The sequence below is a fragment of the Pieris brassicae genome, chromosome 4, assembly GCF_905147105.1.
Source record: "Pieris brassicae chromosome 4, ilPieBrab1.1, whole genome shotgun sequence".
NCBI lineage: Eukaryota > Metazoa > Arthropoda > Insecta > Lepidoptera > Pieridae > Pieris > Pieris brassicae.
The window spans coordinates 1,811,723-2,294,338 of record NC_059668.1 but is presented as its reverse complement, the minus strand read 5'-3'; the positions used below and the strand labels follow the sequence as shown (position 1 = coordinate 2,294,338).

The window sequence follows — 482,616 nt, the reverse complement described above, 5'->3', positions numbered from 1 at the left end:
CAGCGTGTAGTTTAGGCCTTAGTTTTAAGATATTATTTGTATACATGGTTAGATAGATTTACGCAGTCGTGCCAGATTGACCTTACTCATTAGCTTGCTTCGCTTTATAATTTTGTTTGGCCATCACTAACGTTCGACCAACAAACGCAACATTTACGATTCCACTTTGAGTCTCATTTCGAGATTAGCGTCGGTGGTTTAGATCGAGCCATCGTACGCTTTCAGTAGTAGTTTTAATAATCATATAATATATCTAGTCTAGATTTTTTTAACAATAAAGATTTTTATATAATCTAGATGAATAAGATAACTGAGTCAGGCAAATTAAAGGTTTAAGAAAAATTATTAATATGATCTGATCGCTCCGTTACACCTATACACCGTTTCAAAACTTTTATTTCTTAATGTCTATATATACATTCACGAGGTTAAAAAATATAACATAATATGATTGTGAGTAATTCGTTATGATTATTGTTATTATTTTGTAGAAAATTATCCTTCTGCTAAAGTATTTTTTAACAAAGGATTTTCGGTTGGGAAGGTAGTTTGTACAAAATACTTACAGGGTAAGTAATTGTTAAGCGGTCAATCTGGAAATTGAATTTGTTTATATTTCAAATATGAATGACATTATGTTGCATAATTTAATAATAATTATTAGACTTTGAGTTTATAAAAAAACACTCCATACGTAACTTATACTTTATTATTATGATTAAATAAAGTGTTAAGTGAAGTTCAATCTGAAAAATAGTTCTCTGCTATTTTTACTGCGTCTTTGAAGGATATGTTAACTACTCTATTTGAAATAAATGTCTAATAATAATAATTCTTAAATGCTACTTATTTTAAGATAGTTTAAAAGTAACAGGAAAATACCCATTACTTTCGCTTAAAAATATTAAGTTACATTAAAAATATAAGGCAACCACGTAGATACTAGCTAAAAGTAAGACACTGTTTTCTAAAAATATTAATGGCACACGTTTGATATTTATAAGGTTTATATTAAGATATTTGCGTATACACTTTTTATAATTTATATTAATTAATAATCGAGATTAAGTTAGCAGATTGCGTTAGATTCGGAAGTATGCAAAAAGTAAAAATAAAATGAGAATATGAAGTAAATTTGCATTTGAATGATATTTTCTGTGACTATATAATGACAAAATTACCTGACAAGTAAAATAATTTATGAGCTGGCAATAATAGTTGGTAGCATTGTGTGACGTAGTTTATCAATACCGTCATTAATATTTGTTATAAAGACTATATTCAATTATCAAAAGACTAATAATTTTCATATTACCATAAATCAAGTTTAATTTTTTACTCCTATAAGCTTAAAATTAACTTTTAAAACATGCATTTACACGGAAACGCAAACACTTAAATTGACAGTAAACCATTGCCGCCAACATTAAAAACATGACCAATAATTTAAGTGATAATATTAATATCACTGACTGAGTGCGGATTATAGCTTAAAACCTTTGTAATATTCAAACATTCAGTTATGCTTGTTGATGCATGTTGGGAGTTATAGGTATAATTTTAAATATTTTATAATTTGAATAATAAAACTTCTAGACAGTGGTACTAAAATTGGCTACCATATATCTAAAAAATGTTTAATTGAGAATTCGGATTGTATGAAGTGACCTTGTAATTCGTTACAGAATGCGTTAGTACCAGTAAACTAAACTTCCTCTTTATCCTAGTTACAATTCGGCCAACTTAATAGTAAGGAGTATTGTAGGAATTGCGGAGCACCTGGCGGGAATCAGCTGATAGAGTGCGCAGTGCGCAAATTTACGGGGGAAGGGGCGAAACGTGTAAATAGGGTTGACATAAATCTCAAAGACTGCTACTCGAAAACTTTTTGTATTTATAAAACACATAACTCACTCTATCCTCATACTATTAAAATGCAAAGTTAATTTAATTTATATATTTAACAATTAAAAGATACATATATTAAAACAAAACACTATTAATAGCTGGGGTTAGTAATGATCATGCTTGCTGGGAAACATGCTGCCTCCAGGCAGTTAAATAATTTTGAATTAAAATAAATAATTTTAATCAGATCCGAAAAAAATATTGAAACTTCTATTTTGATAGCCCTATGTTAGTATGGAGTGCGACGGCGCCAATCTTGCGGGCCTAGCCACCCTTAGCTGAGCGGCCGTAGCAGCCTACACCGCGCGTGTTTCAGCCCGCGGCCACGCGCCACGCGGTAACACTCACAACCGCGAGCCTAACCCTCTGTGATATCCCACGACATGGGCCACAGATAACACGACAAATCTAATAAAAATGTACGAAATGTCAATTCAAGAATTGAATGGTAAGGCGCCGAAGAAGAGGAAAAAATCCCTGGATACCGTTGAACAGGAAGCGGCAAATGTTGGTGCGGAAGATGTCAAAGATAAGCCGGTGGGAGTGGAGTTGCTCCATTGGCGTGATATGCCAAAGCATTTGCAGTTTAACCCTTACGTGCTGACCGGTTACCGGCCGTTGCAGGACTGGGGTGGATGTCTTCGCAGTCTATTTTACTTCCACAATGAGACTATCAACATTCTAACACACGGTAATGTATAAATCTTTTAATAGCTTTAAATATTTCGAGAATGGTCATCTAATGATTATGATAATCAAGCTGCGGTCTGGCTTCAGCCACATAATCGTATTACATAAAGCGTGATGTAAGTTTTGTTGCAACGAGTTAATTAAAATCTCTCTAAGAGTTATCCAACTTTCCGTGGTTCATATGAAATCGGTACAAATTAAAAATGCCTTTATTTTACTGTTAGGTTTCGTAATTACATGACTCAGCCCTTAGGTAAGTACCAGAGATGCCGTTAATATTGGGGTACTAAAGAAAGGTTAAACAGAAAGGGTGGATAAAATATATCATTTTAATTTGCTTCTTATATGAAACTATATAATCAAAAACCAAAACTAGATATATAACTATATTTTTGATGTCAACTGATACCGCCGCTCGTGGACGCTCGTGACAGAATATTTCAGTGGGCAGCTGGTTCCACATAGTAGTGGTACACGCACATATAAGCGCCCAGTTAGTATGAATTTTTTATATTACTCGTAAGGAGAGAAAGAAACTACCTAGCCATAGACCTAAAATCAACGTCGTAGGTCAGTCACAGAGTACGTAGTCATCATATAAAAAAATATTCAAAAAATGCGTAATCTAAGGCGAAAATTTGTATAGGAATTATTAATATCCGTACAGTTATCACATATATGGCAACAATTACAGTAAGGGATATAAAACGTTGTATTTAATTTATGAGCTATTTATGAGTCATAAATTACCCGCAGTGTACTACATCGCGCTGCTACGGGACTGTGCTACGGAGCCTCGATTAATGTGATCGCCAATTTTTAGTTGTATGCGGCCAAAAATGTTTTGGCCTCTCGTTATAATAGAGACAATAATGTCAAAAGACCCTACCTGGTTTTGGTAGTGACTTTCATTCTAATTAATACGAAACAAAGAAATGTCAAAAAAAATTAAGTTGACATATCAGGAATTAGGTATAAATTTACGTAAAGCCGAAAGTGTTTGTATCACGGATAATAGGAATAAAAAAATGGTTGACCATAGGCGCTATCGTTTCGTCTTTCGCTTTATATTTTCACCCTCTGTTAATTGCCATATAGCATGTTATAGGTAATATAAAAAGAATTCTCTATAACCAGGGGATTTCTCTTCGATAAGCCTTAGAAGTATATTGTCAGGTACAGGAGGCCTTTTGCTTTAATAAGCTTATCGAAATTTTTACATATTTTGTCTACGTAACTACCGGTATTGATCTTTCTGTATTGCTAAATAGCTATAACAGATTCTTATCTATTTAAGAGCAGCACTGACTTAGTGGCTTAAGCTTGAGACTCTCTACCCTGAAGTCTAGCGTTCGAATCCAGGCTGTGCGCCAATTAAATGTTTTTTTATGAGAATATAGTGAGGAAACCAGGATAAAATATAACAAAAATGATCAAAAAAATGAATGTTCAGATAACATATTGTAGCGCAACTGGATTATTATTTTGATTTCTTTATTTATTAACACTTCGTTGCATGTACAGAAATATAAAACAATTGACATAATTAAATAAATAGAAGGGCAATTGGCGGCCTTATCGGCCTCTTCAAAGCAACCACTGTGAGAAAAAAAATTAAATTAGATAAGGTAAGCGCAAGAAGTGCAAAAACACATAAGACATATAGTGATTTAGACAAAACTAATGAAACTAAACGAAGCAATTAAAACTTATTATATGTAAACAGTGAACAGGCAATAATAAAAAATAGGAATCACGATAACTTCAGATCAGTTAGTACGAAAGTTAGGGATATGATGTGGACTGGTAATGCTTGTACAGTATAGATTTACTATTAATTTAAAAAATCTACCGAAAGTTCTTCATATGTAACGTCTGTGAAGTGCATTACTGAAGGCGTTGTAAAATTACATAGGCAAGCGTCAACTTTTAATAATTCGTTTTATTATAATAGGGTCTTTCTAAGAAGAAAACCTACAGCTATAACACAACTATTAAACGTTAATTGAATTGAATTGAGCTCTTAGCAAGAGGGACTAGCTTGTTCTCCTGACTTGGAGCGTAAGATTCTTCCAATAATTTCTGGCTCTGTAAGCGATAACGTTGTATTCAACATCGTCGAATTCATAAAATGCAACAGACTCCAAGTGCATGGGGCATGTGCACCGAACGGCCGAAGACAGAACCCTAATGTCCTTACTGAACACACAACCTGGGTTTAAGAGAGAACCCGGTAAACCTAGGCTGAGTTGGTCGGATGGAGTAGTTGATAACCTCGAAAGAATAGGTGTTTGAAGTTCCTCCTAAGACCCTTAAGGGGCTGTACAGGCATTGATGATGTTATAAATGCATTGAAATCACGAATTTGTAAATAGTTTATAAAGTTTGTCATTGTTGATATACTAGTGTAATTTTGACTAGTGTTTCATAACGACCATTTTATCACAGTGATAAAACTGACACATCAAATAATTTGTTATCGATAAATAAATGATACTATTATGATCCTACGATTGAGATTTTATCAATATTTATATCAAGGTTTATTAGGTTGGTTATTTACACGCATTTTTGATAGTTAATATCTATATATATATATATATATATATATATAAATGAATCCCTATTGGTCTTGGCATCAGGCGAACGGCTGGACCGATCTCGCCAATTATTTTTTGTTGTGTTTGTTATTGTCAGGAAAAAATGCTTCGATCGGAGTTATTATATTGATAAAATACTAACTTTAAATTTAACTAAAAATAATTATAATCGCTAATTGTTTGTGGTATTAATCCCGAAAATGCATGTTTTTCACATGGCCGCGTATTCCCATGTCGGAATACCAACAAAACTATTTATATACGCGTCAAAAAAAACAAACAAAGAATGTTGTATATCATAAAGCATTTTTAGTTAATTATACCAATTCGAAATCAATATTCATAGTTAAGACAGGACAATGTCTGTTAGGTCCGCTACTGAAGTAATAATTAGTCATATAAAATTATTATTGTGTTAATTTATATTGATTCGACAAACAAATAAATTATACGTTACATACAATTAAGTATGGTTATTACATTATTAACATAGTTAAGTTGCTTATATCTTATTTAAAAAACACACCAATGGCGATACTACATTTATTTGTCAGTCTAATAGATGATCAGCTTCCTGTGCATGTTTTCCTTCACAGTTCGAGCGAAAGTTAAATGACAGAAACTCCATTAGTGCGCAGGTTTCGAACCTACGACCTCAAGGATAAGAGTCGCACGCTGAAGCCACTAGGCTAACACTGCTCTTATATCTTATTATATACCTTAGCTATTTTTTTGGAATATCCTAATGACTATGCAGCTTTTGATAATTCCATTACTTCATTAAACTTTGTAAATGTCTTTTTGTCTCTGTTTAATACATTTTGTTTAAAGTGTGACTAAGCGAGATAGAGCACTATACATACAACTCGGAGAGTCATTTTTAAATCAAATCAAAAGTTAGCGTAGCAAAACCTTTTATATAGAAAAGTATTTAAATCGGACGCTCATATATTGAATACAAAATCTAAAGCCATTCTACCGGTATGATGTAACTCGTTCTCCGATTAATTGGTTACGGACTATAGAGCTTTGGCCAATTTTTATACAAAATTCTCTAAAACTTGAATGGAACTTACATGGTTTTTCTACGCGTATATAAATGGATTTTCGTCAATAAGTACCCTATTCCCGTATAAGCGTCAGCTTTTCCGGCATTTGCGATTACGTTGATTGATTTTGGTGGGTTGGAGTCCCTTGTCGGCTTTTAGGCATAAAGTTCGAAGATAAAAATACGTCAAGCTCTTTACTGACATTGATTGATTTAATGCAAACATTCCGTATTGTATTCCGCCTCGACTGAGCAATGGATTATCAGAGCTAATCTACACGTATCAAGTGGAAAAGGTCACTACTGTGCTGTATCGACAAAAGTCTAGATCTTCGAACCGGGATACCGTTGTATGGTCACCTACTAGTACATGTTTACCGTATAACAAATGTTTCTTGAAGATCTTAAACCAGTCTGTTACTATCAACGCAATGTATTATGATGCCTTTTACACCAAATTAACAAGTGAAAAAAATGCGATTAAATGTAAAAAGCATATATATAATTTTACCTAGTTTATCACGACATTAATATTTTTTTTTAGATTTGGGATACCTGAGTCAGGGTTCCCAGCTCTTCCATAACAAACTGAACAATAAAAATGTAACTTGCAATATTAATTTGTACATATCATCGAAGTATGATAAATTGAACAAATTGAACTTTTAACAAAATACTTTTTGCAATACCAAACCTTATTAAGATGCGTAGTGCAGGTAGTAAAGGTCTGTATGTTTGTGAATGAGTGAGTTACATAGTAAGAGTATATGTGTGTGAATGAGTGCGAAGCTGAAGCTATATGTTAGGTCTCTGTAACATCGACTCTCGGGTTCGTTTTTGAGGCGGAGATGTAAGATCCTATTAAATGTATTTTAAATTTATCAGTCTCTCTCTCTCTTTAAAAGCAGCTTGCAATCAAAAGTGCTATATACTTTTTAAATTATAAACCTAACACCGTAATCCGTATCACTAAAATAAGATAACATTATAAGGTTATAAAACAAAATACTTCGTTTTAATCAACGAACGCTGGCATCTTGCCAAGTATCCCCAGCTTAGGGATAACAGATGGCCTCACAGTGACCCTTAATCTTTGCTATATTGTCCACTTTCATCGAACCTAGATAGAACGTGAGTTTGTATATACAAAATACAATGTTGTACTAACCCACGGTTTACATTTGAATCTTGAATGACAGAAAAGAAGATATTCGTTGTACATTTTGTCACGCAATGCTACAAATAATCTCGTACATATTCGTGCTTTTTCTGTTAAAAAAATACACAACGTCTAACACAACCGTTTTTTTAATTTTTTTCGTGTATTAATGGAATAAAAGATTTTGAAAAACACAAAAACATGTTTTATTACTGATTTGTTTTTTATTCAATATATGTATATATATATATACGCTAGTCTCACAATACATATATCTCGGAAGGAATATCCGTATTTTTTATGTAAACAAATTCTTACTATTACAAACATAAGAAATATTATGAATACATTATTATTATGAATAGTATTTACTGAAGGGGTTTTATAGAAAATAATAACCGTTATTATTTCTAGTATTTGTCATCGTTAAATATATTTACAAAGTGCTCAATTATAATATTGTCCTCTAAATTTTGTATAACTTTATTACTGTTCATAATCAAAAGTTTTTAAAACTTCAAATTCTCAAAAAAACAATTAGGAGATTTTATTAATTAGGAAAAATTAATAATAAACTAGCTGTTTTGATACGCTATGCTAAGGATTTTTCACATTGAGCTTACTTTCTATAAGTGAAAGAAAAAACTGTATTATATAATTTAAAAAAAAAACACTAGGATTCCCTGTGTCGTGGCCAATGACGACGTCAAACGTGAACCAGTCTCTTCCATTTGACATGTTAACGATACTAAACAATAATTTCATTTTATAATAACACTTTTGTTGCACAATAAGAATGTTTTCCGTTTCAGCATAGGACAAGTTGAGAAAATATTGTTATTGAATGTATAAAGTTTAGTGAAAATCGTTAGTGAAAATTTTGTTTTTAAGAAATTGGGTAATAATAAGTGCGTTTTTTGGGTATTGTATATGTACCTAGGTTTGCGTTGTGTATAATGAAGTGTATAAATGACGTCATTTGTATGATTACCCAAATTATTTAACAATATACTACGCTTTAATTAAACTATATATATTACTCACAATACAAATGGTGGTCAGTAGAGAATTCCTGTATTTGGGTGATCAGACTCTTTCGAGCCACGGAAAAAAAACAAAAATTTTGAAGTAGCAATGGTATTGAAAAATTTAGAAGAAACTTATAATATTATAAAAAATATGTTTATTATGGATCATAAGATACAAGTATCACTGATTCCACGTCATTAAATTTAAATAAGAAGACATCCCTACTCATCGGCAAGAAGACAGAGGATGTAGGCCGAGAGAAAAAGCCGGCGTAAAAAACTCTCCGTACTCTTTTCTAATAGCAAATCATCAAACAACACTTATTTTAAAACAAATATAGCAAATTAATAAGAGTAGCCTGTCTAGCACTAGTCCCAGGCCCTTTTATCAACTAGTTAATCGTTAACTTTGTAGTAAGCCTTTTTACACAGCTTTTCTTTAATACGTTTCTCAAATATATTAAAAGGCAGAGGTAAAAGAGCCTCTGGGATTTTATTAATCATTAAGTTGAAGGTTATTCATACTAAACCAATGGACAATCGAAGAGAGAGCCTTGTTCACATCGTCAAAATTTGTTATTTGTCGTTTGATTTTGAAAATCAAGGATGTATCATCAGTTTTTTCTCTACTATGAAAGATAGATCATTTATGTAAACAAGAAAGAGGAAAGGGCCAAGAATTGAACCCTGTGGTACCCCCATATCTACTGCCGACCCAGAGGACCTCTTACCTTTCACTTCTGAGTTCCTCCGTGTAAATAGGAAGGTTCAGTGTAGTATTCTTGATAGTGGCGAAGTTTCCCGATTAACTATAAGAGACTGAAGTGTAACTGCGTGAGTATATATGTGGGTATGCAGTTGTGTGAGTAAATGTTCGTGTATCACTTCGCCGTGAATTTAAAGAAATTCTTAACCGAACCTATTAATCACAGTTTCTTTGTCAAATATTACCAAAATTGATTTTGGACAAATTAGTAGGCTAACAAATATGACGTAATAAATAAACCTTAAACAAAGACAACAGGTGACAGGCAACTTTCATGAACACTGTAACATTGGCACCTCGCCAAATGTATTATGTAAGCAAGTTTTAGGTTAAGGCTGTATCCATTATTTGTAGCCTACTGCTTACATATCAACGGAATATATATGTCGATATATATAATGTCGATAATAATAAATTTCACTTATTTTGACTTTTTATCGCTGTGTATCTCTTTAACATACCGCAGTATTCTTGCCCGTAAAAAAAATATTATATATATTAATTATTAATTAAAAGTATTATATATATTAATAAACATCAAATATATATATAATCAAATTAAAAAAAATATTATTTATTGACGAGCATCAGAATAATTTATAGTAAGATTTTGTTTTCATATTTACATAACGTAACTTCGTTCGCATGTTCTAGGTATAGTTCTATAGCGCCTCTGGCGTACTCCAGTTGAAACATTCGCATATAATACTTTCTATTAGTGCGTAGCTAGCGTAGTAGTAATATAGGAAATATTTATTCCACAGCTTGCTAAATGGTTTCGGAAGTTATTTATTTATTTAATTATTAGTTATCTTACAGCTAACATACATATAAACTAAAACATTTAGACAATATACGTAGCCATAACAGATTACATACATAAACAATATATATGAAACAGAAAACAAGTAATTACATTGATAGACAAAAATATATTTATGTTATTTAAACTAAAGAAAACTGAAATTTAACATTTGAAACGACAAATAATACATAATATTTTAAATAACTGCTCTTCAAATACTTCGTGAGGTGGAAAATAACAATATCCTGTGTCATAGATAAAACCCGAAACATTGGCGAATTATGCAAGTAATTTGAGTTTGTAAGAGGCACATGGAACAATTTTGTGTATCTTGTCGCATAAAGAGGGGGAATTTAAGAGAAATTAACAGAAATACACATAGGGACATAACATTAAATAGCAAATAGGGACTACCTATCCGCCCATTAAGGATAGCGCCCCTTAGTTAGCTTTGTCTAAGGTTGAACGAAAGCATATATTTACATAATTGTCTAACAACCCGTTTAACACGATTTCAAATAGACTCAGTCAAATACGTCTTCATTTATCTTTGACATTTTGTCAAATATTTTTTTTAGTACCTATTATTACATTTTTATAGATATAAATTGTTTGATTAAAACTTTTTTAAATATATATATTTTTTGACATTATCGTATCGGTCTTAGTATTAAGTATTTAGTTTTGTAAACAGTATTAAATAGTTGCGCTGAATGGGTCAGCTCTAGAACTTGCAGTGAATTTTGAACCAAAATATACTTTATGTCGGTATTGAAAATCCAGTTAAATTCGAAAATAATAATAGTTAACATTCGATTTTTTACTTCTATTGTGAAATAGCAACGCTCTGGCGCTGTTGTTGAGAATATGCAGTGAATTCACTTCTCACTGCCTCACTTGAATAACTATTACACGAGAGACTACATTCAAAGATGTGAAAAGAAATGACCGTATTATAAGAGTTCTGTTCCCGAGTCGGAAATGGATTCTTCGATATTCCTGCTATGTTCAGTATTTCTACTATAAAAGTATATTTCTTAACACCACAAGGATTGTCAACTGTTTAGAAAAAATGGAATAATATTTAGAATAAAGTTGTCATTTGTTTTTTTAAACATTCTTGCAAAAATACTGAAAACAATAGTCTACATTAAATTTTTCATGTTCTTCAAAAATTAAGTTTGATTTAAGTCAATTCAGAGCCATGCCATGTGAAAAACATGGATTCAGGTAGAACACAGGAAGTTATTCTAATTGGTGTGAAACACCTACATAGACCACGGAGTTTAAGTGTAAGTAGGTTATATATTTAAAAAAGTAATAAAACTTTAAAGTGTGCTTTGGGCTCTTTAATTTACATAAGCTACCACGTGTCGGTTCTTATTACTTAGCGAAGACAAGGGACAAAGTTTCGAGTTATTCCACTTCGCCCACTTTGCACTTTAGAGGGTCAAGTAGAAACCTTTGATCTCTCTTCAATAGACTGAAATGAATTGCAACATGACAAAGAATTTTACGTTATGGCTTTATCTCGTTCTCGTTAAACAAAAATACATAATATATAAAATAGTATGTTTGGGTTAAATGCAGTGTTGTCCTAAAGGCTTCAGCGACTCTCATCTCTCATTCGAACCGCCGGGCTGTGCACCAACATGGCTTAAACTCAAAAGAGTGGACGGCGTGTGTCGGGCACTGAAGTCTGATCAAATACCTGGCTATTCGAAAAAAACTAATGATAATGACTTATGCAGAAATGTGAGGTCCAGACCGAAAAGGTTTTAGCGTCACTCCTCTTTTATGTTAAAGCCTTCTGCTAACTTTTGTGTTGTATTTACTGTACTTTTCATGAAAAATATATACAATAGTTTGCTTTTATACTATTATTATCATCTAACATTATCGTCAAACTATACTCAGTATGTATCAGGCACGGAAAAGTGAGCACCTACTAGAAAAATAAAGCAACACTATAAATGATGCAGCATCGGAAATGTGTCAATTGGGGTTAACACATCCTTATTTAAGTTTGGGTCCAACTATAAATTGTATCGTTTCTGTATTCGCAACATTCGCTTCGATATTGATTGGTTACGCTGAAGCGTGACATAACTCCAAATGCAGAACTTGCTCATGTAACCACAGATTACATGAATATGCTATTTGCTTACTGAATAAACAATTGATTATTGAGAGAAATCCTCGGTTTATCATATCTACTATAATATCTATCGAAATGCTACAGTGGGCCCCTCTTCCAGAGGAAGAATTCCACCTTAGAATTCACGCCAATTTCGAGGGCATTCTACAATTACTGATAAATCTTTATCAGTAATTGACTGACGATCATTCAGTCAGATTAACACAAAGCCCACTAGAATCGGAAACAGATTAACTAGTACAACAGTCAAATATGTGAAAATTGAATTAAATTCCCAACATTCCTGTTATGTAATTTACCATTGCACAGTTTCAAAATTGGGCGAATGATTCCGTGTACGCCTAACGAGTAAATGGGTAGCGAGATAATACTTGGAGCGAAATTGGCGCTGTGGTTTCAATTGCTATATAGAATTAGCTTTATTTGGATCCTCTTTCAATTGTATTTTACATGTATTCACGTTCTCCATTTTTAAATTATGAAACCACTATATGTGTTCTGTGTATACACGCTCAGTAGATTCATAATAATAAGTGACTTTAATGATCTATGGAAAAGTTAAACTTTTTAGTCAATCTTTTCAACATGGTTCCAAATTGCAACTTTGGTAATATCATATCATAATCATAAACCCGAAATTGTTAGGTAAAAGTATGACGAAAGTAAAAAAAAAATTGAAATTTATATTTAAAATTGGATCATTGGCTACGAATTGTTTTTCGTTTCTTTAGCCATAAACATTGGGTAGACATTTTTTTGCGTGTTGCAAACCAATTTCAAACAACATTTCACTGGAAATTGAACTCAAGCCTATCGGACTCATGCGATACTTCGATATTTAATTTTTGACTGCTGGTGTGCAATCAGGTCCATTTCCTGAGTATAGGAGTATTGCTATGACTCCTAAGAATTTAGGCCAGAAGAATCATGGAGAATCCGTAGCTCGTAGTAGTTGGGATTTTGGTTTCGTACCCAAGAACGGCATATATTAACATTTACCTGTTACTGTTAACCTACTCTAAAATGTGTTTACCTATTTGGTGGGTTACTTATTATTAGATATTAATCCAGAGTCTTTCGAATTATAACTGCCAGTATTTCGACGAGATCCTTACGTACTAATTATCGACTCTGAATCTTACAATTGAAGCCGTGCTTGAACTCTTAAGGATTTAGGACTTATGATGAGAGCAAGTGGCAACACACAGCTTTAACAGTATGAAACTAGTGCATACGTTTAAATAAACACGTATTTTATGAACACTATATGGGTCACGATTTTCTACTTATAAACTTTAAACGCGAAGCAATTTACTGAGGCGTGTGTTGAGATTTTTAATAACTTTGCATTCGACAATTTTATAACTAGTTGACTTCGCATATGCGAATGAAATCATTGGATATTTAATTATATTCTTTATGTAGAATATTATAAATCGATTAACAAATCATAATTTTAATATGATTAATTTTAATTTTAAAAATCTGTAGAAACACTGCCGTGGTTGCTGTTTTCGACCTCTACTCCAAGTAGAGAGATCAAGCTTCGACGCCTATATAGCTCTATTTCTTTATTTATACCGGTACTCTATTTTTCTTAATATACCCGTCTAAAACTAGAACTGTAGGTATGTTTTAAAAAATCATATAAACCTACCCCCTATGTTCTTCAAACAGGAGGTTGCTAGGGCAAAGTTTTGGCGAGAGATTGGACCGCCTCCCCTCGGGAACTCAAGCCTTCTGGCCTCTCGCCAAAGCAGCTCAACAAAAGTGTAACAAAGTGCAAAAGGAAAGAAAATTAATTTATTTCTTTAATAAAATAATATTTTCAGCTTCATGAATTGAAATGAACCCTAATGATTTTCGAATGAACCTTGAATTAAATGAAGCGAGAATAATTTGAGTTTTATTGAGCGCTTTTTGTTTTTCCTCAATTAACCCGTCATAGATGAATAAAATATTTATTTGCATTATATAAGAGTTTAATATTTAAACGGTAAACTGTTAACGGCTTCTATCTATTTGTTGTGCAAATACATTGGTCTCATTTTTATTGTTAAAGGACATCATTGGAAACAAACAGCCCACAATAGACAAATATTATGTACACTGTGTCATGCCTAGAAATTATGTATTATAGTGTGCGTCGCTTGTATTAAGCGCCTGAATTTTTAATGTGTACGACCCTAATTGTCCCTGGTTAGGCAATGATTAAATATTTCAAGATAATCAGGGACGTTCGATTGCCTTAAGACCCCAATGTCTCGTTACTAGCTTGTCTTCGCTTCTTTCGTGTTGTTCAGTAATTGGCAATAAAGCTGCCATTTATATACTGAAACCTTCATTAGTGCTTTAAATCTTTGCAGCCCGGGTCTTACTCTGTAGCTTTCAAAAGCGGCAACCGAACTTTTTGTTTGCAACGCTAATGTTGAATATTACCTTGAAAAGGTGCGCACTAAAACCCATTATTGAAAACGGGATCGCTGTCGGTATTGGAAGTTTCAAAGTACTGGTTTTATTCATAATAGTGCTAGAGAAAGATCTCTTAAAAAGTTGTAGTGTAAAGAAAGAAATAAGAGTCTAGGAAATATTGAAGAAGAAAATGTTACAATACGAATCGTGTGAAATAAAGCAATATTATGATTGCCTTAATTTTTATTTAGCTGTTAGGAAACCGGTAGATATAGATTCAAAAATCGTCGACGTGTCTGCATCACGCAGCGAGTAGAGACCGCGTCTCCCCGCACGCTGCAGCCCCCATCAAGGGCTATATGACCTCCCCCGTACCGCCCTGTATCAGCAGGGCGCGAACCTATACACCACCCGAAGGGGGCATACGCCCCGAACGGGACAAAACATTTCCCTCGCGAAGGAGGATGTAGCAATAAAACGACGTGTCCGCACAGAAGGTTGATCTCGGCGCCTGAACAGATGTCTCAAAACAAAAACGGTTGACGAAGTAGATCCTTAAAGTGTTGCATATTACTGGATTATTACTAATAATAATCTTGTTGTGAAATGGCTTGATTCAAATTAAGAATTGTTAATCCATTTATAAGATACTACAATATAGAATGTAATATTAAAAATATTTATTTCCCACCACGGTATTTACATTATAACCTTCATAGTAAAGATGGATATATAGAAAATTAAAACAAATCTAAAAAGTTTGTTCCCTGCGGCAGTGGCCTTTAATGCTGGCAGCGTCTCCTCGCTGTATTGGGATACATATTCGTAGAGCTCGGAAAGCATTAGCTTTAGATATAGAATCTTTATTTTATCCAATAAAATAATTTTAAAATTATCATATGGATTATTATGTATTATGGGTGGATCATTATTATATTAGAAAATACTCAACCAGTCAATGTTTAAGAGGACATGCTTGCTAAGTTAATAATTCTGGTAAGAGAGGTACTCTTACTAGAATTTCTTACTATGTTTAAGTAAATTTTTTCCATTACAAGACTTGTGTATGAACTATAATATTCGAGGGTAAGGGGTGCGAATTGGCGAAATGACACGCAATCCTAATCTCTTTACATGTCTTCTCTTTGTCTTTTGTACTCAAATTCTCACAAAAACAAGGCTTATTGAAGAATAAACGAAAATATATTTTCTTTTGATGGGTGTGCTTGTCCTTTAATGACGTAAAATTGTAAAGTTCTGTAATCTAGTTACCTACAAGACTAGCGATATTTGAATTTCCTCACGACCTTGTTATGAATAAAGATTTCATCATTATTATCATAATGTAATACGAAATCGTTGAAGTACTCACTGTCGCCGTTGCTCTCTCTCTTTCTTTCTTTAATATCTATCACTTAAATTAGAAAAGAAAATCAGATTTAAAAGCTTCGTCAGAAACAGAAACTTGCCAATGAAAGTCAATAACCGTATGAGGTACACCAAGGTATTGAAAATTACTTCTGGTTTCTAGTAGGGACTGTGCGTCCATGCGTCCTGGATATGTGCTTGCTGTATTACAAAAATTCAATTGAAATTAATACAATATTGTTTTAAGATATGCACAGATACTGGATTAAAACTATCCAAATCGATAGTAACTAATACATAGTTTAGAACAACTTACCGGTTATATTGACCAAAATCAAAAGTCCCGGCTGAATTCTATTATATTAGGTACAACAACATCAGCTATTACGGCTATCGGTTTTTACGACCAAATATCAGTAGTCCCTTCGATTTCGTTCTAACAGACTTTGACTGTATATTATACACACAATTTTGTGTTCACGGTCATATTTATAAAGATTTAAATTATGAATGTGTGACTTCCCACTGACATTATTGATCCTCCTTTAGATGTATACGTCGTTTTATAACAGAAATCTAAACCCTGGATATAATGTTATCTATTGACAAAGCTGTAATATAATCAGTCTGTCGAACGTAGAAACTTTATTAATGTCACACCTTACAGTGTTCTTGTTTTCTCAATCTCTTCTCTAATCTCTTCAAATCTTTGTCCTTTCAGGTGTATCGTTGGTGTTCATGGTGACGGTGCTGCCGGGCTTACTTCCGTGGGGTAGAGGAGGTGGCTGGGCCTGGTTCCTCTCCTTATGTCACCTTCTTGGCGCCATGGCTCCATGGTGCGGGTCCTTTCTCTACCACCTATTCATGAACCACACTAGGGGTGCCAGTCTATACCATAAGTTGCTCCAGTTGGATATGCTTGGAATTTGGGTCAGCCAAAGTATAGGTGAGTATCCTTAATTTAATTAAAACGTCTTTAATATAAACGAGTTTGTTACATTGCTTACATAACTCGGCAACAGATGGCGCTGATATGGCAACATTTCAATAGATTTTACTGCATCAAACCCCAAACAGTAGTCTTAAGTAACATTTGTCCTCGAAAGCATAGTTGTAATACAATAAATCATCATTCTTTGTCAAAACTTACCTCTTCCCTTATATGTGTTGAACTAATTGTGTCACATACAATGTTGGATCAAGAATTCCCAACAACGTTAACAACAATCGTTAAGTTTGTAAATAAATCTACAGCCAAATAATTTGCTGCATATTGCAAAAAAAGGTTAAATCTTGATTTCGTACCACCATCAGCGTTACGGTGATTATCAGAACTACATAGTTAACGTTACGTAGTAATGTTTCTTGTTAATGAAACTGGATTATAGGTAAAAGTAAATATATTATAAATCTGACACCTTACATACAATCGGCGCTGGAGACATTTAAAATACATTTTACAACCTTATTTTCATTCTTTATTAAATCTTCTCTCTTCCTTCCGTTAACCCGTATTGTATGATCACGACGGTAGCGGTAATTTGTACAATAGTAGCATACAGTTATCACAATATGTTGAATATGAAATGGTGTGCAGAAACAAAATAATGAAATCTCGTATGTGACACAAAGTTGGAGGGCTTTTGACCTGTAATTAACTGATATCTTTTTTATTTCCATGTTCTGTACTAAGTACGTTATCTTAAAATTGGTTTGACGTTTAAAGATTGTATTATTATTCTTTTCACATCTGACTCTATATTTATTTATTTCGTAATTCTACAGCTAACATAAGTTATATATAATAACAAACATTTATAATAAAGATATATATCCAAAGATGGAATACAAAAAGGTTCAAAAATTTACAAACGGAAACAAACAATTAAAAATTATTCAATACATTAAACTATGTGGTACCTAATTTCGCTATGATGTGTGATGGTGTAAAAATGAGGGTAAGTACGTGATGGTGTATGTATGCTCATGAATAAGATGATTTTGCGCTATGGATATTCTTAATACTCCTTTTAACCATATTCCGCGATGGCTTTAACAAGTCAAGGCTTAAATAAACCAACTGGAGAATATATTATTTCTATACGATATACGAATTTTAATAACACATGATTAATTTACTAAGACAGTCCCTTTATATCTCGTACACTTCGGTACAAGATGCTGCATTTCATTAGAACCATCCCGGGAGTGATTAATTAAGCTCTTGAATTCACAAGTGCGCTATTTAAAGTCTTAATTACTTCCTTAAAGTTTTCGGTAAAAATTAAAGCTTTTACAAGTTGTAACCTAAATTACGAATGACATAAAAAGTTACTTAAAAAGAGCTTTCAAAAATTATATCATTCATTCATTTAGTTTACTTAATGTACATTTATGAACATCAGTCAAAATGTATTCAAATTTGCATTTACTGTCAGTTCTCAAATGTAGAACGGACGAGAAGAACTGGCAATAAACTCTTCACCACTTTTTCACTTTTTTTATAAAACATATATGCTCTTGCAACCATTACATCATACTCTTAATCATATGTTATAATCAGTGGAATAGTAACAACGCTAACAAGACAAGATATATATTGCCATATGATCATGATAATAATTTATTATGAATTCTACTGCTTACAATTTCTTTTTGATATAATCAATTACGTCCAAGCAAAATATTGTGAATACATATATTGATTACTCATATCATTTTATGATAACATAAATAAATGCTGTCAGAAGTTCTTTAACATTTTCCAACAAATTTCTTTGTTGCGTGTAATGAAAGACATGAAAAGAATGTGGTTTTGGTAAAATATACTTTATTGTTTCGTTATTATTGTTGCTGTGCGGTATTCATAGACTTTGATATATGTAAAATGTAATGTAAAACGATGCGGCGCTTTGTTTTACTTTTAAAATGCAATACTGATTGGGCTAGAGATATTGTTATCCAATCACAATTAAGCGAACGATCGCATAGTATCGTCCATCGTATAACATTCTCAAGTATTACAGTCAAGAATTTTCAAGCCTTCATTTCTTTTTCTATTAAAAGTACTAGGAATTTTGCTTCAATAGCTTGTAAATTGAAGTTGCACTCAATTAGAACTTAAGCGGCTTATTAATGGCTATGAATTCTTCAATTTAATAGACAGTCTTCAAAGATATTTATTAAAGAGTATTATAGTTAAGTCTCAAAAGCTATTATTTGTGTATATATATTATTATAATACTACTCTTAGAAAAACGGAAAAGATCACAACGGATTGTGTACGAAACTCTCGCGTGAGTATTAAATATTTAAAGCAAAAGGGTAGGACGGACTAATATTTCGGACGAAATATATCGGTATAGCCAGGGTTATACCTGGCTCTGCGATAACATTATATATGGATTTACAGAATGTAATTTGGCTCCGATGACACTGTTTTTAACACATTTGCATGATTCTCACACAGATTCTGGGCTTGATTGCTGGGCTTGTGTTTGTGAGGGTAATATTCAGAGGCGAATTTTGATGCTAAGATGACGTCAAAAACGTATTTGTGTATGATCCACTCTTTAGGAGGTTACTTAAGTTAAACTTAAAGATTAAAACCATTTTACTAAATATCCCATTGCAAGCTCGAAGAGGTAAATATTTTTTAGAAAATTTATTTGATTTTATAATTAAATAGAATTCTAACAAACAGTTAACATCAAAAGTTAAATTATGCCCGATAATTTGTAAAAACATATCGTCGAAAGTAAAAAATCCATCATACCGAACACAATTTCGAGAAGTTTAAAAAAAATGTTCCTCATCTCATTTCTATGCTGAATAACTACAATGTTTCTATTGATTGCTCCGGTCGACCTAACCTTATTTACATAAATCTTTCCTGATCTGAATATTGTTGAAACCCACAAAAGCCTTCGGCATTCAGCAGTAAAGCGCACGTGCCGTAAATGTCAGGTCAAGAGCGGCCGTTGCAGTTCGCATTATAAAACACTAAAATATTTCTTAGCTAAAATCGAAAAGCTTTAAATAAAGCTTTTCGATTTTAGACTACGACACAACTATATATGTAAGATGCGATAGAGAGAAGTAAGAAGAAAATATTAGTCGAATGATTAAGCGATTGTCTACCTTGAAGTTTTATTTTTCCAAATCCTTGTGTACTCTCGGATTTTAACACTTACTTGTTCGGTGAACGATAACATCGTGAGGAACACAAAGATTATTTGTATAAAATAAAAAAAAATGAATCTGTGGCGCTACAACCTTTTAGGTGGGGAATCTTTGTCAAGTGTCTGTGTGCCTGACTCACACCGTCGACTTTTCAGGACTAAGGTAAGCCGGTTTCCTCACGATGTTTTCCTTCACCGTACGAGCAAGTGTTAAATGTCAAAGACGTGTTAAGTGCACTCTAGTCACTAGGCCACCAACATTGCTCTCATAATTTATAAAAGTCTATTCAAATACATAATTAATGAGTTATTAAAACCATTTCACTGTATCAGATACGACATTCATCAACTCGTACTTTGTACCATGCCGATGGTGCTGATCTGATGATAAAGATAAACAAGAGAAAAATATTTACAAAAATAATTTCTCGAAATGATATTAATCATAATCGCATTCAAACATTGCAGCAGGTGACTAAGACGGTAAATAATTTTTATATCAAAGAACACTTTCTGCATTTTCCGCAGACGAACTTTAGTCCCAAAATAAAAGTGCGACACGAACTGTAGAATCCGGACAAATGTCAGCGAAAGTAGGTCAGTACACAGTAGCTACTGAGAAGACCCTACTTATTTAAACAAACGCTTTAGGCATCTTACACATTAAGCTTTTTTTATTTTCATTGATAAAAGCTTGCCTTAATATAGATACAATAACTAAATTAGACAAGCATTTATAGGAAACATGATATACTCGAAGAGATATTACAAATATTAAGAAAAACAATTAAAATTATAAAATCTAAACGAAAAGCGATTTTAAAGTGTGAGAGGAGCAAAGATATCTGGCTCGTTTATCAGAATGCTCAATCTGGACATGGGTGAGCTATGACCAAAGCGCGTTCTTCGGAAGGAGGGACATATGGCATGATGGGATGCCTGGGGTATCTAGAGGGTACACGATAATTTTGATATAAGGTTGGGGATTATAACTGTGGATTCTTGATTGACATCTGTTGTGTCTTAAAATATATTTTCACTTGCATATAAATTAATTGTGACGATCTCAGTTTTAAGGCAGACAAACGCACAAGATTTTTTAAATTGTCAGTTAAGATCAAGTATTATAATACTATATCTATATATATACATGTATATTTAGAAACGAGCTCGTTCTCGTGTATGACAGACCACGAATGGGATTTCAACATACGGGGGTTCACGCTGTCTTGTTTCTTAACTAAGATGAGCATGTATTGTAGTAGGTACTTCTCACTACATCCCATCGAGTTAGGAAACTAATGTTTACTTGTATGCACCATAATGTGTCATATGTAAATAAATGTGTGTGTGTACTTATGTACCCACATTTTTACGGGTTAGAAGTTATATTTTTTTGGCGTAACAAGATATAAAAACTTGTGAAATTTTTTATTCTACGTTTGTAGAAAAACGACACTTACAATAGCAAAAAGGTATTTAATACATGGAAAGTTTTATTTTAACGCATTATCTAATAAATAAAATTTATTTAAATATTACAAAAACCTAAAATTTTGACTATGCTAACTTTAGAGTGTCGGTTTTCTGTAACGGTGTGCGGATGTTGGTATTTTTGTGACTGTGTAAATTTTTCCCTAACGCACCAAAAGAAGTATAACTTCAAAAAACTACGATATGCGAACAATTCACAGTTTCAATTTACCAAATGATCAATCTATTCCTTGATTGCGTTCGTATCATATTGTCAAAACCTGAGATAATAGTACATTTTAATATTATACAAACAAGAAATCTTTTATATTTACCTTATTTGGACATTTCGTTTCAACGAATATTCGAGAAAAATGAAACATTTCTCGGCCACAATGAGATTATGAATATGAGCTCAAATGCAAAATACACACCCTCACCAAAACATCTTCACCGAGGCAGAATAATCTCATTAACCCTCGGAAGGTAACCTTAATTTATTTAAAAGCCGACAACAGAGTTTACGGTTACATTTCAGAAGTTCATAAATAAATATCTAATAGGACAGACTTTATGTGTAATAATTAACTTGTTCTTTATAGTTTAGTGGTGGAATTTATATACTAACTGCTGATAAAGTATTATATACCATTTATTAGTATATACCGTAGTATTCGATGCAAGCGTTTCAATTAAAGGAAAATGCAGTTTTGATTTAAAAAAATAAAGTTGAGTGTAATTAACTTACTTATGGTTCGACACGTAACTTGGAAAGGTTTTTTTAGATAAATTCTAATAAAAATAAAATGACACTAGTTAAGATCGGTGGAGTCTAGTTCTTTTTTACAGTACAGTACAAACGGACAGGAGGCTCGTCTGACCAGCAGAAAAACACTGCCAAAAGACTAGCATTTGCTTCTAGCCTTTAAATCATTGGTCTCGCTCTTTTCTTAAATGATTCTAAGTCGAATTGGTTTGGAAATACTTCAGTGGGTAGCTGGTTTCACATATTGGTGGCAAAACGCTGAGTTGTGGTACGACGGACGTCGAGGTGATATTACAAAAATATTTTAAAAGTACAAAAAATAAATTTAATTCAAGTAATAAAAATTATGATATTGTTCATAAAAGTAATGAGTCTTCTTAGAGAAGACAAAGACATTGTGTAAACTTTAATGTTTAACTGTTATTTGAGTTTATTACTCGCTTTATTTTAATGAAACTCGAATTGTTTTCTTGAACCTTATCCTTATGGGTACTGATTGTATTTTTTACATGGTTTTCATATACTAGAATGTACGTAGCTACTCAAATTATCAGAAGTAATTTACTTTACAAAGATTTTTAAGGTGTTATACTTATATATCAAAGCGTACTTGCCAACGCTTACTATAAACTCAATGGTTTGATTTCGGCAAAACAGAGGTTATACGTAAAAACACAGATTATATTTTTTCGCGCGTTTTAACGATGTCAACATTGAAGAAATTATTATAATATTTCCTTTACATAAAATTAAAATTGTCTAGTCGTTTTCTATATTCATTGTCACTGGGTGAAGTTTAATATTAGCACTGCCTTGACTCCCGTTTTGGATTAAAAAAACATGATCATAGACAAATATATCACATTACCCATAGAAGGGCTATAAGTCTGAGAGATACAAAATGATACTGTCTTTTGGTAACTTTAAACAATTGTACCGATTTTATTGTTACGGTCACGAAAATTTATGTTTTGGAACTTGTAATTTATAAGGGGATAAAGTAAATACACAAGGGTCAGAATGTTTACTATGCATCGTAAGTCGGTTCCCAATTTGAAGATTTAACGCGCCGTTTATGATCCTCTAAACGTAAACGTAGGAATTGAAATGGTTTGTCTTACTTTATTTGTGATTCATGATTTATTTTTAATAGTAAACGTAAATGGAACTAAAATGAGGCTGATGATGATGATCTCTTAATAGTTTACAGTTACGACTATTCTGGAGCGTGAAAAACTATATAATTAGTTTCCCGATAGATTGAAATTACTTCCATCTAGTTTTTGTAATAATAAAAATTTCGAATTATTTTTAAATTTCAATTTGATGCGGTATTGTATAAATATAAATATTAAAGACTGGGAAATAATAATTAAAAAAAATAGTCTATATCCTATACACAAAACACAGTAACCCCTAAGAATCTAGCTCAAGTCTGTCCTTTAAAAAGTCTAAGCTTTCTAAGCTTTTTTCGTAATTTTATTAACTTTATACTACCGTTTGCATTTGAGATAGAAGTAATACTGTGGCTAAGCTGCAGATTAAGTTATCAACTGTCTCGGAAAATCCGAACGGAAAACCACCAAGTTAAAATGCTATGTGGATTAGCTTAAAGTTACTTTTGTTGCCGGCTTTGTATCACGAAATTTTAAGAAATAATAAAAATTTAATTTAAAATTCTTAAGACGAGAGAGAGAGAGAGAGAATTAGCTATATGTATCTATAAAATGTATGAACTCGTCGGTAGGGTACATAACATTTTCACAGATATCACTATTGTTTCACTGATAAGTAAATCTCTGTACTTCGAGTATATCTCCAACCGAGCCATAGTATTTATAGATGAAACATTTCTATTCATTTGCCAGTTACTATATAAAATATAAATGATGCCCGAAGCGCACCTGTATCCAATCAAACCATTGAATTTGGCGAACTCGAGATTTTCACGATTTCCTTTAACAATAAAACTTTCAATTGAAATCTTAAAGTTTATCTGTTCAAGTTTTTGAAAGGGTCACGATTTAATGTCAGTGAATTGTAATTTAAGTTAATGTATATTTCTCTAAAGAAGTTGCTGGAGAAGATGCCCAAGAATACTCAAGATAGAAATAAGTTGAAGGAGGTTTATACTCTATAAGTATTTTTAGGAAAAAAAATCTATATTCTGTATAAAATTTGAAGTGTTACTGAAGTGTATATGAATGTTTCATGGGATTAATGTGGCCTAATTATTAAGTATTATTATTTATTTCTCAAAAAAAATTTTTTTTTATACTGACGATTCTCGGCTCTAAACTTTATATTAAACTAGCTGACCCGGCAAACGTCGTTTTGCCATGTGTGTTATTTCCAGGAAGCATTTTTTTAGTTCAAATAACCTATCTACTATAATCAAAATAGGGGTTGATCGTAAAAGGGTGACAATGAAGGGTTGTATGTATTTTTGTATGCTGTATTATAAAAACTTTAAAAAAAATTTTTTTTTGGGCTGGACATCCCTTATAACTTAGGGGTTTGAAATATAGATAGAAGCCGATTCTTAGACTTACTGAATATGCATAAATAATTCATAAGCATCGGTCTAGTCGTTTCGGAGGACTATGGGAACGAACATTGTGACACGAAAATTTTATATTTATATAGATTATTTCTACATTCGTGGAAACATTGAATATTGTATTTGCTTGAACAAATAAAACATAGCAACTCACCCGGATATTTAATCATATAAATTACAAAGAGAATTTTTCTATCTATTTTTCAAGAAGAGAATATTTCTTTTAAACAAAAAATACCTAACAGCGTTTCACGTTCTATGTACTTTGGCATGCTACATCATAAATCAAGTCAGTCACGATTCTCCACGCAATATCTATGTATACAGGTCTTAATATCTGCGCTGTGCTTGGGTCTAAGCTAACAATGGAGCTTTTTATAAAGCGAATGTAACGTGGCAAGGTCGCGCGAGCTTCATACCAATAACTTGTATTTGAATAGCGATAAGCAAGCTTTTTCGTAAATATCGCTGCTAATTTTGATACTTTGCTGTTTTTGTATTTTATATTTTATTTACTCGGATATGATACATTTATCTAGCCAGTGCTATAGGCTTTTTTAAATAATAAATAGCACATTTTATTAATCAATAATTATCTAAATCTGGATTTCCAACGTGGGGAACACGCCCTACAGTGCCCCCTGATTTGATTGCTTAGGGGGCATTCCAAATCAGCTGGATATAACTCAACGTAGAGACATTAGATTGAATCCAACCAAATTGGAACCTAATATACAACCTCTGTGCAGCATCAAGCGCAAGGATCTCACTGAACTTATATAGAAAACTCTATTTTAAAATTATTTGGAATTTGAATTTTAGATAAAGAATATATATAGAATATATACATAAAGAAACACTTTATGTGTTGAAAATTAACTTGTTGTTTCGTTAACAATTTCCTAGTGATTTCTTCATAAGGCCTATAATTTGAATTTTTAAGTGAACAAAAAAACTATTAATGTATAAGTTACGTATGTTACAAGGGGGGCATAAGTTTTTTAGGGAGGCTAATGTGGGGCTTGACACAAAAAAGGTTGGGAAACACTAATCTAAATTCTTATAAAAAAAATGGATGCTTTGGTACAGCACCCTGAATGGCAGCCTCACTATTTTCACTAGCTTTTCTTAGTTCGAAATCTTAAAATCTTTGAAGTCTATTAAAAAGTAAAAGTCGGGAGGTAAGTTTGTTTTAAATTAGATTATAGATATGTTTCCAGGGTTTCGCGTTAAACGTAAAATCTCTTTGAGCCTCGATATGGTAAAATCCATGTGTTATATGACAAAATTAAAGAGAGACATATATCAAAGTATATAACCTGTTTGACGTCATTCTATGCATTGGCATTGAATCTATATCGAGTAGGGTTGGGTCAAAACTGTGTTCATTCTTAGCAAGCTTTTAACGGTACACGCCCACAAATCTAAATCAATTTCCGTTAATCTTTATTCTCTTTGATCTTTTGGCTTTTTTTGTCTATAGTATAAGTTTTTCCATATCTGTAAAGTTAAACTTTTGACAAAATATTATAATTCGAATAAACAGCGCACTAACTTGTAAAATATTTCTAATACGGCCCTTTCCTATAAATAATTTTTTACAACTTTTCTTTGTTATGTTAAAAATTAAAGGAAATATGAACACAAGACTTCTGTTATGAATTATTAAAATGCCAGGAACTTGGCGCTAACTCTCGACTGTGACTATTCTTTTTGTCTTGGACTGTACTGGACTCGAAAAGATCCATTTGGATTAAAGCCTTCAGGAGCGAGCAACTTATTCCTTATTACTTTCTAACTCATTTGTAATGCCACAAATTCTGTTATAATTTGTAATTTTATTATTTTTCTACTTAACTTCTACGTTTATATACACTCTTTGTATATAAACTTAGAAGTTTGTGTTGTCTTAAATTTACTCTGTTTTAATAATAGAGAGTTCAAGACGAAATTCTTAATATAGGATATTCTTACAAACAAAACAAGCTTATTCTAGGTTTAAAATTTTATTCTAGGAATAATGTTATAGTCATGTCTTAGTGACTTAGCGTCAATATCCATTAACTATTTATAAGTAGAGCGTGAAGAATAAATCTGTATAAGAAATGTTATCCGCATTGCTGAACTGGGGCACAGCTTTTCGGGGATTGGTGGAACATTAATCATGATCTGCGGCGGAATGGTGCGTTCATTATGGTTGACCCTTAACTATATTCAAGCAAGGAAACTAATATAAGTATATGACTCGACATGTATTGATATACGAATATCAATAATTGTTTATTGAGATTAACGTATTATTTATTCATATTGTAACGACTGTTTCCGAAGGGGAAAGGTGGACCACAGACCTCCACTTGATACAATTCCGCGTGTGTAACATCTAAAAGTAATGAAAGTGATGTCCAGATTAATTGAAATGTTCAAATTTAATTTATATAAAGCAACTGCCTATGTATCATCAAAATCGATTCAGTATTTTTATGATGCACGCATTTCCGAAAATTACGATGACTGATATGTCAAGTGAGTTCAACTTTGGTAAATTACAGTGATTGTTAATAAGTGGTAAAGCAAACCAATCGTATACAAATTAATAAATAAGTATTTATTACTGATTAATTATTATATATTACAAATATACATAATTTACAATTTAAACCAAAATGTTTATTGTGTGATGTTTTTTTTATATTTTATCCTTGTCAATTCCTTAGTTATAAGTTCACGAGTAAAAACCTCCTCTAGACCTCGTTAAGTCTGTCCAAGATGCTACTGTTGTCTTTCAAATTCCAGTTACGTCTCTTTTTTGACCAGGCTAAATCGTAATTTTCTTTACGGGATTCCGTCTAACCGACATATACAAATACACATCATATAAAGCGAAAAAACCTTGTTCTAATGTGACACGAAACTACAAACAAAGGCGAACATAATACGATGCAAGCGGTAAACACTAAATAATGCATTTGCTAAAGCTATAATTTCAACAATGGTGCTTTATTTATTGTTCATTATATTTTCCTGCGTCATCGATCTGTCTCATAGGTCTAAGTAATCTTGTGAAGATTTCTTAGAAAATTGTAATATTATTTCTCCACCGTACCATCGGACAATCTGTTGAGAAAAATCAGACCTTTCGGTGTATTTTTCATTGATAAATTTTTAAGTAACATCTTGGTACATTCGCAATGACGACCTCCATATGATTTTAAAGTAGAGGGCGTCACCAGAATATTTTAAAACAATACTGGAACCTACCTACTAAAGGCTCTACCATCACGTGAATGTCGAGGCTATTCAACTTCTTGACACCACGGGCTTAGTCATTGTTGAGTTATTAAGATACTTATCTTAAATATCCTTATTAGAGAATTAGGTTAGATGTCAATTATTTTTTAGTATTTTGTTAGACTTCGTAATGTTCAATAATATCTCGGTGAAAAGATAAAGTATAGAAAAGATTTAAAAAAAAATGAAAGGCTTGACCACGTCTGTCTGACTCGTGTCCTTAGATAAACGGGCGGTAACAGTCAAAATAAATGTTGACAGGTTTCCTTTTCATTTAAATGTAAATTGATTTTGATATAAATTGAAATTTAATGATAAAAAGGCGCGATACTTTGTAAACAAATAACATACGTAATCAATGTTTTATGCTCGTATATAGTCCGAGCCCTCCGATATAATATTGGATTGTAATAATATGAACGCTTCATTAAACAAATAGTTAAATTTGTGTGTGAAAAACAATACATTGCCATTCCAATGTATTCCACAGATTATCGAACAGGCAGGCAACTGTTATTTATATATTCATAGGTTGTCAACAAAGTACGGCCACTGTATCATTATTAATATTATTATGCATTAGTCATAGGCAATTACACGGTCGATGCTTTATGCTTTAAAATAATATTTTATTTAGATATATGACCTTACTTCTCAGTTTCAGTTATTTTCCTACTAACTACCTAATTGAAATAATTATATTTTTATCTGAATATCTATCCTGAAATAATTATATCTCTTATATTGGTGGAAAACAAACCCAGGACAATGGGTTATACATATCATATCATTATACATACTATATATACTGCACATCAAGCCACGAAGCCCGTTCAAGTTTAAGTTCATAAAATGTAATAAATAAATAAAATGATCACCAACAAACATTACGTAATATTACTTAAAATCCAACCTAATTATCTTTTTACATTTTGGCAAGCATAAAGCGCTTACATATAGGATAAAGTTAGAATGAGTTCTAGCACAAATAGAGCAAAACGCTACACTTCACACCCATATAAATGCCCCACATTCCCACTTCCTAGCGTCTACGAGATTTTATGTCGATTGTAACTTATCGTCTCGCTTTTCCATTTTTAATGCATTACCAACTTTTCGTATTTTAAAATGTCGAAACTCGTGTTCAGTTAAACATTTGAAGTAATTTTAATACAACAAACAATTTATTTCTTCATTATGTAATCCTATAGTTAAAATAAATTATATGTAATAAAATAAATTATACATACAATATATGTATATATATACAAAAACTATACTGGACTGTATATACTATATATATAACTATACTGGATATTCTTGATACTCCTTTTAAACATATTTCGCAATAGCTTAAACAAGTCGAAGCTTAAATAGTACTATGAAAACATTAAACTGTGAAAAGTAACTATTACATTAAAATGGCTTGACAGTGTTTTATTTAAAAAAATGTTGCTTTGTTTATATAAAATAAAGTAAGTCGCATAATATCTTAACTAAGCGCAAAGCTCGAAGACGCCTAGACCGATTAGAGTATTTTATTTATCAATCCTTGAACTCTGAGGGAGGTTTTTATGGAGAGACAAATTGCACGGAAAAACCTAGAAACCAGTTTTTATTCCGGAAAAGCTAACAGGGTCACACATAGTGTATCATAGTAAAATGTTCGATATGTGCTTAAAGGTAGGCTAAGTAAAACATAAGATTTCTGTGTTGTAAATTACTCTTTAATCAACTATGTACAGGTCTCTGTGTCACACCGTCACGACATTGGGTTACATTTAGACTCGGTTTCCTCACGATGTAATTCTATACAGCACGAACGTAAATTAAAAAATATTGCTGTAAATCCAAAGTCTGGTCTAATTTTTATATATTATGTTACAATACAAAGGCTTTTTTATAGAACAAGAGGCTAACGGACTCATCTGATGTTAAGTGAAACAGCCGCCCATGTACACTCTTAATTCCAGAGGGCTCGCGAATGCGTTGCCGGCTTTCTAAGAATTGGTACGCTTGTTTCTTGAAAGACTCCAAGTCGTATTGGAACGGAAATACTTTATTCGGCAGCTGGTTCCACATAGTGGTGGTGCGCAGGAGAAACGGCCTAAAAACGTTCACTTGTGGAACAGCCTATCGAGGTGGCGATTTAGTATGAACGTCCTTTTTATAAAACAGAGCTTTGAAATAACTTGACGCGGTATCAAATTTCCGCCGCTTTGTGTTTTATAAAATGCAAGGAATGGAAGTTGTGAAACAAATTGTAAACGAATCGTTACCAATTGGGAATCAATCAGAATGCGATCACCGAGCATTCATAAATCTTCTATTCAGCTTTGTGATTCTGTTTTTTTGCTATTGACGACTTGCCCATACAAAAAGATTTGTTGAAAATGATATGTAGTTATTTTTTAATTTACATTATGATGACCTGGCGAACTTCGTACTGGCAGTTAATTAATTTTGTGATTAGCTGATCTTAATGTATGATTGTATGCAAGTAATACAATGAAAATAAAGTAAATATTAACATATATTAAGACGCAGAGATGATAAGTGTTATATATTTTAACGCACGCATAAATATTTAACAAACAACATATATACTTTTGCATTAGTGGTATTATTTTAAAAAATCATCCAAATATTCCGACAAATACGTTCTTTAAGTTCACGGGAGAGTTTACTGTATCGACGGGAATGAACATTAAATGTTTGACAATTACGTAATTCATGAACATTTTGTATTTGATTTTTCAATCAAAAACCATGAAAATCGGCCCTATCGTTCTCAAGTTATAAGTTTTCGGACAAACTCGACTTTTTAATTATTAAGATTTTTATGGAAGGAGTATTTTAAAATAGTTTACACGAATTACACTAATTTGAGTACTTAATATATAATTTCCTAGCACTCAAGAAATCAATTAAAAATTGATAATAAATCTAGAGGGTTCAGTTAAAAGCAATCTCGTCCAGGCAATTATAAATTATCGTAAATATGGGCAATAATTTGACTTTATTAGCCTGATTTATTAGATCACAATTATGACCGTAATATTTATTTTGTGTGAAATTGTTTTTCTTTTTCATTTATTACGTGAAAACACTACATTAAGGAAACAGGTTTTTAATTCACTCTGATATTTGGGTATGGAAAAACTTGTGCATTATAACGTCGTATAGTTACGTCATATTTACATAGATTTAGCAAATCATTAAAAATTAGTTAAGTTAATTGAGAAGTTTAACGTAGGATGGACTTCTGAACTTATTTGACAAGATTTGCATACATAACGGTTTTTAATTTTAAAACATCTATACAAATTTCTTGGCTGATTTTTGTATGTATTTAGTTACCTGACTTTGCTAGTATATATATATTTATTACACCTTATAAGTGCCAGGTTTTAGAAGCGTTTTGTAAAACAACAGCCATTAAATTCTTGATTTAGTTTTAATGGAAGAAAAGTTTGTGATTAACACGAAATCTTTTAAGTACATTAACATAGTTCCAGGATGATTAAATTATAAGTAACTCATGTTTTTCATAGAATTAAGAGTTAATTATATATTTGCCAACAGGTGCTATACCAATGGTAACAGCGACGGTGTACTGTGCGCCTGCGCCACTGCGCTACTTGGCTCTGGCAGTCTACTGCCTTGGAAGTCTTCTGGGCCTGTATAAAGTAAGTTTATACGAAATAGCTTGAATAAGGTATATTACATTTGCAAATTTATAATAGATTTAATAAATTATGTTTGTTTACAAAGTTTTTGTACAGCGCAGTCCTGAATTGTGACTTCAGCTCTATGAATATTAACATAACAACTTCGAAATTGCATACAAAAACGTAGTGCAAATCCTTCCTTACGCTATGTCCTATAAAAATATATATACTTACCATCGCAATTCCACGTCTAAACATAACGTTCATAAAAAATAAATCGGTGAAATTGCTCCGTTTGTAACTAACGTACTCATTTGGGTCTTTTCAAGGCCGTAAACACAATTTAAAAGAAAGGGACGAAACAGCACTTTAGTTAAAGTTCAAAAAAAAATAGTTTCTATAAAAAAAGTTATGAGTCCAAAGTGTTTAAATGAAATTTGCATTAGAGATAAATTATAATACTACGTAGACACTAACCTAGTGTTAATCTGCAAAATCAAAATCAACTAAATCATTTCATTTTTGTAAATCCTAATTTCCGTACCAATATCGTAAAGCTTGAAAACTACGTCTTAGAAACCAGTTTTTTATTCCGTCATTCTGATATTTGGGAAACGTGCATCTTTTAACGACACCGTCATAGTGACGCGTGCTTAGCATATATTTCATTAACATTTATCTAAGGTATTTGGAGGTTTCTGACGTATTATAACTGGTTGGACTAAAATGCCTTTCGTGAACGCAATACGCAACGCAACACGACGTTATTTATTATATAATAACGTTATTTAGTAATGCAAATAATTTTACGTAATGAGGAAAACAATAATATATCTACGTATCACTACCAATAGGGTTATTTTTATTATCATAAACTTTCCTTAGCCTAAGTTAAAATACTTTTTATTAAAATTAAGTCTGGTGAGGGCGACATGGAAATTTGAAATCGATTTGTTTCAGGCTATGAGGGCTTGGTCCCCATGGGAGAGACGTTTATGTTTCGCGGCTCCCTTCTGCATGAGACTACTCCTGGCAGGGGCTAGAGCAGCGCGCTTTGGAGGCGGAGACCCACATGCCATACTGCACGTCTTCCTACAGGTAAAAACACATAATAACACCCAGAAGCTTCTTAATATTTGAGTTGAGTGATTTTCCCTATATTTCCGCTATATTATATCGTTTTAACGTACTTGTAATTGTATAATTTCTTCGGGTTTGCTGATCTACCTCTCCTCGCAGGGACGTCAAATATCCCTTAATCGTTAAACCGTATAAAAATGTAACCTTAAAATAACATTATTATCGAATATAAACATATTGACTCGTTAAATTCTGCCGAGCCATATATATCGCCATTTCATAAAATAATTACTTACGTGACCTAAATATAATAATTCCACAAACGGAGCACGGTATATATACGATGTAATTATTAATGAATTCAATTTCTTTATACTTTTATTGTCACATCTCACTTAAAAAGCTTCCAAGCTTTCGTAAGCCGGAAGTGGTTTATAAATAATTCTCTTGGTAAGTTTGAAACTCCAAGTGTATACAGAGGAGCGCTCAAAATGCTTCCTGTTTTATAACAGTGTTCTAAAAGTACACGCATAATGATGCTATAAACTTGTTATAATATTATATAACTCTTGGATGGGGCGTCCATACAGCGTCTCCATCGCGTTCCTGGTAGCCTGGTATTTCACTTCACTCCAAGTCTTTCTGGCGACCTTTGTCTCAACTGCCGTATACGACGCCAGGTTTGCTTGGGACGACCACGCTTCCGCTTTCTTGCGGGTTCCAAGCAAGCGCCTGCTTGGGGATATAATTGAAATCTCTTTGGAGTGGTATATTTCATTTCCACATATCGTAACTATTGCCAAATCTAAATATCTAATAAGAAGCTTCTTCTTCAAACAGCTATCAAACACTCAGGGATTTGACGACTTGTATCAATTTAATGTACGATTGTTGACGGACCTTTTATTATTCTCCTAACTATTATAGTCTATATCGAGGTAACGTTTATGAGTTGACCTAAGTTTGGTTGTTTGTATTTTTTTGTAATTCTTATTAAACTAGCACCCTATAGGAGCAGTGTTGTTCTAGTAGCTCTAGCGTGAGACTCTCATCTGAGGTCGTAGGTTCGATCCCCGGAGGTGAACCAATAGACTTTCTGTCTATGCGCGAATCTAACACTCTTTGTACAGCGAAATAATTCGTGAGGAAACCTATAAATATTCAAGTATTATGATTATTTCTTTTTAGCTAAATATTTGTTACTAAGTTAATTCAACTATTTGAATCTGATTTAAAACGGAATCAAAGGTGTCATATGTATGATAGAATGAGGCTCATACAAAAATATTACATAATATTACCAACAAGTTCAGTGGCCTAAAAGAGCGCTTTTCTTCTGGCGCATGTCCAAATCATTTTAACCTTACCCTTTCCGTGTCCCGAGTTTTTAAATACAAGTTTCCACTTAGCGAACTTGCGATTAGATTGTTCAGGAAATGGCTATTATAATTTATTCTTAGACATTTCCTCGCTCATAAGTATCGCAATACAACTGGAAATGCTGCCAGCGTTAAAAGTACACTGCCACAGGGACCAAACTTTTAAAGTTTGTTTTAATTTCCTGTTTTTTAATATTATTATTATTACTATGTAGGTTAAGAAAATTGTTAATACGGATTTGTGTTTTAGAATTATAAATATAATTTATATAAATACTACAAATATTATTAATAACACTGCCAAGACATTTTGTCTACGATTTATTAATTGACTTGTTTTGTCCTTAATACAATTTATCTTATAAAATTAGTTTCAGTCTGAGTAGAGTAAAATAATTAATTAAAATATAATAAAAAATAATGTTTTCGGCACTTTGGGCTAGGCGGCTTTTATATGTTGACCGTAACTAAGGTTACGGTTGACCGTAACACACGCAATAGTTTCTACTGAAACTCAAAATCATTTTTTAATTTGACCTCATTCCAAAACTTTACAAAAAAGATTCGAAATAAATTTAAACCTAAAACAAGGCCAAAGTACTCAAATATCGGTTGCTAGAAAGTTGGTTTTTTACCCATTCGCAATACAACTTGTTAACAATATTTAAATGACGGTAAAATGCCTGTTTAGTCCTACCTTAACAAAGTATTTATTATAAGTAATTAATTTTTTTTTGTATTAAATCTTGATAAAAATTACGTGTAAAATTACTTAAAAGTATATTGGAGTAATATTATCTACATATTTTAACTGTAGTTTATGAAAGAGAAGGCCATGTTACTCACATTTGTATAATATCTGGAACATAGTCTGAGGAAAACAAAAGAATGTGTGAAACACTATAAAGAAAATCTATAGAAAACTGTCGGTTACTTGATATTTTTCAGAAGGCATTTGCTTAAGTAGATACATTTTTAAGAAGATTGTACCAAAACTATTGTTTTGAACCGGAAGGACTATTTCGGAAGTTTAAGCAAATAAAATCCCTGTTTAGGAAAGGGGAGATTTGACACTCCTATGCAGCCTAGTTTCTGGTAGACACGTATGCGTATCCTTTGTATTGAAAAAAAAAACATTGTTTTATGTACACTGTGCATCATGGGATAACAACGTCTATGATGAGAGAACGTTGATATAGACTTGGTCGATTATTAAACAATTTAACGTTAACCATATGAATTTGTCGCGCTTCTGACAATACATTACTACAAACAAAATTCGGTTATTTTGTAAAATAAATGTTTGAAAAAAAAAAGTATTTTTAATGTGAACATTAATTGTTTAGATTATTTACGACTGGCATGTCTGAAAGCTTTCAGCAGTAAACCCGCCCATAACATTCTTTGTATTCTATTATTTTTACCTATTTTACGATGTCAAAAAGTGTTTATTATTATTTCTATTTACACAATGTACGGATAACTTTTAAACTTAATTACAACGTTAAACTTCGCGCTAGATAAAACTTAATTAAGTTATCGAAGTGAATTTATTTGGTACGTAGTTGGTAATTGCCAGTATTGTTTCAGCCAATAAACTACGTTTTCTGCTTGACGATTAAAATTACAGCCGTATTTGCAGTGGTATTATTTCTGAATTTCAGAGGAAATTGGTATATTATTGCGGTGAATCTTCTCATACTGTCTCCAACAATAACTGAATAGTATAACAGTAAAATGTATGTAACGCCCCCTAACTGGCCTTAAATCTTCTACATAATTCATTATTCATTAACATGAAAACGTCTTATTAATACCGACTTCCTTACAATGTATAGAATGAAATGAAATATATATCCAATAGTGTTAGTGGGGATTTGGCCGCACGACGCCCAATCGTATGCTAATAAAATAATGTTATATGTTTATTAATACGCATTCAGATATGAGTGGGCTCAGCTCACACGATAATGTCAAAGATGAAGTGGAGTAGGGTCCCATGCCCACTTCTGGGGCAGTCGAGCGTGTAATTTGATCAGGGAAATAATATGCTCCTACGAACTGAACTGAAAAATAAAACAACTTAATTCATGACAAAAATAAAGAAAAGATCTCGGTTATATAAAATTTTGTCAATTTATTTCTAGCAATGTAGCAGGGTGTTTTTACAAACACGATACATATGTGATGTTAAGCATCCCTTAACTTTGTGTCTGGCGCCTAGCGCGTTTAACCAAACAATTAAACAAACATCTTCCGTTTTATAAAATTAGTATAGCAAATGGAACAAATTACATAGCTATCATATTTTACCTGCAACTGAGTTTCATCATCGTACATCGCGGCAGAATATGAAATTCTATTAGTTTTTGACTCACACGACTTCTTTGTGGAACCAGCTGCCCACATATATATTAAACAAAATACAAGACTAAAAATTTAAGTTCTAGATGTATATAAATGAATGATGTCGTAAGATGTTAACGAAGCGTCGCCATATCAAGTGATGTCAATATTATTGAAATATAATTAAAGACAAAATATGTTTTTGTTAAAAATATTACACTCGTGATATTGTAGTCATATTATACTTATTTGTTAATTAGTTTTACTTTATTGTACGACTTGTTGAAATAAATTTTGAAGACAACATGTCCATTAGGGTGGGTCAAAAATTTTCTTTTAAGTAATCGATTTTTAATAGGGAAAACATGAAGTTAGGTATCGTTATAAACCCCTAAAAATATTATTGAATTATTTTAAGTAGAACTTACACCTTAAGTTACACTGGCATATTGGCAATGTTTCGATGGTATTTTAAGTCATTTCTAATAAAGAACTATGCCGTTTTTCTGAAGGGCTGAAGATACATATATACTCCAATCGTACATCTGCAATCTAATTCCAAACTTCAGTACCGTTACCTAAACTACAGTGTGATATCATACATAAATGTCGCCTGAATATTCTAAGAACCCAATAACAATTTAATTACTTCATAAGATAAAACAATCATTGAGGGTTTTCTTATCAATATATTATTTTCCTTATATAAGGAAAACAAATTTCTGTTAAATCGGGAAAAATAGATCATAACAAGATATTAATTATGTTGGATATCCGGTATATGAAACCAATTAGGGCAAGATTCAAAGTATCACATACGTCATCATTAGTGGTTTCTCCACTCATAAATCAAAAAACAAAGCCATATAAAAATGAAATCAAGCTGTGATTTTGACAAGATCAGGTCACGATCGTCATTAGGTTTTTGTAACTTCTTTTTTAACTTTAATTTAAAAAAGTAAAAACTCTTCTTGTCTATATTGCCAGCCACTTATTATTTGGCTGTTAAAGAATTTATTATAAATTAATACATCCCAGAATTCACTTCACGCGTATTCATTTACACAATTATAAGTATATAGACTACGTTAGACAGTTAAATATCACTTAATTAACTAAAATCAACCATAGAACGTCATTTATAGGTGCCTCTTTTCTGCAAAAGAGTCTCTTTGTATTGTATAGTATTTATTAATTTTGTTAAAAATACTGCATACACATAATGAAACAAGCGCAATTTGCTCTCTCTAAATGAATTACCTACAGCTGTACGGTTTCAGCTTAGACGAATGAACGCTCCACTCCATTAAGGAATTAGGACTTAGCCCGATACTAGACTGATAGAGAGAGTTAGAGCTTGGACAATTTTAATGCTTTTAAAAGGGTTAAAAGATTTTAAATCAAGCCTATATGAATAAAATTATTTAAAACAAGTCACGTTTTTACTTCCTAAATAAATGAAATCGTTTTAAATGTTTAGCGTGTTTTATCTTGGAGGATAAAATAACTATTGATAACAATTCAACTTAATATCTCCAAGAAGATATAATAGTGAATAATAACCAACCATAATAAATTTACACATAACTAATTCATTCGTGTATAGGATTATTTCATAACAAAACGTGCAAGACGCCGTAAGACATCGTACTACTATGTATTAAGGGTTATATGTCATATGTGGCAGCTATCATATAATATGACAAAAGATTTTCTAGAATAAAATCCCGTATTTAGTTAGGGGCGGGCAAACCCCACAATAGAGACTGTAATAATAATAGAAAATATATTTGGTTTAACAATAAATTATTTATTGGAAAAAACTCAACTGAGAATAATTCGGGGCCTGGGGGTTTCCTTTGTCGAGGCATCTAAACCTGGCTTTCAAGGTATCGGTTAGAGTTGGCGACAAACATTAAGCATTCTTATGTTCCAATGTCCATGATAAATATTTTAATGATTAAGCCATATGCCTCGCGAACTTTGTCACTCATTCGCGAACACTGTTGCATATTAATATATTAAGTCTGCCTTGTTGACGAAATTTTATGATACACATTTCCATAATGGGTTCTTATGTTGGATAGTCGTCTTATCGCCTAGTTCCTATCAAATATTCTACGTGGTCAAGTGCTTCAATTTCTGAACTTCTGTCTGTATTATAAAAGCTAAAAGTTTTTCTGTGCATGTATATAGGTAAAAACAATCAGGGGCGTTTGTTACTTGAGCAGGTAACATGTAGTAAAGATGAATAAAATAGTATCTGTCTGTTAACGTTGTAGTTATAGTACACTCGAATATATACGTACACAAACAAAAATATCGGTTTCGTTTCAAATACGACACGAAAATTATACCTTTGATTTTCATGAACAGTCCTTGCTGTGAACGTTTTCGTGGAATCTTTCATATTTTCTATCATTTTATATGTTTTCTATATGTCACTGGTAGATAGTTTCAGTGAAGCCAGACCTGATTTTTTCGTTTAACGAATAAGAATCGCAATACAGCGTGGACTAGAAACAGAAAACAGTTTTAGTCTTAAATTTTTAATTATCACTATTATTACTATTAAGGTTAAATTATACTCTATATTTGTGATTTATTAAATATAAACTATATATATTTACTTAAATATAAATCGGTGCAAATTTTTCCCAAGAATATCATATTTTAATACGTCTTGCTGACTTTTGTTGTGTCTTTAAATACAACTATCACTAAGCAAAGCTTACGTTTATGGCATAATAGTGTAACTAAAAATCACGAATATAATGGCGCACTTTATTACATTATATTAAATAAATAATAATAAATTAATATATTTTACGATGCAAATTTTACACTTTAACAAAAAAAAATATTTTGACACTCCCGGGGTAACCCCATACTGTGGTGTTCACAATTAAAATCATATTCACGACGGACGAGTGTGCCCCAGGTATTACAAACCTAGTCGATTTTTTTATAAAAACAGCAGTTACTTATTGCATTTTCTAGGACATCAATATGGCTGGGTTTTTTGTATACTTTATTTAAGTAATAAACTTTATAAAAGTACTTTATTTAAGGCGTTTGAAAGGTCTTATATTTAATTTAACTTTCACTGAAGAGTACTAAATGTTTCAGGATGCGGTATCCCTGGGTGGGGGTGTAATCGGTGCTCTGCACATCCCGGAAAAGTGGTTCCCGGGGACAGTGGATCGCTGCCTCAACTCACACAATATTATGCACGTGCTAGTCGTGTTAGCTGTCTACTCCATGCATCAGGTATGGAAATCAATTGTCCGTCAAGAAATATGTATATGAAATAATTGTTATGTAAGGTGATTTTGGCGGATATTAATTTTAATAAAATATCTCTTCCGCGGGAAACTTAGTGTTTGGTTTGTTTATTTATCAATATTAACTACTACAAAAATGTATGTGTCAGCGGAACAAAAATTGTTTTTCTGTCCACTGTAGACTTACAATAATAATAATAATAATCTATATAAAATTGCCATGTCACGGGTTTGTAATTAAACTCCTCCAAAATGGCTCAATTCAAATGAAATTTTGTGTGCATACCGGTTAGGTCAGCGACTTGGACAAAATCAAACTTTCATGCCACTAATTTTTTTGATTTTTTTTGCATTGCATATTTTATGGTGCAGCATACAAAAATACATACACCCTTAATTTTCACCCCTCTACGATCAACACCTATTTTTTATTATAGTAGATAGTTATTTTTATCGTTTGCCGGGTCAGCTAGTAATATTATAAAAAAGTATTTTACCAATTGACTTGATTTTAAACGAAGACAGTAAGTAAATCGCTAAATTTATTCACCTCACTGCAAACAAGATAATGCTATATTTAAAACTGTTATCAATAATTTACTTTTGTTACGTTACACACGTACATCCCTCGTTTGTTTAACCGATGTTTTGACTAATTGAAGAAAATAGTGATAAGTGGAATTTCCGATATTAGGTTTTATATGGGTTGATGACATTAATTACCCAAAAATAACTAAAAATCCTTTAAAATATCTTTTTAAATTTCGCGCCTTTTAAATGTCACTGTCACTCGTAATTCAGTTTGTTTTGTCTGTGGTTTGTTCGTATTGTTAATTATTGTCTTCTAAGTTGTCTAAAATGTATATTTATCAAGATGTCTTTCATAGTCCAGAATTTTTAATAGCATTTAGAAAATATTTTAATAAGGATAAGTGTATAATAAAGTCTTTCATTGCTCTATACGTCTTCTAGAAGTCATAGCTGAATTAGCGTTACATCAAAGTTGTAAGTTTAAAATTACTAAACTTATACTTACATTTCAATAGATACATGTCGTAAATATCATTCACTTTAGTATGAAATTAAAAAAAAAAACGTGTGTGTTCCTACTTATGTACACTCGTTAGAAGTTATACTTAATTGGCGTAATAAGGTAAAGAATGTTTTTAAACATTTTATATTCCGTTTGTAGAATAAACGACACTAACAGTAGAAAAAAGGTATTTAAAACATTGAAAAATATTATTATAACGTATTATCTAGTTAAATAAAGATGTTTTGAAAGAAATGGACATTTTTTGTTTTAAAATGTTGACTATGCTAACTTCAGGGTGTCGGTTTTTTGTGACGGTGTGCGCGCGTATTCTAAAAATTTACTCTCATAATTTTTCCCTAACGCGCTAAAAGACTTTAAAAACGTATAAGTATTTTTTTATTGTATAAATGTTCTTAATATAAAGGAAGTTGGTGTGGTGGAAACACAAACTGTACACAGTTTTTCTATCCACCAGGACGTCGAATATATTTACTGGTTGATTCAAATGAAACAATATTATTAATAGCGAAGTCACCAGACATCCGTTTCATATATAAATAAGTAAAGTCCCTCATCCCATGAGAGGCTCTCAGGCTTTAGTTTCAGCTTAACTACGTCAGTGATCGTCACTCAAACCTGTTTTGTTACGTTCGTTACTTTCAAAATATCTTAAACGTTCTTAAAACATTTTAACTTACCTGAACAAGCAAGACCAATAACGCGCTCTAAGCGATCGCTAACAAGAAGCATTATTACTTTGAATTGAAACTTAGACGTCTTTAATTGGAATGCAAGGCGGATGTTAAAATTAAGATAGTTAATTAACACTCAGTTATATGTCGATGTTAATTAAAGTATATGTGTTTGGCATAAGCAATATTTTTTCTTATATTGCCGGTTAAAGACTTAAACAAACAACTTCCCAAATATATTATATGTATAATGAATATTTAATTTCAGATACTTTATTTAAACACACTTATATATTTATATTATCTAATTATTGCTAAAGTAGCTGTATGCTCTTTTTTGGCAAAACTCTCTTCCAAATCTCACCATGTCTCACCATATCACCTTAATCTGGTATATCGTCTACATTGTCTTCGTTTATTGTACCTTTAGCACCAGTTTAATACTTTACTACTCACGACATTAAATTTATACCAATGTTTCAGGTAACAACAAAAGACTTGGCATGGATGTCCCGCGTGGACTGCCGGACTCCACTGCGCCATCTCTGACACCAGCCACCACACCTTCCATCTGACTTCCTCTCACCCTAAACCCTGAAAGACAATTCCCAAGTGTGAATAAAATGTGATGTCCGTGCATTTATTTAGGTTTAGGGATTCAGTCAATTCCGCAAGAGAAATTGCAATTATGCTTCTCTTATACGAGACAAACGAACATTCGTACACAAGGAGATTGCCCATGTGCAGCTGAAAATAGCTACAAAATCGTATGATAATTTTATTTAAAATATTCAATCAAAAGTAGGAATTGCAAAGCCCAAAATATTATACATTTCATAAATTTAATTATTATCCTGCTATAGCTTATAAACAAAGGTCAACTATTTTATTTATTTTAAATAATTCCATGCAAATGGGCATTCTCCTTCTTTAAGCGATAAATTAATTGTAATGGTGAATTGCCGATTAGAACCAGTTATAAAGTTTAAAGGCGGGTTCGAGGCTGTCAAACATTTGCACACGTACGAAAGTTATGCTAGCATATCTTTCTCCACCTCTCATTATAGAAGCCGAAAGCTAGTTATTTATGCTTATAGATTAAGAAATAAAAGCAATATCGTTCAATTGGGTTATTTAAAATTTAAGAATAGTTCAATTTTAAAAATAATAATAAGTTTTAGATGACAATATAACGGCCTAGAGATAGTATCGTTTTAAAGCCTTTCTGATGATTTTGGTGATTATGAAAGTAAAAATAGCATTATCGGGGCATAATATCTCTTGTGATTAGTAAAACAATTTAAGAGATTCGAGACCTGCCTTTTCTCAATACAAAGTTACACCATTGTAAATTAGTACTTTAATATATTTTTCGTCCCGAAGTCTTCTCCAATACATAGCTATGATATGATCTCCTATCTCCAAGATCCCTTTAAGGGGATGCCGCCTGAAGGTGTCTTCTAAAATGCTCAAAATTTGTCGGAAACTACATATACTAATAGAACTAATCGAATCACTGTATTGTTTATTGTTGTTTAATAATATCACAACCTATTAACACAGCAATACATTAATACAATATTAGTAAAATGGGCAGTTATGTAGGTACTAGTAGATAACTATCTTAATATAAAATTTGTCTTTCTTAAAATTTAGCCAATTAACTAGAAATGAAACGACCAATTGGTGTGTTTTGTATTTAAGAAATCGCTTGGAAATTGTTTGGCCACTTGTATAGGTAAGGTCGGGTTAATATAATACACAATATTTCGTATCAAATTCAAATATTTATTGAACAATATTCAAACAATTGCTTTAGACAATTTGTAAAACTAAATTGAGGAAGTAAGTATGTCTTATGACCGATACGAATGTATATATAACTCATACTTCTACTGTAAAAACGTAGCCTTATTCAAAGGAAATTGTTTAATTATATTTTAACTAAGTATTCATTAATCTCTTTCTGTTAGATAGTATTTCGATGCTAAGAGACAGAACAGCACCTTAGTTAAAACCGCGCGATTAAACTGCTCCAGTGTTTATTAATAATTGTAAAACTAACAATTCTGAGTTAGTTAAATGTAATTTGTAACTAACACAACGTGTCAAGATAATTTTAAAATTAATATTTTTTTAATTTTTGAGAACGGCAAAGTATTGATGCCTTTAAGACATGTGGTGGTGCTGGAGGCGAACGTTAAGAATACCGTGAACTCCGTAGCGCACCAATCTTGAACTAAATACTAGACTCGCCCAAGTGCCATATGCAAACAACGAATCATACCATATTTCCATACATTGCGCAGAGGCGATGGGAACACGGAGAAACTGATCGTGGTTGGTAACGCAGATGGCAAAATATCACATGGTTGTTGACTTGCCATATAGACCGATCAAGTGAAAGACTGATCGTCCTCAAACATGTACCCTGTTATAAGAGACAGAAAGTCCAGATGCTTCTACTTAAACATGAGGTTCCGGAAACTTGGACATAAAAGAGATATTTATAGATTTGCCACAGTTAAATTACCAGCTTATTAGAATATTGTGCAATTTTTCTCGTACAAGAGAGTTATTTACATGCAATTATAAATAGGTTAACCATTAAATACATCCTGTCCGGAATTTTCCAATAATTAAAAGAAACATGAGAATTATGGAAAAACGTTTATTATCACGAAATAGTGATAAAGGTGTTTTTCCCATATGTACCTACATCATGGTTGTACTCTGTGTAAATTATATTATTTAACATATACATATATTAATAATATCTGTACAAAAATTTAACTAAAATATAAAGGCGTTAGGTAGATAATATTAAATGTTAATAGTAACTGAAGTTTAACATAATTTATTACGAGTAATTCTTAGTATTAAACAAAATCGTTTCCCTATTTGTCTCGCTAACCTATCGTGTGTAATATTATTTCTTGATATATAAAATTATCAATCAACCATTACACATTTAAAACACGATTTTGAGTGCGGTTCTGTCAATTCGTTTAAATTCGCATTTACAGAGCAGTGCTGGTAATGAAAATACACTATAATATACGGTATTTGTTATAAACTAAAAACATTAAACCTTCGTTGACATTTCTACATCAATATAATTAAACTTGGTGACAGTTGTCGGCTTAACTGACTTATAAAAACAAAAGATGTTATCAATTCAACGTGTTTTTATAGTAAATATTTAGTATATGCGTAAACTAAAGGCAAAACATAATACCTATCAAACACAAATGCTTAACGGTCGTTATATTAATCCGACTTTACCATTTCTTAGTAACGTAGATTAAACTAAGCATAGATAGATAGCCAAAAGCAATAATAGAAATAAATGAAAATCGTAGTAAATTAGTTATAAAACACTGTTAAAATTCGCAACCGAAATGGTTTATGAGAACCAACTGTTTTACAGTTAAGCGCTTTACATTGTAAAAACAATCTGTAGCGTTGCGTACTTTAACTCGAAATTAGTTCCCCCAAAGTTTTTTTTGCATATGATTGTAAAACCCCACCATTTCGTAGAAATAATATAATATATTTAGTATATCGACACGTAATTTGGCATGGTTTGGCACGAGGGAAACTTTGCACATCTGATTATACTAACATAATACCTAAAAATATTCCATGCATCAAACGATACCAACTTACCAAACAGTTTTTTTGTTGGACATGCTTTATAGATACCATCATATGGTGAGTGGCAGCCCTACCAACAGGAATTTTCGTCTTACATTAAAAGGGCCTTCGTTGATATTTACGTGTAAACCGTATAATAATATCGGGAAAATTGTTTTTGTATTAGAATCTCAAAAGTTTGTTAATCTTAAAAATTCCGTAAGGTAATGTTACATACATCATTTAGTGATTATATAAAATCTGTAAAAGGGTAATTTAAAATTGCACATAAAATTCCTTCCACCATTAAATTTATTTCAGATCTAATATTTTTGATTATATATTCAAAGTATCATTTAATTTATTTACATTGTACATAAAGCTCGTCGCTTTCGACATTGATGTTCTATAACAGATGAATTGTATTTTTTTTCTTCAGAACAATTACAATATTCTAATAGTATGAGCCACAGCTTTAGGTTATAAAAGTTGTTTTATTATGGCAGAAAGCTTTGGTACAGCTTTCGGTCATATCAATCTCCGACTACTTCATTATTTTTTCGTCCGTTGTCGTCCGTAAAACGTTATGTAGCTCTTCGGAGTCAACTGAAATGGTTCAATGTATCAATCTTGAGAATGAAGTTACACTAATATTAATTTTCAATTTAAACCTTTATAAAGTAAAAATTAAAATGTCACAGGAAACAATTTATATGTGGCTATAACCTAAATGCAGGTTTTTGGAACTAGCAGAAACGTCTAATCACGTCACGTACACCATGGCCTGATCAAGTAGGAATGTCCATGACGTCCTATGTGTGTACTTCCGCCTGATGAAATATGTCAAAGTATTATAGCATGAAAATCCATTTTCCCTCGCAATGATTTTCAATTTGTCGTCGAGGAAAAAATAGCATTTGATCAAATGAAATCCGTGTCTAAAATGCCGCCTGAAACGTGAAACGGATATGATTCCAGATGAAACAATTATTGATTCGAATTGATACGATAGGAATGTAGCCTTACGGACATTTGCAGTACTCCTTAAGATAATATTTTTTAATGTGATGCATATTCTCTAACACGGTTGTTTTTATGTGTGTGTTGAGATCACATCTCACATAATCTCAATAATTACATGTCTGTTAAGTCGAGTACTCTTAACACTTTATATTATGATTATTAGTGTATTTTTGAGTTAGTGAGTTTAATCCTCCCTCAAAGGCTGGCAACGCACCTACTAAAACTAGGTGTCCATGGGCTGTGATGACGTTTTTTGGGCGTCCCGTATACTCCTTTGCTCTTCTCTTCTAATAAAAGGACAATTAACTTAATTTTCAATCCTCGAAAAATGCAGCAATAACATCTTATTTATTTATTCATTTAGGAAACAAAACAGATACATCTCTAAAAGTATTAAAAAAACATAGAATTAACACATTGCATATATAGTTTTTTGCACATAAAGTTTCACTGATAAAATCTTTTAATCAATGTACGGAATATTATATGTTACTAATATATATCGTCTTTGGAAGCCAATGAAAAAGATGTCACGCGACACCATTCATTCCGCTGATGAAACTTAAAATATGTGAGGTGAGTCAATGGTGAGACGTGCAAAAATGTATGCGGAAAATGATACAAATCTAACTTCCTCAAAATTGTGCGTCCATACATTTTTGAATAAGAAGACCATTAAAGCAGCGTGACTTGATGCTTTTAAGGAGGTAAAAGTCCAAAGGTACATTTGATTTATCTGTGAGTTGTGAAATGTGCGATAAAATGAACGTTATTTCGAATGTTGTAGGGCATATATTAGATTGTCACAGTATTAATTCGTTTGCTTAATTCGTTTCGAACTTTTGGCTAAAGCACAAAACCCAATAAACAACAAGCGTAAAACCAAAAATGTTTTTTGAGTTAAAAGGTGAAACCTATATATCCAGCATTATAACCCGTGGTTATACATTTTATTAACTTTTTGCAAACTAAATAAAAATTCTAAAATGAAATACTACCCTCGATTATGCGTAGATGATGAAGACGGTATTAAAATATATTTGAATTAAATTTTTATTTTATTTATAACTTCAAATAGTTTATTAACTAACAAAATAGTGTTATCTATTTCTTAATACAAGCTAATCTTATTATTTCCGTTACCTAATAATTTCTTTGGAATTCTAGTTAAAAATAATAAAAACTTTTTATGATCAGAAACTGTAAATGTTGCCATCCTAACGTTTTTATACTAATTTGAAATTATAATTTCAGAAAGTTTAATAATATAGTTTTTAAGCATTATTAAGCAACTTTGTATTGATACAAATATCTGAATTATCACAAGGGTAAATACCCAAACACAATTAAAAGCGGAAAACGTTATCATTATGACATAAACGAGAAAAATACTATCACTCTTCATTCATACATTCACTCTCATACATTCTTTAATCTTTTAAAATTGTGTTAATTTTCAGTTTTTACAGGAATTTTAGGTAGTAGGTGACAAGGTGTATCTGTTACATGTTTAATTGTTAGATGAATTAAAAAATATCTAAATCGTAAGCAATCAGTTCCTATCTTACTTAATGAAGGTTATTAGTTAATCACCTGCCCAATACGAATTAATAACCATTTCTTCTGACGATCATATTATCAGCGAGTTAGCCGCGTGTGACCTGCGAGCATACGTCAAGTTGTAGCATATAAGTCAGCGACTGGTTCGAGGCTCAACAAACACAAAATGTTTTTCAAGGCAGTAGTTGTGTTCTGCGCGTGCGCCTGCGGAGCGGCGGTGGCGGGACCGCGCTTGAATCAAGTCGAACCATTAGATAAGACTAGTGAGTAATTTGTGTTTTTTTTTCATGTGTTTTTACTTGTGTTTGTGGTGTGAATTGTGATGTCGATTATAAGGATACAATTATCGTTTTAAAAGTAATTACGGACCGGTAACGTTTTCTTTCATTAAAACGATAACGCTTTCCGTTATTATTCGGTGTTTGTGGGTTCGAACGAAACATCATTTTGCTGATACATTCTTTTGCTATTTACTGTGGTCGGTGATGTTCACATTTTCAATAATTATTTCGTTATTTTTAACTTATATACGAGAACGTTTACGCCTTAAAACTAGCAAGGATCGAATATACCTAATATAAGTATATTATTTTTCTAAAGTAATATTAATTATATAAATATAAATGTATGTAAATAAAAATAGTTGTATAAGATAATAAAAATACAGGACCTCCGATTATTCGTCAAAAATAGGGTACGTTAATATACTATTTCATTTAGTCACAAAGATTTATAACCTGTCACCAACCGTGTCACTTCATAACAATAAGATCTACCTAAGCAGTGAACAAATATGACTTCACTCTTTGCATACTGAGTTCTTTGTTTATCGATATGACTCAGTTTAAGAATAAATTAGACAAATAAATAGGAAGCAAATGATATAATGAATCATGACATCTAGGTTCATACTAAATATTAAGTTTGATATCACATACAGATAACTAAAGAACAAAAAATTTACTGTTTACTTGCAAAAAAGGTATATTATTTAGGTAAAAAGGATTTACGTCATTGATATGTTCATGGCTTGTTTATTAAATATATATTATGATTGGTTACCCAAATAAATATATATGTTTAATGATTATTGAATATTAAAATAAATAAAATATTATGTTTATATCAACAATGCAGCAGATGGGACTTATACATTGGAACTTAAACTTCTATAAAACAAAAAATCGGTTGATCTTACTTAATACAAATTTAATAATGCAATGAGATAATTGTTAAGATAATAATTGTTTTGTGGTAACCGTAAAGTCTGCACTCAGCGTCGAGGTGAAGTAATAATAACACTGAAAACACTTACTCGTAAAACATGATACATATAGGTAAACATTTTCAGTATTTTTTAACTTTAAAATACAGGAGCGTATACATTGACAAGTATTTTATGTATGCGAATAACTTTTCCCTCTACGACTGCTAAGGATCGTTTAACAAATTATTTCTCAAAATTATATTAATATCTCAGTATTATATAAATACAAATTTACCAAAGACATTTTTATTTATAGCTTGTCAAAATTATCGTTATTATCTTAGTTCGTCTTTGAAATGTTACTCAATATCTATCAGAAAAATATAAATACCAATATACTCGTACAACCCTAAGAATCGGGGATGTACCGGCTGTGTGTCGTGTTGGTTCGCTGGGATTCCTGTTACTTGAGGAGTATTCTTCATAGGTTATTGGCTTTATTAAAAACCAAGTATGTCCAAATAAATATCACTGATTTGAATAATTTAATTCGTTTCTTCGTATATAAGCAATGATGACAAACATTGTGTTGTTGAAGCAATTATCATTTCAATAGTGAGCAATTATACTTGAGATAATTCAAGCGATTTTCCACTGAATACGTAGCGTTGCGGTTGTAAAAACTATTTATGTTCGTCGTATTTGTCATTATATATCAATAGGCAGTAAGCACATGCGCGTGACCATTGTTTACCACAAGGTTGGATATAACAAAGTGTTTTAAAACACCCACTATTCATAAATTGGACAAAAATTAATGAAGGAAAATTATTTAGCAAAATTTCAGATAGAAATGAAAAAAGATCATGCACTTATATGAAAATCACAATATATATATATAGTAATAATATGTAAGATATTTAACGATTCCTATTATTATTCGTTAGTTTTGGTACTAAAAAAAATCACTGAAACTTTAGTTAACTAACCAGGATGCATGGATCATTTTATGTTTGCATGTTGTTTCACATCTCGTAATTTTTTTTACATTAAATTCACGAAAAAGATACAGGAATATGAGGCCCAGACCAAAAAGCTTGTAGTGCCACTGATCCACTTTTATAAATATTTTCATGTGTAAAATCTGTGTTTGTTATGTTCAATTTAACCAAAAGAGTGTTCAAGTCTTTTATATATTCCGCATATACATAGTAACAACGGTAATAGTTGAGTTTCAAATTATTTGACTTAATTCCAGGTATTTAGGCTTATGCGGGCTTGGAATTAAAATTAACACTTATGAAAATAGCTCTGTAAATCTATAATTTATATAGTCATGCTTTAATGTTTATTATTAGTTTGTAATTATATTATTTTATTTATTTCTAGTTTCGTTGGACTCTGTATTGATGTTAATTGGTAAGTTGGCTATATAATTATTCTTCTTGTTAAGCCAAATGTAAAGTCAAAGTCAAAATCATTATCGTCAGAAAAGTAATTCATAATAAATGCATCTAATTTCACATTTGCTGCATGTTCTTAAATCAACTGCGTAGAACGGAAGAGAAGAACTGGCAGTAAACTCTTCGTCATTGTTTTTAATCGAAAAGTTTTTTGCTTTACACAAAGTTTGTAAGAAGCTGCAACCATTACACCATGTTCCACATGACTTCGTAATTAATAACAATCAAATAAATTAAAAACTCCTGGGACAAATCTTTATTTGTCCTCTATCATCAGGAGGCATGGTAAAATAGGAGTACGCACTTACATTCTCGTGGGAACAATCGTGGATGTTGACGATCACCTCCAAATCTGGAAATGCAGCCGAAAGATTCAGTCGCGGTACCTCTTTATACTGGAGCAAATCAAGTCCTAGCACTAAGATCGTTTAAATATTCTTTTGTATTATAATAAGCCTTAGCAAGTAGCTTTAGTTAAGCTTTACGTATGATTTGAATTTATAATTTGAAAACCCTACTCAATACTCACTGGGGATTTTAACTGAAATTGCAACAGTGTTATGTACGTATCCAAACGTACTGTAATCTTTTTAACTTTAGACAGTTTTTTTAATAACACATGGGTAGAGAAAAGTAATGTAACATGTGTTTTCTACGATCATCAGTTATTGCGTAAATGTAACACCAATAAATACAAAATATTATTAATATGAATTATTCCACTATCTCAAGTCAAGAACACATAGTGTCAAGAGTCTACACGATAACTTAGGTCACTATGATAAAATATATAAATATAATCATATTGAAATATGCATTTCGCGGTATATACATATTTGCTATAGACATATCCCGATTTTGTGTGGTAGGAAAAGCTTGTATATACTTTTTGTAGAAACTTTAATATACATTTGTATTTTAATGCTTTAGACCAACGGATTTACCAGGCTTATAACCATTATAAACTTTGTAAGATACATATAAATGATCAAACGAATTGTCGCAAGAACTATGAACAACGCCTTATTGTGTAATTCAACCTAAGTAGTGCTTTATATAAGCTACGTAAAAAAAAGTATGTACGCTAACTTCAGAATTATTAGTGCATTGGATAATACATGTTTTGGGGTCGTTCGTCAGGGCAAGATTTACAAGAGAATTATAAAATTAATAGTTTTTTTAATTTTAATTTGAAAAGTTATTTGACTTAAAAGTGACGTAACAGAAGATTGTAGTAAAAATGATGGTCAGTAGACTGTAATGGCTTGCAAATATGCAATATATAATAATTCAACGCATTATAGTAATAATACATATATTAAGAGTGGCTTTATTATGACCGCAGAGTATGAAACCGCACGGTTAGTTAATAATTAAATAAAGATATCCTGGCAACACTAGTAAGTTTTATACTATAGTATAACGCCTTGAATGATTATAAAACCAAATATGCACACCATTACGGCCTTACGTACGTACGTATGATGGTCACATGTGGTCGTCTTCAATGTTACTTATGTGTACACACCAGTTCAAGCACGTAACTGTATTTGTATTGCGTTAACGGTTAAAATAAGCTTTTTTACCCACCGAGGCTAACACGTACGGATGCAATATTTAATATAAAAAATTGTTTTTGTTACGATTTGTAGTTTTCATAATGATGGACGAGAGCGCCAGTTCTTATATTCTCGTAAGTAGTTAGTAGTATACTTTCATTAAGAAAATAACATTTTATCAAATAATTATACTTAAATTAGTGTTATAGTGACAATATTGTCTTAAAATTATAGTAGTAAAGTAACGTTCAGTCATTTCAATAGGCAGCTAAATAAGAGCCATTCAAAAGTTTACTAAAAGTTACCTAGGTATATCTAATTAATCGTATGTCAAATTAAAAGGCCGGCAATGCACTCGAGCCCTCTGGCATTGAGTGTCCATGGGCGGTATCACTTAACATCAGGTGAGCCTCCTGCCCGTTTGCCCCGTTTGTTCTATAATAAATATATCAAATTGAATCGTATATGAAATTAATGGTAAATCAAATAATTGGTATATCAATTTTATTGTATATCAAATAATTGGTATATCAATTGAATCGTATATCAAATTAATCGTATATCAAATTAATGGTAAATCAAATGTTATGTTAAATTAATGTTAATGTTTTCGTATTATGGTGTGGGTAGTCGTTTGACGGCATTTAATCTTTATAATCTTATATTTAAATCGATATTTTAATCATAACTCTCTATGTACCAGACGCAAATTTATTTAATTATTCAGTTATAGCATCTATTTGCCAAATATTATATAAAAAAGTATTGTAAAAAAGAAAAACTTCTTGGAACAGTAATTTTCCCTATGTACGTTTTTAAAACAAATTATACAATACCACACGAGCCTTTGCCCAGAGCCAAAGAGTTTTAGCGCAGTAGGTATACCAATTGTTAATTTAACATTGACCTTTAGCGAGAAGCCAATACTTTCCGATACTCACCAGACCGGTACAACATGATATGGATCAATCAAGATTGTGAGTCGTATCAAGATTCAAATTGCATATTTTAAGACGAAAAATAATATTTTTTTAAACAAACCACTGCTTTGATGGTGAACTTAGAACCGCAAAAAAATCAAATGTCTAAATTAAAAACCCGTGGTCGTACGCCAGATATTATCATTTTCGCCTAATCCGTTATAGCGAATAGTTCTCGTAAATTGCAGCAAATTCCACTACTAAAAGTGTTAATGAAAATTCCGTTTTAGTTTAGGAACTGACGTAGTATCCCATTTGTATAACACACAACTGCTTTTGCCCCCAAAGCGATGATGCAATACTTATTACAATTTACGTATTGTTCGAGCACAGATTACAATATAAATGTTTTATAAACTATTCAATAATGTAACCAATTGATTGATTAGTCTTAATACTCTATTAGATTGTACCTATAAAATCGCACTTCAAAAGCTTCTAAAAATGGAAATAAATGACGCCTAAATTATAGTTGTAATAATGAAACGCACTCACGAAACTCAAGAAACGACTATTTTCCATTTGTAAGTGCAAATTGAAGGTTACCTTGAAATTGGTCCAGACGACCTCAGAATAAAAATGTTGAGTTTTTAAACAATTATATAAAATGGGAAATGGAATGAAATAAATTATATACTTAACTATTCATATATTAATTAAGGATAGGTGGGTATCAAAAGTAAACAAGCAGAGTGTGTTGATTTCAACACACGAATAAAAAATTACCTCTAATCAAACGTCTAAAAATGTAACAGCTAAGTCAAAAAACAGTGTTGATGTAACCCAACCCATGGTCCTTGTCACGGACGTCCCCCGGTCCACCGGACCAGACTCCAGTCTGTTTAATCTGTATGAACAAGATTAAAAATAAATCGAAAGGATTTTTATACGGAGATAGTGTGATTAGAGAGTTAGGTGTATAATTAATTATGATTTTGTGCAAATAGACTGGTATTTCCAGTTACCTATTGTCGCAAAAATCTTGCCAGAACACACAAAATCCACTCGGGTAAAACTTAGGAATGATGCTTATTAATATATATTTAGTCTCATGGACCCAAAGACAGAAAATAAATAAAGTCGCACGGCTTTATCAAAAAGATATATTTTTCGATAAAAATTAATCACATCAATTCTGATAATGTAAAAACTTTGTATGTCAGTCACAAAATGACTTTGTATTCGCAACATGCTATACATTATTCAATATTATTCATATGTAAGAAACAAGAAAATACTGAGCGACTTATATCTATTATTTCTTTAAATAATTTTATTCTAATAAATAATTACTTCAGGTTTAACAAGAATCCCAGAACTGAACGTCAGAGTATTGAGGGATCCGACGCCATCGTCAAGAGATGACTTGTCAAAACCCGTGCATGAGAGATACCCATCAGCTGTCCTCTTCGGCAGAACATGTGGGGGTACAATTATTGGGGACCGATGGATCCTGTCCGCTGCTCATTGGTGAGTAGAACTCGTATATGCTACCGTATAGGTCATATCCATATCACAAGTAATCAAAATACAGTTAACATTTTACAAAGTCAATGTAAGGAGATGTAATGTAACGAATAATTTAATATCCTAAACATGCCGAAATAGTTACCGTATTTACAGAACAAGAATCAGTCAAAAGTTAGTTGACTTTTAACTTAAGCGCATATTCGTCTCTTTCTGCCAAATGGGGTGTACACGGTAATGGACAGAGATAAAAATAAGTATTATAGTCAAAACGGTGTAAATAAATTTAGTTTTTATAATAGTTTTTGAAACCTCTAGATATATTCTGTGCAATGAAATGTCGCCCTCTTAAAACCGATAATTTAATAGATATTTTAATATTGGTATTTTATGTTAATATTACTAATTCTAAATTAATTAACGGCTCATGTAACTAATGATAATAAGATTACAGGATTGTAATAGGAAAACAGATTAAGTACATTTGAGACGCATTTAAAATCGATAATAGTCTGTTGCGTCATTGGATTTTCCAAAGTGTATACAAATTAATGTGGCTGGCACGAGTACATATCTAATGAAACCACATATTAATTTTAATTAGACAAAACACTAATCTACTAACTTTCAATGCAAATTATAAATACCATTTGTTACATGGTGGACACGGTAAACATTTTATCCAATTCGTTTAATTTGCCGATGTTTATTATGGAAAATATAATGTTTTGTGATTTGCCAAAGTTTTTTTAAACTCAGCAGAAATTCGCCCGTTTTCTGGGAAATGTTCAACGTAAAAAAACCATGTGAGGGATCTCTATTTAAAAAATAGTATAGACTGTTATATGATCGTAAAGTCTTGTAATAGTTCAAAAAGGTATTTTTAGTTTTTCGATTACAAAAATAAATTTAACAAATATGTCTATTAAGGAAAAACCGTAAATACGCTCAAACAACTATTCATTATTATTTTTACCGTCCCACTTAACAATTCTAAATTCCAATAACTGTGCGCATTTCAATGCCAATAATACGTTTATACTTAGAAATAAATTACTTCCTGTTGTACAAAATTCACAAATTCAATTAGTTTGGTAAACGACACAATACCTCACTCGGATAACCCGAATGTGAATAAATTGCCTTACATAAAACTGATGAAGCGAACTTAATTCGTTTTAAAATCGATTGATACACTTAATATACATTGAGGTTTGTTTAAAAATGAAATAAACATACCGTAATAACGATTTTATCGTTGAATAGCTCATCTACTACTATACAATCTTAGCATTTGTATAAAATGTAACTATCAGCAAATAACAGAAAGCTATTTAATATTCAAGTTAAAAGTTAAATACTTATGGTAAGAGTCAGTAGAAACAAAAATCAAAGATTCGAGACTTAGCGCGAACTATGACTCATGTATGTCAAAATCCATTAAGTTTTGACAACACTTAATTATAAATAAAAGTGGATTATTATAACAGTTATACAGACACCATGTATACGAATAGCTGCTGTTGTTGATAACAGGTTTTTGCGCTACTTGTCTAGTATCAATGTTATGTTGCGTCAACACATATTAATTATCATTCATATAAACTATGTACATAGAAAGATAATTAAAAAAAATAATTTATTGCTAAGTTCTCTAAATCTTATTCTTATACGCATAAGATATAACAATCATGTGATAGTAAATTATGATGACCTACAGTAACCCTCACCCCCCCCCCCCATCCCTAAAATAGACGTAAAATACTTTTCTGTCTTTTCAGTTCATTATTCACAAGTGGCAGGGAGGTATTGGCTGGAACCAATAACACAGAGGATGACACTGGCACTCGGAGACGAGTTAAAAAGTTGTACGTACATCCTCGCTTCTCTGTTGGTCCCTATTGGCTCAATGCTCGGAGCTACGGAATAAAACAGGTACAATCTAAATTATTATTTTCGTAAAATACGTTCCAAATGTTCCAAAGGTTCAGGCTTCTACCCCTGAAAAAAACCTGGACCATGTTCATAGACACTGGTGGTTTCATCTACAGAATATATGTTAATAAAAGAACATATAATCATAATAAATGAAACAGGAGTAGAACTGTATCTGCGAATCTTAATCCAAACAGATATAATATGAAGATGTAAATGCCAGAGGCCAGAATAAATAGTCCGGTTTATAGGTTGCGGCTCGATGGGACTTCCTGTTAGCAGAATTAGAAGAACCACTTCCATTGGACGGCAAGACCATGATGGCTGCCCCATTGGATGACATTGCGGAGCACGAGGCCGGAGAGACCGTCGGATTTGCGGGGTTCGGAGCTGAAAACCATGGGGTGAGCCTTATATACCATGACTTAATAAATATAGGATCTTTGTTCATCTTATTTTCCATTCCTGGATGCTTTCTATATTGCCATATTTGACAGTTATGTAAGAGTATAATCGCTTTAAAGGTCCTTAGATGTAAGTTTTATTACTATCTTTAAAAATAAATTTCATATAACTTTAAATGGATCTAATAAATATTGACATTCTAACAAAATTTAACTCGATTTCAGGATGTAATGAGGCCGCAAGAGCATGCCATGGACTTAGAAGTGCTGGCCGACTCAAGCTGTGCTAAATTAATCGAATACGATAGCCAAGATATGCTTTGCGCGACTGGCCGACCTCCAAGATACGATACAGCTTGTAATGTATGTATATTTCTTATGTTATTGAAAGAATGTCCCGAAACGGTGATCTAAGTCTGACAAAGGTGATCGATATAACATAGTATCATATAATACTGCCACTAATGGACTTCTGTTCTCACCTTTGGGTTGGTGGTAGTACTAGATCCTTCACCTTGACTGTATTCAACAAAGACAGGTTCGAATCGTCGACGACCAATCCCTTTTGATGTGGGGTCTCTCTGCATCTTATACCGCATGTACCACTAAGTGTGTTTAGAGGAGTTGTTCGGATTAAAACCTGCAGCCGAATTTCACCATCAGACCTCGAGGCACAATACGAAATTCCACCCATATCACCTCGACGTCCGTCGTTCCACAACTAAGTGTTTTTAAGGCTGTTTTTGCCAACCACTATGTTGAACAAGCTTCTCACTGAAGTATTTTCAAAATAATTCGACTTAGGGACCTTCAAGAAAAGAGCGTACCAATACTTAAAAGGCCGGTAACTCACTCGCGAGTCGTCTGGCATTGAGTATCTATGGGCGGCGGTATCACTTAACATCAGGTGAGCCTACTGCTCGTTTGCCCCTTGTTCTATTAAATCATATATATATTAGAGTAATAAACAAACATAAAAGCGTAATAATCAAAGTTGTGAACAAACTCTCGACTTAAAGATTAGAATATTTAATAATAAAGATATATAAAATCACAGTCGTTTACGTCAGTCGTCGTCATTGTTTATAAATTTACAAAAATCTAAATGAAACACTAAAAATATACTTATTCCTTACAGGGAGACAGTGGTAGTGGTCTGATAAGCGATTCTGGCAGCGTTATAGGTGTAGCTTCTTGGGTGGAAAACGATGCCTTCGAATGCAGAAACGGTGCTACCATATACTTTTCACGAGTATCCGCAGCAAGAGATTGGATCAAAAATGTGACTGGCATATAGACACGTAATTAAAGATAAGACAAACCAAAGAATATTTAAATGACAATCGACAATCCGCCTTACTTATAAACCACAACTTGCTGACTAAACGCCTTATGTTAAAATCTTTTTGTCAAGAGATGCTACAACTGAGACTGAGCATTTTTATAAGTAAGGAAAATTAAGACTTAATTAATCATCATTATTGTCAATGGTGACTGGCTAATTCTTATCTGACTTAAAGATTTAGTAATGTTAATAAAATGTCGCCAACATGATTCCATATAAATTAATACGTAAATTATACTTAATATAAAGTGAAACTTGTACATAATTCTAACAATAAATGGCAGTTTAAATGATAAGATAGCGGGTAAAGTCTTCAATACCGACGTATGTGAATGGTTTAATAGAAAAGTATAACCGAGGATATGATATAGACTATAGTTGACTAATAAGCACTATAGTTAACGCTAATAAGTCGTTTTCATAAGGAATTTAGTACTCGCGATAGCCGATAGGTTTCATCCAAAACATTTTAACAGAGGTCTAAGATATAAAGTTTTAAAAGTACAAAATATCGCTTGAAACTAGTCATGTGCTTGTACTTGTTTTCAGGCTGTACTATACTTATATTTAAGACAATAATTCTGTACGTAAGATAAGATTTTGATAAATAAATGTTGAAAATACATTTCTTGATTTTCATTTTTCCAGACAATGTCTTCAGATTTTTAACTCGTATTATTGCTAAATTATATATGAGACGATTATTTACATTACGTTAAAAGAATAAAATTATATTCTGCAGATAAAAAAGCAATTAATTTTGACACTCAAATTAGTGGCCGCAAGCGTGTTTCAAGTATAAATTCACGTGATTGAACAATCATAGATCATAGATTTTTTAAACGAACTGGTAGTTGTGAAAGTGACGGTTCTGTTTCTAGAACAAACTTTGATCAATGATATTCATTTATTTCATGATACCAATAATGGTTAATTAACGTACCTACTCGAACGAGATATGTTCGCCAAAAAATTGTCTTACTTTTATTTATATCTACATAATATATGGAGAAAATCTGTTTTATATATTTTGCATAAGAAACCTTAGGTTGTAGAATAAAAACAAATCCTTGTTTCATTATCATAATATGAACTGCCGCATAGTCATCGCTGCCTTCTTTAGGTTCGCTCAACGCAGAATCACGGCCTTTCCATAATCAATTTATATTTATAAAAGGCATAAGTTTAAATCACATTAATCTGCTTAAGATTTCATTGAATTAATAAATAGAAATAAAAAAAAAGTTAAAACCCTAAAAATTAATTTATACGGTTTTAATACTAGATTGGCAATCTTTCACCTAAGTTTCTTCCTATTGCGTAAATATAACTTTTGTGGTTGATTAACAAACTGTGTTTTCAATAAATATTTATTTTTATTATAATTAATATCTTTGCTGGCTGTCGCCGTATTTGGTACTGCAGGTCAGCAGATTGTGACGGTATTTCTTTGCGTCCTATTCCGTCCAGTCCGTATTCCGTCGCTGACTCTGTCGCCGAAGTAGTTCTGCAGGGCATGGAACTCTTTATTACATTTTCTGCGGTGGCAAGTCAAAGCCCTGGTTTAAACGTTCTTGCAAGGCGGCCTCGCCTCAAAAGCGAGAATGCTTTAAAGCCGGGGTTGAGGCGGCGATATCTCGTGACGCCAATACCAGCGAACATAAAAACGCATATAACTCTGCATCCAGGTCCTTCAAACGGGAAATCGCACTCGACTCTGCTAAAAGTCAAAGCACATTGCCAGATTTAACGTGGGATTTGTCCAACTCCATTCGGGTCTCGAGCCTCTGGCTAAAGCTGTCCAAAGGAATTTTTGTCAGCCCTCCATTCCACCTCTGCACAGGGAGGATGACTCGCTGGCCCACACCGCGAAGGAGAAGGCCGACCTTTTGGGCTGTCTCTTCGCGTCCAACTCGACTTAATAACCGGATAACCAAAGAGTACCACCACGTATTCAGGCAACGTGGTGTCTACAAAGCACTTTTTTCCTTGGACATTCACAAATCGAGCGGGCCGGATGGCATACTCCCAATTGTGTTGCGTACTTGCCCTGATTTGGCTCCGGTCCTATCGCGCCTTTTCCGGTACCTATACTCGATTGCCACTGACCCTACGTGCTGGCCGCTTTAATACATCCGAACCCTAAAAAAGATCCTCTAATCCGCTCGAAGATAAACCCCTTCTGGCTTTATACATAGTAGCTTCCTCTTGTACTCTTAAATCCAGAGACAGTGTGCCCGAGAGTAGTATGGAGGCGTTCAATGAAACCGGTAGGACCTACATATTTTTTGGGCGAAGCCTCGTTGTAGCTTGCCCAGTGTTTTCCGTACAAAAGCTTTTTAACAGCTGGTGCCCAGGCCGCAGCAGCATAAATAATAATAGGCTCTATTACAGTGTGGTATATACTGGCGATGATATCCGCATTTAGTCCCCAGTTAATTCTGGCTGCTTTAGTTAGTTGTTTGTAAATTTTGATTGCCTTATTACAAACGTTATTTATATGGCCGTTAAATTTAAATTTTTGATTTATTTCAACTCCCAATACTTTGATTTGTTTATCAAGGCTGATTGGTACTGAGTTCATGGTTAGGCGTGATGTATAAAACTTATGTTTGCGCGTTACCATGGCTTTGGTCTTATAAGGCGCAAACTTAAGTATGTTTCGGGCACCCCACTCGTGTACAAAGGCAAGAACACGGTTGGCTTTCAATTGAATCTCCTGCCCACTGTTCCCTTCGAATATTATCAGTACGTCATCCGCAAATGCCTGCATATATTCCGTTCTATGTGCCAACTCCTTAAGAAGAGGGTCGATTAACAGGTATATGGAACCTGTCTTGCCTTGTACGCACCCTTTTATTGTTCCCTTGCTTATTTCTTCTCCAGCATATCTTAGTGTTACCTTCCTATTTTCTAAATGTCCATAACTCTTCTGAGGTTTACCGGACAGCTTTCTTCTGCCAATCGAATTTTTATTTTGGGCCACCACGTGCTGTCAAAGGCGCCCTCTATAACGAGTGAGACAAGAGTAAGTATTTTGTTTTGCTCCAGTTTTTTCCGTATATATTTCACTATAGTATCCTTCATCATTTAAGGATTACCACACCCTGCAAAACAAACAGGCCTACATTGGCTGATAACCACGAACGGCCGGAAATCGAAGAAATCTTAAAAATTTATACCGACTAGCCTTGAAGTGGCGCGGCTTGGTTAAAAATGGGAAAACGGAATTGCAACAGACGAATCGAAAAATCAAGCTATCACGACATTGTACTATATACCAAGCTGAATTAATAGCCATCCGCAGTGCAGTCGATGATGTCATCAAAAATAAAAAAAACATGCCGCAATTTATCACTATGAGTCACTACTCACGCGCGTCCATGGAAGCAGTCACGGGCGAACGCTCTCTAAATCCTCGGGTAGTTGAAATTTGGCCCACATTGGTGTACCAGGAAATGAGAGAGCGGACGCCTTAGCAAAGGAGGCGGCGGAAACATTGGGGACGAAAGTGGAATACGTAAAGATACCACTTTCTTATAACAGGAAAGAGGTGAGACAGAGCTCGATATCACAGTGGGACAAACAAGCTCATACCGCTAAAGCAACAAAATTCTTTATAAATAATGAAGCTTTTGCTTGAAGTCAGATCCGTCATGTACGTGCGACTCACAAACAAGTCACACAGTAATACATCTCATTACAGAATGTCCTATATTTGGAGCCTCCAGGTGCGATCAACAAATAGATATAAAGGTAACAACCAAGCATTTACCCGAAATATTAAGAAACTTCAGATCGCAACTGGAAGATTTCTGCAGTAGGTGGTGAGATGTGTGCACCACTGCAACAAGAGCGTAGCAGAGGTGAGACGGACCCCCACTAGCCCATGGATATAAAGTAGAAATATGTAGTAATATATATTAGGCAATTTCTTAGTGTATGTATCTTATTATGATGCTTAAAGCTTTATTAATTAATCCATACAAAAAGTTAGTTTACATTCCTTAATATTAGTATTAGTTGTGTTAGTATAAGTTTTAATTTTTATTTACGTTACAATTCCTTTTTATTAGTCTAGTTTTTGTATGGCCCATGTGTGTACAAGTGTATGTTTATGTTTGTACATAATTATTATGTATAAGGTCCCGCAACACAAGAGTCGGGGATATTGAGAAATTTATGCAAAAAAACCCTAAAAACGCGATCGCTCTGATCCGCCCAATAATAGCCAGCTCCTAAGGCATTTAAGTATTACGTCCCACAAATTTTGGAGATTCTTGAACCCCCCCCCCCCCCTCCCCATGAAACGCAACGTACCGTTTTCCGTATCCAATAGTAAAACGTTCTCGTGGCCACCCCAAGTGACCCTTCATACCTAAAACTTACCATTATGTGGTGTCAAGAACTGGAAAGTCGAAAATAAGTCGTAATTCAATCCCCGCCCCGCATCGTAACGTTTTCAAGAGGAGCCCCCCAAAAAATTCGTTACGTAATACTTGAACGCTCCCTAGAGTGATTAGCGATTATCAGTACGTCGTAGTCGTTCAACTGCTGACCTTCTTGTATACCTTACACACAGGTAGGTATAGGGAATCATGAGCTATTTATATGAGGCTATGCCCGACCCTGTTATATCTGCATATCAATGATATTGTTACGAAGACAAGTCGACTGCAATGTTTCTAGATTTTTCCACTAGTTAGAGAACTTTTCAGCAGGCTGTAATATGATTTCTGACCGTTTCAGGAGAGGGTCAATCACATATTAGAAAATTGTAATTTTCATAATGTTACCCTAGTTTTCAGGAAGCTGAAACCTTTTTTCAGTCGGTTACAGAACATGTGTAGTCGAGTGGTGCAGTTTTCAGGAAACCCGTTTTCAGGCGTTTTCAGGCCTAGGTATACCCCTTTGATGAAGGAATATTCTAGACCAAACTTTCTAGGTGTGAGACAAGGACGAAATAATACGAGAGAGAGAGAGAGAGAGAAGATCAGAACTTTCTCGAAACTAGACTGAGCACTCTAGAACGCCGTACGACAAGGACGGAGTAACGTGCGACAGAGACAAAGAGTGCGGACGTTCTAGAATTGTGCAATCGCTACTCAGTAGCAAGCACGCCTAGAGAGTTCTCGAATATTGTTTAGAATTATTCCCAGGGATATATAAGCGAGCCGAAACGCGACTAGTGATCCTTTAGTTCTGAATGCGATAACACGAGAGGAACACCGAAGCGATAAAGTGCGAATAAAGTGATTATAAGTGATAAAGTACTGTTAAGTAATAAGTGATTGTTTTTGTGTGTTATTAGTGCATCTTTGCAATTAATTTGTGCTCATAAATTCCTCGTTGATTTTTCAAGAAATAAACCCTTGAATAAATCTACGGCATTTTATATCCGATCCCCTAGCTCGTAACAATATGTTGCAACATTTATTGCTATGCGGAGTCGACACCACAGGGGACACTTTTTACACTGGCCGGGCTGGTAATTCTCGGGCAGTTGACGATGAGTATCGGAACAAACTCTTGTCTGAAGTCGAAATTCTGCTACGTGGAGTCTCGGACTGGGGTAGATTAAATCTAAATCAATCGAACCCCAAGAAGACACAAGTTTGCGCGTTTTCGAAGACACTCTTCTTAAAGCCTCTTCCAGAATCGAATTAGCGTTGACTTATGGAACGACGTACATTTGGAGGGAAAGGCTAAATTAGCTTCCAAGTTTGGTGGGCTCAGTAAGGCAAGACAGTACTTCACTCCGGGCCACCGCTTGCAACTGTATAAAGCGCAAAGTCGGCCCCACATGGAGTACTGTTCTCACCTATGGGCGGGAACTCCCAAGTACCACCTCCTTCCACTTAACCGTATTCAAAGGAAGAGCGATTCAAATCCCTCTCCATCTTGGGGTCACTCCGCATCTTCTGCCGCATTTACCATGGAGTGTTCAGGGTTGTTCGAACCTGCAGCTGAGTTTCATCATCTCGAGGCAGAATATGAATAACCATCAGTATCACTTATGGACGTCCATCGTTCCACAACTTAGCGTTCAGGCAGCGGACCACCACAATGTGGAACCAGCTGCTCACTGAAGTATTTTCGAACCAATTAGACTTAGGGTCGTGCAAGAAGAGTGTACAATTTCTTAAAAGGCTTAAAACGCACTCGCGAGCCCTCTGGCATTGAGTGTCCATGGGCGGCGGTATCACTTAACATCAGGTATATCTCCTGGCTGTTTGCCCCTGTTTTATAAAAAAAGGTTTAATTACTATCTTTCACCTATGGAGTACAACAGATAGTACATATTGAACATCGTGAGGAAACCAGCACGAATAAGATGGCTCTGATCGGCGTACGTCAGACGAACACTGCCTCTTCGCCTATAAGGAACAAATATAAAAAAAAACATACACTCAAATTAGTAGTAACAGCACCAGTTTTGTGATTTGGGATTTCCAAACTTAATCAAAGTGAATCTAAGATCGATTGTCGCAGTAGTTATTAAAACTTTTAATATGTAAATAAATAATCAATATCTTTCTGCAATGTTTGACAAAATAACTTCTTTATACTTGTATAATATGTTATGAAGGCAATAATAAAACAATGTATGTTCTTGGAAATTTAATGACTTTAATAGAAGAATAACTAAATTAAAACAGCAAGATAGAAGAAAAATCCGTTATTAACATCTTTATCCTGATTATAAGCAAAAGACCAAAATTAATCAATGACCTAACAAAATATACAACAAAAGTCATCAAATAATTAAGTCTAACGATCGTGTTAGTCGTGGAGCGATCGAAGCAGCTAACGAGTTACATACAACTTACAATTTTGAATATGTGATTAAAAAGAAAAAAAAGCTAAATAATTCTTTCCTACTTATATAATGTGTAATAATATAAAGTGTCCGCTACTTATAAATGTATAACTATAGGCTTACTTGTAATTTTCACACGTGGAGCGGACGGACCCAACGAATCCGCCGCTCTTAGCCGATACACACAATCTCAACTATGCCAACAAAGCATCTTCCCAAACCGTAACAAACAATTTCAAACCATTTTAGCCGAGTTCACTTTAACGACCCGTTCCTAACTCTAAACGGCCGTTTAAAGAAAACGAGCCGTTAAATGGAACGGCGTTATTAGGGCACCGCGACCGGCGCGAGCGCTCAGTGCCGTCAAAGACGTCGAGACGTCCGTCAAGTGTGAGACCGAGCCGCTCGAGTCGGTCTTGGTGCGGTCATTTCGAGTCAAATGAGCGTAAATTCTGTACAATTTTACAACGATTCAAACGTCGTCCGGCAATCAGCTTACAATTGTCACTCAAGCACGCCCGTCGACGGAGTTTTAACAATGTAGCTTTTTTTGGAGTTTTACTTTTTTACAATATATAGTATTTGTATCTATAATTAATTAAATCTAATATTTACAATGGAGGTGAATGGACAATCAAACTACATCTCAAATTAATCATTAATATCCTACCCGAAATGAACATATCTACACGTTTTTATAGAAACGAGATTGAGCAAGTCGCCGGGCACGGTGAACGAAGAACATATCATACGGAAGTTTTATCTACAACTAGAATTCGATAAAGCTTCATCTGTAAAGCAATAGAAGCGAAAACACCAAAGTTTGAAGGATTTTGCTGAAACCATTTGTGCATATGAAAAACCCGCGCTCGTCCACTATTGCCCAATCTCCTTTTAAAAGCAAACTCGCGAATAAACCTAAATAGAATTTAGATCGAGGCCGTCGGGCCTTGCCTTTAGCGATGTGGGGCTCATATTTTGTGAATCTTCTGGGAGACGACCACGGGATTGTTGCGCCGGATCTCCTGCGCTCCGAGCTCCCGATAGTCGAAGGAACAATCGTGCTTGTCGCTGTATCGGTGCACCGCACAGAATAGGCCACCACATCGGCATTCGAAACCTGAAACACATAACAGAAATCTCAATTATATAAATTCAAGAGTCCGTATCAGCCATTTTTATAAGACCAATAAAAACCTTTGCGGTTATTGTGTTTAAGAATCATATATCTAGGAGTGATTGGGACATTTCAGGGTCTCTTCTTGGCATACACAGCACCATTTTATTTAATTTTTTTTTTGTCGTCATTATTTATACAGCAATACCAAAATATATATATATATAAATGTTGTTATCGTTTAGTTTAATTTATTACTACGCGGGAACTAAATAAACAATTTTAATTTCTTCTTTCATCATTCAAAAAAATAAAAAAGGGGTAGCTCTACAACCTTTTTAGGTCTGGGCCTCAGATTTCTGTATCTGTATCATGATCATTTGTCAATCAAATAGGGAAACCGTGAATTGCACTTCCACGACTAAGCTTTATGTGCCTGACACATGCCGTCGACTTTTTGTAAGACTTTGTCTAAGACAAGCCAAGGCAAGATTCCTCACGATGTTTTCCTTCACCGTTCGAGCGAATGTTAAACGCGCACATGAAAGAAAGTCGTCCATTGGTGCATTACGGGATATCGGACCTACGACCTCAGGGATGACAGACGCTTTAGCCTCTAGGTCAACACAGGTCTGCTCGTGGTCTTCTATTAAGGTATATTACATAGTCAAAAAAGATTCGGCCTACATTAAATATATAAGTAGAGAGTTGCTATTTCAGTTTGCTCGTAAATACCTTTAATTCCAAAATGAATATTTATAGAGGCCACCTGCATACATTTTATTTATTATATTAACCCACTTGAACGAGTTTGCCCAAGAGGACCTTTTATTGTGAGCTAATGAGCTCCGAGACTTGAGTAAGTCACGTTTTTAAACTGCATATTTTGGCATTAATGAGTCAAAATATCTAGTGCGAAACACGTTTTTACTTAGTAATACTGTCAGCATTATTAGTTTTGCCTTGAAGAATTTATATTTATTAGCAGGGCAACGACGTCATTGGGGCTTAACAAGCAATCTCTTCTATTCGAGCAACATTGTAATTGTCCTTAACACTTAGCAGTCGTAGCAGACAGAATTCAATATAGTACAGTCAATATGACATGATGTGTTTCATAAACATAATTTGAATTTAAATAGTATAATAATATGCATATTATTAAATAAAGTATATTTATAGCCTTGTCTGAGATTCGGAATAAATTACGAAACACGAAACCCTACATCAGTAATGATTCTAAAGGTGAACTAGATAGCCTATTAAATTCGACAAATATAATGCAAAGTGATCGAATTCGAGTGAAACTCAGCGTACCATAAACCACACGAGTTATTTGAATTGGACAAAACCGAAACGTGTCGATAACGTTATATCGCGCATCGTTATCATTGTGGTGTATAAACACAATCGTGATAAGAACTACTTGTGGTAATAGCACCACGTCATTGCCACATTGAGAGACAGATAATTTTATTGTTTACTTATGTTTAAATTCCTGTATTTATTATTCCCGAAATCCATACTAATAGATTGCATTACGTTTGATATGAACGGTTGAATTCTCTTATTAAAAATACAAAAACACTTTCAAAATTGAAAAGATAAACAAAACAAACATCTAGAATGTTTCAGAATGTCATTTAATTATCTAATATTAATTATATGAATCATGAAGTTTATTTTGAATTTTGATAGATTTATTTTTGTTTGAACAAAACAGCAGGTTGTTATAATCTAGCGTTTTCTATAACGGCATTTATAATTAGCTAATAAAACCCAACGTACAGATAACAGGATTACTTCAATAAATATCGCGTGACTAACTTACGTACAATAATTACCGCTAAAACATTCCAACACATCGCTAAGCGCTCATAATATTATAAATTCAACGAATTCGTATATTGTTTTTACTGTAAACAAATATAATAACATTACTCTACAAGGTATTCAGGCGTAGCTAGATTGGTCTACCAGTTTTTTTTTTTAAATTTTAGCCTACTTCATATAAAATAAGTTGGGTATATAGTAATAATACAAAAACATAAGTGCGACCCTCATCGCTGAGGTCGTGCGTTCGACTCATGGTTGAAATGGAAATTTCTTTTTATTTGCGCAATCAGAACTTCCTCCTACGGTGAGGCCAAGACCCGTTTAAGGTTGTAGCGTCAATGGATTATTAATATAAAATGTGAGCTCTAGACAACCATTTTCATTGAGTATTGTCTTTTGTTAACATAGCTTTTACACATTAAGAAAACACTTTTTAAACGGATTGAAGCTATTTATTATTATTATAAACTTTTACATAATTTTAATTCTTTGACCCCGCACGCTGTAAAGCACGCGAAACGTCGGAAAAAATAAAAAATAAATGTAAATAATTATAAGTTTATAATAATAATACATAGCTTCAATCCGTTTAAAAAGTGTTTTCTTAACATTTTCATTTAATTTCTGTAATGTCAATAAAAACAGAATATTATCTAATCAAATCGATTAAAAAACCTTGCGCGTGCGTTCATGGTATATAAAGTAGATGCGTTTTCATGTTATCGAGTTTAAGTTTATATTAAGTTTAACCCAAAGTCTCTACTTCAAATAATCTGCTATTTGTCATAATCGAGAGAAATAATTAAATAAAGCTATTAAAAAATATATTTAGTATTGGTTTCACCGTGACCACGCACGCTGAAAAGCACGCGAAACGTCGGAAAAAAATTCAAAATTAGAATTGTATAAAGCTATAAAAAAAATATTTAGTATTGGTTTCACCGTGACCACGCACGCTGAAAAGCACGCGAAACGTCGGAAAAAAATTCAAAATTAGAATTGTATAAAGCTATAAAAAAAATATTTAGTATTGGTTTCACCGTGACCACGCACGCTGAAAAGCACGCGAAACGTCGGAAAAAAATTCAAAATTAGAATTGTATAAATAGTTATAAACTTTTAATAATAATACATAGCTTAAATCCGTTCAAAAGGTGTTTTTCTTAAAATAATATTTAATTACCTGTAAGTCCAACCTTCTTGCGGCAGACAGCGCACCGATTCTTCTTCTTTTTGTCCTTGCTGGGGTCCTTGTCGTCCGCGTCAGTGTCCGAAGCGCCCGCACTCGTGCCCGCTCCGCTCTCGTCTTCCAATTTCTGAAATTCATTATTATCGAGTTAATAAACAAATCACAATGTACACTGCATTGAAGCAGCGACTGTTCATTATTGAACTCATAAAACACATTATTTTAAATGTGCGATAACAAAGACGTATTCACTCAACATTTATTAAATTTTGTATGGCTCTTTGTCATCTATAACAGTGGACCTTTTAATTATTACCATTATTTTTTACATTACATCCCATAAAGTAAGTTTCTTAATCCCATATTTCATAAATAATATACATTGTTAATCACATCACGTAAGAATTGTCGCCTACTCGTCCGATTACAGACCACATCTACTTAGGATACAGACACAGCACCAACCCTTTTAAGGTTCTTTTTATCACCACCTAATTCCAACGGGCCATCTTTCAGCCGCGGGGATGTCCTCAACTTTGCATCGTTCGAAGTGCCAGTTGCATCCGGCGGATATGAAATGTTCCGCTCCTCTTGTATTTCGACCACTTTCTCCAATTTCGTCTCTCGAATTGGAGTGTTGCGGCTTAGGGAAAGCCTGGTCGACGGTCTCGTTCTGTTTTCTGGTTTAAACTTTGAACTCGTGGTATTTTCAGCTGATTGTTTAGTGCCGTCCGGCGTGGGCAGCGGTGCGCTGTCATTGATTTCGACTGATAGACGTTTATTTTCGCTCTTCGATCTCGTCACGGAGATGCTGTCAGCGGTGGAGCTTTGACTGTTGTTGCTGGTTTTGCTTGATCGCCTCAAAGCTTTCTTCAGAAGCCTCTTACCTTTCGATTCCTTTTTGTTAGGGTCATTTTCCATTATTATTTTTAAATGATTTCCAGTTTTAACATTTTGGCTGAAAACGTGGTATTGTTACATTATTGCGTTATAAATTTTATAGTTGAATACACGAGGTACCAGTTACAAATGGCCGTTCATGATTATTGTAAAATAAATGTCTCGAAAAATGCCATTGGGCTCATTTTAAAATGTCTTCTCACAAAATCCTTCGATAAAATATTATATTACAATTTTGTGTATGTGTTTCAAATTTTCTAGATTTTTGACAATGTGTTGTCAATGAGATTGAGCTTTTTTCTTTTTAAGGCAGTCATGCCAGCAATACGTAACTTGTAGAATTTATTATACATCCCAGATAACTGCAAATGTGAAAGAGAATATTTCTACCACATAAACAAATAGATCAATAACCTATAAATTTCCAAGGAGATATCTAAATATGCGTGTTATTGTTGAATATTTAGCGAGTGTTATGTGCCGAGGTCGGCAATAGGTACAACCTTGCCACTTTTGCGTTTACCTTTATAAATCTCATCTCATACTTGTTTCTCGATTAAACAAATTTTTGCTTGTAAATTAACTTAAATGTTTATGATATAATATTTAGTTTGCTTATACATTTTTAATAAAAAATAATTCCCTCATCATGTTATTAGCATATTTTTTTCTTTCTCTCATACGTTTTGTACGCATAAACATAACAGTAAATTGCATCTGTGGGAACCGAGTCCTTTATTGAAAACATTCATTGTATCATGAGAATTTGAATTTCTTGTAAAGTAAATTTAAATAAAAATTTAAATTCAAATAATAAGTGTATGTAAGCGAATAAAGATTACTACACATTGCCATTGCAGACACACATTAATTGCATAGAGTAAGACCAGACAATACCAGCGTATTTATCTCATTTCCGTGTAGTTTCGAATCCATATTTTTTGCTGACTGAACAAGATTCACGAGATGTTTAAAAATAATATTCAAAGTTAAGCCTCCGACAACCTTCGAGCTCCAACATCAGTGTAGCTCATTGATACCAGAATATGGATGGGTCAATCGTTATATAAAATATGAAAATAAACTAAATGTTTCTACCACAGCGAACAAAAATGCTGACAACAACGTAGCACCTGACCTGATTTTCATTAATATATATACATACATCTCTTACCTGTCAATTTTTTTTAAATACCGCATCATAATCGGGCCATTCATGACACGAGCAACAGATACACTAACACAAAGCAACAATAAATTAATAACATTTTGCTAGACTGATCTAATGTCCTAATTTGTCTAAATAAATATCATTTTACGTCGTTATTACGCATTTATAACAACGTCGCAAAACGATTCGATGTTCGGATCAAAATAACGAAACAACAATTACTAATAAAAAATATATATGTCCGAAGGTAAAACATATCTAGTATGTATTAAAAAAGGTGCTTGTAAAGCATATTATTAGACAGAATTTAATAACACTAACTACGAGTATATCCAACATTGATTTAACTTTTTATGTGTAAGCCAAATATTTTTTTTAATTGTTCTTTTACAATTCTTATAATTAAATATCAAGTTTCAATTTAAACTTGTAATATATATTGTTAGAAGGCATGCCCATCCCAACCAATGTAGTATGTAGTGACTACGGAAATCTAGTAACGCGGCCTTGTTGGAACTACCCTAGGCGGGTTTAGTGAATTTCCACCGATTTCTCAAAACTGAAAACTAGGTGTGCATCACGCTCTACTCAACAGCAAGCCACACTGTCAAATAGCCAGAGCGAACGCATCTTCGATATCGACGCAATACAGTATATAACATGATTGCCTTTAAACTACCAAAATCCGTCACATTCTATGTATTATTTATACACTATATTTATGTATCATCTTTATAGTTTAGTTTTTTTTTGTTGTTCCTGTTTAGTATTTGTCTTAATAACTGTGTACAACACGTATTTTTGCACTACTTGCCTATCTTATTTAACTTAATACATTTTTTTTTCTTTACTCACAGTGGTTGCCTGGAAGAGATCGCTCGAAAGCGATAAGGCCGCCAGTTGCCCCCTTTTTATTTATGTAAAAAAAAATATTTTCTGTAGTGTAACGAAGTGTTAATAAATAAATACTATAGTTAATATCTATACACTGTAAGTCTAGTCTAAAACAAAAATAGACGTAGGTGTAGTTCAGTTGTCTACGCCAACACTTTTCAATGTCAACGTCCTTGTAATGTATTGCTCTAAAATTTATCTTCCTCCGTTTTAACGTTTGTACTAAATGACCGCGGACGTAGAATATTTAAGATTATTTTTCTTTACATACAAACTAGAGCGATAAGATAAAGTACATTTATGGAACTAATTTTAACATAATGGAAATCTTTAGCAATAACCGGTTTTAGGCATGTTTCGATGTGTTCGGTTTTTGTCACCTAATTAGCCGTAATATAAAACGCTATGTGCGTAATAATATCAACTATAAATTAAGCCAGTAGTTCTCACTTAGTATCAGAACAATTTTTTGGAGTGTTTAACACAAAATGTTATTATGTCCCTTTGAGTTCACTCGTCTAAAAACAATTTTAATTTAAGTAGTTTACATAGAAGAAAATCTTTTAATATTATTATAAGATAAAAGCGTTATATCTGATTACGTTGTTCTAGAATGAATGGAAATAAACATTTAATAATATTTTCTCTCTATCGCAATATTTAGTATGATCACGTTATCATAATAAGCGATTTTAATAACGCTGTTTATATACAAGTGATTAATATAAATTTAAATTGTGTAAAATACCAGGTATTTAAGACCACTTTTCATAACTTGAGCATTATGTATCCCCTTTAAACACTGTTAATTACTCGTACACCGGCTCATATTCATAATACATTACGTTTTTTTTTGTAATTGTAATTTATATATTGATTCATTTAGTTTATTAGGTTTTAATGTATGTAAAAAAACAATGCCTATTCTGAATAATATTCCTAAGCTTCACACAATGGTTCGTTACGATAGACCTCAGTTAAGCTTGGCTATAATCAATGCGTCTTAAGGACCTAACAATAGACGAGTTAAATAAGAAGAGTTCAGTTTATTATGATTCATATTATTTCCGGTACAGAGCCAATATAATTTAAACAAGACCTGTGAAGCGAAAGTTGTCGTACCGGATTACCGGTTCATTCAGTCTCACAATATTCAATACATTAGCTGTTAAAAAAACAAACTTACAGCATAAGGCATAGAAAAGATACCTTATTTGAAAACCATTCTTTAAAGACGAAGTAAGTATTTTTTAAGCATTCCAATCAAACAAGTGTGTCCCTACATTTTACAAATATGAATAAGATTAAACTTTATTCTACCATCGATATAATCATATCGCCATTATCATTAGTATTAGAAAAATGCTACCCAGTGTTATATTTATATGAAAAAAGCAGTCACTATATCAACAAGTCGCAGATTGAGAATTTCATTTATATAACTACAAGATTATGTCCAAATTTTATATGTATCAAGGCCTCACATCTGTCTGCGTGTGCGTTTGCGCTGGTAGGGCAGGCACTGTGGGTGCAGCAGCCGCGAGCGGCGTAGCGGGCACGGGGGTGGGCACAGGAGCTGGTACGAACGAGGATGACACCGGGGACGGCGTCGTCGTAGGTGGTTGCTGCTTCTTTTTTAGCGCCTCCTGAAATTTTTACCATTAAATATTAATCACTTATTACAAGAGTACATGGAAATTAACAAAATGCGTCAAATACTAATTTTAATACTTTTCACCAATTTTCCGGTTTGCACGATATGGTATATTTTAACTAAAGAATTATACGTGATCCGGAGAGTACCAATAACACACATAAAGGAAAGAAACTACTCATTTTATAAGTTATAAATAGGGAACTGTAATGTTTCTCTAAAAAATCATATAAATTTTCCTAAGGTTGACTTTATAATTGACTGTAATTGTCCCATGAAAGTAGAGATTCCAATAATTATGACGTGATCGAAAAACGAAACCCAGTGTAGCATGTCAACTTATGTGTCAAGAAATATCAACATTGAAATCTGCATCACTATTCAAGTTAACACAGTAATTTGCTGTATCATACTCTTTAAGCATCCGAGCCATCTAATGTAAATTATAAGAATATCAACAAAATTACAACTGAAATAACACCACCTTTGAAAGCAAATACTGCATTATTATTGCTTACAACATATAAAACTAATCGAAATGTATTAAAACATAGCTCAAAACGTGTAGTGTGTAGGCGTGTATTTATTTTTGATACGGGAGCGACTAACGAACTTTCAGATTGCCTATGTAGGGCACCGTTATTTTGAGAACAACATTAAAATTGCGGCAAACACATTAAAAATTATAAACAACGATTGAAAAAACTATTGCATTTCAAATATAAATAAAATAAATATAATTACGTTTTGGTTTCTCAATAATCATGTTCTCAATAACTGACAAAAATATGTGGAACCCGTTTCTAAACAAGAACATAATGATGTAAGCTAAATGGAGCATGGAAACAAAGCAATGAAGGAAGTTGCAATAAACAATATAAGAAATGTGTCTTTGTTTACACTTTATATGATATAAATAATTTTCTAGAATTGAATTGTTGTAAAAGAAAATAATACAAAAAACTTTTGTTAATTTAGTGCAATGTTAGATGTTAAGAAAGTTTTTTACTAAGTCACCTTTCAATTAAACATAACAAAACTAACAATGTCAGTATCAAATAGTTACACACAATATGTAAGTGTACAATGTTAAACTAACCTTGTACATATAACAATCAACTAAGAATTTGCAATGTATCTGCTTTATTACCCGTATAAATATAGCAGTAAAATCATAGGTGTAACATTTCCTAGTCTAAAGTTTCTAACAACTGTGTACACTTAAATTAAATCACATTTATAAAAGAAAAAGTTTTTATTTATAAATAGCATTCTTATAACTTTTTATTTTATTTGGTGGTATTTAAAACTGTAAATGGTAAAAAAGTTGTCTTTCAAAATCTTTAAAGTGCATCTTCAGTTAATAATCTCTAAAGTAGTGATTTAGTTTTATATTTCGAAAATAAAACCACTTTTACCCACTTTCAGAACAGTTATAAAATTATTAATACCAACTGACTCAACAAGGATTGATTGCTTTGCTTCCTACTTGTATATGGCAAAATATGTATTTGGAAGCATGTCCACCTTGTTTAGCAATCAGTGCCAAGTCAATAACACGTATAAAGCTGACCTTACAAACAGAAACATCTAGATATAAGCAATATATAAACCAATTGTTTTTAAACAATTTTAGGACTTATTTGATGGAACAAAATAATGAAGAAAATTTTATTGATACATTTATGTGTCCTTTTCAGTTATTTCTTTTACTCTACAGGCTTACATAACATCAAAATTGTTAAACAAGCTGTTCTTTTTAGCCATGGCGTTGGCCATCAAAGAAACATTGCTAATTATTAAAAATTTTGCGCATTGTAAAATAACCCTTAACACAAAGCTATGAAATGCCTTTATAAAAACAACAATCACGTTAATAGAAGCCATGGCGTAAGGATGTCTCATTTCCATATATTTCAATAAATTGTATAATTATAAAAACTCTAGAAACATCTAAGTCTTCATTATTCTATAGAAAAAAACTTTTGCCACTGAAATCAGGTACATAGATATCAAAAATATTCCTTTCAGTATAATAGGCTGGTTCGATTAATTATTAGTTGTTAAACGGAAATAGCCGTTTACGAATACGACTTCAGTAAGTTCAATTACATTCACTTTAATGCTTTGTCATGAATGAGTCATGTTTAATTCTGATAACTTTCATACGTTTCATTAAAGCTCCCCTTTAGGGTAATATTTATTAGGTTAATGTGACTCAAATATTGATATTTATAATTATCTCTTTTAAATAAAATTTAACAGTTAAGGATGTAACTAATAAAATATTGGATCGACGAGTTTCTATAATTCTAGTATTCAAAAAAAGTGTAATTTTTACAAATACAAATCGGTAAACTCGTATACTACGTGACACATGAAGGTGGAAGGTAACACAAGGTCTTCTTGACTGCATTAGCATAATAAATCTAATTTGGTACATTGGCAGAATCATGAACAGAAGAACTTATAAATAAACGATGTGCAAAGATAGGAAGTAATAAAGTAATAAACGTTACCTTGAAGCAAACTGAGCAAAGGCCATCCGTCGATGGGTTTCCGTAGAAACCACAACCTGAACGGCATAGCGCCTCCATAGGATTTGATTCACGCTCCATAGTTCAAATTTCACTTTTAATATAAAACAAATATGTCCTCGTCAGTACGATTGCACTATCAGTATATTGCACTTGTATGTAACGCACAGTTTCACAACGGACACAGTGAATGCACTAAAATGTTACGATTTAAACGCGTTTATCTCCTTGCTGTATCAATGCTAACGGCTTGCGCCGATGTCCTGCTACTCCTTCTTTCTATGTCAGGAACGTATAGGGCCCTGCAACAATAACAAACACTTCATTAGTAACTAAATACATTAACATAGCCATATCTTCAGCGTACACTTCGTTCGGAATAACCGTTATCGTAAGTAGCAAATACTACATATCTACAAACACAAAGGACGGGCCTAGAACAATGTTACAATATAAATATAATAAAAAAATACACTGTAAAAATTGAGTATCATAAAATAATTCTAATAGAAAGTGATACCTAGGTGCAGAACACGATTTCGAGGCAAAACATAATATGCATAACGACAGGTTTGCATAACAAGAGAGAGCTATTCAAAAAGTAGAACGTGCTCGTGAAACATAGTAGTAGGCCTACACCCAAAGTCCCATTTGGTGACACACCGCGAACTGTGTTGAAATCGTCGCTTCTTCTCTTCAAAGCTTTTAACGAAACGAGTTCTGTTATATTACAACATCACTAATTTACCCGACCTTCAACTAGTTATGTAATTTATAAATTGTTTTTTGTTTTTTTTTACGTCTACACGCTTCCAAGAACTCTGAAGGTACCTCAGAATTATGGTATTCACCATTACAATTTTAAGCCGCTATTATGTATTTTCAACAGCGGAAACCGTCGTCGCCCTAGATATTTAAAAATACAAGTTAAAAGTTTTGTTAACCCACAATTATATGTATGTAGTATGAGTTATTATTAGAGTTATAATTTTATGGTATGGTGAAACTTAAATCGATGAGGTATGAAGTGTGCACCAATTATCGCTACAATAATAAGTGGAGAGTGCAGACGAGGTCGTTACACTGGAGTTGGGAAAGTCATCGACCGGCGTTTACGGGGGTGCGCGTGCACACGTATCTCCTAGCTCCACACGTATCCAGTCAATAGGTTCCCTCTGGTCAAAGTCAGTAATATGACGCCACACTGCGAATAAACCCCTATCGCATGTTTCTAAATACAAAAAATAACACCTTAACATCGCGTGAAAAACTTTCACAATAAACAACTGGATTTATTGTTGTTTGCCGATACTTCTGCAAGTAATTCAGCGAATATAACATATTGTTCTGTCTAGTAAAAAATATATATACGCATTACGCAAGATCTTCATTACGTCCATATACGAAAGTGAAAACATGTTCGTTTAATATTATTCTAATTATTATTAGAAGAGTTATTTTATAATGAACCATCTGTTTTATTTAATAATTATACTACGAGCACCGAAAGAGTGTACATTATGCAACGAGATATTTAATTTAAGATCTATACATTTAAAAAAAATCTATGAGAATTTTTGAATTATTATTTTCAACAAAATTAATGAAATTTTACGTAAAGCTACATAAAAAAAGATAATTCGGTACCGAAATAAGTGTGCCAAGGTAAAAACGCAATTGCTTGAAAACGTGATCAAGTAATATTTTAACAGAATATGTTTTAATTCTATTCGCCTACAAATACATTGAAATAGACATTACATATAAAAATATTTGAGTACTTATTAAATTTTCACACGTAACGGTGAAGCTACCTGATTTATATATTTGTAGTTTGTAAGGAGCATTCTTAATAGTTCCCTAGACGCTATGGGCTATCTATAAATTCATATGTTAATGTGTGCAAGCCCTGTCAGAACAGACGTCAGCGTGTGCACGGTGGCCTGCTGACCTAGTTGCGAAGTTCGCTACGCAATTCGAGCACGGCTCGCCTCACCATTGCACTATGGCACACATAGCTAAGCACATATTTTAAAAACGCCAATGTTGAGTGTCACATGTGTTCAACATACGATCTAAAGATACCCCCCAGGTTCTACCCCACGATTGTTCACATTGTACCTGTTTTCATTATACTGAACAGGCGTCCCCCGTAAGGACTTTTAATCCAGAAAAGCCACGATATTTGTGTCATTCCACATGTTATTATGATTTGAAAGTCCTAATATCACGTGTAAGTTCAACCTATCAGCTCGTCAGCTCGTTGTCTCAAGGTGATCGTTCCGCGAAATGAGCACCATACCTATTATTACTCGAAGTCACGTCAGCGACTGCAAATCGCAACACATTTACAAGTGAATAAAAATAGGGAAATTCTAATCTTATTGACATTACTTTCTCGAATGTGTTTTTTGATAACGCAATAACCATTTAAAAAAAAACATTATAACACGATATTTTTTTTAAACAAAACTATTAGAAACGAAAACAACCTAAAATGCAGCTAAGAGGCGCGATTCATAAATTGATAAACGGTCCAAATATAGGTCGAGACAGGCTAGAAGTGGAGCGCTCGTGAATGTTATCATTTGCGATTTGCTCAATTGATCAAATTTAAAGCGGTCGAAACAAAATACAGGTCTGACCACTAGAACAACGGTATCCGTAACGGTAACAATAAAAAATCGTGCAGAGCCGAGGTTCCTAAAGAAATGAACGGGAAAACTTGGATAAGAAAGAAATACGAGAAAACCGTAACTCATTTTTCTTACTATAACTTGAATTATATATGAGGAATCTGTGATATAAATAGTAGTATACAAATTTGCCCTTATTGAGGATATTCCCAGATATTAATATAAAAATTTAAGGGAAATAAATTCATAAACAAGTGCCACAAATTAGAATTACCGGAAACTATCTACGTTATTCAAGACGTCATAGCAAAGGTGAAACTGTTATTCAAATACATATTTTCTAATATATTTTTACGTTTTTGACGAGTTCAAGAAACCCAAAGAAACTCAACAATTTAACGAAATTAATCTGCTTCCTTAAGCGTACCCCTTCCGTGTAGTATTAGCAAGTAACTATGGGAAAATAAGGTCACAGCTGAGTACGCGGATTCACTAACAAAGTGCCGAACCAGAACAGGAAGGACAATGGCATTATCATTTGGACTTGGAGAATGCGTCACAAATGTTCACAATGACGCTTTACACAATGAGCCGCTCACGGCAAGATGGCCGCCGATGTGTCAGCTGATTATGCGCTCACGCAACAAGCAGCTGCGGCCGCTAGGCTTTGCGCTACATATATTAGTAATATACTTAGTATTAAAATATATGCAATTAACTGATAACGATCGAATAATTAATCAATGTCATCTAATGTATTATTAATAGTTGAACTTAATAGATTGAATAAGTTACTTCCATCCTTTCTATATAAATATAATTTCGCAACTAATTTCAGAAAATAAATTTAATAGTGAAATAATATTTTATACGTACATTTTATGAATCCTATTTAATTCCATTGTAATAAAGCAGACTGTAATTAAAATATAATTTATGAAAATTAATAGTTAAAAGAGCTGGATAGTAAATAATAGTACCTACATATGTACTATTATAATTTAATGTGTAAAATAAATTATATTTTGTCATAAACAAATATAACCTTGAATTTAAATGTGGGCACTGGGTGAAAATCCAAAATCAATAAGACAATCTCCATTAAAGTATCCGTGTCTAACGTTGTTTAAAGTAGACCGAAAGATAAACCGCGTATATCAATGGCTTCAATTATAAAATAATCTAGTCATACAATAAAGCAGGAGACACAAAAATAGACATTTGGATAACAAATATCAAATTAATCGTTGAGATAACTTGTAAAATACATGCCTACAATTATTATAATCATTGACCATACATAGGAATGAAGACCAAAGTGCGCAGTACGCACGTGTAAGTGAAATAGATCTCGAACTAGAACTAGTAATTTATTTTCAATTAGGATACAACATTCAAACCTTACAAAGTGTTTCAAAGACGTAACGACTAAGCGACTTCCAGCTACGGAGAATACCGTCAAATATTATTTATGTAGTATAATTTATAGAAGATATAGAAGTGCACAAAATTCTTAGCATCAAAGGACGGTGACCCTCATCTACCAAGGTCGGGGCGGCGGCCTTCAAACAACCTCGTATACACGTAAAGCCCGCACTCTCCACGGTACAAGTGTATGTCGGTTTCACACAGGCATTAACAAAAAACCAGCATTACCTTCGAACGAATTGATAATCCCATGGTCGCGTAAGATCAACGTTTGAAAGTACAGCACAAACACTAATCACATATCACTCTGACGCACGTAATACACGAAACTAATTGGCACTATTATCTGGTGATAACATTGCTTTAGTAATTGCACTTTGATATCGGCCTCGCTACAAGCGCGACGAGCTCCGACGCGCACGGCGTAAGGGCATGAACTGAAAGGAGTTCGAGCAACAGTCTGCCGTCTGCCCGCTCGCAGCCCACCCGCACAATCGTACCGCAGCTCATTATTCGCATCACATATTCACACGCGCACGCACTCATCGATACAAACAGTCGAACGAATACTACGTAGATGATAAACACATGCCACTAGCCACACTCGTTCATATCTCGACACTCGAGTACCACACGGCCACGCACATAGAAACCACACTAATGTTGATGCGGTGCTGCGCAAATATCAGGGAACAATGCCTTTATGCGTTACAACAATAAAGATACAAAATTTAAACAATACCAATTAATTTATTCTGCCAAGTACAATTTTAATTTTAAAAGATCAATTTAAGGACTTTAAAATATTTAAGTTCTACAATTCGAGCAGAAGTGTTAATGTTAGAAATTAATTATAAATAAATAAAACAATAGATAAATATTAGTATGGGTGCGACGAACGCAGACAAAGCCGCGACGAGACGCGGACGTCGAGAGTCGTCGATCTCCCCCAAATTAGTCCTGGGTAAGGGCGCTGACCTTTTCGGCTGCCACGCGTGGCGCTAGTACTGACGTTTATAATCTACTAACTACTACAATAGCCACCCTTGGGTACATACAGACTTTATAACCCAGCCCTCAATGTAAACAAAAACAATTATGACTGGCAAATCTTCATAAAACAAAGATACAACAATTTCAAGCAACAAGGTCAAAGAAATGGGAGCACGCAATTTTAAAATTTTAGTCAGTTTAAAACAAAGCAGCTACGAGGAGCAGATACGTCATTTATATCGCGTGTCGCAAACAATTGGCCTGCCAAAATATTTGGCACCAAAGGCTGACAAATTCAATAGACATAGTGAACAAGCCAAAACAGCTTTAAGATACAATTTTGTATAAAATATCAAATAGAATTACTAATTGTAAAAGACAATGAATATAATAGCCAAATGAAATTAAAACTATTATTTTCAACATTTTATGAAAATACATTTTGTTTTCAAACAGTGGCAAATTTTGTTACTTTGTTTGTAACACTGAAAATTGTATAGAACCAGTCCGATCTCTTTGACATTAAAGAGGGTTCTAAAAATCTATTTCTGCCAATATTTACTTGAACTTAGCTTAAAAAACATTGGTTTAAATACAATAGTATCTAAACATACCTGATGTTGAAAAAGTGAATTTCTAACTAGGCAAATGTCTTTCCAAGTACGAAGACCCTTCAGCTCACAACTAGGTGTCACCACGACTGTGCAGTTGAAGTCAGCATCCACCGGCATCACAATGAATAGTTACTCCACCTGAAACAATTCTACTATCATTACTTTTATACTATTATAAATTTAGCAAACTTAACCTAACCTAACTTATAGGAGATGTTGGCCCATAAAGACCAAAGCTTTGCAGCAAGTGCTACAGACAATTTTAAGAAAATGCTTCTTTAAATTATGGCACTTCAAAATTTTAACATTTCATCATTAATATAGCAGTCTTGTGTAAAGCTTAAAATTATATAGAATAGCAATACCTTTGAAGCATGTAGAATTCCTATTAATAAAGACATATTTTAGAAATAATTAAATTGGAGCAAAGTAACAATATTGACATTAACAATGTAGAATGCTCCCTAAATGCTGTGAATTTAGTTATGGATAGGGAAATAATAGATCTTATTATAATTAGACATTTCTTATAGTACTATTGTTTATTTAAATTTACAGTTATTAATTTCTTATCATTATTACTGCCAATAACAGTATGTAAAACAAATGTAAAATGTTAGTCAAAGTGTGGTTAAAAGCTACTAAACTTTATTGTGTTTATCAAATTTTATAAAATTATATATATATAATCTTTAGTAAGGTTTATAAAACTTCCAATAACTAAACAAAGAGGGTTATTATTATTTGGCACAAGACCATGATTCAGCAAGAAATAATTATATTGGTTCAGTTCTAGAAACTTTAAAACATTTTAAATAATAAGCAATACTAAACTTACCCCTTGATACCAGGAAGAGCGATAAAGTGCTCTAATGACTAATCTAATACAAAAAACTCCAGTCAACATGCAATAACGTGAGATTTATTAATTAAAATGTTATCTATTGATAAAGGCATTCTGATTAATAATCACAACATTAGAAAAGGCTCCAACTAAGAATTAATAAAATAAGAATCTACGCCTTTCCAAAGGTGTCATGATCATTATGCGTGCAAATCTACCAAACAAAAAGCAGTATTCAGCATGTGTAATTTAGTCTTAAAATGAAGTTACCAGGCGTATAAGATGTACGTCAACATTATGAAGTTCCTATACAATCCTACAGCTTCCCATTACACCAAAATGTATCGAAAATACCGAAGAATATCGTTAATTGGCATTCACGAAGAAAATGGCGTCACATCACAGTAGTCACGGAACAAGGTACAATTTCGTCATATGACAAACACATTTCACAATCACAAGTTTTCACCACATTTAACATTATCATGCGAGGTTAGTGAAATTTCTTTATAAATTTACTCACTTTGAATATGAATTCCAAAGAAAATCATCCAAAAACTTTTAAGACTGATGACAAGGCACTCCACTCACCGTTTGCGAATCCCAGACTAAAAATCACGTGATCAAAAAGAAAAAGTGTGACCAACTTAAACGCGAAAATCACTATTAACAAGGATGACAATGAATTAAATTACTTTTGCACATTGCATTGAAGAAAAATGAGATTAATTGGAAATCTTACTTTTCCATAATATTGAGTACAGTTGACCAAACGTCCAAGACAGTATTATAGTGCACATATTTCTTTTATACATTTTATAACTGAATATCAATAAAGTGTGTTTCTAATCACAGCAGATTTCACATCTATATACTAAGCAGTTACTACTAGTTTGAATAGTTTAAATTAAATTAATTTATAAATTTATCTCACATAAAATAAATCAGAAAGATAAAAACATTTCATCACTTTGAAACTAAATAACAACACTAAACATAAACACAGTTTCGACTATGATTTGATTTTACTTGAATCAGTAAAGAAATAAAACAACTCATAGTGGAAGTCCACTTTATCGATAGTTTTGTCTGCCAACTTAATAAAAAGTGTTGTTAATAAAATCAGAACACCTTATTTGGCTTAAGTTTCCCGCACTAAATCTACTATTTTATTTTAAGACCCTGGAAGTTAAAGTTGAGACCGTACGTTAAGAATTACTTACACTTTTAGGATTAGATTAAGGAAGATTCAGAAAGTTTTGAATCTTGCATACGAAAGTTATGAATATAACTTAACACCGACATGCCTTTTCAATATTATTTTATTTATAAAATCAAAAACCAACATCAACATGTCTCTTTATTTCCACTTTAACCGCTGTTTCTATTTAAAAGGATCTTGTTCACGTTTTAAGCTAACCACTTTAAAAATAGTCTGTATCGTTGGTTTGCATGATTAGTGCTTGTCAAATAGGTGTTATGACTAATGACATCTCAAATTATGAAGTAACCACTAACCTCCAATCTGCCCAAAATTCAAAACTACGTAGCCAGAACCAACTGGTCTTCGACAATAACAATATTGTTATTATAAATTAATATTAATAAATTTTAGTTCATTAAATTTTACACTTAGCAATTTTCAAAATGCCTACGATATCGGTAAATCGAGATTCCCTTTTTGCCGCACTCGGCAAAACCTACTGTAAGCCACCCCCTTTTTTTATTAATTAGTTTTTTTATATTGTTTTTATTTCTGTATGTTTTATTCTTTCGTTTTTGTATTGATTGTATTTTTACTAAACCTTTCTCATAACTTTTAATTTTGTAAGGTTTTTGTATTGTGTATAGCCCTTCAGGCACCAAGGTTAACCCCTTAGTGGACTTTTTGGGTTTCTGTAGTGTTAGTTTATTTAAAACGTTTAAGCAATAATAATAATAAAGGAATGATTGGTACTACTGAGAGGTCAAACTAAAATAGCCTTATTCATGTTGTAACATTAGGGTTAATATAAACATTAATTTATTTCAGCTGATGATGAGTTTCAAGACTTATGCTTTGAATTTGGTTTAGAGTTAGATGAAGTTGTAAGTAATTTTAGTACATATTTACTTTTGTATATTATAAAATTTCTTAACAATTACCATTTTAACAAAATTATTTTTCAGACAACAGAGAAGCAAATGTTAATCAAGGAACAAGGTGACCAGGCATGTTCTGCTTCTGGTGTTTCAGAGGATGTCTTGTATCGTATTGATATTCCTGCAAACAGATATGACCTTTTGTGTCTTGAAGGGCTGGTCAATGGATTACTAGTTTTCTTAGGAAAGTAAGTTCTTATGTATGCAAGAGTTTATCTATAGTTTTAATATAAACATTTTCTTCCATATCCTCTTTTAAACAATAAAAAGTTATAGCAAAGTGTTTTTTTTTAATTACAGAAAATCTCCACCAAAATATAAGCTAGATAAATATGAAGACTGTTATTCATTACACCTCACCCCTGCTACAGCCCAAATAAGACCTTATGCAGTAGCAGCTGTATTAAAGAATGTCTCTTTCACTAAAGAGAGCTATGACAGTTTCATTGATTTACAAGTGAGTTTAAATCTATTTACTAAGTCTAATTTCCCGAAGTCACTTATGGCAACAGTTTAGGCCTTTTTGATTGAGTAATCTCTTCGGCCACAAGTGTTTTTAATAATACAAATATTAATATTTCACTTATCCATAAAGTCTCTTTATTCAGTAATGTCACAATGTGTGGGCTATCTCCAGCAATATTTTTAAATAATTTTGTCATATTTATATTATACACATAGTTTTTATGCTAAATATTTAATAGTTACAATTTATTTATTTCAGGATAAATTGCATCAAAATATATGCAGAAAGCGTACATTGGTAGCTATAGGCACTCATGATTTAGATACTATCAAAGGCCCATTTGTATATGATGCATTACCACCAAGTGATATCAAATTTAAAGCTCTTAATCAGCAGAAAGAAATGACGGCCACTGAGCTTATGGAACTCTATTCTGTAAGCTTATTTATCTCGCATATAATTGAGGAGGAAGGATGTTATGCATTTATTCAAAACTCAAGACAATCTGCAGCTAGTGTAACCGCTGACTGTGAGTCTGGTTTAGGTATAAGTACTAATAATTGAAATTTTTAAAATATTTCAGAGTCACCCTCAATTGAAACAATACTTGGGAATAATAAGGGACAGCCCTGTTTACCCTGTTATTAAGGATAAGAATGGTGTAATACTATCAATGCCGCCCATTATAAATGGAGACCATTCAAAAATAACTTTGAATACCAAAAACGTGTTCATTGAGTGTACAGCTACTGACTTAAATAAGGTAAGAATGAAAGTTTAAGCATGAAAGATATCTATGTGCATTAAGACTCATCGTCTGAACTTATCTTCTTTACCCATGAACACAATAATTATATCGTGATTGTGATTGGTCCAATGGACTTATTATGGCTTGTCAAATGTGTCAACACATATTGGTCTAGAGATTCTGTTGAACGAACTAACAATCGTTTCCGACTCCTCCAACTCTTTGGATGATCATGCTCCCATTGGATGGCTTGTCTGCTCTTGGTTGGTGAAAGGATGCTTCCATTTATCTTCGTCATATGCCATACACCGATATCGTTAATTTAAAAGCGATATTTATTTGTTTGTCAAATGCTTAAAAAATCTTACGACTACTCTTCAGTAATTTTAAGACATGTGCTGGAGTTATTTCAATATAATCTGTGATTTTAGAGAATGTCATAGTACAGTTTATAGGATACAACGCGTTTATTTTTCACTTATAAACAATTAATTAAATTATCTCATCAAACAACCATGCTTGCAAATCGCATTTTATTATTGAATTTTTTAATAAATAATTAATTTAAATCCTTTCAAACATCACTATGACAGGCAACAGTAGTTCTAGATACGCTGGTGTGTATGTTCTCTGTATACTGCGGTAAGACGTACACCGCGCAGCAATGTAAGGTGTTCGCGCCCGACGGAACGTATCAACTATATCCGGAGTTAAAGCATCGCCGTGAAACCATAAACGTTGATAAAGCTAACAGCTATATTGGTATACAGTGAGTTCAGTTTTATTTTATCATACTTACATTTTTTTAAATTTACTAGTTACTATCAAAGATTCTAAAAAGGCTGTTTAACATCTACCCGCTTACCGTCTACAATCTAACGACTAAAGGACTGGCTCATGAACATACCCTACGCAGAGTTAGAGCTTCTTCTGAGGCCTAGTATGTAGTACAGTTTATAACTAAGTTTGTTATGAAAGAGCTGGAAACCCTGACACAGGTATAAGAGCGTACCAATTATTGAAAGGCCGGCAACTCACTTGCGAGCCTTCTGGCAATGTGAGTGTCCATGGGCGGCGGTATCGCTTCACATCAGGTGAGCCTCTTGCCCGTTTGCCTGCTATTACATAAAAAAAATGCCTATTTTTTCTGATTTTGATGCAGATATAATATGTAGACAAAATTACCGTTTAGTTACTTTAAAAAATAATAACAATTTAATTTATTTGAGCAGACAATCATAGGTCAATGTTTTAGTTACACTATTGCCCTAAATTTTATATTAGTAGGATAGCTTTAAAGTATATTAAATCATACAATTAAATAGGACACTGGCAGTCCATTGCAATGGATTGCAATGCTGTTAGGACTCCCATGCGCCTTACGAGAGATACTCGCTGGCGCATCGTGAAGTCAAAACGTTGTGTTTAACAAAAAAATTCTTAATCGAAATTCACGGTTATAAGAATGTGTATGTCATACACTGTTTTTCGATTATAGGGAAAATGGCGACAAATTAGCAGAGCTCCTTAACCGCATGTGCCTTCCAACGGTACACCAGGATTCTGTACTATCCGTAGAAGTGCCACCAACGAGGCGTGACGTCATTCATGCTTGTGACCTGTACGAAGACATCGCCATTGCTTTTGGGTAAGACATTTTTTTATTCAGTCACACTTGACAGTTTCATTTGTTATTTTTATTTCGGTGTGATCGTGAAGAACCGAAAGCTTGGAAATTCCGTGTTTTGCTTTATTGTAAATGGCTAGGTTAGGTTAGTGTTGTTGCCTAGGAACGTTTAGGAAACTCATTTAACGTTTCGTTCACTCACTTGTCTGACGGAACTTTAGCGACTTGATTGAATATCGATCTTTAATTAACTGTCTGGAGATTCAATTAACTCTCTGATTTAACTACTTTACTGCGACATATATAATATATATGTATGTGTAAAATTAACAAAGCGACAGGTGGCAAATGCGCCGATAACATTAAGTTAAATAATCCCAATAGACTGAAAGAGTTGAATCGCGAGTAAAGCATTTTGTTTTATTATTTTTACCAATTTTCTCTTGTGTCCCTTTACACCATATTAGTCTCTCTACCTATAATTACAGATACAATAACATACCACGTCGTCCATCGACTGTGGTGACGTGCGGGGCACAAACCCGGGCGAATAAACTAACTGAACAATTGCGACAGGAATGCGCACACGCAGGATATACGGAAGCGCTAACATTCACTTTGGTAATATATTTTAATTTATCGATCAATATTTACATTTGTAAGTCTACAGATGCCGAAAAGTCGCGACCAACGGCTTTCAGGTTTACTTTTCTGCATCTTCAAAAACGATCAAAGGAAGACCAATAGAGCGATGGGCCGACGGGATCGAGAGGGTAGCTGGTAGAAATTGGATGACGATGGCAGAAAATAAATAAGGGTGGGAAAAGTTGGAGGAGGCCTTCTCCCGGACAGGGGCCGCATCTTAGCTAAAACTATAAATTTATCTTTTTTATCAAATGTATGTCAAAGATGCGGAATAAAGGCTTATTATTATAATCTTCTACCATATTAACCACAGAGAGTGGTCGAATTAGGCAGCTGAGATACATAATCGGTTGTCGCATCACCTCGACGTCCGTCTTTCCAAAACTGAGCGTTTTACAGCCGCTTTCTATACTCGATCTATATCTTCTTATATATAAAATTCTCGTGTCACAATGTTCGTTCCCATACTCCTCCTAAACGGCTCGACCGATTATGAAACTTTTATGCATATTCAATAACTCTGAGAATCGGCTACTATCTATATTTCAAACCTCTAAGTGAGATTTTTTTTGGTTTTTATTTTTTTATGATACAACATACAAAAATACATACAACCCTTAATGTCACCCCTCTACGATCAACCCCTATTTTGTTATAGTAGATAGTTATTTTTATATAAACTAAAAAAATGTTTCCTATAAATAATATATATGGCAAAATGACATTTGCTGGGTCCGGCTAGTATAATCTAAATTTATTTCCAATCCAGATTGCCCCTAATATGGTATCGTATTACGCGTTGCCCTTATTTGTTAGGAGTACTACCATATTACTACTTGAATACGTGATTATTTATAAAAATTAGATATTATAATAAAATAAAAATAGATTTATTGTTAAATCATAATAATTTGTATAAAACATATGACAAGTGTTTCGTGTCCTACATACAATGTAAAGGATGGACTTTTGTGAACCCGTGTCTTCAGGAACATCCTTAACTCTATTATTTGTTTTAAGCGATAATTTATTTCTTCCATTCATTCCAGTGTTCCCGAGAAGACGTAGCAACAAAACTGGGTCGCCATATAGAAGATGTGGCGGCTGTGCACATCTCGAATCCGAAGACTCTGGAATTCCAAGTTGTGAGGACCCTTCTTTTACCCGGACTGCTGAAGACCCTCGCAGCTAATAAGAAAATGCCGTTGCCCTTGAAAATTTTCGAAATCAGCGATGTCGTGTTGAAGGATGACGGAGCAGGTTAGATTTTCATTGTTCTTAGCAACTGGTCTCACCAGCTCGATCGTTTTTATTTCAGACTGACGATAATTTACATTATATGAAAATCGCTTAGCAAGTGCTTTTTAGGGATTTCCTACATATTTTCCTTGCATCATAACAAAATACATTGAGAGTAGTTAATGTAACTAGAAGAATTTATTCACATAGATATATGCAATGCAAGGCAGTTTTCACGTGTATTTTACACTAACATTGAGATACAAAATCGTAAGAAAACTAAAAATAGTTTATATCTCGAAAATCGACTGGCATTTGTGGCATGGATCCACAAATGCTTGAAACTTAAAGCTTATAATAAGCTAATTGATTGTGTTAAAGTAGTATTGGTCTATAAAAGTGGCTTGTGCCTCAATCTTCGAGGACGAGCACTCAAATCACAATGCACCAATGCACTGTTTTCTCTGTGCATTTGACACTTGCTTTTATTTGACCCAAAAAGGCGATGGCGTGTCAGACACATGCCTATAAGAAAAAGCTAGAAACCCTAACAAATGTCTCTAGAGCCCAGACCTAAAACGTTAGGGATGGTATTTTGTACTGTATTTTATGTACCTATATTACCCAATGTTAATTTATAGAGACGGGCGCTACGAACGAGCGTCGCCTATGCGCGTTGTACTGTGGACGTGCAGCTGGCTTTCAGTTTGTGCACGGTTTGCTGGACCGAGTTATGGCACTGCTCACGACACCTTGCTCCAGGGTTGGATATTGGCTGAGGCAAGCTGAAGGTTGGTTGTTCAAATATATTTGTCCATTTTTACTGACATAAATGAATGCGTATATGCAAGCCAAGTAACATTAATGGTAGTTTCAATTTTTTTTATTGCTAGGTGAGTATTACCTAGAACTACAAAAAACGAAAACAATTATTCAGCTCATGACGATAAATACATATAAAAATCCTTAACGTATAATTTAATTAAAGCAAACCAAAAATCATCTAACAAAGGAAACCAATTCCTATGTAGTTCTTTATCCATAGAGCTTATACTGCTGGTTGCTACAAATTATATAGTAAAAAAGTTATTTGTGATGTGGTAACCTTGCATATGTCAATTTCTTGGTAAACGTAATGTGTGTATTTTACCAAGACCATTGTTGAAATTAAACGTTGGATTTTCTAATATAATTTATTGCTTAAAGTTGTGATGAGGAGCATGATATAATTGCAGCAAGATAAATATTGTACAACAGCCAATTTAAAAGAGTGCTGGAGAGTTTATTGCTAGTTCTTTGTATCCATTCTATGCTCTGGATTTGAGAACTGGCAGTAAATTAAGGTTTGGAAGAATTTTAATTTTATTTTTTAAAATTGATGTTCCTATGTGAACATTGTGCTACTAATATAAATAAGTTAATTAAATTTGTCTGACATGGCTTGTCTTTACAGATCCAGCATATTTTCCTGGCAGATGTGCTGAAGTTCTCCTTCGGGATACAGTGATTGGAAAAATTGGTGTCATACATCCTAATGTATTGACAGCATTTGAACTAACAAACCCTTGCTCAGCTCTTGAAATTACCATTGAACCATTCCTATAATTGCAATTATAATCTATACCTGTTAATTATTTATATTTTATATGAAATAAAAGTAATTGTAATATTATTTATATTTTAAAACATTTTTGTCCTACAAGGAAAATCATTCTGACTTGTATGATGTGACCATTGTAAAGATTTTTTGAGTGATTTCGATTGACTTACATTTTTTTTTCATCCCAATAACTGTCAATTCAGTATGGAGAAAATATTTCTGAAGGGAGGGAAACATGTGTTGCGTTAAGTCTAAGCCGTAAAGGCAGAACAAGCAAGTGAGATTAAGCACTATTAAAACAGTCAATTTATTCTTAAAATATTTAATAAAGATAAAATACCATTTAAATAAACAGCACAAACATTTAATATATATATATATATATATATATATATATATAAGTAGGCACTACATAATACAATTTAATTTTCTTCCAATAATATAATTTTGAACAAATGTAACAAATATTTTTTTGATATTTGTAAGGCACTTGATAATTGACTAATTTAATTGTTAATACATATTACAATCATTTAAACAACAAATTTACTAATACATTCAATATATGTATTTATAATATTCAAACATCAAAATGTTAGTAAATTCCAAACACTTAAATTATCACTTGTATAAAATACTCTTGTTCAAGTATGTTTACTCTCAATCGATGTCATGTCAAGTTCTATTAACCCTATTTATAATAGGTATTTTAAACACAAATAAAGCAGATGATTTAGGTATGAGGTGGACGGATAGCTAAGCTGCTTTGTTCACTTATTGACAACCTATTTAAAAAGAGGTCACTAATTATTTTAATCAAGCAACAACTCAATGTTAAACATTTTTTGTAGTTCATTTTTTTTGAAGTCTGGGGCAATAATGAATGGACAAAGATAAAATGACAATTCCTTTAGATTTGGAGCACTTGTTTTGATAGCTTTAGCCACATGCATTGTTACATGCATACATCGTGACAGACTTAAATATGTTAAATATTGAAACTTATTGTTTGTAAAATATGACAATAATGCATTAGTCGAAAAGTACCCATGTCGTAATTTCAATGACCTCAAATTTTTTAACCTGTTCAAATGACGTAAACTTGAATCAAATAATGTTTTGCATGTCATTATATGAAGAACCTGTAAAACCTTGCAGTTTGATATAGAACACACTATATCATCATTGAGAGTATCACCATAAATGTGCAGGGCATGTAAACTGGACTGTTTGGTTTTCAGAAGCGACTCTAAAAAGTCTGCAGGAATATTTTTCATTTTTTCCATGTTAATACTGACTAAATTGACACACTGAAGCATACTATATAAACTACTCTGTGTCAATGCAAAATTCGATAATATTAACGTCTCTAAATACTTTAGTTTTTCAAATGGCAAATGATAAACAAAGTTTCCATTAGAGCCGTCGGGGTTTTGTACTATTAAAGAATTACGGAAGCTCAAAAACTTCAAGTTAGGCCAATGACCAAGATCATCAAAAATACAGCTATCGACTTGAGATATACTTATTTCTAAATGAGTTAAATTAGGACAGTAGCTGATGAGGGAAGCTCTGACTTGTGAATACAATTTGAAATACTGAAGTTTTACATTTTTTAAATACTTTGCTACAAATGGTACAATGTTATCACTTATTCTGACATAATTTTTCATGCATACAATTAGTCTGGTATTATCCCAAATACATGGTGTCAAGCATAGTTGTTGCCATCGCACACACACCTTTGCTACAGCTAATAATGATTCGAAATCTATCATAGAAAAAATATAGATTAGTAATTCGTTCGGCAGATCATTTATCGTCAGGTTGTGATAAATTTGCATGTCAGTCATTTCAAGATGCACCATCCTTTATCCCAACTCCCACCTTGCCTCTGTAATAGTCATTTATGTTAGCCATAATGTATACTTCCTCTTAAGTAAACAAAATGTACATTTAAAATTTTATAGTAAATTTATTACAGAAAACATACAGACCTTGCTTCCTATTCGAGAAAATTTTAGCTTATTCCTGGATAAAATCATATTATTTTCCAACTGGATATAATTTTTCCTGTATCAATATCGCCTTCACATTGTAAGATTATTTAATGGAAAAACAAACTGCTTCATTGTTTAAACATGAAACACACACATTTATTGTAAATTATTTCCGAAATATTAAATTTTGAGATTAAAAATAACTTTCATCTTTGACTTTGAAAATATAAATGCATTTACAATTATATTTTCAATTTTGTGTATACAGTCAATTATCACTGTGTGTCACGACGTTTAATAATGGCAGTGACAACAATTAAATATTATGCATAGATGAAACTACCATCTGTAATCTGTATTAATAGATTTAAATTGTTTTCCATCAAATAAATCCACTCTCTGTTATTTACAATTAATTATCATGTAGGCAGCAACTAAACCATTAATGTCGGAAACAACATTGAAATAAAAATATTAATAAATAAGAATGTTTAAAATTTTGCCGCCAATACAAATTAGAGTGATCATTGTAGTTTAATTGCATGTATATATTTTTATATTACCTACCTAAAATTCAGAAATTAAACAGGCGGCAAATATGTAGATGCTGGAGGAGACACTGTTGGAGAGTATAAATTACTTGGCGGTAAATATTGATGACCATTTAAGGATCCTAAGCGTTGGTTTGGTTGTTCAACATTTAGCAAATTTGTAGATTTTCTAGAATCCTGGTTTACCTCAATATTTGGTGTTATATATGTTCGGTTTGGTATAGGTAGCTTAACAGATGGTAATTTTTGAGGTATATATTCGACAGGCGTTTGAACAATCGGTTGTAATCCTGTAACTCCCAAAGTAGGATTTACCAAAGCAGGAGTTAGGTAGTTTGAACTAAAAGAGGGTTTTGGAAGAAATTGTGAATTTGTGTTCACTGTGGGTGTTTTGCTGGTAACAGTTTGAATCGCGCTGATCTCTTTTGTCTGAGGTAATAAATAAGATTCTGTTGGTCTATCATCTGATTGAATTGGCGGAAGGTACGTTGGAGCGCTAGTTGACACGCTAATTTCTTCTTGCTTGGTTACTGGCTGGGACACTGCAATATTTTGTCTTTCATAGTTGTATCCAGAATCTCCAACGTCAGTATTAAGATCCGCTTGATTTATGTTACTTTGATAGTTACTGTTTCCACCTGTACCGCTATTTCCAAAACTTGAGCCAATGTTTACATTACTACTGTAGGCTTGACTAATTCCAGTACTTTGAATATTGTTATTATATCCATCCGATGATTTTGGTACATTATGTCCTTTATCAGAAATGGCAACAGTAACAGTATTTCCATCCATATAGTTACCACCAATAGTTTGTTTTTCATAATAATAGCCACCCGCGTTGTTGGTGGCAATTATCTCAGGACCATTAACTGGATTTCCTACCGCTTGTATAATTCCAGCATTTTGAACATTGTAATTATATCCACCTGATATATCTAAGGCGCCTGTTTCGGCAGCACCAACCTTAGCAGTGTTTTCACTTCCTTGAATAATAACTCTGGAATTTTGTTTTTCAGAATAATATTCTGCCATGCCATTACTAGCACCTCCATTAGAAGAATATCCAATAGTTTCTGTGATACCACCACCCGGTTGTTTTGAGTCAATTCCTGGAACATTGTAATCATAACCTACATTAGTTGTAGAAATTAAATTTTTGGCAGTATATCCTCCCTGCATTATACTATTTTGATTTTGGTTACTGTTACCAGTCTGAGCAATATTTTCATTACCTCCGCTACCTGAACTCGTATAACCAACACTTATTTGATTTCCATTGGTATCATTTATACCAGGTTTGCCATAATTATATCCGGACTCTGATACCATTTGAGGTCCCGAGTTAGAATAATCAATATTTCCATTACTTTTGCCAGATTCGGTTCGCGGCTGATTTTGGTAGTGGTATCCAGATGTTCCTGTGCTCGTTTTGGTTACCTTATCTAAAATTCCAGTACTCCTTGACGGTCCAACATCGTTTTTTGCCACAGAAGGAACGGGATACGCGTAGTACATTTGCATTTGGTTTACAATTTGTGTTTGGGTTGTCGCTGGAATCGAAGTAGTTCTTGAAGGCAAATCGAAGGAAATCGTTGGCTTTTCATACATATATCCAGTCTGCCTTTTCTTCCGAAATATGTTTCTGGTATAAGCATTGCTATCACGGTCATTCCTTATAAGAACACTTGTACTTAATGATATCAATAAAAATATGAAGGGTATTCTTGTATCCATTTGATGAAAGCAAACTTGTAAAAGATGCAATCGTTTTGAAATCTCTACTTATAAAGTTTCAAATAGGTATTTGGTAGAAACTGTAATTATGTTATTGCGAAACGTTAGCATTTCCATGAATAAACCTAACATTTGCGGTTTGTTCATAACGCTTGAGGTAAATAATTTTCTATCACGATCCACGGTTTTTATATTTATTATTATATCTAACCTTTTTTCTTTATAAACAGTTTGTCCCAAAATTACTCCAGCTGTTCTATTTATAAATTTTCTTGGTACTCAAAAAGATAGAATCCAACTTTTGTTGTGCATTATAATGGGAAAGGAGTTTTTATTTTGATTTAACCCATGTCAAGCCTTTTTTTATTGGTAGGAAATCACCTTACAGACCCCGTGCCGGGGCAACTTTTAAAAGTAATCCAACAGCCTGATCTGCTCGCTATGGACGGTAGGCATGGTAACAGTTTACCTTGATACGTGTCACCGTGAAGACAGTGCTGCGCTACTGCGAGCTGAATTTCCGAGTTACCCAATCCGGTGCGTAGATCACAGTGGAGTACATGCGTAATTGCATCGTCGTCTCCCAGACTTTTTTGCGTTGAGGGTCGGCGTTTGGGTTCTGAACAGTTCTGAACTCTGTCAGCGTTCTCTTTACTTGTTACGATGGCCTTCACAGAATGCTCTAAAAGTGTTCCACGGGCCGTCGCTGTCAGCCCCCACACATAGCTTTCACCATGACGGTAGGCGACAATCCAATATAAAGGGCCGGTTCGAGCGTACGTTCAGAGCTCCACTCCTGACAAACCTCTAAAATGTGTTGCCTAGCGGCTCTGTGAAGGTATCCCCCGAAGCATGGCCTGTAAGGACCTAAACAAGTGGGTAAGAGAGTGCCCCCATCTTCTATTTAACGATAAGTCGAGCAATGGACGTATAGATGTAATTGTCCAGGCTCCTGCCCTGTGTTCAGAAAGGGGATCAAAACCCCTACCTCTACTGTCTGCCCTATGGCAATAGATCCTGCGTAAGGCAACCACTCCAAGTTGCCGGGGGCAGTTTCTGCTGTAACACACGCCGCCTTGCAAGATACACTGCGGTACACCTTGTCATCCTTATGGGTATCACTCGTTGCGACTGCCTTTCGCACTCGGCCCATGTCAAGCATGCGCTAACCTGCACTTGAATTATAGAAAATGATTAAAAAAGTAAATCAGAGCTGGTTTTATTAGAAACCATTTAAAATGATTGGTAATCCATTTGAAAAGGGCGAACACGAAGACCTACAAACACATCGTCCAGCGTTAAAAAACATATTTGCTATAAAATATTTGCTAGGCGGTAAGTATTAATAAAATTAGTTTCTATTTTCATTTGTTAGATCTCATTTCAACATTGTATATATATTTTGGAGTAGGTATTTTTTTATATATATGATATTAATAGGTATTCGACGAAACAATCTTATGATTTAATTATGAAATTTGGTATTTGGTCAATGAAATTCAAATTTGGGAATGCATGAGCATTTATGTTGATTATTGTTTTTTTTTGTAATACAAGAGAGAAGAAAAGACGAATTGTTGGTGATTATAAAGCTTTAATAAAACCTAGTTTTAGAACAAAAATAGTTGGTTACGATATTCTTGATATTCTAAGCGGCATAAAAATGTACACAATGAAATCATATGGTATGTTAACGATTTCTTCTATCCTGAACCAGAAACACATCGCTTCATGTACCCCAAACAAGCGTTACTGCAACAGTCTGTGTGATAGTTGCACTGAAAAATGACAATTACAAAACTTATAAATATAAAAAAAAAACATCGATACACCGTTTGATAAGACAGAAAATATAATTATTCAACACAAAGTGTACAGACTTGATTACATTAACAATACAAATCATGACTTAGAGAAATAGCAACTTTCAAACAAAGCAAACATTCCAACAAAGTGAAGAGACATGGAGTGCTTTATATAGTAATCAAATTTTTGTCCAAGTATTTTGTATATATATAACAGGGGCAAACGGGCAGGTCTCTCCTGATGTTAAATGATACACGCCGCCCATGCACACATTAGCCAGAAGACTCGCAAGATCAGCAAGCTCTTTTTTTTCTTGAAGGAGTTTAATTTTTAGTTTATACGTCCCATAATACTTTCTTTCATTACAAAAGTAATATAATAAATTCATCCCCACCAGTATACAGTATTTACAATAACAAACTCTGCATGATGAAGGATAGTATTGAATAATACTTACAAACTCGCCAATTTCACTGCATTGAATATCATATATTCCCGGAATAGCCATATCAGGAGGGTAGCTTAAATCATTTTCGTTCGCCTCATCTTCAAGATTTTTCATATTAGAAACTGGTTTCTCATCAATCACCCCCTTTAATAATTTTGCGTGAACACACGCAGTAACAAGAACGGTAACTAATAATAGCTTGAACATGTTTAGAGACGAACCGATGAGAAAAAATACAAAGACTAGTCTTTTATGCGTAGTACAATGTTGCAATTAATTGTACAAATAACCCGCATATGTGTGATAAGGGAACAGATATAAGCACAGGGTGATTCATACATTTATACTTTTATTATCCTTATACAAACTATGATTTTTTTACATATTCATGTTACCTACGCTAATATACTCTTTTACCAGTAGAAAGCCACTTTATTCTAAAGCAAGGAGTATTTTGCAAATAAGTAGTTTTGTCCGTCACGTGATAGACAATATTGGATTCAAATTGGACAATCTCCCATTGAAATTGTTATCTGCTAAAAATTCACGCCCCATATTCGTAACTACTAATTAATTATTTTAAGTATTTCTGTCACTTTCTCTCAAATTGTGTGGACGCTGTAAGGAAAAGAAACTCTCGAATTTTATTATAAAATTTAAATACATTTATTTTTAGCATGTATATGAATAACAATATTTTAAAAGTAGTTTACGTGATTCATATGCGTCATGCATTTTGTTCTGTTACTAATTAGTGATTAGTATCTCTTACTTACATGGTTATATAGTTATGGACGTATCCACATAAGGCTTGAGACAAAATAAATTTTCGACAGGCGTGACCTAGTAACGGCAAACCAAACGGCATTAGCTAATGTTAAATACAAATGATTAGTTAATAGTTAAATTATATTAATCTTTTGTTTATTTATTAAACCCCTTATACATACCTACTAAGTCCTTGTAGAAATAATCTACTTGGCCCTATTTTTGTACATAGAATTTATTATCCTCGCAAATGTCAATAGCAAAGACAATATTTGCGGCATGTTTGTTTATTTTGTCAATATTAAATCTCTTTTGGCCAACCTCCAGTTATGGAGAGGCAGCAAAATAAAATTTCTATTCTTAATATTAGTATAACCTGTAACCAGCAACTTTTTATTCGTAAGATTTTTATACATTACGCAAGCCTTCTTACCAAAGTTTATAAAGTAGTTAATAAAGTTTATTTATCGTAAGTGTTTCGTTTATTCAAGACACTTTACCTGGAGGTACGCATTCGAATCCCGAGTAAATTTTGTGTTGAAATTATTGTCTAGTAACAAGGTCTGCCTAGGTAACCTTGTCTGTTCTATCAAAATGGAATAGTTTCTGTAACTAATTTTTAATTTTATTAACTAGTCCCGGAGACACGGCTAGAGGCCTATCTTTAAGTTTGTGATTTGGTGAGAGAAGTTTTGAATACGATCCAGTAGTTTTTGAGTTTATGTTTGTAACATACAAAAATGTTTTTATAATAGTAGTTATAGATAATATTCAAACTCTCTTGTAAAATAAGGTGAATGATAAACACTACGAAAGCAATTAAAATATCAGACATTTATTAAACTTATACATCATTTAACACCAAAAAGATTAATACTATTAAAAGCATTTCTTGGCCGCTGAGTGTTTGATTTCATTCCTATAAGACCTAAACCATTCACCACAGGAATGTTACCGGTCTTATCGACTTGCATAGCGATAGGCGATATAAGTTTTGGTAATTTGAGGATTTGCTCCAACTGATTTTTACAGATGGCGTCCGTTAATCGATCTGACATTTCGCCCCACAAACCAATTTGACAGAATCTGTAAACAGTGATTGACTTTTATAGTAGGTATTTTATTAGATATTAAAAAGTTAATATTAGTTTAATAAACGGAAATAAAAACTATTATTGTAAATATAAAATACATATTTTTTTTAATTAACGTTATCCGTTGTTTAAAAATGAATTAAGCAGTATTGTAGTGGTAAACATAATTAATAATATAATAAATTCATTAATAATGTCTTTCTTATGGCAAGAAAAAATGAATATCAATACTATGTCAGTTTATGTTAATATAATTATAATCTTATACTCTTTGGCGGGAAACAACTGGCATACATTTCTGACAAATAATGGTCATCATAATTTTAAAAGAAATACAAACCTAAAGTTCTTATCCAAAGTAATCTTTTCACCAATCTTCAAATAATTCTCTCCATCCATTGAATATGGAATAAAACCAAAGAGATTCGCGTCACTCGTTTTATTTTCACTCAAATTACGAGCGAACTTCGCGAAAAGCCCTACAAATGATTTTCGTACTTCTGCATCTGTGTCTGATACTTTTTCATTTAAAGAATTTCCGTCTTTATCCAACGGTTCAAAGAGATAGGCTAGTTCATCGCCGTGTGCTGGGCCTCTGGAATTTTGTTGTACGTTATCTGAAGGCTTGTCAGCATCTTCTACGAAAATAAGTACAAAGTACATGAAAATCATAAACTTATTACGTACAATCAAATATTCTAAATAGGAAAAGGGCGATTATAGTACAGGATACCGTGTCTTTTATATATATCAACATAAAGTTAAAATTCTGCTAATAGGTAATAATATTTCAGACTTGATGGTATTATTAGATTGTATGTATTTATAATTTGTGTGTGCCATTACGTTCAATTAATCTGTAACATCTTTTATGACAGGCTTGAAGGACGTCACACAAACGTCACTGTCAAATATAATTATACAATTTTCCCCCTAATGCCTACTTTTCTTCACGGCGTTGACACAGTTGGTAAGGAAGAGAATCATTACTTAGGTTGAAACAGTTTATGGATTAATGCTGAATTTATGAATTTTTTTTTAAGAAAAATATATACTTACGAGTCAAAGCTATTCCAGGTACAAAGTGGTATCCCTTACTAAGGTTGCCCACATGTTCGAAGCTGTACATCAAGGCCGGAGCGCCGGCACTCCATTCTTTTACGCTCTGATACGCCGGGAAGTTAAATAATGCGTCTCCTATACAGTAATAAATTTAAACGATTATGATATGTGTTAGGTGACAATATGTTTAATATAGAACTATAAATAATTATATGTAGCATAGTAAATGTTCTTTTTATTATACATTGGGATACCTGGCACGAGGCTTATATCATGTCAAGTGATATTGCCACTTACTTACACTGCCAGAATGCTAGCAAGTTGCCGACATTTTAAGAATTGGTACGCTCTTTTCTTGGAGGACCCTAAGTCGAATTGATTCGGAACTACTTTAGGGGGCAGCTCGTTCCACATAGTGATGTGCAAGGCAAAGGTTATTACAGCAAAATTATGTTTATTTAAAATTACCATGGAATATGTAAATCGTAATGTTACGGTCGAAAACCGGGTAGCTAGACCCGGAATAGATAGGAATATTATTAAATTGTATTAAATTGCCATCTCATAAATATATTCATAACAAAAAATGGTTATGACAGAATTGAACTAATGCTATAGCTTGTTAAAATCTATAGATCTAGATCTCATCTTTTGATTTAGTTATCGAATTTTTACCTGCGTGCAGGTAGTCGAGTAACCCCAATTGTAGTCATCCTTCCTTATTCCATTTATATATGAGGGGATTCAGGGATAAAAGGGACAGAAGAGCTTACTTTAGGATTTTTTAAGTCTAAAAAACTAGGTAAGGTAACATTAAATATTATTAATCTTGTATTTTAACATGTTAAACTTCAGGTTTCATAATCGGTCGGTTTTTGACTGGACAGGTGATGTGCCAATCGCAATCTAGACACTAGTAAGCGATTAGGACATCTGCACCGAATGGCGGACGACAGAACCCCAAGGTTAAACCCCCCCTTACGAAACTCACAATCTGGTGGCCAGAGAAAACCCGATAGACCGAGGCTGTCCAACTACACATCACCAATGAGATGTAGTTGTGAAGGACCTCGAAAGAATAGGGTTTCGAAGTTGGAGGCAAGAACCACTAAATAGATTGCGATGGCGAAATATACTTGAGAGGGCTAAGGCCCACAAGAGGATAGCCATTGATGATTATGATGGTGAAACATTAAAATGAATGTCAAACAAACTTGAGCCAATGTTTGCTTCGTCATCGACCATCGGGCGTGCGGCCTAACAGTAAATCACTAACCCATGACTGATGGAATGGTTAGTTCCCTTTGCTAGTTAAGTTGAAAGTTTTTTTAATTACCGACCATATTAATACAACTCGTTATTACTACGAGCCGTAAAACCACGATATCACTGTAAAAAGTATCTCACCCGTGGCTTCAGCAATCTGCGCTAAACCATCCACTGCTTTCATCGAATTATCAAATATGGCCTGATAATAATCCAAAAGAGGAATTGCCTTTTGTACGCCTGGAATTTTTATCGGAGCCAAACCCTGGACAGTCAGAACTGACTTCTTGAGACCACCGATTACGTCTTTCTTAATAAAATCTTGAACAGCCTCCAACTGGTCGCTGAGGAATTTACCATACTTTCCTGAAATGTAATTATCATGATTTGTTAATTATGCCAAGAGAGCAGGGATATTTTGTAATACCAATTATTTGAATTTACTTGTGATTATTTTATTCTGATTTAAACTAACAGAGTGGTTGTATTCAATATGAAAATCAATAATTTAATCTAAAACAACAAAATCCAAAATTACTTTCAAGAGAAATTATATTAATTGAAATCTATCGTTGCATAAAAGTTTTCCATTTCCTATTGTTATTTCAATGGGTACCTTATCTATCTATTAACACTTACATAATACAATTGACATAATTAAAGAAAAAGGAGGAAAACTGGCGGCCTTATCGCTTTCGAGCAATCTCATGCAGGCAATCACTAAGAGAAAAGAAAAAAATACATAAGGCAAGAAGTGCGAAAATATATAAGGCATATAGTTATTTAGACAAAATTAATGGAAAACAAAGCATGTAAACGTTGATCAGGACAATTTTTAAAAAAAGGAAACACGAAAAATATAATGTGCATATGAATCACGATAATTTTAGATCAGTTTCACATCAGTTAGTACGAATGTTAGTCGTTAGTAGTATTTCATATTTACAATGATTTAGTAGATGTAAATACACACGACAATTTACGGTACGGTAACAGTGATTCTTAATTGTCCGTTGTGTCTGTTATCTGTGAACAATGTTGTATTGCAAGTGTGCAATGCGCAGAGGCGATGAGAGAGAAACTGATCATGGTTGGTAACAAGGAAGGCGTGATCACGGAGGATCACGTGGCCGTTCACCAACCATTTGGACCGATCAAGTGAACTACTCAAAACTGTTATAAGAGAGGCACTGGATAGAAACCTGTGGAAACGCATAGTCAGCTCTAGATGCTTCCTTGCTGACCACGACCCTCAGACATGAGCTGCCGATGAAAGAGATAGATATAAATGTAAATAGATTGGAGCTATAATTGTAGCTTATTTCGTTGAATTAATAAATAAATAAATGCATCGTGTATATGGTCGTTATTCATTACCTACATAGGTAATATAATAAACAAAATGGAAATGCTCACCAAAAACTGCTCGCGATGTTTCCGCTGAGGTGACACCAGTAAGCATAGGTCCCAGCTGATGCTTCTTCTTGATTGAGTCACTGGGTTCCTCTGCTATAAGTGGAGGTAGACCTCGAAGATCATCAGCGCCTTCTACGCGTACACCAACACCTGGATGAGACCAAGATCCTGAACTTTTAAAATCCACCTCTCAAGTTCAAGTTGTCACAGATTTTTATATAGAAATATATATTAGTCAGTATAATGGATTTGTTAAATACTCTTTGAATCAAACCTCCTTTGAATATTGTTTAAGTAGCAATTCTTTCAGTGACAGTCTGAAATTTTAATTATTTGGCTTTTAAATTTCGAACAAATCTTATTTAAATGCTAAAGGTTTCTTGTATCTATTAGTCTTAATACTTGTATTATTCTTATTAAGAGGAAGTTTCTTTAGAATAATATAAATAAAGAAATCAAATAAAATAAGCTTTATTGCTGTACTTGTCTAGGGTATTTTTTACAGTATTTTATATTTTTTTACTAATATTAGCGCTAATCCACTTGACTGAACAAAGAGCTTCTCCTAAGGTGTAAATACATACGATATTAAGTCTTACCTGAATGGCCTCCAATTTCATTTAAAAATGCTTTAGTGTCAACCATTTCCCCTGTAATGGCTCGATCGGCCTGAAAATGGCAGTTGCATTAAACAGAGACTCATATTTTTAATAATATAATATATATAACCGGCTAATTTGTTTTTGTTATACTTTTTTTTTGTAAGATTGATAAATATTTTAATGTAATAATTGTTTTTAAAAATATGTCTATGAAAATTATTACCTGTATAATTTTTTCAGCTGGCAACTTCCTGAGGCAGCGTAAAAGTCTTTCCGCTGGCTCTTTGGGACATCCAGTATGGCCTGCCAGTTCTTCCGCGTGTTTCTTTGGATTCGACTCCACTGCTCCTATTATACAAACTTGTTATACAACAAGCCATAATTTTATGCGAATATTAGGGGCTTAGGAGATATTCCTACATTTAGTCATTTATAGGTTCAACCCATGGCAATCCCAAATCCATGGAAATGGTAAAATAACCTTGATTTGTCATTTATTTGTTATACTTTCCAATTTGTTATAATTTTAATATAATATTGACCACAACATTAAAAAGTTTAATAAAACTGCACCGAAATTCTATAACTCCGAAAAGCGTTAGCGATTGCGATCACGACTTCAATATTGAATTCAATATGGATCAGTATCGCTATCCCTATTGGAAGTTACAGAGGACGAGCCCTGGTATAAATAAACTTACGACAAATTAAAAAAAACTTGGTTACTGCTTACTATAAACCTACCTGGTGACAAAGGAGCACCGGAAAGGGCAGCAACGCCAGTGGCAGTGCGACCTTCACGTGGTGTTTCACCAGATAAACCCATCAGGGATGCTGTTCTACCACCAGAACCTTGTCCCATTACCACGACACGAGACTTGTCACCCCCAAAGAATTCGATGTAGTCATTTATCTTAAATTAATTAAATCATTATTGTTAAAGCTTAAAAATGAGTTATCTATAATTTTTATAACATAGCTTGAGATTTTATTGCTACTACTTTGGTACTAAGATATGTGCGGAAAGACCGTCTTATTCTAATTTTTTTTTAATATTTCGTATAACAATTGACAACATTGAAAAGGGATCTAGTTACTTATAGCTGAGTTAGGTGTAGACAAAGAATACAATTTCCATATAAGTAGTGGTTTATCTTCCGGAGCCCGGTTGGTCGTAAACTTAGATTAGTTCTGTCTGTCCATTTGTTTTAAAGTCACTTTTTTGCACATACAACAAGTCTTCAAGAATATATAGACAAGTCAAAATATTATTGAAGCTAGAACAGAGAAAAAACTTAGAAAATGATAATAGTAACTCTTCCTGTAATCAGATGGGCGATCTGAAAAAATATCAAGATTGCACAGTCTAGACATTATATTTAGTGCAGCGTAGAACTCCATATTAGAATAAGATTAATATTTCTCCCCACACGCTTAACTATATCGCATTCGAATAACCCAAGTTAATAAACTTTTACTATGTTTAATCTTATAAATAACTAATAACTTAGCTTAATATTAGCAACTTAGCGCAAACTATGACTCCCTTACGTCAAATTCACTTATGACATACGGGAACTCGTTTACTACGTTCGCACGAATTCAAGTGTTTTTTTTATATACATGTCGGAGAAAGAATATTTTAAAATTCCCGCCACTCTGAAGTTAGTCGTAGAATGCGGTGTGGTAAGGTAAGGTAGACTGTCAAAGTTGACAATTGACAATGCCTAGTTTTTGTGATCTACCAAATGTCAGTGGCGCGACTGTTTCGTGGCAGTAAGTGAATTCTTTAGTCACTTGAGTTTCGAATGTCGCCTGCACCGGACGTGCGCACTGACTGTGTTATAATGTCGGACGACGGTAGTCACACCAATTTTGCAATTATTAATCGCGTTGAATCTGCGACATACATGAGGCCATTCAAGTATCACTATAGGGAAATAGGATTGATTTTCTTAATTGGTGATTACGTCAACAGTAATTTTTTTACTTTTTTAACCATATTACCACATGTAAACGCAATTTCGACGATTCCTACAAAATTTAATACGTTTATGTACTATAATTTTTGAGAGCTTTGCTTAATTTTGGAGCAGTGTTGGCCTAGTGGCTTCAGCGTGCGACTCTCATCCCTGAGGTCGTAGGTTGATCCCCGGCTGTGCACCAATGGATTTTCTTTCTATATGTGCATTTAACATTAGCTCGAACGGTGAAGGAAAACATCGTGAGGAAACCGGCTTGCGTTAGATCCAAAAAGTTGACGGCGTGCGTCAGGCACAGAAGGCTGATCACCTACTTGCCTATTAGCTTAACAAATGATCATGAAACAGATACAAAAATCTGAGGCCAAGACCTAAAAAGGTTGTAGCGCCATTGACTTTTGCTTAATTAGGCTGACTAGAGGACGAGGCGAAGATAAATTGCAGTAAAACCGCTTACGTAATACTTAACAGATGACTAAACCCATGACTAAACAGGCGAATGGCCACAATTCCTCCTGATGTTAAGTGAGATGTGGCCTATTAGAGGGCCCGATTAGGTAATTCCTGGTTAATCGGCGCTTGAGTCGTAGCAAAAAAATCCTATCAATTTCTCACCCAAGTCATTGCGGCCCGAAGGTCAAAGAGGCCAGTGTTCCCCGATGCGTCTTTTTGACCGGTACTTAGATATCCGAGTGATCCTAAACGATATTGCGCGGTCACTAAAATTGTGTCTTGTTGAGCGAAATGTTGACCCTGCGAAAAAGATGCAAAGTTTAAGGATTAATATTTTACAAAAAAACTTATCAATAAATAATATAAAATATTTAAATTCGCTAAATAATGAAAACGAATTGAAATTCCTAGGATTTTAAGGGTGTTAATTTTAATCGGTTAAAAACAACCAGAAAAATAACAATTCAACATGTTTTACGGGATTCAAATCTATGCCTAATAAATCGAAAATTGAAATTCCAAAAACACTTACACCATATGCTGCAATCGATCCAGATCTGTAATTACCTCCATGGATGAAAAATATAACAGGAGAACCTGCAAAGTAATCAAACTTTTTACTCAAGCCGACACGAAAATCAAAATATACTTTATTCATGTAGGTACACTTATGAACGTCAGTAAAAAATTATGGTCCAAACAATACATTTACTGCCAGTTCACAAATCAAGGGCGTAGAACGTAAGAGAAGAACTGGCTCACTGAAGGCTGAAGTCGGCACTGTAGCCTACTCGTTTTTTGTTTTGTTCGATAAAAAAACCTTCAATCAAAACAGACAAACAATGACTCCGGTAGACCCTGGTACTCCGATGAGCGGTTAAGATCAGATGTATGGATATTGATTTCAAATATTGTATACGGTACTGTAACCTCGGAACATAGGACATAAACACTGTCCGTGTTTGTTGATAGTGCTTGAGGGAAACCTAAATGTATTTTCGTCACCTCTTTCCTCTCCTGGCATTTTAGGAGAAAATACGTTAAGGCAGAGGCAGTCTTCGTCCCCAATGATGCCCGATCCCATTGGGTTAGGCTGGACGCATGGGGGACAATGTCTGGTTGCATTGATTTCACCCGCTAAGTATCGCCGAACTGGCCGCTGGAACCGTCTAGGACCAATTGGTGGTTCGACGTACCTATAAATTTCATGCTCGTAGTAGTATTAGGCCAAACATGTCACGAGGCACAAAATGGCTATCACGATGGATAAATGAAAGTTTACACCACCAAGACGACCCAAAGACTGAAACCATTACTTATAGACTTCATTCTTCAATATTTTTCAATCCAAAATTAAACTAAATAAGAACGCTAAACGAAATCAAAACATTTATTGTGTGTATTCTTACGGAAGTTATTATCAGTGAGTACATCCGTTTATAAAGCTATTATTAAGTTTAATCAGGAATTTATTAAATTAAATTAATGTTCATTCTGTATAGTCTTCATAGAGATATGATTATGCGCCTTCCAAATTGCTGACAACGTTTGGGTGTGCTAGTTAACATATACGGACGCATGTACTGATTTAGTAAATAAAATTTATAATAGTAGAGGTATATCAAGTCAGCTATATAATAAACTTAATCCTTTATATAAACCCTAAGTTATTAAACGTAATTAAATAATTACCAAATGGCTTTGTGCACGAAACTATGAAGAAACTGAATTACTAGTCCGTCATCAGTTACCAAACATTATCCCAGTCATTTAATTCTGGTGTGGACCAACGTTTCAACTATGTCAAACCTGTATCATTATTTTAGTAAATCTCAGTTTTCTATTTTTATTTTTACAAAATATTTCGAGTTTATTTAAAAATTTATTTATTTATTTACACTTCGTTACACTACAATATAAAAAAATTGAACATAATTAAATCATAAGGAGGGTAACTGGCGGCCTTATCGCTTTCGAGCGATCTCTTCCAGGCAACCAATGTATGTAAAGAAAAAATAAAAATGTATTAAATTACATAAGAAAGGCAAGTAGTGCAAAATACATGTTATACAGATTTATTAAGACAAAACTAAACAGGAACAAAAAAAAACAAACTAAACTAAAAAGATGATACATTAAAAATAGAAATTTATTCGGAAATACGATCAGTTATTCTGTGAGTTCATATAATTAGCATAACACTATTGTTATTTTTTATTTGAGTTAAAAAAGTTTAACTAATTTGCCCTCCCAAAAGTTCAACAGTTCAAACAGAACTTGTTTTTCTTGAATTAACATTTTGTAAAGACAGACATTTTATTATGGTTTTCGCACCTGCAAGAGGGGTGTAAGTTCGAAGAGTCTGTTAATCCTGCCCGACTCGGTTTGTTATAATAAATGTTTTGCTTGAATGAAATAGCGGTAGGAAGTATATAACTGTCAAATCATTAACTTTAAAAAACATTTTGTTCATTAAATTATGATGTTTTTATTTGTTTAAATATCAGAATTATATAAAATATTTACGATATTATATAATTATTGCCTATATAAATTCACATAACTATATAAATGTATGATTAATTTTTAAAACCAGGTATTACCTGATACCAGCGAACGTGTAGTATCCTCTCTCTTCATCCCTCAAACCTTCAAGCCGGCAACTATATCCGTGCTTCTGTGTGAAAACCACTGCAGCATCAGGTTCTGGTGGGGCAGCAGGCGCACCGCCCACCACTGCCTGCGCCGGAGCAATTAACCCAATACACGCCAACACGATCCAAAACCACGCCATCACTAACCACTCGTCTAGTCATAACTCTTATCCTGACATCCCACGCTAATCAGGTTCTCAAATTATTACATATGTATATCAAAAAATTAAATGACCGCATTTCAATTTTTCGAGTTTTATAACCGCTCCAATTCTCGGGCGTATTTAGCAATGAATGATACACCCTTGGTGATGTTTGTGATTCCCTTAACATTCGATTAAGGGATTTCTATAAAGCTAAGACAATGACTTTATTTCCACCTCATCATAATATTAACACTAATTATTAATATTAAGTTTTATGGTTATATATATATAATAGTTTTGTATCGTGCAGTCTAGCCATTATATATGCCTTGAAATGTTTAAGCTATGGAGTTTAATTCTCATTGTATTAAGAAAATCCATATCACAAAATCAACTGTCGTCAAAAAATAAATTTAAATCACGTACATTAAAGTAATACTGCTTGCTGAGGCCTATTAATATATAAACAATCGTAGTGGGGCCTAGTAACTCTCGGGAGTTTGTCAACATCCACGACTGTTTTAAAGTAAAGTGGAAACAAACCGTGCTCCATGGGGTATCAAATTATTTCAGTATAATTAGTATTATTATTATTTTCTTAAGTATCCATTATGACTCATTTGTTATGATAGGTTATAATAATAACAAATTTTGAACAATGCACAAAATTCTTTGATGTCGCCGTGCGGCCCTTTTTCACTAAGTCTATGTGTACATTACATTACTATACGTTTTATATACGTATGTTTAGATGTATAACTAACTCTATGTAAGACTTTTGCAAATCTAAATTATACATTTTCATTGACACTATGTCTTGTTGTAGTTGAATACATACGATCAATTCGGGGTAAACCATTAATTAAATATGAAGGTTATACATATCATCTTACTTCGAAGGTCGGTTCGAAAGCAATCTGGCATTGTTCAACACACAACAATAGAGGCTGCAATACAACAATTGTTATGGTCAATGGACTGATTATATCAATGACTGGACCCCACACTCAATTACCGCCAAATCAGAGCAAACAACTTTAGACTAATTAGATCGATCTACCTCTCTTATTCATAAGCTGATGCCCAATGTTTGCCCTTATCACTCTTGTATGTGACAAAACATTGAAGCTACACATATATTTATGGATAAGACCTTAATAATACGTTATTTTATCTATATATATAAAAATTAATCCCTATTTCTCTTGGTCACGGCATCACGTGTGAACAGCTGGACCTATTTCCCTAATTATTTTTTGTTGTGTTTGTTATTGTCAGGAGAAGGATCTTATGAAAGAAAAAATTACGCGGCAAATTAGAAAGGTTATGAATACTTTTGTTACGATAGCAAATTTGTTTTAACAATTCCGACAGTTTTCAAGTTACCTTGTGGCGTTTGACATAACGTAAGAAAAATGACTTTCGTTAGTTTAGTTCTTCTTCAACTTCATCAACTACTTCTTCTAACACTAATAATTGAACAGTTTTAAAACAATTTCTAAACTTCTTTCTTGAAAGCATTGTCACTGTAGTGTTACCGATCTAACAGCTTTGAATGACTGGAATAATGTGGACGTTCCAGTCCAGTGCTGAACTGGAATGACTCACTGGATTACTGGACTGGAATAATGTGAACCGAGCATTATCCCTAAGGTCGTAGGTTTGAACCCCGGTGTTGCACCAATGGACTTTATGTATATGTGCGCATTTAATTAAACTGTTGACATTTCATTTAATCTGAATTACTTATTAATTTTCATATATTAATTATATAGTGTAATACTTATATAAATTTGTTAACTGTAGAATTACGAAATAAATAAATAACTTTCAAGTGCTAATGTCATTTTAAAATGTCTTCGATGTGTTAACTATGTACTGTTTTTGCGAATATTTAAAAAAAAAAATAGCTTAATTTTTTACTCAATTAGGCAGACATGTCATCCATATTTGGCTTCACCGTAGGTGCACGTGCAAATCGCGCACATAGAAAGATAATTCCAATGGTGCACAGGCGTGATTCGCATGACCACAAGAATGAGAGTCGCACGCGTATTCGCCTCTCGCCACGGCCTATCGAAATTAGCGGTTGTATTTTTTTTTTCAAAAATATTTTTTTTCTCATTACTCCGCTCAGTGGATGGCGGTAGCATAGGCGTTGGCATTTTTGCAAGAGTGCTAAATGTTAACACGCACTCGAGCCTGCACTACTCGTCTTCTGATGCCGAGCAATACTGTATGAACAATGCAACACAACGCAATTAAACAATGGCATGAACAATGGCAGTTCGGGAACCCTTTCTACATACAACCGATTCACTGAGTACTTCCATGCTCACTTCCCTGTCCTACAGGACAGCCCGTCTTATCCTTTAATTATGTAAAATATTTTGGTAAGGAACCGCTAAAAACTACACTATATACGGAAAGTAAAACAACGATGGTAACACTGCTACACAAAATCATTCATAGAATTTTGAACCTTATCTGATTATGTTAAAGATTAAATTTAAACAAGCGTAGTGATATTTTCCCCGCATATATCTTTCTCTTTCTTTTATCGGAGCATTCAAAGTAATGTTCATATTTAACATTAAATATTTGTTAGTCGTTGGATAATCTTATTCATATTAAAACATTTATACTATACAATATTATACTTACTACCCCGACACCAAAGAAGAAGAAAAAACTGTTTACTTTGGTATAAATCTTTAACTTTGAGTACAATGTGTCTTTATACTAATTAGCTACTAACGTATTAACTATTAAACAACATTTGGTCTTGGTCAATCAACAAACGCTGCATTTTCTAAAGTGACACCTAGCGGTGATCCAGTAGCGATTTAGCACATAGAAAATATATCTTTTTATGTATATATGTAATTATAATAGAATATATTAAGTATATAATATTAAAAATCTTACTGTACTTAAAAGTAGATAATATGTTGAGGTTAATTACATAGTCATGTCTTCTGTCACGATACTTGCTCAAACGTTAATATTAGCTGAATACTTAATTTTAACTTTCTTCAAAAAAGGATGGAAAAAGTTACATTTAGCAATAATACGGTCTAAAAGTCGTTGAGACACGATTTTGATCCATTGAAAATCAATTCTCGTTAACATATTTATAAAACTAGTCTTGTAAATACTTAAATACAAAACAACTAACAACTAATCTAAAGGATATAACAAAAACACACTAATATTGCTAAAAATATTAATTTAAACAAGCATTAGGATATCTGCGTGCTCGCTACATCACCTTACGTCAAAGTGACAACCACCGTGGATAGTAGTTTCCTAAATATCAATTATTATATATGAAAACGTAGTCAGGAAAATGCATTTTTTTGTATATAGTACAAATATAAATGTTTTTCTTATATTAACAAACGTTATGTATGATTAATATTTTTTTTTAATATCTAGGCAGTTTTTGGTTTGAATGACCACCCTGTGACGACACACAGCTTGTACTTTTGCGTCATCATATCAAGCTGGGCGTTCAAACCGGACGGACGTGTAAACTGGGATGTCAAGATTGTAGAAACATTATTATATTTTTCAAATGTTTCTAATGTCAAGGATATAAAGAGTACAAAGTAAATTAGGTATGTTTATTATGATTTACTACATTTTCTATATAATATGTACATTTACATTGTTTGATCAATTTGTCCCATTATTATTTTCCATAATTTCATATTGATTTTATTTCAGGGTCCCTCATCTGTCGCCGCCAACATGGCGTCGGATGAACAATTTTCACTATGTTGGAACAATTTCCACGCCAACATGTCAGCAGGCTTTCACGGCCTGCTGTCGCGTGGAGATTTAGTTGACGTAACGCTAGCTGCCGAGGGCAGGTTACTTCAAGCACATAAATTAGTTTTATCGGTATGTTCGCCGTATTTCCAAGAAATGTTCAAAATGAATCCTACTCAACATCCCATAGGTAAGAACACTTCTAACTATGCAAGTTCATAAAATGTTTGGAATGTAATAATAACCCAAAATATTTTGTTTCAGTATTTTTAAAAGATGTTAGTCATTCGGCTTTAAGAGACTTATTACAGTTTATGTATCAAGGTGAAGTTAATGTTAAACAAGAAGAATTAGCTACATTTATTAGTACCGCGGAACAACTTCAAGTGAAAGGTTTAACCGGTAATCAAAATGAAGAAAGTTCCACGCCATCCAAACCAAAGCCGACCTCAAGGCCAGGCCCTAGGTCGTCACATCAAAGGCAATCTGTTAAGTTAGAGACTGAATTAGAATCTAAGCCCTCAACTCCAGTAGCTATTAAGAGAACAAATAGGCCGTCAATAGCATCTAATAATTCTTCATCATCTCAAAGTGGACCAGCGAAACGGAAATGTATCGATCCCTTGGAAGCAGGGCCTTCTGGCTCTGTCAAAGAGGACTTTGTAACGATACCTGACGAGGATGAAAATAACGCTGTGGCACCGAAAATGGAACCTGAATTTGTAAACGAAAGTATGTGGGATGAAGATGACGATGGCGCTAATAATGACGAGACTAATTTTGGCGAAGATGATTCTAATATGGACATGTCTGGTGAGTTTGAAAACTGATTCAAAGTTTTGGGGGGGGGGGGGGTCTAAAACCCTGTATATTTTGCTTCATACTCCTTTTTGTTTAGGTTTTGATGGCTCTACGACTGGCGATGGCACAATCTCTGCGGGTGGGGAGGGTGGTGCTGTAGGCGATGCACAAGGTAGGTTCTCCGACCGTTTATTAAAGTTATAATCATTGTAAACAATGATCATAGCTTCCTCTACTGGAGCTAATGAATCTTTTTGTAATTTTTTAACCAATAGTAAAATATGAAGATTCATTTGCTCGCCTAGTTGTAATGTGAAATTTGTAAGATAGTTTAAGGTTAGCTTAGTTAAAATTACTGATAATTCGTGTTACAGGTATGTTTGTTTTTTGTCATGGTGGCAATGTTTTTATGGTAACTGGTAATCTGGTTGGTAATAGGTATTAAAAGGTAACGGTATTTTTATAATCTAAATGGTTTCTATTCACAAGGTGGTAATTACACTGGTATTTATAAATTCTACGACCACATAGTATGAGTGGTCTAGAGTTTAGGTAAGTTGTGTATATAACTGTTAAATGATGTTATGTTGGGAAATTCTCTTCCTTTCATCTGGGAAGTCTTAATGAGTACCAAAATCGCTTTAGTAATTACAGATGCTTTATTTAATAGATTAAAAAATTTTAGTACATTAATTAAAGTACTATAATGAAGTGAACGAATGTTGTTTAAACTGGTAACCAACTAAGTTTTATTGGCATGATTGTGGTCCAAAAGTTTGACCTGATAGGGTTGGTGCTTGGTATGCTAGTTTATCGGCAGCACCGTTTCGTGTGTAAGTATAACGAAGAGGTAGGCTGTGGTCAAACCAAAGTATGAGGATATATGGAACAGTCCTTGTAAAACGAAAAGTTGTATAAATGTAAACGAATATTTAGTAATTAGAATGAATTTAAATAGCATATCGAATTATGTTCATCTGTATTCGCATATTATTTGCGAGTCTTATATTACCTAGAACACTGAATGCTTTTGGTTTAGGCAAAATATTAGTTTAGCCAGTAGTCCAGTTTCATACAGTCGTACAATTTTGTTAGATTTTTTTTTAGATACAATTATTTTTGAGGGCTCGTTAGTGACCGAGTAAGACTGGCGTATTTTTGCGCGTAAAGCATACGCACTCGCACGCGCGCTACAATACGCGCTTCCAAAATCCGGACGCGTAAACTGTCAGCGTTTTTGCTCGAACCGGTAGTGGCGTAGTTTCTGTATCAAATATGGATTCTGACGAAGAAACATTGCTATTTGCTTACACGAGCTTAGAAGCGCGTCAACGCTCCTATGAGTGTGCCAAAAATACGCGTCCTTACGTGGCTACATCCGCTTCCAAAGACGAGCTTATATGCACGTAAAAAAAAGCGCAAGTCTAACCGCCCTAAGAACCCATATTCAAAGCTTATAATGTATTTATTCATGATTTCACACGTATATTATTAGATTTTTGTATGTAAAAGATGGCAAACGGTCTGTAAGCTCACGTGGTAAGTCATACCGCCGCCCGGAATTGGTACGCTCTTTTCTTGAACCCTAACGCTGGCCATAGACGGACCGCATGTTGCATTCGAGACCGACTGCTGTAGAGTGTTCGCATTGAAGTCTTACATGACTGCAACACGACCGCATAATGTAGATTACTACTGCTTGGAGTAGTTGTGTTTGATCGCAAAATAATATTAATGCGAGTTCATTTACAAGATTCAATGATGAAACACTGCTTCTGGTACACCGACCGCTCAGGAACTGCTCAAGCGGTCCGTGCGTATATAAATTTATATATTTTAATTTGCGACCGCTCTAGAGCAGTCGTTCTCGACTGCAACATGCGGTCCATTTATGGCCAGCCAGTTTCACATAGTGGTGGTGCACTGGACAAACTGCTCCAGCAGGTTCAATGTCCAAGCATTAAAGTGGAAATAACGTCCCCTCCACGTTTTTATAAAAAGTAGTTTCAGTTGATGTTCAAGTGAAAGTTAACATGCTTAAATAGTTCGATGGTGGTTTTATATTGCAAACCATATAAGGTCTGAGGACGTATTGGGGAAAAAAAGAAAATGGCTGTATAATATAGATAATAACATCCGAAAAAAAGGCATCGATCTGTCGTGTAACGTGGCCATATATTATTCTCCAATCCGGGAGTCTTTGTGCTGGTACAAGACGATTGCAGTGGGTATCTTCTTTGGAGTAGCTACTACAAACGTTTTATATACAGTGTGGTTCAAATGGATTAACCTAGGCCTAGGCCAACTAGGGGTTAGAGGGGGTCATGAGCTGCAAAAAAAAAATCTACGAGAGGTTCTTCAGCTCAACCCCTTCAAAGTTATCAGTTATTTTACTTTTTATAAGAAAATTTACCTGTATCTTCTTCATAATATCCACTAGATTGGTACTGATGAGTCCTTGCGTTAGACATGCTATTTGTGGTTGTTTATTGGGTGTATTGAAGATAACATAGGCATACGATATAAAATATTTAATAGGGATTCTGATAATGTATACACATGGACATACTCATGTCCATGTGTATTCCTAGAAATAATTTAAAGCCACTCGGCTTTAAATTATTTCTAGGAAGAAAAAACAAAATTTTTGGCCACCTGTGTAATACAAAAATATTAACCCTCAAAACAAATGTACTCTTTTGCAAGCACAGACAGACAGTGGAAATACTTTGCAAATAACAGCTGCACCTTTATCAGGTACCCAATTACCGTCGACTTCCTCACAGCAACGCTCAACTGGAAGGTCAACACGGCAGCAAATTGTCCAGCCATCAGCACCACATCATTCCTCCAACAATTAGACGGAAAAGATGGTACAATTACCAGTTGAAGGTGCACAGATTGTCACGATCAACTCAGATATGAGAGATGACGCAAAAGACGCCACAAATAAAGCAAAACGTGTTTCGCAAGTATGTAGTAGTTTTTCCGAACAGCTCACAAATAATATTTTACTAAAGTTTTTGCTTAATAAATACTTACATTTTTATTCGCGTTCATTTCATCATATACCAATTAAAAGTACAGACCAATTTTGACACATTGTTCCATCTCACCTCGCTAGAAAAAAAAAAGTATTGTCCCAGCACTTATTAGGTTCTCAGTGATATGACTGGGAACGTGTAGAGCTTTCCGTCTGGTATGATCTGTGGACAGTAAACCTGTTAACGCTCAGTTCAGGAACGACGTACGTCAAGGGGATACCGATGGTGTTTTGTATTCTGCCCTGCCCAAGATAAAACTCGGCTGCAGAGATTAGTCCGAACTACTCCTCTGAACACTCTCCATGTTAATTGCGGTAGAAGATGCAGAGAGACCTAACATCTCTACGCAACCCCACGTTCGGAAAGTGATTGGTCATTGACGATTTGAATCTCTCTTCGTTGAATATGGTCAAGCGGAAGGAGCTGGTACTGGGGAGCTCCCGTCCAGAAGAGGTAGTAGAGAACAGTACTCCATGTGGGGCCCAATTTACCCAATATTTAGCAAGCGGTGGCCCGGAGTAAAGTACCGTCTGAGCACTTCGTCGTCTTGAGCACACCAAGCTTCTTAGAGGCAAACTTAGTCTTTCCTTGCAAATGACTGCGAAATTGATCGTCATTCGATTTGTCAACGCCCAATAAAGAAAGCCTCTTATATTTGATAAGATGTAAAATAAGCTTTAAATGAAGATGTAAAATAAATTTACCGACCTTTTTTTAAATTTCCAATAAAGTCAAAGTTAAATATGATACGATAATATCAATTCGTTCTAAAATAAATGGCGGACTTAAACGATTTTACCTAGCACTTGTACTAAATAATATAAAAATCATACACATTGTTTTTTATTTCATGAGCATTAACAGTAAATTCAAGACATCATTTTCCTAAGATAATAAGTGTTAATGCTACTGCTCAATAGATGGCGCAGGAAGTTCTTAAGCGTCAAGTTATAAACGAATTTAAAAGCTGTCCATTATGTTGCCTGTGAATATTCTAATAATTTAAGAAGCAACATTTAACTTGATTTCAATATATGTAACTTTTATCTCAATAGATTAGCTAAGCAAATTAAAATATATAAGAATTTGTTACGGAATACTAAATTTTTTTCGTTATTGTCTTATTTTTAATAAAATATTAGAAATCGTATAATATGAATTTGTCAAATTCATTATTAAATACGTAGATGAAGATCGTCCCTTGGAAGAAGGGGTGGGCTTTGGTATGTGTGATACTTATGTGGACACGTTTGGCCCGTCTCACTTCCCTCGGACAAGGAAAAAACTTGGGGCGGCCGTAGACCAGGCGGGAAATAATACCGGCTAAAATATAAGATTCTTTCCTCCAACTTCGATTATGTTTCCGTTGGATAAAATATTCTTGAGATTCAAGTGCATAGGCTCTAATTAAAGATTTAAGTTGGCGCTTGGGAGATAGTACCCTAGAGCTGGTGCTGCTGGTGCTTTCCTCGCTCAACGAATAAGTATCGCAATACAGCGAAGAAATGCTGCCAACATTAAAGGTACACCACGGCCGTACGTCCACTTTTTAAATTTCTTTTAATTTTCTTTAAGAAAATTGTAAGTATAGATATTTGACTGTTATGTTTAGGTTTTATTTAAATAGTTAATAGGTAGATATAGTAGATAAATGTCCCGTAATAGACCAACTTTATTACATATTCAAATTAAGCTCAACTACGAAACAAAATAAGTGGAAAAAGTACCATGAATATCCTGGTTTGGTTTTAAAAAACAAATATATGAATTTAAACAGTATGAATAAATATAAAGATTACAGTGTAATGTTGAAATATGTATTCCTCTGGGTCCTTAAGTAATATTAATTACTAATCGAAATAATGTGTTCGGTAAAATAACATTATTGCGTGTTATGGAATAAGATATTCTTGTTTATGAAACAACGTATTGCGTCTATACTACGCTGCGAATCTATGGTACTATAAGCTAGCTAGTCACTAGTGTCAATTTAGATTGTTTATGTTCATTAATGTGAATTTACTGTAATAATATAGTTTAGCGTTGTTTTTAACTAGTTGTTTACCTATTTATGGAAAATTAACTAATATTTATAAGTGTACATATTAATGTATTTGTGATAAACATGGATATCTTGAAGTGTGTGATCTATACGCGTGAACGTGTTTACGTCTCAACTTTCTGTTGTTTTGCCAGTGATAGTGGTGTTTGTTAGGTGTATTTGTGATTATTACTAGCTGAATTTATATGGTGTCAAAACAGGTAAGTAGTAATAAGCCATCATATCACTAAAAGTAGGGGGAAAGTTGTGGCAAGTAGCACGACATGGTAGACTAGAGGTTGTCAACCCTACCACCAAGTTACATTAGTAGACTGAAATACTAAAAAATCTATTGGATTTTATCTAGATAAGGTAACTGTTTGTAGGATTCTACAAGTTTTGGCTTGTTTTCGTATACAAATTTGTTGAACCGCAATTTTCAGTTTACATTGTATTTGGCAGCTTGTAAACATAACCTCCAAATAATAAAATTATTGTCTGTTTATATTGAAAAGCAAATTTATACTACTAATAATTTCGTAGTACTCCTAGGTATATATTGCTTTTTACTTCCATTTTATATGTATAGACATGACAATTCAAATTTGTTTAAAATTAATTACCACTCATCTTATATTGTTCAAAACTAAAATACTTTTTACAATGTTATATTATGGATAAAAAAATATATTTTGGATTAGTTCACATACCAAATTATCATACAGTAACAAATTTACAAAAATGATGTAAATTTTAGAAAAAAAATTATAATTTAATATTATCCAATTATGTGTATAATATCAGTAAACATAGATGATTATCATATATAAATGTAAATCATATGTCAGTTCATTTATTTGCAAGTTTCTATCACATCAAGATTTTATGATGAAAATTGTAAGCATTTAATATTATAATTACATAATAAATTTATAACCCTTTTCTATACTCCTTATATTTCAAACATAGTTTTAAATACTTAGTTTGACGCAATAGAAAGCTTTAGGGAAACTATAAAAAGCTGAATGTTTCAATGCCGCCCAGTTGCCATTTGCATTTTGAATATTAGCGAGTAAATACACTAACTATTTATAAATAACTCCAGATAAGTATATCCCAATAATATAACAGCCACTAAAATTGTTGCTTTTACTTTTGTTTGCTCACCATCAAACAATTGTAAAGCTCTGAATGATATCAATTATTTGAAAAGTAAACTCAAGCTAAGTTTTTTTTAATGTAAAGATTATAGTTATAGTGAGTAAAATTTATTTGCTCTCTTTCCGTTACTGTACTAAAATTTAGCAAATAGGATAATGTTACCTTCTAAAGAATAAAATAATCTGCTACTTACAAAATGGTACAGAAACTGGTCCTACATACCTAATATTCTACTTGTTAAAAGTAATATAAATAATTGTGTAGAACTATTTTAGGGTTCTAGGGATCCCAAGCATTATTCTTAACAATAATTATTTATCAATTTTGATATATTAGCACTATCCTTTCCAATGCCTTTATTACTGTAGATGTGAACACTTGGAGATAAAAAATGTTTTAGTATGACTGTATATTGATAGTGTGTATGACACTCACACTTATAACCTTGTGACCTAATAATTTTTATTGCAGGTGGTTAGGTTCAATGTGGCATTGTTTTCAGATTGTTGACTGTCAGATCTCAGATTTTTTGATTCAGTGGTTTTCTATATATGTTTCTTTGATTATTTATCTTTGTAAACAAGTAAATGATAAATCTTTTATGCCTGGTCACTGCTCATTGATCTTTTGGTTTCAACTTACCCTTTTTGCTGGTCTTATTATATTCACAACCAGGTAATTTATCTCACTCAACAAAGGGTTGAGAGTCTCAAATCTAATCACAAGCTAGTATGATCAAAACATGACAAAATAGGAATTTGTCAGTTTACCAAAACCCTGTTGCTTTGCATTATTTATATAAAAATACTAACACTTTAATTATAACATCACAATAACACTTATCAGGAGGAACAAATATAAACAAACAAACAAATATAAAAGAAGACAAAGGAAGTAAATCAGCAGTATCAATGCTAAAACCAGTTGCTTACAGAAAATCCAGACATACATAATCAAAATTAGTTTGATTATGTATGTAAAACTTGACACTTAATTACTTAGTATTGTCCTTTGTTGAATTTTATAATTTAATTGCATCTTATTGTTATTATTTAGTATTTTATGAATCTGCTAAAATTATACATAGCTCTTAAATTATTAATATATGTCTAAAAAATATATACAAAAATAATTTATTTAACATATATATTTAAATCATTTTTGCTTACACATCAAGATGCCTCTTTATCATTTACTTAATTAGAAAGTTTCTTTAAGATACATTAAATATTGCTGTAGGATGTACTGATTATAGTAATGAGTAGTTCATTTAATAAAATTAAAAATATGTGTTAATGATGTTTCTCAATAAAGATTGTTAGATATTCCAGTGGTTTCATTTAAAGCCCTTAAATGTAATTGTGTGACTAAAATAGTTTTTTTTATAATCTAACTAATTTTAAATAGTTTTAGGTAACATAAACAGTAATGTGAAGGGTGATTTGCATTTCATACAAACCAAAAGTGGCCACTTGCAACTGATATACGAACCTTACATATTTGTGACTGACAGTGTGCGAAGCGGTCGTACGTTTTGGAGATGCATGGAGTACGGAAAACGGTGCCGAGCAAGAATCACCTCTAAGAATAACATCCTTAAAGTCACCAATCCAGTACATAACCATTCCGATAATCATATGCGCAAAATTGCGCGTAAATATGATTTGGGTGAAGTTGTTTCATGCCCATCTGTGTGATAGTCCTTTGTGTGGACAGTTTGTCAGTGTGTATTTAATGTTAGATGTAAGAAATGTAAATAATTTTTAATTATTTAACATCATCTTTTCTTTCTTGACCATACTTAGAATACATTCTTGTTTTCAAAGACTCAAATACAATGATATACATAATATGATTTAATTCATTTCAACAAAGAGTAGTCAAACCATAGCTTTAGGATATTCTGATAAGTTATCATACCTATGAATTATGAAACATTGTGATCAAGTAGTAAAATAAATAGATTAAGGTATATTTTGTTATTTTGATTTTTCCGTGTTGATATGGAAATGACAGGGAGCGAAGATGGCGCCGTGAGCTACACCGTGACGCAGCGTGGGGCCCCCTGCCTCATGATCAACGGCTTTGGCTTCGTGGCTCGCAAGCGTCGTGGGCCACGTGTATACTGGACATGCAGGAATCGTAGACAGTTTAACTGTCATGCTCGAGCTCTCACTAATGCCGGCCAGCTTACGATGAGCTTCACTGTTCACAATCACCCGTTACTTCCCTCGGCTGAATTTTTTCGCATTGAAAGTCTTATTGAGGTTATTGCCGTAGATAGTAAGCAGTGATATTATCCATAGAATTATAAAATGAGAATTTTTATTGAGTTTTTATTTTTATTTTTTATTGTAACGTTGATTCCATTAAAGTTCAAGTTGTGTTTTGAACTATTTGCATGCCTTACTAACATACTAAAATGGTGCATGGGACGTGTATAAGTGACAGGGTTGGTGTTTTACAGTGGAATTCGTGATATCGAACCGTGGGAGACGTCATATGCGTCTGAATGGGTTTTCTTTTTATCCGGAGAAAGTTTTTCCGGAGAAGAATAAGGTGCGGTGGCGGTGTACGCGGAGAACTTGCCGCGCATATGCACATACATTGCACGACCGTATATTTGCATTGAGTAATGTGCACACTCATGATCCTCCTACTGTGGCGCCTCAATGTGTTGTAACTAACCAGTCTCGTTCCTTCACGCATGCCGCCTTGGCTACACAGGCTAAGGCTATCCTAAATGACTAACTTTCTTTTTTATATGACCATAATTTGCCCAATTTCTGGCGTAGAATTAACATTATTAGATCTGGTAGTCGTTTCATTATATTGTCAATATATTGTTTGTATTTATTACTTTCAGTATTCTCATAAATTTGGCGGTCTAATTACCTAAAGCACAAATCGCGTGGTCTAGTCCAATATCTAGTCAATATGTTGATTTTATTATAATTTGAAAGCTTACTACTAATTATGTAATATAGTTAATAAGCAATAATTAGGTAACCAATTTGCGCTATGGAATGTAATCTTAATGTGATTTAGATCAAGCTTAAATCAATCATTCGAAGCTGGATATAGTTAATATTTTATTATATTAACAAATATATATAAACTTGTAGATGTAATAATTATATACATAATGTAGTCTAATAATAATTGTGTTCTATAGATGCGTAAAATTTACAAATATATATTGTAGAAGCACACCTAATATGATGATAATAACTAATAAACAATGTTTTGTTGTATTATTATAGAAGTATTTATTGGATCGTGTCTCGATATTGAGTATTAGTGTTTGAGTATTTGTCTAAGATTATATTATGTTTACAGAGAACTTTGTACGACTCTGCGTGGGTCCCGGCGGCCGACCTCGTCTGTGGGTCCGAGGTAAAAGTTTTTACGCTGCGCATACGATGAGGTCGGGTATCGTACGTTGGCGATGCACTATGGGAGGCTGCGGTTGCAAAGCCTACACCCAAAAGGGAAAACTGCATAAACTTATGGGTGAACATAATCACGAGAATCGATGGAAAAGAAAGCCGGTCGGAAATAAATCAGCGCAATATTCTTCTAGATTTTCTAACTCATTCGCCCTGCCACGAGTGCCGCAACTCGATTTTGACAACTTTGACCCATCAGCTTGGGTTACGCCATATTAGCAATTTTATCTAATTCTCTCGCGACAATATTCATATCGTCGATGTAGTTTTAGCTCTATCAAATATTTTCTCAAATTTGTATTTTCTATTATGTATTTTTATAGCCTAGTCATAGGTTTAAGGAGTCGAAAGGGCGTGCAATGTTTTTATGTTTCCTTTAACTTTTTTCGTTATTTGACTTATTCTGTTTATGTATTACAGTGTACATTAGTCAGGTTATTTTAGTATCTATTGTTGAATTATGATAAGTGAATGTTGAGAGAAATGTTTTGATCTCATACTGCAAATATAATAGGTGCCAAAATATTGAATTTACAATTTTAATTACATTTTAACGATTGTGTTTCTGTTACGTAATCCTAGTCTTAGTAGTATATAATGTAGCACTAATATTTTGTGTATATTTACGAGTTTTGTAAATAAGTTTTTTAGCGTGTTTCTTGAATTCGCAATTAATTTGATATAAAAGTAGAATCTTTTAGCGTTAGGTGAGTTTGTAATGGTCGTGCTTCCTCTCCCGATTAATTGTGTATAAATCTTATTCTAATAAAAGTATTGTTAGTCATAACGAAATTAATAATCCTTTATACGTAGTGCCAAACATTTTGCTCATTAAAACGCGAGTTTATGGTATTTTTAGATTATAAGTACTAGGCTAGTAGTACAAATTTAACAAGCTAAATAAAGAAAATATGACAGTGTTGTTTTGTTTTATTTTTGATTATAATAATAAAAGTGTTGTACGTATAAATGTATGTTTTTCTCTTTCCTACTGCGAAAACCGACTTTCGAATTATTTTTTATTATCGTGTCTTTAACATGTGCATGCACACGTATTTCTTGCATTATATATTTTATAAAAGTGCTTTTTATTTTTAAATATCTATATTTAATATAAAAGCAGTTTTATAATCATACTTTATCTACCGAGCAGGTATTAACATTACTGTAATTTTCAGCACGTTTTATTCGAGCGGGAAAAGGACGACTTTTGCTACACAAAGGTTACACCTTTCGTCTGAAAAACAACTTGGCACATGGCAGGAAGCAATGGTACTGCTCATCCCGGCTCACATCACGATGTTTAGCTGATGTCAACACGGAAGGCCCAGAAGGTTTCGAACGCATAGTGCGTTCACGGTACTCTCATAACCACGCTCCGCCCAATGTACGGCGATTTGCTGACGGGCGTTACGTTGTACGTACACCACACCAGAGCGGCCATCGTGCACCGGCTCCCTACGATCCTCATTCACAACTTTTACAACTGCAGCAGGCGTTGGCTCTTTATGCGTCAACTGCGTATGCCTCGGCATCCGCAAACGCTACAGCAGCTGTCACTGCGGCTACAGGCGGTAACGGCCAACAGGCCTCGCCAAATGCATTGACAGCTTCCACTCAACATCAGCCAACGGCTAAACCTTTACTTGTTGACACTCCTCTAAAGGAGGAAAATTAATGACTCGAAATGATAATGACGACTAGTTGTTAACTTTGAGCTCTCTTTGATTGCGCAACTAAAGCACTAGATCACGAAACGTTATTTACGGTTATTTATCACGTTATCAAATCGAAAAATATTTTAGTAGCGTTTTAAAAATTACATGAAGCGTATATGTAATCAAATTTTAGAATAATTATAATATTGAATAGGTTATAAGGGGGATAAGGATGGAGATTATTTAAAGAATGGCTTCGTTGGATAAAATTAGTCGGTAAAGTGGACGTAAGTGTTGAAATCTTGCATGTATGGCATAGGTGTTGTGATTTCATGGATTTTGCGACTACGGTAACAACTCTGTGTGGTAATTCTCGGAACGTTTTCTAGGTTAGACGGTCTTTTCGAGGTCCATGATAATGTTATCCGTATAGCTGGTGTGGGTTATTTATGGAATGAATAGAGAATCGAAAGCGTTGAGTAAAAATAAATAAATGAAAATATCTATGTAATCGGGAGTGCTTTCTGTGTCATGATACGAATCACATTTTTGTGCACGAAGGTACAGATTCGATAATCAATGGAAGCACCTCTGATGAATCCTGAACAAGCTGTTTGCTGAAGTTTTAATTAGTGGGAGCTTAGATATTTACATTCATAAATTTCGTAATGTAATGTTAAGATAGATGGTTAATATCTGGAAATTGGCTCAGTTTAGTGTTTGGTTTAAATATTGCTCATCCATCTGAGCAGCATCATCAGAATGGATTAGGACGATATAGGCAAGTTGGTCCAACACGTGAGGTAGGTTTCAGAACTCGAGAAGGACCAAAAGTTATTTGCGATCGAAACGGGTGCGTAGGAACTGTCTGGCAGTATATGTACTGTCAGAAACGTGGAGGAGACTGAATACGCGAACTCGGTTCGGATTTTAGCAATGGGGATCCCTCGACTGTACTTAGAAATATTTATTTATTTTGAGAGATATTTTAACTTTACACATTTCAAGTTGCTATTTAGACATTAGACGTCCGCCTCTTTATCTATAAGAATTTGCTGGGTTTTAACTAATGCAATTGCCTACCTACGAGCGTGTGCAGGCGCGACATTCGTTGTGAGCGCGCAAACTCCTACCGATGTTGTGCTCCTTAGAATGGATTTAAGTACTTAAGAACACTCATCTACCTCTTCACTTTTTATACGGGTTTACAGATTAGTTTAATTATACAATTTTATACACGAATAAATACTCAGAAGCTTTACTCGAGTAAGGTGTTAGGTTAGTTTAGGTTAGTCGTAGAGTATCAGGCGCGTCGGGGCAGTTCTCTGCGCAGGGTCCGGCGTTGCCGCTATTACCTTAATATTATTGTAACTCATCTACCTCTTTGAATAGTTTTAACTGTACTGGAATGTTTGCTGTTGATGTCTTTAATGTGGATAGGTTCTGAGACTGTTGTCTAATATATTTTATTAATTGTTTTCGGATGATAATTTGTTACTTGTCGAATTTTTCAATAATGTGAATTATCATACGTATCTTAAGACTCTGATTTAAGTACAAATTTTTACTAATTTTTTTATTGTTATTAAATACTTTAGGTATACACGGTTTTGGTTTAAACAGTTTTAGCAATTTCTAGACTAATGAAGCTATATAGTTCGTGTCAAATGGTAGAGAACTAATATTTTATGTTTATTAATTATTAAGGTATTTAAAACTGATTAGATTGAACTTGTTTCAGTAAGTGGAGAAATAATATTGAGACTGAGACCAAAACATTTAGATTTAATAAATAGTAATAATTTGCGCACGTCACAGTATACTTTAGTTAAAATAGTAATATTAACACCCGTTTGACACGACCTATTGTACCTGATGCACTAGATATGTATGCCAAACAACGAGTATGTACTTGTAAGGCCGTGGCGATGAAAATGAAATAATTCGTATTTGACCAAAACAATTTCATATTCTCAGCAAGTAATGTGTCAAGATTTTTCGCGATGAATGATTCAGAAAGTAGTAACGAAGTCTTACGACTTGCGCATCATACTAATTTACTTACAGATATTGTCAATTAAAGCGGTCATTTAAAGTGCAATTCCCCGATTTGCAGATAGGTTAAACTAATAAATGAAACGAATTTATCGTATTTCTTTGCGTGTTAAATGTTGTAGCTGTAATGCCGTTTGAATGTAATGTTAGAGAATCTCACGGAAGGTACTTCAATTACTATCGCCACAGCCACTTTAGAGCCCAGTATATTGTTAGTTTTAATATCTTTATCTACCTCATTTATGATAACTGTACCTTCGAGTCTTATAGTGTAATTTTGTATTTACCATTTTAATATTAAGATTTTTGGGTTTATGTATGGGGTATGTTTTGTGAAATATTAAATCGTACTTATAAATAACCGCGGGTTTTATTTGAAACGATGCACGTTTTTCTAAGGTGGTGGTATTTGAAATTTTCGAGTAGTGTTTTTAATTAAAGTTTCTATGTAGCAGGAATTAAGTACTTGAAATCACGGCGGGGCAAGATGATTATGATGGTAAATACGTTTCCCTTTTGTGAGGAGTCGAAGTTGAGGGATAAAGTCATATGGCGCTGCACCTCGAAGAAGACGAACTGCAAGGCTCGAATACACATGCTGGGACCCAACGTGGTAGCCGTGAAAGGATTGCATAACCATCCTCCACGCGCCACATCATCTTGATAAGCCAGTTTTTGACATGGCCTTGACCAGAAATGTATTTGATTTGAACGTCGTATTTTTAAGACCAAAGTCAATTACATCGAGTTACATAATGCTAATTTCTGAAATAATACTATATGTTCGAAACCACTCAAGTAAAGTTATATGGTATGCAAATAGTGTCCATAAATTTAAAAATATATGTAAATTCGAATTTGAATAAATCAAATGTATGTTTTGATTGGTGATATTAAATTTTGTTAATGAGGTTATGAAATTGCTCAGGACGGACTCCTTAACTGTTAAAAGAAAATTGCACAGGTATTACATTGTTATCGTTAACACGTACATTGTTTAAGTATATCTTAGTTTATAGTATTATAATTGACAATAATGTTAGGTAATTAATAACTGAAGCTTTTAAAGTAATTGACTGGAAAAATGTAAAGGTGCTTTGTGAATTAAGCAAAACTTTGGTACGGACTAAGTTCGTTTCCATTTCTTACTAATTATTCTTTATTGTGATCATAGTGAAGCAATAACACGACAGAATATTTCTTTAAGTACTTATGTAATTTCGATTCTACAAGTGCCTTATAAATTGTGGGACCATTAGTTATAATTAGCGTAATTTTACGAAACATTCCTTAAATTTAAATTCAGCTTTACATTATGCATTAGCATTACTCATATCAATTAAGTTTTGATATTTTATTATATTAGAGTATAAGTGTATTAAGGTTGGAATATTAAACATTAATGTTTATACCTATATATTGTTTATTATTTTTAGTTTCCGAAAATTGCTTATAACCCACCTGATCTCCTTTGTTTATACTATTACATGATAACTACTCTTAAGAGATTTAATATACAAAACCTATCATATGAGGTACAAAGCTGTTCGTTATTTATCATTAGTTCAAATGAAATAATATCCTGAAAAAAACTGAAACAATAATCAAAAATAAAACTAAATTGTAAGATATATAGATAAATTCGGTCGAAGCTTATAATTTTATTTACATAGCTAACATGGGAGTCGATAACCTTACCAGACACTAATGTGACCTAAGCAATGCCGTTGTAACGTGGTGTTTTCTTTTCAGAAGCCTTCTTCTTGCCGTCTAGAGCCGGCAAGTCGGTATTGATATTTCAAAATAATAAGTTCTGGGTGAATAATCAGTACCGTGATAAGTTGAATTGGGCATGCCGTGATAAGGATGCCAAAGGCTGTCTCTGCAGAGTGCAAACAACATTATACGGAAGGTTTATTCGCATTAAAGGTGGTCACAATCACGAACCTAACTTCACACCGTATAACTTCGACGGCCCGTCGTCAGCGGAAAAATATTTCCAACGCGTGCAAAATGGTGTAAAGTCTGAGGTCCAGTAATAATTTTGTATCATGAATTCTTGTGTTATTGTGTGTTAAAGTTTTTTTTTTATTTTAAATTTGATCAACATTGGAATCAGCTAGAGGGTAAACCATTTTCACTAAGTTTAGACTCCAGTGGCTTGCAAGGCTGTGAATGAGAAATGAAATAGAAGAAATCCAAAAGAAGCATTCCTATTAATCATAAGACCATTCTGAAATCGAACGAATTAATTGAATTGATATTTCTTAAACAAGTGCGTAATTTTTTGTGTTAAAATAATATAAGTATATGGAGTTCACTTTTTAGTTGTATATTTTATGTGGAATCCACTAGGTTTAAGTTTAAATTGGAATCTAAAATAAATATTTTTAATACTATTATTTTTTGATTATTAAGAAATAGTTTTTAGGAACAGTTAGCCATGTGATTTACTCAACTATTTTCTCTAAAATATTATATGATAATCAATATTCATAAAAATAATTACCCCAATGTCACTCACCAATTCGACTTGGAAGAAGGTACAGACAAGAGCGCCCGTTTTGATTATGTTTCCTTTTTTGTAACTTATTGTGTATCTAATTCTTTTCTTGCGGATAAATCTATATATTTAGAAGGTAACAAGTAATGTGGATAAGGATAGTATCAATATATTTTCAGTTTATTGGGCAAAGTCGAGGCTGGGCAATCCATTGCTTGTGTTCAATGGTGAGAGGTTTCGGCGTCGTGGTCCGGTCGTCAATGGACGATGCAACTGGTTGTGCATCAAATCTGACAAGGGGTGCAAAGCAAATATCACGACTGAATATAATCACGTTCTTGCCGTTCGACACTCCCATCAGTATCATAATATCAAAATATATAGATACAGGCGAAAGCAAACGCCGCGAGTCAAACGATTTGTTAGTAAAAATTGGAGGAATAAAAATATCAATTGTGATTTTGTTTTTGGACTGTGAAACAATTAAAATCTTTGAACCTCGTTATATTTAAGGATAGTTTTGTCTCTTCTCGAATAAAATATAAGTGTAAAGAATTTTCTTGAAGAATAAAGTTATCAGTACAATCCCAGTCTATTATTTTGTTAATGTTCCTGTAGGTGTTATTATATTCCATACAGTGTAAATATGCATTTGTGTTTTAAACTCGGCTGTTTGTAATCGTATAATATATTAGTTACAGGTAACTCGACGCCAGCTGAGCCAACTCCAACATTAGGCCTTCCGTTTCCATTTCCTTGCTTTCCGGGGCAGTTTCGATATTGTCTCAGTAAACGAGGAAAGCCTGCCATAGAAGTTGGGGCGCATAGATTCTGTTTTAATGGCCGTGCGGCGAGTGGCAAGGTGTGGTGGCGTTGCTCTAGAAACCCCCGATGTCGGGCTGCGGTACATACGTTTGGTTTGAGGGTTGTGCAGATGAACAGTGCGCATACTTGCGGAGTACGCGCCACTCCACTTAGACCTATGTTTTAAATCAAAACGCTCTCTATAAAATTCTATCAAGTCAATTTCCTTCGACCGCCGGTAATACATTGATGTTGGCACATATTGTGATCTCAAAAATCTTAGTCTAGATCTTGGTATGGAGTTTATAATTGAAGGCAGCTATTAAGCTTGTAACTTTGTGAGTCGAAATTAAGTTTTAGGAATGTTATTTTGCTTTTGTGCCTTTTTGCCGGCGGTTGGTATTAATCTTTAGGACGTATTTTTCAAATAATTCTGTTTAAATGTTGTAATCTATATTCTCCAAAGAGATCGATGATATAAAATAAGTAGCTTTATGTTCTAAAAGTATACGAATCTTATTAGTTTATAGCGAGGCCGTCTGCTCATGACCTGATCTCAGGCAAGATCTAGATGCATTCATGCGTCGATCTCCCCGCAAAGTTAAGTAATGACTGGACTGTCTTCTCCAAGCTGAGTATTTTTGTAGAAATTTTAAGAGTCATTTTACAATTTATACACAGATGATATTTTCAAAGCAAATAGTATATTTTTCAAGCAGCTGAAACCACTTGCCTCATTCAGTTACGATCTTCCACGCAGCGGTCCTAGTTTTAGTGCGTTGTACAAAGTGATAGTTTCTTATGATATTCTAAGTATTTTTATACATTACTTTTACAAATATTTTTACAATTTTTCGCAATGTGTACATAGTATATACAAAATGGATTGTTGTATTTGAGGTTTCTACTCCAGTTGGTTGGTTTCGGTTAAATAATTAAGAACATGTTGGAAGGATTGGGTTAGGTATAATGGGTAAGGGAAATGCTACTTTATTGAATGTTATTGTACTAAAGTGCAATAACGAAATTCATTTGCATTTAAACCATTTAATTTGAGATATTGTAGTATCTTAATTCTAAAGTAATATAATATAGATAATTAAGAGGCTAACAATTTACAAGATTTTTCAATTGTGAGCCTCAAAGTTCTGTGAATCTCTCCCTCTTTATACGAAGCCCGCAATAAACTTGTATATGAATTTATAATATTTACTAGTCGTTACGGCTTTTCCCTTACCCCAAATTCGATTTTGCTCGCGCAGCAAAAATTACGGATCAAGTCATGTCATGTATACGATGTTAGGAATAATGGAACAATTTGTTATTGTAGATTGCATTTACCTATTTAATTAATAATAATACTCAATGTATACGTTTTAGGTCTAAGTTTTTTGTTGTAGTGAGAGTTTTTTTTTATATTTTTACTTTATAATTTACAAGTTATAGTTTTTACAGTACTTATGGGTCTATTACGGCTGTACTTACACAAAGATATATAATTGTTTACCTTTATGTGTTTACCATTTAAATACCAATAACGAATGTATACGAGAAAACTGTAAAGTATTATTTGAAGTATTATTTTATATATTGTGATAAGATATTTTATATTAAGTTGGAATGTAAATGATAATGGATATGGTAGTGGCGACTGTCGCCGAAGGAGAATGTATACGCTACGTAGTATGTTAGTGAATAATTCACTGTATAGGTACAAAGAAATGATTATATCGTGCTGATGTAATAAGACTTTTCTTAAAATAACCTGTAGTTAATGTATCTTTTTAATTTGTTAGTTAAGTTAGTCATATTAACACGCTCACTGCGTAACAGGCCGATATCGGCCTGCCGCGGTACTTCAGCTGGTGCGGACAAAGAAAAATATGTCCCTCTCGTGGTGTTTGTAACAATTCGACAGACAAATATATATTTCAGCTTGCGGTCAAAATTGTAGGTGTTCTCCATCAAAACATAACGGCAGGCTTTTATCGAGCTACCACTCACTGAAGCTTCTGTGCATCCGCTGAATTTGGAAAATAGAGTAACTCGCCCTGCAGTTATTGACAGTGATAGTGACAGCAGTGAAGAAATATTTTCCACTAAGAAAAATAAAAAGAATTTGTAAACAAATGTGAACGGAAAACGAAGCACAAACGGTAAGTTTTGTTTACTATCAACATATCAGCCTTAGACTCATAATGACGTGGGAATTTTTTATGTAATAATAATTTTATGTAATACTTTATGAAAATGATTATTCTTCAAAACTAGCCTTCTGCAGTAAATAGTTTTTGCAATATAATTTTTGACGTGATATAAAAAACTGCTGGACCTCCCATATTAATAGTAAATAAATCATCATTGGTGGTTTTGTAAGGGAAGGCCAATTTTTTTTTCGTATTTTAACTTATGTTCTCTGGGGAAAGTTGTTCAGTTTCGCGAGTTCTGTGGTAAAACTCAATTAAGAAAAAAAATGTCGTTTCAGAAAATCAAGTTATACCTAAGGACAATGACCATGTCCTAGAGATGAGCGCTAAACGAAGAAATTGTGCAGGGTGCTACAACATACTGCGGAAAACCTTTAATAGTATCCAAGCGAAAAAAAAAGTTAAGAAAATAAAAAAATATTGCAGGAAATGCAACCAAAACCTTTGCGTAACATGTTTCCAAGACAGGCATAAGTAAATAAAAACATTTTTTAAGTTCTTTTACGATAATTCTGTTTTATTTTCGATATCCCCTTATTTTTCTCTATCCCATCACTACTAAAAATACTTTCTAGTGCGGTTCAGGTCGATATCGGCCTGCCGCTTTTCCTGCTTTATTTCTCATTTCCTGTTTGGCAGATCCCGGGGCGAATCAAACCTAAGGATGTTGGCTTCAAGGTCATTACAACAATATAAAAAAGAAATGTATGCATTATGTTTCCACAAAGTCTCGAAAGACCTGCCACGCACTCGCGGTAATATCATTGGGGGCGCATTTAGGCCTGCCGCCGCACCAGATGAAGAATTATGATTTTACTGGCCGCAGTAAACGTGTTGTAGAGTAATGATTGTTTTCGTTTTTATTATATTTGATACTATTTGAATATTCTAAATTTAATTTTTGTTTCTTCTTAACCAGCTAGAATTCTTGGCCATCTAGAATATGAGACGTAATCTAAGAAGCGACCCTCTAGATTTTCAATTTGAAGTAGTACCTAGCTTTATACGTCTAATTAGCTGCTCTATTTAAGTAAGGTAACCTGATGTTAATTATACAATTTAATATGAGATAACCTACAAACAGTCATGATGTGTTTGTTCTAGGATGGTTTTATATACGCTCGGCTCGTGGAGGGCTGCATTTGGTAGCTGATGGTCATATATTCTACGAAGATGGTGGCTCTCACCCCCGACGCGTAACCTGGCGATGTGCGCGATCCTATCAAAAGGCTGAGAGATGTCAGGTGGCACTGTGTTTGAGGGATGGCAGGCTGGTGTATTTTCGAGGTTCCCACAACCACCCCGCTACCTATAACCCCTTGAAGCACGAGTCCAGGAGGTTCGAAGTGGATCCTATGGGCAAGTACAAAATTGTTGAGAGTTGTGCGCCCAGAACTATGGTTGGGACGCCGCCCGTAGCGATTCCTAGCGCACCTCAGGCGGCTCTCTTCCTATAGGCCTGGCGCGACCTTCTAGTTCGCGGTCTCCTCGATGGTAGACATTGATCCTGAACTAGAAGCGTCGCCGTAAGCCTTCGACTGAGGCACCCTGGACTTAGAAGTGTTCCTCCTATCGTAACAGTCTCCCACTATCTTTGCGGATCATTTCCTTTAATCATATACTATTAAGCTTTAAGAAATGGTATTAATAATACCCCATAATCGCCTTGTAATGCCTTAGGGCTTAGATTGTTTAAACTATAAAGGATGTAATTTATATGGTAGGTACGTTGGCAATATTCTCTTACCAAAACTTTTAGATATGTATACAAAGTGTATAGCTTTAATGTTAGTGTAGCCGTCTTGTTGAAGCTTTTTTATAAAATTCTATTTATTAGCCGCGGTGTATATGCGGCACGACTGACAATGTTATAAAATACTCCATTATTTATTATCTGTATTTAGCGGTAGATAAAGGGTTCCGCCTACATGTTGTTTTGCTATTGATCTCCCATTTAATATCCGTTTGGTGGTATAATTAATGTACTTTGTAGAAAGCAGCGTGTCTTCGGAATCCTTAATACTTTGTAGATGTAATGTATACCAGCTTATGAAAAATATATGAGCGATAGTTTTTATATTAGAGTCTTATACGCTAAAACATATATTTATAATCGTGTAGATATTACTACTAGAGTAACAACGTTACTGAAAATCGACTACTTAGAGACATGTATTGTTTCCTAACTTGTATTTAAAACTATTTTGTTGTATTTAGTTAAACTACATATTGTAGTATTTTATTTATTTATAACATTATATATGTATATTGAATCCTATTTTGTTCATAAAGGAAGTCATATTCATTGTATTTCTTTTATTTCATGCCCTCGTACATAATAATTAATTAATAAATTTAAATTAATATTGATTTTATACGTCTTATCCTTATCAAAAATTATAGTTTTATTTTCGAGCTCATCACTACAAGAAAGAAATTCTTTGTTGAAAATTGGAGGTTATTGGTACAAATTGGATGACTGCTATAGGAATAAGAGGAGATGGATATGCGCACGCGGCTGTAAGGCGAGATTACATACTATGGGGAAGAAAATTGTGTTTTCGGAGCTTCGACACCGATGCCATAATAATCGTAATAGTATTTAGTTGTTTGGCGGCGATTGGGCTTTCACGTAAAGGATCCGACTTCAAAAAGAAGGTTGTATTGGATTTATTATACAAGCGCCTCGCTTACGCACCTTACACTTTCGAAACTTATTAATCTATTCCTTTTTAATGAAAAATTTACTTCTTTTAAATTTAAATCGAGATTCGTAAATTAACTTAAGTTTTTCGGCGATTTAAGGTTACATTGATTATATTCTGTGAAATAAATCAATACAACAATTTTAATATAAACAATTTAGGTTAGACATTAAGCTTATTATTACTGCCATATAGTTTTAATTTTAATTCAAATCTTTTGTTTTTTAAAATGCTAAAATCACTTGGGCTGTATTGTGTTGTATATTATAAACTTTTGCAATTTTTTTCCATATTTGTTGTGAATGCGTAATATTACGACCAAAATAACAATGGATTGTTCCTCATACGTTATGTGGGAAATAATTTCCAAATGGAAGCGATGAAGTTGTATTTAATATCAAATGTTTTAGTTAAGAAAAAGATAATATTAAAGACAACTATATACCAAATTAGTTTTTTATTTACAACATTGACGCTGTGTTCAAGGTATTTATTTTGTTTTATCAAATGATTTGAGCTATTTTTATTTTAATTAAAGCAAATTTTTGTTCCAGTGAATATGATTATTGGTAAAAATGGTTATCCAAAGATAGAGTGGAGAGGTTATATGTACCGTCCTCACAATGCCTATCGTAATCACCCAAAAGTGTTGTGGTATTGCTCTGGTCGTTATAAGTTTCAGTGTACAGCCACTATTAAAACTTTGTTCAAACAGCTAATTGAGGTTCGTGGAGACCATAATCATTGTATAGGAACATAGGAATCCGTATAAATCTAATGATATACAGCTAAATTGACTTGGCCATTCCTCTGACGGGACAAAGCAGGTTGAGTCTAGAGAATGTTTTTGGAGTAAGAATTTTGCGAGTGTAATGAATGTTATACAAATTTTAAAACATGTTTTTATTTAAAAAATACTTTGAATTATGTACTGTTGTAGAAATTATTTTTAAATATCTCTTGTATTTGATTATATATCAATGTTTTTTGCTAGATACATATATAAACTTTCTAAAATGTTACAGTTGATATATAAGTTTTTTTTACAGTTGTGTACATTATATACAGTAAAACTTGTACCAAGATGTAATTTTGCGTTTTAATGTTTTTAGTCTTTTGGTGGGTATCCACATAGCCTGCTACTTAACACTTAAAGTTACGTGGTAAGATTGCAGGTGTATAAACTAGTGCTAATAAATTCTGCATGTGATGTTGTTGGGTTTAGAGGATCCACCGGCGGTGTACGTGCCTTCGAGAACCGGCAAAGCCTTACTGCTTCATGAAGGGTACACCTTCTACTTGAAGAACCTGCAGTCTTTTGGTCGCAAGCAGTGGTATTGCTCGTCGAGGGACATGGCTGGTTGCCGCGCTGATGTCATCACAGCTCCCTCGAAGACGGGAGATGGTGATATACTGTTTTTGGTCCGTGGAAGACATATTCATAGGCCGCCAAATTACTATTTTACACCCGATGGCAAGTATGTTAGGCGTAAGGACATTTATCATAGGTATAGGTAGATTTTTAATTTTTTCTGGTTTTCTGTGATTTTTTTTTTGTTTTATTTTTTTAGATAATAGTATTTTTTTATTATGTAAAATCTTTTTTTTTATTTTTCGTGTTTTTTTACTACTTTATTTTTATTTATTTAATTTATAACTTACAAAATTACTTCGCTTATTTTGCAAACTATAAATGAGAATATTATTTTTACAGAGACTAAAAAAAGTGCCTATTAACGTGTTTCAAATAAACAAGTTGTGAAAACAACTTCAAATTGTTAGAAAAACTTATAAGTTGTCATGTCAATTATATTATTTGAAATATAATTTATCTTTTCTTTAAACTTGCATAAATTAAAAGGCCGATTATCGCCTTCATTAGTTGACATTTAATGCCGAGCAAAGGTCCAAAACAACGCCGTCGTACGAGATAAATAAATGTAATATTATATAAAACATCTGTTTTTATTCTTTGAGCCCGTTAAAATTGAAGTAGTTTCGATACCGTTGCAATATCTGTACGGGGGATATGAATTGCGCAGTTGATGGATCAATACGAGCTACAAAGTTATGAAAGAAGAAAGTTCGGTAGGGCATGGGGATCGCAAGGGCGTAGTCTCCCGCTACAGCCTAGTTACGCCCTGTATGCCCTAATTTTGACTTACGTCCCTTTCTTAAGATGCGGCTGTGTGCGTAGGCCATGAGGAAAACGTTCCTTTACACGCAACCTCCGGGGTACAAACATTAGTAACGTAATAAACTGCTCTGAATAGGATGTGGGTCGAATTGTTCATGTAAATATTACGACTTGAGTTTTGCGTTCTATGTGTTAACCTTTATGGTTAATAATTTCCGGTTTTTAAGGTCTTACTGCCACTCATGGTACAGCCTATCGTTTGTCTAGTACATTAGCTAAGACTAAATTACAAGTATACTCAATGTCTTGTTAAATATAGAATCAAAGTTGTATTTCTTAACATTTTCAATTATATTATCTCAACCATTGATCGATCAAAGTTTGAGGATTCTCAGTATTGCTTATATAATTACTTATTACTTAGGGTTGTCAGCGGCAACAAAAGTATTATGACTAAGTTTCCTTACTTTGTGAATTTCGTATCGCGTTTTACATCTAATATCTGTTTATCAGAATGTTTGTCAAACGTGTAGATTAGTTACAAATTAAAAACTAAATAATTTTTATATTATCATAGAATCAATGTTTTGAATATTTTACAATGCTCCAATAGCTAGTTGAAAATATGAATTTGTCCGCATTGCAATGTAGCTTTCATATGGCGTTTGTCTAGATGCGTAGGTAGGGGCCCCGGGGGTGGTGGGGAGCACGAGCCCAGAGCGGGCACGCGGGCAAGCATGCGCGACGCGCTGGTGGGATCCAATCGATAACCAGCATCCCACCGGCCCTACCACCCCATATAACAAACCCTCCCGTTTCTCCATTTAACGGATACCATAAAAATATTTTTATACAATTTCCGGAGGCTTTTTATAACGTTGTTTTGATAGGTGATTGAATTTTGATTTAAGAATTCGTTTACTACATAATAGTAACTATTTTTAGGTGTCTTCGTAAGTATAATTATTGCATTTTTTTTGTCGATGGTTTAGTGACCTATAAGATTTTCATAGTATAATTTGAGTATTAAGAGGGTTGTGGGTGTAAACTAAACATGTTAATTGTAGCGGACAAGTGCGAATGGCAACTACGGTCCAGGTGGATAGAGTGGCGTTGTTGGTCCGCCGTAGAAGTCCATTCACCCACCTGTAGCATCGGCATCGTTATGATGACACAATGTGATTGCTTGCTCACTAACACACAGCGTTAATCGACATAGTGGACACATCGCTTTACACTTGATTGACCTAGAATTAAAAAAGTTTTGTCGAAATGTAATTTGTATAATAAATTAGATGTAATATGTATAACTTAGTGCAAATAGCAAATATAAATAAGTTATTTTGAGATGCTGAGAAGATTCTGCTACTCTATTGTTCCTATAACGTGTTAATAGTTTACTGGCTGCTAATATTATATTAGTAAATCAGTAGGACTATATATAGTTAAAAGTCCGCATTGTAGTATTAACACTAATTAAAACGTATTTAATATCTATTAATTCTAAAATCTAATTATTGTCGACGTAAAACAAAGTTGGCAAAACGAACAGTTAATATCATTTGCATAATTAATATTTAAATTCTGTAGTAAATTCGAAAAAATACATTTATATCAGAGTTGAATGATAACAAATTGTCTATTATAAAACAGTAATTAAAGAAAGAGATTCTGTAAAAATAATGTCTGATTAGTTAACGACTGAAGGTAACAGTGAAAACCCCTTTTATTAGCATCTATAATTAGTGCTTTTAATAAGATACATATCTGGTCGTACGATTGACGGATTTAGGGGTTCATTACAATGTTGTTTGAGGAACTTGAGGAATTAACGAGGTATAAAGGGAATGGTGATATGTGATAATTCTTTTACTTTTACATAATTTGTGAATACTTTAGCAAGAGAAGCACAGATTTAGATTAATTATAGATATAGTGCTGAACTATTTGTATCAGTGTACAATAAATGTTATTTATGCTTAATTATTACATTGAAAAAAGCAATTTCTTTAACATTTTACTTGTAATTATATATTATATTCTTTAGTAATAAAAAATAGTTTTCCATAAAAAGTTCCTAGTTGCCTTATCTTCAAGCCGTCACTTTTTTATAGAACTCGGTGGGGCCCGATACTTATTCACTCCACGAGGAGGAAAACTTCTACTCTACGGTGGTAATACGTACTTTGTGAACTGTAGGAAGAAACAGGAGAGGGCCAGAGTGTTGTGGTACTGCTCCTCACGGAAATCGAGGAACTGCCCCGCATCCATACTAACAATTTACGACAGGGTACTCGGACAACCTCCAGTGCATACTCACCCACCTAAAATGTCTAATATGTATCTCAGTGAGAAGAGAGATGTTCACATGCAATCATAAACATCGAGAAATTTAAGTTATTTTACAAGAATTCTGCCATCTGGCTTATCGTTCTTAAAGTGCTTTGATAGCTCAGTTGGTCGAGGGCTCATTAAATACCCAATTTGATTTGTCGGCAGCCATGTTTCAGGTGAAGATGTATGTGGCCAGTATAGGTGATAAAGTATATCATTAATACTATATTCGGCAGGCGTTGAGAATTAATAACTACGACGCATACGCCGCTATTGTAATATTTTTTTATACGCATGCGATCAGTCTGTTGTCTGTAAGTTACTGGCATAGTTTTCTCACGAAGATGTGAAGTTTTAATATGCAAAAATGCTGCAAATCGCACGCTTAAATTGGCTTATACTGATTTACATGAAAAAGGGATTTATAGAAAAAAATACAGGTCTACACCAATAATTTACCAAGTATTGCATAGGTATGAGAGGAACTAATCGTTATTTTTTCCAGACAGTATTGTTTAATGTAATAGCTAGTCAAAGTTATAGCCAAGTAAAACGTATTTATTGTTGATTAATTTGTTACGGATAATTTATTCCGGATTATTCCGTTGGTAGATGATATATGTTAAAATTCCAGTGCCATGTACCGTTAGATAGATGTAAGGGCTTGCCAGTTTAACTCTTTTAATATATAATTACGACCGACTTGAAAGTCACGAGTTTGATTCACGGCGAAATAACAATTGTTTGGTCTTGTAGGCCACAAAACAGAAAATTTGTCTCCCATATTACGTGACTTCAAGAACCGCTGTTGATTTTTTTACATATATTTTATACTATAATTATTTGGAAAATAACAATTTATATGTTTATAATGGCTATTGCCATGTTTTTGTTAATAAATGTGATATTATTTTTAACTCATTCAAACGTGCCAAAGATTAAACCATTTCAAGTAAAATATCTTTCACTCAAAATCTACCTGCGACTTCTGGGAATAAAAAAAAGATGTCTAGACATCCTGGCTTTTGATACGTTTCTATTTAATTTTTTTTTGTTTAATAGTGATTGCTTTCTAGGCAGGTGCAGGTAGGGCAACGCTAAGCCTTTTTAAATACTACTTTATTCGCTGGGTTTAAGGGCATCTTTTCTTTCACTGGAATCTTACTCCAAAACTTTTTGCCTAGCCTATTCAAATGTAAAGTGCCGTTTGAGGTTCATTTTTGTTGGTTCCTATTGAATTGAGTTTAAAGAAAATATGTTAGTGTATATTTAGCATAATATTAAAGAGGTTTAAAAACCTTTTATGTACATGAATAGAGGTAGTTAATGCTTTTATAAATGACTTACAAATATCTATTGGCTTGTTTGGTAGTCCAGAACTAAGAATATTATTAATTTGCAGGTGCGTTTAATTATTTAAATGGTGACTATATATGCTGCAAGGATATGAACTAAAACTGAATCGAGAAATGTCTTGTGTAACTGTTTGAGGTCATTAGTAAAATTTTCGTTTTAGTAATGACTAAGAAAAGTTCGTAGCAATAACAAGTGTTATTTTAAATTTGGAATTTGATTTAAAAATTTCTATGATATTCACAGTATTGAAAATAGCATAAGAACCTTGATACATCTATATAATGATACAAATTTAACATTGTGACAGTAGTACATATTCAAATAACATGTGTATCGTTCCATGAGAATGCCGCCGAGTTATTAGTACTAAAGCGCATTCACATCAAGAAATCCGTTATTTTTTGTTCTACATACATTCTAGATGACTTGGAACTCTCAGTACGGATTAACGGATTGAGACACGCCGAGTACAGTATAGTGTAAATTATATGGTAAAGGTATGACTGTGAAAGAATAAAATTATAAAAACTATATAATCATTAACAATTTGTTAGTAATGTTATCTTATGTTATGAAACCTTTTTTGAAATGATGGCTTTTGACAAAAGTCATTAGAAAAGCCTTCTATCGTAAGTGCCTTCATATCTATATTGTATAATGTAGAACCACTAGTTAACACAGTAAAATAACAAATAAAAGACACTGGTTACAGCGCCATCGTACTCGTGACGCAAAATCGACGTACTGCGATGTGTTTGCAGCACATCTGTGTTGGGAATGGCATCTATACGGTACTAGGTGGCGGTGTTTCATGCTTCAATTTTACTGTTATATTCGCTGGGTCTGGGTACAAATATGGTGTGAATTTCAGGCAGCTTTTCTCGGTTGTTTTGTTTAATATATGTGAGTGACACTTTGGGGTTGGCAAATATACTAGGAGTCTTACGTACGTTATAAATGTATTGGATTTGAAATACGGGACTCAGTTCTGATTCTTAAATAAGATAATTAAATCATTATGTATTAATTATATAGAAATTGAAAGCTATTTTTATGTAGACCTTGTATGATATGTTCAAAAGACAGTCTGTAGTCTTGTCGGCTCCATGCGCGCATCTTTTAGTATTTGATGATTTAAAACACAAAAACAATTACGAAATAAGACTAGATTATTTATCTGTTATCAAAGTTTTTTTTATAATTTTTAGTAAATTGATTTGGATAATTTCGCACTAAATGAGTTACCCATATGTTGAATGACAAGTTTTTCTTTAAAACTAATGCCGGACATTACTATTGTATATGCCTCCTGTCTAGTGAGTGAACGTGTGTCTCCAGTTACTGTTACGAACCCCTGGGTAAATTATAATAATATAATTTTAATTATACAAAAAACACGTCAATAGCAGTTTAACTTACAGAAATGTGTTATATAATTAATTATTGATTTTGTTTTTTTTAGACGTTCCGGAGTTTAAAGGGAAGATTTTGTTGTCTAAAGAAGAAATAGCTTTCAGTGTCTGCAAAGACTCGGTTTTTTAAGATTAAATGTGGTTCTATCAGGTCAATTCAAGGAGAAAGAAACACAGAACTATCTGAAAAAGAAAGAAAATGGACAGTGTAAACGTATTAAAGATATGACTCCAAGAGAGCAAAGAAAGATTTAAAAAAGTAAAGAATGTACTCTTCTGTCTAAGGCAATAAGTAATAAAACACGGGCATGATCAATCTCATGTTATGACGAAATAGTATAATAGCCTTCTATGAGAAAATAAGCCTCCAGAACCTATAAACAACTACATTTAACTCCGTAATTTGCAAGAGTGGAATAGAAGCCAAGAAAGCCGAAAGAAGCCTTCGTTTCTTCGCACGCGTTCTACAAATACATAGACACAAATCGAGTTGTTATAGCAACTTAACGCCCAACAGGAAATATTTCTGATTTAAAAAAAAAACATAAAAGGTAGGTAGGCACTTATTCCAAAAATATTAAGTATAGAAACCGAAGTATAAAAAATTACTGGCTGGGACTGACTACTGACAAATATAAACTGTGACGACTTGATATCAACTTCATAACACAAAAATAACAAGGACGACGCAGTGATTTTGAAGATGATTGTATATATAATGTTTATACTTATACTTTCAACAAATACTTATAAAAATTCAGGAGTTTTATAAAGACGACATTCTCAGCTGAAACACAGCAGGCCAATAAAATGAATTACACGTAAATAATATAAATTAACAAAAAACGATACTTAATGAATTATCTAATAAATATTTGTACGACTAATACAATCATTATTGTTTATTCCGTTTATTTGGCGTTGTACCTGCTTAACTTACAGACCATGAAAAGTATACCTGTTTTGTATAAATAATAAACTTTATGCGTATTATTGTTTCCTTACAGTTGGCATTCCCATCCGTCTCTAGTTATACTTTTCAGTCCCTAAATTTCTTTTTATTGTATATTAATATATAAAGTGACTGGGCCTTTGGTATAATAAACTCAATTAAATTAAATATTCTTTAATTTAGGAAACGAGCCAGATACATCTCTTATACAAGTAAAAAAATTAATCTTTAATCCACAAAAAGTCTCACTGGTAACAAATAAGATACGAAGCGAAACAATACACAGCATGTATTGTTTTGCTTTGTATATGTGTGTAAAAATCTACCATACATAAAGTTGACGATCTAATTGGGATATAATAATATAATAAATTCTGAATTTTAGTTGCACAGATGGCGTTGTCCGCTCGCTTAAAGCCGATAATAATTCACGATGGCTGTCGATTTCTTCGCCAGAAAGTGTATAAGTATACAATTAGATGGGTCTGCGGGGAGAAGCGGAAGAATCACTGCAAAGCCTCTCTGGTTACGACAATGGATAATATTATTGTTAAATCCGTGGGATTTCATAACCATTTCTAACGGAGGACACATTCTATGTATTTAATTTGATCAATTCATTTTTATAACTCTAAAAGCAAACAAGGCAGTGTTGGCCTTTTTAATACTCGCTCTTACGATGTACCGGCATGCTTTAGACACAAGAAGACTGCGTGAGAGTTATAACCTAAGTGTCTATTAAGTAATGATGAACGAATACGAAACAGATGAAGAAATCACAGACGAAGACCAGCTCTGTAGTAGTATTATATCTATGGCAAACCGGAGTCCTGACTCCAACTGTTATGGAGTTGAAACCTGTAGGGATTCACGCTAAAAACGATATTATAGCGTTTTTAATAGTCTGAATTTGACTTTTAAAACTAAATACGTTCAAATTTCGCGGTTTAGTAGTTTTCCTAAAATGCAGAATTCTGAGCAGCGGCTACAAACTTCACCTTATTGGAAGTTATGTATATTTTATCTTTGTTTAATGAATAAGTTATGGTTGTTAAACGAACTTCTCGGGTCGTTTTCGGGCAATAATTAAAATTAATATTTTAATTTTATTAATATAATTTATTGCATTGAATGCAATGCAAATGTGTTCTAATTTTTTTACCAGTAATAAATATGTTTTAATTATGACCAGTAATAAACTGTGGTTGAAATGGAGTGGATCTTATATATTTTACACGAATTTTAAAAGCTTAATTATGACGTACAGTAAACCTAGATTAGCTAAATAATCGTTTAGTTACATTTATTTTTTCTTAGTAACGTAAGTAATAGGGACTAAACATTCAGTAGCTATTTTAAGTTTATAGTACGTTTATTAGTAATTTAAGGATTCTAATATTAAAACTAATAAAGTTACCTTTATAAATTATTTGGTTTAATTAATATTGACAACCGCACAGTGATCGTTATTAGAAATTTAACTTAATGTTATTTAACTCCGAAATACACTAAAACGCAAGAAATAAATAAGTTTATTTATATACATAATATGTATGGGGATACTATTTTACCCACGACTAAGGGTTTCGTTCAAATCGTTTGACATCAATCATATCGTAATCGGTTCACGGAGGGCGGAACTATGCCCGTACTTATACACAATTTTGCTGGCTGGCAACCCACTGGAGATCCTTCTGTTCATGGAAGGCGGTGACACTTACTCTCAGGTGAGCCTGCCTGTTTGCCCGTTTTATAAAAACATTTTTTTATATAACTTAGAGATAACTAAGGCTGTTGAAAATAGAAATTATACCTACTCAAGAAATTATACTTTTTAGAATTGCAAGTTACAATATCACGTCGTGGTAATCCCATGCTTATATACAATGGGTACAACTTTATCAGAGAGAGGATGAACAATAAGAGGGTCAGGTGGGTTTGCGGGAAGAAAAGGAGACGAGGATGTGTTGCAACTATAACGACGATGGAGAATAGTATAGTTAGAACATTCGGATACCATAATCATAGCTAGCATTTAGCCATATTGTGCCATTATATATTATATATTGAGCGACTTTGTATTAGGAAGAGTACTAGAGATATCTATCTTCCGTCCTCATCAATATATGTCATTAATACGTAACGTAGTTGGATTTAAACGTACAGGGAAGGAAATTGTTTATAAGATCTAAGAATACCGGAGGCCACTCTTATACTATGTAGTAGACAGTGGCCTTCAGTACCAGGATAGTACATAAATTGTAACTAATTAAAATACTTATAGATGTGATATAGGTCAATTTCATGTGAACAGAACTTGGATGCTTAATTTCTAAAGCAAAATATATTGAATGATAATTTTGTTATTTTTTTAATTCTTTAGTACGAATATATAATAAACGTAGTATTAACATTTTGTTACTGTTGCATTCCTTATTACATAAAATATAATTAATATTTATTAATAAAAAAATATTTATATTTGTGTGAAGTCAGCTAAAGCGGAAATTTTATATTTTCCTAATGTTACAATTACTTATGTAAATATAGGTTGTATGTATATAAAGATTTTGTAATATATATAAATATAACTCAATGATTATACATAAGTAGTGGTTGTATCAAATTTCTACAGTTTTTAATTATTTTATTGTATCTAAATAGTAATAATATTAAACGTATGTAGCACTGTTGATTGGGCAATTAAATGTTTGTAAGTTGTGTTTGAATTTTATATTTCCATTGTAGAAAACCGCCATCTATGGGTGGCAATACGTAGTGAAACGACTAAATGGTATCTGCTGTATAACTCGCGAGGGGGGTGCTTAGGCCAGTTTGATGAATATCAGATATACTCCCTTAGGGTCGTGTACAGAGGGATAAATTATATGTTTAACTGTGCTGTCCAGCGTTGATACAGTAATGTGTAATAAAGAGTTAATATGTATTTTTCAGATATTTCAATAGCATTGAATGGTTCACCGTCCAGAAAATTTTCTTTTCATGATTTGGTTATGGCCCTACACAACTGTTCAAATGATTAAGGTTTTATACGTATTTATATACATAACTAACTGTATGCCTTTTTTGATCAAACACTTTGCGAGTAGAAGAATTTTTCAAATTTGGAATAAGATGTTTACAGGCCATCTCAGGTGTATGGTGTCTTGTAAAAAATGCCACAAAGCATATCTTACAGGTAGTAAGATATGCTTTGTGGCTTGCTATGGCATGGTACTATGTTTTGACACAATGAGACATTAAGTTTTCAGTATTATAAAAATTCTAAACATAGGTAAATTAAATCTAATTTGCATTGGTATTATGTTGCATACTATAAGTGGGTGAAAGGCAAATGACAATAAATAGTGCCTTTGATGAAACTATACTTAACTAGGCTTAATTTTAAGGATACATTTAAATATATTATATACATGTATATAGCTGTTATTAGCTAGTCACGGAGTTCCTATATTTTTATTGACGAGCTCGCAAGCAGTGTGTAAGAAATTGTATTTTTATAGACTATGTTTAGTTTATATTTTAAAGCAACAAATAGGCGTTGAGAAAAGTATAATAGTTTAAAGTATTTAGTTTAAAAACATTGGGTTTAGGTTTGATAAAGAACATTCAAACCCCGTAATCCTAATTGGATTTGGATGAAAAAATACTTATATTTTTACTTACGTTTTGTTTTGCTTTAATTATGTTATTTTTATGATTAAATTAATAAAGCTTTCCTATTTATGTTTGTATTATTATTCAAAAATACATTTTAATCATAAAGTGTATCCATAAATATTTGTAAATATTTTCTTTACCAGAACTAAATTATATTTTTCTGCAGGGTACGAAATGTTAACTTGTGAGCCGCAACTTTCTGATTATATGACTCGACCGAAGGTAGAGTATGTTCAGAGCAAGCGAGGTGGACGGCAGCTGGTACGAGACGGCTACCGATACCATATGAAGAGGAGGAACAAATATGGTTACGTTACGTGGAGATGCATCCATAGAGGCGTTTGCAATGCCTATTGTGTTGTAGACAGTGACTCGAGACTCATGAAAGATATCTTTTTACACACTTGTCCCGCTAAAGGGGAATCGTAAGTTGTCAGTTATTCTAGATAATCAATGTGGGATTTTGACATAGCATTTTGGTTTATACAAGAATTTAAATTTATTCACAAATATGACTTGATGTGTCTAATAGACGTCCATACTATTTTTATAATTCAGCCGGCTGTACCAATTTATTAAGAACTGGTGTCTACAGCATGCTTTAATACAAAATAATGTATTATTTTTATAGCGATTTCACTTAAATCGATTTATAAAAATCTAGTTTGGTTACAGTTGAAAATAGTAAATATCGTGGGTTTGCAGTATAAAATGGTTGGTTGGCTATGGTTTGGTTTATATGTATGATTTCGCAGCTGTACTAGGATTATCCACGGGTATCGGTATCGTTTAACATCAGCTGAGCCTCCTGCTCGTTTCACCCCTGTTCAATATAAAAACCGAATATTGCGGTTCAAAGGGAATTGAGATGGTATTGATAAATCACAGTCAAACGGTAAGCGCCGTCTTTCTCGTCCTCAATTTTTCTTTCTTATCCTCTGTTTTGAAAAATATTTTATGACATAGTTGATTTAATTCTAATATGAAGGTCTGGTTTAGTATTTATTGGTTTGACATTTATTTGTGATATTCAATGAACAGTGCGATACGACTATTGAAATGAAGGTGAACATTAAATTAAAATTGTTTTTTGCTTTTGTTTAGAAAAACATCTCTTTAATTTAGGCATTAAGTTATCTATTGATTAGTTGAAACTTCTGTTAAGTATATTTTATAGTTCATTATATTTAACACGCATCTGCTAGAATGTTAATATGTTTGCCATCTTCGAATATTTTATCTTAGTTAACATGCTTTATATGTCTCTTGGCGTTTTTATAGTAATGATAACATAAAAGTTCTTAAAGATGTTGGAAGTTTAAGTTTTATAATACATCAGAAAGGTAATGTAAAATATTTTTTAATAAAACTTTAATATTACGTTCTGTTTTTGTCTACACATGTAATAACAATTGATTCTTATCTAAAGCTTATCACATCTTGACTCGGTGAATGCAGCTGGAATCACACAAATCCGTTAATAGCGACATGACCCCGTTTCTCCTGGATTCTTTTTAATATAAATAAAGTCTTAATCAAGGAAATTGAATTCTAATGATCGGTCCAATCCAGAGGTTATTTAAAGAATCAAAATCTTATCGCCATTTTCTACTATACTACTCTGTTTTTATCAAGTAAAAGTTAATGTATGAATTATTCTAAGGTTAACAACCTTTTATACTAACCCAATAGTAGCTTTGACTCACTTTGCTTCAATTCTCAATTGGTATCAATTTCTTACAAACAAGATATAACTGTGTCTTGTGGAAATTTTGTTTCAGAGTACATAACTGGTGATGATGAAGTTTTAATGATACCAACCCGTAAAAAGTACCTGATGATGGTGAATGGTTACACTTATTATCAAATAAATTACTCCGGGCATTGGGTTTGCTCCACAAAGGCTCGGACGAAATGTAAAGCCCGATTTCATCAGAGTCCTAAGGGACAGATAATTCACGCGGTATCTCGTCACACTCATCCCCCTGAGCCGAAGTCCATTCCTAATTATATCTCCAACAAAAAATTAACAATGATGTCGCTGTATCTCCCCAGTCATGAGAAAAGGGTTCGCCAAAATTGTAAAAAAAATATATTTAAAATACCGAAGTAATAAAAAATAATTGTTTCCAAATGTACGATTTTCGGTTAAAAAAATCATGGACTTGATAGAAATCGGGTATTGTTAAACTGTAATTATGTAAAAATGACAAAGGCTGTTGGTTGTAACATCTTCCTGTAAGTGATAATTAAATTCGGAGTAAGTAATTTAAAAATTATCTAAATTTTAATTACGTCAATGACTTAATAAAATCATTGTGGAATCATTAATATTTTTTTATTTTCAATAAATTTCCTGACGAAGATCGAGCCAGCAGAAATCAGACCACACCTGGGGCTCTGCGACCCAAAATGTAATGCAAATAAAATCCCTTTTAAATTTTTTATATCTTTTATTTTTCATAATGTTTCTGACAAATAAAAATCACAAACACACTGATAATACCCAAAAAAGCTTGGCTACTTTTCCTTCCCTTCCTCAAGAAGAAGCTTTCGTTGTGTATTAAATTGATAACATAGTAGATAATATTAAATAACTCACGGCATTAACTTTTTTACGGCTCTGACACTAACACGCACACTACAAAGTCAAAGGTTTGTCAACGCCTCTGCTCTGCTAGCCTCGTAATGTCTACAAGATACTTCTACCACTCCCTGTCCTGATACCAACCAAATGAAATAAGTAAAATAAATGTAACATTGAATATTTTAGATGGCGACAAAATTGTAACAATACCTACTCGTGGTGGCAAGTTCCTACTGATGATTAACGGATACACATACTCCCATATGACTAGTGTTTACTGGTACTGTTCGTCCAAGTCTCAAGGTTGTAAGGCACGAGTGAAGCGCGTTTCAGAAAATAACGTGGTTAAAATAATGACTGAGCATACTCATCCGCCGCCACAGTACTTTTATAAAAATGGAGTTTATATAAAGATATAGGAAAAAATTAAAAATAAACTTGGATAAGACAAAACGAAAGATTGGGCGTAGAACGGACGAGGAGAACTGGCAATACACTCTTTGCCACTCCGTTTGTTATGAGCTGAAACAAATACACCATGTTCCACATGACATCTTTAAGTAAATGATAGTTAATTTAAAAAAAAATGATTTGTCCTCTATCAGCAGTAGGCATGGTGAAATAGGGGCACGCACTTACATTCTCGTGGGAACAACATGCAAATATGTAGTCGAAAAACTAACTCACGAGTATGACGCATGGCCAGTCATCGGCCGCCTCGCCGTAATTTTGGGAGACAGACAACCCGACGCATGGACGACGCAGAGCACTTAGCTCGTTTTACAGATGATTAAAAATGACAACCGAATTGACTGGCCCAAAGCCGACGATATTGAGGGGGCAAAGCTGGCAAAAATTGTATGACGACAAATAATAAAATAGGATGGAAAAAGTTGGAGGACAACCGTACAGGGGCCGTATCTTAAAGTAATAAAATTGTAAACATATTTCTTTTTGTATAATGTATGTATATTAATTATTATTGATATAGTATAATTGAAGACATGTTAATTGATTTTCTTTCAATATTTTGGATACAGGTACAGGTTTAAAATATTGATGAAATTCGTTCTAAGTTAAGTGAACTCACCATGAGTTGCCCGATCATTATGCTACCTATTCCTTGGTTAAACGAAGAACGCACAGTTGCTTGCTATAGATAAAACATACTGTAGTTATTCATACATTTTGCGGTTCTAAAATACGTTTTGTAAATTCTGAAGAGTTGTTTGGTTGTTTTGAAATTTTGAATTAGCACAAGCCGTGTTAATTCATAACTTCATCAGTATCACCTTGATAGCTGGAAATCTTTTTGACTTTGTACCTTCTTTTGCGAACTTGCAACTTTAGAAACGACTCCTAATGCAGGTCTTCCATGGAAGATATGATCTCCAATTGATTAAAGAAAGAGTATACTCCTCCCTCAAAGGCAAATGTGTGCCCTCTTCTAAAAAGTGTATGTTTATATATATATTCCTCAACAATATAGGATGAATAATAAAGTGATTTACTATGAGTTCCGCTCAATACGTGTATTAACTGACATAAATTGTTTTAGCTAATGTTGAGATTATTAAGATACCGACGCCTAGTGGTAAATTTCTATTGATGGTTGATAGATACATACAACCAAAATAATGGGATTCACTGGCTTTGTTCGTCATTCAAGACTCAAAAGTGTAAAGCTCGGATTCGTTATTCTGAAGACACTGTATTTAAAGTTAAAACGGACCATACACATCCACCGCCGAAGTACTTACACCGACGTGGAATGTATTTTAAAGTGTAAGATATTGAAAATTAAAGTTTTGTCAATATTTATCATTATATATTGTGTGTTTCAACCGAGATACCTGGAGTTCTTTGGAGGAGGCCTTCACCTGTGGAAGGGTTGTTGCAAAATAATTGGGAAATAGATATATAAAAAATAATTAGTATAATTTTCTTTTACTTAAAACTTTCGTTACATATATATTGTAATTAATAGTATTAAGTATTCGAGTTAAGAAATAAATAGGCCTTGTTATTTTTTATTTAATACTTTTTTTTATTTATTATTGTGTGTTTAAATGCATTATGAAATAAATAAAGCTTATTATCGCATATTAATGCATTAAAGTCATTTATATTAAGTGTTTGAAAAGCATATAATTTCCTACTAAAATTATAACAATTATCTATTGTGATTCATTCAAAAAAATTACAAAAACTTTTACCTTTTTTTTTACATTTTAGAAGAAACCCATCCATAATTCGTATTTCTTAGAATGCAATTTTTTTATCCCTTACACCTGGAGTCGGTATGGGCCAGCAGTTCTGTAAAGGTCATTCAGTTCTTCCCATTGCCGTTTCACTTGTCCCGTCGGCTTTTATTTATATGTATTTTGTCATCGATATCAAAATAAGCACTGATTCACTGGAAGATTATTTGTTTGGCAGTGTTTCGGTGTACACTAATATATTAATATAATATAATAATTTGCCCCGTTTCTCCATTCGTAATAAACAAAGTTTTTGAGAGTTTTCTTTCATGAGCCAATTTCTTTGCTGCCATCATTTAAAGCTTTAACCATTGTTTGTAGTTAGTGGCATGTTTCTGACAAAAGGATTAGGAAGAAGTCATCCTCATAACGGTAGTGGCTTAGGTTATGCGTAGGTCAGCGTTTTTCCTGTTCAGATTATTGTTTACAGAATTGTGTTTTGGGAAAAATTAATAAATTATATATGAGATTACTTTCATTGACTTACCGCAGATAGTGTCGTTTTTATGTCTATGCGCATCCAATAAGTAAGAGCGCACATACGGTTACAGGGGAAAAACACTGAAATTACTAGAGATCAAAATCGAAAAACATAATATGTTCTTGAATAAAATTCGTCTTGAATAAGAATATATTGACTAGATTATAACGAAGTCTATCTAACGAACCTAATGAAATGGACTATGACGGTCTTAATAAATAAATTGTTATAATAACAACGTAGAAATTACGTTTTAAAACATAGTTATTTTATTTTAGGTACGGATGAGATTATCAAAATACCGACGCCCGGTGGTAAATTTCTGTTAATGCTTGATGGATACACATACTCCCAAATAAAAGGGAAACATTGGTATTGTTCTTCCAAGCAACTGGGCTGTCGGGCACGAGTGCGTTACTTTGAGAACACCCTCATTAAAGTTAATACATCGCATACGCACGCAAGACCAAAATACATTTACTTCAATGGGACATATACAAAAGTGTAATTGTAAAACAATTGGTTTACTTCATCTTTTAATTTAAAATAAACTAATTCACGAGTTTCACCTAACCACGTAGGTTGTTAAAAACGTAGGTTGAAATCTAGTATTTGTAACCATGGTTACCATATTATTCATATATTAACCCAATTGACGAATAGCTAACCACTTTTATAACGTCAAAAATATAGGTTAAAATGCAGTAACTGTTACTATGGTTACGCTATTATTCCTAAAATAACCTAATTGATGAACGTTAGCAAACTACTCCCTCAGAAACTTAGGTTAAAAAGAAGTATTTGTAACCATGGCTACCATATTATTCATATATTAACCCAATTGACGAATAGCTAACCACTTTTATAACGTCAAAAATATAGGTTAAAATGCGGTATTTGTTACCATGGTTACGATCTTATTCCTAAAATAACCTAATTGACGAATCTTATCTAACCATTTTTATGACGTTTAAATTATAGGTTAAAATTCAGTATTTGTTACCATGGTCACGATCTTATTCCTAAAATAACGTAATTGATGAATCTTACCTAACCATTTTTATAACGTTTAAAATATAGATTAAAATGTAGTATTTGTTACAATGGTTACGATATTATTCCTAAAATAACCTAATTGATGAATCTTACCTAACCATTTTTATGACGTTTAAATTATAGGTTAAAATTCAGTATTTGTTACCATGGTTACGATATTATTTCTAAAATAACCTAATTGACGAATCTTATCTAACCATTTTTATGACGTTTAAATTATAGGTTAAAATTCAGTATTTGTTACCATGGTTACGATATTATTCCTAAAATAACCTAATTGATGAATCTTATCTAACCATTTTTATGACGTTTAAATTATAGGTTAAAATTCAGTATTTGTTACCATGGTTACGATATTATTTCTAAAATAACCTAATTGATGAATCTTACCTAACCATTTTTATAACGTTTAAAATGTAGGTTAAAATGCAGTATTTGTAACCGTGGTTACGATTTTATTTCTAAAATAACCTAATTGATGAATCTTATCCAACCATTTTTATAACGTTTAAAATGTAGGTTAAAATGCAGTATTTGTTACCGTGGTTACGATTTTATTTCTAAAATAACCTAATTGATGAATCTTATCCAACCATTTTTATAACGTTTAAAATGTAGGTTAAAATGCAGTATTTGTTACAATGGTTACGATATTATTCCTAAAATAACCTAATTGACGAATCTTACCTAACCATTGTTATAACGTTTAAAATGTAGGTTAAAATGCAGTATTTGTTACCGTGGTTACGATTTTATTTCTAAAATAACCTAATTGATAAATCTTATCCAACCATTTTTATAACGTTTAAAATCTAGGTTAAAATGCAGTATTTGTTACCATGGTTACGATATTATTTCTGTATAAATGAATAGTAACACATGCGCGTTTTATAATAAGCACAAATGAAAATTATATAACCTTAATTTTCCTCGGTTAGACAAAGCCAATTGAGTTGCCAATATGTTGATATAAGATTTTATAAACTAAAAATAATCAAAGTGTAATTAAATAACTGGACAGAGCTGATGCGTTTCTCGCTCAACGAATAAGTCTCGTAATACAGATACTGCCACAGGGTCCACACTTTTTAAATTGTGTTAATTTTCTTTTTATTATTACTATATAGGTTAAGACAATTGTAAATACAGTATATTTGATTCTTATGAGTACAAACAAAGATATGGTTTTAATTTAAACTGATAAATATTTCATTTAATAACTAATGTGTAATGGTTTTAATTTTCATTTATATGTAGTATGTTGGATGTAGATTTTTAGGTACGTGAAGACGGAGGTTTACTGCAAAGAATTATTGTATCTGTTCAAGAAATATACTCCATCTATGAACCGATCTAATTAAGGTATCAATCTATATTTAAGCTTAGTTTCTCCTTTTAAATATAGAGGGTTATAAGTATCATTCTTGTAGGAATTTTCGAGGTCAGCAATAGAACTCTGGGAAAAAGCAGAGATCGGAACAGATTATATAATTTTATTATAATGCATTCCGGGATTATTTATGACGTTTAAATAATATTATATTACAGATGATGAGATTATAAAAATACCTACGAAAGGTGGTAAATTCCTGTTGATGCTTAATGGCTACACATACTCTCATAACAACGGTCTTCATTGGTATTGTTCATCTAAGTTACAAGGCTGTAGGGCAAGGCTGCGGTATTACGGGGACACAGTGATCAAAACGTCAACAGACCATACACATTCACCTCCCAAGTACTATAACAAAAATGGAGTGTATATTAAGTTATAAATCTTCTTTTATGTATAAAAGCGAAGGGTTTTAGGACCTAAACCATTTCATTAATGTATTTTATATTTTGTATACACAGTGCAACGTATTTATTCCACCATTAAATACAATTAAAAAAAAAACCATAAATTGTTACACAGATAAGAAAACTTAAAAAAATAATATGCCTGATGTCTCACTGAAATAAATTTAGTGAACAAATAATAATGAAAAGGGATTTATTTGTTTTAGAGTTGCGATAAAGAAAAAATCTGTATTATTTTTAACAGTGTCCGTACTATCTGATCAAAACTGATTCATATATGCAAACGAATCTAAAAGATCTAACTAAATTTGAATAAATAAAAATAGCAAACATAAAAGCTCCATTCTTGGATTTTAAATGAATAACAAAAAAAATTCGAACTAAGTTCGAATTCGAGGTACTTATGTTCCGATAAGTTTTTTTAATGATTCATGTAAAAATTTGCAGACACCAAGATAAAGAGGCAAGACGAGAACGAGTTTATAAAAATACCGACTCCTGGTGGTAAATTTCTATTGATGGTTGAACGATACACATACTCTGCGATTAAAGGTAATTGGTATTGCTCGTCCAGGTTGCAGGGCTGTAAAGCAAAGGTCAAGCTCACCTCGGACAATAGGCTTCTCAAAATTATGACGATACATAGTCATCCTCCGCCAAACTATTATTGTAGAAATGGAACATATATCAGAATAAAATAAGTTTAATTTTTTTAATTTTTTTGTTTTACACATTTATTTAAGAAATGACATAAGAGCATGACGTATAGACTATAGACCCGAGCTGTAACGCAAGTTCCGCTCTGTACATCCAGAGAAAACAATGTCTATGATGAGAGAACGTTGATAAAAAATAAGTTGAAGAACTTTTTGATATGCATTTGTTACAATATAAATCACAGTGGTTTTGTAACAACACCCCATGATTTAGATTAGATTAGCTTATATAATAAATAATTTAAAAAAATACATTCAAAGTTATGGCAATGTAATGTTAATTTAGAATAAAACGTGTTTTTCTCCAGGTTATATTTTTCATTTGTGTTTTCGTATTGTAATTGTGAATGTTGTTAAGTTTTCAAGTACTTAGGTCGTGTGTATGTTTTTAGTATTGAATATAGTAAACGCGTACTGAGGCTTCGGGTCATAAATCATATTTATCTCTGTCTCGCTCGCACTTACCGGTCTTATGGAGGTGTGTAGTGATATGCGTAGAAGTGCATATAGATATATAGAGATAGGTACGATCAATATGCTAATGTTAAGTATTAATAGTATTAATTATTTATTTTTTTAATTGAGGCAAGCTTTTTTCTTTCAATTCTTTTAAAAACAGGAACACTGTGAATTACAGCCGGAGCCTAAGCGTTGATGGCACCATTTAATTTCTTCCAAATACGTTAGAAAATAAATTCTTCATTAATATTGTGTAACGAAGCGTAAGTACTTTAATGAGTATGATAACAAAAAAATCTTTAATTTATAAAAAGACACCAACCGACTCTAAGTACAAAAAACAAATGCCTATCCCTTTTTAGAAATAATTATAAATAGTGCAATTCTTGTCAATTCAGCCAGTTTGAAGTAAATATACCCGTCTCGCATGCAATAACATTCACGGTGCGCAAGACACGCGTAATTGTCGCTTCTTTGAGTAAATTTGTACGCGCTCGAGGCACTGCAGTAATTGAGACCGCTTACCACTCCGAGTGTTTGGCGTACGCAGCCCCAGTCTTTAAAACATTTCCGCATCAAATAAACTACATAGAAGGACCTTAAAAAAATATAAAACCTATATATAATACCTCCTTAAAGAGGTAAAGCCTCTGAATTGTCATTGCTAATGAATACTTACTAACAAATACGGTCCCGTAATTATGTAAAGATGCCAATTTCGGTCGAGTTTCTATTGACGTTCATCTAAACTAAAAATTCTTTTACTCAAGTATCTGGTAAGTGAATATTTTCAGTGCCGTACACAAATGAACCGTTTAACCTGTTACTAAACATTTCGCACCAATTATTTGAGTAATATTTAGCCTTGTTCTTAAGCTTATTATTTCCTAACTAATCCGTCCTTCATGAAAAAGCATACCAATTTTAAAAAGTTCCATGGGCGGCGTTTGTACCATATAATAATAAAAAAATCAGTAAGCAAACAAGAAGCCATTGTTATGCAATGTTACTCATATTTTACGTTTTCAGGCAGTGTAATTGTAAAGATACCGACACCAAATGGTAATTTTCTGTTGATGATTGATGGTTACACATACTCCCAACATAGAAACATTTACTGGATTTGTTCGTCCGCTAAGAGGAAAGGCTGTAAGGCTCGTGTTCATTATTTTGGTGATCGAGTGGTGAAGTGTAAATCAAACCATACCCATCCTCCGCCAAGGTACTGTTGCCGAAATGGGGTATATATAAAATATTAAAGATTCATCTAGAAGACAGAGTTTATCTTAGATATTTAGGTCTTAATAATATGATTAATAATATGACATGCATATGATTATTTTAGGCCGTTTAAGTTTTATAATTATTATATATTTACATTAAGGGTTTATTAAAATTTGTTTTATCTAATAGATTTACGTTACATACAAGTCTGTAATAAATTTAATTGGTTTTGTGATAACCATAATTCAAACCCCATATTTATTAAATCTTCTATCAATAAGAGAGAAAAGAACCTCATAGCAGTTCTATACGTTATAAACATAAATTAAAGTAAGTAAAACGCAAATATATAATTATATTGTTAATATAATGGTTGGTTCTTTTTGATTTACTACGACTACGACTTTAATGAATACAAACTTCAAGATAGAAACAGTTTCGTCGAAGACTTGTTTAATAACAAAGTTTTATATTTCTTTAAATGGTTTCAGATGAGATTATAAAGATACCCACACCTGGTGGCAAATTCCTAATGATGCTCGATGGATACACATACTCCCAATATAGAGATGTTTACTGGTACTGCTCGTCCAAATTTCAGGGGTGTAAAGCACGGGTTCGTTATACTGGGGATGAAGTGGTCAAAGTTATGACGGACCACACTCATCCACCGCCGAAGTATTACTGCAAGAATGGCGTTTATATAAAGCTATAAAAACCTTTGTTTCTATTGAATTACACTCTATACATAATGATATTACACAAAAAGCTTATAGTACTAGTAGTAGTCGCCTCTACGGCGTAGACCTTTCCTCGTCACCCTATCTGTTAGTAACCTCATCCATTCTAGGCCATGGTCTCTATGGTATATGGTAAATGTAACTCTTCACCTACTCTTTGGTCTATTTTGTTCGTGTGCGAGATTAAGGAAGTGCGTTTCCTTAATTGTATTGTAAAGCTAACTTATTTGTTATATCATTTAATTTTATATACAAAGCATATTGTTTTGATATCCTTTGAATTTCGGATAAAAACATGTATCTTTGCGTAAAAGAAAAAATCGAAAATATCGACCATTACGTTGAGAAGTTTCCAGATGACCCCAAATTTCTGTATCTGGTTAAAGTGCTTGTATTTTTTTAATGTTTCAAATAAATATATATATATATATATATATATTACTTTCTTATGGGCAAAGTCTTATGAGACATACCCGACAAACATATGTTTCAGGTCTAAGACATGCCGAGTTCTTCCCATAGTTTACAATTTTATTTTACATTGTGGATGTAGAAGGTTTTTTAATATTCAGTGAATATATAAATATATATGTATTTGCTTACTAATTATACATCGAGGACTTATGCAACTATATCTACAGTACCCGACGGTAAATATTGACGGAAACTAATTTACACATGCCTCAATTATTACATTTATGGTTTATCACAATTTCAATTAAGACATACTTTATTCATAGACATAGACATAACATTTATTACTAACAAAACTCACACACAGAAACACATATAATAACAATAATCAAAATAAATAAAAAAAAATAATAATAGAGATATAACAATTTGTTTTTAAAGAAAAAGGTTTAATTGTGTAATGCGGGTGTGCTGTGGTTGTAATTGGCCCTGGTAGCAGAGTTGTTCCACAGCGCTGGTCATTCTGCCATAGACCACAGCAGCTAGTTTGCGCCTCATTCGCAAAAAAAACAAATAAGGGTTTGTTTCCTTCTTATAATAACTGTTCTGTGCATACTAATGTTTTTGTAAAAAGCATAAACGTTTTGATTGAATGAATAGAAATGATCTAAAATAAATTTTGCCTTTCCCAGAAAACGATGAGGTTGTCATGATTCCATCTTCAAGGAGTAATAAAAATCTATTAATGCTTCACGGCTATACGTATTCGCAAAGAAATTATGGTCCCCATTGGTATTGCTCATCTATCCAGAGCCAAAAGTGTTCAGCACGTTTGCGCTATTTCAATAATAAATTGGACAAAATTATCACAGATCATAACCACCCACCACCGAAATACTTATGTAAAAATGGTAAATATATTAAGCTGTAAGTTTTCAATGACGTATACCTTTTCACTTACTTTCTTAGGTACGCTTAGGTCCTTATTTAAATCAATTAAATCAGTTTAATTTCACTATTTTAACAAAAATATTTCGTCTCATTCCGTCTAATTATGTTATCGCTGTAATGAAAAGAGATTAATTAGGACTTTAAAACGGTGCATTTAGTTTTAAATGAATGTTTGTATTCTCTAGTATGCTTTATAGATAAAGTTAGCTTTGATACTAAAGTGATATGTTTTGTTTCATTATCCTTTATATTGCGTATTGTTTAAGTGAAGTGTATCATTAATATGTGTTGTTGATAGCTGTTAAGTTCTATTCAGCTTTGATTTAAGTGGAAATATCGTTTTGATTAAATTTGTATGTATAATCGTCGATTTTTCCTAAAATTGTAACTAACCTAACCTAAACCAGTTCAGGTTACAAAGATAATGGGATGGTCGAAATATAAATATTAATTACATAACATACAAATGTAATTGCAGTCAAAAAGTAAACAGCTTCGTTTATGCGTTAAAACTATTTTTAGTTTACAAAGAACAAAATTTTATCTCTTCCCTGTATGTATATTTTAGAAATGTCCTTATTCGTTCAAAAAAACAAGAAATAAATATTTTTAAGTCAACTAAAATGGACCACTGTCGAAGTAGACTTTGAGAGAAATTGTCTGTGCCAAAATTTAATCTGGAATTGTATAGGAGAAACACCTTTTGTATGTCAATCAAGGTTTATAATAATTTACCAAAAACGTTCAAAGATCTTCCTACTACAGTTTTAAATAATCGACTTAAAGTACTACTTTTGAAAAATTATTCGCGTGAAACATTGTAATTAATATTAATTTTATAACGTACTGATATATTTTAATAATGTGATAGAGAATTAACTATAATGACATAATTACTTACATACATACTTTCACGGTAACTTCTATTCTACCTTTTAAGACAAATTTGCACGCCATTATGTGTGGCAGAATAAACGTACTTTAGATTCTACCACCATAACATTTTTGTGCCATATTCTTGCAAATAAATTATTATTATTATAAAAAATAATGAAGTGTATATTTTTGGCACTTGACTTCGTATTAAATCTTACTTGTAATTGGATAAACTATACAAGTCAAAGAGTTGGTATTATTTAAGCCATCCTAATTTTAACCAATACGATTTTTCATTTAATTCTTTATTTTTTCATATTATGTTCCGGATATTATGAAATATTTAAAACGGACCCGAAAGTGCAGATTAGATTCGCTACTTTTCAATGTTTCATACATATACATATTATGTACTTTATCGGTTTTTCAAATGGTTTCGCGTATAAAATAATTTATCGAAACTAGTGGATTCGATGCAGATATCGGTTGATAGGTTTTATACCCTTATGTACAGGATAGTTGAATGATTATTGCATTAATTATGGTTTAATAGATTCTATGTATGTGAAACATGATTTAAAATAAACTGATGCTATACAATTGTGGAATGTTATGCTAAATTGCTTATGTGTTGCAGATATACAATTCATACCGACGGAAAAAGGGAAATATATCCTTGTTTTAAAAGGTTTTACGTATTCACAAGTTGGGGGGCGCTTCTTCTATTGCTCATCAAAGCACATGGGATGCAGAGCAAGAGTGAGGCTAATTTCGGGAAAACTAGTCGCTTCATCAGATGCTCATAACCATGCTCCTCCGTCGCACGCAAGGTGTGGAAATGGTGCATTCGTACCGCTGCGTCCACGGTCGCAGGTTCTACCCGTCTCCTCAATTGCAGCCTCAATACTTCCGTCGCCGCTTTTATCACCCCGAGCCGCTTCGCTGGCTCTTCATGCGCTCAACTTTCCTAGAATTGCTCCTAAATTTGATCTCTGGAATCGCACACCTCCTGAGGAGAGAAAAGATTAACTAATTGGATAGTTTGTTATTATGAGACATTTTACCATTAAATGGAACGTGTGTTAAAGTTTTGAAGGATGACATCAGAGTGTTAAAGTTTTTTATGATCTCGAAATTTTTAGTGCTACAAAAGCTCCGCTGTAAACCTAGGCTAAGCTTTAAGTGATAATATCAACGATACGTAAATTTGGTGATACTTTATAATGAGCCTTATATTCATTGTATACAACAATTTTTATACTTACATGTGTTATTTTTCTTATAGTTTGTATATATTTATTGTATTGTTTTAAAAATATAGACTGCTTTTTATTAAATACGCTTTAATCTTTGATATTTGTAATCTTTGGAACCACTTTCCTGAATTTGCTACTCCCTTTATTGACTCAGGTCTGGATCAAAATTTATTTAGGTAAATATTTGGACGCCTTAATATATAACATAACTACCACATTCTAGTAAACAAATTCCTCAGCTTATGGGATTGGTATAAATTTATTAGCTCTTTTTTCAGATTCTTCTCAAGGCGAAGAATTTGTATTAGGCATATATAGATATAAAAAGCAACACACAAATGAAAGCAGAATATCTTGGGGATGCGTGGAAACTGATTGTTTGGCAACAATAATAACCTGTTATGGGAAGATTATCTGGTCATCTATGAAACATAATCACTAAAATATTTAGTACAATATTTAATTTCGTAAGATGCCTTTGAGTAGATTAACACACTGGCTGACTCGAAGTCTCAGCAGTTATTATCATTATTTTTATATTAATAATTTAAATTATTGTTCGGCGAATAGGTAGATGAATTATAGTATTGTCTTTTATTAACATAACTTTTACACATTTAAAGAAAACACTTTTTTAACGGATTTATTACGGATTATAAAGTTTATAATAATACATAGCTACAATCCGTTAAAAAAAGTGTTTTTAGAAGAATTATATCAATGTTTTTGTAAAATGTATTTATATATATCTCGTTAGTTATCGATTTAAATTTATCATTTGTTTTTGACTTTAGAAAATAAATAGTAATGTATATTTTCAGTTTTGAAATAACAATATTGTGAAAAACTAGATTCGGTAATCCTATTATATATGGCAATTATAAATTAACAAGAAACAAAAATATTTTCCAGCGGTGAATAAGATTATTGAAGTTTCAAATGAAAAATATTTACAATTATAAAAGTAGTAGAATAACAAAAAAAACTTGTTATGGAATTACATCGATCGTACACAATATTTATTAACATTGGTACTTCTGAACAAGCTCAATCATAAAACATAAAAACTTGCAAAGCTTGCTTCTTGTCAATTATGAATTGTTAGATGTGTGATATATGGAGAGTAAGTGATATTGTTGTCACGTCGTAGCAGCTTAGCACTATTCTACCAGGAAGCAACGCGTTTCGGTTTCTGTAACAATAATATTATACTATCAAAGAAATTAACGTTTGGCCCCATCAGACTAACTAACTAACGGTATAAGGACACAATTTGCAAAGCAAATTTATTTAAGAATCGCTTAATTTTTTCTACTTTATACTTAACAATAAACTTAATTATTTCTTAAGTATTTACAAAAAAAGGGAATAAATGTATCTAAAACGCCTTGATTAGGATCCAACAGAAAATTTGTTATAGATATTTGAGATAGACCTTAAGTTAAATTCTTTCACACACACACATGCTTAAGTTTTATTTTGTTGATTGTATTTTGTTTGTCAATTTAGTTTAGTCATCTCTTGTGTATTTTATATCCGAAGATGGAGACCTGTTTTTACTATCTTTAGTCGTATTATAGACCTATCGCAAAGGTGGTCATTGCCTGCAGCATGCTTTAACTTTCTACATGTTTATGATGAAAGCAATAATGTGTAGAGACGAACAAACTATATATATATTCGTCTTTGTATTGAATTATTTAGGCATATATGTGAATTAATAGTTGTTTCCAAATATTTATTTTTCATTTAATTAAATTTTATAAATAAATCTTTTTTTATTAATTATCCTTATAGTTTAAGTAGATTTGGTTTTATAAAGTTTTAATGATTCTATAATTTTTTCAGAGCCTGTGTTTAGTCTTTCTCAGAGGGGAAATTTAGTGGTTCAGATAGGTGACTGGCGTTTTAATAAACATGCTTCTTGGGGGTCCAAAGTACGCTGGTCTTGTGTTAAGAAGAAATCTGGTTGCACTGCGTCTCTCACTACAGTGGACAATGTTATCGTTAAGACTATTGGAATACATAATCATTAGCATTTACGTATATGCAACCATGTTTATGTGTATAGCCCGACGTAAAAATAATCAAATGCTGTTTTTATTAATTATAAGGTTATTTAACGAGAGTTATATATAATCATTTTATGTAGTATAAATAAAATCGCTATCTATACGATTAGTTCTTTTCAACTACGCTGTTCTGTTTCGACGAGCAATACTTAATTTAAAGCAATTTTAAAGCAATTATAGATGTTAGTGTAGCATTACAGCTGTATCTAGAATATGAATTATTATCATTGACAATTTATCTATGAGCATGTTTGTAATCTGTGTTTAATGTTTAACACATTCTTTGTTATGATAGTTATTAAGTTTTCACTTTGTAGTGCTTAATTAACTAAATAAAGTCTCCAAAAGTTAAAAAGAATCTTATTGAACATGTAAATGTGTGTGTTGTGTTTAATGGTAATTAAACTTAAGATGGAGAACTGGGACATCAAGTGAAGCATCTAATGTAATGACTACTACACCTATTAACTACACATCATGTTACAGATTTGAATCCAGTGTTTGCAAGGTCCCAAAGAGGAAACCCTGTGATCATGATAGGCAGGTATCGTTTTAATAGAGTCAACAAGTATGGAGACAGAACGAGATGGGTCTGTGTTAAGGCGAAGTCGGGCTGCAGAGCGTCGCTACATACAATGGATAATGCGATAGTACGAGTTTGGGGATTCCATGATCCAGCAGCACATACCACAGCGAACAGATTCTGAAAGTCGTTACTATTTTCTATTAAAATAATTTAATATCGACGTGGTCATGTAACAGGATGATATTCCTGTCTCTTACCTATTGATAACGATAGACGGTGACGACATGCTGTTGTTAATGTATACGTAATACCTTTCACACGTGTGTGACTATTGAATCTCGGCTGACCTATGGCTTTATTTCATAACAAATTAAATTAGTATAATTACATTGTTTGACTAAAGAACTATATCTCATACTTAAAAGGTTTTAGAAGCCTAACTTTAAGAGTGTAATTTTACTTATTTAACTTTTAAGTACAACGCATTGTTCCTATAAATACTATCAGCTGTACAGTACTCCCAAATGAATGCGCATACAGTACAACAGTAAACATTCGTCGTCGGCGATCGCCCGAATTGTTTTCGATTCTGTACACATGATATTGACTCCTATATCTTGAGAACAAAGTCCAAAATGCAAGTGCATTGTTTAGGGCTCTTACGATGCAAAGATTCGTTTGTTTCCGGGATTACGAACACTGGCAAAAATCTGAATGCGTGTTATTAATTTGGGAGTACTGTATTTATACATTTTATAAGTGATCGAACCACATACACAATGGTAATAAATAGTAGTAGGTTGAGATATCAATAGTTTTTTCTATGATACATCCATAAAATGCCATCAGGACCAATATGTTATGACATTAATATAAAAATATATATTAAGTTTAATTTGCTTAATTGATGTATTAGTAGTCTGTAATTGCTATTTAGTTTTCGACATTTGTAATGATATTATTGCACCGGGTTAAGGCAAATTAACTTTAAAAGACATTATCGAAAACCAATATACTTAATGCCTACCCACAAATTTCTTGAAATTTAATTTTTTGTAATAACTGTTAAATTAATATACGAACTTATGATAGTTTTCCAAAAAAATAAAAGCAATAATGTAATGACGTTTGGATTAGAAATTTCTTATGAATTGTATTTAAAATAAGTCGGAGAAGAGTCCTATGAAAGTTAGATATGCTAGACCTCTGACTTTCTACTTTGTACCAATAGTTCAATGACGAAGAATGACTAAGAATACTAGATACTGATTCGTTACTATGGTTACGATGTTACTTCCGTATTAAATGGTAACCATGGTAACAGATATGTTTATCTTTCGTCTAACTTTATAAAAACGCTTATACAGCTTTGATATTTTATGTCCACTAGCGCGAGGTACAATGTACCATAATGTCTATGTAGTCATATACATACATAAATAAACATTACATCATATAAAAAATAACCTAGCCTTTGGCGACCACGAAAGTTTTGTTTCATAGATGGAATGTAAAACATATGTTAATATAATTTGAACTTAATTATTGATGTATCAATTCGCAAATGGATAGATTTCCTAAAGCAGTTTTTACCGCGCCACTATGTGGAACCAGTTGCCCTCTAAACTATTTCCTAAATTCGACTTAGGGTCTTTCTAGAAAAGAGCATACCAATTATTAAAAGGCCGGCGACGCACTTGCAAGCTGGCAATGTGAGTGTCCATGGGCGGCGGTATCACTTAACATCAGGCGAGCTTCCTGCCCGTTTGCCTCCTATTACATAAAACAAAGAAAGCACATTCCTTGACTAACATATATGTTTATAAATAAGATTGTATGCAGTTCTGTTATCATGCAAACTAATGGCGGACGCGTACGTATTGCGTTAAAATACGATAAGTTGACTTGTAGGTTTTTATCTTAAAATACAATTTATAGTTATAATATAATTGGATAAAAAGTTTGAGCAGTATCGCAGTTTGTGATTACACTTGATAAATGAAATGTGTTGCTCAAATGGACATCTGTACAAATGTTTGTAACGTAATGTAAAACTCGTTTAATGCGGTTAAAGTGTGTTAGTAGTATTTATGAAAAATAAGTTATTTCAATTGAAATTGGTGCTTTACGTTTAAGCAATCATGACATGAGGCAATTTTAATGTTAGCTTGGGAGGTTAGTTTTAAGTGTTATAATGTTGTGTTGAATTACTTCTTTAACTAGCTTAGTTTCTATAGTTTTTTTTTGTATTTATAACAGGCCGTAAATGAACTTCACGCTGCTAATTTGTTTGTCCGTTAACACACGTCGTGGTTAAAAATGAAGTCAACTATTAAAAATTGAGTTTAAGACGGTGGATTAACGTTAAAAAAACAATTTGTCCACTTGCTGGTGATATGTCAATATTGAAACGCATTTTTATTGTCATTAATATCGTTCAAAATTATATTATTAGTTGTAAGGCTTTTACTTTTATAGTATTTGGTGGTGGATAATAATTGCGATCAATTAATGATAACAAATCTATAAATTAGATTTATAATGAATTAATATGTTTCTAAATGTCGTTTTATTTTCTATGTTTTGTTTAGTCTTACTATAATTAATCAAAAAGCTTAGTTATTATTATTATTTTAATGATGATGTTCACTCAGATTCTGTGTGTTTGAGAGATTTGAATGTTTAGTATATTGCCTGCGTGATGGTGCTATGACACATTTTGCCCGCCTTCCACTGCGAGCAGAACCAAACCATTAGGGACTCCGGTATACTCGTAACGATGATTTTCATACATGTGCTTCCACCAAAGCGGAGACGAGCGTAGCGGAGTGAGCGAGTTGAAAGAGTCACATACGAGATAAGCATGTTAAGCGAGTTTCCCACGGACTCTGTACGAAACTCGCTGAACTAGTTTTATTATATTTCATACAATTACGTGAAATTCACAAAAACGTCTTGATGATACGAAGGGCTGCTCAATACTGGTGCTCAGCTTTCCACTCGCAAAAGGACGACTACCTGGATGGAGCCAGACCTAGGCAGAAAATGAAAGGTGCAGTCATTCATGTCCCGCTTCCCGCTCCGCCTAGTTGTCCTCGTTGTCAGTGGAAGGCAAAAACTTATTATCATTTCAAACTCCGTCCCGCCACTTAACTATTTCTCGCTCAACATTTATGTCCGCCTTCCACTGTGAGGGGACGGACCCATTACGGACTCCGCTATATAATTTTCATACATTTGCTTCCACCGAAGCGGAGGCAGCGGAATCATTTAATGGGTCCTTTCCGCTCGCATTGGAAGGCGGGCAGTATAGTATTGTGTACGGTCGGTGGTCCTGTCTTATTTTCCCTTACGAAATAATGTGTGGCCCATTAGATACTGGTCTTAAAATACCCTCTTTACATTTTTTTAATATATTTATATAGGTGGCGTACTGTATAGCGACCATGAAAGCGAGACTGCACCGAATTGCGATCGTAAACTACAGTTTAACACATATTATAAAGGCAAGAATATCAATAAATTTTACGGTGGTACAGGGTTTGTTTTCATAATAACAGCATTAACAATTCTAAAATATGTATTTCACTGTTTTTAGGTCCCTGTTTCCTACCTTCAAGAAACGGAAAAAGAGTACTTTGCTTTGCGGGTTATCGTTATGGTATGATGAACCGGCTCAGAGGACCAACGAAAACTTGGATTTGTACTAAGAAGACAAGGGGTTGTCGAGCCAAAGTGGTTACTATAGGTGATGATTTAATCAATATTGTAGGTGTCCATATTCATTAAGTATATTGCATATATGTTCTCACAAAATAGTTTGATTTTTAAAATATTATGGTTTTTTAACCGCCAAAGCGGCATCGTTATGTTCTCGGGAAATTGCCGGACAACATTTGTGATATTTTGTCAATAAGGTTAGTTTGATCGAGTAGGTACTGCACATTTAATTAAAACCTCTTTAATGTGTCGCCTGAATTTATAAAATTTTTGACGTTTTGGTAGTATTAAGGTATTTATTTAAATGTAAATTTTGTAATTTTTAAACTGACTTCAAAATGCCGATAATTACTTGATTTGTTTATTATAAGTATATGCTAGATACCATTTTACGATCTTCAAGTGATTGGTAGTCATGCAATGCCTATACAATCCTAAACTAATATATAATATAAATAATAATTTAATAATAAAAGCATTATACTATACCAGTGCATTTTGAAGTTGGTATTTAAAAAGTAATGTATGAAGTTTGAATTTATTATTTTAAGAAATGAATATAAAAAATTGGTCCATTTGTGGTAAAAATAAAAAAGTAGTGTAAATATTACTGTTAGAAAAGATAATATATGTTTTTTTTATACATAAATTCAATTTGGTTTTATTTTGTTTAAATTTAGCTAAGAATCGGTGATTGTCTTTTAAATTTATTTTTATAATTTAAATTAAAAGGAAGTGGTTGTTAATAATAGTAACGAACCTTCATCACATGTGTTTGTAATTTAACTCTAAACGGCTTTGATGATTTTTTTTACTGATACTGTGTCGAAATACGCATACATTATTTTGTCGTTTACTACAGAGTTGTAAAAAGGAACAAATGGCTATTATTAAAGTTGAATAAACAAGACCTTTTAATAATTAAATACCATTATTTTCAAGCGATATTGCCAAATTATGAGTTTAACACATGGACTGTTTAACCATTCGCCTCAACTGTCAATTTTTTCTTCTTCTTTTTATAGAACAGGGCGTCGACGGGCAGGAGGCTCACCTGATGCTACGTTATACCAACTCCCGTGGGCTCAATTTCACGCCTACATTAAAAATAAGTCACCTTTTTAAATATGTATATTATCTTATATAATGTTTTCGATTTCAGCAACTTTTCAAGAGTCCCAAAAAAAATTTTTTTATTAATTTATAATGAATGAATGAATTTTATTTTATAAAGGGAATAAATTCTATAAACGAAGTTTCGGTAAAGGCCCAGTACAGAGGTGGTATTGCAGTGCAAGTAAGGTAACTGGTTGGCCGATGGCCTGAAATAAACCACTATGAGCATTGATAAGTTATTGATAAGAACTGTATAAGGAAAATTTTACAGTGGTACAATGGACGCATTATTTTTTTGATTATGTTGACTTTGTTAGCTCTCATTCTGGAGGTCACCTCATTACTCTCATCCTTGAGGTCGTAGGTTCGATCCCCGGCCATGCACCAATGGAATATCTGTCTTTGTGCGCATTTAATATTCGCTCGAGTGGTGAAGGAAAACATCTTGATCATACTGGATTGCCTTAGACCCAGAAAGTCGACGGCGTGTGTCAAGCAAAGGAGGCTGACCACCTACTTGCCTTGTTTCACAAATGATCATGAAAGTGCTCTTCTTTTGATTTTGTTGTGTCTATTTGTTGCAATTTTAATTTTTTTTCGGTCGACAATTATGGTTTGTACAGGAATTTATAAAAACGTGATAACTTAAAGCAGGAATTTCCTACCGAACTATGTTTAGTTAAAAACTTTGGGTAAAACCAGTAAAAAATAATATTTAGGAGGGGCCTTATTTGATTTCAAATCAACCGTTGTAGGATTTTGTAGAAAAAAATCATATAATAATCTTACTAATTAGTTAAAATTGTAATTTATATAGTAAATATTTGTCGTAATTGCAGATATGGGTGATTTCATAAATTTTGGGTTCTTTGTCTTCAGAACTAATAATTACTACGAACTAATTACATAAACAGTACCAATAATAATGTTAATAGACCTAAATAAAGGTGTTTCTATATATAGTCTTTATATAAATTTCAAAAAAGTATTTTATTTTATATCCTTCCTTAAATGTTACAAACGTCAGTCCCTAGCCGTGTCCACGCATTAAACTCTAGTATTGGATGATGCAAAATTTCGAAAACCATTTAGTTAATAATAGTTAAACACAAAATAATTAATTTATTTGATGATAAATTAATTATTTTGTGTTGTTTGTATGTTTGTATTTTTAGTAAAATTATTTTTAATTTCCGAGATATATTTTGTCCACAACTTTAAGCATCATGCCCTAGCCGCTAACGAAATTTTAAATTTCGTATTAATGAGTGACCCATGTCAATTGTAATGTATTAACAACAACAATGAACGATGAATGAATGAACAACAATGAAGTTAGCAGCAAAAGCGAAAAACGGATGTTTTGTTTTACATAGTTTACGCGGCGAATCTAATGTGTGCACAATTCAAGCTCTGATTTAATGACAATTTATTTTTCAGTCGGTTTTGATAGAAATAGGATTATTTAGAATTAAGTGGGTGAATTCTTTTTTGATCGAAAACGTCGAGACGAGTTTTGTTTTGTTAAGACATGCTGCCGTCTAAAAAGAAGCCAAGATTATCTAAAGAAGAAATAGCTTTGAAGAAGTCAATTGCCGCAAAGGTTCCATTAATAGTAATTCTGTTGTATTATAACACAAAGAGAAAAAAAACACTGAAGTATCTGAAAAAGAAAGAAAAGGGTCAGCGAATGTGTATTGAAGATATGACTCAACTGCCAAAATCTGCTTTCAACGACATTTTCTGCCGGGAGTAGGACGCCTACTATGTTTATTATAATACAAAAATTATATTTCTATCAAAGTTTTTTTAAAGTTGCTCCCATCTGCTTTTCTTGAGTATCTTAAAATCAATGTTCAGCTGTTACGATTGTTTTATTTAATCAAACGACGAAGGTTTTTGTCAACAATATATACAGTTTGCGTTTAATGTAGTTTATATTTACAAATACGTTGATAAATTTCTCTATTGATTAAATATATCATTTATTGAAGGTATTTTTTAGGAATTTTTCAGTTTCAAGAGAATCAACTTTTTTTTTTATTTCAGTGAGATTTGAAACAACAAGATTTGGTAATCCAGTCATGGTGGTCGGACGATATCGTTACAATAAGTGGAGTTACAGTAAGGGACCGCATGTCAGATGGACGTGTGTGAAGAACCAGGCCGGATGCAGAGCCACTGTCACCACTATTGATAATATCATTGTTAAACTTAAAAACTCTCATACACACTAACTCTGTAAAATATAAATTTACTAGTGTTGTACGACGAAGTATCTATAAGTATATATGTATTGACTAGAACACATGTAGTCTAATCCTCGAATAATCTTTAATTGATATAGGAAATATTAGGAATTATATGACTTATATAAATCCTGTTAAATAGAATCCTATAAAAGCAAGCTATAAATCTGTTGCAATATTTTTTGTGTGTGTTTTATCTGTTTGCATAATATCAATTTGCATTATTACTAAGTCGATTTATAAGGGAAATATTTAAATTTGTTTATTTCCTATTGTGTTGACAAAAGCTTATGTCAAATTTAATAGAAGGAAGAAAAAGTAAAAAAAACTAATCATGAATAGTTATGGAGACTGTAGATATGTGAAGTAAAACACGCATTTAGCATTAATCTGCATGACAAAAACTATTTTAATAGCTATCGGATTGAGGGGTGCATAGCTATATCTTTTTAAACATTAATTTCAAATGAAAACGCCTGCATATGTAATATTTTGTAAAAGTTAGAAGTCGTAGATAAAAATATTTCTTATTGTGTGCTAAACTTAGAAAGAGTGTATTATGAGATAAGGTTAAAATATAATTATATTAATTTAAAGTAAAAGGTAGTTATTTAAGAATATCAATATTAGCCTTTTAAATTGTCTAAACCAGAATCTACTGAAATTTGTATTTTTATAAACAGCTAGTCATTGATTTTATAAATAAATTGCATTTATTTAATATTTAACACATTTTCCTATCATTGTAATAATTTGGTGTCATCGCAATTAAGTATTTTTTTAGCAGTATTACATATAAGACTAGTATCATTAAAAAGTAAAAGCTATAATGTTGTTTACCTATAAACCTGCCAATCTCATATACCCCTATATGTTATAGTGATAAGGGCTTGGTTAGAGATAAGAACGGGAATGAAAGTAAAAAGTGATGAATTTGTGATTTAATGAATGAAATTCTTTTTCAGGGAAATTTTATACGAAACCTAATGGATGCACTATTCTATTGTATGGAGGCTTTACCTACGGAAGACACCTTTCCCTTAGCAAGAACGTTCAACGATATACATGTAGCAAAAAGAAGGCTTTAAACTGTAAGGCGTACGTACACACAACGAACGAAGGAATAATTTTAAAGCAATCTTATAATCATTGTCACGATCTTCCCAATTATGTCATACGCGGTAATGTAATTTTTTTGAACTAATACTTAATTAATACGTAATAATTATATTTTTAATTTCGGAAATGTTTATATCATTTCTTATAGGAGGTTCTACAGAAAATTATCTATGTATGAATTCTGAATTGTTAGTTGTTTGTATCGCCAAAACGCAAGTATGGCTTGACCGATTTGGATAATTATGATCTTGGAGTATTTGTGAAAGTTCAGTGAAGGTTTTAATAGTGGGAAACATGAGTAATAAGTAAAGGAAACAACTAAAAAGACGATTGAATTTTTCAATAAAAACTACTCTTAACTTACTATTTGATGTTTTCTGTCTTTTTAGAACTAAAATATTTTACAGCTGTAGTATGAGGTCTGTTTTAAAAACTGTCTTTGATACAACTATGTGCACGAAGTTCACCGGGTCTACTAGTAAACTCGTGTAACCTTCTAGGCCAAATAGCTAATGTTATTCTATTGAGACGTGATTGACACAGGCAGACGATCTAATTTTTAATTAATCCAGTGGTGCTATATAGCTGTGGGCAGCAGATTTCATCCGTTTCTTTGATATTTTTATCAAATAGACCAGTAGCCTGTGCCTGACAGATTGTAGATTTTTGGGTATCAAAATTCAAATGTTAATTGCCGAAGTAGAAATAAAAATCACAGCCGTAATTCGAACGCATCTCAGGGGTTTAGAGTCGCAAGCTTAGGCCACTAGGACACTGTACAGCTTACTAGCTAGTGGACTGTACAATGTGTGTTTAATATTTATATGTATTGAATGTCAGGAGTATCTGTATAGTATTGTTGTGTATGTATGAGCAAGCTGCTCCAGATAACTAAATATACTACTAACAACCCTACAAATACATATGCCCTACAGACATACCCTAACACATAGATAGTGAATATATAAATAAAAATGGGTAGGATCAAAGGTTCGAGGTGGTGGGATTTTCTCAAACTTCTCGGGCAGGCTCACCATGATAATTAAGGGTTTGAAGTAGTTTTCGCCACTTTGAGAGGAAGCGAGAAATGAATACGACAAAGCAATACCACCGCTTTTATGGCTGGGCTGATTTTCTGGATAGAAATAATTACTGTGTTCCAGCTAAAAGCTCCTCACCTTTTTATGACAAATTATGAGTCCAAGTGCGGAAACTGAGTCCACCAACCATAAAATACCAAGTTCGTCACTTCTCAACTACTATTAACAACGTCATTTCGATTAATATTATTAATATATATTTTTCGTAATTACAGATTTTATTTTCACTAAATCAACTAGAGGAAATCCACTTATTCAAATAGGTGATTATAGATTTGGTAGCGCGTGCGACCTTACCAACTCTATTGTTAAGAGGTGGATTTGTATCAAAAGATGCAACGGCTGTACAGCAAAAATTAAAACTATCGGAGATGATATAGTTGAATACAATAGTAATCACAACCATTAAGGCTTTTGAAAGTTCTAAAACTCATCTGATTACTATATCTATGCGCTCATGCTTCGAAGTGAGATATATGATAGGAATAAAACAAGGATTATTGTGATATATATATATATATATATATATATATATATCCCTATTTCCCTTGGTCACGGCATAACGCGTGAATGGCTTGACCGATTTCGCTAATTCTTTTTACTTGTGATTGTTATAGTCAGGGTCTTATGAAACAATAAGATTAATATATGAAATGTAAATACCAATATACTAAGAAATCATTAAAAGTAATACTTCGATCGGAGTGATTATATTGATAAAATACATATAAAATAATTACAGTCGCTAATTGTTTGTGGCATTAATCTTAAAATATATGTCGCCTGGTCCCATGTTGGAATACCAACAAAACTATATACGCGCCAGAAAAACAAACAATATATATTGTATATCATAAAGCATTTTCGGTTAATTATACCTATTCGAAAACAAAATTCATAGTTAAGACAGTTCAACGTCTGCAGGGTCCGCTAGTATGACAATAAAATCTTGTGTAATAGAACTGTCTATATTTTCATTTTAAGTTCAACGCATCTGTCGTGGTATGAAACGAAAATTATTTTTGATTCTATTATCATTAGTAGTTTTATAAACGTTAAAGTCAAATTATATACTGTTAATATCGATATTTAAAGGTTTACGGCGTGGCGTTAAAACCATCATATTGTTCTGAACATTTTTACATGAAGAATCTAGAAGAAAAAAAATTCTTAAAATAAGTACTTACGGATACCGATGTAACATGTGGAGTGGTAGTAAGGGGTCACAACCAAATATATGTCATAAATTAACTTTTATTATTATTATTTAGTTTCCGATGTAAAATTTTGATGTGTCCAGATGTGGTAGACCCATTATTCAAATGGGTCAGTTTAGAGGTGGTATTGCAGTGCAAGCAACGTAACTGGTTGTAACTAATGATGATTGCATATAGGCTGTAGTAAACCACCATGACAATTGATAAGAACTGTATAAGGAAAATTTTACAGTGGTAGAACATTGGACGCATTATTTTTTTGATTATGTCGACTTTTTAAAAGTGTTGGCCTAGTGGCTTCAGCATGCGACTCCAATCCTTGAGGTCGTAAGTTCGACCCCCGGTCGTGCACAAATGGACTATCTGTCTATGTGCGCATGGTGAAGGAAAACATCTTGAGAGGACTGGATTGCTTTAGACCCAGAAAAGCGACGGCGTGTGTCAAGCACAGGAGGCTGATCACCTACTTGCCTTGTTTCACACATGATCATGAAACACAGATACAGAAATCTGAGGCCCAGCCTAAAGGTAGTAGTGGCGCATTGTTTGATTTTGTTATGTCTAATTTGTGGCAATATTACATTTTATTCTGTTGACAATTCTGGTTCGGAAAGTACAGGAGTAACAGTATAGTAACTTAAAGCGGGAATTGCTACCGAACTTGGTTATTTAGTTAACATTTTTGCATTAAACCAGTAAAAAATAGTTATTAGGCCTTATTGCTTTCATGGTACAAAGAAGTTAGCAGCAAAAGCGAAAGATGGATGTCAGACATTTTGTTTTACATAGTTTACGCGGTGAGTCTTATGTGTGCACGTTCAAGCTCTGATTTAATAACAATTTATTTTTAAGTCGGTTGCGATAGAAAATTATAGAAATAGGATTATTTAGAATTAAGTGGGTCTATCAAAAACGTCAAAACGAGTTTTGTTTTTTAGACATGCTGCTGTAGTAGCTTACTATTGTTATTATAAAGCATAATTATTAAATGCGAAAATTAAAAGTTTTTTGAAGTTATCCTTCTTTTGGCGCATTAAGGGAAAATGATGAGAGTATATTTTTTCTCTTGTTAGTGTCGTTTTTTCTACAAACGTAAAATAAGTCGAAAGATAAAAGTTTAGAAAATATTTTTACCTTGTTACGCCAAAGAAGTATAACTATCGGATCGACTTCGACGCTAATTTTTTTTTGGAAAAATCCAATTTTAAATAAAAGCACCTGCAATTGTAATATTTGCTAAAAATGTTTCTTATTGTGTGCTAAAGTTATTTAGAAGGAGTGTTTTATAAACAGCTAGACATTGATTGTATAAATAAATTGGATTTATATTTATATATATTTTCCTATCATTGGAATAATTTGGTGACATTATCGCAATTAAGTATTTTCTTAGTAGAATATTATCATTAAAAAGTAAAATCTATAATATTGTTTACATATAAACCTCCCATATTTACCTATAATCTTAAATACCTAGTCTAGGCATAAATACTGAAACATAAATATAAAGCAATTTAAAATATAAAAAGCTTATTCGAAGTGGTCTCCATTCGCTGCAGTAGAGTCCTTCCTAACGTTGTGGCCAGATATCCATGGAAGCACGCACTTTTTCCATGGGAAAATTCTTCACTGCCAATCGTATGGATGGTGACTTCGAATTATCATGGGGTGTAGAGCAAGCCGTACTCTCTAAAACTGACCATAAATCATACTTCAGCAGATTAAGATCGGGACAAGGCGACGGCAAATCTTCAGATCTGATGACATCCGAAACGTTCGTTTCCAACCAAGACTGCGTAGACCGAGCTTTATGACCCGGCGCCGAGTCTTGCTGGAAGGACCATTCTTGAACATGGTGTTGTTAAGGAGCTTCACTACCTTCTCGAAAATGGTACACTTGTACCGATGTTTTGATACCTTTTACATAAAAGTATGGCTCAGTCACTCCTTCATAGCTAATACCCCACCAAACCATTACTGAAGTCGGATAGTGTCCACGTTGCCCTCTGTCTATTAATTGGAAAGCTCCCTTAGAGCTTTGAGCGTAAATACGGTCATATTGTTTGTTAAAATGTTGCTAAATTGTAAAAAAAATCTCATCCGTAAAAATAAATTTTCTGTGACCTCCATTTGCCTGCCGCTTCAGTAGTTGTGTCGGTTTTACCACAAGTCCTAAGTGATATTTTAAAATACGCGACATGGTTCTTATCTTCGGTTTTGTCTTCATCTCCCGAGATAAAATCTTTTGCTTTCGGACAGGATTTCTTCGAATTACTGCTGACCACCTTTTTCGTACGTACTACATATACGAGGAGATCTCGGTGTACTCATTAGTCCGGTACACAAACATTTTACTAATACCAAGTGTATCGAAAGTTTTAATTGACTTTGGCCTATACCTTCTTTGTGTAATGCAATCACAGTGATTCGGTTCTCTTCATCTCCACACTCCATTTTAATATCGCAAAAAATTGTAAAATGTTTAAGAAAAAAAGTGATTAAATTTTGATATAATCTATGAAACTCTTTTTCAGGGAAATTTTATACGAAACCTAATGGATGCACTATTCTATTGTATGGAGGCTTTACCTACGGGAGAAACCTTTCCCTTAGCAAGAACGTTCAACGATACACATGTAGCAAAAAGAAGGCTTTAAACTGTAAGGCGTACGTACACACAACGAATGAAGGAATAATTTCAAAACAATTTTATCGCCATTGTCACGATACGATTGTACGCGGTACTGATTTTTTTTTGAACTAACACTAATTACTAACACATTAAGAATTATATTTTTAAATTCTTTTTTTTTTTAATTATTTATATATTGAAAAAAAAATTGTTAAATTCAAGATAGCTATGACCTATTTGGATAAAAATTAATTATAAAGAAATTATTATTTACAGACATAGTTTACGAAACGAGCCGTACAGGTCGACCAGTAATAAGAACTAATGGATACCGATATAATATGTGGAGTGGTAGTAAGGGGAAACAACGAGTTCGTTGGATTTGTGTCAAGGTCCATTCGGGATGTCGGGCTACAATCATCACCTTCCAGAACGAAATAATTAAGTCCACGCCACACAATCATTAAAACACAGTGCGTATATACAGATCAATTCATGAAGATCCAATTAATTCCAAATATATTTTTAAATTGATTTCACTTAAAAGGTTTTACTTTCAAACATAAGACAATATTTTTTCGTTTAGTAGCTAAATGTTACATAATCCCCCCATACAATCCCTCCTTTGTCTTTAAACATGCACTATGTACCACAGAATAATTGTAATCTAGTTACCGACAGGAGTTGTCACAACCACATATGTGTCATCAATTAAGTTTTGTTATTATTATTATTTACTTTCAGATGTAATGTTTGATGTGTCTAGACGTGGTAGACCTATTATTCAAATAGGACAGTACAGATTCCATAAATCCAGTCGCAGTCGAATACCACTTTTGAAATGGAGTTGCAATTATGATAATAAAGGTTGCAGGGCTAAATTGACAACCCTCGATCGTCAAATTGTTGGAATTATAGATAATCATAATCATTAAGTAATACCATCTTACTTTTAGGGCCGACTATGTGTACCTTTTAAATAGATTAACGGGAAGAAAATCGGGTTAAAGTTTTTATAAATAGCTTAACAAAAAGAAAATCGAGTTTCACTATTTGTAAATAGGTTATACTTATAAATGGCTTAACGAAAACACACTCGTCTTAAACTTATAAATAGTTTAACGGAAAGATAATGGGTGTTTAACTATTTATAAATAGCTTAACGAAAAAAAAAACAAGTTAAACTATTCATAAATAACTAATGAAAAGAAAATCGTGTTAAACTTATTAGTAGCTTATACATAAAAATAGCTTAACGGGAAAAAAATCGCGTTAAATATTTATAAGTAGCGCAGAAGCGCTACTTATAAATCATAATCATCAGAAGATGATGGCAGTTCGTCGCTCCTCTTTCCGTCTTTTTCTAAAAGGGCTCCGAAATCATTGATCATCCGTAATCCATGTTTCACTTGCACTATATAGCAAGATTGCCGATATGTGGCTCTAAGTACCAAGTAGAACGAGCAGTCTCTCTATGATAATCCGAAAAATCCGAATAAATACATATGTGGCACCTTACAGTTTATACTTACATCATGTCAATTGTCATTCTATTAATGCAGTAGACCTAATTTTTTCGACCCGTCCCGTGGAACTGTTTATTTTAATACCATAAATTTATTTATAAATGTTCTATAGGATGCTCTTTGTCGAGACATGGCGACGTTTAGTGTTTTGAGGGTTACAGTACTTCTCTATTTGGGGGTACATTTATCCAAATAAACAATATAATTTTTGACAATACTCGAACATATTACTTGATTGGTGCTTTTAGAATTTTCCAACAAAAAAAGTCCCAAATTGTTTATTTAAATTATTTTAAAGAAGTTATAAAACAAAATTCTTATTAATAAATAGTGTCTTATGAGTTGAAATATACAATGAATATATATCAGTATACTTATTTATTCAAATCATTACACAAGTTTTCCTTCAACAAAACTACCAATTCTTAACAAGCCGGCAACGCACTACGGAGAGTGTCTTTGGACACCGGTAATACTAAACATAAGATGACAGAATACAGCAATTGTTTCCTGTTACACAAAAATATATATAGAAGAGCTCTCACGGTCCATATGACTATCATCCCTATTTCAGGTTTTATTTTTCTCAAGTCTAAATGGGGCAATGAAGTAGTACAAATTGGTGCCTATAAGTACTATAGAGCGGGTGGTAAGGCAGAAAAACATAGAGCTAAAAAACGATGGGTTTGCAGTAGACGGAAGAAAGGGTGTGTAGCACGAGCTAGTACCGTACTAAATCAACTAGTCCGTCATGTCGATTCACACAACCATTAAAATCATACATTCGTATACGTTTTTGGCAATTTTATTTACAAAATGACACGAGTTACACTCTGTAAATGATATTCTATAGCTGTTCTATAGCTATAGAGTAACGAACGAAATGATTATTGGAATTAGCAAAGTTATAAAGAATTTTTTTTGGTCTTCTTAGTTCTGCTTAGTGCAAAGAGGCTGAATACAAACGTACAACTAATGTAGATAGGACCTTTGTTTATTTGGGCCTTTCATTTTTGTGTTTATAATATATGTTATTTTTTTAAATAATTTTCTTTTTTTATTTTATTTGTTAATACAGTCATAATCTGTTATAATGACATATAAGGGATTTCTCATCTCTGGTTGTAACAACCGATGTCGTCGTAAACGGTTTTGACTCTATTTTTAAATTTATTTGTCAGTCCAAGTTGTTTGGGTCCACTGAAAATCAGTGTTGCCAGTGACAGCTGAAAGCTAAGTTGGGCCCAATTTTAATTAAAGTGATTTTGTGTATATTTTTTTAAAAATATATTTATGTCTTAATAAATATTTTTTCTTCATTTAAATAGTATACTCGTGATATGAAACAATTCTCATTAAACATTCTGTAAGTTTTTTTTTTACTTTTAATTATTTTATTTTTATTTGAAGAATTATTAGAATTCCACAAAACGGTTTGCAACTTTAGTAAGTGATCTCGTAGTCACAAACCATGGGTTTATTGGGTGCTACTCTCTTCTATATAATGTTAAAAATAAAGTTGCCATTTCGAAATATCCATCTTATAATCCAAAGAAATGATTAATTACAGAAATAGTATATGGAACGAGTCGTAGTGGGCGACCAGTCATAACAGCATATGGATACCGATACAACATGTGGAGTGGTAGTCAAGGCAAGCTTCGAGTCCGTTGGATATGCGTTAAGGACCATTCGGGATGTCGAGCGACAATAATCACTTTCCAGGATGAAATTATAAAGTTTACACCACATAATCATTGAAATAAAACCTTCAAATAAATATGTAATTATCTCACTAACGTGTGTACCAATGTTTAGATAGGTAGCAAAGACGTCTTAGAAAATTGTGTATCTAACAAGCGGTCGGTCACTGATAAATTACACACCTTTTTAATCCGACTGTACCTCACGTAACTTATCATTTCGAGTTCTGATCCTTTGTAATTAATTGGCGTTCCTACCGGACAATAATATATTTAATAATAGTAATAGTACTCCTGTTAACTAAAGATATCATATTATATACTCCTACATATATATCGTGATGGGCAAACTGCCAGTATGTTTTGTGCATTGTTTTTAATTTATACATACATTTTTATTATTATTTTTATTTATAACTATACAACGATATATCAGCTAATTGGCATTGCGATAGTTGTGTTACTTAATTTGATACAATACACTTTAAAAAAAAACACAAATTCAAAAAGGTTTTTAAAATAATAAATATTTAATACAATACAATTACAATTTACTTATACATAATTTATATACCGTAACATAGGATATTTGAGGAATTTTCTCTGCGAAAATCTAAAAATAACGATTGTTTCGGAGGCTCTATTAATATATATTTGATGTTCTAGTGGCTGCCTTTACCGTTTCTCGATTTGGGAAGCCGGTAATTGAGTTCAGAGGAGAGCGATTTTACAAGAATTCCGGCAGTCGAGGCACGAAGCTACTGTGGCGTTGCGTAAAAGCTCGAAGTAGAGCTTGCCGAGCGACACTACATACTATTTTCGACAAAATTTACAGTGTCAATAATAATCACTCCCACTGATTTTAGTAGTAGACACGATCTAGTCATTAATTATAAGTTGTGTGAGATTATGTGATATTTTTTTTTTATTTAATAAGGAAATATTTATATTTCGTTTAGCAATTGTCAATAGCAGCGATGACTTGTTGATAGCATGTTATTAAGGCAACGCGTCGAGCCGAGGTCCATTGATCTATGAAGTAGTAGAACGCTGTACGAAAGATCTCAAAAGTATATGACATATAAAAGATCATTATTACTTGTAACATTGAAGGTTAGGAAGTGTTTTTTTCTTATAGTTTCGTGTTGTGTATGTAATTAAATATTGTGACTATTTAATTGTTTCGTTTATTTCCTATTTATATTTGCAGGCATACTCAGACCCGTCTATTAAATCATTTATATCCATACGTATATATTAATATTAATTCCGTCTTTAGTTAGTCGATTACACATAGTTGCACTATATGTTTTTACTAGTACTAGACCTCCGACGGAGTGAAGGCATCCTCCAAATTCTTCCACTTGTCCCTATTCCTTGCGACAATTTTCCAATTTCTTCCCGCTAACCTTTTTTTTCGTCTTCCCAAGTTTTTGGTGGGCATCCTCACTTTTTTCTTTCCACTGGGCCATTCCAATTGAGGGGTCAAAAAGACCTGCCATCACAAATGCCGCCACTGTTACCGGCCCATTTCCATTTAAACTTTTATGTATCTATTTATTTTTATACAGCTTCGTATCACATCGTTTTTTAGCTTGTCTTTTAGTTTTAGTTTAAGAATCGAGCGCTCCATAGCGGTTTGGCATTCATATGTTATTTTTATAATTAAGCTAAGGTCGGATTTCGGAACTAATTTTAATGCCCAAAAAAGTTTTCGATATATGGGTTTGTAATCACAACTGACTTCACTAACCATTAACTTTTACCGATTTTAAGTATTGCATTAGTTGATAAATGATAGGCGGATCGTGGATTATCAATTAGTTACTCACTTTTTCAGTTGACGTAGACATGCTACGCCGCCGTAGAAGCCGTCTTACAGCTTACGATTGCGCTTTACAGTAATGTAAAATATTGCAAACAAACTCTTATAATGACTGCAAAGTCAGTAAAATGAGATTTCTTTCCGGGAAAGTTTAAAGTCTAATTACAACTCTTTAAATTCTCTGAAACCTCTCCTTTATATCTGCTAATAATTGGAATTGTGCAGTAAATTCCTCAATCGTACATTTATGAAAATAAAATTCATGTTGGAACTTTGATTCTAGATGTAGAGTTCAAAACGTCCTTACGTGGTCGGCCGGTGATTATTTACAAGAAATACAGATTTAACTGGGTTCGACATAATTACAACGGTGACATTTGGAGATGTGTTAAGAAAGGAAAATGTTCTTGCTCATTGTTGACTGTAGATAATGTTGTGGTTTATATGAATGGCGAACATAACCATTAGTGAGAAATGAAGGAGTCGACTATATGCTTATATTGCAATTTTGCGTCCGGGATAGGCTCTGGTCTTGGTTGCGTCTTTAGTATTCAGTTAGACAAGTAACACTATCATGTGTAAAGGAGCAAAAAAATCAAAGTGACAGCAATTGGTAGTGGACCACCCCAGTGGTGGTGGGCAGGCACTATGTCAACATAAACCCTACAAATATAACCTGCTGTAATCAATGATAATAAATTTCACAAGTTACACTGAATTTGATATTTGATGGTAATAATTAATTATAATAATAATTGTACACATTACGTATATTCCGTGTGTATAATTATGGTGGATAAAATGCCGAGAATTATTATAAGCTGTTAATGATATATCGATGCATGTATTATATTGAATTATATTACATATATATATATATAAATGTTGTAGGTGCAGTATTAGTGTAAGAGTATATGTATTATAGTATGCTGCAGTTTTTATTAATAATGACTTTCCGTGTTTCGTATAAGATTATGCATGAAATCTATCGATATTTGTTGAACAATTATGATAATTTTTTTTATAGAATATGTCATATATAGGCGGATCAGTCTTTGCTATTTCAAGCACTGAAAGTGTTTGTCCTCTTCAATTGCCTGGGTTTCCAAGACAAAAATACCTAAATACCTTAGATGCAATTGGATTTTTTTTATGTGGACTATTTGGATATATTAAAAATATATAATCTACCGATAATCAATCTATGTTGTTGTCCATTGGACTGGGAATTAGATGGCATACCCCACTCGAAAAGGCGCTTATAACATACAGGTTTGATACCAAGTAATTTCAGTCATAGTTTATGTCGATTGTAACGCGGTATCGAAAGTACTACATCAATACTTACTTGTAGGTTTACTTCTCTAAATTTTATGATCGTATCTTGAGACAGAATGAGGAATTCTACCCTTTTCACCTAGACGCCCATTTGATCACCGCTTTATCGAATCAGTTGCCAGATATTTTCAAATTTTTACGACATAGAAGCATACCAATGAATAAATTATAAGCCAGTAACGCACGTGCAAGCCTGGTGTTGCGGGTGCCCATGGGCGGTGGTAAGCACCAACTTCTAAATAAACCTACTCGTTTGCCTTCAATCCCATAATAATAGTTGTTGACCTGACACATGATCTTTGGAATTGTCTAGTTAGTTCGGTAATTTTGTGTTAATAAAGTGATTGTATAATCTTCTGCAGATGAAGCAGTCTTCATCATATCGCGATCTGGGAAGCCGATGATACTGGTCGGTGATAATCGTTATTACAGGCATAGCAGTTATAAAGAGGGTAGTTTCAGATGCCTGTATGTATGCGTAAAGTGGAGTTCCGGTTGTCGAAGTTCTATTACAACTTTCAATGATGAGATTGTAAAATATGGTAAGGAGCACAAGCATTGAATTAGAAGAGAGCAATTGTAGTGAATTAAAAGAGTATTTAAATAAAGAGCTTTTATTTCTATATTAAATTTTTCACCTACTAAGTTTGCGCATGTCATAAATTCCATGCCCAAGTGCTGGGCTATATTCCCGGTAATATATTATTCATATATTTGAGATTAACAATGACAGAGAGAGCGCGGCGTGGTAGGAGGTATTGCATATTTATATATAATTCTACTATATAGTGTATATCACTGAACTCTTAAACAGATGGATCGATTTGAATGTTTTTTTTGTATGCGTTTTGGTGGCGCCCTGGATGGTTTATATTCACAAATCAGCCCGGAAATGGTGCTGAAGTCCGTACTTTCATACTTTGTTTAACATCCTAATCGCTGAAATATGCAGGACAACGCTAATTTATATAGAAATGATTATTATGAGAGTACGGCAACTGAGACCGTACAGGCTGTTACATAATAACATATACATAATAACAACACGAAGTTATTAAAGTTAGTTATATATAAATGAAGCATTTAGAATTGATGATGTTTATTGCAACTATACTATAAATTTAAAAAACGGGGTTAGATTGAAATCGTTTATTTCACACTCGAAATTAGGACCTTACTACAAAAATATTATTAACATCATGTAAATTTAATTTTCAGTTTCGTACGTCATGTCCCGAAGAGGCAGGAAATGCTTGCAGGTTGGTGGATACAGGTTCAACCGTCATTACACAGTAAGGAGAAGAAATAATATACTTTGGGTGTGTATAAAGAAGAATGTTGGTTGTCGCGCTTCCTTAACTACTATAGACGATACTGTTATTAAAATAAATAATAAACACAATCATTAATGTATTACGTTTGTTTATTATCCTATTAGTACATATGTATCACCCTTAGTCCACAACTGTAGTTAGCAACAACTTTTACTACGTTTCGCCACTATGTAGTGATTCGTTATTTTCGAACTAATTAGACTTAGGCACATAAACAACTTACCAGCCATCTGTCTATGGGTGGCATCGACGACATCGGGACACTTGATCTATATAAAAAAAATATTTATGAGTGTAGTTTAGATTTTTGTTTACTTTCTGTTTATTAGTTGAGTGCCAGCAGTGAATCAGAAAAAAAAACAAAATATATTTAAGTCACTTTAATTAATGACTACTGTAATAATTATTACTATGACATAATTAAATATGACAAATTGAATCGGCCCGATATGAGGTCCAATAATCTATATTATACTTATGACTAATTTAGGTTTTGACCGGTCCGATGTGAGGTATCCGATCAAAAAGCTTTTGGTGTCTGTTATCTGCTTCCTTTTATAATGGTGTTGCGTCGGGTACAGGAATTGCTTATTTATGAAAATATATTAGTGTTTGTATGAAATTTGCGGAAATAAATTTGTATTTAATGTGTTACGTTTATTCAACTGTTATTATATTAAAATCAACTTTTATTTTAAATTTTCTCAAACTTTATTTCAGTAGCAGTGTTCATGGAGTCGCTCAGAGGCACTGTGGTTCTGCAAGTAGGAAAATATAGATACTATAAACATTCAGCATACAAGAAAAATGAAGTAAAATGTTTATGGGTTTGTAAAAAGAACAGTGTGTGTCGAGCCTCTGTTATGACCATTGGAAGAGAGATAGTCACGTCTAAGGGAGCTCATAACCATGATTAAGAAGAGAAACATATTTATAAAATGACTTTGTGTATTGTTACGAGCTAGAAGATCGGAAAGAAAATGGCGCAAATCACTACAAGGTTGTTTTAAATTTTAGACAGGACATTTACAATTTTAACAATTGTAATAAAACTACACAAATAACGCGGATAAATTCACTAATAAACGCATAACACTACAGTACATGATCACACATTCGCCCTTTGAACTGTGTATTTCTCGAAATTGCACTCAACTGAATTATCAGTGCTATATATACCACTAGGAATAGTCGTGAATCTTTTCAGTATTCGTAACAATTTATGTAGTATAAAACACACATTTTAAGTAAGCCCTGATAATCTTAATTATTAATTTATTATTCAGAGTAGTTCAATGGTAGCAGAACACATGGTTACAAATGTTACTTCAAACATATGTTCGAAATAAAGTAAATGTATGTTTTACATGTAAGATATCTGGCATAGTTAAAACAGAACTGAAGTGAAGAGATTTTTTTAAATTGTACCTAAGAACCTTCTCGCTCAATCGCTCGTTTATAGTTAATCAGTAATAAATGCGTGTAATATAGATTTATTTCTATAACTGTTTCATTTAAGTCCTCTGTAAGTATTGGCTTCAGCGTGCGACACTAATCCCTGAGAACGTAGGTTCGGTCCCTGACTGAACCAATGGACTTTATGTTTTTGTGCGCATCTAACACTCACTCCTACGATGAAACAAAAACATCATGAGGAAACCAGCAAATCCCAAAATAGACGACATGTGACAGCAGGCTCGTCACCTACTTGACTATGAAATAAATAGATCTGAAAACCGATGCAATCTGAGGCCATAACCCCTTTAAGGTTGTACTGCCATTGGATTATTATTATTAAGTATCCTATATGCTTACGGTCTAAATTCTAACGATTTAATTGGCTTTTAATTGTCAAAATGTAATTATTATCTTATGACTCAGTAACGTTCATTGAATTGTCTCTATTGGCAGACTAGGCTAGAGAAGATTGTGTTAAATTTAATACGATCATGGCAGACAGACATATTTAGCCGCAGATTGCATAGAACTTATTGATAATTGAACTTATTATGAAAGTCTTTATGAAGGAACCTGAGTAAACATAATATAAAATTATTGTTGCAGAAGTAATATTTTCCGAGTCTATTCGTGGAAGGCCTCTTATAATACATGGAAAGTATCGCTACAATTACCAAAACAGATCGAACGATAAAACAATTGTAAAGCAATGGCGGTGTTGCAAATGGTGGTCGAAGTGTAGAAGTATAATATATACAATAGATAATAAAGTAATTCGTTTAAAAGATATACACAACCATCCATAGCATTCCGAGACCGTATTATTTTGTTAACTTTTTTATACAGACTGTATGTACGTCTTAATAATATATAAATTTTCTCGCACATGTCTCTTTTATATATCAACAATAATTATGGTTTCTTGTTAGTTGGTTAAAATATATTAAATTAGCTAAAACATGTAAAGCTGCTCTCAGAGCTTATTTATGAGATTAATAAATATGTGTATAGATTAATTTAAGCTTTTACTCGGTATGTGTATTAAATATAATGTTTTCAGTTCCAGAGTATACTGTTTCAAGATATGGTCAACCCGTTATAGTACTGAATGGATACCGCTATAATCTAAAAATAACTAAGAACCATTCCAGTGGCCCACGTAATTTTTGGTGGTGTAGCAGACGCTCTGGTGGGTGTAGAGCCTCCTTGGTAACCTTTGAAGGGAAGATCGTACTCGTACGAGGTGAACATATTCATACATAACGAGTTGAACTTGGCACCATACATTTTATATACAGTTGAAATCTGTTATAAGGACATCGAAGGAAAAACTCATATTTGGTCGTAAAATCCGATAGTCGTAACAGCCGATGACGTTGTGTTAAGTACGTAATGCAATAGAATTCAGCTGGGATCTTTGATTTTTTTCAATTTAGCCGGTATGTTCTAAACGATGTCGTCGTAAATGGTTTTGACTGTGTTAATATTTTTCATAGTGCAAAGGTATAAGACCAGAAGGCTTATAGCTCATAGCTTATAGACACGAGTGCGTTTCCGGCCAGTACGTTTCTTGAAAAACTCCTAAGTAAAAGTATGTTTTAAGCGGGAACTAGCACTCTTAAATATCAAAAATTATTATAAGACAAATGAAAGTTCGCACTTGTCATATATAGTAGTTAAAACAACATGTAATTGTATTATCTTTAATTTGAAACCCGAGGCTAAAAGCTTCTGTATTTTGTAAATAAAAGTTTTTTTTATTAAAAGTTGTTCTTACTTTACAATTAAGTATAAATCATAAGTTTTCAAATTGCATAAGTTGATATATATTTGTTTATATTGGTGGCATTGATCACGGTGACTGAAGACAAAAGGTGTTAAATGTCAAAAGTATCACAGCTGCTGAGAAAGTTGTTTTATCTGTCTTCGGGTCAATAAATACATAGCTTTAATCCTTTCAAAAAGTGTTTTTCTTAAAACAAATATATCCAGACTATGATGACTCTCATAACAGGTAAACGTTTATGTTTTTGATATTCGGTGTACCTCATTTATTTAAGTATAACGTGTCTTCGGGTAAATGGGACAACAAGTGCTGTACTGCCAACCGCGCAGTAGTTATCCGTATAGAGTTATACCAGCAGCAAAGTTATCCATTGAGGATGGTCTTAATTGTAGAAAATATTCTATTTCAGATACATTGTTTACAAGAAAGGCAAGTGGGTCACAAGTACTTTCTATAGGGGGTTACAAATACTACAAAAACAACAGGAGTAAAAGCACCACCGCGACTTGGTTTTGCAGCATGAGGCAAAAGTTCAGGTGCCGGGCTGCAGTGGTGGTCGCTGACGACTCTTTTGTGTTAGTGCATAAAAATAAACATACACATTAAAACTGAATCGTAAATTCGATGTATGAAATTGTTTTTCGGTAAATTAGCTTGTTGACACCGCATTCTCGTAGCAATTGTGCAAACGTAACACTACTTACAACTTATATAACAATACTGTTTTCAACTGTTGACTTTAATTAATAAAATTGGACAAACATTGACTTTGAGGTCATGTTTTGAGACGAATCTTAATTGTGATATAGTTCTTTCAATTTGTAAAAAAATACTAATAGAACCCTGTCGACTTAGTATTGGTCACGTGGATAGTAAGTAAATGGTATGAACTCAACATCGAAATCGGAATTGCGGAATCATTGGAACTGATGCCATTACAAAAGATCTGGATCTGGAAAAACCTCAATCGACGTATACTATAATGGTTTCTATTTGTGAATTTCTTAACCGTTATACTTCTATACTTTAAAAAATATTTTTATCAGAATTTATGTAGGAAATATTTATAATAGTTATTGGGTGAACCATATTAAATGGTAAAATGAAATGCACGTTTTGATATTATTTTTTATAATACAGTCAAAATCTGTAATTCGACTTCGAAGGTACTACTATATTTGGTCTTAAAAACCGATAGTCGTAACAGCCCATTGTAATTAAGTATTAACACGTTGTAATTAAGTACCTAATACTATAGAATACAGCCGGGATCTATGATTTTGGTCATTATAACCGGTATGTTCTTCATTGATTGTTTAGACTGTATATGTATATGTATGTAATATCAGGACTGGTTAGCGTTTTAAGAACCTAAAAATAATTATTCTGTTTTAGCAAAGTTTACGACAACTCGCTATGGAAACCCGGCGATACAAGTTGGACCGTATAGATTTAATAAGAATAATCGAAGTGTCGGGTCTCGTTGCCTTTGGACATGCTCTCGTGTTTGTAGCGGCTGCAAAGCAACCATTACGACATTTAACAATGTAATAATAAAACATAGGACTGAACATAATCATTAAGAAATACAAAATGGTGGCTGTTTGGCTTTACTATTAATAGTTATTTTTGTAACGACTTTTTACGACAGTTTTCTGTCGTAATAACCTGTATCACACCTATAGTAGGGCCAATTTATTAGATCACATTTGACATGTCAGTTTTAGTTTTATAAGATGTTCCTTGACACGTTTTCTTGAATATTTATAAGGAGATCACTATTAAGAACAGAAATTGTTTATTGTGTTTAGAAGAGTTTATTAGTGAAGTAATTTTTCTAAATATACTCGCAGATTTCTTGTTAACTAATGTTTTATGTTATCACTTTATCGCGTTATATTATAATCGCGCATAGACTACGGAGGTTAGAGCCCCTAGTGACAAAATAAAAGATAACTGATTTGTACATTTAGAGAGACGGCACCAAATTGTTTACTGATACACCTATGAACTATGTTATAAGTTTAATAATTTCCTTCTATAAATATTTAATCTGAATTGAAAAACGTTTGGTAATTGTGCAGTTCTAACTTCCAAAAACGTGGTACGCCCCTGTTACGTTATGATGATGTGTCAAATGTGAACCTATAATTGAAGTTAAAGTGTGTGTTTGACAATGAAACGCTTATTGTGTGTTTAATATTTGAATTATATAATAATAATTAGATCTTTTATACAGTTCTTTATTGTAACTTGGGTACCGCTCTGGGGCGTATTTTCAGTTAGAAATATGTTTCAAATTTAAAATATGTTATAGTTCGAATATCATTAATGTACACTAATTACAGGGAAAATGCATTTGTTTGCACTGTAATTTTATCGCGTGGACTACCAGCATTAAACTTGACTTTACTGTTATTAGCCCAGACTTTATGAATATTAAAATCTATGTCAATTAAAAAGCTATTATTAAATAATGTGTCTGTACCTGCTTTTATTTCATTTTGATGTGTCTAATTACGTAATTATTTTCTTCAATTATAAATAAAATACAGTTAGAATGTTTTGTCGTAGCTTAGTACCGGTGTCAGGTATGATTGCTGATGATATATATTTTTTTTCAATTTGTGTTGTGGTAGAAGAAGTCACCAGTCGTGAAGCTTCAATTCGAAGGCAGTAAAGTCTTAATGAACTACTCAAGACTGCTATCACATTTTTATTGAAGTGAAACTTCTTAATCGGCGTTGGAAAAAAAATTACGATCACATTTTCTCGTCCCTACCACGGTTATGTCAAGTTAACCTTAGTTTTTGATTGTATTTTTCCATACAAGTGATTATGGTGTTTATTTTTTTCAGGTCATTTAAGAATGACCTCAGTTTTTGATTGTAACTATCGGTCATTATAAATAATTCCATTAAAAGTAGTTATTAACTAATACGACTGTTAATTTAATAAACATCAAATTATTATCATGAAATATAAATTCTGAAATATATTAAATATTTTTTTTGTAAATTAATTAACTAATTTGTTTAGATTCAACGATGGAAATATCCACAAGTCCTGAGGGATCTTCAAATGCAATTACTGTACAAGTTGATAATTTCCATCATCGGCATTGTTCACAACTCAGTGCATCAATCACTACAACAAGCCATCTCTGTGGGATTGAAACTGAAGCAATGAGTTATCTTTATTCAATCCACCGTGGTTATCCAAGAACAGCTGCAGAGCGAATGCAAGAGTATAGAGCTCGGAAAAAGAAGGAAACTCTAATAGTGACTTATCAAAAACATAAGAAATCTGACGCAGAGCGTGCAAAAGCGTATAGAACCCGAAAAAATGCGAAAATCCAATCAGCAGGTAGGAGTTTATCAGTTAGCTACGGTCAAAATTACAATAATTTATTTAGTAAATTAATTAATTTTTCTTTTTAGATTCAACAAAAAAGAAATAAGGTCATAAAGAAGATTCACTTCTTACGTGTGTATACTAGTACATAATATAATATAATGTAATTATATAAAAATTAATATAAAAAAATGATATTATATTATGTATACAATCAGATAGAAAAAAAAAATTTACAATAGACTGCTTGAAACACAAACTGGACATAGTTTTTGGTTCACCAGGACGTCGAACAGATTTAAAACTTATATACTAAGACCAATGACATACATAACTTAACATTATAACCATTAAATTTCGCGTAAAACGTCACAAAACATCGACACGGTGGTAACGATGTAGGAAACCTATTGTCGATTTATTGTTATGTATAAGTTATAATTGTATGATGTATGTAGTAATTTTTTTAAATTATATTTAATATTTTTTTGTTAAATCATTAGGAAGTGAAGTTGGTAGCGAGTAAATTAAATTTGGAATAATATAGTCTAATGTTCTTTACCCATAAATATTATTGTTTTTGGGTAATAATTATTATTCTTTTATTTTTTTACCATTTAACGCGGTTGGCGAGTTTTAAATTGTTTAACGTTATTTCTGTTTAATAGTTTTCTTTTAGCAAAGTATACTTTCTCTTGTATACGTTGTCCTCTTTATCTACTGTGATTGTTTAATTTCAATATTATAATGGATTTTGTGTAATAGTAGGTGGGTAGGTAGGTGCAGAGCTTTTAAGAGGTATTTCATTTTTTATTATAGTGAATTTGGCAAGTATCGCTCTTAGTTTCTCACAGACAGAGTTAATGTGCGTTTTCCAGGAAATTCGGTCATCTATATTAGGCTCGAGGTACTTTGTCTACTAATTCTAAGGCGTTGCAGTTCAAGTTGTTGGGGTACGAGTTATTATAGAATGTGCACCGTAGCGTAACTAACTTATTCTTGAAAGCGCAATTTTAATGCACCATAAATTTTTTGTAACTAGAGTTATTAATGATTCTTTCGATTTTTTTCATATAATTTTGTCCATTGTGTTTAAATTTTTAAAGAAATTTCACGCAACGAAAGTGTTAACACCATTGTTACTAGGCTCTTATTTTATAATTGTTAGAGAAGTAAGTGTAAATTAAATATCTCTAATGAGTGATTCTTTTTAATCGTAAAGTTTTTTTATTATAATAATATATATAAATGTAAAATATCTAAACTTAATAGCAGTAAATAATAACGACGTATAAACATCGTTCTCATTTTTAATATCAGTATATTTGTACTAATTAAGTTTTGATTAAATATTTTATGTTATGTATATTAAAAAAATGTTTTATTGTATAGATTTGACAATTATTCAACATTATTGCGATATATTTTCTATTAACATAATACCTTCTCAATAATAAAAATATCTGAACTACGAAAACAAATGGATTTTTAAATGTTCTACTATATGTTTAAGCAGATCTATGTCATGTAAGTTAAAACTAATCTATTTGAACAAACTGTAAAGTTATTATTTATTTCTAGTAAGATACGGAGTTTCGCAGAGAGGTAATCCTATTCTCATGGTTGGAGGGAACAGGTTTAAGAAGACATCTGGGTACGGGAAGAAGAGCTGGTGGCATTGCATTAAGCGATCCAGCACGAGTTGCCCTGCTAGTATGAGCCTGGATGGAAACTGTGTCGTCAGGGTGAATTTTAATCACAACCACCAGCAACCGACAGCTATACGACCTATAGATGTTCCGATTATACGATAAGTACCTAATCAATAAAACAAATATTTTACTGATACATTATTGTTAAGTCTCGGAACTTTTTGGTGCCCCCATTTAGTTAATGTCTTAAGCTAAGAAATTTGAATGAAACGTCTTAACTAAGAAGCCATGTTAAAAATATAAATTCCTCAACACTTTGTTGCATTAAACATTTCTTAATACGACGATAACGTTAAGGAGGCTACTCTTTCAGGCAACCCTAGTAGGAAAAAGAAAAAATATTTCCTAAAGTGCATACATAAATTTAAAAAAAATATACAGAGTACGTACGACTTACACAAAAGCAAAAAAAAAACCTTATAATCTAATATTAGAAACCAGCCATTATGCGTGGCAAATAAGACAAATATTTTGCGGAAATCGATAGCTCACTATGTTTTAGTGTTATCTTTGGACGTTATAATTCGTGAAATACGCTCTTGTAAAATATAGTAATTATTGAAATACTCAAAGTTATTATTATAAGAATCTCGTTACTATGGTTTATATAACTTTTTGTGCCTTTATTCACTCATTGTATTATTGTAATATTCGTTTTAAGATATCGTGTAAATAAATCTGAACAAAATATAAATTTTAAATCATTGAGGTTTTTAAATTACTTATGAATATTTTTTTGTTTATACTTAAGAAATAAAGTTGAATCTCCTTACTCATAAGTTTATAAGCCATTACCTAGCCACTTTGAAAGTCAGAAATAAACATGTTTAACGGTTTGTGAGCGGGAAATAAGAATTATTAGATTTTTATGTCATTTTCCGTTACAATGTATACTTTTCCGAACACCAAGTTTCATGATAAGATCTCATAATAAAAGCTCATAATAAAATAAGCTTTTTCCATCTTACAATCAATTAAGCTCGGTAAGTTCAAAGTGATATATGATATCTCATACAAGTTTTCTTGATATACATAACTGATATTTTGCAGCATTTTTCGGTTTTACACCAGGAGGTAAGCGATGCCTAGATATTGTGGGCCACCGCTTCACCATACACCAGAACGAAGGGGCCAAAATTCGATGGAGATGTGTCAGAAAAACCTTTGGGTGTTCAGCCTTCGTCACAACTATAGACAATATCATTATTAAATCGAGACAGATACACAATCACAGTTAAAGTAATTTAAAAATTATTTGCTTTATTATAATTTATTTGTAAAGGTTAGGGAAAGATGTGTTATTATTGTATAAGTAATATATGAACCTCATAAACTAATTTTTTTATTTATTATAAGAAGAATATAATTTATATAAACAGTCTCCACAGAAAGTTATATTTCCAATATATAGATTCGTTATGTTTTTTTTATATTTGTTTTCTAAAAACTGCTTCAGTATTCTTTTCTTAAAACTCATTTAGAAAAAGTGGGAAATAAATACTTTAGTTAAATAATTTTTGTTTCATCAATGTTATACGCTATGTATTATTTGAATGGTTTGCTTTAAATAAAATACGTCGTAAGAAAGCACTTTTTAACCGGATTGAAGCTATGTATTATTATAAACTTATAATTATTTTACATAATTTTGAATTAAACAATTTTCCGACGTTTCGCGTCACCGTCACCACAAACACGTGTAAAAGCTTTGTTAACAAAAGACAATACTAATATACGTCGTTGAATAATTGAACATGGAAGGTGTTCGATTTCCCCGTGTCCTTTGGTGAGACGCCTGTATGCCTTACACACCGAAATAATTATTGAAATCGAAGTTAGGACGTCTGTGCTACGCGTTAGCGTTATTAACGACTGAGGCGACATGGTCTTGTCCAATTTAAATTTATGTATTAACCATTGTTAATAATTTGAATATCTTTGTAATTGTTGTAAGGATTATGTTTTACGATTACTTTTAAATTGTGTGTATGTCTTGTAGTGTTTTTTTATTATTATTTTAGTAGTAACCGTGATCTCTGTTATATTACCATGATCACTCCAGTTTTAATATAAATGTTAATAAGGTATATTTATGAAGTTTTCATTTGAGACGCAAGCGATACATTGTACAACAGTACATATTAGTTTAATTTAAAAAACATAAGCAAATGTACGTAAAAATATTATTATTATATTTATAAATTACTTAGTTTAAGCTAATGAAATAGAGAAAAATAAGTATTATGATATATTTTTATTTGAGATGACGGTGAACTTCGTATCACCTACATATATTTCTGTAAAATGTTTTCAGACCAAGTACAAGTTTATATATACGTTATTAAATGTTTCCTAACCAAGGGATACCTTTTTTATTTCTAAAAAGACAAATGTTTTCAAGCTAGAAACAAATTGTATCGGAACATTAAATTATTTATGCTTGTATTTGTTTTTATATTAAATTAGCCAATCAGTCCTTATGTAGATTGATAATTAGAATATTTAGGGTGGCAAACCTATCCATCCTTGATATCCTAGTATTTCACAATAGGTAGGTACTCTCTATCTTTTATCGCCTTGCAATTACCTATAGCATTATGCTATCCTAGTAGACTATACATATAATCTTTACTCAAAGATAAGTGTTTCCAGATCTCATGCGCGCGATTCTAAGAGCCCGTTTCTGCAGGGATTCTACTAACATCTATATTGGAGGACACAAATTTTTCAGACATTCCCGATCGCTTATGGGCAATAGAATCAGATGGACCTGCGCTAAGAAACATAAGCTGAAGTGTAAGGCCTCTGCCGTGACCATAGATGGAGTTGTGGTGTCCACAACTGGTCTTCACTCTCACAATTAAATGCTTTGCCCATTACGTACAAGTTATTTATGCGGTCCAAAAAATGTATTAGATGGTAAGAGAGTGTTATATGAAATAAATTATTTATTTACTTTTGTAAAAGTATACATATATCTTAATTTTCAGTAATCTTTTTTATACATAATATATATTTAACGTTATTAATGTTATATACGGCCTACTTTTCTATGCGTTTAGGACTATAATCACCAAAAATGATACTAAGTATTAAAAATGTATGTTAAATTTACTAAAGAATATTATGTCCGATTGTTTAAGATGTTTAGATATTTTTAAATATCATAAAAGTTAAGTTATAAGATTAGATGTTATACGTATTACGTCCGTTGGACCCATTGTGGGACTTACTCATGCGATATTTTATCTCTCATTTATTTATGCAACTAAACCCAGGACCCGCTTTAATAGAGAATGGCATATAACGGATAATGTGTGTTGTTTCGTTTTAATATAAAAATAGGAAAAACATATTTTTGTAGCATTCCACTTAAAGTTAGGAACATATTTTTGTAATGGATTAAATCAATTAAGAATATAATGTTACCAGAATGGAGCCTTTCGTATTTTATACGGTTGAGATTTTTGGAAATTTATCTAAATTTCATTATTTTTATTAATGTTTGTGAGCACTGTATATGTAAGATTATTATTAAATTTGCAATCATTTCTATTTACACTATTAATGTTGTATCGATGTATTTGTTTGAATAAACACTTTTATTGAAAAAAAATACAATCTATTTTGAGTTAATTAAATAGGAGATTCACTGAGACTCAAATTCTGATACAAGGAGATGTTGAGATGTCATACTACATGTCCATGAACATTGGTTTTATAGCTATTATTTACTTTCAGGGCTAATAAATGAAATTGTATTTGCTGAAGTGTCAACAGCGCCAGTCAGAAAGCACAGTACACCAAGCTTAGATGTGAAAGTTGAAATATTGAAGAGGCTGGATAAAGGTGAGAAACAATCTGCTTTGGCAAAGGAATATAAATTGGGACGGACCACAATCTACGATATAAAAAGGAAGAGAGCGCTGATTCATGACTTCGCCACTCAAGTGAAACACAAGTCAAAAACACGGAAGAATTTGACGAGTGGTCGCAATACATCCCTTGAGAATGCTCTTTTCAATTGGTATCAACAGAAAAAAGAGCATGGAGTCGTTTTAAAAAATAATGCGATTCGTTCAAAAGCTCTTTATTTAAATAGAGCTTTTAATAATAATAAAACGTTTCGAGCTAGTTCTACTTGGCTTGCGAAATTCAAAGATAGATTTGGAATTTCGGAAGTTTGAGGCTATCTCTGAATTGCTTCCAGTAAACTATACGTTAAATTAATTACTTTAATTTTCTATTTGTGAATTTATTTAGAAATAGATGACATGGTGAACTTAGTATCACCGAATTGTGTCAAAACTAAAAACAAAGTTTTTAAGCAGACCAAAGAGATCGGACCTCATACTATAGCTATGAATCACAAATTTCTATATAAATATGGGACAACCAAGTGACAGATTTTTAATTCTAAAAAGACAAATGACATACGATATTTCCCAACTAGGAATAGGTTTTATTGGAACATGAAACTGTCGTATTTAGTATTTTTCTTTACATAATATTTGTGTTTCCACCGTATTTCAAGATAACTAGTCAAATCGGCCATTCTCGAGTTTTAGCTAGATAAATGAACACCAATGCAGTTATATATATATATATATATATATATATATATATATATATGACAAAAATAAATGGTACAGTATGGTAATCATACAGACCATGTCATGATGGTTTGTAAGAATATAATCTGTTATGGACCTTATTTATAAATGCCAGTATATGTTGTTTTTTGTGTTTAGATCTGATTTTCGAATGCAATAATATTTTCAATGATAAGTGAATCAGTTCTATTCCTATTTTCGGATACTTCCCTCGCTTATTTAACTTAAATTTGTATTGGTTTTGTTGTATTCCAAAAGTACCTATTAATAGCTAATCATGTTATTTATTTTAGTTTTTTGTCAATGTATGTTAGAAATGATTAAAAATCAATTTTATAAATTAATATATAAAAAATGTTCTTATTATTCTATACAACTTCTAGTCGAATTCTGGTAAAACTTCGATAAAACGAGTGAGAAAGATCTATTCTAACTATTTGATTACATAATAATAATTTTTATTGAACAAACAGCAAATGGGCCTCCTCATCTGATGTTAAATGATAGCGCCGTCCATGGACACTCTCAATGCCAGAGGGCTCGCGAGTGCGTTGCCGGCCTTTTAATATACAAGATTTTAAGACACTCGCCCCTAGTCTGTGATTGTATTTGTAACTGCACACAAACAGATTTAAATTTGGAAACAAAACATTCCTTTTAATAAGATAATTAACATTAACATTTTTTAGGAAAGATAATTAACACTAGTCGAGGTGTGATGCTTCTCTTCAACAAGTTCACTTATAACAGGCAGCAAGGTGCAAGGAACAGAATGCTCCGGTGGTATTGTGCAAAATACCATACGGGCTGTAAAGTCACGATTCTTACCACATCTGAAAATATAGTAACCAAAGTTGTTGGTGAACATAATCACGCGATACCGATCCTTCATAAACTTTCTGATGGTAGATATTATGTTCTTATGAAGTAATCTCCATTTTCTAAAACATGTTTGTATTTTTGTTTTGTTATGTCTCTGTATATATGTGCATACTTATAAGATGTATATGTGTTCGTTGTGTTTTACGTGTATTCCTCAGTAAGTATGTATCATCGGGCATCAAGGAAAAATACGAAATTTCATCCAGTCTATCACATTGACGTGCCACGTTTCATTAATCGTTTTTAGAGCAGATTTTGCCGCGCACTACCACTATGTGAAACCAGCTGCCCACTAAAGTATTGCCGAACCAATTCAAGTTAGAGTCCTTTAAGAAAAGAGCGTACCAATTCTTAAAAGGCTGGCGACGGAATTGCCTTTTATAAATATGGGCGGCGGTATTACTTAAATCAGGTGAGCCTCTTGTCCTGATATATATTTAAAAAAAGATGACTATTTGATGAACACGGAAATGGTAGAATAAAGCTTATAATAATTGATATTTTTTGTGTCATAAAAACTATTTTCTTATCTAGTGAGCGATGATTCTATAGAAAAATATATTACTGGGTTTTTTTATAAAACAGGGCAGGTGGCTCACCTGATGTTAAGTCATGCCGCCGCCCATGGACACTCTCAATGCCAGAAGGCTCGCGAGTGCGTTGCCGGCCTTTTAAACCCAATGGTAGTTTTAAGGTATTTATTTTTAAATGATTGTCTCAGGGAATATCTGCGTTCAGTAGATAAAATTATTTCCAGGTGTTAGGAATGGATTTCGTATAGTTGACCTTCAAGCAGACATAGAACTAAAATTGTCTCATTTATAATAACGTTTTTATTTTAAGGCAATTTAATTGAATTTTATGATGATATTAATAATTTCGTATTAATTAACTAATAAATAATACATTAACCTAATGTATTTTTATATCGACCCCGTGGGTTTACTCCGTTGCCCTTATAGGGATACAGATATCATTACCGAGTAGGACATGTTGATATTTGAATCTGCAAGTGCTAGCAAAAGACTGCCAAAACCAGGAAATTATTGGGTTATTTGAATTTTAACGTAACTGTGCTTTTTTAAAACAAACAAAATATATTACAACTTTACTATACCATTTCAGTTGCATATACAATCAGAATTAAGGAGAATGGACATAAATGTATGCAAATTGGAAAGTTCCTCTTTGGTCTCCACTACACCAGAAGATTGAAAACTAGATGGCGCTGCGTGAGACACAACAGTCAGTGTAATGCTGTTGTTTACACATTTGAGGACGAGATCTTATGGCTCAAAAATGAACACAATCATTCATGAGTTACCATTATGAGGGAATTTGATACTTATCTGGGACAGTTACAACAGCTGACTCGACAGAAAAACTACCCGCTCGTTCCGGCGTGAAGTCAGTACAATAGAGAGACAATGTAGTTGAAAGTTGTAGATTATTCTTTTTAATCTTATATAAACTTATAATACAGGATCGAGACTTCGAAGGAGTTATGTTTTGTCGTAAAACTGATCGAACAATATAATTTGGTAATTACGTTCACATCTTGCTTGACGTCAATATTTCTATGTTAAAATATATTTTTATTTATAAATTATATAGTATTTTTCTACACATCAAGGGTTTTATTTACGGAAATAATAATCTTAGTTCTGTACACGTGTAATTTATCAAACCCTATATGTCATTTGTTATAGATGTATTCTTAAATATTATTTTTCATTTAACAGTGATCTTCGTTAACAATATGTCTGGGAAGCGTTTGGCGATATATAATGGCTATTCTTTTTATTGTGGAGTGCAAAGTTCTAGAACACATACATGGAGGTGCACCCGATGGGGACACTGCAAGTCCAGATTCATACTTAGCGCGAACAGTAATGTTATGATAACCGGAAACTTCAATCACTCACACGAAGCGCCGTCGCATGTTATAAGAAATGGGATTTATATAAAACTTTAGCTTTTGACTTAATTAAATTAGTTGTGTTTGTATCTTAATATATATAAATCTGTCACGATGTTTGTCCGCGATGGACTCCTAAACTACTTAACCGATTTTAAATTAAATTGGCACTCCGTGAGCAGTCTTGTCCAACTTAAGAGATAGGATAGCTTAGATTTTTAGTTATAGTCGCAATTTTATTTTATTGCAAATTATTTGTCTATAATTAATTGACAGTAACAATTATCTGTTAACTCCAAAAGATTCTAACAGATGTCGATACTTTTCAACTGGATTGAGTAAGTAATCAATAGATGGCACTGCTATGGTAAACCGACAAACGAGTCATATAAGCTACAATTCAACATTATATTTATTTATTATTATATACATTAAATTTATTTTCTAGTAAACGAAATACCGTGAAATTCAATTATTTCTACTTTTTTAATTCTTGGTGTTAGCATAGCCAACCACGTGCTTCTTAGACCGAAGTGTAAATCAAATTCAAATTATAGTGACGATAATACAGTGAAATTTTTCTTTCGTGTCACGGTATTAAGGCTAACTAAAACCACATTAAGGAGAAACGAAGTGCGCGGGGGCAGCTAGTGTAATATAAATGTATGCATTCTATAGATTCAGTGTGTAGATTCGTATCGTAAATAATCTTGCATTGTTTAAAACGCAAATATTTGACTTAATGTTATGTGTTTTCCTACTCTGTGTCTTTAAATTGTATATACTCTCTTCAGTCGGTAGCTCATGTCTTGGTCAGCAACATGGAGCGTGCTATCTGTTCCGGCCCGTGTCAGTCGAGAGCCTCTCTCATTAGTGTATACGAACAGTTTTGAGGACAATGAGTCTTTCATCTGATCGGTCCATCTGGTTGGTGAAGGCCACGTACCTTCTGTGATACGAACCACGATCAGTTACTCTGAGTTTTCATCGCTGTTCGTATATAATACATTGTATATAATCAACTCTATAAGAATCTAAAGTGTTTTATTAATAATAATGTCTTTGTGTTGTTGTTTGAAATTTGTGATTCGGTGTAATAAAATATTTTGTTTTTATCTTGAGGTATTTCTAAATGTCTTTTAAATAATTTTGCAACCCGTAACAGTAGGGATACTATAAGATCGCATTCTTGATTATTATGTGTTTACACACAAGACACATAATCATCTTGTAACGGCTAGCATTTATTATAATTTTTTTTGAAGTTAACACTTCACAATTGGTTAAATTTTGTCAATTCCGGTTACATATTTACTGGCAATATATATATACATATATATACACATATATATATATATATGTATGAAGGTGATTTTACGATTAACTTTTCTAAACATAGTATGCAGCTGTTGTGAACGTATACATGTTTTATACGAACGACAATCAAAAGTCCCAGAGGTGTACAAAACGTAATTGGCGTTTTCGTTTCACTTTGAATGAAGATGGTAAGAGGATTATTAAAAAAGTGGTAAAAACCGTCTTAACAGCTTGTGGAACAACGGATGGAATTTAGTATTCTGACTCGACGTCCTATTATCAAACTCAGCTGCCGGTATTAATACGAACGCCTCTGATTATTTCTGGATATAAATTATAATAAATTTGTGAGGATAAATAAATTCATAATACGCCTGCCTATTTTATAATGTGATTTAAAACGTATGGTGTTTTTTTGTTTCAGTGACATATGTTGTAAATCAAAACCAAAAGAATATAGCAGTAGTGGATGGCTATTGTTTTTATCCAGACGAACGCCACAATAGCTCCATACCATGGTACTGCTCACGAAGTAAAAAGTGCAAAGCCCGCTTCACAACTACAAAGGACAAGACAATAATTCGAAAAAGCAACTTTACACACACACATCCACCATCACAATTTATAATTAATAACGGAGTGTATTATCGACTTTAGGCTTATTTAATAACATTTAACTGTCATATAAAATTAATACTATTTATATAAACTCCATACTTTAATTACGAATATAACAACCTAACGTGATTTATTTATAACAATGGCTTCATTGTACAATGAGTATTGTTGTTTGAAATTTGTTATTATAATTGCGTGAAATAAAATATTTTGTTCTTATTTTTAGGTATTCCTAAATCTCTTTAAATAATTATGCAACCCGTAGCAGTAGGGCTAATATTAGATCAAATTTGATGCATCATCATCTTGTAACGTTGGTCATATGTTTTTTTGCACAATTTTTTAAACTTTTGTCCATTCGGATTACATATTTACTGGCAACATATTTAGTATAAATATATAATATAATGGTAAATGAAAGTTATATTACGATTTACTGTTACCAATTTACCTTCCTACACAGTGTACAACTGACTGGTGATAGAAAGATACTTTAGTCGACCATTTTTCACACAATGCATATTATTATTTTAATAATATCTTTGAGTGCTGACAGCTGTGTTGAATGTGACAATACTCGTAATCGTCCTTATAGTTCAACAGGTATGTTTTTGTTAAATTAAAAAAAAATGTATATATAAGTTCTTTTTGAGAATAACTACGAGCAAGTGTTTGAAGTTCATTTACTTTATTGAATGTTTTAATCTGTGGGGTGCTCTGAAGTTTTAACTGACAGATGTCAAATGTCATTTATATTTGACCGACTATACGATGAACCTCTGTGTTCAGTTGTTGTAGCTTCTAAAGTACTCTTCTGTCTCTCTTAGGATGTTAACGACGAGTGTTTTTGTTAAAACGGTAAGACCAATAATAAAGTGTATATTTTTTTCAGTTTGCTATTACAAAAGATGTACGGGTAAGGTTGCAGCTGTTGTGAATGGATACACGTTTTATACGAACGACAATCAAAAGTCCTGGAGATGTACTAAACGTAATTGTCGGTCTCGATTCACTTTGGGTGAGGCTGGTGAGATGGAGAAATATTCCTTTAAACACGAGCATATACCTAGCAAGTATATCATTAAAGGCGGTTGTTATTTTAATATTCGAAAATAATAACACTTTATTCCCAGTGTAATTAAGCTGTTTTGTCTTTAGCAGTTACGTGTTTGAAATAAATTATGTGTTAAGTTTTAAAATATCGATTTTTCAAATTATCACGACTCTACAAAAAAAAAATTTCGTTCTTTGTCCTAAAGTTTATACTATTATTTTCCAGATAGTTATGCACAAAAACGAAAAGAAAATATCTTTTTTCGGTATAAAGTTTGCTTTTGTGATAGTTATAATAAACAATGAACAACGCTATCAAGGCCAATACAATGATAACATGATGATTATATTTGGGGTTTATTGAGGGAAAGTAGCTATGAACATAAAAGAAAAAGTAAAAGTGTGCACTTTTAAGTTATTTTCCACTTTTCTGTAAGCTAATTCGATAGTAAAACTTAATAAAAATAATAAACATTTTTATTTCAATAGTTTTATTTTCAATCAAAAATTAAAATCCGAGATTTTTAAAAATTTCGTTCAATCAGTCTTCTAAGCACAAAAGCAAAGTTTTTCATGCCATATATTTTTTTTCCGTCTTATTACGACCTAAACTACCGAAATTTAATGCTTTGCAACCAAAGTCAAATTTCATGTTGATCCGTGTTATTGAAGTACTGTTATCATGTTGCAAAAGAAAACACAGTTTGTTTTTGGTTCCAACGTTTTTGTTCTGGAAATTTCGACCTGCAGAACAAGCTCCGTGGACGGCCTGAGACCCAAGTTGATAATGAAGTATTGAAGGCTATTGTGGAAGCGGATCCATTGCAAACCACGTCCGAGTTAGCTGCCGGCTGCGGTGCTAGTGATAAAACTGTTTTAATTCACTTGAAGCAAATTGGGAAGATTAAAAAGCTTGAAAGGTGGGTATCTCACGAATTGACTGAAGCAAACCCGCAAACGCGCGTCTGCGTTACATTACTGAACCTGCACAATAATGAAGGTATTTTAAACCGAATCATTACCTGTGATGAAAAATGCAGCGCAATGGTTGGAGCCATGGCCAGCCAGCCAAATCCTGCCCCAAGCGAAAATTAACCCCAAAAAAGTTACTTGTAAGCGTTTGGTGGACTAGTGCCGGTATTGTTCATTGCAGTTTTCTCAAATCTGGCCAGACTATTACGGCTGATGTCTATTGTCAGCAATTGCAAACCATGATGGAAAAGCTAGCGGCTAAACAACCTAGGCTGGTCAATCGCTCCACGCCACTGCTACTTCACGAAAACGCTAGACCACACACTGCACAACAGACGGCTACCAAATTAGAAGAGCTTCAATTGGAATGTCTAAGACATCCTCCGTACTCCCCGGAGCTTGCTCCAATAGATTACCACTTTTTTCGAAATTTTGACAACTTCTTGCAAGGGAAAAAATTTAACTCTGATGGGGCAGTCCAAATCGCCTTCACAGATTTTATTGATTTCCGTCCAACTGGATTTTTAGTAAAGGGATCAATGAACTACCTATGAGATGGCAAAAGTGCATAGAAAACAATGGTTCATACTTTGTTTAATTAAATATATTATATTTAAAAATATTCGACTTTTTGTTCCTCCTATACAAAGCGCCAATTTCACGTCGAATCTCTTTCCGAACAGACTATGGACTACAAGTAATAATATCGTTTCTATGTTTTAGTTATGTTTGCTGTGAATAATAACAACAGGCCCATAGCGATATTAAATGGATATGTCTTCTACCAGAATGCACGTAACATGAGCACGACAAATTGGTCCTGCACAAGAGGGAGTAAGTGTAAAGCCAGGTTTACAACGTCAAAGGATAATAGTGTAATCATCAAAGTTTCGTTGGAGCATTATCATCCACCTACCAAATATGTTATCAAAAATGGTGTATACCATAGACTTTAATTTCTTTATAATGACATACAAATGCTTTGTAATACGCATATTGCAATGATCTTATAAGTTGCAGAGTCCTTAGGCCTTAGGGATTACAATAATTGATTAAATATTAAGATTATTAGATTATTAGACTTATTAGATATGTCTAGTTATCTTATGTTGAACGCTATTTTCACAAACATACTGAACTGAAAATAATTTGTATAATTTCTTAATGTGTGTATTTAACTTGATATGACCTTTGTTAAAGGTCCTTAACGAAAACGTCATAACTTTATTTTGCTTATTATTTTTATTAAGTACAGTACAGTGCTGTAGCGAGAAAGGTTGTGTGTGAATGTGTTAAAGCGTGGATCATATGTGGCCACACCTGCCTTCCCACTTCTTTGCACTAAACAGTACAATCGTAGATACATAGAGGCTATGCTATTGTTATTAAGTTGTACAATTAATTTAAATGGTAATAAAGTTGATTACAACCCATTTTTTTTTAACAATTTCCAATTACCTATATGTTTTTATCGGTTTGCTTGATTTATTCCACATACCATAATGAATATTTGTAATCTAAAATAAATTAATAGTAATAATTATTTTTATTTAACTTACGTTTGGATAGCTTGGTGGAATAGCTTTCTTGTAAATGAAAAACGTAAATCTATAATATGGAAATAAATTGGTGTTCGTTTGTCTGAAACTCGAAAATGGATGGAACGATTTGGCTAATTATGATCCTGAAATATTTTTAGAAGTTCAGGGAAGGTTTATTCAGTGGGATATAATAAATATTAAGGAAATTAAAATACAGAGGCGAAAATTGAATTTTCCAATAAAAATTTGCTGTGAATCAATCACTGCAATCAATAATATCTTTTTAGAAATAAAAAATTGGCACTTGGTTTTCATATGCCTTAAGAAATTTGTGTTTCATAGCTGTAGTTTGAAGTGCAAACTATTTGGTTTGTTTAAAAAAATAGGCTTAACACAATATGTAGGTGATTGGAAGTTCATCGGGTCATCTACTTAAAAATTTGACGTTTAATAAATGTCAAATCGTAAAGGTAATCTAATTTGTTTCAGTCGCATTTGTTGTAAATAAAAACCAAAGGCATGTAGCCATTGTGGACGCCTTTTGCTTTTACGCAAACGAACGTTAGAAAACCTCCATACAATGGTATTGTACACGAGCAAATAGGTGCAGAGCTCGTTTCATAACAACAAAAGACAGGAAAATATTTCGAATGAGCTACTTTAATCACACACACCCGCCTCCTAAATATATTATTAATAAGGGAGTGTACTATCGAATTTAGTCTTTTAATATTTGATAACTATATTAAATAAATATTGTTTATATAAACTTTAACCTAAATTTAAGTATCTTTCTTTACCCATGAATATATATATATATATATATATATATATATATATATAGATAATATTTTACATAACCTAATCTTCTAATGCTAATTCTAAAGGTTTATTGAAATAAAATCTATACATACATAATGGTAATTTGATACGAAGAGTGGGCGAGATGAACTGTCAAAAAGCTCTTCGGCAAGTTTTAGTTTACAAGGAAATAACAATTATTAAAACAATAACTTACAAAAGAAAACATTACAAGAAATTAAAATAGATGTATATAATAAAAGTCGGTGAGTCTTTATAGTTATGCTATATTTATTATTGTCCTTTGTGTCCTAATGAATACCCATTGACAAATTATAACGGGTGTGACTAAGTTACTTTTCGGTTTAGAGCGCAAGTTAGGGGACAAATGGGTAGAAGGTACACCTGATACTAAGTGATATAGCCACCCATAGATACTCATATTACTAGATGGCTCGAAACTGCGTTGCCGACAGTATGGAAATGCTGGTTCCACACAGTGTTGAAAGATGGCCGTCGAGCAATACGGGTGGAATTTTGTATTCTGCCTTAACGTCCGATGATAAAACTCAGCTGTATGTATTAATCACAACTTTTCCTCTGATTATTTCTGGATAAATAAGACAAATAAATTCATAAATCGCCTACCTATTTCATGTGATTTTGAATGTTCTGCAGTTGTAACTTCGTTTTATGTTTCAGTGACATTTGTTGTAAATCAAAACCGAAAGAATATAGCAGTAGTGAATGGTTATGGTTTTTATCCAGACGATCGTTACATAACCTCCATACCATGGTACTGTTCACGAAGTAAAAAGTGCAAAGCACGCTTTACAACTACAAAGGACAAGACAATAATTCGAAAAAGCAACTTTATTCATACACATCCACCTTCAAAATATGTAATTAATAACGGAGTGTACTATCGACTTTAGGCTTATGTAATATCATTAAATGCACAAAATAAATATTATTAATATATACTCTGTACCTTAAATTTAGTATCTTTCTTTACCAAAGCTGTATACATAAAGTATATATATAATAAGCCTCTGTACAATTACTTTATACAATGGTAGTAACGGTGGAAGGATCTACATCTTCTGAATTACGGAACCTCGTAGCTTTGCGTTATCCGGAATTTCTATATTGGAATGGATGGACACATGGCCTGGAGGAGGAGGCTGGCAAGTTATGCAGGCCTTTTAAGAAATGGTACGCTCTTTTCTAGAAGTAAGGAAGTTGAATTGGTTCGAAAATACTTCAGTGGGCAGCTGGTTCTACTGATAATGAAACTCAGCTGCAGATCTGAACAACTACTCTGAATACTCTCCGTGGTAAATGCGGTAGAAGATACAGTGAGACCCCACATTTCTACACAACGCCAAGGGATTAAGCCGCTGGGAGAGCTATTCGAATAGCTCTTCGTTGTATACGTTCAAGCGGTAGGAGCTGGTACTGGTGAGCTTTTCCAGTATAGAGAGGAAATGTGGATGATGTTGGCTCGAGAAAGGCAAATGATTGATGCCTTTGTGATATGGTGCTGGAAGCTAATGTTAAGAATACAGTGGACTGCGAAGAGCGCTAATACATCGACCTTAGACCAACTCTGCAAATGCCTGTCTAATAATAACATGGAGAATTGTTGTTTGTAATGCAGAAGTCAAAAGTTCTCGTGGCTGTTCATCAACGAGATAGATCGATCAAGTGAAAGAGTCGCCGTCCTCAAAACTATACCCTGTAATAGGATAGGCGTTGAACAAAATCGGTGGTAACAGTTAGCCCGCTCCAACTGTTTCCTTCCTGACCACAACGCTCAGCCATAAGCGAGAGACTTGCGAGAGAGAATCGAAAATAGATCTTCTAAGGCAATCTATAGCAAAATATTTAGTGTCATGTCAAAATAAATTCATTATTCGTCTTACCACACCTATTGTATTATGTGATTATGTAAACGTTTGCAAATGTACGGCAAGTTTAATTTCGTTTTATGTTTCAGTGACATATGCTGTAAATCAAAACCAAAAGAATATAGCAGTAGTGGATGGTTATTGTTTTTATCCAGACGAACGTCACAGTAACTCCATACCATGGCATTGCACACGAAGTAAAACATGCAAAGCCCGCTTCACAACTACAAAAGACAAGACAATTATTCGAAAAAGCAACTTTACACACACACATCCTCCATCACAATTTATAATCAATAACGGAGTGTATTATCGACTTGCCTGACTAGTCCTTTATTTAATATATGTATAAAACAAATATTTATTTATCATTTACATACATTGTACCTTAATTATAATAACTATGACATTGCAGTTTTATGTTAAGTTTATTTAAAGAGAAATTTCAAGACAATCAATAAAACAGTTATAATATTAAATCTATGTCATTTATAGGCTGGGGTATGGGAAAAGTTACAGGAGTTATCTCTCAAAATGTGTGTTGATAAAAAAAATTCTATTTATTTGTATTATATTCTCTTTATCTAGGACTTCTAATAGCATATTAGGCACGCGATCAGGTGGCTGAAAAGTTAGGCATCAAGCGAGTGTTAAGTCTGCATTTTCCAAAAAGGAACTTTATATGCTTAACTAGGTCTGGTGAGCTTGGCGTCTCCCGAAAGTCCCGGGTGACAACTACTCCGAAAATATCATCATGATGTTTTCGGAGTAGTGGGTCGAGGCCCGCTGGCCGGAAACCGCGGTACCCCTTATGTTATTAATCTTACTGTCACATTTGACAACAGGCCAGACGAGACAGGAAAATACTTCTAAAAAGCTGGTTCACCCATTTGCATTTGCTTCTGAAATATGTGATTAGTTAGAGGGTGTAATATTGCATTTAGTCGTGATTATTTTGGACATTGATAAAACAATATTTTTTCTTATTTATACAAACGCTTTGAGCAGCTGTGGGTCGATATTTTGTAATTTTTGCAATCTCGACCAAACCTTCTTCGGATTCATTAATTTATATATATATGCCTTTTTTATTTATGTAATAAATTATTCGATCTAATCTAAACTTAAATACATAAAACATAATTAAATTATTTTACACGAAGTGTTTTTTTATTTCAACCTTATATTTGTTTCATAAGCGTAATGATTAGACAAATAAAAGTTAAAGTGTGAAAAATTATTTAACATTAATATTCATACTAAAGTTTTTTATTTGTTCCTGTTAATGGGCTCGTACTTCTAAAATTAATGACAGTATTGGTTTATTTTCTAACGGTGTTCTTATTTAACATAAAACAAAAATCTGTGGCTCTGCAACCTTTTTAGGTCTGGGTCTCAGATTTCTGTTTCATGATAATTTGTCTTATAGACAAGTAGGTCAGATCGAACTTCTGTGCCTGACACACGCCGTCGTGTTGGGTGTAAGGCAAACCACTTTGTTTGTTGTTTGATGTTTTCCTTCACCGTTCGAGCGAATGTTAAATGCGCACATAGAAAAGTCCATTGGTGCACAGCCGAATCCCTCAGAGATGAGAGTCGCACGCTGAAGCCACTTTTTTTTTTGTATGAGGTGAAAATGCGCTTGCGCAGGCCCGTGCCAAGGATGTCGAGCTTGACGCGGGGACTGGGGGGCTGGGTCTACACTCAAATCCCTCTGGTATTCAGAGGGGTAGCGAGACCCGTTCCGACCCGAGAGGTTCGTCAGGCATTCTACCCAAGGACGCTGAAGCCACTAGGCCAACACTGCTCCTATTTGGTTCAGTTTTAAATTTGCGTTTTTTGTTGATTTGCAGTATATAATGTAGTTTACTAATAGAATATTAAAATTTGTAAGGTCTTTTTACGTATTTTTAATCATGCATTAGAGTTTAGGACATGAATAAAGTTATTGAAGGAACTACATCGAATTGCGTCGTTAGATAAAGGTTCTTTATTAGATGACAAATTAATTTTATATTATTATGTATAATATATTGATTATATTATATTTATTGAGTCAATAATTATTTTGGATTGAGTGTTTATTTATAGCCATTGTTTTAGTCGTCTATACTGTGAATTCTCGCAAGCAACCTTAAATGGTTATACATTTTTGTCTAACGAGCGAAATAAGTCGAATACGATATAGTGTGTGTGTATTGTGCAATACCAGCACAAGGGGAAAGAATTGTAAAGCGCGTTTTAATACCACGAAAGACAAAAGTCATTTTCTGAGGGGCAAGCTGGAGCATACTCACCCACCACCCGAATATATAATAAGGAATGGAATATTCCATAGACTCAGGTGAGATGTAAACTCCTAATTAATTTTTATAACTGTTTGTATATGTATTTATGTAAATTCAGAATTGTGAATAAATAAATAATTTTCGTAAATTGTCTATGGATAGAATAGAAAACAATTAATTTAATACAATCCGCTAAATGTTCATACAACATTTCTTTACTCTTAAAACATTTTTGTTCTAATTTTCCGTTCACTGTACTCTCAAGTGTTGCATTGAGAGTAATCTCACAGTTCAAACCTAGGACTTCATCTATGAACAAGGTTTAACTTCATATAAATAAATACTGAACAAAAATTGTTCTTACACTGTTCATTCCTTTAATATAAATGTATGATTGAACAATGTAACATCCACTATCAAGTCTATGGTTTATTTGAGATTTAAACAAACTATGGACAGACAACAAAAAAAATTAAATAATACTGTAGATGTTGCCTCTTATCGATTATTAATAATATTCAGTTAAACTGGCCGATACCTTTAAGTATAATATTAGGTTGGGGAAAAAGTATTTTCGCATTTTAGTATGTATGTACTTGTAATAAAATCTCTTTGGCTATTTGTATCTGGCTGGTTTTGGTATCATTAAAAGTTTAAAGAAGATAATTCCAAATTCAAATTAGGAAAATGTGTGAATTTTGTTTATTTTTCGTACTGTCAAGATGAGTTTTAATTTTTGTTGCAACTTAAAATATTTATTTCCAACACACAATATTCTTATTTATTATATAAAATTATAACAAATTTAGTCCTGTGGCCTGTGTCCGTTAATACTGGCAGCATTTCGTCGTTGCAATACTTATTCGTTGAGCGAGGAAACCACCGGCTCTCGGGTCACCTACCAGGCGCCAACTTAAATCTTTAATTAGCGCATGTGCACTTGTACCCCATGGCCCAAGAGTGTCTCCTCCAAATCAAAGTTTGACGAATGACTTATATTTGAGCCGTTTATTGATTTTTTAATTTACTTCTAGGACGCAAATTTTTATGAGTACATTGGTCATGTGAATTGGCATCAAATGTTCGTATTTCATATCATTCTGCAGACAAGCCTTTTCTAGATCACATGTGAAATAGAGAAGCCCCTGAGTACAGGCGGTGTCACACACACACACACACACTAAAGTAATGTATTTTTTTGTTACAGTTCAATATTACTTGAATTACAATAAAAAGCCAATTGCAATTTTGAATGGCTATAGCTTCGTCGCAGATGACCGCACGAAGAGCACAACAGCGTGGATTTGCAGTCGACCGCGGATATGTAAAAGCAAATTTACCACAAACAAGGCCAGAACATATACTTTCAAATCTTTCATAGAACACAGCCATTCACCTACACCTTATGTAATCCAAAATGGAATATATCATCGGTTATAGGCACTGACGTTGAACTCTAAAAGGCCGGCAACGCACTCGCAAGCCCTCTGGCGTTTACTATTCTATGAATAAAAACTCAGTTCAGGAGTAAGCAGTTAATGCTTTTGGTAGTGGTTAACCCCAGAAAATTATTATTATTATTATTGTATTATTGATAAAAAAATATCGTCAAAGCATGTAGTCACAATTATTAGATCCAACTATACGACAATTTACAATGGTTGGCTCTCGATTCGATATTGCAATGCTGTACGCTGTAAATAAAGGTGTGAAAAATATTTTCATATATAGTGTAAACTCCATGTAACATGCCTCGATTTAACAACGAACTCCCTTAAGAAATCAATTGGCTTTGGTTGGTTTTTCTTCGATACAATGATACACTCTACATAGCATTACACCCAGTCTCAATAACGACAACAATTGAGTAATAAAGTACTTTTTAAGTTGCTAAAATTAATAAAAACTGCGCAGCTGTGTACGCTTTTTTGTAGCTTTATAATCCTAGCCCGTAATAAACTCGACTATCGGCATCATGCACACGAACTTCTGTATACAATTTGCTTGCACGTGTAGACTGTTGTTGACTTACGTTATCTTTACGTTATCATATTCTTAGTTGCTCAACGACTAATCTAGAATGTCAACTAAACGTAAATCTAGTAACAGAAGCTGTAAAATTCTTTTTAAAGTTTGACATATTTGTCAAGGCGTATGTAAGCCTTTTTAGTAGTGTGTCCGAACATGAGGCTCCTGACTAGTTTCCTCCGAAAAGAAAATAAGCCTAAAATATCTTGGTACTGCACTAGAGGTCTGAAGTGCAAAGCGCATTTTGCTACATCGAGGCATACACAAAAAAAATTTGAAAGCTGCCTTCGCCATAATCATACACCTTAAAAATACTTTATCAAAACTGGAATATATTATCGCTTAGGTCAAAATTAATATAATTCAGAAATTTTATTGCATCCTTACAAAAATCTCGCTAAAAATGTTTGTATATGTGTATTTGAAAATTTGTTTGAACTTTCGAAAAAATCGAATTTGAACAACAATGAATGTAATAACGTCTATTTAACTGTTTAGTTTTAATATAAATCGTAAATTCTATAGACCCGTTCTGTTTCGTTCTTTAAATCGAAAATGTTGCTTATTCGTAAAAGATTGATGTAAAATGTGTTGAAACGTGAAATTTTATGTTTGTGTATTACAAAACCTTGTCGTACACAGACATCCAACGTTTATAGGTTACTTATTAAACATTTTTGAGTTTTTATTGGTACAAAAAGACATCCTATGCAATGTCGTGATGTAAATATACTTCATTATATTATTGATTTCAGTAATGTTGGTGAAAAATAGACAAGGAAAGGACTTGGCAATTGTTGATGGCTTCACATTTTATCCAAACAAACGGAATATATCAATACAATGGCGTTGTACCAGAGGTCTTCCCTGCAAAGCGCATTTTACAACAGATTATTCTTTAAATGTTAAAAAAGGTGGACTTTTCCTTCATAACCACTATCCACCACAATATTTTGTTAAGGACGGATTGTGTCACAAAGTGTAAATTGACAACAAACTAGTGAACTATTTAACTTTACAATTGTACGTATATGTGGCAGGGTTTTTTGTATTTGTTTCTTATAAGGCAAGGGTGAAATGTGATAAAAAAATGACACAGTTTTACCTACAAAATTTATTGGTACTTTATAGTTACGTGTATAGTTTAGTAAGTTATTTTGATTGCTGTATAGCAGCAGTCACAGAGCAATTCCTATGTCTCCATAAACCGACCGTATGAGGCCGTGGTATATATTAATCTTAGTTCTGGTGAAATTATTTCGTAATAGACGTGACATGACATTGGCGCATTCACGTTATATTATAACAAATATACACAAATGTGTATATTCGAGTCGTTGTTATGACTGTTGCAAAATAGTTTTATATGAAAAATATATACGTCGCAGTAAAGTAGTTAAATCAGAGAGTTAATTGAATCTCTAGATAGTTAGTTAAACATCGATATTCAATCAAGTCGCTAGCATTTTGATTTAAATAAAGCAGCGTCGAAAACGTTTAACTAACTGTCTGATCGAAAGCCAGCGTGTTGATTAACAAGAAAGTAAAACAAGACTCCGCCATGATTATTTCATTTGTTATTGTTATTTCGGTGCCATCATGAAGAACTGAGAGCTTGGGAATTACGTATTTTGCGTTATTGTAAACATTATCAACACAAAATTTAACTACTTTACCGCGACATATATATACGTATATGTATACGGTGTACGTACGGTATACGTATATCTTGGCGGCCGTTTATGGCGATCTTTGAACGGCGTATCTATAGAATTGTGGCACAAGGGATGTGCAATGAATGTTATTTTTCTATTTGTGAACGCGTGATATTTAGTTTATTTACAAAAGGCCTTTACAAAGATTAATAGTAAAAAGATTTTAATATTTTGTTTGGAAATTAGGTATGTTTTAGTTTTTGATCGAGTGTTTGAATAAGTTTATAAAACTTTTTATAAATATAAAAAAATGTGCATTCATAGTCTCTTATTTAACCCGGATTTAATGAGAATTATTTTATATTTTGGAAAGGACACAGCTTCGTACGTATAGCGTTTTTTTTATAGAACAGGAAGCAACCAGGCAGGAGGCTCACCTGTTGTTGAGTGATGCCGTCGCCCATTAACTCTCAATGCTATAGGACTCGCAAGTGCGTTGCTGGCCGTTTAAGATACGCTCTTTTCTTTACTGGACAGCTGGTTTCACAAAGCGTTTACAAAAAGTGTCTTAGGGACACTTATTTTTTTTATATTTATTAACACTTCGTTACACTACAATATAAAAAAATTGAACATAATTAAATCAAAAGGAGGGCAACTGGCGGCCTTATCGCTTACGAGCGATCTCTTCCAGGCAACCACTAAGTTATGAAACGACGAAAGTCGAGGTGATAAAACTTGGGTTTAGCAAGACACCATGACAATCACAATCTTTGTGAATCATTTTCATTTTAATGATAATTTAATAACTATAATGATTGTTTCAGTTGTCGTATGCCTATCGGAAAACGGTAACGAGATAGCTTTATACCGTGGGTACACTTACCGGCGAAACAGAAAATACCCCAATAAATGGCGCTGCAGAACAAATGCCTACTGCCGTGGTCGTCTCACTACAGATGAGCACGACCGCTTAAAACGAGTCACAGCTGTCCACAAACATCCCAGAGGGACCTATGTCTTAGTAAATGGGATACTTTATAAAACTTAACCACCCTTTAGGATACTTATTGAATTTGGAGTGTTGACAATCAAACAACTAAAAAATTTATTTGACAAATGAAGGCTTGCGACGGTTGAATGACCGTCTAAAGCGCCGAATACATCTTAGGGAGTAAATTGTGTATGAATACCTTCGGGGCAAATAAACGACAAGTTTCCTTTTAGACTTCGACTCATTAAGATCATAGACTATAGAACTGTAAAAGTTACCTTCGTAAAAGAAAATCTCGAAGCTCTTGACAGAGGACTAATCCTAAAAAACCCTTCTGTGTCCTCTTGTTATGAAGGGCTCTATGCTAGAAAATTTTAACGACTCTGCGACGCAAGAGAATCTTCTTCAAAATGGTTAATTCACAGACTGTATGGAATCTTATTGCTACTGTGGATATCTCCCTTAACCTGTGGTCATTTTTAAATAATAGGATGTGGAACCTGATCAATAGTTGCCATTACTAGTAAGACGAGTATGAAAACAAAATAATAAACCCGAAAACCTCTTAAATAATATCGAGAAAAGTAATTAATGTTACATATGTTTACAAATTATTTTAAATGGTAACATATTAAAGGCTTGTGTTTTTATACGAGTTTTTTTGCTGTGAATAATTCCTAACAAGTCGTTTATTGATGTTTTAATAATTACGTCATCATTTTTTGGTCTAATATTTTGGGCTTAACATTTACAACAGTCTAGTTTTTTTGCGTTAAATTTTTATTGCAATAAATCACTAAGTTATTTCATTAATATAAGTATTGCTTATTAAGCTACAAATCACAGCTAACAAAGCTGGACTCCTAGTAGTAGTTTCATATTTTTTTTATAATGTCTCCCGTACAAAAGGTATAATAAAATTTAAAAATTTTTCTATAGAACCTTTTTGTATTTCGAAACATTATTTATTATTAATTAATGAAGAATCGTCTTACAGTTGTCGTATTTCGTAATTCTCGTGGTGGGATGGTTGGCATATGCAATGGCTACTCGTACCGCGAAGAAAGACCCAACATTTGGCGATGTACAACAAGTACCTACTGCAAAGGTCGAATTACAACTAATGAGAAAAATTTGGTTGTTAAAAATGACGTACATCATGTTCATGATAGGACTGAGTACGTTGTACGTAATGGACAGTTAATACGAGCAAATAGATCAGTGCATAGAAATAGTAATATAGGTTATCGCCGTTGGATGGAATCATAATTGTGTATTTATTATCTACTCAATATGTCAATACAATTCAAAGATTAAAGGCAATTATACATAATAATATAATTGTTTCTAAGTGAGATGCTTAGGCTGTAGAACGTTTATATAATACTTTATAATATGGACAGACTCCAATACTTTAAACAAAGATCTGTTCGAACTTAAATAATGTGTAAGCACTTAGCTATTATTTGTAATAATATAGATTGTGACCAACTGAGTCTCAGCTATTTAGTTCAGTATTCTGAACTGTATAATAAAAAGACTGATATGTGTATTAAAAATATAAATTTTCTATATTTTCACTTCACATAAACTTGTTATTCGAATAAAACTACGACTGAGTTTAATTTTTTCAGTTTTTTTTTCTTATTTTATAACCAGAATAATACGCAATAAATTTTAAGCAATTTTCATTATTAAATTTTGTATTATTATTTATACTTTTTCAGTACAATGGGTACAAAAATTGTCTGGTTATAAGTTGGCGATCATCGATAGCTACACGTTTTATTGCGCAGTTAAATCAAAGACAACGACAAATTGGAGATGCACGAAACATTGTAAAGCTAATTTTATATTGGACAATGAAAGCTCTATAGTGAAACGAGCAAATTTATATCACAACCATCAACCACCTAGATTTTCTGTTGTTAATGGAATTTTTTCAAAAATATAATATTGTCGATGATATAAATCATTTGAACTAGGTTTAAAAAATGTTAATGTTTAATTTAACTTTATAACCAATAAATTGTTATCGAAAGCAAATATTGTTTAGTCATATTTTTAATCGATAATTTTTTCGTTATTTATGTAATGTGACGTTTCGAGTCTTTACAGTAGTCCTGGTCATCGAGAGACATCGTGTTTACTTCTTTAAAATCAAGACGGTAGTATCTTCAATTACATACACGGTGTGGTGTAACAAACGGATTACGTATTGTTACCTAAGCGTCAGTAACTTTATGAATTATCGAAAATTTCGATTATCGCGATTTTCGCAAGGGAATTATATTACATATAACACATATTTTTTTTTAACCACAACCTCCTCTACTCACAGTTACCACATAATCCATACAATAAGCCACGCCGTATATTTGGTCTTGCTAATGTACTTGAAAAGTTACACGAGGACAAAATGTCAATAGATGACTGATATTTATAGCAGAGCGTATTTCAAATGTCGATTTTAACTTACATATGTTTCAGCGATATTAATATTAGGATCCAAAGGGAAAGAGCAGTTATTCATTGGTGGTTACAAGTTTTACAAACGAGATGAAAGCAAGAGCAAAGTAAGATGGTGCTGTACAAGGAGATCATGTCGTGCTACCGTGTACAGTATTGAAGGACAAATAGTAAAGGTGTCTAACGCACATTCACATTAACCTACATGCAACTAGTCTAGTTGACCACCGTTTGGTAGGAAAATTCTGGAAAAAATAACTGTCTTAACGTACGTGGATGATGTATTAAATGTTAATGGCCTGGTCTGTCATCGTTCACTTAGAAGGATATACAAGTATTGAGTAATGTTATATAGTACGGTTGCATATTTGCCCCATATTCATTTGGATCAAATTTCTGTGATTTCGAATGCGTGCTATGATACCGTAACGAGGGCAACTTTTTGAAGAGTCTGGTTTTCATTTATATTCAAGTCACGGCAGTCAACGATAATTTAAAATGTTGAGTAGTTTCAATCAATCTTCATTTGCATATGCAAGAATAGATACTTTAAATACTTTCTTTATTAAATTTGTAATGTTACCTTTAAGTATTACGTACCATGACTTTGTTAGCTAGTTCTAAATGTTATTATTTTTGTGTAAATTTTTCTAGTTCTTCTTTTTATTATAAACGCAACTTGCATTTATCATTTGTCTTTGTTTTTTGGGAATTCCATTAATCACGTGATGTTTTTTAATTTTTAAAAACCCCTCCCTCACTCCCTCCCTCACAGTGATCACCACGTATCACTTTTAAGACTACCCCCCAAACCCCACAAAAAACACCTATTTATTAAGACATACTTTTAGTACCTACAAAGAATCTTACATGTTTTATAATATTATTGTTAAGTACCAGTATAAAGTATAATCTAATCCTATTCTAGAAAATTAAGGACCATGATAAAAATGTCTAGACAGAAAGGATGCAGGTTGTTTTAGACTGGCATAAAAATAATATTAAAAGAATGGTGTAATCATGCGAAAAACATATATTGTACTTCGTTCGTTGCCTGGCAACGGCGAATCTAGGTTACACTACAAGCCGCTTTTCGGTTTAGAAATCACGCGTTTGACCAAAAAATAAGTACACGTGATAATTTACTATACCCTTGTGATATTTCGTGATTTTTGCCCTCCCCTTTCGAACCTCACGTGATTAATGGACAACCCCTTGGCATGTCAAATATTATTATTAAGGTATTATTTACCATAAGACAAAACGCTAATATACGTTCTATGATATGTTTATTTTATTATTTTATAGTGCCCAGTATATACCACTACAAATACAAATTATCAGATGATTAGCGTTTAATACTTTGTCAAAGTATCAAATTTAGTACTAAGAATTCTTTAGCTAAATTCTTATTACAAATTAGATATTTTGTCATGTATTTGTATTACGTATATATACTAGTTATAAAAGCTTGTCTAAAACGACAAGCATGGTATATTCACGCTTTACGATTAATGTATATTCACGCTTATGTCTAGGTTACCACGGTGACAGGACACACATTTATTTGATAGGATGCTATTATGTTAGATTTGATTCTATGTATTTTTCTAGCAATAAACGATATAAAATAATCCTGTTTTTTTCAGTTTACAGAGCCTGCGTATTTTTCGGAAGAAAGATAAGCGGTCATTATCTTGAGGAGATCGGGGGAAGGGTGAGAGATAACAGGAGGAGCTGTCACAATTGCTACAGACACTACGCGAAAATCATGGGAAGATATGAAGCCCGGAAGAAAATACGAAAAATCGTAACGTTTTGCCCTGCGTGTCCCAATCAACCGTTTCTCTGTACAAACTGTTTTATATTAACACACAGGCATAATATACATTAATTACTAGCAGATAATCTAAGCAGTGCTGGGTTTAGCATGTGACTCTTATCGTCGTGCGTTTGAATCCCGGCTGTGTATTAATAAATTCTGAAATGTGCGCATTTGTCACATGTATATTATGTAATCGGTATATTTTAAGACCCAGGAATAGCCGTATGTTAGACACAGAAAGTTGATCACCTACTTATCTATTGAAGAAAATATAATGCCATCTAAAGTCTACACCCACTTGGTGGTGTATTGCCACTGCCTTAATATTATTACAACGCTTATATGTCAAAATTATACCGGGCAGATAAAATGTATGGCGAGAGACCTAATAACAACTACTGCTCATTTGGCGCCTTTTGCTAATACTAACATAAATTATATATAACATATTATTAGGTTAGTATTATAAATACACAATTAACTTGAGTTTAACAACACAATGTTAAGAAAACATATTTTTGAAAATGTCGTGGACTATTCAACATATAGGGAATGAACAATACTAACAATTCGTTCCTAAGATAAGGGCGGTCATTAACACTAAATATAGCTTAATAATAATAGCATATATGTTATTAGAAAATTAATATAGTAATAAAATATTCATTGTATAAAAATGGTTTTCGATTGAACCCAGCTTGGCCAGCCCAGCCTGCCTTTACCCGATCTGATTATAAGTTTCACTATTGTTGGATTTTCATGGTTTTATTATATTTGTATCCATCCTGAATAGCAGAATAACTATAAAAAACATTGTAAGGTTCAGAATCGATCCACAATATTCGGGTACCGGCATATTTTATAAATTTAGAATAATGTCAGTAATAAAAAGGATAAGTATACTTATAGGGTTTTATATTCGTTGTCATATATTATATATAAACTAAGTAAATGTATAAAATCTTAAATATAAAACACAATTAAATTTATTAAGGATTTTACTAATTCGAGACAAAACAAAAGTTCTGCGTCACTGATGAAAGTCAGTCCGCCATTACACGTTAATGCAAATTATAAATTTTATTAAATTCTATTAAGTAATTAGAAATGTTGTGTATAAAGATGCAGTGATTCTAATTAGTACTAGTTGCTGCAAAATTTTGAATATGTTTAATAACTGTTTAATTGTTTTCAGTATTCTTTGGCGTTTCACAACAAGGGAGACGTCTACTTTGCATAGGTGACTACAGATTTCGTGAGAAAAGTAATTGTAATTTAAAAACACGATGGGTTTGTTCCACTCATGCTAATAAGAAATGTCGAGCCAGCATTTACACTTTGGATGATGTAATAATTAAATTTAATAATGAGCACTCGCATTGAAACTTAATTAAGCGTCAAGTCTAAACTAAGAGGATGGTCAAATAGTTATATTAACAAAGAGTTACAAATATAAATATATATTTTATTGTCTAGCGTAAGCTTGGAAAGATATAATTTTTTACTACGACGTCATGGAACATTACGATCTAGCCTAACTTAAGACCAATAAGTAATTTAAGTCTAACCTAATTTACTAAAAAGGATTGTTATCATAAGTAAGTGTCCAATATCACTACTTATAGTCTCTATTAAAGGAAAGACACTCTGTTCTTGTGTTCAATATATTTTTTTTTCATTCACTGTTTAGCACTTAATAATAAAGTACACTAAAAAGAAAGATATAAATAAAGTTATTTTTAATTAGATTATTTATTTCGTATTCCGAGATCTAACCAACATTATATAAAACAAAACATATAGCTAAAGATGGAATACATACAAAAAGCTTCAAATGTTTACGAAAGGAAAAATCTATAAAAATTATTAAGGTCGCTGTACCTAATTCGGCTGTGCTATGTGATGGTGCGAAAGTAAGGGTGTGTATGTGGGGTATTCTCATGATGGTGTGATTTAGCGCTGTGGATATTCTTAATACAGCTTTTAAGCATATTTCGCGATGACTTAAACAAGTCAAGGATAAATACTAATTAAATTATTATTATTTTATTATCACTGATTTTAGACAATATTGTGTATGTCTATTATAGAGGGCTTCGTGAGGTCTTAGATTCAGATCCCGGAGGCAATATGAAGTCCACTGCAGCTTTTTTAATTGCATTGCAATTCCTAGTCCTAAGCAGCAGAAAAATATTCCAGTCCTGTTGGACAGCTGCGCTTTTTCGTAAGTTAATACTGAATGTTAAAAAAATTATAGTCTTGATGTTGCGAAATGTAATCTAAATATAATCAGTGGCACTACAAACTTTTTAGGTCTGGGCCTCAGATTCTGTATCTGTTTCACGATCGTTTGTTAATCGAATAGGCAAGTAGGTGATCAGCCTTCTGTGCCTGACTCACGCCGTCGACTTTTTTTTGGGTCTGGGACAAGACGGTATCCTCACGATATTTTCCTTCGTTCGAGCTAATGCTAAATGCGCACATAGAAAGAAAATCCATTGGTACAGCCGGGGATCGATCCTACGACCTCAGGGATGAGAGTCGCATGCTGAAGCCACTAGGCCAACACTGCTCAATCTTGCGAAATGTTTATTAGACCATTAAACAGCGGAAATGTGCGTACCTGGGCCACGTTTGGCACCATTACAATGTGTATAATATAGTGTAAACGACTTTAAGGAGTGGACGGGTTTTGCTTCTGCGGAAGTTTCTTCAATGACGGGAAATCTCCAGTAATGGCCTCACCAAAAGAAGAAGATTCAATTTGACAAATTTATTATATTTTTTTATTTTACTCGATGCTTTGAGATAAATCAATATGAGATTGCCCTATGAATATTCCGTTGGTTCGAGTCGTTTAAATAATCTTATTAAATAAAAATTTGTTTTATTTAAATAAGGTTCTATACGTATAGAGCTTTAGAATAAATCTTAGAAGAATAATAAGTATTTACTATTATTATTTCAGTTAGCTTCGACGTATCACAGCGCGGGAAACGACTCCTGCGCGTTGGAGGTTATACTTTTTGTGTGCAAAATAAAAATGATATGAAAACTAGGTGGATCTGCTCTACTCATGGCTCAAAAAAATGTCGGGCCTCTGTTCACACATTTGGGGATGAAATAGTTAAAATAAATAACAATCACTCACATTAATATTGAAATCCAAATAAATGCATTAAGTTTAATGTAAAGGATATTATGAAACCAAGATAACCATTCAATCTTATAGTGATTAATTTATTATTAGATTTCCTAACACTCAGGCACATCCCTATTAAACGAAATCGCGATTATGACTAAACTGATATTGTTACATTACTACATACCACAGTGGTTTTTAGATGTAATAATTATGATTCAGTATTATTGTGTAAAATAAACAAAACTAAACTACTCACCAGTCTCTTTTCATCACATTGTAATCACTATTTGATAGAAAGTGACGAAAGATTACTTTTAAAAGACGCCAATTTGACTGATTTAGTTTTTATTAATAAGGGCCTTGATAATTTGTGTTCAATACATTCACCCTTTTTTGCACCTATGGATTTTTATTTCTGTATATGTTCGAAATTAATTGCTTGTATAAAGGAAAATTATCGCGAGCGAATGTTTTGTTTGTTACAAACGTAAATGGTTGACGTGAAAGAGAAGGACTGGACAATATTTTTTTTTGATAAACATAAAATAAAAAGGCTTAATCTTTGACGTCACTAGATTACTATTTTTAATTATATGCACTCCACATAAAACGGTCAAAGATGTTTAAGCAAAGGTAATTTTTCTCCGTTGTCCGGTGAAAATATATTTAGGTAACTTACTAAAATATTTACTGGCAGTTTTGAAGGACGAAGAAGCAAAAACCTCTTCGTCACTTCAACTTTTTATTTTACAAGATTAACTTTAACCTCTACTTCAACAAGCAACTTCACTTTGCTCTACAGGAAATGAAACATGTTAAAAATAAGGCATTTTTTCCAAAAATAAGAGGCAAACAACAGTGCATAATCAGATTTTTCATATATTTTCAGTTACCTTCGATGTGTCACAGCGTGGTAAGCGTCTCCTACGCATCGGCGAATATACGTTTTGTATGCAACGCGTGAATCAATTGAGAATACGATGGATTTGTTCTACACATGGTGCTAAAAAGTGTCGCGCTATCATCCATACATTTGAGGATCATATCATTAGAATGAATAATAAACACACACACTAGCATACATCTTTGTTGCATTTGAATCAATTTCAGATTTATTTTGTGCTATCTACAAAATAGTATAGGATGTACAAGGTACCGTACGTCTCTGGACCAAATTCAGCAGATACTAAATAAGGGAGTAGTTACAAGTATTCATTACCGACGCGTCGGCGAATGTCATGAAATGAATGAAGCGAGAAACGTATGTCAGGACTGTAGCAAGTGATGGTCTGTGATTTCTGCCATACAACTGAACATATGCAATAATGAAATCCGACACAATTTAATATATAAAACAGGATCATTGGCGCAGAAAACTACTAAATTTTTATTATTATTTACAGCTGTTCTGTTAATCTGATATTGATAATTTGAATGATTGGCTAGAATAGCAATGACAAATTGTTTCAAAAATTACGTCGTCAATATAAACCCAATTGTTATATTTAATTGTCGATGGATAAATTTGAATTGTGTACCCCAGATAAAAAATGAAATGCGAATATCAAAAATGGATACTACAAAAGGCTATAGCAGTGTTGGCCACTAGGTTCAGTGTGTGACTCTCATCCCTGAGGTCGTAGGTTCTATCCACAGCCGTATAGCAATGGACGGAAGTCTATGTTCGGATCATACGGGAAAAGAAAACATCATAAGTATATAAACAGGTATGTTTCAAGTCGACGACAAGTGTCAGAAGGGTTTCTACTTGTTTATGTACTAAAAGCGCCACTCGCCCTTTAATCTGATATTGATAAGTTGAAATCTTTATTGCTTCTGGGACTATATGGGTCAACCAATTTTTCAGGTACCTTTATACGGTCACGCCGAGGAAGACGTCTTCTATGTATTGGTGGATATAGGTTTTGCGTACATATTACAAATAATATGAAAACTAGATGGAAATGTTCCACGCATAATGGAAGGTCTTGTCCCGCCCACGTACATACATTTCAGAATGAAATAATCAAAATATATAATCAACATAATCATTAATAAAAAAATGTATAAATTGTCTCTGTATAGAGATATTATTTAAAATTAACTAAATCAAGACTAATTTACTAAAAATGATATTTAACATAAGAAAATGTCCAATACTTAGTCTCTATTACAAGAAAAACACTGTTTTTGTGTACTATTTTTTTTCTCACTTACGACTGTTTAGCACTTAAGACTAAAATTGTAATAAATGAAATGACGTGACCCCACTGGAGGTCAGCTAATATGGGACATTTTGAATTGTCACATACAATTGACTTGGAAACAAAAATGTTTGACTTTGATATCTTGACTTTGATATATATGTGATGTAAATTATTTTTTGAAATGATTGAAACTGTAACAGACTTTGTTTTTTTTAAACATACATCACTAAAACCACTGAATTAAATCCGATCGAACACCGATTGATGTGAAATCTGTACCTTTTAAAATATACCTCTACATAATATTATAAATTTGAAGCATCCCTCGACAATCTTCGAGCTCCATCATCAGGATAGCTCAGTAATACATGGGTATTCCAAATGTTAGATAAATTTAATTTAATTAAAGCATTACCTACAACTTACTGTAGCCTGTAGCTGTGAGCCTGTACTCGGTTCGATACCCGACTGTGTACCAATAAACTTTCTATGTGCTCATTAACACTTGTCGTATGGTGAGGAAATCGTCATACCCTTTGGGGGTATGATCGACGGCATCTATCAGGCACAGAAGGCCAACTATAAATTATACCATATACTAATATAAGGCCTACTATACTAGTTTTCAAACCTACTTACCTATTAGAACATACACAAAACAGATACAGAATTCTGGGGCTTAGACCTACAATAACGTAAACCACATAATTAATACATATAATTAATTTCAGTTTCGTTCATGTGGTCGCGGCGGGGAAATCGTCTTCTATGCGTCAATGGGTATAAGTTTTGCGTACGCCAGCGTTGTATGAACACTCTCAAAACCAGATGGAAATGTTCCACACATAATGGAAAATCTTGTCCAGCCAATGTCCACACTTTTATGGATCAAATAATTAAATTACATAATGTACATAATCATTAGTTACGACTTAAGGTTTTAGTATTTTTATATTATTTTATAATTTACGATTGGCTTATATAAACTAGATCTATGTTATTGCAATTAAGGGTTTTATTGATTAGTTAATACAGATAATACATCTCGCATTCCTTACTTATGTTAATTATAGGAATTATAATAAATTGTTTACGGATTGAATTGTGTTTAATTAAAATATCATGCCTTCTTTAAAACAACTAGTATATGGCGGTGTACAGTCAAAACCGTTTACGACGACATCGTTTAGAACAAAATACCGGTTATGTTGACCAAAATCAAAGGTCCCGGCTGAATTCTATCGTATTAGGTACTTAATAACAACGTCATCGGCTGTTGCGACTATCGGTTTTACGCCAAATATGATTAGTCCCTTCGATGTCGTTATAAGACATTTTGACTGTATTTTATTGCTAATCTATGCGCCGCTTGTGATGCCAAAACTTATTATAATAAATTAAAAAAAAAACTTTAGTTTCCTACTAAATGGAAATCCATATTGATTCATGCCATTCAGTTAAAAACGAAAAGCAAATATTCCGTTCCTTATTACTCATATTATGACTTATAAAATCTTTTATTTTATTCATTACCGACTTAGTAGCAACTCTGTTTGATTAGTCATATTATGTGTAATATATAAATACATATATGTATAATGTGTAAAATATTACAGAGCTCGCGAGAGGACTGGCGTAGCCACTTCTCCTGTAACATTTAGATTATTTAGACGAGTGAGGTCTTGTAACTATGATGGTATTTATGTGTGGTTAAATTTCAGTGTCATTCATACAGTCACGGCGCGGAAGTAGACTTCTGGCTCTTGGCGGGTATACATTTTGCGTGCATGTGCGTTATGCAAATTCACAAAAAATTCGATGGAGATGTTCCACGAATAGGATCTGCAGAGCATTTGTTCACACAGTCGACGATCAACTTATTAGAATAAACAATTATCATGTACATTAGAATGTATTTAATTTATCAGGTACTTGATAAGCAGTGCCAGAACTGATGAAACTGTAAAACGATCGGTAAGAGAGTCAGAAGAACGAAAAGTCTGCCGTTTTTCTATCTGAATGATGTCCCTTGATGATCTACCGATAACCAATTTTGATGTAGTTCTTTCAATATACGGTATGATGTCTCAAACGAAGCATTGGAGAAAATTATCATTTAATATTGAAATTCGGGACGGTTAGCTTTTTAAGCTAGAGATTGATGATCTTGCGTCAAAGTTTGATACGTTGGAATAAATATAGTATCGAAAAATTTTGTTTAATTGCAAAATAATAGTCATATTAATTCGTTGCTATGGTAACCGTGGAAGAATAGCAACACACATCTTTATTCCAATTATAATAAGGTCTATGCAAATTCTTCTAACATTTCAATTTATAATTGCTATATTGTATAAATTTCAGCATACTTTAAACAATCCAAACGTGGCAATCGTCAACTTTGCGTTGAAGAGTATACCTTTTACTTGAAAAGTTATAGTGGCTTAAAAGCCTTGTGGAGATGTTCCACCCATAGGAAATGTCGGGCCTCCGTTCACACTGTTGAGGATGAAATTATCAAAATAAATAATTCTCATTCACATTAATATGCTGGTTTAACTTACCTATAATAACATCATAAAGAAGATTTGTAAGGAATTAATTTAAAATACACTCAATTAGTCATATGTTTTATATGTGTGTAACAATATATATACTATGTTGTTAAGTGAATCGTTATTATATTTTCGTAATACCGTTTAGTTCGAAAATTATGAATAGGTTTCTAGACAAATAGTTAAATGTATTTTAGTATTGTGTTTGGTTAACATAGCTTTTACACATTGGAAGAAAACAATTTTTTAACCGAGTTAAAGCTATGTATCTGTATTATTATAAACTTATAATTATTTTAAATTTAAATTTTCCCGACGTTTCGCGTGCTTTACAGCGTGCGTGGTCACGGTGACGGTGACGCTATACAAATAGCTTTAATACGGTTAAAAAAATTGTTTTCTTTAAGTATATTTTGTTATTTAGTATCTATTGTCGATAACGTCTCCGTCTTCGCAGTACGCCTGTGTGAGTATGGACGGTAAAAGTACGGGTGAGATACAGTAACGAGAATTTGCCCGATAGTCTTGAGTCCCGTTCGTTAAAACATTGATTGGTTTTTAACATACTAAGGGTCCGTTTCACAATGTGTGGATAAGGTACCAAATAGCTATGCAGCACATACATTATTTAGAAGATAAAAGTTTCGAATAAGAAACATCGCGTTTCATCGGACTCGTAACTTATGATGAACTTTATGTGACGAATAGCGCTGACAGTCGTGAAACGCAACAATAGTGTTTATACTACCAATAAGTAATAAATAGCCTATTTGGAATGTATGTAGAACTTATCCTTACATTGTGAAACAGACCCTAAATCTTCCTCTTTGAATTTTCATATAAATCGACAACCGGGATAATCTTTCTTTTTCTAACCTAATTTAATATGTGTTTAATATGTCATATATTAATTTCACGTTTACTTTCAGTTATTCTCGTCCAAACGAAACAGGGATGGGCGCTCATGGCAGCTGGATATCGTTTTATTAAACGCAGTTACGTATCGAAAAACACGAACAAATTCAGATGGCGCTGCTCGATGTCGAACTCGTTTAAATGTAAGGCGAATATACACACAATAGGTGATAGAATTGTTCTATTCAAAAATTTGCATAATCATAACCCACGCGTTGTGCGTAGTGTGCAAGGCATCTTACTTAGATTCGACTGTGAACCATTGGAAGTATAACATTTCAAGAGTTTTTTTCAGCCTTTAAAATATTTAAACTATTTTAGTTAATGCCTCTGATGATAGAGTTGCAGTAATCAGAGCTGTATAGATTTATGATAATATTACATATAGTTTTGTTTTTAAAAGATCTGTTTAGTATTCGGGGATAAATAACTTAAATCTTTACTGAGTGGCTTAGTTATTAATTGATTAACTACTCTGAGTACGACTTTAAACGTATGCCTAACTTAAATCTAACCTTAATGACCTACGAATTTTATTTATGAAGTAAGGTGTTGTTGAGATTAGATTTAATACAGGTCTCTGAAATCAAATTATATTTGTATATTTTGATAGAATTGAATATATTCAACACTGTATACAGACCACCTTTTAGGTCCAAGTTATAAGTGGATTTTTTGTTTATGTTGTGTCTTAATTAAAATTTTAAGAGCGTGTTAAATGTACTTTGTTTCTGTGTCTTAAGGAAATAGTCACATTTTTACTCGTCATAGAGGTTTCTATAGGGAAAGGAAAAGTGTTTTAGTCTTCACTATCTGAGGGCCGTCAGCTGTCACATTAGTGACACACTAAGTCGAAAAAATTATATGGAAACTGAGCGTTATATTTTTCTGTTTGTACTTAAGATTTCAAAAGAAAAATCTTGCCAAATATTATAGTTTAAGTGGTTTGTAAATCAATTATTGTAATTTATTATATTGTTGGTTTTTTATAGTTTTTAAGATTGTTAGTGTTATTTGTGAGGTCTTTTGATGAAGTATTTCCAACAATCTCTTGTCTATGTAGTCCATAATGAAGCTAGGTTACAGACGAAGAAGGCTGTTGGTGATATAATTCTCCTAAATGGAAGTCAAACTGGGAGTATTTTTCTATAACCTGCTGCACTCTGGAAGGTGAAGAAACAATGCTTAGCCCTGCAAGTTTCAAATTAAAACTTTCCGAGTTGCTTATCTACCTGGGATAATTTCAACTGTTGAAAATAATATATGAATAATTGTTTTTCTTTCTTTATATAACTGTACGGTTTTTACCGTACTTTATTAATTATCGTGGCATAACGTTGTTTTTATGAATATGTTTTCTGAAATAAACTTTTAACGAATTGGATAGTGTTTTATTTTAACTGTTCCGTCCTACTGTTTACTGCATGGTCTCAGAGTAACTGCTTTCTTGGGTTAAGAGTGTAAAAGAGATTAATATAAGATATGCTTTCAGATGAAATGCCGATATTCGGGACGTCTCAAGACGGCACCAAAGTGATTTTGTTTTCGGGTTTCCGTTACTATCAACACTTATTTGGGCAGGCGAGGGATTCGAAGAAGAGAAAATGGAGATGTATTGTCCACGGATGTAAGGGATCTTTGATAACATTTGATGACACCATTGTTAAAATTAACTCTAATCATAGCCATTCGCCGGATAATCATTAGGATTAGTTTAATTTTAAAACCTAAAAAAAAATTTTTTTTTATATATATTTAAGATATTGAGTATGATTTAGGTGAGGCTGAAAGTGACGCCCATTATTGTCAGACTTTTTGTATTTTATTGATGTTTTTTAAATGTTTTGGTTGATTTTGTCACCCATTAAATCATGTCTTAAGTTCGATAATTTATATTTCTAAATAACTGTGTAACTACGAAAGGCCGGCAACGCACTTGCGGGCCTTCAACATCAGGTGAGCCTCCTGCCCGTTTGCCTCCTATTACATAAAAAAAATTAATTCCCAATTAGTAACTATTAAAATAGTGAAATTTTAATAATTAATATTGATTTTGTTTACATGGGATACTTTTGTAATGAATGTATTACATTGTATGTATGTATTACACATTCATATAGGTAACACAATGTACACAAATGAACGTCAAAAAAATAAATATACATTAAATGCTTCTAGTTTTACATTTACTGCCAGTTCTCAAATCAAGGGGGTAGAACGGAAGAGAAGAACTGGCAATAAACTCTCCGCCACTCTTTTTAATCGCCAAGTTTTTTTTACAATGTTTTACACTATTTACATAAGTCGAATTATAATTGATCACGATTGCTGAAACGCACTCGTAACTCGTAACACTCGAATTATATATTGTGGGCTTACATGCCTAAAATAAATTTGATTTAAGATTTAGTAATTTTATTTTTTAAATATTTTTATAGTTAATATTGTACAGATACCGGCAAACATCTTGAACAAATGTCCTTGCCTGCGCAGAAGCGACTTTTAGGTATCACTCTCGGCGTGTCGATCGCGTGATTGGTAAATCAGTTGATGTTGGTGTGTGTACGATGCGCAAACTTTCCCCCACTCCCTTGTTTAATGCTCAAGAAGTTTGCCGGTAACTAACTTTAAATTTGTCTATGTTTTACAAACATAATAATCTTTCCCCTTTATAAAATTATTATAGAAAAAGCACTGTCTTTTGCACACCCAACTAACACCTTTAACAAGTTTTGAACTACATGTCAAGCTTTCACAATGGTGTCAATGCGGGAAACTAATTGGTTTAGGTGTAAGTGTTTAATACTTTGTCAAGCATAAGGTATTGCTAGTAATGTATTATTTCAACGCAATATGACAGAGACGATAAGTTATTTTTAATAGTATAATAGGCATGTGCTGGTACACTGTAACTCCCAATCGTGACGCCGATTTTGGGCCGCGCTTTGTTAAAGTTTGAATTGCATCAGAATCGGTATTTCTTTCTTATCGCTATTGGTAGTTATAGAGACCGGCGTCGATTAGTTTTTAAAAAGTAGTTAAGAAACTAAGTATATTATTGATAAACATATATAGAAAGTTTTTACATATCTAGATTATATTATGATGGCTGGGTTTGGTTAAATGTGAATCGTAATTGATACGAAACGTAATTTTTTATACAAATTAGAACAATTGTTTCAGATTCGATTCGAGCGTCAGTAAACGTAGTAGAACTTTATAGCCTAGAATTTTTTAGATAAATGTAATGTGTGCGTGTGTATTTGTGTTTAATGAAAACTTATCCGTAATTTTAATATAGATTTTAATAATTAATACTTTTACTGTACAAGGTCTTTTTTAACTTATTTCGTATGCTTTGTACTTCGTGCATTCCGAATTTTTTTAATTTGAATGTTTACTTAACTTGCTTATAATGTATGAGAAATAATAGTAAAATATCCAATATAAGTAGGGTGTGTTTTTTTTCTTTTCTTCTCTTTAAACTAAAAAATGTCAAAATCCCATTCAAACCTTAGTAAAAAATCACATACGTCGATATTATTGCTGCCCCTATTGACAACTTGGTAAGGACGACCTTTCAGCGATGTTTGGCCTGGTGGACTTGTCTGCTGTATTCGGTATTCTGAGATACTTCTGGCGCTGGGGTCAGTCCATGGGTTAATAAACTTTTTTTTCTTGAAAGAATAATAAATGACCCAAACTGAGACGGTTTTATAAAAATACTAATTCATCTATTTGTTTTAGATGGACCATTTATAGTACACTCAAAGCGTGGGAACCCAATACTAGTTCTTAAAGGCTACAGGTACTCTCTCAAAGTAACGAAGCCCTTCGAAAAGACGGTTATCAGGAGATGGCAATGCTCCACTCACACCAACCGGGGATGCCTGGCCACTATCATAACTCATGACCAGCATATTGTTAAGATGAAAAATGAGCACAACCACGTGCAAAGTAATATAAGGAATGTTAAACTTAACATGGCTGAAATGCTTCTAGGGTTTTATTGATAAATGGAGGAGTTGCACAAGGTATAGATGGAGTTGAAAAGGCATTGTGAGATTAAACAATCATACTTGCATATCATAGAAATGTGAGCCAAAATTACGCCAATAACAGAAAAAGAAAAGTTCGAAAAACCCTTGCAATCTTCTTTCTATTATGTGGTTTAAACCTACTTAGAAGTATTATCGCCTTTTTGATGTTTCAAATATATGCTACGAGTTAAGTTGTAGCGATGTTTCTACTGTGGTTGCAGTAAGAAAATGTATGAATAATTTCCCAATATTATTGGAAATTTCTTCATTCTAACAAATAGTTTTAAATTAATAAAAAATCTGTTAAATAAGGAGAGATAATTTGGCGTGGAATGCTTGCCAAAAAGTGTATTAGGAAGTAAGAAAAGTGAATAATATTTTTTAAGGTTGGCGCGTAAATCTTTTACCCTTTTACCGATAACACGCTTAAAGAGATCTACAATATATTGTTTTTTCAATGAAACGGCATGAAAGTGTCATTTGAAAAAAATGTGTTACATATACAATACTTATAAATAACTAGTTAGTTTCGGGGTGTCTAGGTGTTACTGTATAAGCTTGTAGTTTTTAAGTGGAGTTAGTAATTGTGGCATCTTGGTATGTTGATATGCGGTTTTTGACTTGAAACTTGAATGTTGATCTCAAAGTAAACTTTTTCTTAATCAGTGATATCTTTTCTAGTAGATAAATATGTTTCTACAGTCGCGATGTACATTACAACACATATAAAATATTGTGTTTGATTTTCGGGAGTAATTTATATACATATATGAAGCATTTAATGGTCAAGTCTTATATTATTAGTAATATACATAGTTGTCTTATATGTTTAAGGCAAATATGTAAACACTACTAACACTACACTAGGTGACTAAGTGTCTCGTTTATATCCATAAATGAACGTAAGTAACAATTTTAAATGTAAATCTTAATTTGAATACAGAAACTGTTGCTTTTTATATATGAATTATTTATTTTGTCACGAAACAAAATCTAAGTTATTTTATTAAAATAGTTTATCGCCTTTACGATACTCATGTACATTTTTATTATTTTATTATTTATAACATTTTTTGTATTTATCATAAATGTTATTGTATGCAATTAGGTCTAACCTAAATATTCTAGTAGATTTGATTAAAAGGAAGTCGTAAAACTAGCCTGGTTTTATTTCACGTATCTTGTTAAGAGTAACACATCATCATTTACATCTTACATATTATTTAAAACAGAACAAATCCGACCTCACGCTACAGCTATGAAAGACAAATTTCTGTAGGCATATACAATGTGTTTCGTAGGTAATAACATTAAAATGATAACGCACTAGAGCTCAACGATATTAAACGATTTTCAAAATTTGAATTAAATCAATTAAGCCGTTTGATCATAGTTGTATTTTGTTTTTTACAAAGCGTCATATTTTATATTTCCCATTGATATTTTTTATAAGAGATGTTGACCTTTTGTGTTACACTATAGTGCGAAAAGTATGGCTATACTATCTATCCCCTGCCCGCTCATTTGTCGCTGTGACCAAAACTGCTTATGTAATTTGTCCACGCGCAGGTCATTTTATGCGCGCGTAATAATCTTAAGTCGTACGAATAAAGAGGTTGTGTTTTGTAAAAACCCAATATCAATTAAAAAGTTGTAGTTAACTTAAGAATAGAAACACCAATTAACTATAGGTACAAATAAGTGCTAACAACAAATATATTTTTCTTAGGCATCACTAAAAGTTAACCGTTAAAGTGAAATGCCGAAACAAAAGTACAAACCTACTTGGAAACAGCAATAATTATTAAACGTAAAATTGAATGTATTACAAAGATACATTTATCATAGGCTACATACATTGAATATAGTTGAGAATTATTGCAATATTCATACGACACTTCATCGACACTCATTTGTTATGATTTCGACACAAGTGAACTTAACTATAACATTTAAGTCATAATTGTAGGTATTTTTTAGCTCCTACTGAACGAGCACGCAAATGAAGTTTATTGACTGATTTTGACTCAATTTGTTTGTCTCGACAAATGGGTTACTTAATGTTTAACATTTTCCTTGTATTTTTACGTTTATATGCATTTTGCGTTATATTACACTGATATCCTTTAAATAGAAAAATAAATATGATTACGTTTAAAACACGTTTCAGATTTATATTTCTAAAAAGACAATTTTTTTAGTAGTATTTTTCTTAACATATTATTTATGTTTCCTCCCCGTTATTTCCACAAAAAAATACAAAAACAAATCCAACAATTATGGGAAACTAATATCAGCAAGTTTGCCGAAGGTAATACGGCAAAGTTGCTAATATTTTCCATCTCTATACCGCTGTTTATGAAAGTTTGTGAAAAAAGGTTTTGGATTGATAGCATTATGTATAGTCCGCTAACTTTTACCATGGGATGGTGAAATCATGATTGAATAATGACAAAACTATATTAAATTACCGGACACGTTTGAATTCTGAAAGTAGCTCATAAGCTTCATCATCAGCCAATGGAATTTTGGGTCCTGGACGTAGGCCTTCTCCATTCTCATCCAACTCAACCTGTATTACGCCTTTCGCATCCACTAGCAGTCTACATATGGTGGCCAGGCGGTTTTTTGTCTCCATTTTACGTGTCTTAGTGTCTACATCGTTAGCAAATATATCGTATAAAACTTACGCCACTGTTTCATTATCTTCATCAATACGAAACATTTCTCTAATTACAAATAAGTTTTCAGGACACATTATTTTCGAGACGACTACTCCAAGAGGCACGGCGGCCTTATCCATAGATGGCTACGAATATGTACGACAATACCAGACGACAAACATCGCAGGTCTTATAAAGATACGTTGGCACTGCCCTAAACGCAGGTTCGGATGTAAAGCTAATGTACATACTGTAGATGGTAAAATAACTTCTAATAATTTTATTCATAATCATTAAAGTATTTGAATTGTTTCTTATTTCTTCGTAAGGTATTTATATCATAAAGAAAAGTTATCATTTTGTGCTTTTTTGATTTGGATAATAAATGGGCTACAAGCTGAATTGCGTAAGTGACTTATTAAAAGCAGTATTGGCCTAGTGGTATTAGCGTGCGAATCTTGTCCTAAGTTTGAATCCCGAGAAAATATGCGCAAGAAACACTCGCAAATAGCTTGTAGGAAAACATGAGGAAACCACATACCTTAGAAAAATACTCGAAGTGTGAAAGGCATATAAGGCTGATCACCATTAGAAAAAACGATCACTTAACATATACAGGAATTTGAGGCCAAAACTAAAAAGGTTGTAGCGTATGTTAATCCACGAATTCCTCGGTCTATAAGTCTCATCGAGATGTTTTCATTCAGTTATGTTTCATCTTAGGAAATAGTCTCACAGAGACAATAGTAGCACAGCACTACGCACTTGTTGGTACAACTTTTTTTATATATAAAACAATGGGGGCAATTGGGCAGGAGCTTCACCTGATGTTAAGTGATACCGCCGCCCAACGACACTCTCAATGCCAGAGGGTTGCGAGCCTTTTAGGAATTGGTACGCTCTTTTCTTGAAGGACCCTAAGTCGAATTGGTTCGGAAATACTTGCGTGGGCAGCTGGTTCCATATAGCGGTGGTGCGCGGCAAAAATTGCCTTGAAAAACGCTCAGTCGTGGAACGGCGGACGTGTAGGTGATACGGGTGGAATTTTGTATTCTGCCTCGAAGTTCGATAATGAAACTCAGTTGCAGGTATCAATCCGAACAACTCCTCTGAACATTCTCCATGGTAAGATCATAATTAGCTGTAGCATTTGGGTATGTTGCTTTATAGCTATATGCGGCCTGGGTCGAGGTGGTGCTAGAACGGTACAAGGGTTATTAAAATTACATAAAGTTTTCATCAAGGAATAGATGGAATAAGATACAGTCATAAGATACTATCGTTATGTTGTTGAAAGAAAAATCGCTTACAACTAAGCTTCCTCTTTTTCTTGATATCCAAGGTCAGGTGCATCCCCTACCCCCAAAAGTTGCAGGGGTATGTGGGACTCGACCGACACCAGAAACTCTGCTATTCAGAGACTAGGTGAGTTACGTTATGCCACGCTACGGAGGCTCCGGAATCACTCTTGCACACTACCGGGATCTCAACGGCGTGTTATACGAAAAACCTAGGCTGGCATATCTATTTACTCCCTTCTAATCCTAGGTCGAAACCTAAAGCGTTCCCGCTATCGCTATAATTATAGAGAAGGAGACAGCAGAACTCCTTCTCTATAATTACTTGCTAACAGAAGGATACCACTGCATTGCATACCTTGTCACTACATGGCATTTTCTGAACATTATGACGTAGCTGAGACCACTTCCGACAATCCTCCAACGTATGACAACTAAGTTCGCTAGGAAATCCACGCTTCAGTTTTTCTAATTGGTATACGCTATCACGAGTGTGATTGAAAAACAAATCTCATTATTTCTTGGCTTGACGCCTTGTTTTCAGCTTATGGTAGGAAAAAGCTTTAGGTATCTAGTAACTGCAAAAATAAGGATATATCGTTAAACTCGTGGTATACTCAACTATTAGGTATCACGCACTTTGTATATTAAATTACATATATGAACATCTTTCATTAAATATTGCTAAACGCTATTTGTTCGTGTGTCGTTAAGGTGGATTGTTGGAATTTGAATAAAAGTTTTGTGAAGGATTAAAATACGTATATTGTTTCAGAGACGGCTTATTATTTCGCATCAAAACGTGGAAATGTTCAATTACGTTATAAAGGCTATACATATTCCATCAGGAAAACGGAACAGGATAAAAATGAAAGCCTACCCAAGCGGTGGTATTGTTCAAGTCATCACTCGAAAGGATGCAAAGGTGCAATATACACTTTAAACAATGATATTCTACAAGAGAGATATGCTCATATACACGATAAGACAAATTAAAATTAATGTATGTATTATTAAATGGAAAATTGTTATTATGAAGTTTTTACTTATACCTACCAAATATACCTTGAACTTTAATTAAAAGCGAGAAGCGAACTGTGATTTTAAATGTCAACATTATCTAAGTTGAAACTAGTTAACTATTAATTAAATGGAAAATTTCATGAAGTTTTATTTTTCACAACCTATGCACCATTTAACACGAGTTCTAGTACGAACTATGACTCCCAGATGTGAAAGCTCTGTACGTTTTTAAGACGCGAGAGCCATATGTCTAGTCAAATCTTTTTAGCCGACGGTATAAATGCGTTAATAAGGCATTAATCTACACACACACGCCACGATTTGACAAGTTTAGTGAAACAATATAGGCTTTGGTTTGGACGAGTTCTATACGTTTATATACATTTATTTGTATATATAATATGAACACTACATAACTCAACAATACATTTGTTAAATGTAGTGTAACTTATTATTGCAGTTATTAAATTTTTAAACTTATTAAAGAAGCACCCTAGAAAATTCTATGTAAGACTTTTGCAAATCTAAATTATAAATTTCTATTAACAATACGGCTTGTTACAGTTGAATACATACGATCAATTCGGGGTAAACCGTTAATCAAACATGACGGTTATACATATCATCTTACTTCGGAGATTGGTTTGAAAGCGAGATGGCGTTGTTCTACACACAACAATAGAGGCTGCAATGCAACCATTGTTATGGTCAATGGACTGATTATATCAAGGACCGGTCCTCACACTCATTTACCGCCAAATCAGAGCAAACAACTTTAGACTAATTAGACCTGCCTCTCTTGTTCATTAACTGATGCCCAACGTTTTGCTCTTATCACTCTTGTGTGTGACAAATGTGACAAAACATTATTTGACTAATTGAGGTTTTAAATATATTTATGGATAAGACTTTAATTATACGTTTATTTATGTATAAAACGATTTATTTAGCTAGTAATTAGTGTAATTAGTAATATAATAGAAAATATTGGTTACTTTTAAGGCGTCTTTGATTCGTATTTTTATTATATTCTCTTGAAAGCAAATTATTTATATATATTCATATAGGTAACCCAATGTACACTTATGAACGTCAGAGAAATAAATATACATTAAATGCTTCTAGTTTTACATTTACTGCCAGTTCTCAAATCAAAGGCGTAGAACGGAAGAGAAGAACTGGCAATAAACTCTCCGCCACTCTTTTTAATCGCCAAGTTTTTTTTTTGTTTTACACAACGTTTGTAAGGAGCTGCAACCTTTACACCATGTTCCACATGGCATCTTAAGTAATAAATAATAATAAAAAATTAAAGATTTGTCTCAAATTGTCAAAGATCCTCTATCAGCAGGAGGCATGGTGAAATAGGAGCACGCACTTAACCCTTGAAACTTGTTCTGTATAATGTTAGTCTGTATTATATACTTAATATTTTATACTGAGACTCCACGTTATATTGGACGTCAAATATCTGTTAGATTTATATCACTGTATAATTTACAACATCAAGAAAAAGCTTGCATTGTATATATTCTAAAATTAAGAACTTTCGTCTATGTGACAAACCACAAAGATGCAAGGAACGGAGAAGGTATCAAATAGCCACTTCTTCCTTGTATCTTCCCTTTTGTGTTTTCTTTAGCTTACAAGCCTCACTATTCATTAAAAACCATTGAGAATAAAGAAAAAAAATCTTCATAGATACAGATGGAACCTAGCCTTGTTTAGAGTATGCTTTTAAGTTATTGGAGTTTATATAAATCTGTATATGAGATACACTAGTACACTGCTAGTAGTGTTATCCCTAAGGTCGTAGGTCCGATCCCCGCATTTAATACTTGCTCGTACGATGAAGGAAAGCATCATGAGGAAACCGGCATGTCTTAGAGTTAAAGAAATGCGGCGTGTGTCAGGTACGTTGTGACCACTCCAAAGGACCACGAAACAGAAATCTAAGGCCCACTTAAACTGGCGCTACACGCCACTGGTTTAGTTTTGACGATAAGATACTATCATGTTCAATCATGAGAAGTCATCTTTCTTTAAAATAAACCTGATTAGGACAGTTATTTTAGTTTAATAATAAGAAGTCATAAGTTCTTAATCGAAAAAAATCCTCTCCACAATAGGTGTGGCTAATTGCTGACTCTTTAAGTCAGGAAGTAAGTTAACATTTATGTATATATGTCAGGATGTATATGGTGTTTTAGATTTATTTATAAAACAATTAAAGCATTTATAAGTTTTCTGTTTATATCATTATAATAACCATAAATAATAACCTTTTCTTGTACAGTCCAGCACTAGCATGCTCCTATTTCCATTTTGGTCTCGAAGCTCAATTATAAGGAAGGCTCATCGCCGTCGAGGGCGACGTTTGTGTTATGGGGGTTACTGTGTTTAAAAGAGTGTTTAAGGAAGATGTATTACAATAAGTATTTTCCTTTTTTGCTAGTTAAATCATTCTTTCTTTTATTATATTTTTGGAAAAAAGTTGCATAAATATAATAGAGAAAATAGATCGTAAGCGTAACTGAAAAGTGGAGCAACAAAGTGGAGTGGAGTTATTGTATAAAATTTTAAAAGGTGTACAATAAGCGGAAGAAAAATTGAAAGAAAGAAAGAAAAACTTTATTGTACACAATATACAGGATATTTAGGTAAAGTAAAGTGCACTGGGCCCCACACTAGGTGTTCCCTGAGTTGTTGGTAGCCAGTCTTTTCTTTTTAACATATAAACTGTATTTACCTTTATCTATATAACAATATACAACAAATTTATATAAAAAGTATTTCTGCAAAATAAGAATATTGTCTGTATTAGCATAGGATTGGTTGACAAGACATTCTTTGAGATTTTTAGTAAGAGAGTGAGTAATGTGAGTTTTGAAGTGTTGGTGATAATTTTGTTTTTAAGGAAGTGGTTATAGATGAAAGGGCCTCGGAAGGAGAGAAAGCCTTGGGCGGAGAAAGTTCGTTTTTTGGGTTGCTTATATATAGGTTTGCATTGTGTTTCTTTCAGTTTCAGACAAAAAAGTCTGCATATTGCCTCTAAGTATTAATGTCTAGCAGTTAAATGCTTTGTTTCTTTGAACTTAATATCTTAAAAATGCCGCTCCACCCCATACCGATATGCAGTAAGATAATATTGACTGGCATAACGCAGTATACACTATCTTGATTGATTAGAAGATGGATAGACCAGATTAAGTTAAGATAATATAATATAATAAAATATATAAGATAATAAAATATATATTATTACACTACAAAGCGCTTACAACCCTAAAGTCGTGTGGCGAACTGTTGTGAAATGTATTTCTAATCTGTTAGTAAGCCGGCGATATAGTAGGAACTACTTGCATGTAAGGCAAATAGAAGCCGATATAGATATGAAGAGTTCAATTAATATTTTTATTTATTTCAGATCACATTGACTACTGTTTTATACGGAGTCGAATCGGAAAGCGGGATCTCATTATGGCGAATGGATTTACGTTCTCCTATCACGCCGTGAATAATTACCGTTGTTCGTCGAATTCGTCCGGATGTAAAGCACGTATTAGACTAAAAGCCAATAATAAAATAATAGTCGCTAAGTCAAATTTAAGTCATACACATGAACCACCGAAATATGTACTCACGCGTAATGGGGAGTATATGAAAATATAATATGGAACATAAAAAACTGAGTATTGCCTTATGTTAACATAGCTTTTACACATTGAAAGAAAACGCTTTTTTAACCGGATTAAAGCTATTTGTATTGTAATAAACTTATAATTATTTACATAATTTCCGTTATTTCATAAGACACCTTGACCATGCACGACGACGACCTTTTTTTCTTCGACGTTTCGCGCTTTATAGACGCGAAACGTCGAAAAAAAAAGTAAATGTAAAATTATAAGTTTATAATAATACAAATAGCTTTAATCCGGTTAAAAAAGTGTTTTCTTTCAATAAGAAACTGATTTCGATACTCAAATTTAATTAAAAGGTTGTATGTCTCAATTTAATGTCGTTTAAATTGCTTTAATTTGTGAAAGTCCTTATAATTGGTTGAATGTAAAAATGAGTACATAGTTTATACAATTAGTATATTGTTAAATTGAGATGTGCGAGTAGTGTTGGCCTAGTGGCTTCAGCGTGCGACTCTCATCCCTGAGGTCGTAGGTTCGATCCCCGGCTGTGCACCAATGGACTTTCTGTCAATGTGCGCATTTAACATTCGCTCGAACGTTGAAGGAAAACTTCGTGAGGAGACCGACTTGCCTTAGACCCAAAAAGTCAGGCACAGATATTGTATAGACGGGAAAAGATCTTTACGTTTTAAATGTTTTAAATTTTGCCTAAGAACTGATTATGACCTTTTTGAATCTAGTGGAAGAGCTAAATTTTGAGAGCCCGTTGTGGATTATGTGTTTATTATAATGTCTGTATATATAATAAATACCTTATTTTTAATACTTCTTTAAAATCATACAATATACACATATATATGCAATTTTATTTATTATAAATTTGGATGCTTCAGGATCATATTTATTGGAAAATATGATGAATATGTTTGTCTTTAGCGCATTGTCTTAATGTAAATAACATAATCTGTAAAATCTTCAAAGGAGCTGTGAATTATGTGATTAAAGGCCGGCAACGCACTTGTGTCAATGGGCGGCGGGCGGTTACCACCTAACATCAGGTGAGGCTTTAGCCTGTTTGCCTCCTATTAAATAAAAAAATAGTCTCGATTATAAATTACATTGTTTTATGCTATCAAATGTAAATAAAATCGTAAACCTTTATAAAATCATTATTCTATGTTAAATATGGTTTATAAAAAACTACTTTATAAGTCAAGATGTTGACGGCGAAACAATTGTTCTGGTTGAAACATATAAAATAAATTAGATATAAAATTCTAGTGATGATAAATTATCTTTTTTTTTTAGTTTCCTCAAAATACTTAATGGAGAAAATAAAAATTGGTTATGAAAATTATCTGAAGACCACTGACGCCTATGGAACGACGAAAAAAGGATTCGCAAAGTATCTCTCGACGGTCCCCAAAAAAATGGTTGAAAAGTATGTCCGATGTGGTGACTGTACTGTGAAAAAAGATAGGAAAACCAAGCACTGTTGCTTGAAATGTGATAAGCCGATTTGTATGGAACACGCCATATTTACGTGTGGCAATTGTACGGATATAAAAGTTTAATTTTGGTATGAAATACGTTGTTATTCTGACTAGTAGTTGTTGAAAGGACTTACGCTGAAGCGAAATTATGTATGAGAATGGAATTAGAAAGGTCTAGAACGGAGTCTTTAAAGTTATTGTGTTGGTTCGATAGAATGGTTTTTGTTAATATTGATTAACCAAATATGTAAATTATATGAAAGAAGTTTAAAGTTAATACGCATAAAAATAAAAATAAATCAAAGGCGCTACAAACTTTTTAGGTCTCGGCCTAAGATTCTGTATCTGCTTCATGATCATTTGTTAATCGACGTTGGTGATCAGGCTGCCTATTCGACAGCGTGCCTGACACACGTCATCGACTTTTTGGGTCTAAGCAAGCCGATTTCCTCGCGATGTTCCTTCACCGGTCGAGCTAAAGAAAATCCATTGGTGCACAGCCGGGGATCGAACCTACAACCTCGGGAATGAGAGTAGCACGCTAGGCCAACACTGCTCTTAAAATTAAAATAATTACAAATATATTTGAATCATTACATTTTAAACTGGTTTCATTTAACGAAATTTAAAAAAAAGTAAATATCGGAAGAAAATATTTTATCTTATCTACACTTGGAGAGCTCACTTAGTTGAATTAATAATTTGTTAACAATTATTGTTATTTATTATCGATTATATATTTATCGAATTAGCGAACTGTCGAATCGACTCCCGGTGGGGTCTTCCCTGAGGGATACGACCTCAAACTATTCAATATTAGAGTGTACCTTGAAAGAAACACTTTTTTACCGGATTGAAGCTATGTTATATATGTATTAGTATCGCGTGCTTTAAAGCGTGCGTGGTCACGGTGATTGAAGTCAAAAGGTGTTGAATGTCAAAAAGTATCACAGCTGTAAAGAAAGTTGTTTTATCTGTATTTATTGCCCCGGAGTTGATATCGACTAAAAGATGATGGGTTTTTGCTTAAATGACTCACGGTGTCCTCTATTTTCGCGGTTTGTTTGTGTGCGTGACCAAGCACGCTGTAAAGCACGCGAAACGTCGGAAAAAATTATGTAAAATAATTATAAGTTTCTAATAATACATAGCTTCAATCCGGTAAAAAGGTGTTTTCTTAAAAGTTATGTTAACAAAATACAATACTAGTGTACTAGTCCATCAAAGCCGGCAACGCACCTACTAAAAATGGATGTATATGGGCTGTAATTACTGACTTTTTTCCCATAGACTCGTTTATATAAAAAAAAATGCACAACACACGAAGATTTTCACTGCATTTAATAGTTTTAATTTTAAAACATTCTGAGACCTGTATATTTTGTAACTTTTACGACAACGCAGGCTAAGCTTGCTCACACAGTCTCACAAAGGCGGCGGCGGGCGCAAATGAATTTCTACCTCCTAACAAAAGGGTGACTTACTCAGCAACAGTTTTATATACTATAAACCCGGATAAATGTTTCAAAATCTAGATAAGAATCACAATTATGAATATGTGTCATTTCAGAAAGCATTGGATATGTGAAAATACCGACTCGAGGCGGGAAATTCCTTTTAATGGTGAATGGCTTCACTTATTGGAGAAGTAATATGAGGACGTACTATTGCTCCAGAAATTTCTCTGGATGCAAGGCCAGTGTCAAGCTGACAGAGGATGACAGGATATCCATATTTGAGTCGCGAATAGATTGCCACACGCATCCTCCACCCAACTATCTTGTTACAGAATGTGGACAGTACATAAAAAGACGTTTTTAGAATACAATCAATAAATGTACTATATCCATTGAATGTCTTTAGAACTAGTGTTGTATTATTACGTAGAAGATCCAGTGTATATCTATGAAAACACGAACTGAATATAAAATGTAGGCATTTTTTTAATTTAAAAAAATCGGTTGTCTGTAAAGTCGGTTGACTGAGTCGAACGTGACAACGTCATAAGAAAATACTGATGAAAATGCAAAAAAAATTCAAACGAAATTTTTAATTTTATTTGTTTGATAGATATTGTGTATGGATATAGAGAAGTAGGTACATGGAAATCACAATTGAATTGATTAAGTTACATTTATTTGTACGCATAAATACAATTATGTCAATGTCATGTAATATATCTGGCAAATGCAAGATACATATACACTACAAAATGTCAAACGCTGCCGAACGCGGAGGCCGGTTGTGCCTCTTCGTCGCTCGTTCCGCGCTCTAGCTTGCACTTTAAGCCTTTAATGGAATGCCTCTGAGCGAGGTAATGCTGCATGAGTCATGTTCTTTCGAGCGTTCAGCCGGCTCCATCGAATTATAAGACGTTGTCACGTCAAAAAGTAATGGAAGTATTATGGGAATGTGGTTATTTCATGTTAAAAATAAATATATAATTTACTTGACATAGAAGTAGCTAATTTCTATATGATATAGGTTATTACCGACTTCGTCGATAGATGATATAAATGGCAGTGAATTCATAAGATCAACTATCGAATTATTTATTTAAAATAATTAATTGAAGATCATTATTTGTCGCACATAAAATATATCCCCAACTATAGTGTATACAGGTGCCCAAAAAGTCGTGGATGAAACGCAACAAGGGCTTAGATGGGGTCATCAGCTCTATTAGATAAGATAAGATTTTTTCGATTCTTAATAAGAATTAGTAAGAATCTTTATGAAAACGCAAAATAAATTATAACTCTGCAGGGGTCGAATTTAAGGACATCCTGTAGAACAACTTTTTGCAGCTGATGACCCCATCTAACCCCTAGTTGCGTTTGATCCACAACTTTTTGGCCACCCTGTAAACATAAATATTTCATTTTCATTTTGTAGAAAGATTGTTTATTATATACATATATATAAACATATATCCGATACTAGGAAAGTTTTCTACACACTGTTATGTAAATATATAAATTATGAATACATTACATTTGTTTCAGAGACCTCAGTCCACTATCAAACGATTCCGACAAAGTCTGGAAAGTACCTGATAATGCTGAATGGTTTTACATATTCGCAAAGTGTTGCTGCTCCTAACTTATACTATTGCTCCAAGAAAAATAATGGCTGCAAAGGCCGTTTAAAACTTACCAGGGACAAAAAGATAATTGTTAACCAGTCTTATTTATATTGTCACCAACACCCCCCGCCTCAATATATTCTATCGAGCAATGGATATTACATAAAGATAACATAAATTTGTTTCGTAATCCTTCATCGTTGATATTTATACAACGTCGCTGAATATTATATTAGTATATACTATTAACAATTCTTTTAATATGTTTATATTCAAATGGCACAATAACGAAACACATACAGACATAGAGAACACACGACATACCAAAATCAATATATGCATGCGCATCAATGATAGGTGTGGTCAATATTGAGGCATATAAATGAGAAAAGAAATACAATAAAAATAATTAAGAATAAATTAGATTAAGATATACAAATATTAAATCAAATATACAATTAAAAAATTTAATATTCTTTTCTTTACTATTGTTTTTGGTGACGGAACAATGGCTGTAGCATTTTACAGGTACCGGCAAACTTCTTGAGCATTAACTGATTTACCAATCACGTGATCGAACGTCACTCTCCCGCCGCCGCGCACCACCGGCCGCCACCCCCCTCTCACTGATACCTAAAATTCGCTTCTGCGCAGGCAAGGATATTTGTTTAAGATGTTTGCCGGTATCTGTACGCCTGAATTTAATTCTTAAGTAGAGTACGAATAAATCGTTTGAACCGTTTTTTTTTTGAGAGCACATGTAATATTTAAACCTGAGTGGAGCATGTGTGCCTTCTCTCTGCTACGTCATTCATCTCCTAGGTCTACTACTTCTACTTTTACTACTACTTCCTACCTTCCTACTTCTACTAGGTCATTTACCTAGCTAGTTATTATAACGTTACCTGAAGCTTTAAGGTTTTAATGCCTTAATTAGACAATAAATTATTTTCTTGTCAAATATCAATTGAAATGTGATTCTAAAGTGTTATTAACTAAATGGTGTAATTTTTTTCAGAAATGTTTATAAACTACAAGAAGATACCAACTCGTTCGGGACAATATATTTTAATGGTTAATGGTTTTACCTTTTCAAAAACTAGTAGCCCAAATTTATATTACTGTTCCCAAAAAGTACGAGGTTGTAAAGCTCGGATAAAGCTCACTATGGACAAACGTGTTTCTGTAAATGAGTCTCATATGGACTGCCATACTCACCCGCCGCCTAAATATATGGTCACGCCTAAGGGAGATTATATAAAAATATCGTAATATAATTAATATTGTGTATTAGTTCAACATTTACGTCGAATAAAATAATTGATTAAAATTTTACTATAATTTTAAGCTGGTCAGTGAACCACTTTACCAAATATTATGCGTCAATCTAGAAGGAGATATGGACTCGCTTGGGATTATTTTTGATGGTTGCCGGCTTCACGTTTTTCTAAGATTAAAGTCTATAACAGAGCAGTGTTGGCCTAGTGGCTTCAACATGCGACCCCCATCGCGCTGTGCACCAATGGACTTTCTATGTGCGCATTTAAAATTCGCTCGATCGATGAAGGAAAACATCGTAACGAAACAGGCTTATGACAGGCACAGAAGGCTTATCATCTACTTGCCTATTAGATTAACAAATGATGATGATACATGATCATGAAACAGATACATGAATCGGAGGTTGGACCTGAAGAAGTTGTAGCGCAATTGATTTTTTTTTCTTTTAAAGTCCATTACAACCACCGTTATGTTATTAGTTTAGTTGTGCGTTGTTTTTAATTAAAATCCCGTTGTTCGACGTTGACAAGTATAAGGTTGTGCAATAATATTTTGTAAATCAATGTGAACTGATGAAAATATTAAATTAATGTAAAAGAAAAATTAAAAATATAAAAGAATTGTAATAAATTTTATAGATATTGTATGACGTGCTATAACCGTTGTATCGCTCATGAAGGTAACTATTGTATTGAATAATCAAATGAAATTCTATATAAAAAAAAATGTTTCTTTGTTATCCTACGAACTTTTTAGCCCACCTTGCGAATTTTTCAATGTTGCGATAAGCCGAAATCTTTAATGCATTGCTATAATACTCAAAATTTTCTATTTTCAGACACCTTAGAGTACATTAAGATACCGACTCGTACTGGAAGATATCTCTTAATGGTGAATGGTTTTACTTATTCTAATCAAAGTGGAACGTATCGATATGCCTGTTCCAGAAAAGATCGAGGGTGTAAAGCTCGGCTAAAGCTTTTTGAGGACGAACGGATTTCCGTCAAAGAGTCTAACATCGATTGTCACACACACCCTCCGCCTAAATATATGGTTACAGCTAAGGGAGACTATATAAGATTATCGTAGGATAGATAATAGTTTTGATACTTTAGCACTTTATTCGAATTAGAATTGCATTTGAATTTGTCATAAAAACACTTCGTAAACATGTCGCAGTTTTAAACTAAATGTATAAACTAGGAAATGATGTTATATTTTAATTTAAATATATATATATATCTATATACAACTAATTATTACTAGTTAAACGCTGGAAGAAGCATCTCGTTACGGTTGTAGATTTTCCAGAGAAAAAATTATGTACTCGACAGACCTTATGTATGCGTATTGTTAAACTAAGAGCAGAATATATTAAAGTGTCGTAAATTTATCCAAAAATTTAGAGCATTATAAAGCGACATTGTGAAATAACTATAGTATTTGTAAATAGTACCTGAGATGACTTCTGGAGGCTATTGGTTGAACTAATAAAATATTATTACTACTAAAATTTATAATATATAATTAAAAATGTAATTAAAAGTGTCTACCTCAAGTCGGAGTGTGGAAATCGACTGTATATTTTTTTTCTATACTAAATGACCTGGCGAACTGTATGATTAATTCGATGCTTTGCATGCTTCACGCGTTACATAAAAGCTTTAGTCGTTTAAGCTTTCGCTGAATATGCTTAATATACATAGCGCTATATAACCTACATCATGAGCACACACCCTTATTTTCACATCACAGCTGAATTAGATATTACTTAGGTAAATGTATTTAATACTTTTTTATTTATTTAAAAACCTTTTTGTCAGTATTATGTATTCCATCTTTGGCTTTTAGTTTAATTGTTTTTTTTGTTATATATAATTTAAGTTAGCGAAATAAATATAAATTTTAACAATATAGAACAAAATGTTTACGAATCTTATATTTTCAGAAAGCTTCGTAAATTACACAAAAATACCGACTCGCTCTGGCAAACATCTCATAATGGTCAATGGTTTTACATTCTCCAAAAATAGTTGTTCGCATCTATACTACTGTTCCAAAAAAGATAGAGGTTGCAAAGCCCGATTAAAACTAACCAAAGAGAATACGATTTCTGTCGAAGAGTCTAAATTCGATTGTCATACCCATCCCGCACCTAAGTATATGGTAACATCAAACGGGCAGTATGTAAAAATAGGTTAAATTTTATCTTCTACGTTTATCATACACGTTTACAAGATCTTGAATAAAAACAATTAAACATCAAGTTACTTTTATTATTATAGTAATCTTAGTCGGTGTTACTGGTGTATTTATATTATACAATTAATAACGATTTCGGCAATGTTTTTTTGGAAAATAATTTAATTTAATTTTGTAATATAAGCTACTTTAAACTTTACTTTTCATTTAACAATTTATATTTTAGAAGCACCTCGATATAATTTAGTCTTGTTTTCGCATGTCCTATACTTTTATCTGAAATAAATCTCTTACCAAAATGTTATTTCCTTGACGCCTTTTACCCGAACGGGGAGCCAGAGACCGCGTATCTCCAGCCACTACGGTCCTTGCTTCATCCACTTTCATGACATCCAACATCCATGCTCGTCGGTTATGGGTACTTTTAACGTGTCCATTCTAGTACGTACTGGATTTGTATACATGACAAGGCCTACCTGATGCGACCTTACCAGCCACGTCTTGTTTATCCTACTCGTATGCCACTTCACATTCATCCATTATATAACTGTATTACTTTGTTCTGTATTACTTGTCACTACGTCGTTTTTTATACCACACTGATAACGTTTCTCGCTATTGATGCTCTCATTTAAACGGTATTTATTCTATTTTAATATTTTCTCTGTCACGCCCAGTATTCACTACTGTACCTTAATTTCGGGACGAGCCCTCGACGCCACATCTGAGACATAGTCTTCAACATGCACCCCTCTTTTTATATCATCGTCATACGTTACATTCTAAGCCATACGGCGTAATTACAACACCTTATCAACTTGTTCCACTTTTTCTCCTTCTATCAGAACATCACATACACGTTACCAGCTCCTGCAATTCGCTCCTACAAGAATACGCAAGTATACTATCGTCAGCGTATAGAAACGCTGAGGATTATATATATATTAGAGTTAATTTAATCTGTGTTCAAATCTTTCAGAGAGTTTTAGACTGCATGAATTAGTTGAACAACCACGAGGACACAACACAATTTTCTAAATGTTTTAAAACGAATATTTTAAGATTATTTTAGATGTTTTGTCAACACTTTTATACCGATTTATTAAAATTAATAACAAAACGTGTACACAATTTTCATATCTGATTATATTAATTAAAATATTCTCTTTTCAGAAAATTTCATAGATTACACAAAAATACCAACTCGTTCTGGGAAATATCTGTTGATGGCTAATGGTTTTACTTTCTCTAAAGGCCGCGGTCCACATTTATACTACTGTTCCAAAAAAATAACAGGATGCAGAGCTCGGATAAAGCTTACAGAAGAAAAACGGATTTCAGTCAGAGAGTCATCCATTGACTGTCATACCCACCCTCCGCCTAGATATATGGTGACATCCAATGGAGAGTACATAAAAATAACATAGAATAAATACAATTATAATATAATATGTATAAGGAGAATAAATCTATGTAGGTATATATATAAAAATATTGTTAAAACGTCTTCGTTTCACATGCGATTGCTAAATCATTATTGTATTGCGATTAACGATAACTTTTATTTCAGAAACCTTCATTGACTATGAAAGGATACCAACTCGTGCTGGGAAATATCTGTTGATGGTAAACGGTTATACGTTTTCCGCAAATAATGGTCCCAACAATTACTATTGCTCCAAGAAAAACTCGGGTTGCAAAGCTCGTATTAAACTTACCGATGATAATATTATTTCAGTCACTGAGTCTCAAATCCTTTGCCATACACACCCGCCACCTAAATATATTATAACTAATCAAGGACATTATTTGAGAATTGGTTAATCCTAACAAAGCAACTTTTTATTAATAGCTAATTGTACAATATTACTTATGTTGCTAATTTATTAATGAAATTATTTATTTTTATTGTAACATGATATTATGTTAATTTTAATTTTCTACTAGTGAATAGTTAAAACTAAGGTAATGTTTATAACAGTCTTAGTGTGTTGCTTGTGTCCGAATTACCGCATTTTCACTTATACTAGTTTTAGGAAAGTTTTAGTTATCTTTATAAAATAAATTGTTAGTTAAAATGAAATTTCATTTAGCTGTAAACTAGACATAGTAATAATAATCAAAGATGCGGGTCTTATTTCAGCCTAATGGTTACACAGGCCACAAGGACGTAACCGTAATTTTCTTCATTATTTTTTTTTATTGTAAGACCTAAATAGGTCAGACTGGAGAGAGGCCAGTTGCTTTCTCAGTATTTGCTAAAAGGTGACCCACAAGCTATGGTCGAAAAGATATGTTTGTTAAAGTAAGGTTTGCTCTGAACTCCTTGTTTGGTTTTTGTTCATAATTACTACAAAGTTGTTCAATCTAAATTAAAATAATCCAAACGCTCGTTAAACCCGCAGTCACTTACAATGCCGACGGAAAGAATGCTTTTCCGACATATATTTGACCACTAAGTTTTGTTCTAAGAACGTGAGTTCAGAAACCAATTATAATTAAACGCATTACTCGATCAAATTAAAAGATAATTGTTTTCGTCCTACGTACTTTATTTGAGGTCTGAGAGTATATCTAAGGAGCTGTTTTTAATGACTTAAACATGTGAAGTATGTAAACAATACGAAAAGGTTATGAATAATTATATTTTGACACATTAATTTGTTTGGAAATATAAATATTTTTTTCAGATCACCTCGACATCAAAAAGATTCCTATGCGTTCGGGGAAATATCTACTCATGATTGACGGTTATACATATTCGAAGTATGGTCGAGATATTTATTATTGCTCCAAGAAATCGGTGGGATGCAGGGCGCGTGTTAGAATTGGGAAATACGAAGTGATTTCAAAAGAAGACTCTCACTTACACTGTCATACACACCTTCCTCCTCGGTATATAGTGACTGATAACGGAGATTATATAAAAATTAGCTCATAGTATTTCTTAGAAAATAAACGTATGCTGTAATATTTAATTATTGTATGTGTTACTGTCTTCGTCTAGGTTTTTTATGGTTCGGTAATTCGGTAAGTCTTTCAAATCAATATGGGCATAAAGATGTATGAAATGTATGTAGCAATAGACTCTCACTTACACTGTCATACACACCTTCCTCCTCGGTATATAGTGACTGATAACGGAGATTATATAAAAATTAGCTCATTGTATTTCTTAGAAAATAAACGTATGCTGTAATATTTAATTATTGTATGTGTTACTGTCTTCGTCTAGGTTTTTTATGGTTCGGTAATTCGGTAAGTCTTTCAAATCAATATGGGCATAAAGATGTATGAAATGTATGTAGCAATAGACTCTCACTTACACTGTCATACACACCTTCCTCCTCGGTATATAGTGACTGATAACGGAGATTATATAAAAATTAGCTCATTGTATTTCTTAGAAAATAAACGTATGCTGTAATATTTAATTATTGTATGTGTTACTGTCTTCGTCTAGGTTTTTTATGGTTCGGTAATTCGGTAAGTCTTTCAAATCAATATGGGCATAAAGATGTATGAAATGTATGTAGCAATAGACTCTCACTTACACTGTCATACACACCTTCCTCCTCGGTATATAGTGACTGATAACGGAGATTATATAAAAATTAGCTCATTGTATTTCTTAGAAAATAAACGTATGCTGTAATATTTAATTATTGTATGTGTTACTGTCGTCGTCTAGGTTTTTTATGGTTCGGTAATTCGGTAAGTCTTTCAAATCAATATGGGCATAAAGATGTATGAAATGTATGTAGCAATCACTTAAATAATAAATAAATATCTTACCCAGGATTTCAGTTGTAAAATTTTGATTGAGATTGATCTCAACTCAGAAATCAGCAATTCTCAACACTCAGCTGAGCTGCACAATGTCGTGCAGTCGAGGAAAACGTGATAACTATTGATACATATTCTTATTTTAACTCATATTCACCTCGAAACTGCGAAGCCGGCCTTATTCTTCCTTACTGAGACTCAGATATCCTTCCCGGCTGATACTTCCTACCTCTCCTACCCGGGGTACAAATTGGAACATTCATTTGTGCCGCGGGCGGGAGTTTGCGTGTACGTCAGAGAGGATATCTGTTCTCGTCGCCTCGGGTCGCTTGAAGGAAGGGACCTATCTAGCCTCTGGCTGCGCGTAGACTGCGATGACCATCCGCGATTCTACGCATGCCTGTATAGGTCCCATAGCGGAAATACCGAAACTGAGCGACTCATTGAGCACATCCAAATGGCTACAGATTCCCTGCTCGAAGGGGTTCCTACCGCTGAAATCGTGATACTTGGCGATTTTAACGCTCACCATGCCGATTGGCTCGGTTCGGAAACCACCGATCACGCGGGAAGATCCTTTCACGACTTTGCTTTAGCTTACGACCTGTCACAAATGGTCCCTGCGATTACGCGAATACCAGATGTGGATGGTCATAAACCCTCTTTGTTGGACCTTCTGCTGACCTCACATCCGGAGACCTATCAAGTCTCTGTTGACCCGCCATTGGGTTCATCGGATCATTGTGTGGTCCGGAGTACTGTGCCTACTACGCGCCCTCCTCGGTCCCGTTTTTCGGGTTGTCGTCGTATTTGGCACTATCGGTCAGCAGATTGGGATGGGATGCGGTCTTTCTTTGCGTCCTACCCTTGGGGGCCTATGTGCTTTTCGTCGGAAGCTCCAGATTCCGTCGCTGCCTCTGTCGCCGAAGTGGTTCTGCAGGGCATGGAACTTTTTATTCCATTCTCTGCGGTGCCGATCGGTGGCAGGTCACAGCCCTGGTTTAAGCGTTCTTGCAAGGCAGCATCGCGTCGAAAGCGAGAATACTTTAATGCATGGGCGGAAGCGGCGATATCTCGTGATGCCAATACCAGCGAACATAAAAAAGCATATAACTCAGCCTCCAGGTCCTTCAAACGGGAAATCGCTAAGGCAAAGTCAGAGCACATCGCCAGATTTGGCGAGAGATTGGCCCAACTCCCTTCTGGGACCCGAGCCTTCTGGTCTCTCGCCAAAGCTGTACAAGGGAATTTTTGTCAGCCATCGATACCACCGCTGCACAGAGAGGATGACTCGCTCGCCCACACTGCGAAGGAGAAGGCCGACCTCTTGGGCTGTCTCTTTGCGTCCAACTCGACTTTGGATGACCGGGGGAGATCACCACCGGCGATTTCGCGGTGTGATAACTCAATGCCGGAAATCACATTCCAGCAACGTGCTGTTCGCAGAGCACTATCTTCCTTGGACATTCATAAGTCGAGCGGGCCGGATGGTATCCCTCCAATTGTGCTGCGTACATGTGCTCCTGAGTTGGCTCCGGTCCTGACGCGCCTTTTCCGGTACCTGTACTCGCTCGGCACTGTCCCGAAGTGCTGGAAGACCGCTTCGATACATCCGATCCCTAAAAAAGGCGATCGCACTGATCCATCCAACTATCGCCCAATCGCAATAACCTCCTTGTTCTCCAAAATAATGGAATCCATTATTAATGGCCAGCTCTTGAGTTATCTAGAGGGCCACCAGCTGATTAGCGATTATCAGTACGGCTTTCGTCGTGGTCGTTCAGCTGGTGACCTTCTAGTATACCTTACTCATAGATGGGCAGAGGCAATTGAGTCCAAGGGGGAGGCACTAGCGGTTAGTTTGGACATAGCGAAAGCCTTCGATCGGGTGTGGCACAAAGCACTGCTCTCGAAGCTACCAGCCTACGGGCTTCCTGAGAAATTATGCGACTGGATCTCCAGCTTTCTAGCCGATCGGAGCATCAAGGTCGTCGTCGACGGAGCATGTTCCGACCTTAAACCTGTGAATGCTGGGGTCCCACAAGGCTGTGTTCTGTCCCCGACCCTGTTTCTTCTGCATATCAATGACATGTTGCAACTTAGCAACATTCATTGCTATGCGGACGACAGCACTGGGGATACTCTTTACACTGGCCGGGCAGGTATTTCTCGGGCAGTTGTCGATGAGTACCGGAACAAACTTGTGTCTGAAGTCGAAACTCTTTTACGTGGAGTCTCGGACTGGGGTAGACTAAACCTAGTCCAATTTAACCCCAAGAAGACACAAGTTTGCGCGTTTTCCGCGAAAAAAAATACCCTTTGTCGCTACTCCTCTTTTCGAAAACACTCTTCTTGAAGCCACAGCCAGCATCGGAATACTTGGCGTTGACATATCGAACGACGTTCAGTTTCGCGGTCATTTGGAGGGAAAGGCTAAATTAGCCTCCAAAAAGCTTGGTGTGCTCAGCAAGGCGAGACGGTACTTCACTCCGGGCCACCGCTTGCAACTCTATAAAGCGCAAATACGGCCCCACATGGAATACTGTTCTCACCTCTGGGCGGGGGCTCCCCAGTACCAGCTCCTTCCACTTGACCGTATCCAACGAAGAGCGGTTCGAATCGTTGATGACCAATCCCTCTCCGAGCGGCTCGATCCTTTGGCGTTGCGTAGAGATGTGGGGTCACTCTGTATCTTCTACCGCATTTACCATGGAGAGTGTTCAGAGGAGTTGTTCGGATTAATACCTGCAGCTGAGTTTCAGCATCGGACGTCGAGGCAAAATACAAAATTCCACCCGTATCACCTCGACGTCCGACGTTCCACGACTGAGCGTTTCTCAAGGCAATTTTTGCCGCGCACCACCGCTATGTGGAACCAGCTGCCCACTGAAGTATTTCCGAACCAATTCGACTTAGGGTCCTTCAAGAAAAGAGCGTACAAATTCTTAAAAGGCCGGCAACGCACTCGCGAGCCCTCTGGCATTGAGAGTGTCCATGGGCGGCGGTATCACTTAACATCAGGTGAGCCTCCTGCCCGTTTGCCCCCTATTTTATAAAAAAAAAAAAAAAAAAAATATTATACAAAGTAAATCAGCCGTCTTTTTTAGATATTAAATTTATACCTAGACAATTGCTACACTTATTTAAAGCGATGTCATGCTCCTATTTACAATTGCACCAAGAGACCAATGGCAATCAAAGCACATTTTAAACTGACTAGGGATCAAAATATCTTGACCGAAGAGTCTTCCTTGGTTCACCATACATTCACCTACCAAGTATGCCGTATCACCGAGTGGATATTATAGAAAGATTAAAAAAGATAATGCGAAAATATCGACTATGTAATATAATTATTCCTGTGTAACTGTACAATATAAAATGTTACTTTTTAAAACTAAATGGTAACAGAAACAAATCGTAAGTCCATGTTTTATGATACGACCTCATCGGTTTGAAATCATGAAACAGTAAGTTTAAGGTTAATGTAAGTATCGATAATGTAACACTGCGAATGAGGTCCAGGACGAGAACGAGATATGAGTACCAAAACAAGATGGCTCTGTTTTATTCGTACGGAAATAGCAGCTCTAGAAAGTAACACATAAACAATTGTCAAGGTCAGAAGTTAAGGAAATGCATGTTAACAATTGTTTCATACCTTTCCTAGTGGGAGTGCCATGCTGTTGCTTTCGGGCTTCAGCCAATCGGGCAGGCACGACCGGGGCAGTACCACTTTCTCACAGAAAACCGGCGTGAAGTGATGCAATAGGTTCATCTTATTGTACTCGCGTTTCGTGCGGTGAGTGAGACTCCCGGAGCCCATCAATTCCCCCCTCCCCCAGAATATGAAGATGCAGTTTAAACAGAGATTACCCCAGGGGGGTACCACACGTTTCCGCTGTGGAGAATCCCCCTCTGAGCGTCCATCATCGGAACAATCAGTATTCGGTGGTGGATGCACAGGCTGCCCTTCGTATTCTGGGGTGGGCAAAAACTGCTCAAAAAACTATAAGTTTCGATCTCGGGGCAAACGGAAGAATTTACCGAAGGCATCCCCTTCCACGCTCTCAGTGGACTTTACCAATGTTAGGGGGCTCAACTCTAATCTTAACGCGGTTCACTTTCACCTCGAAACTGCGAAGCCGGCCTTATTCTTCCTTACTGAGACTCAGATATCCTTCCCGGCTGATACTTCCTACCTCTCCTACCCGGGGTACAAATTGGAACATTCATTTGTGCCGCGGGCGGGAGTTTGCGTGTACGTCAGAGAGGATATCTGTTCTCGTCGCCTCGGGTCGCTTGAAGGAAGGGACCTATCTAGCCTCTGGCTGCGCGTAGACTGCGATGACCATCCGCGATTCTACGCATGCCTGTATAGGTCCCATAGCGGAAATACCGAAACTGAGCGACTCATTGAGCACATCCAAATGGCTACAGATTCCCTGCTCGAAGGGGTTCCTACCGCTGAAATCGTGATACTTGGCGATTTTAACGCTCACCATGCCGATTGGCTCGGTTCGGAAACCACCGATCACGCGGGAAGATCCTTTCACGACTTTGCTTTAGCTTACGACCTGTCACAAATGGTCCCTGCGATTACGCGAATACCAGATGTGGATGGTCATAAACCCTCTTTGTTGGACCTTCTGCTGACCTCACATCCGGAGACCTATCAAGTCTCTGTTGACCCGCCATTGGGTTCATCGGATCATTGTGTGGTCCGGAGTACTGTGCCTACTACGCGCCCTCCTCGGTCCCGTTTTTCGGGTTGTCGTCGTATTTGGCACTATCGGTCAGCAGATTGGGATGGGATGCGGTCTTTCTTTGCGTCCTACCCTTGGGGGCCTATGTGCTTTTCGTCGGAAGCTCCAGATTCCGTCGCTGCCTCTGTCGCCGAAGTGGTTCTGCAGGGCATGGAACTTTTTATTCCATTCTCTGCGGTGCCGATCGGTGGCAGGTCACAGCCCTGGTTTAAGCGTTCTTGCAAGGCAGCATCGCGTCGAAAGCGAGAATACTTTAATGCATGGGCGGAAGCGGCGATATCTCGTGATGCCAATACCAGCGAACATAAAAAAGCATATAACTCAGCCTCCAGGTCCTTCAAACGGGAAATCGCTAAGGCAAAGTCAGAGCACATCGCCAGATTTGGCGAGAGATTGGCCCAACTCCCTTCTGGGACCCGAGCCTTCTGGTCTCTCGCCAAAGCTGTACAAGGGAATTTTTGTCAGCCATCGATACCACCGCTGCACAGAGAGGATGACTCGCTCGCCCACACTGCGAAGGAGAAGGCCGACCTCTTGGGCTGTCTCTTTGCGTCCAACTCGACTTTGGATGACCGGGGGAGATCACCACCGGCGATTTCGCGGTGTGATAACTCAATGCCGGAAATCACATTCCAGCAACGTGCTGTTCGCAGAGCACTATCTTCCTTGGACATTCATAAGTCGAGCGGGCCGGATGGTATCCCTCCAATTGTGCTGCGTACATGTGCTCCTGAGTTGGCTCCGGTCCTGACGCGCCTTTTCCGGTACCTGTACTCGCTCGGCACTGTCCCGAAGTGCTGGAAGACCGCTTCGATACATCCGATCCCTAAAAAAGGCGATCGCACTGATCCATCCAACTATCGCCCAATCGCAATAACCTCCTTGTTCTCCAAAATAATGGAATCCATTATTAATGGCCAGCTCTTGAGTTATCTAGAGGGCCACCAGCTGATTAGCGATTATCAGTACGGCTTTCGTCGTGGTCGTTCAGCTGGTGACCTTCTAGTATACCTTACTCATAGATGGGCAGAGGCAATTGAGTCCAAGGGGGAGGCACTAGCGGTTAGTTTGGACATAGCGAAAGCCTTCGATCGGGTGTGGCACAAAGCACTGCTCTCGAAGCTACCAGCCTACGGGCTTCCTGAGAAATTATGCGACTGGATCTCCAGCTTTCTAGCCGATCGGAGCATCAAGGTCGTCGTCGACGGAGCATGTTCCGACCTTAAACCCGTGAATGCTGGGGTCCCACAAGGCTGTGTTCTGTCCCCGACCCTGTTTCTTCTGCATATCAATGACATGTTGCAACTTAGCAACATTCATTGCTATGCGGACGACAGCACTGGGGATACTCTTTACACTGGCCGGGCAGGTATTTCTCGGGCAGTTGTCGATGAGTACCGGAACAAACTTGTGTCTGAAGTCGAAACTCTTTTACGTGGAGTCTCGGACTGGGGTAGACTAAACCTAGTCCAATTTAACCCCAAGAAGACACAAGTTTGCGCGTTTTCCGCGAAAAAAAATACCCTTTGTCGCTACTCCTCTTTTCGAAAACACTCTTCTTGAAGCCACAGCCAGCATCGGAATACTTGGCGTTGACATATCGAACGACGTTCAGTTTCGCGGTCATTTGGAGGGAAAGGCTAAATTAGCCTCCAAAAAGCTTGGTGTGCTCAGCAAGGCGAGACGGTACTTCACTCCGGGCCACCGCTTGCAACTCTATAAAGCGCAAATACGGCCCCACATGGAATACTGTTCTCACCTCTGGGCGGGGGCTCCCCAGTACCAGCTCCTTCCACTTGACCGTATCCAACGAAGAGCGGTTCGAATCGTTGATGACCAATCCCTCTCCGAGCGGCTCGATCCTTTGGCGTTGCGTAGAGATGTGGGGTCACTCTGTATCTTCTACCGCATTTACCATGGAGAGTGTTCAGAGGAGTTGTTCGGATTAATACCTGCAGCTGAGTTTCAGCATCGGACGTCGAGGCAAAATACAAAATTCCACCCGTATCACCTCGACGTCCGACGTTCCACGACTGAGCGTTTCTCAAGGCAATTTTTGCCGCGCACCACCGCTATGTGGAACCAGCTGCCCACTGAAGTATTTCCGAACCAATTCGACTTAGGGTCCTTCAAGAAAAGAGCGTACAAATTCTTAAAAGGCCGGCAACGCACTCGCGAGCCCTCTGGCATTGAGAGTGTCCATGGGCGGCGGTATCACTTAACATCAGGTGAGCCTCCTGCCCGTTTGCCCCCTATTTTATAAAAAAAAAAAAAAAAAAAAAACCATCAATTGAATTCTATTATAAGTGTAATATTTTTTTTCGTATCGGTTTTTAGTTGAAAATCTTTAGGCTTAAATCTGTCACTTAACACCAGCATGTTACATTTTGTATTTTTTTAAACTTGTTAAATTTGAAATTGTGAGGGGCAAATAAACTTATTAATATTAATTTTAGATGCAATCGACTATAAGATGATACCAACTCGTACTGGAAAAAATTTGTTAATGGTAAATGGATTCACATATGCCGAAATGTATAAATACGCATATTATTGTTCGAAGAAGCACGCTGGATGCAAAGCGCGAGTGAAGCTTACGAAAAGTATGAAAATCATGTTGGAAAACTCAGATATATACTGCCATAACCATCCGCCTCCTCGGTACATGGTCACTGCGAATGGGAATTATATTAAGGTAGAATAAAATTTGTACTGGATACATACAAACGCGTGTTTAAGTTACTTTGGTATGGTGAGTTGTAGTTTATGCTTATGGCTTAGTTAATTTCATTGAATTAATCCACCGTACTTAAAAAAAAAATTTTTTTGTTCTAGCTTTAATTGCTTTGAGTTCTTAAACACAACTACTTACTGATACTAGCATCAATGGAACATACATGGAAGACATTATCATAAGAAATAATAATTTTTGTATATCATCATCAATATAGATGCATTCTATTCCACTAGATATACTTTATATAATATATTAGATACAATGAAGCAAATGTATAGTAGCTTGATTACAAAAATATAGGTTAATATATAACATTATTACAATTACAATAAAAACAGTATTTTATTTACGAACTTTTGATAAAACTTTCTCCAACTTCGTTTATATTTTTAGTTTGTACCTTTAACGTAGACTATTGAATATTAAAGAAATACTAAAATCTAATATATGCGTTCCAAATGCTAAGTAGATTATTTTCTATTGAATTAGATATTTCATGTATTTTTATCTTGTAGGTGACTATTTGGACTTCAAGCTGATACCAACCCCGACTGGAAAACATATGATTATGGTTAATGAATACACCTTCAATAGGTTTAGTAGATACGTGTATTACTGCTCTAAAAGACACTCTAATTGCAAGGTGAGGTTGAGGCTTACGAAAGATATGAAAGTTTCGGCGACTAAGTCTATAATAGGTACTCATACCCACCCACCCCCTCAGTATATGTTGACTTCGTCGGGGCAATTGGTAAAGGTACATTCAAAGTAGATTTTCAACTATATTATATTTCAATTATATTATTATACTACTTGGGTAACACTGAAAATATTTAGAACTGGCCAGTTAGAAACATTGCTAACGAAAACTTTTTTGAATATCAATTTTAGAACTCTTTGGTAACCTAAAGTAGTATATTGCATTCATTTGTTATTTGTTTTTGTGAATTGGCGGCAAATCTAAAACTCTTGTTACACGTGAAAATGAACCTAACGTGAGTAAATGTTCAGTCAATGATTTATTAGGACTTTCGTTGTGGAACTAACAACAAAGTTATGATAGGCTGCGATTTCCATTTCTTAATGAAGCCCCATCACGTGCTACTATTCACAATTGATTTAACGAATTAAAGCGTGGACGTACAATCTCAATGATGATCCACGTGAGGGACGTCCTTTAACAGCGACTACTGAAGATAACATCAGTACTGTGCGACGCATGATAGAGGATGATAAGAGAGTGACCCATCAGCAGATAAGGGCAAGTCTAGGCATTGGTATGAGGCAAGTTCAAAAATTATTACACGACTATTTAGGTGTCAGGAAGCCCTCGAAGCAGGATCCTCCTTCACCGCGACAATGCTTCAGCGTACTCCGCAAAACGGACTGTTGAGTATTTGACTATGGCAGGTATCGAGATAATGAGTCATCCGCCATACAGTCCTGACCTGGCGCCCTGCAAGTTTCACTTATTCCCAAGAACACATGATAAAATTCGAGGTATTCGCTTTACGAGCCCCGAAGATGCGGTGAAAGCGTACGAAAATGCCATAGACGAGACCCCACAGAAAGAATAGGCCCACTGCTTTTCGTGCGTCCCAATGCTACGATGTGTAGAGAAGAACGGAGATTACTTAGAAAAACAATAAAAGTATTGGCAACTTTCTACATTAAGCCGTTTAGACGTTGTCAGTGTTACCTAGGTATTAATATACTATATATTAATCTTGTATACTAACTTCCTATATATGGAAAGTCACATTTAGTCAAAACTCTTTATGTAAATATAACGTATAGTTCTAAGGCTAACTTGGCAATTTGGATCACTCTTGTTTACGAAGGCTTCGCGTGGCTTCAAATTGTTAATGATAACAATAGTATTTAGAATAATATGTAGCGGCGTCAAAATATGTTTTCTTGAAAGCTTTTTATGCTTTCGAAATAAATACGTAGAAATCATTTTGTCAATCCTCAAGTCATGGCTCCATCGAAATAATATTACTATTAAATTCGGTGATTCGGAGAACTGCAGTTCTGCGTCAGCAGGGCTGGTTCGTTAACGTCATTCGAATGAAATAGTCTTGACTTCTTTTCCTGATAATGTAGTAAATATATAAAATAATTGGTGTCAATAAAGTTCTGTAAAATTATGAGTGAATCTTTTTCCCTACCATTTTTCCTGTGTAGTCATCATTACGACATCGCTAACTTTACGTAATTCTATTAAAAATAAAACGAATTTTTTGTATGTTATTAAAATAACACACAAAGCACAGGTTTCTTCGTATAACTAATTTACGTTTATATATAAGGGGTATACCCTTTAAATATGTTGCTGCTGCAAATAGCAGGATTGTTCTGCTATCGGAAAATACTTAAAGGGTGCTGAGGCTTGGTGGTGGTTTCGCCATATATCCTATCCTTGCAATCTTGTTAGGAAAAATTAGATTTACTAACGTTACTATCGAATACAATATATAAAAGTTTTGTTTTATTTTTAGAGGGATTTTTGGATTTCAAGAAGATACCGACCCGTAAAGGCAATTATATATTAATGGTAAATGAATACACCTATCGCCAATTTAGTAAATATACATTTTATTGCTCTAAGAGAAATTTTGACTGCAAAGCGTCGCTGAAGCTCACGAAAGATTTGAAGATTTCGGCAACTGAATCTCTAAAAGGAAGTCATACTCATCCACCTCCAAAGTATATTGTGACTAAAAGGGGGGATTATATTCGGCTGCTAAAATAATAACAATTGTATATGTTAGCAATGCAATATTGGTGTGGCTTAAGCGACTGCCCTGAGGTTGTCAGTTCAATTACGGCTGTGCACCAATGCAATCTTGCTCCTACCGTGAAGGCATCGCAAAGTAACAAACACGTCATAAATCCAATAATTGACGACATGTGTCACACACAGAAGACGTAACGTTTCCATTATGAACTTACCAATAAATAAGTTTAGTGAAAAGTGGTTATTTACCTAATTAAAAAATTGTTTACCTGTAAGAGAAATAATAAATACTATGCTTAAGTTTAAAAAATTATTGTCAAGAACAAAATCTTTACTACAGTCAAAACCTGTTATAACGACATCGAAGGGACTAATCATATTGGTCTTAAAAACCGATAGTCATAACGTTGTTATTAAGTACCAAATGCAATAACATTCAGCCAGGTCCTTTGATTTTGGTCAACATAACCGGTATGTTGTTCTAAACGATAATGTCGTAATCGGTTTTGACTGTATTTATTCCCGTTCCCAATATTAACGTTATCCTTTTAACAGTTTTTTTCGCTCATGGGCGAGCCGGGCGGTTGCTTGCGAGACCAGTTCTTTCGTTTTCTTTGCTTCCTTCAGATATTTAATAATTTTGTCGCAGAACCGTTCGGTCGTTACGGTCTACTGTTATTTGTGTTTGTTACACATATTTTTAATAGCATATTATATGAAATTTAACTTAGTAGATATTCTTTTTTTTCAGATGACTGTTTGGATTTCCAGAGGATACCGACACGAAAAGGCAATTATTTATTAATGGTTAATGAATACACCTATCGAAAGTTTAGCAAATATACATTTTATTGCTCTAAAAGAGATTATAACTGCAAAGCGTCGTTAAAGCTTACGAAAGATATGAAGATTTCTGCCACTAAGTCTCTAAAAGGTATTCATACACACCCACCGCCGAAGTATATCATGGCGAAGAGTGGGCAATATATTCGGGTGCCAGATTAAAATCTAGTGTATCTCTATAAGAAACCTATGACAAAGGTATTTATGTAGGCAACAATGAAGTGTGCTTACTAAATTATAATTTACTGATTTTAGATATTTTTTTTTTATTTTGACATTATAACATTGTTATTTTAGACTGACATCTTACATTGGAATTGTGATAATAAATAATAATAAATTAAACATTGTATTTTTTATCATTATGTTAAGATTGCCTGAACCAGTGTCATGTTTATAAATCAGAATATCCTCGTGAAGTTAATAACTAGCATTATACTCCATGGTAGTATAGTGCCTGAGATTGCAGTTTAATCAGTTCAACACTGTATTAATAAAAAAGTAATAAAGATACAAATTTCCATAATTTTTCGTTATTTTGTTAACCGGATTTTGTTTGATCATCTTGGTTAAAAAGACTTTCTATTGTGACTCAGAAAGCGATCTAGATAGTAGTTGGATTTTGGCTCTTAGGAAACTTAAATATTTCATTAATTTTTTGAATAATAAGAAAAAAAGAAAAATCAGAACTTGTCAAATAGCTTAGAATGGAGCACGCTTTACAGTAGAAAATGAATAAAATGAGACACTCAAAGATAAGAAGCGTTACTAAAGCTATTGATGCCCCAAAGCTTAAATGGAGATGGGCAGGGCGTGTAGTCTGTCTGACGATCGATGGACCATAAGAGTGACCGGATGGGGCGGCTCTTTTGGAAAACGAAACAGAGGAAGACCGCTCACTAGATGTGCTTAGGAAGTTATGGCTGGGCTATGTCGACTTGGCGAACCCCGAGCCGACTGTGGTGCTTTTAGCAAAATCTTGCTACTCCTCTGAATAGCTCCAGAGTAGGCCTGCGTAATCGCTTTTTACCTCCGTTTAAAAAATGAATGTTAAGGTGGACCAAATGAAATGAGAATTTTTAAATGTATTCAATACAATTTAAAATATAGATTTTAACAATCATGTTCACAGGGGCTGTATTTTCTATAACAAACTGTGGACCTAAAATAATCTCTTGTCGAGCTTATTAATCTCTAAGGCAACGTAAGGAGAGATTAAAAACTGAATGGCTTTATGGGACACACAACAATAAAGACTGCAGAGCAAATATCTTCACAACCACTCCCCTTTGAATACCAGAAGAAACTACAGAAGCAGGATCAGATTTAAATCAATCATCATCTAACATAGTGGAACATCTATTATAGTGATATATTGAACCTGTGATTAAATTGTTTTGAAACCCTTGAATTTTTTTATTGTCAAAAAGTTTTAGTAGTTATTACTAGTAATGTCTCATACATTGTACATACACCAATTTGTTTAAAACATTTACTTCAAAATGCAATGGTGCTTCAATCGGTAACTACGCTGCAACAGATTGTAATAAATTAAAGATAGAGATATTTTTTTTTATAATTTAGCTAAAAGGTATATAAGGTCAGTTTTAGCAACGCTGTTAAGATATTATTACAGCGTTTCCAGCTCAGCACTTATATAAAAAGTTCAATACTTCAAATCTATGTTGTTGGTGTTCTATGTGTACGAGCCAAGGCTGTACATGGCTGAGGCTGAGTTTCTTAGTTTTATAAGAGTGACGATTTGCTAAATCGTTGGAGTTAAGCCCCGAGAGTAAAGCCAGACGTAAGCATTCTCTTCAACTGTTCGATTCGTTACATACCAATTAACATTTCATTATTTCGGTTATATTCTATTGCTGTACGTAGAGGTTAATAAAGAGTAAACCTTGAATTTCTATATTATTTAAAGTACCCCATGACTCAGGAACCGTACACTATTTATAGTGGTAGAATTCTTAAATATATGGTATTCATGTGAAAAGTAAAATACATTGTGTAATTGTTTCACTCTGCATCATGGAAGATCTTTAAAAAGTATAGCAGTATTATAGTTATCTAAAATTACAGGTCCAGTGTTCACCACATCGGAACGGGGAGCGCGTATGATATCTTTTCAAGGGTACAAGTTCCTTAGACAATGCGAATCGGGACAAAAGACCAGGTGGTGGTGCGGAACACACAACAGCAGAGGGTGCCGAGCAAACATTCATACAATTGGCGCGTCAATAGTGAAATATAAAAATGTTCATAATCATCCACCTAACTTCGGTAATTCGCATATGCAAAATACTTATGATAATTTTAACTACACAAAAAATTAATTTAACTTGATAAAATCAGTCGTTAATAGCATGAGTACATGTCATTTTCACGTCACATTCTTCATAAATAAATATATGAATGTTAAATAATATATTACATAATTTAACGATTCGAGCTATCGTGGTCAGCAGTAAATATATCATAATGCAGGGGATTTTGGGTGAAATGATGAAAGGACCACTATCATTATATGATATTATATCCGGACGTCCTTATAGGCAAAGGTACTCATAATATCACATGTTAACTGAATCATAAACTTAACTACCATAGACAATGGATAATGGCTCCACATTTGTTTGACCATATGAGATTATATAGAAAATATTAGAAAAGTCTGTCGCGGTCATACTATTGGATTTATAGAAATTGGTTACAAATGATTCGCTTAAAACAGCTAAAACGGCGTTACATCCAAAGTCGCTATAATAATATGCATTTAGTACTAAAAATATGGTTTACATTCAAGAAACGAGAATGGTCGTTACGAAAGTTCGTAATAAATGAAATCCAATTTATATTATCCGTCAACTTCATGTTGCTTACTGACCACAATTACTGGAACATTCTCGAGTTATGCAATAACATTTTTTTTAAATCTCTAATTACTGTATATAATATAAATATAAATTTATAACAATATTTAGTAATGACTGAAGTAATGATGCCTAAAGCATTTCTAGCTGCGACTTAAACACACACTATACCTCACCAACGTAACGGTTAGGTACTTAATATATTTTAGTACCCATACATCACAATCTCGACATAGTTTACGTGTATGAAAAACAATAATGAGTTTGTTTGCACATACATGCAATAAAACCTTGCTTTAGGGCTTCCCAATGGGCTAAGCGTAATTTAATAGGAAATTAATAATATGAAACATAGTGTAATTACCGCGCATTTTAATTTTGTATTTATTGCTTTAAATTAAGATCTAATTTACAATTAACAGAAACCTACCTTTAAGCTTAAATTATAGTAATGCTTTGACGTTGTTGAAAACTATTCGTCTACATTGCGAGAAATATTTTGACGCCTGTACAGACTAGAGTGTAGTTATAAAAGGTAAAATGCTTTATATTTTTGCTATAGCAATTGGATAAAGAACTAGTGAGGGGTAGAGGGGGGGGAGAGGACCCTTCGCTTACTTAGTTTGCGCGCTTGATCATATTATAAGACGTCATTAAACTGTTTAAGCGTGATAACTTTTTAATTATAAGAAAATATATACTTCACTCTTCAAACTAGCTTCCTGTCTATTGAACCAATTGTGCCTGTAAATTTTTGTAGTAATCTTAGTGCGTGTGTGTACGTGTGATAGTGTTCTATGGATTCGAGTTCCCGCATAAGCAGCTAGGGTGAGTTTTTTGTTATTCCCACCCTTTAAATAGGAGTGTACTGACGTATTATGATAAATTTAAATTTGTTGAGGATTTGGTCAATGTTATATTTGAAAGTCTTTATTTTTTGTGAAATTTTACAATGTTATTTTATTCGCATGTACAAGTTTAATATCATGAACAAAAAGAGACAGACTTTATTATCTGTGCAGTTGATTACAAGTAGATTGCACAGATAATGTTGTAATTAGTTATAAGTTTATAATGATAGTATTATTCACAATGTTCCTTATAATATTTACATTGAATTATACATATTAGTATTAGAACAATGTGGTTTTATTAACTTTTGTAGATGAAAATGAGCAGTGTTGGCCTAGTGGTTTCAGTGTGCGACTCTCATCCCTGAAGTCGTCAATGGATTTTTTTTCTATGTGCGCATTTGACATTAGCTCGAACTGTGAAGGAAAACATAATGAGGAAATCGGCTTGCCTTAGACCCAAAAATATCAGGAAGCAGATACAGAAATCTGATGCCACGACCTAAAAAGGTTTTAGCACTACTGATTTATTTTCGAGATAAAGGAACTGACTGAACGGAAGAGAAGAACTGGCAATATCAACTCCGCTACTCGTTTTGATCGCCAAGTTTTTGTTTTATACAACGTTTGTAAGGAGCTGCAACCATTACACCATGTTCCACGTGACTTCTTGAGTAATTAACAGTTAATCAATAATAATAAAACAAATTGAAAACAAAGATTTGTCCGCTATCAGCAGGAGGCCTGGTGAAATAGGAGCACGCACTTACATTCTCGTGGGAGCAACACGCAAGTATGAATAGATTTAAGGCAATTATAATTATTGTCCGTCGTATTAAATATTGTCATGTATATTACGGGTTACAAAATAAATAAATAAAATTCCTTGCATCCTATATGGTATGAAAATTCATATATTTAGAAAAAAATCCCTGTATAGTATAAATATTGCAACGAGAAGACCAAATCATATTGTTGCATCAGAACTGCTAATGGAACAAGAGACAATGTGCAGGTATTTGATAATAATACACCAATAATGAAGATCGTTAATAGCTGCAATAATATTTCATGTCGATTATATATTTAAAAAAATGATTATTGTATAGTTAAGACATTTGCTGTTGTTGTTTTCTGTTTGTTTAAATTTACTTTAGTGCGTCTATTTTAAAAAAATACTAATTTACTATATTATAAAACTAGTTATTTTATACATATTCTGAAATAAACGTGAAACTTCTTTGTAAATTAATTATTACTAAGGTAAAAGCCCCAATAGTGAAGTGTGATCATGTACCAGTATATGATCACTCTATGTACTTGTATATCTATGTTTACACACTGTATACGTGCTAATGATAATATAAATAAATAAAAATCTGCGTTTACTGCACTTGTGCAGTATTGCCATCTAAAGTACTAATATGTAACTACTAAACGAATACATCCACTTGCGTGTTTTTCTGCTTTTGCAGGATTAACAAAGATAAAACATATGACATATAATATATTTCTTTTAAAATTAAATTGCTAAAATCAAATCACGTTATTATTTTCACTACACTCTTCCATTGTAATTGTTGATTTCATTAAACTTAGGAAAACACCATCAAAGTTGTGGTTAGCCGAGGCCATATTGACAATTTGAAGAGTTTAGTTCTAGTTTGAGAGTGGCAGAAAGTGACATTAAATTTAAATTAACAGTCAACAGCCTAGGCAAGTAATGAAACGTCATCGATCCAAGACATTTGCCTAGCAGTTCGATTAACTGGCTGATAATCTTTCAGGCAGTTAAACAGCTAGGCTGTTAATTGAACGGCTAACTAACCTAGTTGGCTACGTCATATATGCGAGGCTAATAACATACACATCATAACAATATAGTCATTAAACTGAGCCATTAAATCGTCACAAACCAATTGAAACAGCGGAAATTGGAGCGCCGACTCCATAGATAGCCGATGCAAGGAATTTGTTTCAACGAGAATTCTCATAGACAGGTTATATTCCTGTATTCGTATAAGAATTTAATGAAGATTATGTTTGATTAGTAAAATTTTTTGTTATGCATAATTTGTAAATGTTTGATTTATATAATAAATACATTTAAATGTATGTTTTTATTTCTGTGGCTATTTAATTGATTTAAAAAGTAAATCGTTACTCAGATGATATATTGAGATTTTTATTTGCAGGACTTTATGCTACATCCAAACGGGGAGCCACTATGCTATGCTTAAATGGTTATGAGTATTGGAAACACAGAATAATTGGACACAAAGTACGGTGGTGGTGCTGTCGAGTTCATCAGGGGTGTAGGGCATCCGTGCATACATTCGAAAATGCAATTATTAAAGTAAATAACAATCATAACCATCCACCTAATAACACAACATCTAAATTAATAGTTTGAAAAGTATAAACAAATATTTCTCAAAGGGCATACTAGTTTTCTTGCGTGATATTTTACAGAATTGACAAGTTGTGTTAAGGAATTGAGCTTATAAACATTACGAGACATTTCGATCTTGGTAAGCTTATATGAAATGCGATATTAAAAATTTAATAACACTGGTAAAGTTTTAACCAAAGTACCTACTCATTTGTCTCTATACATTGTTAATGCCATTTGGTTAGTTGTTATGAGTAAGGTTAGTTAAACTATTATACGTCAATAATGTTATTTTACATAATAAATGAAAAAGTTTATTTATTATCTGGAATTATTCATTGAGACCAATACATTTGTCATTTGTAATTTGTTGTATACTTAACATATTTTCATTAGTTTACGCAAAGTAGATTTCTGGAGGATCGCATAAATATTTGACGACCAATATATATATATGTCAATCTCTTTCATTTCTGATATTATTCTTTATTTTATAATATAAAATACACCATTAAACGAATTGTCGATTCGAATGATTCGACAAGATAAGTACAATACAATATTTAAAGTCGTTCTTTAATTTGAAAATATTATAGTTTTATATAAATAAACATTTGACAGTTCCGAAGCCCACTAACATTTTTTATTGAAATTCTTTTTAATAGTTATAATGTACTATTCGAGACTGAGATACAAAAATTAAACAACATGAAAATCTATCCAGCTGTCGTCTCAATTATTGTTGTGTAGTTTCATGATTTAGGCATATTTAATCGCTTTAATTAATAAAATATGAAAATTATTTATTGGTTTTAATGTGTTTTTATGACTTTGATTACCATGTGATATTATGACTTAGATGAGAACGGACGTGTTGCCTTTCCGTAAAAAATAAAATAAGAATAACGACTGGAACAGCATTACAATTTTTGCTCACTACTTGTTTCCTTTGGTTGTAAAAGTAATTGCTTCATGGTTAAGAAAAGCTTATATATATAGTATGGTATAATTTCATAGAAAAATAATTTCCTTTTGGTTTTAGAAGGTTAATTAAGGAAGGAATAATTTCCTTTTAGGTTTTGGTTCTAGGATATCAGAAATGAGGATAAGTATGAATCCAGTATAAAGAGGTAACACGACTGAATCTGGTTGCAGATGCTTACAAACGTTGTGTAATACAGAAAATAACTTGGCGATTAAAAAGAGTGGCGGAGAGTTTATTGTCAGTTCTTCTCTTCCGTTTTACGCCCTTGATATGAGAACTAGCAGCAACTGTTTTCTATTGACGTTCAGAAGTGTACATTGTGTTACCTATATGAATAAATGATTTTTGACTTTCCGTAAGTCAAAAAATGGGGTATGTCATGGAAACAGCCGTGTGTTGTATGTGAACTTTCTGTATAATCGATAGGTTTTGACAGCTGATGTTGAAACGAACTGGGTAAATTCTCCGAGTATAAACTTATATTAATTGCATATCTCGACGTAGAAAAATAACCTCAAAATGGCGGTGCGATGCTCCACTGTTCTAGGGTAACAAATTCATTGATCCTTTAGCTATCCGAAGGTCATCTGGTCATCATAATTTAATTTAATAAAGATTTATTGGATGTAGGTAATATATTAAAAAATACAAAGCTTAGCTGTATACCCCGATATTGTTATCATTGGGGTTTTTTGTATCTCCCCCATAAGGTAAATTTTAAAATCCTCAATAATACTCCCCACATCATAACAATTATAAGTCCTGGTTCTGAATGTTACCTTTAGATCAACCTTGGAACCTGTGACAAAGCTAACGGAAGGGGTTAATTAAAATAAATGATTTTAATAACTAAACTGAAGTTTTATTAAAGTATATTTATAGTTAAAAATTTTGTTGTAACGATATGTTTTATTACAGAACCGATTCGCTACAAAACGAAACGTGGAACTGTAATTATATTTTTGAATGGACACGAATATCGTACACATAGACAAAATGGCCCAAAGACAAGATGGCGGTGTTGCCAGGTGCATAATGGATGCAACGCCTATTTATACACGTTCTATGATGATATTATTAAAATAGAAAATAATCATTGTCACCCCCCAAAGAAATCGGCTGATTTGCATTAATTGTTTAATATACAACAAAATACGACTAAATGCATGGTCTTTTTAGGTCACTCTCATTTTTCAACATGGTCGGATAGTTGGATGTAAGAATCATTTTTAAGTCGATAAATGTTTTGTTTATTAACTCTCTGCGGTTAATTACTACCTCGATTTAAGCTGACCTTTATTCATGGGCTGATTATTTCTTTAATTTAAAATGATCGAATGTAAGTTTCTTTTAAATAATATTTGACATTTACTGGGGTCTGGGACCCCTCGACATATAAGATGCAGTTATCCCCCTTACACCACGGTACTCTAATAACGTATTCTCCCATAAAAGGCTGGGATTTCACAGGTTATATTTCTGTACTGTGACATTTATAATGATTGGTACGCACATATTACGTTCATAACATAGTTTTTTACTTAATATTCGATTTAAATCCCCTATAACGAGAAAAGTAAAACGTGAATCACTTGTACATAACGCGTTATATGGGGACATACATGATACTCCTACAACGCGTTTACTTTAACGTGAAACCAATCTACCGTGTTATAGGAGGGATTACTGTATAATTCAACACAGTAAATTTGACTTGAAATAAAGGAACATTCATTCGTTCTCTCATACATGCGGTCAGCGCATACGAAGGCAAAGATTGAAGCTTTAAAACGGATAATATAACCTTGCTACGCTATATATTAATAAAATAAACGTGGACGTGGATATAGTATAGTATATCTAGTACTGTAGTCCTATGACTCACGACATAATATATTTAATTAACAACGCTATCTGCGTATAGAATAATTAATAAAATATTGGATACATCCTCCTCCGATCGATTGATCACTATTGATATCTGTGTTGTGATAAATAAATGATTTTGTTTCCATATTTTCTTCTTATAAGTTCCGAAACCGAGTGTTATTTGACTTTGTATAAAATTGACCATTACAAATGTCTAATTTAATTGGCATTTTTGGGTCTAATTTGACAATCTATTTTATAGAAAGTTTCAGTATTTGCAGTATTGTATATATATTACGTTTACGACGTAGCTAAGATATGAATATCATTATTAACAGTTTTTTTTTTATTTATTATAAATTACCTTAATTTAGTTTAATAAGATTCTAATAAAAATATTTTTCAGAGCGCCCAACCTTCTTCACGTCGAAGATCGGAGCTCGTATAATGAGGCTTCGTGGGTACTGGTACACGAGACACTCGGTGTGTTCCTCCAGAGTCAAGTGGCTATGTGCTGAGAGCCGTCATCGCCAGTGCCATGCGATTGTAGTGACTATTGGATGTATGACCGTTGGAAAACATAATAAACACACTCATCCACCAGATGCAAACCCACATACAGACCTTCAACAGCTGGATTGTAACCGTTCCTAAACGTATATAGCATTTAAAAACTAAAAACATTAGTTCTTGAAACAAAGTGTGTCAAATGGTCATGACATATCTAGGCGTTATTACATTAAATTGGCGACGTTATACGCCCTGTCATTGTCATGATATTAATTCCTTCATGTACGCTTCTTGAGATTCAAGTGTGAAGCGAATTTCATTTTAAATTCATTGGATTTAAGCTTAGTATGAAATGATTCTAAATGATAAACGGTATACAATCTACTTTCAAAAAAGACCTTTATTTAATATGTGATAAGGTTCAAATATTCTTGTTCCTTAAAAAATTAAGACAACGTTTCTTTAAGAAAATTGCATTTAATGAAGAGGTGATGTAATGTAATAAACGTATACTTTATGTACATATAAATTTTTCCTCGACATATACTATGCGTACTAAGGCGAAGTTCATACAAATATAATACGAAAATGTTAGCATTTATAACTTAATCAAGCTTATGGTAAAGCTCTGTTGTTAAATATACTTAAACAATGAATTGTTGTATTACGAATTTCTTCTCTGTATTCGTAATTGTAAATGTAATATTACAATGTGATAATAAATATTGTTAAGGTATTTTATATTATTCATCATATAATTAACCCTTTTACGTTTTGTTTTTATTTATTTATTTATTTCCTATTTTTACAGTAACTTAATACTAATATAATAGAAAACTAAACTAATAACATAATATAAACATAACAAGTAAAAACTTAAAATCTAAACCATTTTATTTTTGCAATTCTTGTGAATTCAGCCAATGTGCAAATAAAAACATCTGTCTCACAAGCAATAATATTTAGGACGCGCCCGAGGCACGCCGAGAGTTATTATTTGGCAGACGCAGCCCCAGTCTCTCCAACATTTCCGCATTATATATTTTACCTCTAAGGACCTTAAAATATAATGTGAGAGTAAGGTTACTTACCTTACCTCTTACTTGTTGTATCTCGCCATACCCAAGACAAACAAAGTTGGATACATTAAGGGGTAAAGTGGGTACACTCCATACAACCTCATGTAAATGTATCTCGTAAATGTATTTTGAGTACGGAGCGTACTATTAGAGAATATTTCTTTTCTTGTGGTGTCCAAATCATAGAGTTACATTCCAAGTGGCTCCTAACAAGTACATTATACAAAGCCATTACCGCTTTTATATTAGAAAAACCTTTGGCCAAATAAACCCTAAATTCCTATAAGATGATTTTTATATTATCCCGAAAATTTAATTCTTCGTTTAAATGAACCCCTAGGTCTTTTATTTCTGCTACTCTTGGAATCGGCTGCTTCTCAATGTAATAATTATATAGAATCAAATGCTCATAAATAAATGACAGGACATTTTGCAGAATTAAGCTGCAGTCGATTTTCCCCGCCCGAATTTACTACCCGATCAATATCCTGCTGTAATCGTGGACAATATTCCGCGCTTTTAATCGGCCGTGATAATTTAAGATCATCCGCGAACAGCAAACATTTTGCCTCTTTTATCGATCTTCTCCTGGTAGATGATTTAGCATTAACAAAAGTTCTAATGGTTCTAATTGTTCTAAATTAATTGTTATTATCATTAAATTAATATTTTGATAAATTGATTGTACTACGTTTCACTTACGTCACAAGTCATTGATAAGATAGAAATGCGTCTTACTGTAGTAATTAAAGGCAAAAAAATCTTAAAAATTGCGAAAGTGTAAAAACACTTTGCGCTTACCGTTCCAGACCCTGATTTTCAGAGAGGGCTTTGCCCAATAAAACCATTTTGGGCACTTCCAACAAGACCATCTCTGAGGCACTTGATTTCGCATTCTACCAGAACAATGTTCTATAATAATTACAACTTATTCTTGAAAATAAAATTATTTTATTTACATTAGATATATTTGCGCGTAATTGTTTATTGCTTGCACGTTAGTGCTTTTCAAATCAGGTGTTAATTATATAATTGTTTCAGCCCCAACGGTGATAGAAACGGAGCGTGGATCAAAAATGTTGCTTTACAAAGGATTCAGATTTGGTTTGCGTAAAGTGAGCGGGTTCAAAGTGTACTGGCGTTGTGTGAAACATAGTAGTGGATGTAAGGGCACAGTGGTAACCGTCGACAATGAAGTAGTCAGTGACAAGGAACATAACCATTTGGACTACCAGAAGGGCTATTATAAGTGTTTCAATAAATAATTATAAACAGTTGTTAAACCGAGCAGTTTTGTATTAGGACGAGTTGTTTCAAGCCGTAAACGAGATGTTTGTAGCGATTACATGAGATTAACTTAAAACAAATAATTCGTTAAATTTTGTCGTTGCATGAATATTAAAAGACTTTTATGCGTAATAATTGTTGATAATTACTGACATCGGCCTAATTATTAAGCGCGGATTTTTGTTAATAACGTGTTATTCACAATACCACATTGACAGATATCATATTTATAAATAATATAAAATTTAAAAAAATATTATAGTCAAATATAAAGTTTGTTCAGAAACAATTTTTAAGAACGTATAAAAAGTCTCTGGTAAAGTTATTTGTTTTACAAGATGCTTGAAAAGTGCTGCAACATTATACATGGTTATGTTACTACCATAAATGGTAGCCATAGAAACAATTACCGATTACTTCTTGATGTTTTAGAAGAAGTTAAATAGGCTTGGAAGAACCCATCGTCAATGTACTAACATTCGATTTTTGAATTTAGAAAAGTAGGATTACACTTCCGGTGGAGTTTAGTAATTATCGCACTAATATATAGATAATGAGATCCATAATAATAATAACCTTCTTTATTTGATATATGACATCCATATTTTACTTTTATTGTCACAATTTTTTTAATGTACTAATTTTTAGTATTCATTTACTAACGTAACCTATGTTATCTAATTGATTTTTAATAAAACATTTTAATAAAATTTGTGTTTTCATTATTGAAATTTAAATAGTAATACATAAAAAATAAAATTAGCTAGACATGAAAACTGTCTCGTCTTATTAATTATTTTGATAAAAAAAATCTTCCAAATGTATGACAGTTTGACTGTTTTTGTGTATATGATTTTAAATCACGATTTTTCTAATATTTGATAGTAGATAATATAAATTATCTCTCGTAAGTCTCTCGTTGGTATATCTCTCGTAAAAACTGAGTGTGAACCCATCCATACGAACAGGTATTACATGTTATGTTTTTTCAGGTGCCATTCAATACGTCAAAGTGAGGCGGGGTCTAATCGAAAGTAAGGCTTTATTACACAAAGGCCACAGGTACCATCTTCTAAAGAAATACAAAAACGGAACCTTGGTCTGGCGTTGTACGAATTACAACAATTCAAATTGTAACGGAAAGATCAATGTTTTGGTAAGTTCTCTAATAACTCATGTCGCTGCGAGTCAGTATATTAACAACATATTTGACATATGTAGTGATTAGTTTTGACTCTGTATCCTTTGAACTTCCGATATCTGTATTCGTTCCTTAATCGGAAAGTAACTGACTAACTAACTTTTTTCTGACTACTTTTTATTTTAACCTGCTTTGCATTAATATTAAAGTTTTCTGTAATTGTTATTAATACTTTAACTAAATTTACTAAAATATCTTTATAACGTAATTGAAGGTCCATTTGGCACAGATAATGAAGTTTTGAAAGACAATATTCTTCGAATTATGACAAACCACGAACTTCTTTTTTTACTTTGTAGTCCGTGCGGAAATAAATCCGGCGATTCATATTTGCTAGACGTGTGTACACAAAAAACACAATATGTTTTGTGAATTTGTTTTTATTATGTATCAAAATTATTACTGAAATGAAATTAAAAGGTTCTCAAATCCCACGAAGCACGGTTCTATTTCCGTACTGACTCTACCTAGCTTTTCGCCATTCTATAATTAATAGACAAATATTAATTTTGATCGTTTTCTATAAAGATATGATTTGTCACCGTACTTGTATTAATTTTAGGGAGAGAAAGTACTATCCCAAAAATTACATTCATGTTGTGCCGATGAAGAGGCTAATAAAATATTACTTGAGAGTACTTCAGAACCGAAAAGAGTTCCAAAAGGTAACATAGACTTAACAATTATATATAATTGATGACTAACGCCCCCTACATATTAGGTCTATTATATTTCTATATAACTTTTTTTTTCTATATAACTAAAAGATGAAGCGAATTATTTTCCCCGGGATTTAAATTCAACGGCACCAAAATTATATGAAAATATTTAAAATAAGATTTTTTTTAAAACAGCAATGTTATCAATCAAATTATATTTAGAGAATTATTTACTGATACAATTTATTTATTCGTAAGCATCTCAAATGACACTCGACTCTTACTTACGTAAGAGGTGAGACTGTCCCAAAGGGTGTGTCAGAGGAAAATGTAAGTAGTATAAATTGAGAGCGTTAAAAAGTATCTTTGGTATAAAAGCACATACATCCGTATAAAAGAGATACATGAGTTGTGTGGAATACTAGAGAATGTTTTTTTTATGTAATAGGAGGAAAACGGGTAGGAGGCTCACCTGTTGTTAAATGATACCGCCGCCCATGAACCACAATTGTCCCTACATTGCTAGGCTAGTAAGTGCATTGTCTGCATTTCAAGAATTGGTACGCTCTGTTCTGGAATGAACCTAAGTCGAATTGATTCGGAAATACTTCAGTGGGCAGCTGGTTCCATAGTGGTGGAGCACAGCAAATACTGACTTAGAAAACGCTCAGTTGAAATGTATGGACAAGGACACGAAAGGGAATGCTTACGTGGTTTGGCATGTAGAAAGGATGAATGAGAAGAGGTATACGTGTACAATATATGCAACCGTGAATGGTCGAGTCGGGTAGGGATTGTCGTACATATCTGGACTAATTCCAATATTAGAGAAGATACAGGTCAAATGTACTCATAACCGACAAGCATGCATTGTGAATGTCATTAAAGTGGATGAAAACGAAAGAGGTATGCCAGGACCGTAGCTCCTGGAAATTCGTGGCCTCTGCTACGCCTTTAACGTAAAAGGCGTGAATGTGAAATTGTTTTTAATATTTTTTGCATTATCAGAGAATGAGTGGGTCTTTCGTTTTTTCAGAAGCGCTTCGTTACGTGCCACTAATGACAAAAATGTCCCTTGTGTATGGAAGACGTAGATATTACCAACAGACCAAATACAAAAATGGAGCAGTGTCTTGGCGATGTTCAAATTATAAATATTTTAAATGTCCGGGAACAATGATCGTCAGTGTAAGTTGGTCTATTGAATGTTCTGAACATATTCGTTTGTGGAAATTGCCTAATAATACGGTTTGTTTTCAGGGCAATGATGAGGTCATTGACGGGAAGGCACATACATGTACATCTATGTATCCAAAGAAAGAATAAATTCAGCGGCTAATATATTCTACTAATTATAAGTTTTTACAAATGTAATTACCATTAAATGGGCCAAATATATTTTTTTAGTAAATTTAGGTGTAGCCTGGATGGTCAAGGGTACCTGTATATTTATATAATATTATTTATTTTGTGAAACAAAGGAAAGAAGTGGTCGAAACTAGTAAATAATACAATTTTATATTAATTTTCTTCTGGAGCGTGTTTGGCCTGGAAATAAAATTGTTATAATTTACCGCGTTGTAATCTAATATTTTTTTATTATTTATACGAACTAGTCAATATTCTTTTATACGAAGATCATTATTGTAATGTTTTAAACATGGTATACATACATAATTAATGTTGATAGTCTTTAAGAAACCAAATTATTATGCAACTATTTGTGATAATTTATCTAAATTAATAATACATATATGTATTATATCTATCTATTTCTCAAGCTTAAGATCATGATTGATAGGAAATGTAATAATAATGATGTGAAAGATATAGTCATACTCAGAGTCGTTAGTTAGTAATAGACTTTATTCATAGAAACTTAAACAGTAAAATTGCATTTAACTAAAGCTTTTTCATCTTTAACTTGTTTTAAAGTTATGATTAAAAACAGCTATAAGGTTTTTGGTTACAATTAAAAGCAAAGTCAGCTTCCTTCTTCCTCCAAATCTTTAACTAATTCGTGTTTAAATTTCATTTGTTTGGTATCGTTAATTGGACGCCTCAGAGTATTACTAAATTTATAATATCGTAAATATGTGTCTATTTATCAAAGAATTTAAAACTTCATATGATCTCTTAAATGTTCCATTATCTAGTCAAATAAGACGTACAACTAAGAAGTAAATGTCTATTTAATCAAATAATTTTAAGTATTTATTGTTAAACGATATTAAACAGTATTAATAAGTTAAGGAAGAGTAGAGATAATTTCAAAATAATTGATTAAGATAAACATAAAAATCAAATGAGGATATTATAAGGTAAAATATTAAAGCTATACAACAGTTTCAAACTTTTATTTTGGCCTTGAAGTCAATTCGATGAATAATTTTAAAATTTAAATAACAAAAGTTCTTTAACTGTATTTTCCTTAGTTAATTGTGCCATGCACACGTAACTTATTTTGTAGTAATAACAACATATGCTGTTTTATTCAATGTTATACATTATTTTTTAAATAGATATTTGAGGTAAGTATATTTAAGAACGAGCAGTGTTGGCCTAGGGGCTTCAGCGTGCAACGCTTATGTCGAGTCGAGGTTCGATCCTCGGCTGTATATCAGTGGACTTCTTGTCTTAGACCCAAAAAGCTGTCGGAGTGCGTCAGGTACAGAAAGAAAGCTGATCACCTACTTGCCTATTACATTGACAAATGATCATAAAACAATTAGACAAATCTGCGGCCCAGACCTACAAATGTTGTAGCGCTGCCTCTGATTTATTTTTATATTTAAAAACAAAATAAAGATACTTTGGTCATTCAATTTACAGATTTTTAGTTAATTAAAACGGTGTTAGCTAGCATTACGATGGGATTCCACGAACATCCAAGAAATAAAATTTGAGGCGATATTCTAAGCATAGATATAAATACTGTAGAGTTAGAGCCAAAACATTAAATGGTATGTTGTTTAGAAGAAAAACGAACATTTGCACCAGATTTGGAGTTGAATTGCATTTTTGATTACATTTTCTTCTGGTAAATAAGATAAGAAATAAATCACTTTTGAGTTTGATATTGTCCTAAACTATGCTCTATAGTCTATAAAAAAATATGTAAGTACTTTTGCTGACAATTTTTTGAAGCGAAAGATTGTTAAGCAAATACGTAGATTTTATTAAAATTTAAGATTGATATTAAAATTAAAATAATTGAAAGAATAGCCGAATATTACATTTAGATAGTTAAAAAACATAATTTACATAATATTAATTATAAAAATCTTTTTTAATCATTGTTTTTATCAAAATTAACAAATGATATTAAAATTACATTCATCTCATTATCTTGAAACCAAACTTGCACACATGTTTTTTTTATATCTACCCATATAGAACGGTTATCTTATTTTAAAATTATGCACCGGCCAGTCGTAAATAATTTGAAAGGTAGGTTTGAAAATCAAATAAAAAATCAGTAATTTTTTGATGTCAGTAAATTAATAAAAATATGTACAATTGTCCCTTTAAATCAATTCAATATTCTCAAAGTTTGGTAACATTGTGTGTTTTCAGGTAACCGCGTAGACTTCTATTTTGGGCCTGGGGAAGATGGGAGTACTATATTGATACACCAAGGTTTTCGGTTTCATAAAAACTACAAAAATGGCGACAAAATATCGTGGAAATGTAATAAATGGCGGTGCAACGCTCGGATGACGACACTAAAAAATGATGTTGTAGGTGTAAGAAATCAGCACATTCATCGTGATTAAGTAGAGCTCACTCGACATTTAGCTGATGTTAATAACCGTTAACAATACATGGTTACTTACCTTCCAAGCTTTTTAAAGCCAACTTTTATACTATTTGGCCTCTATATCAGGTCCGAAACCCTCCACGAACCTGAATAACGGATATTTTTTATCTCTTTAAAAACAGACTGTGTCATCACTTATGATGGGGGGTTAAAGTGTTTGACGAAGGTCGAAACTAATGTACATTCTCTTCGATTGTGATTTGTTAGTAGCGTCTCTAGTCGTTACGTCGTTACTCTACGCGTCATGTTATTAACGTTCCTTTGTATAAAAACAATTGAATGCACTGCTTGACGTCTTTTGTTTCTTTTTCTGCTTCATTGTAAATGGTCCTATCCCATACTTATGTATTAGGGTGAATGGTTAATACATCATCGTGATTGTTAATAGATTTAGAAAAAAATAACTAAAAGTGTATAATGTATTTTTGTCGTGTGAATATTTGTTTAAAATTATATTTAAACAAACAATTGTGTTGTTTTTATAATCATTCACATCGCGTTATAGATTGTGCGTACCGTTAACACTACTAATTTAAAATGGTTTTCAGATCTGAAACCAGTGTTTGCGCTGTCTCAAAGGGGTAACACAGTTATAATAATTGGAAAATACCGCTTCAACCGAGTGACTAAACAAGGGAATAGATCCAGATGGGTGTGTGTGAAAGCAAAGTCGGGATGCAGAGCTTCTCTACATACAATGGACAATGCTATTGTTCGGGTCTGGGGCCTTCACGACCCCGTGGCACATACTACTGCTAATAGATTCTAAGATTAACCGGATCTACTCTCGCCTTAATAGATTATAAATATAAATAAACTTTAGTTTTAAATTTGAAAAGCATAATGCATTAAAATTTATTTGTAGCCATTATATAACAAATTCGTAGCAAGTTGCTACATCCGTAGCTACAGAAGACAATGCTACACCTCGCTACGCCAACGTCTCTAGACACATGAAAAAACATACATTATATAATTATATATATACATTACTTCTCTGAGAATTTGATTTATATAATAAATTTATTCAACATAGTTTATTATATTCTAAAAACATTGTTTTTTCCGTTTGTCTAGAGTCACAGAGCAGAACGAATATAGTGCTACTGTTTATGTAAGAAATAATTGTGTTTTGTCATTAGTTATCCCTAATAGTGCCTTTTTCTGTGTTTTAATAGTAACTTATAGTTGTAATAATATTTTCATTTTGGTGAACAGTTCTGATTTTATACTAACATTCTAAATTTGTAGGTTTTTTACTGAAATTAACCTAATCGTGCAATTATGAATTCATATTACATTAATTAATATACCTAAATTCTAGGTAACAATAATATGACATAATTAAAAACAAAATAAAAGCAATATAGGTAATATTTGTTAGTTTTTAGGTTACGTATAATTTGATTTTATATTCTACAATGGCTTTTGCTTAATTTGAAATTATACCTTATGTTTTATATTTTAAATAATTGGTCGCTTGAAAATACATTTAGTAATAAATTGTGAAAATTGATTATGGTTTTTTTGTACGTTAACATATTTGTTTATTTTTTTCCGTCTATACTTACAAAAGCATTTGTTATGAAAATATTTAACGAAAAATGCGCGGACCCTAATGTGAAATTCTGTGCCACCTAAAACGTCATGCCTTAGATCTAAAACGCCGACGTCATATGTCAGGCGAAAAACTTCAGGCTACTTGCTGTTACATTTTTTTTTCACACAACAAATAAAGAAATCTGAGACCAAGAATTGGAACTTTAGTGCTACCGTTTTGGTACAGCTAGTAGATTACCAGTAGATCTGTAAGAGTCTCTGTAAGTATTTGTTTCTAAAAGTAATTTCTATGTGTTTTATTTTAGCATTCATTGGGAAAAACCTTAAAGGAAATCCGGCATTCTTCATCAAAGGATTCAAGTTCATTCGACATAGTTCAAGCAAAGGGTGCAAGGCTCGATGGATTTGTAGCAGAGTGAAACATGGATGTCGAGCAACAGTTGTTAGCATTGATGGTGAAATCGTGAGAGTATTACATCAGCACAATCATACTTTTTAATACTAGCCGTGCTAAATGGAACCCGCTTATATCTGTTAGATGAAGGATTGTGATTAACGAGCTACTCGCAAATATGTTTTTAAGTCTGTAAATGTATGTTGAAGAAACCAACGTAAAGCCTTAGATCTACCAAAGTATAGAAAACATATTGTTTATTTATTGAAATAAATCTGCTTCACAATATTCTTTAGCCTTACGACTTCAATATATCATGCTACGTTTAGCATATACATATGCGTTAAATAAAATATATTAACTGAATGCGTACAAAAATACAAGATTATCACCATTTATTTTTCTTTTGTATGAAAATGTAACTTTTTCGATAGTTTTTTGAAGAAATTGCAGCCAACTAGCTTAAATTGCCGTTTAATTAGCAGCCTAGCCTTTTAACTAAATAGGGCAGTTTAACCAGCGGCCTTAAGTTAAGTTTATAAGCCGTAGCGTTTGTAATAACATTTAATGAACTGGCTGGCTAATGCTAAATGCTAATGGCTAATGTCACAAGGACACATTGTGACAGAAATATAAAAAAGACGAAACATCTGACATAAAAAAAATTTCGTCCACTCTACCATTGTACTTGTTGTATTTCATTAAACTTTTGAAAATACCATCAAAGTTATGATTTGCCGACGCTATATTAACAGTTTGAATTGTTTCGACGCTTGTCTACCCCAGGTGGCAGAAAGCGGAACTAAATTTAAATTAAAAATCTATGTTAGTAATGAAACGTCATCCATCCAAGTCATTTGCCTCGCTGTTTGAATTACTGGCTCAATATCTTTCAGGCCTATCTTTCTAGTTAAACGGGGTTGTTTAGTTAAGAGCCTATAAAGCTATTGATTGAACAGCTAATTAAACTAGAGGTAAGTATACATTGTAAGTTTTATGATGTTACGAAGGTATAGATTTCTCGTACGTTTTATAACGCCCATGAATCATTTGTAAAGGTAACTACACCATTTAGTGTTATTACGCTGTGAGTTATTCGTTATTTATGTATAAATAAATAACGAATAACTCAAAGCGTAATAACCCTAAACTAAACAAATCATATTGTTGAATTACAAAATTCTGTGATTTGTATGCATTTGTTTTTCAGATAGCAAACGGCCATATCGAACGATACTGCGTTTAAATAAATCAAAACACAAAGTTTGGAGTTATTATACTAGATTCGATGATAAAGCTAAATGTTTTAAGTGCAAGAAATTTTTGAAAATTAGTCAAAGGTCTATAACGAGTTTAAAATATCATTTAAAGAGTAAACATTCTATAGATCTATATGGAGATACATTCTAACTAATATGTATTCTTCAAACATAACATAATTTAGTAAAAAGTATCAAAAAAATTGTTTTATTTTATATTAATTTTGATTCTGAAGCAAACACTTCATCGATACAATAGTTCATCGTTCGTTCATCATTCATTAATATTTTATCAAATAATTATCATTGGTAATTAAAATAGATGAAAAATATAAAGTATATCTTTATGCATTTTTTCTCAAGCTATTAATTTCCTTCAGGTTGTGATCGACTTTATTCTTCAATCATAAACTTCCCGTGTTCGAAATATTATATTGCATGTTAAATATTAGTAAATGTCGGGTTTTATCCTTTTTTTTAACTATATCTAAGTAAAGAAATTATCGATTTTAAACAATGATTTGCCATTGTTATTAAACTAGACCGAAAACAACTAGTAATCTATCTTGGTATCTTCCGAATGAAATTAACAAATATAATATCTTACAGGGCCTACATTTACGATGTCACGCTATGGTAAACCGGTGCTGTTGATGGGATTGTATAGGTACAATAAAAAGAGAGGAAGAAGTACTGATAAAAAGACCTTTTGGGTATGCAGCAGAAAGAGTCAAGGCTGTAACGCCTCTTTGACAACTAGAGACGATACTGTTATTAGATGTAATTTAGAGCATAGGTGTAATACAGGCCAATAACAAACAGCGATTTATTTTGTGACGCACTAATAAAGCGCTGCGTATCTAGTTTATAGCGCTTTAAGCGCATAAGTGAATTGGTAGTTTTTATGCTTAAAGAGTGACACGCGTTAGAGGCGTAAATTATAGAGAATTTAAATATATTCTACGGGACCTATAGCTAAGAATTTTTTCACAAAACAGCGCTGCCATACCATACGTGAATAACTATGTATTTTTTTACAATAAACATTGTAAATGTACAAGTTTAACGAGATTATTCGCCCACCTTTTGATTATACAAATATATTTATTTTTTTAAGAATAATCCAATATACAAATGTTTTATTCACGTGAAAGTGTGATTTTTTTATTCAAATATTATATACATTCACAAATCAAGGAAGTTTTACTCGAAAAAATCTGACAAGAACTGAAACTGGACCTATGGGGTACATAAATACGTAAGCACAAATATCTGTCAAAGCGAATACAGACAAATGAGATAATATTATATAACAGTGCAATTAGAGTGGGGGTTACAACTATTGTAACGTTTTATTATTGATAGAAGAACGCAAAGGTGTATACATATATTGAGTATATATAAAGTATTTTCATTCATTCATGTACAAAGTTTGATAACTAATTTTATATTAAATTGTTTTAAATCAGCTCGTCTTTCATTTAAAAAACTTAAAATGTTTAATGTATGTAAATTTATTTAAAATTATCGATTTCAGTCACACGTGAATTAACACTGAACGGAAAGCAGTACCTATACATGCACGGTCAAAAATTTAGGATTCACCAGAACGAGGGTGATAAGGTTCGATGGCGTTGTATAAGGAAAACTATAGGATGCAAAGCTTTCATCATCACTATGAATGGAATTGTTTTACGAACACGTCATAATCACAACCATTGAACGACTTGTTTGTGAATTAATATTATATTTCATTATGAAATTGGAAATAAAACAAATAACATATGGTATAATATGCTAGTCTGAATACATGTGGCTAATTAAAAACGAAACACGCCATTGTTTGAAACGAACCTTGCGAATGTGGCATGGGATGTAAATTGTCAATAGCCCTGACGTTGACATTTGGTATATACATTGATTTGAAAGTCAGCTCAGTAATGGAACGAATGAATGTTATTAAGTTTTTTTAGGTTCCTTTGTATGTGTGTCATTTGGAATCTAGTTTAATATAACCGTCTTATCTCTTCCATAAATATATATATATAATTCTGTCATATAATTGATGATGACCATATATGGCAAAACGTTACATTTTTAAAATCGTTTTTATATGGCAAATTAATATTAAGTGATACCGCCCATAACACTCACTTTGTGTGGTTCGCAAGTGCGTTGCCGATCTTTAAAAGAAGCCGTTGGAATTCATTGGGTAATTCAAGTAATTTTGTATAGTATAAGTGATGTCAAGAAATAATCATGTGATTAAACAATGAAATAAATATTTGTCTTTTTTGCGTACCTAAATAGTACATTTACACAGCGTATATTTGTCTCAAGTATTTTTTGACCTTTGTAAAAATTAAAGAGCTTTTATAACAATAATATAATAAATCAGTACTTCAGGAACTGTTCTATATACTTTAATCAATTAATCGATGTGTCCGTTTCATTTTCTTATATGATAAATAATGATTTTAATTATAATTTAATTTTCAGTAAAATTCGAATATAATGACCAAGGAAAATTGTATTTATTATGTAACGGAAATAAATTTACGGTTCACCAAAATGAGCGAAATAAACTTAGATGGCGCTGCATTCAAAAGAAAATTGGTTGTATGGCTTTCATCACAACTGGCCTTGATTATGTTGTGTATAAAATGAAGCATAATCATAACCACTAATACAATGGTTAGTCCGTAATCAATTGGTTCAATATAGAAACGGATAAACGGGAATGTATTTCAAGTATTAATAATATATAAAGAAAGACGGGTTGAATATTATGAATTCGTGGTTAAAGAATAAATAATTTTTCTCCTCGTTCGTTTACCGAGAAAATAATTCAAGACGATTTCAATACATCATAGATGGACAGCAACCGTTTGTAGCGGTCCGTGTATGGTGGGCCCGACAGCTCTAAGCAGTTGACTGAACGGCGAAACTCGACCGCAGAACGACTGTTTCGACCGCTCAGGAACTGCTTAAGCGGTCTGCGGAATTTAGTATGGAAACTGCATATCGCCGTGTGGTGACCGTTCTAGAGCAATCGGTCTCGGCTGCAACATGTGGCCAGCGTTACTTGACTGCAAAAAAGCTTAGTCATATGAAGACTTATATTATTATAATCTATTAACAACTTAAATTGAACTGAAATTTAATCAAATTTACAAAATACAGCATAATAGCTACCAAATTTTAATTCACGCCAACAATATACGTGTTTTTTAAAATGTATCTAGTCTTGTTACGGAAACTTGTAAACGACTGGAAGCTTCGTATTAAAAAATTGTGATTTTAGCGTTATATTGGTGTCCGTCATATAATAGTTTGTAATATAGTAACTTTAATAATAATGAATTAATTTATTACCAATTATTATTTTGATAAACATACTTAGCAAATTGTCGAAAATATACGATTTTTTTATATACTAGTAAAAGTTAGACTGTTTTAAGTCGTAAGACCTACAAGTTAAATTTTAAATGTTCCTGTAGTAGAATTTAATTAATTTTAATTAAGACGACTATATGTTTATTTTTAAATGTAAGGTCTATTTCCTAAGTTCTAAAATTAAAAATTTCCTCCGACTGAGTTTCATGTTGTCTACAATTATTACTCACTATTTTTTTAACAATAATTAGAACTGTTAACGAATTGTTAATAACTACATACTGATCTACGATCTGAACAAAAATTATATTTATATATATCAAAACATATACAATAAAAACGAATTATATATTAACCTATAAAACAATAACAATGTAACGACTTGCATATCAACGTAATCCTTAAATTATAGGAATTTTTATTATACATTTATTGGAATATTAATCCTACTAACTAGAGTTTTGTTTTTAGATATTCTTCGGACGCTATTTCGTAAGCGATACTGGGGTGATTCTACAAATATTTACGTTGGAGGCCATAAATTTTGTCGGCATTCACGATCGCTAGCCGGTAACAGGATCAGGTGGACATGCTCTAAGAAACATAAGCTTAAGTGTAAGGCTTCCGCGGTGACGATAGATGGCGTGGTGGTCTCCACCACTGGTCTGCATTCACATAATTAGGTGTAAGTCGCAACCATGTTCGACCAGGTTTCTAGACATCTTATTGTTTAAAACTAAATTAGTCTTTTGTCAAGTTATGCGCATAAGTTGCTTTAGTTAATTTAATGGCAATTTTAACAATTTTTACAAATTCTTAAAAGGCCGGCAACGCACTCGCGAGCCCTCTGGCATTGAGAGTGTCCATGGGCGGCGGTATCACTTAACATCAGGTGAGCCTCCTGCCCGTTTGCCCCCTATTTTATAAAAAAAAAAATAAAAAAAAAAATGGCGAACAATGGATTTATTTATTTGTAAAATTTAAAGTTAGTGGTTATACTACATACATAGCGTATATATTTATAAATGTGATGCATTACTTTGCGATGACATCATTTTAGAGTATTTCTTTAAATATTCATATATCAACAGATTTTTTCATAAATACACTGTTGAAAGTGTCTTATACTTCATTATAAACCATATATATAATATAAATAATTCAATGCCTGATTGGATTAAGCTGTAGCTTATATTAATCATTTTGAATTGAAATAAATAGAATTTTAATTGATATCCACGCCACCTATTGGGGCCAATTCAATGTTGGAAAAGGTGAAGAATCCATAGTTCATTGACCTTAAATTATTAATAATAGTTTGTAGAGCAAACTAATTTTAATTATATTATACATTTTTATGGAACCCTTGTTAACTTCAATAATTTATTACAATTATTTAAGGTGAATGAACTCGAGTTTAGATTCAGTTTAATAATGACGATATGAATTTATTAATTGTACTAATGATTAGATTAAGTATAAAATATTTTTATAATAAAATTATTTATCGAGTGTAATATTAAACATTCCACTTAGTGTTGTTACGATAAAGTAGAATACTTTTAATGTTTTAAAACTACGATTTAAGCAAAAAAATATTTTATTCACGACGTTGAGTGTATAATATTCAAAATTGTTATATTTGCATTAATTAGTGATAATTCTAAAATAGTTTTTACTGTTTGATTATAATCAGTTTTTAATGGGTTTTTTTATTTTAAAATATAAGGATTTTATCTCTATAAAATTATGTGTTCCGGCTGATTCTCCTTCGGCTATAGTTAAAGGTAGATTTAAAATTCTGACATTTAAGGTATCGCAGTCTTTTTGGTATCACAATTGTATGGTCGTATTTCGAAGGTACATTGATTTCGGCGCTAGACCTTGTCACCGCATATCGGGTAAAAAGATAAAATACAAATATGGGGCCTTAAGTTATATTATACCTATATAGCCAGAAAATTAATAAATGACAAAAAGATATCTATAATGAATAATAATATAGTATTTAAAAGGCTGGGGCCTAAACAAGCGCCTCACACTGACATAACCTACACATTTTCATATCCGAATTGCTAAGTGAATGGTCAACCCATCAAATACATAGATATATATTTCGTAAGCATAAACTCTTAAGCAGACAGTCTTGATTTAGTGCTTTCAGAGTGCGTCTTTCACTGTAGGTGCATAACAATTGACTTTCTGTCAATGTCTGCATTCAACATTCGCTCGTACGTCGACGAAAAACATCATGAAGAAACTGAGGTCATTTGAGCGAAATAAAAAATAAATCAATGCGTATTGTAATATATTGGTAACCTTTTTGTTAATAATACAGTCAAATCCGTTTATTATATTATCCGGTTATATTGATCAAAGGTCCCGGCGGGTAAAGGTAGGTACTTAATAACAATGTCGTCGGTTTTTACGACCAAATATGATTGATTGATTGATGAGTATTGTACCACTGTATTTTATTCATTTATACTAATATTACAAAGTACTTTTTTAGTTTTGTAATGGATAATGCAAAAAGCTTCTGGACTGAATGCATAATATCTTTAACAGTCCGAATACCTCATTAGTGTAACATAAAAAAGCTGTGTAGAGCGGAAAAAGATAAATCTACGTGCGAAGACATATGATTATTGTTCGTAAAATAATAAATTGTGGTATTTCAGGTTACGAGTTTATACCTCGGGGTGAAAATAGTTTTTTACTAAGAATCGGTGGCTATACATTCTCGACGAACTACTCGAGTTCCACAGGCAGAAGTGTATGGTATTGCTCCAAGCGAAAGCGTCGGAATTGCAAAGTGAGGGTTAAAATGATGAACTCCCAGATACTGAATGTCACTGGGCACCACAACCATTAATTATGGACGCATCAGCTGGAAGTACCAAAGAATTAGTCTCAATTGTCTCGGTCATAAATGAAAGGAATATTAATTGGATTTTTTCTGAATTTGAGTACTTATAAATTTTATAATAAGCCGTGTTTTTATATAATAGATATTTATTTATTAAGCTTATACAATAATGGCACTATTAAGAAAACACTTTTTAAACGGATTGAAGCTATGTATTATTATAAACTTATAATTATTTACATCATTTTAAATTTTTCCGACGTATCGCGTGCTTTACAGCGTGCGTGGTCATGGTGACTGGCTGACAGTGACGTTTAAAAAGTGTATTCTTAATGTGTAAAAGCTATGTAAACAAAAGACAATACTAATGGCACTATTGTTAGCATTCGATTTTTATTTATCGCGTTTTTATTTAGGTATTAAGGTAAATAACTGGTATTTTTCTCTTTCAGGTAAACTGCTGTATTGACTCACGTAAGTTTAGTACTTAAGATGTTAATATTTTTTTTTACTTGAGTCCTTATGTTTTTCACGTTGACTAACATTTGTGGTTAATTACGTAAGTGTCGAGTGGTATAGTGGATATTGATTTTAGTTGATAATAAATTATAAGACAAATTTTCCATTGTCTCTCGCAGATAGTGCAAAAGTTTTGTTTGATCACATGTGGTCACCATAGAATGGGTGTGGTTGTTTAATTACGTATATAACAGTGAATTTACAGGGGTTTTTGATGTCCAGAACTGGCTTGACAGCAACGAACCTACACACAAAGCCGTACATATTAATATACTGACTCGCCCACGACGACAACACCTCTTGCCAATAGAAGACCATCTTCTAAAGGAAATTGAAAGGAAAAGTGGGAAGCTAATTCGGCGGAGATGCGTTGGTTGCTATGATGCAAGAAGAAACTTGGGCGAACCGCCCAAAACAGCTACTAATAACGCGAAAAAAGTCTCACAAGTGTGCAGTGTGTGCCTTTAGCCTTATTGTTTTAACTGTTTTCATCAATTTCACACTAACTCGCGATTGAATGTATGATCGCATTTGTTTTACTAGCTCTTTGAGATGTCTGTGCGCCTGGTATGCGTGTTACACAATAGTGATTTTTTTAATAATGTAAATTTACATTAATATGAATTACACGATATATATAAATAATTGATGTATTGTTAATTAAAACAAATCCCTTTAATCATTAAGTCTATACAAAAAGGACCAAATGCATACAGATAAACTAATTAATATTTTATTTAATATGTCCTAAGAATAAATAATCATTAACCCCCATCTAAAAATTCAATATTTTCAGTGGAATATGTTACGTCCCAGAAAGGAAAGATTCTGATGAAACTCCATGGGTATACCTACTCTTTAAAGAGTGACACAAAGTGCCGGAAGAAGAATCGGTGGGTATGCTCCACCCACCAAGTGAAAAGGTGCCCGGGGGTCATACTCATCACTGATGGAAAGATCGTTAGCATGAATGAAAACCACAACCATCCACCGAAGTTGAAGGAACTTCTTCCGTTCATGTATGGCCCGCCTGCCTGGTATACCTATGATCAAAATCGCCAAGTGAAAGATGAAAGTTCATAGATATTTCGTTGATATGTACTAGTTTTTAAGGCTTGTGTGGTAAGGGTAAATATATTCTCGAAACCAATTAAAACAATTAAGTTATATCGCTGTTATAGTCGACTTCATTTCATGGAATTTATCGTTTCATGTGTTACAATTTCATAGTACAAAGACGTAAGCAGCCCGTCAAGTACAAAATATCAAATAGTTATGAAATTGAATTTTGAAGTATGTACAATCGTAGATTTTCAATTATTTTCTGACAATGAAATATTGTCAATTCTGTTATTTGGGAAAATGAATTTACTGTTAGTATTAAGTTAGTATTATTGCTACTGAATTTAAATTATTGGACATCTTTTCAGCGTATATGTGTTGTATATACATATTCATATATAATAAAATATTAAATTATTACACAGTTTTAAGACATAAAAGTATATACATAGTTGAAACTGTGTAATAATTATTTATAAAAATAAGGAATTAATTTTATTAGAGTATTTTGAAGTTGTCATTGTTGATGGCGTCATTATGAGAACAAAGTACTAGGTTCATTCTCTGGAAAAAAAAAATGTTTTAGTCTGGTCACAAGAACAATGCATGAAAAATATGAGACCGGAAGACTTTCATTTTTAAATTTACTATTGACTTAGAAACGAATGGCTTTTTACCAAAAAGAAACATATTAACCTTGATTAATATTTAATATGAAAATAAAAGATGTGTGCGTTTCAAATATTTCGTGTTTAATGCTAAAATGTTTGCCTGGCTAAGTTTAAAGTTGATGTGTTTAGGGATAATGTAGTGCTTTGTAGGCAATTTTAATAAATTATTTTAAATATTCCATCTATTTGTAATTTCTGTGAATAAACATTGAAAATATTGTCTTTCTTTACAATACCAATGATTTATCGTTGAATAGAATATATTTTATATGTAACAGAAGACAAACGGGCAGAAGATCACCTGATGTTATGTAGGCCTCGATGGACACACATTGCCAGAAGGCTCGCGAGTGCGTTGCCGGTTTGTGTTATTGAATTAGAAGTATATTTCCTGTTTAAAGCGATGTAGATATAATTACAAATGTACCCTGCTGGTAAGTAGAGGCCTTATAATTGGTTTAAATTTCATATTTTGAAAATTAAAAAACTTACTGCCCTGGATCTGGAGACGTTTGGCCACAATCCCATCTGATATTCGATTATTATTATATCGAGGCCTATTGTCCAGGAGATTATGTAACGGCCGCTTATTAACCGTCTATTAAAACTGTTTGTTGAAAATCGTGCTGCATGTACATGGTATAAGGTATAGATTCAAGTTGATCTTAAAGAAATACTATATTTTAATTTTACATATACATGTTTACAGGTTTAACATTCGGACTGTCTAGACGAGGAAAGCCTATGATATGTTTTGAAAACCATTATTTTTGGAAGCATATCGCAATAGGGGGCAAAGTAAGGTGGTTTTGCAGTCAACAACGGAGTGGATGCAAAGCTAATTTGTATACATTTGAAAATAAATTAATTAAATATAACGGAATTCATAATCACTAAATTTTAAAATTCGTATAAGACGAAAACGATTAGCGCCAATGTGTATTTAAAACTTTGACATCCCTTTAACGGATATAACGCGAACTTATAACGTAATGTTAAAACAGTTTCCCATTTTTCCATTAATAACAGATTCTTACGTAGGTTTCAAATTATTATTTCATATTTTTAAAGTGTACTGTGTCACGCTTAATAATAGTTGAATTAAAAATAAAATAACTAAATCCACTGGCGCAGCGATACATTTTTTGATTGAGTCTTTGCTTTCGAGCTGTTTTTTCAAACCACTTTTGTACCTTGCACCATCGTAGGTTGTTGGTTTTAAGAAGAAATAACTTGTAAATTTTAACAAAACAGTACATTTTTAAAACATAATGAAAATTAAAAAAAAAATCAACCAAATTTCCCCTACGTTTACTTTCAAACTCCACCATTTGTTTAATGGCCCCTTAAAGCTTGTTGTTGAAACGTTGTTGCGTTCAGCTTCAAGTCAATCGATATATAATATGTTCTTTTAAAAGAATAAATATACAAATGATAATTAAAAAATCGATTACATTGAAATTAAGTAATGTTAAACAAATAAAATATAAGTTATATTCTATTATAGTCTTTCAATTTCACTTGTTTTAATAAAAATGAATTTTTTTTAATTATTTATTTTAACGCTGTAGATCAAATGTAACCAATCCAAGGAAGGTAATGAATGTATCTTCTTATAATTTTAAATTAAAAGTACTTCTTTATAAGTTTAGCAAATTATTTCTATCATTTAAAATTTTATTGTGGTACATAGTTAGTTTTAGTAGTAAATACATTGTATTTTTTCAGAAAACTAACATTGATTTGCCTTACAGATTTAAAGCCGATGTTCGTGAAATCGCAACGGGGAAACCAAGTGATTTTAATTGGAGAAAACCGATTTAACAGAGTAACGAGAAATGGGAACAGATCTAGATGGGTGTGTGTGAAGGCCAAGACTGGTTGTCGAGCCTCCTTGCACACAGTCGACAATGCAATTGTACGCGTATCTGGGGACCACAATCCCAAAGCTCATAGTACACCTAACAGATTTAAGATTATCTATTAACAAGGTTTAGTAAACTAATATACCTGACTGCATATTTGAGCGTCGCCAGTCGTTAGTGCTTATCTTCTCCTAAGAGGACATGTACAAATACAAATTACGTGCTGATTATACGTAATAAATGAGCATTTTGTGGCTTTCTCTCGACTTCTTCGTGAAAAGCCAGTTATGTTTAAAAATGAATTATTCAAATAGTGTAAAGCGCATGTGAACCGCCATTTTGTAAACATTGAGACACGACATATTTCATAACAGATTGTACGACTACGACGCAGTCGGGTAAAGGTGGAGGGGGTTTAGTTGTATTTATAGGGATCTAGGTTTCATTTATATATACTTATTTATTTCACAATTTGTTCCATTTTATATGGGCTTTATTGGTAACAATTGCACAGGAAATTCTAGTAAAATACGATCTATGTGAAAAGAACGTGATGAAAAAATAAATGTTTGAATTGGAGAATGTATTTATAAATTGTTTATTATGAAATTGTTCGTAATTTCTATACTAAATTAAAACAAGTTCGGTTAGATTTGATAAGTAAACGTTATGTAGTTTTTGCATTGCATGAACACACCATTTTTATATAATTTATTAAGGATTTAATGAAAAATTAATCAGATTCCTACATATTCGTTTCTTTCAAATGATTTTGATTGTCAAAAGCGACTAGGTAGTTTACTTTAAGCAGGCAGATTTATTTTTATGAACTGCTGACATTGGACACGTGAAATTGCATTTTAAAATTATTTAACGTAGTCGTTTCATAATAATGTATGACATGACAATTTTTTTTACACTTTTTACAACTTTCTAGTAATACAATGCTTCTTATTATTATTAAATAAATTATTTTTAATGCCGCTTTTTATTTATATGCCAACTCTGAGAAGAGGAGGCTCATCTTACTTTAAGTGATACCGAAGGCCTTCACACTGACAGAGGCTGTCAAGTACGTTGCTGACCGTTTAAGAATCGGTACCCCCTCGTATTGAAATACACTAAATACATAGTGGTTCGCGGAAAAAATGCCTTGTCAGTTGTAGAACAAGCCTTGACAGCTTGTTGACATTTATTTTAAATGATTAATAATATGGTAAAGTTTATTCATACTTTATATATTATTACATGTATAATTTATTGTGTTTATATTAGCTATGTTAAGCATAGGGAAGTATTTCCGAACCAATTCAACTGAGGGTCCTTGAAGAAAAGAGCGTACCATTTCTTAAAAAGCCGGCAACGCACTCGCGAGCCCTCAGGCATTTAGAGTGTCCATGGGCGGTGGTATTACTTCAGGTGAGCCTCCTACCCGTTTTCCCCCGGTTCTATAAAAAAAGGGAGTTATCTCTATGATGTATTGGTGAGCCTTTCATCCGTATCAATGCTAAACTGTTACATGTTACTCTCCAAGTATTAATATTGTGAAGGCTTTCAGCAAAGATTCAAACGACACGATATGGTAGACCAGTATTACTTAACGGTAAATTTAGGTTTAATATATGGTTTATGGTTTAGTTAAAACCCACAATCATTAAAATATAAATGTGTATATATTTTTGATTTATGCAACACAATCTTATCCTAAGAGGTGACGCTAAACCAATTACAAAACAAACATTAAAATGTATTAGATAAAACAAACTAAAGGATTACTGTGTATGTAAATTAACTGCATCGTTGAATATACGAGTAGAACAGAACAGAAGCTGGAAACTGTCGTGGGCGGATCTAAAAGATAGATTTTACAAAATAGATTTTATTATAGTCTGCGCAAATTTTATCGTTATCAGTTATAACTACACTGGAGAGCAAAAAAATCGACTCAATTCAAACTTTCGCACTCAAAGTGCTCTAGGTTTAAAATTAAGACCTAAATCTCAATTTAGGTCATTAATTCTTAAAGTTTTAGGTCTAGCCTTAAAAATAAAAACAATGATGGCAGAGTTAACTTTTAGACAACGTCACAATAGTCGAGGAATGGTCACTGTAGGATTTCGTACTCGTTTACTCAGTTAGCATTGCGCGACCTTAGGGCGTACAATGGGTATAAAAGGTGACCTACCCCTGTCATCCTTATCAGTTGACCGTGAAACGTCAACAGATGCACATCTTCTCAATCTCCAAGGAAGAAAATTTCCCGGAAATGGATACAACAGCAGAAGTAGCGGCTCAAGCAGTTACGCTTTTGCAACAGGGCTGGAGTCAACGACAAGTGGTTCGTACTTTGCAGAGAAGCCAGTCAGCTGTATCAAGAATATACCGACGGAACCAGGAGACTGGTGGCTTTCACCGACGAAGGGGTTCCGGTAGAAGTCGGTCCACTTCGGAGCGAGACGATCGCTTTATCGTCAGTACTTCGCTGAGAAATCGTAGTACATTATAAAAACAAATAAACTTAAAATCAAGACTTAGGACTTTATTTACTCTTCGATGTAAATTCTGGATCATTCATCAGAGGGACATAAGATTACATAAGACAGTAGAAGGAGATCTCAAAGCAAATTCATACGACGGTTTCAGTGCTTTTCAGTTATTGTATTTAGCGAGGGACTTCCATATAAAGTAGATATTGTGATTGGAGTCTAATAACGACGCGAAGTTGGTGTTAATAATTTTTTTTATAAGTTGTTTATTTTCTGTTTCTATTAATAGATTCTATGGTACTTATTTTTGGTAAATATATATTTTTACTGTATTGCAGTTTTCTCTAAATAAATACCTTTGCGATGATTTCAGGTTAGTAATTTAAAATATATTGTTTGTGTCTTTCCGTGACCCTGCATGTAAATGGTAAATGCCTATATGGTTAAAGAATTTATGAAATCCGTCCAGTTTTTAGGTTATTCATTACAAACAAATTTGATTTTATTATATTTGTATAAATTTAGTTGTCGTTAAAGCAAAGCTATATTATGTTTTTAAATGTATCCCGAGTTCATTCATAGATGAACCATAGATAATAGTCAATCTCAATGGGTTCGCTAGAAAAAGCGTACACTTTTTGGACATTCTTGGCGCGTGGCTTCTATTCCCATACATATATTAAATTTAGACTAAATTATATAATTTGAGGTGTATTTATTATAATCTATTTGTTTTTCAGATATTATTTTCACGACTTCTAGATATGGCAAACCTGTGATTACTATCGGAAAGTATAGGTTTAATAAAGTGGCCACACATCGTGGTCCAAGGTTCCGATGGGCGTGCACATCGAAAAACAATGGCTGTAAGGCTGCTATCATTAGTTTCAATGACGATATAATTTATATTAATAATTCTCATAACCACTAAGCAAAGGAAAGATTTCTTGTTTGGCTGTGAATATTTTGTACTAAAATTGCACTGCGTGGCCTGGTGCAGTTTTACAGTTCTCCCTAGAGCTGAGCTTTCATTTGAAGTACGTTGAAAGTTTTTGATGTTGGTAATAAATTTAATGTGTTGTATTATTTTTAAATGTATTATTATTTTACAAAACATATTTAGAACAAAATAAATTATATTTTGTATATATATTGTAGTTGTATTATTTTATTTATAAAATTTATCTAGTCGTATTTCTTTCAACAGTGCTTGCATGCTTTTCATAGCTCTTGCTCGACGTGGTTCGCGGATCTTAAATTGATTTTTAATATTTTAACTTTCTGATTAATTTAGTTATAAAATGTCGGACGGAAAGAAAAATTTACAATTCTTAAGCATTTATTTAATAGAAAGCTTTAATAGCCTTTTACTTTCAGGCCAATTTTTTTTCACAGTCTCGTGTAGAGGTCACAAAATGGTACGATGGAATGCGTATAACTATTGCTTGAAAAACAAAACAACTACGAAACAAAAGTGGGTTTGTACTAAAATCAGCAGCCGAGGATGTAAAGCGTATGTCCTTATGGTTAATAACGAGGTATTGTTCCACGATAGTCTCCACAATCACAAATAAATGATTTGTGGCGAGGTTTTATTGTTAAGGAAAAATTTTATGATTGCAACTAATTTGACTGTGTCAAACGGAACGACAAACATTAAATGATTTTATCCGTACTAAGTTATATAAAAGTATTAAAATAAAATAATTTTATTTAAAATCTTTTTTTAGCAGTATTTACCCCGAAACGCATTCATGATATATATCTATATATTAAATATACGCACTTATTTCTTCATTTATTTATTTTTTCATAGAGGGTAAATAGGAAAAAAATATATTATATGCGTTACGAGGAATCTTAAAAATCCTAATTGTCCTGGTAAGTACTTATATATTGATAGAAATATTGGCTTAGTGGCTTAAATGTGCAACTCTCAATCCTCAGTTGTGCGTTCAAATCACGGCTAATACCAATTAAAGTTGTAACTAAGACATCAATGTACACAACATGAGGTAAATGTCCTAAACCCATAAAATGTATGAGTTGTGTAGAAAGCTGATGTTTAAGAAAATTATAAAGAAAAGTAACAGAAACAGATAGGGTTGTTACTACTTGTTAATAATTATTGTTAAGAAAAACACTTTTTGAACGGATTAAAGTATATATTATTATTAAAAACTTGTAATTATTTACATCGTCATGCGTCACCGTGACCACGCACGCTGAAAAGCACGCGAAATGTCGGAAAAATTTTAAATTTAAAATTATGTAAATAATTTTAAGTTTTTAATAATAATATATAGCATTAATTCGTTTAAAAAGTGTTTTTCTTAATGTGTAAAAGCTATTTTAACAAAAGACAATAATTATTGTTGATTTTAATAAAAAATATTTTATGTATAAAGAGATTTCACTTATTGTACTCGTCTAGTATATATAAAATTAATTCCATTCAATCAATACAGTTATTAAATGTCGATTAATATTTACAGGGAAATTGAAGTTCAAACTCTCACGCTACGGCAATACGATGCTAGAATATGAAGGATTCAATTTTTATCTCCAGAAATCGAGGAGCAGTTACAAAAGAAAATGTTGGGTGTGTTCGAGTTCCCGCAGTCGAAGTTGCAAGGCTAATTTGATTACTGTAGACAGTGAAGTTATATACTTTCTCAATACACATAATCATCGACCCTATTTAGGCATATAACATGGAATATAGTTTTATGTAATAGTGTATTTTTATGGTGATGTAAGTGAACTCGGTTTAATAAACGTTTGAACAAACGTTGTCTTCTATAAGATCTTAAATCACAAAGCCATGAAACCAAATAAAAGCCAAAAATTTAATTTATTTTCTAATACGAGATTTCGTTATAGAAATGAAAATGTTTCTTCAAATATGTGATTATTCGTTTTTGATTAACAAAGTATATATAAGTTAGCTGACCAAGAAAGTGAAATGAACATTTAAGCCCGATTCACACATATCAGTGAAGTCACAGTTCCGACTCAGTACCGGCACAGTGCGGAGTATTCTTTCATACATTCTCAATGAACGCTTCCGCACTTATCAGTGTCAGTGACGATGTCGCAGTAAAGTAGTTAAATCAGAGAGCTAATTGAATCTCTAGACAGATAATTAAAAATCGATATTCAATCAAGTCGTTAAAAATCATCAGACAAGTGAGTGAACGAAACGTTTAATGAGTTTCCTAAACGTTCCTAGGCAACAAGGCTAACCTAACCATTTACAATAAAGCAAAACACGGAATATTCAAACCATCAGTTCTTCACGATCTCACCGAAATAAGAATTACAAGTGAAATAATCATGGGGGAGTCTTGTTTTTCCTTCATGTTTTACATTATTAATCAACACGCTGGCTTTCCGTCAGACACATAGTTAAACGTTTTCGACTTGGTTGAATATCGACATCTAATTAACTGTCTAGAGATTCAATTAACTCCCTGATTTTAACATTAGATTAACACCGACAATGACGGACGGATTCGTTGACAACGATATTTTTTGTCTAATCACTGACGCCGCCTTATTGAAAAGAAAATGGAGGACGAGCCATTGATAGAATTGGTTCGTGAAAATAGAGTTTTCACTGAAGCTCCGTAAACTGAGTACTGACATGTGTGAATTGAATGACTGACCCAATACTGTATCACTGATACTGAACTAAACGGACACTGACGGAACTGGCTTCACTGATATATGTGAATCGGGCTTTAGAGTATTTATTAAGCATCAAGTGTGATTCTCATAGCTGTGGCTGTGCTAAACGTTAGTTTGTCGGACCCTCACAATTGTACTATATAAGAGATAATAATAATATATAATACGTATATATTTCTGTGCTGATAACTGTGTTATTAAATATGAACTTTGTAATGTAATATTGTCTATATCATTCACCCTTACCTAATTGAATTGAAATATAAACGGAATAGTTTTCGAAAATCGAAATCTGAGAATACTTCATTAGTATTTCCCTACGTGGGGCCCACGCCCCATAGGGGAGCAATTTTTAGGGGGGCTATTCAAAAATGTATTAAAATAAATTATTTGGAAGTTGAATTTCACTTTGTCATTACATGTTTTGGAAAATTTACTTATTATGTTTCGTTAACAATTTCCTAGTAATTTTCCTAATGAACAATTCAAAATCAAATTATTTCGATAAAAGTCAGTAACGCACTTGCAAGCCTTTATTTTCAGCAGACTCGCTATTTTTTTAAACTTGAACCCCCTCAGTGCTACCAACACTCACTCTAGATTACCAACTAGTCATGTAGTAACGTATTTTCCGCATCTACGCGGCACTTGTAAGCATAGTGTTTCAGGCTACTGCTTTGAAAAGGCTGCAGCGTAAACAATTGCTAGTGTGACGGCTAGAATACAATAAGTGACCCCGATTTCCAGGTAAAGTACAATCGTAACAGTGGACTAGGATGCTTCACTGCCAACGATACAAATTTAGTATTCATTATAAATATTTTGCGACAGCAAAGCTATGTTGGAATTGAACGTCCTGCAAAAATCGCAAGTGTAAAGTGTTAGAGTGGCATATAAATAAAATGTGTAAGATTGAATGGCTGTGAAGTGATACCGCACTTGCGAGCCTTCCGGCAGTTTAAGCAGTGAGTACGGGGGGTACTATTAGGAATTTGTGCGGTTTGAAGGACCATAAGTCGAATGGGTTCGGAAATACTTCAGTGGGCAGCTGGTTTCATAGCCAAGACTTAAACGGACTACCGACCATCAACTTTAACCCGCTTAATACTGTTCTAACACTATGTTTATACACTATATTTAATATATATATTATTTTCAGGTCATATCAAATTTATTACTTCGCGTCGTGGTAATACAATGATAGAGCATGAAGGATTCCATTATATTTTAAGGGCTTGTTTTAGTAATCGCGTGATGAAGCGCTGGATATGTTCAAGTGCAAAAAGTCGAAAATGTAAAGCGTATATCATTACTCTAGATGATGAAGTAGCACGCTTCAATTACACACATACACACGGCCCATTGTATTGAATTATATTATTCTAAGTAATACTAAAATAGCAACTAAGGCGAACTAAAACTAGATATAATCGGAATAAATAAGCTTTTAAAAAAATGTATATTTAATTTAAATATTGAAAATTTCGTGGCGGCTTTTGTCTCTACCACATAATTTTGATGTCTACCACGGCTGCGGTATTATGGGACATTTCAATAACCTTGGGATTGCGAGGTGCAAAAAATGAATATTGAAGTCGGAATAGCTATTTGAAATTACAAAGTGCCTGGAAAGGTGACTTTTTATCTGTATCAGGTAATAATTAGCATTATTCATCGTAACATATCAGATGAAATATAAAAAAAAATGTTGAAAACTGCGGTCAAGAAGGTGAGACACAAAAATCTATGACCTCCGTGTATAGGCACAGGTAAACGCACACACATGCAATCAAATTACGTGATAGTATTTACCAAAACCTCACTTTATTGTTGAAACATGAACTTTTTAATTTCAAATAGAACCTGTTTATTAGTTCCCAACAGTGAAGCCTGTCGAAAAACTCACCTGGTTAATGTCACATGGAATTAGGACAAATCCTACCCAAGTGTTTGATTGACTGAAATGATTATATCTTATATCTATATATATCTTTGATGAGAATGATTGGAAGAATAAACAAATATTGCAAGCACAATCAAAACCTTTGCGTGACATTAAAGGTAAAGAAATAAAAAACATTTCTATTTTTTTAAGGTCTAAGTGCCAACAGTGAGAAAATATATAGATACTGAAACCTTTTTGTAGTATGGAATGTTTAATCAATACTATAGTTAAAGGTATACTTGTTTTAAACATTTTAGTTTTACCGTACTCAGAGTACTATAAAAATAATACTTAAAACAGGCCGAAAAAGAACTCTTCCATCGTACATTATACAATTACAACTAATTTGATAGAAATGAATCGCCTTTTTGCTTTTTATTTTAATTCATGTATGATTTTATTTCAGAAAAATTCAAATTCGTAACTTCATGCCGTGGCAATACGATGATAGATTGTGATGGTTTTCACTTTTATTTTAACCGAGTTAGTAAGAAAACTATGATTACACGCTGGAGATGTTCCAGCGCTAAAAGTCGGAAGTGTAAAGCTTTTGTTGTTACTAAAAATGACGAAGTAATTAGCTACAATAATGTACATACTCACTATCAGTTTTAAGTGTTTAACCATTAATCTTGTGGTTATCTTATGAAATTTTATATGTAAATAAAGATGAATTTTAACTAAAATGTTTTTATTCCCTAAACATTATCTCATTACGTCCCGTATCGTCGTTCCACAATTAAGCGTTTTTAAGATACTTTTTACCGCGCACCACAACTATGTGGAACCAGCTGCCCACTAAACTGTGTATTTCCGAACCAATACGACTTCGGTTCCTTCAACATAAAAGCGTACCAAGCTTTTGAAGTAACTACTATTGCGTGTATGTGTGTGGACTCTGTATCCGCACTTAGACGCACACTTGGTCCGTTGAGCGCTAAGTACTGGCTAATTATGCTAGCCTGACCTTGTAGAAGCTCAGAAATTTCCTGGGCACTTCGCACCCAGTCTGTTCTTTAGGGCAGGCTTCACGGAGTGACCTTACTGCTGCGAGGATTTCTGTTTGTTGGGAGGCCACAGCCACGCATTCCTGAACTACGTGGGTGACTCATTTCTCTGCGCTAAAACAACCTATCCTAGAGATATTTAAGAACGTGTAGTATTTTATAATAGAAACTGTGATTCTAAAAGGATTTTAATCATTTATTTGCCTACCAACAAATATCTTCTATTGTTTGCCTTCATCTTTGAGTATTCTATGTGCATAACTAACTTAAGGAAAATCAGTATCCCTTCCCATCCCTCCAGTAGAGGCGGAACAACTGATATGTTTAGGATGTTGTTACTGGACCCCAAATAATATCTGTTGTGTCCACAGGTAGAGTAAAGTACAAGCTTTCATCAAGAGGCAACAGGATGATAGAATATAATGGATACAATTTCAGTATTAATAAAGCCCGAAGTGGTAGTCTCAAAATGTATTGGATCTGTACAAGCACTCGGAGCCGACGATGCAAAGCACATCTTATCACTGTCAATAATGAGATTGTCCGGTTCTTCAATGCTCACAACCATAGGCCATATTATGCTTAAACATGTATTACTCACCTCGACGTGCGTCGTTCCATAATATGTCGTTGTTTAAGGCAGATTTTACCGCACACCACCACTATGTGGAACCAGCTACCCACTGAAGGATTTGCAAACCAGTTCGACTTAAATTCTTCGAACTACCTCTGGCATTGAGTGTCCACGGGTGGCGATATTAAGTAACATAAGGCGAGCCTCACGTTTGCTGCTGTTCTATAAAAATAATACCAATCCTTGGGTATTGGTATGTGTAAAAATACAAGTTAGATAATTCTTAATAGAAATATCAAATAATTATCCCTCTCCTGCATTCTGCATCCAGAGTCTCCATCGCGTTCGGTCTTGAGGCTCGTATTTCACCTCGCTCCAAGTCTTTCCGGCTCTCCTTGCCTAATCTGTACGGCCTGGCGCCGTACAGATTAGGCCGCTTGCGTTTGCCGCTTTCCATGAGGGTTCCAATCAAGCGTCTGCTTGGAAATATGGTTAGGATCCCTTCGGAGTGTATCGGAGTGTATCCCTTCGGCTTGTCCCATCAGGGATTTTCCAATCCGTATATTTTTACCTTGATTCGACGCGGCAACATGCGCGGCGACTGCCATACAGGCCGAAGTTGTGCGAAGATTGCTCGGGCATTAGTAATCAATTTTTTTAATTAATTATTTTTATACTCATAAAATAACGCATGTTAGGCAAACAAACAATAAAGTATATTAAAAAGACGCACAATTTCTTTAAATGCTTGACTAGTTAGTGGAATAATTTCGCAGGTATTATTTGAAATTCGTAAATATTCTTAAAAATATCTCCGATTATTGCAACTGTAACAAAACTAGACCAAATTTTAAATGATTGAAGACTATAATAAAAATATTTATTGAATATAATGAGTTTTAATAATCGGCCCTCTCATATACATACAGCGATATACATTGTGGAAATACACGATCAAAATATGTCTTAGACTACGAGGATGAAGCGATATATAAAAATAATATTTGTTCCGGGCCGGTTCCTACACACAGGCATTGCCACTTACAAGGTTAACTATATTTAACTATATTAAGTAAGAATTAAGTATCTTGAATTTAAATGTATTAGAAATGTTTGTAATGTTTCAGCTGAAATAAAGTACGTATTATCTCGAAAAGGGAACATAATGCTTCAATACAAAGGTTATAAGTTCAGCCTCCATCGTCATACAAGTAACGGGCCGAAGAATCGATGGGTCTGCTCAAGCTCGGGAAACAGACGGTGCAAAGCTGTTATAATGACTTTTGGACATCAAGTGATTAATATCGTGAATTATCATAACCATGATAAAAATATTAATATTTAAATTAGTAGTAGGATTGGACTGGCTGAACGGAAAAAAATGTTTCGTAATATACCTACCAGAAGCTTATGAGACTCCAGTAGATGTAATGATGTCGTAATACGCCTCTACCAAAAGTTACTCCGGTAGATACAGTATACGCAGTCCCAGCTTCATCAGTCCCCTTCACATCCAACGGGCTACTGCTACTATTGCGTGACGATTCAAGTCTTTCGTAAACCAAAGATGAATCCAGATAAGCCTTCATGAAAATCTAATAAAGTAAAATCATTGTAGTTGTTAAAGTACCTACAATGTTCTTATATATTCTTACTTATTATTTTATATTGATCAATTATGGTTTATTAATTTAAGCTAAAATTGTGTTTCCAATAAACCTGTCATATAAAATCTATGTTGCTAATAAATGTTACATTGTAATTTATTTGTTTATAATATTTTAAACTAATTTCTTATAATAAATGTGTGTATGTCATGTTAACGTGTCAGTTGCGTAATTGTTACAATCATTGCAATGCTTTTTGTTTTTTAGGAAAGCTGACTTTCGTTTTATCTCGGCAGGGTCATAAAATGATAAAATATCAGGGGTTTAATTTCGGCCTTGACAGGAGGAATAGTAATGAAATAAAGGCAAGATGGTGTTGCACACATACCAGCCGTGGTTGCAGAGCTTTCATTGTAACAATAGATGAAACAATAGTCAAAATAAGAAATTATCATTTACATTAATAAGATAGACGTAACTAATTGTAAACTCATCCAGCGCCAACCAGCTGAGTGCGGCTCGAAGGACCAATTTGATTAAAATAATAGAGAAGATTTTCATTATTCGCCTCAGCGCTTGACTTAGCTCACTCATATTAATGATACAGAGCTGCTTTGATTCTATGTATATCATAAATAAATAATTAGAATTAAAAATAAATAACATATTTTCGACGAACGTTTTTCATAGTTATTATTATTATAATATTTGTTGATGTGTTATTTGTTTTTGGCTTTTATGTATTGCGTAATTGTGTAGTTATCATCTAATACTGCAAATCTAATAAACAAATTAAAAACATATGGCATATCTTTTGTCTAGGCAGGGGTCTCCCATAACTTTATGTAATATAGAATTTAGTTCACATAGCCAAAATGGGTCCGTCAATAATTATTAAAACCATAGGAAACGTTGCTTCAATATGTTTTTACTCGGGTTTCTTGTCAAAGATACAAATAATGTATTTTTTTTCTTCTCGATCTACTCGCCTGATATTGTGTCCAGGCACTTTTTCCATCTGTTATATTTTTACTAAAAAGATGCATAAATTAAAATCATGCTCCTAAATTATAATGGTTAATTACGGTCAAAATTTTGTCAAAACTTCTCATGTTCAATATTATTTTTTTCTAATAAGCGCGCCATTTCTTTAGTCAACGAGAATCAAAAATTAATCAGTGCCTGTGTTATCTTTGGCGCGATACTTTTTTGGAATCCCACTGCATTAATATTTTTTCTTAAATTTCAGGTGAATATAGTTTTACAGTATCAAGACGCGGTAATAAAATGCTCTCGTATAAAGCATATAACTTCAGTCTTGAGAAGTCTCGATATATTTCTTCTAAAAAGAGATGGCGATGCACCCACTGGCAGCATGGATGTAGAGCTTTCGTGGTTACCATAGGCGATGAAATTATTAAAATTGGGAATTCCCATTTAAACCATTAACAGCAAGGCTACTCTTCAAAACTGATACTTTCTGATACTCTCTTCGTTAAACTAAATTCGTTATGTAACAAAAAAAACATCTAGTTAAGCTCTGATATCACAAACTTAAACATAGTAAAAAAAAAACTATTGGAATCGCTTGACGTTATGGAGTGACATGCACTATCCGTATAATCCACAACTTTGATGAAGATTGAATTCATTTTTTTATGTATAAGTGGTATCGATTTTGTATATTGTCCATGCTACGATAAATAAAAAACGGGAAATTTATTTCCAACACAAAATATACAGTATTTACAACATTCTTAACCTTCACAATAATAATAAAGGAAAATTAAAACAAACTTCAAAAGCTATGCCGCTGTGGCAGTCATTAACGCTGGCCGCATTTCCTTGCTGTACTGTCAACCAGACGCCAACTTAAAACTTTGACTAGCTCCTGTGCACTGTGCACCACGGCGCAATAAATTACACATTTTATCGACTAACTTCAAATGACGTAGATATGATATAATGTTTGACCTTAAAATTGTTTTAGGAAAATTGACATTTGGGCTTACCCAACGAGGAAACAAAATGGTCCGATGCCAAGGATACACTTACAGCCTTCATAAAGCTCAAAGTTCGGAAATTAAAAAAAAATGGATTTGCACTAGTAGTTACTGTAGAGCTTTTCTCGTGACAATAGATGATGCGATAGTTAAAGTTGGAAATACCCACTCATATCATAAATAATTATAATATATCTTGTATTGGATAACTTTTGTTAATAAAATTCAAAAAAATATAGTATTATTTTAAATCAAGGAGTAGTATTAAAGAGGTATATAGATACACTTAATATTAAGATTAGGATTCGGTAAGCCGAATTAGGAAGAAATTAGGTCATGCTTAAACGTTAACCTATTATGATTTACCCCAATTTTATTAATATTTAATAATTCTATAATATTAAATGGTCTTGTGTATTTTTTTATACAGTTATTCATACAGTCTGATATTATCTCCCTGGATAAATGAAAACAATAAGCTTAATAAATGAAAAGTCAATCGCAAATAGAATGTTTTAATTGTGATGTGATTCACGTGATCTACGAAAGAAATTCTTCAGCCTTATACTATTAAGTATAGATACTTACTTTTTATTTTATTTTAGATTACATACAAGTATTTTATTCTAAACGGGGAAACGAAACTATACTCTATAGAGGATATAAGTTCGGCCTTCACAAAACCCATAGTATGGATTGGAAAAAAAGATGGCGCTGTTGCAATGCCAAATGTAAAGCTTTCATTGTAACCGTAGATAATAAACTTTTCAAAGTAGAAAATTTGCACACCCATTAATTTGTTAATTAATAATTTATTTTGAATAATTGATAAATAGAAAACTCATACAAATTTAAAAAGTTTGGTCCATGTGGAAGCATTCCCGTTGTATTGATGTTTGGGCCATGTGGCAGCATTTCCGTTGTATTGCGATACTTATTTGTTAAGTGTGAAGAGCACCAGCTGTGGGATCACCCGCTTGTCATCATTGTGACTGTATAGTTGATACGGTGAGGCATACAGTGGAGGAGTGTCCGGCTTGGGACTACGTTCTCTCGGTGCTTGCTGATAGCATTGATGGCAATCTGTCGCTTCCACTAATTATTCAAAGAATGGTGGAAGCTGACAATGACGGTCCTTGGAATGCCCTTAAGGCTTTTTGTGAGGCCGTCATGAGTCAGAAAGAGAATGCGGAGCGTCAGCGTAAAAATGATTCAGATGCTCCGCCAGTAAGGAAACGACGACCGGGGCAGCGACGCCGTGTTTTCGCAAGTCTGCCCTATGTTAAGATTTGGAAGATTTGTGTGTGAGAGGAGTCATGTGGCATTGTGGCATTCGCGTTTGGCGGGGGTAAGGATAGGCTCAGCTGTTACCTGCCGTCGCCCTTTGGCGAGCTGAAGTCATCCGTCAGGTTTTAGTGGGTAGGGTTTATTAAGTCTGAGTCCCACATAATCTCTGCTGGTGTAAAATACCGTATGGATATGCGTAAAAGCATTTCCTGACGGAAAAAAATCACTCGTATCTGCAAGGCGCCAACTTTAATCTTTACCTATGAATGAGTGGAAACGGTCACAACGCCTAAAGATGATTTGTCGCATCCAGGGTGGCTCAAATCGTCGACGTCCTTCGGCTTAGTCCTTTACGTAGAGATGTTGGTTCTCTCGGCATCTTCTGCCGCATTTATTATGGGGAGATCTCTACTCTAAAGATTGGTTTGGACGAATACTTGCGACTGTAATCCATCATTGGACGTCGAGGAAGAATGGGAAACTCCACTTGTTCCAGCTTGACGCTTGGCGTTCCACAACACCACTCTTTTTAAGGCACTCTCTGCTGTGTTGAGGTATTTCCAAACTTTCTCTTTTTCCGTGGACGGCCATATTAGCAGAGAATTAAGAAAAAATATATTTCCTTCAAAGGATAGATATCCGCAATTAGAATTCCTTTTCCTAGTTGAAATAATTGTTAAACTCTAAGGCAAAGGTAACTTTATTTACTTAAACTAATGGTAGTCTTGGCGTCAAGATCGTAAATAAAGTTCTTTTTTAGGAAAGGAGAGATAGCGTCCTATGTAAAAAAAACTCACAGATAATTCCTTTTCCGTTCGGCAAATTTCTTAGGCCGAGGATGAAAGTGCGCTGAGCTACACATAGCCCGTGAGTATAGGGGCTTTAGGCATTGGAGGTATATTTCCTATCTAAGACCAAAAATTCCATAATTGCAGTGCCTTTCACAAGGATTGAATGCTTCAAATACTGAGTGAAATTCTTTTCACCCCCAATCAATCCTCATGTCGAAGTTGCGCTTTGTCAGTTCTCCATTAAATGTTGCAAAATAGATCGCGTTGGGTGACACCCCTTAGGCAGACTATTGAAGATTTTGCAATCATCAGACCTTAGACTTACCAAATTATTCTCCATTCGATTTTAAACGTTTCGAAATAAAAGATGATGTATAAATGAACCGTGGTAATCCAGATTTATATACCTTACTATAATTTGTCAAAGCAGCATCTATATGCCGCCAGTTGGATACTGAAGCGAATGTCGATGGATAGTCAAAGTTGTCGCCAGTGAGGTGAATGTGAATGAAGGGATTTAAATTCTTATTGTTTTTATTCGAAAGTATGTTATAATTGCGCTGTAAAATGCAAGGAACTCGCCTACTAACACCATGTACCATCAAAGGTTATTAAGCGATCCAATCAAATGTGAATAACACGTGGGCGATTTGTAGCCTAACCTAACAATTTTAAAACTCGTACATGTAGCTGTAATATATAATTCTAATAAATAAGATTGGAGTCCTCCGTACTATCTGGTAGATAATTCTGGTGATCCCAGCTGGTGCTGGTTTCCTAGCTCCACGAATAAGTATCGCAATACAGCGACGAAATGCTGCTAGCGTTAAAGGTACACTGCCATGGGGACCAAAATTTCTGAGTTTGTTTTGATTTTCTTTTCAATAGTTTTAATGATTACTTTGTAGTAAATTGTAAATATTGTTTAATTGTATTATCTATTAAATAATTTTGTTATGTACATTTTAATTCTAATAAAATTAAACTATGTACTTGAATATATTGTATTAATGTGATTAGAATACTAATCTATGTATTGAAAGTATTACTCTTTTTAAAAATTAAACAACATATTATGAGCAAGTTGTCCCATGATACTGTAATACGGCATGGGACAGCCACAAATTCCCACCTTAAATGATAGTTTTGGTGAAATTATTAGTTTAGCTCAAGACAAAAATAATAATTTCCCTTCGTGTGTACGTATATATGTGCGGCATTTTTTGCCTTTTATAAATATTAGTTGTAGTAGGTATACATTGTTATTCAATTTCAGGTGGACTAAATATTTTTCTTTCCAAACGGGGCAATGAAACTATACAGTATCAAGGATATAAATTTGGTCTTCATAAAAGTCATAAAGGAAAAAGAAGATGGCGCTGTTGCAAAGCCAAATGCAAAGCATTTATTGTGACCGTAGATGACAGTATTATAAAAGTAGAAAATCAACACATCCACGCTTAACGTTTCACAAGAGAACAAGTGATAATTGGACCAATTAAATAAATATTATTTTCTTTTATTATTTTTTAATAAATCTGTTTATAGTTGTACCTGTATTTACTTTATTTGTTATCGTTTGAACTGAGACAACTTAGGGAGATGATAGACCGTTTCACTCGCACATATGAATGAGCACACATGATCATAAACACCTTCACATTACACATATTTAAATTTTTCATTCCATCCATCGATTTTCTTCTTTTTTGTTAAGGTGTCTGGTCACACACCGGAAGGTTCTAATGTGGAGAATCGTAAATGCAACAATTTAATTGGTTTAATTAATAAATCTTATTATTTTTTAGTATTTACTTGCCCATCCGGAAAACAAACCTGGTGGGTGAGAAAATAAAACGATAAGCGACGAAACCGTGTGAACACGATGTTGTCACAATATGTTTTATTGCCACTTGTCTTAGGACAACCTTGCAAAAAAAACCATCGTATAGCGACATCACTAAAACTTAAAACCTAAACCAAATTCACTGTCATAGGGATCTCTTGGCTGCTTGGTTTTTGTATAAACTGTGCAAGAATATGCTGGACTCAGCTCTTGTTTAAAGTAAACATTTCGGTAATACATTTTTTTTTCACTAAGCGCACCTAGTTTTACATTACATCAAAACGAATGCCTAGAATCTGCTGCAGAGCCCAAAAAATCTGGATATTCTATAAATTTAACTTCTCTCTCTCTAATTGACTACTCTCTCTCTTCCTCCTCATTATATGAATCAATTTTCTTTCACTTGATTCCATGTTTGCGACTTCAGCGCTGTTGTTATTTCGATTACTTCATTAGATTCCGTTTTAATTATTTAATCGATACTCTGTCAATGTAAAAAAAATCAAATATGCATTACATTTAATGTTCAATCAAGATAGTTATTACTCATCAAAGATATCGTTCATGTTTTATTCAGGTACCCATTTGTGAGCGAAATTTGCCTACTGTTATATATGTGTTAGTCACTGTTTCTGTCAATTTCAGGCGGACTAAAGGTCTTGATTTCCAAACGAGGGAATGAAATGGCAGAATATCGAGGATATAAATACAGTCTAAATAAACGTCAGAGCACAGATATTAAGAAACGATGGTTTTGTACACGCGTTGCCGGGGGATGTCGAGCGTTCCTTGTGTCTATAGGTGACGAAATTGTAAAAATTGGAAATGTACATACGTGCAATTTTTAAGGTTTCATACCAAGCTTTGAAGGAATACACCTTCCATAAGGAATTAATTAATTAATAAATTGAATGAATATAATGTCGAAATCGAATAATAAAAAATAAGAAGGTAATTTTGTCTTATTAATTTTAGACATTTAAGATGTTCACATTTATCACTTTTAAACTCTAGTTGAGAAGAGCTTTATTGACAACAGAAAAAAATAAAAGAAGACAAAGTATGAAAATTGGCGGTCTTACTGCTGAAAGCACATTCTTGCAGATAACCCAGTGAAATGTAGTTTGAGGGAATAAGAGGTTTTATTTATTCACATTTTCGTAGTATGGGATAATTCCGGTCTTATAAAAATATGGTTCGAGTGTTTCAACGTAAAGTTGTTAATTGTTTATACGGGTAATAAACAATCTGTGTTATGCAAATTTGTTTTTAAAAAATTAATTATGTTTCGTATTAATTTTCATTCACACACTTTCAGAATTGAATTTTTTTACTTCCGTCCGCGGAAATGAAATGGTGCAGTATCGCGGATATAAATTCAGTCTCAGCAAACGACATAGCACATCTTTTAAGAAGAGATGGATTTGCACACGCGTTGCAGTTGGATGTCGAGCGTTCCTTGTCACGATAGAGGATATAATAACGAAAGTTGGAAACTTTCATACCCTTCATTCTTAGGTATACCATAGCAAGTAGGGCACGCAGAATGACTAAATAGGAACACTTCCATAAATCCATACAATATTTACATGAATGTACATAAATGAAAAAATACTTGTTAAATTGATACATTAATTAAAGTAGTTTTGTATTATTAAATATGTAATGTAACGAGTTTAAAAAGAACACACTTGCTGTTGTTTTAGAATACTAGCCATTTATCTTAAGCTGAAATTGTGCCTTTGGTTATAAAATCCTATAAGTGTTAGATAATAACTTTCATACACTTCATTCGTAGGTATACCGTATCAGAAACAAGTAGGGCACGCAGAATGGCTAAATAGGAGCACTTCCATAAATCCATACAAGCTTTACATGAATGTACAGAAATGAATAAATACTTTACAAATTGATACATTCATTAAAGTAGTTTTGTATTATTAAAGATGTAATGTAACGTGTTTAAAAAGAACACACTCGCTGTTGTTTTAGAATACTAGCCGTTTATCAAAAGCTGAAATTGTGCCTTTGGTTATAAAATCCTATAAGTGTTAGATAATACCTTTCATACACTTCATTCGTAGGTATACCGTATCAGAAACAAGTAGGGCACGCAGAATGGCTAAATAGGAGCACTTCCATAAATCCATACAAGCTTTACATGAATGTACAGAAATGAATAAATACTTGACAAATTGATACATTCATTAAAGTACTTCTATATTATTAAAGATGTAATGTAACGAGTTTAAAAAGAACACACTTGCTGTTGTTCTAGAATACTAGCCATTTATCTTAAGCTAAGACTGTGCCTTTGCCTATAAAATCCTATAAGTGTTAGATAATACCTTTCATACACTTCATTCGTAAATACTTGTCAAAATTGGTACATTAAATAATTTAAACTATTTTTGTATTATTCAATATATAATGTGAACTAGTTTAAAAAGAACACGCTTTCAGTCTACTCAGTTGCCTTAATATTAAGCTGTTATTTTGGTTATCCTATAAATGTTACAAAAACCCCATCGGGCCAGATTTGAGGCAACGGATTACCCCAGAAACTGACATAATAAGGAGCACTTTAAATCAACAACCCAGGCTTAATATTTTGAGCCAATTATTTTTGTTTTAGGTTCATTTAAATTTATCCGTTCGAGACAAGGCAACAAAATGGTGCAGTTTCAAGAATATAAATTTAGCCTCAAAAAGCAGAGTAGTACAGACATCAAGAAAAAATGGATTTGTACTCGTAGCTATCGTGGATGTAAAGCGTTTGTTGTTACAGTTGGCCGTTTAGTCGTTAAATGTCAGGTGGCTCATAATCATATTGCGTGATTCCAAAATTATCCAAAGTTTGCATTTTATACGACTTTGAAAATTGGAAAGTTCTTTTGAATTTGGTTTGTTTGAAGCCATGATCAGCTAGTCAGATGTTAGTAGACCGAAGATTTTTTATTTTTTTTACATAAGATCTGGATTATAGAATGTAATTCCAAAATATCATTTAGTTTTTTTATATTATACATAATTTTATATTATTGAGAAAAAAACATTAAAAGATTAAAAAAAAATTGCATATTTTAAACCTAGGTACATTATTTTATGTCTGCTGTTTAATTTAGTATTTGACTGTTATTTAACGTGCATATTCACGTGCTTGTTTTCATAGTTACCGTAACCAAGGTAATTGTACTTTTTAAATATATGGTAGCAGGTTGTGTTTTTAATTTTCGAACGATTTTAAATTCAATATATAATTTACAGAACATCATATTGTCCAGTCAAAACACGGCAACTTAATATTGCAATATCAAGGGTATAACTTCGGCCTCCACAAAGGCTATAGCACAAAGTGTAAGAAGAGATGGCAGTGCACACGCCGTGGTCTAGGATGCAGAGCGTTCGTCGTAACACTAGAAAATATGATAGTCAAAGTGAGATCAGACCATGCACATTAATCTAAGTTGTTTTTTTTCTGTAATCGTATTAATAAAACTATAATTTAAACCAGCCTTCTGTCACAGGAAATATTTTTAACATTAAGAAATAAGCTAAATAAGCCATCAGGGCTTAATTATCTAGGGTGAAGCTGCCCTGTTAAGATATTTTTAAATTATAACACCAATCACGGAGGAATTTTCCATTATATTGTTTTGATTTGACGTGTTTGTATTATTTATCTCGTTATAATGTCTATAAAAGAGGATTCTTAAAATGAGGTATATAAAAAGCTCGCGAACATACGTAACTTATTATGTAACTAGTCTAGCCGTAAATACTGTTACATTAAAACTTTTATTTTTTTCAATTTTATAATTATTTCGAATTTGGAACACATATAATTTTTTTAACTTCTTTTGATTTTGTGCCATTTAACATATTTTTTCGTGTTAATTATCAACAACAATATAGAATGGGGTGTTTAAGAAAATAGGATTGCAGTGATCCCCTTGCACAAGGTGGGTATGGAGCCGCCGGTCATATTCCAGACACATCAAAAACTTGGTATCAGCCATATGTTCGTATATCGTACTATCAACTGATACAACAACACTTTGTCGGTCAAAAACCAGAAAAAGGCGTAGCGCGTGCTTTTAGAACTACAAAGGCTGGTAATGCTGTTTAAGCCAGAGTTCGTCGGAACCCCATTAGAAAAAATCTTATCGCGAGAAATAAAGATTTCCGCTAGGACTTTGCCCGCATATCGTTGATATACAGGACATGCCTTAAATCAATCTTTCTTTACAGTTAAAAAGAGTGTTACAGTTCGATCGAAACGCCTTCTTTTGCGATACGCAGGTGAAAAAACACAGAAATCCTCTTTACTGATGAATAAAAAATCACGATTAAAGAACACTACAGTAAACAACATGATCAAGTGTACGCTCACAGTTCTAAAGAAGCTGCTCAAGTGGTCGGAAAGTTACAACGTGGTCATCGTCCTGCGTCAGTGATGGTTTGGTGGGGCGTGTCTTATCAAGGTGTTATAAAACTAAATTTTACTGAAATAGGAGTGAAAACTTCAAGATAAGAGCTTACCAATTAAAGGCCGACAACGCACGAGCCTTCTGGCAATGTGAGAGGTCATGAGTGGTGGGCGGTATCACTTAACATGAAATGAGACCTCTATCCCTATTTTTCTGTGTTATATTAAAAAAAACATATTCGGTCAGATCATTCCATTTCAATCTGAGCTCCAAATTTAATTATATAACAATTTATGAGTTTAAAAATAATTAACTGGTGATGAGTATAACAGTTTGTGTTTTTACAATTTATATGGTGGATAAAAAATTGGATAAAATATAAGACAATGTTGTTTATGTATGTCATTGTAAAGCTTAAGGTAATCCATATGATAAACCAGTGAAGAATAGAAACTACTCCTCGTGCTTTAGTGCACCTGAGACCAGATACTGCCACGAACATTAATTGTCTATATCTGATTATTAATCACGTTGAACAAAAAAAAACAATGCCGCTACAACCTTTTTTAGGTGTGGGTCTCAGATTCTGTATCTGTTTCACGATCGTTTGTTAATCGAATAGGCAAGTAGGTGATCAGCCATCTGTGCCTGACTCACGCCGTCGACTTTTTTTTTGGGTCTGGGACAAGCCGGTTTCTTCACGATGTTTTCCTTCACCGTTCGAGCTAATATTAAATGCGCACATAGTAAGAAAATCCATCGATGCACAGCCGGTGATCGAACCTACGACCTCAGGGATGAGGGTCGTATGCTGAAGCCACTAGGCCTTTGATTGTCAACTGTTCCTAGACTCTTTTTAATAATTGTGAATATTAATTGATATTTCATTTGAGTTTTCAAAATATAACTTTAATTTTATTCAAAGGAGGTTAAATAATTCTTACACGAACTGTACTCGCTAGATCTGACGTTCTTTAAACGTCAATAAATTTACAAAATACTGCTATATTTGATGATATTTCACATGATTAGTTCAGGAATAATGTTCTTTGTTAATTTTTAGATGAACCGATTTTTACACATTCACAACGAGGAAACGAAATCTTAAACTATCAAGGATATAATTATAATAGAATTAACTCTCAAAGTGATCAATTTAAGGAGAGATGGCGTTGCTCTCGTTATTACCGCGAGAGATGCAGAGCATTCCTAATAACGGAAGATCGAAAAATAATTAGAACTCAAAATCCACACACAAATCATACACGCAAGAATCCAATTTCCAAAATTCTTTTTTTCGATAAATCTACCAGAGATCAGGTCACCCCCGTATCTAAGAAAAACAATGTTGGTTGACATTGAGTAATGAACAGTGACCGAGAATTGAATCATACCAATGTTGTTTTGTCGATGAAAGCTCTCTATCAGCGCAAGCCTCGCTGGCCATATAACGTCAAGTTATATAAAAAAAATCGCGTGTGTAATTACAGAAGTTAACCAAACTGTTGTTTTATTACTATGGAATATACACACATGACATAACATTTTCTACGAAAAAATCAATCTAATTTTGATTTAATAAATATACTAAACTCATCAACAAAATTTCATTAATTAAAAAAAATTTAACCTCTTTGCTAATATGATTTTTTACTTAGCCTTTTTAGTAATTAAACACCATTGTCATATATCAAATGTCAACACCATCAAAGTACCACTCCTTTACTCTTCTTCTTCCTTACTTCCATTCTCTAAGACCACTTAATCTCTGTCGACTCAAGTGAAGGACAAGACGATCATTCTTCATGCTCCCGCGGCAGAGAGTAGACTTGGATCCGCAAGGTCACGCTTCCTGATGCTTTTTTCTGGTCTTCTTCCACGGAGACAAGTGAAGAGACAGAAGACTAACAATGTGACGAACTATCAAATAAATATATTCCGAGTATCTGTGGTGTTTGTCCAAAAACCTTGGGTTAATAAATTGCTGTTTTAAATAAAATTGATCACAGAAGTGAGTTTATTACAATTTATGAAAATCCGTTCAGATGTTTCTCATCAGCTCTTTTGATCTCATAAAGGATACTTACTTTTGTAGCCCTACATGGTCTGATACCACTGAGTTCTGATGATGGAACTCGAAGTTTGTCGGGGTAATTTTCTCATAGATTATTCAATCATGATAGTAAAACTTTCTATTACAAAAAAATATATACATTTTTAGGGGCTTTCGACGTTGTTATTTCGAGACATGGATATGAAACATTGCTGTTTGAGGGATATAAATTCGGTCTGGTAAAACTATGCAGCAATGAATATAAGAAAAGATGGCGCTGTACACATTCAGGACGTGGATGCAGAGCCTTTATTGTCACAATGGAAAAAACAATTGTAAAAATTGGCAATTACCATACACATTAGTTAATATTATGTGTCGATCGATCGCGGTAGATAATATTGTAAAAACGTGTCGCTATGCTTTCTTATTTCTGTAAACATACAAAAAAGGTAAATATAATAAAACCCCAAAAAAATGGTACACTATGTACCCTTGACAGGCACTAGGTCTCTCCACATTTATTTCTGTTCAACTCCTACACGAAAAGAGCGATTAAGACCGAATGAAAAACCATATTCTTGAACTAGAAGACCGACAGTATCTCTAGGTAGAAGATGAGTAGATGTTGCTACAAATTTACATACATTGAAACAACAAATTTGTATCGGTTAAAACTATAGGTTAGATAAGAAAATTAAAAGGCATCTATAATATATTATTGTTGACATTTACTTATTAGAAATTACATTTTTTAAAGAACTATTGGGTCTTAAGTGTAAGATTTTCGAGACTAACCGCTAAGTATGACTCCTGTGTGTTCAAAATGCATTTATCTTATACATTTCATACACTTATCTTTTAATATTTAATAATTATCTAGCCACTGTACCCAAAATGTTAATTTTTATTTTTGTATTTAAGGGCTCAACTATTTTGTTTCGAAAAGAGGCAACGAAATGGTGGAATATCAAGGACACAACTTCTGTCTGCATAAGAATAATAATAATCGATATACGAAAAGATGGCGCTGTTCTCGATCTAGCTTTGGATGTAAAGCCTTCTTCATCACATGTGAGGGTACGATTGTAAGAATCGGAAACGATCATTCACATACTTGATTTTGTATCTGAAGACTATGGACCACAATTTATAAAAAGTTTGTCTTGCTTTTATTGCCCATGTGTGCTGGTACCACTGAGTTATTCTGATAATGGAAGTTTACTACTTTAATTATTTCGTACTAATATATGGCTATTTGACGTGACAACATCTGATAAATCCATGAACGCCGGCTGCACGCACGAAAAAAAAATGAGTTTTCTGTCCCGTTACGCTCATTATACACATGCGCCGCACTCGATTGGCCTATGCGTCCGAGGATGAACTTCATTGTATCCATACAAAATGCTGATCATTCAATAAAAAATATACTATTTTATTTATAAAAGTATTCAATCATTTCATCAATGTTTTATCATGACGTTATCACGTTAAACTATCGTCTGTAAACTGGCTAAACAGAAAATTATTTTTATATTAGTAGTGTGATAACCTTTGACCTTGTAACTCAATTATTTTAAATAAAATATAAATAACAACGCTACTTTATAATCCTTAAACGTATATATATATATATATATACATGACAGGTGAGTGATCCTATTTCACCATGCCTCCTGCTGATAGAGGACCAATCTTTATTTTTAATTTATTTTATTATTATTAATTACTTAAGATGTCATGTGGAACATGGTGTAATGGTTGCAGCTCCTTACAAACGTTGTGTGAAACATGAAACTTAGCGATTTAAAATATTAGCGGAGAGTTTATTGCCAGTTCTTCTCTTCCGTTCTGCGCCCTTGATTTGAGAACTGGCAGTAAATGTAAAATTAGAAGCATTTAATGTATATTTACTTTTGGAGGTTCATAAGTGTTCATTGTTATAGTGATTGTTACCTATATGAATAAATGAATTTGAATTTTTTGAATTAAAATATATTGATTGACAAGAAAAAAAAATGTTGCTCCATTTTTAACTGTGACGGTTATTTAATAATAATAATTTTACATGAATTTGTATGGAAAAAATAAGGTTTTATGTTATTTACATATATGTAGCTTTTAACTTTACGATAACGTACATATAACATAGTTACCCATTAAACATAGCATAATAATATAAGCAAGATAATAATAATAAGAGCACTGTTGCCCTAGTGGCTTCAACGAGCGAATCTCATACCTGAAATTGTAGGTTCGATCCCCGGCTGTGCATCCATGGACTTTCTGGGAAAACTTCATGGAAAAACCATGAGGAAACCGACTTAGTCGACGATGTGTGTCAGTCACCGTAGGCTGATCACCCACTTGCCTATTTCATTGATAAATTATCGTGAAACAGATACAGAGATCTGAGGCCCAGACTTTAGTAATATTACATTTTTTACTGTTTTTTTTTGTTCTAGGTACACTCAAAGAATTTTATTCTAAGCGAGGTTATCAAATGGTGCAGTATCAAGGCCGCAATTTCGGTTTGCACACGCAAAGAAGTTCGCTATACAAAAAAAGATGGCGCTGTACCCACAACGCTTATGGTTGCAACGCATACATGATAACAATAGATAATCAGATTGTGAAGATAAAAAATCATCATTCTCATTAAACTGTTAATTGTAATACGGTGTCTTATATTTTATAGACCTTCAACTTGTAAAACGATAGCGTATAACTAAGTAATCTTTGATTTGGGCATAGAAAAAAAGTGCAAATACTATGTTTTTTGTTGTCCGTGATACCGGATGCTGTGGTTCGATGAAGACTGAACATACATTTTGAATTAAGAATTTATAATATTTATTACTTTTAGGTATACTTAAAGAATTTTATTCTAAGCGAGGTTATCAAATGGTGCACTATCAAGGACACAATTTTGGCTTGCACACGCAAAAAAGTTCGCAATACAAAAAAAGATGGCGCTGTACACATAACAGTTATGGATGTAATGCTTATATTGTTTCAATACATAATCAAATTGTGAAAATAGGGAACTTACATACTCATTAAACTGTATTGTGTATTACGATTGTATTATCTGTTTTTTTATGAAGCTCTAGTTGATGATGCTACCTGCATCATAAATTAAATTTCGTGTAAAATTTTACAGTTTTATATGCTATTTATTACTGTAAATACCATAGTATATATAAGACGTATTTTACATCAGTGTTATTTGCTCATACTTGACATATCCCAGTACTTTTAAGACATAGCTTCTTATAATAAATAATTTAAGAACCTTTTCTATACCATCTCCTTGAAAAATGCGTCTTAGTAGTTGTCGTCGATGGTATGAAAATTAATTACTCGTGTCTTCACGGTTTTATGTTAAATTAATTATTATTATTAGTATTTTTTGTTTTTCGCTTGATAACAAAAAAGATTTTATCTGAAATTAAGCAGTTATACTGGCCATTTACCTTGAAAAAAAAACAAAAAAATGTCGTAGCGCGTATATACCTATTGGAATTGACCATCTAGTTAGTTTACAGTGTTTGTTCTTCTATGTATGGTATATGTATTAGAACAATACTTATAAAATATATAAGAATCAAGAAGTCATTAGCATTAGCCTAGTTGGTACTGATAACCCTGAACATGCGTTCAACCTTATTGTATCGATATATCATAAATATTATGATGTGTTAATTAAAATACAATATTGTCATGGGCATAATTCGTAGCGGACAAAAAAGCTGTAGGCAAATATAAAAGTCTTCTAGATTAAATCAAGTATTACATAGAAAATACAGTTTGGAAAGAACTTCAGAATACGTATGAAAGTTAATTAATCAAATCAGATCAATAAAGTTTTATTGTAGCCCACGCAAGTGTAGACGATCCCATAGTTTTCTGAGATAACTTAACAAACTTAGTGATAAGTGAAAGAATTCAAATTCAAAGAATTACTGTAGTATTAACATTTGTAATAGACTTGAAGGATTTTAAAATAAAACCGTTGTGTGCGTTATATTTAATTCAATTTTTGATCAAGAATTACTCTTCAAGTCTCTTATACTCTATCTTTATGAACGAATGGTGATTAATCTGGTCTTGATATGGTAAATAATGGGAATTAAATATCAATTTCATTTTATGGTTAATATAGTAGTATTACTTGGCGTTTATTAATATTTAAGATTAACAGATTATGTAGAAGAGGCGTGTTTTAGATCATCAAGATTAAGAGATATTTGTTTTTTTTTTAAATAACATGGAATATCGTTAATTAATCAGGCAAATAGTAGAACCTAGAATAGACTGCACCAACATAGCTTCAGATTCATATTCATACATTTCATTACAATTTAATCTGTTATATGAGTCTTTGTTTTAAAAAAATGTCCATATAAACCACTGATATAATTTTAGGGTTTACATTAATGTATTAATTTTGTTGGTGTATAACTTCAGTATGCATAAGGTAGAAGTTCGGGATATTAGATATGTCCCCATAACAATTATGGCGGCAATGCTTACGCGATCTTAGTAGATAATCCAACTGTGAAAATTGTAAAAAAATTAAATCCTTTATTAATTTAGGTAACTTAATGTACAATTATGAACGTCAATAAAGAAATTCATATGCTTCTCATTTTACATTTACTGCCAGTTCTCAAATCAAGGGCATATAACTGACTAGAAGAACGAGCAATAAACTCTCCGCCACTCTTTTCAATCGCCAATCGCGAAAGTCTCTTTCACATAAGTAATATACATTATTTTCTTATAATAGCTCAAATCTATAAGTTAGTATATTAATTTAAGTTTCGTCTCTTTCAGATGAACTAAAAATTATTGTTTCATCACGCGGCAACGAAATGGTCAAATACAAGGGATATAAATTTGGTTTACTTAGGAGTCAAAGTACAGATATTAAAAAAAGATGGTCCTGTACGAAGCATAGCCGAGGTTGTAAAGCTTTTGTTGTCACAATTGATTATACACTTGTCAAAGTTGGTAATTACCACAATCATGATTAAAAAGCAGGTGGTAAACAAGATAGTTTTGCGTCCCCTACTAACCTGAAACAATTGTTTGTATGTCGAAATGTATCAACGTTCAAACTCTTAATACGGAGTGGCAAACGCTCTATAATTAATCTATTTCATTGATATCAAATTGGTAGCCAAACGCAACTATAGTTGTTAAACGCCCAGTTTGATTGAATCTTACGAGAGTAGAACTTGGTTTCTAGTCTTGTTAGTATACGTCAGACTTCATTTGAAATTTAATATTTTGACAAATGACACGCGGTAAGTTATTTTTGTGATAATTTTGTTGGAAGACTTATATTATGAACACTTACTTAATGAACACTCACTTATTTTTGAATTAAAAGAAATATTCTCTAAATGTTTATGAATTTTTAACGTCACTCTGTTTTATACTATTCTAAATTTCAAATATTACAGTCATCCAAATATGTGTCCATCTATATCTATACTACAGTACATTTTTTTTTTAGAAAAACCAAACTTCGTAGTATCGCGACAAGGCAACGAAATGATGCAATTTCAAGGATTCAACTTTAGTCTCCAAAAACGAGATAGCAATGAATTTAAAAAGAGATGGACTTGTACAAAGACTGGATGCAGAGCTTTCATTGTAACACTTGAAAATGAAATATTAAAATGCGGAAATTACCACGCTCATTAAAAAATAAAATCTAACTTGGAATAAGAATTTATTTTCATCCAAAATTTCTTATAACATAATATCGTCGATATAAATTACGAGGGGTGTTCATTAAATATTGACATGCTCTTTGGAAAGTAAAAAAATATGTCAGAAAAAGCCCAGGCAAATATGATGCAAGCTTTATTAGCTCTTAGTGTATCAACTAAGATGATTTATGTTTCTGCATTAAACATTCAGCAATTTGAAAACTAATCAATAAATTGTCCATAGTAACATTTCTCGAGAAGTCGAAGTCTTGTTGTTGAATGCAAACGGACTATTGTCTGGTTGTTTACCATATTAGATCTCTAAATTTATGATGTTTTAGCATGCACTAAGGCACTATTTTTATTACGTATTTCGCGGGTTTCGAATAAATTGGCGAAATCCGCATCTATCTCGGAATGCAACCATTTCTTCATCAAGTGTTAGGTATTCGGATGGGGTGCATTTTGACTGATCTGGACAAAAATCTCAAATTTGTCTCGGATTGGTGCCAAAGAAGAAAATTTACAATTTCTTTTTCTCTGACATCATGGTATTATATTATCGAGTAAGAATGAAAATTAATTTTTAGACATCGTGCACCGAATTATTTCAATTCATATAGCCTTAGAGATCGTTGAGATACAATCCTGCTTAAATTAAATGTTCAAAAGTGCTTTTATCTGAGATTAAGTCGTTTTATTTTAGATTAAAAAAACGATGTGTTATCTGGCTGTGGTTTAAAGAGACATATCATTGCATTCGTATGTTTTACAACCGATACTAACATCTCATTTTAAATAAATAATTCGAAAGATTCTTAATTATTTGTCTTAAAATTTACGCAAACAACGGCGTGGCAAACCCGCTTAAGTTTTGTTTTACCAGGAACACCCACAAGTGTAGAGTTTCTAAGCCTGGAAGGCTTTAAGGCGCTGTCTTCGAATTGATGGAAATCATCAATATTCATTCATCCCATTTCAGCATTCAAATTAACAACTCGGGAGCCATAAATATTAAGATCATGACACAGTAACCGGAGTGGTATACAATTTTCAAAGAATCGAGACAAACAATTAAAGTTTTAGCTTCAGGAAAATGATCCACAATGTATGTATACAAAAGATACATTAATAAAGGATTATAGCGTCAAATGCATTATCAATTTTTATTGAACACCCTTTGTTAGATACTAAGGGTTTAACAGTTTGTTTTAGAAAATAAAGGCCATAAAATATTTAAAAAAATACAGGTTATATACATTTGTCAAATTTTTGTTCTAAATATCGTCTTAGTACATATTTGCATCACCACTGATGATATTTGTTATGTCATAATTAATAAATACTGGAATTTTGGGTTATTTTAATATTAAGAAACATTAGGGATATACATATCCCCACACTAGGGATATCGTTGTGTTGGGAGTGACTAGATATGGTACACATTTACCGATACTAAACGCTAAATAGTTTTTCTGCTCAATAAGATGTTAAATACTATGATAATCATGATAAATGTCATGTTATTGTAGTTTTGTTTCAAATACATTTTGACTCATTCCCAGACTACGCATGCATTGAGTAACTTATATGTATATATAATAATAATAGAATAGTTAATACATTTGCTCCAATAAATACAATATTCCAATACTTTTTAAAATTTCAAGGAGAACTTACGTTTGCGGAATCACGACAGGGCAACCAAATGGTCCAATATCAAGGCTACAACTTTAGCCTCAATAAACGTCTTAGCAATGAATTTAAAATGAGATGGATTTGTACAAGCACTTACCGTGGGTGCAGGGCCTTCCTGGTAACAATTGACAACACAATTATAAAATTCGGGAATCATCACAATCATTAATGTCATTTGTAAGTCATATGTTTTACCTTTATTGCCAGAAGCATTCCCTGTATCCTGATAGTAGTTAGAAGCTTTTAATCATAATTTTATGATCAGCAAATACGTACTTGCAGTGTAATTTTATTGATTAACGTCGTTTTATTGGGAAAACCAATCGGTACTCATACCATTCTACGCTTCCTCGTCGTCATACTCCTCTTCTCTCCTGCATGCCTCTGGTAATTATTAACTTTATTGTTTGTTTTATGTACTTTGTTATTTTGTTTCCATTTTTCTTTTGTAACAATCATGTCGAACTATCTTTAAAGAAATTGCTGTCAGCCGCCAAATTTACTGTTATAAATATGTATATTGTCAGTTACATCTAATTATTATTTCTGCATTAAAATGGATTTTAAATTTTAAAAATGAATAAGGAAGATGATTATGCAGGCAGTAGGTAGCCAACTCCTTCTGTAAATTTATAGTTGCTGCATATCATTGATCTGAATGAAATTGCTCTCAGCACTGCGACCGCCTTTTGAAATATAAATGTAGCAATTTGTTCTTTGAGTTTGTGTATTATTTATTCCACATTAATCCATTATTACCCCAATTACCTTACGCAGAGTTGAAAATAACTTTGTAATGTAATTTACTATTAACTTTGTCATGGAAGTGCTGGGAAGCCTTGGCACAGGTATTTTAGAACTTAAAAGCCTCCCAAATCTTACAAATTGTTATACATAAAATGAATAAATACATTTCAGAAAAACCAATATACGTGATATCGGGACGAGGTAACCAAATGATGCAATATCAAGGATACAACTTCAGTCTCCATAAACGGGATAGCAATGAATTTAAAAAGCGATGGACTTGTACAAAGACAAACCGTGGATGCAGAGCTTTCATTGTCACAATTGAAAATGAAATTTACAGATGCGGAAATCAACACACTCATTAAAAAATAGTTATTGCAGGCGTAGAATAAGAACTTGCTTTGCTTATATATATTATCTATCTAACAGGTGTTTTTAAAACTATCTAAAACTATCACAATAAAATAATGTATTTGTTAAGTCATTATAAGTAATGACTTAGTGCTTAGTGCGGACAAGCAAAAAAGCTGGAGCAGCCGCAGAGCAGGAAAATAATAAACGGCTCAAAGGGTTCTGGTGTAGAAACGTACACTTCCTTCTGGTGTAGAGATGCTAGGGCTGTAGGGTTCATGTGCACAGGCACTAATTAAAGATTTAAGTTGGCGCCTGGTAAATACTACTCGTGAACCTAGAGCTGGTGTTTTCTTAGAGGGAATACTTCCAGGCTTAAAGATACACTGCCACAGGGACCAAACTTAAAATTTGTTTTAATTTTCCTTTTATTAATTTTAATTATTTTTATTTTTGCTATGTAGGTTTAAATTGTAAATACTGTATATTGTTATGTTTAGATTTTAATAAACGAGGTTTACTTAAATTCCTTTTTTTTAATCGTTAATATATTATATATAAACGCTAGATTGCAGTTACATACATTAAATAATAACAAAAAAACTTAATAAGATTAGAGACCATAAAACCTTTTTTATAGTCAGTTATACTGAACTACAAGTTATATAGACCAAATTAAATAATGTAACAATATATATTTATATTATCTTTTATTTCATGGGGGGGGGCAAACAGACACACTACACTGACTGGTGGTCCTTCCATGGGCATTCTCAATTCCAGTGGGCTCACGTGTGCTTTGCCGGTCTTTTAAAAGTTGGTTAACGCCTAGTTTATTTTTAAGGAAATCCCATATTCGTGCAATCACAACATGGAAATAAGATGATCCAGTACCAGGGATACAACTATAGTCTCCAGAAACGTCATAGCAATGAATTTAAAAAGAGATGGACTTGTACGAGCAGCTACCGTGGATGCAGGGCATTCATAGTCACATTTGACGACACAGTTCTGAAATTCGGAAATAATCACACACATAAATAGTAAATGGCTATAATGAATATGTATGTCAGTATTAATAATAACATATTAATAATCACAAACAGCTGTTATCTGTAATTATTCACAGACATAGAGCGCCAGAGCTGCAATAAAAAGGTTTTCCTAATAGAGGACTTATACCGACTGGACCGGGGACATAGGGTATTAAAAGACGGAAATGTGTTTATTTTTCAATAAATGGCTACTAAAAAAGATATAATTTGTTACCAACAAAACCTGATTTATGATTTATGGACATTGGCCGATCCTATCACTACTCGCTGGACCGATCAATGAAAGACCCTTACAAGTCGCTCAGAGGCTTGCCGAAGCCTGGCAGAGTAAGCGTCACCACTAACACTCACTTTAGAAATAAAGATCGCTACTGAAGATGAAAATATACAGAACGGAACTTCAATGAAAATTTAAGACACCTAATACAAAACGTTATGAGAAGTAATTAAACAGCTCAATTATTTACTAATCAGTCAGATTCTTATGCATATAACCTCGCCCAATTAATCTTTTGATTTCAAAGTACAAATGTAAAATCAAAACTACCGGTAGTGGTTTGTAAATATTTATGATGTAAGCAATGAAGACGCACAGTCTATAAGTTGTATGTTTATAAAATTATAATGCAAAATACAGATTGGAAAAGGCGCAATATAAACAAGAATTTATATTTTATAAAAATGTTGTTAGTTTATTTAAAAGTTTTATAACCCCTTCATGTGTCGCTCAAGTTGATATATTAAAGGAAATTCTTAGTACTTTATTTAATTACCTAACAATAATCAACTCCGCCTATAATTATTTGACAATATTTATACATAAACTTATAACATTGCGATATTTTTAGATCAACTAACATTTGTTATCTCACGGAAAGGCAACAAGATGATTCGTTACGGAGGACATCATTACAGTTTTAGAAAGACGGATAGTAACGAATACAGGAAGAGATGGGTTTGTACCAATACCCGTGGAGGGTGTAAAGCCTCCCTTGTCACAATAGATGATGTAATCGTTAAAATCGGTAATTACCATTCACATGAATAATGCTATGAAATTATTGCAGCAAATGGAATCCGATTAGCTTTATTAATAAACATGAAGTAAAACTTATCTGAAGTTTAAAATACTACCTATTAACTTATATTACTTAGGTAAGGAAAAAGATAATTATATTTTTAACTGTGTCGCTATAGTCTGTGTTTAATATGACTCCAAGTGTATGTAGTTTGTTGCGCTCGTTCATGCTGCATACATTATTTACAGATTATTGAATACATTAAAAAAATCATTGAAGGTACATACGAAAATTTATTAGCATAGTAGGTATTAGATACACATTAAAAGTGTCTAATAGTCGAAATATATTACAGCGAGGAAATGCTGCCAGCGTTACAGGTACCGACACTACACTGCCACTGGGACCAAATTTTAAATTTGTTTTAATACTTTATATTTGATTGTTAGGTTTAGTTTTTGGAGAGCAGTGTTGGCCTAGTGGCTTCAGCATGCGACTCTCATCCCTGAAGTCGTAGGTTCGATCTCCGGCTGTGCACCAATAGACTTACGTTCTATGTGTGTATTTTACATTCGCTCGAACGGTAAACGAAAACATCGTGACTAAACCAGCTTGCCTTAGACCCAAAGTGTGTCAGGCACAGGAAGCTACTTGGCTATTAGAATTAACAAATGATCATGAAAAATATACCTGAGGCTATATTTAATGAAATTTATTTTAACAAGATCTCTGGAAACATCTAGCTAGGTACTGGATAATTTTCACTGCAACTGATATTTTTATTTTCAATTATACTTTAATATTTATATATCTTTCTATATTTACAGGAACAGTAAGTTTTGTGTTATCTCGTCAAGGCAACGTAATGGCTCGGTGTCTAGAATATGATTTCAGCCTGGATAAGTATCATAGCGTGGGAATAAAGAAAAGATGGATTTGTACTAAGACTCAGTATGGCTGCAAAGCGTACCTTATCACAATAGACGAAGATGTTGTTAAAATGGGAAACGTTCACTCACATTAATATATAACACCAAAGTTATATTTGTATGTATTATTTTAAAGGAGATACATATAAAACCTGATTGCAACCGTAGCTTGTTGGATAACGAGGCATGCGTCGCTGAGGGTTACAAAGTTAGATGAACATTCATACATTTCAATTACTGCATTTGCATTTTGATGAAAAAGATTTTTCCGCCTTTGAATAAAAAAATATATTGCTTTCTATTTTTATAATTCATTGTTTTTAAGAGCAATTTCGATGAGTGACTTGGTAGAAAGTGTGATTCCCCTTTCCTAAAAAGGTTTCGGTTATTTTATATTTTTTTTTATAATCACTCAAATTTGTTTTATCAAGTCAAGGCGACATAACATGGGCTCAGTACGAAGGATATAATTTCAGCCTTGTATACAGGCAAAGTACGGAAATGAAGATCTTTTCTTCATTTCCGTATGCATTGTCTCTGGGTGTAAAGCTTATCTCGTAACGATAGTTAAGTAGATTAATTGGTCAGACTTCTCCAAATATATAATAAAATCAAGCTTAGTAATATAATTTAACTAGATAACACCATAAATATCTTGTAGAGTCTGTGCGGAAACGGATCCGGCGTTATGTGATGTAAAATAATTCTTATTACTATTTTTTTCAAATTAAGTATCAAGATACTGTCAAACTATAATGATGTAATTATTTTCAGAACAAAAACACTACTAGAGCGACCTCAAATTCAAACAAACACTTCTCGAAGAGGATCGATTCTCTTTCCGTACAGACTAAGGAATTTATTATAATCTGTGTTCCACAGAATACTTATTTGTACCAAAAGTCACTTGTTACGTAAGGTTGTTGACCAACATAATATATAATAATCATTGTGAATAAATTAATAACACTCTGTGTGAACGATATGTTTCGCAGTTTAATTATTTCAATTAGGATTAATTTTAATAACTTAAGAATATAACTTTGTTTCTATGTGGTCATTTAACATTCGCCCGAAAGGCAAAGGAAAACTTCGTCAGGGAACTGGCTTGCTTTATACCAAGAAAGTCGACGGCGTACGTCAGGCACAGGATCCCGATCACCTACTTTTTACCTATTTGATAAATAATCATAAAATAAATATAGAAATCGGAGGTCCAGACCTAAAAAGGTTGTCGCGCCACTGTTTTATTTTAATTTTAATAAACATACCAATTTTAACCAAATTATAACCCCCTTGTTTATAACAACTGCATCTAATTGAAGCGTTTTAACTAAAGTATTCATCTGCAAGCTCTCGAAACGTCGAATTTTTAGCTAATTAAAAAAAAAGATACTAAAATTTGATTTCACGTCTAAACTAAAGATAATTTTGTGATTTTTGCTTGAATCGTTTAAAACCACATCATACAAATAACATATAATTTAATGTTATTCAATCGATTATTGTCTGAAATAAATAGAACTATTAAAATATGTTAAGTGTTTAGAATGAGCTCCAAACCATAACACATCCTCACAACATATTGACGTAATAAATTATAATAATAAAGTATATATGAATACTAGTTGTTCGATATTTGAATTTTTGTGTAATTTGATTTATTTTTAGGTCCAACATTTGTGGTGTCACGATATGGCAACGAAATGATCCTATTTGAAGGGTTTAATTTCGGTCTTGACAAATGTAACAGCAGACAATTCAAGAAGAAATGGAAATGCACAAAAAAAAGCCAAGGATGCAACGCGTATCTGGTGACAATTGACAATGAAATTATTAAAGTTGGCAACACTCACACGCACAATTATTTGGCTAGACGGAAAAATTAAATGAAGGCGGAAGCTTATAATTTAATGTTTCTATTTATGATAAACAAAACTTTTATATAAGTGTCTCGATGGCCAACAGGTCAACCATAAATTATGATAGGATACTATTAAAGGTTTTCAGACGAAATTAGCGCTAAAATGCGATAATGAATTTCAATTAAAAAATTTAAGAAGAATATAATTTTATATGTAAAGTCTTTTAATATGTCGGTAAGAAAATACTATCGTATTATACGCTTCATTCGATTATATATGGCTATATGTCAAGTGAGTTAAGTTGAGTCTATAAGTATGAAAAAATATCCAATAATTTTTTAACGGAAATCACACGTCCTAAGCCCCTTTTTCTGAAATCTGTTTAAGACTATTTTGTTACAATAAATTTATATTCCAATAATATTTTTTTTAATGTCTAATTATTAATCCAATTAAAAGTAATACGGATTTTCCACATTTACATTGTTTATAATATGTCTTTAGAACAATTTTTTAATATCACGATGTAGCAATCAAATGATTGAACACAATTTCAGCCAGAATAAAAAATACCTTGGGTGACAGGAAAAATAGGCATTGTATGCCTATGTTTAAGAAAATACTATCGTATATACGCTTCATTCGATTATATATGGCTATATGTCAAGTGAGTTAAGTTGAGTCTATAACTATGAAAAAATATACAATAATTTTTTAACGGAAATCACACGTCCTAAGCCCCTTTTTCTGAAATCTGTTTAAGACTATTTTGTTACAATAAATTTATATTCCAATAATATTTTTTTTAGTGTCTAATTATTAATCCAGTTAAAAGTAATACGGATTTTCCACATTTATATTGTTTATAATATGTCTTTAGAACAATTTTTTAATATCACGATATAGCAATCAAATGATTGAACACAATTTCAGCCAGAATAAAAAATACCTTGGGTGACAGGAAAAATAGGCATTGTATGCCTATGTTTTTTCAATTAATAGCATTTTAGAAGTTCCTTTTATGCGGTAGACATTACAGCTTTTATTTCAGTAATAATTCTTACGTTGATACTAGATTAAACGGCCTAGTCTAGCTTTCAATACAAAGTACAAGTGCAGAATCAGGAGGCCACATCAATCATATTTAAAAGAGCCTTCATATGTATTTGAGTTATGAGGAAGACACTTATCCGAGCCATTTCGTCGATTTGTTGGCCTATAGTAGACAAGTTTCCCGTGATCTTCTCTTCTGCAGTCAAAGTCCACTGTTTCGTGACTACCTCAACAAATCTAGGAAGTATCAAATATTTAATTTATTATTATTTGTTTATTATATGACTCAACTACTTTTTAATTTTAGTAACGCGAATGGTGACGTCACGATATGGCAACCAAATGCTTCAGTATGGAGGATTTAATTACAGCTTTGACAAGTGTAATAGCAAGGGCGGTAAGAAAAAATGGTGTTGCACGAGAAAATTTCAAGGATGCAAAGCGTTTGTTACTACTATAGATGATCAAATTGTCAGACTTAGAGAGACCCATAAACACTAAGTTGTATCGTTATTTTTAACGAAATTAGTTTATTACGTTACGTGGCCAATAGATGGCGTTAATTTGGATTATTGAATATAGATTAAATATGACGTAAATACTTTATACAACGAATAAGTATCGCAATATAGCGAGGAAATGCTGCCAGCGTTAAACACAGTCACAGGGACCAAACTTTTTATTCTTTTTTTGATTTTTTTTTTAATAATTTTCATTATTACTTTGTAGTTTAAGAAAATTGTAACTATTGTTTAATTAACGTATAATAGTTTTATAAACAAAAGTATCATTAAACAGGAAAGAAAAAGGGCGAAATAATATAAAACTAATGGAAAACGTTATATTAAATAAACTTAAGTATAAATTTTAAAGACAAAATTAAATTACTTACTTATAAAATTATAGTGTCCACGTCCTAGTTGGTATAGCTTTATTGAAAGGGAATTGATACTCATGAAAAGTATTTTAGTATAATGATTGAATGTGTACAGAAGAAGTTCCTTAGAATCTTATATGAAGAAGGTACAACTTCTTTTCTAACCTTCTCAAAGTTCTTAAAGGTATGCGTGACTAGAACTTCATAGGAATTTAGCATTATTCAAAATTGGTTTAAGAATAATTAATAATGAAACGGAAAGCGCGGGAGAAATTATGAAACCCCTGCTGGAAACAACCTTTCTGCTGTGTTAACTCGCACTGTCCAGCGTCATATAAGTGTCTTGTTTGTATAATGGTTTTGTAATATTTTTGATTGAAATTTTCCGTGTATAATGGGATGTACATAAATATTCTCTAGTCGCAGACTCTATTAGATTTTGTTTTTCTATATCATAACAATTCTATAATGTATTTCGTACACAAAATATCGAAATAAAAAATTATAACACAGGTTATATGTCAATTCCGTGACATTTGACTTTGACTTTTATTTTTGCACCATTTGATTTGAAAGTTACATTTCCAATTCTTGCTTTTATGTGAGTGTTATTAAAATTGTTTGTTTTGTTTTAGGACTAAGATTTGTGACATCAAAACATGGCAACACTATGATCCAGTATGAAGGCTATAATTTCAGCAATGACAAGCGTAATAGTACGGAGTTTATAAAAAAATGGGTTTGCACAAGAAAAAATTCAGGCTGCAAAGCCTTCATACGCACAATCGATAATAAAATTTATAAAATTGGGAATACGCACACACATTACAAATGGGTATAATTTATTATATAGTATTGAGGCATACTCTTGATTATTTACTAACAATTGTTTTCACAACACGATTCACATTTGTGACAGACATTTATTTATTTATTAACACTTCGTTGCTTGAACATAAATATAATGCAATTGGCGTAATTAAATGAAATGGACGGCTGGCGGCCTTATCGCTTTCGAGCGATCACTTCCGGGCTACCACAGTGAAAAACAAAACTAACGTGAGCGCAAGGAGTGCAAAGGTACATAAGACATAAAGTTATTTAAACAAAACTAATGGAACTAAACAAAGCAATAAATACTTATGTAAATAGTGATCATGACAATATTTAAGAAAAGGACACAAGAAAAAGAAAAATTGTACATGAATCACGATAATTTGAGATCAGTTAGTACGAAAGTTAGTGATACAATGTGGAGGACGGATAATGTTTGTACAGTAGAAACTTAAGGAAGATACGAGAAGGAGCTTTAAACGACAAATCGGTAAAGCGTATTTAAAATTTAAGAGACCTTTATTAGTAAGGGGTTAAATGTTTATGAATATGTATTCTGATTTTAAAGTTTTTGACAGTAGTCAAAGTACTAAGGTACGTGTACATTAAGGACGGCTTAAATCTTGCTTTGCTATATTTTACAATATATACAGTAATCTATTATAATATATAGTTAATAAATTTTAAAACTATTACTTTAGTTTTGAGTTTACCTTAAGCTTACGGTTACAATTTTTTTATACAAAAAAATATAAACGATTATGTATAATAAATCACCAGTATAATACTCGAAACAGAACAAATCTAAACGTACGACCAACCAGGCTCCAGAAGATAAACCACTCCTGATATGAAATTAAATGAATTGTACTCGTTTTTCCAAAAAACTAAGAGAAATAAGAGAATTATGACTAAAGCTGAATAAAGCTTTTTATGAAATGATCTTAATCCTAAGGATTATATAAATAATCGTAGAATGGAAAGAAGTATTATAAAGAAATAAAGAATTGACAAAATAAGTAACATTCATTTAAGAGATAAAACATGGTTTGCTGTTGTCACATATAAAACAAAACAACTAAAATGGAATTGGGCTGGACATACCATAAGAAGTGCAGATAAATGGAGCAAAATTGTATCACTATTGCAACCAAGAGGCCATAAATGAAACGGAGATAATTTAAAAGATGGGCGATGAGATCATGGAAATTGATGGAAAGACTAAGACCTGGATGAGATTAGTATACAATAAGGAAAAATGGAGGACACATAATCAGTCCTTATAAATTAAGAAAAAGTAACTATATTGTATTTTTGCTATAATGCTATAAAACAATAAATAAAATCCTCGATATTGATTTGATACTGCTCAAATCTTTATGCCTGCTTTGCCTAACAAAATGTTTGTATGTCTCAAATCTTGGGCGATTTAAAAGAGTGGCGTAGAGTTTCCAGTTCTTCTTGCCCGCTCTACGCCCTTGACTTGCGAACTGGTAGTAAATGTAAATTTAGAATCATTTTTTGTTAACGTTCTTGTATATAAGTTTACTTGGTTACCTATATCAATAAAGTTATTTTTAGTTTAAGTTTGAGTTTAAATTCTCAACCCTGAAATCCAATAAAAACTAAATCAAAAACCTAATACACAAGGTAACTATCATATGCTTGGGAATGCTTTAGTATTCCTTATTATTTCCTGTAAATATATAATAAATTAGTACAAGCATTTCATAACTTTCTCTCATATAGCTATAGTTGTTACCATGGTAATACTTAACCCCACGAACAACGTTATATATCATATTAAATATAATGTTTTAGGCAAACCAAAAGAGGTGATATCACGATATGGCAACAAAATGCTGGTTTATGAGGGGCATAATTTCACACTTTCGAACCGAAATCCAGGGCTTCGGAAACGGTGGATTTGCACTTACAGACGTTTGAATTGTAGAGCTCATATACTTATTATAGATAGTGAAATTGTTAAAATTGATAACCATCACAATCATTAGCGATCTAGGATACGAATAATATTATGTGAATATTTCGTTCAAGTAGATGGACAACTAGAAGTCCTTTAGACTTTAAACTTATTGTGAAATTATTGTCAAAATTTTAATGTATCTTGAAATAATAAATCAATGTAAATTTTTAGAGGTTGGCAAATATAGAAACAATTATTACAAGAACATCTAGCCAGGACACAACGCAAAAGAAAATTTGAAATCAAACTTTCCATCAACAAAATAAATCAAAAATATATTTATTACGAACAACCGTAGCTTAAGACACATTTTTGTCAAGAACATGAGACAAACATGCAGGAAGCACACCTGAGGTTAGATGATGCCGCCGCGAAGAGTTACACTTCTAAAAAGTCAAGTTTACGGGATTGGTACGAAATACCTCAATGGGTAGCTGGCAGATGCTGGTGCGGCAGAAAGTCCTTTAAAAAGACTCAGTTGTGGACGGACCTGGAACTTACTTCGTGAGCCTCTGTCCTGCCCCTCAGGTGATTGACTACCTCACGATGGCCCAAGCGGAGGTCAGAGACTCCGCGGGAAATCATTCCGGCCGAGTTACGCTCGCTAAAACAGCCCGAGCTGAACTGTAAAGGCCCTTAAGGCCAACAGCGAGATTCCATTCAAAAAAACTGATTTGGAACACATGGTGTGTTGCCGATCCTTTTTTTTACTTAGCTGGATACGTTCCTAGAAAGATAAGATCTAAAAGATAATTTAATGGTCAGCAAAAAATAAAATCTTTGAAACTTAGTAACTTCCAATAAGCTTGGAAGTAGCAACAGATAATGCGCATAGTATGAGTTGTATAAAGTAAGTGAAAAATTCATTTGCTGTACTATGTATAAACCATGTAAGCATAGTAATTATATAATATAGTATGTAATGAAAATAAATGTTGACAATCTAAATATTTTTTAATATCTAGAGAACGACAGGCAAGACCCTAGTTTGAACTCAACATTGAACTAGGGGATAGCGAACTTTATTGGAAGGTTCGAAAAACTGTGTAGGGCTGTAACACTACTGAAATTTACTAACATTTTTCATATAAATGTTAACTCCTATTAATATTATTATTGACTTTTTAGATGTACTTTATTTTTTATCGCCAAGAGGATATGATGTTGCTGTGTACGATGGTTATAAATTCGGTTTGGTCAAAAGAGGGACGTCTGGAACCAAGAAGAGATGGGTTTGCACAAGTCACAGTCGTAAGGGATGTAAGGCCTTTTTTATCACTGTTTGCGATAAATTTGCAAAATTTGGAAATTCCCACAATCATTAGCATTTCAAAAGACAACAAAGGTAAACATATTACTTTAAATTAGACTGATAATATAAATATTGTGTGTGAATAATGTGAGCCTTCCCAACTATTTTCTATTCGCTTTCAATGCGTTCGCACCTACTAAATAGGGGGGCCAAAGCGGGGATTTCGGGATTTACCACAGCGTGGCAGATTAATATACAGGGGGACACCATGGAACATACGCTGTAACATGTACTATGTACGCTGGTTAAGTACGTGCACCAAATATGAGCATTTCTTGTTTTGGGATTTTTTTCTCATTTTCAACCCTTACGTACGACCACCCCCATCATGCAAACAATTAGATTAACATAAGTACATTATTAAAAATACGTATGTAATACGTATACGTGTAATATATAGACGTATTATTAACCGGTTCATAATATTTTAGGTCTAAGATCTAAGATTGTTCTGTAAAAACATGTATTCACCTATTCGTTAAAGCGATTCTGCGTATAGCAGCTTATTGACTTGTTATGACCACTTTGTCAATGACCAATTTACTATTTTCAGTAAGCACCAAGTTCTAATTAATTGTTTATTTGATGATTAATGATGGTAGGTGGGTCCTAGTTTTAATTATTGGCTAAGTAATATTAGGTAAGTGATATTTAGGTAGAATGAAAATCTAAGATTTTTTCTGTAAAAAAATGTATTCATGTATTCTAATATACTCGTATAATCTTAAAATGGACCCTGCTTACAGCAGGATATTTACTTTTTATTACCAATGTTTCCTCTTTAATTAGCTGTCCTAGGTTTAGTTCTTGGCGAAATAATAACACGTAATCTGATAGTAGCTGCTGAAAAATGACCAAAGGAAATGTGTTATAAGCTCTTGGCTTACTTTCGTGTGTACAAGCCAAAATAATTATTATTTCGTCACGAATCGAAACATGTCTGGTTTGTTATGTAGACATACCCTTTTATTTGTTGTGTAAATTAAGATTATATAAAAAAAATAAAGAAGCCGTTTTATTTCTTTCAAAATTAAACTAATTACACTATTTTTTTCGTATTGTTATATTTTTTTCCTAACTATTTGATTTAGAAAACCTTTCTTTGAGTTTTGACCTGCATTCTGGACTCTTGTGTCTATATTTATTACACTGAAAACATCTAGGACCTTGTTGAACTTCGTTTTCACATTCTTGGTTTGAGAACCATGAGCAAATATAAAAGCAGAGTTACTGTTTTCAGATTTTACTAATTATTAATTAATAAGACCACTTTCGCAGTTGAAGACCTCCTCCAAGAATCACTGTTTTGGGAAAGTTGCAGCCAGCTGCCTTTAGTAAAAATAAAAAATTAAATATGTTTATTTTGGATTATAAGATACAGGTATCACTTATTCCACGTCATTAAAGCAAAGAAGACAGAGAGACACACCCTTCGTTTAAAACTCAAACGAAATAACATTGGAAAACAAATATCGTAAATTTATTAGAAGTAGCCTGTCTAGCACTAGTCCTAAGCAGTTTTATCTAGATAAGATAAACGTTAACTTTATAGTAAGTCTTTTAGACAACTTTTCTTTAATACATTTCTTACATTTATTAAAAGGATTTTATTAAATAAATTACTAACTTTAGATACTCTAGTACGCGGAAATTGCTGCCGCGTTTGTTCCGAGTATTAACATTATGCCGCCCATCTCAGGATCTTTCTTCCTCTGTTTAGTTTTCCAATAGGGCCTCACCAGGTCACCCTTACGATCCATCGATAACCAATTCAATAATTTTGTTTTTTAAAGGTCCACAATTCGTAGTATCCAATAGGGGTAATAAGATGTTAAGATTAAATGGATTCAACTACACATTTCGAAAAAAAGAAAGTACAATTATGAAGAAAAGATGGCATTGCTGTCATTGGTCGTCTGGCTGCAGGGCGTTTATAGTGACCATTGATTATGAAGTAGTTAAGATAGGCAACATTCATAATCATACGTCGAAGATGTAATTTAGGCTTATATATACGTTTATGTACCATCTAAAGTAGTCGGCGTGAGTATGTATGAAAATTGTATGGTGCAATTCACAGTAAAGACTTACAGCTTAAATATAGCACCTGTATGTCAGAAACATATTGGATTTTAACATATGGTAATCAAAGTTTCCGTTTCTGAACCCCATGTTAATAATTTGACATACGAGATTCATTGTTTGCGCTAATATTATTGAGAGATTATCGCAATAGTCATAATTATTGAAAAAGTCACTGTGTAGTAATTATTAATAATAGTTATACGAGTGTATTAAACGTAATTCAGTTCTTTAATGTTTAAACTTCGTTAGAATGTGATAAGATAATTCTAGTTAAGTATTAAAAATATTAAGTTCCTTTATAAAAATATAATAATAAACGTTAATTTATATATATAATCTTAGTTTATTAGGTACAAGAGGAAATTGAATATTTTTTCGATAAAATCGTCGTTACGAATATTTTCTTATATAGTTCTACTTCCAAATACTTAACACTGCCATTTTAGAAGGTGTTTTCTTATTAATTGCTTGTGTTTGTTTATTTCCTGTGTATTTTTTTTATTTTGCATTCTTGATGATTTAGGATCTCCAAAGACAAGATTTTTAAATAAGTTAATTAAAAAACACAAAATAATTATTTATAATATATACTTGTCAATTCTAGCTTATTACAAATATTGAATCGATTAAAATTTTCAGTGACATTTTACGAAACGAAGTTCGGCACCCGCGGCCTTCTATACAAAGGTATAAGATACAAAACGAGCAGTTCGACTGGACAAAAAGAAATTTGGCGATGTTCTCGTAATAATCGAGGTTGCAAACACAGGATATGGGTAATAGAGGCTCGAGTAATCAAAGAAATAAATTATCATAATCATTAAATATATAAGATTTTTATTCGATTTACCCAGGTATAGTTTTACGCTTGGAGTCTGAACGAAACTAACCTTATGACGCACCACACTCTAGTTAAATTACTTTATTATTAATAATGGAGAGGGATCTCTTATATTACAATTAACAATACTTTGAAAACTCCAGATTTAAAAAAAAATTATCTCTCTGTTCGCTTAAAGGCCTTGACAGCTCATCTCGGGCTGTTTTAGCGTGAGCTCGACGGGTCTTTTCTCCCGCGACTAGCGCAAGGTTGTCGCTCGGACTTCGGACTCGGACCTCGGCTTGGGCCGTCACGTGGTGGTTCAAGAAAATATCAAAATCCAAACACTATATGTCTTTGACGTCCTCTTGTTATCCCGTTTACACATGCACAGCGCCATTTGTTGAGTAATATGAAAGGAATATATGAAAATTACTTAGAATTCTCAGAAGTTCGATAACGGTCTTAATCTTAATATGAAAAATTTCTTTCAGCAATATTTGTCAAAAATAAAAAAGGCAATACTGTTTTATTTTACGACGGTGCAAGATACAATAAAGAGGTTAGTAGAGGGAACAAATTTTTTTGGAGATGTACAAAAAGAAATTTTGGATGCAAATGTCGATTATGGACAGTTGATAATAAGGTTGTTAGAATAATTAATGAGCATACACATCCGAAGAATGCTTTGGTAAACGTTAGCTATTTACTTTAATAAATGGGTATTGAATATTTAAATAAAATTATAGTGTAAATTGTAAATTATTAAGTTGAATGTATAAACTATTCCAGTAGTCGTCTATCTTCTTAATCTATAAGGAAACATATGTATTTTAATATTTAATAAAAAATTACCACACATAATGTTTTATTTATTATTATTTTAACAAACTTAGATATATTCATTGAAAACAAAATACATTATTTATTTGTAATCATTACAATCAAATATATTGTATTTAACCTACATAGGTATAATAAAAAAAATTATGTAAATAATTATAAGTTTTTACTAATAATACATAGCTTCAATCCGTTTAAAAAGTGTTTTCTTAATAAAAAGAAAATTAAAACAAATTTAAAAAGTTTGGGCCCTGTGACTGTGTACCTTTAACGCTGGCAGCATTTCCTAGCTGTATTGCGATGCTTATACGTTGAGCGAGAACAGCACCAGCTCTGAGGTCACTGGGACTATCAACCAGGCGCCAACTTAAACCTTTCATTGTCGCCTGTTCACTTCAACCCCCCGGCGCAAGAGTCTCTACTCCAAACGGAACAGAATCGAAGTTGGAGGACGAGCATATATTTGAGCCTATAGAGTTTATTTTTAATAATATATGCGAGAAAATTTAGCATATATATGAAACGTAAGAAATCTGGTGATACTTTTAATGTTCGCTCCTGAACTCGACTTATACACATATAACAATTGTCCTACGTTTATAATTTTTTTATTTATTTTAGTTATGAGGTTCACGACTTCTCGCTTCGGACAACCCGTTCTAGAGATGGGTAAATATAGATATAACAAAAACAATTCCAGCAGAGGATCGAAAGTTCTATGGAGCTGTAGTAGGAAAAATTATTGTAGAGCGAACATAACAACATATGATAATGTTATTATTAAGAAGAATTTGGCTCACAATCATTGAGTAAAAATATGTTTTGTCACGTTTTTTTTTATTTTCATAAGAAAAGGACATATAGATTTTGCGTTTATTTAAACGGGTTTTATTTTATAAAATCATATGAATTAAAATATATATGTTACAATATTTAAAGTTTTTTATTTCATCTTTATTGAGAGCTCGTAAAATTTCCAAGTACCAAGCAACTCCATCGCAACGCAGCCTCCGTTTTCCTAACATTCTCTTGTTTATCAAAAGGGATATTTGTGGGAAATATTTGTTGATACTTGCTATGAATGTACGACTCGTTTTTATAACGTTTCGTATGAGTTGTCAACTGACTCGTGTACCTGAATGCTCTTTTCTTTATTGCCGTAGACTCAAATACTAATACTAAAAAGTTTACCGAAGACGTTTACGATATAATAATAAGCTTGATTTTGTATTTATTGAGTCTGTTGCACTTTGCTATATTTTATATACGATGGATGCTGTTTTAATTAAAAGACATAACAACCATTTAAAAAATAAAATAAATAAGTTTCAATACATGTTTATTTTTCTTCACCCTACTCATTTTAACATTCGCTCCAACGCTGAAAGAAAACATCGTGAAGAAACTGACTTGCCAACTCAAAAAGTCGACGGCATGTGTCACGCACAGGAGGCTGATCACCTACTTGCCTATAAGATAAATGATCATGAAACAAATGTAGAAATCGGAGGCAACTTGCCAATAAGATAAATGATCATGAAACACATGTAGATATCGGAGGCAACTTGCCTATAAGATAAATGATCATGAAACACATGTAGAAATCGGAGGCAACTTGCCAATAAGATAAATGATCATGAAACACATGTAGAAATCGGAGGCAACTTGCCTATAAGATAAATGATCATGAAACAAATGTAGAAATCGGAGGCAACTTGCCTATAAGATAAATGATCATGAAACACATGTAGATATCGGAGGCAACTTGCCTATAAGATAAATGATCATGAAACACATGTAGAAATCGGAGGCAACTTGCCTATAAGATAAATGATCATGAAACACATGTAGAAATCGGAGGCAACTTGCCTATAAGATAAATGATCATGAAACACATGTAGAAATCGGAGGCAACTTGCCTATAAGATAAATGATCATGAAACACATGTAGAAATCGGAGGCAACTTGCCAATAAGATAAATGATCATGAAACACATGTAGATATCGGAGGCAACTTGCCTATAAGATAAATGATCATGAAACAAATGTAGAAATCGGAGGCAACTTGCCTATAAGATAAATGATCATGAAACACATGTAGAAATCGGAGGCAACTTGCCTATAAGATAAATGATCATGAAACACATGTAGAAATCGGAGGCAACTTGCCTATAAGATAAATGATCATGAAACACATGTAGATATCGGAGGCAACTTGCCTATAAGATAAATGATCATGAAACACATGTAGATATCGGAGGCAACTTGCCTATAAGATAAATGATCATGAAACACATGTAGAAATCGGAGGCAACTTCCCTATAAGATAAATGATCATGAAACACATGTAGAAATCGGAGGCAACTTCCCTATAAGATAAATGATCATGAAACACATGTAGAAATCGGAGGCAACTTGCCAATAAGATAAATGATCATGAAACACATGTAGAAATCGGAGGCAACTTCCCTATAAGATAAATGATCATGAAACACATGTAGAAATCGGAGGCAACTTGCCAATAAGATAAATGATCATGAAACACATGTAGATATCGGAGGCAACTTGCCTATAAGATAAATGATCATGAAACACATGTAGAAATCGGAGGCAACTTGCCTATAAGATAAATGATCATGAAACACATGTAGATATCGGAGGCAACTTGCCTATAAGATAAATGATCATGAAACACATGTAGAAATCGGAGGCAACTTGCCTATAAGATAAATGATCATGAAACACATGTAGATATCGGAGGCAACTTGCCTATAAGATAAATGATCATGAAACACATGTAGATATCGGAGGCAACTTGCCTATAAGATAAATGATCATGAAACACATGTAGATATCGGAGGCAACTTGCCTATAAGATAAATGATCATGAAACACATGTAGATATCGGAGGCAACTTGCCTATAAGATAAATGATCATGAAACACATGTAGATATCGGAGGCAACTTGCCTATAAGATAAATGATCATGAAACAAATGTAGAAATCGGAGGCAACTTGCCTATAAGATAAATGATCATGAAACACATGTAGAAATCGGAGGCAACTTGCCAATAAGATAAATGATCATGAAACACATGTAGAAATCGGAGGCAACTTCCCTATAAGATAAATGATCATGAAACACATGTAGAAATCGGAGGCAACTTGCCAATAAGATAAATGATCATGAAACACATGTAGATATCGGAGGCAACTTGCCTATAAGATAAATGATCATGAAACACATGTAGAAATCGGAGGCAACTTGCCTATAAGATAAATGATCATGAAACACATGTAGATATCGGAGGCAACTTGCCTATAAGATAAATGATCATGAAACACATGTAGAAATCGGAGGCAACTTGCCTATAAGATAAATGATCATGAAACACATGTAGATATCGGAGGCAACTTGCCTATAAGATAAATGATCATGAAACACATGTAGATATCGGAGGCAACTTGCCTATAAGATAAATGATCATGAAACACATGTAGATATCGGAGGCAACTTGCCTATAAGATAAATGATCATGAAACACATGTAGATATCGGAGGCAACTTGCCTATAAGATAAATGATCATGAAACACATGTAGATATCGGAGGCAACTTGCCTATAAGATAAATGATCATGAAACAAATGTAGAAATCGGAGGCAACTTGCCTATAAGATAAATGATCATGAAACACATGTAGAAATCGGAGGCAACTTGCCTATAAGATAAATGATCATGAAACACATGTAGAAATCGGAGGCAACTTGCCAATAAGATAAATGATCATGAAACACATGTAGAAATCGGAGGCAACTTCCCTATAAGATAAATGATCATGAAACACATGTAGAAATCGGAGGCAACTTGCCAATAAGATAAATGATCATGAAACACATGTAGATATCGGAGGCAACTTGCCTATAAGATAAATGATCATGAAACACATGTAGAAATCGGAGGCAACTTGCCTATAAGATAAATGATCATGAAACACATGTAGATATCGGAGGCAACTTGCCTATAAGATAAATGATCATGAAACACATGTAGAAATCGGAGGCAACTTGCCTATAAGATAAATGATCATGAAACACATGTAGATATCGGAGGCAACTTGCCTATAAGATAAATGATCATGAAACACATGTAGATATCGGAGGCAACTTGCCTATAAGATAAATGATCATGAAACACATGTAGATATCGGAGGCAACTTGCCTATAAGATAAATGATCATGAAACACATGTAGATATCGGAGGCAACTTGCCTATAAGATAAATGATCATGAAACACATGTAGATATCGGAGGCAACTTGCCTATAAGATAAATGATCATGAAACAAATGTAGAAATCGGAGGCAACTTGCCTATAAGATAAATGATCATGAAACACATGTAGAAATCGGAGGCAACTTGCCTATAAGATAAATGATCATGAAACACATGTAGAAATCGGAGGCAACTTGCCTATAAGATAAATGATCATGAAACACATGTAGATATCGGAGGCAACTTGCCTATAAGATAAATGATCATGAAACACATGTAGATATCGGAGGCAACTTGCCTATAAGATAAATGATCATGAAACACATGTAGAAATCGGAGGCAACTTCCCTATAAGATAAATGATCATGAAACACATGTAGAAATCGGAGGCAACTTCCCTATAAGATAAATGATCATGAAACACATGTAGAAATCGGAGGCAACTTGCCAATAAGATAAATGATCATGAAACACATGTAGAAATCGGAGGCAACTTCCCTATAAGATAAATGATCATGAAACACATGTAGAAATCGGAGGCAACTTGCCAATAAGATAAATGATCATGAAACACATGTAGATATCGGAGGCAACTTGCCTATAAGATAAATGATCATGAAACACATGTAGAAATCGGAGGCAACTTGCCTATAAGATAAATGATCATGAAACACATGTAGATATCGGAGGCAACTTGCCTATAAGATAAATGATCATGAAACACATGTAGAAATCGGAGGCAACTTGCCTATAAGATAAATGATCATGAAACACATGTAGAAATCGGAGGCAACTTGCCTATAAGATAAATGATCATGAAACACATGTAGAAATCGGAGGCAACTTGCCTATAAGATAAATGATCATGAAACACATGTAGATATCGGAGGCAACTTGCCTATAAGATAAATGATCATGAAACACATGTAGAAATCGGAGGCAACTTGCCTATAAGATAAATGATCATGAAACACATGTAGATATCGGAGGCAACTTGCCTATAAGATAAATGATCATGAAACACATGTAGAAATCGGAGGCAACTTGCCTATAAGATAAATGATCATGAAACACATGTAGAAATCGGAGGCAACTTGCCTATAAGATAAATGATCATGAAACACATGTAGAAATCGGAGGCAACTTGCCTATAAGATAAATGATCATGAAACACATGTAGATATCGGAGGCAACTTGCCTATAAGATAAATGATCATGAAACACATGTAGAAATCGGAGGCAACTTGCCTATAAGATAAATGATCATGAAACACATGTAGAAATCGGAGGCAACTTGCCTATAAGATAAATGATCATGAAACACATGTAGAAATCGGAGGCAACTTGCCTATAAGATAAATGATCATGAAACACATGTAGAAATCGGAGGCAACTTGCCTATAAGATAAATGATCATGAAACAAATGTAGAAATCGGAGGCAACTTGCCTATAAGATAAATGATCATGAAACACATGTAGAAATCGGAGGCAACTTGCCTATAAGATAAATGATCATGAAACACATGTAGAAATCGGAGGCAACTTGCCTATAAGATAAATGATCATGAAACACATGTAGAAATCGGAGGCAACTTGCCTATAAGATAAATGATCATGAAACACATGTAGAAATCGGAGGCAACTTGCCTATAAGATAAATGATCATGAAACACATGTAGAAATCGGAGGCAACTTGCCTATAAGATAAATGATCATGAAACACATGTAGAAATCGGAGGCAACTTGCCTATAAGATAAATGATCATGAAACACATGTAGATATCGGAGGCAACTTGCCTATAAGATAAATGATCATGAAACACATGTAGAAATCGGAGGCAACTTGCCTATAAGATAAATGATCATGAAACACATGTAGATATCGGAGGCAACTTGCCTATAAGATAAATGATCATGAAACACATGTAGAAATCGGAGGCAACTTGCCTATAAGATAAATGATCATGAAACACATGTAGAAATCGGAGGCAACTTGCCAATAAGATAAATGATCATGAAACACATGTAGAAATCGGAGGCAACTTGCCTATAAGATAAATGATCATGAAACACATGTAGAAATCGGAGGCAACTTGCCTATAAGATAAATGATCATGAAACACATGTAGATATCGGAGGCAACTTGCCTATAAGATAAATGATCATGAAACACATGTAGAAATCGGAGGCAACTTGCCAATAAGATAAATGATCATGAAACACATGTAGAAATCGGAGGCAACTTGCCTATAAGATAAATGATCATGAAACACATGTAGAAATCGGAGGCAACTTGCCTATAAGATAAATGATCATGAAACACATGTAGAAATCGGAGGCAACTTGCCTATAAGATAAATGATCATGAAACACATGTAGAAATCGGAGGCAACTTGCCTATAAGATAAATGATCATGAAACACATGTAGAAATCGGAGGCAACTTGCCTATAAGATAAATGATCATGAAACACATGTAGATATCGGAGGCAACTTGCCTATAAGATAAATGATCATGAAACACATGTAGAAATCGGAGGCAACTTGCCTATAAGATAAATGATCATGAAACACATGTAGAAATCGGAGGCAACTTGCCTATAAGATAAATGATCATGAAACACATGTAGAAATCGGAGGCAACTTGCCTATAAGATAAATGATCATGAAACACATGTAGAAATCGGAGGCAACTTGCCTATAAGATAAATGATCATGAAACACATGTAGAAATCGGAGGCAACTTGCCTATAAGATAAATGATCATGAAACACATGTAGAAATCGGAGGCAACTTGCCTATAAGATAAATGATCATGAAACACATGTAGAAATCGGAGACAACTTGCCTATAAGATAAATGATCATGAAACACATGTAGAAATCGGAGGCAACTTGCCTATAAGATAAATGATCATGAAACACATGTAGAAATCGGAGGCAACTTGCCTATAAGATAAATGATCATGAAACACATGTAGAAATCGGAGGCAACTTGCCTATAAGATAAATGATCATGAAACACATGTAGAAATCGGAGGCAACTTGCCTATAAGATAAATGATCATGAAACACATGTAGAAATCGGAGGCAAACCTAAAAAGGTTGTAGCGCCATTGATTTATTTTATATTACACTCTACTTTTATCTTTAGGATCATGTAAGTATGTTATAGGATGTGTACTAATTATGTATTGTTTCAGGTTATCTACCATCAGAATACGAATTGGTACCAAGAGGAGCGAGCTATGTACTACGACTTGGAAAACATACCTTTTCGACCAATTACGCAAACGCAGCTGGAATGAGTATTTGGTATTGCTCCAAGCGAAGGCGTCAGAAGTGCAAGGTTCGAATTCGGATGATTAATTCAGACATACTCGATATACAGGGACTGCACACACATAACTAGTCAGCGATCTCGTTTTAGATTTATTGCTAAATTAATATTTTTTAGAACATTAGTTTAGGCTAAGATAGTGTTTATTATCTTGGATATGGTGTATAAACCTGTCATAGGTTCGATTCCTGGCGAAAGAATACAATTTAAGTTCGGTCCAGACTGCTGAACGAGCTGTTCTTATTTTATCTTGAAATATATAAAACGTACACATGACTCCATTGGTACATGATTTAAATCAAACTTAGATAGTAGCGCTTTATTAGTAGATTTAAATTAGTGTGTATTTAAAGAATAACTTGGCGTTTTATCTGCAGTTGTTTTTTAAATCATTGATAGGTGAGATCTTTTATTAGTTGTATTTCTAGAAGTATTAATTGTTTGGTATGGCTGAATGTTTTTAGTTTTCTTAAAATTATTTAAAAATCATTCAAGCATCGAAAGTGCTGTTATTTATTTAATTTTGTGATATAAAACTGTATTAAAATTAGAAATGTTGTATTCTAGGCTAAGCTTTTAATAGTATGAATAAATAATCCCAAATATGTAGTAAAAATCTGCGTTTTAATTCCTCTTAGAATATTAAGACGTATAATGTACTTAATGTTATTTGTAAGTGAATATAAAAATCACGTGTTAAAACTCTGTCAAGTGAATATAGAAACTTAATTAGCGATACGTTTTTTATTTAATATTACTATTATTATTAGTAGTTTTCTGTCTCTTTCCAACAATGATCAGTTTACGAAGACAGGACATGTAGGGTTCTATGGTGGCTTGGGCACGGTGTGACCAACCAAGAATTTCGCATAACCCAACAACCTAGGTCTGGCAGTAGATCTTTAAAATAGAACATTCAAGTCGATGTTAGGTACTTGTTAAACATTAAATACTTGACTGCGATATCCAAAGAGTTAGTAGCTACCCGTGTCCTCCAATAACAATAGTTAGCTCTAACAAATATTCAGGCATTCAAATAGACGAGCGACTATCATGGTATCCCCATACAGAGTCCGTGACTGGTAGATTAAGGAAATTAACAAACATTTTTTTTTTAATTTGGGACACATTACATCGTATGTAATACTTACAAGAATTTACATTAACTCGTTCAGTCCGTATTGACATATTGCAAAAACATATGGGAAACGGCCAATAAAACAAAAGTTTTGGATTAGAACGGGGACATAGGGCTCTTTTAAGAATGATGCTGTTGAGGCCATACAGATTCACTCCCGTTTGATAGTAGGCTGTTCTTAAACAGAAATAGGAATGTCGTGCGAGGTCAGACCGTAAGGACTGACTTCGCCAGACGCACTATGCAAGCACACTGTATGCACACTATTTCTGAGACGTAGTATTTAGTTACATACTTTATTCATTCACTCACTGACTCACTCACTCACTCACACATTTGTACCCACACACTCCTGAGTGTGTGGGCGTGTTGAAAAATCATAAACAAAAATAAAAGATGTAATTAATATTGTCTTTTGTTAACATGGCTTTTACACATTAAGAAAACACTTTTTAAACGGATTGAAACTATGTATTATTATTATAAGTTCTATTTGTTATGGATGGTATTTTTTCTTAAAAGGGTTCCCGAATCGTACACATTGTAATGCATATTAAATGGTCATTGGTTTTATTATTTTCTACTCTAAGGTTGAAGGTATAACGGCCACTAGCATTTTTTTAATTTAATTTATATTTTTTATTGATTAACGGCGTGCGCATTATTAGCGGCACTAAGTTACATGTGTCTACTAATTTCTCTTCAATTATACGTGTCTTTTTTCTGACAGCTCTAATACTAATAATAAGCGCCTAATGCGCTTAGGATAAGTAGTGTTGTCAGCCTGCGCCTAAAGGACATTACTTTTAATATTAGAATAGATACTTATTTAATTATTATTTTTAGTTGAGTACGTAGCGTCGAGAACTGGAACGCGCTTGCTCAAACTGAACGGTTACACGTACTACGCGACGCAGCGAGCCGGGAAAACAAGATGGCGATGCTCAACCCACCAATGGAAGGGCTGCAATGCCGCCGTAGTTACGTTTGGAAATCAAGTGCTGTACGCAACTGGAATGCATACTCATCTACCCAAAGAGAAGCAGAACTTGTACTATAACTGTCAAATTAAGATCAAAGACGATAGAACTTAAGTCATTAAATTCACATTAGTATTAATCGAAAGTAAGTTACTTATATGTAGACTTTATCATATTGCAAAAAATATATATATATATATATATTCAGACCAGCGTGCTCTTTCCTTAAATTGTTCGATTCCCGGCTGTGCACCAATAGACTTTCTTTCTGTGTGCATTTAACATTCCCTCGAACGGTGAAGTAAAACATCGTGAGGAAACCGCCTTGCCTTAGACCTAAAAAGTCGACGTCTTGTGTCAGGCACAGGAGGCTGACTTACTTGCCTATTAGATTGAAAAATGATCATAAAACAAATCAAAGGCTCAGACCTAAAAAGATTGTAGCGCCACTGGTTTGTTTTTGTTTTTTTTTATTATGCGATGATAAATAAATAAAATAATATTTATATTTTAAACTTGTTATTTTTAAGATGACTAAATTTGTAAATACATTCTGTGTATATAGGTTATATACTTTAAATTGAGATGTAAATTTTCGTATTAGTGTTTATGAAATGCTTTATCCTCCTATAGCTATAGTTTAACATATGTTATATTAATCAATTGTCAGAACTAAACAAAAGATTCCGATTCCCAAACGAACGAAATGAAATATTCTTAGGAAACCTTATACAGTACTTTATCAACACAGCATAAATAGATCGAAAAAAAATTCGATCAAACTTTGTATGTGATTGCGCAAAATAGACACGTCATTTACGTTAAGCAATAACGTTCTCTTAATCAGAAAAAATTGAACTAAACAAAGTAAAATTGCTTAAAGAGCCACATTTCTTGGCCGGGGGTGAAATTGGTACTCCCGTCGCCATTCTGGTGTGTATAATTAATAATTCTACTAACTACCAACATCTAATGAAGATCCAACTAAAATTTATTTATTTTGTTTTTTGTGGTTGCGCCACATAGTCTTCGTATCTACATTAGGTACTTCGCCGTGTGTCAACGGCCTGCTACACTTACTATTCCCATCCCTTACCTTCACAGACAACTATTCGCACAGAAGGGTGATGGAATGATTGTTGTCGGGAAAAATTTCACCTCAAAAAAGAGGTAACCCTATACGGGCAAGCCATGCCTTGGCAAAAGTCCGTCAAATATCTATCCGGCTTCAGTCCAGCTCGTCGTCGGAGAAACGTCGATCTCCACCACGACCTAGGGCTGCCTACCATAGCCCAATGGATGAAGTTGAAGATGAAGGCTAAACATCATACCAACCCGTTGGTGCATAAAAGCATCAATTACTAACTTTTCCCGCCAATAAAGGCCCCAACACATATTAACAGATCCGGATGATCCAATCACGATAGCCAATGATAAATTGAATGGCGTGGCCAAAAATAATAAAAACCGCCTTCACCAGGGCAACCTAAACGACGCTTATTGTGTACAGTCTACGCATATTCGCCGAGAAACAATCGCGACGCAACCGTCGTATTACACGCTTTATTTTCAATAATATCAACACGCATGTTACGTAGCCCTATACCATGGAATCTGCATTTCGCAATATATCAAGAATAACACGTCCCTAATGTTACATGGTGTCAGCGGAATTCCTATGTCGCAACTTACACGAGTTACACGAGCCTCACGTTGCATAGTGTCAGCATTTGGTGCCTCTTCGAGCCTTATTATTTCCATATTTTATGCCCATTCAATTTCCTCACTTCGGGTTGTTTAGCCGTATTTTAATTATAGTTTAAATTGTAATTTTATTTTTAAATTAAATTAGTTTAAAACATTTGTTTTTTTTTTGAAACCTTCGGTTGTGGCCTTCGTAATTGGCGCAGTCGGTAGGATTTGTTCGTAGAGTCAGTGAATCGATCATAGACCGGGCAAATCCAGAAACCTACAAGAGCCTGCAGCCAGAGGGAAATCAAGACATAGTTTTATCAAAGAGACCAGATGTGGTGAGTACCTAGTTTTTATCTAGACTTGCCAAATTATCCTATAATTTTTTTTATAATCCCATACCAAGATTTTCCGTCCTAGAGAATCACGGAACCCTAGGTTAGGTATTATACGTAGGAATTTAGATTTTGATTTAGGTAGAGATTTAACAGGAAATATGTCGGAGCTTCTAGTTGACAACATATTTAAAGCCTTACGTTTAGTTCCCGAGTTTGATGGTAACCCGAATGTCCTCACTAGGTTCATTAATTTATGTGATCAATTGGTGGCAAAATTTATAACAGCGGAACCGGGTTATGAATTAAGTAATCTATCACTTATTAATGGCATTCTCAATAAGGTTACTGGGCCCGCCGCGCGGACTCTAAGCTCTAATGGAATTTCTGAGAATTGGATCAGTATACGTAGTTCTTTAATAAATAATTTTGCAGACCACCGTGATGAGACCTCTCTCTATAATGATTTATCTCTCATAAGTCAAGATTCAGGAACACCTCAAGAGTTTTATGAGCGTTGCCAAAATCTTTTTAGTATAATTATGACGTATGTTAATTTGCACGATTCGGTACAGAGTACAGTCGAGGCCAAAAGAGCGCTAAATAAAAAGTTAACTTTACAAGCATACTTGTGTGGCCTTCGTAATTCGCGCGATCAGAAATGTATTTTGTGTAAATTAATCTACTTAAAAATATAAAGTAGTGAACTTAATATTTATTTTTTTTATTCATTGTATAACTTTCATAAAATCATAATTGAATTTTCTTGTTAACATAACTTTTACACATTGAAAGAAAACGATGCAACATTAGAGTCTGAAATCAATACCCGAATAAGTTTAAATAAAGAGTGTATTACGCAAAGTTCCAAAGTTATAGAAGTGAATCAAGAATCAATTGATAAATATGTAAAATTAATTTTAGATAAATATAATCAGTTAGAAGCTGATTTAATTGAGTATGCTCATCTAGCTCAGCATCTCTTTATTCTATCGGATAATATAGAAGATTTATCCGAGGAATTATTTAGCTTAGGAAATACATTATCATTTATACGTGCATCAAGCACTCCTTATTCGTTAATCGATTTAGAAGAGGTTAAGCATATATTAGATAAGTTAAGGGTTTTATATTCAAATCCAGATGAAATCCTTGATATAGATTTTAGGAATTTTTATGAAATAATTAAGTTAGGATATTTTTATTTAGACAGGCAAATAGTAATAGTAATAAAAGTCCCAATTATCGTGTCCTACACCTATGACCTTTATAAATTAGCCGTTGTCCCGAATAAGAACCATAAAGTCCTTATTCCCACCTCTCCATATTTGGCAATTTCTGGAAAAGACTCTAGGTATATAGAGACAGAATGTCCGAAGTTAAATTCATGGTTTCTCTGCAACTCAAAACCAGATTATAAGAAGGATAAATTCGATTGTATCCAGCAGCTGATCACCCAACAGGAGCTCAACAATTCCTGTCCCTTAACTTCAGTCGTCTTACAAAATGAAGCATTAGAACAACTTGATGATAAGCATTATACAATGAGCTTTCCAACTTTAACGAAAGTTAAATTATTCTGTGGACAAGAACAATATAGGACACTACAAGGCAGCTATGTAGCAGTCATTCCACTTAACTGTTACCTTAAGGCACCAGGATTTACCATTACTAATAAGAATAATAAGTATAAAAGGTCACATTGTCAAGATATTGGAAATACCGCAATATATTGAATCCAAGAATATTGAACAGCCAACATTAAACCTGGCCTCTACAGACCTCAACAGTTTTCATACTCTTAACACGAAGATGTCTATGCAGCCTCCAGTACATCTAAATCAAGACAAGGATATAAATCTATATCATACTACTATACCTCTATATGTAGCATTGATAGTATTGATTATTTTAATTGGCATCGTGACATATAGACAAATGGTAATTAAACCTGAAAGAAAAGGACATCCTGGAAAAGAACAAGTTCCTGAAAACCCCAGTCAAGTAAAAGTGAATCCCAGACATATTTCATCAGCAACTCTCTCACACAAAGTTCTCGAATAGTTGCTGATTTTAGGAGGGAGGTGTTACGTAGCCCTATACCATGGAATCTGCATTTCGCAATATATCAAGAATAACACGTCCCTAATGTTACATGGTGTCAGCGGAATTCCTATGTCGCAACTTACACGAGTTACACGAGCCTCACGTTGCATAGTGTCAGCATTTGGTGCCTCTTCGAGCCTTATTATTTCCATATTTTATGCGCATTCAATTTCCTCACTTCGGATTGTTTAGCCGTATTTTAATTATAGTTTAAATTGTAATTTTATTTTTAAATTAAATTAGTTTAAAACATTTGGTTTTTTTTGAAACCTTCGGTTGTGGCCTTCGTAATTCGCATAGCATTGGATCTATCCTCGAAGACAGAAACACCTTCAGCAGCGCAACATGAGGGATGTGAAATCCTCTGTAACTGCTATTCTTTCAATAATAATTCATAGCAGTGAGAACCGTGTGTCAACCAACACTTAACTGCTCGTAAACAGTCCACTCTCTCACTTCATTTATACATGGGTAACACTGAAAATGTTTAGAACTGGCCAGTTTTTGAAAACTTTTTGAATTTCAACTTTAGAACTATTTGGTAACCTAATGTAGTATATTGCATTCATTTGTAATTTGTTTTTGTGAATTGGCGGCAAATCTAAAACTCTTTTTACTCCTAAAAATGAACCTATCGCGAGAAAATTTTCGGTTAATGCTCTATTATGACTTTCGTTCTTAATGAAGCCCCATCTCGTGCCACTATTTACAATTGGTATAACGACTTTAAGCGTGGACGTAGCAATCTTAATGATGATCCGCGATGTCAAGGATGTCCTTTAACAGCGACTAATGAAGATAACATCAGTGCTGTGTGGCGTATGATAGAGGAAGATACGAGAGTGACCTATCAGCAGATACGGGAAAGCATGTATCATTTGTATGAGACAAGTTCAAAAAATATTACACGAACATTTAGGCGTCAGGAATGATCAAATAATCAGTACACCTTCGCATAGACTGGTGTCACATGTTAGATAAGTTCAACTGCGGTGACTCAAATTCTATATTTGACATCATCACAGATGATGAAAGCTGAAAGATGAGAAAACCAAAACCTAAAGACCAGATCAGCTCATTGGGTGTCTCCTTTCGAGGATCGGCCAACCAAGGTAAAGAAAAGAAAAAAGATGATCTCCCCATTTCGCGACAGTTGTGCTAGAAGATGGAAGGACAGTTACTGCAGACTGGTATGTTAATCGCTGTTTGCCTGTTGTCTTGAGAAAAATTGAAAAATTGATGAAAAATTGAAAAGTTGATCCTCCTTCACCACGACAATGTTTAAGCGCACTCCGCAAAACAGACTGAATATTTAACTATGGCAGGTGTGAAGATTAATGAGTCATCCGCCATGTAGTCCTGACCTGGCGCCCTGCGGCTTTCATTTATTCCCAAGAACTAAAGATAAAATTCGAGGTATTCGCTCTTGGTGACCTGAAGATGCGGTGAAAGCGTACGAAAATGTCATAAAAGAGAAGGAAGGAAGAATGGGACCACTACTTTTCTCATTGGTTCCATCAAATACGAAGATGCGTAGAGAGGAACGGAGATTACTATAATATATTATATATATAAGAATTCCTCTCACATAACGCGATAGCTCCACATATTTAGATGGTGGGTTGTGTCCCTATCAGTAACCGTAACCATCATGCCTACGCTTTTATTTATAATTCTTTCGAACTAAGGATGTGGTTGCTTCGCTACACCGCCTTGTGTTATTAATTACAATGGCAAAGTTTTAAATATCGAACAGTTCTGATTGCTAGGTATCCTAAAAGATATAAATAGTACAGGTAACAAAACGTATCATATCAGTTGTTCCTTTGTGTCAAATTCACAGTCACACAAGCCTAGAACTGTATTTTCTAGATACTAGTACACATTGTTTTATAAATTCAACAGATTATTAAGTTAGCCTGCATGACTTCAAATTATTTACTGGCAATACCATCTCTAACCGGCCAAGAAAAGTATGTGTTACTGTTATTAAATGCAAAGAATGTTTGCAAACTGACATTGTTATTTGCATCACAAAAAGCCATTTTTTCATCTCTTTCTGTCGAATTGTGTTAATGCTGTGATGAAACGAGACAGGTGAGTACTTAAGTTAAAACAGCGCAATAAATGACTTAGTTTTAATTGTGAAGCTTGCGTGCATAAATGTTTATTCTTTCATGAAGTCATAATTTTAAGTTATCTGTGTACATTACCAATACAGATATAATCATTGTTAAAAAGGTTTCGTCTTTCTTCTGTATGTAGTGTATACAAAGCGTTAGATGTTTCTTGATTATAGTTACTCTGATGTACATTCCAATTCCCACATATTATGTAAATAGCAATAACGTTATTTTAAACTGTTAAGCGCTTAATAAAATGAAGTTAAATACTTGAACTCAACTTATTTAAACCAACTACATGTCTACATAAACTTTTCACTAATATGAATCATTACTATGTCAATCAACATTTCTGTTAAATATTTGGACGGAAAAAGAACGGAAGAGGAAAAGAATGTAAGAACTTTACATGGTTAGTATTTTCAATCTTTAAGTATGTTTTCTATGTAATAGGGCGGGAAATAAAACAGTTGGTAGCCCATCCCAACCAAAGTCGAAGCAGAAAGCGAAATTCTACCCGTATCGCCTCGTGCGCCGTTCCACACCTGAGCGATTTTAAAGGCAGATCGCCCACCACCGCTATGTGGCCATTTAAGAATTTTCCGAACCTATTCCGAAAGAAATGAACTCTCGAGCCCTTTGACATTGAGAGTTTCCATGGACACTTAACATCAGGTGAGCTTCCTGCCCGTTTGCTACTGCTTTCTGTTCTATATAAAAACATTTATCTGTGACCAAATTGTTCTGTGAAGTGTAGTTGTATTTAATGCATTATAACTTATTTAAGGTCCAACACTCGTTCAAACGAGACGCGGTGTGAAGCTTTTATACAAGGGATACTTATATCATAAGAAAAACCAAGGAAAAGTAGGCTGGCATAAAAAAGTCACATGGCGCTGCTCGTGGTTTTGGAAAGGTTGTAAAGCTAGTGTTATTCAATTTCCTGATGAAATCATAACTCGCTACACACACAATCATTAGACCCGCTTAGTTATGGTTTTGAAATTGAGCTAGTAGCTTTAAAAAAGCTGGCTAGAAGCTAACAACAAAGGTACGCAACAAACGTTTACCTTTTTATAAAAAGCTCCAAATTTTATCTCTTCCCTGTATGTATGTGTTTAGAAATTTCCTGATTCGTTCACAAAAACTTACATATGTTTAAGTCAGCGGGAATAGACATCTGGCGAATTATACTTTGGGAGAAATTGGCTGTATCAAAAATTAATCTGGAACTGTATAGGAAAAACACTTTGTATGGCAATCAAGGTTTACAAAATCATTAAAAGATCTTCCGACTAGAGTTTTTAAAAATCGACTTAAGATACAGATACCGGCAAACTTCTTGAGCATTAAACAAGGGGGTGGGGGAAAGTTTGCGCATCGTACGCAGCGCGGCACACAAACGTCAACTGATTTACCAATCACGCGATCGATGCGTCACTCTCCTCTCCAAAAAATATTACTCAGTAAATGATTATTTACGTGAATCATTGTAATTAATATTTATTTGATAACGTATAATAATAATTGTGTATGATACAAATAATTTAAGAAATGACTGATTGATATGACTCATAATGTAAAATATAAAATTCCTATTAAGACAAATTTGCACATCATTATGAGTGGCATGCGAATTTCGACTGTATCAACGTATAATTTTCGTACAATATTCTTGCAATAAATAAATAAAAAAATATTTGTTGTCCATGCATACAGGATAAAATTAATAATGATATAGGTGTAAGTGAAATTTTATCTGTATTGTTATGCACCATTGTGCTTCATTACACATGTATAAATGTATAAATATATAATAAATCTAGGAGCGTGAACGCATTCGCGAGGCTTCTGGCAGTTTGAGAGGCCTTCCGCAATCACTGAGCATACAGCGTTCTGTTCTAAAAAAAGCTTGTGAATGATTGGCAGATATTTTAATTAATCATAAAACAAGTGACAGTTTTAGTTTATACAATTCTCGTGTCTCATGTTCGTTCCCATACTCCTCCGAAAAGGCTCCACTGATGCTTATGAATTTTATGCATATTCAGTGAGTCTGATAATCGGCTACTATTTATCTTTCAAACCCCTAAGTGATAAATTCTGTCCACCCCAAATTTTTTTATTTTATTTTTGAGACAATTATTTTGCTTTTTTTTTGATAGACCATACAAAAATACATACAACGCTTAATTGTCACCCCTCTTCGATTACCCACTATTTTTACTATAGTAGAGAGGTTATTTTTATTGAAGGTAAAATGTGTTTCCAGTAAATAATATAAATGGCAACGACGTTTACCGGGTCAGCTTGTAAACCGTAAATTCTTTGTCGCTTATATTCTTTTAAAGCTACTTAAATATGAAATGTTTATGAATCAGTATACAATGTTATTGTAGCATTAAGCTTACTTTAACGTAACGAAATAAAAAGAAATTATTTACAATTAACTAAATTAATAACTAAGTAGAAATAAGATAAAATGTACTTACTAGATTGTCAATAAAGGCTATATTTATTTATTTATAACGTTCTCCCTATAGTTGATACGCTTTTTAATTTCACAAAAGCGATGTATCTGTTTGTATATGACTGCCTTAGTGAAGTGCATGTGAATAGGAAGCTATGTTTTATTACTCCAGTGCCTCGGATAAACACTTCGGTGTGTCAGTCACACTAGATCTAGTCATACTTGGCGCTAAGCCTCGACTATTATCATTAATATGACCCTAAACGCTATCACTGTCACTCTAGAGTGTGGGTCAGGTTCTGATATCAGGATCTGGTCAGTCTCAATAGAGGTCCATAGAGGTTATGTATTTGCGTGTTGTTCATACGATAATGTAAGTGCGTGTTCCTATTTCACCATGCCTCCTGCTGATGTCATATAGAGCATGGTGTAACGGTTGCAGCTACTTACAAACGTTGTGTAATATAAAAAAAAACTTGGCGATAAAAAAGAGTGGCAGAGAGTTTATTGCCAGTTCTTCTCTAATGGAAAATGAGAAGCATTTAATGTATTTTTTTTTTATTTTGACGTTCATACGAAAGTGTACATTGTGTTACCTAAATGAATAAATGATTTTTGACTTTTGACTTTTGTTATTGCTAATTGAATTTACATTGCTAAATAATTTTAGGCCCAGTTCTGATACGAACGGAACGTGGTGTAAAACTGTTCTACAAAGGATATTATTACTATAAGAAATCGGCTAAAAATGTACACGGAAAAATGAGATGGCGCTGTAAATGGATAAAGAAAGGATGCAAAGCTAGTTTAATACAATATTTTGATGAGTTTATAGTTTGCAAGACGCATAATCATTCGAGCATATAAATAAATAATTGCATCTTATGTAGAGTTTGTTACCTCTAGTGGCTCTAATAATAAAAAAGCTACTCAAAAATACAGCAGAATTATTGCAGATAAAATCTAGATACAATTAAGGTGAATCCTAGAGACTTTATCATTCGAATTTGATTATATCAGCTAAAATGTGTCAAGACAGATCTATAATTTCCATGTTTTTAAATCTTAGGTTAGAATATATATAAAAAAGTAAACAAACTAGTGTATTGCAATGATATCTCATCAGAGATAACATGTATATATAATATAATTTATTGATTAATTGTATATAACTTTTAAAAGTTGCAAGCAAAATAAAATTATGTTTTTCCGAGAGAGTTTTTCACAGTCGAGCAGACCAGACCAGACCTAGTTTAAGTAAAGAAAGGCCCTTTTTAGCACGGCCAAAGATTTGGTCATGGTTGATAGGATATTAAGGGCCCTATGTATTTATATATACAAATTTAAAAAATGTATATATCTTTCCTATTTATAGACTTATTTAACATCAATGAGTGAAAGTCATTAATTCAATTACATATTAACTAAGATATTTTTATTAGATATAGATCAATGAGATGTTATGACTCTAGCAATACACAAATATATAATAGTAAAACAAAAAAATAATATAATTAAAAAACATCACATAATTAGTGACTGATTTTCTCCCTCAAAATCCATCCACTTAATATTTATTTCATGGAATTATTGAAATAAACATTAAAATTAGTCATTAAATATTGGATTATTTCTGGAGCTGAACATTAATTAGTTCGATCCAGCGCCTACACTCGTTATACTCCGGTCTGTGCTGTGTTGTTTAAACTGAATAATTCAATCCATGAGCTTTTCAGGATATATTCGATTAACAGTATCTGGTTTTTTTTCAGTACCCGAATTCGGCGAAACTAATCAAGGATATAGATGAATGTTTCTTGTCATTCATCATCACCTACGCCCATGGGACTCGATTGAGGTATTGATGTACGTGAACGAAAAAGTATTTGGCTTAAAGGGCCAGCGTTCTCACCGTGGACGATGGCCCTTTAAGTGGACGATGTGGTGTTTCATATCAGAAATGAACATAATCATTCATAACGCGCCACTAGTGAAAGGAAACATTTATTTGGTTATTTTTAGGAGATTGATACTGGCTTGTGTCTCTGGAAGAATCGCTGTTTTGAAATTGACGTACGGATCATAGCGGTCTTACTATTACCTACTATTTGACCCAACAATCAACGACTGGTGTCAGGCATAGATGACATGTACCAGAAAGAAAACCTTTACAATGAAATATTTAATTAATCTGGATTCCGAGAACGAACAGTATTCTCGGCCATACAAATCTGAGTTATTTATTACAATTTAAGTTAGTTATGAATCTAAGTCAGCAAACAGATTGACGTTAGCAACAAGGCTTTTGGGACTTTAAATAATTTTCTGTATTTTCAGTGGTAAAGTTTAGGACGAAAAATGGGCAGCCTATTATACAAATAGGCCGATATAGGTTCGCGAAAGCATCAGGTAACACGGGAGTTGTCACCAACTGGATATGCTGCAATAGCAATTTAAAATGTACAGCAGAAATAATGACAGTTGATAAGGAGATTGTCACAAATATCAACAAACATAATCACTGATGATGACATCAAGAAATATTTGTAAAAATCTCAATACTCAAGGCGAAAAGCGTAATCGCATTTTGTATTGTATATAGCTAAAAGCTGCCTTCGTGCGTTAACCATGTTGATGAATAAAAATCTGAATTGCTATGCATTTGATAAATTATATTCAATTATTCGTCACATTGTTTTCGTATTTCGCAGCTTCTTATAATATAGGCAAAGTGTTTATACATTAAAATATAGATTTATGTAACATTAAGTACAATTTAAATAAACAGAAAATATTCTAATGATATTTACGTTACATTACCTCGTTGGTTGTGAGTTGCCTTACTTGACTTAAGTAATCCAGATAATAGCATAATAATATATAAAAGCATACTCAGAGTAGCTCATTTAACGTTACCAGTTATTTAAGTGGCTTATTAAAAAATAAACATCACCGTTTACAATACATACAATTTGTCGAGAAAAGGTCTTTGAAAAGTCTTCTTTATAATTTTATTAACGATTCTGAGTATGTTTATTAAAATGTTATTTTTTTCAACAGTAATATTTATAGCATTATATTATTATAATTATTATATACATTACATAGGTTTCATCAGTTTTGGTTGTTTATTTTATTTATGTCGTAAAGTTTAAATTTCGCGCCACTAGACTAACACCTCCCCGATAAAAGCATAGTATAGTCTCCAGAAAGGAATGTTACAGTTAGGACACGAAAAAAAAATATAAATTAGCTTCTCAGGTACAAGAAGAAAGTTCTTACCTGCGTTTTGATGCATTACATTGAGTTTCATTTCATTAAAGAAAAATACTATGATAAAGATTAAAGAGATAAAATTGGAGTTATATCTAGCGATCTAATTCCTAGCAGTTAGTTATTCTTTTAGAGTAGTTTCGTTTTGTCAATGTTTTAAGTTAATGATTTTTAGAAAAGCTCAAATTTAGTGAATATTTAAATTACGCGCCTTTTGCTCTATACAATTGAGTTTTTTTTTATGTCAAGTCTGCTTCTTGTTTGACTTTGCCCTACTCTCTACTCTGTGAACATTACTATCCAATGTATTGTTTTTTAAACTAAATAAAGTCTACGTCAATATTTTTTACACACTACTTGTTTCGATTAAATCTTAACAATTTCAATATTAACTTTTAAGCTCGGTTGGTTGAGAATGTTTTCTCTCGTTATCGCATTGAAAATGACACAAGAGTGAAAGAGACAAAACAAAGGCTATCAAATTACAGTATCTGTGTAAAAGTGGAGACACTGTGGCGGTTGTTGTAATAAAACACTTTGTTTACAAGATGAGCTTATAACTAAAATAGACATTATAGGGGGGTTGCGACGCTGGATTAACAAAAAAATATCATGACCTTTTGAAGAGTTCGTAAATCTAAGGGACACTTATTTTATTGAACATTATCGGAACGAAAATGTTAAATTACAATTTATGTGTGTGTTATCTCATTTTTTTCTAGGGACTTTCTAGCTCACAATTATTTTTTTCCAAAAATAAGAACAAGGTACATCAAAGGACTCATATTGGCTTGAAGTGCGCGATGATGATGAATTGGATGAATTTTGTTTACACTTTTAATTATTAACTGTTACATAACTCGAAATACGTAAAAAGTTATTGCTATTCGTTTTTCTCTCTAGAACTGGAGTATGGCCAACCTGGTGTTGTAAGAACTGGATGTCAAGTTAGAATCAAGACACTAGGCGGTGGTATTTTTGAAAACCGTTATGAACATAATCATTAATCTCTTAATCTCAATACTTTAAAGTATATGTCTGTAATGTAGTATCGGATTAATTATTAACAATGTGTAAAGCTAGTCCTAGTGGAATTTTATTTTCGTATGTATTACAGAGTTTATTATTATAAATTTATTCGTTCAGAATCAAATTTATTACACTTGTATATCTAAAATTACGGGTTTTAAGTTATATTATATTATTGGCCATGCTTCTCATAACAGCTTAAGGCAGTTAATATTAGTAACAAAGTCAGGTTTGTTTGAACACTATAAGTGTTATCCTCACCCCAGAACGGCTATGCCAGTTTTTCTTAGAGTCATCAGACTGAAGCGGAAGTGGAACTTAATATAAAATCTCTGTGCACCAATGTATCTGGAGCAAGGATCTCACTAAAATAATATAGAAAAATTATTTGGAATTCGATTTCAGTTTTTCAATGTGTTTTGAAAAATGATTTATTGTTTCGTTAACAATTCCTAGAACCGATTTCTTCCTAAAAGCTGTCATTTAAATTTCTTAATAATAAAGGAATTTTAGGTAGGATAAGGTGGGACATGGCACAATAAAGGATGGAAAACACTGGGCTAGATCCATTTACAGTTTTTGATTAGTTTCTTAATAAAATAATATACTTAATAATTGTTTTGTATTATCTGTATCACTTTCATAAAATCATAAATTCAGCTAATCTATAACCTTATGGACTTAGGGTCCATATAGAGAAGAGCGAAGTCCTACAAGGCCCGCTACGCACACGCGAGCCCTCTGGCATTGAGAGTATCCATGGGGACGGTATCACTTCACATCAGATGAAGTCAATAAAAGTTTTATCCAGTTGACTATTAGTACCAAAACCTGATTAATATTGTTCTGTGGACTTTATTTCGTAAGGCTCTTGTTGATAAGCCTTGATTGAAATCATAGTATGACTTTGTACACAATATTAAACCAAGGTGTTTTATTGCTGTTAAGGGTCAAAGTTTAACCCTTTAGAAGTTTAATTCAAACTCGATGATACAGTGGTGTACGTTTTTTTTTTCAGTAATATTTTATAAGAAACTGAACGGAAAGGAAATAGCAATATTAGATGGATATACATTTTGCATGGCCAGAAGAATTGATGTAGAAAAGGAGTGTATGATCTGGAGGTGTTCGTATGGAAACAGATGTAAATCCCGGTTCACATATGTGACGAACAGGATAATTAAAGCTAATATACATCACGAGCATGCAGCTCCGAAGTATTTAATAAAAAATAATCATTTTTTTAAATTGTGAACCATTGCGTACAAGTTTTTCATTAGAACCTTAAACGGATTTTACGCGTGTGTAGATTTAGGCAACACTTTTAATGTTGAATTTGTTAAATTAAATTAACTGTTGGTTTATCCTTAATTTTACTACAGTCGCGGATTTACCAGCAGATTAAGTAGGCTGGCAGACCTAGGGCGGCAAATATGGAGGCCGATTTTTTTTTTGTTGCCTAAAAGAAATCAAAAAGATTTTGAAGATTTCAGATGTTTTACAATTTTCCTCTCTCACTTGTCATTGGAATAGCAAACATCTTCTAGAGTTAAACACCACCTCTCAGCTTCCTCAGCTCACTCTTTGTATAAGTGAAAATAGCGACATTGTATTTCCCTATATCCTCTGCCCCCTATCAACTTATACATGTCAGTCCTCCTTACTGGTTGGAGGCTGCGAACAATTTCAACGAAATTGTTGGATTGTAAAAGTAAACAGAGACATGACAATTGTAGAGGCGAGGACGGCACAAACTTGCACAACTCTACCTTGAAAATTTGTAAATCCACCACTGGCTACTAGAGTCACGGATTAAAATATTTGATTATATATATAATTGTTTTATTATATCTCTACCAGCAAGTAATTTAAGGAATATATTATAAGTATGAATTGGTTCCATTAAGACGAGATCCTAATGAAATCAATGGCAATGTATTGTCAAATAAACTGCGGCATTAAGGTAACTAATGATAGGTTGCCAATCTGAGGGATTATTAAAATGTATATAGCAATTCTTCAATATTTTTTTTGAGGAACATCTAATGGTCAATCCGGTCATGTGAGATTTGGGTAATTTTAATAGAACCTATATGGGAGATGAAAGAATTGCGCTCAGCATATCCTTGGTTGGACTTACTGAAGATATTCCGTCTTCAGAGAGTTTCTTGTATTGGAGCAACACCTGTCACGTGAGGTTTGGGTAATTTCAATAGAGCCTATATGAATGTAGGAGATCAAAGAATTGCGCTCAGCATCTCCTTGGTTGGTCTTATGGAAAATAATCCGTCTTCAGAGAGGTTCTTGTATTGGAGCGACACCTAAAATCGTCATACCCATAAACGTAGTAACGGACTTATTCTGACAGCTAAGGCTTTATACAATTTCTGAACCTTAGAGAGTTAGAGAGCCTCGTTTAGGTTTGAGGGTTTCTTCACCATCCGCCAAATACGGTGTGAATTAATGAATATTATTTTTTCAGTTAGATTCACGCAAAAAGTTAATGGGAGAGTCACCGCAATTTTAGATGGATTCACGTACTATTTGGCCTCTGAAAGGGACTCAGTTACCATATGGAGGTGTTCTATTGGAAAGAAGTGTAAATCTCGATTTACATATATAAACAATAGGATAGTTAGACCCAATATACTTCACATGCATTCTGCTCCCCGATTTATGATACGAAATGACGTCTTATACAAAATGTGAAACAATCTTTTTGTGAAACCAATCAGTTATTTCTCATCAAATGCAGTGTTAAATTTTATTTATAAATTCACTTACTTAAAAATCGCATGTTTAAATTAATTATGCTTTAATTATTCCAGTGCCAAATCTTGGCACATACGAGGGAAGTTCAATAAATAGTGGCAATGCATTAAATTACATTCTCCTAGGTAAAAATAAATACTGGCAGGCCCCAAATATTAAACAGAATAAGACGGTGGCAAGCGGCCGGAAGGACTGTTGTTGATCCCTTGGAAGATGGGACGGGCTTTGGTATGGAATCCTAATTTTGTGGACGCGTTAGTCCCCGGACAAGCAAAAATGCTGGGCTGGGCATCCGCAGAGCAGGCGGATAATAAACGGTTCAAATATAAGGATCATTCTTCCAACTTCGATTTTGTTCCCTTTGGAGCCGAGACTTTCGAGCTGTGGGGTTCAAGTGCACAGGCGCGAATTAATGATTGAAGCTGGCGCCTGGTCGAGAGTACCAGTGACGCTGAGTGACCAGTGAGCTGGTGCTTTCCTAGCTCAACGAATAAGTATCGCAATATAGCTAGGAAATGCTGCCAGCGTTAAAGGTCCATAGGGACCAAATTTTTTAAATATGTCTCATTTTCTTTTTATGAATTTTTAATTATTTTTATTATTACCTACATAATAATAATAAAAAGCAATTAATTTTCTTTTGTTTTATATAGAACAGAATTCATTTGTTTAGGTAGTGTCAAAACGTATTCTTAAAAATGGATAAATTGTAATTCTCGCGGTAATAAAGTAAATCTCTGAAAAATGTTACTATGGAGCTGGTCAAATCAAACACGAATGAAAGCATTCATTCATGCTTATATGGTGGGCCGTTTGTGTGATGAGGTCAAGTGAGGAAGAATGTCCATTAACAACCAACCCAGTACGGAATGTCCTACATGGGTAGTGACTGAATAATGATCTAATGAAGAAAAAGTAATGCCCATACACAACCTTTTGGGTATGAAAAAAGTATCTAGTACCTAGAATGCTTTCTGACCCGAAATAAACGGGACTGAGAATTTGACAAAACTTGAAACTGAAAAAATAGCCCATGACTTGGGACTGTCATCTCCAGCTCGGAAGAAACCTTCCGTTTCCGTGGCCGAGGCCGCGAGTTGCGAATTGCGAAGCCAATTAGGGTATCGATATATAGGAATATCCATCCATATTCATCGGATCTCATATAATAGTGATTTGTACTAATTTACGCGGTTAGAGGCTCTCAGGGGCTCATCAATCAGGATTAAGATTTATTTTTTTATAGGATATTACCTTTAAAAAGACATATACAAGGCCTAGAAACCTGAGAATCGTTATACGGAAGGAAAAATTAAATAAAAGCTAATTCCGTCATACTAATTGTTACTTTTTATTGAACACCCCTAGTAAATTGCCAATGTAAAAATTACAAATATAAGTTAAGCTATGTAAATGGAATATAAATGTCATATATTTTTTTCGCTATTTGTATCCTTGAATTTAATTAAATTTCAAGTTATATTATCTAGTTATTATTGTTTGTAAAAATAAATGTTCTTTTAAATATACATATTTTATTCTTAACATTCTTTGAACGTATCCATATTATAATATTTCTTCCAGATTACAAGGACTACAGATCGGAACTTACATATATAGCAATACATATAATACATATAGCTTTCGTCTCTTAATATAACATAGGATTTCCATGCACGTACACATATACATATAACTGTCAAATTGTCAATATATATAAACAGTTACGTCAAATATTTTTGCTACGGCCTTCAAATGATTTGTTTTTCCATAGATAAAAGCGAAAAATATCAATTTGTGCTTTACCTTTGATGCTATGATGAAGACTAACGAAAACTTCGTGTTGAAGGACTGAAGATTTAGGTTACCCAATAAAGGTATAAAAGCCTATATAATTTAACTGATAAACTATTAGTTGTGTATATAGAAGAACGTACTTTTCATCCACAACGAATGTAGCGACCAACAAAAGTACCTCTTCATAAGTTAAGTAAATACATGTATAGTAAAAATTGTAAACGTAAAAGTAATGGCACTAGAATCTTAGTAATTTAAGTTAGCAAGGTAGGTAATCAGTTTTTTTCTTTTGCAGGTAATACATCATACAAGTAAGGATTAGCAATTAATTTACACATAAATTCTTATTAAAAAACCGTTAGCATTTTTATAATATTTAATGTTGTATTTTTTTATTTATACACAAACAAATTGTGTACATTACATTAGAATAATATAAATATGGAGATGCCTTTGGTTTTGTACTAGAACTATCTACCAAAATAATGTATGATTTTTTAATCACGCGGCACATTCTTCTCCCTAGTAATATTACCCTTGACTATTTATTTATACATACCAATACTTTACCGAAGGTGAGTAAAGACAAAGACGATACATTCTGTTATGTATGTATGTAAGGAATATAGCTTAGAGGGAAGGCTTACAAGTATACCAAGCGGGAGCAAAGGTATTCCTAGCTAGTCTTTAAAAAAGCTACATTTAGAGTAATTTAAGTTCACGTATAATAGTTCGATTCTAAATGATCAACATGTGTAATATAATCACAAAAACGCAATTAGTTTGACCAATTACAATGAAACGAAACAATAGAGTGTTTCGTTTCATCGTCTTTTATGTTTTAAATTATCACAAGGACCTCATTATAGAATTTCAATTGTTTTATTTCAGATTTTCAATACATAACATCTCAAAAGGGTAACCCACTAATAATGCACCGAAGATACACTTATTCATTGAAGACCACGTTGAAGACAGGTTTCACAATTTGGCGCTGTTCCACCCATCACTGTCGTGGTTGCAAGTCACGAATATACATGGATAAAGACGAAATTATATATCATATGAAAGGCCATCATACACATGACCCAACTTTTAAGTCATAAACGTAATACAAAGGAGGCGCAATTTTTTTTTAAATTAAAATCTTCTATGGTATAATTCTGCTATATGATGAGGGAACTTAAATATATTTAAATTACAGACAACATAATCATTTTAAAAAATGCTTTGTGATGTGAAAAGGACAGTTGTACTGGTAAGTTACATATTATAACAGTTCTCTTATAATTTACAGGCATGGCAGGTAGATACCGTAAAATAGCAACCAATGAATGTTTCCATGATCACGACACTATACCAGTTTAGTTTGTTTGAACAGTTAAAATGTGTGATAGTCCCACAAAACAAAATAGGGTTTCTCAAGGAACATTATATATAAATTATGACTGTTAAAAAATATATACTATTCGAGACTACCGTAGTTTTTTTTTAAACCCCAAAAGTTACGTAAATAAAACACAATTTAATATTTAAAATGTATTAATCCGTTTTATTTACAGTTGTTGTTTTTGTTTTCACTGTTATTTTAGAGAGATTTAGTTTAGATAGTATCAAAGAAATCGATTGGATCTTGGGTCCAGGTGTCCTCGAGGAATATTTGAGGAAGCTCATTGCGGGAATGAGAATACATCTGTAAACAAAATAACTTTTTGTGAATAAATAAGTCGAAGTCTGTTTATAACGACGATAATGACGATAGTATGTATTATATATTATCGGTGTATACGTCGACAAGTTTTCATACAAATTTAGTTTTCGACTTTCTGCATGCACTAGTGTTAAAGCATCTTGACTAAGCCCCCCATTATCTGATAATTTATCAATCTAATAGGCAAGTAGGTGAGCAGTTTCCTGTGTCTAACACGCCGTCGATTTTTGAGACAAGTCAGTTTCTTCACGATGTTTTCCTTCACCATTCGAACGAATGTTAAATGCGCACATAGAAAGAAAGTCCATTGGTGCACAGCCGGGGATCGAACCTACGAACTCAGGCTTTAGAGCCGCACGCTGAAACCACTAGCCAACACTGCTCACTTGCCGCAACAAGTGGCAAAAAAGCCGAGACATAACTTATTCAGTATATTAAGACCAATGACTATGCTATGTTCCTAGTGTATCACAAGAATACATCAGTTATGTGCAATTTATATCAGAGTCATCAAAATTGGCCTAGAAATTTAGTGAAATATAAAGATTGGTCACTATATGCTTCTATAAAACTCGGAAGACTGAATCGGTAAATTATTATGAATGTGAAAGAACAAACGCTTTTATATAGAACGTACCTTGGCATTAAATCCTCTCTTTCTTCTTAAGTAGTTGAAGCAGCAAGTTCTAAAGTATCTGGTACCGCAAGCTGGTGCGCACTCGTCACCACAGGACTGGCAATTTAGAGCCACCGCCCACATGGTCACCACTGTTAAAAGTTTTACGCATTAATTACTTATAAAGATTATTTGTGTTATGTATGGCAGATTTCCTATTTTTACTTTTTCCAGTTTCATTTGAATCAAAACTTGTCTTAAATCATAACTGATATATAATAAATATGAGTAAATCAATTTGATTTTGAAATTTCATAAAATAATTTTTTATGTTGGAAATAGTTTGTATGCAACAAGGAACACATTCACTCAAATTTAAAACTTTGTTAAATATTTTATGTTAAATATCATTTTGTGTATAAAATCTCACCACACAGAATCAAAAATACAATAACCAGTTTGGACATTTTGAACCGATAACAGAAAGGCAGATGGAAGATTGAAAACAGCTGATCGAATGATGGAGAATAGAAAATATCCCTTTTTATATTGCAAGATTCACGTAGGTGCCTTGAGGACTGTTTGCGTATTGTTTTACAGAACATGTGAATATCATTTGATAACCTACATTCGCTCTCAAACTCAAACTAAAGCTTTTCGCTTTCAATGGAAGTGTCTGTGAAGTGTTTGACACGTTCTCTTGCCAACAAGCGTAATAATAAAACTAAATCTTAAAACTTACTTACTTAAACTTAATTATAATTTTGATTATTTTAAGGAAAAGTCGTAATCTTCACGAAAACAAATGGACACCTGCTGCTATCGATGGATGGTGCATTCTATACAGTTCATTCTAAAAAGACTTTAGAAGGGAAGACCAAATTGCGATGGTCGTGCAGGAAAAGGTCTAGTGGTTGTAAAGCTGCTCTGTATACTATAGATGGCAAACTTTCATCACCGGCAACTGATAACCATAATCACGAATGAGAAAATCCCGGATCATTCCATTATAAAAAAAGGTACCATTTGACATGCAAGGTAGAAATGTGCCCCCGTATCGCTTTGGAGCTGTGAGATAACCACCCCTGGTGGGTTCCACCCTTGTCTGAGGAATATATAAAAATAGTATATGCACATACAACGCTATTATGTTATATTGTACGTATGTATACGTAAAACCTTCAAGTATCTGATTCAGCCTTTTTTACGTAGCCCGTCTACCGTTGTTAACCATTGCAAAACATTATATTAACAATTAAAATAGTATAAAACAGAACTAAAATTATATATATTTATATATGTATTTGTGATTGAACTGCAATATTACAATAAATCTATAATTTTTGAGTTATTATTGAATAAAAAATAGATTTCATCATTTTTGTTTTATTTAACATGATAATCCTCTATAAATTTTACACTGTTACTTTGATAATAATAATATACAACGAAATAAAAACTCAGAACAATAAACAGACTTTAACATCAGAATAGATAAGAAATGCTGCAGTTCTCCTACATGAGCGCATTTACAAGGATAATTTAAGAATAAAATCTATATTTTTATTACCCACAATGTAATTTAATTACGTATATCATTAATATGATTTTTGTTCGAACCTATAACTTTTAAATCAGATGAATTCTAAAGACCTTTACTCACACACAACTGATAAAATAGTGTAGTGGAAACCGGAAATCCCGATGTTTCATACCTGTTCTTAGAAAGCATACTCATTCAAGAGTAAATAACCAAAAGTAACAGTTCTAACAAATAATAATATTACGTGTAAATTTATTGCAGCATATATGATACACTCCAAGCGCGGTAACCCCATTGTGGTCTACAGTGGGTACAGATATTCCCTGAAGCACACAAAGGACAGCTATGGCGTTCTCATTCGAAGGTGGCAATGCTCCACCCATACCAACAGAGGCTGCTTATCATCCATCATGACAAACGATCATGTCATTGTTCATATGAAAAACGAACACAATCACCCGCCATCTAGGAAAAATGCTAAAGACTTGATATCGTTTAGAATAGAAGTGAAAAGCGATCTTCAAGTTATGTAAATCAAAAATATTAAATAAGATATTCAAAAGGTATTTTCAGTAAGGAAATAGATAACCTGCAAGACTACTCGGTAACTCAAAAATGTGTTCGGGATACCTTAATGATAAGGCTCGATCAGCGCTACAGATATATAAAAAATATATATTTAAATTTGATAGAGTCAGGATTGTTATCGTAATTATTATTGAATCGATTTCCAAGTGGAATAGAAAAATAATATAAAGGCGTCCACACACGGCCCTAAAGTCAGTGGCGATATCGGGACAATGGTGGTGGGGATGAAATCAGCTTGCATTTCGAATCAGCGCTAGCATAGTCTACACATAACCGTCCATGCAGTAGACTGCTGATCCTGAGATGCCGCGTAAAGTAGGGTAGGATTGCCTACAGGCTATCACCTCAATATTGCCTCTGATTGTATGGTCGTGTGTATACTTTAAGAATATCTAGGGTAAAAAAAACGCGTGTTTTACACGTGTTAGAAGTTATACTTCTTTGACGTAACAAGATAAAAATCTTTTCAAAAAATTTATTCTACATTTGTAGAATAAACGACACTACAATAGAAAAACCTAAAATGTCGATTTTTGCGACGGTGTGCGTATCATTATTCCCTAAGAGCGAGGCCCCATTAGTACGTTGCGCTGTGTTTCGTTTGTGTCGTTTTATAACATGCCCCACTAGATCGTTGCGTCGTCGCGCACGATGTTTAAACGGATCGACGGACAAGAGACGAAGCGAGAGGGAGGGAGATGCGCTGCGTTGTCGAAGCGCCGCTGCGACGACGGACAGTGATTTACCAGAGGAGGAGCTAGATGAGCGTAACGACATTTTTTAACATTATGAGTGAACAGGAGATTGATATTGATTTTCTCATATCTTTGGTTCAAGAAAGACCGAGTGTTGCTCCGACGCTCTTGCGCTGCGACATCGTGCGTCGTCGCAACGCAGGTGTGGCTTACAATGCGCTATTCCGTTACGACGACGCGACGCAACGCACTAATGGGGCCTCGCTCTAACGCTCCAAAAGTATAACTTCAAAAATGACTTAAAGCCCTCTCAGCTATTTTATATTTCGAAGTCTGTGTTTATAGCTTTATTAATTATTATTTACTAGCAAAATGAGAATATAACGGTTAATAAGATTACAGGAGGTATTCGATCTGCAAAACCTATACTCAATGTATAATTTATATGTAGATATTGCTTACACTATTTATTATTTTTTAATTTATTCAAATTAATAATTCTACCGAAGATTTAAACATCAAACAACTAGTTTTTATGTATCAATTATATCTGTATATAAAACGTGTAAAATATATGTTTCATGGCAAAAATTGACAAATATACTTGCCATCTTTAAAAGCTTTATATAATCGAATAATTCAGTTTCTGTATAGTGTGATAAATTAAATATATACCTACCTTATAATTATTTAATTTGTCAAAATCTGAATAAGCTATATAGAACTCTCTTGGTACGTATAATAATAATTAAAAACATTACTCATGACAAAATGTATATATCGCTAGTCCCCCACAATGGGAATCCTTGTGTGTGTAACTAGATAACAATAAGTCAGTGGTACATGGTACATGTTTCAAAGAGTTTATAGAGAAAACGTCTGTTTCACAATGTAAGGATAAGTTCTACATACATTCCAAATAGGCTATTTATTACTTATTGTTGTATTTCACGACTCAGTCAGATAGCGTTATTCGTCACAAAAAGTATATCATAAGTTATGAGTCCATTTATCTTCCAAATAATTTGTGTGTTACATATCTATTTGGTACTTTATCCATACACTAACAGAACCTTAGTATTACAACTAATCAAACACAAGTCTAGTGAAAGGGTGGTAGCTAAGAGTTGTAATAAATATGCGCTGTGTCTGTGTAAGTTTTTGGTACCACAGAGTAATGTCAAGGTACGTAGTAAGGCCTGTGTAGATTGGAAATCCAATTCAGTGATTTGTAAGTTTGTATTAGGATAGTTAGGTATTCTGTGTTGAGTAAACATTGAAACAATCTTATATCATATAGGTTAATACTTCAGATCCAATATAAATACAGCCATCCAAGCCATGCTTCATAATTTGTTACACACATGTCTAATCTAGCAACCCCAGCTGAGGCCGACAAATCTTAATATACACGTATTTTAACAATAAAAAAAACTTTCTTCTTCGCTACACAGTCCTTTTCGTTCTCAAATAAAATATTCTTTTAGATTTTTATATTGTCAATTTGACGTTGTTAATTTATAAGCATATTTATTGCACACCGACATATAACGTAATATCATTAATGGTGACTCCAGAGGTGGCGCTCGCTTACGAATCGCTCACGAATACAATACACTACAGGGTCCAAAGATTTTAAAATTGTTTGAAATTTCTATTTATCATGTTTTAATTATTATTATTACTGTTTAGGTTAAGAATATTGTAAATACTGTATATTTGTGTATTAACATAAACATTTTTTGTAGTAAACTATTTTGAGGATGGCTTCAAGCGTATAAGCTACCAAGGCTTCGTTTACCGAGAAATTGAGCAAGATTACTGGCGTTGTGTTGCTAAAAATTGCCGCGCAGCTGCCTATACGAAAAATGGTCAAATTCTTATGCTGAGTCACTACCACATCTGCAAACTACGCCTTCGTGGTCGTGGTAAGCGTAACCGGTAATTGTAATTTGAAGTTGCATGGGTTTGATACTAACTAGTCACGTGATAATTTAAAAAAAAATGGAGTGGGACAGACTTGTTGCGACTTTGTTTAGGGTTCCAAGTCCAAAGTTTCGATTATATGTTTTTTTTTAATCTAGGCTAAATATTAATTTGTACATCCGTGGTGTATATTATGTTTATTGAGACTATATAATAATTATTGATAACAATGTTTTTATTTTACTGTATGCATTTTAATTTTTAATATACATTCAATCTCTGTTTGATAATAACATAGTTGTGTGCTAACCTCTTCATAATACATGCGAAATAGGAATTAAATAATGTTAATTTTTAAAAAATAAATATTACATTCTCAAATATGTTTTATTAACTCATTTCATGTTAATTTAAAGTACAAAGACACGCCCAGTTTCCCCCAGTTTCTGTAAGCACAGGTAACGTTTTAATTGACAGAATTAATTTAACTAAGATGTGTAAACAATTCGAGTCGCTCAAAACTTTAATGTCTAGATGGACAAAAATACTAAACATTGGCTAGGTTTTACTTTATTAACAGCTTATCCATCATAGATTATCTCCGGAGGTATTCTTGCGATTTAATCTTAAACTTTATGAAACTGAAAACGGAACTGTAATTCAATTGAGATCGACGCATAATGGCGTCATAAGTCCAAATCTGCCACCTTAAACTGCAGCTTCCTAAAGCAACTCCACTTATCTCCACATTCTTGTGCACCAGATAGTAATATGCTAATGTCGTTAGTGGTTAATGTCGAATTGTGAATTAGGGGTTGTGAACTTCGAATGGTTATGAACGTTATTACACTTAATTACTTCATTATCATATGTTATTATTGACGCTCGACAGTTACGATGTTGAAGTGAACACTGCCATCTTACTTTTGGCCAAGTCGACCGATGAATCCGAAATTTATATCCAGAAAGCATTAAGATTTTTCCAGTCTGGTCTATGATTGCTTCTAAAAAATATAAAAGATTGTACATAATGCATGTGTACATATAATTATTTCTTAATGGACATTGCACCTGTTCTATGAAACGGGCTTTGCAAGAATTTTATAAAACATATACCTAGTACTCTGAAATTTAAAATATCAATAGAGATATAGTTCTCTTATTAACCATAGTACTAATGTGTTCACTGTATAAAACTTATTATGAAGGTATCTATCTATCTATCTAAGCTATTGGGAGCTCACTATGACCCTTAATTTTAGATAATTCAGTGTGTCTCAAATTTCCAATAGTTATTTCAATGATCTTAGAAAAACATATATATTAAAATGTTATTTATTATTATAGTACAACAGTTCCTTAACAATATTGGAATGTTTGATTTTTAAATAATTATTTATTTACGACGAATTTTCGTTTAACACATTCTAAGTAACCTCAAATTATTCCATACTTAAACATCTTTGGGGTATAACCAACCTAGTAGAAGCAAACAAAATAACTTAAATTAAAATTTATCACACTGTTTTATCTCATCAGGCCATATTTCAGTGGTCAGACAGACCTGCAGTTTCGCATCAGGCACGCAGGTCACATTCAACAGTCACTATCAAAACCGCGTTCTGTCTTTGATAGAATAGAGACAAAATTATAGCAGGACAAAAAGTACATAGTACAAAATGGTTCGACTGTGAATTGACCTGCCACTTGGAGATATATTAGCAAAGTTGTCAGTATATATCTCATTCTCTTTTTATAGGATATGAAACGAGCCAACGAGGCCAATAATGGTAGTCATATCAGCCCATGTACACCTATTTTAGTGGGAGCTATACCAGGCTTTGAGGGAGGAGTATACTCTTTTTTAAACAATGATAGATCGTATCTCCCAGGGTAGTTACCGGGAGTCGATTCCACAGTTCACTAGTTCGAAAAAGAAAATGTCTCTGAAAACTAAGCCAGGAAAGAGACAAATGACTGTTTAAGATAAAACAGTGTTGCACCAATTAACTCGTTTCATTTGGGTTTCTTGAAGGTGTCGTGTGTATGGACATTGTAAAGTTTTATAATAGCATCGTTGACGGTCGTTAATTTCGCTTTACATCCCTTATCGCTCTTGTTGCAAACCCAGTGGCTCTCTTGTCTCTGGTTTATATGTTTTGAACGCTTCTTGAATCTATATTCTCCTAGTACAATGATCGCGTTGCCTTGACGTGACCAGGTGTATCGCGGAACTGTACCTGAAAGAAAAAAAACTCTATGAACAAATAGTTTTAAATATTTATCTGTATATAAATTAATCATAATTGTCATATATTTTAGACAAGATAGCGTGTAACATATACTGTATATGATGTGATGAACTTAAATAAATAAATAAGTGACGAATATGTGATTACAATCAGTACGGTGATCCAAGTGTACATATATAGTATTTTGACATCAGCCACTGTCACCTACAGTCTGGCCATTGCTAACCGCTCTTTAGGTTGAACGGACACCTTTCTCCGCATAAGTTATCTTATTAAATTGTTATAAGTAAACGATACTATTGGTGTCTTATGTTTTTCTCTGATCAACTTTCCGACTATGTAGATTATAAGTATTACATGACATTAGCCATCCGTTATGACTTTGAACTCACTGAAAATTTTTGCTAAAAATTAGGCCCATTTCATATTGTTATTTACTTTTTACACATATAAATAATTAATATCTAATAGTGCCTGATTATTTAGCTTAAGGAGAAAAAATAACACACCTCACCGAGCTTCTGATTCAATAAAGCTATTTTGCTAATTACTCAACTGTTAACTTGTGGTTCATTAAATGTTAACGGTTAGCTGCTAGCCAGTTTACAAAAGACTGTCACATCAACTTGATAGTTAAGAATTTCGTATTCATTGTGACGAATTATATTAAGCCCTTCAAGTTTATTTAATATAATAAATTAGAGTTAAATTTGTCAAATCAGTTTATTTAATAACCTATGTAAATATGTTCAGCGCAGTTATAGAATTCTCTCGAAACACAAGTCACTCTCACACAATTCGATTTTTCTAAAAAGCATTGGTACTCCACAACTATCAGTAGCAATGTCCAAATAGGTTTTTTATTCAGTCAATGAAATCGCATTGGAAGTTACACAGTACCTGAGATTAGTGCGATCATACTCACAACTATTTTTATTAAATATTTCTTATCTATTTCATCAAATTCTTCCGACTCCGTTCCGAAGGACCATGATTATGCAAAGCTTTAGCATAAATCACATCGCCTCCACACGTTTTTACAATCGCCTTGCAATATTTTTGCGTAGAACAGCTCCAATTAATAAGCGATTTAGTAACATTTCTTTGATGGTATGTGAACCCTTCAAACCATAGAAGTTTTCTTCCTTTTTGAGACGTTGTAAAGCTTGCCTTAGGAAAGCCTGTAAAATAATATGTATGCAGGAAATGAGATGGTTAAACGAACAATGGCGACGAATATTATATGTCAACGTCCAAACACCGATACGTCGATAGCCGATACTAAACTATATTGCTCATTAGACTTAGTTTTTTTTCATATACAAATAATATCTTCATATACAAAGACAATTTCGTACTTAGAAATATATTATATGACACTTAAGTTAGAATAACATTGATTACGATGTCTTAATTAGTCACAATACACAGCAAAGTTCAGAGCTACAAAATCATATGACTAGATTAAAACTACGTATGATCCTCAAATAATAGAACTTGTTAAATAATAAATGATTAATACTGTAAAGCAGTGTTTTTTGTATAATTAGCAGTGTTATTTGATTGTTAGAAGGCTCTATTAGAAAAGTTATTAAACTTATTTCGAATTTAATTTTAAGTTTATCAATATGGTTTGAAAATTTTCTGAGTTTCCTTAACAATTCCCTAGTAATTTCTTCCGAAAACGTAAAATTTAAGTTTATTAAGTAAACAATTTAATTTATGTTGTACGTATGTTACATAGGGAGGCATAACAGCTTTTAGAAATGCTCGGCACAAGAAAGGTTGCGTAACACTGCTGTAAACGCACGATTGCGCGTTACGAAACTATTACTTTTAACAAACACTATCAGTCGAGACTTAGCTTTACGTATGACGTAGTGTCAAAACAAATTAGATTTGACTTTAAGATGTCAGTTCAGTATATATAGCTGCTCCGTTCGTGGATTGATCTGTTGTGCAAAATTATTAGAATTTGCATCAAGACAGCGGGACATAGACTGTCTAATCAAAGCCTTTTTTATATAAATGAACTATTATTTTATACTTTTAAGTCTACAAATCAATACAAATAATTCAGATCGGATTTGGAAGTCGGTCTTGTTGTTATATTAATCATGTAATGTACCTTTAAATTTTACGCGGTATCAAACTCAATCCGCAGTTACTATTAGGAATATTAAAACATCAATTAAAACATTCGTAAGCCGTATAAACCTAAATACACAACTATACTACCTTACATCTAGAAAACATATCCTAATTTTAATATAATAGGCACTTGTACAATACTAAGCAAACTATATTTTTTTTAAATACTATTAGTGAAAGCATAAGCCTTGTAAATAATTAAATTACGTTAAAAATCATACCCAATTATGAGGCATGAGAAAAATAAAGTTTTGGGTTTAAAAGTACATTTCACGTGTTTCCCTAGGACTCAAATTGTGAACCAATCAAATGAGTATCACCAAATCATTTGCTATAATCATAAAATACCTCAAATATTCGTAATTATACCACCATCACCGTGTCTCTTTTTATCACAGCGTGAACACAATTTGACAGAAAGAGAGGAAAGTAGTTGAGTAAAAAGAGCAATTAAACTGATATAGTTTGTAAACAAACGCATAAAGGTACATTAATTTATAAATTGAATATAAATTTAATATTATTGAGAAATGAATTTTTATGTACCACACTAGTCGTTATTCGTGAATCTCTACGTTACATATTGGAACCGAGTCCATGAACTTGGAGAATTTCGATGGGGGATGATTGTGTTGATTTTTTATGTCTATAATATGAGAATCCCTTGTCTTGATAAGCGCGCGACACCCTTTGGTATAATGCGTGGAACACACCCATCGTAGAAACTTCTTACATGCAATCTGCTTGGAAAATCGGTATTTCCCAAATAGAAGCATCGTTCTTCCTTTCTGAGACTTTGTGAAACAGGCATACTGTGTACCTGAAATGACAAATGTAATTAGTAAACGAGCTGCGATCTGCCGTTTAATCGAATCGATTTATAGCAAATCCACAATTTCAATAATATTTAATATTTTCAGTGTAGCAAAGGGGAACCATATTTCGTGTATGTCAAAGTCACTTCACTTTAAACTTTTTGACATTTAAAAATAATAGTAGTACTATAGTATTTTTATTCATAAACAAACACATAATAACGAACACATATAATCCAATTAGATCGCATACACATTTCGATTATTCGTATTATTGAGTCAAAGTATGATACAAATTTTTATATAAACTTCAGTTCAGAACTGATGTTTTGTTGGCAAATTATCTATTTTATGATTTGAAGGCAGGTTCTGTCTCTACCAACACAAAATAATTTATATCGGGATTCAAAAACATTACTTGGAAGAATTGTCAATGAACTAACAACTATGACATTTTATTCGAGTTACAGCTTCCTTAAATTATTCTGTTAGCTCATTAACGGACATGTTAGCAGGATTACTGCAATATATTTAACTAATTTAATCAGATTTGACACATAATGAAGATTTATCCAACTACGCCAACCCTTTAAAGACTTCAACCTTATTGAAGCCTTTAAGTTCTCAGCTAAGCGACTTTCTCGTATATTCATACCATTAATCACGATATTATTATTGATAAATAAAACAACATATTAAAATTACTATTTAATACAATAGAGAGCTTTTAATACTGTAAATGTACCTATTCTATACTGAGGCAAGAATTCTAGAGATCAAAATATCACAAAGAAGCACATAAAATACTGAATAATGGCACGAAACGCTTATATTGTTAAAGCCTTATAGATCGATAGAGTAACAAATACTGACGCCCTCAAAGAAATATCATTTTAGAAGGCATACTTTGGATTCGTGTAAATATAAATCGCTCTCATACAGCGACTAACTTTAACCTGCAATATGCACTGTGTACTGCACAATAAATGATTTATATTATTTATTGCTAATAACATTATAAAGTAATTGCGTCGTATAATTGCATTAACTGTAAATTACATAGTTTGTAAAATTTTGTTTAATAAAGCTAAATATAATATATTATATATAACAATATTAAAAATGTAACTAGACGAGAATCTTTACAATCGAATTTATAATTTAATGCGTAACATTAAGATTAACGAGTGAATAATTTCTAACGCATTTAAAACTTTAAAGTTTATGGCTGTTTACAAATAATAAAAATAGTTACAACGATACGCATGTTACAGAAATCGAACTATTACAGAGCAAAATTTTCAAACAATAACATTGTATCGTAACTTTCAAGAAAATTACACTTTCGATTGTTTTTCTTAAAGGCCTGTAATTAACAGCATATAACATTTTCTGAAAGCTTTAGAAATCTGTCGCACTCTGTGTAGGTGGCAAAGTTTTGCAACAGAAACATCTTGTACACATTTGAAGTTGTTATGAAGTTTTTGCACGCAAATATTACATGATTAAATATTTATTATGCTTATAAAGATGTACTTTTTAGTTTATGAAGACAAATATTTCATCTAATTTCAAATGTAAAATTTAATACAAAACGGCAATTTTAAATATCTATACATTGTTTATTTGTATTTTATTGATTTTAGAATAAAAAATAGGACTTAATCTATATTGGTAACTATATTTGTTAAGTTTAATATAAAGATTTTGTGCTTTAAAATTCGTATATAATTATTAGCAAAAGACGTAAAAAGTATATTTGGGCACATCTTATTCTTTGCCAATTGTATTTAAATATAATAATAATTTAATTTCTAAAATCTCACCGTTCACCTCTCAACTAACCAACTCTTAAATATAAACTTTACATTACATAACTTTGAGCGAGGTTTATAAGTAAATCATACGAAAAATTCTGTTGGTGGATGATTATGGTCATTCCTGGCAAATATGAGTTTGTCGCGTTCAGTATAGGCAGTAGCGTCACAGCCTTGGTTCTTATGTGTGTAGCACGACCAACACCATTTAGATCCAGTTTGCAGCACCTTGGTGAAGGTGAAATCTCCTAGTTTCAAGAGACTTTCGCCGTCACAAGAGCGCATGAAAAGAACTGAAAAAAATAAAGGTTTAATTATTTACACGAGTGTCAATTCACGAGAGCATTTTGAGGATTTTGAAACCGGCTGACTATCAGTGTTTCCGAACCATTTCGGCCTTCCTTCCATAAAAGACTGGCGAGGGGGCATGAGTGTCCATGGGTATGATAACTCATCAGGATTTCTACTCTTTTACATACATATCAATATTAGTCCTTATTAACGACTTTCATGCGATTATTGTTGTGTTGCGAGTTATAATATCTAATAAAGTTTAAATAATTGTAAAATTTATATAAATATAAACGTTTTAATTCACCCTTGGTTTTAGATCAGTCTTAGATGTCTATGAACTATTATTCGATTGGAAATCAAAGACTACTTCCGGATATTATTATTGGAATAACCTTTAACGTATGGCGACATCTAGTGTGGAGTAGTGGAATTATGTATATAATGACGTGTTTCAAGAAATAACAATGGACAGTACATAATTGCATAAAATAATATAAATAATACAACATATAAATCTCTTTAAATAGTCGTAATTAATTTTTAAGCTTTTTTTTCCGTAATAAATTCCTTTATCACTCAGGAATAGAAACGAAAAAAAACATAAAATATCGGTCAAGCTGTTTCGGAGGAGTTTGGTCACAGTGTGACATGAGAATTTTTAATAATTATACAATTTCAAAATTATATTAAAATACCTAGACCATTTGAACAATATATTCCATACTTTGTCAACTTCTTATCAATTAACTATTACATTTTTGCAACGCGTGCATAAATTAATAACATTCTTTGATAAATTACAGTATTTAGTTTCAATTTGAGATACCATCTCATCTTCATTACCGAAATTAAAAAATAAATGTTGAACACACTAAACAATTCATTTGTTTTTACGTAAAATTTTGTGGCGCCATCTTTTGGCTGAATAAGTTGTTGCCATTTTCAATTGTAAGATGAGTGTTTGTAATCGTCATAAACCTTTTCGAAGTCTCGTTACACAAATATCATTCAGTATTTCTACATTTTATTGATATATTATTTTACACGCTCATTATAACGATATATATATATATATAATATGTATGTATATCATATCCAGAATATGAATACTGGATACATATATAGAGAAATGTCATAGTTATGTATCAAAATTCATTACATATTTGACGTACCGGAGCTTTGCCTTAGCTCGATGTTTTGTTTAATCATAAATGAGTCTAATTACAGTCAAGTAGGATTTATATATGTACTAAAACAGATAAAGATAAATCACCTAAGAAATGTAATAACTTTTTTATGTGGAATTCAGAAATGTCAAGTCATAATAGCCTGGACCACATTGACTGGTGATCATAAAGAAAATTTTAAATTTTTTGTAAATTATTTGGCTTAATTTTTAATTCTTTATACGACTCTAAATATAAAGAATAACTACATATAACTTTTTTTCTTGATACTTCAATAAAACACAATTAACTATGTTTTTTTTTATTTATTTCGAAAGTACATATTTAGTCCGATGTATGAAAACTACAAACTATTTATATTACTTTAGAAATGTGTTACAAATGTATAATGTGTAGTAAACGAATATTAAACGTGAACTATTATTTCGATTTAAAATCCAAATTCAAGTATATGGAATGCTAAGCAGACAAAGTAATTAAATTAGTGACAGCCCATATTATGCTGACCCTAAGTAGTAGTCATCGAGACTTAGGGAAAGATCCATAAACGCTAATTCTCTTTTCTTACCCACCTTATGTCAAAATATGACATAGAGTCATACTTACAGTGATCTTATTCAATATACCGCGATAAGTGATTTCCCATTAAGTTTAAGATCAAAAGTCTTTACATACAGAAGCTAATACGATATCATTTCGCCACCCACTAACAACAAACGAATTTGTATGATAAAGGAAAGTTCACGGTTAGTCACGTGACCATTTCCATACAAAATCGTTTCCATCTTTAGTTGACCGAGACTTTGTGTAATGCACCAGCAAAGTAAACATACCAATGGTACGTTAAAAAAAACAATCCATTTACGTACAGTAACAAATTCTACCCAGTAATTTTGTATACTTTCTAAACACGCGAACTTCAGTATAATTGATAAACGCCATCCAAAGCTTTTTTAAGCAGGGGCGGTTGATGTGTGTGATGTACGGTGTAATAAATTACTTTATTACCAATGACTCGGAACTTAGCTGGACACTTTCCACGTTTGTATCGTGAACAAAGCCATAGGTTGCCCGGTCCGCATTTTCCGGTATTTTTTGAATATGTATATCCATTCATTTTTACTAATTGGAACACTCGTTTCCCTCTTCTTAACGATATATATTCGATATCACCTGAAACAGAAGGTATATGATAAGTAATGATAACAGTAAAAATAGCAGTTATAAATTACATAACACACTGTATTATAAATAAGGAAGTAAGACAATGCATGGTAAAGAATGTCATATAAGGCAAACGGGAGTGCAGTCCAGTGCTTCAGCGAAATCTCTGTCAATGATCACCCAGCATGCCCAGTGGCTTGCGAGTGCATTACATAATAATAATAATTCTAATTTACCATAAACGTGATACTAACATGGATAATAGAATTACAAACTAAACATTGAAACATGAAAAATCTTTGATAAATTTGATCATAGACAATAGCTTTTCCTAGATCACTGCCGGCGACATAGACAATATAGAATGACTGGCATTTGTTTAACCATTACACTGTGTAGCGTAACTTGCTGTTTGGATGCCCCAATGTCCACCAACTGATCTTTTTACTCAATTACGTGTGTACTGTTAATTTAATATTTTTAGATTCTTATAGCGTATTTCTGATTATTTGCGAGTCAATTATGGAATCTCTCGTAATGATAAAATTAATATACCTTATAGGAATTTTAAAATCCTAAAGAAAAATATTTTTATTAAAAATTGTAAACCACGTGATGAATTAAGTGATAATAACCTCTAAAAAAATATGAAAATAACGTTTTACTGATAGCTAAGATAAAATTGTCTGTATTTTAACTTGATACTCTCATTTAAAAATAAACTAGATGCATCACTTTTTATTTAAGCTATCACATTTAACATAGATAACATCAACTTTCCGGAAAAAGTCACAATTTAGAAAAAAAGTTAGTGGATGAAAAATTTGCATACTAACGCTTTACACGGTACGAGAGATATATACACGACAGACACAATAAACATAGTAGTTGTATCAATTCTCTTAACACAGAATAATACTTGTCAATAAACTGACTAGTTACTGTTACATACTAAAATGAGATATTTTAAAGCAAAGTTAAGTTTAGTTAATAGTCATTACTATTTGTTGTTTCAGTTTTTTGTTTCCTTTAAAAATAAGTGAGAATTTATAGGACAAGCCAAAACATGACATATGTCATATATATGTCAAGATATGTCAAGACATATATTTTCGAAATCGCCCATATTGTCAGTATGTTTTGCTGACATAAAGCCAGATATGACAACTTGAATCAAAACTTATACAATACGTAGTTTGGCAAATACTATCGTTTCATAAAACGCCAATCACCAGTTGACGTCGAGACAGATTCAGAATCAATTCCCGCACAACCAATCTCTACTTCCTTAATCACATCTTATATATTTTCCGTTGGACAACTTAAACAATCTAGGCCGATTATGGTTGTGCTGCAATTCATAACAAACCAATTTTCCGGCTGTGTCAAAGCGAAGTTTTGCGGTGCAACCTTTCAGTTTCTTAGCACAGCTCCAGTAACGGGGATCGGTTGTCACTTGATAGAATGTGTGTTTCTCCATCAAAATATTTGGCCTCTTTGCATTTCCAACGTTAATTATCTCATAGGGTGGGGCTGAAACTTTTTAAGGAAAAACTGAAATTATTCATAATATCCTGGTTCTAATAAGACTAACGTTTCGTCTAGCCAATGACAATGTCATCAAAAACGTAACTTGTAAAAAAAACAAGTCAAACAACGCAGTTCTTCTACTCCACTTAATACCAAGTCAATTTATTCAGTCCCTATTTAAGTTATTACGTAATTAGCTTACATTATCCTATAGAGACCATATCAATATTACAAATCTTATGTTTTCAATACATTGACTTGGCCATCGCATGAAAACAATGTATCTCACAAGTAATACATGTTATATTCAATTGGATTGTTTAGTGGCCCATCAAATCATCCCATTTCTCAAACCGCATTATTAAGAACTACGGAATACATAAGGTTGGAGGCTTTTGAACAAATGTACTAGAATCAGTCTGCTCACATCATTTAATTTCACCCAAATTCAAAATCTATGATAATTTAACGTGATACAGTGTACTGGCTGGAACCCTTCCATCCTAATTTATCTCAAAAGCGTCTTAAATCTATCACATAACCACATCAGATTACTACAATAATTGTTATAGACAAGTAGGTGATCAGCCTCCTGTGCCTGACACACGCCGTCGACTTGTTGGGTCTAAAGCAAGCCGGTTTCCTCACGATGTTTTCCTTAAAGATAAGTGGCAAGCCAGTAACGTGACGATATCAAAACGTTTATTTTGTTAAAAAATATTTTCTTACTCTCTTGTAAATTAGGTATTTAACCAACCACAGAGGGTAGACAACCACCGATATTTTATCGGTTTACACTTAAAAATAATAAATGTTAAGCTATAACAATATCGTTTAATACCTAAACTTTATTAAGAGAGCAACAACGATACTTGAGTAACATTCTTATACCTACCGCCCTTATTAATAAGAACACTATTATTGGACTGTTTTAACTAAGTAATGTACCCTTGTCTCGTTCCGTCAAATTATTTTTCCACTATGATGAAACGAGGCAGATAACTGCTTTTATTAATAAGGGCGGTCTTTAGATCCTTATTTCATTTAGTTTACTTTACAAGATATATATATTTATCATTAATTCATTATTATTCTGTATTATTTATTATTATTTGCAAGTATTTTATCATTAAACTTGGTAGAAATACTTATTGGATTTTGAAATATTTTCCACAAGCCACTTGACATAGTTTTGGTGGGGGATGGTTGTGCGCATTGTTTGCAAACAAAATTTCCCCGGTTATAGTAGAGAGCCTCAAACGAGCTGAACATCCCCGTGATAACCTCATTGAACAGCCTAAATATTTGGTTGTCTTTGATACACGATTATTTGAGAATAAATAATTATTAAATAATGTAAGAGTTTTTTCCCCAGCTTGTATAACACGATAGTCTGAAAAGGTAACACGACAAAGTTTAGAAAGCAATATTAGTGTAAACATCTACCGCTATCATGCAATTCCGGATATCCGGAAGACACAAAATCAAATAGATTAATATAGAAATATAAATTACCTTTGCTAATAAGAATGATTCTTTCTTCTAGCCATGTACGAAATAATATTAATTTCTATGACTCATTGGCAAACTTTAATGATTGTGTTAAATCTCAATTTTTTTTTGAGAGACCGATGAGTGGTAAATTCGTTTTTATAGTATATTACATATTCTTAAAAAATACATTTGAATACAACAGGTTATATTACATTCACGCCCATTCTAACAGTCTAATTGCACCGTCATAACTAAAGATTTATTTTTATCATATACGTAACGAATAGAGAAGAAAGAGTAAAAATTAAAGGAATACAATTTGATGGATTTATTAATATTATTAATTTATTATATATTTATTTATTAATAATAAAATATTTTGGTCGAGTTTTCTTTTTATCTACTTATCACTGATTTTAAAATGGTGAAAAGTTAAAGTCTTTAAGTTTTATTAGACAAGCAAATTTACGAGTCTATGTAAAAGTTTGTATTGACTTTTTTGACCTGAAGCCAGTGTCAGCAAAACCCCAGCGATGTCGATCAATCTAGCTAGATTTAAAAAAATATATTTTGTCAGTTAAAAATTGGTGGGTGAAAATGTAAAACAAAAGACGAAACTAAGGAGCGTTCGATTGTCATTAGTTAACATCATTTTAGCCCAATCACAGACACGCGACACCTTCCTTTTGACCAATCACAATCGAGGCTCATCGTCTTTATTCTCATTTCTACGGATTTTTAGATTTTGCAATATTCTCCATTGCCAAGTTTCTTCAGAACTGGTTCTGTATGATTATGACAAACGTTGACAACAACAATATTTTTACGATTATCAAGAATCAACTTCGCCGGGCATTTGTTAGATATTTTTTTGGAGCAATACAAGTATTTCTTGTTCGGCCCCTGAAATGAAAACGTGTGCCCTTTGAACAGTATTAAATTACTACATTTGGCGCCGCAAATCCTTATCACCTCATACGTATCTGAAAAATTAAAACGAAATTTAAACTTACGGAAGTTTAGTCATTCTTAATGCTTGGGCTATTACAAACTAAGTGTTACGATTTCAGGCCTAAACCAAAAAAAATCATAATATACATATGCCAAACAAAAAAAATCATAATAATCATAATGTACTCCCAAATTAATAATCCGCATCCAGATCTTCGCCAGCAGTCGTATTCCTGAAACACCCGAATCATTGTATCGTAAGAGCCCTAAACACTTGCATTTTGCACCTTGTTCAAAAGAAATAGGAGTCAATATCATGTGTACACAATCGAAAACAATTTTGGCTGTCGGCAGCGGTGGCCCGATTTTTTTGAAAAAAAAACTACTACGAAAATGAGATATTATGAATATGTTATTAGAATAATGTTTTTTTTACTTTGTTGGATACTCATTGTTAATACGAAATTTTTATATAATAATTGACTAAACATAGTAATTTTAATATGACTAAATTATATTTTAGACATATATATTTAACTATACCTAGGCGTGATTCAGTTACGAGACTTAGTTTCAAACCAGCTTTACGACTCCCTTGTGTCAAAATCCAATATGTTTTTTGACATATAGGAGTCATACTTAGTCTCAGCTTTGAATTCATGTATCTTATACACAGTCAAACCTGGGCAAGTGAGAACTGAATAAGTGAGAAAACTCTATAAGTGAGAGTAATAGACTTGTCATTTTAAGCTCCCAAAACCTCTATTAGCGGAAAACTTAAACCCCTGTACTTATAGGGGTTTCTGTTGAGAGTAGTTTTTATCCCATGGACCTCCATAAGTGAGACTGCTACTTATATATAACTCTATAACCATATATCTTGTTCTGGAGCGGAGACTCTCATGAGTGTACAGTTTTGAGGACGATGAGTATTTCCCTTGATCGGTACAAAATGTTAACCAATTAATTGAATAGGGAATGACGCAGTCTGTCTTTTTTTATTTTTCGATAATTTTAATTGTAAATTTATTAAAATCTCCACAAAGGCTTAAATGAGCTGAAATTTTAGGTCAAATACAATTCTAATCTTACCTTTAATTTAAAGCAAGCATGGTCGGTCAGTTTAAATAAAATCATTCAAAATTATTTACACACGCTTTAATCCTATATTGACGCAATGAATTTGTATTTACGCCGTTAAAAAAACTAATTTTTATATAGTGCATGACAGAAAAATAAACACTTAATAATTGTTTGACCCTTGAATTGATGAGCCCTACAGCTTAAATGGAGATGGGCAGGGCATGTAGCACTCTGACGATCCATGGACCATAAGGGTGACCCTATTTGGAAACAAAACAGAGGAAGATACCTCACGAGATGGGCGGATGACATTGCAAAAACGGCCGGCTCGAGCTGGATGCAACTCATCCGAAACCGAGATACTGGAGTTCCTTGGAGGAGGCCTTCACAAGGGTTCTTGCAAAATAATTGCGTAATATTAAGTTTGATTTGTTGTTTGCAAGAAATAAATAGGCTTTTTTATTTTTATTTTATTGTTTGACCAAATTTTAATTTGCGAAGAAAATTTTGAGTTAATACAAAAACTTACAACTATTAAACCTGTATTAAAAATTCTGAGTTACAAAAAAGGAGCGAGTGTAAATTAATTTCAATAAGGTATTTTCTCTTGTACATCATTATTTATTAGGAAGGAGAAAATCAAGAAGACCACTAACTGTTGCCACGGGATCTGGATTTTCTTTCACCTCGACTTTTTCCTCAACAAACTTTTCAGGATTACTTCTCCTATACTGGCGATAATAACGTAGAAAGGCTGTATCATTTAACCGTGATTCTGAAAATTAAATGCATAAAGTAATACTGAAAACATCACGGTGATATAATAATAACGAAACATCACATAGAACAAAAGAAAAACACGAAACAACGTTTTCCATGCAAAAAGAGAAATATAAAAAAGTTAAGCGCAAACTACAATATTTTAATATAATATAATAGACATAATATATTTATTATTATTATTTTAATATAAACATATTAAGACTTTATTAAAATAACTCCACATTTCGCTACAGACATGGTCAACGTGACATCAGGTAACTACGTTTTAAATTGTTTGACAGATGTAACCTAGTAAGTTAACATGGCATCTGTCATTCCACACTAATGAGCTTTCTAAAATTGCTTCCCGCCAAAATGTCGCGCCAAAAATGTATAGGTGTCACTGTTGTTGATCGGACATGTCAAATACAATCCATAAACATGGATAATATTTTACATCTCTCACTTGGTGCAAACTGCAAACATCACCAGCACATCAAGGAACACGCATTGGTTTTAACCAGACGGGAATTGGTCTGCGCTAATTCTTTAAATTCCTTTAGCAACTCAACGGTATTTAGAAAGCGATCCATCCCGATTTCTGACAAGATTCGGTGGATTGTGATTATGTTCTTCAACTTGATGCACAACTTCATTTACGAAAATAACGATAGCTTTGCAACCTGACCTCTTTGACGAGCAATACCATCTTCTGTCGCTGTGCATCATAAAATATGTGTAATCCTTGAATACCAACAGTCTCTTATTTTTTGTAGGAATAAATTCAATATCTGAAAATTTATAAATATTTAATGAATACATTATTCAGTAAGCAGTCATTGTCTGTGTTGCATACATTTGTTAAAGACAAGTATTGTTCTAAGTATATTTTAAAACATCGTGAGGAATCTTGACTCGGATTCAACGTCGCGGCTTTGAGCTAAGAGCGACTTCCACGTGTCAAATACGTTTTTGACATTTAGAAGCATACTTACCGGTCAGCCTCCATTCAGGGTTAGGTTAGGTTGGTACCCAAAAATCAACGACGTGATTTAAAGAACAAAAACATATGCAAGGCTTAATTGTGTTTTGAACGAATCAGGGACAAAAAGTGCAAAATATTCAAACAAACTTTATGGTAATAACAATTTATTAAATACAGTACAACAAATACTTAAAATACATACAGGAATAACTACTATTTTACTTAAAATAAAGTCTGTTTATCATTGGCATACCGTTTATATTTAACCAACGTCAAAAGACCGAAGCAGGTGTATTTTTTATATAGATTTGACTAATTATAGTTATGAATATCTAAATGATATCGACTATATGTTATCAAATCACAGAACTATTTCAAAATATAAAAACATTGAGTATAAACGTTAAATTAGACACAGGCTACTCAGAGCTAAATATCACTCTTAAAACCAATGAAAAAAAGACGAAACTACATGAATAATTAAAAAAGCATAAATAAAAAAATAAAATATACAAGGAAAATCTCGAAACACATGAACATGTTTTTCTATATATATAGGGTAGTAAGTAGTTGTTTTTTACACGAATGATATTTTTTTTACAATTGTGCTATATTTTAACAATCGTATTTACGCTCAAAGCTCTAAGGATGCTTTCCAATTAGTTGACAGAGAGCAACGTGGACCCTATCCAACTTCAGTAATGGTTTAGCTAACATCGGCACAAGTGTATCATGATACCCTTGTGCCGATGTTAGGTTTTCGGAAAAAGATCTCTACTATTGACCACATACATATATTAGAGGTAGTATTAGAAAAATATCAAGAGCAATAAAGACCTCTTTACATCGCATTCATTTCAACCCATCTCAACAAAATTTATTGCAATATTAGAATCGATCATTAGTAAACTAGACTGGAAAGGCCAAGATAGATATCTGCACCCTCTAGGATTTGCAGACGACTTAGTATTGCTATCAGAAACAAGCAACCAAGTACAAAATATGATAGAAACTTTACACAAGGCTAGCATACAAGTAGGTTTGTAAATGAATAAAACAAAAACAAAAGCCATGACCAACTACACCAGATCTACAATGGAAATGACGAGTTAGAATATTTTGGAAAGTATATTGACTTGGGTAATCAAATTGGATTCAGCATCGACAGAAATGATCAAGAAATAGAGAGAATAGTTAAAAGTATGTGAAATTAAAATTGTAGTTGCAAAGAAATATTTAAAAGTGATATGACTACCTAGTAATATAAAGTATTAACTTAAGAAGAGAGTTATGGACTTATTTCATGTCTGACATATGCACGCCAAAAATGGAAAATTACAAATAAAGCAAAAAACAATATAAATACATGTAAACGAGGCCTGGAAACAAGTATACTAAACATTAAAAATATACACATGATAAGACACATAAAAATAAGATCAGATATAAATTCCAAAAGTGAAGTAAACCAAATATCAAAAATATATAATACTCCCAAGATCGAAATGTTATACATATTGAATGTATTTTTGATGTACAAGAAAAACTTAAGGTATTCATATAAGAATTTGGTCCTACGGGGAAAATTCTATAGAAGTTGGCTTCACTCTTAACAGGATTAATAACAAATCTAACTATGGTTATGCACATCAATTTCACAAACAATATTATCACAAATAATAATTTTACCTTTACAGCCTCGATGCTTTTTATTGCAGTACCACCTCGCTTTACTTGTCATTTTAGAATATGAATAACCTTTATAAAGGGCTATATGGTTCCCAGCTCTAGTAGGTATAAATTGAAGACCTGTAACAAATCAGGCATTAATAACTATAAATATAAATGTGAGTGTCTGTGGTTACTGTGTGGAGATTTAAGATTAGATTCATTTATTACTTACATAAATTGTTTCTACAGAGCCACAACAGGTTTATTTGAATAAAATTAAAGATAAAAAAATTTAAAACTTATATTTGAAATTTTTTCAACACCTTATAATAACCTTACTGAAGCCTAGGTAGCAAAGATTATAAAGGATCATCAATATTTAAGAAAAATAGATATCATACAAATATAATTCACAAAATGGTTAAAACAATGTTTATGACATTAATTCAATTCATTAATAATCATTTAATACAATTTAAAAATGTTTAAAAGATAAGTAGGGTCTAAATAACAAAACTAAACAACATTCTCCTACAATTTCAATTGGAATCAAAAAATAATACCTAAACTAAAGTAGTTGCCTGGAAGAGATCACTTGAAAGCGATAAGGCCACCAGTTGCCCTCTTTTTGATTTAATTATGTTTATTTCTTTTATATTATAGTGTAACGAAGTGTTAATAAATAAAGTGAACATAGCTCATGTTATTAAGTATTATAACCTCACAATACGACCATTATAGTTGAATATTTTTTTAGGACCATGTATATGATCTCCAGTTAAGGATGATATTCGCCCATTCGACTCAAGGCGTAGCTTAACTTTGCACTTAGGATGGTGAGTGGAGCATATCCAACGACGTTCAGTGTTCATAGCATAAGTATAGCCATTTACCAAAAGTAGATCCCTACCCCTTTGAGACTTTACAATATCATATGCCAGATCTGAAAGATTAATAGAATTAGGTGAAAAAGTTAAACACAAAAGTTCATATATAAAAGCTTTAAACAAATACTGACTTTTCCAATATCACTAGAGTACCCTTAATATTAAAGAAAACTGGACCTTTACAAAAATAATTATATATATATATATATATATATATATATATATTATATAAAAAATAATTATATATATTATATAAAAAATAATTATATATATATATTAATTTTTTTTTAGATTTTACTGGACATTTTTAGATCAGTTTTAAATTGAATTAAATTTTAGTATTTTCTGAATTGAATAATTGAATTATAAAATTCATTGAATGGTGTTTTTTTAAATATAGTTTTGTTTACAGAAAATTAAGAATCTGCTGTCTTAGGCAGGCTCCAAGTGAATTGAGGAAATTCCAGTCTAGATATTAGCAAATATGTTGTGATTAATAAGTACTTACACAATCTATGTATATACTTACTATGTAACACCATACCATTTATTGTAGTAAATTATTAAACCCTTTTCTTATATATGCTGCTTTGATTTAAGGTTTTACAAAACATACCATTTCTGTCTTGTCCAATTACAAGTTTTAAAAAAGAGTTATTGAGGATTTTTTGTGAATATTACCTAAATTTAATTAAATTCCTCTGAGTATATTATTTTACATACTTGACATTGAATATTTAATTTTATTAGTTTTTTCCTCCAGTTTTACCCACATTTACACATTTGTCATAGCATAAAGTTATAAAAATGCGTGTAGCCTTAAAATATAATAGCCAGCAATAAAAAAAATTATATATATAATAAATTGGAACCCATTCTTGTGATTGAGATTGTGTGTCCAACCTAACAAATTGATGGAAACTTTCCAAAGGAAATAATTTTCCTTACTGGGCAACACTTTATATTGATGCAATGCATGCCTGTATTACTCAATGGAGAATATTTAAAAAAATAAACAGAGTTTTAGAGTTTATCTATTACAAGCAAAAAATCTTACCCTGTTTATAATATTATTGATAAATTAATAAGAAGTATGTATTTTTTATTTGTCTAAGGAATAAAAGAAAAATCTGATAATTTAATTGTGTTATTTTTAATTAAAAGCTTAACTTGAACATCTTTAATTATCGGATAAAATAATAACTATACTTACACTTCAACAGATTTAAGCTTATCAATAATTTAGTACAGACTTACAATCCTTGATTCACAGAACAATTAGTTTACATATGATACATTTAAATTTTATGGATTTACATTTATTTATTTAGTATTAGAAACAAATATTTTACACCCCAATCAATTGAGTATTCATTTGTATTCCTATTTGTACTAACTATATTTTAAGTGTGCATCTTTTAAGTGGCTAGACCTAGAAGACTAATTTTAAGCTAGATTCAGAGTCAAGACTTCGAGCAAACTATGACTCCTGAAAGTAAGTATTTAGCAAAAACTTAAGTTTGGACACAAGACAATGATTGATTACTAGGTGAAAAAACAGTACCATTTAGTATGAGATGTGAATATACTAGAATTTTAAAAAATACAAATGTATGGTAAATAAATCTCTTGATTAGGAATTGTATAAGAAATAGACGGTTAACATCAGGAAATGTTAAAAATTCTTATCAATTTAATTGGGGTTTGTTAGTGAAGTCGTAAAAAATTAAAGGAATGTTTACAAAACAAATACTTACCTAAATCCCGCCTGTTGTTAAATAATTCAAATTAATGTTATTAACACCATACTTAATTAATAGCACTATATTACAGCTTACACAGTACACACTACACAAACTTATTAAAAAGTTATCTATTGAGTTGGCGAGGTTATGTTATCTAAAACTTTGAGCACAGCACATGTATATCCTAATATTATGTATTAATTCTCAGAATCCTTGACCACACTACTTTTGTCGTGTAATTTAATAACCCATTTTAGTTTTTTAAATGATCAATCATTGAAAGGTTATATTAATACACAAACAAAACATTTTTTATTTTTTTTTACTGAAGTCTGACAATATACAATTTGTTTCTTTCATTTACAAACTGAACAATACGTAGTCTGTGGTGACTCTATCGCTTTAACCGTATTTAACATTAATAAATCCGCAGGAAGATGTATTCATTCGGAGGTTAAGTAGTACTTTCGGTACAATTATTTATAACGATTAAACTACTATCTGTTAAAAGCACCTGTATCTTAATAAAAAATATTTAATAACTCTCCATAGTAGCTTACTATTTAAAAAAATCAAACACCCCTCTTGACTCGTCTTACTTAATACTCGTCGAGCGAGTTTGCTTATCTTGCCAAAGCCGCGTACAAATTATTTGTAGAAGTCTATAAAGTATGAGGTTGTTAAATTATTTAATCAATTGCATTGCTTGCCATTAAAAGGACATAATATCAGAATGAGCCTAGTAGACTAAAGTAAGGACGGCTGATGGTGACGTGTATCTCGTTTGTATATCTATTGAGTTTCTCATAAAAAAAAATACTTTTTATAATGAGAAATAGTTCTTCAGGTTCAAGTTCTTCAAACATTTTTTTTTATGATACCTCCATACATTTATGTTGATTGATTTATTAACGCACAGCCTATATCAGGGATTCCTTGGATAACTCTTTTTCAAAAATGAAATGATACTCAAATCTCTATAGTTGCCGAGAGTCTGGACGAAAAAAGAACTATAGAAAAGATCCTCAACCCGACTAATATATTATATATAAATATAATAATATATTCTTAACGGCCTGAATAACCCCAAAATAAAATTATAATTGGTTCGGAAATACTACAAAAATGGTCTTATCAACCTGCAGCCCGGCAGCTATCATACCATGGCTAGGGCCAGAGCAATTCTCGTTTCCACCAGGATAATAACCAGTTGTAGATACCCATTACATTTAAAATGTTTGAACCATCTGCTTACGATAGTAAGTTACCACCTAACATCATTATAAAATTATCCCATAGGTATGATAATTACAGTACGTTTAGCTAGGCAAACATCTAGGACTCTGACTTTTCAAGTTATGAATGTTAATAAAAAAATACGAAATATGAAATGCCCGCTTGGCAGACTTGCTTTAACGACGTTTTGACGTTTAAAAGCCCTGCGAAAGCAGAACCGCAGAAAAAAGTCTGCTACCATCATAGCGCTCTATTTCATCTTAAAAGCGTTTAAAAAAGGTTGTCAAAAATATGGCCGTTTCTGTCTCTTAGACAGTTGATATTGCTTATAAAACGAAAACATAAATAAGGCAGACACCCACTGATATTTCGAGATTAGACCATTTGATTTATTTTTTTACTTTTTCATGTTTTCTGTCATAAAATTTCAAAAACAACGAAACATCGCATTAATTAGCCATAATACTTTTCCTCAGATTCAATTTTTGTTGTATTGATCCGAACTTTAATTCTTATCAATACAATAGAAATTCGAACAAATCATAAACTTTGGGAACCCTGATGGGGTATAGTGATCACACAGACTGACAACTGGAACTTACAGTCGATTGAGTCTGTAATCGGTATCTCGTCTGTACGAACCTTAAAATTAAAAATAACCTAAAATAATATGTTGAAGTTTCAACATACACCAAATCAAGATAAATTATTGTTTGTAAATGTGTAATTATTGTTATATTTCAATACTTTTATAAGTTACATGTTTTATTCAATATTAATGTAAATAGAGTAACGCGATTTAGTGTTAAAAGTTGGTTGAGTTTATTCATAGTGCCTTTTCATAAAGTTTATCAATAAAGAAGTTATAGTTTATTGTTTAAAAAATAAATATTGTGTATGTATATCAAATTCCAAAATGTATGTTAATACGTTTGGTTTGGCAATTGTGTTTAAGTAATTATTCCGTTGTGTTCTAAGCGTTGGATTCCGAAGATTGTAAGTATTGGCGGGAAGTCTGTGTCATCTGGGTAAGTCTTAACTTCTTACGACGATAAATACCCATTATTAAGGGCACACATCTTGTGATAGAAACAATAGATAGAATTAATTATTTACATTCAAGGTCTTACCCTTTATGACTAAACTTCATCATAATTGATTGAGCACAATATTCATAAGTTACACAAACAAACTCCTTTGTATAAAGTGTAATACTTATATATATACGTGGATTTTCTTTTTAATAAGGTTAAGAGTTTGTATTCAAATGTAAATTAAGTCATTGAAAAACAAACTAATAATATAATTTGTGCCCTTTGTTTACATAAAAGTAATTTAAACACAAATACTTAGTTGTGATTTGACTATAATTTAATTAATTTTTCGTATTTATTTATATATTTGAGAATTTTATTGATAATGTCATAGATAACCTATGTTTAACAAGAATAATATTGGTAGTAATTTTGACAGAGCTTATGAATTCTAAACTATATATACTCATTTTTTTTAAATATTTTTAGTGTATATTAATATTATTAATATGAGTAACTTGTTTTGATTATATTTATTTTAAAAAATATAATAAAAAATATTTTCTTGAATGTGTGAATACAATACCCATACAGATTTTTGTTGTTGCTGGAAGATATAAATCTCCATTGTATGTATGTACTTGTAGGACTGGTGCTTTTAGTTAAGCATCTAAATCAACAATAAAAAGCAAACAAAAATATTGTCACAGCAAGCTCAATATTATTCTGCTGGTTATGCATAGGATTCTTATTCAAGGCCCTTCCAAATAATAAAATTTTCTTACCATGTGAGTTAGCATTAGGTCAGATGGTGATGACACACACAAACAGCTTCAATTTTTGTTGAGCTGAGGCTGATCACTCAGTAGTTGTAGGCAAGTGACGAAATAAAAAAAACTGAAAAAAATAATATAGTAATGTAATGCAATCTGAGGCCAAGACTGAGAGATCAAGAGCTTAATAGATTTGTAGAGAAATTTATCAGAAAAATACTAGGTGAAGACAATCATTTGTTTTCATTTCACACTTATCTTTGTTTTTGCTTTAACTAGTATTTGTAACGCCAAATGGACTATTAAACTGTTTTTAAATATGGTAAAGTAACAATGATTAAAAACAATATGTAGTGTATTGTTTTTTTATCATTGTTACCCTGATTTATACTAAATTTGTATGTAAAATGATTAAAGTAGTTAAAATTTAAAAAGTTATTTGTTACCTTAAGGGTGTCTCAAAGTTACTCAAAGACAGAACTGCACAACTTTTTGTCCATCTTTTAGGTAATGCAATTATCTATATCTGAGTTAATCTGCATGTTGTGTCACTTAACTTTCTTCAGTAAAGTTTAATATTAGTTATTACTTTTATTGGTAAATGGTATCAAACATATACTAGCACTAACAAATATTATTTTTACAAGCCCAACAATATTTTTAATTATCCTGTTTTAGATCTAAAATATAATACATATTAGATAAATGTTTATTGTACAGCTTTATGTACATTTGATATGCATTGCTGCAGTTTATCTTTTTGTTGTAATTTCAGGAGTGCAATATATTACATCTGTAAGAGGAAAGCAGCTATTATACTTCGAGAATTTCTCCTATTCCATGAATTACAGGTCAAAATCGACAGTATCATGGTTGTGCTCCTCAAGAAACTCTAAAAAATGTCCGGGAAGTTTGATTCTGACACATAGGGGAGATGTCATCTCATATAATTCTACTCACACTCATAAAGCACCAATTGTATATAAGAATAAGCAGGGTAAATTTGTTAAAATGCGTATACCTTAAGAGTTGCTGATGTGCTTTATAGTAACTAATTAAGTTCTTTATTCAATATACAACTGACTTATAAGCCAAGCAATTTACTACTACTTTGGCTTTATATTTAATTGTAATTTAAAATATTTATTGTGTCAATAAATTATTTGATAAGATAATGAATATATGAATTATATAAACTCTACATGTATAGTATCCATGATTCATTTTTGGTGATTTAAGTGTTTATGTTATCAAAAATGAATTAATGAAATATAGTTTTTTTATTATAATTTTCTATATACACTAAACAGATAATTACAAGTGTAAAACCTTACAGCTTACCTAATACCATCGAAAAAAGGGAAGGTGAAAATCGTTTACAACAACTATGCATATAATTTAGGCTACTCATCAAAACATATCGCAAAGTGGTACTGCTCATCAAGAATCTCACAAGAATGTAAAGCCAATATAAAAACTGATAGAAGAAATCAAGTTTTGCAAACTGTTGGAAGTCATACGCACGAAAGCAACATTTTACGAAACACAATCCCACAAATGTTTCCATTCCACCTCTTGGATACTCGCCCAATGTAATTTAAAAAAAATGTTTAGAAACCTAATATACGACTTTGGTACTTTATCGTTTAGTTCTATGATTTAGACAAGTAAGCAGAGAAAATAATTTAAATTTAGAAGCTAAGTAATCATAATTAACTAGATATGTACAGGCCTTATTCACAAACTTTAATCTGAATAGTAATAGTTGGTTCACTTTATTTTCAAAGTAACACGTTAGAAAAAACTTTTTTTAGGTTAGGAAGAAGATCGTTTTAGTTTAAAACGGAGTCGTGGTCACATCAGTGCACCTTTTACACTAAAAACCAATTGAGATTTTGTTACAATTGCACCGTTATCGACGGACCTTTAATATTATATCTAGGCTAGCTAAGTTTAATTATTGAACTATTTATTTTTAGTAATAAATTATTGTACATAATCTATTAAGAATTTTTCACTTATAGAATATATAATACCTTTTTGCTGCGAATATGAATATCGTATTCATTCTAAATATATAATATTATTTTTTCAGGTCCCGTACTTATCAAGTCTGCGAAAAAGAAATATGCACTTCTCTATAAATCGTATACTTTCACCCGTTGCACAAAATCCAAAAAGGGGGTAGTTTGGAAATGTTCCTCAAATAAAACTGACAATTGTAAATGTGTGCTCACGACCGACCCAAACTTAGCTATTGTACAAACGAAGGGGGAACATAATCATAAGAAATCCGAAGTGGCTCCAAAGCCTAAACATGTGTATTTTGGTTTTAATGATGTTAATGAGTAAAACGACGTAGTTAAGGAGAAAACGCTAAAAGGCAGTGGGCTGTTACAAAATTCTTAAAACATAGATATAAAGATTGATTAGGTATATTTAAGTGTTCCATGAATTGCGGGTTTACTAACTATATTTAGTATGTTATACGTTTCATTATTTTACAAAGAAATATTTACATATATATTTTCATTATTATATAAAAAAAAATATTCATACAATTTAGTTATATGAATATTTTTTCTCATATAGAAACGTAGTTTTCATAGTATTGAATAAGTCCTTAAAGTCTTATTAGTCGTAAGTAATTTTTGCAGTAAGAGTGGTGACTGCCATCGACGGAGCTACCCTTCTCATGCTTAACGGTTACTCCTTTACTAACCCATCTCCCGTACCCGGAGGCGAACGTTGGTACTGCTCAGGCAGGATACCTTGGAAGTGCTCTGTGTGTTTGCATGTCAACGATGACTATGAATTTGTGTGTATATCACGTGAACATTGTCACGATCCACCTGTTTATGAGATCACCCCGAATGGATTGTACGCCATGGCGGCACCTTAAACCGCATCAAAATTAATTAGAGCCACTTAACAGAGATTTAAATTCATGGTAGAGTCTAAATATTGTATAGACGTACGGAAATCCTGTTTTTTTTTCAAGTGGAAGCAATACTATTCTTGACCAATGGCGTTACGGGAATGTAACTATTTAAATAACTATTATTTTTCTTAGATCGTAAGAGATTCACAACGATAAATGTATTTATAATATATTTATTAGATTCCATCAGTTTATTGATCAATGTTATTTGTTGAATTATGCTCAGAAGTTTTGATTTTTATCAGCAAAATTTCAAATTAATAAGCAAAGTTTGCTACACAAAATGTATAATGTACAAATATTTTGAAGATTTTTACACGTGGCTATTAGTTGAATATTTTATTAAGTTTAGGACTAGATTTTTATCAATCATATTGTATAAGTCTTATATATTAAATGTGATTCAAATTTGTATTGTTTATTTTTTTGCATTTTAGATTTTACTAATATTTTCGATTGGTCTATTAAATGTTTAATATATTTACTACCACTGACTGAGAAAGCTTACTAAATATAATAATTTTAAAAAGACAAGGTTTTCGGTAAAAAAAAATTAAAACGCCTTTAGTTAATGATTCATTTTAATAATCGAATAATAAACACTAACATGTATTTTTTTTTTTCAGTTATTGTTGTAACGATGTCCAGCGGTAACAAGGTACTCATAATAAATGGGCATACATTCAGGAGAGAAGTCAGTGTGAATGGTGCTACAAGCAGGTGGTGCTGTAACGAGCCCAACGATAAAAAATGCGACGTATACGCACATATTAATGAAAAATTTGAATTAGTGTGCTTAATAAATGCGCATAATCACGAGCCAACTTTGTGTCGTATGTTTCATGATAGAATAATATAAATTAAACTTACGTCAATTGCACAATCTGAGTTATTTTCTAAATATATTCTGGAAATCAGTTAATTTTGAGGATTATATTTATAAGTTTTGCCCAAACATTTTTAGAATAATAATTCGCCGAGAGCGACATATTTTAAACTAGTATTAGGTTTCATTTCGCGAAAATATTTTGTTATTTATAGTAATTAGGTTTAAAACTTGAAAAGAACGTATTAAGTTTAACTATTGTTCAAGCAACTTGTGGTATTTTAAGTACATTTTTAAAATAAAGTTTAATTTTTACACGATGTTTTATTTCCAACCATTTTTCAGTATTTTGCATCGATATTAGTGGGTAACATTTAGTTATATTTGCAGAAGAAAGGTGTTATGATTCAGCCCCAGAATACTTAGAGGATGATCATGATGTAATCCTGTTCATGGAATCGCAAAGCGGGAGGACAATTATGCAATATGATGAATACCACTATCGCAAAGCTTCTGAAAGTCGCTATGGCGAAAGATGGATTTGTGCATCAACTAAAAAATGTGCCGCATATGTTACTCTTAATGACAGTAATGAAATCTTAACCAACTCTGTTTGTCATGATCATCCTCCAACCAGGCAAGAACTGAAACACGAAACAGATGATTCCGGTAAGCTTTTATATTTTTATTAAATTTTGTTGTTCACATTGTTTATATCTAGATGACAATATTTGATCTAATCTTAGTAGTGTATTGTAAGTAAATCTTTATAAAAAAGTAATATTTTCAGATACAGCTGTTGTTATAACATCCAGAAAGGGAAAAGAAATGCTGTTGTTCCGTAATTATACCTACCGGAGACAATATGTAAAAGGAAATAAGTCACGGTGGGTATGCTCAACTCTTAAAAACTGTCGTGCAGCAGTCTTCACAGATTCCAATAATGTTATAGTTTCAATACAAGACAAGCACGAGCACGATCCTCCTAAATATTATCTGAACCCGAATCATGTATTAGAGGCTTTGCGGGAACCACTAGTGTTTGAGTCTGATTAAGATTTTTTATTTCTACGGTACCTTTAGGGCAAGTACACATAAAAACTCTTTGATTCTACAAATAATTCCTGTAGATTAATTGGTAATATTTTTCCTAAGATTTACTTAATAATTTATTGAACACACTTGGTACTGATGGTTAAACCCAATTATTATTCTAAACCATTTTTAACTGACACATTAAAGTGTAACTACTTATATTTATTTATGCAGTAAATTTAGAGACACAGTTTTCATTTTTTGAAGTTGTAATAAAGAATATACCAAAATAAAAATATTTATTAATTAAAAGCAAAATAAACTTATACTAATGTATAATCTAATGATTTTTGACAGTTAATAACATTTATCTTGTCTATCATTTGTATTTATTCTTATTTTAATCCTTAACTATCATCCTTAGGTATTAAGATATAAAATAAGCAAACTTAGAATGGTGAAGCCATAAGCCTTAACAGTTTGCCATAAAAATACAGTCATTGTAACTATAAAAATATTCTATTACATACAGTCTTAAAAATATTTAAAGTAATGCATTGTAACAACTTTGTCACAAAAAGAGGTAGTTCATTATAAAATCAGCCTTTTTTTCAGTCATTTATGTTCCTTCAGGTACATATTTAAAATAAAGACAACAATATAGTAGCAAATGCTTCAGTCAAATACAGTTAATTAATGGCAAAAGCCTACATACAAAAAAAACCTTAACTTACACAACCTTAAATGATCCATCCTTACGGCGATAAAATCCTGGTGGAGGATGATTGTGATTATTACGAACTTTATCTACAAGTGTTGATTCATGACAAATTATAGATATAACATCCACAAGGCAACCGGTCTTCGTCCTTGATGTGCAGTACCACTGCTTCTTACCATAGGCCAGTCTATTTTTTAGTCTGAAGGCAAATCCATTATGTACTAAAAGCATACTTCCTTTTCTTGTTGATATAAAATTTGCTTCTGTAATGAGAGAGTAGTTTTAATTGTATGAGGCAATGAAGTAAATAAATATTTGACAAGAATATCACCCTCTGTAAGTCCCACCTAATTAACTATACGTGAAAAATATTATATAACAAAGCTTTTTAAATTCATTTATTATTGTTCCAAAGTAAACTTAGATATATTTGTTCAACATTAAATGTAACTAGTTGTTAATTGATTTGATCTTGAAACATTACAATCAGGCATCAACAAAAGCCTCAAACACATTCAGGGCAGGTTCCAATACACGGTAGAGCACAAAGAACTTCTTCCAAGTGTTGTGATGTTGAGTATGCCGAGACAGGAATCTGCAAATACCCCACATTTTCCTATTTAAACTGAGTTGATATTTGATATTTCATTAATTATTAAAGAAATATTCCCACATAATTTCTTTTATTTCTTTGATATGCATAATATTAATCAATTAATTATAAATACTTTTGAAATATATTAATATTTACATAGATAGTATTATTTCTGGATGTAAATTGATCAGGGTAAATAATGCAAAATTATTCATTAACAGAACTAGACTATGGATATGATGTTCAGTTAATTGTGGCTCCTGAAGAGAGTGATGAAGAAGAATCACATTTGAAAGACAACTTCACTATTGAAGAAACTAATGGCATAGAAAGTCTACAAGTTGATGAAAAGTTTTCTACCTATAAACTTTTAGAAAAGCGACTTAATAGTTATCAAAAGTATTCACAATATATTTTCTATAAAAGAGATTGTGTAACCCTAGAAAACTTCAGAAAATATGGTGTTAAAAGATACATCAATCCAAAGCTAAAATATTTTTCAATCAAATATTGGTGTACCTTTGGAGGCAAAAATAAGAAACTTCATGATCAAGGAAAGGGTGGGCTACAAATGTCTCACAAAAACTGCCAAGCCTTCATTAGAGTTAAGGTAACCGAAGATGGCAACAGTTTAGTTATTTCTTCTTTAAATTTGAATCACAATCACCCAGAAATAGTTGATATGAATGACACAATTCCTAAAGGTATTCCTAAAGTAATTTAAGTAAGTAAATTCAAATAGTAGTTATATTATTGTTAATACCATAGTAGTTTAAGAAGATATTTTGATTCACTTAGGATTCCTACTGTGTTTTGTATAGACACAACTATAATCTTTTAAAACGTTTTATATATTTATATTTTATGTAAGATTGATTTATTGTATACAATTTTTTTTAAATAAACTAAAAACGCACAAATAGCATTGTTTACATCACGTTTACAGATAAACATTTATATACGTAACAAAGTAATATACTACAATAGTGAATAGACGTACTAACTACCAACCTTCACAAGTACAAATAACAATTGACAATTCACGCGAATATAACTTGTTTAATAACATTACTTACATTACCAGGCCAAAAAATAACGTTATTGTCGGCTTCAAGTATAATGATCACTTCATTTAAATCAGTACATCAAAAGGTTCAGATTTTATGTCACAAGTAATGTTATAACTTCTTAATAAAAATGTTTTCAGTATGTCACATATTGTTGTCGTTTCATAAAAAACTAGTTCAATAGAACCTTGCTTTAGCGTTCGAAAGTCGAAACTAGCAATATTCAAGGGTCCACAGATTAAGTACTCCACAGTAACATCCAATATCGAATTAATTTAATGAATAAATGTTTCATTCTATAATCGGGAGCCAAATAGACAGTATACAATGTACTCTAGATTATTGAATGAAAAGGCAAAAATGGAATAAATAACCGATCTATCTAAGTAGTAGATCACAGAAACTCGGTGTTATGAAGCGGGCGATTGCAGAATAATTCTTGAACAATTAATTAAGTCATAATACAAAAATAATTGTAATAGTTTATGTAGAAATTGTCATCCACCTGTGGATAGACAGCCAGGGAATGTCGAAAGTTGGCGATAGAATACTAGTCTAATAAGTCTTCATTCATCTGTGGATAGAGTTTAGGAAGTACTATTTCTAATTTGACAATTACGATTTACGCTGTATTAACTACAAACTACCTCGCTCGCTTTTAACTTTTTTACATTTATTAGCTAATCGGCAAATAATAAATGTTAATTTATAACTATGCGAAGCAGTGTTTGTGTGTGAACGTGTTATTCAATTTTATTGCTCTAGATAAGTTAATTTATGCTGAAGAATATAGTGAATAGTGTACTTAGGATTTTTGAGAATTCTAATATTATGAATTTAGGTTTAGAGAATTCGTATAGTTCCAACTTTTTAGCCATTGTAAACTTAAGAAATAAATATCTAAGTTACTACCTGATAGAATAATATTATATTTGTTTAATTTTGCTAACCCAAACTTTGTTATGTATGAATTAAGTCTGTTTAGTCAAATATAGGCTTTTTTGTATTTTTTTTGGATTCTTGAAGTTAATAAAGGATATTAAAATATTTTTGTTTTATTTATTAAGGTCTGTATTTTTTTATATTGTTTATTTCATCAATTTATAATATTGTTTTTTTTGTTCCAGGTATATTTATAAATACAAGAGGAAATTCAAAATTGTTTATGTATCAGAATCATACATTCCGTTTTATGTACAAAAAGGCATATGGAAGTCAGCTGTGGTACTGTTGGTACTTTTTTAGTAGATGCTGCCCTGCAAAGCTACGGATAAATAATTCTGGAAAGGTGATACAAGTTATTGGACGGCATAATCATGATCCACCAACAAGTTGGATGACACCTGATGGAAAGTCTTATAGACTTCCCACATCAGAAAATAATTTCAAAACAAAGTAGGTAAATGTTTTTACATGTACATATATATTGTATTTTTGAGATTTGTTAGTATTCTACTTAGATTTGCTAGGTGCTTATTTAAATCAAATTTTGTTATAAAATGTTGAAAAACTTAAAACCTTTTATTATCTATAAATTTAAGTTATAAGTATTATTTTTTTCTTATATATACATATATTTATTTACATATTTTCTTATATATTGATATCAATATTGGTCCATGTCATGGTTTTGGCAAACCAATTTACGTTATTGTGAAGTTCCCACATTTTTAGCTAGAGTTGTTATATATGCTGAAGTTTATTTTAAAGCCTTGCAGTGAGTCAAAGAGTAGGTTTTACTCTCAACAACTATATGATATTAAGATATTATATGCCATAACCAATATAAAATATTCATTTTATATGTTGGATATTAAAGATTTGCCTTGTAATGATGAAAAATCCAATGTGCCTTGTGACCCACATGTATTAATAAAATCTCATACCAAAAAAGGAGAAAGAATATTAGTTCCAGTGAATCTAATTTGATCTCCAATGCATTTCCATATTTTTAATGTTTATGGATGTTAGTAAGAAATTGCATCTAAAATAAAATTAAGTGCTTTAATTATAGGAAATTTCTGTGTTCAAAATGTATATAACAGAATAATATTATATATAATTAATTATATGTATAACTGCCGTTCTCAGAGTATATTTTATTTTAAACACCAAAGGTTGCATTATGGCAACTATGTTTATCTTTATCATATTGTAAAAGATCTTATAACCTCCACCGTCAATCCCTCGGGGCGATGCACCGTAGATAGTACGATACGTAGATAAACCGATTTAGTACTAAGTGAAATATTTTATGACACAAATATAGTTCCTACTACTAATTCAGTTGTAACCAATGCGCCTAAACATTTGTTCCAAAGAATTGAAGATATATGTTACTTATTGTAAAATAATATATTCTTGGTATTTAATTGACTTTTTCTTATTACCCTAAATTATGCAAATATCACGTAGTAATTTATGTTTCGATGGAAATTAAACCCTAGACATCCGAGTTTATACAAGATACAAAACTGTGGTTGACTTATACACCGGCTCACAACACAAACAAGTATTGATTGAATAGAGTTTATGTTAGGTAATTAGTTATTTTTAGATTCTAAGAATAGGAAATTAATCGGAGAGTGCTCCAGTTTGAAGGTTGCGAGATACACAAATGAGGCCAGTAAGACAACCTTGAAATTTGTTTATAAACTGCGATTTGGCTATATTGCTATACGGAACGGGGCGATGCTTAACGAACCTTAAGAAACCTGAATAATTAATTATAACAATTTCTGCAAGGAAAGATGTTTGTGGAATTTTAATGTGTTTTCAATGATTTATCAAATATTTGAAATGCGTAACTGTTGACCATTCTTATCTGTTGCGTGAAATCGTTCGATTCATATCTGATGCTCTTAAAAAAACGTCACAGCGATACTGGGGTATAAAGTCCAACTTGGTTTAGATATAAGAAATTATATGAATAATTTTTGTACTTGCAATCCGACGATATGCCAGGCGACTCTCAAGAAACTTCAAAATAGCAATATGTTTTATTAAATCTTTTTATTTAAAACTTTGAGCTGTGTTGACCTAGTGGCTATGGCGTGCGGCTCATCACAGATTGTAAGTTCGAACCCCCGACGGTGCACGAATGGATTTGCTATCTAACTCGCTCGTACGGTGAATAAAAACACCGCAACCGGCATGTCTTAAATAAAAAATGAGTCAGGCAGAAGGCTCATCAATATATGACTGAAAAATGAAGCCAAGACCCGTATTGTAGCGCCACAGGGTAATTATTTTTATTTTAAAATTTGTAGAAACCCTACAGCACAGTCTGAAGGTTATTTCTTGGCTAATAGATTTCGAAAGAGACTGGATGGACGTGGATGTCGCAGCCCAAAGATTGCATCTCGCAATAATGCTTGGCAGTCGTATGTGAGCTTTAACAATTTTCAGAACCATCGTCACCGTAAATAATGCAGGTGGAATCCATTTATTATTACAAACTACAAACAAACTAGTTAACTAAGTTACGTTAGACTACCAAATAGTACGCATGGAAATGTTATTTTTTGTTAAAATCCATGTGAACTAACTAAAACACATTCCTGTAATATTAGTATTCGCTAATATAAAATAAATAAATTAGAGTCATTTAATACATGTACCGCCATCTAGTGACGAGTAGTGAAGATAAAATAGTATTAATGACACGATAAAACAAGTCATAAGTATAGCTCACGCGAAAGTAAAAAAAAAACCATTTATACAGATTTTTTTTTTGTCAATGTAAAGAAAAATTTATCCATTCTGTTGATACTTTAATAACTTTTAATTACAGCAACGATTGCAAACATAATTTAGTTCTATATTTTGTTTTAAACATAAAAAGTAAATTCCAATAATTTTGCGTACTCAAAATATAGCGAAACCGAAAAGTATTGTATAAATTCTCGCATTTGGAATTCGCCCATTTTACACGGATAATGTTAACTGCGTATTTTTTCTTTACATAGCAACATACTTTCATAGATAACCTAAACTTGACAGCTGTCGATGACAGTCCAATAAATATATTAAAATTGACGAGTCAATGAAATGTGTTTTGAATTTGATGCGATTTTCATGTTTATTTTGCAATAAGTAAAACTATGTTTGAAATCGTGTACTATCCTATAATATTAGTTGAATTGTTAAGTACTTTTGATATTTAAATCGCCTCAGTAATATAACTTAATCTAATAGTTTTTTGATAAAGTTAGTTTTCTTTTAAGTCTTTCCAAATGTTTAAATTTCAGCAGATGATTTGGTTCAGTGTGTTCCAACGAAAAAAGGTCACCACATAATGTTTCAAGGATATACTTATACATTTAAGAGTAAACTACAATGTGGGGCTGAGCAATGGTGTTGTTCTTATAGGCAGAAGACTGGTTGTATATCAATAATAAACATGCAAACATATGGAGTTGAGGTCGTGAGGGATTTCCATAACCATAAGAAGCCTATGTTTACGGATTAGATGTAGATTTTATGTAATATGAGTAATACATAAATTTTTCCTCAATAATTGTGGTTTTATTGACAAATTTTTGCTTAATAAAATACATAGTTTGTTTAAAGTCTGGTAAATTATCGAATTGTAAATGTAATTAATATTGTATTTATATGTAGATTAGGTTATTTATAGATTTATAATGGTGTAAAAAAAAACTAGTCAAGTATGTTTAAATAAACTATTTTGTAAAAAATTGTTTTATTTTGTATTTATTAATATAACAAAGTGTTGTAGTGAAGTGAGTTTAACAATATAGTGTATTTGGAAGTAAAAGTGTTATAGAATTTGATTCTTAAGTATTGTATTTTCTTTACAGAGGAGAAACTGCCAGTCTGGATACCAATATATTTTCTCTCCCTAGATGAAACTAAACATCGATGTAATATTTGTGATACCGAAGTAGCTGTTACTGAAAAGAAGTTTGAATTACTCACACACCTTAAAGAAAATCATCACGAAATTATAGAGCTTCATAAGGTAATTTTTATGTTTAAATAAGTCTTCTTCGTCGTAATCTATTAATATATTAAATTAAGTTTATCCAAAGATTACCCCCAAGGGACATGTTTATGTTTCTGTTGTTTTGTTTTGTTAGTTTTATGAATAAGGAAATGATTAACCTTATAACCAAACAAGGAGTTTGCAAAAAAAAAAAAAATATTTTCGAAATAACTTTACTTTAGCTGCTTTAATGTGTTTTCCATCAAATGTAATCTATTTATATAACAACTCTCTGCCACACCACAACAATTAATATATGATGAATTAAACTGGTTAATTTTACTACTACTCAAATTTTCTGTTGTGTGTTTTCTAGGAACATCCTAATACAGATGGCGGGGGTTATCAAATAGAATTTCTACAGTTAAGCGCAAAAGATGATACCATGAAACTAGAGCCAGTTATACTAGGGGAATTATGTGTGCCACCTCATGATTATGCTCTCAAAACTACAGATTTAAATGATGAAAATTTTTATATAGTTACCAATGAGGAAAAAACGGATAATAAAAAGGGGCAAAATTCAGGTAAGATAAAATCGTAATTTAATAGTATTTAGGTTTTGCCAAACAGATCATTTGTTTGCACAATATTATACATTTCAAGTAGGACATACCAATAAATCTTCAATATTTGTCTGGATTGTGGAATCTTTTTGTCATTGGCAAATAGGTACCCATGCATTTGTGTATTTTAACTCAAATTAGAAAAAAATATTTGCATTGAAATTGCAGCAGCAACAAGATAACCAGCAACAAAATAATGTGAAAATTTTTCAGAATACAATAGAAAGCGAAGTTGGGTGTGGAAGTACTTTGTACAAATGACCAAGACAATATATCGTTGTAGTTTATGCAATGTAGTGTTATCAATAAAGGGTAGTAATTCTAATAATATGAACCGGCACATACGGACCCGACATTTTTCTACATACACAAGTGAAATAAGTTGTAAAACTAATAAAGAAATTGAGGCTGAACAGGAAGTTGAGGTTGTGCAACCACCTAAGACTAAAGGTACATCTTATATTTGTTATTTAAAAAATAGTTAAAAAACGCGCGTAAATAGCAAACTATGCTATGTCAATGTGAAATTATCATAACGCCATCTAGTTGACATCTAGGTGATAAATTTAATAATAATCCACTTATTTCTTAAAAAATAAAAACAGTTTATCCTTTCTGTTAAACAAAACAGCTATGTTCCTTATAACACTATATTATTTACATAATTCTATAGTTGATATCGACTTCATGGCAATAAATACAGATAAAACAACTTTCTCTGCAGTTGTGATACTTTTGACATTTAACACCTCTTGTCACCGTGACCACGCACGCTGAAAAGCACGCGAAACGTCGGTAAAAAATTTAAAATGTAGAATTATGTAAATAATTATAAGTTTTAATAATAATACATAGCTTTAATCCGTTCAAAAACTATTTTTCTTAATGTGTAAAAGCTATTTTAACAAAAGACAATCTATATTATTATTGAAGCTTCAGGACCATAGAGCTAGAATCTCCGAATAAAAAAGGCCCTAATCAGATGAAACCACTTTTAGTTTAATATTTGATCTTCAGGTTCACGAATGGACAGTAGAAAGTTACGACGTAGCTGGGTTTGGTCTTTCTTCACACTGGTTTCGCGAACGCGCGCTCGTTGCAAGATTTGTAAGCGAATTATATCCCACGGAGGGAATGCTACAGGGAATATGAACCGTCACCTTAAGATCGTGCATAATAAATTTGCAGGTAATTTTTTTAGGCTGGAATTCTTTTAGTATAAGATCTATTTCTATAAAGATAGGAACGTGGATTTTTTGATACATACTCCATAAAAACGATTTGCCATTTCTTTAACTTCGATTGTGATCTAAAATACAAAGTTTTGTTTTCGCTGCAAAAAATCAATCTTAGTATTTATAATGTATATTAATAATGGTGTCAGTATGTCCATCCTGGACAATGTATGTCGGTTTCATTGAAAATTGTTCAACCTTTCGTTGGGTTTTCGTGCTGTGATTGCAAAATTCCAACATCGGCACAACGAATATTGATTGATTTTGAAATTGAATAAATTGTGGATTTTTTGATTGGTGTTAAATTAGAAGTTACAGAGTATCGACGCTGGTTGCTATACATCACAGGAGTGCCAATTTTTTTTACTTAATACATTCTCTATATTAAAATTCTTGTTTCAGACCAAAGTGATTGGGTATGGAAGGTGTTCGAGGCAGTAGAAGATGTGTATGCGTGTAAAATATGTGATTTTCAATTTATGAAGTATAACGATATGGACCTTACAAAGACGATTTTAGGCCACTTAAAGGATGAACACAATGTTGTATCTGGATCGCAAATTATCACAAGTGATTCTTTTGTCGTTAAGAACAATTAAAGAATTTGTAGTATAGTTAAAACTAATGTTAACATTTACTCTAAACACTTAGTTAAAATACCTTATTAAGATAAATTAAAAAAAAAAACTTCTCGGCGACAGATGGCGGTAACATACATTTTAATATACTAATCAAAGATCGTGGTTCGCACTACTTGGTTTCTGAATCTTACCCATAATGTCAAAGTTATCAACAAGTTATGGTAATTTAAAACTGTAGTACTTTTAATTGAGTCTAAGTTAAGTGTTTAACTGTTATATATATCGGTTGAACGGTTTTAGATAATTCTTTGTTAGTGGTCGTTTTAATTTGAAGTATATATAAAAAAGGTTAAGTTTCTATTAAAAAAATTCAGTTCTATTATATTTTTAAGATGTTCTGTGCGATTGTTTTTGGTATAATAAATGGTGCTTACGAAAGCCTGATACTCATTAGCGGCGATAGTATTTCACTCCTAATGCATACATGAAAAGGTAGTATTTCCGTGAACAATTGACGCCCCAATTGAGCTTTTACAAGGACTTTGAAGTCCCAACGGTGACGTCGTCCTTGTTGTAACGGGAAACAGTTTTGATTGTAATATCTATATTCCGGTATTTTCTTTAAAGCTACTTCATTGCTTTTAAAAGCTTGCAATCATATCCTGTTAAAATTAAGAAATGTTTGAGGCGCTAATAAAGCAATAAAAAATATTATAACAGCTTGGTGGGTAGCATAATAACTTTAATGTAGGTAGGTGTAAAATAAGTATTTTTTTCTATTATATATATATGCAGAGGTTTTAATGTCTAGCAATATTTTATTTATAGAATAAGTTAAGTATTTTATTTAACTAAGTGTATAACGTATACATCACCTTATTGATTAAAAAAAAACTTTCTTCCTTTTCTGTGTCTGTGTACGCTTTGACGAAAAGATTGTCTGAAATACTTTAGTTTTAAGCGGGTAACTTGTATTTAATTTTCATGAATAAGGGAAACGTTTATATCCAAATTATTGTACAATCCACTGCCTTGCTTGGGCTGGAGACAAAATGACTGTTCGACAGTCGGACAGGTCTGAGATTATGTCATTCCCATACAAATTCGTTTAGTATTAGTGGGTTACGACTGTCGATTGTGTTTTGTCTCAACCCCCTGAACCTGTTTTTTTTTAATAATAATTGGTACTTTATCGCTTTATTAAAATTTTTACTTTTTGGTTTAGTATAACTTTAGGACCTGTCAGCCTTGTTGTTATATAATAAATAGAGCTTATTATACAAAACTGTGTGTTTTCAGGTAACTGTTGACATATTTTGTGAATAAAGTGTAATATAAATTTTATTTTATTATTCTGAAACGTACGTATCTTCTGTGCGATGCATTAAACGGTGTAAACTTCTACTAAATGGCTGGACCGTTTTTGATGACTTTTTGTGCATGTTTATGTGGATTAACAATTAGATGATTCTAGTATAGATATTATATAATAAAAATCAAACACTTTTTGACTAGTTATATTCAAAACCACATACCACTTACACATCTAGATATTTTTTGGCAATATTTTGTCACATTACAGGTAACATAACAGCACAACCACTTATATTAGTTATAAATATATGTTGCAGTGAATATGATTCAGACAACAATAAACAAACATTCATAAATATATACACTGGAGACATGTTTCACTCAAAGGAAACTAAAATTATATTGCTACTCCAGGGGTCGAACCGATAAAAATCCATAAATTATTCAGCCAGAATTCAAAGAAAATGTTATCTCAAGTAGTATGAGAGTAATGCAATTCCAAATTTAAATCAACGTAGGTAAAAATATATTGAATTATTTAGCCACATCTAAATTTGGAATTGACTTCCAACAATTTTTAAAATAGGCGAATTTTATTAAAGCAAACATTTCCGAGTCGACATAAAAAGTATAAAAAAAAATACTTTTGGCTTCGATAACTCTCCTGTCATATAAGTCATAGTTCGAACGAAGACTGTCTTATTACTTATTAATACTTCATTTTAACACCAAATTCTTCTACATCTAAACGCTTATTCACGAACGTACCTCGTAAATGAGACAAAAGACGAATCGCTATAGTACGTTTACGAATAAGAGTTACATAATTTATAGATATACAAGTGTATCAGAGGTAGACATGTTACATTTATTGTTATAACACATTAAACATACTTAAAATTTCCACAAATATAATATTATTTGAATAAAATTGTGTGCTGTCCGTATAAAGTTCATTGACGCACAATACTAAGGAATTGTACATCCCGTATGTATGTATTATGTTACATTCCGGTTAGGTAACGAGTGGCATAGGGCAATTCAGTTTTATATATGACTAAATCTCAATAACGCTAATGGCCCATACACATTTATGTTCAACTGCTTACAGACATTTGGGTAATAAAATTCAGTACGAACAATATGTTAAAAATAGGTCACTTATTAGTAACAATACATTTTGTATAGATGCTTGAGCAACGCTTTTGGAAGTAAAACAAACGAATTATAAATTATCGTCGTAAAACTGATACGAATTATACAAATAATTGAAAATTATCAAGGACGTCGCCTCGGTACCTACACCTAGGATGAGAATAGTATGAGCAAGTGAAAAGTTCAACGAAGTCTTGACTGTACTATAAATAAAATATGTAAATATACTAATAAGAGAATATTTAGGAATAAATGTTGATGAATTATTTTAAAAGTATTTGGATGCTTTATGCAGCTCGTACCTGACGACGGCGCCCTTAGTTATAAACCTATAGTTAAAATCTAATACGTTCGTTTCGTAAGCTATAAGTACTCGATAGTAGCAGTAAGTTATTTGTATGAACCGTTAGTATTGCGCGTTACCGCTGTAAGATGTTTCATAAATTTTTTTTTTTTTTTTAAGTACGCGATAAGAAATTTTGTCAGAGGTATAGAACTCGAAAAGTGTTTGCTAAAGAATCGAACCTAGGTCCCTAAAGTAAAACACTTAACGAGACCTTCTATACATATATCCTACATACGTCAGAGACATTATATATATTGCACATTTACGCTCCATATCTAAATTTATGTAAAACATAATATATTATTTTACCCTGTTTGTGATCCTGGATGAAGCTGATATTGATAAGGTTTGAGATAACCACTTTACAGCATACTTTATGCCATTAATAAAATCCGTAACGGTTTAATTAAACTGTTTAAAAGCAAACTTTATGTATAAAAAACGGTTTCCTAAAAAAGATATTATATATTTTTATATATATTTATAAAATAATATATTTTTAGTATAATAGAAAATATAGATTTTTTCGTAGAACCCTACAGCAGCATAACTTAGAAATATGACGCGAGATGGCGCTTATCGCAATAGAATAAAGACGTTAAATTTACAAAAATATTCCAAGTGTGTAAAGAATTTGGTATTATATTTGTTAATGTTACAAATGTTACTTTTAATAACTAAATCTTAGCTTAGATTCAAAAAAGATTGTAAACACAACATCGAGGAGCACTGAATATTGGCCTCAATTGGCTCATAATTCTTTAGCAATCTAGTCTGACCACAACCGCTGTAAAGCTCTTAAAACTCCGAGTCAGAATGTAATAAATATCTGCTAAAAATGCCTGTTTATATTTTCCCACTGAAAAGTCTACCTTAGCATATTTAAAATAATACAGAAATTAATTCTTTGACTGAATTGAATACTCCGAATCTACAATCAATCATAATGGCGCTTATAAAACTGTCGATATACTTTACAATGTACTTAGAAATAAATAATGAACAATATAATAAATAATATGCCTTGATATAATCATGACCCTGTTTATGTAAAATTTCATCACTAACACTTGAGCTGGTATTTACAGAAAAATATAACATTGAAGTATAGATTTCGTTAAATACGCTTTCTATTTATTTACGACTTTGTACTATTTACTTTTTTACTTTGATATTATATATTATATGATACTCTTTTGTTTCGGCCACAGATTATCTCCATAGAGGCCGGTTAGCAGATATAGAGTCTGCAATATTTAATAATTAGATAGAGCATCTATCAATCATAGTAAATTCATAAATAAACCTTTTTTTTACCTTGAAGGTATTTTGGTGCATAACAAAAAAATAATTTAAGCAGTGCTTGGTTTTGGACCACAGTTATGAGTACTCTGGATGTACACGATCCTTCCTCTGTATGTATGCAAAGCAGCTTTGCACCAGGGTCCTCTCGAGCACCGCCACCTCACTTTCCCATTTCTAGCGCATCCATTGAATCGAAATCGGTAACCCCCTACATTAATACCCATTTTTCCTTGCTTACTGAGGCAGTATGATGCGAAGCATTCTATGCCGCTTCCGATGAGGCCAACTGGAAAAAATGTGTGAGTTAGCTGTGGTAATTTGTATAAGATACATATCTAAAGATACCTCCGAACTTTTCTCCCGCATAACATATATAAAATCATGCCTATAAAGACACTTTAACTCAACGTATTCGATGATTACAAAATAAAACAAACTATATAAGGATCATTTAATTTTTGTACAAAATTATTATAATACATCTATATATAATGTGTTTGGACGTAACTTGGCCAGATTGTGCATTAAAAACAACGAAAAACGATAAAAAAATGTATATCTAATGACTGTTCTATATATCAGAGGCAACTAAAGAAAACAAGTAACTAATTTGAAGATAGATAAAAAATTTAAATCAATGGCGCTACAACCTTTTTAAGTCTTGGCCTCAGATTTCTGTATCTGTTTCATCATCATTCGTAAAACTAATAGGCAAGCAGGTGATCAGCCTTCGACTTTTTTGGGTCTAAGGCTAGCCGGTTTCCTCACGATGTTTTCCTTCACCGCTACAAGCTAATGCGCACATAGAAAGAAAATCCATTGGTGCACAGCCGGGATAGAACCTACGACCTCAGGGATGACAGTCGCACGCTGAAGCCACTAGGCTCTGCTCTATATGTAGATAGATTCCTTTATAAAAATAATAAATTTCAAAATGACTCAGAAGGTACTTTGGAATAACCGAGTTTTTTTTTCTAGTTCAATTCGGCCTCTCCAGTCGCGGATTTCCAGTCGTACATTTTGGGCCTTACAAGTTCATAAAACATGAGAAATATAAGAACCGTACAAGGTGGACTTGCAGTAGGAGGATCCAGAACAAGTGCAGAGCAAGTATAACGACGTGCGAAAATGTTATTGTAAGGATATATTCAAATCACAACCACACTTAAATTCACTGGCTGAATACTGGAATCGTCCTTGACACTTAATAAATTATCTCTAAAAAAGATTACACAGATTTATGACAAAACCAATATAACATGCACATCAACGCCTGACGGACAAGAAAAGAGCTTTTAAGCGTCGGTTTAGTTGAATTTACCTTAAATCTAAATGGCCTAATACTTCTTAGTTAACGCAACCATAAATAAATAAGGCAACAAAATAGTCATAAAGCCTTTTTTGCGCGTTAGTGCCAACGTTTTTAAAATATAATTACGAATGAATGAAGGTGTCCAAGTGTTGTAGAATTGTATATCTACAAAAGTTGTATATCATAGATTTGAGATTCCTAGTTATATTAAATAATGTTTTATACAAAAGTGAAATAGTTATTTTATATAAAACTTATACACTTGTTTATATGTAATATGTGCCTTCGACATACGCCTTATTAATATTAAGATATATTTGTAAATAAATGTTTTAGATGTTTGTTGTATTTTTTTATTATTTCCTTTTTATCAATAAGTTAAAAAAACAGCAAATAATTAATTTATTATTATATTAATTTCATAGAACCGACTCGGTCAATAAATAAAATTTAAAATGTTAGGTTATTACAAATAACAACTCTTAGCTACACTCTCAAATACATGCGCACACACCCTATCAAACACTCACACATTCAAGTAAACTTAATGTCGTATAAGACGTGTATTTGAATATTTGTAACACTAAACCTACTTAAAAAAAACTCTTTTAACATACATACCCATAACACAGAGACTAATAATGTTATATTAATATAATAATGTTGCCCACAATAAGTTTATATTATTGTTAGAAAATCAAATGTGCCGTATTCTACATTCGGAGTCCAAGGTTTAGTATGGTTTATATGAGATGACATAATAACAATTAAAAAACAATTATTAAAATATCATATATCATTTCATAAAATGCCCAAATATTTCGTGACGTGATCAATTTTATTTTCGGGCCAAGACACAAATATACTTACTGCTGTCAAATCGTGGCTGTTTTGACAAACAAAAATAAATATACAGAACTGATAGTGTCCTCGTATGAAAGGTATGATCACCTTCTAAAATCTATGTTTTAGGAATAATTAAACTAGATTGAGTAGAATTGAAGTGATTTAATAACCAATCATAATACAGTACAAATAAAAACTACCTTAACGAAACTGTGGAACCACTTATTGTTCCCAGAATTGATTATATTGAGAACCGATAAATACATGTGCTAATTAATAACTGGTTCCGTGATCACAGTACCGGGTTCATTACTTTGACAAGGAACATTAAGCTTTTCTACCTCACTCAGTACAGTATTATCTTCATTATCATCTTTAGGTTCATCACTATTTTTTACCTCAGGTGTCTCAATAAATGCCTTATCAACATTCACTTCTACTTCTGTGGTTGTCGATTCCTTAAAAGTTTCATTTATCGACATAGTACTGGTAATATGCGTCTCCAGTACAGATTGGTTGTCACCAATTGGTGCAAAACTTGTCAGTGGGTCTATTATATCCTTTCGTTCGTTGAAACTTGTTTCCGGTGTTTGAGGTGTTGTAAATTCAAAACTCTGTTCTATGACCGATGCTCTAGTCTTCTCCAATTGCATTTCTTCTTCATCTGATAGTATTTCGATAGGTGTGTCGTCGATAACTACTTCAATGACGTCATCGTCCGATACATTTCCATTGTCAAGTGTTACTGTTTCACGGATTTTATTAGCGCTTCTCTCTGTAAATTATGTACTATTTAGTATCGAAAGTTATTTCTATCAATAGTCTAAAAATAAACTTAAATTAGTTTGAGTATCGTGAATATGTAAGTATAAAATTGAAACTTGTATAATAATTTTATGAAGTATTTAATTATATTAAGTTAAAAATAACAAAGAAATATAAAGTGAATTTAACTAACCTACCTTTAAAGAAATAATAACAATTGTATACAATTTATCCTAAAATAATTCTACGGTACAAGGTTAAGATCCTAATTGGAATCGCTTTACGACTCCTGCGTCATAAATCGTCTCCACTTGACGTTTTTTGCTCCAGTACGACAATCTTCTTTTTATTTTGAGCTCAGCGTACCTCAATGGATCTTGTTTAATACGTCTATACCTCGCTCGCTCAGCAATACTTTTCTTCCGTAGTTTCTCTTCTCTGGACATCTTACATTTTCTAATGTAATATTCTAAAAATCGTAGTGAATGTTATCAATGAAACTTTTCACTAAGGATAAAAAGAATAGTGAAAATAATGATTTTAAAAAATACATAAAGGTGACTACATTTTTGAAAAAAAAAATTTATTCATTCTTTAGTATATCGCAAGCTAATTTATGAAACATTCATAGAAGTTTCTTTTCTTCGACTATATAGTTAACACAAAGAAACCACACAAATTATACAAAAATACAATAGTCATTTGTTTTCCAAAACTTGTGATTCTAGTGAATTACATCAAAAATCAAAACTGTAACTTAAGTACATGAAACGCTCTTCATTAAAACCTGTTAAAGAAGCGAAGCTTTCATGTCACAGGTCTTTGACTTGCCCCAAGGACCTCAATCTGAACTGTTCTAAAAAAACGTATATAGTGTACACACGTAAGAAGTGAATCTTCATTGTGACCTTATTTCTTTTCCGTTGAATCTAAAAAGAAAAATTAATTAATTTACAAAATAAATTATTATAATTTTGACCGTAGATAACTGAAAAACTCTTACCTGCTGATTGGATTATCGCTTTTTTCGGGTTCTATACGCTTTTGCACACTCTGCGTCAGATTTCTTATGTTTTTGATAAGTCACTATTAGAGTTTCCTTCTTTTTCCGAGCTCTATACTCTTGCATTCGCTCAGCAGCTGTTCTTGGATAACCACGGTGGATTGAATAAAGATAACTCATTGCTTCAGTTTCATTCCCACAGAGATGGCTGGTAATTGATGCACTGAGTTGTGAACAATGCCGATGATGGAAATTATCAACTTGTACAGTAATTGCATTTAAAGATCCCTCAGGATTTGTGGATATTTCCATCGTTGAATCTAAACAAATTAGTTAATTTACAAAAAAAAATTAATATATTTCAGAATTTATATTTCATGATAATAATTTGATGTTTATTAAATTAACAGTCGTATAAGTTAATAACTAATTTTAATGGAATTATATACATTGACCGATAGTTACAATCAAAAACTGAGGTTAACCTTAAATAACTGGAAAAAAAATCAATACCATAATCACACCCACGTGTTGGTGTATACAATCAGAAACTGAGGTTAACTTTAAATAACCGTGGGACGATAAAAATATGGCGCGTAACGGGAAAATGTGACGCGTAACCGAAAAATGTGACGGCATTTTTTTTTCCAACGCCGATAAAGTTTCTTTTCAAAAAAAATTCTATGGTTTTCCATGTTTTCTCATTAATAGCGAACATGGTCATAATAAACACAAACAGTTCAATGGTTCATAGTAGATCACATCTTACTAACTTAATAATAATAATTTGAATTTAAACAAGTTCTAAGCGGAATATTAAGCGTTCTCGGAGCGCGTCACTGGAATTGAAATTCCAACATCCATTCCCCATCTGTTACACAAGTGTATGACTGTGTCGCGATTGGAAGTAAACAAGATACTCAAGATGTGGTTCCACCATACACTAAGCTTTATGTAATAGGTACATTCAATATTATATATGTTTTTGTTGCGTTGTAAATAATTTATTAATAAGAAAAGGCTTAATAATAATAACTTTATTTAATTACAATTTGATCCTAGTGTTGGCCTGGGTGGTTAGGAAGTTATGATCAATGTGCGAATGTTCTCCATATGGAATGATATTACCATGGATAATTCGTATTGTGGACCTACATCCATACTTAAGTCTCTTACTACATCTCCAGTAGCTTCTATCCTCTTTCCCATATTCCTTATGAAAACGATTCTCCCCAATAAGGAGAACCTGGCCTCCTTTAGGAGTCGTAATAAAGCGTGCTGCAAAAAAGATATATAATCTCTTATTCATAGTTTCGGCTTCAGACACATTGAGTTATCTAACATAGGTTTAAACAATAAAACTCTAACTCACTGACAATTATATTATTCTATTACAAATGAAAAGATTTTTTTATATAAATTTATTGTTTAAAAAAATACACATTAACTAAACTAACATTACAAACAAACCATTCCTATACGGTAACTTTTTTTTTGGGTTAATCTTATCAGTATATATAAATCAACATAGTAAATTATAAATCGGGGAATCTAATATTATGTTCGTTCGCAATCCCACATATATTATATCAATTACCCAATTAAAAGTATTATTATGAATTAAAAGTATAAAAATGTAACATATGCTAATATATTTGTACGATAGATTAACAATAATAAACAACTGATTTCTATCTGTGGTCATAGATTAGACAACGATACGTACATTTTTGCTCAGTATGACTTATCATATTCTGACCTATGGCCATAGATATAATTACATAACTAATAATTAAAAAGACACACAGAGACAAAACACAAGCAACATTTAGTCGAACATACCAAGCACACTAGGGGGTTCATTAAAAACTGATATTGTGATACAATCTCCGTGGTAAGTAAATACTGTCAGGCATAGCCCAGACATAAAATGTTTTAATAATTAAAAAAAAAATGTTTTGGTTTTTAAAAATAGAAGTCATTTGTTATCCTCGTGTCGGTACGTGTCCTTATAAATGGAAAAATTTTTCAGTCCGGTTATAAAATTTCTCTGCTTGAATACAACAAAGGTTAAATCAGGCCTTGAGAGGAACATTAGGGGTTCATGCTCTTTCATATTCTAGACGCGTTGGTGTGCTGAATTCAAACCAGAAACAACTTCCATTAACAACGACTCCGCACGCGATCAGGAAAATTACATTACTGTTTAAAAGACTACAACTAATGATCTTATTCAGAAGTTAGAATGTTTAACGCGTTAAGATCCAGCGTTTCGGTGTATAGTGCTTATGTTTTCCAGGGATCTTGATAAACTTTCCATTTTTAGTTTGAGCCACGACCTTACAGCCCTTATCTCGACTCGAACAGTACCAAGTTATGATTCCCTCAGCAGACTCCCTCTGTCGTTTGAATGTGTAGTCCTTGTATAGCATGCGCGGATGCTTCCCATGGCCCGAGGATATGAACTTTACTGAAAATAAACATTATATTAGTACGCTCTAAAATGTTTTTACTATTTTTCATAGTCGTAGCAAATTCAACTTTAAGGAAGAAAAGAGTTGGATACGGGTTTAAAAAGTTGTTCTCAGTTGCAACTTGCATAACCCAATGAAGTATAGCGTAAATTGTATTAAAAAAAATACTTGTTTTCATCCTACATACGAACTTTTACATATATTTTGATTATTTTAAGGCACTTTAAATAAAAAAAGGGTTTTATAAAAGTCGTATAATTAACAAAACACGTCAGTCTAATTAAACTCTAATTTAAAGAAAACACTTTTTCAACGGATTGAAGTTATGTATTATTATAAACTTATAATTATTTTTTATTTTTATAATTTTAATTTTTTTTAATCATAAGTATCACAGCTGTAGAGAAAGTTATATTATCTGTATTTATTTCCCCGGAGTTGAAAAGTAAAGCAAAGCGAAACATCGGGAAAAAATTTAAAATAATTATAAATTTACAATACATAACTTCAGTCAGTTGAAAAAGTATTTATTTAAATGTGTAAAAGCTATTTTAATAAAAGACAATACTATAAACTCTAATTCGTAAGTGCGTTTGTTTAGGAATAGCTTTATACATACTTGAAATAGTATTTTATTCCGATAAATATTGTGTTCAGAGGTATTTCCTTGGATTACACCATCGTTACTCAACCATTTTTATGTCGCGGCCCACGAAAAAGCTTAAATTAAATTACAATAATATATATATATATATATATATATAAATAATATTTATACATTTTATCGAATCTTTTGTACCCATATGTATAAATACAAATTTATTATTATTTTTTCATTTTTGAATTGAACCTCGCTATGGCCTTAAGGGCCTTCACAGCTCAGCTCGAGCTGTTTTGGCGAGCGTAGTTATTTTTGAACACACTGCGACCCCCTTTTAAAACGACGCCCAGCTTGAGAAACAGATGGACTACACCTACTACATCACGTTCGCCTCTTATTTTGAGTATCAAATTTTACAACTAGATATTTTTATCGGTAAAAAATAGTTTAATAGTGACTAAGCTTTTTCCGTTTCGCACAATAATGTGGTGGCGCGTGGTTATGGTCTGGTCCGCGTGAGTGAAGTGCGTTATTCAATGTATTGACAAAAGACCGACAGCCCTGGCGCCGGTGGGAACAGTACCAGATAATTTTACCAGACATACATTCCCACTGGTGTTTGTATGTGTACTTCTCTAGGATTAACATTGGATGCTTGCCCCTAGGTGATGGTATAAGACATACTGAAAAATTATAGACAATTTATATTGACTTATTTTTATATTTGGTTGCGGTAATTTGTTCTTAGAATAAGATTCATTCCGGATTTAGGGTGAAATTTTGAAGACTTCGTGAGTCAACATCCAAACATGTTGACACAAAAGTCCATGCTAAGTCTCGACGGTTCTACGGGAGAAGATTCTAACATTGCCCTTAAAATTCACCAATATTTCAAATAGAAATGTTCTTGACTTTATAACTTGAAGTTAAATCGCCGAAGTTACCGAGTTCTCACTTATGCAACAACTTTTTAAATACTTGTTTGCAATGTCCAGCGTAAGCCCAGGGTCAAACAGTTTATCTCTATTTTTTTCCCGGTAATTGAACTCACCTCACACACAATAATATATTGTAAGTTTAAGTACAGTGGCATATTATTGAATAATAAAAAAACAAATATTTTGCTTAATCGTTTGCTTGATCACCTGGTATAGAAATTTATTGAACAGTTTAAACTAAAATACGAAGAATGAAATATTGATTATAAGACATAGTCATGACAATACATAGACAAAACCAAACAAATCTAGCTTAACGGATCAACTAAACTGTATTAGATAGTTCAGAATTTAACCTAACACATTAATTATACATTACTACACTGGAGTATCTTTCAAATAAATTCACAAACAATATTTATAATGTATAAAATTTGTCGAACATAATTTTAATAACAAAATAATCACATTGAATCCATATTACATATTTACAAAACTTACTTAAATTAAGTTATTTTAAAAATGTATTTAATTAACTATGTTTAAATTTATTGACTAAAAAATAGCTTTTATTTACGGTGAAAATGTAAAACGAATAATACATAAACGTATGTCGAGAGATACCATTGCGCAAACTGTCAAACGCGCCATTATTTCGTCTTTTGTTTTACATTCTCATCCGCGGACCAGCAGCATGAGGAATCGAGAAGATAAACAAACAAATCGCGAAACCAGCTAGAGCGTGATAAATAGTATTCGTATAGTAAACTGTACCAAGTGTGTTTGTATAGAAAACGTATTTGCACTGCAAAATAACAGAAAAAGTAAATAAACCTCTTCTAGTCGAGTACTTTTTTCGAGATGACATAAAAAAAACGAGTTGAGCGTGAATGCGAGCGAGAATTACGTACAGACCAGAGCTGTTACGCAAGTTCCGCTCTGTACATCGAGAGCTAACAAAGTCTATGGCGAGAGAATGTTCAGGTTTTTGTTACCGCGGCTAATAAATCGACCACCAAGTCTGTTATTAGATAGCCTAACGTTAAGCAACATAAAAAAGGAATTAAAAGAACTATTTTTATATGTATAAACATTAATAACAACAAACCAGAGAGGTTGTCAAATTTAACATATAATGATTTAGATTATATTATTCCGTAAATTAAATAAATAAAAATAAAAAATCTCTTGTTACATATAGTTACGATACTTTAATAACTGACTGCTGTCCCTTATCATCACTGCGTAAACTGAATTTGCTAAAAAGAGACGAAATTATTTTAGACTGATATAGTTTTAATGAATTATTGTATTAGTAAAACATAGTATCCGCGAATATTATTCAAACGTTTATACTAAATAGCGTTTGGCGTCGTTTAGTACCAAAAACTACCAAAGTACTCTGAGAGGCGTCCATTACGTTATTAGATTTTTACGAATGGTTATGGTCTCTTACTGAGGACCTTTAAGTTTGTTTACAGGATGGGACTAAATGGATTTTTAAAATTCATCAATAGAGAGCTGCCTGATAAGATGTATTTGAATGTGGTTTTAATAACATAACGTCAACATTAGCGATTTAAAGGAATAATTGTGAGTCCACAATTCTTATACATAGACTTCCTTCCTGCCTTCAGGATCTATCTCAACCCAGAAAACTTGTATAAACCACAACTTGTATATTTAAAATAACTGTACTTCATATACTAATTTATTTATTATAGATTACGTTGAAGGATTTTTAACGCAATATTAATAACATACAACTATTTATAAATATTTAGACCATTTTAATACTTATAAGTAATAGGAAACTTGAGATTTTGCGAACACCTCCGTGAGTAAATTCTAAAAATAGCTCCCTTTCTGTACAACTTCGAATAGCAACTGCGACAATCCCGACAATTTGTATACGATCTGGTTCTCTTAATGTCGTCACCGAAGAAAAACTGCTATCAGGACAGTCGGTATCACTATTGGAAGTTACAGAGTTGGCCCTAGAGCGTGAATGTCAAACGCAATACTAAACGCGTTTCGTTTGATTACGATTGGTCCAAAGTATTGATCAATCACAATCATGCGAAACGCGCTCTCGTCGTTCATGTCACCCTGGTACTATATGTTCTAGGCCTCTTCAACATAATTTAACTTAATTACATATACGCTTCTTGCACATGAGCAAGTTTCCAGTTACTAATATTAGCTTTATTGATACTTGAAGAATTCGTTCGATGGAAATATTTGAGTCTCTGTATAATCAACTGGTAGTTTTGGCGGAACGTGGTCATGATGCTTTATAGGTATTGCCCTTTGTCCAAAAGACACGGCCGCGGCTCGGCAGCCCCGCAACCTTCGCGAGCAGTACCAGGATATTCTTCCGTCGGCATTTTTCTTCTGAAAGCTGTATGTGAATCCATATAATAGTAATAGGGGATGTCTACCGCCGCGTTTCGTCCATATATATGTTCCTATAAATTAATGATGGTTTAGTATACTACAAAAGGAATGAACACTTTTAAAGTTATAAACATACATTAGAGCAGTTTTTCCCAACCTTTTTTGTACCATGCCCAACCAAAGCCTTTCTAAAATTCTTATGTAACATACACAACTTTTAAGTTACGTAAATTATAGGTTTGAGGAAATAGGAAAATAAAATTTCAAACAATGAAAACCTGAAATTCAAATTACAAATATTAATACATTTTCGAATGATCGTGGGTCGCATATCAGATCAGATTTCTGCATCCAGCTGAGTGAAAGAAAACATTGTTGATTCACAGACGGGCTTTAAAAGCTCGGTTTGAAAATTGCACTACCCTTTTTGAAGCTTAAGAGGTGATTTAATTTTGACTATATTACCCAATTGGAACTAAAAGTAGAACGTAGTTTTTCCACGTATGACATCCTATGAATCCTATTTCGCAAAAATATAGGTTAACAAATAATACAATTTCCATCTTTTCTCTTGACATCAAATATATATATATATATATATATATATAATATTATCTGTCTGATATGTTCTATTTACCAACGGCCTGGAACTCCTTCCTTCAAACATAAAGTTATTTTAAGTTTGAGTTTAGTAAGCGTGAACTTCACTCGAGAATTTTGAACTGTAGAGGTATAACTGTATAGAAACACAGGATTTGGAATACAATTTTATCTTTATTAAGCCTTGAAGCAATGATATCTCCCGTTCCGAAGCTGGATATACTTTGATGGTTTGTGGATGTGATCACCCTTTATCTTTATTATCTCGCCATCATGTCCGACTATCAAGTAAACGAAACATTTACTGCTTTTAGTGCAGCGCCATCTTGTTCCATACGTTGCCGAACCTGGGAGCAAACTATAGGTGTAACCTTTGTAGAGATAATATGTTTTCCCATTCTGTAGTGTAATCTGCTTTAACTCATCTGAAAGCCATAATAAAAAATAACTAAGAAACTCTTCTTATCAGCCCTGTTACTATCTAAAACGATAGTTGCATTTAATAAATAGCTAATTAGTAGCAATGGAACTGTCGAATTGACTGACTGTAGTGCTGTCGAAAACTTGGAATTACACGGATAACTCAATATTAAAAACGGAAATGTATTTTTTTTATATAGTTTTATTGATATATACAAAAACATAATATAATGATTTATACAATATATACCTTCTACATTACACAAAATATAATATTTCCACTTAACACTTTTGTAGAATCAGTACGGCCTCGTACGATAGTTTCGTATTCATACACATCTGCTGTGAGCAGCATGATTGTAGGGACTTTCTTTATTTATATATATATATATATATATATTTATATTATAGCTTTCGATACCAAAATATAATGTAACTCTTTTATAGCTTTCCATAGTACCTATTCGTACTAAGCTTCAGTATTCAGAAATCGAATACTTCATTCTTAAACTTAATAAAAAGTTTTATGTCGTATAATATCATTTAAAGTAACTCGTTAGTTCGCAACCCGCGACGCACTCGCGAGCCCTCTGACATTGAGAGTGTCTGGGCAGTGTATCACTTAACATTAGACGAGCTTCTAGCCAGTTTGGCCTCTGTTTTATAAAAAAAAATGCTATCAATATTTATATACACAATTTACGAATGAATCACCATTCTATCCCCCTGACACTTGTGTCGTAGAGAATTTCTGAAGTCTCTATCTCTTCAGAATAATACATACTTGGTGATTAAATATTTAAGTATTACATCAAGTACCTAAAATCATTATTCGTCAAATCGAAGAGACTAGCTGGCCACGACACAGGTAATCCATCACAGGGGCTAGATAACTTTCACTTAGGCGTAATAAAGTTTGTTTACGTGCAATTTAAGCTGGACTTTCGTTACGATAATAAACTCACGACATTAGAAGGAAATATAATATAGGATAAAAATGCATGTAATTAAAACTACTATAACAATTATTTAGAATTTAAATGCCATGTGATTTACTTACAGTATAGTTGACTGTGACATATGTCATCGCAGTGACAGCGTGTGTGTTGCCACTTGCGAGTAAAATAAGTTTTATTGAATTTTTGTATGCTTTAACATTTACAACTAGAGCATTGTATAGTTAAAGTAACAGTGTAGTCACTGTTACTACTAACGGCCGCTTTCTATACTCGATCTATAATCAAAAATTATTTCCAATCCAAATTTAGCTTGATCAATATCAAAATTGATCTGTCGAATTTAAAGATATTTTACAAAAACTATCCATCGATCAATCTCTAATAGTAAACAACAGATCGGGATTGAGTATAGATAGAGAATTTGACTATAACCTCACACCGAGTTTCATGGAATTCACAACTTTTTCAAGTTAAATCGTAGTCTCTGAAAAAACCTAATGTTTTCTTCTAAATATTGCATAAGTGCCATTCGATAACTGAACGTAATTTCTCGGTCCGTGGCTATGTTTACAGTTCAGTTGAACTACCTCCCCATCGCGACTAAGAATGAAATAAGCTTTACAATGTCTGTCCGCACTGCACCTCCACCTTGCTCCCTTTCCGCTCAGATGCGGTGATGCTGGTGAGAACGTGTAATTTCTGTATAGGTAGAAGGACTTGCCCGACGTCGTTTTAATTTTTTTAAATTCATCTGAAAGTTACAATCGATCATTATGTGTCCACTATATTGATGTACATTGTAGACATATGGTAAGAAGAAATGAAATTAAACTAACGTTGGACAATCAAGAGTTTTTTTTTTGCTTAGGCAGTCTTTATTGATTAATGATGGCGATTTAGATTTAAGGATAACTGGGCAAAATAAGCGAGATGGAACATTTCCAATCATCAAAAACTATGTATTTTAAAAGGCTGAAATTAAGATATACTAGCACTTTTATTTTTTGTTTTTTGAATGCCTGAAACAGACTCTACATTGACGATTTAAAAGGCAAAACATATTTTAACGTAAATAGTCAATTTTTAAATATATATTTAAGAGTTAAATAATATTTATTTTGGAGTTATTTTAAATAATAAATTTTAGTATTTTTACCTTCTTGACTTATGTAATATTTTGTTTTTGAACATGAAGTAAGTAATATTATATTAATGTACTAACCGGGCGCCCCGATCTTTTTTGGTCTTCGCCAGACGAAGTGTTGTTATATCTGTTGATTGTACGATATACGAACATACGGCTGATACCAAGCTTTTGAAGTGTCTGGAATATGAAGCTCCATACACACTTTGTGCAAGGCGATCGCTACAATCCTATTTTCTTTAACATTCCATTCCATATAGTTATTTGATAATGAACACGAAATGTGAAATGGCGCAAAATATACGTGTTCCAAATTCAAAATAATTTAAAAGTTGAAAATCTAAAAGTTTTTATGTAACAGTATTTATGGCCAAACAAGTTATACCAAAAACATATGTATATGTAAAGAATTTTAATATGGTACTTTTTTGTTTATCAAATTAGGAGAAGAATTTGTTGTAAACAGTTTAAAAAAAGTCTATGTTCAAACATAACATGACAGAACATTAAGAACAATAATTATATACATATATATTAACTTTGTTATGCAAGAGCTGGGAACCCTTAACCCGGTATTTTTTACGTAAAAGGTTTCTCAAATTTAGACTTTACAGTGCATACTAATAATGAATAAACACATTCTTTATTATTTTATATAACGTCGAGATCAGAGTTAGTCTTTTCCGGAACTTTGGAGCCCATTTTATGACATACAAAGCAAGAATGGACAACGGACGTCAGTCATATCTATCCATTTGGGGATGTTTAAAGCGAAGATTTGTATGGAACCTCGGTAAATACATCTCACTAAGCCCTGTCGAAGTCATTACCCTGGCTTCGGCTTTTCATATTCCCTGTATCTCACAAATACACTTTCAAAAGTATTTATGGACTTGTTTCACACCGTCGTACGTTTTAGGAGGATGCGCGTGCACATTAGTTTCTTTAATTACGAACCCATCAACAACACTTATAGCACCACCGCACTTGTTCGTCTTAATGAATCTCCATCTGTACTTACCATCCTTTGTATAATAATAATTGTTGTAAAGTGCAAATATTTTTCCAGTTAACGTTTCAAAAAAAGTCGCTGATAATCAGTCTTTTTGTGATTATTATGTATTGAATATGTATATTATTTATGTTGTATTTATAATATTAGTGTCTCAGAGTACATTAGAAGTAACGATTACTAAGATAAGTTCACCGTAGACACAATAGAGCTTAGGTATATGTGCGTACCAATTCCTAAAGTGCCAGCAATGCATTGCGAGCGCTCTGGTAGTGTGAGTGTCCATGGGCCATTACATAATATGAGGTGCGACTCCTGCTTTTTTATGTATTATAAAAATAACACACACAAATAGTAAAAATCTCATGGGATTTTTAAAATCAGCTAATATGTTACAGTTAGGTACACGGTCTACCTAACCCGACTTAATATAGGACAGTGGGAAGAGAGGTATGACAGGGCCGTAGGAAGTGGAGTACCGCCTCGAACTACCGCTTCGGAAAAAAGATATAAATAAATATTATTATATATATAATTTAAATTAAACGGGTATTAAAATAAAAACACGATGAAATAGACAAATTTATTCGCGCGTAAAATAAACTATATTTTGTACGTGGAATTCAGATCGCTCGACTCTGTGGGTAGTTTATTTTTAATATATAAACATATTTCAAATATACATTCACAATTATAATTAATTACATTTAAATCGTATTATCAAGGCCAATAACCTAAACATTTTGAATTTGTAAATTTTTTCTTAGGTTTGGATTTATAGACCTAAGTATTTTACTGATTTATTGACACATCGTGGTCATTAAGCGCTCACGTCTGGGTAAAATATTGGAAACTTAAAGAGAAATTTTCCGTTTTCGTAGTATGATTATTATAAATAATAATTTCAAATACATTATAATAGGAATAGTAAGCATTTAAAAGCACAAAAGTCAAATTCAAACAGTTAAAACGAAAATACATTTTTCACCTTTAGCACTGGCGACACTTCGGGACAGGTAATATTTAAATTAAAATAATTTAAGTTTATAACGCCTATTTCTGGCTAAAATATGTATCTGGGATAAGCGTGTAAACAAAAGACAAAATCAACACAAGCGACACGATCGTTTGGAAAAAAATATCAATTAATTAATTTGTTGTGTTAGTTCGACTTTATCATCTAATTAAGTCTATTTCTTACTCATAAATACTTAATCTATTTGCTCCACTTTATCTCATTTGTCTCTTTACATCACGACGCGAACGTACTTTGACAGAAAGAGACACTCAGCTATCTACTGGGAATGTAATAAAGAAAATGGTAAACATTTGTTTCTCTCGGGCATCACGTCCAGCTCTAACCTCCGATCTCGGCGATAGCGGATGAAGCCAGCGCTGGTTTTGATAAACCGGGCAGGTGGGTGATCGTGGGGTTTATTCAGCTTTATCGGGCGAAGGTATTCATCCACGTACAATGATGTAAAGCAGGTCGATGTCTCGTTGCAGCGCCACCTACCCTTTGTACCAGACACTACGTAGTAATGATGATTATATTTTAGGTACTTCTTTCCGTTAACCGTTTCTATAAATTCGGCTGTGGAGATATCGAAACATTAGTAAAGATGAATATAGAAAAAATATTATAAAATAAAAGGCCGGCAACGCACTGCGAGCCTTCTGTGAATGTCCATGGGCGGCGGTATCACTGAACATCAGATGAGTTTCCTGCTCGTTTACCTCCTGGTGTCTCAAATTATCTTGTGTCCAATGAAATAAACAGATATTGTGCTCCGACACTCAAACGAAAAATATATTCTTTAAAAATTTTTTGGTAATTCATGATTCATGGCGAACAGGTCGCCTGAAGTGTCATGTCGGCAAGGAGAGCTCTGGCATATGAGTTCCTCCGTAGAATAAATAGAGTATTATAAGTTTTGCTACCCTATGTGTTGCTCAACATATTTTTAGTTAGTTTATTGGTTTCTTTGATCGAGAGATAATGCATTAAAATGATTTTACTGTTAACAATCCATTTAATTATATACTTAATTATATGTAAAGATTTGTTTAATGGCGAAAAAAGAACTTTATTTAGTAAGTTAGTTATAAGCTGTACATTATTCTCAATTACAAAAAAAAAGAAAATGTTATATAAATACACAACCTAATGATCGAACTATGTAAGAACATTTGAGGAATAAAATAAATGTGATGTGAATCAATTAATTCCTAAAATCACTAATCAAACACTTAGTTCTTTATACTTTTACAATTGTTAAACTTTACTGAAAATTAACAAACTTTTTTTTTAATAATCACACAAACTTTTAACAGTCGAAACGTTATTCAGTATAGCCCGTGAGCAGCTGTTAGAAACTGACTTCTGTCCTTTTTTAGTCCTTTAGTTTTCTCTTATATTTAGTCACAATGTTTTATAAAACCTAGACCAAATACCGTATGTTACCATCGGTACGATAGCGAATGTGTTCAGTAAATATTAAACAACGTTCACCAACATATTTTTATTTTACATTTTCTACATGAGTTTGCTAGTGAGAGAGATCAGTTCGTACGTTCCATATATTTTCTTTTCCGATTAAATATTGATGGAATATATCTGCTAATACGGGGTGGTTATGTAGATGACTGGTCTTCATAACCATCAATCGGGTGTCCGTATAAATCGCAGCAGAACATCTTGGATACTGAGTACAACACCATCGAATAAAAGTCTTCGCACTCAATTGCCTTTGGAATATATACCCTTTGTACAGTGTATGCTTACCATTCGAAAGCGGTGTTAAAATAACTGCAAATAAAAATCACATATAAGCTAAAGAGGTCCACTAATCTTACAATTATTGTAAGGTAATTTATTAGTATTATAAATAATACCAATCTATCAACAAGTTCAATATTCGTTGCCCTGAGAATCAGTGTGGAACATTAAACCCATACAAGGGTTTAAAGTATCCTACAATTTTGTTCAGTCGCAAATAATGTATAGAGAAAAAGTCCTCCCGAAGAATTTGTTCTTCAAATCTTTTTAAAATAACACCCGAAAATTGCAAGGGTTAAACGGTATTTTTTTTAGCCAACCTGGGATGTGATTTAAGTTAAAACCGAATTCTCTGTTTGTTTTAATATATTCGTTTCGTTTTTTTTTGTATTAATTGTATTTTTTTTAACTCATTAGTTTAAATTTATACTGTAGTGTAGGCCTTCAGGCAACAAGGTGGGCTTTTCGCGTTTTCTGTACTAGTAGTAATACAATAATACATGAAAAAATAAAAAAAATGTATTATCTTTAATATTTTTTGTATACAAAATTACGTACAGTAAAAACAATAGAATTAATCATAATTGCAGACTACTATACCTACTGACGATCTTACTTGGCTCTACGGGAACAAATAATAGTTAAAAACTTACGATACTATAGGAGTAAGAATGTAAATGGAAATAGGTTTGAGTTCTGTAACAAAAAATATTATTACTCCTGCGTTCTGGCAACACTTATAAACCATATAGGCTATACTGATATAACGTTACACATTGTTTTATAATTGCTAATATAATGATAAATTAAGAAGATAAATTAAAATCCGAAATTAATAAAAAACTTATGTATTTAATGGACTACTAATTTATTCATACACGTCATCTCCTAACAAAACAGAAAAAACAGATTTGTATTTTTTTTCATATTTAATTTTCATAAATATATCCTATTTTATTTAAAAAAATACATATAACAAATGGGCAGGAGCCTCACCATATTTTAAGTGATACTGCCACCAATGGACACTCAAAGCCAGAGAACTTGCGAGCCAGCCTTTTAATAATTGGTACGGCCTTTTCCATTTCAAATGCCTATGTGGTTTCATATAAATAAATCCATATTTTCAAGTTACCCAATTCATAATATCGTTATCGATCATTTTTTTAAAGTTTTTTTTTATTTTATAAATTGTCTCTACACAATAACATCTTAACATAGTAATGTTGATAGTAATTTACCGTAACTTAAGACTAATAAGTAATTTAAAACTAATCTAATTTACTAAAATATTTAATATATGAAACTGTCAACCATACAAAAAATACTATAGTCAAATAGTGTAGAGAATAAAGGTGTACATTTGTGAATAAGCAAAGAAAATCTTTGAAGTATGTATCCATACCACGGTTCGGCCTTAGATCGGGGTTAAGCAGTGATTTAGGCCTTATCTCTTATGCCATCATATGCTCCTGGTAGTTTGTAAACGGATGCCTTAAGAGACGTTGGATTTCAACTATAAGAATAGTGAATCCACACGGTTAAAGAAGACAACTCAATTAATATAATGGTTGTTATATTAATTGAGTTGTCTTCTTTAACCTGGGTTGGGTCTATATATCAAATAGGAAATAGACATTGTTTAAAATTTCTTGTAAAATTATGATTTCCTGGTATATTATGTATGAATTTTCACGTAAAATCCATTAGAATCTCGTTTAAGTGTAGCAGGTGCGTGAAAATGATTATTTATCGTTTCAATTACAAACAGATGGTCATCCAAAAACACCGTAGCTTTGCATTTGGGGTGAAGCGTGCAAACCCACCGATGTCTAGACTTCCCACTGTAAGTCTGATAGAACGTATACCCTTTGTATAAGAGTTGCTTTTTTCCTGTGATCAGTGTTATAAATGATGCTGTAAAAAAATATTTATCAGACAGGTATTTTAGTTTTGATTTGAACAAATTAACATACCGAACATTAATCGTAATACAATAATGTCCCAATGGGAAAGTTTGCTGGTTTGTTGTAGAATTCTTCGTATAAAGCACGACAATTTTTGTTATATGAAACTTAATATTCTATGCTAGTATTCATAATATTTATGGCCCAGAACTATTTAACACAGTTCTACATGTATCCACTACGCCGCTACGCAAACAGCGACGTAGAAAAATATTTGGACTAACGCAGTGTAGTGTGTATTCACGTAACTGAGTCCTTTGTGTATTCGCGTTCTACTTAGTATAGATACCGGCAAACATCTTGAATAAATGTCCTTAAATAATAATAAATGTGCCTGCGCAGAACCAACTTTTAGGGAATTAGTGACGTGTCGATCGCCTGATTGATAAATCAGTTGACGTTTGTGTCCCGCGCTGTGTACGATGCGCAAACTTTCCCCCACTCCTTTGTTTAATGCTCAATAAGTTTGCCGGTATCTATACTGACCTAAATAAATATGAGGCTATGGAAATACTTAATTTAAAAAGTTAATAACGTTGAAAGAAAATCCGCAAATCAGGCACAAGTCAAATTACAAAAAAAAAACAATCCAACCATAATATTTAAGTAATTTTACTAAATACAAAAGTTATCTTTGTAATTTACTAATATTATAGCATGACTCTGAGGTTCCAAAAACTAACACAGCCACAGCCCACGCTTACAACAACTCTTAATGTTCTACTACTCAACTATCGTCCATCAAATTAATTATCGCGTTTGGCTTCTGTCTCCACTGGAAATGCTGTGTGTAACTTTGTCCGCGCACAGTGCTGCGCACGTCTTGATCACCAACTAGTTCACTTGTTAATATGGACGGGCAGGCAAACGTTGTGCTTTGTAATATATTCTTGATCATTCAATAAATAACTTGGCATACTGCGCGCACAATTCAATGTGTTCGCTTTGTTGGCGGAAGCAAGAATGAGTTCGCGAACGAGTCTGTGCACGTCGACACGACTTCACTACTATGTACCGTGTGCGCGCACACAAGTTCGCAGTTGTGTGCGAACTTTGCTGAAATATTCGCGCACGATTTGATATTGTTCGCTTGAGTGAGTCAACCAAAACAAACATTTGTGCCTTACGCTGCACTAGTGGACTCGTACCTTTAGCCATACTCTCAAATACAGAATACACGCACACACACCCAATTCAGTCTCATACATTCACGCATACTTTAGGTATACGACTTTAGTATACCTCATATAATCACAGAGGCCTGTGGGGACTAGCGTCAATTTTGTCACAACCATGTTTCTGGCATTAATACTGTTTTATTATTATTATTGAAAAATAGGTTCAGAATGTAGAATACTTCAGATTTTCTTACACTAAACCACAAAGTATGAGTTTACACTTTATTCATAAATATTACAAACAAAACAATACTTTTAGTTATCAGGTTAACATACAATTACAAACATAATTTATTCACTAACAATGTTTTTTTTTTAATATAACACTGGGGAATCGGGCTGGAGGCTCACCTGATGTTAAGTGATACCGCCGCCCATGGACACTCTCAACGCCAGAGGGCGAGTGCGTTGCCGGCCTTATAAGAGTTTGTACGCCCTTTTCTTGAAGGACCCTAAGTCGGCTTGGTTCGCAAATACTTGAGTGGGCAGCTGGTTCCACATAGCAGTGGTGCGCGGCAAAAAATACCTTGAAAAACGCTCAGTCGTGGAACGGTGGACGTGTAGGTGATACGGGTGGAATTTTTTATTCTGCCTAGATGATGAAACTCAGCTGCAGTTATTAATCCGAACAACTGTTGTCGTACGAACGAACTATCTCTATCGTAATAATTAAATGGACGATAAGTACGGCGAATTACTTTTATATATTTATTTTATTTTAAAATAAAGGCCTCGCCGGGATACCGAATACTGAGGTTTACTATGTGTATGTCGTTCCACCAACTTGAGCAATTGACCACTATTTGAGATAGTTAAGTAGGAATTGCACATACTTCTCAGTGTGCACACATAACGTTTACCAAGCTTACAATTATTCTTCCAGCTGAATGTATATCCGTTGATCATTAGATATTTCTTTCCATTGAGTAATGTGATCTCCTGAACTGTAAAATGAGAATTGCTTTTGTCAAGATTTTATGCTACGAAAATATTTTTTGGCGGCGAAATAATTTGTTAAGGAATTTTCAATATATATATTATAGTAGCTTGTCCAAGTTTCGTATGGAAGCTTTGGAACTAAACATAATTTATGTTACTAAGGGATCAGAGTTCATACTTTTAATCAATAAATTAGAAAAGGTCTTTTCGACGTCCATTAAATATGATAATAAAACCCAAATAGTCAATATACATTTATTACCTCATCACATTATACTTTACCGGACATAGGAATACTTACTAATTATTGTTACATAAATTTAGATGTATAAAATTATCATTATTAATATTACGTTCGTACTGATATTGTGTAAAATAAAAATGCAGTTTAGACATTAGGGGCAGAAGAATGTAAAACAAAAGACGAAACGATCGATACTATTGTACTGGTCAACAGCGTCTCAGCGTCATGGAGTTCCACCAATCATAATCAAACTCAATCCACCCTTACGTGTTACATCCATGGTCATCATATACATTGTATACAGTTAGATCACATGACCAACGAATTCGATTGATCAGCCTTTAATAGACGATCAATCATATATCACAGTATTACGAATTGTGTAATATTATGGATTGGTTAATATTGAAGATTATTATTGTACGATTTGAGCGTGTTTCTGGTGCACCGTATTATCCTATTGCATTCAAGACAGTATTTCCTAACATTTTGTGTCGTGCCATAGCCTTTCTAAAACTCTTATACCAATAGAGGTATACATACATATTTAATATTAAAATTTGAATTGTTCACTTAAGTAACTTATGTTACGAAGTAATCACTAGGAAATTGTTAACTAAACAAAAAGTAAATTTTCAAAACGATCAAATACGTCGAGTCCATTTCCAAATTCCCCACTCCACCTGTGGATCGAGCCCCACGATGGCAAATACTGGTTTAGGATGAGTATAGTGTCTATCGCGTTAGACTAATCGACAATTTCCATACAGTATCGTACACATTAATACAGTACACTATAACCAACTATATTTTAAAGAAAACCCCATCAGAAGACATATGATAAGTTGGTTTCTTATGGTCGTGTCTCTCAACAGCCTTTATGATCATACCAGCATCTGACACAACTAAGTATGACCTGCATATCGATGTTTGTGTGCAGGTGTAACGGGTTCCACATTTCAATTGAGTCTGACGACAGAACGTGTAGCCATTCAGCATGATGAATTTCTTTCCGTTCCTGACCGTGATTATGTGGGCTGCAAAATAATTATGTATTATTATACGCAATAATAATATGGATTACATAAAAGAATCTGGCTCCTAGTGATAACTGTATTTCAAAAGCTTATCACTCTCCAGCAATTTGACTTCCAGATAACCCTCATTAAAGACAAACAGACAGTAACATAAAATACAAAAAAAAAACCTTATATTATTAAATACAACCAACCAGATGGACCGATCAAGCGAAAGACCTGTCGTCTTCAAAACTGTTCACTGTAATAAGAGGCGCTGGGCAGAAACCAGTGGAAACAATAGGCCGATACTTCCTTCCTGAATAGAACGCTCAGACATGAGCTGCCGATTAAAGAGAGATATTATATGTATATCATATTATATATAACTCATTATGCGTGGATTCGATGCACAGTCCAGCTTCAACAAGCTCGCATTCGCTTACTCGCAGCTTAATAGTTTTCTCGACTCTTCGCCGGAGCGGCCTATTTGTGAAGCTTATATACTATGATTTAAAAATTTACTTAATAAGATTAATGGGTGGTAATTTTATAAAAATCATTTGTTTTAAAATAGTTTTATAATATCCTTTTTTCAAGATTGTCCAAACATATGCTGTGAATACATTTTATCGTACACATTTGATAGCTTTGAAAATTAATTTTAAGCTTAAATTTAATTTATAAATAATCAATAAATTGAACATTGAAACTAGCGGTTAAAAATGAGTTTATTTAACAATACTAATTAAATTTGGCGTGCTATCTGTCGTGACAGTGCCAGCAGTTTTTTCAGCAGAATAAAATCAAATTGGCCTATTTTAATTAAATTACTGTATCCGTCTCTCCGTCTATACTCTTTTCATCACAGCATAAAAACAATTAGGCAGAAAGAGTAAAACTTCCATTTGAATGGGATTTGGTTTTATTTTATTTACAAATTATAAAATAAACTTAGTGAATAATTAACCATTTAAAATATAAACTACACCTGAAAGCAATTAAATAATCATTACATATAAAAAAATATTTGATAAATTACAACATATGTACAATAATAATTTACTAACTACGTTCGACAAACGACTCATAGCTATGACAACCAATATATTGGTTCCCACAATTAATTACGATTACTTGTTAGTAACATTACGCAAGAAATGAAAACGACCTTGGTTGTCGATGACATAGTTGGGTGCCACGTGTGTGTGAGTTCCAATAAAGTCTAAAATCTCAGTTTCCTCCAAATTAAGTATCACATTAGCCCTACAATGCCTGTTATTCGTACAACTGTAGCGAATGCCTCGTTTCGTAACTGCTGCTTTATAGAACGTGTAGTTTTTCACCATTAGGCGGGTTTTACCGCGCTGTGTCATTATCATGTGAACTGGAAATAGTACAAATAAAGTTATCGTACATAATAGATCAAAGGATATTTTTTTCTAGTAATAAATAATTCAGTCCAGTATCCCTAGATGTGTCTCCGCTTGATAATACCATCATCGCGATGTATGTCTTTACCGCAAGCACATACAAATAAATTTCCATTGGTACTTAGTTATTCGAAGACACGATCCAAGGCTTGGTGGGTTCAAGCTTCAGCCTGAACTACTGGTGGTCCTACACTGATCTTCTGGCTTTGATTTTTTTTTAAATTTTATACAACTATTCCTTACCACTTCTATTTTATTAAAATAAAATAAAAACACAATGGCGCTACAACCATCGTCTACGTTTTGGGTCAAATTTTAAATCCGCACAAAGAAGGAGTACATTGGTGCACAGCCGGGGATCGAACCTACGACCTCAGGGATAAGAGTCGCACGCAGAAGGCAAACACTGCTCTTCCATTGTATTATATCCATAAATAATGTTCCTGATAGTGAGATTTGCTGAGTTCGCAGAAAATATAGCAAAGCCCTTATCAAAGGATCAGAGTTTGAACACAACTTCTTTATGTAATTTATTGATCCCTGACGACTTGAGACCTCGTTTATTTTTGGTTTTTTACTTCATATGATCACTGAAAGTCAACTGTAGAGTCTGGATTCAACCAAACGACTGTTAATTTTAATATTCATTGAAATTCTAAACATTGTTTTATTAAATTACAACACAAATTACCAGCAATTAGATATATTTAACGTAACTAACAACAGTCAAAACCGTTTAGGACATCATCGTTTAGAACAACATACCGGTTATGTTGACCAAAATCAAAGGTCCCGGCTGAATTCTATTGTATTAGGTACTTAATAACAACGTTATAACAGATTTTTATTCAAATTCTATATTTAATAACTGTTCAAATTCATCACATCTTATGGAAAACACCAGATTGACTCACATAATATTTCGGATATGGGTGAGTGTGATTTTCTGTATATCGTAAAATGTGTTTCTCTTCTCTATCAAGCGTTACTTGTGCGTTGCACTTTCTGTTATTAGTGCAAGCGTACACCACACTTGATTTTAAAATTTGTCGTTTGTAGAACGTGTAGTTATTTAACATCAGTAGTGTTGATCCTCTGGCAGTCTTAATCATTTGTACTGAAACCAATTTTAACTTTTACTATTACGGTTTTTATGCATTATGACAATGCATTACAATGTGTAAGATAAGTAAGAAATAAATATTCAGGGCTCCCAGCTCTTCCATAACAAACTTAATAGTATTAACCATTACCTTTTTTTAATTACAATTTAATTTTGCACATGAATTAACTAAAATAATTTATCGATCGACATTTTAAATGTACTTATATTTATTACTCGTTTTGATTGATCAATGGACTCTAAATTAAACAAAAAAAAAAACGTAATTATACAAACCAACAAAAATAATCTACACTACATAAATACTTAATGAAACAGGAAATTAAATAAATAAAAAAACATTGTTTTATTATTATTAAAAACTTATAATTATTAACTTATATAATTTAGAATTATGTAAATACTTATAAGTTTTTAATAATAATACATAGCTTCAATCCGTTCAAAAAATGCTTTTCTTAATCTCTAAAAGCTATGTTAACAAAAAACAATACACCATTGTTTTATACTTATTTTATTTTCAGTGGACTTACAATTAATCTTTAGTTTATATAAAAATAGACTCCGTGATTGGAGACTGTGAAAAATATTTTTCAAATTGATAGTCTATTATTTTAACATTTAAAATAATCTTTATCCATCTAAGCGAAAATCCGAGGACGATACGCCAAGTAAACCGTAAACGTTATGTATCAGATGTGTGAAACTACTTCGAAGAATTTAACACTTGTTCGGTGAAGGAAAATGTCGTCAGGAATGCTAAGACTTTTAAACCGATGTGCGTCAGTCACAGACGGCTGATAATCTTGATCAGCTTATTAAAAACAAATGATAACGAAACACAAATGTAAGACCGTGTATTATGTTTATTCACGAGACTTATTGGGTATTATAAAATGGGGAAATAAAATAACTTAAAGCAAAAGGATTATATTATTTACCATAGATTATATTATAGACCAATAGTCCCTTCGATGTCGTTATAACAGATTTTTATATATATTCTTTTTAATTAATTCATAACATAAACATAAATTCTAAATTTACTAATTGTAACAATTCATCACACGATCTTATGGAAAACACCAGATTTGCTTTCATAATACTTAGGGTGTGGGTGGCTGTGATTTTCTGTATATCGTAAAATGTGTTTCTCTTCTCTATCAAGCGTTACTTGTGCGTTGCACTTTCGGTTATTAGTGCAAGCGTACACCACACTTGATTTTAAAATTATTCGTTTGTAGAACGTGTAGTTATTTAACATCAGTAGTGTTGATCCTCTGGCAGTCTTAATCATTTGTACTGAAACCAATTCTAACTTTTACTTTTACGGTTTTGTGTGTTTATTACAATGTGTAAGATTTCGGAGGCCCTTAAAGTGAAACATACTTGTTTAACAGTTCCCAGGTCTTCAACAACAAACAAAGTTAATATACTATAACATTTATTTTTGTACATGTATTAACAAAAACAATATATTGGTCCACATTTTAAATATGTATTACATTATTTAATATTCTATTATTTTTAACATTGAAAATAATCTTTAAACCGTGTATCAAATGTGTGAAGCTAATGTTCTACGAAGAATTTTCATACATCTTAAGACAATTTTCTATATAACGACAATGGTCCCGTTGCTTGTATGACATTGTGGTGGACTGTGGTTGTGATTAAGATCCTCTTTTGTTATGACAGATTCAGGTGTTATAACATGTAAGTATGCTTTACATTTTAAAAGCGATTTCTTGGAGCATGTATACCTTACTTTGTGAACAGAAAGTAGTCTTTCTTTGCTGAATGTATAACCCTTGTATAATATAATTTTTGTTCCATTCTGTTTTTTGTAGAATTGCACTAAAAACCATAAACACAATTATTAAATTATAAAAGTAGTGTTGGCCGAGTGGCTTTGAGAAAAGAAAAGCTCTTTTCCTTCATGAAAAAAGCGTCCCAATTCTCCTACAAGAGCCCTCTTGCTGGATAAGCGACCCGTTTGCCCCGTTATATAAAAAAAAGAAACCTTCATCCCTGATGCCGGGCTTTTCTTCTCGGGAGTTTTGACCTGAGGGAACCGGCAAGCTGTAGGCCGTAAAAGTTAACGGTCACTAGTCACAGAAGCCTATTAGAAAAAAATCATGAAACACAGACTTCTAAAGCTCAAGAGTTGTTGCGCCATTGGTGTTATTAAAGCCAATAGATGGCAATTATTTTATTGCTGCAGGTCGACTCGACTACACATCGACCGGATCGGTGTGGTTTATTGAGAATAAATGTTTTATCAGAAGTAATAAGGTTTATCTGTAAATCACCACAGGACTATATATATATATATTAGGTCCTAACATATGAAATTGGCGTTTTGTATGGGAGGAACAAAAAGTCAAATATTTTTAAATATAATATATTTAATTAATCAAAGTATGAACTATGGTTTTCTATGCACTTTTGCCATCTCATAGGTAGTTCATTGATCCCTTTACTAAAAAAAACAGTCGGAATCAATAAAATCTGTGAAGGCGATTTGGACTGCCCCATCAGAGTTAAATTTTTTCCCTTGCAAGAAGTCCAAATTTCGAAAAAAATGGTAATCAAGGTCCGGGGAGTACGGAGGATGTCTTAGACATTCCAATTGAAGCTCTTCTAATTTGGTAGCCGTCTGTTGTGCAGTGTGTAGTCTATCGTTGTCGTGAAGTAACAGTGGCGTGGAGCGATTGACCAGCCTAGGTTGTTTAGCCGCTAGCTTTTCCATCATGGTTTGCAATTGCTGACAATAGACATCAGCTGTAATAGTCTGGCCAGATTTGAGAAAACTGCAATGAACAATACCGGCACTAGTCCACCAAACGCTTACAAGTAACTTTTTTGGGGTTAATTTTCGCTTGGGGCAGGATTTGGCTGGCTGGCCAGGATCCAACCCTTGCGCTGAGCGCTTCCGATTATCGTAAAGAATCCATTTTTCATCACAGGTAATGATTCGGTTTAAAATACCTTCATTATTGTGCCGGTTCAGTAATGTAACGCAGCAGTCGACGCGCGTTTGCCGGTTTGCTTGAGTCAATTGGTGAGGTACCCACCTTTCAAGCTCTTTAATCTTCCCAATTTGCTTCAAGTGAATTAAAACAGTTTTATCACTAACACCGCAGCCTGCAGCTAAATTGCACGTGGTTTGCGATGGACCCGCTTCCACAATAGCCTTCAATACTTCATTATCAACTTGGGTCTTAGGCCCTCCACGGGGCTTGTTCTGCAGTTCGACATTTCCAGAACGAAAACGTTGGAACCAAAGACGAACTGTGTTTTCTTTTGCAACATGACCGCCATACACATCATTCACCCTTCGAGTCGTTTCCGCAGCACTAGTGCCACGGCGGAACTCGTACTCGTAAATAATGCGATACTTTAAGTTTTCCATTTTGTAAAATGAGTGACGCAAACAGAAAAAAAAACAGAAGAAAAAACAAATGAATGGCGGTCATCGAAGCACAAATACATGAGTAAATAGCTGTACAAATTTGAATTTGGAATTCCTTACCAAAGAGGAGATATTTGAGGTCAAAGTGGCCAGTACGACAAAAGGCCAATTTCATATGTAAGGACCTAATATTAATTAATTTATAATATTAAAATATAAATGTCAAAAGATTTTTTGCATTTGTTTCATTAGTGACCCATATACTTATGCAAAGTATATAGAACACCTATCCTGAATCACTATCAATGGAAATCGAAGTAAAATCCAATCGCCAACATCAGACAGAGGCAACAGGGGAACTTTGTCTTAAATAGTGATTTTAATGAAATGTTGCCTAACCTAGACCTAAAAATTGACGCGATTGCTTAGAAATTTAATAATATTGTGACAACAAAAAACATTTTTAATAAAAAGGTTTATTTAAATTCATAACCATGTACGAACAAACGATTTCTTCAATATAAGATAATTTTACGGGAAAATCCTAGGCTTATTCTAATATAATACTTTGGAAGAAAGAAAAAAACACTAGATTTAATGTGACAACTTATAGGCAAACATAACAAATACAAAAAAACGTGTATGTACTTATGTACACGCGTTAGAAGTTATACCTGCTTCTTTGGCGTAACAAGATAAAAATAATATTTTTTTAATATTTTATTCTACGTTTGTACATAACCAATGTTATCTTTCTGTGAAATTGTGTTTACGCTGTGATGAAGAGAGACCAGTATAGTTTGGACTGAGGTCGAATACGCACATAAGACCATATAGTCTGTTTTCATCACAGCGTAAACATGATTTCACAGAAAGAGACGAAAACTTAGTACTTGACGGTTTTTATGAATAAACAATATATTTGTATGAAAAATAAGACTCAGCCGGAGGATAAGCCTACTTTGGACCCGTATCAAATCCAATCCCATTTGACGCATATATACTTAAGTATGAAAAATCTTTGTAAAAGGCTTTTGAGGCCACGGCTCTTCATTTCGTGAACTTTCGTCACATATCGCATATCCATATTTGACCCTCACAATTTAAACTCGAGTTTCGTTTAGTTTTTATAGTTTATTTTTATTATCTCTACGTTTATGTATTGTACGGTGCTTAACAGTGTGCCGAGCATTGGCAAGCTTTTATAAATAAATATCTATTTAGATTAAAAGTATTGTTTCATTCTTAATAATATACCTTGGAGGGTCATGATTGTGTTCATAGTTTTCCTTTGTAACTTCCAATTCTTTTGTTACATGAACATATGCCTTGCATTTCAATGATTGCACTTTACTGCATTTATAACGGAATCCTTGTCGTAAACTCGCATCCATTCCGAATGTATAACCCTTGTACAGTAGAATTGTAATGCCATTTTGTTTTTTTAGGCATCGCACTAAAAAAAACACAATATGATCATAAAGGAGATTAAACAATAATATCTTAATTAGCCTTTATTAACTGTCCTACGGTTAATGTCATGGCTTCCTGTTGTTTCCCTCGACTTAAGAGATAATTAAGATTTTTTGTTTTAACTAATAGGTAGATTAGTTAAATATTCAAAGATATATAGATAAGCCACATAATTTAAAAATTAAAAGAATCGATATCAAGAAAATGAAATAAACATACTTGTGTTATAATACATTATTATATACATTTTAAATAATGTTTATAAATGTTTAATTATATATTTGAAATTAATATTACAAATTAAATGTAATGTGAACCAAGAGTGACTATAACTGTAAAATATATTAAAAAAAATATACGATAAAAGATTAGCGTAGTAATTATATATAATTGTTTGAATTAATTAATGATACCTGTGCGAGCATTAATAAACGAAAACAAAGAAATAATTATAATGGAATCTACTGAACAGAACACACATCGAACTATAGAAGACATATTTATAGAAAACAATTTACTTACTATAAAAATACATGCAGACACACAGTGCCCGTACAACGTTTCATTGTTTACGTTATGAGACTGATACATTTAGTTGCATTGCACAACCGGCAATTGTATTATTTGTAATTTGTTATAAAAGTTATCATTTCCTTGTTTTGTTTATATGTAATATTATGGTATTAGTTTAATTATTGTTTATTTAGTATTAAATAACTGTAAGAATAGAAAAAGAATCCTTCCTTATCAAATTATTACCTCTAAACGATAACAATATCAATAATACTTAATATAATATTTTATCGTTATTTATAATATATTTTGGCGGTTCATGGTTCTTTAATTAATTTCAAATATTTCGTCACATGAAAATAATATTTACACTTTAAAGATTTTGCCTTACTGCAAACATATCGACGTTCATTTTGCCGTATTAGTACCTCTCTTCCGAACGTATAATATAACGTTTGCTCCAGTATATTTTTTATACATTTGTACTAAAATAGAAATATGTTTTATACTACTTATTTATATGTAATAAGGGTGGTAATAACGGTAAAAGGATTCAGTGTATTATGCTCCAGAAGATAAACTTTTTGTATGGAAATAGTATTAGTTTTTACAACAAACTCCCAAGCGACATTAAAGAATTATCACTGAATAAATTCAAGACTCTCGTTAAACGTTAATTTATTAATAATTTTTAAAAATTTGACGATTTTTAAATTATCCTAATCCTTGGGATTGATTTGCTCCAGTTCAAATTACAAACAATTTGTATGTTTCGAAATTTGGTGAATATAAAGAGTGGCGGAAAATTCTTGCGAATTGGTAGTTAATGTGAATTTAGGATGAATTAATTTTTTTTGCTGTTGACGTTCATAAATGTACTTGGTTATCTATTTGAATAAAGTTAGTATGAACTTAAGTTTAGTAATTATATACAAGTACGTATTCTCGCATAACACGCCTATATGACACCATATAACGCCTTATATCTACATATGTATCTACATAATAATTTAGTTATCCGTTGTATTATTTTTTTATTAGGCAATGCGCCTATTTTATTTTAGTATAGTAGTTATTTTTATTCTAGGTACATGCTATTTACATATAAATATCAGATCATGGATGGAGTTTCTTGCCCATTGTTCTCCATATGGATCTACCTTTTGGAAGGGGCAACTAGAGTTAAAAAAAAAATATTTACAAATTTTGACTTTCAATAGTGCCTTTTTAATAAGCCAACTTGAAATAAATGATTTGACTTTGGCATTGTCTATCAAATGATATTGTAAGTATTTAAGTAATTTTCGACCTCCGGTACAAAGCAGGTGTAAACCAATCGTGAAACATATCAGCTGCGAACCACTCTTGTTTGTATTCTCTCCAGTAAACGGGAACTGTAGCTTATCAATGCCTTATATTTTCCGTTCAAAAACGGTTGGCTAGCATCGGCTTATATGACCAGAAGCATTACTAAAAACAGTTATCCTATCCTTAGATGCTTTAGACGCAACAGATCTTTCGTTTTTCGATAAACATGTTCGTTTTCCTTCCAATATTTGTTCGTTTTCTGTCCCACTTTCTTTAGCATTATCTACTTGGTCAGATGTATCACCAGCCTTCATGAATTATCTTGGGAAGTTCTTTGGCGCAGTTCAAAAATTTGGATATTATAAGGAAAACCTTTTTCGAAACCGTTTCAACCAGCCACTATGAACAAATTAGTGGTCGGTTAATAGATTTTGGCTTGTCATAAGAAATAATTTAAATGAGTATAAATCTTTTATGCTTATACTTTTTTTGAACCACTAATTGCCATCTTCTATGCAAATCATCAAACATTTTTCTGGTTTCGGTAATAATGAATCTTTAACCCGTGAAGATTTACTTAAATTCTGCAATGATCTCGACATAACAGCATTTCTAATTTTACTTTCATTTTGTTTAATTGTTCGTATCGTTGACTCGTTTAGCTCCAAATCCTTCGCAATGACTGCTAATTTCTTGCCATTGTTTAGTTGATCCAAAATATCAATTTTTTGTTTTAGTGAAATAAATTTCCTTTTTAACTTTGGTTTTGTTTCCTTCTCACTTTTCATGGCTGAAAAATTAATGTTTTAGTTAAAATAAAATTTATAAAGATAAAATTTCTATACTTTTTAGTAGGTATATATTAACTAGGAACACAAATTTAAAAATAACGTGTGATATACGAATATGCCTGTGTTATTCGAGGGCCTGAAATCGCGTGATTTGAAAGTGGGTTAGATGAGTATCGTGTTTTAAGGGGTATTACGCATGATGATAACTCAGCTACAGGTGTTGGAACCAAGGCTGTTCATTTGGCTCACTCAGGCTTTCTTAGTTTTATATGCCCCGCCCTGAAAGTATAGCCAGACGCAGGCACAAAACACACACACAGAAACACATAAAATAACAATAATCAAAAAATAAAAAGGAATAATAATAGATGGATAACAATTATTTTTAAAGCAAAAGGTTTCATTGTGTAATGCGTGTGTACTGTTGTTGTAATTGGCCCTGCCTCAGCATTATGCTGAGGAGCAGAGTTGTTCCACATCGCTGGTCATTCTGCCAGAGACCACATCAGCTAGTTTGCGCCTCAGTCGCAAAAAACAAATAATAATCTAATACTCAGTAGAAACAAATAATAATAATAATAAAAGTTAGCAGTGTAAGCAATGAAGAAGAAAATATTTTTTTTTAATTTAATTAAAAATATGAACTAAGTAGAATAAGAACGAACTAATATAGAGTAATACGGGAGCAACTTCTCTGAACACTGTTCATGGTAAATGCTGTTAGGAGCCATGTGTATTATTTGTCACCCATTAATAAGTCCAAACGTTAATTAAACCAAAAACTATGTTGATTAATCTAAATAAAACATACTATAATAATCATAAATCTTCTTTAATATAAATATTGTAATTTCTCTTATCTTGTTCTTTCTCATTAAATTATCTAAAACACCATCAAATCATTCAACCATGTATATTACATCCTTTACTAGAAAATATTTGGGAGGCTCATGGTTATGATCTAGAAATTCAATAGAAATGTTCGAGCCTGTTCTAAGATACAAGTGAGCTTTACAACCTAAAGACCAATGTTTTGAGCACGAATACCTAAAACCGTGACCAATGTCTGATCCGTGTTTGCAAAAAGTATAACCATGGTACAACATAATTGTAACTCCATTTGGCTTCTTAAAAAAACGCCCTGAAATTCAGAAGAAAACATAGTTATTGCTAAGCATTTGCGAACCAATTCGACTTGGGTTCCTTAAAGAAAAGAGCGTACCAATTCTTAAAAGGTCGGCATATACTTGCAAACCGTTCCGGCTGAGTGTCCATAGGCGGCGGTTTCTCTTAACATCAGGCTCCTGCCCTTTTGCCTTAATATGTTACATACAAAATCAGCAACTTATTGTGACACAGACCTGCCTTTTAAATTGGTACGTCATTTACAAACCTCTTGGTGCGGATGTACCTGGGGTAGCAGATTCCAAATTGCCACAACGATGTAAAACTATAACATATACTTTAAGACATTTATTTATATCAAATTTGCTTAATATTACGTATAATCAAGTGTGCCATTTTTAAACAACTAATCGCGCTAGGTAGATTGCAATTCTAAATTTGAAAAGTGTATCGTAAGTCCATGAAAGTATCGAACCACGTATTTTAAAGGATATGTATGGTATCATTTTTAATAAAATACTTTGGTGGGTCATGGTTGTGTTCCAGGTCTTCTTTAGCAATTTGCATGTGTTTGGTAATATGAAGGTGGGCCTTGCACTTCATGGACATAACTTTGGAGCATGCGTACCGAAGTCCTTGGTCGCGAACTTTTCCCGATTTGCAGAATGTATGATGTTTGTACAAGACAATAATTGCTCCATTACTTTTTCTGTAGAATTTTGCTGAAATATGATACCAAATATTGTATATTTATGACCATATATGAAAGAATTTTATTAGAATAATAAAAAAATTACACAAATATTTATTTCAATTTTTATATTATCACAGGTTTCAACAGTGACAATTTTTTTCTTGTTTTTAATAAATTAAGTGATGTCTTCTCTCATAACAGCGTAAATACAATTTGAAAGAAAGAGATGAAAGCTTCAAAATCTCATCAAATAACACAAATTGAAAAAGTCGTTTGACACCTCTGACTCAGATTTAAGATAGAGTAACGTTAATATAAAGGCACTAGTTTAACTTCCATACGTCAAAATTCGGAGTCATAGTTGCGTTGCCTGCCTTTTAAGACTATTCTAGTTACAACACAGGGCTTCTGAATGTGGGTACCAGCGTTAAATAAATTTTTTCACAACCAAATTTCTGTCTCGAATAAAGTTTTATTATTATTAATCAATTATTAAGAGATTTTTTTTACAGAAGATTTAATATCAAAACAAAATAATTCAAAAAACAAAAGCTCTTTATAAAAAGTTTAATAATAATGTCATTTTTTCAAGCGTAATGCTGGCCACTATAACGTCAACGTTAAATATAATCATTTTTTTTGTGTTTTTGGTAAGTTTTATCTGATTTTCCCTGTGTCTTTTGGATGTGTATGTATATTCCGAGTGTATATATAAACGTGTATTTAGTAAAAATTACATGCATTAATTGATTACTGATTTGATTGAACGTTTTTTATTGTAAAATACTCATCATTAGTATTTGGAAGAATATGTATCATTTCATTGTTAATAATATATTGGGGTGGGGCGTGGTTGTGTTCAAGGTCTTCCTTATATATTTTGTAATCTTTTGAGAGATGTAAATAGGCTTTACACTTCTTGGACATCACTTTCGAGCACGCGTACCTATGACCACTGTCGCGAACTTTTCCTTTTTTGCCGAATGTAAAATTCTTGTATAATATAATAAATGGGCCGTTGCTGCCTCTTCTATAGAATTGCGCTGAAAATTTAAATGTCAAAATTTTTAATAAAAACGGTCAAACTTTGAAAAAAAATATTATTTCAATTTGATTTATTTAACTCGATGTTTTGAATATTTTACATCTAAAATATCTATTCTATCATCTAAAATCATATTTTATATAAATGTAAAACCATTTGTAACAATATGACAATTCTCATATAAATCCATTTAGAATTTGGTCTTTGTATAAAGCAATTCTATTCCGAACTCCGATTTAAATTGAAACCTAAACTATAAAAGGTGAATTAATGACGGAAGAGTGTTAAAAATCAACTTCAAGGTCTAACTAGCAACTCACAGCTATGCACGACCGGATATTATTTTTAATATTTGGAAAATAAAAAATGTATATCAGCTAGAATTTTAACGGTGAAAGAATTTAGAGAGAATAAATATTTTCATTTGAACACTACAAATCTTTTCTCTTTAACTGTTGCATACCTAAAAATCTACATCTACATTAAAAGCTCGATATTGTTTTGATAGTTAAAACAGAATTAGAGAAAATTGTTTACAAAATCAATACTTTGATATTTCCAACGGATCAGCCTACAAAATCTGATATGCCCCAGCCTGATAATGCTTGTACGAGCCCAGGCTATCCACCGGTTATCTTAATTTTATAAGCCTCGCGATTACCTAAACCTTAAATCGTCGGAGTTTCGCCCTAAGTATACCCAGACGCAGTAGGGAGCTGGCGAGCAATATATCTATTTGATTAACTTGAGTGGCAGACTTTTTTAATAGCTATTATTATACGATAAGGAATATTAAGGACCACATCTGCTACCATGGTAGATCTGCGTTGTCAATTGACACCCCCATAAAATGAAGAAAAAAAACAGGTATACTTATACATTGTTTTTTTTTTAAATTCGAGCAAATGGTTTAGTGTCGACTTTCTGTATACGATCTTAATTCATTAAGAAAATTTTGTCGTATTGGTTCGAACATTAATTTCTATCAAAACGAAATATGAGAAAATCATATATTTAAATGCTCACCAGCTCACTAATTAGTGAGCCCTGTAATTACAGGAACTGTTTGTTCTACACACTGTCTTATTTACAAAAACAAATATTTTGCATGCGTTTTATAGTAAATAACATTTAATTATTGTACACGAGTGTATATAGTAATATACAGCAGAAGCCCGATAGACGGTAGGTCGTGAAAGTAGGGGAGAGTGTTTGTTTTAGTGGCTTTATCAAAAATAAATTGTATACATATGAAAAAATATCACAAATAGCCCCACCTTGTACCAAAGACAATATTGTCTGGTGATAAATAAAAAACCTTATAGAATATTATTATTTAATATATATTAAACTTTGACTATTTTTCAAAATATGGTATAACGGTGGCATGTGATTGTGGTTTCCGAATACCTTAGTGATATATCCATTCGTAACATGAAGGTATGCCGAACACTTGGAAGATTTCCTTTTGGAGCATGTATACCGGACACCATCACGCATCTGTGCATTTTTCCCAAAAGTATGATCCTCGTACAGAATTATGAATTTTCCACTAGAATTTTTATAGAACTGTGCTAAAAAAAATATTTATTCATTATAGACATATTTGTAGACAATTTAAAGTATACCTGTGTGTGTTCCCAGCTAACTTAACAAATTTAACACTAAAAACTACTCACAATATTAAAATATTTATCGTCATAAGGTCCTACCACAAAAGTCAGACATTAGGAAATTTTTACATTCATCTAAAGGTAAAGGGAAAAATGATGATATTTTTTGTTTGATTGAGATTCAAATTCAATTATCAAAAAAAAGAGTAATTCCTCCAACTTTGATACAATTCTTAGAAGAGACTCTTGGGCCGCGGGGTTCAACTGCGCAGGCGCTAATTAAAGATTTAAGTTGGTGCCTGGTAGATAGGACCGGTGACCTCAGAGCCTCATTATACACTGTCGCAGTTGTGTTCTTTTGTTGTTGTTTGTTAATTTGTGCGTTGAAAATAAATATAAATGTTTACGTTATTATCAAAAAATATATTTTAATTAGAGTCATACATTTGTCTATCCTTAATCATAAAAAAAATCATTCTCATTGCACTGCTAAAACACTCTTACGTCTCTTTTGTCAGATGAATGCGAACTCTATCGAACTCATTTAATAAGGTATGTTCGTAAGTGCCAATTCTCTGAAACGGCTTTTTCTCCTTTTTTATGTAACAAAACAAAGGCAAACGGGCAGGAGGCTCAGCTGATGTTAAGTGCCGCCCATAGACACTCACTTTACCAGAGAACTCGCAAGTGTGTTGCATGCCTTTTAATAATTGGTACGCACTTTTTTTAAAGTAAATGACTACAGGTAATATGTACTTTATGTATTACACCTAATATTCAATACTTATGTATAACATCATTATGTATAACGAATTTTGGTGGTTCATGGTTATGATCCATACATTGTTTACCTACTTTCATATCCTCCGTCGTATGAAGGTAGGCCTTACATTTAGTGGTCGCGTATCTAGAGCATCTATAACGTTGCCCATTGGTACTGCTTAATTTGTGTTTACTAAAAGTATGATCTTTGTAGAGTAAGATACTTATGCCCGAAGGCTTTTTATAGACCTTGGCTAGAACAAGATAAAATATGTTATAACCTGTAATTAGTACGTAGATATCAATTATCTATGAAATAAACTCAAACTCAAAATAACTTTATTCATATAGGTAACCAAGTATACTTATGAACGTCAACAGAAAAGATTTTAAATTTACATTCAATACCAGGTCGCAACTCAAGGGCGTAAAGCGAGCAACAAGAACTGTCAAGAAAATCTCCGTCACTCTTTTTAATCGTTACGTATTGAGTCATACTAATTGTTTGAATTGGAGCAAATCATTCCCAAGGATTAGAATCATTTAAATATTCGTAAAATTTATAAAACGCTTTATTTGTTAATTTAAGTTTAACGATAGTTTTGAATTTATTCAGTGATTATTCTTTAATTTCGCTTGGGAGTTTATCGTTAAAACTAATACAATTTCCATAAAAGAAGTGGCTTATCTTCTGGAGTCTGGTTGGTCATAAATAGTATACAAGCAAATCAATACAATTGGTTTATAAAATCAAACATAAATTAGAGAGACAACGAAGGACTTGTAAGCAAGATCTAGCAAGCGACTTCCACAAGGAAAGCAATATTAATTGAAACGTGAAAGAGTAACTATAATCAAAATAATCACGATAAACAATATTGAATTAGAATATCAAGGGAAATAATACTTTACTAAGAAACACTTATTGTCTGTTTCACAATGTATGGAAGGATGTACCAAATAGCTATGCAGCACATACATTATTTAGAAGATAAAAGTTTCGAATAAGAAACATCGCGTTTCATCGGACTCATAACTTATGATAGACTTTATGTGACAAATAGCCCTGACAGTCGTGAAACAAAACAACAGTGTACCAATAAGTAATAAATAGCTTATGTGTAACTTATGTAGAACTTATCCGTACATTTTGAAACAGACCTTTAATATCCTTCCTTCGCGAACTTCGTTTCGCCTTAATATTTTTTTAAAACAGATGAAACATTCTTCTCCATATGAAACTACCTCTTGAAAGGGGCAACTAGAGTAATTTTTTTAAAATTTTGACTTTCACAAGTGCCTTTTTAAGAGGCCTTTTAGTAGCTACATACTAACATATGGAACATTTTCCGTAATACAAATCGAAATACTAGCAATTTATTTTATACAGATTGTAATTAGGAAATTTACAGGACAAATAATTTTTATTTTATTTTAATTCGTAAGTTGCCATGCCAGGCATCTTAATTTTATAAGCTTTGCGATTACTGAAATTAAGCTTAAGCTGATCCGATCAAAACATCCATCTAATTTGCTCATGTTGTAGACTATATATATAATAGCAACTGCGATAATTATACGATACAGAATATTAAAGACGTTTGCGACCATGCTAGAGCATCGTTGTCAATTGACACCCCCATAAAAAATCCCCCCCCCCCCTGTACCAAAGAAATTTTATTACTAAATATATATTAAACTACGACTACTTTGCAATATGTGGTATCTCGGCGGCATGTGATTGTGAGTTCCGAATGCTTTAGTGATATATCCATTCGTAACATGAAGGTATGCCGAACACTTCGAAGATATCCTTTTGGAGCATGTATACCGGACACCATCACGCATTTGTGCATTTTTCCCAAAAGTATGATCCTCGTATAGGATTACTGATTTTCCACTAGAATTTTTATAGAACTGTGCTAAAAACATTATTTATTCGTTAATAGACAGATTTGTAGACAATTTAAAGTAATAGACATAGACATAACATTAATTACTAACAAAACACACACATAGAAACACATAAAATAACAATAATCAAAAATAAAAATAAATAATAATAATAATAATCATAGTAGTAAAAGTTAGCAGTGTAAGTAATGAAGAAAAAAATGTAAATTAAATAAATAAATAATAAAATTAAATAAAAGAATAATTGTTAAGAAGTATATAGCTGAGTGTGTTCCCAGCTAACTTAACAAATTTAACACTAAAGTGTACTCACAATTTTAAAATGTTTATCTTCATAAGGTCCCGTACCTCAAGTGTCAGATATTGGAAAAATTTTATGAAACTTCTTTTAGGAAGTCTAGTCATTTTTTGTGAATATCTTCAACTTCTAATTGTGACATTCAAAAATGCTTCTTTAATAGGCCTAATTGAAATTAATGAGTTGACTTTTAATAGCTACTACATATGGAACAAAACACAAATACGAAATAAATCGTTTTTTTTTTTAATTTTTCCAATAAAAATTTTCCTATTAAAGAGTTCAACCAAAAATACTCGAATTGGTCCAGCTGCCAAGCAATTTTTAAATAGTTAATAAATTATGTAGTTTACAGAACAATTTATTTTTATTTTATTTGCTTTATTTTTGTTTATAATTTCAAAAACAACGTGTGTGCATAAAACTATACAAGAAAATATCATATCACAAATTTTACACACATACACATACATTATATTGGAACATAAGCAAGCTAGAAAGGGAGAAAATTATACAAGCAACCACAAAAAAAAAACAATTTGATAAAAACAGTGACTAGAGAATTTACTACCAATCCAGTCAGCTTCGTGATAACGCCGAGTCTGTTGACGCACCCACTAATATGGTATGGACACCAATTTTAGTGACTGTGATGACAGGCCTTTTTGGGCGTCCCGTAGGCTAGTTTGTCCCCCTAACCAATTTGAAAAAAAAAACACATTTTAGGTATCTTGATAATATGTATAATGTGAGCGCATACTCGTTATATTAGCACTCAATAAATTTTCAGGGTGGTCTTTAGCACATTTTGTCTTATAGTATTTCCAGTCCAGGACCTTCTACATTTTCGTTTTTCAGGTTCTGTCATTTCGTTTATTGTTTTTACTAAGCCCGCAGATCTTGCCTTTAAATATTTTCGTCTATCTTTTTCTTTATAAGCAGCCAATTTTATCAGGTCGTTCTTTATTCTGGCGTAGCGTTTTCTTTCATTTTCACGTTTCCTCTTTAACATTTCTTCTCTATTTCGGGGCGTTTTCTTTGGCTGGAATTCTGTAAGAAAAAGTTTTTTTCAATATCAAATATGTGAATTGTAAATCTACATTAAATATCGTGTATTGCCTAAAAGTGTTTTTTTTTAAACAAACATGAAAAATAGTAATCACTATTATAAATAAAAGCTATCATTAATTTAAATCTCACTCCCCTGTCCGTGTAAAGACAGGGAAGTAAGATTTGTAACGTCTTTTGCCAAACTTATCAAATATATAAACTTCGTATCTAATTTAATATTATCAATGAATATCGCAAGTATCACAATATTATGTCATCATTATTTAAGATTATATTAAATACTATTTAATAATACGTACCAAAGTGAGACGTTGTCTAACCCAGGCTGACGGCAGACACAGCCTGCGAAGACAGCCTGGCCGCAACTAAATGACTGGCGATTTGGACGAAACAAAGGTTTTATTAGACGAACTTCATAGCATACTTTAAAACATTAGAACGGCGAGGCCTCGTACTAGTTGCTTTACTACGGATTTTACCGTGTTAATGGTGGCAGGGAATTGATATTAAAATCATGTCGTCTTTGTTTAGCAATCGAGAAATTATAAAATAAGGATTTCAAACATGGGCCATGGTTAAATGCAAGTTTTTTTCAATTTAATGTTATTTTAGACATATTTAGTTTAATAAAATTAGTTTTATATTTAATACTTCCTGTGGGGGAAATGAATGCCCCTATTTGAACTCATTTTGGTCCAATAATAATTGTATTTAAATGTGTAGAAATTCAGTACAATCCGAGGTTAACGTTATTAATTCTCTAAGGCTTTGATAAATTAAGGAGCTGTAAGGGTAGCCTCTTGAAACTTGATCTGAACTACTCATATGTCACCACTCAAGCAAGGTGGGAGATATTTGATCGTATTAAACAACCTTTAATAGTTCGTATTAATAACCGCAAACGGGCTTAACTGATATTAATTGTCAAGTGTCATATGTGTGTGAATTTATCAAAAGATTTTATTGACATTCTAAAATATTAAAAAAAATCTCTTAAACATTCTTAAATTGGGATATAGAGTTAAAAATTGGTCATGTGTCAGTCCTCCAGATCCCTTAATAATGGATGCACCCAATACTGCATTTTCTTTATTTTCTGCATCAACCACAGACACGCTAGTTCCTTGACTCCCATATTGAACCTGATCGGTTGCTCACCGCTAATGTTTGAATGTGTCGACTATACCCATGGACATTCATTGACAGACAGGCTGCCTTGCCAGCCTTTTAAGTATGGTTATGTATTATTGAAAAATTCAGTTTTTTTTTAAAATATAATCTTTATTTCTTCAAAATAAACTTAACCTAAGTTCATCTTTATAATTACAAGCATAATAAATATTTAGCATTTCGGTGTCTGCCTAGACGTCCGATGATGAAACTCAGCTGCAAAGCTCAGAACAACTGCTTCGTAGCCTATAAGTAACTTATATTATATTTTTTACATTATTGTTACATACATAGGTATATATTTGAGTAATATTCTAAGATCCGGCTGCAGGAATATAGCGTTCAAATTTTGATAGGCAACTCGGTAGATATAAAATCTCCAAATTATAAATACACATAAAATTTTGGTTTTTATCAAATAACCGAAGAACGCAGTAGCGGGATCTCGTACTATATAATATATATAATTATCATAACATGCCACGGTGGCTTTAATGGTTGTGAACTAACTAATTCCTTTTTAATTTTCAATTTAATTGCGTTTGAAATTGATTCCAATCTGAATTCTGTGCGCATTGGTCGCGATCCTTATAATTGGCGGTAAGCAAAGAAGTGTAAAGTGACTTTAACATTTATATCGTATTAATTTGAAATCCTGTATAATCCCGGATACTCTTATAAGTAACCAAATATCTTCTCTAAGTACGATAATCACTAGGTCTATAGCTTTCGTGGCCAAAATATATATCATTACAACATAATAATAACATCATCTTTTAAAATATATTTCGGCCGGGGGTGAGTGTGACTTCGGCATTCCTTTGAAATCAGCAGATCCTTCGTAATATGAAGGTATGCCTTACATTTCGAACAGATTGTTTTGGAACATATGTAACGTTGGTTTTGGTTTTGGAGATCTGCTTTTTTGCAAAACGTGTAACCATTGTGAATAAGTAGAGTTGCCCCGTTCATTTTTCTGTAAAATTTCACTGAAAAAAATACTATTTTATTATATACTATATAACCAGATAGACCGATCAAGTCAGATCAAGATCAACTGTCATAAGAGAGGCGCTGGACAGAAACCAGTGGAAACACATTGTCGGGTTTAGATGTTTCCTTGACCACGACGCACAGCTCAGAGCTGTCGTTTGTAGAGAGAAATCTTATAACAACTTTTATATAGTAAACTGTTAATATATTTATTTGTAAGAATATGGTACCAAAATATTATGGTGGTACGATCTAAAGTTCGCACTTTCTCCAACATATAATGGCGTGCAAATTAGTCGTGAAATTATTTTTTGATATGAGTCATATCATTATCGTGAATTCTCATATTATTTGAAGTGATAAAATATATAACGTTTACTTACAATGTTTCACTCAAATAATTTTTCAAAAGTAGTACTCTAAGTCGATTGATAAAAACTGTAGTAGAAAGATCTTTGAACGTTTTTGGTAAATTATTATAAACCTTGATTGACATACAAAAGGTGTTTCTCCTATACAATTCCAGATAAATTTTTGGCACAGCCAATTTCTCTCAAAGTCTACTTCAATAAGGGTCTCCAATCCATTCCATTTTATTTCACACCTATATCTAGTGCCTATTTATCATTAATATTATGTAATATTTGCTTGTTTGCGTATAAACCTCTTAAGTCAAGCCTACAACACCATCAAGTCAACTGTAGTCTTTATATAATATGATGGAAGAGTTTTGGCCTAGTGGCTTCAACATTCGACTGAGGTCTTAGAATCCCGGCTGTGCACCAATGGACTGACTATGTATTTTATTAGTTCAAACGGTAAAGGTGTTTTCCTTCCTTATCGTGAGGAAACCGGCTTGACTTAGAGCAAAAAAGTTGACGGCGTGTGTCAGGCATAGGCGGTTGATTACCTTCTTCGATATTGATCATCATGAAACAAAAATCTGAGGCCTATAACGGTTGTAGCGCCACCGATTTATTTTATATTGTTTTTGTAAATAGAATTCTTTATGATTTTATATTAACTGTAACTGTTACTGTAACTCATACCGCACAAAAGTGATCACTACGAATACGATCTTTGGAGACATGAAGGCCAGGGCAGGATTCCACAGAGAAACATCTTTAATTACTCACTAAATTGTTATAATGATAGTTTATAATTAATATAAAAATTCAGACTTGAACTTTCGTACAGTCCTTTTTTCAGTAACTTCAATTAGGATTTAAACTTAGAAAACAAAAATACATAATATCACAAAAGTAACATATTTTTCTAAAGTAAAATAAACTTACTTGAATATTTTGTTTATCAAAATTAGAGGGTTTTTCCTCTTCTAAAACTCGATATTTGAAACCAGTTTACCATCTAGCAATCTCTGAAACAGACTTTTCTATTTTTGAAGTCGAAAAATCCGAAAATTTTTTCTCTTAATTGTTGAGAAAGAACTTCTCCGCACAATTTTTTTTTCTCGACAGTATCCGTCATAATATCACAACGCGTTTAGCTTTATGCCTGGTCTTTTTAGGACTCCATATTATTTTGTTCTTTGTATCTTTGAAGTCTTTTTTTGTAACATTTAAGCTTAGCAAATATATGATTAAAAACAGGCAGATGTTTTTAATCATCAGCTCGCCTAGCCTGGATCGATATTTGTTATTCCACGTGAGCTCGTTGATTAATATGTTCATATATTAATATATTTTCGTTGTCCAAACTAGGTATGGTTACGGGAGCATTCTTCATATGTTGAAGAATTAAACGCCGTTTTGCCTTATCCCTCGTTTTTTTCTGGGTGTCATTTGGTCTAAGTAGTTTCCTTCTCTTTTTTTATTCTTATATTTCTTCTTTTCGTTTACCTTCTGTTGGGAATACTTTTCGTGATGATTTTTATATAATTGAAAAAAAAAAACTATTGGTCTTTAAAAAGGCGTATAAATACTGGATAAGTTTTAAAAAAATGGCAAGGGGTTTTATAAAATAAAAGAAGAAAAAAAAACAATTCATTCAAGTAACGAAATGTTTGACATAATAGTATTCACACTTTCGTATAATAATTGTATAACACAACAGAAAATATATCTAAAATTTATTTAAAAAATTGGTGTGGTTCTCACAAATACAAAACAATGCTACAGGATCTGGATATTAGCTGAAGTGGGCCTCAAACAGGAATAACAAAATTATAGATATAGGTGGTTTTTATACAGAACTAGACAGACGTCTGGCCACAACTCCACCTGAGATACCTTTTCATCCGCTTAAAGGAGCCCATAGTATACTGTATAAAGATCGGGGCAAGTGTGCTACCATATTCTTTAATATTGAGGGCACAACAGTAATCATATCTAGATAGATAGAGGATTATATGATCATATAGGATAGATTAGGTAGATACCTAAAATCAAAAGTGAATACGGTCGTAAAATATAAACTACATATTTCGGAGTGAGTTTTTACAAGCCTCCTGAGATAAGGGAAATAATCTAAGTGGACCCAGTTCGCCTGCGATGTTGTTTTGGTAGAGATGGACTCTATTGCATTTAACTGCGTACGACAGTGGCATTTTTACTTTTTATGTACTAATTTTTTTGTCAAGTGTATATGTACGTAATGAGAATGAACTTCTTTGAATCTAGGTCACGCGTCAAAGTATACCTAGTTATGAGATATACAATATATTAGGTATAGGTTTAACGACTATATTTCTCAAAAAAAAAAATGTCACTTACATGAGAATAATAGTTTAGATTAACATAACATTGTAGTCGTTCCTAAAATAATCACAATAAAACTTAAACTTAAAAGTAAAAGTACCCAAACACATGAATAAAAAAATAAGAATTTAAAAGTAATTTTGTCTAACATATTCACTTAGCTTCGCTTCGAATTGAAAGAAGTAATATTTTTTATATATGTGGGTAGTTTATTATACAGCTATGCGCCTTCGTAGGTAAACATTTTTTTGCCGGTATACACTTAAAAGAAAATAATTTGACCGTTCTTTATAACATAGTTCGGCGGGTCATGATTATGACAACCGCATTCCTTGGCAACATGTAGATCTTTTGTAATATGAAGATACGCCTTGCAATTTGATAATCTTGTTTTAGAGCAAAGAAATCGCTGGTTTTTGTTACTGAGCAGTTCTCTTCTAAAGTACGTATAGCCATTGTACAGCAGAACCTTTCTTCCGCCTGGCTTTATATAAAATCGAGCTGTAATGTTTTAAATAATACACTAGTTAGATGAAAAATAATAATAATGATTCATCCACATTCATTTACGGTACCAATACCAATTTTATCAGTGGCTTCAACCTTTTTGTTTTATTTATTTGCACTTCATTACATTTATACAAAAACAAATAACATAATACATAAAAATTATAAGCTATGCAACGGGTTATCGCTAAGAAGTCCTTCGCCGTTCGATCGAATGTTAAATACGCACAGAAAGAAATTGGTGCACACTCGGGGTTCAAACCTACGATCTCTGGGTTGAGTCACACGCTGAAGCCGCTAACGCAAAGGAAACTACGTTTTAAAATCATTTACGATTGTATTTTATATTTTAAATTTGTCTGTGTTAAAAATATCAAATAATGTGTATCACATCATTTTTGATAATAATTTTCGGCGGATCATGACTGTGCTTTAGGGACATCTTTGATATTCTTAAATCGTTGGTTACGTGAAGATAAGCTTTACATCTTTCAGAGTTCACTTTGGAACATGGATACCGGAATCCCTGGCACATCTTTCTGTGTTTGTAAAACGTATTACCGCCATACAAGATAACGCTCTTTCCGTTGTATTTCTTATAAAAGCACGCTGAAACATAATCAAAATATATATAACGGAACAGAATTTTTGTATGTAATAGGAGGCAAAGGGCCAGGAGGCTCACCTGATGTTAAATACCGCCGTGCATGGACGCTATCAATGCCAGAGGGCTCGCAAGTGCGTTAACGGCCCTTTAGGAATGGGTACGCTCTTTTGTTGAAGGACCCTAAGTCGAATGGTACAGTGAAAGTGCGCGGCAATGTGAGTGACATTGCCAGAGGCCTCACAAGTGCGTTAACGGCCTTTTAGGAATAGGTACGCTCTTTTCTTGAAGGACCCTAAGTCGAATGGTACAGTGAAAGTGCGCGGCAATGTGAGTGACATTGCCAGGAGGCTCGCGAGCCCGTTTCCGGCCTTTTAGAAATGGATACGCTCTTTTCTTGAAGGACCCTAAGTCGAATGGTATAGTGAAAGTGCGCGGCAATGTGAGTGATAATGCCAGAGGGCTCGCAAGTGCGTTAACGCCCTTTTAGGAATGGATACGCTCCGTTCTTAAAGGACCCTAAGGCGAATGATAAAGTGCATGTGAACGGCAATGTGAGTGACATGTTCTATGGTTTAAGATTCCAAGAGCTTCATGATCATTTGGTGGACTTCGACTTTTTGGCTCTAAGGCAAGCCGGTTTCCTCACGATGTTTTCCAGCTAAATGCGCACAAGTCCAATGGTGCACAGCCGGGTCTCGAACCTACATCCTCAGGGATGAGGGTTGCACGCTGAAACTATTAGGCCAACATTGCTATGATAACTATTTACTGAACCATAAACAAACTTTTTTAATCATTAAATTTTTATTTATACTCAATTAACCGATAACATGGATTACATCTTCCTTTAAAATATATTTCGGTGGACTGTGATTATGTTCTGAAATCACTTTAGATACTTCATGATTGTTCGTTATATGAAGGTATGCTCTGCACTTTTGGGATGTCACCTTTGAGCACGTATAACGATATCCATTAGCCATTTTCTTATGTTTATAAAACGTATAGCCATAGTAAATCAACATCTCTTTTCCATTGAGTTTCTTACAGAATTGTGCTAGAAAAATTATGACAAGTTAGTCGAAGGCAACATTTAGAAACGCTTTTATTTTGTTTGTTTAAAAAAGCATCAGATCCAGTCTCAGCTTTAAGCTCAGTACCTCGTAGCCCGAACTGAATAATAAAGATGACCGGGCGATCTCTAGACATTAGAATTATCAATAAGTAGCATCCGGTACTAATACCGGAATAATACTTACAGTTGCATTTACATTCGTCAGTCACAATCTCGCCTTAAGAGCAAATACAAATCTTCATACAGATTTTTTTTTAGACAGATCTTGTTTTAATGACTTTCTAAAAACACAGTGTTTAACGCGGCTGATGACAGTCGCAGTCTTTTCCAATCATTTTTTGACCGTGTATACATTATTTTTGATATTAAAATTTTTTTTCATTGTTTTTAAACGATAGGTTTTAGGAAGAAATTATGAAACACAGTAATTAAAGTCTCAAAACACAATGAAATACTAAAATTCAAATTCAACAAATAATTTTAATAAATTCGTTGGGAAACACTCAGGTTTTACCAAAAAAAGGTTTTATGTTGGCCTTAATTTCTTAATACAAAACAGTACGTAATTTTAAGTAATTGCTTTTAGTTATTTGCACAAGGAAGAAGACAAAGATTCAAAGCATGTTGTTCAGTTCTTGATAATTCAATTGCGTAAATAAAAAAATCAATGGCGCTACAAACTTTTTAGGTCTGGGCCTCAGATTTACATATCTGTTTCATGATTATGAGTTAATCTAATAAGTAGCCTTTTTATGAGTTTAAGGCAAGCCGGTTTCCTCACGATGTTTTCCTTCACAGTTCGAGCGAATGTCAAATGCTCTAATACGTAAATAAAAAACTCTTATTTTACACCAATTTTCCAAAGTTCTCGAAATAGAAGACGCCTTACCTAATTTCAGCTACACACATGGCGACTTTGGCGGTCATCTTGTTTTTAAGTTTTTGGTCTACCGCCTTACTTTTCGCGCTAAAAGTCATCGTTTAGGTAGGCTGTTGAAATTAATTTCGAAGCTTCAGACTAGAGTCTATAGGAAAACGTCAAAAACACTCTCAATCCCATTCCCCTCGAAATAAAAGTCAATCCAGCTTTATATAGTATAATAATAAATCTTAATTATATAAATTCGGTCTAAGCTACCTTCGCACTATATGAATAATATCATTTTTAATTATATAAATCGGTGGATCGTGGTTATGTTCTGAGGGCTCAATATAAACTTTATTATTTCTCTTCATATGTAGGAATGCTTTGCACTTTATTGAGTAGTATTTTGAACAAACATAGCGAGTAGAGCCATCTCTACGAACGGTTCCACTCCTCGTATACGTATGGTTGTTGTAGATCAGAACATGACTTCCGCATGGTTTTTTAAAGAAGCGAACTGAAAATAAATTCAATAGACTAAAAATCAAATAATAAGCTTTCACACAGCGCTTAAGCCATGAATTGTTGTTGAAGTGAAACTTTATGGGCTTTCACATTTTTCAGTTACGTGCCAAATTTTCCATTAATCACCATCTTTTTCTTGTCCCTAACACGGTTGATTCTAAGAGGTTCGAAGCTATTAATAACAAAAAATTATAACAACGATCACAACGATGGTAATAATTCTATTACAATTATAGAAATTCTGTAATAATCTTAGTAGTAATAAGGTAAAATGAAATAATTGTATTATTTGTATTCATGTCTATGATAATACAAGCCTTTTGTTAAAGTTTAACTTTATTTAAGCAATTTCTGTAAAGTTGCATATAGTAGATCATTTTTCGACAAATAAGGTCATAAAGAAGTTTCACTTCTTACGTGTGTACACTAGTATACGCACTATTTTTTTTAAGTTAACACTGCTCAAAGAGGCATAATAAGGAATGGAAATGGGTAGATATCTCGCAGCCAACCAACTTTATTACCCGTTCAATGTAGCTTAGCCTCAAGCTAGCTCCTAAACAGTGCCGTTTAACCTTTAATTAAGGCTGGTTAACACTTACGCCATTCGTAGGGACCTTATGACCAGACCAGAATCTGACATGTTTTTTCTATACATAAGTTAAAGTCACCATTTATTATTTGAGTCAAAACGGGACATTGGTTTCATTCAGGTCAAATAATAAGTAGTCAATGAAAAAAAAAAACTTTTTTTAAAGTTATTTATTAATAAAAAGTAGCTAGCTGGCTTAAAAAGTTAAGAATCACAAAATATAGGTACCCAAAATGTTTAGTTTTATATTTATCAGAAGAACAAATTCGTTTCAATATAGCTCGTGACTATTTCCAATAATAATGAAACTCTTGGCACGTTTTTTTACATTACTCAAATTTTCGCGCAGTTTCTGATTACGGGACAATTTTGCGGCGCACAGTTAAGTTCAGGGACTCGTAATTGAAAAAAGCGACAGTTCCAAACATTATGATCTATCCTTACATAAGACTAATAAGTAATTTAAGTCAAACCTAATTTACTAAAAAAAATACCTGACATGAAAAAAAAAATCTTCAAAATGTTACTGTTTGTAATTTGTAAAGTGTTACTAAATAGAAATGAACTAGGCACACTGGCTAAAAATCATTCAGACCGCTTGTTACTGTTTTATATATAGTAATAATTTATTCCAAATAGATAATACAGATCATTTTTGTAAGAAACACTAAATTAATTTTAGTTCCAACATCAACAACATAAAAATAAAGTATATAAACGTACACGTAACGCATTTCTCCCAGAGCCGACAAGCGTACGTACAAAATGCCTAACAATTTGCGATTACAGATATCTATTGTACTGAGGATATTGTCCCTACAGCCTCGCAATCTGCGTAAAAGTGATGCTTTTCCGACGAATCGCCCTTATGACTTCTATCATCACTATGAGCATAGATGATCGAATGAACGGCTAATTGAGCTAGTTAGCTTGGACAGACACATTAGCAATTCCGATTTCAAAGTTGCAACATAAAATAGAACTACATGAAAATTGCATAATCTAAAAGGTACCGTTACGTATAGACGTAACGTCCTTGAGCATATGCAGACGGATGTCGTGTACCTTTAAGTTGTAATTACCATGGAATAAGAAAATAGTTTAGTAAATTCCTTTATTTACAAACACTTTTTAAATAACACAAATTAGATACGAATGTAGCCTTTGTGTGTATAATTATACCGCGTTGGCGAATGGTTGTGATTCTCAGATACTTTACAAATTATCTCATCAGCTGTAACGCGTATAAACGCTTTGCACTCTCCCCGTTTTGTGCATCTGTATCTTGCAGCACCATTCGCGAGAATATTAGATTTTCCAAAGGTATAACCGTTGTAAACAAGTAGCCTTGCACCATTTATCGTTCTTATAAATTGTGCTGAAACAGATTACATTAACTCTTAAAATTTGTGGCATCATTGGCAGTAAGACATTTTTCTTTACAGGACGCAGACGGGCAATCACGTGATCTCCCAAGGACGCTCTCAATGACTCGCGAATGCTCTACGCTCTTTTCTTGAAGGGCCCTAAGTCGAATTGGTTCGGATATACTTCAGTGATCAGCTGGTTTCACATAGTTGTATATGGTGCGCGATAAAAGCTACCTTAAAAACGCTCAGTTGGGACGTCGAGGTGATGCGGTAGAAGATGGAGAGTGACCCCACATCTCTTCGCAATGCCAAGGGATCAAGCCGCTCGGAATAGGATTGGTCATAGACGATTCGAACTGCTCTTCGTTGAATGCGGTCAAGGAGGAGCTCCCACCCAGAGGTGGAAACAGCTCTCCATGTGGGGCCGAATTTACGCTCGACATATACTTAGGGTCGCCTTAAATTTTTTCTTTAAATAAATAAAAAAACAATTTCTTAAAGACCTTTCTTTTTTATTTATAATTTAATACCATGTTTTAGCATATTAAGGATTTTAAAACATTTGTATACTGAGTGTGATGATTGGAAAATTAATTATAACATGTGAGGGCAACTATGGATATCCAGACCTAGATCGTTTGTTAAAAAGCTCAATCTTCTTAATCAGTGAGTTATGGCCAAAACCGTTCTTCTGAAAGGGACAAATGGGATGATGAATCGCTAGATCCTACTTATATTCGAATATAGCACGCTCCAGTCTTTAGATATCTGGGACGCGTGTGATTGTGTTCCCCACGAATAAGCGAAATTGTATTATCCGGTGAAAGGAAAATTACCGCTTTACAAGATTTAGTAATTCCAGAAGAGCAGGTGTATCTAGAGGTTCCTTTTTTATTCGAACTGCGTTTCGAAAACGTGTAACCGTCGTATCTAAGCAACACTGCGCCCGTGGTCGTTGTTATTAATTCTGCTGAAATATAAAATTTTACTGACATTTATTTTGAATTCTAGACACACATATTGAGTACTATTCAATTGTCTCTTTTCTATCGAAGCTGACGTAAGCAATTTTGAGGACACGGAACTGCAGACATATGCTGAAGTAACTTGACTACTTTGATATTTTAATCCGTTAAACTAAACGTTTCTAACTATATTTTGTTTCAATATATCAACTGAAGCATGTATTGATTGCGATACAACTTCCTTGTTAACCAGAACTACGTCACCCGTGTTGCGTGATGTTGGAACTGGTAGTAAATTTAATATTGACGTTCACAGATGTAAATAGTTAAAAGATGTAATATAAATTTTAGTAAGGGTTTTATGAAAAAGATCGCCAGTCGGCACTACGTTATAATTTTTTTACTACACCTGCTGTGTTAGGTATGTCATGTGTGCTAAAATAAAGTAAATATTTTTTTTAAATAAAATCAGTGTTAGTTACAGTTAGTAAATAAAAATAAAACATACTATTGGGTATACTCGTATTCTGAGATATCAAAAAATGAATGAAAAAGCCACAAATGTATATGATGTGTGCATTAAACTGATATATAAAAGACAATTATATGTGATGATAAACTACATTATTAACAGGTCTACTTTTCAGACTTTGTATGATGAAACCAAATTAGCGTCAATAAGATCGCCATCAAGATAAAATAAAAATCTTAGAACTGATGTTTTTTTTATAGCTTTATTCAATAATAAAATGTATGATGCGCCTTGCAACGATGAACTTGTTAACGATCGCCAGTTTTCTTTTGTATTCATTCTACCACTTTATGGCACGACTATAGGCAGACCTAACCTAACCAAACCAAAGTAATTTCGACGTTTATGTTTATGTGTAAACTTCATGAATTCACTGTTAACCTAAAATAGCCGTTCTTAGTTTTAATATACTTGATAGGTGCATGACTATGTTCGTTATAAATTTTCAGAATAACATTATTAGCAGACAAGTGTATATGTGCCTTGCATTGTTTTTTTAGTGCTGAGGAACAGGAATACCGGAGGCCCCCATTCCGTATAGAACCGCTCTTTGAAAATGTGTACCTCCCATACATGAGTAAAGTTGAGCCAGACACTAACTTGATGAATTTCGCTGAAATCCAATAACAAAAATGATTTTATTATACAAAATACAATTAAATCTAAATCCGGTCAAGCCAGATAGATATTCCTATTTACAGAGTATGCGAAAGTTGACAATGCCAACCAATATCCTAGCAAAAACTATCATATTACTGTCCCTTAATGTAACCGACATTACACACATATCGGCCTAATACATATCAGTCTAATACATATCAGCCTAATACATATCAGCCTAATACATATCAGCCTAATACATATCAGCCTAATACATATCAGCCTAATACATATCAGCCTAATACATATCAGCCTAATACATATCAGCCTAATACATATCAGCCTAATACATATCAGCCTAATACATATCAGCCTAATACATATCTACTAAGTCTTGCGGGAGGTGCATTCCAAGTGCTTTTTCAAGAACTCGGTTTGTTTGTATCTAGAAGATATGTGCGTCGGCAAAAGCCAAGATCGTTTGTAATACCAAGGGCCAGAACCTCAGGTTCCCAACAACAAAGACTGAATCCTGTCGCCAACACTATATATATCTTTATATGTTCGGAGAGTGAGTTGCAGTAGCGACATTGTGCACCTTACGAGTATGTATATAATATTACATATTTCATTTTTAATTTCGACATTACCGTATTGGCTTAGTACTGTAATAGTGTATGTATTTTCGTAAATAAACTTCACAAGACACTTCAATAAACCTTGGCCTCATTTTTCCATACAATTTGCTTAGTGGTCTAAAACAATACTGATTTTATCTGTATTCGATAAATAATATTTATTATATATTGCACAATGTCAAATTACGTAAGACACTTGCCATATGTAACAGAACTAGAACTTCCACTATTCTCAAGACAATAATTATATTCAAATTTAAACTCATAACGTAATTGACAAACCAATAAAAAAACGAAGCAGACATCTAATCTCATTACAATTTAGGAAATAGTATTACTCAACTTATGATTGATTATGATTTAATGCTGTTTTAAAAGTGTTCGTAGTTCTGTTTTATAAGGTCTAAAGATCTTTATTTTTTATAGCAAAAAATGCCACCAGACAGCCGTCCCAATTTAAGTATACGTGGCTCATTCTGATATGATGATTTAATGTTCTTTTTAATTACAATTTTTGGACGGTAATTGATTAAACAATTACACAACCTCATACTAAATAATTGTTCGCGGCTTCGGCAAGATAAGCAACTCGCGAGTATTGTGTTTGATGTTTTAAATAATAAGCTACAATGGAATGATTTATTTAAAATTTATAGACGGGTGCTATAAACATATAGTTGTTAAATCGTCATAATTTTGGTTTCTTAGTTGATTTTATAAGGCTGTTAAAAAATTGTATCTAAATAGTGCTTTTAATAATTCATTTTGTAGTGTTTGTATGTTAGAAATTTTGTTTTTGCTGTACCCTATATGTACATACAAAATTATATATCTTTTTTTATACGAAATATATTAAGTATTCAAAAGTAGGGAGATTTTAAAACACAGCCAACTTCATTACGCCTAATGTACCGTACCTTTGGACTACAAATGAAATTTTCTCACGCCGACGGAGCACTGTTTAGGTCCTCTATATAATAATGTATTAAACTACTAAACCGAATAGGGATATACAAAAACACAACCAACTTTCTTACATACCTTTTCTCTCCTACATACCTACAACGAGCAATAAGGACAATATATGATGATATACACTCAAAAACATTAAATTAATAATTCTTTATTAAAATAATATTTGTGATGGAATGATTTAATACATAATAAATAACAAAAATGTATTCCCAGGACATTATTAACTGTAAAACTAACGGATAACGAATCATCGAAGGATACGAACTTTTCTTAGGCTTATGTTTTGGATAATTCACTGAAACGGACACACAAAAATTTCTGCCCCGATGAGCATTGATATAATTATTTATGACATACGGTCAGATCTATTGTTGGGTTATTGTATTTATACCAGATTTTTTAAAACATTTTAATGTTATAAGAAACTGATATCGAACTTTTTGAATAAAATATTATATTTATACTGAACATCTTAATTATGTAAGTTTCTATAAGTCTACATTAAAAAACCACTCGTTATCCGTTGGTCAAATATTGCATTTATCCACCTATATACTATATTGACTAGAATGTACAGTGTTTATAAATTATACTAGATCTAAAATGACTAGAATTCGACAAGCTGACTAGGTTCTATATCACATTTTTACAACCTGTTGACACCGGAAGCTCATGATGCCACAAGGATTTTATGTACACGACTTTCATATTTTCATATCACACCCACAGTCTCAAACACAACCGCAAATGTTTGCATAATTTTAAAATTACAAATCCTATACAAATCCTCGAATCGTCCTGATTTAGGCGAAAATCTTACTAGCAAACTTTTAAATTAACATAATGAATTACTCGATTCGCTTTCAGAACATATTTAACAAATAATAAATGCAAGACTTGAGTGATTTATTAAATACGTTATAAACATTGACTAACGAACATAGTAATTGTAAAATAATATACTAAATTATATAATATGTTTAGTGTATATTTGTGGTACCACTTAAACATTTTTATTCAATCAAAATCAATTATACAATAACTTCATATATTTATTAAATGAAGTACCTGTATGGATTGGAAAATGCTTCATCTTAATCTAATCTGGGAGAATATTTTTGAACCCGAATTATCACGGAACAGGACTCAAAATTCAACTTAAAAGCAACTAATCCTTTCGATTCATTTCACTAAGCGGTGGATGCGTATGGTCCATATTGCTCCTGATGATAGTGAGGTCATCAGCCAAATGAAGAAACGCCTTACATCTATGCCATCTATTCTTTGTGCAACCCCATCGGAAACCATTTCGCGTCCGACTTTGCTTGTAGTACGAAAAGTTCTGGTAGATCAAGCGCTCTTTGCCCCGTGCGGTCATAAATATATTCACTGAAACATCTGTATCGGTAAATAATTGTTTGCTATATACGTCTCTCAGCAGTGACACTGATAATTTTTCGTATAATTAAAGTCTAGGTCTAAACGAAAGCTGAACTTACCTACAGCCTAAACGATTGAAGAGATTCGTGATTAAGTTATAAAAAATAGAATGCCATATAAATAACAAAATATTTATTTTTGGTGTATTGATAACAAGTGTAACATGAGTTTCTAGCCATTTCTCGCCCGCCTTACACTCTTAATTCGGGAACTGGTAGTAAATGTACATTCGAACCTTCGAATTGTAATGACTTCTATGTCTATTACTCGATAATATTGCAGAATTAACTGTTTTATTTTTTAATTATTTAAAATATATTTTGCACTTTTGATTAACTCTCGTTCAACACTCAATTCTGCAGCTACATAATTTGCTACTACTACTATTTTGTTTCTTTTTAATTGTCCAGCATCCATACTTTTAACGAGTTTTCTCTCTTTTTTACGTTCATATTTTCTTAGCTCATTTTCTTTTATTTTTCTCACATTTCTTTACTTTTCCTTTTTCTTTCTTACCTACGACCAAATCACTTGCCACACCTTTCTTTGAGTATTAATTATGATCAAATACACGAATTGTATTGCTTTCCTAATAAACACAATATTTACCTTATATATACGACGTATTGGTTTTAGTCCTTATACATATTTTAAAACTTATGTTTCAGAGATACACCTGGTTACTGGAATTAATCGATTTGTAAAGTAATAAACTTTTCTAGCAATGACTTGATCCAAAATTTTGCGATCCTTAAAGATACGGACGGTTCATGTCCATTAGGAGCTCGCTTTTCCTGATAATAATACTTCGATTGAAGAGTTTGTCAACAGGCATAACAATAAAATCTCACATCTAGAATAGCACAACCAAAGGAAAATACAGCGTGCGTTTCATATCCTTAGTAGGTATTAATATTAGCCTGTTTTTTTTCTTTTAAATCTTAATTGATGTTGCATATAATGGGTTCAATGTAACACAATTCTCGATATCATTCCGTTCCGGTAGGATCAATATTTTTTGTTTTACAATCATTAGAATCTATGTCATTTCCTTTGTCCTTTAGAAAAAGCGAAACTTCGGAAATCCGGCTTCTGTACTATTTAACTCGGAAACTCTGGATAGTTTATACAGTATTCATAAAAGTGCTTAAAGCTATTTTCCTAGTCTGAGATAATATGAAAATTCATCATTGTCTGCAAACAAACGTAACGCAAAAAAATTAAACGACAATGCCTTGGCGTCTATTCTTAAAACAGTTCTTTGTTAAATTTTGTTCCATTATAATTCCTGTCTACAGTCACCACTGTTCCATATTTCGTTACTTATTGTTTTTTTCATCAATTGCCAGGAAAGCCTCTTATAAACAGATTATCTTTAAATAAGTAAATCATAATAACTTATGTTTTAATCCGACTCTATGATATATGCCTTTAACTTGTGTTAGTATGGGTTTCTCGTGATTGTGACCAGCCGAGGACTGAGACACGACGTTGAGGTCTCCGTCAACAGATAAGTATGAGTTACATCGTTTGGACATATATTGTCCCGTACACCTAAACCGTGTGTAACCCTCCCTCGATAATTTATTTATTGTACTGTATGTACAACCTTCATAGTAGAAGTGCTGTTTGCCAGAGGCCACCGTTATAATTTTTCCTGTAAACAAATTATTTTGTTATGTCATATGTACCGTAAGTAATATCTTGATGGAACTATATTTATTGCATATGGCAATAAGTCAATATTATTTATAGAACTATTTTTTTGTAAATTGCTCCATCTATGCTTAGCACTAGCTAGCTAACACCAGAATAATCTAAGACTCATTAGATCTTTTTACCTCTATATATACATATTATTATTCATTATTCTTAATGTTTAGTACTGTTGTAGTGACGTTCATTCAATACGATACGAAATTAAATTATTAGTTTTAATTAAAAAGACTTTGTTTTCAAATGTATTCTATTTCCTTACCATGTTAATACATTAAATTAAAACTTAATATATCGGAAAAGTTAATAGCTATAAACAAAAATAAAAACTAATTTTAAAATTGCTTTAAAATACTTAAATCAATATTATTCGAATATAAGTAAATTACAATTTGTTATACCCATCACAGACCTACTTACGGATAAGATAAATTAATTTCACTTCAAAAAATCAGTCAAAATTTATAAATATAATCGTCAATAAATACGCAATTTAACGAAACAATCCAATACATAAGTGATAAACGATATTTGTATACGAATGTTGAATGAATGCCTCGATTCTTAAAATTTCGCTAACAACTAGGTATGTTCAGCATTCAGAGGTACATAAAGCAGCTTATATATATAAATACTTGTAGAGACGTTATATTCTTAGATTAAAATCCTTTGCTAATATAGGAGAATTTTGATATTAGGCGACAAGGTGATTGTTACATATAAAACGTTTCCACTTTTGGCCTGGCCATAAACGGTGGATAATGGGTATGGCATATTGTAGGTGCGTATATGACCTTAAGCTGGTCATCCAAATGCAAATAGGCGGTGCACTTCGCTCTACTATGGCGAGTACATCTCCACCTGGAAGCTCCGCATTTGCTTAAATCCTTCTGCTTGTAAAATGAATAACCTTTGTAATAGAAAATCTGTCTTCCTCTTCGTCCAAGCGCCAGAGGATTACAGCCACCTACGACAAAAAGAAGTTTTAGCATTACGGTAATTCATAAAAAGTGAACAAAAAATCTGCTTTTAGTGCGAACCCTTTTAAAACACCATGTATTATTTTTATAATAAACACACTGGGTAAGGATTATGAAACATTATCCACATGATAATCAATAAAATACATAAATATAGTGAAGTATGTAGAATCTAGATCTACCTATAGTATGTATATTTTTTATGTAATAGGCTGTTATATGTGTTGTATACCTGAAGTTAAGTAATACCGGAGAAGGTTCGTAAGTGTGTTGCCGGCCTTTTAAGAACTGGCACTCTCTTATACTCTACAGTAGGTAGATTTAACAACACACCGAAGGAATAGGAATGGTAATTTGTTTCGTACTTTCTATTTGTGCAAAAATAAATAAATGATTTTTTAAGGAACAATTTTATTTGTTACGTAATGTTATGTTATTTTTATAAGAATCACACCCGGCGAAAGAAAACGTGAACTCAACTAACCGCTAAGTGTGGTTGCGTAAAAACGAGTGGCGTTTAGCATAGCTTTAGTTTTAAAGTATTAATTGTCTCTTTTCATCACAGCGAAAACACAATTCGACGGAAAGAGACACAGACTGTTTAAAGAGTGCAATGAGTTTTCATAAGGGTACAGTGAAATGAGCAATTTGAGATATAATATTTAATTTCACATCAAAAGATTTGAAATACCTTAATACTATTTGACTAGATAGACAATTAATTGAATTAAAAACAACAATTTATGGCTAATTACATTCGCTCAAATGTATAGATACCGGCAAACATCTTGAACAAATGTCCTTGCCTGCGCAGAATCGATTTTTAGGTATCACTGAGGGGGGGAGTGACGTGTCAACCGCGTGATTGGTAAATCAGTTGACGTTTGTGTCCCGCGCTGTGTACGATGCGCAAACTTTCCCCCACTCCCTTGTTTCATGTTCAAGAAGTTTGCTGGTATCTGTAAGAGACTTATATCTCGCCACGCTGGATGTTAATCGACATTATCAAGTACTTAATTACCCAGTTTAGTCCGTTTTTTTTATTTCTTAAGTCAAAACTACCACTTATACGTAATATTAATACTGATACTGTCAATACTGATATAATATCTAACCTTAATTAAAACATTGAGATCCTCAAAAAGTCTTTTAGACAGACAACTACATAGGTGACTAGAAAATAGTTAAAACAATAACAGGGAAAGCTATTTATAACAATATAAAATAAATATTCTTACAAATCTAATAAATTATGAGAGATTGCACATTTATGACAACATTGATGATTGATATCGTATAATTTTAAATTTAAACCTTTATGTATGTTCCATTTTCTTGCTGTTTGAATTTAGACGGTAGATGCTTGTGTCGTTCACCTCCGAAGGCAACGACAATATTATCATTGAGCGTGGCATGAACATAGGCATTGCAGGAATTTTTGTTGCAACACCAACGATTCAACGGAGATGTCTTCAATACATGTCTGAAGTAATATGGATACTCGTTCACAATCAACAGCCTCTTCCCGTTATGCAATTCAATAAGCTGACTCTTAGCCTTTTCTGGATCAGTACAATAATCAATAGCGATGGGTGCGGCAGGTTTAGCGTGATCTTTCGAATTAGCCTTAGTATTAGAAGACCTGTGAGCTTTCGAATGCTTGTCTATTGGCTTGGAAGTGGATCGTTTTTTAGTAATACTTGTGAGTGCAGGGACTTCCAGCAAAGTCGGCACCGGTATCGATTGAGAATCAATTCTAGAGCAGGAGACGTTCGAAACTTGGCAAAAATCTTGAGACAGCATACGCGTGTATGCATCAGGAACCAGTTGAGATGTAGATGACATAGGTTGGTACAATTCAGGTGTTTGAGTTGGTGGGAGGGTGCTGTACGCATCATACGGCGCAGACTCTATATAGATTTCAGAAATGTCGTGAGGATTAGATACAATATTGTACATGTCCGAGTCGTGGTGTGATGTTGTTACCACATTCAGTATTTCCTGAGCCTCTTGCGAGGACATAACGTTTAGCAAATCAGCAGTTTCTTGGCACGTGGTCGAAACTACGTCTAACGCTTCAGGGAGATCTTGGGACGTAGGCACTACGTTGTATAGCCCAGAAAGTGTTTCGTCGTTACAAAAGATATTGACCAGTTCTGGAACGCCCTGACTATTTTGTGACAGCATGTTGAATATATCTGGTACGTTATCGAGTGTTGTTGCGTACACAATGTTCATTCCGTCAGACATGTCTTGAGATTTCACCGACATGCCAACGTCTGAAACCAAATAAAATGATGTAACTTCCGTTCATGTTATTAAAATTTTTTTTAATGTATACAAAGGGTGTTTATTCATTTTAACAATGGATTATAATTAGGGTTCCCAACTCTTACATAACAATTGTTTGTGTATATAAATATTTTGCTAGTCGGAAATTAAAGACTCTGAACATAAGTCATTATTTATTCAGACCGGAAAATAGAGATAAACAGCAAAGACTTGCTTAGATATAAACTAAATTAAAATAACGATTGCAATAATTTTAAAGTTATACAAGATTATTTAAGGTCAAACTAATAATAAGGCTTTATTTGACGGCCTACACATACGTTCTTATTGGCTTCGAAAATACATATTTCGTATACGAGATATCATATATTTAATTTAATTATGCATATACTTTTTATGAGGCACTTGAAACCTGTTCACACAAATGTGCTTCTTTTTTTTCAGTAAACAGGCTTTATTTTTTTTAAGTTGGTCTAAATATCGAAAAATGTATCAGCTACCTGAGAAGTGCGACACAACCATAACGTATTGGTTATAAAATCTTGACTGTT

General features: G+C 32.9%; 8 protein-coding genes and 3 long non-coding RNA genes across 67 annotated transcripts; 4 read left to right on the top strand and 7 right to left on the bottom strand.

Moving 5' to 3' along the window:
- The first annotated feature begins 2,194 nt into the window (after positions 1–2,194).
- Positions 2,195–45,861, top strand: LOC123709084 (progestin and adipoQ receptor family member 4). The gene is made up of 6 exons (XM_045660194.1): positions 2,195–2,599; positions 16,664–16,888; positions 31,799–31,902; positions 32,845–32,982; positions 39,819–39,959; positions 42,185–45,861. Exons 1-6 carry the CDS (start codon positions 2,326–2,328, stop codon positions 42,248–42,250), a joined length of 948 nt encoding a protein of 315 aa, XP_045516150.1. The 5' UTR covers positions 2,195–2,325; the 3' UTR covers positions 42,251–45,861.
- Positions 45,862–48,035: 2,174 nt separating this feature from the next.
- On the top strand, positions 48,036–58,905 carry LOC123709085 (scolexin B-like). 2 transcript variants are annotated; one of them, XM_045660195.1, is made up of 7 exons: positions 48,040–48,183; positions 50,517–50,546; positions 54,428–54,599; positions 56,378–56,531; positions 56,783–56,935; positions 57,161–57,298; positions 58,074–58,905. In XM_045660195.1, exons 1-7 carry the CDS (start codon positions 48,087–48,089, stop codon positions 58,230–58,232), a joined length of 903 nt encoding a protein of 300 aa, XP_045516151.1. In that variant the 5' UTR covers positions 48,040–48,086; the 3' UTR covers positions 58,233–58,905. The 2 variants fall into 2 exon arrangements, with proteins under 2 accessions (XP_045516152.1, XP_045516151.1); XM_045660196.1 differs by lacking the exon at positions 50,517–50,546 and having other exon boundaries at positions 48,036–48,183.
- Positions 58,906–64,888: 5,983 nt separating this feature from the next.
- Positions 64,889–83,551, bottom strand: LOC123707959 (AN1-type zinc finger protein 6). Of its 6 annotated transcripts, none has more exons than XM_045658308.1 (6): positions 83,437–83,551; positions 82,070–82,207; positions 76,381–76,700; positions 73,692–73,853; positions 69,237–69,369; positions 64,889–66,220 (listed from the first exon to the last, which is right to left on the bottom strand). In XM_045658308.1, exons 3-6 carry the CDS (start codon positions 76,477–76,479, stop codon positions 66,072–66,074), a joined length of 543 nt encoding a protein of 180 aa, XP_045514264.1. In that variant the 5' UTR covers positions 76,480–76,700; positions 82,070–82,207; positions 83,437–83,551; the 3' UTR covers positions 64,889–66,071. The 6 variants fall into 6 exon arrangements, with proteins under 6 accessions (XP_045514264.1, XP_045514265.1, XP_045514266.1 ...); XM_045658309.1 differs by having other exon boundaries at positions 82,070–82,218; positions 83,437–83,531; XM_045658310.1 differs by lacking the exon at positions 83,437–83,551 and adding an exon at positions 83,184–83,404.
- Positions 83,552–84,425: 874 nt separating this feature from the next.
- Positions 84,426–91,452, top strand: LOC123708844 (phenylalanine--tRNA ligase beta subunit). The gene is made up of 12 exons (XM_045659771.1): positions 84,426–84,618; positions 84,946–85,001; positions 85,083–85,243; positions 85,356–85,512; positions 85,780–85,956; positions 86,105–86,284; positions 86,863–87,038; positions 87,768–87,917; positions 88,385–88,517; positions 89,591–89,801; positions 90,422–90,571; positions 91,234–91,452. The coding sequence occupies exons 1-12, from the start codon at positions 84,561–84,563 to the stop codon at positions 91,383–91,385; spliced, it is 1,761 nt and encodes a 586-aa protein (XP_045515727.1). The 5' UTR covers positions 84,426–84,560; the 3' UTR covers positions 91,386–91,452.
- A 335-nt stretch (positions 91,453–91,787) lies between these two features.
- On the bottom strand, positions 91,788–93,637 carry LOC123708922 (F-box/LRR-repeat protein fbxl-1-like). Its single transcript, XM_045659940.1, has 2 exons — positions 93,378–93,637; positions 91,788–93,274 (listed from the first exon to the last, which is right to left on the bottom strand). Exon 2 carries the CDS (start codon positions 93,246–93,248, stop codon positions 92,193–92,195), a length of 1,056 nt encoding a protein of 351 aa, XP_045515896.1. The 5' UTR covers positions 93,249–93,274; positions 93,378–93,637; the 3' UTR covers positions 91,788–92,192.
- A 3,605-nt stretch (positions 93,638–97,242) lies between these two features.
- LOC123708556 lies at positions 97,243–98,490 on the bottom strand. Its single transcript, XR_006753622.1, has 2 exons — positions 97,932–98,490; positions 97,243–97,446 (listed from the first exon to the last, which is right to left on the bottom strand). It is a non-coding gene; the product is annotated as an uncharacterized LOC123708556 (long non-coding RNA).
- A 1,019-nt stretch (positions 98,491–99,509) lies between these two features.
- On the bottom strand, positions 99,510–109,586 carry LOC123708708 (carboxylesterase 5A). The gene is made up of 12 exons (XM_045659550.1): positions 109,169–109,586; positions 107,571–107,761; positions 107,098–107,162; positions 106,728–106,865; positions 104,875–105,043; positions 104,354–104,478; positions 104,128–104,197; positions 103,529–103,678; positions 102,254–102,478; positions 100,844–100,981; positions 100,125–100,422; positions 99,510–99,776 (listed from the first exon to the last, which is right to left on the bottom strand). The coding sequence occupies exons 1-12, from the start codon at positions 109,357–109,359 to the stop codon at positions 99,542–99,544; spliced, it is 1,995 nt and encodes a 664-aa protein (XP_045515506.1). The 5' UTR covers positions 109,360–109,586; the 3' UTR covers positions 99,510–99,541.
- Positions 109,587–112,828: 3,242 nt separating this feature from the next.
- LOC123708877 (modifier of mdg4-like) lies at positions 112,829–416,331 on the top strand. 50 transcript variants are annotated; one of them, XM_045659821.1, is made up of 9 exons: positions 112,829–112,985; positions 113,095–113,329; positions 113,404–113,952; positions 114,038–114,112; positions 413,648–413,808; positions 414,149–414,359; positions 414,612–414,848; positions 415,416–415,586; positions 416,036–416,331. In XM_045659821.1, the coding sequence occupies exons 2-9, from the start codon at positions 113,119–113,121 to the stop codon at positions 416,230–416,232; spliced, it is 1,812 nt and encodes a 603-aa protein (XP_045515777.1). In that variant the 5' UTR covers positions 112,829–112,985; positions 113,095–113,118; the 3' UTR covers positions 416,233–416,331. The 50 variants fall into 50 exon arrangements, with proteins under 50 accessions (XP_045515777.1, XP_045515778.1, XP_045515802.1 ...); XM_045659822.1 differs by lacking the exons at positions 413,648–413,808; positions 414,149–414,359; positions 414,612–414,848; positions 415,416–415,586; positions 416,036–416,331 and adding exons at positions 405,797–406,075; positions 406,197–406,823; XM_045659846.1 differs by lacking the exons at positions 413,648–413,808; positions 414,149–414,359; positions 414,612–414,848; positions 415,416–415,586; positions 416,036–416,331 and adding an exon at positions 413,075–413,313.
- LOC123708882 lies at positions 407,546–408,738 on the bottom strand. Of its 2 annotated transcripts, none has more exons than XR_006753665.1 (2): positions 408,521–408,738; positions 407,546–407,757 (listed from the first exon to the last, which is right to left on the bottom strand). It is a non-coding gene; the product is annotated as an uncharacterized LOC123708882 (long non-coding RNA). The 2 variants fall into 2 exon arrangements; XR_006753666.1 differs by lacking the exon at positions 408,521–408,738 and adding an exon at positions 408,277–408,392.
- Positions 416,332–460,978: 44,647 nt separating the features above from the next.
- Positions 460,979–461,861, bottom strand: LOC123708736. Its single transcript, XR_006753650.1, has 2 exons — positions 461,806–461,861; positions 460,979–461,485 (listed from the first exon to the last, which is right to left on the bottom strand). It is a non-coding gene; the product is annotated as an uncharacterized LOC123708736 (long non-coding RNA).
- A 17,337-nt stretch (positions 461,862–479,198) lies between these two features.
- On the bottom strand, positions 479,199–482,048 carry LOC123709071. Its single transcript, XM_045660170.1, has 2 exons — positions 481,088–482,048; positions 479,199–479,760 (listed from the first exon to the last, which is right to left on the bottom strand). Exons 1-2 carry the CDS (start codon positions 482,042–482,044, stop codon positions 479,674–479,676), a joined length of 1,044 nt encoding a protein of 347 aa, XP_045516126.1. The 5' UTR covers positions 482,045–482,048; the 3' UTR covers positions 479,199–479,673.
- Positions 482,049–482,616: the final 568 nt, after the last annotated feature.

Bases quoted from the DNA above. Each gene is read 5' to 3' on its own strand.
- LOC123709084 (XM_045660194.1), top strand. From the start codon at position 2,326: ATGTACGAAATGTCAATTCAAGAATTGAATGGTAAGGCGCCGAAGAAG. The intron at 16,889-31,798 runs GTGAGTATCCTT...ATTTGCCAACAG, and splicing joins TTGGGTCAGCCAAAGTATAG to GTGCTATACCAATGGTAACA. The intron at 32,983-39,818 runs GTAAAAACACAT...TAAATGTTTCAG, and splicing joins TACTGCACGTCTTCCTACAG to GATGCGGTATCCCTGGGTGG.
- LOC123709085 (XM_045660195.1), top strand. From the start codon at position 48,087: ATGTTTTTCAAGGCAGTAGTTGTGTTCTGCGCGTGCGCCTGCGGAGCG. The intron at 56,532-56,782 runs GTACAATCTAAA...TCCGGTTTATAG, and splicing joins GGAGCTACGGAATAAAACAG to GTTGCGGCTCGATGGGACTT. The intron at 57,299-58,073 runs GTATGTATATTT...TATTCCTTACAG, and splicing joins GATACGATACAGCTTGTAAT to GGAGACAGTGGTAGTGGTCT.
- LOC123707959 (XM_045658307.1), bottom strand. From the start codon at position 70,163: ATGGAAAATGACCCTAACAAAAAGGAATCGAAAGGTAAGAGGCTTCTG. The intron at 69,370-69,707 runs GTTGGTGCTGTG...AATGAATTTCAG, and splicing joins ATAAAAAGAACCTTAAAAGG to AAATTGGAAGACGAGAGCGG. The intron at 66,221-69,236 runs GTAATTAAATAT...TATGTGTTTCAG, and splicing joins CAAGAAGGTTGGACTTACAG to GTTTCGAATGCCGATGTGGT.
- LOC123708844 (XM_045659771.1), top strand. From the start codon at position 84,561: ATGCCTACGATATCGGTAAATCGAGATTCCCTTTTTGCCGCACTCGGC. The intron at 85,002-85,082 runs GTAAGTAATTTT...ATTATTTTTCAG, and splicing joins GTTTAGAGTTAGATGAAGTT to ACAACAGAGAAGCAAATGTT. The intron at 85,244-85,355 runs GTAAGTTCTTAT...TTTTAATTACAG, and splicing joins TTACTAGTTTTCTTAGGAAA to AAAATCTCCACCAAAATATA.
- LOC123708922 (XM_045659940.1), bottom strand. From the start codon at position 93,248: ATGGTGCATCTTGAAATGACTGACATGCAAATTTATCACAACCTGACG.
- LOC123708708 (XM_045659550.1), bottom strand. From the start codon at position 109,359: ATGGCGTGGTTTTGGATCGTGTTGGCGTGTATTGGGTTAATTGCTCCG. The intron at 100,982-102,253 runs GTGAGATACTTT...ATTACTGTATAG, and splicing joins GCAGATTGCTGAAGCCACGG to GAGACGCATTATTTAACTTC. The intron at 100,423-100,843 runs GTAAGTATATAT...TTATTTTCGTAG, and splicing joins ACCTGGAATAGCTTTGACTC to AAGATGCTGACAAGCCTTCA.
- LOC123708877 (XM_045659821.1), top strand. From the start codon at position 113,119: ATGGCGTCGGATGAACAATTTTCACTATGTTGGAACAATTTCCACGCC. The intron at 113,330-113,403 runs GTAAGAACACTT...ATTTTGTTTCAG, and splicing joins TCCTACTCAACATCCCATAG to TATTTTTAAAAGATGTTAGT. The intron at 114,113-413,647 runs GTAGGTTCTCCG...TTTTCTTTACAG, and splicing joins TGCTGTAGGCGATGCACAAG to AGGAGAAACTGCCAGTCTGG.
- LOC123709071 (XM_045660170.1), bottom strand. From the start codon at position 482,044: ATGTCGGTGAAATCTCAAGACATGTCTGACGGAATGAACATTGTGTAC. The intron at 479,761-481,087 runs GTTTAAATTTAA...TTTTTGTCGTAG, and splicing joins AAAATGGAACATACATAAAG to GTGGCTGTAATCCTCTGGCG.